We start from the raw sequence: 576,716 nt of genomic DNA on the forward strand, positions 1-576,716 counted from the left end.
TGTCCCAGATTACCAGTACACGTTACCAGTCCACCACAATAGTAGTTGCTTAGCTAGTATCCTATTATTAGGCTCCATTAAATGTAAGTACTCAAATTACTAGAACTCTAATCACTAACGCAGCCTGAGTAAATGCGCTTTAATTAAAGCAGATGTATAGCGTTCATTTTGTAATGCAGCATTTTGTAATAAGCGGAAGTTTGGGTGGGGGGGGGGGGGGGGGGGGTATTCAAAATAAAGGAGAAGTCTTCCTATTTAAACAAAATCGAAACAGTAAGAATCGGAAGCGTGACTTTGTTTTGAGAAGCCGCCAGTACAAGCTGAAACGTTTCAAAAGAGGCTTAACCGGCGCAAGAGAGGAGGAAGTCACCTTTGGAAGTTGGGCACAGCACACCGGTTATACCTGTCAGTCAGAGCTGAGCCCGTGCTTTCAAGAACATGGCAACAACTGCTGCTGACGGAAACTTAAAACCATACTTGAGAAAGAAAGGAGTGAAACGCGAACATATCGGGAAAAACGGCTATCATAACCACAAGGAGGTATGTCTGTCTGTCTGTCAGCGGAATGCATTTATGAAAATAATTTGTTTTATTTCGTGCGCTCTATGTGTGACCGGCTTTATAGCAGTGGCAAGAATTTTAATACAATATATTGTGTGTTATAGTTAAATAACACAGGAAGTTTGCTTTTATTTTGAGCTCTTCTTCGCTAAACAAGACTAAACAAGACAAATATGACGTCGGCATGTTTTGTAAGTGTTCACCTACTTAAAAAAAAAAAAGTATCACACCACTACGAAAGTTAGGCAACACCCACAACTGCAACAGCATAACTGTGTCGTTACAATTGTAATATGCCATAGAGTTTTATAATGTGCCAGTTATTAGTTTACAATCGATTTAAACTGTAAAATATCGACAGCAGGATGATGAGTGCTGTTTAGTTCCCCTGCATATAAAAATGGACAATGTAAAGAGCAATAATAATGCAATACCCCGCCCTGAAACCTCTTTGGACTCACATAGATTTTCTTTGTCTTCAGGCCGACATGTGAGCCAAGTGAAGTTAGGCTAGAGTTTGTTTTAAAATGCATTTGTCTGTTGTGTAGGATGCTGGTTGGTGAGTCGCTGGTGAGTGAGATGTAGCTGATTTATCTGAGCCATGAAGGTTCAAGCAATGTCTATATTATTTAATAGTTGAATAATTGAAAACGTGGACAGTCTTAACTGCCTTACAAGTTAAGTTTGTATAACCCTACATACAAACAATCTATGTCGTAGCATAATTTGCTAAATTGACAGTATACAGTCTACAAGCTATAGCTTAGCATCATTTTTGTGGTTGCTAGTTTTTTGTAGCTATTTCCAGTACTACCTACGTATTTAGTCACTGTCTTAAGGGTTCTTCGCACTCCTGAAAATGTTTCTGTTAAAATGTCATAAAAGAATTTAAAAAATGTTTTTAGCTTGACATAACCTGCCTGAAGTCTGTGCTTGGCTTGTGGTGTAGTGGGTTAGCTGTCGGCCATATTGCTTCATCAAGGCCTCTGTGCTGGTTTTACAACATAAAACAAGACTTTCTGGTTGCCTTGTGCCCTTCAAAAACCCCAATGACACACATGCAACCACTATGCTTGTTCTAGTTTGTTATTAAGAATGCTAGTTTATGCATTTAATACTTCTAGGCTGGACGACTCTAGGCTAATTTCACACTGCAGGCGAAAGCGCATCAAATCCTTAGCCTTAGGCTACGTTCACACTGCAGGCAAAAGCGCATCAAATCCGATTTTTTTGACCCTATGTGACCCATATCCGATCATGGTATGACAGTGTGAACGGCACAAATCCGATATTTTCAAATCCGATCTGGGTCACTTTCGTATGTGGTACTGAATCCGATACATATCTGATGTTTTAGAAAGCGACTGCTGTTTGAACGGTCATGTCGCATCCGTCTTTTACATCACTGACTCGAGACAGACGCCAATTATAATGTTATTTACATTATTATGTAAATAACAAAATAACTTAAAGCAAAAATTGGGAAACGTAAAGACCGAAGCCTTTATATTAAGGGCCATCAGTCAAACAATATTGTTTGCTCTGGGTCTAAACAGAGGCGTGAGTGACGTCTTCTTTTGCGCATGCGGGCCGCTTTGAGCGCACACTAGAGCGCGTTTGCTGTCGCATTTTATTTGTAGTGTGAACAAGCAGACAAAAAAATCGGGTTTGATCAAAAAAATCGGAATTGAGCATTAAGACCTTCAGTGTGAACGTAGCCTAATTCATTATTATGTACAGCAGGATGTCCAGAAGTAAGATTACTGACAGGAACTACAAAGAGAGAGCATATTTCACCTATACTGGCTTCTCTTTGTTGGCTTCCTGTTTAATCCAGAATCAAATATAACATCCTTCTCATCACGTACATACATCTTGATTAATCACAGCCATCTTATCTTAATGACCTTATAGTGTCAACCCAACAGAGCACTTAGTTCTCAGACTGCAGGTTTATTTGTGGTTCCTAGAGTATTTATTTAAAAGTAGAATGGGAGGAGCAGCCTTTAGATTTCAGGCCCCTCTTCTGTGGAACCCGGGACAGGAGACAGACACCATCTCTACTTTGAAGATTAGGCTTAAAACTTTCCTTTTTGGTAAAGCTTATAGAGCTGGATCAGTTGAACCTGAGTTCTCATGTAGTTACACTGCAATAGGTCTAGGATGATGGAGGATTCTCATCATGCACTGATGTGCACAGTGTTTCTTTTTCATTCACCTTTTCACTCACTGTGTTTATACTCTGCATTTAATCATTAGTTATTATTATTCTCTGGCTCTCTTCCACAGCATGTCTTTTTCCTGTCTTCCTCCCCTCACCCCCAACTCCCCTGACCAGTTGGGGATGCGGGACAACTGGTATTGTGAATTGGCACTATATAAATATAATTGAATTGAATTAAATACAAACACAAAGTGAAGGAGAAGTAATCATTCTTCCTTCAGCTGCTCCCTTTAGGGGTCTCATCAGGCCTCAGCCCTCCTCCTTCACTACATCTATAAACCTCCTTTGTGGTCTTCCTCCTTTCCTCCTGCCTGCAGCTCCATATTCAATATGGAGCTGCCAATTCCATATTATTTGTCCAGTTTTTCAACTGTCTCTAATCTGCACAAGTCCAAACCATCTCAACCTTGCCTCTCATGTCCAAACTGCTCAGCCTGAGCTGCCTCCCCGATATACTCACTTCTAATATTGTCCATTGAAAATCAATGAAAAGCCTAACATCTTCAACACTGCCACCTCCAGCTCGGTGTCCTGTCTTTTTGTTAGTGCCACCAGTTCCAAACCATACAACACAGGAGTTTTCACTACTATCTTGTAAACCTTTCCTTTAACTTATGCTGCTGTCTTCCTGCCACAAGGCAGCACGAGAAGTACTTCAATATGCACATATCTCACTAATATGCAAATATATGTAATGAGGCATAATCAAATTTTCTACCGAATACCTCTGGTGTGACGTATATATGGCATTGCTTTCTTCTTTCTTTTGCTGACAAACATGTCCACAGAGTAAAGCAGCATTAAATTGGTAAACAGTACTTAGACCAAAGTTATTAAACCAAAATGTATAAACTGAATATTATCTATTTAAAATGTATTCTTCATAACAAAACATTTACAATATTTATCCTTGTGATTCCCGTTTTAGGCATAGATTCGACGGTCAGTTGCCAGAACTCTTTTTGTGAAGTGAAAACCTATTACATGTAGTATATAATATTATAACAATAGTTACAGTATTATAACAAATTCAACATTTCCAGAAAAAATTATTTTTGTCCAGTTATCATTTCTGTAGATGATCTTGTAGGGTTTTTTTGTAATAATAGGCCTAGTCTACATGTTACGGATGACTAGGCCACAGTCTCTCTATTTTGCAGGTTAATTGGCACATTAACTACAAACCCTTTATTTGAACTCAAAATGTGTGTCTGTGTTCTTGTGTAGAATGTAAGACAGCTTATGTGGGCTTTTTGTTGTATAGAAAAATGGCCAGGGGACCGACGTTACCTCCAGACGCCACAAGCATGAGCCCTTTGAGCAGGCTCCCATGTATGTTGCCGTGCTAACATACCTGGGCTTTGGCATTGTCACCCTGTTTGGCTACCTCAGAGACTTCCTCAGAGCTGTGGGTTTGGAGAAGTGCAACATTGCCCAGGAAAGAGAGAAACAGAAGGTAGGTTACACATGCAAATAGTACAAACAGACATATTGTAGGGTCTCACACAAAATGCAGACACAAATACCCATGCAGACAGTTGGAGTAGAGTAACATGCATGTGGTGTCAGTACGTTTTGTTTTCCTCTATTTATGTCATTTTTTTTCCTTAAGCTCTCCCTCTGTTTTCATCTTCTGTGTTCCTCTACACTATAACGTTGCCATGAGTGAGGCAGGACACCGCAGAGAATATCTGTTGAAGATCTAATTAAATCTCAGAGGATTCAAGCGCCTTCTTTGTTACTGTGCTTCAGATTTTAGATAAGGCCTTGGCATTGCCATAGTAGCCTTTGTGTTGCCACAGATTTGATTTTCCAAATCCAGAAATTAGAGTTAGGATGTTTGTTGTTGTCAGATTTGTTTTTGTCTAGGCCTTATCAAAAAGGTAAAAGCCTTTAAGAAAAATCTGAAGCAGTGCCCTGTCATTATTTCTGTGACTATTTCTTTTGTCAAAAACCTAAAAAGAAATAACCAGTGAGTTCTGCCCTGTTTTTGGACAGGAATCACTTTATGACATATGGGCATACCGTAAAGACTAAGTCTCACATAATCTTAAAAATACTCAAACATTGGATATTGGATCAATGAAGATTTCTCGGACTAGAATGAAAACATAAAAACACAAAAATGCTAGATCTAGTACCAGTTAATAAATGAATCGTGCTTATGCTTTTCCTCCTTAGGATTTTGTCCCACTTTATCAAGATTTTGAGAACTTTTACACTCGAAACCTGTACATGAGGGTACGAGACAACTGGAACCGCCCCATATGCAGCCTACCAGGACCTGTCTTTGACCTGATGGAAAGGGTATCTGATGACTACAACTGGACATTCAGGTACTGCAATCGAGTTATCTATGATAGACATACTGTAAATAGCATAAACAGTATCATGGAGGAGGTGAATCATTACGATCCCTCACAGATAAGGTGAAAAACATTGTGTCCTGTTAAAAGCACATGTCGAGGTCTGAGGTACATGGACAGGTGTGAAGAACTGAGTTAGTTTAGTAAGGGCCAAATTGTTATGGCCAGTCGACTGGGTTGGAGCACCTCCAAAACGACAAGGCTTGTGAGCTGACCCCCACTGGGTTTTGGGTAATGTGCTGGAAAAATCTGAAAGGATGTGGTGCATCCTAGCTCCAGATACCACAGGGCATCCGCCAAGGTCTCGTAGAGTCCATAGCTCAGTGGGGTGGACCTTTTTTGGGCAGCACACAAAAGACTAATAGCATGCTGGCTTAAAGTGTTTTGGCTTGTCAGTGTATACCGCTCACCTTAAAAATGCTTAAAACTCGCCAGACAGTCTTTTTGCACAAAATCATCTCTCTTCTGAGGGTAAAGCGTGGACATCCCAGATTTAACTAGCTTGGTAACCTCTATAAGCTGTTTGCAAAGGTGGAAACATGGTTATTTGTCATCAGTAAAGATATGCCACCCCAAAGAATCTGGGTCATAGTTGATATTCCTCTTTGCTACAGAACAGGGTTGGAGAAATATAGTATGGAAAAGAGTATGAAGAGAGCCACAGGGTAGAAATATGACATTATGAGTGTGACGTAAACGTGGATTACATATTTAAACACGTTTAATGTGACTGGAAAAAGTAGAGACGTGGTACTGTGGTGCATAGTTTTGATTGGCTTTGTAGCGGTATAAAGGGGTACGGGAAGTTTGAGAAGAAGTAGGTCAGATGACAAAAAGGAAAAATTCTTTTTAGATAGTTTTAGATTCAGATTACCTCTGATAGGGATGCACACTCTTGAACTCGTGTGATGTTTACCTGAACTTGCTTTAGTGCCTGAAATTATTACAACAGTTCCCAGTGTACACACACAATCCTACATTTTATAGTGAAGCATAATCTCTTAATTAACACTAAAAATGTTTTATGTACAATACATAACTACTACTGCTTTTGGATCCAGTCAGTGCCACTGTTGTCTTCAAAACATGTTTTATAATTCTATTTCCTCTATCAATAGAAGAAGTGGAGTTTTTGATTAGCAAATAACATATTTAATTGAATATGCTATTTAAAAAATTGATATGTAATGAATTCACTGGGCATGTGTATGAATCAGGGAAAAACAGACAAACTAATTGAGTCCTGATGTTTGTGTAATTGCAGGTTTTACCGGGAAGACAATACACAATGTTATCAACATGGGCTCGTACAACTACCTTGGCTTTGCTGAGAACAATGCTGATTTCCTGAAAACTGTGGCAGACAAAGTGCGCCAGTATGGGGTTGGGGTTTGCAGCACAAGACAGGAAATAGGTGAGTTTGTGGTTAAGGTTCTGTTGTAAAGATTAAAAAACAAACCTATTTGCCACTTTGCTTTGTGTCACTTCTCTCTGTGAGCTGGTTTTACAAGGGCAGTTGATTTGATTTAGGGAAAAAATAGTCCACCATACAAGAAAAACATAACAGCTATATGGTAGTGTTTATTATCCTTACATATCTTATATGTGCCTCTATTTAAAAAAAGTTATCTGTCAGGCCTTGTTGATGCTGAATGGTATCAAACTGAAAATGAAACTTGTCACCGTCATTTTTTAGGTTTCCTGCATACGGCGTGCACATTTAAATATCTGCCAGTGGCTTCAGTGTTGTATGAATTATTCACCTTTTGCTAAATTATATAGCATTTGGGCATACGTTGAGATCATTATATATCGGTCCAAAGTGAGAAGCTGGGGGGCTACAGTCTTGTGGAACCTAACATTATAAAGCACTCTTGACATTAAAAACCTATATGTACATGCATTCAAAGGAAGTGTTATAACAGCAAGGATCAGAAAGTAAATGGGATCTGTGGCTTCTGATGAAAGTCCTTTGAACTTCATTCTAGATTTGATGGTATTTAAGTGTCTATGTGGATGTAATATTCTAGAATTGCAATGGTGCGGCGAGGAAATCGAATGAGTGGCCATCAATTGGGTGTTTCTTCACCAAAGCCCCGCTGATACACTTTACAGAGCTTGAGGAACAGGCGACGCAGAAAAGTGTTTCTCTCTCTCTCTCAAAGCAAACCTCTCAGTGAGGTTTGCGTTGTGACACTTCAGAGACCAATGTGCTATTTCTGCAGAGAGCAGGCTAGCAGTAGGTTAGCTGACATGCAAGTTCAGATCAAGCGGAGTCACTGAGTGTTGCAGGATACCAGCTATTTGACAAGAGGAGAGAAAATCAGAGGAACTTAAGGACATGTGATTGTTAGTTATGCGTATGCCTACAAGCTGAATCCCCCCCCCCACACACACACACACACACGGGTGGTGTGGAGTGTGCACATACACACTTCACACCATCTATTATTCATCTATGTGATTTATTTATATGTTTATTTCCCTTTCAAAATTCAACTGTTTTAGCCTGGGTTTCTAATGCGTGTTTTAGCTGGCTCACCGGGAAGCTTAAGGAATAACAAGCATTCTTCCCATGAGACATTATTGTGCATAAATTATTAAAGATCCCAACGTCTCTGTGGCACTAGTGATGCCATCACCGACACAGCAGTTTTTACTGTTGACGTGTGGAAAATCTTCAAAGTCAAATTGTCAGGATTGCTTTTGACTGAATTGTCAGCAATTAAGAAAAAATACAACAAATGTAATTAAAAAAACATTTAGACATGTAATTCTTTTTTTTCTATTTCACTCTTGTCAGTCATTGACATCATTAATTTAATTTCATCTCACCTCGCCTCTCACCTTTTCCAATATTAAATCATCTTAGAAAATGCAGTTAAACACTCAGGTCAACTTCCAGTTCCGAACATTTCAATAAAATGACTCACAATATGTTTCGAGCCCACACAGGGAGTGTTTTTCTTTTTTTATTATCAAAAAGGCATTTAGAACTACACACAAAGTGCACTGAAAGCACACCCTGTGAATAAACACCCATGTCAAACATTCATAGAGTTACCTTGATGGGTAGCTTATTGGCACTGCTTTTCATGTAATCATTAATAGATAATAATGTCAAACATTCAGATGCATAAAAATATACTGGGTACAGCTACCAAACACAAGGTAGTAAAAATTCTGGTATTAGTATACTAGTGCAATAGGGCTGTTGTGCCTTTTTATAAATTAAAACATGCTACACTAACTTTATAATGGTTCGCTGACTCAAGGTTTGTGTCAGAAATGATTAACCTTTGTTATTCTGTCTATTTTCTTGTCCTTAAAAAAGCCTCGGTCATATAGTTCCCAATAAAAGCAACAGATTTAACTATGAGAACTATCGGATTTGCATGCACAGTCTTCACTGTGACTGCCCTTCTCATCAACCAGCCTTGATAGCACAAAGGTGACCATGGTAACTCAGAGGAACAGTGACCAATTTTTAAAAGGTGTAGGTTTTATTTTAAGCAAAGTGATCGGGCTCCGTCCTGACTGTCTTATCTGTAGAGTATCGGGACCTAGGGTGGCCTTCTGAGGTTAACATATCAATAAGAAGGCATGGCACGCTTAAAAAGCCACAGCTCAGTAAAATGTTCTATTAAGAGAGAAAATGTCAATGCAGCCTGATTTAAAAAAAAAAGAAGAAGAAGAAGACGAAGACGCTGCACATGCCGGCAGGGCCTGTGAGCCTGAGTGGTCGAGGAAATGTATGAATCGATTTTGGCGTAAGGCCTGATGGAAAGCAGGGAATGGGAATCGCCATAAAGACAGAACTGCTTCTCTGCGTTATGTTTTTTTTATACACATAACTCAATAACCATTTCTCCAGTCCTTCCTGAAACATCCAGGCTGTTTGAAGCTCGCTCTCTGTGGTTACTGACTGTTATTGATTAGTGCTCCACATGTGTGCAATTAATGCCCCATTTTTTAAATGTTAATGCAGTAGTGATGTATTGTATTATCTAAGCACTCATTTGAAATTTGCTTTACAAAGTAGCTTTAATTCAGTGTGCAATACCTGGTAACTACAATGTAGTATTACAGTAAGCACAGATGCACTGTAATGTTTTTGTGCTGTACAGAATACAACATCGTCCCTGCAGAGATAAAATACAGTGTACGTGCACCTTTTATTGCCCATCTCTCTCCCCATAGCTCACAATTATAACAGCAATTCTTCTGTTTATCAGATAAGCACAAGGGCAGGTACCTGAAAATCCCACTTTATTGCACAAAATTGAAAAAATGCCACATCAGGTGACAGATTGCAATCTGATCAATTTTCCAAATGAATTCTGGTCTCCACCTGTCACATAGGGTTATCACCACCTGAGCTGGCTCAGTCCTAAAATGTACAACAGAACCATTTCAGTCCTCGCCAGACCTCCCTTAATATTACCTGGGATGAAATACGGCAGTTGAACTAAATTACAAATTTACCCCATCTTGGATCTTTATAAATCTCCTCAGATCCCCAGACAGCAAGAGCCACTGATGCTGATCTAGGCGTTTGCTTCTGGGTCTCTTACTTTTTTATCTGGAGACATTCATCTCTGACAAACCTTGTGATTGGATGACAAAGACCGGCAAAGCCTAGAGACTAAAGGATTACCAGATGTGCCAACAGGTACAGTGATGTTGTCGGGGTGAGTCATCTTTTTCTGATTTCTATCATATAGGCAACCTGAGCATCCATGAAGAGCTAGAACAACTTGTGGCCAATTTCCTTGGAGTCGAGTCCGCTATGACTTATGGGATGGGTTTTGCCACCAACTCAATGAATATTCCAGCACTTGTGGGCAAGGTATGTGAGATTTTATACACTCAGCATTATACAGAAAATCTTTGCAAGTGTAATTTTCACAATGCAGCAGATATCAGTCTGGATTCTTTCTCTTCTGTGGTATTGTCGCAATTAATGAACAGTCAAATAAACTTAACTGCAAACAGTCTGACCCACAGCTGCTAATTAAAATCATAATTACACAAAACAGTAGCCAGAAGGACGAGGATCTGGGCATGCCTAGCTGCTTTCAGTCAGATATACAAGGAAGGGCAGATTTTGTTAAGAGCACTCCTCAAGGGTGGGATTACCCATCCTCTGGCCTCTCGGTGCACCAGAGTGGCTGATGCAGAGGCCTGTGGGTTACCAGGGGCAACACACAGCATGAATATCTGTGATTGGACTGGACAGGAGGAAGAGGAGGTTGACTGTTTAAGTGATGAGAACAGGGTCGTTTATGCAGCTAAAGAGGTGTAGCAGCCCCTTAGGCTGCAGACCCCCACAGTAACCCTGCAGAGGCTGGAGGTCAACCCTCACTGCCAGCTCTATCCTACAGGGACAGGCTGTGCCAGGACAGGCCTTGCTGTGCAGGCAGACCAACATTAGAGTGACAGCTGCTGGTAGACCAGGGACCAGGCTGGCTGGACCCGAGGCCAAACCGAGCAGATCTGTCACTGAGACAGTGGTCAACATAGCCTCTACAAGACTCATTCAGACTAATGAAGTCAAATGCTTAGAGCTTGTGCCGTATATATATGCTAATGCACCAGAGAGATTTCAGTGAACAACTGAATTAATTGCATACTGATTTTTTTTAAGGAACATGGAGTACTGTGCTGTCGGTTATGAAAATTGCAATGCGTCTGTGGGTCAGAACTTCAGACATCAAAGAAGTAAAAAACTGCTAACATGCAGTACCTACAACTTACTTTTGCACAGAGAACCAGACCCGATTATGATTGAGGCCTGGATTAAGGGGCAGGGGAAGAGGTGTGAGCTACCTTTATTTAGCCACACATTCTTCAGTTAGAAAGAAAAGATCAACAGATCAAGTTTTACCTTTTATCTGTAATGAAAAATGTATGTCATATACCCCATTTAATGTGTTTGCAGAGGCATTTTGAGCATTAGATTAGAAAATTTCGATTCAGCAATGCAGAAGCATAACAATTGACTATTACCCCGAAAGCACAAAGCATACCTTGTGAAATTTAAATAAAGTCTTTTCTCTTTGCTGTTCTCCAGGGTTGTTTGATACTAAGCGATGAGCTCAATCACACTTCTCTCATCTTGGGAGCCAGACTGTCAGGAGCAACCATCCGAGTGTTCAAACACAACAGTGAGTCCAATCACCTAGTACATAAATAGTCCATGCATCAGAGTACAAAACAACACTTTTTTTATTATTATTATTCTTACGTTTAACCACCACGCCTTCTGTGCCTCTTTTGTCATCAAGCTACCCCCTGAGAAAGTTTCAGTTACTGTTTGCAGCCACTTCTGCTCACAGTATCGTGGTGTTTTCTTCACCTAATTGTATACTGGTGCAGCCTGTGAGAAGCAGGTTCCTGTTCTTTTGTGTGGTACAGGATTTACCTTAGGAAAGACCTACATTCTGTGTTAATGCAATAGGTTTGGTTTGAAATCACTATGTTTTATCAGCAGCAGCAGCAGCAGCAGCCGTGAAGCAATAGTGAAGTTGGTTGGTTGAGGGTTTTTTTTAACACAACATCATCTTTACTTAAACTTTTTGTTCTCTGGTATATTGTAAAGAGGAAAAATATCAAGCGTGGATGGTACAACATCCATTGCTCACATTAGATACATCCCTGTCCTTTCAGCAGACAGCACAAATGAGCCAGTCCTCTGGCAGCAAATTTTTCCTGACAGGTACAAGCAGAGTCAGTTATGAGTCCTCAAAGCAGATCCCAGAGGCCTGTCTAAAGGCAAAGAGCCCTCAGGCACCTGAGCTGCTGACCCCTCCTTGCCACTAATCCTCCTGCGCTAGGCACTCAGAAACTCTTTTATTTCTAATATTTGCATAGAGGGTTATGCCACAACAAAAGATTTGGCCACAACAAAAGATTTATGAACAACGCCAATGCTTGTATTTTTTTGTAGTGATACTTATTGGTGCAAGCACTCTCTAAAATCTCTCAAGGATTATTTTTAGCAGAGATGGAATTCATACTATGGAGCAGACAAACTGGTTTGTCCAGCAGATTTGTCATACATGTGCGTGAGAATTACCACGTTGTTTAGTTATAATGCACAGACAGTAGTCCTACTCTTTCGAATAATCAAATGTATTTATGTTTTATTTATTAAGCCAGTAGCGTGGTGTGTACCCCGAAGGTGAGAGCACAGATAAGATATCATGGAATCATTTTATGGATCGAAGCTGAAGATAACCATCCTCAGTCATACAGTATCTCATATCACGCTGTGGCTTATCTTATATCAGTGTTTCACTGTGAAATAATATTTTGCTCACTCTTGACTGTGCAGACAGAAAGCCACAGTGAATTCCTTTTTTCATTTCTGCTTTCCTCAGCCGAGACATTGTTCTGCTAAGCCTCGGGAAGGAATTTTAGCAGCGGAGCATCTGTTGCCTCTCAAGTGAACCTGTTTTTGTTTTGAAGTAGGAGCATCAATCATCTATGACAGATTATTAGCCACGACAGCTTTCCTCACTCCTCAGCAGGAAATGGTTGGATTGCAGTCATACTTTGAATAACACACTTTCATAACACACTGGAGCTGTTTAATACTGCCATATGGCTGGTATGCACTAAAGGTTTCATTAGTATTGTCATAACTGAGTTTTAGTCACCGGGAAATGTTTTTGCCAAGTAAATTTTTTGTAACAAAAACAAGCAGATATGTCAGATTGCACATCACCGCTCAGGCTTAGCCACATTTTTAACCTAGTCAGATATCTCTGGTGTTTCTAAGCGTCACAGTGCAAGGGTGTTTCCAGTGTGTTGTTTGTGAAAGGTGTCTTTGACAAATAAAGTAGTGTGTTGTGAAATCCATGAAGTATCTGCCCCAGTGGAAATGATTTCTTCCCACTCTCAGGTTTGCGGTGATGTTCGGTGTTCCGCACAAGCTATAGCACTGGAGTGTTATCACGTATGCTGTGTCATAACACATATCCAAACTAGGATTGCTGGCATACTTTTTTTTATTGTTAGGGTCTGTCTTCTTTTGCTGTGTCTCTTCTTCTTATTCTCCCTTATGTGATGTTTTGTGTGCACGTATGTCAGACATGCAGAGTCTGGAGAAGATGCTAAAAGAAGCAGTTTGCTCAGGACAGCCTCGGACCCACAGGCCCTGGAAAAAGATTCTCATCGTGGTGGAAGGCATCTACAGGTCAGCCGTCATTACACCCCACACATTATAATATAGCTACTTTCACAGACACATGTCGTGGGTCTCTTGTTTCAGTCTTTCTAACTATGAGCTTCCGGGTGGTCTATCGGAGGGTTTTGCACAGCCCGATTTGAGTAGAAATTTTAATTTATAACCTGAGGTGATCCTGTGCTTAGCCGTCCCTGTTATGGTCTCTTTTTCAATCGCTTCCTTTTCTGCGTTCTTGAATAATAGATTGTCTGTGTGTATGCAAGCGTATGGCAGTGCATGGGTGTGTGTGTGCATGTGCATGTGGTCGGGTACCATTTGATTACCGTAGAAAGGAGAAAGGTATTGTCTGCCTCTCCTGCCAGTGAGCTATCCTGAGTCTTAGTGACCCTCTCCATCTGCTCATTAGCTCCAAATCAAGGCCAAATGGAGCCATAGAGATTGACTTGGCTACACCCCCAGCTCCAACTGTTTATCATGGCCATTTTCTGTTCTCCTTTCTTCCCTCTTTTTGCTCTCAGCTGCACTTGCATTTTAGTCCTCCTAAAGTAAAATATGATGCTGTGAAGATTACTTGTTTTATGTCAATTTTTTTTCATCAAAAAGAGAAGAAAGCCTTAAACGTGGCCATCAGCTGGTCTTAATATAATGTAATTAGTCCCACAACAATCCTGGTACTTTGAAAGACAGCCTAATTGCACATCCTCAGACTGTCTTTGTCAGACAGTAATGTCTAAGACATGAGAATGAAATGGCGCCTTTCAGCAAAGCACAGAAAGAACTAATGCTCCGTCTATCACCTCCCAGCAACATCAAAAGGCTTGGATAAAGAGTACGCATACTTTAGCTATAGCCCGAGTCTGCCTTTGATGTCCACATCGGTCCTGGTGAAACCCTGTCTTATGTCATTTGGGCTGCAGACATTCTCAGCCATAGCAACCAGAGCAGGTCCGGGATTGCTCCATTCCCCAGCCGTATAATCACTCATGCTGTCTATTTGTAGCCTTAAAAGGTTTGCATCTGAGGGGAGGAATAAATGGAAGAAAGGTGGGAGTAAAGTGAAAGAGGCCAGCAGGAAAGATTCTTGGAAAACTGTGCCGTGTCAGATTATATAATATGCATTTGTAGAAGCAGAGATGCTCTGCTGTGGATATGGTTAGTTCAGGGTCAGACTCTTTCCTTTTAAAGTTAATCACTTTAACAGTTTGGTTTGTAATTTCTTAAAAGTGTGTGTCCATGTTGATCCCTTTTTACACGTATGCTTTGTGTGTGTGTGTGCGATTCTCTGCCAATAGCATGGAGGGTTCAGTGGTGCGACTGCCTGAAGTCATCGCTCTGAAGAAGAAATATAAAGCATACCTGTACCTGGATGAAGCCCACAGCATCGGAGCAGTGGGCCAAACAGGGAGGGGTGTGACCGAGCTGTTTAATGTGAACCCGGCTGATGTGGACGTGATGATGGGGACTTTTACAAAGAGCTTCGGGGCGTCTGGAGGCTATATCGCAGGGAAAAAGGTTACTGCAAGTTTACTCTCATTTGATCAGTGCTTCTCAGTATTTGTGTATTTATATTAAGCAGTCATGGTCCTCAGTGCTGCTTCCCAGTGCATATAAGCTTTCCAGGACACTCCAGACTTGACACTTTTCTGACCTTTTTAGGGAGACTGGACAGATAAGACTCTATCGTCAACACGGCAGTGATGTTGTTACATTTATCAGCCTCCCCGGCTTTCTCAAAAGAATACGATCCATCATCGCGGTTTTCATTTCCCTCCACATCGCCAGTTCATAGCAATCTTGTGAAAGAGAAGAACTGCCGCAGACCTGTTGCTTTACAGAAGAATTAAAAATGGAAATAACACTCCTTGGACAAAATAGGGTCGTGACAGAATGTTTTAAGAAAATAAGCTGATTGGATTAATCGCACTGAAACAATCCCAACAGCGTTGGGTGAATTAGCATCACAGAAAATCAAATTAATGAGCCGGCTTTTTAAATCCTGACATGGATTAAATAACCTGACAAGCATTGTGTAACACAATTAACCCTTCTGGCTCCGGAGCAGGTTTAAACATCACACAAGAGTATTTTCAAATGTTTAGATTTTGAAATGTAAATTTTTATGATGCATGTTATATTCTGCGCCACAGCTGTTTATTAAAAATGTATGGAAGTCAATTATACGCACTCCCTCTCGCTTAGCCCTCACATGTCCCACAAATGTTCCCCAGGCTGCGTCTCTGGGCACTTTTTTTTCCTTTTCTTTTTTTTACTCCATTAAATAGTACACTTTGGTACATAACCACACCAGTTTTGTGGCAGTTGATTAGAAAGCAACAACAGAAACGACCATGTTGTTTGAATTAGTTATTCAGAGAAGGACCCTTCCTTCTTTCCCCTTCAGTTTCCCCCAGCCCTGCTCTGCCATAATAAGAAGGTAAAGCTGGCAGAGGGCCAGCCCCTTCTTGTGGCAGGCATCAGAACTGCGCTCCAGATTTAACAGGATGACTTTTAACAAGCATGATAATGTTTGAAGTATGAACACTCTTCCTGGTGTGACAGCTGGCTGCAGTAAAGTCCTAAAGGAAAAAAGGCAGGAAAAGAGAGAGAACCTTTAGATTGACGTATTTGTTGTTGTGGTGAAATACCCCAAGTCCTACATTAACTGGATTTGGGTTGACCAACAAAAGACTGTGCAGATGTGCTCTGGAAAACAGTCATGTTATAGCTATTTTATGAGGGTACCAAAAATAAATACCCCAATAAATACACCCAGAGTTATTTCTATGTCACTGCAAACTTATATTTAGGAGTCTTTATTCCTTATGCCATCTCTGAAAATGTGGATGAGATTGAAATTAGGTTATTAAATAAATCTGTTGAAGTTCAAGTGGGCTTGCTGTTCTGGAAGCGCCTCTACTCCAGGGCTTTGTGAACACGTATTCCCACATCGGTGGTGTGGCCACCGTGCGGCTGAGGAAACCCTCTGAGCTGTCAGTCCATGCCCCAAGCATGAGATGAATTTTGGACGTGTCCTCTTAAACGGTTTATCTTGGTTGCACCGTAATCCTGCAGGACCACAAAGCTGTGAAAATCTCCCGCCTTAAACGAAAACAGATGTCAGGTTGTTTCAGGGTTCTTATCCTACATTCAAGCACTTCCCCTGAAATCCTTTCCCCCTCGTGCGCTTGAGGAAGCCGCAGCCACCGCCCAGCAGGGACAGATGGTGGTGAGTGGAAGCGGTGGCCAGACAGCATCTCCGGCTTACGTGTCATCACCCCGCAACCCCGGCTTGCCACCGAGCAGCAGCCCATCACAGCTCCCCAACCTCAGGCCGCTTACACACATACGCTCTAGGGACCCGTGACCAAATCGGTTTCCTGAAATCCTCCTCTTCTCTTGTCAGCCACTAGCAGAATTAATCTCCTGCTGACATTTAGGAATAATGAGCACGACAGACCTCATTCTGGCTCATTTTGACTTTGGTTCTTTCTCATATTCATGTGTTGGCTTCCCCCACCCGAGAGTGGAGAGCAGGAAAGGATCCAGGACTATTTTACAGTCAGTGCCAAGACAGTCACAGTGACAGAGAAACGACTTGAAGTATTTTAATTGCTTCTCAGGTGTTGACTATACATGAGCTCTCCCTAGTGGTGTTCGAATATACTGCAGGGTCACACAAGAGATTCAGAACTGTTGCGTGTTTTCTGTGAATAGTTGTGCAGTTGTGCTTTTTCAGTGTTTGACTCTGTATCCCATGTTGCAGGAACTGGTGGACTACCTGCGGACACATTCTCACAGTGCAGTATACGCCACAGCCATGTCCCCTCCTGCCACTGAGCAGATAATACGTGCCATGAAGTGCATCATGGGAAAAGATGGAAGCACAGAGGGTAAGTATAGCGGCCGACACACGTTCTTTGCATGTCTAGTTTAAAAAAATTTCTACACCTTTATATAATTTTTATGGAAACAACAGCAAACGGAATCCAGAGGACACCACCGATGTTAACATTAGCAGTGAGACCTGCAGGGAAATGCAAACAGCTGCCTGGTCAGAAAATGTGGAAGCAATTACAGGGGTCTGCAGCGGTAAGGAGCAGGGAGACGTGCAGTCCCTGAGCACACGTGACCCTATGGTGGAGGAAATCATTCTCATGTGTGTGTTGTAGAGAACGCTGCTGCTCTGAAAAGTTGCTGCTCTAATGGCATCAGACACGAGGGCAGGGGAAGCGGTCGTTACCAGACCAGACGCGATACCACCGGAGCAATTCTCTCTGAGTTATTGTAGCTGTACTCCTGGTAATGGAAGGAGTGCTAACGGGAGTAGCATTAGTGCATCTAGTGCCTAGTAAGTAATGACAGATTACACATTAGAGTTATACTAAATTTACAGTATTTACAGCATGCGCCATGAGGCAAAGCTAGGCAGCCATGACAAACAAAATGAATCGCTTCTGTCATCACTTCAAGGACTAGACCCTGCTGCGTTGCGGTTGAGGTAGATGCTGCAGTTTCTTGCTGAGATGAGTAACTTTTTCATCTGGCTCTGAAGCAGACATGCTTTGTATCTGACGTAGTCCAGTGAAATATCTGTTGTGGACAAAAAATTGCCTTGACCTGTCTTATAGATGAGAGGGAAGGCAGTTTTTCTAAACATCAGTCCCAGTGTCCATAGAAAAAAAAAAAGAAACAACAACTTTAAAATCTCACTGTGACAAGAAACCTAACAGAGCCCTTGAATATCTGTGTCATAAGTCTTTATTCCTCTTCCTCCAAGTCCTCCTCTGTCTTCTTCATCTTTTCCCTTTGATGTTGAATTTCACACAAGTCCGACAGACAGCAACGTCCACACGTTCTCGCCTGCTCGTACGATTTCTGTGTCTGGCAGCAGGTTTTTGACCTTCGTGCCCTCTATCTTAGCAGAGAGAAACAATTTACAAAATGGGGCCTGGGCTTTTTTGGCAGATGTCCGAATGTTATGTCCCCCCCCCCCCTTTCTCTCCCTCTCTCTCCTTCTCCCTCTTCTGAGATAAGGGGATTTAAAGTGCTCTCTTACGTCCCTTTGAAAGAACTGCCAATCTGTTCCCAGGTAATCAGAGGGAAACAGAGTTGTGTTCCAAGGCCGGCCATGCCAAACTCTGCAGCAGCTACAGAGCAAGCGGGCTCCCCAGTGATTCGCATTGTTCGGGAACACAGAGGGTCAGCAGAACAAGCCGCCTTTGCAGCCTGTGATTTATTTTCTAGTGCAGTGAATTTATAGGAAATGCGTGTGATGCTTAAGCATTATTCGTGTTCACTATATGTCACGGCTACATTCTCGTGGCAGCCCACAGTCACTAATTCCACGCAAAATCCATCATATCCAATTTGCAAGACCCCCACTCTGGCAACATGCAAGCGCATATACCATGCTGTCAGGCGGACAAAACTGAACCATCTGCTGCTGCAGCTGAGCTGTAATCATGAACAACTTCATAGAGGAGGCTGGAATGGCCCAGATGGAGGTGCAGGACTCAGAATGAGAAGGCACTGCACAGGACTCACTGTACATTAGCTGCTACTGACAGTTAATGTCCTTCCCTACAGGGCGCGGTAGAAATATAGAGGAGAAATTCAGTGAAAAAAGGTGCTTTACTCATGTACATCTGCTGGTGTCCTTGTTTTAATTGGAGGATTGAGACGGATTCGCCAACTGGCAGAGAACACCAAATACTTCAGATCCAGACTGAAGGAGATGGGCTTCATCATCTACGGCAATGATGACTCACCTGTGGTTCCAGTGCTGCTCTACATGCCAGCCAAAGTGGTGTAAGCACACAGAAACACTCGTGAAAACACTTTTACAGAGCCAGATGATCAGGATGTTCCTTGTTCTTAGCTTCAGTATAGCATCACGTGCGTCTTCTGATCAGCTATGTCTCCAGAGTTTCCATCAATCATTTGTGCAGTGTTATGATGTCTTTAACTTCTTAAGAGGCAACATCAGGTACTGATTTGGTATAACCCTAGACTCCCACTCGGGTATGTAATCAAGTGTCCTTGATTATATGACAGTGGTAAATGGACAATGGTAAATGGTAAATGGCCTGTATTTATATAGCGCCTTACTAGTCCCTAAGGACCCCAAAGCGCTTTACATATCCAGTCATCCACCCATTCACACACACATTCACACACTGGTGAATGTGCTACATTGTAGCCACAGCCACCCTGGGGCGCACTGACAGAGGCGAGGCTGCCGGACACTGGCGCCACCGGGCCCTCTGACCACCACCAGTAGGCAACGGGTGAAGTGTCTTGCCCAAGGACACAACGACCGAGACTGTCCAAGCCGGGGCTCGAACCCGCAACCTTCCGATTACAAGGCGAACTCCCAACTCTTGAGCCACGATCTTGAGTCAACATGAATATCTGCACAAATACAAATTCTGCTCAGTTATTGCCTTAAACAGATGGCATCATCATATAGCCTGTGATTTTAGATCGCTCTGCTATCGTGAGTATCAGTGTTTATTGTAATAAAGTTGAAATTTCACAGGTCCCCAAACCTTGTTTCAAAAAAAATAAAAGATTTTTTTTCCAGAGCCATAATATTTATTCCTATAACAACACTGAAGTCCGTTTATTAGCATTGAACATATTTCTGTACATACTCATCACCATGTTTATATAAAATTCATCAATCATCAGATTCATCAAACCATTTTCAGAACTCATTTTAAGGTTTTAACCTCTTCAAACTGTCCACGGTAAAGTGCGCCAGAGCAGGTTGGCTTTGTTAAAATGAACAGATTTGCTCTGAGGTCGTCAAAACAATTACTGCACCCTTTTTAATTTATGGTACTTTGCAGAAATTATCACAAGCCTCGCAAACCACACGTCCCGATTGTATATTTAAACATTTGGAAAGGCTAGAAGGAACAACGTTCCTATGGATTTTAAATTTGATGAGGCATAGCACCAAAACATTTCCCGTCTTAATGTGACTTGCATGCTCATTTCGGTGAACTCAGAACTCGTAAATATGAGTTACACTGCTGTGTTATGTAGGTGCTGTAACAAATATAATGTGACAACATTATAACTGACTGCATTCAGTCGGAAAAGGAGGACTCAAAAAAAGAAGAAGTAGAAGTAGAAAAAAAGCCCTAAAGTCATGTGTGCTTCGTGTTTAACACGTTTCTCTTCTTTTTATGCTGATCAGGGCTTTTGCGCGAGAAATGCTGGTGAGAAAAATCGGCGTAGTTGTGGTCGGCTTTCCAGCAACGCCAATCACAGAGGCCCGAGCTCGCTTCTGTGTATCTGCTGCACACACCCGGGATATGCTGAACCAGGTACAAACACACACGAGCATTTCCCACTTTGATACTTTGGATATATATGAAACATACATGCTCTGAGACTTTCCATTGTCCTCAGGTGCTCGATTGTATGAATGAGGTGGGAGATCTTCTCTGCCTGAAGTTCTCGCGGCGGAAATATTCCCCTCAGCCCGACCTGTGCGATGAGACAGACTTCGAGCTGGACAGCTGATATGACCTTTGACCCTTTGACTTCACAGTGTCTAAACTGAGCAATCATAAGCACACAGTGAATTCATCAGACAGCAGGAGAAGAGCCAAATATTTGGTAGCTGTTTGGGTTTTTTATGTTTTATGTTTTATGTTCTTTATGAATATATGTGAAATGAATGCACGACCATCTTTTGGATTGGTGTAAATCTCAAGATTCTTGAGTTATTTATTCGTGGAAGAAAATCACATGTTGTTTTGTTCATTTTCGATGTTAACCTCCTCTGCACTGGCATCTGAGGGCATTTTTAAAGATTAAAAGAGGGCTCACTTTTTTGCAGGTTTTTTCTAATTACTTATGTCTATATTTAGACGTTGACGGGTTTTATGGAAGCACCTTTTTGCTTCTCCTAAATTAATATTTGAAGTTTTTTAGAGATGCCCATGGCACTAATAGTTAGATAGTAATACACAACCCTATTTACTTATACTGACAAATCTCCAAACTGCTGTTTCACTAAATTTTGAGGATTTTTATACCCATTGTTCCCAAATGCTGTGCACAAATGCCTTCTAAATAATAAATTCACCTTCCAGATGGCATGTTTTCTTTTGTTTTTTTCCAAAGAGTCTTCCCTTTGTAACTTATATCCTGATGCATGAATGTTTACACTACTTGTGGCTGAACAGATCAGGCAAAAGGAAGATTTTGTGTTCCACGGTGAACTGTTTTTATAAAAACGTCCCCAGTGAAACACCACTTTCATCTCCACAGTAAATGATAGCCTTTCTGTAAATAATAGATCATGCAGCAATTACTTCTTTGACATGCAGTTAAATCTCAACAGCCCGCGCGCAGAATAAAAAAGGTGTTATGGCTTGTTTTGTGGCGAGACTGCTCTTATTCACCACGTCTTAACAGCTTAATTGTTGATGTTTTAAAGACCTGCTGTTCCCTTTCACGCACAACACTGCGTTACAGTCGTGAAGGTAAGCATGCCGAGCATGCGGCACCTGAGCCAACAGAAACCTTACCCAGCAATTAGCTCTGAACTCTAAATTCTCGTGGTATGTGGTAATCATTTGATTAACACAGGAAGGATTATAGATAGATGATGAATGTGTGTTCACAGTGTGTCGGATTTGGTCTTGTCTGCACTTGTTTTTCCTTGGGATGTTTCTATGTTTGTGTTTGCCTCGCCATAAACAGCATAGTGATAACATTTTACAAGAGGAGATTAAAAGAAAATATGCAGTTCTTGGGAAACATAATGAAGTACAAACATAGATAAAAGTTTCCAAAAAAAACCCCCAGCTAACTCTTGAAATCTGTTCTCTGTACTTGATCGCTTTGTGCTGTAAGTGAATATCTCACATCTGGCTCCTATAGCCAGCAACAATGGAAAACAGTTTCTTTAATCCGCAAATCTGTGATGTCATACCAATGTGCTGTTTCATAAAGATCTGGAGGAGATGGGGAAAGGTGGCCTCACCCCAGCGGGGTGCTCTAACGTCTAACGGATGCCTGTTATTAATTTTTGTTTACATTCACCTTAACTCTAAACGTGAGCAGTGTTAAAAATTCAGCGTGGGTTTGCAGCAGGAGGGAGGCATGTGGAGATAGAAGCTGAAAAGCTTGAATTCATCCTCTGCCCTAACGCGGTGCGTCACAGACATGGAGTCTTCAAATACTAAGCTCCAGTGTTATTATGCAGAAAGGCAAACTCTAACGTGCCGAGACTTACCGGCAATATTTTTGCATAGCTGCACAGCTGGAGAACGGTTTGCTCCAAAAATCTGATATTTGACGATGACTTTTGAGCTTAAAATTAAGCTGGGAGAGGACAGCCTATCTGTGGCTTTTTTCCCACCTTTTAGTTGCATTATTCAGTATGCAACACTAACATGTTAAGAAACTGAATGACAGTGACTGCTGCAGGATAAATTTCAACGGACTCATGGCCCTAAAACATGAAAAAGAACACTTCTACTTTACTTGAAGCAGATTGCATAATTTATTTTATTTATTTATATTTTTTTGTAAAATCCTACAGCTATCAGCAACAAAACTGTCATTTTTAGTTAAATGTGTCCTAATCTTTAAAAGACTGTTTAGATAAAAAACCAATCATGCTGGCAATCGACCTACTTTTAAAGCTACAGCTGTCACTGACATATGGACTTTAAAAAAAAAAAATCTACTCCAAAAAATGTCAAGTTCAAACAGGCTCCTGAGGCAAACTGACAAGAGTTCAGTAATACACATTGACTGCCAGGCAAGGTGGGGAGCGCGAGTCTTTCCGAGCTTCTTTCCAGTCACTTGTAACTGCCTTCAGCTTCAGCAGAAGTGGCAAATGGTCTGCGCTGGCATTCAAAACATCTGTGCAGCCAGACTACTGGTGGCAAGGCCCCAGAGACCTGCCTGCCTGCCTGCACCAGCCTCTTTTGAACTGCAGATCCAAATACACTGCACTTATTGGAATGGCATGTAGCTGCTATTCTGAAGAGGGATCCTCTGCTACGCCTTTGATGTCCACCACTGTGTCCAAAGCAGGCAAGCCATTCTTACCGCTCTCTGTTTTCCATTTAGACCGAGATTTTTCTATTCTAAAAAAGAGAGCGAGAGATCTGAAGTGAAACAGGACAGAACTTGCATGCTTTGGACAGCTATGCTTCTCCTGGGCTAAGAAAGACTGAAGCCTGGAGTAGAGCTGGGCTGGGCTGGAAACTACTGATATAAGGGAAAATAATGAAAAAGGTCAAGGTTGGGGCAATAATGCAGAAGACGGCTGAAAGCATTTATTGTGTTTTAAACCCAACTCAGCCTCATCAGATATTCATGGGGTTCTATACATGATGTCAGGGGTACTCTATTAAATATTTAAATTGTTGGACTTTTCAAGCACCTGCTCTTTATTTCCTAACGTTGGTCATTAGATTTATTTGGAATGACCATGTTGCGTTCTGGTGCAAACGGGCATCAGGAGACTCTGCAGCTACACCAGTAGAGGTAAACTCAGGGCTTCAGTTCACCAGACCTGTGGATTTTCTCACTCATCGCTATCCTACACCAAGATCCCAGATTACGCATGCACAGAAATAAAGCGTCCTTCTCCTGCGGGTTAAATTGTGCCACGAAAACCAATGTCAGGATGATTCCGGGCTTATTTTAGCTGTTACGACGCTTACAAATCATTTATGACCGCTAGGTAATAGGATCTTGTTAGTCGTTGTCTGGTGACAGATGACACGGAAAGCGTGGTCTTTTCCGGGCCAAGTGGATCAAGCAGAGCTGTCACCCACGTTAAAGCAGCGAGCGGCCCTGCTTGGTGCATAATTTGACACAGCGGCCTGTCCTTTGAAGCGGACAATAAATAGTCTCACAACAGCTAATCACATTATGCACCATTTGTCCTGCTTAAGTGAGATGTTACAACACCTTCTCCACAATCTGAGACGTGGCTGCTGCTGCTGTTGCTGCACACACGCCAACATGTGCAGACCTCCTGCAGAGCCGCTTCGGGTGTCTACCTCTGCGCTGCGAGGCGCTTGCGTATACCACTGAGCCTCCCAGGACCACCGTGGATACTTAAAGTCTCCATTGTCCAAACATAGTGGGGGGTTTTCCTGCTTGTCTGATTTGATAATAAATTATGTCATATTAATTAATTTCACATATCAAACATGCTCCTTTAAGAAAATGTAACTTATAAAATTTACTTTTGTTTTAAATATTTTGATAAGGTGACCAGAGGGCACTTTTGGAAATCGCCTGCAGCGGAAAGCAGGTGTTTCAGTTTTCACCTTTCTCAGGAATGCTGTGGACGTGAAAAGCTCCACCGGATTTCAGTTTTGCGAGGACTGGTTCAGAGGGACGAAAGAGTTAACCGGGGGAGGGCGCCTGCACGGGGGCGTTTGGTATAAAACCACCTCAAGAGCGCACAACAAGTACAGCGTGTGTCGGTAGTGTGATATGGTTTCTCTCCACCAGCGGCCTACGACTCGTTAAGAGACGCACGCGAGCCCGAGTCTTCCGTTTCTGCGGGGCCCGCAGTCCCGCGCGATGGATGCGCGCTGTTTATGAAGCAGACACAACTCCGTCGACAAGTTTGAACAGTGAAGAGCTACTTTTTTTAAACTACCTGCACTTTCCTTTATTCCCTCCAAAGTTAGGGCTCACCGGAGAATGCGCCGGTTAACGCGGAGTGCGCACATGACGAGAAATGCGTAAAGCGGCTGAGGTGGAAGTTGGAGAAACTGAAGCATGAGGCTCAGCGTGTGGGGGAGACACGGGGCTGCAAGTTTCCCGAGCTCGGAGAAAGAAAAGCGTTAATGCTGCACGCTGGATCGGCCCTGCAGGATTCGCTGCACCGCACTGATTGGCACATCAGCGTTGGCTCACCGCGTTTGTCTTCAGATCAAACTTTGTGAACCTTCAGTGAGAGGGACAACCTTCACGCAGGACAATACAAACATCTGCAGAGAAAAAGCACTGGATCCAAACTAAAAACTCTTTCTCTCTCTCTCTCTCAACTATTTTTGCTGCCCCACCTCCGCTCCGTTTCCCTTCATTCTTTGTTATTTTTTATTTTTATTTTTTTGCAATTGTGATTCCCGAAGTGGCTTCGAAGTGGTGTTGCGGCTCCTCGTCCCCGGCGGATCCGGAGATTGGAGTCTCTGCACCGGGAGGAGGCGGAGTCGGAGCTCCGACCACACCGCGGGCTCCAAAGAGCGGTCGCGTCAAGAGGATGGTGCGACTGGCGGCGGAACTGCTCTTGCTCCTGGGACTTCTTCTCCTTACCTTGCACATCACGGTGCTGCGGAGCAATCCGCTTCCCCAAGGGAATGTAACTGTGAGCCTGGATCAGAGCACAGCGCTTACAGAGGTGAGTGGGGGAAATCTGTGAGTAGCCTCGTCGCTGTTTTTTGTTTAGTTTAGTTTAGTTTAGTTTTTCCATAAGGAGACATCTTCAGGGAAATTTGACACTAAATTTGGGAAATCTGGGGGGTGTCCGCTCGCAGATGGTTCTGATCAAATGTTCATATGAGTACGCAGCCCAGGTAAAACAAACCTTTGTCCTGGGGGGGTTTGTCCTGTGAGTGAATGGAGATTGACATACGCACGGGATGTCCCCCGGGGATCTGTGGTGAGCCAGCCGAGGGGTAGAAGATGAGGCAGGGTCAGAGATCAGTGCCCCACACCAGACACACCTCCCTGTTGTCGGGGATTTAAATGCTAGCTGCAGGCACTCCTCTGTCATCACGGGCTCATCACTGTCATCCAGGCCAACACTTGATAAGGCAGAGGGGTCAGAGCTGAAGCCCTAAAGGTGCCCACTTCCTGCCCTGGGTGTGTTTGCAGGAAAGTCATGACATTTACCCGCTTCAGGTCAAACCTTAAACTTCACTTTTTAAATCTGATCCTGCGTTTTTACACCTATTAGTGTAAGCAAGACTGTAAAGTTTGGAAATCTCAAGACACTATGGTCAAAAGACAGTTTTGCTAAAAGCTTGTGGTCCACCACAGAAGGTGTCCCAACAAAAGTTCACTGGAGGAGACATTTGTCAACACGACAGCACTTAAGGCAGGTTTAATGGTTTTAACTGGCCATTTTAACATAAAGCATAAAGCGCACAGTCTCCAGCAGAGCCCCAAATCCTGACCTGCGGGTTAAGACGGGTCTGGGATCAACAGGCTTTTTTAGAGAGTGTTAAGCATCCTTCAGCTGCTTTTTGATGTATATTTAGCGTGCTACTGAAATACTTTGTTCTTCTCCTGGTGATAAATGGGTATTTATGCCTACTGGAATGGTATCCCTGTGTAAATGCTTTAATGGGGCTTAGGGGAAATGAATGGAAAGAATTTTTACTTCACCAGATCACTGCCATCGTTGTGACACCCGCGTATATGCCAAACAAGCCCGTGTTGTGTGGGATATAAGGCCATGCAAAGCTGAGGAAATATTCCAGGAATTTATTGAATATTTGTCACATGGCCAAATGCTGGATCGGATGAGGAGTAGCAGGGAGTTTCTCCAGCTGAATCGCAGTAAAAATAAATAAATAAACTTCATTCATGCCAACTTATATCCCAGCTTCAGGATCCCGTTTGACATTCGTCCAGATTTACAAGGGAGAACGTGGCCTGTGACGAAGAAGCCAGACGAACCTTCAGGTTTCTTTTTTGTAAATTTTCTTTGCTCACGAATGCTGCGACTAACTGCAGATACGCTTCACTGACCCTCCACTGAAGACCGTGATGTCATCTTTCAGCCGTGCTTGTCACAGCCCAAGGGGTGTATTGTCATCCCGAGGTGTCATATTTAAAGTGCCATTCACAGAAGAACAATTGGCAGGATGGAGCTCCATGCACCTGAAGTGGAAAGAGAAAACTCTTTTGTCTGAGGCCTATTATGATCGCTGGAGCAGGAAGGCCTCTGTGGCTGCGGGAAATTAGTTAAATTAAAAAATGAAAATGCATGCAGTCAGATTTTATGAAATTGTGCTTTTCTTTTCAAGAGGTCCTCCATGGCTTGTATCTTCACAGTTTCTTCATGTAAGCAAACATTTGGGTACGCCATGTGACTAGGGAAAGGATGATTTTCTCTTCCACCTACAGAAGCATAGTGTTGAAAAGCATCTGGCACAATGTGGACGGCCTTCATTTCCTGCCAGCTTCCCAGGGGGAAGGACCCCTGAGTTGCTCCCAATTGAAAATAGAGTCATGCCCCTTTAAGCAGCCCTCACAAAGTGAAAAAGGGGGAAGCGGGAAAAGAAGAAGAGATACTGTGAGGATGTAAAGGGGGTGGCTTGTGTGTGCAAGTGTTCATTAATGGCTTTTTTTGGGGTGGGGTGGTGGTGGGGGCATCCTGGGAGGCCCCCCAGACGAACCAAAGACTTGTGTGTCACTTTTGATCTTCAAATTAAAGCATTTTACTTTGTCGAGGCGGATCTCAGATGAGTGATCGGGAACACTGCTGATTTTTTTTAACATTCAAATGAGTTTTTTCTGTGTACTGTTACTGTATGAGAGCAAAGTTAGACGTAGAAAAAAAGCACATTCCTGGAGTGGCAAGTAGGGGAAAAAACATAAAATCAATAATTTGGGGGTGTAACATTTCATGACTTGTCCTTCAACACTGCCGAGCTCATAACACGGAAATCTAGAGCGACAAAAAGCAGCTTATATTGGTGACCGATGATGTCAGAATGCTGTTCACATGCTAGCTCAATAGTAGTCAGAAAACCATCATCTCTGCTCGTGGCACCAAGGAAAGCGAGAAGCCAGCTGTTCAAAGGCAAAAGGAAAGCATGAAACATGAATTATTAAGTCAAGCTGACGGCTGCAACTCTGTTTGGGAGGACGAAAAAGTAATTGTTTCTTTGGTCTTTGGTGGCAGAGAGAGAAACGATAAGACCAAGTGATTTGTAAATAACAGGGATGTTGAAGTGAAGTATCTACAGGCTGGGAATTCCACGTTTTTAACTTCTGTATGTGATCCTAGCTCAGATTTTAATCTACTGCAGGTCTACCACATGTACAGAGATGCAATTTTCCATCACAGCAAAGCAAAAAGTCTCCTTCCATTTTCTGTGACATTTGAGCAACAATCGTTAAATAATCTAGTCTGGAAACTATCTTTAAGCTGGCTCTTACTGCACATGGATACAGTGGAAAATTTACTGCATACAATTTGATAGTAAATGACTGCTTTTATTTTTAGTGCAGCACAATAGTTCACATTTATTTCAGTTTGAAATGGAAAAAAGTTCTGTAATATTGTGCTTTTCCCCCCCTTGTTTGCAATATAATTAATGTTTAAGCCATAGATTAGGTGGAATTAGTGCTGATAAACTACCAATATTTGCCTATTAGCTGCCAAACTCTGTGTTTACAATCGAGTTGCAGCTCAGCAAGCTTCAACACTGAGCAGCAGTGACTCCAGCATAATGGAGAACATGTTAAAGATTGACTGTAAAGTATTCATATTTGTGTCAAGACTAGATAGTAAGTCTGTAAATACCCATAATATGAAACAACAGAAGATTCTGATATGACTAGATGGCATAATTGAGGAATAATCTCTTTGTAAACACTGCGACTGGGTTTTCATGGTTAAAAAAAAAAGATTTCTACCTCCATGCTTTCTTTTGCAAGACAAACACGTGGGGAAAAGTCATTTTTCTGCTTTGATTAATCGTCTTAGAGTCTTTGGACAAGTTTCCATAAACAATGAGTTGTAGGGAAACGGCAAAAAAGTAACTTTTTGTAGCATTTGTATAAAAAAAGAGGCGGCCTCCCAGATAAGATCAACCACACCTGTTTAATTTGTTTACAGATGTGTGCTTGCATTTACACAGTGGACTGAAGCTGTGAGTGTTGCATTCAGGGCTGCCCCCCCCCCCCCCCCTCGTCCCCTCCTCCTCCTCCCTCAGCGGGGCTCAATTACAGCCACTGAAATCTGAAGACTGGGAACTTGAAAGGCAGGGTTATCACATGGGCATCTCAAAGTCCAAGTACTTGTGATACATCCAAAGAGAGCCCTGTGATGTTCGCATAAAGGGTCGATAGCCGACGCTGCTGGAATGATGTTTTCCAGTACTGAGCTCTCTGCCGTAATTGGCTGGTTGTGAAGACGTCTGTGGTTTTTAGCTGGAATCTCCTTTTTCAGAATGTCAAATTTTACAATTGTGGACATAAATTGTCCTTAAAAACTTGTCATATGTAAGTTATAACCTTTTTTGTGTGTGTGTGGTTCGAAGCAACAATTTAGATGCATCTGCTCTTCTTTCTCAAAGTTCTGGCCAGCGGTATAATCGTTGTAATTAAAGCAATCGCTCAAATTAAGAGATGGGATTTGAACGTTTTAAAATTCTTTGAAATCCATTATCACATTATCTCCATCTGGTTTTGAACTAAGGAACGCAGTGCTCAGTGGATGTGGAAGTCTTTCTGTGCAGCCGCCTCGCTTGAATACAAGTTACATTTATAATCCTTCCTCCCTTGCTGTGCCGTTCCATTTACAGCGCCTATATTGCCCCGGAGTGCACCTTGGCTGGACACAAACAGCTCCACTGGGGGCTTTTATACCCACCACAATGTGGCTAAGCTGACACTTTGTCTGTGACTGGCCACCGCAACCGTACAGCGCCGCTGCCATATTCTCAGGCTTCAGCCTGGCCACAAAAACACTAGGCAGGAAGAAACGGGACGTGAAAAAAGAAAACAAGGAGCGTGATTGATGGCTTTTTTTGATCTTATTTTCTGCCTCCCCACAACGGGGATGATTGCCGACTGCTTACGGCTGTCCAATTGCTCCTTCTGTGCATACCTGATAGGGGACAAACGCCTCAAGTGTCCTTCTGGGATGAATTTACAACACTCCTGTCAGTGCACCAAATGTTTTTCTGCCTACAAGATGGCAGATGTAATTATTTTTGCAATGTTTGCTTAGGTTTCTCTGTGTTGCCCCAAAGCAGGAAAACCATAGGTCCTACATGGCTCTTTTCTCCCAGCCACCATCAGCACATGCTATATATGTCTACGTTATATTTCTATGGTAAAGCAGAAGTATACTCTGTCAGTTAAAAATGGAAAAATATACAGTCTGGCTGTGACATTGGCTCTGAATGCAAGTTCTTGACAGATTATATTTTGGTTTAAGCAGGCAGACACACAGAATGTTTATTCCAGTGGCTCCTTCTTTCTGGGCTCCCAGTAGTCCACTGTCTGCAGGATTTATGACAGAGGTCATGGTTGAGTGAACCTCTGTCAACACGAGAGCTCAATCTTAATGTTGCTGAGTGTGCAAACCCTGGATTTCTTACATATAGAGCTATTTAGTTTTTACAGCCAAACCAAACCAATTAGATTTTTTTTTAAAGTGATGACAAATTAACATTGCCCTCCTTTCTGTCTTCAACAGAACAACATAAATGCAAAAAGCAGCTCCTCAGCCCAGCTGGCCCCTCAAGACCGACGGTCTGGTCCAGAACACCGACTGGCCCATCGGCCTGCAACCCTCCCCTGGGCACAGGGCGGCAGCGTACACAAGGACGGCCCCGGCGCTTTCCTCCTAGATCTGCACAACTTCCCCGACCTCTCCAAAGCTGACATCAATGGACAGAATCCCAACATTCAGGTAAACCCACGTGTCTCCCCATCTGCCAGCATGCTTTGCCGCTTTTTGCCGCTTAAGACGAGACTACTCAAGCACACAGGACAGGAAGATCAAACAGGAAGAAGGAGGATAGTTTGGCACACGTCGTTAACCCCCTTCTGTCGCCTTTCCTCCTTCCTTTTGCCTCCCTTGTCCCTTTTCACACTTCCTGGCTCGCAGCAAAGCTGAAGAGACACGGTGAAGTCTCATGTCGATCATAATGACAGCTGAAAAGCAGATGCTAACCGGCAATGCTTCGCTGCTAACCCGTGTGATGGGAGACAGACAGCAGCTTATGTAAATGTGCGGCAGACCCTTGCCCATAAGTCCCTCAGTGATGCAGATGGTCGAGTAACCGCTGCCATGTTTAAATCATTCTCCTGTCTAATCTAGCAAGGGGGTCTTTCCATTTCTGAGGGCATCGCTGCCAGATCTGAGCACGAACAAAGTGTATTAACATCTCAAGATGTGGGAAGAGAGCAGAGCAACCAATTGAGCAAGGGCGTGAGGCTATGGAAGAAAGGGGGTCGGGTGGGGGGGTGTCTTTGATCCTGAGATTCATCTGGCTTTCATGGTCTGGAGGAGGCTGAATCGCCCTTTGAACTTTGTGTTTAGGTGGAGAGAGCCCGAGAGGTGGGAGGGTGACTGCGGGGCAGGGGTAGAGTTCCCCCCTCATCTGGGAGGCACATGTGTGAGGACAGAAAACAGGGAGTGGGTAACTCTGTGTGTCGGGGTACCAGAAAGTGCCACCATCGATAGTTCAATTCTTCAATTCTTACTGACTTTGAGTCGACTTCTCTTGATGCAGGTGACCATTGAAGTGGTGGATGGACTAGAGGGCCATGAACCAGAGAAAGGCCTCCGAAAGGAAACCAAGCCCAACTGGGCTTCGCCAAACTGGAGAAACTGGTGGCCTCACACTTCGTCATCGTCCTCTTCCTCCTCATCGTCTTCCGCCACTCATCAAACAGAGGAGAATGAGCGCTCTTATGGGAGCAACACAGACGACAGCAACTTCCTCAGGCCACCGGCAGATTGGGACAGGAGGGGAAGCAAAGCTCAAACGGAATATGGTGAGGATTACAGTGTGTGCGTGCTTACAGGGAAATTTACGCACGCTGCACAATATTTGGCCGCGTCTTATTCGAGCACCGGTCCTCGGCGTCTCCACACATGGCCGTCGTCTGACGTGGAATCTGTAATTTGCAGATTTGCTGATTTAAGCTGTCACCATAATAAGTGCAGTCATCCCAGGCGAGCCTTTGGGAGCCCTTGATTGAAGCCTTTAACACTCTTTTATGAGATGGATTCCTCTGTGTTGTGGAGCTCGCTATGTGACACGGTTTAAACGCCTCGCTACATCAAAGTTCGGGAGCAGGAGCCGGGCCAGAGGCGCCGTTAAAGTCGCCACACCGTCCTCGCGAGACTCTCCCAAAGTAACCCCACAGATAAATCTGCCGGTGAAGAATTTACGCTCGCTGTCAGGCAGTATGCGTCCGGCCCGTGTTGTAGCATGCCCAAACCAACATGGTTGAACAGGAATGCGTGTGCTGTGGAAAATCTCATTTTATTCACTTGCACTACAGTGATTAGGCTGCCAGAGATATAATGCTTTTTGTTTTTTTGTAAAACCAAAGCCCACGTTTAATGTTTCTGGCTTATCGCTGTGGTCAGATCTCATTCGTCGGTCATTTCATACCACACAAATGGACGAGGGAATATTTTATCATCATTACTGTCTCGGCTTTAAACTTTATAAGCATAATTGTGGACAGGCAGTGAGGATCATCCACTCAATCGTCCCATCTGTGGTCTCAGCACAGGTTATTATCTATTTTTTTCCTTGATTTTTGGTTAGTGTTGGCACCCAGCTCTGTAATATGCTTTAAAAGGGGAGAAAGGGCAGCAGTAGAAGAAGCCTATCTGGCCTGTATTCATACAAAAAAAGCTCATAATGAGGGGCAGATGGCAGGGGGGGCCTATAGGAAGGTTGGAACCAAGCCAGAAATACTTCCACCTCAAAATGCCCACATTAATTCTTCTCATCAACGGAGTATGGCCTTTAAGATGCGCGTGTGCACGTGTGCGGTACAGCCATGGTGGTAGAGGAGTGAGGTGGTCGTAGAGCCTTATGTAACTGTTTCCATGTATGTGCATAACGGCGATGGGCTCAATGATAATTGAACTTAAACAATAATTTCTTCCCATTTCACTTCCCATTTTCAAACGAATATATCACAGACAGAGCAGCTCAGTGGCATCCGGTGCTTCTGTGCCTGGGATGCTCAGGTAGCAAAGAAAACGTTGATTTTTAAATTGTCTCCTGGATGCACAGAAGCTTTGTTGGAATTTCCAAAATGCTTTAACTGGCTTGCGGAAATTGCACTTTGACACAATAATTTTGCATTAGCGCAGAGAGCACGTGTATGTGGATAGATGAGCATATGTTGTATGTGCTTTGAGGAGCACACTACCCCCTCACTTGCCCGTATCCAAAACTGCCCAGGCTAGACTGATGTAAGTTCAGCATATGGCCTGCAACAGGGCTGAGGATCTTTCTTTCTTTCTCTCTGATCCAAGACTACATGGATGGAGAGGGGGACTGGAGTAGCTGGTCAGCGTGCAGTGTCACTTGTGGAAACGGAAACCAGAAGAGAACGAGGTCATGCGGTTATGCCTGCACAGCCACCGAGTCCAGAACTTGCGACATGCCTAACTGCCCAGGTAAAATCTTATCAATAGCAGACACTATTCACTAAAGACATTATTCATAGTAAGGACACATGGTATGTATGTCCATGTGTTGATTTAGTGGTCTTTAATCTTTTGATCCAGCTTTCACTGTACTTTCATCTCTCTGAAGGTATTGAAGATGCCTTCAGGACGGCAGCTACTGAAGTGAGCCTGTTAGCTGGAACAGATGAGTTCAATGCCACAGAGCTCTTTGGAGTTGGTAAGATTTTTGCCTCCTCATGTGTTACTCCACACTATCCTTCATTCAGATGTTCTTACTCTATCAAAGGCATTTTCTTCCATCTGGCAGCGGTGCTCCTGCACACTCTCAGCATTCCTCATGCTCGCGCTGTGCTCCATTACTGTGCAACAGGACAGGAAGAGCGCAGCATGCAGCTGCCCACTCCCTCTTTGCTTTCTTTTCTTACTAAACTCAGCAAGCACACCTTGATTTTAAACATCTCACTTCTGATTTCATCCTCTGCAGTTGGAGAGTGTTATAAATTGTGTCCTGATTTCTTCCAGACACAGACAGTTGTGAGCGCTGGATGAACTGCAAGAGTGATTTCTTGAAGAAATACATGACTAAGGTGGCAAACGACCTTCCCAGCTGCCCTTGCTCTTACCCGACCGAGGTGGCTTACAGCACGGCGGACGTATACGACGCCCCCACGCGCAGAAATTTCCGCTGGAAAGACGCCAGCGGTCCCAAAGAGAAGCTGGAGATCTACAAGCCCACGGCTCGTTACTGCATCCGCTCCATGCTGACCCTTGAATCCACCACACTGGCTGCGCAGCACTGCTGCTACGACGACAACATGAAGCTCATCACCCGCGGCAAAGGAGCCGGCACACCCAATCTAATCAGCACCGAGTTCTCTGCTGACCTTCACTACAAGGTGGACATCCTGCCTTGGATCATCTGCAAAGGTGACTGGAGCCGCTACAACCAGGCAAGGCCACCAAACAATGGGCAGACGTGTCCAGAAAACCCTCAGGATGAGGACTACTACAAACAGTTTGAAGAGGCAAGGGAATTCTAGCCCGCAAAAACACTGCCCATATATCCAGCTAAACCTCAGAAATGGCGCTGAAACCCTTTTTAATTCTCTTTTAGGTCAATTAACACATGAACGTTTAGGCTCTGAGGACAGACATACTGCTCTTATTGAACCACAAAGAATTCTAACAGAGTCAAAACCTGTTTTTTTGTTCGTTTTTTCTCACAAGGAACTTCTCTCAACATCATCACAACCAGGCGTGAGATATCACGTCTTTTTTATTTGATTCTTTTTTAATTTGGTTTTTACACTTTTAATAAATGAAAATGAAATTTTGTCAGTAATTATGTTGCCAATTGTAACTCGAGATTTGGTTACTAAAGGGAGGACTGACTTCATATTCTTAAAAGGGAAAACTGTCATTGTAGAACTGTTATTGTTATCGTGCCCGTGTCGATTGTGTGCGTGTGAGGCTCGTTCGGATCAGAGAGACCTGTGGTAATAGAATAACGACACCTCCCTCAGGAATGTGTTACCCAGTTTCCCTTAACTTTGTCATTCACAGTTATCCAGGTTTTTTTGTACACTTGATTGTTTATTTAGCATGCACATGTTTTCATTTTCATTCATTTCCCCCCCCCCCCCCCCCCCCCCCCTCGTAATTTAACCGTGTGTCTCTGAGGCAGATCTTCATTGTAAAGCCTGCATTATTTTTGTAAAGTATTTATTAAGTCGTAGCCGAGTTTAAGTCGAGCGTCTGTGGCCAAAGTTGAGATTCCTCTCTGGCTCATGCTTCGCCATCAGGGTGCGTATCCATGTCTCAAGTTAGGGTTAAATAGAGCAGAAAGAATGTGTGAACTGTACGCGACAATGTTTCTTTTTTGTTATTTTGAGATATAAATCTATAAATAAAATTTTTTAAAGCCAGTGAATGTGTAAGATGATAGAAAATTGAAATTTCAAGCCATATCACACAGTCCTAAGAGTTCTCCCCTGGCATCAGCGAAAAAGCATCTTTAGCCGATCACAAGACTTTAATTAGTTCTATCCAGTGTGGCTGTCGGGACAGGCTTTTTGATGGGATTGTGATATTTCTTCAGAGGGCGAGGAGAATGCAAATTCTTTGTCTTTGGCATGTATCCTCACATTCCTGAGTAATTTCTCAGTGTACACACGCACACAGACACACACACTCGGTGCTGCATCTCTGCAGCTGAGACCCCTGACCGTTGCCTTTCCACTGAATGCTGCAGTCATTGTCACACAGAGAAAGCCATTCATGGTGCCCTCATTCCTGCAGTTTTGTGTGCAGCACAGCTGGCTGGGTGTAGGGCTTGTCTTTATAATGCAGCAGGCCCCAGCATGTTCCACACCCCTCAGGCACAACTCGCAAACGCCTAGTTTTTTTTTCTTCTCCCACAATTCGTAGAAATTTTCTCTGCATGCCTTTTTTGTCTTGTTTTTCCTCAAACATTATGATCAGCAGCTCACCTTCGAATTCTCACTGCAAATTACATTCCATTTAAATGTAGATATTCTTCCCCTGTTCGCCTTTCCTCCTCCTGAGCGGTTTAAGGCTAAGATTACAGTAACCTGCATGGATCGTTATCTTTAGCAGCAGGTCTACTGAACAGGCCACGAAGATCAAAGCGGGGTGTTCGTCTTTATTTTGAACCATTAGTGCCAAGCTCAAATTGATGACATACCTCCAACCCCACCTTAACCCAGTATCTCTTCTCCAGACAGGCTCCACGTGTCTCCAGAGCAGGCGATTACTCGCACACCCGACTCATTTTTCATCTCTCGTTTTGTCTCCCCTCCCCCGCGAACACAAGGCACAATTTTGCCCCGTCTTCTCGAGCCCGCGTAGAAGATTGAGTGTTGTGAGAGTAACTGGCATGAAAATGTGCTGACCGTAGGGTGTCAGCGAGGCCTCGCTTTTGTGTTACTATTTCCACGAGTCTACTCTGGTATGCTTCAAAGGACGCAAAGCACCATATTAGTGGTATATTGTCAAGGATCCGAAAGGGCTCATTAAGCATCACCAAGATATGATTGTTGGGATTTTGTCTCTATTTTTGTTATGAGAAGGAAATCACGTCCAATGTACTTAAACAATTTTAGACCAAGTTTGACAGGGTCGGCTCTGGGAGTTCTCAGCAAACTGCGGGAGTAAAAAACAAAAAAGAAAGAAAGAAGAAAGCAGTGGAAACTTGGATGTGTTCATGTAGTACATCAAGATAAGCTTTAGGTGTTCTGCTGTGGGGTTTTTTCCTAGAAATGGTTCACATTAAGACAAGTTCAGGTGGTTTGTTTGCCATGCTTTGGGAGTTAAAGAGCCAGGTTTTATGGTGGCAATTGGGCATCTCTTTGTTTTGTGGTGTGGTGCAGATGTGGTGGGGCCATTTTTAGCCTCTCTCTTTCTCTCCCTCACTTTCCTTCACTCGCCGCCTTAGCTCTGCTACTTTATGGGTGGTGTAGCACAATGCAGGAAGTGTCTGGGCCACAATACCACAGGGCTCTAATTGCACGGCAAACTTAATTAAAAGGTTAGTCTTTCGTCTTCTAATCTGGAATAGCTGACCTGGATCAGGAGTTTGCTTATCTAGCAGCCACCTTCCAACCCCAACCTTCGCCAGCAATGCTCCGCTTGTAACACAGGACGGGCCGTTGGCACTCTGCCCCGTCACAGGCTCTCATCTGTGGCACAGCGACACAGGAGGGAGTGGGTCATGGGGGCATAGCGGTGTAAGTGCCTGCTCGTACAGCTGAACAAACAGGTCGAGCAGATATGGAACTTCTGAGAAGGCACGGTGCCTTGCTCAATCCCTGCTGCGATGACATTGCTGAGAGGGCATGATCCTTGGCTATAGCATCTGAGGCAGAACGATGACAGAGCAACTTCCTGAACACACGTTTTGTGACACCTGCTCTTGTCTCGTTCCCTCTATAGGTCAAAAGTAAATCCACATGCACGTGTCCATCCCACAGACAGCTTCCACAAAACATACATGGAGTACGGTGTTCCAGTTACAGAGATGACACTGGAAGTGCCTTAAAGACATACAAGCTCTGTACTGGCAAAGTCTGGTCCACTTGAAGATCTGCTGGTTTGATCACAACTTTGCAGACCTGATTTTTTAAGAGATGCACAATTTAAACAAACAAACAAAAAATTATATGAGACAATAAATACATTTTAAAAAAAAACAGCAAACGCAGAGTATTTGAAAAAGGCAGAGTTCATTTTAAATCCATCGGATCTTTACAAAGAAATAATAATAATGCAAGTACTACACACAACATCTTTGAAATCAATATAGGAAACAAGGGAAATAAAAGCTGTGAGGTCTCAGTGAGTAAAACTATTGCAGAACTACTGAAACTGTGGCTCGTTTCTAAGGGAGCCACGTGCACTGCCTGGTTTCAACCCCCTCTGTGAATACGTGTTGATGTTAGACACTGGCACAAAGTAGCAAAAGCGGTGTCGACGGGATGGTGTCCCTGAGGTGGTGAAGGAGGGGAGTCAGCATGAGCACGGAAGCTGCAAGGCCATGACTCACTGTGACAGCACCGCTTGGCATGTGAGGACAGCAAGCCAGACAGGCAAGGCTGCTGCCTTTGATCTTTATTTGCTCCACCGTCTGTTTTGCATTTAAGAGCCTTGCTGAGCGCGAGGCACTGGATACACCTTGAATGGCTCAGGATCACGGTCCACTTTTTAAAGACCCAGGATCCTTTTTCAAAGCTAAGGGGATTCAGGACGAAGAGGGATGATGTTTGAAGGCGAAGGTTTGGAGCTGAATGGGGCAGAGGGTCTCCCGGCAACACAGATTAGCTTTGATGAAAAGGGGGGCGCTCTGTAATAACACATGATCGAGCTGACGGACAATGTCGGGAGGGTGGGTGGGGGGAAAGGTAACACGTGTCCATTTGGATGGACTCTCGAGATGAAACCCAGGGTGAGGCAAGTGTGGAATAAAAACAAACACGCACAGCACCTCCCAAAGCAACCTCGCCATCCAACTCCTGCATATTATTCCACTTCACCAACATCTAATGACTGTAACGTGTTCCATGTGATTGGAAAACTGGCTGGGAAGCATTCCACAAGCAGGCACGGTGCACTGACAGGGAGGCATTTCTGCCTTCAAACAACAAATATATATTTATCTTCTTGAGCAGCTCTATTGCACATTCCTCCTAGACACTACAGTGACCACAATCCAGAGCGAGGGCTAGCACTTTGACGAGCCCTGCCCCGGAGCCTGATACAAATCACATAAATAGCTTCGCTCTCCAATCAGAGGCTCGAAATGTTTATTTATGAGGGATCAAAACAATACAACTTAAGAAGAAAACACATTTTGAGAAACATTTAAAATGGAAAATTTCAACACCTTCACGAACACAGATTTCTTTTCTTCTTCTACTTTTTCTTTCCTCCTCCTGCAGATTTTCTGTTCCCATTTCTTTCCAGCATGTAATTTATTCTCAGACTATACATTTTTGGGAGTCCACACTTTAGATTATATTTATTCTGTCTGCGAGGGCTTACACAAACTGCTCTCCAAATAGCAGTGAGCGTCTTATTTCGGGAAAAAGGTACGGCTGGGAGAATACGCCTCATGCTGTGGAGTTTAAAAGGACTCAAAGACAGACGCGGATACGTAGCAACATACATTTTATTTTACCTTCTGAGCACTTTAGAAAGCGGTGCACGTATGATTTACATAGCTTATACCATTTTATATTAGTTGCATTTTTTCAAGTAAACAATAAACAAGCTATACCGTGCTTTTGCTGGGACTGAAAGTCTGAGCAAAGAAAAAAAGAAAAAAAGCAAAACCAGAGAAACCAAATATCCCAACAAAAGTTTCAATTCAGACAATTATTCTTTTCAAGTACAATTCTCGACAGCACCATTTCACGGGCTTGATGCATACATTAGTTTTTAACTGTACTTTGTTTTAGCAAGAAAATACACGTCTCTGTCACTGGGACTGTACAAATATAAACTGTGATTTCTATATGATGACTAACAGTCCTGTTTGGCGCTTGGGTCAAATGTTGCTGCCTGAGCACTATATATAGATATATATGTATATATAAGCATCACTCTGGAAGTGCATAGCTTCCTGCTTCTTGAGCATTTCTGCACATCAGAGAAAAGAAAGTGGCTTATTGTGGATTTTGCACATGCAGTATCTAAGTATTCACATTTAAAAAACAAAAATAAAGCAAAGCAAAGTCTATGGCTGAAACGGTTAGAAAGTTCATCAAAGATCCACATGATGCTACATTAAACAATACGCTGGAGGATTAATAAGAACATGTGTGTACGAGTATGCGTGGAAGTTGTACGTGGAAAACTAAGTAGGCTTTGTGTCCAACCCTTGCAGCTTTAAATCTTCATTCCTCCTTCATTCCAACCTCGAGTCGCAGGCATTCCACTCGGTGCAATCTGACATCTTTTTAACATTGAAAAGTATTTTAAAAATGCAACAAGGTTTTGCATTTGAAATTCCTAAAAGTTTGAAAATAGTCACATCTGTTCAGTAATATAAAATAATATGAATATCCACCCTGTTTTGCCAAAAAAACAAAATTATAGCTTATATACAAAAGGAAAGAAGCCACTTTTAGTTGAAAAACAGTAACAAAGAAAAGAACATAAAACGGCGCATCAAGGCAATGGTGCATCAAGTCTAGTCCAGGTGACACTGGAGAGCTCGGGGATAAATTGGCATAGAGTACATGCTGGAGGCAGACAGTGGCAAAGGGAAGTCCTGTAAGTGCACTAAGTAGAAGCCAACACTCCTCCCTCCTTCCTGGACACCTGTTTAAACAGCGAAACCTTATTACTTCTGGCATCACAAAGGCCGTGGGGAGGTGAGGGTGGTGTGTGTGTGTGAGGGTGGATGGAAGAGTTTATATTGGAGTATTGCTGAAGAAGCCCAGAAGGAAGGAAAACACGCTTCACTCCACTACACCCATCAGCCGACACACCCCTCCCTCGATGGCCAAAGACTGTCCAGGAACTGTCCCAGGTGGCAATCTGGATATGTGTGTCTGCAGGCAGCAAAAGAAAACATTCACACAATGAGAAAAAGAAAAAGTCAAGAAAAAGGCAGATCTATATGGAGAAAAAGAAATGCTGATAGAATTTTGATTTCTTAGATTCCTGTACAATCATCAAAGTTCAGTTCAATTGGCACCAGAGAACAACATAAGTTTTTTCAGGGCACTTTACAAACTAAGGTCTTCTAATACCGGTTTCAGAGAAAAGCCCAACAATTTCCTCTGAGCCAGTATTTGGTGATTGTGGCTTAGCGCCGAGCTTAACTACTGCATCCCACTCAGTGAACTCCAAATCCAACACCAGCACCCAAACCCATTACGCCTGATGCTGCACAGCTCCCGGAGATTAGCGGCACAACCAAACCACACAACCACAACGACGTTTTTAACTGCTTGGTGGGTAAACAGAAATGTTGAGAAAGTATCTACGTAAGAAGCTACTTTTGGATCATTCAAGGTGTCCCTACAGCAGATAGCTCCGCGTGTTTGATGTGACAGATCTTCACGCTGGATGCCCCTTCCCGACACAATCCCAAAAGGAATTCGTGTCTCCTCCTGGGATCAAACCAAGGATCTTTCCCTTTTTAGGCAAATGTGTAAACCGCTACATGAAAGGACACATCTAAGTAGAAGTTAGAAAAAATAAATACAATGCAATCAGAGGGAGCAAAAACACACACTACTACTGTGCCATCATGCATTTTTACCTTTGAAGTCCAAAGGTGCCAAGTCGGTGTTTGCAGAGACACAGAGTAAACGGAGAAAGAGAACAAACTGCTGGTGTTTTCTTTTTTGAGTTTCTTTTCTTTCGTTTGAGCAAACACTGAAAAGAAGTAAGAAGAGGAGGGAAGGGGCAAACACAGCTGTGAAGACGGGAGTGATACTTCCACTGGGGGATCAAAGGTGACCGACACTCCCTGCGCCAATAATGGCTGTCATGCTCCTTCCTCTCTTCCCACAGAGGGTAACGCTGGCTCTAGCCTTAGGGGAATAATACATCCACTTATTTACCGGGGCACTGAACTGGCCTGACATCTCTCTTTCAGTTCCAGGACTCTACTGGTCTTTTTCTGTGTAGCCAGTGACTATGGCCCAGAGCACCCTGAGGGCAACTGTCACTTCAATGGGACAACAGCCAGACAAGGCCACGCACACATGGTAACACTCTGAGGGGCCCATTCTGCCTCCAGTACACGTTTCTGGACTCATCTTCTTCCCTTCATTTTCCGAGGACAAGGTTAAGGAAGGCCCTAATTTAAATGGTTTTGAGTGAAGGTCTGTAGTGAGTTATAATAAACTAATGTTGACAAGCTAAATGTTTTCCTTCAGATGTTTGCATGCCAAGGAGAAAAAAACAAGTCTTTACCTCACTGACTATACAGCTCAAACTGTGCGCAGTTACCTGCAAGCTTTCTCAATGCATATATCCGTGCATGTGTCTGACAATGATCTTGTGCCCTGCTCCCACTCCGATTCAAATTCGTGCCACATATTAAGATCTTAATTTTGCTTTTAGCTGACAGAAAGGACAGCGCGACTTAGTCAGCAGGAAGAGTTAAAGGCTCAGTAAACCAAACAAGTGAGTAATGACAGCACTGCAGGGCCAAGAGCACTGCATGTGTTTTACATGAACTGGGACAAAGTAGCGAGGATGCTTCAGGCTCAGAAATCACACAACAGATGTCCTGACACTTTGGTGGCACAAGTCGGACAAATAATGCTGCAGCCTTATGTGCAAACAATAAAAAGCTCACTCATATTTAAAAGGTCTCTCTCTATCTGGAGGAATAATCAAAAACCAAAAAGGTATAAATATTAGTTTTAAAAAAAGGAGGTATGAATGAAAAAACATACACTACAACCTGCGAAGTGCGGAGAAACAACTGCAAACAGAAATACTGTAAATAAACAACCGTTCCACCTCGATGTTTGGTTAAATGCTTAACGGTTTATGGACTGGTACTTCAACTGCTTATTAATGCAAATACCCAATCAGCCAATCACATGGCATGCAGACATGGTCAAGGCGACCTGTTGAAATTCAAATTGAGCAGCAGAATGTTGAAGCAACGTGGTTTAAGTGACTTTGAATGTGCCATGTTTGCTGGTGCCAGACGGCCTGGCCTGCATTTCAGAAACTGCTGATGTGCTTGGATTTTCCCACATAGTTATCTCTAGTGTTGTCAGAGAATGGTCTGAAAAAGAGAAAACATCGCGTGAGCAGCAGTTCTTTGGGTAAAAAGGTCTTGTCGATGTCAGAAGCGAATAGTCAAACTGCTTCAAGCTGACCTAAGGCAACAGTAACTCAAATAACCACAACCAATGTATGCAGAAGAGCATCTTTGACTGCTGAACCTTGAAGCAAATGGGCTATAACAGCACAAGGCCACACTCGATGTCAATGCAATTAGCTAGGAACAGGAAACCAGGGCTAGAGATCACATGGGCTCACAAAAATGGAACAATAGAAGATTGAAAAAATGCTCTCTGATGAAAAATGTCCGGCATCTCGTTGAATCTACGCCACGAGGTCCTTTTGCCTTCAGACTTTTCATTGGCAAAAGTAGCCAATGAAGTGGACGGGGAGTGTATACAGGCCTTTTCCAAACTTAGTGACTACCATCAGCTGAAAAAATACTCCTTATCACCTTGATAATAACTTATTTTAGTCTGCAGCAGTAATTTGACTCACAAGAACAAAAACAATACATTCTTTTAGCTATTATGCTCATTAATACAAATGCTAAGACTCAAACCTTGTCGCTGTGCTAGTCAATATCAGTGACCAATTCACTTGACAGCAACCGGTGATAACCAGTTTAATTAAAAACAGGAACTTGTAACACCATCTGTTGGCGATCCCCAACATAACTTGTCTTCCAGTTTAGTTTGCAATGATTCCTTGATGCAAAACCCAGGCTTGCAAAAAGCAGCACAAACTAAATATAAAAGCCAGACAGGTTAAAAGTAAAGCAATGAGATGTAGAATTATGTGACAGCGGGGCAGGACAGACAGAAAGAAAATGACAGCATGCAAACCTACAGTGAGCCTCCTGTCAGTTCATTACCCTGTGACTAAAGCGACCACATGACAGGACTACGACTGAGTTAAAATATCACATGAAAAACACATTTCCATTGTATCTGTCAGAGAAAAACAACATTCTTTGGAGATATGAATGTGTTTAGGAGTGAGGAGAAGCCACTCATTAACACCACAGCATAGACCAAAGGGTAAATTTAGCTCTATGACTACGCTGTTGTTTTTCTCTTGTGGTTTCCACATTCTTTGAAAATATAAAAATAAATAACAAAAACAATCATATGCTATTTATTCTCCCTGCAAAATGGATAATAAAAACAGCATGTAACATAAGAAAAGACGTCTGTCGTGTAATACACAAAGCAGACAATAACCATAAGGCCTGAGTTGCACGCCATTTGATTGTGTCTGGCCTTAAAAATCTTTATAGTGGTAATGATGTCCACAAGGAGGAAACCGAGCCATATTCGCTGTGTTGTGGATCCTTTACTTCTCTTTCATCTGTCCAATCATGACAATCATCGTATAACAATGGTCCGTTTCAGAAGTACCGCCACTGGCTCGTCCGTGCAGTTTTGTGTGTTTCTGTAAAACACAGCTTGATGTTCTGATGTCTATCCAATGCAAACAAAGGTGAGTGTTTGAATAAAACCAGATGCTCTCACTCTTCTGCACCGCTGCCATTTCACAGTCTAACGTCTAAAAGATTAGGACGCAGACTCGACTTTCCTTAGAAACAACATCTGACTGAGAAGAAAGAAAAACCGGAGCAGAGTTTCCAGCAGTGTCAAACAATCTGGCTTGAGATTTCTTTTGACTGGCCTGCAGCAATTCAATCTAGATATTGCTCGGTCATAAAAATACATGCATGTAAATCTCACTAAAACACTGTAAAAGAATAGAAATCCAACCTGACCTCTGGCCTAAATACTCCTGCTCAGCTCTTTCATGTTCTTATCATGGAAAAGCAGCGGTAGATGGACTCTGGGTGGTTTGAAATGCCCAGCGAATAGGAATGGGAGGAATGTCTGCTGAACAGCAGCTGAGCCAGTGTATGGCTGTGACTCTTTATGCTTAGAAAACCAAATGCACAGAAAATTGGCTTAAACTCAGAAATGTTAGGCCAGCCGACTAAAATAGAATCAAAATATTACTCCATACAACTGATTTTCTTTATAACAGATTTACAGCAACACAGTCAGCCAAATCTTCACTGGAGGCACTCATTCCCTGTTACTTACTCTGCTCCTGGTGCTAAAGAGCAAGATTTAGACTCTAAGACTAAGGCTTTGCATTATACTTGCTTCCCCTAGCCAATTTTATTTGAAAATGCCATTACTATGCAGATAACGCCCTACTGTATTTATCTATGAAGTCAAATGCTACAAATACATTAGTTAAAGTACGGGCAACTCTTAAAGGCATAAAGACCTGAATGATGTTTAATTTTCTGCTTCTAAATTCAGACAAAAGTTATCAGACTTGGCCTTCTAACCTGGTTCTTAATTCTTGATAGCTTGACCTTAGCCTTCCATATTAGTGTGAGGCGCTTTGGAGCATTTTTGATGAGGATATATCCTATAACAGTCCCATTAAACAAATACACTGGACTGCCTTCCTCCATCTGCTCTCTACTGCTAAAATTAGAAACATCCTGTTCGGTCCAAAGGTTTAAAATTCTAAACTGGACTACTGTAATGCATTATTAGGCAAAAGTACTCAGCAGGACGTGAAAAGGAAATCATATTTCTCCCATATTAGCTTCTCTCAATTGGCTCCTTGATAAATCCAAAATACTATTAAAATTAAAAACTTTCTTCTTACAAAGTAAGACCTAAACTGAACTGAATACTCCCTCTCAAGATGACTTATGTCCCCCAAACTCATAGCCTATTCTCTTCTGCTTCCTGCCTGTTAGCCAGAATTTCATCACAGGTCTGCCGTAAAGACACGCAGGTGGCACTTCCTGTGCCTCCATACTCTACAGACCACAGGAGACACGACTGGAGCCTGGCAGCATTAAAGTGCTCCTCTTTGGCTCTGTTCTCAGTAGGCATAAAGGACAGGATAGCCACATTGCTCTGGTATGCAGATGGTCAGGCACAGAGACACATCATAACTTCAGTTTCACAACAACAAGCTACTCAGTCTCTGTTAGAGCAGTGTGAGATTTGGTGGAGCAGCTGTCTTCTTGGCTGCACTCTCCAATATCACTGTATCACCAATCGCCCCACAAGAGGAAGTGGATACCCTCCCCCAAGAGACCCAGAAACCACTACTGACAGATGATATTTCTGGATCTCCACCCACTGAGCACAAGCACTTTACAAAGAACATTTTTGCATGCATATCTCAATGGAGTGATGCTTGGTGACTTCACCACAGTAGATTTTAAAGCTACTTGAGTGCTTCTTTGGGACCCAGACCCTAGACGTTTCTGCTGTTTAGATTAAAGGGTAGCCTACAAATGCTCTTCCCGAGCACTCTGCACTACTTCGAACTCTGTCAACAGAGAAGCTTGAGCTAAAGGGGCAAAAAGAAAATGTGTGGAACAGTAAAAGACCACCACATTTGAATCCTGCTTTAATGACGCTAGTTGTCTTGGGAATCAAATTCTTCTCTATTATCTGGTTAATATCAAAAAATATTTTGCTTCAGTAGTCACATGATGATTTAATGCCTCCTACCTGTCACTGACATTAAAAAAAATAGCAGCAGATGGATTTTGATGTTGTACTTTATTTATGGCTGAATCATTCACAAATGATTATGGAACTGACATTTTGCTGTAGCAGCAATAAACCCACCCCACATGTTAACTTTATGTGAGTGTGTGGGGTGGAGGGAGAGCGGGCGGAGGAGTGCAAATTGAACATAATAAAGCAAACAAAACAGAGTTACAAACAGGGACTTTATGTTCACTGTCCTCTGCTTACCTCTCTCTATTGGCACTGCCATGACAGGACAGCGTGCACACTCACATTCCATCCCAGAGCCCCATGCACAGAGCACATCTGACAAATATGCAGATTGATACTGATATCCCCAGTGGCGCATGACTTTCTGTAAACTTTATGGTACTTTAAGACCAGGTAGTGGCCACAGAGAGAGGGTGATGAGAGAGGCAGACCACGAGAGAGAGAAAGAAAGAGAAAGAGAGAGAGAGAAAGAGAGGGTGGAAAAGACGGGTGAGTGAGGTGGAGCCAGGGGACACAGGACAAACACTTTGAAATCTGAACCAGACTTCAACAACAGTGCCCTCTCTTCATACAGAGTGACAAAGATACATTTGCCAAACAAATCAGTGCGAGCTGAGACTCCACTTAGAGCCAGGAGACCAGGCCACTAGCCCCTACTGCTTAAGAAACCACAGCATTTATGTAAAACAATATCTTAAAAACGCTCAGAGATGCCTTTTTTAAATATCATTCTACGACAGCAGACATAAAAGTGACATTTATTACCCAGTATACCATATCAATACACAATGCACCACACTGCAAAAAAAAGAAAAGAAAAAGTTTTTTGTTTTTCATAAAAAATTAAATAAAAAGTGCTCGGCTAAAATACTAAAATATGCTTCATTTCATTCACTCAACTCATAAAGCACTGGGCCCTCTTGAGGGAGGAGGATGGACCCATGTGGCTCCTGTGTGGTGAACGTGGGCAAAAGTTCCCGCCACAATGCACAGGACCGAAGCATATTCCATAAACTACCAAAAAATCTTTGAACTGAAAGTTAAAAAAGGAGACAAGCTGTTTTAAAGCCAGCTTTAAGCCTTTGGCATTGCTCCAAGATGCAACCATTGTAAGCTCACTTTAAGACTGTATTTAATTATAATATGTTTCAGTTTAGTTGGTTGGCTAATTCAAATCTCACCTTTGCTTTGCTATCTTGGGCAGACATGTAGCCAACACACATGCTCTCTGTGGTGTGACTCCACAGGAACTCCACTGTAAATAAAGACAGATACAGGTTACAAACACCAAGTCTTCATACACAAATATCCGTACACAGATTTAGCAGCCGGAGCAAAGGTTTGATAGAAACAGGAAACCATACAGAACGAAAGGTTCGATTTCCTAAAGCGAACAGAGATGAGTAATCCTGCCGAAGAAGAACATCCGGCGAGTGAGCCGGTGGACTTAACACCGAACATGCCCATTACAATGAAAATATATGACTGGCAGTTGTGACATAATTGCATAGAATAGCAGAACTTGAGAGGTGAAATGTAAACTCAATTACTGCGCTAAAAGGATGTGGTCGACATGATGTTTATTCATGTAAATCAACAGCAATCTGTGGTAGGTGACACAGCACAAAAGCTGCGCTACGTACACAACATCAAAACGGGGTCTGTCGATTGAAAATATTTTATTATCCATGCAGACTTAATGTTTTATGTTGCACTCCATGATTTGGAGTTAAAACAAAAGATTTATGAAAACATAAAGAGCCCAAACTTTGAACTGGACACAATGAGCACTGAGGTCAACTCCATAATAGTAGAAATCCAGAAAGTAGGATCATTCTCCTAAGCTCTGCGCAGAGAAACCAAATCTATCAATACAATCAGTTGTCAGTATTCAGAAGGCCTCCACTTCTCTGAAAATTAGTGGTTGATTCCATAGTGGGAGGTCTCTGCTTAAATCTGAGATGAAGGGTGTGAAACCAAAGCCTGATTGTGCAAGTTAAAACACAGACCACCTGCCAGGAAAGCCACAGTGCCTTCTCTTCTGTCTTAACATCTCACTAATAAATCAAGGAGTCACCCTATGTCTGTGATTTTCTTCACATTTCTCGACAACACTTCATCCTAACCACTTCACTCTTGGTGGGTGCACTGCAAGGAACCCAAAGAATTGCAGTGTCGAGTTTGAAGTCTGGATCAAAGTTGTCTTTGTCTAGTTTTTGTACTTTCATAACTACTGCAGTCAAGTGCAGCATTTAGGGAACAGCTGTAAATTAAATTCCAGCTACCAATCAAAAAAATGTAATGTAAATTTCTGTAATGATGTTGTCGCAGGCACGGAGGAGATGGACTGGACACCAGTGTTGCTACCGTCTGCTTGGATTTAAAGTTTTTATATATGGCTCACGAACCATCTGATGTTGGCAGCTGCCACGAAAAGAGACGACTTTTGTCTGTTTAACTATTTTATTAGCAACCTGTCAAGTCTTGAAATTATTAACATCTTACCCAGTATACCCTGAAAATTTTGAGACGGTTGAGCCTCCACACATCTGCAACATCGCAAGACAATTACTCCCCCCAAAACACGATCTTCACTGGCCAGAATGGGTGAACCTGGACACAGAAGAAAAACAACACATTTAAGATGGTTAAAAATGGCATATGTTTAAAAAAAGGAAAACAAAGGTTCTTGTTAATCAATAATGTTTCATACTTTTTTAGTTTTCCAACCCTAAAACATAAAACCAAGCATAGCATGACATAATTACGCAATACACAACCTTTGATGTACGAGCAACAAAACTTTCCAATCCAATTCTCTCCCTTTATATCCAAATTATACAAATTGAAATAATTACAATAGTTTTATCAGGATTTAACCCAAAAATAGTGAATAACAGGTAGTGTCATTTTAACTCTACATACTGTATGTGCTGCTATAACACAAGGTTTCATTTTAAGATCTAAATAATGCTCAAATATGTTTCAGCTGACTTTAATAACGCATAAAGAAAGGGCCGTTCTTGCTCCCTGACTAAATTCCAGGAGAGACAAACTTCAATGAGGTGTTGTGTATACAGAAAAACTTGGACGCGGCCATTAGCCTAGCGCAATAAAAGAAGAAAGGGCTCGGTTTGGAAAAAAACAATCTATAAACAGCTATAGCATGACTTGAAATGTCTCAACACAGCAATGAGCAAAGGAAAACAGGACTATTTGGTGCAACTGATATAAATATTGTTGTGTCTGCATACCATTGTTCTTTTGTTGCATTTCACTCAGATTTTGGTTCCATGTCGTAATGTTCCTTTCACTCTATAAAACACTATGTGTGTGTGTGTGTGTGTGTGTGTGTGTAGCTTGGACAGCGTTCACACACAAAAACAGATATTTGTTCTACATTTTCAAAAAGACAAAATATTCCATGAAAAACTCCATTATTTAGCCTGCAGCAAGAATTTAACAATAAATAAACAGAAATGAACATTTTTGAAATATCACCCCATTTGATATGTACTTGGCAGGTGTGTCTATGGCACTACAATCTTTTATTAGCATTAAACAAAAATATATTTTTTAAGTGTTTAAAAGTGTTTTATTCTGTAGACCAGCGGACCGGTACCGGTCCAGGGCCTGGGGGTTGGGGACCGCTGCTATAGACTGAATCACCTGACATTGCCATGTTCTATCTATGGTTTTGTGCAAACGTTTTGAGCCACCATCATGTTTTAAATATGGCTGTAAAACACAAAACTCACTCTCCTTTTTCTGACACTTCATACATTGAACCAGAAATGTAACATTTCATAAGATCTGTTATCACTGATTTTCAGTTTTTCTCCATTAAGAATGGCTTCTTGACAACCACCCTTCCACTGAGACGATTTCTGATGAGGCTTTGGTGAACAGTAGATGGATCAGCTGTTAGTCAGATGTAACCCTCAGGTCCTGTGTCAGGTCTGTGCTGGATTTTTTTCCTGTTTCTTACTTTCAGATGCTGTTCATTTGCTATAGATACTGTTTTTTTTAGTCCTTCCACTTCTTTTGTCTTTCTTTTCACTTTTCTTTTGTAACCCACTTGACGAGTTTCATCAAAATTAACGGCACACTGCACACCACGCTGAGATATGCCATGGTTTGGTTATATAACTCTTTGGAAATTACCCTTTTGGTACAAAAAAAACTTTTTTTATGCCTGTTAAACTGTGTTAGATTTGGGATTTTGCATCTATTCAACTAAAGAAATGGGAACAAATGATGTGTTTTTGCCCAAAAATACTATTTAAAATTGCTCATCCCTTAATAACTTCCGTGGCTTAACAAACAAACAAAACATTCCTCTGAAAATGGTCACATACAAGAACGAAGAGAGTGAAAAATCAAGATCTTAACCTTAACCAGGCAACATTTAAAAACTGCAAAAAAAATGCAAATCAAAATCAAACCGCAGTGTCCAGGGCGAAAGTCCTGTTTGATCCATTTATTCAACAGGAACATGAGTTTGTCAGTCTTTATACTCATTGTCCCACTGCTGCATAAATCACATTTTTGTATTTGACACAAACCTATGACATCTTAACAATGCAACGGGTAAATTGCAATGACTGTACAGAAGCAACATTAATATGATGTTGTGGGAATATTAATAACATAACAACATTCCTGTCTCATTCCTACTGTTAACGTGCATTCTGCAAAGACAGGATTTGTGCAGCTTTGTTTGAATAAAGGACAAAGCCAAATTGAGACGGACTTCTAAAGAAGGCCAGAACAAGGCAGAAACCACCACATGTTTCCATATGTCCTTTTTCCCTCTGCACTGAACTATCCCAATGGTCATTCACAGGCACAGCAAACACGGTTAACAAGGCTTTCAAAAACTGACCACTTCTGAGAATAAGTCAAAAAACAAAAAAAAAGCTCTTCATATAAACCTATAAACTTTCAACAAAACAAGCATGTCTTCCAAAATTATCTGTGGCTGTCAGCTATGATGTGTGCACCATTTGAAGGCCCTTTTTGAACAGTGAAAAGGAACCATAAATCAAAAGCTGTCTCTGATTCTATAATTTCCAACGTTTCCAGTTGTTCTCTCATTCCTTATGTTATGCAACATCTGTTTGTATAATTCTCTCCACGTGTTTCTCACAAACACGTTCTTGGCTGACAAATCTGTGTGTATGGAAAAGAGCGGTAATCAGGCTACATGTGTGTGACTCACTGATGAACTTGTTTTGCATAGCCTCCAGCAGGGCTTGGTGGGCATCTTCAGACTGCATGGCAGCAGAGCATTCCCGTGCCAGCATGGTGCGAATCAGATGCTCCCCGCAGCCTGGCAAAAGACACAAAATGACACACATAATAAACCGAGTTAACTTTTAGAGGCTTGTGGCACATCTAGACTAAACAACTTCCTCTCAAATCCAAAGCACGTGAAAGTCTTACTTTTAAAACTTGTAAAAAAAAAAAATCTTTATTTATTATTATATTATATTATTTATCTGGTTATTAGGTATATAATGGAAGTTATTCTAAAAATCAAAAGGTTAAGTTTTTGTTTATTGAGTCCAAATAAAAATAAAAATGATAATGCAATCCTTTGGCATATTCTCACAAGTGTAATTAGGCAGTTTTTATTTCAGGTAATACTGAAATCACTTCCAAAGTACAGCTGCCTTGCTCAAGGGTACACTGACGGTGATTACAAAGAGAGGGTTTTTGTTTTGTTTTCCCTGCCTTGATCCCAGCTAGTTTTGGAGCTTTAAAACTGCCAAACACCCAGTATTAATCCCCCCTCTGTAAATCCTGTGCTGTAGCTGGCTCTCGGCACAACTGCAGGGTGTGCAGAGAGCCATACTTCCTTCTATCGTCATGACACATTTACGCATCATTTTTATTTAAACAGGTTTAGAATTTCCATGTTACTGTAATATGCATTTTTAGAAACAAGATTTTCCAAGTTTGTCTAAGGAAAAGAAACTATTTTTGATCAGATCACTGTTTAATATTTATAAAAGCAGCATGTACAACTAAATAGAAATAATAATAATAATTTTAGAGTACACAGAAATAAAACTGCAGTATAGAGGTTGTTTGCAATAAGAAAAACCTAACCCCGCTAACCCTGCTAGCTCCAATTGATTGTGGTAGCCACCTGAATCTGTCTGATGTGCTTCCTTCATGGTGCATGCGGTAAATACTCCAAGGAGAGAAACAAAGCATTGTGTTAAGAATTCAGGGAAACCAGGAACCATAAAAGCATGGGCAGCCTGCTCAGTCTCTCACATTACCTTCGACCACTTCCAAGTCAAAACATAGCAGGTGTGCCTTTTTATATCAGAGATAATATGCTACTTATTCCTTAAAGGGCAAACATTAAATCCAACATATTGCTGTTTTTAAGGAAAAGACAGTTGCTGAATGCAAACTGCATGCTTACAATACAGCCTTTCTCAATGTAAGTTTGCACGTACTGGAGAACAAGACAAAAAAATCTTAAATTGTAAACAAAACACATCTGGCAAAGGCTCCTGTGAAAACCCATAAAGACTGAAGAATATGGCCTCATTGTTTCTGTAAACACAAATGAAGGCCCCATAAAAAACAGGTAACTACAACAGAACTGAATGCAGGTCAGTAACTGTGGAGAACAAACGCCCGGAGCAATTTGACGTCCTTTTTTTAAGGCAAGTAGAAAACTGTATTGGCAAAGTACTGTGCCTTTTGTGCTGTGTTTACCATAAACCCCCACAAGTCTAAAGGGAACTGGATATTATGGCAGCGCAAACACAGTTGAATTAGAACGACAGAAAGAAACCTAAAGCAGCAACTCAGCAGGAAAAAAACCCCCAAAAAGACCAGCAAATGTGGACACAGTATGTGACAGCCGACAGCGGCACGAGTAAACAGTAAACTTTGTGAGTTGTTGTCTCGCTGGCCGCAGCAAAGTAAAGGCCAGATGAAGCAATAAAACAAAGACACACATGAGCCGCATATTACAAAACTGACTACAGTGGAAGAGGTGGGAAGGGGAGAGGGCGGGTGCGTGGACGGGCAATGTGTTGGTGTGGTGGAGGGAAGAAAGGGACATTCGGGGTGAGGATCACACTCCTTGTGTCAGAATGGAAATGATTCTTTCTGTTTCTTTTTGATGGAAACATCTTTCATGTTAGGAAATGAAAGACAGGTGTTGTACTGGAACACACATTATGCTCTCTGAACCCATACGGCTCACTCCTTTTTTTCACTCACTTCAAAGACAAAGCCACAATATAGGAAGACAGGGTGAGAATGCACACAGCGCAAATATCAAACATGCAGCCTACACTTGATCTTCTTGGATAATTAATGAACAACAGACCACTACCACAACAGTTGTCATATACTGCTTGTTTAATGTAAGAAATGCTGAACAGAGCTGCTGAAATGTATCCGGCCTATCACCTTTAACCTACGGACGACAAGCAAATGACAGATCCTCACCAAACCAGACTGGATGAAAAAGCATAAAGTCCTTAGCATGTCTTAAAATTAGTTAAATACACTTTCAGATGAACAGCAACACATGAAACTTGTAAAATGTCTTTATAAAAGCATTTGTCAAAAACTAAGTAAATTGTTACTGCTTCTATAGGAATAAAGGTAGTGTGACGCCTCTATAAAAGCAAACGTTTTGGTAATTTGCTGGTCTGGAGCATTCAGGTGCATGTTAGCTCAACGCCAAGAAGGAAAGACATCAGCTACCTTAGAGAAGCAGCTGTTGCTCCCTATCAATCTGGGAAGGGTTATAAGGCCATTTCCAAACAATTTAAAGTCTATTATTCTACAGTGAGAAAGTTTATTCACAAGTGGAAGACATTTGTGTCGATCTTCCCAGCAAATTTTATCCCAAGGTCAAACCAAACTGCAAAAGCCCCAATGAAGCTACATCTCGGACTCTACAGGCCTCGGTTAGTATGTTAAATGTTAAAGTTCATGGTAATAAAATTAGGAAAAAAACTGAATAAGTGTGGCTTTGCAGAAGAAAGTCTCTTCTCTCTAAAAACAACGTGGCAACACAGTTTAGATCTGAACAAAGACTTCTGGAACGATGTTCTTTGGACGGAACGAGACCAAAACGTCTGGACTTAATGCACGGCACCACATTTAGCAATAACCAAACGACGGTTTTGATTCTGGCTATTTGCAGTCTTTGAGTCAACCATGAACTCTTCTGTATATCAAAGTATCTGGAGTCAAAGTGAGGCCATCTGTCCAACAGCTAAAACTTAACCCATATTGGATATTGTGAGAAAACAGTGATTCCAAACACAGCAGCAAATCTACAACAGAACGGCTGAAAAAGAAAAGAATCAAGATGTTGCAATGGACCAGTCAAAGTCTGAACCTCAACCTGAATTAAATACTGTGCAAGCACCTTAAAAAAAACAGTGGGAATATCTGAAAAGCGTAATAAAACAACACTGACAAGAAAAGTGGCCAAAATGATCTCTACAACGATAAGAGACACTGATAAAAACAAACAGAAAATGATTACTTATAAGTTACTAAGTTATTGCTGCTAAAGGTGGTTCTACAAGATACCAAATCATTTTGTGTGCATGTGTTTTTCACACACTGCTCCTGCATTTTGGCTTCATTTTTGTTAAATAAAAAATAACCCTGTGTGTGTGTATGTCATGGTTTGCGATTTATTTGATGTTGTATTTAAATAATTTTAGACCTGATAACCTGATAAGGACCAAATGATTTTTTAAAATGATATGCTGATAGAGAAAACCTCGGAAGAGCATTCATTTTCACATGACTGTTTGCTCCAATAAAAACCACAAGACAGCTAATAATTTAAGTGATTTACTCTAATTTTTGTTATGGTGAAATGTTCTAGATAACTGCAGAACTAACCACCCAAATCTTAAATTTTAGGGCTTTTGGACAGCAGAAAGCCTATTAGGCCATCCTGAACTACAATAATGGTGTCAAGTAAAAGTCCTGTCCAGTGCTGCTCGACCACATAGGTTTTTTTTTGTTTGTTTGTTTTTTTTTGGGGGGGGGGGGGCATTTGTTTTTAGTTTTATTTAGATTTTTATATTATACATGTACTCTAAGTAAAAGTTCGCAGTACATGAAATGCAAAAGCTGATACTTGATTTAACTGCCAACTATTATACCAGTCAAGTTATGATCCAAATCTGGACAAGTACACTTTACAAATTCACCATTTTAACACTGCAATGCCCTTCCAGCAACTCTCCTTCAATCATATCTACAACAGGTGTCCCATGTCACAAGTCACTGAAAATCCAAAGAGCTCTGCAATGCACCTGGCGTGCAGCTGACTAACACAGAGTAGAGAAAGATGACTCAATCAGTTGAGGAAGTGACTGATGAGAAATCACTCAGCGGGAACAGTTGAAGGTCATCGGAAAGTATTATCGGGCTTTTTGAAGCCTGACTCGCTCGGACTGATTCATATCATCCTCAACAACAAAAGAGAGGCTAATAGTGAACCCAGAGTGAACAAAGTGGAAACAAACACACACAAATACACACAACTGTAAAAGTAGATTACAGAGAATGTGCTGGTATACCTGAGGTACTCACTGCTGTAGAGTAAGAGTTCATATTACAGGCATTTTCAGCCCAGCAGCCACATCCATAGTGAGCAGCCTGAGAAATTGAAGACAAAAAAGACATTTTAGATGAAAAAGATTGTTGCTTTTGCCTTGAAATAAGTAGAATAATTTCTTAAAGAGTAACTTTGGTTACTGGTTGGTTATAGCAGACTTATTTATATTTGCACATCTTTAACTAAAGCAGCATGCCAGGCTTTCTAGCTCTATTGCTCTGAGCTTCAGGTTTTCCTAACACTACAAGTGATAATTAGGTTGAGGCAGTAAATCCCACTGATTCATTCATTCTGTTCAGCCTCAACTGTTACATGGCTGTTTTTTCCCGTAAAGCTGCTTTTAATAGAAAATGACAATTTCCTTTGTTTCCTCGAAGTAAAAGTTCTTCAAAGAAAAGTTTTGAATTAACATTAAGTAGAACCCAGGCCACTAGTTATTATTTTTGACTATCTCCATTAAAAAGTAAAATTTCAGCTCTGTTAATTATAGCCAGCAATGGGAGAAATAAAAGAAAGGGAACCAAACTCTGGGGGTCTTTACTGGCAACCGCTGCTTCCTGAAAAAGTCCAATCTGCTGCCCTTAACCCTTCATAAGGTGCACTGATCAGTTAGACTTATGGCCACTAGAGGGGATCAAAACTCACGTAACACACAACCCTGGCACACTGTTTTCCTCCTATGATTTTAGTGGATAGTGAGTTAACAAAGAACATACTGCAGACGCGCCACCTCTCTACTGATAACACATTTCTGGTAAAGTCTAAAAAGCTTGAAAAAGCCCAGGGTGAGTTTTTGCACTCCAACTCTATCCTTTTTGGCTTTCCTCCAAAAGCAGGTTAAATTTAAAGAGCATGTCCTTAATGGCTGCTTTCATTATACCCAGATTCCCCACCAACTATGGGGTTGGAATCTAATGCAAAAGCTAATATACAACTCTTTTTTAGCTCTGCTTTGGTCCCCACCAAAGTCGCCCAAAAATATCTGCGTTTAACGGTTGGAATGTTTTTTAGCAGCTTGCAGCAAATTTGAAGCAAAAATTACACTTTTTTTTCAAGCAACACTGTTATTCAGACAAAAAAATACATAAGCATGAAAAACTGACTGATTACAAAAAATTTTAACAAAAGCTGCAGAAACACACTGATGTCAAAAAGAGGAAAAAATGTCTATATGTTCACTGGCAAAACTGTAGTACTGCTCTGTTGTTGTTTTTAAACAACTAAGAACAGACCACTGGGAATAACGTGACCTAGGTAGAGAAAAACAAAGAGTGAGTTTTTTTGGCCACAGTCAGAGGAGACATGTTCAGCACAGAGCAAAGACAGACTTTCAAAAAGAAGAACTGCATGCCAGCTGTAAAACATCGTGGTGTGAAATGTGCTTTGATGCCCTTGGGACTGGACAGCTTGCAGGCATCGGTTTTACTATAAACCAGCATCGTATCAAAGAGTGCTTGAAGATAATGTGAGGCCATCTGTTCAAAAGTTGAAGTTAAAGCAAAGCTGGCTCTTCTAACAGAATAATGATCATAAGGGGTCTAACAGATTCACTGAGAAATGGGTCAAAAAGAAGAAATAGAAGGCTATGCAAACACTATCAAAGTCCAGATTTAAATCCCAATGAATTGGATGATTTTAAACAGGCACTACTTGCAAAAAAATTTTAAAAAAAACAAAAAAAAACAATAAAAACAAAATCTCTTCCAACTAAATGTTGAAAAAAATTTGGTGGTAAAATTACTTAAAGCAATATCAATAACCAGTGGACATTTATGGAGAATTGAAGGACAATTCGGAAGAATGTTACATTTATTGACATTTCAGCTTTTCAGCCTTTTTAATATTAGTATATCACCTTTATTTGAAGAAAATAAGTGTGTATTAAAGAAGAGGAAAATGTTTGCCTGTTAAAGTCAAACAGGCATACGTCCATCCATTCTCTCCTGCTTAGCCTTGTCAGGGGCGCAATGGGGGGGATGGAGCCCATCCCAGCTACCATATGGTGAGAGGCAGGTTACACCCTGTACGGGTTGCCAGTCTGTCGCAGGGCTAACACAAGAGACAGACAACCATTCACACTCACATTCACACCTATGGACAATTTAGAAATACCAATTAACCTAACCCCACTAACTACATGTCTTTGGGAGGAAGCCCGAGTACCTGGAGAGAACCCACGCAAACACGGGGAGAACATGCAAACTAAAAACAAACATTTCCAATGGATTTACTGACTTGCCACACATGAAACTGAAATTATCCCCAAGCCAGAGGCCCATAATTTGGAGCAAAAAAAAAATTCTCCCTCTTTTAGACGGCAATAATTTGGATACGGACAGACATCTTTTGAGCTTCAATTACAGGCAGCAGCATAACATTAGCATTAAACGCAAACAGTATGTAGGTGCACAGTGCACTTATTTTGTTCTCTAAATAGAGCCCTGTATGCACAACATAGAAATGATATCTCACAATGTTGAAATATTTCACTACAGAAGAAATGATGTCTATAGTAATAACTGCATCAAATATAATTTTAGTTATCATTTAATTGAGTTACATTAAACATTTATTTAAAGACATTATCTGGACAAAGATATTGTAATAAAAAGAAGGAAAGGGCCTCATTACCTGGCCAACCCTGCCGGGATGTTTCATAGCCAAACCTCCACTGGACACTGCTGCAGCTACATTCCCCTCCAGGTCCACAACAACAGCTCCAACTGTGTCAAGGCACCCTGAGCCATTTCCCTATATGACAGTAAAGGAAGAGAGTCACATGAACTGCAAAAAAGGAGCTAAGAAATTCAAAAGGACATCTTCAAATGACAATTTTAAGTAACTATAAGAGGTGCTAAAATGAAAAAACCATCACTTTCTGAACTTGAGATGTTAACTTTTGACTAACAATCACACTAGTAGGTGAAGGAACCTCTGTATGCATCTCTTTGCTTGTACCGTCTTCACAACTATTCATTAATTTGCACCTCTTAAGTCCAGTCCTGAAGAAGTGACAGTGTCAATGAGCTGTTCTCCTATTTTTGTTAAAAGCTGTTTTCTATTAGGCTTTTTTAACCACCATTTCAGTAAATATTAGCACCTTGCAATAATGTGTTTTTAGGGCACGGCATAAAATGACCTAGGCTACACTTCCCTGCACATGTTGTGTTATCCACCAACACTCGTAAACTAACAAGTATTTAGAAAACACATCAACAAATTTTAGCACCGCAGTAAAAGAATTTGTAGGAAAAAAAATGAAAATGGAATATCACTACACTGTGCATGCTGGCAATTGTGCTAAACTCAAAGTAAATGCTATCATTAGCGGGTAACAGCTCCCTCCTTGTCTATTTTAAAAGGGAACTGACTCCAAAATTAAGACAGCACTGCATGAAAATATGAACCACTCTTTCTTCACATTTCATAAAGATGTGCTGCTGGAATTCCAGTCCTCTGTTTTCTTCCTTGATTGCAGTTTGCTTTGGAAGTGACTTCCTTGTGAACCATCATGAGTCAGACTGCATGACAAATGAACTTCTACAGGGTAAATGTGCAAACTGGCATTATTACACATGATCACAACGCAGCTTTTACCAGAAACTGAAGATCTTGATTACACCTTGGACTAAAAAGACAACAGTTAAAAAACAAAAAACAAAACAATGGATCAGCTTGTCTCCTCTGCTTTCAGCTCTCCTAAATCACCCCTGGGACCTGAGCTCCAGAGGCCAAAAAGATCCAAGGCCAGCTATTTTCAAATGCTACAGACACCATCCTGTCATACATGATCGGTGTATTTGAACCCCACAGTAAATGACGACTGTAACACTTGTGAACATCTTTGGAAAAATAACACTTAATCTCGCCATGAGGACGCAGGTACCAACCCTGGAAAGATTTTACTGGCTGGCAAAAAGACAGAGCCATAAAGAAAAGGCCTTGCATGTAAATTAAAACCAGGCTGCAATAACATTCTTTGTTGAGATCCCTCTCTCATAAGTCATTCTTGATACATAATGTTATTTCCTATTTGCTGATTTTACATGTCAGTGGCAGAGGAAACATTAAAGATGAGGTAAAGTATATTAAAATTCTCAACATGGACCGTCCCCATCAGAGTACAAGCTATTTCCAGATCAGCTTTAACTGCACCAAATAGCCACTTATTAATCTTAAGTGTTTGCCATATGTACATTTTAAATAAACATATAGCAGACAGATGAAAACTGGGTGACTCAATCTTTTAACTCTAATTAAGCAAACTAGCTATTTGACATAAAAATCAATCACCGAATCAAACCCCATTTGATCACGGCTAAGTCAATAAACAGCTGGTCCTAGATGTTAGTCTTTCATTTAATGGATATATCATTAATAAAGACAATTGATGTAACTGAACTAAATAATCCACAATAGAATTCAAAAACAGATCCAATGAAGCAAATCAGGCTGTGTCTGTTTACACGTTTTACTCCATTTAACACAAATCACATCTGAACCAAGATAAACTTTCCCACCCTCTTCTGTGCTGCTTCCTCTGCTCGTGAGTTTGGAGCAGAGGGAGTTTGCGTTTCAGCTCATCATGAGGCCACCCTTCAGCTGTGCTCCTAGAAGCCCTGAAAGTCAGCACTAACTCTCAACAATCTTTCCTGGAAATGTCCACACAGCTGTCTCGTAATGCAATTGTCTTTGATGCCCCGGGAAGAACATGAGAACTGAGAAAATGTATCTTTGTGTCAGGCATGAACAGCCCTTTTCAAAAACTGCCACAAATTCCCTATCGGACTGAAATCTGAGCTTTGACTCAATATTCACTTTGTCTTTAAACCACTTCCATGTAGCTTTCGCAGTGTGCTTCAAGTGACTGACTTGGTGAGAAACAGATCTTCTGCAAAGTAGCAGTTCTCTTGCAGACTGAGTCTGAATGTCCTCCAGGATTTCCCTTTTATCCTCTACCTTTAGAAGCCTTCCAGGGCCTGCTGCCGAGAAGCATCCCCACATCATGATGCTTCACGATGGGGTGGCGTGTTTGCAGACGTGTGTGGTGTTTGGTGTCTGCCAAACACAGCATCGAGTCTGATGCCCACAAAACTCTTTCTTAGACAACCCCCTATGTTCTTCCACTTGACTTTTGAGTCTCCCACATGCCTTTGGGTAAACTTTAATTCAGTCTGGCTTTGTTTGTGCTGCTGTCCCATTAGAACCTGGGCAACAGGTTCAGAGCAGTCACAGGTGTCTTAGTGGCATCTCACATTTGTCTCCTCCTTGTTAATCAGTTTATGACAACACATGCCATATATCCTCCACTTAAAGAACTCCTTCTTTAACTGAACTCCGAGCATTTTCTCAGAGCTGCTTGGAGTGTTTTATTGTCATGGTGTTATTGTAGCCAGGAATGCCAATTAACCCATGCTTGGACTGTCCAGATACACATGTCTAAATTCTACAATCACATGAGACACATTCAGTGTACTCAGATTACCTCCATTTAACTAATTGTGAGACTGCTAGCACCAACTGGCTGGATCTCAGTTGAAATAGGTCAGTCACTTTAAAGGGGGTGAAAATATTCAGTTATTTTACATCATGTGTTTTTAATAAATTAAAGAGGTTTTTTTTGTAAATTCTCATAAAAAATAAAAAAGCCAAATTATAATGACCATTATTTTTATTTTTTTTAATGAACAAAAGGGGGGAAATCTAAAGAGGTAAACAGCTTTTATAGGAACTGTATATCTTAATGCATAACCTTTAATAACCTGAGTTTCTGACCACATCAATCACCACCAAAAACACAGACCAAGTGGAGTCATCACATGTGGAGTCATGCTGATTTCTAATTAAACCATTTAAGACTCTCGACTTTCTGCCGATATAATAATCACATGCACTTTTTTCTTGTCGTTTCTGCCCTTTCTAGCCTTTGTTAGTCTGAAGGTTTGGGTTTATCACATTAAGTTTCTTTCCAGCGCACAGTACGAGTATTGCTTGCTCTGTTCAATACTACAAACAGTTCCAAGTATATTGATTAGATGTTGCCTTTATAAGTTTATTTAACAGTTCTAGCTGCTACATTTTTCAAATGTCTTATAAAATTCAGAATTATTCAGAAGGAATTTTGTGGATATGTGGCTGTTATCCCACTTTTGAAAGCTTCTATTTTGTTAAACTGCTACTTTTCCATCTGTCTTATTTTTAAAAGTCCCTGTTCCTTCCTGCCATCACTTTAAAACTGCTAGTGCTAAAGTCTGTATAACCTTGTTATTATAATGAATGCTACTTGTTCGGAGCATTTTGTTCGACATAAATGGTAAAACAGTCAAAACTGTGGAATGAAGAAAAGAAGAATGTACTTACTACTGTTAAAATTTTAACTGACAACATATCACTCACATTTTCACTTGATTGTCGTCTTTTCTTTGTCTGATTATGTCCTGTGTCCATTTTCTCTGCCAGCTCCATCTTTCGCTTGTTCCTCTTGTATGCAGATAAACTGAACTCTGGGTGTGACAAAATAGGGTTTTTTTTCCTGCATCCACAGAAATTCAACCATGTTTTTCTAGATATTTTTAAATGCAAGTATTTTGGGGTCACTTTTACAATTGCGCTTAATTCGCGTCTTGGATAATTGATGTTTGCGAATCAGTGCAAAAGTACTTACTGGTGGCCATTTTATCTGAAGGGCATGGCGGTATTCCATGGCTGATAGCCCAATCATGTGCTCCCCGCCCCACTAAAAAGCTGAGAAAACAACAATTAAATTAGGGGTGGACACCATCACATTAACGCAAAGTTATTCATTAACCGCAATAATCACCAGGGTGGTATTCTGCCAGCTGAAAGTTTCCCTTTCTGTGCTTCACTCAGCAGACGGTTTGCAACCATTACTGGGTTCCTTATACCTGAAAGAAGAAGAATTATTACAGGGCTTGCAGTTCACAGTAAGCAATGGTATTACTGTGTGAATAAATCAAGACACCAAAACTATTTTTTTTTATTTGTTTAAACATCATATATCGTTGTGACCCTTGAGGCAAATCAAAAAACTAAACAGATTAGAAGATGAATATATACATTTTTACTTGTAACATATTTTTGTTTTTGTTAGTAATCGTCACACATGTAGAGCTAGGAATTCTGAATCTCTTTCAGCCCATTTAAACTCATTTTTTCAGAATTCTGAGACTTTATAAAAAGCACATGTTGGCTAGCTAAGCCAAATGCTTAACATCATGCAGACCTGGCTAAAAAAAACAAAACAATCTGTTGTATTTTGGACTGCATGGTAAGTGTCAATTTTCACACCTTATCTGTTGTTTGGAGTTCTTGCAAAAGCAGAAAAAAAGGAAGGGGAAAAAAAGCATTTGCTGAAAGCCTTAAAGAAAAACACAGAATACAGTGATTGTATTAACATTAACAGATTAAAAACACTTCCTGGTTGCCCTTCCTCTAAAAAAAAAAAAATTAGGTGATCCCACACTGGAATGATTAATGGTGCCAGCTGTTTTTAAATAAAGTAAAATAAAAATAAAAATAAAAATAAAAATAAAATTAAAAAGTCTGTCAGGAAAATATGACCTAAATTCTTGTCTTACTGTCAATATGTCCAGGTGACTGAAGTGCATGTAGCACAATAATGTATGAGTATTATGCAGGTATCACCACACATGTAGTAACTCACCACTAAGAGCTCCTACGGCGCCAAAATGCAGAGACTTTCCATCCATGATACTTGCATCACACTCAATTTCCCCTGACAAATTAAGGTTGGAGCCCATGCCAGCATTTGTAAAAGGAGAGTCCTAAGGACAATTAAAAGAACAGAGTCTAGAATAAGACAGTGCCTGTCACGAACCATGTTGTCAGTGTGAATATGATGAAGAAAATTTATCTTTTTTTTATTTTAACCACAAAAGAAAGCTTCATTCGTTGTTTTTTTACGATCTTCAGTTGGTCATTGTAAGTCTATGTCACTTTGTCAAATCGTTCAGATTCAGCATGTTTACCACAGAGAAGGTTAGGCAACAACACTTACAAACACACGGATACTTTCAAAACAGATCTGCTAAAGGAAAACTGCTACAATGATCAACCAAAAACCAACAATCAAAGAAAGATAATTAGCACCACTTTGAGTGTTATGAACCAAAAACCGCTGTTATGAAACTTCTTTATGTGACACAATAGCAATCAGACCCTGGAACACGCACACTGTTATTACTCTGCTGACTGTACATTTTGTGAGATTCTGGGGAAATGACAATGATAACGATTTTAAGACGCAAACACTGAAAGCAGACACCATCCAATTATGATATTTGTTTTTGAGGCCAATTCAGTGATTTCATTCTAGATTTAGTTCTTAATTGCCTGCTTTCTAAGGAATTCCTCATGTATTCAGTTTCGCAAACACAAAAGGGTACGGCTATCTCAGCTAGCATGGAAAATAATTTTTTTAATCAGAAAATAACAAGTATGTAATGTGTAATATGGACACATCAAGAGGAAAGTGCTTCATTGAGAGTCAGCTCATTTGGCCAAAGGACTGATGAGCTTATGCTGTGGCAAGACGGCCATTATCAATCAATCACAATTCACAAGAATCGCTACTCCTTTTACAGTATTGGTCAGAACTTGCACACAGTGGGTCTTCATCCGAACTGTACTTGAGGTTAAGTCCAGCAATTTGTAACTGCTGTTTCTGTCTTATGATGCACAGAAACTCTTCAAATAAACCATTCCTTTGCAAATGATCAGTTTGCAAAGGAAAAAACTGCTCTTTCAAGATTTTTTTGTTAAATAAAAGGAAGGTTAGAAAGCAGCCTATAGTTTACTAAGAGAGCTAAAGTAATAACTTCAACTATTGTTGCCTTAAAAGCCTATAGTTCAGTTCATAAATACGTTTATTCCAGACAGGCTGTGCTCAATTTTTAGAGGAAGTTTAACAAATAAATAATGCAAAATAAAAATAGTTTTTAATATTTTGCCAATTATTCAAAAACAGTCAGTACAGTTTGTGTAGCCACACTTCATTTATATAGAATAGCCCTGAGCCTTAAAAGCACTCACTCTGTAAGACTGTCTTTCACTGAAGCTCCAATCAAAGGCTTTCAAATGGATTTGAGAACAGCCCAAAAGACCATTAATTGAATGCATATAATGTATATTTATTAAGCTATATATACATTCTGCTTATTTTAGCTTTTTGTTTTACTTCTTTAAAAAAAGCTTTTCTCCAAGTATATCTTAACGTCATCTTAATGGAGGATTGCCACAGCCAGCAAAGATTATGGTTATTTTGAATAATGCAAACTTGTATTACTGTTTAAAGAAAGTATTATCCAGACACTGTCAGTAAGACCGGGGGTTTATTTTAGTCCCTATTCAACACAAAAAGGTCCAATTAGCTCATCCTTAATGGTAGCACTTCATACCATCACACTTTACGCTTTAAAGTGCTGCGGATATTAGTGATCCAAACTGGAGCCCATCCGTCTGGTCCATCAAGACTCACTTTCTTGCCATCTGACCATAAAATCTTTTAAAAGAAAATCTGTCGTTGGGTATTTCTTGGCCAGGTCTTACTAGTGTACTTCAAGTTACGAATTTTATTTAGAGGCAGTTGTATTTCACCCTTCTTTCATTGGCCACATCTCCAAACACTTGAAACTTTGTACTTTCTCAACACTCCAGGGAGGGTATATTTCAAGAGTATGGTGGCAGTCAAATAGGTTCCCAGTGGACTTATTTAAAATTTGTCTTCTCTTTCCATTTTCTTGACACTGTTGTTAGTCTCAATAAGCATTTATTTGTGCAGTGGTCACCCCTCAACTATTTCAAGAACCTGAAAGGCGAACCATTCCAGTGATCTGGGATTTCAAAGTTAACTTGTTTTTAAGATGTATCTTGGTCATAACATACTTGTAGATCTCGTGTAACTGAAAACTGTGTCAATATAAGTTAATTTTCTATAATCTGGATCAGAACCAACCAACCTCAAGTTCAACTAGTGCTGCAGCCACTGCCTCCACGGCAAGTGCCCCAGCTTTGAGCTGGTCGACAGCCTGCAAAAGAAACAAAACAGGTTTATAGTGAAAAACAGTAAATATATAACTAAACTCAGTTCATATGAACAATAATGTCAGTTATTTATATGAGCAAGACATTTTTTAATATCCCTGAAGCACCCAACTTAAACCAATTATCAAATACAGTTTGAATATAACCTAAAGAGATACAAAAAACCTCTCTACATTAACAGGTTTAGGTAAAAAGAGGCATAAAGGATGTAAACATTAGATTAAAAAGACTCACAACTTGTCTAAAAGTCACATTGCTTCAAAACTGGCAAAACTATGTTTTCGCAATTCATATTTTACTACTAAGTCCGCTCACCTGCCCGGTGAGATAATGACAATACTCCACAGGCCTGAGGGCTAAAAACTGCAGGCACATTATAACACATCACTCTTTCTAATCTAAGTGTGTGTGACAATATCTCTGTCACATGACACATCATCTTCGTTTGATGAAGAATGCGTTTGATTAGATAAATGCTGTTTTTCACTTTGCCCTATAAATCAATCAAAAGATACACGTCTGTCTGTGCATGAGAGGAAAAGAACACAGACATATTGCTAAAATCTTTTAACAAGGAAAGAAATTATCATTGGCATACAAGCAAAAGACTCATTTTCAAAGGGAACTGTTTCTGCATCCTGTTGAAACAAGCTTCTTATGCATCTACTGCTTTATTGTATTGCTTTGTTGTAACAGTGCTGGAAATAACCTGGGGCTCAAAATTAAGGATGGAAGCACAATAAATAAAACTCAACATAAGTAAAAGAGGGTGCTTTAGAATGCAAAACAACAAAGGCTTTCCCACTGTAAAATGAAATTAACACAGGCAAATAAAAACTGGAGTGATTCTGTATGAGTAGTACAGTCAAAACACAGAAAAATATGCAGAGACAGGTGCTCTGAGAGACTCCCCATCTGACCAGAGAGAAACTGAGCAAACAAAAAACCCCAATAAATTGATTTTTAGAATGAAATGCTAAAGGTTTGGTAAACAATCTCAAACAGAAAACAACTAAGTTTATCTCTGTATAAAGTAAATCAAGAGTAGAAAACCAGTAGGGAAAAAAATTGACTCTAAGGTGTCAACAAAATATGACTACCAACATATTTATTTACAGTTTAAAGTAAATGTACATGCAAATTAGGTCATTCTTTATAAAAAGCTACCTCAAATTATGGTCCATGTTGAGGTTATCTGTAATCAGCTAGTATTTTGCAGAATAGTGCCAAGTTATTTAGACAGATGAAATACATTTACTAACATTATATTAAAAATGAACTGATTATGGGTAGCATAGCAAGTTTGCAGTTTGCTATAGCAGGCCTAAAGGTAAACTTACTCGCTGGCAGGCTCTTTTGCATACATGCTTGTACTCCTTGGCCTTAGATTCTGAATGGTATCCTGCACCTAAAAGTAAATCGTTAAAGAAAAAGAACAAAAGAGGCTTTAAAAATACCACAGATGACCCCCTAAAACCAGGAAATACTTTTGAGAAAATGGGCAGATGCAATGTGAGCAGGTGTTTTGTGAATATCATACAACAAAAATATACTTGCATTTATATTTGTGCTTGATTCTGCCTACTAATTATGGTATATATAGTTACCTGCATGCACTAAAACAAAGCCACCAACGCCATTTGGCTTTTGACTCTTGCTTGATTCCTGTTTTTTGGCCCATGAGTTGGTCAGTGGAGAGGAGGGCTGCTTCTCTTCAGCAGAATTCATTAGACTTTCCATAACCCCCGCATAATTTGTCAAGCCTATCATTGCCTATCACACAGTGGTAAGAAAATCATTTTCATCGCATACCTGGAAGAGGAAAGGACATTGTCATTTCTGTCTAATACGACACTGTGGAAAAGAGCCTCTTGTATACCAGCAAAGTAGCTCTAAACTACACAGATTTCCCATTGACTTAAAACTATAATTTCACGTGCACTGTATTCTTTTTAATGTTACTGTTTGCACATTTACAAAAACCAATCAACTTCGGGGATCATCCTGAATCGTCAGGGGCCAGAGGTGGATAAAAAAAACACACATTTCATGCACCCATTCTCACCCATGACATCACTCATCTCGTTAACGTAAGTTCACGTTATCAATAACTTTCAAAACAGTCGTTTCACTTAATGCAAAGCATACCACTTTATGATTTGCGTTGTTTTATAATAAAGAGGCGTTATTCCGTTTGTGTTACGTGCACGGTTGATAAGAAGGACACTGCAGACAAATAAGTTACTTCGAGTCAAGCTAGCAGTCTTGTGTTTTGCTTGTTAGCTCGCTAACACACCAATAAAACAATCCCGACTTACAACGTGCCCTTCTTTCCTGTAAGCGACACGACTGTCTGCTAACCACGACGTTCACCTGGCATATGTCTTACAGGCAAAAACGTAGCATGAATCAAACTGAGACAAACTTTACTGTCAGACAGTTTCACTCTGTGCTATCCACGGCTAGCTAGTTAGCTAAAGGATACACAAGTACTTCCTGGTTCAGATACACGTTGCTAAGGAAGTACGTTCAGCGCAAACATTGGTACACGTGGATGAGACTCACTTTTAGAGGAATAACGAGTAAACGCTGGTACTGATGTTGTGAATTTTGTGACAGCTTTAAAATAAAGGAAAATAAGGTCATCGCTAAATGCTTTTTTTAAATTAATTTGACGTCAATATTTTTTTATCATTTGAAAAGCAAGAGCAATTTCAGTTCATTTTGTCTCTCATGCAATTCAGAAACTTCTATTAAAACTAATTATTCTAATTCTCGCATGCGTTAACGTCCGCAACCTATGGTTAAGTGCCATTCACTCAACTGATTAGTTTTTGTGTATTATTATAATGTTGTTTTTGTTGTTATTTGCCCATGTTATGTGCATTTTCAGAATCTACCACTTCAGCAATACATAGATGAAGGAACTCTGTTATATCTTTGAGGTACTTACTTGAAAAATCATCGGATTTCCTTTAATTACAATACTGCAGAGCGTCTGGTTAAGGAAGAAGTTCATAACAATGTTGGTGTTGTTCCCCTATGAACTGATGTCCTTATAGTTTATATAAGGTCTTATACATCCTTATCTGCTGATGTATAATAAAGCTTAGTGGCATGAATACTGATGCAGTATTTCCCTTCCATGATAATACTTGAATAAAGTATATACAGTAGCTGACCTGCTTTAAGGGTCTGTGCACATATTGTAGCCCTGGAAAAATCAGTGTTTTATTTCAGTCAAACTTATTAATTAAATAATAAATTACATCTAAGAAGAAATTGGTATTTACAACCTGTTTAGTTTGTAAACTGAGAGAATAGGACAAACAGTTTTTTGTGGCTGAGTAATAACAGCTCAGCAGTTGTACTTAAATACACCACAGACATGCTCGCTGTTGAATTGTTCTCTTGTTAATGTGTTTGTGTCACTAGCTCAGCATTTACATGTCCCTGTGGTCATCGTAATAATAATACCTTTAGACCAAGTTGTAAAGACAGTTGCCTACAAACATTAAGGAAATGAGAGTCCTACATGTTCTTCTACAATAGATTTCTCCTTCTTATGGGTTAAACTCTGTGTGAAAAAAACTGAGAACATGAACAAAACTAAGCACTTTGTCATGGATTATAATGTGGTTACACAAAAACTGCAAAATGGAATTCTTTTAAAAATAAAAAGGCACACAATTATGTGTGACAGGCCTTGTATAAATGTGGTTATGGAGCATTGCTGTATGGAATCCTCTCTTTCTTTTCTTTCACTTAGCATCAAATGTCCAAAAACAGAAGGCAGATTGTTGAGCTCCATGGGACAAATTCATAATTTGTGCCATTTTGTAAAACAAAAAATGACTTGACGTGACCCGATTTCACCTCTCTTGCTGTGTTTCCTGGCCTTCAAAAGTACCAGAATTGTTACTGGCATTGTTGAGGTTCTTCAGTCTTCTTATATAACTTGAGTGTTTTGCAAGACACCAGACTGTTGAAAACTTTTAATCAACAACCCTTTTCTGCTCAAGGTTTTTACTGCAACGCTTAGTCCCACAGCATCCAAAGCCAGTTACACATGGCTTTCTCAAGAACATTACTGGGGAGTTTCCTGGGGAGGTAGAGGAAAGAATGGGATGTCCATCTTGAACATTTTCTGCTGAGCCTGTCAGGCAGCTGATAATTAAACCACCGAGAGAAGCATTCAGTTCTTGCCTCACTGTGAAGAATGACTCAGTGTTGCTGTAGACACAGACAATTACAGCATCCGTGACTACAATTAGCTCTTTAAATTTCCAGGCCTGGAACTCTCCAGTCATTTTCCTCTTCCCTCTTTCTTCTTGATCGACACAAGAACTGCAATGTAAATAAAATATGCTCCATGCACATGTTGAACGTTTGCAAAGATTGTTGCTGAGACAAAACTAATACTGTCTGAAGAAACTAAAAATCGTCAAAAAAAATTCACCATAAATGTAGCAAAACTATTTTTATTGAAATCAAATTAGTTACACTTATTCTGTGCTTTGCCATAAGACCCATTCATTACTAACACAGACTTTTATATTTACGGCACAGCAGAAGTTCTAGAGTTGGACCAAAATGAAGCACATTCTCTAATCATAATGTGAACTGTAATGTTATTTGCTTTGGATCACGTTAACAGAGATGAAAGAGTGCTGCTGACCAATTAATGGAAAGAGGGCTGGGGCCAGGGTGCGCAGTGCCAAAGAGGGGCCATTCAGGCTTTAGGGGGTTGCTGTAGTATTGCATACCATCAAATCTCTGTGGAAACTTCTGCTAGCTGTTGTTAATGGTGTGCAGAGGGAAAATGCCAGTAAATCTCATTTTAATAGACATGATATCTGCCATGACCACACAGACTGAAGATAAGATTCATCCGATGCCTTCTCCACTTCGTTATCTTGACCCAGGTCACAAAGAACAGACTTTGTTAGTCTTTGAATCATGTTGTACTAGGTTTATCCAGAAGAGCAAAAATGGAACAGCAAGATAGTGAATTTGAGTTGTATAAAAACAGCCCCGATGCAACAGTTCGATGAGACTTACATGTTTGGTATTCATTAAAGAAAAACACAAAGAAGCAAAAGTTTGAAATGCTTTGGCGCTATTGTACTGAAAGAAAAAAAGAAAATGGGGAGAAATAATTCCACTCTCTGTGAGCAGCATTCTCCTGGAAAGAAAAGCTTTGATACAAAGAAGTTTGGAAGCATCTTGTGTCATTTTTTTTTAAAACATCTGAGCATCTCTCCACGCTAAATCTAATCAGCATGAGTTCAGCCAGCGATCAAGATGAAATCCCTGCTGCTCTGAGTAGGCAGAAAACAGGCGGGTTCTGGTATGAAGAGACATGCTGGATATGGGTTTTATTAAATAAAGTAAAATAAACAGTCATAGTCATTGCAACATATTTTTCTAAAGTTACAACCCACAAGAATTCTGCATGAAAAGAACACTTGCAGTGTGATGCTTATTTAATCCAACCTCGAAACCACGCAAGGGATGAGGGCTGTGCACATTACCACTCAGCAAACAGCTCACATAATCATTCTAGTTACATTTTTAATCAGGACTAACTCAGGAGCAAAAGCAAGTGGGAAAAAAAAGTTAATTAGGTGATTCAAATTTATAATTCTGAGATACTTTTGAGATATATTATATGTATAAAAGCTAGTGTATTGCTGCAAATGGGATAGTTTTATAAATGGGGCTTAATAAGCGATCTGCATGTTCTTCATTAGGGAGAGGCAATGAGTAATAATGAAAATCTTGGCAACATTTTACAATTTCTCTATTCCTTTAATCAGCTCTCTGGAAAGTTACAAGAAAAGAATCGACAGCTACTTGAATTACTGACGTGAAATGTATGCCAGCTAGTCAAGTTGAGGTTTACATCCATGTTTGCCCAAATCTGTGTAATACACTGTATGACATGGAATAAATTAAATAGGCGGCCTTTAAAAATTACTGTCACCTACTTAGTTTCTGAACAAATCTGAAATATAATCAGAGTCTCTTCCTTTGTTCCCAAGCACACTGTCCTGGTATTGAACACTGGCTAGAAAAGTGGGGCTTTTTTCTTGTTCTGGGTGTTGTTTTGTTTTTTTGTCTGTCTTTTTTTTTTTCTTTGTATGTTTCTTTTGCATAATGATGTAATGCAAACTTTTGACATCTGGATGTGAAATGTCATTACTTTTTCATTTATTGTTTTAGACATTTATGTGGAATGTTGTCATAATTTAGTCCACAAAAACTTGATTTTATTGCCAAAAATTGGCTTTGTGAGGTCACAGCAACCTTTGGCAACCAAAATCTAATCGGATGCCACGGAGCTGAAGTTAAAGTTCGTGGAAAATTTGAAGAAACTCCCTCTGAGCAAGTGTTTTGGTGAAACCTCTCATGGCTCTTTTTAACCGTTCCATCAATAGTGGGAACTTTCCCAATAAATGGAAGCAAGCACTGGTGAGTCCAATTTTTAATTCAGGTACAGCTGGTTAGATAGGCAATTATAGCTCAGGGTTCTACCTATATATTTCCAAAATGGTGTAGAAAATTTTACTGAATTACATTGAGTCAAATAATAGTCTGCATCAACTACAGTTTGATTTTCAGCCTCATTATTCCACAGAGACTACACATGCTTTTTTTACTAAACAACTTAACTCATCAGTATACAAAGGTGATGTAGGTGCTGTCTATCTGGACATTAAAAAGGCAACTGATACATTAAATCAGCACATTCTTATCCTCAGACTTTCTAAGGTTACATAACCTGACAAAACCTTAGAACTGCTTAAATCTTATCTTTCTTATTGGGAAATATGTGTTATTAATGAAAAATTAATCTTTTATAATCTCTAAGGCAGGTATTCCACAAGGACCTGTTCTCGGCACACTTCTTTTTTATACTAATCAGGCATAACATTAGAACTACTTGACTAATATTGTGTTGGTCCCCCTTTTAATGCCAAAACAGTCCCAAATGGTTGTGGGACTGACACCACTAGATACCCGAAGTTGTGCTATAGTATCTGGAATCAAAATGTCCTTTAAGTTGTGAAGTGGGGCCTCAATGGATCAAACTTGTTTGTCCAGTGCATTCCAGAGATGCTTGGTTAAATTGAGATCTGGGGGATTTTAGGGGCAAGTCAACATCTCAAATTTATTGTGCTCTTCAAACCATTTCTGAACTACTGGACTGTTTTTACTTTGTGGCAGGGTGCATAATACTTCTAAAAGAGGCTACCGTCATCAGAAAATACCATTTCCATGAAAGGGTTCATGTGGTCTGCGACATTGCTTAGGTAGGTGATGTGTGCCAAAGTAACAGGACCCAATGTTTCCCAGCAGAACATTGCCCAAAGCATCACATTGCTCCGCTACCTTGTCTTCTTCCTGTGGAGCATCCTAGTGTCAGATGTTCCCCAGTGAAGTGACGCACACACACCTGGCCCTCCATGTAGTGTAAAATAAAATGGGATTCATCAGATCATACCTCGGTAGTCCAGTTCTGATGGACAGGGTCACCCTGACTGGTCAATGTCTGTGCAGCACCATATGCGACAAAGAGCAATAGCTGTTCTGACAGCTATCTCAATCGGCATTACATTTTTTGATCATTTGAGCTGCAGCAGCTTGTCTGTTGGACTAGATCAAACAGGTCAGCATTTGCCTCCAACTTGCGCCAATGAGCTTTGGCAATCCATGACCCTGGTTCGCCATCATTCATTTTTTTGGGTCAGTTTTTATAGATACTGACCACTGCGGACAGGGAATACCCCCACAAGAGCTGCTCTCATCCAGTCATCTAGCCATCACAATTTGGTCCTTGCCAAGCTCACTCCAGTGTCACGGCTGGGCAGATGTGTGGAGGTAGAGAAATTTTACCCAAGTGCAGACACTGTGAACGAGCTTTTATTTGCAGTGGGGACAGAACACAAACAAAAGCGGAACATGACAAAAACTACACTAAACAAAGACCTAAATGAGGAGGCAGCTACAAAAGTAATATAAAGGAATCAGAAACCTGAGATAAGATGTAGAACACGGCACATGAATGGCTTGGATGAAGAACATGGAGAAAGGACATGGATGATATGCAAACAATCTGACAACAAACAGAGGAAGACAAAGGGCCTAAATACACAGGGGAATAATGAGGGAATGGGAAACAGGATGGAAACACACCTGGGAGAAATCAAACATGACTAGACAAAGGGGAAGCAAAACTAAAAACATTAACAAAGGACACAGGACTATCAAAGTAAAGCAGGAAACATAACAAAGGCACAGAGACACGGACTTTACTCTGACACAAGGAAACAGAGGGAACATGGATCACAGGTAAAGCACAGAAATCAAGAGACTAGAAATTCTACACAATAATGAAAGCAAATCCTATTAATAATTCAAAACACAAAACACTGGGTCACTGACCCACGACCATGAGATCCAGTCTTTATGATTGCCTATTTTTCCATGATGTTATACCTCTCAGTGTATATGAATGATTTTCCACTGTCGTGCTTTAGTAGGTTTTCAAATATATGCTGATGATAAAGTGATATATCAGGGAAAAACATGCCTTGTCTGTCTTCTTGCAACTGTTTTATCATTTGCATTGCTTGGTAGCATAGCTTGAAAAGTGTTGTCTTACACTGAACATCAAGGAAACTGTGTCAGTTTGCTTTCCCTCCAGGGCTCACTGCTTAAAAGAGGTCTCTGAGCCTACTAGCACATTGAGGCAACTGTTGTGATTTGGCAATCTATAAATAAAATTGAATTGAATTGAACTAAAGGTGAATTTATAGATTATTGGGCAATTAAAAAAACAGGATTCAAGTAAAAAATCTTGATCTCATTTTAGAATTTTAAATTGGAAAAACATATTGAAAAGGTGACCAAAGTAGCAAAAACAAACATACATCTAAAACTTTTAGAGACAGTTTATCGTTTCATTGCTCTTAAGTCTCAGCTGATAAAATATAATCCAATAAATAAAAATTTGGATAAAAAATCTATAAGGGTGCACCATTGCAATGTGCTTAAGAAACTAAAAATGTGAAGTTTTGACAGTTTATCACATTTACTAGTCTAAAGTTAATATATAAATATTTATATAATATTTGTCACTGATTCTGTTAATAATTTGTATGAACAGAATTTCTAGCCAAGTGGTGGAAGGCTCAGAATCGTGTCTCTGCTTTTTGTAGATAATGTCGTTCTGCTGGCTTCATCAGGTAGTGGACTCCAGCTTGCAATGTTGCAGTTCCCAGCTGAGTGTAAAGTGGTGCGAATGAGAATCAGCACCTCCAAATCTGAGGCCATGGTTCTCGCAAAAGGAAAAGGCCGGAAAAGGATGGAGTATCCAATACAGGTTAGGGACGAATTGATCCCCAAAGTGGAGGAGTTTAAGTATCTCGGGGTCTTATTTACGAGTGACGGGAGAAGGGAGCGGGAGATCGCGAGACAGATTGGTACTGCAGCTGCAGTGATGTGGATGCTGTACCGGTCTATTGTATCGAACAGAGTGCTGACTGTAAAAGTGAAGCTCTCAATTTACTGGTCAATCTACGTCACTCCCCTTCCCAATGGTTACGAGCTCTGGGTAGTGACTGAAAAGAACAAGATCACAGATACTAGCGGCGGTAATGATCTTTCTCTGAAGGGTGCCTGGTCTCTTCCTTAGAGATAGGGTAAGGAATTTGGCCATCCAGGAGGGCCTCAAAGTAAGGAGCCAGTTGAGGTTGTTCGGGCATCTGACAGGGATCCCTCCTAGGCGCCTCCTGAGTGGGGTGTTCTGGGCACATGCCTGAGACCCCAGGGCAGACCCAGGACATGATGGAGAGACTAAATCTCTCTGCTGAACTGGGAACGCCTTGGTGTTCCCCCAGACAAGCTAGAGGAAGTAGCTGGGGAGAGGGAGGTCTGAGCTTCTCTGCTAGGCTGTTGCCCCCGCGACACAGCCCTTGATAAGCAGGAGAAAATGGATAGATGGTTCCATAAGTGTTCAGGGACCATATGGCTCCTCTTAAAGTTCTGGGTTCAGTAACATGCAGAACAGATCTTAGACACCTGATTAAGACTAAACAATCAAGGCCCTACATAAATATATACCTACAGTACATAGTAGTTTTTTGTTTCAGATGAGCAGAGACTATCATAACACATAATAGTTAATATGGTCAGACAAATGCTCGATTGATCAGGTAGGATGGAGAAGAAAAAAAAGCCAATACATGCATTATTTATGTAGTTTAGGGACACATTAAGACATTATCTAAGGCTTTCAGAGCTGTGTCCTGTAACCCTGTTAAAGTCTCTTGCAAGATATGGAAATTTATGGAAAAACACCAGAAGGGAAGGCATCTAGAAAAAGCTTCAGTGGGCCAGCTGCACAGAGACTAGGCTTAAACCTTGTTTTCCGCCGGAGATCCCACTGAAGTTGAAATATTTTGTCTACACTGACTGATTGATCTGTGACAGTGAAAACACTAATTATTGTATTAAGTAATTATGTGTTTTATTATTAGGCATTGACTGAGAACAGATATGATGACATGATCCCTTCAGATAAAACAAATTAAAAAGTCACAAAAAACCTTCAAAGGGCATGTGGACATTGACATAAGAACACATTTAAACAATAATTACATAATTGCATACTTATAATTACTATTGCCTTTAGGCTCACTTTAAGTCAGGTATAATTTTCTGCATTTCTCTGTAGATAATTGCATTATTTTACTGTTGTCATAAGTGGGATATGCCATATATAGCCAAAAACAGATCAGACGATGCAATGTTCTTGCCAGTGACTTGTAGGTACAGCCTCCGGCTTAATCTTCTTGTGCTGTAACCATGACAATAACAATAGCCTACGCAAACTTACAAATATAGATCCTCCTCTTTTGGGAGTATACAGATTGCCCTAAAGAATCAACTCTTCACTGTGGCCAGCAAGCCAAGACTTATCTTGTTGCTCTTTGCAGAATCATGTCCTCGCTGTAGCCAAGACAGTCAACATTTATCTTTCTGCTGCTCACCAGACATGCAGACATGTTGTCTGAATTACTGCTCCCTATTACGCAAACTATAACACATTAGTTAACTAATACATACAGTATGTAACTAATTTAAATCGATTCCAGTTTTTAAAAAAGTCCAGACAATGGTATTTTTGTTGATTTCTAATTCATCACCCTATTAGAAAAAGAGAAGACATTACCATCATCGCAATCAAACTCAGAAAGCCATGCAAACAACATTAAATAACACTTTCATCTACTTTGGCTGATTAAATATCTACTTAGGCCAGAGCTCTGTTTTGAAAAATATGCTGTCACAAATTTTCAAATGAAACAAACAACGTTAGTTATTCCAACATGACAGACACAACAATTCTAAGAGTGAAATGAAGACCAGTGAAGCATAGATTGTATATGCAAACAATAAAATAAGATCCAAATAGATAACATAAGCAGAAAATGCAGATATAGGTACTTGAATGTGAATACTAGACCTATGTTATAGATGCTTATATTTTAGTATAATAGATATATTATATAGGGTATCGTGTAAACAGACGCTATGTTTTAAAGAGTGTATAAGAGCTTTTGAACCTGAATATTTACTCTAAAGTCCAAAATCAGTCCCGCTGGCTAAAATGTAGCAAGGTTGACACCCAGTGGTTTGATCCGAACATTACAGTTGTAAACCCGCAATCTCCGCCTTATTCAAATACAATATTTCTTCAAATACAGGTCAGAGGCAAACACTTAAGTTTGCTATTCCCAGTGTGGATGGTGTTCAACAGTTGGGTAAATCTGTAATAGGCAGTGAGATTGGAAACTAATTAAAAAATTATGAGGAAATTACGAGATTCTGTGCCAGATGTGAGAGCTGATTACTTTGTCTTAATTTCCTAAAAGGTGCACCAGCTCAGTGTGATAAAGATCATTAATTTGACTGCATTAAGAGGCAGCTGGCGAGCACGTTTAAAATAGACTATGAGCAAATTGTAAACCGTGATGGCGTCCATTTATGCTGCCCCTTTCTTTTATATTTTTCCCTCAGTTGAAATGACTGAACTGCATTTAATCTGCATGCATTTCATCAAAAATGATGCTCAAAATGTTTGTTTGTTTTAAATATGGATAGGGATTATAGTTCAGATTGGATGAAAGAAATTTTCCACTATCGCATAATGTCAGTGGTTTTAGGAGCAGATGGGTCTGGACCAGACCATGGCTAATACAACAGATGACAGACGGTGGTCCCTGGAACCAGTTTCTCACATATGACAGCCTCACTTACTGGTTTGATCTGGTCTTTCCAGTCCTCTACCATCTCCATCTCTGTCCATTTGTATAAATATCATTTTTATCAGCCACAACTACAGCCAAATTATCACAAAAATCACCCAATGCTGTTAAGAATTACAAATAGATTGCACAATTGCATTGAGGCAACATTACTTCCTCACACATTGCAAATAGTTGCTCCATCATGGATAATCACATGTCATAGGAATACTAGCAAAGGGAAGTTTAGTTAACATGATTAGAAAGGTCAAAAAGTCAAAAGGGCTGTTACTCATAAGCAACAACCCTTAACATTACTCTCAAAGTAATAACTACAGTGTTCCCTGGTTTTTATCAAGCTGTTTACATATAAAAGACAGGAGGTTATATCAGCCTACAGCCCATATTCATTGATTATTATGTTTTAATTATACTGGCTACTCCGTTTGTTTCCGGAGTGTGTTCAGAAATTAATTTCGAACTACCGTAATTATTATTATTATTATTATTAATAAAAACAAATTAATATTTCAGGTACAAAGTTGCAGGACTGTTTGCTTGCAGTAACTGAAAGTAAACTGCACTCTTTGCAGTGTGGCTGTAACTAGACTACCGCCTCACACGCCAGGAGGGTGAACCGCCGGAAACAACCTACCCTGCCTTCTCCGTGCGTGAACCTTACGTGATTGACGGATCAGCCGGACCAATCGCACGCCTACTTCCCCTTTCCCGCGCTCCAATCACTTGCCCAGGACGCGTACACAGAAAATTTTACGGCGCAGTCACGGTAGGTTGAGCCGACTGAGGTCCATAGAAATTTGACAGCTTCACAGGTGAGACAACCGTCCAGAGGCTGTTTCACTTTAGCTTCCAGGTTTTTTTTTTCTCTCGGAACTCTATTCACTGTGAGCCTGGGGTTGCCACAGTCAAAAAACAACCATTCGAAGTCTAATCATTCCGGCAGCATGAGCAAAAAGAAAAAGGACTGGAAGACTGAAAAAGGTAAGGCTTGTTTTGGAAAGGGGGGGAGGTGGAATGAGGCTATCATCATCTCCATGGCAGACAGCATGAATCTTTACCACGCCAGAAGACTGACAGACACTCTTTCCGTCTTGTCCGTGTGCTGCAGTAGTAGCCTACTTGTTTCCTAGACTGCTTGATAATCCCACAGGGCGGACTGTACAGATGTTGTAATGATGTTCCGCCTCCTGTTTGTGCCGCCGTAATGTATGTTTGACATTCGCAACAACGCTGCCGACACAGTGCTTGCTTATTAGCTTACATTTAAGGTGCTCACAGATCTTTCTCGAGTCTTCACGTACCTGTCAGAGTACCCCACCACCCCCAACTAACAGTTCCCGTCTCCCACCTGTATGATGCAGCAGCAGCAGCAGTTCGCTGAGTTGCAAACAGCATTCTCTGCAACTGAATCACCTTGTAGGTATACTCTCTTAGGAATTAGCGTGCATTAATATAAACCGTGCACTTATTCTTAAAGCCGACCACAGTTTGAAGCATACAACGATAGCAGGTTATTGTGAAACTTTTCTCTTTGACATACAGGACAGACCTGTTGTCTGACAAAGAGGCAGGGGCAGTAAGGGAGACTTCAGCACTTTGTGAAGTTTACTTGTGAGTTGTAGCTTTGTAACTCACAGCAGAGCTTTTTCGGGGTAAACGTCTTTCTTTTGGCTTAGCAGCTGTGGTTAGTGTGGCAGTCACTGGTTGCATTGCGTTTCTGCCACCTTAAAAACGAGCAAACAGCAACTAGACTGCAGCCACAATTGTGCATGTCGATTGCACATGTATTTTCCCTGCTATGACATGCTTATAGAGAGAAGCAGCGCTACATAATGTCACATTAGGGGCAAATTTCCTTATCTGATCTAGCTCATTCAGTAAATGAAACCATGTTTTTTCTTTTTTGTTTTGCATTATATTGGTTGTCGGCTTTCAATTTGAATTATGCATTTGTTTTATGGTGCTGGTCTGTGTCTAAAGGATGTTTCTATAAATGCTTCCAGTTTGAGCAGGAAGCACCACAGAATGAATATCAATGTAAGTACTATTGTTAATCTACGTCAAATCCTTTTAATAGGAAATCATGGTAAGTCAAAACATGAAAGAAAGAAAACATTTTAAACGTCAGGATATTAACATTCTTATTTCTTAAAATGCTCCTTGACTTGGGCGAGTCTCTAGGCTTTGGGAAATCGTGCTATGTAATAACACTGAAGATGAAATAATTTCCCTCATTTTGACACTTTTAGTTTCTCTGGAAAGATCAGCCTTATTTCTGGAGCGGTTGAAAAGCTGATTTGCCACATTTACCAGAATTCTGACTGTAGTAAAACTAGGGAGATTTCTGAAGAAAAAGAATGAACAACATATAGAAACATAACCGAGAAAATTCATGAATAAAAAGTCAGCATATGCTGTTCAGGCTGCAGGTACTTGGATAATGTCAGTTTTTGTACTTTTGCCTCTGTACGCCACGACACTGGAATTTAAATCAAACAGTCAATATGCATTTAAAATTCAGACTTTCAACTTTAATTCAAGGGGCTTTGCATAATTTTTTTTGCATTAACTATTGAGGAAATGCTGTTTCCAATGGCTCAAAAGTAATTGGACAACTGGCTGACAAAATGTTTCATGGTTAGATGAGGTCAGTTTGCTTATTATTCCAGATAAAAGATCTGGAGATTATTCCAAATGCTGAACTTGAATATGGTAACTTTTCACTGGAGCTCTAAATGTGATGTCCAAAGTGATGTCAGCGGGAGTGAGGGAGGCCATCATTAGGCTGAAAACCCAAAAAATAAACCTATCAGAGAGACAGTAAAAACTTTTAGAGTGGCCAGATCAATCAAAAAGAATGAAAACACTAGCTCAGCCAGCTCAGCCACACCAAAAGGTCTGCGAGACCACAGAAGACTAAGTAGATGAATTCTTCTCTTAGTTAAGAAAAACGCTTCACAGCATCTAGCAAAAACACTTTCAAGGAGGTTGGTGTATCATTACCACTGGTTACACTCAGGAAGGGTTTGGCAGCAAATATCTAAAAGAGCCTGCACAGCTCTGATTGATTGGAAGAGAAAAGGCTGGAGAATGAAAGGATCTGCTCCAAATGCATAACCCATAAAAATATTCTACAACTGCCAAGCCAGTCACCTGGTCTCAACCCAGTAGAGCAAGCTTTTCAGTTAGTGAAGCGCCAGGAAGGAAACACATTATCTAGTTATGGCGATTGTCTTGAAGTATTTAAACCAGTCCTTATATTTCAAATTATGTCAGTTTGTCCCATCAGTTTTGAACCTCTGAAAATGAGCCCATACGCATAAAAATGAAATATGTTAAAGGTTGATGCATTTTTTTTGTTAAACACCTTCAATAAAGTTGAAAGTTTTCAATCAAACCCTTTAAAACCACTGGAGGCAAAATTAGAAAAATTGCCCAAAACACATTGATCTAATTGTAATATATGTTATATGTGTGACGCACAGGTGACTTGCCCTTTCAGCCAGGAGTTTAGAAAACTATTCGGGCCCTTTGATTGATATGATACTATGTGAAATAATCACATGACCTCTAACCCAATCTTTGGGATTCTGCAAAGGACAGCAACAAAGTGCTTCACTGTAGTCCAGAGAGCCTTTCTGTGTTCAACTCCAGAACTGCCTTTTTATTCATCCATGTAGAATAATAGCTATTTTAGGAGTAACAGCAGTGGGCAAGAGGGAGAGAGAATACATCAGGGATACAACAGATATCCCCTATTGCTGCAAGGCCTTCAATGTAAGCCTGACCTCCTGTGATATTCTGTGTAACGATGATCCAAGGAAGCTTACATTTCTGACCAGAACATAGTCATCTCTTTTTCCCTGAATATGTAGGCTTTTATTTGTGCGACAGTCTCATAACGCATAGTGCCATTTAAAAAGAAACAATACACTGTTGATATGACATGCATTTTATTTGATCTGTTACAGAGGTGATTTCAAAGTCCACAGTGTAAACTAGGCTACTTATCTGGCAATGATTTCACAATAGCACATAATTAGGATGATTTGCTTTTGCACAACAGCCCAATGCTGTCAACCAGTAGCAAGCAAAGGCTCTTTTGCAGTCAGAGCAGAAGCAGCAGAAGTTATTTGATATTAGACAATTATAATGTAGGTTGTTTTAAAAACAAACACATACACAGCACAAAGCACTGAGATTTCTTGTACTTTGATTCGATAGTGCCTAGTATGAGTTTAAATGTAGTGAGATTTTAAGAAGTAAGTTCTTTGAAATAGTTTCTTGACAGACAAAGGGCAGGACAGTGTAGATGTAGTATTTATTGATGGGTTCTGTATTTCACTCACTGGCTGCAAAGGATTTTCATTCAGGTATTAAAAACAATCCTTCTGCTTAAAATGATGTTAGTTGGTCCAGTTAATTATGAGTCTCTAAAAATGGGGGGATTGTGTACTTTGATTACAAAGTATTCTGAACTTTGATTACATTTTGCTTGCCTGATTTAAAACGTATAGATAATTTAATTTAAACTTTATAGATAACTGGAAAACTTCTGGTCTTATTAGAAGAGATGACTTCATCTCACTTTGGACGGAGCAGGTTGCAATTCTAGAAATCTAAATTGTATAAATTTCCTTTGAGACCAACAAAAAACAAACCAAAAATCAGCAAAAAATAATGTAAATATAAAAATTCACAAAAAAGTCATTAATATAACTCTCTCGACCACATCAAGGAGTAAATTAATTAAATAATAATAATAATTATTATTATTATTATTATCATTATTATTAAATTAATTAAATGTAGACTGTTGAACGTTAAGTTTTTCTCTTCTAAATCTCTGTTAGTAAATGATTTATTAATTAATTGATCAACATTATTGATTTATTTCCCCAACAGAAGCCCGGATGCAGCAGGATAAATATGTTAGTTTAAATTAATCAGCACCCTTAAGTCATACTAACTGTCAGAAGCACAGGCTGAGGAGGAGGAGCAATCTTTCACGCTAGCTTAGTTTAATCAAGCACCTGATAAGCCAAAGTGCAAAGATCTAGAAAAGTTTTAATTCATTTGAAAGTGAAAAACACAAAAAAAACTGTTTTCCTTTTTGTTTCTTGCTCTTTTTCAGAGTTTCTATTGATTTCATTAATGTATTTTCTTTACAAAGAAAATGATAACCATTACAGGAAAAAAATATTCCGAGTTGACCCACAGAGCTAACATGAAGAAAAGCAACTTTAATAAATGCTGATATATATTTAGGCTCTTTCTCTCATATTGATCTTTAAAGTTTAACTTCATGTGTTTACTAGCTCCAAACCATCAACAGTCTTGCAGGAATAGAGTCGATTAGACTCAGTTCCTACAAGACTGTTGATGGGTCTAATGTACCCCATTCCAACAACACTGTTCAAAGAAGTTTTACCATTGTTTTTTTAATACGATCAGTTTATCTTTATTAACAGGCAACATATCACAGGCTTTTAAGGTGGTTGTAATGAAACCACATGAGTTACTACTTGGCTCAGGCAGGATTTATACCTTTCATTTTATTTTGAAAAATTCTTGAATGAGTAGTTGTAAAACAGGTTGGTGATCCCCTGCAGAGGAATGGTTTGTTTGAACTTGCAGCCAGTGTTGGTATTAAAGAAAATGAGTTACAGTTGTTTGAGTCGTATCTATCTGACAGATTCCATATTGTTTATGTAAATCATTTTGCTATGTAGATGATCTCCAGCTTTATTTATCAATATAGCCAGATGAGATTTATTACTATGAGACTGATCTGTTGTACTTGATTATCAGGTCACTCTAAAAACACTGAAAAGTTGCTCCAGAACACTGCATTAGAGTACTAACAGGGGGGATAAAGAGACACTGTATTTCTCCCTCTTGTACTGAACATTTTTTCTATTTTTAGTTACTTTCACTTTCACTTTCTTTTCTCCGTCTACTCCTTGCTTCCTCCCCTCACCCCTAACGGGTCACAGCAGAAGGCTTGCCCTCTTTAGCCTGCTTCTTTTCTTGTTAAAAGGGAGTTTTTCCTTACCACTATCACTATGAAGTGCTTGTTCACAGAGGACTGTCTGATTTTTAGGGTTTTCTCTAGAAGATCATCAGGTTCTGGGGCAATATATTAAGTTCAGTTCAATTGAAAGTTCACTGTGGTTGAGTACAGAGGCAAAATTACAAAAATTGTTAAACTTTTCAAATATTTACACACCTTGACTGTATTTTCAATGACCTGTAAGTCGTATAAGAGTTTGTGCAGAGAAAAAGCAACACAGAGCTTTGAAGAGGGAGGACTAAAAGCTTGGACTCATGCACGAAGCCTGCACTAAAATAATGCTTGTCTGACAGGCGTGTGGTGTCCACAACTGCCAGTTTAAAGCCATAAGTGATGGCTAAACACCCTCCATCACAATGCTACTGATGAAGGGTCTGTCTCATGACAAGTCCAACTAACTTGTGGAGGAGAAGTTCCACATTCGCATCAAGGCCTGAAACTATTACTGATATGGGTGGGGGCCTTCAGTAAAGCAAGATCACTTTTCTATGACTTTGGTTAAGAGAAGAAAAAAAAAACTATATTAAGTTAAAGTGAAGGAAGGATGATTTTTAACATAAATCAATATTGCACCTATTTGTGCAAGGACTACATTTTTGGCCTGTTTTTATCAGTTATTTTTTTAGTAAAACTGTTTTTATTTTCTCTCACGTGTATGCAACTTGTCTTCACAGAGAGACTGCTCCATCTAAGTTTGGATGACAGGCGCAAGGAGTATCGTCGTCAAGATTTCATTTCTCTGGACAAGATACTAACCTGGAGAGAGAAAAACAGATGTAAGTGAGGGAGTGTGCCATTTGGGATGCTGAAGTGTTTCTAAGTGTGTGGTCGTACACATTGTGGTAATTTTTACAGGTCAATCAGAAACCAGGAGTGCTGTTTGTCAGAAAAGCTGGGTCAGCACAAGTACAATTAATTTAAGCTAAAAATTTAAGCTGAACAGATGTATTTTCATAATTTCACTTATCTAAAATATATGTATTATCTATCTTTTTTATTTGTTGCCCATTTCAAAACCTAAATGAGAAACTGGTGTTGGATTATATAGCTGTAACAAAATTAACCCTAGACAATGGCTGTGCTACATGAACTTAATCAATTGAAAGAGACATTTGTAAACAACAGTATGTTACTTAGTCTTTTATCTCAAACTGTGGACTACTGCTCTTTATTGATAGCTGAAACTTTGGTGCTCTGTCACTTGCTGAACAGAGCAGAGGCAGAAAGACAACGTTGTGCAAGAACTTGTTGCAAAATAGTGATGTCACAGACCCCTTTCCTTTAAAAAAATTGTTGCTAAAAGGGTGTGAATGGTTTCTTAATCTGGCCAAAAAGGTAAAGTGAAATGGTTACAGCTGTGAGTAAGAAGGATGCCAAAATGGAAATGCATTGTAGCACACCTTTATTGCTTCCATAGCAATTGAGAGAGTAAAGATCAGCCAGCGACTGCTAATCAAATGCAATTTAGTGAGTGATCATCACATGTTTAGATAGCTCTATAAAAACAGAAGTTTTGGCTTAATTCCCTGTTCTTAGCTGACAGAAGTGGCAACCGGTGTGGTCTTCTGCTGCTGCTTAAAAACTTTATCTAGTTTCTGAGTGGCTAATTAGATAGTTACATTAACAAACAGTTAAACAGGTATACCTAAAAAATTGTCCAGTGAAGTGTATTTTCCTATATTCAGTTACTTGGACAGGAATTGTATTGATTTAAAGTTGGAATTAGTGTATTTAATTAACATTATATGTTATATAAAATAACATATATATTACAATTCACAAAGCATATCAAAATATGATGTAAAATAGAGATGCAAGTGAAGGATTATGAGAAACATAATACATAATACAATACACGTACAGCGTGATTACCCTGTAATAGTGTCAGAAATAATAAGTAGAACTCATTTAGATTCAGAAAGCTGAATTATATTTTCTTAATGTATGAAGCTACCTTTAAATGGCACATTTAAAAAAAATAAGCCATTTGTTATGTAAAAAAAGTCATTTTAAAGTTGAAGATAAGAGTTAATGGAAGGCTTAATATGTTAATATTATAAATCGACCTGTCATTCAGTGTGTGACTGTGTATGCTGTATGTGAAGCAAGAAGCAAAATTAATTGTTAATAAAAACCAACACAGGCTTTTAAATTGATTATAACAATTTGATGATTTGATTTTTGTTGATTTTTACTATTAATAGACACTGTGGAATGGTTATAAGTGAACTTGTCTTGCTTGTCCACTGTACTTAACTGGTTCACAACAAAAATCAATACTACACACTGCATCACACAAGTATTTTTAGACAGCTTCTACAAATAGAATAAAAATGTGAGTATTGATGTATAGGACATTGGAATCATTGACAAAGTGATCCTTACAGTCTTTGTTTTCTTATTTCAGGTGATGACCAAGAAGATGGGAAGGAGGTGACAGGCGAAGGAGGGCTGAGTGATAAAGTATCTCTTTACAAAGGAGATATTACTGTCTTGGAGGTGGATGCCATAGTCAATGCTGGTAGGCACTCTGTTCTCTGACCTTTTAGAACAGGTGGATGGTGTTTGATACCTGAAGGCTGTTAAGTTGTCCTTGGCTGCCCTCTGCTGCTAAGACTTGGGAAATACTGGTTGTTATGGCATTACACAGTGGTCAGCATGACTGAGACAAATGTTAAAGTACACATCTGCTCTCACTGATCTGACTGTCCGAAAGTTAAAATACAGTGCTGTTTAGACTATAATTGCAGCTTATGGCCTTTCTCGTGAAAGTGACAGACAAGGGTTCACGACCAACTGCTTTTGGTGAGGTTTATCTGGTTTGTCAGTGATGCGACACAGATCTGTCAGGGATTATTCAGTGCTGCTGTTGGGGGAAACAACATAAACATCTTTGAAAGTGAGTGAAAAACCAGGATAAAGAAAGGTTAGCAGAAGTGTGTGTTTTTTTCATTATTGCATCACGGTTATATAATATTCTGCATTCTGTTCACAACCTACACACAGAGTTATAAGTGTGGAGGAATTGCTTTACCTGTTGCTACAGCTGATCCCAAGGAGAATGTTTCAGCTTAAAGTTGTGGTACCTCAATAACTGTGCAGGAGCAGAATATTAACATAGTATATATTGGATTTCTGCTGTTTCACAACTTTTTCTTTTCTCACAAAGTGTTTGCAAATACGTTCATATTCTCATTAGAGTCTACAAGGCAGTGTTCACCTTGTGTGAAATTAGTGCCCTATAATTTATGCAAGATTAATAGATGTGAAAAACAGACTGCTCCATCGGATGAGGCTAATGAACTTAATGTATTATGTAAAAAGCCATGCTGATGAGGTTGGCATGGTGTCAGCATTATGTAAAAAGACTACAACTGACATGAACCTTAATCTCATGGCTGTTGTGTCTGTTCATCAACATGTTGACCTACAATGTATCACATGCATTATTATAGAGGTTATATAGATTCTTCCGCTAGTTTTATTGTTGCATGTTATTTACTTTGGTGTTGTGACAGAATCAACTAATTTTGATACAATATATGAAAAAATATTAATATTCAACACTATGTTTGATACTATGGTGAGGAAAATGACCACAACATTGAGCTGTGTTTAAAGTTTGTTACTTTGAACTTTTACTAAAAGATAAAAACAATGGTTATTCTTTTACATTAATGAAAGCTTATTGAGGTACTTATCTGTACAACTAGTATCTCTGTTCAGTATACATACTTTGATATAGATAATCAATTGTTGCACTCAAAAATGATTCCTTGCCCTCATGAACATGCCACAATAACGTTGCATAAAATGCAGCCAAAATATTAAAAAAATAAAGGTGTGTTTGTTTAAATTATTAATCATTAAGGAAAACGTGCCTACTATAAAGTAATAATAATAATAATGGATTGGATTTATATAGCGCTTTTCAAGGCACCCAAAGCGCTTTACAATACCACTATTCATTCACTCTCACATTCACACACTGGTGGAGGCAAGCTATAGTTGTAGCCACAGCCGCCCTGGGGCAGACTGCCATATCGCGCCATCAGCCCCTCTGGCCAACACCAGTAGGTGGTAGGGTAAAGTGTCTTGCCCAACGACACAACGACCAGGACAGAGAGCCCAGGGATTAAACCGGAGACCTTCCGGTTACAAATGCGCTTCCCAACCCCCTGAGCCACGGTCGCCCAGTATGAAAGTATGTTTCATTTGAACAGATGCCATTAAATTTAAAATGTAAAACAAAAAACATGTAAAATTGACTGTAAACAAATTATTTAAAATCTGCATTTTTGCATACATATTTTTTGAGTATAATACTATAAACATACTGTATATCACATACTCCTATGAAAGTCAGGAAACTTCTTTTTGCAATTTTACATAATTTTACTGTTTAAATTTGTTACATGTAAGTCTGTGGCCTCAAAATGAAGTATTTAGGTTATGGATAAAATGAGCAGTGCTTTGTGGCTGGATGCTTAGGGCACACGAGAAGAGAAAATAAGGTTCAGGATGCAACGTTGCAGGTTTTTGTTTTACACTGTTTAATGCTATTGCAGCAGAGGAAGGTTGTTTACTTCATCAGCTAATGCAGCCAGACATCCAGGCTGTGATTGAGCAACATGCTGGCTAGGAGGCAATTGATTCTGGTTAGCAGGCTGTCAGAGGTGCTCGAAAGGTCAAATGAATTGCTGAAGCCTTTAATAATCTTAAGGTCTCAGCATTTGGCCCTCTGTACCTCCATTCATACTGTCAAGCCACTCGTCTTTGTACAGGTGGTAGCACTGATAAGAACACAGTGATGGACTTTACTGTCCAGCTTTGTTTACAGTGTGGGGCAGTTTTGCACAGTAGTTTGTTATGAATGGAAATTTTAATGTAAATGGAAAGTTCCAGTCCCAATGTTTTTGTCACTGGTAACAAAACATTTTACAGGATGACATTGTGCTATATAAATATTGCTGGAAAACGATTTAGTTGATTAGGCTGCACATGTTCTTGGTCCTGTGGATCTTGCCCATATTTTTTGTGGCTAACACAGTTCTGAGCAGGCATTGTGGATGTTGAGCAACATGCACTGATAAGATCTTTTGGATAGCTTGTTCAACTTCTTGCCTTTCATCTATTCAATGGTTCCAATCTCTGGCCTGCAGTACTTCCATTTTCTCATGCTGTTTTTCACTTAGGCTTGGCACCAGCAGACTGCTGTGTGTGAATTGTGGGAGTTTTTGAAAGTATTACTCACAAGCTTAATAAACAGTCCGAATGACTTTTTCTCACCACGGTCCAACGTGATTTATAAATTGAGATATTACGAGTGCAAATTGTAGGTATATGTGGAGGTTGGTGTGAAGGAATACATCTTTGTGACCCCATATTTATTTAGGCTACTAATTATGTCCTTTGGTCCATTTATTTGGCAGTTTAATATCCTGTTGTGCTGGGCTGTGATGTGATATGGAAGATACAGCTCATTATTTATTATGGCATACCTTAACTATTACTTTAAAACTGCATTAGCAATGTGTTCTCTAGGTTTGGCTCATTGGAATCACCAGTGGCAAAATTCTTGTGGTTCATTGCAGCGATCAGCTTGTTAAAGCTGACACATTTGTTTTAATTATGTTCCATTTTCATCATTTCTTAGGGAAAAGACTTTACAACAAGATTTTGTCTCGACAGCAGCAGTATGCGGCTTATAAAATAAGAAATGTCCAGCTTGCCGTTACCTGTTATGGCTTCTGCCTATAGCTTTAAGAGGGTGTCAAGTTGCTTTATGTGCTCCATTAAAATTTAATTATTGGGCTCATTGAGTTTTTAATTCTTCTCTAATTCTGTTTAGCTGGAGGTTGCACAGGAGGCGCTTAAACTGTCACCCGTGTGCGAACCTGTGGGAGGTGGTGTCAGTTAAGTGCAGGGTTAGAGGGCAGAGCGGCTATAACATGACACGGTGAGTCAGGCTGCAGCATCTTGTCCCAGCAGATGTTGAGACTTAGCCCGGAGTATAGAATGACCCTGCTGTAAAAGTGATGTTAGACCACACTCATGCTTCTTGCAGTCCTCTCGGAAAACGTAATGAAAATGATAGGAATGGGTACAGATGCAGACATACCAGTTAAAAATAAAAATCACACAGTTTTCTAAAATAAAGTGAAACAGATGAAAGTGTTTAGGGTCAGGCACCCTCTATTTAACTGAGGAAGACCTTTGCTCTGTTTCTCCCTATATATTGAAATGATCACAAGTATCAAATGTTTTAATATAATTTGATCATTCCCATAGATCTCAATCAAGGCTGAAGGTTTAGTCACTGTTCCTAATGAGTCAGTTAGGCAGTCTCTGTGACGGGAAGCACCTTGTGCTTTTGAACATCGGTTGTTTTTTTATTGCCTTTTAAATAAAAATTTAGATCAATTGGGCATGCTCAGTAGTGCCACAAAGCATGATTGGATATAATTACGTCACTGTACCATGCAGTCCTCCTGTCTGGATGATATCATCTATGTTGCTTCACTTTCTGTTAGAGTTTTTCATGTTCTTATCCCAGGATGCTTTGTTAGTCCTCTAGTTTTATGCTACTCTGATTCAAAGCACTTTGTGCCTGAGTCTGGAAACCAACCGCATCACATAACTGGGCCTCCTCCGTGTATTTCATTGGGATTGTTTTGTTCATAATGTTTCTCTTTCTTCTTGTATGTGTATATATATATATATATATATATATATATATATATATATATATAGGAGATTAATAGATGTGAGATAGAAGTCAGTGGCTTCTATATATAGGAGATAGAAGCCACTGACAAAAAGACAAGAAAGCTCCTTACCATGCATGGAGGGTTTCACCCCAAGTCCAGCACCCTGAGGCTGTACGCTAAGCGGAAGGAAGGGGGCCAGGGACTGGTGAGTGTCAGCACCACAGTCCAGGATGAGACAACGAACATCCAAGAATACATCACAAAGATGGTCCCAACTGACAGCGTGCTCAGTGAATACCTCAGGCAGCAGAAACCCAAGAAAGAGGAGGGAGACGAGGAACCATCATGGAAGGACAGGCCCCTGCACGGTATGTACCACCGGCAGATAGAGGAGGTGGCTGATATCCAGAAATCCTACCAGTGGCTGGACAAAGCTGGACTGAAAGATAGCACAGAGGCACTAATCATGGCAACACAAGAACAAGCTCTGAGTACAAGATCCATAGAGGCTGGGGTCTATCACACCAGGCAAGACCCCAGGTGCAGGCTGTGTAAAGATGCCCCAGAGACAATCCAGCACATAACAGCAGGGTGCAAGATGCTAGCAGGCAAGGCATACATGGAACGCCATAACCAAGTGGCCGGCATAGTGTATAGGAACATCTGTGCCGAGTATAACCTGGAAGTCCCGAGGTCAAAATGGGAAATGCCCCCAAGGGTGGTGGAGAATGACCAAGCTAAGATCCTGTGGGACTTCCAGATACAGACGGACAAAATGGTGGTGGCTAACCAACCGGACATAGTGGTGGTAGACAAACAGAAGAAGACGGCCGTAGTGATCGATGTAGCGGTTCCGAATGACAGCAATATCAGGAAGAAGGAACACGACAAGCTGGAGAAATACCAAGGGCTCAGAGAAGAGCTCGAGAGGATGTGGAGGGTGAAGGTAATGGTGGTCCCCGTGGTAATCGGAGCACTAGGTGCGGTGACTCCCAAGCTAGGTGAGTGGCTCCAGCAGATCCCGGGAATAACATCGGAGATCTCTGTCCAGAAGAGCGCAGTCCTGGGAACAGCTAAGATACTGCGTAGGACCCTCAAGCTCCCAGGCCTCTGGTAGAGGACCCGAGCTTATATAATTTATTTGTATTTTGCAAATGTATTTATATTTTTTGCAAATAAACTGAGGCTGCTTTTATCAAGAAAGCAAAATGGGGTGTGACTGGAAACCATACAATTTTTTGTGGTCATCTTGTTTATGTGTGTTTTCAAGATTTATAATTAACAACTAGCAAAGCTCTTTAGACTTATTTTTGAATATGCTTGCATTTTCTTTCTTCCCAATCTCCTCAGACAACTCTTTAATCTTCTTTCTCTTGTTCATGTTGTTGTTGGTGCATGCAGTGAAACTAAGAGCATAGTGATTACTTTTCTCCTTTCAAAGAGGCTGAATGACTAATTATAAGATTGAAGACTCCTGTCAAAATAATTGAAGAATAATTGAACCCGCTATGTCACTACAATGCAATTGCTTATCACTACGTCTAATGGTGATAAATAAGGTTTTTCCAATAATAGCATTCAGGCTATGTTTGAAGATCTTTTAAGACTAAAAATGAATTAAGTTCTTTCACTTGTTTTATTCTATGCCAAACTGAAGGTTTGGAGGTAAACATGACAAAAGGGCTTTTAATTTCACCTCTGTGAGGATGGGGAGTTATGTCAGACGTGAACGGCACATTTGCTCGTGTATGACTGAGAGACACACATTCTAAAATCTGGATTTGCTCAGATTTTGGCCCTGTACATTTCTATTCCTGTGTATTCCATTAGTATAAAGATTTGCTACCCAAATTTTTGTACTTAGTGCATTTTTCTTTCTTTTTTGTATAACAACTGTAGCATGATCTTTTGTTTTTTCAAAAACTACCCAGCAATTTCTCTGATTGCTAATTCACTGACTACAGTAGACTGTGTAGACCATGGTTAAATTGATAGCAGGATGATGAATGGAAAGAGACAACTATCACAATCAATCAAGCCTTGCTTCATAGAAAATTACAGGGTTCACTAAAGGTGGGTGTTAAATTTAATGTATATAATTTATTTTGGTTTTAAATGGCAAACACAAGAAAATATCGGCCTTTTTTTCCCGCTCTTGTATTTCTGGATGGAGTTCACACGAGTGTCACCGCCCTCTCAGTTCAGAATGAGATAGCGAAGATAGCAGTGCAAAGTAAAAAGGACCATTCTTATCATGATGACTGTGGTAATTATGCATATGGGGTTGACTCCTAATCCATTACCTGCTGTAAACCTTCCCATCTTTCTGTATGGGATCATTTTTTTACAGGAGCCAATTTAATGTGCATAGAAAATCTAGTTATGAATGCCATAAAAAAACCTGAATAGTTTGAAATGAGTTCAAGAAATTCAATTGGTATTCAGTTGTATGGGGCCACTTATACTGCAGTCATCACAGATTTGATGAGAGCAGTGACCCTCGGAGGGCAGAATAGCATGATCCAGTAGAGATTGACTTTTATATATCTGTTTGATATGCCACCGCTTCAAACAGTGTTCGCCTATGGGATTTGCTTGGCACAAAGGCAGCGTTGTTTACATTCACGGTCTTTCATTCATAATCTATGGTACAGAATCCTACATGTCCTGGTGTGGTCAATAGTGAATAGAATACAATGTTGTTCTGTGGTGAGAGCAAAGTAATGTCTACAGGTACAACACTTTCTTGTATAATGTTTTTTTTTTTTTTTTTTTCCATATTTTTATTGAGAGACAAGTGTACATTAGTTTACAATGACAATACAATCTGTTCCCCTCACATATTTTTTAGTTTTTCTTACATGAACAGATACGATAATACACACACACAGGCACACCCACACACACGCTTAAATAAAATTGAAAAAACAAACAAACAAAACAAAACCTAAGAAGAAACCCAAAACAAACACAAACAAAAAACCCCAAAACACACATACACACACACAAAAAAAAGATAAATAGATAAATCTTAAATAGATAAATAGATAAATCATAGATAAAAAAAAGATATGATATTAATCAGCTGGTAGAGCGTTTAATGACTTGCAATACTTTACGAAGGGGCCCCAGATACGATAAAATTCTCTGTATTTGCCCTTCGCCACAAGGCCTATCTTTTGCAATTTAAGAAATGACATCACATCTCTAAACCAAAAAGAAACTGAAGGTGGCTTTGAAGATTTCCAAAGGAGTAAGATGCAACGTCTAGCCAAAAGTGATGTAAAGGCTAATATTTTGAAGTGCGTAGGGTCGGTTAGACCAGTGTTGACTGGAAGCCCAAAAACAGCTAGAAAAGGGTCCATGCAGATTTGGGTCCCAAGAGCCTTGGAAAGAATAACTGAATACTGACTCCAGAAGCCATGGAGTCTTGGGCACAGAAAGAACATATGGCCTAGGTCACATGGGGTGGCATGACATCTCTCACACTGATCCATTACTTGTGGGTAAATCTCAGACAGACGAGACTTTGAATAGTAAACCCTGTACAACACCTTGAACTGGGTAAGTTGTAACCTGGCACAGGACGTACTATAACGGACATTGGATACTGCTTTCTCCCATTGCTGATCCGAAAAAATTATTCCTAACTCCCGCTCCCAAGCCCCCCTAATTTTAGCAACTGAATGGACATTTAAATCCATAAGTTGTTTATATATTAAAGATATAATTGACTTCTTATTGGGTTTAAGGGATAAGAATTCCTCCCACGGTTGGACATTTGGAAGAAGAGGGTAGGAGGGGAAGAGAGCAGAAGTACAATGGTATAATGTTTTTTGAGCATATTGTGTGTATGTGTTTATTTTTTTATTTTTTTATCCTATATTTGAAGTAAAATTTGGATAATCAGCAAATAAATGCATAAAAATGACAAATAGTAACATTTGCGAAATTTGAATCATCTGACATTCTTGTCATGATAGGAAATTCAGCTGCCGCAGGCGAGGATATGTACGTTTTTATTTTAAAGAGTAAAGAAAGTCGTGGTTCAGGCTTGTCCTTCCCCCATTTATTGAAAACCTCAGTAGCTGCTGCAGCACTGCAACAATGCGCAATAATGGTGTGTAATGTCCAGAGAATATTATGTCCTTCTCTGGGGCAGAAGCTTTAATGGAGACCACAGCCTTATTTATTGGGGAATGACTCTGAATGCTCTGCTAATATTTTAGCCAACAAAGAAAGCGACTTTCCAGAATAAAATGGTGGCATCTTTATTCTCTTGCTGAATTCTCAGTCTGTAGATAGACGATAAAATGACAGACATTTCACTGTTGCTCTTCCCAGCTAGGGTGCCTTTAAAGGTCTGGTTGTAATATATGTCTACATATTCTTCTTTTCCGCTTCATAAACTCCTTCTTTTACTGCAACTAATATATTGCGGGGACTCAACATCACTTTTATCAAAGGGAGGATTTTTTCCCCTCTTATATCGAATAGTTTGTCCCAGCTTATAAACCAGTATGGATACCTGACTGTGGCATAACATGCCAAACACTGGTGTGAAATGTACTATTCAACTTTTACTTTAGCATTTTCCTGTGACTGATAAAGCCTGAGGTATCTGGTTTTGTTTCCTGCTGCTGATGGATCTTGTCAGCGTAGACTCTTCATTAGATTTGGTGTCAGGCCATGGATGTGCTGCACAGCACACTCAGCCCCTGGAGAGTCTTGCTCAATAGGCCTATCTGTCTCTCTGCAGATTCACACCCTGTGCCATAACCTCCCTGAGTGATGCGGCCATGCTCATAGCAATATGACTGCAATTGGAGGTCTCTCATTCTCTGTTTGTTGACGCACGCACATGATTGTGCACACTCGCAACCACACACACATTTGCAGCCTGTCTTTAACGCACTTCAGAGGCTTTTTGGCCTACATCTGTTTCCTAGGCACAACCCATAATGATAACTACTACTTGCCTGATTGAACCTCAACCTTATCTTGATGTAAATGTAATGATTTATGTTTAAGGACTAGATTTTAGACCCCAGAATGGAAGACATTCTCCACCATATGATTCTATAAAAGTGCACACATACACATGCACAGTACATAGGAAACCATGGCAGAAGGGTGGTAACTTCTTGAACAAACTTGTGATTGTTGTGCTATCACACCAAGAATGAAAATCAATGCCTCTGGCTGAGAGAACTTGCTGCTCTGATGAACAGTGAAATGACTCCGGTGAGTGGGTTGCATCGGGCCCTGCACTAAAAGGTCCAGGTAATCGTATCACCTCTGAGTGAGGTACGGCACAAGGACAGGGTTTTCCCTCACGTCATAAATGTAAACGTAATGTCGTAAATGTGAACTGAGGCGACAAACCAGCTGACGAGCTTCCCCTTCTCCCGATTTCAGCTCGATTTCTCCCCTGCTAGCATCCAGTGATGATCCGTGCATCCCTTCTGTAGCAGTGTTTGCTCATCATCGCCGTTCACCTGATCTCTGTGTGCCAACCTGGCCAAATAGAAATAATTTTTCATGAGGTGTTGCTAATGGAAAGTAATCATGGGAATCTGTGCTGTCAGTGTGTGTCCATCTCCCACTTAGAGAAATGTCTGCAATTGCTTGGACCGCTAATGGTCTATGACCGTATTGAGCATTTGGGAGAATGAGCCTACCCTTTGTTCCCAGTCATACATTTTGTGACCCACCCACACTTGAAAACATAAAAGCCGCACATATCCGCACAAAGCGAAGACCGTGAAAGTGTGTATGGGATTTTTTGGAGACAGTTGCCAGTGCTCATGAGGAGACCTGTCAGTCAGGTCAGGCCTACACTCATCTCCCCAGTGGAGAGGAAACTTCACTGAAAGTCATTGTAGGTCAGAAATGTTGCTTGCTTGTTGTTTGCTTTCTTGCCTTTCTTCCTAATCTGTTGTCTCTGTTCCTGGCTCTCATGAAACAATCCTCTGACAGTATCTTATGCCTTTTGCTGCACACATGCCAGATTTTGCCCACCAGGCCTAGGATTAATCGACAGGGGCTGATAGGACCATGAAAATTGAAGATCTTTGAAAAATAGTAATAACAGTAGAGGTCACTTACTGAATACAGCAAGGCACTTATCTAGTAAAAAAAAACAACTATTTGCCATTTTTATTTTTTGTTAAAAATGAAAAAGTACTTTAAGTGTTTTCATAAAAAACCAAATGCCGTGCTTTTTAAGTGGCTAGGTAGAACACGATGGTTATAAATGACTCATATCCTATCCTTAAGCATACACTGTGAGAAAGACTGCCTGCCTGCGTGTGTGTGTGTTTATGTGAGGTAAGGATATGAGCCTCTCAAGTGGATGAACTGACTCATTTTTAGCAGCACAAAGTTCAGTGTAACTGGTAACATTGAAACAGACCACCAGAAGAATGGATAGAGTGCTCATGGAGCTTATCTGTCTATCGACCTGTAGGGGGCACTGTGGATCCATTCAAGTATCACTCACATCTTTTGATAGCAGAGTTAGTTTGAGAAGTGGGATGACTGAGCTGGTTCTGCATTTCACATAGATAAACCCCCCTTTTCTGTCTTGCTTTCACAGATGTTCCTTTAGAAATGTTTGCGGTGACAACTGGAAATTCCATCCTACACATTTTCGGCATCTGCAGCAGGAGAGAAATATGCCCATAATCGTGCTGTTTTTGGAAACAGAAGCACTATTTTAGAACAAAATAAAACCCTTTACAAAACAGATGTTGATTTTGGTGCTCGGTACAAGGTTTCAGCTGTTGGACTACGTTAACACCGAAGAAGCGAGAGTGTGTCTGTGCACGTCCGTGTGGAAACGGTAGAGATGTGGAAAAAGCAGCATGTGTGTAGCTGAATGCACGGGAGAGAGAGTGAGTTCTTGTATCTATAAGAGAATGTGGAGAGATGCTGGGTGAGACTAGCTCTTTACTGGTAGAGTGGAGCAAGGGTGAAAGGAGAGGGTTGGAGAAATCATCCTCTGATTGCTGGCTGTTTCCCTGCACAATCCCAAGGCAGTGTGCTCTGCTTTGTCATTAGCAGGCGATTCACTGGTGTTCTTGCTACCTGTCTTTGAACATCAAATCATTCCCTCTTTGTTTTTATATTTTTTGTAGTTTCCTCATTTTCTTTGTTTCATTTTGTCTCAGTTAATATGTACGCCTGAAAATGCTGGAAACCTTTGCAGAAACAAACAAATGCACAGCATGTACACAGCCAGCCCAGAAAAGTGTGCACCTTAGCAGAAATACAGATGAGCTACTTGGTTACAGGCTGGCAGTGGCACGGTTTTTCTATAATGGCTTTCTATGTATAATGGCTAGGTAATGGTAATGGTCCAGGTAATGAGCAACATAATGTTACAAGTAAGTAAAGGAATATAAAGTTCCTCCAGACACTCCGTTTTATAATTTTATGCTTGGGCTTCACAGACTCAGTTTCTTCAGAGGGGAAGCAATAAGAAAGAATCATGCTATACAGCATAATAAAATACCACAAATAAAACAATCACATGCAGCGTTACTGACTGACTAAATCACTCTTTAGACTCCAGGAAATTACAACTTCATGTATTCGTGAAATTATATCCTCTTCACCATTTTCTGTTTGCTAAACAGAAAAAAAGACTGGTATAGAGGACCTCTAAGCAAGTCAAATGAAAGACTGATGCTTTCCGAGCAGCTTTAAATGAGAATGCAATTCATAACCGAGGGCAGTTCATTCAATATTTGTGAGTGTTTGCGAGTTTGCATGTTTTCTCTGAGGAATTGGGTAGGGAGCCGCATTCATAAAAGTAGCTCTCAGCTGGCCATTTTGAATGCGTTTCAAAATAACTGTTGTTTTACTCTGCCTTTAAAAAGTTTTACTTGAGAGATATCTCTCAGAGGAATAGGATGCTGTTACATTTCCAGAAGCGCATTAGTAAGTTCTTCTTGCCGCTAACTAAACTGTTACAGATGGGAGTAAACACTTCCAGTTCACGGAAAAGTATATTAAAAAAAAAAAAAAGCATAATTTCTTGCACTGCAGCAATGTATGTAATAAAAGCGATAATTCTCAGAATAAGCCTCTGGGTTTCTAAGTAGAATAATTCTGATGTTAGCATTTATTTTGCCAAAGCCATTATTGTTAGATGTTTAACAATTCAGTGTTTATTCACATTACTTTCTTTCGTGTTACAGGTAGTTTTTGCTCAGCTGTAACCTGCAGTTTGTTTTGTCTCATTTCCTATGCGAGCAGCAGCAGCAATGGTAGTAGTAGTAGTAATAGTAAACATTATTGGTTTAGCAGATTGCATTGGGACATAAGATGTCAGCCAGCCATCATCAGTCTGTTTAAATGAGAGGCCCTATTATGTTGGAGATTTTTATAGCGTGTTCTTTTTCTTTTTTTCCCCTCTTCACCAAATTATGTTTTATAGCAGCACTAATACCACTGAACCAGAAAATACTCACATTATCGTAAAAAATCACCCAAGGTATGAGAGAGACTCTTTCGATCTCCTTTAATGAACCTGGTTCATAAAAACAACAGCTGAGATTGAAACAAATAAAGCATGCGTTCAGAACAACATAACTTTTATGCGCTTTGAAGCTGAAGAAGAAGAAGAATCATAAGAATAATGATAATAAGAGGAGGAAGAAGAAGAAGAACACATTAACGTCACGGCATTATGTTGTGGTTTTGGAAAGCACTTCTGATTAAATTTGTCATTGTAACGAACTGACCTGTGATGATGTTTTAATTGAGTTCGCTTCATCTTTTTGCCATTTATAATGAAACGCACTCTTTGGAAGTGCAGCGATCGGCAGACGATCAGCAGATGCTCTGAGGGGCTACACGGCTGTACGGATGTTGCCCTTGCGTATGATAATGAAGCACTGACTGGACATCCTGATGAAATGGATTTCCTCTCTGTTGACACGAGTGATTGCGTGGTTACTGTAGGGCTTAGAGAATGTGGACTCATTATATACAAAGACCTTTGTTCAGCGGACTGGTGCTAGACGCGAGGCGATGTTCTGTTGGTTATGATGAACGGTAAGCTTTATGTGAAATGTCCCGGAGATATGATTTTATTAGGCGTGATTGAGTTATTATTTTGAAAGGCCTTACAGCTTACAAGTCAGTGTTTGATGTAAGTAGGCTGCAAACAATAAGAACTAATGAACTGCATCAGTTTTCCCAAACTGGAACCCATTTGAGCTCACTTATGACAGAATGATCACAACCCTATTCATTCCAGGCTGTTTTAGAAGAAGGTACTCCATACTGCAAGGATTTATTTCTTCAGTTGGCCATTTAAGACAGCAGTTATTGTAACAAGGCCATGGATATTGAAATTTTTCAGTCAGATGCCTGACATGTCATGCCGTCTTACAAACTCCCCGGAGGAACAAAGTGATTTTAGATTGACCGGGAAGGCCATGAGATTGGATATTATACTCATAAAAGTGTGATGCATGAGAAAGAATTTTTGAAAAGAGGAGAAAAAGAGAGACTGGAACGAGAATACTTGTTCCTTAAGTGCCAGTAAGTGGAAAGGGGGTTAATGGAGCTGGGTTCACAGGGTTGCATATATAAAGTAGTTATAGGCAAGCTGATGATTTGTTGTGATGTACCTGGGGGAGCGGCGAGACCTGACTTGGAGGTAGTGTGACCTCAGACAAACTGCATTTGTTTAACCTCACTCAGCTGTGCAGCTATAATGGGATGATGGCTTCTGTCATTAGAATGATGAAATGGACAAATAAGTGGCTTTAGTGAAACCCACTCAAGTAAGGGGCTTCAATTTGGTTGGCCTTTGAAGCTGTAGAAATAATTTTATCTCTTTTAATAGAAACTTAGTTCTCCCCCCACCCCCCCAACCATGCACAAACAAAGCAGATTAAGGTTTCCAAAAGGCAAAGGCTATGCTGTGTGCAGCTGAATTCACAATACTGCAGATGGCACTGGGTTTTGTTTTCCACTGGATAACCCGCCAGGTCAAAAAACAGCATCTTATATAAGTTACGAGTAGATGCATGTATGGAAATAGGAGACGGCATAAAACATAAAAAGATATTTTACCTTGTCTGCATAGCTCAGCTCAGTTACAGCATTATTGTGTTGTGCTACAGCTAATTATATCTCAAGTTGGTGAAACTTGGACTGTTATAAATGGTCAGCTTATAAACAGTTTGCACATAATTCTGTGTTTGATATGACCAATAAGGAAGTGATCCTTCTTTTTCTTTTCTTGCCTCCTTTTCTGCCACGAGCAGGTGTTGATTAATCTGCAAGCAGGAAATTTGATGAGGATGAATGTGGGAGATATAAAAAATCTAGTGTTTGTCATAGTCATGAGTTTTTTTTTTCTTGGCGTGGTTTTTTTTTTTCATAGCTTTTCTCACTAAGACAAATGTTAAGCCGCTGCGTACTCGTAGGTATAATGAAAAGCTGAAGGCAGAGAACTGGAAAGAATACATATAAGAAGAAATGAGAGGAGACCTAGAGGAGACTTTTGTCTACTCTCAGCAGATTTAATTTTTCATGCATTCTGGATAATCAGGTACCACATGGCCATCCTCCTGCCTCTGCATTCCCCAAGGGGCTGCACTATGTAACTGATGAAACATGCCATGTCAATAGTGGAAACAAGTTGGATTCAAATTGTCTGACCAAAGTGCTGGAAGAAGTTTTGCTAATAGACTTGATTGCTGTTTCAATTACGCAACATCTCTTTAGAATAGAAATCCAGATGGCCTGTATGCAGCAAAACCACAGAAATCAAGCTTTTACATAAACACGGTACTTTTTGAGACGTGACTCTGATCACTCCATGTGTGGAAAATATTTCTAGCCTTACAATTTGGTATGTGGCTGCCAACAAAGATATATATATATATAAGTGTTGGTGAGGGATCGCATTCAGTTACGTCTCAACAAACGTTACTGTCAAGCCTAAAAAGACAATAACAAAACAGTGTTTCTATTTAAGCATTTAAGATCACAGTAAAGATTACTGCTTCCTCAGTAAAACATTTTTGCTGGAGCTCTGCTGTAATGAGCTTGCTTGTTTGCATCTGTTGTTTGTGACTTTGTTCCTGTCGGTTACAGAGAAATGCAGCTCTAAAGAGTTGCAGGGTTGGGAAGGTGATGCATACACTGGTGTATGAAAAAACTAAAAAATTGTTAGTTTGAATACAGTTGACATACATTTATACAAGAGTCGGCGCAGTTTTGCATGACAGGCTTCAGTGTTAGTATAATTATGATACATTTAGACAAGGACAAACATCACTACTCAGCTCTTTACACATTTATGACTGTAAGTTGGGGCATTTAATTTGTAATTAAACAGCGGCTGCATAATGCATTTCTACTTTTACTGTTAAAACAATGTATGCCAGTTTATGTTTAGGAGAGTACTGTATGTGATAATGCTGCATAATACTGTTTTCTCACTTGGCCCTCTCTGAATAAGTGAGAAATTGCACATTTGGGGATAACAACTGGAACAATGCAAACACGGGGAAGAACATTTACCTTTCTTGTGCTTTTGGGAACTAAATCTTTAACAGATGATTAACTAATGCTTAATAGTGTGCATTAATTATAAAGTGTTACCCTTTTGGGACCTATACAAGGCTGCGTCCTACAACGTGCGCAGCGCGGTCAGAAAGGCAAAGCGGAGCTACGGGGAAAAACTAGTCACAGCTACGACAGTGCGACTCTAGGAGCCTGTGGAAAGGACTGCGGACTATAACGGACTATAAACGACCAGCTTCTTCAATGATGAATGCCGATGCTTCACTGGCTGATGAGCTGAACACGTTTTATGCTCGCTTCGACGCCGCAGCAATGAAAACAACAAACGGCTGCGCGCGCTCGGAGTGCACCAGTGAAGAAAATGCATTCATCATCACAGAGCATGCCGTGAGGAACACCTTCAGGAGGGTGAACACCAGGAAGGCAGCAGGACCAGATGCAATTCCTGGCCGGGTCCTGAGAGCCTGCGCTGACCAGCTAACACCGGTGTTCACGGAGATCTTCAACCTCTCCCTGGCCCAAGCTGTGGTTCCCACGTGCTTCAAACAGTCCATTATAGTTCCTGTTCCAAAGAAACAACAGCCCGCTTGCCACAATGACTACCGTCCAGTAGCACTGACCTCAATTGTGATGAAGTGTTTTGAAAGACTGATGAGAGATCACATCACTTCTTCACTTCCTGCCACCATCGACTCACTTCAGTTTGCTTACCGGAGTAATCATTCCACAGACGATGCCATATCTCACCTGCTCCACACATCCCTGAGTCACCTGGACACTGGCAGAGGGAATTATGTTAGGATGCTGTTCGTGGACTACAGTTCAGCATTCAACACAATAATTCCCTCTAAGCTTTTCACCAAGTTGACGGATCTAGGACTCAGCTCATCACTGGGTCAGTGGATCCTCAACTTCCTCACAGACAGACCCCAATCAGTGAGGGTGGGAAAACAAGTCTCCCCCTCCATCTCACTCAGCACTGGAGTGCCTCAGGGCTGCGTTTTAAGCCCCCTGCTGTACTCACTGTACACTCATGACTGTGTAGCCACATCAGACACCACCTCCATTGTCAAGTTTGCTGATGACACTGTTGTTGTAGGCCTGATCTCCGACAACATCGAGACAGCCTACCTGGAGGAGATTAGGAACCTGGAGACCTGGTGCCAGGAGAATAACCTCCTCCTAAACATCAGCAAGACTAAGGAGCTGATCGTGGACTTCACCACAAAGCAGGCGAGGAATTACAAACCCCTCATCATCAGTGGCACGCCAGTGGAGAGAGTGGACAGTTTCCGATACCTGGGTGTCCACATCACTCAGGACCTGTCATGGTCCTGCCACATCAACACCCAGGTTAAGAAAGCCCGTCAGCGTCTCTTCTTCCTCAGAAGACTTAGAGACTTCCATCTGCCACTGAAGGTGCTCAAGAACTTCTACTGCTGCACCATCGAGAGCGTCCTGACGGCAAACATCTGCACCTGGTTTGGGAACAGCACCAAGCAGGACAGACGAGATCTGCAAAGAGTGGTGCGCTCAGCCGAACGCATCATTCAATCAGAGCTCCCTGACCTGCTGTCCATCTACACCAAGCGGTGCAAGTCCAAAGCTAGGAAGATTATGATGGACCTCTCCCATCCCAACAATGGACTCTTCTCACTGTTGAGGTCTGGGAAGCGCTTCCGCTCCCTTAAGGCCAAAACAGAGAGAATGAGGAGGAGCTTCTTCCCCCAGGCTATTCGGGCCCTGAACCAGGTGTAGGACTGTACTCTCCCACACACATCACTATAAGACTGGACTCTCACACACATCACATCACCACACGCACCACCACACATTTCCTATAATTTCCTATAATTTATAATCTTTATAATCTCTCTCTGCTGTTTGCACATTTTTATTTATTTTTATTTTTACTGTAAATTCCTAAGTTAATTTGTAAATTTTGTAGTAAATTGTAAATACTGTAAATCTTTTTTCTGTCATTTAATGGTCGGGCATTGCGCAGCTACAAGCATTTCACCCCCCATGTCATACTGTGTATGGTTGTGTGTGTGTGACAAATAAAATTTGAATTTGAATTTGAATTTGAAATCTTTAGAGTTCGCCATCTGATGCAGGGTGCTGTAAATGGTTGCATAGCAGGTAAACATATTTAGGAAGATATTAAGGATGACTACCCTTTGAGCTCGATTGTGAAATCTGAAATCTTCCTTGTCTTTTTTTATTTTTCTTGATGTGTTTCCTACTTAGTAAAAGAGAGCTGTTTGCCATACATTGAAACACTTAAGGAAGTGTGTGTGTGTGTGTGTGTTGGTGGTAAAATGAAAGTGTCATGAATCCTTATAGCGTCATTATACTTCAAGAGCTCATTTTGCTTCTCGCTGTACGCGTAGCGTCCACTTGTGTAGCACGATGTTAAAACAATAGGTGTCCAGTTGTTTGCAGATTTAAATTAGCAGTGCTACTAATTTACTATTGTTTTCCATTATTTGATGGTATGTAAATGAATGTGAACACAATACAACAAACATTTCTCAGTATATCTGAATCCGATAAAACAGCACAATGGAAAAATCCTCCATTTGAATCAGCACCTCTCTGATCTCTGAAACTCACACCGTCAAATAAACCAACAATTAAAAGTCTCAGCGAGATGTTTTTCCACTGTTCATGTATTCCACTGCAGTAGATTAGATCTGCCTGTTAAAGTACTGAAATAACTCAGTGCATATACCGTACCTCAGTAATTCTAAACCTTATCTAAAACATAAATCAACCTGTATTCGGTTTCACTGTAAAACTGTATAATATTGTGAATGTGGTAATGTAAGATAAGTGCTTTGGAAAATGTGTTTCACATTACACATTAGTATGTCAACGCAATAAAGCACTGAAACGAGGTGTGCGTTAGATTTTCATTTAGAAGACACCCCAGATAACTGCTGTCCAATTAATGCTGCCTCTGTTGTTGAAATCAATGAAGAGGCATGCCAGTGCAGCATGTGTGAGGAAAGGGAAGCTCAGCCACGGAAAATGTTGCTTTCAAGAAGCTGAGGTCACAATGTCTCTGATTAAAAAAAAGTAATCCCAGCTTTGTAACAAGTGGAACTAAGTATTAAGATTTGTGCTCCTGCACATGTCATGAAAAACAAGCGTGCGTTCCACTGTAAGCAGAAATAAATGGTATACTTAAAAAATACAGCTTATAGACAGCTTAAAGCTGTGAGAAATCAGGGGTGGGGGGATTTGTAAATTGACTTCCATTCTCCTCCCTTCTTCCTATTATGTTAAAAAAAAATCCATTCTAAGACCTTGGACTACTACTAGTACTACTATCACTTCCGCTTTACTCTTTTTTGGCCAGTAATTTAAAAAGAAAAACAATATTTAGCTTCAAGGTAAAGAGATTTGTAAATAATGACCATTTATTAATTTAACCTGAAAGTTATTTCCATGAGAAAACATGGTAACAGACAGACTTCCTGACTCTTCTGTGAGATGCCTTTGTGGCATCTTACAGTGTGAAAAACCAGAGATAGAGCATGGATTTTGTGTCATTGACTATACTTGTATGTATATTTTTTTTGGTGGCTTTTTAGCCTTTATTAGGACAGTGGAGAGAAAACAGGAAAGCTAGGGAGAAAGCGAACAAGGGAAGGCATGCGGTAAATTGCCTTTGGGCAGATTTGAAACCGGGTCTCTTCATTTGCCTTTCAGCAAATGGGTCACCTGTTCAACCAGTACAGCTAAACCAGTCAATTAAATGTAACTCAAAGGCTTTTTGCTATTCTTGGAAAAATAATTTGCTGTAAGAAGCTAGGTTTGACTGATTGCTAATCTATCATCCAACTAAGGTTTGGCCTGGAATCACCTAAATCCTGTCTGCGATTAAGCTGATCTGAAATCGCCAAAACACAATTGTTGCAATTAAGAGGTTGGTTGAGTGCATCAGCTGGCGGAAGAGTGATGTTAGTCACAGGGAGGCAGAGCTACGGGGTAATTATCCAGGGCAGGAAGGCACCACCATAATGCTTGCTGTTAGCAGTAATAAGCATATTTCAATTGATTTTTATTTTAAATTCTAACATTCTTGGAACAGACTTTTATTTTCCAGAAAAAAGCCAGCTGTCAACAAACAAGTAAAGCATGTCCAACCGAGAAAGGGCAAATTATGTTTACCCATCCTTCGACAAGTTGGCACCCCAAAATGAAGATCGTTTGTGTTGGGGTTTTTTAGACACATGCAAATTGGCTTCAACTGTTCAGTCATTTGTTTAGTGGAGCTCTTTTCAAGCTGTGCAAACACACCCAGCGCCACTTTGTTGTAGCGACGATGAGGGAGATATTGTATTTGTCCCAATCTATGTGTGTACTTTTCAGGTTTGAACGTGTTAAGAAGCCAAGTAAAGCAAAATGGCGCGGGGAGTGCACTGCTTCCCTCTGAGAGCTTCATTATGGTAAACTAGATTTAGGCTTTCGCTCTAAACACCAGCTGGTGTCTCAATCACAACCGTCTGCTGCGGTATGTCAACATATTTAAATGTTAACGCTTTTTTTTTTCTCTTACGAGTGTTTCTTTCCATTTCTGTTGCAAAAAAAGAAAGAAATGCCTGGTTTATTGTTTTTAATGTAATCATCATAAAAAATGGACATTGAATTTTTGGAGATGACAGTTTTGCGTACTTGCTTAATTTTAGGTTGTTGTCGTTTGCCTACAATCATTTGGGGGAAGTTTCAAAAGCCTACAGAATGTGGACACTTTGGTTATTTCTCTCCACCTTTGACTCGTGAATTAAAATTGAATTTCCTTGTATCTGCAGATAGCACTTTTGACAATATAGATAATAATATCTCCCCAATCTGCTCAGTTACTCTGCACTGTGGAGGTAATTATCTTGCTTGCCATCAAAAACAAGCTGTAGCACAGTCCAATATCAGTTCATATCCCTCATTCATCTATGTTTTGTTTTTTTTTTGTCAGTAAAGGACAGACAGACCTCTGTTTGTGCCATTCCCGCTGCAACACACTCTAGTATTAGCCTGTTCCTTTTCATTTGACCCAGAGCTGTGGAGCTGCAGGCAATCATAGTATGATTTATGGTGAAAGATGTTGGTTATTCTGCTGAGTACAATAGGATGTTGCTGGATTCAAAACCTTCAAAACCCAACATATTACATCCTGTTTTTTTTTTAAAGACTCTTATCAAGCTGTGTACAATCTTGCACAATTTTGTAGTTGCTTACATCTGTGATAGTCTTAAGGTATATTATAATTAACAATCGGAGTTTCTTGTCGAGGCCCTCTTTATCCGCTCTTTGTTTCCTAAAGGAAGCAGTATGGTTTCAGAGGTAAAGCAGGTTTTTATATATAGCCAGCATTGAAGTAATTGTTTCACTCGCTCTCTTTTGCTCCTCTGCTCTGTGAAGGATGAACTTAAGAGCCTTGTCCCCTGTGAGACACGCCGTTCCCTCATAGTAGGGTGTTAAGAATGAGGAGGGTACATCTGTACTCTTTGTTTTTTAGGCTTGCTGTTGGGTTCCTTCACCCAGAGAGTTGATGGAGAGGTCTTGAAAACCTGTGCGCTTGCAGATTAATCATCATAAAACACAGCGGGGTTGCGCTTTATACTGCCAAATGGTGCATGGTGGAACACACCATTCTTGCCAGCACTCTCTGGCTGGATGTGTTCATTCACTTTCTTTCCTCTCTCTTGCTAAAGCAATCAAAAATGCAGCTTTATGAGCAAAAAGTTACGTTGATAATGAAAACAAAGGGACACATTGACATCCTACGCCAACGACCACAAAGTCCCAGGAAGTTCGGGTTCACACATGCCCGTACAGGCTTCCAAGGGGAGGCAAACATTAGGTCAAGCCTGGCCTTCATTAAGGAAATGCACTCAATTGCAATTAGTGGTAGACATATTCTTCCGCTCACTTACCGTTTGATTGCATTGTTATTGCACAAAGGCAAGATGGATAGCTGTATATTTGACGCTCTGTACTTTTTCAATTAGCTAACTTCTCTGGATCTGTGGCTATGTGTCCCAGGGGCACACAATGAGAGGCAGACAACCTGAAGAGAACAAAGTTAGGCTTGAATTCATTAACAGTTAGCTTAGCTAAGAACACATTGGATGTTACAAATGAAGATTGGATGGTACAAATGGAGGACTTTGTGGTTTCTCATCCTTTTTAGTACCGAATTCACCAATTTGCTCTGAAGTCTAAATTATTTATTATGCTTTTCTTGTTTTTCCTGAGATTTCTCAACATTACAAAACCTGAACTTAAACAAAGGTTTAAATAATGATATCAGCTTTAAAAATACAGATTGGGATGTTTTTTATATTCTAGGCTCTGGATGATGTCAGTTAGAGCAGCACAGAAATCTCCCATGCTTGTTGTTTAAATCGTTTGCTTGTGAGGTGCACCAAATTAGAGCAAAGCTGACTTAAAGACAGGAGAAATGGAGTAAAATAGCCTTGTTTCAGACAGTAGTTCAACTGAGGGGCTGCCTAGTAAATAAGGATTATTTTGATCTGTGAATCTCTAGTAAAACTAATAAAAACGTGGAGCCGGAACTGAGCATAATAGGTTCCATTTTAATATACAGTGTGTTCTTGGAGCCGACTGTAGTAAAGTGGCAAAACGGGGAGTTTTTTGACAAATGTGACATGATTATGTAATCTTTCAGGGCACGGGAAGCAAAAATAATTCCCTATAAAGCATATTCAGTAGTGACAGTGCTGATAAAGCCATTTACTGGGGTAGTGGTTGGTATGACAGAGATTTTAGCCATTCATTTGTGCATTTATGACTGTGAGGCAGTGTCCTCCCAGTCAGGGCCACAGCGGAAGGAGGCGGAAGATGAATACCTGATAGCTACACTCCCCAGACATTACTAAATGAGCAAACTGGCAGTTTACAGCTGCCTCTCAACGTAACCTGCATGTTTTATAGATGAGAAGAATCTCACTAACTGTCAGAGAATGAAAGCACCTCTCAGGATGGTACCATAATGGCCTCTCAGTAAAATGAGACAGGGTTTTATGGGTGTTTATCATTGCACATTTCACCAACTTTCTTTTACAGCCCAAAAGGAGATGGCAACAAAGCTTGGGAGAATGTTGAAGCTTTTATTTCATTAGCCAATATGTCAGTTTGATCAGAGAGGACAAGAAATGTTCCGGTGCTTTATTATTCAGGCAGCAATTAAAGTGAGAGCACTACTGTAAAAAAAAAAAAAAAAATCAAGTACCTACTGGTGTCTGCTAACTGCTTCATTCTCCACAGGACTTTTAATGTCGTGCTTTTTAGGTGTTCTTGATTAGTAGCCTTGGTGCCTTTCTGTTAATATTATGTTTATCAACCCTGTCACCCCTGGCTTGATTTTACTTTGCATTTAACAATGGTGAGGCACAATACGATACTGTACGAGCAGCATAGATTTTAAAAGGGAGACACTTAAAGATGCACATGTTTTCAGTGGGTAATTGAAATCTTTAATTTGACTATTTGCATGTGAAATATGCAGATTTTGTCCTTGAGAAATTTTCTTGTCAGAGTGGAAAAATAGAAACTGCACTCCAGCTTGGAAAAAGCTCTGAAAAGCTCTGCCATCCAAATTAGTGAAAGTCTGCTGTGGCTAGTTGCTTCTTAAGGCATGATCTTTCCCAAAGAAGACAGCCTGCTCTTTGCACAAACATTATAAACTAATAAAAAACTAAAAAAGAAATGTCAGACAACTCCTACTTTATTTAGGCTTTGGCATAGGAAACATAATTTACAAAAATGCAACCTCATAACTGCACAGACCTAGCTTATAAAATATGCAGGAAGTCCCCCAAACTTTACAAAGCCACAAGGATACATGACCACAAGTTTCTAGCCAAGTCGCAAGGTTGTACTCTATTTTTCTCCTTACCACTGGGAGGTCATCAGGAGCTCATATGCCTGAGAACTGCTGAATTAGCTTTAAGTGGACAAAGATGGAGACTTGTAAGGAATTAGCAAGCAGGTAGAACAAAAGGGCTTACTTGGAGGCTAACAGAACTCATCAGTTTTCTCAATTAGGTGGCTGCTAGGAGACAGCGACTGAAGCGACTTTGGCAAAGACAGTTTATTACAGTAGCTTGGAATGGATGGCCATGAAGGTGGAGTATTTATAATTCCTAAATTATCAGATTTTGGTCCAAGAAAAGTGTAATTGGAATTCAGTCTCATGATATTTGATCTAATCCAGCATGTGTAGCAGTCATTATGCCATTACTGGATGCATGAATTTGTAGTTTCCTGTTAGCATTTAGCTTTTCTTTTTCCATATTTCACCTTTATAAAGACATATTAAGCCAACCTTGTGTACCTAGGGTAGTTTTGCATGTGTAGAGTTTGATTAGCATCAGCCCTTAGCTGCTGTCCTACTTCAGGTCTAAGAGAGCATATGTCACACACTTGTGATACACACCAGACACTGGAGGAAAAAAGACAAGAGCTGCTGGCCCTATTATTGTCTTATATGTGCCTCAAGCCATCAAGCTAACTTGCACCCCACCTTGCTCCCCATCAGAGTAACTCAGTAGCTCTCTCCACACCACCCTTTAATGTCTCAACACCTTTCCGAGGTTGAAAAATGCCTCACACCAGTTAGCGCCCCAGGATGTTGACCTGGCAGTCCAGGTCATCACTTTGGGACAAAGAGATGCTTATCAGCCCAGTTGCCCTCTCCTCACCCACCTCCATTCTCTGCCCCTCACGTGGTGAGCAATGGCTTCTGTGAAACTTAATATCAGTGATATCATCAAGGTGCTTCTTTACCCCTCCCTTAGGATTCAGAGGGGTGTTGTGAAAAAATGCCATCAGGCGCTTGGCTGACAGAGGACGCCTCCAGGGAGCGTTGGTCAGTTTAGTGCCATTAAGTGGTGTGTAATACAAGACTGAGAGAGAGAGACATGTATCCAAAGAGAGAGGGAGAGAGGGATAATTGTGAATGAAGAGGTTAATGCTCCGTAACTCATTTTCCTCTCTTCTCCACCCTATAATTCAACAGCAGGGAGAAATTACAAACTGCCCTCCTGCACAATCCATTATGTTTCTCCTTTAAGCTGTTTTGCACTTTCAGTATTATGCTTAGCAGCCTCAATCTCCTTTTAAAGCAAAAACTAACTGGATTTGTTTCATATGGAGACTCCCAAAAATAAATTGATGAATCCCTGTATAAAAACAGTCTTTTTGTGCTCGATATTGGGTTAACCAGTAAGGAATCCTCTGAAACATGCAGTACTTGTTTAAAAGAAATAACAAAGCGCTATCAGACTATTACCATGGAATATTACTGCACAAATCACATTGTGCTGGTCTTAAAACACAACAGTAATTGGACTAAAGTGTTTACACGCCTCAGCATACCAGATAATAACCCAGCTCGTATATTCGGGCTTCTAGCAACTGGGATATGATCTTAACTGGGTTATTATAAACAGGACATGATGGCTGGAATACATGAGCATCCTAAATATTAAGGAAACCTTGCCTTGCATGTAAATGAGGCTGCCAAGGCTTCAATTAAATTGCATATTTACAAAGATTTTTTCCCCTGTGGTGCCACTCAGAAGAAACTGCTTCAGTTGGATTATTATTGCACATGACTAAGAAGAACGTCTACGAATATGTGAAATTTTTTGATGATGATGATGATGATGATAAAGTGATAAATAGATGGAGAAGTAGTGGGGACTTTGCACAAAGTTTTGCACACTTTGCTGTTATTTTAATAAAGACAATGTGGACATTTTTTGTCCATACTTCACTGCTAAACAAGCTGTTTTCTTCTTGTTGAACCCATTAAAAAGTAGTTATGCACGCGTTATAATCACAATAAAAGCAGGTTAATATACAAAAAATAAAGCCAACATTGCCTAATAATATTTCTTCTCAGATGAACGTCGGCTTTCACTGTGCACTAGCTCTACAGAACGTGCACATTTATATTCAGTCCCTCAGAGTGTATTCATAAAGTTTTCATGAGGAATGAATTAATTTGATCCCTGAATGCTTAGCTATTACAACTCATATTGTGGCTGTCAACATGCATCGAAAGCTTGGACAGAGGAGAAGCCCAAGACTCAGGCAACCTCATTACAAACCTCTTTGAGCTTCTTTCAGTGCTGCCTTTGTTAGTCTCAGTGTGAGATTTTCTCCTCTTTTTTTCCACGTAATGCACAAAAACAGAATTATTTGAAAATATTGTCAGATGGCGTCTCAGCTTACAAACAGAAAGGTTCTTTTTTCTATCACTGTCCACAGCGTCTAATCTAATGAATCCACTGTCCTTTAGTCAATCGGTCAGGCTTAGAGATTATGTCCAGTATCCACTCTGTTTATCAGCTTATCGCCAAAGAAGGCTATAATCAATCAATAAGCCATTTGACCAGAATCAATATCCCACCTTCCAAAGCTGCCAATTTAGCTTTCCATTTATCAGTCTGATCTAGCACTTTGGTCACTGCAACATCCTTTTATACTATCTGGCCTAATTACATAATTACCTTAGTTTAATCAAGCTATATCTGCTAAGAGGCAGCTGTCATCATGTGACCATTTTGTTATCAAGAGAAATTAGAAAATGGACAGTATGATTAAAAAAACATTTTTTTTTAAATAGTTATTTTAGCGTTTATCCCTGATGATTAGCGCCATTTATGTTAGGTGAGAGTCAGAATGAGCACTTACCTGCGTAATGCATAGTTTGCAAGCATTTGGAGGAAGCACAGGCCTTTAAAAAAGCGATGGTTAAAAACACAGCCCATAAACTATAGATCTAACAAATGTGTCAGTAATGCAATATTCATGCAATAGCACAGGAGGAATAAATAAGAGCCAGTCTGAAAGGTGATGTTATTTCTCTTCTTTTATCTGTAAAAGTGGCACAGTACATCAAACACATGGCTATTATGTCCCCGAGGCTCTAGACAGTTCTGAAATTGAGAAAAAAATAGCCGCCACCCCATCTTTGAGAACTAGTCTCAGCTGTCTTTTCGCATGGCAGGTCTTGACATTGGGGTGCTTAAATTCGCTTATAATGAACACGGCTGTCTCCTTTGGTCATGGGCCAGAGGTGGTGTGGCGTGGACAGGGAGCTGGTTTCATTAGCAGGGGTGAATAGCCAAATTTCAGGTCTCTGATGGACTGTGACATGGTAGGGCAAGTTTTCCTTTTGGGCAGCACAGGGTCTGAACTCTGTGGAACTAAGCCGCTGTCAGTCCAGATGGGGTCTGGCCACAACAGATTACTACTCCTTCACTCGACAGCTATTGGCTCCGAAGAATTATTCAGAGAGTAATACAGTGTAATCCCTCACTTTACCGTGACATTTGCCATTCATGGCACACAATCCCTCTGACACCTGTCAACAGTCCCTCCATACATCTCAGCAGTATACAAAATGCAGCTTTGAAGACGGATGTGTTTTGCCTGCTGTGTGGATGTTGGTAGATGATGTCAGAATAGGCAGAAAACACAAATCGCTAATTCCATTTTCATATTTTGTGACATGGAGCTATTTTTGCCAGTACAAATTAATGCAAAGTGTGAGACTAGAAGAATTTCTCTTCTTAGTTCCCTCTGTTCACCATTCTAGGATAACAACAACAACAACAACAATAATAATAATATAACTATAAAAACACACTGCTGGATTTATGAACCAGATAGGCCTCTTAATAGAAATGGCTTAAAACAGCAAGTTTAAGTTTGGATGTTATCTACTTTTTGACCTTCATGTCTGCCGTTTTTTTGATTCAAAGGCAGAGTGTACTGAACTGAAATCAGAAGCATCAGATTCAATAAATAACCCAAAGCACACACATGTGGAACTAGCTTAGGCAGTCTAATGCTGGGTTCAAAAACCATCTTTCCAAGTGTTTCCTTTCTTTTCTAGGCTCACTGAGAGCCTACGTACACGTTCACTATCTCACCCAGGAAATTCCCACTGCTGCAGATGGCCTGAGCACCCCTATTCACCGCAAAGTGAAACAGGAATTTAGAGACATATGGCTCATCTCTCCTGAATGCCCTAAGCAAAGACTGAAGCAATAGCTGGACATGCGTCAATGTTCGCCGAGTGAGCCTGTTTGTTTGGTTTTCTTCTCACCGAATACATCGAGACAGTGAAGGACAGTCTGAGGTTAAGCCCTTTAAAACAGATGGCTAAAATCTGCTCAAATCTCTGGGTTAAATACCCTCTTTATTTCTTCAGGTATCCTAAGTGTTATATGGGTTTTACACAAAGCTACATTAGGGTCAAACTGTTGATCAGTTTGCTGTTTTTAAATGCTCTTTTTGGCTTTGAGTTAATCTTGGCATTTACTTCCACAGCTCTTTGTTCCTGCAGCCATATGGTCAGATTCCAGCATCTGAGGTAAATCCACAAAAATAGCTGTTTGGATGACATCAAGTACCACCCATAGGTTTTTGGAAATAAGAAGCACTGACCATATTTATAGCAAAGCATATTTCTTTTAAAGAAGAGGGGAGCACAGAGGATGTGAGCAGACCACGAATGAGAACTAGTTTAGGGGCACGGTGGACAGGGAGGAGGGAAGTCATAGAGGGCGTGGACTTTCACACTGCCTGGCCTTAAAGAAAGGAGCCTGGAGGATTTTGAGAAAGCTCCTCCACATTCAGTGGTTCAGTGCCTCTCACTGCATCTCCTTGTCATTTACACAGCTGAGAAACTCAATAGACAACTGGGTTAAGCTCAACCAGTAGATGGGAAAGCGATGGACTGAGTCTGAGTCATGCTGCTGCACAGGGAAGAAAGCGAAGATGAGTAGAACAATCAGAGGATTTGTCAGAGTGGCTATAAAGCTTTATTGAACCTTTAGGTTGCCAGTAACCACGATTACTGCCTGGACGCTCAAACATTTGGAGTGATGTGGTTGTGGCCTGGTCATACTCAAGAAAATGTGCAGCAGTGCACTTTCAGACTTCCTGCAGTAGTGGATAACAAAATATCTTGAGGTGTTATATGAAATATTAATTTTCTGCTGTGTGAACAATCTATATCACTAATTATTTAGCTTTCTCTGGTATTGACCTAAGCTAGTCTGGCCAGTGAACAACAACTATAATGACCCTTGCCCACATTTATCCTTTCAGTCAAATAAACCTTACCTCTTGGCCATAAGGCTCCTTCTTTAACCAGGCAAGTGTTGATGTGTGCATTCTGATTTCAGCTGCAAATTTGACTTACGTCAGAATCAGATTGGTACGAATAAATTCCCTGCGATTTGAGTTGGTGTGTTTGCAGGGATACCTTCGTTTGCTGGTCTCTTCATTTGTGTCTGCGGCACTCCTCTGTCACAATTCGTCCAGCACTTACGTCAGTAGCGTTCAGTGGGAAGTGTGTGTAACGTGGGTGATACTAATGCTTATTCCCCCGATCCAAGCATACCCAAGAGAGAGACGCAAACGATGCCAGAGAGTAATCTGTCATGGAACATACATCATTGTCCAACGTGGTCCTGACGAATGTCAGATTGGCAGAGCGGGAAGTGGAAGAAGTAAGAGGTTGTCAGGGAAGGTCTCTGCCCGATGAATTAAATAAATGTTTCATGAATTTTAAACAGCTTGCTGTTTGTCCGCCTGCAGTTTTAAAAGACCAAAGGTTTCAAAAAAAAAAAAAAAAAAAAAAGCAGAGTACAGGCTGATAGAAGGAATCTGCATATATTTGCATTCATTTTGCAACACGTTAATTTGCCTCCTTCTCTTAGAAGTGTATTTACAGCGCCCGAGTCTCTTGTGCTTCTTTCTCCACGGTGCCTCTGTATTGGAACAAAATTCCTTTTCTTTGCCATTTTCCTCCTTTAATCTCAGATCTTTCAGTATGTTTAGAAAAAGAAATGTCTCTGCTCTTTCTTTTATTCAGCTGGTTTTTTTTTTGAAAGTGCAGGGTTTCTTTCTTCTTTTTTCCTCTTTTCTTTTTAACTAAAGGTAAAATCCCGGTTTGGTCATGGAAGAGTTATGCAGTTCTAGTGCTAATTCATTTTCATTTTCTCTGGTTTCACTCTTGATAATTGCTTCATTTGTCAAGTATGTAATACCAGTTTCAGCTCTTATAAGAAATTTACTGCAATTGGTTTGAGCTGAATGCTTGTTTTCCTTCTTCTTTTTGGTCGAATCTTAATGGAGACACTGATATAATTGTTAAAGTCACAAACATTTTGTGACAGGTAGTATGCAGACTATCATAATGAGAGGTTAGACAGAGAAACAGATGTGTCTGAACTTTAAATTTGCTCCTCACCCTTCCGTCTTGCTTATTTCAGCGTTTTTTTTTTTTATTGCATGTTGCTTTCAAGGCGCTTGCCGTCTTTTCCTGTACTGAGGAATCCGAGCTCTCTGACCCAATTACGTTTGAAACATTGCCTGTCAGTAGAAAGTTATTTCCCCTTTAATTCTGAGGCTCTATTCTTAGATACTTATTTTAGCCAGTCTTAATGGTGGGAGCTAATTAGATATTTTTTCATAGTCTTTGTAAAAAATATTGAATGATTGTGTGGGGAGTATGGAGTCCAGATTTGCTGGTGTTTGCATTAGAGATGTGATATTCTGTGCTGCAACTTTTTTAAAATTCAATTTTATTTTTGTTATTTTCTCCTGCTTTTATGTTGGGGAAACAAAGAACTTTCATTATGAATAAACATCTTTTAAAGTCTTCCAGCCCTTCATTACAGTATATGTATGAACACTCAATTCCAAATATAGGGACCACGAAATTTATGATACCCTACAGATAAAGATAGGCTCACGGTGCTCAGTAACATGCATATTTTCTGATACAGATTTTGTCTGATAAACCGGTGCGTCCACAGTTTGCATTACTCAACTGTGCCGAAATAAGAGCTACAATGTTTGTAGAGCCAATACATCACCTGACCTTTCACTTGGGTTGGACAATCAAAAGCTGAATAAACAGTAACAGCTAGTCAGTCAGTACTATAAAATTATATAATGACAGTTATATTTAATGAGAGTGTGTCTCCAAAAGTTGATTGTGTTCATCTGGACGTAGCGTTTTGTGGGAGAAACGTTTCGTCACTCATCCAAAACGTTTTGTGGGGACGAAACGTTTCTCCCACAAAACGCTACGTCCAGATGAACACAATCAACTTTTGGAGATTTACTTTCCTGGATGATTGAGAATGCATCAAGACATAATGAGAGTGTGCTTTGGTGACACCATTGCCAGCATCTCTAAGCATCCTTTACGTGCCCTCTTGTTATTAAAATGAATGGGTATGACCATGTGACAGCAGGGTAGGCGAGGTCAGTGAGGTTCAGATGATTGCCCCTTGATTACAAGATCTATAGCAGGTGGAGATGAGAGTGCTCATTTTCTGCTTACTTGGGTCTCCCCAGAAACTCTTTTAATCCTTAATAGCTATATTTACACGCTCAGAGGATTCTGGCCATTTATCTGTTACTTCGCTGACAGACTTTTTTTTTAAAACGTGTAAATGTTTTGACATGATTTAAGTCAAGAGGGAACGCTTTGTTCCCACGTAGAATAACTTTATGCTGTTAGAGTGAACAAGAGAAGAATTAAAGCTTATGTAAGGCAGGGGCAGAACATGAACCATCCCTGTAACTGCTTTGTTGTTTGCTTTGATAGTGGAAATGTTTCACAGGCATTGAGGACATTTTGGCTACACCACTGCTGTTACTGAAGCATTTAAGATTATTGCCTTAGATTATTTTTCCCGAACATCCTGTAAAAATGAGAAGGCCTGCTTTACTTCTTCGATACATTTTGTGTGACTTTTAAACATTTTACTGCTTTGCTACTGAGATTCACAAGGGACAGTGGTGATACGGCAAAATGTAATCGTGGCATGGACATTGTTTAACGCAAGGGGAGTTTAATATTTTTAATAGTGTAAGATAATAAAACATTTTCTAGAGTAGGTTTCAGGTACAGTGTTTTTATGTTCTCAGTCACGGTCGTAATCCTTCTGAAAAATTCATTGTTCACTCTTTGGCCTCCAAATTCATCAGTTAATTCATCGGATAAAAAAGAACAGTCATTCATCTTTCAGTTGCAAAACATTTTAAGCGCCCTCACATGAGCTAATAGGCGGGTTTTTATACAGAATTTAATCTCTAATTCTTATCCAGGTCTTCCCCTAAGCACAAAGGATAATTCTGAGCTGGCCACACTGAACCCTGACACATCTTACTCTTATTGGGTAATGGCTCGAGACAGGCCATATTGACTCGCCTGACTGATGCAGCCCCACAAGGTTTTCATTACAAACCATCCAGCTTACTAAAAGGTCTTTTATATTAGCTGGGGCTCTATCTCTATTTGAGAGGCATTTTTGTAATAACTATTTGAGGGGAAGTAACATTGCTTTATTGAACCACGGGTTAATTCAATAGCAAAGTGCTGCTGCTGATGACCTGACACCGCAAGTATTAATATCGCAGTAGCACGGGAGGTCGACGTCATTTCTGTTACCCGTGTAGCCGTCAATGTCACAGGCATGTTGGAGTCAGCAAAGGGTCATGTGGTATCTGAACAAGTGATGTCACAAGGATAGTTGTGACATCATCTGAGAGGCCTGCTCATCCAAAAATCTTTACAACGTCCTAGAGTCCCAAGAAATACACCCACCAAGCTGGAAGTAGATTGCATGAATGATGGACGGACATTACACGTTATTAGATTGGCTCGGTTTGTGTCTCGAGACGTATTCTCTAATAGATACCTTGAAAGGTAAACTCAATAAGATTCAATTCAGCTATTGCTCAGAGAGATGTTATGAAATATAATGCGATATATTACAGCATGATTTAATTAAAGGTGTCCCAGGCACCGCTCACAACCTGTGTGCTGTTTTTCAAGTAGTTCCAGTATCAAATTGGCTCGCTCATGTGTCAGTGCATTCGCACAGACATCACGAAAAATAAATAAAAAGTGCTCCGTCGACAAGCAGACTTCACTTCACCTTTGCTTTTGCAGCACAAAAACCACTTGCCATGTGTATGCAGCAGTGGAAATGTTAAATTTCTTGGATTCTACCATACATGTTGTTTTGATTTGGACCAGCATTTTAGAATTCCTTCGTCAAAGGAGCATCGCTTAATAAAATGATTGATTCTGATTATGATAAGTCATGTTCTTGAAGATGAATTGTCGGTTTAGCGCTGACTTTTAATTTTCTGTGCATTGTCTCTGGTGTGGTGTTTTTGCTGTTGAACCTACACTTGAATGGTTTTGTTTTGACCTATAGAGTAAATTTAAAAAAGGAAAATATGTTCCATTGCAAAGGAGTAGGCAGTTTTTTTTTTAGTTCAAGTAGACATCAAAGATCAAAGTAAAATTACTTCTGGGGTTTGTAGCATAGTAGCAGAGGGAAACACGGAGACAGACCGAGATGAAGGGAAATGACGATTGCAACCAAATGCACTGCTCAGTAATGTATGTTTTTAATATTTAAGTTATTAGTCTTGCAATTTTTTTTAATCAGCAGACAAATTGCATAATCTGCATGCAAAGACTACAGTTCAGAAAATAGCCCGTGCGGTCATATTATTAGTATAAGCTTTAGCTTTGTGAAACACTGTCTTTCAAGTGAGGTGTGATTATATTTGAAAGTTTTTTTTTAGAGCAGCTCTCATCTTATTTGAGTCTCAATCTTCAGCACAGCATGAAAAGATTGGAAGTGCGGCCACAAATGTTTTTTTTTCCCCTTTTTTAAATCTGAAAGAAACAGGTACGATGTTTTAAAGCACGCTTGGTAATAAAGGTTATAGACAGAAAGTGTTAATGAGACAGAAATGTGTCTTGTCTCTATTCTCCCTCTCAGCACCCCAGTTGTAGGAGGCCTTTTTTGTAGACAGTCCCTGGAGGAAAATTGTAGGCGCACTCTAACTCTGGGGCAGTCTGATCCTATTACCTGTCTCCATGCTAACATCAACTTCAATGAGCTGGTAGAGCACTACCACATATTCCCCTCATTCTGCTGCTCTTCTATCTAAAAGGGCTGACATTCGGTGCAGAGAAGGTGGGATGGTTTTCGGTTAAAATAAAACCTAAAAACCCAGTAGCTTCTAGTTTTACGCCGTCAGTCATTATTAGTTTCTTTCTTTTACGTTAAAGGCAACTGTAAAGTTAGTCCTCGGGGTAATAATGAATTCATTTTTCTAACTTGGCTATTCTATTTTACTGACATAAATGGCAAAAAATATAGTAATTCTCGTAGTTGGTGCTAAGCGTGTGGGTGGGATGTATTTTAAATTACAGATTGCGCCTTTGTTTATGATGTTTTTCTAGTTTATGGCTTTTTGTGTGCCTCATATTTCCTGGATATGAAAGAAAAGTTTCTCTCTTGCAGGACAAGAATAATTGTGAGTTAGATAAGAGTTTTTTTAGTGACCTGCCACCCTGAATTTGTCAGAAAGCCCATGAAAGAAAGTCTCAAAACACTCTTTTGCTCATGTTACGTAAAACCTAAATAATACAGAGATGGAAGAGGCTTGTCTGAGGAGGTGACTCTGCTATGGTCTACAATTTATATTTCCCTCTTCATGATTTCTTCAAATCCCTCCATTAATCAGCAGCTCCCTTCCATAAAATATTAAATCTAGATATAGTTGTGGGCGCTGGAGCAGAACTACTCAGCTTTCCCTCAGCCCCTCTCCTTTGTTATCTGGTGCTTACTTGGCATAGCCATCCTGGATAGTTCAAGACAAATGGACCAAGTGGCAGGCCAAGTAATCAGCTTTGAATTTCAGGTTTGAAAGGGTGAGCTTTAATTAAATTGACTTGGTCTGATAAGAAGTTTAAGTCCAAGGTTAGCTTGAAGAATGAATGAGTAAAAATTATTTTTCCCCAAAGGCAAATTGGACTACAACTGGTGGAGGTACGAAAGAGGATTTTTCTTCTCTGCCTATTGAATATTTTTACAATGGTAATGGCAGTAATGAACCAAGCTGATATTTTATGTCTCAGATTGACTATCGCACCTGAGCACGTCTCCTTTTAAGCAGATTTTTAATAAGGTTGCTTTTTTGTCGCCCGTGTGTATGCATGCATAAACCTAGCCGGCCACAAAACAAATAACTCGGTCGCAGTTATTAGCTTGACAATGTGCTGCATTTCATGAGAAAATGCATTTCTCAGATGGGTTGTCTTGAAAATGTATGGCTTCTTTCTCTCCATGCAGCGATGAGTCAGTTAGAACCATAATGAAGTTATTTTTCCTCAGAGTGAGAAATGGGAGAAAGAAAGGGAAATCAATAGTGATATCTTGAAGCTAGAGTCTGCCATCTAATCTCTCAGTGGTACTGGAAGTGCTTCATTTGGCCTTTTTGATGCTTCCCCACCCACACTCTGCTCACAAAAACACCTACTCCCCAGTGTTTCTTAGAAGTAAACATGCATAAATGGACCTCATACATGCTCAAAATATCAGCTTACTCATGCAGCTGAAATTTAGAGAAGTTTCAAATGAAAGTTCAGCACAGACTGCGTGCTAAAATGTGATTTTTCTTCCCCATTAACCATATTTTATTTAGTTACCATATCTTCACTTTATTCATATAAAGTGAATGGGTGCAGCTGAAAAAATTGTCTATCAGCTGCAAAATTGTCTATCAAAGTATCTTTTACACAGCTGTAGAGTAGTGTGTTGGTGGGGGCAAATGACCCTGCACAAACACGTAGATCCCGTCGGCTTTTATTGATTAACCCCGTCTCACACGTATCGGCTGCTGGTGATAAACAGGCATCCGTGTAGTCCCAGTTACAACTCTATGTTAGCTAAGAAATGTAAATCAGGAGTAATGGATGAAGGCCCATAAAAGCACCTGCACATGTGATGCTAATGCTCTGTTTCACATGATCCAACATCTGAAAGGGTGAATCTAAAGGCCATGAATAAATCACACGCTTTCAGGCAGAAAGATCTTTGGCTTTTCACGTTTTGCTGGCCTTTATTTCAGCGCAAGAATGGGCAGCGTTCTCTTGGTTCTCTACTAACCATAAAGTGGAACCACGGTCTTGGTGCGCACGTCTGAGGAGCGTCTGCAGTGAGCCGAGGCTGGCAACCGGTTCCGATGTAGGCTCTAAGCAGCGTGACACAAAATACTTGCAAATTCTCTCTTAATCTTTGTGCCAGGAGTAGCTGTGGTTTTGAAAGACGGCGACGACAACGTGATAAGAAAGCTTTCAGAGAGGCTGAGAAATATGGATGCAAGAGTCTGTTTTTTTTCACCCAGACACTTCTACCTTTGAATTTAACTTTTTAGGATGAAGACACTGCAACATTGTAGTCAAGCAGTGCATCGCTTGACACCCAGAGAATCAGTAGCAGCCATAGTGGTGTACCTATATAAAGCATGCTGAAAACTAACTTTTCACTGCCCCTTAGGATTTAAATCTTTAAATCTGGGTTGGGAAAAATTTCTTGGCCTTGTTACTGGCTGTTCTGCAAATGCAAGTCTGTTCAGATGGTGGAAAGCCTTATTGAATGGCTCGAAATCCTACAGGATTGCTATTCCAGTATTGGCAGCGACTATCTACACTGCAAAGCAACCCAAAAAATTGAAGATTGACTGGAAGAGTCTGAAAAGAAACACAATTGTGTCTGTATTGGCAAAGGCTTACAGACATTGCATAATGAACACGTCAAGCTTCCAATATAAGACTATGGTGACTGATTCTGCTGTGTGACAGCCAGATAGCTCAGTACATTAGAGTACAGTCTTACAGTTATACGGGTTGCAGGGGTCCTTGCTTGTGTTTTTTTCTGGCTGTGAAAACTAAAATTATCATGCTATTGTTAAGATCTGAAAAAGGACGAATGATATCATTGCACCTACTGTTAGGTTGTCTGTGTTTTTTTGCCTTTTCATCCTAGTGCAGTTTTAAGTAATTTGATTAGTAACTCGATTTCTAACCCAAAGAGCTATCCTTTATGTTCCCTTTATGTGGAAACTAAATCTTATCAGCTAATGTTTGTGTTTATATTATCTTTATAATAGGTTGGAGTCTGGGTTGTGGTGATATGGGTCTACTTCAGGGTTTCTTTGAAATGCTGATAGCTAATACTGATACTGATCCAAGGCACCGGGAGAAGACTAACTGCCAGGAGAAGTGAAGTTATGGCAAAGTGTAGGAAACCAAAGTTTCAAAATATTCCGTCCTTCAGATACGCAGTGGTGAGGACTAGCCACCTGTTCCAATATGTGCTTTGCTGATAAATGGTTTGTGGACTAAAAGGAATAAAAGCAGTTGGATATCTGACAGGTTGTAAGTTAAATTTTTACCATCGTTCTTTCTCCGCAGCACAAAGAGAAGTGACAGAGCAGTACACAAAGATACCCTAATGTAATTTCATACAATGACCACTCTTAATCATGCTGCTGCGACTTCTGTGTAAATTAGCTGAGGAATGTTACAGTTGTTTGCCCTGTTTCAGCATCCCACCTGTTTTTAGCAGTCACAATACATCCTGAACTCAAACCCTCTATTGCCGCAAGAGTTTTTGGAGGTACATTCCTCTCTCTGCAGGGGATGCAGGAAATGCTTCTCTTTGCAGAAATTAGGAAATGCAAACAGGAAGCACAACAGAAAAAGTTCCTTTTTGTTTGTGCAAAGTCAAGGTAAGATCATACAGCATTCATGTGAAAGCACCTTCTTTATCCACTGCATACACAGGCGTGAACACTAAACAAAAAGTGGAAACTTTGGTGCTAAGATCAAACATTTAGTCCATCATTCAGTGCGATGTGCTTTCAATTATTCAGTTATTATATAAATGACATGTTCCTTCAGGTAACATACCTCCTTCTTCTAGTTTCCTCAAATATTATCCTACATGTGTTATTTACATGACACAGTTGTTTTCAGTTTCCCACCTCATGCCTTGAACAGTTAACCTAACAAGCAGAAGTCGCCTTAAGGCCACCTGATAGTTGTCTGCGGACAAAGAAAGTTTTCTTGTATGTTGAATTGTGTGAAGAACTGTGTGACTAATTACTTGACAAATAATTTACATTCAGACAGTGACAGCTGGTGTCCACACATTCATCAGAAGCAGAGTGACACAAATGAATGATATCAACCAAGGCAGAATTACTCAGCTCAGAAGGAGTGCACTCCAATCAGAACAGGCAGCTTCCTCGTTACCGATTATGTCCACAAGCTGTCGGCTACATGTTGTTTTTGGGCCAGGTAATGTTCACGTCAGAGGAAGACTAATAGATTCACTATTTAGCCCGGTGACAGTTTAATTTCTTAACTACCTTTAATGGAAATACTGTTCATTAAATTGATTATTTAGTGCAAAGTGCTATTGTTATTAAAACACAGCCAAATACATTTGTGTTGCAGGGTATTTCTGTTAAAATTACTGAAATGAAAATAGACGTGAATGAGGTAGGTGAAGCAATCAGCTTGAAGGCTTTACTCTAGCAGCCACTGCTCATATTAACTTATTTCAAGGTGGAAAGGCTGTCAGATTTTTCTGCACCTGTCCCATAAACCTGTCATATCTCTCAAGCCTTGTTTTTCAAGTCTTGATGACGTATCAGTGGCCAGGAAGCTCATACCTGCTCTGGATGTCAGGGTGATGTAGTAATGAATCAAGCAGAGGAAGTGAAATGAATGAGTGTAGGGCTGAATACTGCACTTTACTGTGTGCCAGTCCTCAGTTAAAACTCCATGCCCAAGGGGAGATTTCAGACACTCAGTGAAGTTCTCTTCTCAACCTCCCTCCTCTCCCTCCTTGACTCTCTATCCTCTTCACTTTTCACCCACTCCACCTATTCTGCTTCTGTGGATGCTTGCTCTCACAAAGTTTCTCAGATTCAGGTCAGAGGGAGCTGAAAGTCTGCCTTTGGCAGCTATTAAAGTAAGGTTCAGTGGATAAAGGCCTCCAAGGATAGGCATCCATCAGGGAGGAAAAAGTGGGAACAGCCTGTTGTGGGCTCTCATTAGAAAGGTGACGATCACCAAAAGTAGAATTGCTAAGTCTAAATGCTTTGACCCGCAGAGTTTCAGTATTTTAAGCCTTAGATCTTTCATTTCTCCTCCTGCTTCCAACCCAGTGGACTATACATTTGAATGTCATTATGGTCCAATCCACTGAGCTCCACATCCCCGTCTCCTAAGAGCTATATGCCTTAACTGGGGTTCTTGAGGACTTTGCTTCTCTACCCGTGGGAAGGAGGTGACTCCTCCTTCTTTTCCCTCAGGCCACATGTTAACTCAGCTTCTCGACCTGACTAAACTCAATTTCTTCCTCCACTGCCTCGAACTGCCGCATCAGAATAAGGTGCGATAGAGCCAGAGCGTATTCCCAGTGGCCAGATTTGCATACTGTACAAAAATCCACCGCTCTTAGTAGTTTCAGAGGTCTGTACCTCTGCTTCTTTCATTGCTCTAAACAGTCTTTTTCTGCCTTTTTTCTCCCTTCACTTGTCTATAGATCTGTCTTTTTGAACAGCAGATTGTATGTATTATGTTTAGTATGCAAAGACAATCCATGACTGTATACCAGTCTTGCCACCCGAACAGGAAGGAGGCTGGTGGGCAAACAGCAAAACAGGATGTAAGCCAAAATGTGTAAACTGTTTTTGCAGGTGCTACATTGGACTGAAAATGTCTCCTGGCCACTTGCCTGGGAAAACCCCAATTAACAGCTATGCTTTGTGTCTGTCTCAAAATGGCTAAAGTCAACAGGCATTTTGTGTAGCAAGAGATGGCTAGTAAGTCCAATCTGCACGCAGCGTGGAGGTGATCAGACAGCCCGAGCCATAGAACTCAACTTAATCTTGATGGATCATTACTGTAAACTCAGTTTTAATACGATTTTAATGGACATGGGATTACTTTTTGTGTTATGTTTTCTGTTGCCTGTGCTTTGTAAAGGCATTTGTATTTGATCGATGTTTTGGTGTTCTCGCCTTTTATTGTATGTGTCTAATATAATTTCAAAAGGAAGTTACCTTTCATGGAGGCAAGAGAGGCATCCTTTGAGGCAAAATAAACTTGATAGAGCAAAAAGGCTAATGTGATTTCAGCTGCGGAGCTATCAATTTTGTCAATCTGTTTGGGTTCCTGTGAAAGAAAAACACTTACGTTTTATTTGTGGCCGAGCAAACGCTCAACAAAGAGCAGCAGAGCAGCCAAGACTGCAAGTGAGGTAACAGTTATACTTATAATAAGTATTTAAGTAGAAATAAAAGTAGTGTTTGAATTAAGTACTTGAAAAATTGACTACCTAATGACTTTATATTTTGTTTTTGGTGAATAAAATATACAGGCACAGCTGTTCTGCTCCCTGCTTCATTTATTTGATATGATTTTGATTGACATACTGTCATCCACAGGTAAAAAAAAGTGAAGATATACCTGTACTTATGCAAATTCTATGATAAAATATCACATCATCTCTTGATTAGATAATCTGCCATGTGTAAACCAAGACAATATTGCTAGTTTTTATCTCTCGCTGAGAATCCCATGTGAAAATTACATTCATATTATACTCTATTAATGTTAATTACACTTAATTTTCATTACTTTCCTTGTTGTCTTCACTACTGTATTACATTACGATCTGGGAATAAATGACCGAAACGGATAAGCAGGGCATGTCTATTAAATCAGGAGTGTCGACATGTTATTACAGTGTCTTTAAACACTGACAAAATTGGACAATAATAAGATTACAGAAGTGCCCAAATCATTCTAATTCTTCTGAAGATACACCGCCATCCACATCCTCCATCAGCGTAAAGCATAGCAAACAGTCTACAAGGAGCCATATCGCTTGGCCTGCCTGATTCCTTACAGTTATTGTGCTGTGTGGATATTATTTTTACACACTCCAAACTGGAAAACAGCTTAAAAAAACAATAACAAAGAGATCAAGCTTTTGGTGCTGCACCCACGGGTTAACCGGTCTGATCGCGGATCTGTGCAGCGTGCCAGAGCAAGCGTGATCAACAAAGGGTCCACTCTGCAACCTCATACCCGAAGGATCTGCGGCTGACATCCTGTCACTAGACACCAGGGAACGCCCAGATTCCATACTGTGTTGGGTCAGAGCTGTTCAAGTAGCACAATGTAGGCCTGCGCAATAACAGGCCGTTATTTTAGTGTTGTGGCTCACCATATGCCCAAGTGACGTCTTCCTGAAGACTATGCATTATAAGAATATAATGAGTCATAAACTGTGTGTAAAATAAAAGTTTGTTTGCGTATTTGTACCGACAGAGGTACACATACACATTTTCAACTTTTCTCACAACACTGTACCATTGTTTTGAAGCACAACATACTGTGTGTGCATATATATAGTCGCTTATTAGCGATAACACAGCAGACGCACTTCCTGCTCTCTGCCGGTTCAGCGTCCGTGAGTTTCTCTGATGTTGTGACCTCAGACCAGTGTTCACAGCCGGAGTTCACTGTGTTCTGTGCCGGGGTCTGTTTGAAAGCCAGACTCCAACACTGGAGAAGGAAACAGAGATTCTTGAGTACACTCGTCTAAATCTCCCACTCTCTTTTCAGCAATTATTCTGCTGTAACTGAGGCATAATGGAGCATGGCTGCGACTGGATAACAGTGCCATCAGACCTTGAATCAACAGACCAGTCTCAACAATGGAATGTGCATGACAGCATACAGATATATATAGACTCAAAGTAACCTGGTGCCTGAAAAGTTACCTAAGTAAAGGAGCATATGTGATATATTGCTGCTGAACTCTGATTGTCAGTGGGAAGCTCCGAGTATCCGGATGAGCATGAATGATGACTGCAGTCTTTAGAGTTAGACCTCACAGAGTGTGTTTATATTTATATGTAGAAGATGAGGGGGGGTAGTGACACGATATGGAAATGGTAGCAACAGGAGTCTCCCAAACAGTCGCTCACAGCATGGGTGGCAGGCCCTGGCGCACTCATATTTTTACAGCTGGACTCTGGATCCCATGGCGTCCACAGATGCTTCGTAGCACCATTCGAAGCTGCCAGTTGCACGTTTCACCTAAGGATATCTTTTGCTCAAGACACCAAAACTGCCTCTGAATGTGCAATAAAGTTACTGCAGGTTGCTGAATAATAATTCGGTCTGTTGAGTGATTCGACTTGCTCATCACTCACAAAAGTGAAACAAGCTCAAAGTGCTAGCCATAGGCCTTTTTAAAAATGAAGTTACAGTTGAAATTGCTTTGTAATGCAATTCAAAAGGACACGTTTGAGCTCGGATTTGCTCATTGATCCCCCTGAGAAACGATGCTGCATCACCTTCTTGATATCTTAGTATGGGCGTCTACCTGGGTGCACACTTCTGTATATAACAACCTCTCATGCTGTCACTTTCAATAAGATTTTATCACGAGCGAGGCAGACTGAGATGAGCTCGTAAGAGATTAAAGTTTAGTATATGTGATTGTTTCTCCTCAGTGGTGGGACTTTTAAAATGGGTCTGACCAGATGAGTTCAGTCTGAATTAGCCTTAGCGGGAGGGAGAGAAGGGGCGCTGAGAGGGTCTGCAGCTAATCCCAGGATATTGAGCGGGATTCCTAGGATGAGGCTTTGCTCCTTTGCTTTCCCAAGTGTGACGGTGGGGTGTGTGTACGGGGGATGAGGGGAACAGTTTGGATTTTGGATCTCTTTCTCTTCACAGTCCCCATTGTGAGTAGAGTTTTCACAGTTTAGGGGCACAGTGTCTGGGATTCTCTGTCCACTGAAGTGAGTCTTTTTTGGGGGGGGAGACGGCCAGGCAGTGCTAGCCTCTGAGGATTAGACCCACTGGGATAATCAGGATCAATTCACAGTGTCCTCGAAGGGGGTCTTAGTCTATGTCCAACCGAGTAGGAGAGAGGACGCCACTGTCCCGTGTAGTCTCTGGCTCTGCCCACATCCCCCTCATATCCTAATAGCATTAGCTTCCCTCTTCTTCACTGTGTATAACCCCTCGACTATGACACCTTTTCAGATCCTGCATTAAATTATCTTGCTTGGGTTAATATAAGACTGGTTCCCTGGTGAAAAAGATAAAATTCAGCAATACAAACATGGACTACTGGGCATATTTGCTACATTTTCCCCTTGTTTAGAAAGAACATGTAGCTGTAAGTGTGCATTTAGATGGTGAGAACCTGCTACCTGTTAGTTTTCTCACGAAGGGTTTGTGTTCTGGTTGACTGGACTTAAAAAGGAAAAAAGAAAACAAAAAGGATGCCATTTTGTTGGCAGCCACATCTGCTTTTCATCTTATAATTCATACTTTTTTATATCTTCTGTGACAAACTCGGCTGAAACAAAAGCTGAGGAAGTGGGTGGAACTGAATGAGACAGTCTAAAAGCATGCGCTAAAGGTTACACTGACGCTCATGCATTTCCAGGTGGCGTAGCTATTCTCCCTTCACGTAACAAACACACTTTGAGAAATAAAGCAGGATGTGTTCGGTTTTTGTTAGCACAATTGATTTTGATTCCCAGTCTGAAACACACCCTTGGCACCAAAGTTGGCAAAAAATGTATTGACAATTTCATTTTCTCACAGACAGGCAGCAAGCTCTTTTCTCTCACTTAGTTTTCTATCATATCTACAGTAAGACCCTCAACCAGTGCTGCTTTCCTTGTGCTGTTACTAAGATACAAGCGCTAACAACCACAAGTATGCGGGCGAGCTGGTGTGTAACTCCAGCACGCGCGCAGACAGAACAGTTCACTGCACAAAGGCCAACAAATAAGCGCTTTCATATCTACCCTCCCCCTTCTTTGGGACAGTTGAGGAGTTGAATGGAAGGCAGGGTTTTGGGGGGCGGGGGGGGGGGGGGGGGGAGGGTCACTGGGTAGTATAGGGGAGCCAGTGTTAGCAACATTGTGTTGCAGAATTTCATGGCTCTGTGTTCTTGTTGTTTTCTTGGCGTGTTGTGATGAAATCAGGATGGCTTTGAAATCTTGTTTGTTCTTTCAATATCTTTGTCACTGTTTATTTGTCACAATATTCAGTGATTATCATGGTTTCCAGACCCAAAAGAGTTTACAATGCTCAAACATGTTGCTCTTTTGCGAGGGTGACGCCACTCGTGACATGTGGCATTTACTGGCTCACGTAATCACTGGTGACCCGTAATTATGGTTTCACTATATTAAAACAAAAACGATCAAAAAACTCTAAAATGTGCAATAGGGATCTCTTTAATTGTGTATTTTTTATTATATATGTCATTATCTATCTATCTATCTATCTATCTATCTATCTGTCTGTCTGTCTGTCTGTCAGATTTTTGTGATACTGATATAATCTGTGGTAATTAGTGCCTCAGCAGTTATTTTTAGTGTCCAACAAAATCTCATATTCATCAAATACATCATAAAAATTTCAGACGTTCTGTTTGTAAGGTACCTACATCTACTACTGATGTTCCAGCTGTAGATCAACATGGGGCAGTACTTGTTGCTATCAGTTTGTGCTTCATATGGTACCAGCACGTCGCAACAGCACTTCTTGTGGTGTAATTTCGTAGCATTATAACTGCATCCTTCGGGGCAAGTGCAACAATATGAGAAGAAATGGCAGCACGCTGTTAGTCTTATGCTCTTCTGGCAGGCACTCTGTCTCAATAGAGTTCATCGCAGTCAGACGGTGCCTGTGCAGCACTGCAAAAAGGGTTGGTGTTCCCCTAACACACAACATCTTCTCTATTCCCTCAGCACACAAGACCAGACCCACTTACTGGATGCCGTCAGCCTCCTGACGAGCACTGCAAGCATTTAAATGCCGCCCTTTTTAATACTTTTGTATAATTTTGCGATAAAGAACTCTTCCAAGGTCGTTAAGGTAAAACATTACATATATAATATATTACTTCTCGTAATCCTGAACAGTGATAAATTTATTAACATTAACAGCTGCTCTTGGGGGAAAGTATGCTCACTCGTGCCTTTTCTAGGGCGTAAGGAAAAGTACTTATAATGCTGTTCTTCCTGCTTGTTGTAAAATCAGAATAAAGGTACAAACCTGCATCCTTCGGTTGTTATTACCGCTTCGTCTTAGTCATTTCTTGTCTGCCGGGGCTCCTATGCATCCTTACGCTCCGTCCCATTGTTTGTGCATGCATGAACAGGAACACGATGAATCAGTCGGTCTGGTTAAATAATGTATTTTTTTCAGTAAACGATTGAAACCAATGATATAGCATTTAATGGGGCCTTGGTGTGAATTGATCAGTAACTTTTTCTGTTATGCTGCTACATGCACTGACAATAGCTCACAGAAGGACTTTTTTTTACACTCTTACAGGACTTATTCCCCCACATAATAAACTTTCAATTAATTAATTAAGCACTGCGCTGCTAAGGAATGTATAGCGATGCTATATTTCACCTTGTAAAAATATTGGGTTTGCCATTCCCATCCTTTCTCCCACAGCGGAAATAACAGCGAGGGTCAGTTTCAGTGTTGGCCAGTCTGTGATGCACAGCTGCTGTACTGGCGCTTTATTAATGAGATTCAGGAGCTCATCTGAGCGTTCTGATAATGGAACAATGGAAGACCCTGCTCTGACAATCCTTCATCTCAGCGATGCTACAATTGATCACCAATTCAATTGCTAACTGCAGAAAATTGAATTTCTAGCCCTAACATTGTTCGTTAACCACGGTGCCGATGAGATGGCCATCCAGATTAATGATAATGGGAGCCTGAGATGGCTTCTGAGACGGCTTGTGAATTTGATTAGCTGTAGACGGCTGTAGAGACAAAGAGTAGCTAGTCAGACTCTTATGTAGGAAGTACTTAATGAAAACCCTGCATGGACGGTAATTGGGGAAATGTTTGTCTGGCTCCACGCTTCTCAGCTTACTGTATGAAGTCTTTAAACTCGTCTCGCTTAGATTTAAACACACATGTGTGCAATATATGCAACAATTCATTTTATTTACTCTAGTAACATTACCTTGTTTATTGCTTCCTCTCACTGTGTAAAGGGTGCAAAGAAATCGCTCCATAAGCAGAAAATATATATATATTCATACATGTTAGACTCACTCCATCCTTACTCATGTGTTTTGGTAGTGACTGCGCTAGTGCTAGTCAAACACTGCCAATTAAGAAATGGCTCTTATTCTCTCCTCTTCCAACCTCACCAAAACAAGACTGACTCATTTTAGGCCATCGAATAGAAAGATAGTGTTTAATATGTAAATTTTCCCACTGTGTTTGACAGGATAGCACATATATCCCCTGTGTTATGATGTAATTTTAGTTGAAGGTTATATTATAATTTTATTTGGGTGAAGCAGCAATGAACTGCTTCTCTTTTCACATGATACAAAGTATATTACATATGCAGTATATGACAGGTATGTACAATTATGCCATGCCCAGTGAAGAGTAATGACACTGAACGTACAGCAAGATAAATAAGCAGATTTCTAACTATGGCTGTAACACGCTTCTTTGGCCCTTGATTAGAAAAGAATGGGCGCTTCAGTGGAATGGAGGGTTCATTGTCTTGTTTAATTACAACTGGTGGGACGAAGTAAAAAATCCCCCGTTCCTCAGCCTGTTTAACATACGCGCCCTGAAATTCAAAGCACATATTTTCAAGGATACCGTCCTCTTAAATCTGTACCTACGGACATGCGAGGTCTGCATGTCTGTGTTAATTTTATTGTTCTGGAGCAGCAAACGGATGCTTCAGTGAGAGATGAAGGCGAGGAGAGATGAGCCGTTCGAGGGGAACTCCCACTGGTGATAAATATCTGTAAATAAATTGGCTTTCTCCATTGACAGAGATTCACTCAGTGCAGAAATCCCTTAAGATTTTCCAAACTGTACGTTCTCGCTGTTATCTTTATTACATCTGTGTTCGGTTTCTGTGATACAGACTACATCCCAGCTGAGGTTTGACTGTTGTGTCATTTGACACCAGTGGATCCACATACCCACGGCTTCTGAGAAAAGCGTCTTGTAGTAGGAAATGTATATTTGGCTATTTCGTTATCAGCGCGCGCCTCATGTTGAGCATCGTTCTTCTCCCAGCTTAAGGACGTGTTCAGGAGCCAGCATTGATTAGAAACCTGTTACATTTTGGATGCAAAAAGGCAGCCAAGGTTAATTTACTGGATGAGGAGGCCGTTATAACTCTCCCTTTAGCGAGTCTCTCCATTGGCCTATTTTAAATCCCCCCCTGAAAACAGGAGTTAATTAGGAACACCAACAGAAGAGAAATCCAAGGCAAGACGCAGCTTTTAGACTGAAAAAGCACAAAATGTGTTTGCATCCACACTCAATTACTTGCCAATGCATTTTTTCAAGTGTCTTCCTTGGACACCATTTTTTTCCCTTTTCTTTTTTCCCCTGTTATAATTCATTTACATGGGGGCAATATTATTAAAAAGTAAACACAATAGAAGCTTTTTGTGAGGTTGAACCTGCTTCTAATTAACAAATAGCGAATTTGAAACGGGAATTAGTCTATGAAAAGGAGCTTGTTAATGAAGTGTGTGAATGGAATGAAAGAAGAAAGCACGTGGCAGTCCCTGCTGGAGAAAGGTTAATGACTGTATGGAGCAGACCAGGAGTGTCTTCTCGCTGTGCTCTGGGTCCTGATCCTCAGGGCATCCCTTCTTGTTGGTCTCTGCATGAAGCGCAGTCCTTTTTAATCACCCCAGTACTACTGAGCTATCTGTTTTTAAAGCATTTCAGTGGCTGGTGAAGCTACAAATATTACTGATATTCTTTTATGCTCACATTTTCTAGTTTTTGCAGTTAACATGCAAACGGATGTGCATATCTCTGTTTTGATATGTTTGAAAGCTCCCTAAAAGCAAATGCCACATGCTAAGCTAAAAAATGAAGGTTTAATAGTAATGACATTCATTAATCTTTCATTTTTTGTGTTGAACTGTAAAAAAAAAAATCAATCATCAAATCAAAGACATGCAAATTAACCCCACTGTGTTGCTGCACTGGGACACCTGTGATTGGCTCAGATTTTCTGCATATTGTTTGGATATAAAATTTTTTTTAAATTGCTAGAAACCTCTAACTGACTCATTAACATTCAAATAGCAGTTAGCTCTTGACATGCTCCCATGCTTAGCATTAAATAAGCCATGCTTCATGTACTCATATTCATCTTTTGATGCCAGAATGATATGACACAACCTCAAAGCTATCATGTTTATTAGCTCAAATAATATATCAACAGCTATACATTGGATTTACTCAAATATGTGTGCTGGTACAGTGGTTAACACTGCAAGACAGCTCCAGGTTGGTGTTGGCTGTAAGGTAGATAATGTGATTTAAGTTTGTGTGTGATTAAAAAAAACAAGTATACCCTAAAGTGCTTTAAATGGCCATTTAGAGTAGAAAAGCACCATATAAATATACTAAATTTATCAAAATATGAATTACTTTATTATTAGAGTCTGCCCATTCCTACTGGCATCATAAATTAATTAATATTCCTTGTAGATATAAACATGCCATGTCTGTCATGATATAAAAATGTATTACTCAAACTAGTACTGTTGCACAGTTGCTCCCCAGATGTTCCCCTTTAGTACTTTGGCTGCCTACATGAGATTGTTAATGGCAAAAAGCTCTTGAAGGAAAACAAAACCAAATCATTACAGCTAAGAATTTAAGAAGTGGAACCACAGAAATTATTGCCTTTTAAATTATGCTGATTTATTATGCCGACTTAGTGACTCAAAGGGGAAAGACGGAGCATTTTAGTGATATTTATGTTTTTTTGATGCCGTGATAGGTGCAGCAGCTACCGTGTTCTGTATATAACCTACATTAATTGTGCTGCAGTCATTATTTTTAATGAAGGCTCACTGTCTAAACTGCTCATTTGACTCCACCACACTGTCTGAAGTCATGCCAAATCATTGTAATTGTCCCAGACTTGGAGATGAAACAGAACAAAGACAGTTTTCAGTGTTCAATTTGAACAACCACTCTACTTTTATATTTATTAGGAGGGTGATTGATTTGAAGAGCCCATGTTATCTTTTACACGTTTATACTTTATATTGGTTTAATATTTAGGTTTTTGTGCTTTAATGCCTAAAAAACCCAAAGCAAGTATAATTATTGTACATAGTGGCAGGACCTCTTTTCCCTCGCTGTCTTAAACTGTCTGAAAACTATCAAAAAGCAAGGACTTTTCAAATATTCCTTAAGAATAAAAGAAGGGGACGTGAAGAAGCCAGAAAAGGAAAAAGACGCTGCCTCCTCAGGAGCTTTGAAAGCTAGCAAGCAATCAGTGTGGATAGTTAAAGATGAGTCATCATCATTGCAAGAAATATTTTGCAGATAAAAGGCACTTGCAGGCAGTCCTTTTCAAAGAAATTACTTAGCAGGTGATTGAAAAGACCATCTGTCGATCTTCCTACCAAAACACATCAGTAGTTCCAACCTTATTGGCTGGTAGGTGCCTATGGGACACTGATTGGTCTCAACTACCCGCTGTTCAGTTAGTCGTTAAACACATAAAGGCCTGGCAAGTATTCTGTTACAGATATCCCCCAAATGTGGCACAAATCCAACTGCCTTGTAAGGTAAGGTGTCAAAGACCTTACAATAATAGAGAGAAAGCCCCAACAATCAGATGACCCCCTACTAGCAAGTCCTTGGTGACAGTGGGGAGAAAAATTCCCTTTTAAGAGGAAAACACATTCAGGAGAACCAGGCACCAGGAGTGGCAGCCATCTGAACTGACTGGTTGAGGTTGAGGGAAAGTAGACAGGAAAAAAAAGGCACTGTGGAAAAGAGCCAGGGATTAATAATAACATAATTATTAAATGCAAAGCTAAACATAGAGAGTGGAAAGAGGTGAGTGAAGAAGAAACCTCCAGCAGCCTTACTGCACCATAACTAAGCAAGGGTCACCTATAGGCTTTATAAAACCGGAAAGTTTTAAGCCTGATCTTCAAAGCAAAGAGGATGTCTGCCTCCTCAACCCAACTGGGAGCTGATTCCACAGAAGAGGGGCCTGAAATCTGAAGGCTCTCCCTCCCAGTCTACTTTTAAAAAACCTTGGAACCACAAGTCAAGCCAGCAGTCCGAGAGCTTAGACAAAGAATACTATGTGGGTATTGTTACTAATGAAGGTTTCTTTTTGACATAAACTTGTAAAACGCACACCTAGAAAGCATGAAGTAAACTGTGATATATTGAGAAAAGGAATGAATGGTAAGCAAATGTCCCCAATGATGGTCATTCTGGCCTTATCCCCCAGGCATGTACATTTCTAAATGTTAAGCTGGAAATACATTACACTCCACAGAGGTTCTTACCACGAGTTTCATGTTTTATACCTCTTTTAATCTTCAACTGTATGTTGTGACCTATTCAAGAAGCTGCTAAAACTCAAACTTCATCCACGAATAAACAGAGAATAAGCTCAGAGAGACAGGTGACCTTACGTCTAAGCATGACATTGTGCTTTGTGAATGGTGTTACTCATTAGGCCCTCAGTGACTAATTCACAGCTCAATTTAATTTTAATAAAATGAATCGAAACCTACTGTTGCAGTATTCACCATTAAGTTAATACTATGTTGTTTGGAAATCTGTTATAGTGACACAAATGAGATCCCATCAGCTAATCTGCACTACACAGTGGCCAGATGTTACCAGATAGCTGTTAGTCTCGGGGTGTTCTTGGCCGAGAACGGACATTTGGTGGGGGGTGGCTACCCGCAATAGCTCAGTAGCATTAAGGCATAAAAGGCAGTTAGCTTGTGTTACCTAATCTGACGTAATTCTAGGAACTTTTCAAACCGATGTGTTAAACAAAAACATCTGTTATGCTTAACCAAATTCACAACACCGTTAAACAAAGGCTGTTCACATGATAGAGATATTCTTCCACCTGTGGTTAAAACCGCTTAGTAGTGCACCAAAAATTCTTCTATGCAGGAAAACCCTGGTTGGTGAAATGGGTAGAGTAGAGGTTAACTCCTGTGTTAAAACACTTTTGCATTTCAAAACAATGCATTTTAAAAACTTGATGTAGCAGATTCTTTTTTAAAAAAGCAAAACACTGACTTTATGAGGAAGATTGATTTTGTGTCTGCTTGATACTGGTGGAAAATAACAATGAAAACCATCAACCCATATAAACTATTAATCCAAAAACTGCAACTCCAAGCAAACTGCAAAATGGAAACAGTTGTACTGCACCTTGGTTAAACTGATCATGTAAATACGTCACATAAAACTGTGAAAAGGCCAAAGAGTAAACATTGCATTAGTCAGTAAATGCAGCAGGTTGAAATCACTAAATGAATTATCCATCAGGCCGTTGCATATTAGAGTATGTTCACTGTCTGCAGTAATTCTAAAATCTATTTTTATAGCAGCATTTAGTGTCCCCAATTGTTGTGTCCATGAAATGTTGCATTAATAATGAAACTGAAGTAATAGGCATCAGTGTGCATGTTGATATTAAGGTTTGGGGTTTTTTGGATGGGATTTTTTTTCTACTTTTGGGTGCATGCTGAAAAACATTTGTGTTTTATACTAGTAAATAATACATGAGGTGTCTAGCTTTTCTGAAATCTGACCATTAGGATGTTATGTAAACAGAAAATAACAAAGGAGTAATGATTATATTCACAAAGAAATCAGTGCATTCAGTAGGCAGCCCACATTACATGTTTGCTGATGTTTTATGCAGATTTTATGAGCAGTTCTTTATATTTTCATAATTAATTTTTGTCCTATTATTATTTGATGGTCTTCAAAAAAACAGAGTGCGATGCCGAGTCCAAATGCAAGCGTTAATGCGCCGATTGTGTTGAGATAATGTACTTGATGAGGCTATTTCACGGACTGGCTTCATTTTTAGCCGATGAGCTTCATTAGTCTCAGCCTCTAAACTGGCACTCAAACTGCATGGCTAAATGGTTATCAAGTGCTAAGAGCCTTGCCGGGACCTGTACCACACACAATAAACCTCTGATATTAATTAACATCAGTTGTTCATACATTTTATTGGCTGATGTTTTTTTAATAGACACTTGGTACGACGGACAAATTCAAAAAGGTACACTTCACTGTAAGAGGTCAAAAAAGACAATTTAAAGTCAATTAGTCTGCGCCAGGCTGAAGGAGGAGATGGCAGTGCAGATGAGAGAAACAGTCAAGCCACAGGAGCTCTGGCTCAGACGGAAATCCAGACTATGGGGAGACCCTGTGTCTGCCAATGTGAGATAAGCATAGTGCACATACTATGGCGCGCTGCCTCGTACTGTTGCTTTAGAAAATGGAGTGGAGAGAAACGGTCGGGGTCAGGCCTGCTGCAGGATCAGTTTTACGAAAGCTCTGTTCCCGAAGAGGTCCTCTGATAATGCGTAGAACAGGCAACTTTTGTTCTTTATTTACATTCTTTTTGGATTGCCTGGGATAAATTATAGAGTCAATTTTGGTTTGCATAAGGGTTGATGAGGAGGTGGGCCAAAATGCAAGTGAAACCGCAAAAGCTTCAGTACCCCAGAAGTCTGTGATGTTTGTGAGCACGGTCTCCTGAAAGAGGCAAAGAACTGCCTGCCAACATGGAAAAGCCAGGGTGAGAGTACGCCTGGCCTCAGCGAGAGTATCGAGGCCAGCTGGCGGGAGGAGGAAAAAAAAGGATCAGAGGGAAGCTTTACAGGTGTTTGTTCTAACACTGTGTCTTCTTATGTGAGTGTACGGGAAACGCATGAATCCTGCTTTTTTGGCGACGGTTGATACCCCCTTGCTAAAGCTGTTCTCACAAAAAGAAAAATAAAGAGGAGATGGCAGCAGCTCCTCAAGATGAAATCTCTGGCATTTACACCTTGTCTTTAAAGTGCTCTTTGATTAGCTTAAAAATCCCATACATCATCTCTTCTAATTAAGTGTTACTGTTCTGATACAATATCCATAATGGTAAATCAAGTTCACACATACAAGTTCAACAAAAAGTCTTTGTTTGTATTAAAAAAAAAATCTTTGTCAGTAATGTGTATAATGACACAAAAAAATGAAAAAAATAATAATGTGACTGTAACCATCAGTGGAGTATGTGAACGAGCACAAACATTTTATACCGACCCCATCTAAATTTAAATATTTGGGGATTCTTGCAAATGCACATTTCCTTGCATTACAAAACGGAGAAACAAGTTGAAGTTTTAGGATTTTTTCTTTTTTAGAAACCATTATGTGTCAAGCTACATAAAAAAAAGCAAAAATGTACCAAAAAAGGGGGGCATGCCCCTATCCTTTCAATTGTTATGCAGCTTTGTGTGCATGCAGAAAGTTTATGTCAGAGGGAGTTATTCTCTCCCACAGAAAGCAGCTCTTAAACCCCCCGAAACACCTCACTGCTCACAAAAGCATACCAAATGTTTTGTTGGCTGCGAGAGTGAGCGTAAAAGTTTACATGCATTCCCAGCATCTGAAGAACTAAAGATCCGGCGGTTGGCTTCAAGCGAGGGCTTTCTTGGGAAGTCTGACATTAGAGTCAAGCCAGTTGCATCATCTAGCTGTGAGCCTTCTTCTCGCTACAACTCTTATGACTAGTCAGGAGCCGGCATGAAGCCAAAATCTAACTTGGTTTCTCTACAGTCTGCATTAATGTAGCAGTGTCGTAAGCCATATCTCAACTTTACAACATGCAGACTTTTTGACATCAAGGGACAGAAGCAAACAGCTGGATACTTGCCACTGCATGATGTGCCGTGCGAGACATCTATTTCGACTCACTGAAAAGCTGTTGCCAGACATGCAGATTGCATCAGATTACAACCCATCGGTTGGTCGGCACTGCTGCTGTTCAAATGACCAAACCAAAAAAAAAGCAAATATTGAGCAAATGTATAGAAGTATAATGATGTGTTTTGGGGGAAGAACCCCTCCAGTTTCTTTTTTGTTTTTAGTTCATTCAGATGGTTTTTCCACTTTTTCTGAAAGCCCAGGTCAAACACAGACAGACAGACAGACAGACAGACAGATAGATAGATAGATAGATAGGCAATCAGCATGTTTTTGTACTAACTGTACAACTTTATTGATGTTCTTATTCCAATATCAATGAAAGCAAGCTTTTTCTTTTGCTTGTGGATACACAATCAGGTGTGTCATGGTTGCAACAACTGGTTGTTAAAAACCAGTCTTGCTACCAGCTGGCAGCTATCAGAGACCAATACCTATACTTAAATCTGACTTACCATAAGTAAATAATAACATTTTATCTTGCTTCTGGCTAATCTGGGAAGGCTGGACAAAGGCCCTTAAAAAGACATGAGCTAAAGTGGAGTGTTTAAGTGATACTAAGAAAATCAGTGATGCAATTCAGTTAATATGTAAAAATGGTTTAACTATGGTAAAAATGGTGCGTTCACCTGTTTCTTACACTCACAAAACCTCGTAAAATCAGTCTTTTGGTGTTTAGCATACCTTGTGGGTAATACATGGTACAAATGACTCATAACTCAATTCATTATTGAGTCAAAAGTCACAAATATAGGTATGTAAACAACAGCGGGACAACTACATTTGGGATTTTCCACCAAACGTTTTGATCTTCAACAATCGACACAGAGTAACTAAGTTGATTTTACACAGCCTCCTTTTTTGGTTGATGCTCTGTTAATTAGTTGTTTTCTTTTATCATCTTATCTCTGATTTCTTTTTTTCTCTATCCCTGTAATGGTTTTAATACCACCTTGACTGTATGTTGGTAGTATGAAAGGAGCACTCCAACTCTATTAACTACTCAAACACCAGCGCCTCAGAACAAAAGACGTCTTCGCCACAGACATTCCCTCATGTTTCTGTCACTTCACAATGGTTAAGTGAGCAACTTTGCTCTTTTTCAGCAGCCTCTGCGATCTGCTAAAAAAGCCTTGCTAATTGCTGTCTTTTAAATGACAGGCATCCAATGACGCCCATTGTCTTGGTTGAGTGTCTGTCAATATTTCATCAGTTTGTTCTTCTGCTTGCCACGCTCTTACAGTGTTGCCCTGAGACCTCTAATAATGATGTGTCTTTCTGTTATTGCACGGGACCCACCTATATTTCAACGCAAGATTGAAAGACGAAGGCGAACTGCAGCTCGGGGGATTGAGGGATACTTGAGAATTGGATGCCCAGTGTATTTAAGCTTTCATTAAGCATTCAATCAATTTTAAATATTCTTCTGATGGACATGGAAAGCATAAAGTAGTATTGCTTTTATGTATGTCGTGGTCTTTAGCACAGCTGGTTGAATTTATATTGACCTTGCACCGTATGTGCCTGTATGTACTGTCAAACTCTGCAGTTTAATTTTCCCAACACCTTTTGCGTTTATTGCAGTGATTGATTAAAGCGATTCTCATTTGACTCTGAAATACAAATTTCTCATGAGGATACGCTCCCGCTGTTCACCTTCACCGTATTTAGTATTCTCACTCCACACCAGACAAGGTGGCCATATTGAATTTCACTACCAATGCGTGCAGTCACCCACTCTGGCCCACTCCAAGGCATGAAACAATGGCAGTCACACTAAGAGTTTCAATTAATCATCTTTGGACCAGATTTGCATTTCTCAAGGATTTCTTTAGATGTGGTGAATGTATGATCAAATTTATATTCAAATCACACTTTGTGTGAAACGTGATCTCTAATGGTCATTGAAATGACAAATTTCACAATGCAAAGAACCCAATGGTGATAGTACATCTTCTACGCTCTATCAAATTCACATTAAAGATGCTTAAATTAACTGCACCTCAAGACCAGACCTGGAGTCAGGGGAAATGAGCAGACAATATATCTGCAAGTTCCCACTCGGTATATCTTAGCCTGTAAAGGAGGAGACTCAATCACAGCTAAATATTGTATTATTATTGCATTCATTAAATATTCTTAACATTTACCAAAGTCATCTGAGGCCATGTGTTTCTCTGTTTCTGCCCATACGGGTCAGATTTGTGGTGACAGACGGTGGCTTTGTGTGGTTAGGGAGTTGGCGAGTGACCCCAGAAGGAGCACCTGTCCAAGAGCGGACCTGCTGCTTTCTATGTTTTGCCTTTGGGTGGGTTTGGCATTAACCCCACTGTCATGTTTCTCTCTCCTCGCTACCCTCTCACCCGAGCCTCAAGACATACATAACCTGCCAGACCCGCTCTGTCATCGCAGGATTAATTAAAATGCTACAGAGCAAAGGAACCGGATCCCTTTGGGATTGTGCCGCGTGTGTGAACGGCACGCACATGTATGAGTGCGTGTGTGTCATTCACACGCATGCCCACACACGCAGTCCTGTCTGACATATTGCCAAGTTGTTGTACCTTAGGAGACATATAACAAATGACCTCTGTTGATTGATGGACAGATTTCACCTCAGCAATCCCTTCTCGTATGTGTTGTCCTAAAATACAGCGGGTATGTTTATAATGTGAGACATTACTTATGTCTAAGTGAATTTGCCCCCAAACTATGACCATCTGGCTCATGTTGTTCACTTGCATTTGCATAGTTTCTTTCCTTTTTTTGATCAGATGACAACTATCTATGTCAGAACTTCCAAATTGCCTCTTCTCATTGTTGCGTTTAATTCATGCTTCTCTCGCAAGGCACACAATTCATCTGAAAGGATTCAAATAAATTGAGTTGAAAAGGGGAGGTGGTGCGGGGGGGTTACTTATTTATCCCATACCCTGGTGATGTGCTGGCAGAGAGACAATAGAGGTGATGAAACTAAATGAATTCTGTTGTCCTCTGTGCTTTTCTTGCCTATCACAATAATTTGATTAGTGACCTGGTAACTATGAATATATGGGACCTCTTCATTCAAGTCCATTGGGGCTCCTGGGGCAAGAGCCACGTTACAGGGCCCAGCCCCCTTCCATTTGTAACCTTGCCCTCATGTCATGTATGCACAACCGGGCGACTGAGTGATTAATGACCGAGCTCGTGGTACCATTGAAAACTTCTGGTGACTCCAAACAAAAGCCATCGCCGTTGTCATTAGCACCAGTCTGGGAACATTTGGCTGTTGGCCTGTATCACGGCCAATATGTTGTAGACAGATGTATGTGTACCGAGTATGTCTGCCTCAAATTAAACATAGTCATATTGGAAAGTAGTTTTTCATTATTTCAGTATTTCTTCTGTTTTCCAGCAAAGCTTAAAGCTGCTTGTTGGCCTCTGTGTCATATACAGTACAGTATCCCTTTATAATAACGTTATTTGCTCGGCGTGCATTTCCTGGCATCTTCTGATTTCATTAGTGCTTCGTTTCCATCAGTGTATGTCTTCTTTGTCGGTTGTGTCTCCAGCTAATAATAATCCAGCATAATTAGAAAATGAAGAATGGCGCTGCCAGCATTCCCAGCAGTGTTTTCTCGCAGTGGAAACTTTCCTTCTTCTGCTTCAGTTTTTTGTTTAAATGAAATATCTGCAAGGAGATGAATAATTAGTAGCCCTAAAGCTTCAGGTTACATAAAATTTTTATCTGACTCCTGAAGAGCCTTTAATTTGTGAGCTGCTCACCATCTTTAGTTTATTAGTTGGTAAAGGAAACGGTCCCACAAGTGAAAGGAAAGTGCGTATCATTTAGGCAGCGTGATTATTTTTCGCAGATAATGCAGCTGCCAAAAGTGAGATCGCGTCCATAATAAATAGGCTTTTTTTTTTGCCTGTCAGACTTCCACTTTACATTTCTGTTTGCCTTCAACAGAAACACTGAAATGTGAATTAATAAGCCCCACTGCTGCCTTCTTCATCTAGTGGATCCTGTTTTCACCGTAGCTATCACCTGTAATAAGAATATTTGTTAATGACATCTGTGGCTAGGGTGTAACCTTTAGCACTTCAACCCGACTGCTGTACGTCGCTTTCTCACAGCTTAGGTGGGATGTCTTTCAAAATTTCCCAAGATATTCTTATTTTACTTTTCAACTTTGCTGCTAATTAAGTCACTGAATCTGCAATTAAGATCCTCCGAAAGTGCAGGCAGAAGTGCTGAAACAGATGTCAGCTGCCTGCTCACTCCACCTGTGTTTTCTTTCTGTCCTTCCTTCTTTTTTCTTTCAATACTGTAAACATTACCAAACAAACAAGCTTCAGTTGTATGATGATCTTGTGCTCGTATAGCTTTCTACACATTTAAGGTTTTATCGTGCATTTTTAGATTTCCTCACATGTTCTCGTCTAAGCCACACTCGACAATTTGACAGCTAGCACAGCAGAAGCTGAAAATCCCTTTCAGTGCGTTTACATACGCTAACAGCAACCAAATGTCGCTGAGAAATCAGAGGACGGCTCGACAAAGCAAGTTTGACATAGCCCAGCTTTCTTTGTGTTTGCTGACTCGACAAAACCTAAATCCCCGTTTAGAGTTGATGGGTATCTGAACGTTGGTTACGAGTTATCTTTGCCCACCCAGGCTTTCTGCTTTAAGGCTCCGCCCACACTCACGCGAAATTATTCTCCCGACAGAGTGCTGATGACTCCAGTGAAGAGCCACAGATCACGGAGAACGAATAAAAAGACTATTATGGCAAAAAGAAAAATTATTGCTGAAAATTTATATCCATATACATTTTCTGTTCTCTTCTAATGTGACAACTGCATATTAGAGGTGGGAAAGACCTCCATTGTTGTCAAGTTTGTCAGATCATCCTCCACTCTGTTCAAGTACAAGTTCACTCATAGATTTGTAATGGCTTTACAGAGGAAAGTGTCTCTCACTCATGAGCAATCTTTTAGCCGGCCACTGGGAAAGAGTGCATTAACCAACAGAGGAGAGTTTCAGTGTAGCTGTAAAGACATTAACATTAACTGGCTACAGCTGATATACACTGCTCTCTTTGATGCTGGAAAGTAGCACAGTCTATGGAGAGCCTATAAAGGAGAGGGCGTGCTTTTTGTATTAGTCTTAAATAATTATGATTAGAGGTTTAAAAAAAAAAGAAGAAATATATTATAGTATAGTATAATTAAATGTAATTAATAATTGTTACCATTAAACATCAGGTGCCAGTGACTGCATTGCTGTCTAAGGCAATTTAAATGTTCAAGAACTTAGAAACAATAACTTTTAATAAACTTTTAATAAATTGTTTCCAAAACCAAAGCTATAACTTTTTTAGTGTTAGAAGGGCAGAAAATGTGAAGTCACATGTTCAAAAAAAAAGTGTCTAATCGCTGCAGCACATGAGCTGTGTTTAATTGCTATGGAATTATTGTATGTTTTGATTTGATAATTGTGTCGGAATATTAGATGCGACAAAAGGATTACCGAGCATGCCGAGAAAGTCCAAAGTTGGATAAAGTACGCTTGCCAGATGTTAGTTTAAGCTGCGTGAGTGTCACAGTGTCTATAGACACACACACCACCCTGTTAACTCGAGCAGGTTTTAAGCAGTGCAAGCTTGGGATTATAGTGGCTTACATCCTTTGACCTCCCCCTCCCTTCAAGCCGGGTGTATCACTTGATTGAAATAGATTCGGCAGACTTTTTATTTAAGATAAGAATTTCACTTCATTCTTCCTCTCTCTCACCCCTCGCCACCTTTCCCTTTCTCCTCAACTTTTTTTGGGATGGTGGGGGGGCGTTGGATTTTTAAATTCTTCCAAATAAAAAATGATTCCTCCTTTGTGTTTAGCACAACAGACGGTCCCATTTTTGGCCCCTCCTTCTACCCTCCTCAATAGGGAGGAAATGAGTTGTGGGAGCAGATTCCTCACACACAGAGATCTCAGTAATCGCGTGGCTGCGTGTCACCAGCGCACCACAGTTACAGCAGCTTTTAATTAATCCCACCACCCTCCCTTGTCCGTTTGTGCCATTCTCCCCCAAACTTTTCACGACTTAACTTTTTTCCTCTATGTTTGACAGAGTGTGTGTGTGTGTGTTTGGGTGTTGCGGTGGGGGCCATTTCTCTAACTTCAGTCTGTCAGCCCACTGCAGCGTTCTGTGCACAACTCGTGTAGTTACAGAATGACAGTGCTGTCACTTTTCCACACTTCTGAAAGTAGAAGATAGCCTGCTAGCTGCATTCATGCTTAAACCCTTCAGTGTCAACTCCACCGATTCTGCCTCTGAAAGTTTGTACACTTTCTGAACCCTAGGAGACCAAGTCCACATGTAAAGTTAATAACCCTTTGTGGTGGTTGGCCTACACGAGGTCAGGGATGTTGGCCCTCTGCTGCGCCGCAGCGAGTCATGCTGTTCTGCTCGAGGACTGTAAAGAAATGATACCTTGAAGTGTCTGTGTTGTCTTCCTGGTCCCCCCATGAATTGTGACAAGTTGTATTTACAATCCTAAAAGGTGCTGACACTGCTGAATTCCCCGCCTCTTGGAGAAATACCAAAACACTGGTACCCTTTAGCAAATTTGTGCGCGCTGGCTGTCATTGAGGTGTGAAGGGGCTGCTGTCTCGGTGAATGCGGGGCAAGCTAGACCTCTCTGGAGAGATGGACTGAGTTCTCGCCTGAAGGTCATCTTAATAGAACAAATTCGGGCACACGTGTGGGAGAACTGAAGCCTGCAAGCATGAGATAGATATGTGTCGGCCTTCTTGTTACATCCATGTTAAATAGATGTGGTGGAGGCAGCGCTGTTTGATGGTCAGCATTGAATGTTTCCTGTCACTGCAGATGAGCTCATTATTTTTGTTCGCTGCCTTTCTTGCGTTCCCCTTCCTGAAAGCCAAAGTGAATAAGACAGCTGCAGACGAACACTGCAGATGCAAACTTGGCCCTGCTATTCAGTATGACTTGGCTGTAGCGAGCATTAGGTTCGTAAAGTGGGCTAAACTTGCATGCGATTAGGCTGTCAACATCTGAAAATAATGAGCTGCAGACAGAGCCACATTGGCATGCAAATACTGTACTGACATTCAAAGCTGGCTTAACATGAATGAGAGACGGGAATGAATCGAAGAGGAACTTTTGCCTCCCACTGCAGAGCTGCAGACCTGCTGGGTGAAATGGACAAGCTGGACTCTCAGAACCTTTCAGAATGAAATAATTATTCCCCTGCATCAGACTTTGTGGACAAATGAGACTGAGGGTCGATTAAGTTCTAAGGGAGACGTGGTGTTGATCTCATAAAGGGCAGCAGGAGATGTATGGCTACTTACAAGATCATTTAAACCACTTAATGGAGGACAGGAATTAATGGCTGCCATAGAGCCGAGTCAATTATATGGATATTTTCATAACATATTGTGTATAATTCATAGTGTAATGGCATCAACACCAATCAGCCCCTCTGCTTTTGTTTTGGTTATAGCCTGTTTTAAATGAGTTTATTGACTTTGTATTTTTGGCCGTACAATAAGTTGCCGTCTTCAAACAGGGATATAAAAGCAGTGTCATTGTCTGCTATTGTGGGGTGGCGCAATCTTGATGGCGGTGCTTCTTGTTAATTTGTATTAATGTCAGATAATTTAGAGTTACGATGGATATATGTGCACGCCTTGTGCTCTCAGGCAAAAAATTGGATTCATTAAGAAGACGGAGGAGCTGGTTAAGTTTTTTGGCCTTGTGGTTTCAGGTCACTGAGTAATGTGAAGAGATGGAGAGGGTCCCGGCCTGAAGGCTGGGGGAAGCTGGTCAGAGACAGAGGGGAGAGGACAACACCCCCGCATAGGACCGCATCACTCACACTGACACATCTCACACCACAGACACTTTTACTGCTGGACCAGATTGTGTGTCTGTGCGCGTGCGTGTGTGTTACTGAGAGCACAGTCACGTGAGAGTCTCGGGGAGAGCCGCGAGGAAGGGTGCTGATGACTTTAGGTTAGCTTTGCCTGCACGTTAGTCTGTTATAATTAGATGTGTGAACAGTGCGCACTGGTTCACATGAGCGCACAAGCAACGCTACAGAAACTACTAAAATATTCATAATAACATATATAGACAAGAGCGTGCTCACACATGCAAGCCTTCACGTGAGCCTCTCGCTTACAAATGCAATCATGAATGAGCGATGAAGATGGCTCGAAAAATTAAAAAAACATACTGAACCCTTTTAAGACTCTGGCCTTGTTTTGTTCATTGGAGAGTGCACAGGAATCCTCAAATGATGGAAAAAAGTTTTACAATTGCTGGGAATAGTGGAACATTTGAACGACGTAAGAAAAGAGCTAAATTTCGACCCGATTTATGCGTATGAATCGTACACGTGGATAAAATTTAAAAAGCAAGTCCTTGATATTCCCTTTTTCCATGTTCTTCTAATCCACATACCAAATGAGCAAACATAGCACATGCTAATTTTACACACTGGCACAAGTTCAAATTTATGGGGAGACACTGAGGCCTTGGTTTGGTTTCAGCATAGCTCGCTATTAGGAAACCATTAAATTATGGATCTGTATGATGTGCAAAGTGTATCGAACAGGAAGCAAGGGACGGGGTACCACAAGCACCCCTTTTTCTTTTTCACAAGTTTTACTTTTTCGGTAGTTTACATGCAAAAGGGTTTTTAGTCCTGGGCTGAATATTAATTGTTATCATTTCATTACATTCAGGGTTCTATTGGTTTATGTTGCCTGTGTTCAATCAATTACTCCCATTTTGTAGTTCATTAAGGTGCCCCAGCCTAGCATGCCTTATCAAGATGATAAAGCATCTCAGATAAAAACCTTTAAAAAAGGTTAGATTATCAGCCTTACCCTTACTTTTTGTGTTTTTATTGTATTAAAGGTAATTAAGCCATTAGATAAAGATCTGATCTATTTCCTTAGTATATTTTTCCATAATTTCTAGGATCCCTGCTAAAAATGTCCTGTAATCAGTTCCAGAGTTTCTTTCCTGAGCAGGATGTCTTTATAGTGGACAGGTTGCCTGTCGCACTTCCTCGTGATTGGCTGTGTTTTGCGGACACTGACACGTATCGGATTTTTCATCTCTCGAGATCTTTGAACTGCGCCTGACCTAACCTCACTGACCTCTAATCAGTCATAAGGTTACACGGCCTGTACTTTTTTTGATCCTAATAATGGCGACGATGGAGAAAAAACAGCTACAGGCAACGGTGAGGTCATCCAGGGGTGGTTCGATGGGAGCATCTATAGGAATGCAAATGTGACCGGCTGCCTGACCAGTACATTACAATAGGAATAACAGCAGCCTAGGGCAGACAGTGCAGCTGGCCCCATTAGTTTTAATCGCTGGGTTACATAAAAGACAAACATAATTAAGCTTTGGGTGTGTCACACAGGAGACAAATGTAGGGGGTACCTTGTGTTGTTTAGCAGAGACTTCTCTGACCTCAGCGAGCACTTGAGTGTGATTAAGGAATTGTTTAAAGGCAGAGATCAGTCAGGGGTCATGAGTGATAAGTGAGGTCACATGGGGTTGTCAGCAGTCTGGTTCATCAATTTTGTCTCATACTTGGATCAGCCCAAATGCACAAAGCAGCTCTGTTATGTATTATTTGCAGTGAAAGCCACAACAATAGCCTGAAACCCCCCAATCCCCCTTTTAGATAAACTGTAATTTATCACATAGCTGCGTGAATTTGTGAGAGTGGCCTGCAGCTTCAAAGCGATCATCTCACTTCAGTCACTACAAACTAATTTAATTTATTTAATCCAAGAGCTAAGATTGCTGCATCAGTTAAGGATTTGCACTGCGATGCACTGCGCTCATAGTCTTAGCGGCTCAAAAATAACACCTGAAGTGTTTTGAGAGGTTCTTGCAAGTGCTCCACATTTGGACACTTTGCTCAAGCACGAGTGATTTTCCATTTCTCAAAAAGTTTTGGAGCCACCCGAGTTATCAGTGAGAAGCTGATGGCTGTGAAGCTAGTCGAGATCCCTGCTTAAATATTTTGAGTTGTGCTCGATAAGAGAAATAAGAAAATGTATTCTTGGTTGCTTTAAAGGCAGATGGAGGCGCATTATTTTTAATGTTTTAGCTGTCTTACCCTCAAATTTCCTAATTCAAATGTGACAAAACTGCGACTGATCAAAGAACAAAAAAAAACTATTGACGGCAGACGCATGACAGCTGTGACTATTCAGTGTACTAAAATTGAACCGTGTGTTTATTTTAATTTGCAGTTAATGTCATATTTTTAGCATACGGGGCAGGCTTACCGTATACTTAAGGTTTAGATCACTTCTGCAGCTTTTAGTGGCTTCCCTAGCTGTAATTAAAGCTTTCACAGTGTTAAGAGCTTGTGGGTGTGTACATTTTTTTATTTGTACTGAATACTTTAAAACTAGTATAATCTAGATAATATGTTGTATTTTAATAGTGGGCTTACGTGTGATTTTATTGCTTTTGCATGCATAGTTTTTCATGGGAGGAGCTGCAGCCATGCCATTAATTGTGCTGAGCACCGAGCTGTGTATATATATTTCTGCTGTGTCCTCTGCAGAAACAGGTCTGCTTGCACCACCCTCCATATGGTGGCTTGTTATTAGTTTTCAGTTGCCCTGGTGCCAGGGAGGTTCATCTAACCCTAGAGTCCAGTGTCTCCATAGCCCAATTTCTACTCCACTGCGATATTTCTCTTTCTGGCCAATCGAATAAGTCACACATGACTTAACTGCACGAAAGAACAACAGCAGCCTCAAGCAGATGTTGCTCTGTACACTGCCCGTGGAGTGGAAAAGTGATTTCAAGAATACTATCCGAGTTTCTGTTTAAGGGCTCAGCATGTCTCTGAAGGGGAGATGTGGCTGTGAGCGAGAGCTTCAGAGTAGTGATCTTGATGAAGGATAAAAAATACAGCACGTTGTGTTTTTCATCCATAAAGCATTTTTCAGATTTTGTGCCTACTCTGTAATTTGAGACATAAATCAATAAAACAGGTCCCATGTAGCCTTCTTTGTTACCTAACTGCACTTAGATGGAGCTCTCTTGAGTGCAAAAAATAAATCAGAAATTTCATCAACGCCTGGTGCGATGGTAATAATTAAACAGAATAAAAGAAATATTATTCTGAAATGGTGTTTGTTGTACTTAAGAAGTAGGTAAGGAGGAGCAACGATATTTTTTTTCACTTTTATTCTGTAATATGACCAATATTTTTCATATTCAAGTGTGTATGAAAAAAAGTCACTGGTTTCTTAAAAAGCTAAATACAATAAGCATTGGATCAAGGCACATACAAGACTGGCCAAAGGGCATACAATGCACTTTGGTTTTCAATTGTAAATAACAGTTGACTTCAAATTGTGGCAACATAAGTGTGTTCATTTGAAAGAAAAAAATACTACAAAATAATACTCATAACAAGAAAGAGCTGCTGACACGATGTAATTCTAATAAAAGCCAGCATGTTTTGTGTTTTTGGCCTGGTGACTACAATGACGTATGGTACACGGTACTGAAGAATGCCGCCATTGTCATTTAGCCATTGTTGGCTTGTACAAATAGAGATAGTGGGGGTCCTCTGTGTCAGCCTGTCCTGTCTACTTGTTTCGAGGAGCAGAGGGCTCCGTTAGGTCAGTGTGCTTTATCTGCCCTGTGCTGTGGCCTACAATCCTATCAGAGACATTTTAACCCTGCTTGGGTTGCTTTGCTGTATTTCTTCTTCCTGCAAACAGAACAAAATAACACACCGAACAAAGAGAAAAAAAAAAAGCATGACACCTCATCTTTAGTTTCCGTACTCCACACCTGGTGAATACTGGAGTAAGATTCTTGGTCCATAATAAATGGAGGCACCTACTGACTGCTCATTGTTTTAGATGGCAACATGCCTGCTTTGTATATTAGTTGATCAGCTGTGCCTTAGTTTACGTCATGTAATTTTTTTTGTCTTTTTGTTTTTCTGACAGCCACAAAGTTAAAAGAATGACCTGTGCTTATACTACAAGGTTTTCTAAAGTCTGATTGTTCAACACAGCAATGAAAACCCACTTTCACAGTTGACAAGTCATCATATCTTAGTAGAACACAGAGTTTCTTTTGTTGGTCGATAACCTTAAGCAAAGGAAATACAGTACAAATTACTACAAATCCCTAAAATATAGAATTGCAGTTGGTTACCATACCCACTGATGGTTCAGTGATGGCCCGCAACTGGAACGTTCTCCATCTCCATAAAATGTCCTTAAATATAAATTATATGGCAAATGTACAGAACATTGCTTCCTTAGTCTTATAGATCCAGTGTTTTGTAAAAGTCTTGCCACTCTGTTTGAGTCAAGCACACCTCATGAATGTCCGTATGCAATATCATGAATGGGAATGGTCTGAATCTGGTATTCCACTGTCTCTGTAGCTCCTGTTGTTAATACTGTTGTCATTATGTGGACTTTTGTATAAACTCAGGCCATTAGGTGGGAAAATTGTGTGTATCACAAATTCCTCCTTGGACACAGGCAGGTGATTTATAGGTATCATCTGAAAAGAAGTTTCTCGTATTTCTAGGATGGAGTTGTCCTTTTTAGTGCCAGCCTCAGCATAGTCATCCTTTCTCCGACGGCCTTTGTTATAGGTGCAGTTCCTGGAAAAAAGTGAACCATTCCTATGGACGTACCAACACACCAGCGCCAACATGATTATTGCCAAAAGAGCCACAGCCCCTCCAATGATAGCAGCCAAAGGCAGACTGGAATTTTTGTAAGGCTCCTTCTCCTGTTCTCTGTTTAAAGTTGTAGTCGGGTGGTATGACTTGTGAGAGCCAGTCTCTGTCTCGATGCAAACGGGGGTCTCGTCAGACAGGTAACTGTTGCTGGTCTCCATGGGAACCATGCATATTCTATAGGAAGACTCTGGCTCCAGCGCCGTGAGCAGATACTCTGTTCTCTCCCCCTGCACGATGGTTTCAGTAATAGAGCCAAAGGCAGGGCTGTGCCCCAGCTTTAGCCAGCTGAGCCGCAGGGCAGTCATGGGTTGCGACACCCTCCATGATATGTGTATGGTATCTGCACTACTTGACTTCACACTGATGGTGATGATCTTTCTGCCTGAAGAGGTGGTAGTGCTGTGGTAATTTTTACTGATGTCAGGCCCTTTTATTATAGGCCTCCTAGTCACAAACACGGGCCACTGGGGCTGTGATGGGCGTAGAGTGTTGGAGACTGTGCTCGTCTCGTATGTGGAGAAGAGCTCTGAATCTGTGCAGTCAAACATATCTGTAGTTAGGTCTTTAATTGCCATCCCTTTGACCTTATCAGGACCCTGGCACATGAAACCCCGTACGTTCACCTTAGATGGCAATGACCGCAACCAGTCACGCACCCATTTCATCTTGCAGGTGCATTGCCAGGGGTTGTTGCGCAGCAGGAGCTGTGTGAGATTGTCCAGATCTTCAAATATGCCCTGTGGGAGGCTGCTCAGGTTGTTACCAGAAAGGTCCAGGCGATACAGCTGTCTAAGGAAGGCAAAAGCCCCAGGTGGAACCCGATTAATATGATTATCTTGTAGCTGCAGCTTCTCTAAACTGGTGCCTGGCAGATTGGCTGGCGGCATAGTGAGGGAATTCCTCACCAGCGAAAGCTCAGTCAAGTTGATCAGGTTGATGAAAGCCATCTCACCAATCCCACGGTTGTTGAGCAGGTTACCATCCAGGATTAGTCGCTTCAGGTTGATGAGATCTTGCAGCGATTGCTCTGAGATGGTGGAGATGCGGTTGTCGTCAAAGCGTAGCTCCTCAATGCTCATAGGCAGGCCTAAAGGGATGGTGCTAAGGTGGTTTCTGGAAAGAAAAAGCAGCCGGAGATGATTACTGTCCCTGAAGGCCCCCTCCTCTATGCTGACTGCTGATACAGAGTTATCATCCAGGTGCAGTTCTTCGATGTAGGGAATTTGAGCTAAAGAGGCATGAGTAATCATCCGAATGTTGTTCTCCTGAAGGTGGAGCTCTTTTAGCCCAAGGGGAAGGTTAGTAGGAAACTCATCCAGATTATTGCAGTACAGGTAGATCTTCTCCACCTTTATGAGCCTTCGAAGCTCTGAGGGAATGCCCGAACTCTTAATGCGATTGTTTTGCAGAAACAGCACTGTAGCGTCCTGGGGTATACCAGTAGGGATGGAAGTCAGGCCACGGTCATTACAGTAGATAAAGGTCCCATCGCAGCGGCAACTTGAGGGACATGAGGCAGAGGTCACCAAGGGGTTAGCAAGACCCAGCAGCAGCCCGATCCTGATGAGGAAGAGGACGAAGGACTTGCACTGACGCACCATCTTGAGGGTGTGTTGCCTGGCAGTCTAATCACTCAAGAGCCCCTGGGGAGAATACACAAGTGTACATTTAATGCACAATGCCTTGAAAGCGCAGCCAAATTCCTGTTTTCAGAATTGCTGGGTGTTTGAAAAGCCGCCTGCAGCACTGGCTCAATTAAATATGTGCTGAAAGAATCATTTGAATCCCTAATTTTTAATTTATATGATTTGTTTATCAGGATTATCACACAGTGAAAATGTATCTTTTGTTTCACAATATACTCGTTACATAAATATTTTAATCTTTGTGTAACTTTACATCTTTACCTACCCTGCATTCCAAATAGTTAAATGATGCTTTGTCTTAAATAAAAAATGTTGCACCTTTGCACCTCTGTGAATTAAAATCGAGTGCATCGACTTTTTCCCCACGACTTCTGAAATGTAATGCATTCCCAAGCTTTATACATTTCTCAAGCTGAAGGCTGTCTCTCATTGCCAGAGATCACAGGGGTGAAAAAAGTCCGTCTGTCTCAATGAACTGTCGCGAACCTGGCATACCTTAAATCCTGACAGATTAATACCAATGTCCTTAGCTGTTTGAAATTCGAGTTTAACCAACTGATTAGGAAAAAATGTCTCTTGAATAAGGCTTTATTGTAAATGTTTAACATATTAAAAGTTTAGATTTAAGAAGTTATTTTTCAAATGATGTTTTCTAAAGTCACAAGAATTTTGCACAGCAGTGTGTTAATGATTTTTGCTGTAAGTGTGTATGGCATGTTAAAAATGCTAAAAAAAAAAAAAAAAAAAGGCAGCGACTGTTTAATTATTACAGTAAATATATATATTATATTTAAGGGTTGTGGACTTCAAACAGACAGCCTTGACATCAACAAAATGGCAAAAGCAGAAAGTATCTGTCTCTTTTTTCGTCAGCTATGTGTACGTTGCCCTTTACTTTAGGTACTACTGAATTATTTCTTTCATTATGCATTCCTGCTATGACCTCTCTTCCTGTACGTCTAATTAGAAAATGCTGATCTGGTGAGTGAAGTGGAAAGAAGCAAAGCCTTCTGTATTTGTCATACCTGATTTATACGATGTGGTAAATCCTTTCCAGCCACCTAAAAATCCAATCAAGATTTCCTCTTGAATTTGCTCTTATCCTTTCTCAAAGGAAAAAGTTTGTCGAAGGGGTTTCTTGTGATATCCTGACCTGGTCAGTGTTTGCTGAGCTGATCCTTGTTTGGACGATGACCTCCTCTGTGTGGTCAGAGGCTCATGCCTTCAATGAATTTACCATGGCAGATAAGCCTGTACAAAAAGCATCCCCTGCCACTGACAAAGCATGTACTCTCAGGTAATATTGAAAATCCTAACGATTGCTGCAGCTGTCAAGCTTAACAGCCATAACCGCAAATTAGATTTTTGGGGTGTTGTATTGTTATCCGTTTGTTGTACGTGGCGGACTTTTGCAAAGGCTCCTGTCTGCAATCACGGCCGGCAGGCATGATGAGTTCACACAAAGCTGGTCTGAGCCATGCCAATCCCCTCTGCCACAGGCTCAATCCAGGCCTGTTCACTTGTGTACTCCAAGTCTTCAGGTAACCCAGAATCCTCTGCTCCCTTGTTGAGCCTGTATACACATTAATCCAGGGCTCTGGTCCTTTTTCCTGAAGCAGATAACCAGTGTTCTCCTCTCCACTAAGGAGAGAAACAAGGCGAGTTGCTTATCCTTCTGGGCACAGCCTCTCTCACGTATCTGCAGCTTGAGTCATTCTGTGCACTCCTCACACCTGGAATGGTGCTCTGAAAAATAACCAAAGAGCAATGCATTCAGTTTTTAAATGATCAGGTTTCATTGACTTCACCTTGTAAAATTGCAAAAAGATTTAATTGCATTTAGAGATGTTTGATCATGGCTTCTGCCCGGCCTTATATTGTGACTTTGTATTTAAAAGTACCCTTTAATGCAATACTAAAAATACGCCTGTTGACCTTTTACAGTGAGCCACTCCAACACACCACATTTCTTTTCTATCCCGCTACAAGAACGTCCGTGGATAAAAAGACAGCACTGATTCAAACCCCACAGCTCAACAATGGCTACGGGTGGAGCTCCTTCCTTACTTCAGTACGTGTTTTAAAAAATAGAGCAGATCCTGTGATTTAAAAAAAAACAAAAAAACGGTTTCTGGTAGTTTAGAAAGTCCAGATATTGGAGGTGGAAGAAGAAACGATCCAGCCGGCGCCTGCTGAATTACTCACATTGTTAAAAAGCTTTCATGACAAATGAAGGCTGTTCGAATTTCCTAAGAAGAGGATGTCTGGTGCGTCCATCCCTGTCAAGACCAGCACCTCCCTGTGACCTCTTACCTCCACCCCATCCTCTCTTTACATTCTGTGAACGCTCCTTCTGTTCGTAAAATAGAATTTCCTTTGCCAAGGAAAATGTTATGGTTCCCTTTTACAACACAATAGCTTTGTGTCCTAAGCATCCATGTGACCTGTTTGCTGCCTCTATGCTGTAAAACATGTAAAGGTAAATTAGGAACAAGAGGCCCAGCCATTTAACAGTTGTAACCCATGACAAGGAGAAGATTAGGGAATTGAGAGGCTTGTAACTCGATTACAACTCCTGAGATGCTGTCTCATAATAACGCCCCCCTTCCTTCTGCTCCATCTAAACACGGGTGCTCGGTCCAGTATTACATTAGTAGTAGATTAGAGTCTGGGGAGGAGAAAAAAAAAAGCACCAGATGTGACCTCTACTAACTTGTAGACTAAAGGAGTCTGATGAGGGGAAAAGAAAGATTACATTTAGTAATGGAGTTCTTTAGAAAATGGTGGGATGATAGAGGAATATGTGCTGTCTGTCTGGTGGAAAGAACTTTATGTGCAGCACTTAGTCAGGCTATTTCAATTTTAAATAGCCTCTTTCACCTAAAAGTTCTCCTTTCCCTAAATGTGTGCCGTCTTGATTTGAATGCTGGAAATGTTGGCATTAGGTAAAAGAAAAAAACGTGCCTCTACGTTTCTGCCAAAGGAAGAGCTGTACTCCAAAATAATAGACTTTTGGGGACTGAGAAAGGGTGATTGTCACAAAAATGATATGGCACAGCATTTCCTTTCTTTAGCCAGAAAAACCCTAGCATTATAGAATGTAACTCAGTGTCCAGTGTAGGAGATGATGAGATGTGGGTATTCATTAAGAACATGTGGTAGAATAATCTGTCGGCCTCGGTGTGCTCTGTTATATCGTGTGTGTGATTTATCAGAAGTGTTCTTTGAACATAGCACATCATGCTTATTTTACAAGAAAAACAGTCAGGCCTAGACGCTTGATGGTCTCCTCCACCACCCCCACCCAACCCCAATTTTTTTTTCCATGCTCTTCGGATTTCAGGAGAGTGGCCCCCTCTCCATTGTTCACTACAAGGCAAGCACGTGGACCGTGTAGCCTCACAGAGGGGGGGGTCCTAAGGTTTTTGGAACTTTTATTCAGACAATTTACAAAATGCCTTAACTTAAAACAGTGCATTATGCAAACCTCCTCTGTTCCCATTTACAAATGCACGCCCAGCCAAATGCATGCAGTTGCGCGCACGCAGTGCTTTGTTTCCTGTGCACACAATCATTCTGAGAGCAATAAACGGTGGGTTCAACATTTTTAGTGATGGATGTCTTTCTCCATCGTTCTAATAAGCTCTGCTGGCAGGACAAGGGATTTCTCCAGCAGTCAGAGTGGATTCTGCTTCATTTAATCCGAACTGGCAAAGTTAAATTGAGCATCCTAGTAAAATTGCGTGTTGGTGTACAGCAAGTTACCTTTCAGTGAAGAGCGTGGGAGGCTCGCACAAAGCTGGACACCGATAGCCATTGTGAGCTGAACACGCATAAATGCACATTAAGCTGCAATAACAGAGCCCAAGACTCTGTGCCCTGTAGGCATACACTGCACAAGAAAGGCTTTGGTAGAAAAAAAATTCATATAGGAACAATTTCATGCCTGTCAAAAGTATTGCAGATTATAATGACTTTTAGTTCAGTAAAATACAGAATAATATTACATGGGCTGCATTGGTGGGGGTGAAGCTCAAGAAGTAGTAATGGCTGACTGCTAAATTATTCATAAGCCCTGAAATTAATTTTGAAACCACGGTAGAGCCTTCCATTGGGAAATCATTGTTGTTTGTATCTGCTGTTGATCTTTCATTCTAATTCATAATTTAGAATTATGATAGATTGCACAGTACAGTCATTGTGGGCTATGTTTTGCTCAGATTCGCTCTCTAAGCTGTGTGCCTGCAACATCAGCTGGCACAGCGATAGCACTTAAGGAAACAGTCAAGGTGGACAAAGATTGTGTGGGGCTGTATCAAAATAAACGGACACCTTTAAGCTGATTTTAAAGCAAAATTAATAGTTTCCCCTGCTTTTAACCGAGGTGAGATTTTGTCAGTGGGAACGCTTGCACGTAGCATTGATTAACAATTTAGGAGATTGTATGTCAAGACACCTGGCAGCGGCCTACTGTGTGCCGCTGAGACACAACAGAACATTCATGGTCACATTTGATTGCACAGGGACACAGAACATGTTTCAGCCAAATAGAGAATGGGTAGAAATCTCTTAGTTTAACGGATTTGGTATGTGGCCTCCTGGTGTTGTCTTTAGATGGGCTGAACAGATGATACTTTTGCTGGACCATTAAGAGCATATATAGGCCCGGGACAGACGGGGGTCCCTCTTTTGTAATAGCCTGAAAGGAAAGATCTGTAGCAGCTGCAATTGTTTTTCTCCACATGGGGGTGGTAGGCACTGCAAGATAAAAATGTGTGCGAATCTGTGTGTGTGTGTGTGTGTCTGTATGCGACAAGCAAACGCAGAATATTCATGTTAAGCTCCAGGAGCCTATCTCGGCACAGGCCAGACAACCACCCAAAATAGGGGGGATTTGTTCAGCCTCCCTACTGGCCCTACTACAGCTTGTTCTGAGTCATATGTTTTACCCCCCTGCAGCATTTAGGCCTTGAAGCCCTGTTTACGCTGTTACTTTCAGTAACCAGTATGAAATGATGTGTCTCTTGCAGTTTAGGATTGATCATAAAAGATGCTGCCGAGTGGATAGATAAATTATGAAAAGAAGTGGATTAGGCCTCCTCAGAGCATGGTGGTGAATCAGAAATATGCCTTGGTGGTAATGAAATACTTCCCCCCCTCCCCCCTTTTTCCCCACACCCAAACCAATTTCACTTTTTTTTAATGCTTTGATTTTTTCAATCAGTGGTGACCTGGTTAGTTGTCGAATTCCCTCTCACAACAACTGACTGGGGACTTTTGCCTCGGGCAGCTATCAGTGAAGACAATTGGCTCTGTTCTCACAAGTCTGCCACGTTTTAAAAGGCTATTTATTTTTACTGTCTGTCAAACACACCGAAAAACAATGAGCTACTATTTGCATTGCATGACAAGTCGGGTCAAGTTTGGATCCACTGCCGGTGAATTAGGCTCCAGCCTACACACACATACACACACATACACGTATACAGATATGTTGTTCAAAGCCTGGATGACCTTATCGTCTCACGAAGATAAAAAGGCTGTGTTAAATTGGATTAACCACTGTCCTTGTCCTGGTGCTGCTGCTAAGAAGGCGTCCACTTTTATTGTATTGCTGGGATGGTGATCAGTTTGCATGCACAGAGACGAACACGGCTTTTCGTTAACGTGACAGACTGATCGAGTGAAGCTATCGCTGACTGTAAAGGCGCTTTTATTTCTTGATGCTTTAATAACACGGCTGTCACGGAGTCGCAGAGAGCTGCAGCTGCAGCGAAATGCCACACGTTTGTTTTAAATACTCGTTAATGTAACATAATATGCTTTGAATGAGCTGCTGATTATAAGCGAATTGATGAAACTTAAGTGGATTTAACTTTGTGCATTTAAAGGGCTTCTACTTTTTTTTTGACTACGCCCGAGCAGCAGGGAAAAGCTCTCACTGCCTATGATTATTATTGTTATTATTTTAGTAGGAGAGGAGGGTGGCGATGGGGCGTCCAAACCTGGGGTTGAGTTTACAGTTGCACAGCAGCCTAAAAATTTCACTCCCTAGTAGGTTGCATGAATAGTAGCGGGTCCGATCCAAGTCGTCTAGACTGTGATTGTGCAGACGCTTTCAGTGGAGTTGTTTTTTTTTTTCAGCTGCCTCTCTGTGTCTAAATCCGCGGGATCTGCGCTGCAATTCCAGCAGCACGCCGGGGTGTCTTCTCGCGCTGCGACACTGAGGCAGAAACAGACAGAAGCAGACCGGGTGTTTGCTCTCAGAGACACACGCTGGAAAAAATAGAGGGACGCAGTACCCTATAGCAGCAAGTTGTAGGCACCAAGAGGGGGGGTTGAGACGAAGAGAAGAATGATTTCTGTCTGATTTCTATCTGCCAACCTGGGAAGAGTGTCTACGCTCAGTGTGTGCGTGCGCGCGCGTGTGTATGAGTGCCTAATTTGGATATTTTAGAAGAAAAGAAAGTGCACTTGAGATTTTTTTTTAATAAAGATCGCTTTGAGACAATCACCTCTAAGAAACGCAGTATCTCTCGCCTGAGCCGAGTGTTAGAAATAAGGAGGGAAAGAGGGCAACTAATTAGATACAAGCAACTCCTGAGGATTCCGCATTACTTTCAATTCCTTCTGCCAGAAAGAAGATCCAAAAAAGATGAAAAGGATGCATTCCCAACAGGACTGTACCATCAAAAAATAAAAAAATAAAAACCCAAAACAAAAAAAGCAACTCCGCACTTACCTCAACTTAATCAACCAAAAATGGAAAGTAACAGGTATCCTCTTATATTTAGCTTCGCAGCGTGAAAAATAATAATCCAATCCACGCTTAAATTCAGATCCCGAAAAATACAAATAAAAAAAATATAATTAAAAAAAAGTCCACACTCCCTCACAAGGCTAGAGCTATTCGGAGTTTATCAGAAGCGCCACTGCTATGTTTACTGGTGACCCCATCACACGCATACACAATCTGCTGGCTGTGCGAGGACATAGGTGCACGGATAGATCTCAATACAAATGTGGAGTTGTGTTTGCCTCTAGCTTTGCTTCAATAGAGCAGTGATGTCATATGGAGGCGGGGTCTCTCTCCCTCTCTCTCTCCCTCTCTCTCTCTTTTTTGGAGCTGCACGATGCAGTGTTGTTTGGATACACTAGAGGGAGTGGAGGAAAGGGGAAAGCCACTCACATCCTTGTTAGATGTGTGCACTTAAGATGAGCGAGTAGTCACTGGTTGGAAAGCGATGCTGGCTGGCATTAAAAGACAAAGAGGTGGGGGAAAAAAACTGGAGATGTACAGTATGTGTGTGCATGCTGGTGGAAATGAGATACGCCCTAAGCACTTTGCCGGCAGTGGTTTGCTTAAGGAAGAGATATCGGCAGCTGTTATTATCATTGGGTGTTCGTTTCAGATGTGCCAGGATAGTTGATGATCAGTTTGGGTCGGATGTCAGATGTCATCATTTTTCAGTTTCTTTTTCTTCTTTTCTAAAGCAAAAAAAATCCAGCATTTCAAATGCATGAACTGCTTCATGCAACAAGAGTAGGATTATATCTTTAAAAAAAAAAGTTGACAGGTAATGAATATTGGATGATGTTGTCGCAGTGAGCCAGAATAATTCATCACAAGAATTTAAGGCCGTGTTGCTAATTCCTAATATGTGATTGACTCTGTTTGTGTGGCTAAGCACTAATAGAGGATCTGTAAGAGTGTGTCTGTGTGTTTATACATGAATGAGGCGTCGGTTGCTCAGAGATACCTGAACTGTTTCTTGCCGCTCGTGCCTTCTCTTTAACCCTGTTCGGTTTCATAGTTAAACGAGGCCAAACAGTTGGTTTGCTTCCTTCTGGGCCCCGAGCATCAGTGACTCATCCTGTTAGTCAAAGGACTGTACAGAAGAGTTGACCCAACCAACACTCTGTCCTGCCCTGCGTCATCTCCAGTGTTTCCCCCTCTGGCGAACTGACAGGGCAGACACCACAGCCGGGCGCATTGAGCTGCAGTGGAGCAGCTCTGTTCATCTGCCGCTGAATATCAGCTTCCTGTCAGTGGCATTGGGTCAATAATCAGATCTGCGTGATGTATGCAGCTGTCAGTGCAATGTGGAGACTCCTCTCTTGCGTGTCATTCACTCTTGCCAATACCACTTTTTGTTAATTACCTCAAGCCTATTATACTATTCAGCTCTGAGTGCCTGGAGGGTCTGCATCCATTTTCAGTAAACAAACAGGTTTGTTAGAGAGGTGTTATTCGCTTGTTCTGAGGAGACTAAAATATCAAGCATAAAATTTATCATGCATTCTGTTTGTCATAAGAGAGAGCAGTTGCCCTGTAATAATTAATGACAGTTTAAAGAAAAGGCAAAGAGAAAGAAAAGCAGTAAAGTAGCATAGAGGCTCAATAATAGCACGCTCTTACAACAGCTGAAAGGAATTAAACTGACACTGTGCAGACTGAAGTCGGTTGCAGAAAATTACAAAGTATGCATGCCTAGAAAAATGCCCTTAATGGATTTAGATTCCTAACATACAATCAAGAGCAAAAGTAAATTATTATACCGTTTAAAACGCCATCTCTGCTTTTGTTATTTGGTCTCCCATCGTCTGTTCATGAGCCAATGAGGACCTCTACTCCTAGTAATTGTTACGGCCTCGTTAGGATAGGGAGTGCTACAACCACAGTGACTAAGTGTCTGACCACTGCTGACATTTCATGCCCAGTTATTTTGCCAGGATAGAACATGATCCAACTCCAGCCTCAACACATCAGCACACAGTTAAACCATGATTGCCATCTTAACTGGAGTGGCTGATTGAATAGACACTTAAGCCTGGAGCATCTGCCAAAACTACTTAGACCTCCAGTGGTGTTTTTCAGATTTGTTTGCTTTCCAGCTGGAGTGGCTCTCACTTTTGTTTGAAACACAAAGGGATCTCTAGACAAGTATAAACTGTCTGTCTGTATATTGTTCACTTGGAGGCAAATCTGTATGAAATGCAATTTCTGTTGTGTAAAGAAGGTCCTACTGAGGCTCTCTCTTTTTTTGGCTGCTTTATTAACAAAAGTAGCTATCTTTTATTAGTTCAGGTGTGGCGACGAGGACTGCGAGGTGAGAAAAGTCTCGGACGTCACGGGCTGATCCGTGTCTTCCTCCTTGGTGGGCAGAGCTACAAAACCCGAGCCTGACCTCAGTGTGGCTTCCTCTCCTAAACTGACTGCAGACACATCTGTCAGCAGCTGTTGATAGACCTTCTCTTAGATGTACAAAGAGCCCCACTGGAGGGTGATGGTGTTGGGTTTCAGTTATCTCAGGACCAGGGGATAAATCTGTTGCCTTGTTCATCTTTTTGTTCAAGAGGATATTTGCTGTGGTTTCCCAAGGACGTGCTTCAGTCTGTCTGGCTAGTTTCACTCTGTTTAGACAACACACTTTGTTGTGCCTCTTAATTTTTGGGAATGCTAGCTAAAGTGCCTTTTGGGGTCTGATAGCAACTAACAGGTGATAAAGTGCACTTGGTCTTGTTCTTTTATTTGACTGTCCTGAGAACAGTTTGTGTCACTCACGACAGGCGTTCGACCAGGTAATTGATTTACTTTTGTGCTCATGCTGTGGTCAATGGATTTTGTTTGCAGTTGGCAGGCATAGGTGTCCCTACTTTTCTGACTGTCTTCCAGAACACATGGACCCAGTCTGATTGGCACTATGTAAGCTCAGCGCTATAGATATCATTATTATGTTGTTGTTGTTTTTTTTAACTCCCTCAACTTTCCATGTATTTGTCACTTAAGCTTAGCATTCACAGAAAAGCTTATGTGTACAATAGTCCTCGAAACTGCTCAGGGGCTCGCAGGGGAAAATGAAGACTGATTTTTATTTATTTGGGTTCCCCCCCCCCCCCCCCCCCCCCCATGTCTCCTTCTGTGCTCTGACTGGAATTCAGTATCGATAGACTTTCTGTGTTCTTAAATGATGCCAAATTAAGGGGAACACGTAAAAAGCTGCTGCCAAAACCCCCACTTTGTTTTTCATTTACTGCTTGCTTTATTTGCATATTCATCCTCTACAGGCAATCTGCAGCGATCTTTGCTGTGGGTTTTTTTTATCTGCACTTTGTCATTCTGACAGGCAGCCTTTCACAGTATCACAACGGCTTACCCTTGCTTTTTTGGATGAGAGGCGCTATTGGTTCGGTTAGAGTATGTCATTTGTGACAGACATAAAAAAGAGACTTTGTGGGATAAAATATAATATCATTGAATGGGTTAGAGCAGACATATGTTAGGTTTCATTAGTGCTGGTTTGTATACATGTAATTGTAAAGATTATTAGCATTGCCCAAAACGGTTATGAAGAGGAAGCTTTGACTGATGGAGCTTGTGGGATCTGTATGCATATGCAGATTCCAGTGACATGAAACGTCGCTTTGCAACAGGCATTTTTTGCTACCGTACAGTAAGATGCTGGTCTTTTCTGATGCAGATCCCACATGTCAAAGGTTAGCCTAACCCCTTAATCTCTTGGTACTGGGATGAAGGTCAGAGGGGTGGAAAAAAGAGCCAACAGCAGCTAGACTAAAGAGACTGACATCCTGCTGCTCATGCAAAGCCAGTGGCCTCGGTCAGTAGTCATCTGGGCCTTGTGTTTGTGAAAGAATGACAAGGCATGCAAATAGCCCCATCGGCTGTTTTTCCTCTCGTCTTTTGTTTTCTTTGGCTGTTTTTGTGGTTGCTGTTGTGTTTTCTGCAGACACAGAGGAACTCGGGGATGAACGAGTTCCACGAAGAAGGTAAAAGGGGGGAGGGCTAGGAGGTGACTTGTCAACCATAGGACCTCCCATAGGTTAATGACCCCAAACACAATGCTCTGTGATCAGATTAGATAGAGCACTCTCCCCCCACCGCACTAATCAGCACAATAAAGGAGATAAAAGGTAGAATTACCATACAGTGTTTTCGCAGCTCAGCGTACATCTCCAGTGCAGCTAATTGAAACCTTTTTCTTTTGCTTTGTAACTGTTTTCCTTTTTCTGCCATAAACGTGTCATTACCCCTACTCTGCATCTTTGTTTGTGGAGGCACAGACAGGGCCTCAAAGACAAACATGCAGTTTCCCAATGCTTTAACTGAGCAATGCAATATTTCAGTATGTGGGTGAATTTAGTACCTTGGACTTTGGATGGCTTATGAAAGGGTCACTCGGGGTTTAAAGCTATAAGAAGAAGAAGAGGAACTGTGACTTAATGTTATCTAGAGAAACAAACTGAGTCTTTTCTGTTCTAGATAAGATAAGATAGATTATACAGCACCTCACAGTCTGTAATGGCCCTGTTGATTGGATCACAAACAGGAAGTGTGGCTCTATGGGAACAGCATTTTGGGTAAAGTGTGAGTGGGGGGTGGGAGGGGTGTAAGAATACAGAAGGGAACTCTTGTCACACAGAGCTGCCACCATTGAGATCAAACTCTTCACTTATCTATGCCAGACACTGGCTTAGTTTGCTTAGTCTGTGATCTGGATCACTCTGTTTACTCTCTGGAGTCATATCAAAAATTACCTTTTTTTTAAAAAAAAAAAAAAAATCATTTCTATTTGATTTCCACTGCTGAGCACAATAGTGCTCTCAGATGGGATATGATACTTTTAAGTCATCTACTTAAAACACATTTACATTATCTACTTGACTCATTCTGCATGATTGTCTACAATGAAATAATTCAGCACTGATGAGGTTTTCTGTCAAAGCTGGGTAGATTTATGTTGATATTTTCTACAAAGGGTTTTCACTTTACTTCACTCCACTTTACTTTACTGGGGCTGCTTGACTGACATTAAACGCCACTTGAAGGTGTTTTTGGGTAACACCTCCAACCACTCCAACAAAAAGGTCGCGTCTATGCCTCAGCGTCTGACACCAGTGCTACAGCTCTCGTCTCGAGTGGCTTGCATATCAGGTATCTTATTCCTCTACAGCCAGGAGCCACATCAAAGGAAGCTCCATAGAAAGCAGTGATCAGGGGAAGAAAAGGAATGGTTGAGAAGAGGGGACATTTCTGACTTTCCTGAAAGAAATAGACGTCGAGTAGCCACCTACCTATTAGCGCAAGAGTGTAAGGTGCTTGTGGTGGAGTTGTGAATGACACGTTATATTTAAACCAGGAGTAACTGGAGTAGACCCTTTTTATGCTTTTCTGGTGCTGGGGTGTTCCTGAGGTTAACCTTCACCAAAAAGAAGTGTATATTAGCTGTGTATTGTATTAGTGGTGACGGGGATGAAGTGTTGGTGGATTTCTCTGTGGGGGGAATGAGAACCTTGATCTTGCATGGTAATATGCTTCTCGTGTACATGTGCATTGAGTTAAAGTTCAGGGTGAACTTACAGCGAGGTATGCATTTTCTTTCAATATTAAATACAGTCAGGTAAGTTAAATTAGTTAATTAAAAATCAGAAAGTTATAAAGAGAAAAGTATACCAGGAGGGTTTGCCTCCCATTTAATTGGAAAGTGTTGCACAGCATAACATAAAGTATTGACTCACTGATGTAGAAACTATGAATGTATAGACTTCTGTGCTTCTGTGTTTCATTTATTAAAAACTTAAGATAGACTGTTTGTGTTCTTTAGACTTCTTTAGACTTTAGGCTCTTTAGACACAGAAGTGTGCAAGTCTGTACTAACAGAGACAAAAGTAAACAAAGATTTGTTGTATATGCTGCGGTAAAGGCATTGTGCACAGAAACAGTGCTTTTCCGCTTGTAATATAACCCTCTGCGTTCCAGTCTCACAAACGAACAGTAAAGACAAAGCTGTGACATTTCTCAGGCAGGTAAGAACTCCTTACAGCTGACCCATCAAAGACAACCAGTAAAAGTCAGAGGAAGTCAACCAAGCAAATCGTGGATAGAAGAGATGGGTAGGTGTGTTGGGTAAATAGAAGCGGTGTCATTATACCCAACATCAATCACACAGGCAATAACAGAGACGTGAATTTATACACAGCCATAGGAATAAACACTGGGGGCAGGAGCTGCCAGACTTTGGCAGGCGCTGATGCTGTCTCAGTGTTGGTGTGAGAATGGCTGCGATTTGAAATGGAAATGGTCCCTTTCTCTAGTGGGTGTTATTGGCGAACAGTCTTTCTCTTGATTGAATCGTAGCTGACTGCATTACGTTTCTGCATAACATTGCAAGAGGCTCTCAAAAACACACTCTTTTCTTTGTAAAGGTCACTGTTGAATATTGAAAATGCTAGCGTTTCCTATTTAGGCATCCATCGCTCTCCTGGTGTAATTTGTAGTTTATGATCCTTTTTGCTATGATCATCTAAACTTGTGTTTTTTTCATCTCTAGTCTTCCATATTATTTCGTATACTGTAATAATATTTTAAAAAATGCAACCAACAAAGGTATTTGTTATATTCTCTCTGTTGCAGCTTCTGATGTGTAACACAGATTCTGCATTTTTTCTCTCCTCCAGCGCTTCAGCTATGCTCTCATAATGTAGCCCAGTTGAATTATTTTGCATTGAATTTTCTTTACTTTTTATGTTTTTAACTACAACTTTCCTTTCTGCTTCACCAGTGACCCATTTCCCCCCGCCTGTGATCATTAAAATTTCATTACCATGATAAGCGGCATTCCTCTAACTCTTGCTTGTCACCTGAGTATCTGCCTTGGGAAGCCTTGAATATAAGCAGATACAAATTCAACATGAATTGTTTTACGCGCTGTTTCAGTGTCGCACTAATAACTGTAATTCTTTTGCACAGTTCGTAAAAGTTAAGCCAAATTTCTGCCAAAATCCATTAAAGTTCAGTGTGCATCACAGCAGCCGCCGCCCCCGGCTCTCCCAGGATAGGGCAATCCCAGAGGAGGGTCCATTTAACCCTTTAGGATTAGTGCTCATGCCTACTTTAGCAATGGTAAAAGGGAAAACGTCTCAGCACATTGAGTCAATAGGGACTCAGGCTTGCTCCGCTAGCTTCCCACACAAAAATGGACCAAGAGAAAAAAAGTGAAGCTTTAGCTCTGACTTGAATAGGGCTAGATGTTTGCCCAGCCTGCTTTACCGTTTGCCCTTCCCGGCCTTCACAGTACATTACCAGACCAAAAATACGAGGCTGTAATCTCAACAATATATTCAAAGCAAGTATGTGGAGCTTGCCTTGAATATTTTGTCTGCATCAGTTAGTCCACTTAAAGTGGAAGGGAGATTATCACATTTTTTTTTCACACCAGCAAAGCACGGATTGTAGAAAGGGATATGTTTTATTTGATTTAGCCTCAACATCCTGCCACCCTTGTCGTATTTCTTCATGGGTTTCTTTTCATCTCAGTCACTCTCTAAATCACGATTCACACTCTTTTTACATGTCTATATTTTATCAGACAGCATAGTTGTTCCTCTGTTAAGTATCTCTGTCTTGTCTTGCTTGGAGAGGCTGTGGGAGAGGAGAGGCATGGAGACAGTCCGGTGTTGTGTCAGAGGACGTGGCCCCTCTCACAAGGGTCCCTGGTAAAGTCTGTGTGTTGACTTTAGCTGTCCACTGACATTCCCTCGTGTTTGTCAGGCTTTCATCAGGGCGCTGTTCAAACAAATGCTGGCAACTGAAAACACATTCTCTCAGTAACTCGCAGAGAAGCGCGCACACACACACACACACACACACACACACACACACACACACGCATGTATGGACAGACTTCAATTTGACTTCATAGCAACAGGTGACACCCCATATAGAGCCATAACTCTAGCAGCCATATTTAGTGTTTTTAGAACAGTTATAAAAAATATACCAGACATTTATATTTGAGTGTATTCACAGCTGTGCATAATGTGGAGATATCCGGCAATGACTAAAAAAAATGTAGTGATGTTGATGTTGATGTTTCTTCTAATTAATTTGATTCTGTAGAGTAAAATGCAAGAAAACAAGTAAAGTCTTTATTTCCTTTCAAAACGGAAAAAACAAACAAACACCTGTGCTTTTACATTTGGTCTCACTCTGCCTTGGACATTTTTTTCTGTCGGAGCTGACGGGTTGGAGCCGGCCAGCGGGAATGCATCTGCCAGTCAAGCAGGAGGAGCGTCTCCTCCCGGTTTAGATTGCCTGTCTGTGCGGACAGCTTTCCAGCCTGACAAATTTCGCGCCTGCACCAGGCGCCACTGAGGTGCTGTATGAGGAACAGAGGAATGTAGGGTGTTGGGTCGTTAGCAGTGGGGGTGTTGGGTTGGGAGTGACATCACAACTGCAGAAAGGGACAGTGGTAACATCCCAGTGCGGCTGCAACAGGGATAAGCGAGAGTTTTGGAAACCAGGTGCACCCCACACCTGCATGCGTTCCTTCCACCTTGCTTAATTAGAGTTCGGTGTCCTCCTAATGAATATTCTCGCTCTTGTCTGTTCTCCAGTTGCGTGTATGTAGTTGTGTGTGGAAGCCAATGGGATCAATTGGGAATTATCTTGCCCTCCCAGGAGGAAGCCTCCTTTTACAAGAGCATACTCATGTCAGTGTTAGCTCTAAAGACTCATTTCTGATCGGCCTGATCGATTGTTATGATTTCTTGTGTGTGAGTATTAGCGCATTTTTTCTTTTACTTTTATCTAAGAACACTGGTGCTGCCTGAAAGAAATATTGAGAATATTAGTAATTAGAGTCTGGACTAAGTGAGTTATAGTTGCATCAGGTGGCTTTTACTCTTGTTTGGCAAGCAGGAGGTTCTTATTCTCATGCAGTGTAGAGAGACCCAGTTCTTTTCTGTCACCAGATCTTTGAGTGGGATGGCAGAGATCAGTCACATCATTCATGTCATCTGAAGCTGAGTGTGTCAGAAGTAATAGAGGAGTACTCAGTCCCCGTCTTACTGTAGCGTAACAGGTTTCTGTATGTTACACAGTCATCTGCTGGGTTATAATTGGGGCTAAGGCTGCCGAACCCCTGCCTGGTTCTTCTGAAGGCAGTGACACAGAATCCTCCATAGAGACTTGCTGTGTGATTTTTCTCAAAGTCTGACAGGCGTCTGAAGCTTCTCACGTATCCAGCCGTCAGTTTACCTGAGCCATTCTTCATGTCTGTTTTTGTCAGTGGGAGACTTGTGTATGACTGTGGAGATACAAGTGTCAAGCATCGGTTTACACCACATAAGGTCTGCTAGGTGCGTCGCTCACGATGGCTGTAAACTGCAACAAAAGGAAAGTTTTCTCACTGTTACTCCTCAGCGCAAATTCAGTCACAGCAACAGAAGGTTTTCTAAGTCAAAGTTCTGTTGTTAGTTTCATGCAACAAGTTTGCCCCTGCACCCTCTGCGTGTGATCGCTGCTGCTTCCACCCACATCACATGGCCAGCTGACCTTGCCCCCCCACCCCATGTTTAACAAACTGTCTTCCTTTGTTTACGAAGCCATGTTTCCATGGCAATAGAGCTGAATCAACCCAAACGGCATGGGTTTGCAGCCTCAGTAGGTCAAGCTGGCCTAGCAAAAGTCCACATCAGTTTCACAATAACCCTGGAACACAGTGTTCTTAGGATAAGACACAATGAAGAAACACAGTCTGATCTCTTATATTTTTGATTCCTGTCTGGACACCAGTATGATGATCAAAGTGAGTCATGTTTCTACAATTTAATCTAGTAAGCAACAGCTTAGAAATACATCTTCCTCTTTATTAGCGTGTGTTTTTTTGATTATTTAAAGTGGTCACACACTGATGTTAGAGCGCCACTGGCTCATCTATTTACAGAAGGCTATTTTTGTCATACTGGAAGACAAAGTGGTCCTAGTTTTTCCTGAGCTCCTACTACCTAATGAGCTGAGACCTGAGACCTGTCACAAGGGCTCTGTCGCTTTCTAGTATTCAATAGCTTAAAGCGGACAGTGGCCATGCACTCGTTACTGTGCATGCCTGGCCTGCTAGGGAAGTCTGCAGAAGCAGATGTGTTAACGCACACAGAGTCAAAAAGCAAAATGTGCAGTCACCGCTGCCCTGATCCCTACACAGGCACAGAAAATACTCTATGAGCTTAAATCACCTTTTAAATCTGTAGGTGGTTGAATTACAGCATGTACAAAGAGACATAACAGAGAAAAAATTTAAAGAGGGGAAAAGTACTGTTATACTATAAAACTTGGCCTCCACACAGTTTTTTTTTCTTTTTCCCTCTCTTTAACCAACTCACTAACTACAGATAGGTTTTTATGTAAAGCTCTACATGTGGTGGCCATGAATATAAATTAGGTAATCAATGAATAAAGCCAAGGGCACATTTTTATATTATATGAATATTAAGAAAATGATATGATATGTATCGTGCTACTAAAAGGAAGCTGGCTCAGTTCATTTATCTTCAGAAAAGTAAATAAAAGTAGACCCAGATACGTGAAATCACTGAACAATCTAACACTGGTCTACTGCTTTATGTCCACACATGTTGCATGTTGTGTCTAAGATATACAATTCACCTGAATTTCTCTTAAAGCGTACACCTTTGATTGCACTGCTTGTCATGGAAATTGCAGAAGAGAGTTTTTCTTATTAGCCCGTCAATGTTGTTGCGCTCCTGCAGGTGTGCGTTTTGCTTTGCTGTGTCCACGGTGAGATTGGCTGTGTGGTTGCAATTACTTATTTAGCTTAAGTGTGGGGAAAACAAACAAAGCAGGAAAAGCTGGAATGATCAGACGGTGGCTTTTTCCCAGCCTCGTCTAATTCTAATCTGCACAGGTAATTCTTCTCAAACCCACCGAGTCCATACGAGCGATTGGATTTCAATGCATCTCTGATGAGATGTGGGGTTGGGGGAAGGGGTGGGGCTCTACCTTTGCACTCAGCCGGATTGGCGAGCAGATGCTCGGTCAAAGTGACAGGTGATAAGTGCTTTGGCAAGGTGTAAGTGAAATCTTTATGCATGTCTTGCTTGTATGTAGCTGTGCTGTCACTGTCCATCCTTCGTATGGTCGCTCTTATTTGCTGTGCCTCTCAGAACATTTTCTTAGCTATAGAGCAACAGCTCTAACAGTCTGATAAGCACCTGTGACCTTTTAGATGGAGTGTTCTGTTTATTTCAGTGACTAGCGCACAACCGTCTGCTTCGCAAGGTGGTGTGCAAAAAAGAAATGAGAAACTCCAACAAGTTCTGGTGTTTCATTAGTGCCGACCTTACTGGCCTCGTATGGTAATTTGTTGTTGAAATGGATTTTAATTTGTGCTTGCAGAGATAATTTCACTCAAAGCCTGCTGGATGCAGTTGTCGTAAGATGAAATGTGAAAAGTAAAGCACACTTGGACTCATAGATAAGTGGTGTCAAAGATAAATACTAGCAAAAATTTCACAATGAGGTCTCACCAACTGCAATGGCTGTCAGCATGCTGAGATTCCAACCCATGAGTGCTTTACTACATTACTGCAAGAGTGCTCAGTATTAATGGGTCGGATCGCACCCGGCTTTGAAATTAGCCTTCACTTTGAGTCAGACACTTGTAATGGTTTGTGAGTGAGTGACAGATATGGTGAAAGCAACACCAGCAATTAATACCATTCATCTAATAATGTAGTAATCCAAAAGCTTTGTGTTTTAACTTTTTAATGCACTTAATAAGTCACTTACCAACAGGCTTAAGTTATGGGCGCAACTGCCTCTGTTTACTAGAAGAGGCCAGATTCTGGCCCACACTACAGTATTATTGAACTAATAGATTAACAGTTATCAACTATAGAAATGTCTGTTTTTTACAAGGTGTCCACTGTAAAATAAGATAAATAAAACAGGAAAATTTCTGTGAATTCATAAGAATTTTCTGCTTTAAGGTTACAGCACAGTTGGGGCAATGAGCTACCAGAACTTTTTCTGTAATTTTACATATGTATTTCTTAGAATTTAAACCCAAAGAGTCATGCTGAGAGATTTCTTTCATTTATTACAGCAGCATTTCTTTATCATGTAGAAAAACAGAGATGTACTGTCACGGTCCTGGGTCGGTGACCCAGTGTTTTGAGTTTCTTGTGTCTGAGTTCTTGTATTATGATCTTAGTTCTCTTTGTTGCCCCAGTTTATTCTTTAGTCTAGTGTCTTAGTTTGGCTTTCTTGTATTCTCTTTAGTTTTCAGAGTATTTAGTTAGCCACCCTCTGTGTCTCCCTGTTATTGTTCTGTGTTTCTTAGTGGCTCTGTCTCCCCTAGTCAAGTCTGCGTCTATGTTACATTTCCTGTTTTACATTGAAGGTCTGTGTCCTACGTGAATGTATTGAGTTTCGCTTCCCTTGGGTCTCGTTATGTCCGATTTCTCCCAGCTGTGCTCCCCTTCTGTGTCTCGTCCCCCTCGTTATTTCTCAGTGTATTTAAGCCCTGTGTTTCTCTGTGTCAGTGTTGCGATCTCCCTCATGCTGTGTGTGAGTCTCCCTGTGTTTCCTGGTGAGCTTTATATTTAGTTTTTCCCAGTGTAGTTTTCTATAGCTTGTGATCTGTTTTCCAGCAATAAAGCTGTGCTTTTTGAGTTTATCCCCCGTGTCCCCGTGAGTTTGCGTTTGGGTCCAATTCCTGCCTGCCACACAGCCGAATCATGACATGTACTGTTGAAATTGCACTTCTTTTTCTTACTTTGAGATCTCAAGGATTGAATGTGCAGTTAAACTACGTAAGAATGACAGAAAGGGGATTTTCGCTGATTTGACCCACTTAAGATCAAAGTGACTGTATGTGGCCCGTGATGTAAACTGAGTTTGACATCCCTGCTTCTACAGTGTGTTTCTGTTTGAGCGTTATGTGTGCAATAGGCTCTTATGGGACAGTGCGTGACAGGGAGCGCTTTCTCTGGAAAGTAAAACAAACAAGCAAAAAGTTTCCTCATCATCTTTGACAGTTACTTAGTATCTGGATTTTGTCTGGTTGTGGGAATAGTGAAGGATTTTTAAATAACATTTTCAGAGGGTCCATTTTAGGTCAGCTTTGCTGCTATCAATGTGGGTTTGTCCCCTTTTTGAGGCGTCTCCAGGCCCGATCATCCTTTCTCCCATAGCGCGCTATGAAACACAATTGTTTTGGAGAATGCCCTAAATAGAAATAACAATGTACATGATTGCATTGTCTCTCACCCCGTCGTTTTTTTATTTGTCTAACTCTGAATCGCATTTCTGTCAGTCTGAATCCAGAAGACGTTCTTGTCCCTCTCTAAGCCAGTGAGCATTACTCATCGCCACATCCTGCAGAACACGCAGAGACCCTGCTCTTAGCGACAATGCAGGCGAGATCTTAAAGTTTAGAAGTGTGGTTACACTTCACTGGAGTCAATGCTGACAGTGCTCGTTGCCACATGTGCAATGAGCCTTTTTGCACATATGGCAGAAATCGTGTGTGCACCGCAGCTCTCTCCATCACTGTTGTGGATGTGACTGGATGAATGAGGAACGATGACACAAAGCCGTCACTTCAGCCAGCAGTGCTATGCATCCCATTGAAAAGAGAGGATTTGTCATGGCACCAGCAGGCTATGCAGTACATGCGGAGCAGCTTAAGGTGATTTGGCCCATATTTTTCCCATTGTTTATAGTAATGTGAATCCCCATTTAATTAGACCAGGGAAGAATCTCTGGGAGCGCTCTCGACATATTGCACCCCCTCCCGTTGTCTCGAGGTCAGAGGGTAACTCTGAGATTTACTTAAAGTTCTGCGGCAGAGCATTTCATTTAGAGCAGCAGTCAAAGCTTCACAAAGTCTTCTCAGACACCTTCATTCACCGTATGCATCTATCATCTAAATCAAGAGCAGGTTCTGCTTTTAGCCAAGAACAGCGCGCCAATCACATCATGCCAACAACACTACAAAATGGGCAACTCGAGATGCAATCTTTACATATGAAATTGAAGGCAATCAGTAAATTGCTGCCTTAAGTGCAATAGCAATGCATCGGTAATGGGTGGCGAACATAACCAAAGAGCTTCAGATCAGGGAGGCTAAGCCTATTGTCTCTAAGAACAAAGCAGTGTTGGAGCAGGCATGGGTGACTATTCTAACTCCTTTTGCTTCGGGCCACAAAGTTGAATTTTCCCTGATGCAAAGGTCTAATCCCCCTTTTCTCAGTCTAGCTCTCGCTCAGTCAGCCATTAGGTCTTCTCTCACGCTTGCATCATTAGTTGAGGGTCAGTTGTATCCTGTCTTTAGCCCCCCTGTGAAGTCCCTGTTGCTCTTTTTAAGAATTGTCACAATTTCCAAAAGCATTAACTCTTTGGCTGTTGAACTGTAAAACTCTAATACGCGCATCTTAAGGAGTTTTTAATCCTCTTGAGCAAAGACCCTTAAAACATAGTGATAAAACAGCTCATGCATGAATCTACACAACTGCCAAATCTATTACTGTAGCAAAACTGTTGTTGAGAAATAATTTCAACTTTTATATTTGCAGCAAATACATTTCTTCTTATTTACTGACTCTTTTCTTCGCATTATGTTACAAAAAGGTCAAAACTATTAAGAAGCAACACAACAGTTAAACAGCCATAAAAACACAAGAAGGAACTGTCATTTTCTGTTGTGGCAAGTCTTCATTCATACAGTTATTTGTGGGTTTTTTGTGGTTTATTTGCTTTTATTACAACAAAATTACAACTGATGAAAAATTTCTAATTTTGTGTTTTGCACAGAATAAACAATGTCTTGCTCTCGGCCGTTTTTGTGGTTATAATGTTCTTTGCAGCAGAAATACAGGAGCTCTCAAAGGACATTAATGCTAAATAGAAATTGGATTTAACAGCAACACAGACCTTCTTTCAGGACGATTAGAGCTGCAGCCAGGCATGGTGTCCTTCTACATTTGCCTGTTTAGTGCTGGATTAAGCCAGTCGAAACCTGCTCGTTCACGTTCCCTTCCTCTAACTAAGTGTTTTTGAAATATCTCCTCTTCCTCTCGGGAGTTTGCAAAGCAATACTCCTAAAAGTTCAGGTGAGGGGATTCATCACATTTCCTAAACAAAAGTAGCCACTCATCTGCTAATGGCTGCTATTATCTCTCTGGCTCTTCGAGATTTGTTTTTCTTTTCTTTTGCATTATTTACTGAGTGTTTTTCTTTTAAAAATCCTTGTCACATTTGCAGCAGTTCAACAGTTTTCGAGAAGTCTTATCTCACTCCCTCCTGTAGATCTCGTGAGGGCGAAGACTCACCATGCACTCGTAAAATTTCCAAATCTGATAAGAACTTAAACAGCAAGTGTGATGCTTTTTGCAGTGAGCTGAGCTGTAAATAGCCTGCCTCGTATTGGAGGTGGAACAAATGTCCTATTGTACTAATTTGCAATCTGGCCTAAAGCATTATTTATGTAATGCAATCATTTGGGAAACAAGAACATGGAGCTTTGGGGGGGGGGATGACTGCAGAACTATTAGCCACACAAATAATTATATGGTAAATGTTATGTAGTCATGAGCTGATAATTATGAAATAAAATTGGCATATTTTGCTGTGCGCTTGAGATGTGGTAAGTGGATTCGCAGTAGAGAGGAAATTGGCCATTATAAAGCCTAATTAAGAAAAATGAAGGCTTTCTTTAATCATGAGAGGAATCAAAGTGATATCCGAGGTATTATCATAGCATAAACAGGCTGAGTTGTTCTTGTTGTCCCTATAATTCCTGCCTGTCTACGCAGCACTGTCCATGTTGTCTTATCTTAAACTCTGTGCTCCCCTTCCAAACCAACCTTGATTAAAAATGTATGTATTTCAAAAAAGGAGCCCTATGTAACCAGACAAGGGAAACAAAGAGAGAAAAAATAACTCTAATGTCAACCCACTTTGTCAAAATTCTGTCATGATTGTAGGAGGCAATTAATCTCACAGGAAATAATTGAGCTTGTCCTGCCAAAAATACTCCTGCACAACTTCTTGAAAGATGACACAGAGCAGGGGTAAACACGGACACTAGTGGCTTGTATAGTCATTAATTAGGCACGGCATTGTTATTTCTCAAAAGTAGAGGCCAGCTCTCTATTATTATTTAAATTTAAACCAACTGAGTGACATGGTGTTTTGATTTTGGTGTTCAGCAGTGACCATCTCATAAATATAAGAACAGTAACCCTGTTTCTTTTTGCTTGGACATAATGATGACATGACTAACTCTTTGTTTCCAAAAGCTAGAGTGCTATAGGCAGCAGAGGGTCCTAACTTTGCACTAAAACCATCTTTTTAGGAGCTCTCTAACTGTAATTGTGACCTTATGCTGAGACCTTATGCAAGAACTGCTAGCACAAACTGTTTGTTTGTTGGGAAATGAATGCAACTGTTAACCTATGCCCTGCTGTATGCAAGAAAATCATTATTAGGGACTGGAAAATGCTTTTGCAGAAATGTGATCTTAATATGTTGCACATATAGATCTGACCCTTGATTTTCTGCCAGATGTGTTGGGGTCACATTCTAAACATTTAAGCTTTAAACTTGGCAAGTGAGAGTATGTCCTTGGTTCAGTTGTTCTATAATTACCTTTGCTACTGAGTTGGTTTCAGCTAGATTTGATAGAAAGCTATTTTCTTCTTCTCTGCAATTACAGAAATGCACAAGACCCTAAAAGATAAATTTCAGTTGCAGCATGTTTAGAAAGTTGTTGCCATAATTCTGATCCTAGAGATGCTAAGTAGTATTTTTACAGTGACTCTTTTCTAGAAGACTAAATTTGATTTTTTTATTGCATACGTGACATGGTGCTAGTGTTGGATTTGACCCCTGCTGCCTTGATACTTCGTGGCACAGATTCAAGCTGGAGACGTTCCTATGAGATTTTATTCCATAGTGCAGTGGTTTACAGATTCCCCTCACAGGCAAAGGATCCCCAGGTTGATCCCAGGAGGAGACACAAATCCCTTTGGGTTTGCATCAGGAAGGGTACGGCATATAAATCTGCCACATCAAACATGTGGAGCTACCCGCTATGGTAACCTGTTGTGAATAAGGGAGAAGCCGATATTAGCTTGACATGACAACTGCACACAGCTTCTGCAGATCTGTTGGATACACATTTATGATGGGACTCCAAAGGTGAATCTCCAAAGACTAGTTTGAAATCTGAAGACTGCGGAGGCCGTTTGAGTACAGTGAACTCACTGTGATGTTCAAGACACCAGTTTGAGACGATTTGAGCTTTGTGACATGGTTTATTATCCTGCTGAAAGCAGCCATCAAAAGATGGACACACTGTGGTCATAAAGAGATGGACGTGGTGAGCAACAATACCCAACTAGGGACAGATTTAGATATGACATAATCGGTGTTCTCATTGTGACAGGAGTGACGAACATGCTCTGGCATACTTCCCAGTGAAAGTCCATGAACTATTGAATTATCTTTTTTTTCTACTGGACCTCTTGTTTGTTTCTTGGCAGCTGATATCAAGACTCATCAGACCAGACTTCTATTGTCCGATGTTGATGAGCCTGTGTAAACTGTGGCTCCAGTTTCCTGTTCTTAGCTGACAGGAGTGACACGTGTGGTTCTCTGCTGCTGTAGCCCATCTGCTTAAAGGGTCACTTCTTGTGCATTCAGAGATGCTCTTCTACATACCTGGGTTGAAACGAGTGGTTATTTGGGTTACTGTTTCCTTCTTATCAGCTTAAAGCAGTCTGGCCATTCCCCTTTGACCTCTGGCAGCCATAATGCTTTCCTTTCTTTGGACGAATCCTTGTAAACTCTTGAGATGTCTACATGGGAAAATCCCGTTAGATTAGCAGTTTGTCAGACCACTCCTTCTGTGTAAGCAACTATGTCACATTTAAAGTCACAGCTTGAACTTCAGCAGGTCATCTTGATGTCTCAGTTGAGTTTTGTATTGAGTTGCTGCCACTTTAATGTTTTATTAGTTAGACGTGTGGTTAAGTGACCTGTTAAACTGTGTGTAGCTACTGCGTTTTCTTTTGGTTAAGTGTTTGTATGTAGAAGTCATGGATATGGACATCTATAAATTACAGGCTTGAGTATACAATAAAGTTGATTACCAATACTTCTTCCTTAAGCTGGGATACCAGAAAGCTGCTGAGAATGCATACTGACCAGCTGCTCTGTGCTATTGTTTTCTGATGAGTCAGAGCATCTGTACAGAGTGATAAATCAGGTACACACATTTGATTATTGGCTTTATTCACTTTTTTTAAAAATACAGACACCTAAGAGGAGAGCTATGTTGCTATGTTGCCGGCTGCATGTATACTTGAATGACTATTTTGTGTGTTTTCATAATGCACTTACATCTTTGCTAATGAAACTGATGCTGCTTTGTGTGTAAACAAAACACGCTTTGTCAATGTGTAGTTAGTGAGCTGATGAAGGACGGATTTCTTTTACATTTGCTTGAAATAGATTCATTTCATTTAGAGAGCTGTTCCATTTATTCAGTTTGGAGATGATATGAAAACACTTAAGCCCAGAACCACTTGTAAAAGTGCAACTAATCCCTTGGAAGAGTCAAGGTTAGGGCACTCTGGGACAATACAACTTTTTTGGTTGCTTCTTTTTGGTGCCACATGTAAAAATTAGGCTTTACACAATTATGGCTTTAAGACACAAGTATAGGCACAAGTGTAGAGGTTAGCATGTGAATAATCGGGAGTCTTTCGGCGAATGCAGACATTTCTAAAGCAGTAATACTTCTCGTTTCCCTTTTCTTGGCTTGAATACTCACTATGTGTTCTCAGTTGAGTTGAAACATGTGTTGGGACGCCAGGCATGAACTGTTGTTTCCACACTCCTTCAAAGTGTAGCTTGTGGGAGTGGTTGTGGAAAGTAGTTTTGGGGGAGGAAGGTGGGGAATTGGGAGTGTCTTGCAAGTGCAGATTGTAGGCAGTTTCTGTTCCCAAATAGAGAAATTTTGAAAAGCCAATAACCTTTGCTGCTGGCAGACTTTTAATTTGGCGGTGATACTATCAGATACACAGTGTGCTAGATTTTTTCTTTTAAAAAAAGTCTTTACCCTTTGAAAGCATACTAGGAGTAACCCTTGAAGCTCTTTTCTGAGGGATTTCTGTGATATTTCAGGCCTGCTTATTGCACAAAATCACTGGGTTTTCATTAAAAGTTAGTGGGAAAACATTGAAACTGTTATTATGGTCGTCAAACCACGTCTTCATTGATATAGACTGAGGTGTTAGAACTCCTCATTAAGGGTAATGGGGAGGTAGTCAGTGTTTTTATGGAGGAAAGAGTTAAAATCCTCTACACACAGTGCACATATGAAGCTTTAGATTGCAGCATAAGTGAAGATGTGAGGCAGCATTGCTAGATACTTGATTTGGAAAGGACCAGACTCAGATTTGACATAATCAGTGTTCTCGTTTTGACAGGAGTGATGAACATGCTCTGGCATACTTCCCATTGAAAGCCGCTGAACTATGGAATTATCTGATCAAATTTGCTGAAGTGAACATCCTGCCGCTGTCTTCCTAAACAAATAACTTTCATTTCATTTTTTTTTCTGGACCTCCTGTTCCTCTTTCTTGGCAGCCCATTTCCTGGCTGCATGCACTGTTGTTTCCTGTTCCCCGAATCAGTGGAGTGTGGACTGACAATAGAGCGATCTGAGGGGATCTACAGGCCAGTTCGGAGAAATCAAACAAGGAGAATCAAATCATAGCCGAGTGCATTTTAATAACTTTGAGAATCAGACACTCACGCACACTTAATTTGCGCTTTCTGTTTGGTCATTTCTGCACATATCAATTTGTGTAAAATTGCATACCGAGGTGACTTCGGGGTTTTTACAAACCCAGAGTTGTTTACCTGTGGAAATCAATTAATTATATACACCGCACTGTATGCTATTACTGAACAAAGCTCTGAAAAACACTGTAATCATCTAATTCAGTCAGCCTTCACTGTGATTTGAACAATGAAATGTTTCAAGCTAGACGTGTTTATTATTGCTCTTGAGCAGTACTTTGTTTTAATGTGCCGAGAACAGTGGCAGCTTCTTTTCTTTTTTTCTTTTTCACTTATTGATGTTTCCTGAGCCTTTCGCACCTCCTGCGGCTTTAGAGCTGAATGTCTTCAATTTCAGTATTTTTCTTAATATATCACATACATTTCAAGGGGGGAAACTTTTAACAGTGAGATCAATAAGATGTAACCTGTTAAATAGCCCAGTTGACCTTAAACCCTTTGGTAAACATTCGAAGGAGAGCGCGCCTAACTGCTTAAATAAAACAAGTGTCAGTGGGCTGTGTTAGTCGGGGACAGAGTGTTGCTACAATGCTCCAGATGGGCAGGGCTGTATGTGCAGTTAGCGGGCTCAGAGGCATGAGGCCTGCGTGGAGCCTAAACAGATGCTGCTCTTTAAATGAGACTTCTGACATTAACAGCGGTTAGTGCACTCCTGTGAGGCCTCCCTTTACAGCTGTTCTGAGGCCATTTCGTCTTTTAATTGGGATGGGAGAGATCATAGATTACATTAGTCGAACAGAAGACTCTGTGGGCCAATGGGCTCCCACAGTGGGACCCCTCCCTTTTTTTTACATCCTCTGGGCTGCTAGCTTCAACTTAGCCTCCTGCTTAATCACCCTCCCATATGGAGCACCGGCCCTCGCGGACCAACCTAACTATTATCGTGCGAGAGACAACTGTATGAGCAGGTTTTGCTGGGAGAGCCTATTATTTATGGCTCTTAGTTTTAAGTTTCTTTCTGTGTGTGTGTGCATGCTGGCAAGAGGAGAACATGTGTTTGTTTTAAAAAAACGTATTGGAATCAAATCTTTACCTCGCTCCATATTTGGGTTGCAAAATGTTAGCCGGAAAGAGAAAATACATAAATACATATCATTTTTCTCAAAGCTAGTATGCCGCCAGTCTAGACTGGTTGGCTGTAACCAATACCTGCTGTCTGGGAAGCAGTGACATATTATATATTTGCAGGAGACAATCCCTGTATTTATGTATGAGTTAAATATGCCCAGGAGACACCGCTGGAGATTACATATCTGCAACTGGAGTGCTAGAAAAGATTGACATACGACTGTTAACTCAATTCAAACTTGATTACCCCAAATTGAAAAATGAATGCTGCCTCTCTTTGAGGAAGAAGGGGGAGGAAAAGCAAAGAGAGGTATTGACAGAGAGGGTATCAGTGCTCCCCGAGCAGGCCACAGAGCTCAAAGATGATTCTTTTTATACATCAAAGCCTTCTGGGAAAGAGGTCAGAGTTTGTAACGATAATATAAAGTCTATGCACCGAGAATGTAGATTGAATGTTTGCACACCCTGTTAGATGGATGAAAAAAAATAATGTCCAATAAATCTAGTGTGTCTTTCACGGTCCTGTTTCACATGTCACAAGAGAGAAGTATACGCACATGCTTTCCCTCCTAACGGACACGCTAACATGACAGGGAATGCCGGCCAGAGGGCAATGAATTTGGGCCGATCCATTTCATTTAAGCAGAAGGTGCGTGGAGAGGTTAATCCTGCACTAGCATAGCTCTTGAATTTCCACCTCTCATGTCTGTGGGCTGTTTTTACTTAAGTTACTACTCTCTCACAGAGCTTTGCGCGGCGAGGCTGAGGCAGCTAACCACAAAAACGTATTTACTACAGTCCTAATGGGTTTCTATATATCAGCTTATCTCACAGTGTCTCTTCCATTTCTATGTGCAGCTTTAGCGTTGTTTTAGCAGCATCCACAGGATCCTGCCTCATCCTGCACCAGATCTCATTAAAGATGGAAGCGAAGATTAAACCACATCCTCTTTAGCACTCTGCGGCACTGGTCAGGAGGCATCCTCTTCTCTTGTGTTACTCATAAATAAGATTGAACAGGCAGTTCCTGCAGTGGCAAAAATAATGCTTATTTGCCACACCGGTGATGGGTTTATTTAATCAGACAAGCTGACAGATGCTCTGGACACTATTATCAGGACTTGGATGTAGCAGGGCCTGAAGTGTGCAGTGGGTATTTGCAGAAAGACTAGTATAAACCATAGTGTGATAAAAGCTTGTGGTGGGAGTCATGAAGAATGCATTTAAGAGCTTTTCTGGATGCATCATCATGCGTATTGCACCACCATTCTAAATCATTCTGGTCTGTACTGAATTATTTTCTCGTTTTGCGGCTGTCTGCCACCTCATATTTTTATGGATTATTTATATAATATATCCTTGTTGATTAGTACAGTACGTGACTTGGCTTTGTGACACTGACTTGATTAGGGCTGTTAGATGGTGCTTCTCTAAATGTGACTGAAGCTGTGTTTCCTTTGTGCTTTGTATAGCGGAAAGAGAGATAAGCCAATTAAACGCTTTGGAGGTTTGAAACTGTAGCCCGGCTTCATAAATGATGAACGTGGCAAGAGCCAGCAGTAGCCCTTTACTGGTGGCTCCTCAGTAATTAGAACTTCCATTAATGATCACAAATTCCCTGTTCTTTGAAGTAGCTCCTTAATCCAGACAGTGTCACATTCTTTCAGTGTATTCAGGGAGAAAACTCAAAGACACTAATCTGATGCCAAATGTGAATTTAGCAGTGTAGCAGTTATTATGCTGTAAAGGGATGCCTCTGTCGATTAATTAACAGGACAGAAACTTGTCTTTTATAAAAAAAAATTAGATCATTAAAATTTTGTGGTTTCACTTTGTGATCAAATTCTTCATGTGTGAAATCTGTGCATAATAATCTTTGGTTTGATCATCTGCTTAACTTTTCTTTTTCCACGTTTTTAACTAATGGGAAATGGGAGGCAGATTAAAAGCCATTATTCTACACTTGTTTAGTCAGAGTCAGTCTACCTGTGAAGCTGCCGACTCCATTTAGGTCATTCATCCATCTCGCCTTCCGAACTGAACTGCATTTTGATCATGAATGCTTTAAGCAATCCGTAGCTTCAGTTTTCTCTTTTCTCCTCAATGCACTCAAATTTGGAGACACAGGAGCCCTTTTGCAACACAGACTGCCCTGACTCACGACTGAGGTAACCTTGGAATACAGATAGATCTGTGCCTCTAATAGAGGTCACAGAGACATTTCCATCCTTCATGTTTCTAAAAACGCTTTTTCAAACAAATGTTTTACAATTAGATTATATTTGTCAGACATGTGTTGTGCTGACCTGTTAAATCAATCGCACAATTTGTCATATTTACCTGTTGCCCTAGGAAGTTGTAAAGATACAAAAGGCACAACAAGGAGTGCTCCGTGTTTGTGTGTCAGGACTTGGGACCTGTCCCCGCTCATACTCCCTGATTGGTTGGTGACAGGAAAGACTAGCTAAGGTTAATTCTGGAAAAAAGGATATATCAGAGCGCTGTGGCACCCAATGCATTTCAAATGATGTGTCCTTGGGATGCAAGGTTACTGCTGAGTCCTCACCCTAGAAACAGCCTTTGGAACTTTTTTGTGTTATTGAAAGGCCTATCTATGAAAAAGCTCTGTTGATTTGTGCAGAGTGTGTGGTTACATGAAAGGTTTGTCTGCCCTCTGACATTATATTTTTTGATGAATTCTCCAAAGCTTATTTTTTTGTTGGGATCCAATGTATTAACTGTGTGCCACTGCAACAGCCTCTTTATTTCTGCAAGTTGTCTAAGGGACAGCTGGTTGATATAGTCGCCAACTCCGTCTTCGGTCATATTAGATATTGGGGAATAGTAGTGCTGTGCAGTAATTACTAGTGTGATTGAATTTGCATACCATTATGGTGTGTTGACATTCACTACTGTGCAAAAGTCTTGAGCCACCGCTCTGTTCTCTATTCTTTTCCTCTGAAAATGGGAAATATGTGCAGCAATTTATTGAATTATGAAGAAATCTAAAATCGGAGTTTTTGTCATTCTAATTATCTATATTTCTAATGCATAACTTACTTAGCAAAGCTTTGTTGAGTAGCCATCTTTCAGTAGTGCTTAGGAATAGTTCTCCTGGATTCTTGAAGGACATTCAAAGCTCTCTTTTGTTCCTGTCTTTGTCAAATGATCCCACATTGCTTCAATAATGTCAAAGTCCATTCTGTGTCTTTCTGTCCAGGTATGATTTTACTGCATTGGCATTGTGTTTGGGATCATGGCCATTATGAAAAATGAAATCATTGCCAATCTGATGCTTTCCAAATTGCATGGTGCATGATGGATCATAGTCTTCTGTGTTCGTTATTATACCAACATCAACAGCACTCACCTTGTTCTTGCCTGTCTAGTTCTTGCTTAAAAACCTCAGGCTTTTCTCTGTGCTTGTCTTCTTTAAGAATGGCTTCTTCACAGCTGTTCGTCCACTACACCATTTCTGATGAGGCTTCAGAGATCCGTAGATGGATCAACTGAAGGCCCAAATGCATCTCTCATTTCCTAAGAATTTATAAATCTTGTTCATCCAGTTGTGGCGGATTTTCATCTAATCGTTTTTGGGGAATCTCCCTATTGGTGCAAAAATGGTGTTTTTGTTAAACTGTGTTGTCATTGGCATTTTACACGGATTCAAGTAAAGAAGTGGGAACAAATGATGGGTTTTGTGGCAGTATACGAGTAATACCTGCTGTCTGGGAAGCACTTTAGTGCCTAAAGATACCATTTAAAATTGGTCCCCTACTAAGTTTTCAGTTATGTGTAGACATAACACTGCTTCATCCCTTGAGTAAGGTGCATTTCATATACTTGAATGATTCATAGCTTTGTGTTTAGTGGCTTAACAAACAATAAAACATTCCTTGGAAATGGTCAGGTACAAGAGCTGGACTGAGAATGCGTGAAAAAGCAGCAACTGTCTAAAGAACACTTTGAAAGTCCTTTAGAAAGCCTGGAGAAATGTTGCTCAAAACCAGTTTAAAAGCTCACAACTCTTCAAAAACAAAGTTTTTTCCTAAATGACAAGATCTTATTGTTCATTGTCTTTCTTTTTCATTATTCTCCAGCTGAGTTAAAGCTTTACCTGCTCACAGTTTCCACCTTTTTCCAGTAATAAAATGAGTTTGGTGTGTTCTGTTGAATAGCAAAATTACATGTCATAAGTTGTGGTGTTTTTTCAACTTGTAATGCATGTGAGAAAAAGACTTGGCACAGTCTGTTTTAGTTCTATTCAACAAAAGAGGAGAATTAATCATCTGCCTCTTTCAGTTTCTCGCCTTCAGTTTTTGGCCTCACAATCTGAATTCCAAAAAAAATAAAATGCTGAACACCTTTCCCAGGTTTTATTTTATCACAACCTGTTTGATTCTTATGCAGAATGCTGTTACCAGCAATCTGGCGATATCACCAGCACCAAACAGCCCCCACTAATTTTCCCATTTCTTAGCTGTATTTTCTTCTTCTTGAACATTCTCTTCTATAGTCATCATCTGTAAAAGAATCGCTAATCGTCTCTGTTCTGTTACAATGTAACCAGTGTGATAGTTTTATTCGGCGTTGCCAGAGTAAAGCAGCTCTCTGTTTACTGCCCCGCCTCCTTTTGCACGCTTAACACAGGACACACAAAAGTTAACAAAAGTTAACAGACTTATGTAAAACTAGTGCGGTCTATTAGCTACATTCTTCTTTACCTGCTGACACTAAAAATCTATTCTTTAGCACCTATAGCGCCTAACCCTGGCTGCAGTGGCTATGTGTTTGGGTTCAACAATGAAGTAAAGAGCTTGGAGGCAAGCCAATTAATGGCTGCAATTAAGCAGTACTGCAAAGTTCAGCAGGAGGACGGCAGTATCGTTTAGAGAGATAGAACCATTGTCAATCTATTCTGCTAGTTAAGCATCCCCAAGATAACTGCTTCAGTCTCTCAGACGACAACATGTCTGTCAATTATTTAGTTTGATGTGGCTGATTATGCGTTCCCTGTCTTCTGAGTATGTTAGAGGAAGACTTTTGGATAGCAAAACGGATGCAAACATTATGCTCTGAAGTGAAGTGCAATGTGTATACAACAGGGCTGTAATAAGCTAACTTGCGTTATCAATCAAAATGATGGCTAATTAGTGAGTTCCTTGCCATGCCTTATTTATCAAACACAGAGGATTGAGTGTTCTGATGACTCCTTATGGTGGATAATAGTTTTTGTCTCTGTAGCTAATTTCCCGTGAGCCTGAAACATGATTGCAAATTTGCCAACACGGCTTGCGATGACCACAGCGCAACTTCATAGTAGATGTTTTGTTCTTGATGAAGAAGTTTTTAGGCAAGAGTACTTGATTTGAGCTGACTGATGGATTGTATCAATTCATTTGAGAAACACAAATAAGTCTCAGCAGAAGCACACTGTTGAAAAGTGAGGTTGGTGGAAACACTCGCAGGTTTTTTTCTGCTCTTCATGTCGCCACTTGTGTTTCTTATTCAGGCTTAGATTTATTTAGTAACCTTGCCGAGACAAAATGCTGCCTGTCTGATTGTATAATTCTTAGTCTTAGCCATGTGTCTTTACTACTTCAGAGAGTGCACTTGAATAGGCAATTGAAACCAGTTGTCTTTTTTTTCTTCTTCTGTTTTCACAAAAGGCTACTGATGGCAGAGAGAAGGAAATTAGCCACTGGGATTCTGTTTGAACGAGAAAAGAAAAACAGTCCATATACGACTCAAAGGAAACACGCACAGAAAAATATTATATTTAAATATAAATATAAATATAGTGGTGTGTCTGAACATGATGTTCTCACTGTTCTTCAAAAATGTGCAGTCTGGGAGATATATACAGTCGTGTTCACAAGTTTGGGCACGCCTGGTAAAATTACATATTAGTTTTCAAGTAAAAGCCATAAGAGGACATTGGCAGGTAAGAGGCGGTTACAGTGTATTTCACAAACTAGTTAGAAGCTTGCTCAAGCACAGTGCTTGACTGCACACTGCTTTCTGCCCAGCTGTAGTGTGCACTGTTACATGTGCTGCAGGCAGTGCTGAGAGTGAGTAAGCAATGAGGTCAGAGCTGCTCTGCTGGACAAACTATTTGTAATGACACCAGTTCTGACATATTGGTGCATATTGGAAAACATATTCAATTCAGTTTTATATTTATATAGCACCAAATCACAACAGTCACCCCAAGGTGCTTTAAATTCTAGGGTAAGGACCCAGGCAGGCACCGACGCACTTGCCGGCTGATGGTTCGATATAATTTTTTTCCCTTGCTAATATAATTTTACAGGCCACGGGCTGGCTTAAAGTTGCTCTGCACCGGCCCTACAAGCGCTGACAGCAGCCTGTTCATTCATTTTCATTACTGACACTGGATTGCTCAATCAAATCTCTTAACGCAGCGGCCCACACCCCTACCTTCCCTGTGCACTTATGTACCTTGTAGACCACAGTATAGTGTGGAAGAAGTGGTTGATACAGATGGACACACAAAAGTGAAAAAGTGGATGTGAAAAGCTAAGTAAGAGAGGAAAAGAAACTGCAAATAGATGGGAGCGATATGTGTCAAATTAACTGACATGTTAGCAGCTATACCGTCAATAGTAGTACCTGCAATAAGTAATAACAAGTCCTTGCAGTCATAACAGGCTACTGTTACTAGCACTGGGAGTGGAGAAGTGCAGGGCAGTGGACACCAGTCCCAACAACAGATTGAGGAAGCAATGGAGGAAGGTGTAGTTAACATGGTAAGAAAATAAATGGAGGGACATTATTAAGAAGGCGGAGATTCAAAGATTCAAGTGAAATGAATGGCTGCTTTGACCGATTTATTCTTTTCTTTTACTCAGCTTTACCTTTGCTTTGAGGAATTGCACAAATACATGGTAAACAGCAACAGTCACCACTTGGTGACAGTGAGGAAGAAAAACTACCTTTTAACAGGAAGAAATCTCCAGAAAAACCAGGCTCAGAGAGGAAGACAGGACAAAAGACAAGCCGTGGAAGAGAGCCATAGATTAATAATAATTAATGATTAAACCAAGAATCTTACTAGTCATAGATTAAGAAGTTACACCGAGTCTGAAACAGCAGCGGATGTGAAGTTTTTGAGGTGTCAAACGAATTATATTGACAAAATATTCTCAAAGTATTAGCTCTATCAAAGTAAATATACCCCGTTATAGTCAAATCACTACAACTGCTGCTATTAATGTTAATGCAGGTTTGAATTTTATGAGATTATTTCTCATCAGAATGGGATGGCCTAGCTTTATAAGTCTTCATGATGCACTACAGCAGACTAACATGTCTTTGTTAGATATCTGGTCAGTTCAGTTTAACTCTGTTGCTCTTTATTTCAGAGCACTAGATCCTGTATTTCGTGTATTTATGCAAAACAGACTCCTAACCTTACTATTTGCTGTTGTGCAAAACTAAAACAGTGATGCATTACCAGCGCTCCGCTCCACGGCATGAAACGTACATTCGAACTGTAAAAGGATTAAGAGCATTTTGATAAAGTGCCTTTAATTAAAGCACAATCCATTTTAGCCTTCATGCTCAATAAGCAGAAAAGAAGATGCTTCACTCTGATTGCAGTTGGCGCTCCGGGGAGATTAGTTTCTGTGACATAAACGGTGTGCCTCTGCATCCGGGGCTCGCTTCACACATCACCTCAACACTTAGATCATTGTGATCAAATAGACGCTGGTGGGAATGGATTCTCTTGAGTGCCCGTTAAGTGCATTTTGCTAAGGAAGTAAGAGAAGTTAAAATACATTTAGCTTTAAAAAAGACAATGCACTCTTCCTTAATGCAATGTTCTGCACTTAAGCTATATGGACTCTAATACTGAGTGTATATACCCTGCCCAGGCTATCGAGGTCGAGACCCTTATTTCCAGACTTCTGTTTTCCACAAAGAGAATGCAGCGATATGTAAAAAGGAAGTCGATTCTGAAACCACACTTCAGTAGCCGAGGATCTCCAATTTAATGCTGTCCTGGCTTCTGCATCTGGAGAAATCCCAGCCGTGTTTTTTTGGATATAGTAAGGGGAACTGTCTGGCTGTCTGGTGGGTTATGCACTGGGGTTAGTGGACTGTGAAGACCCAGAGGAGCCTGTGAGTCTTTACCATACCAGCAGGCCTGATCGTCAGTAAAGAAGGGTCTGTATTAACATGAGGCTGATAAATCCAGAAATGTGCAGCTGCTGGCTCAAATCCTCCAGGAGCTCTCTAGTGACACTAGGTCCTGTGAAGTTTGTAGATAACCCGTTTAATCTAAACCGCAGTATAGAGGTCAACTCTTTAAACACTTGCACAGGGTGAATTGGAATATCATGCTCTCTCGTAACATTATGTCAAATGAACAAAGTTTAATGTTGAATACCTATCCTGACTGAATTTCTTTATAGATTTCTTTCCCCATTATGCATTAGCCTTCTACTCTTGCATCCCTTATGAAAGGTCTTGCATTCCCTTATGAAAGGTCTGTGAGATTTGCGGTTTCCTTAGATGCCATTAAAAAGATTTAAGTCTTTGCCTCTCTGGATGGTTAAACGTGTCAGTAAATGCACTTTAATTTGAGTATTTATGTTGGTATTTGTGGAAATTATTGCTATTGGTTTGTATCAACATTACATGAAAGCTGAATTTCAGAACACTTCATGGAGACATAGATGAATGAATAAGCCATTAAATGTCGGTGTGGATCTGAATAGCTTAAAGTAAAATTGCCAGTTAGGTCATTGGGCTTTGCAGAGGATGCACGCACCAATTGCACTTGAAGTGTACCATTAAGCTTTAAGTTGTTCATTTTTTCATTGCAGGATTCTTGACAGTCCTTCTGCATTTATATCATGTGGAAGTTTCACCTTTTTAATATTCAGTAAACTCTATCGCACCAATGCAAAAAAATGGATGGAATAATAGAACAAATGAATTCGTGAGTGTGCCACTTTTCTGAAACTCTTTGTGGTTTCTTACAAACCAAAGAGATTATTTTTGTCACTGTTGTGACTACCACTGTGCGTTTGAGATTAAAATTGTGGAAGCAGATTGAAACGGCTCATCTAATGAACCCTACTCTCACGATGCCCCCCTGCATTGTGCCTTCAGAGCCCATGCAGCGAGTCTTTCTCATTCATGTTAATAGGCTACGTCTTTAATGTTGAAAACGATTATTAACTAACACGTCAATCGTCGGGAAGTTGTTGCGCGCGTCTAACTTTGGTGGCATTGACTTTTCCCTTGGTGTCAACTTAGAAATACAAATGCGCGCTTTGCACGGCCCACCTACATCTTCATTTTCTTGTAATTTCTTCAAGCTTCCTTTTTAGCACTGGGGGTTGAGCAGATGCAGGTGGATGTATATTTATGAGGGGGATGTGTATTTCAGGGAGAAGCAGTGTTGTGAAAGGTGACCTTGTTAGATAAAAGGAGGGCTCGGAAGCCAAATGATGAAAGAGAATGGGATCATCCTGGGCTCATTAATGTGGATTTGAAGGTCAGGTAATTATAACAATAGACGTGTGGGCTGGCTTTGGCATCTGGTATTGTTGCTTTGTTATGATGGTGACAAGCCTGCGGAGGAAAGGGATTAATCACTGTGACACAAGCCTGTTGTCACATTGATACATTCAGACATCATAACACTGGTGCTGAGAGAAGCTGTAAAAACAACATAATTTCGACTATCAGCACTATATGACATGTACAATTGAGACTATGAATAGGTTTAAGAAGCGACTAACAGGGGCTCTCATATTGTAATTTGTATTTCAAAGTCAAATACAGCTTAAAGAAGGGTTCACATTAAGCTATCAGTGATTCTGAGCAGTTAAGCCTAGTTTCTTTTCATAAGCAAATTATCTTTCAAATCTGGGGGATACAAGTTAAAAAGTGCTTCACATGACATCCTCGCCACACAGCTGAGGTAGGTAGTAACATTTTAACCCCTATGGGGGAAGCAAAGAGTACCACATGCGTTTTTAAGCTAGAAGAACTTTAAATTATGTGAACCAAAACCATTGTTTTACTCTTCTCAGTGGTGTGTGCACACTCACAGCTGGAGACACCACTGATGAGTAGTTGTTTTGATGTTTTTCCCTAATGTGCTCGGGGTTCACTTAGACAACGCTTGGGTAGTGGTGCCCTACAAGTGTAGCGTCTGCACAGATGAGTCAAAACAAAGAAGTTGTTCACCCTCTGACATAATTTACATCACTTGGATCTAAGTGTTAGTGGAGTGTCCACAGCAGTAAGTCATTTCCTTTTGCCTGATTGGTCATACTGGCGTGTATGTGTCGTTTTTTGGTACTTGATATGGAGTTGAAAGTCATTTGAAAGTATCTCATTCTCTGTTTTTAAAAGGCTATGCTAACCCTTTTATATATAAAAATCTGGCTTTAGAGTTTTATGCTTTTATATTTGTGCTATGATTGCTGTATTTTGTGGAGTTTTTGAAGGTGTGCCCTTGAAAACTCAGTGTTCAGAATGGCCTCTTTGTTAGTCCTAGTATTTGGGATGCTGAACATATTTGATTCTTAGGGGTTTCACGGTATACCTGCTTGTATTGAAAATGACTACAATATTTAAGAGTAACGTACTGTATATTGTTAATAACGCATATAATATCTTAACCAGTCATTTCTTCTTGTACAGCGTTTGGGGATTTATGGATACACTCTCTTTCCGCCTCCCTTGCCTCTTATTTCTTGTGTAAAAAGACGAAACGCACAGCTGTCAGAGAGAACAGTTGCTCTTTTTTACAGTTTTCTATTCTAGGCATCCTGCTTTATTGTTAACAGCATTTTGCCACAGTAGAGAAAATGTGATATCATGACAGCCCTAAATAACAGGGTAAGGCTTTATGTGAATAGAGTGGACCTGAAATGGAGTCAAATTCTCAGTCTGAATTATTGTTTTAAATCCACCCCTGATACTCATGTAGATAGCAAATGTGTTTTTATGAGATTGAATTTGCTATAGTGAAATACTGAAACTCTAGGAGTGCTCCTTTATTTTAAACGTGGATATTCTCACAGCGTAGGCCACGATTTTGAAACCACACTCCTGTTTTCTGATTTTTTTTCATAACTAAACAAAAAACTGACGATCCAAATCAATCACGTCAGGCTGTGAATATTGAACTGCCAGACACTTCACACTATAGATGTTAAAGCCAAATACAGCACTCAGTGCTGGGCCACTTTTCTTGTGCATCTGGCACAGTCACACAAATGCCAGGTTTCTTTGAATTCATTGTGCATAGAGTTGTTGTGCTTTAATTGATGCACACACTCCATATCAATGTCCCTGTTGTCGTTCCTGGCGCTCCTTTCATCTTCATTGATGTGCCAGTGAATCGCAATTAAAATTTCAGTAAATAGTTTGACATATTGACGTCGAGATAACGATAGAGCTTTTTTAATTTTATCCACATTTCATGCACACCTTGTTACAACCGTGACTTATTTGTTCGAGACAGTCTTTTTTCCCCACATGAAGCCATTTTGTGTGTGAACGGACTTCTGGGATTGTGCCACCTCGGCTACGAGTTTGCCTGCCTCAGTCAGGCTCCTTAGGGACCTCTGTAAGATATAAAGAACAAAAGTGCCAACCAGTATTATCAGGCGAGGCAGCATGTGTGGTGCCACATGCATTTTTAATGTGCCACAAATAAGAAATACCACTGTGTCCTCTCTCTCATTTCACAACTGGTGGCTCATTTAAATTTTATTTCTATTTGTGTGAATTTCAGCAGCTACTTAAAGCGAACAGCCTCCATCATTGACGCTTAGAGTAGTCTCGATTTAACACGGAGCTGCACAGACATGAGATGGGTTGCTCTAGATATCAAATTTGGAATGCTTCCACGTACACGCACGTATGCATTTGATGCGCACGCGTGCTATCACACAGTATCAGTGCTTGTTAGGAAGGCCGGTGGAGTGGAAAAGTCGGCTGTGTATGGAGCAAACATTATTCCACTCTAAAAGAAAGTCCTTCACTCCGCTGAGTCTTTGAAGATCGACTTTCAGAGCTGACATGTTAAACATCAGAACACCAAAAAGAGGAACAGCTAATGACCGTCTAAGTGTCAGTCAAGCCTTCAAATGATTAGCTTTTATTTCCTCCAACTTTTTCATTTTTTTTTCATTATTCAAGGACTTCTTTTTTTCTGCACTTCATTGTGCACAAGATGCTTATCATCTGCCTGTCAGACTAGCTGTAAGTAAGATTTCTAATTAAAGCCGAATAATAGATAATATGGCTCCTGGTAACAAAGAGCAGCTCTGTTGACCTAGTTAGTGCTTTTATTTGGGACAGTTTTTCTGTGTAACGTCACATTTGATAAAATCAGAACTCCTTCCTTGTGGACAGGTAAGGCATGCTTCAGAAGCAGCAGTGAGTGATGTGGAACAAAGCAAAGAGCGCGCTTATGACAGTTCATTTGTTCTCGGATGTATTTACTAAAAAAAACAACAACAAAAAAACCTAAGAAAATGCTGGTAAGATTTGTAGACCCAGATAGGCCCAGCAGCGTTTTATTGCTGTGGTGGCTCTGGTTGCTGTGAAAAATTGCACAAGGATTTCTTTTGACTCAGCAACAGAGCAGGCAACCTGACCCATAAAGATTTTTTATTAGTTTCTGTAGCCCACCTTTTATCCCAAAGTCACAACGGAGCACACTATTAACGTCTGAGCTTGCTGAGAAGCGTGTGCGAGGCTGCTAAGGATAAGGTGAATGTGCATTTGATGGAACATATTTAAAAGGTTCAGTTAAGGTGGCAGAGAGCAGAAGGTAGACAGTGGATCTGTTTACTGCCTTGAGGTTTTGTGGTTACGGTCTAGCACTTCCTATTTAACTGCATGATCTAGGGCTCTGCTGACGACACCAAACATGCAACCCAGATCCATGCCTCGGTGCCCTCTGCACACAAACACACACATATACACACACAGGACTCATACACTGAAGTGCACAAAAGCCATTTTTATGAATGCTCGGCAAATATCTTGACACACTGAGATGAGACAGTGGTTTTAATAGTCTTTTTTTTCATTGTGTGTGTGTGTGCGTGTGTGCTGGCTTCTTGATACTATGCCTGTCACACTCTTTGGTGGAGATCCTGTTATCAATATTTTCTTGCCCTTAAAATACACAGCAGTGGCACCACTTTGTTTTCATTGGGTGAGGGGTATATGAGGTTGCAGTTGGGGTTAAGGGTTCAAAGGGCAGAAAGGAAGTAGGTGTTCCCACAGTGACAGTCCAGACACGTGTTTGATGAGCCAGCCTAACAGCATGGACCGGCACTTCCAAATGACCTACCATCTGCAGGCAATCTGGGGAGCCTTTCCACTGAGATTTATCTCCCATGTTATGGCTACTCCTGGAATGACACACTAGCACTCCTGAAAAACTCCTAGTTGTAAGAGCTTCTGCTTCTGCTTTTTTTCTTTCTTGTCACTGCCAACAGTCAAGGCTTACCTTCACTACAACCAGGCTGAAAACTCAAGCTGGCACCTATATTCTGCCTGCTGTAATGGGATCCTTTCCCCTGTCTAAAAGGTGAAGAAATATTCTGTTCTGCCCGCTAAAGAGAGGATCGCAAAGAAGGAAATGCATAAACATGCTTTAAAGAGACAACTCAACATGTAGGCAAAAGGTAGAAAACAAACAAAACAGATAATATGAATTGATATGTGTTGGTCCAAAAGATTGCCAGACTGAGCCGAGAGCGGGGAAAACTGCAAGGAGGTCTAGTTTATAATTAATACGCACACTGTAAAATATGCATTATGGGATGGATGTGGCCAAATATGGATTTCTGTTTTGATTTTCACTCAGAATAATTGACGCACTTCTTAGGCAAGTCATACTGAATAAAGCACCAGCTCATAGCCTTTGTTGCTAGGAGCGTTGGCTTCTCTGCCAGCTGCTTCTTATTTGTCTTATGTCGAAGACCTGTTATTAAACCAAGTCCCCGTTCACTTTTACGTGTTTCTGTTGATATGCATGTGGGCTGAGCTTGTTGAATACAGACACAGTATTTTGTATAAAGAAAGACATTGTAATTATTCAATGAGAGAAAACAGGAAACGGTGATGGGGGTGGGTGGATTGGGGGGCTCATAAAAGCACATAGCAACATTTTTACCTTTCCCCGCAAGCACACATTTATCGAACTGACTGCAAAGATGAGAACACGCCTCATCTCCCAGTGGGCTATTCCCATAAACACATTAAAAAAGTATCTCGTATCTCAACCCCTGGCCTACCCTGTTCACTACTACCACTGCTCTGCCTCACACACACATACACATGCAGGAGAGTTGTGTCAGACTGATTAGCAACCACATCTCCAATCTCTGATTAGGTGTGGAGTAAATGAAGCGCCCCCCTCAGGCATGCATTTCCATAATGTCAGGTAATTAAACCCCAGTGTTTTAATAGCTCAGGAATAGGAAGACTCCCCAGGAGACTAGACAATGATGATAGACTTTGCTGAAAACTAGTATAGTATTAGCTTGCTTTAAGCTGGCACTGAAACTACCACTTACATTGTGCTTTTATACACGAATAACTTCAAACTTTGAAAATTTATATCATGCAGAAAGATATACACTGATGAAAATTCCTTTAGTTTAGTGGGGTTTTTTTGCTTCTGAGCTTCTTCTGTGATCTTCAAACATGAACAGAAAAATGTCCCAACCTGGTTATGAAAGGCTGTTGTAGAAACGACGCACATTCGAGTTGCGTGCTTTCCGTTGATGGCTGTCAGATTCCTGAGCTAAACAAAGGCTGGGGGAGCACGAGTGTCTTTTTCATCACAGAAAAACCTGGAGAGGTGCTATTGTAAACATGACAGTGCATTGTCAGTACATCCCTGTTTGAGTTGCTGTTTTTTTTTTTGTTTGTGTATGTTGGTGCTCATATTGTATGTTCACACACATACACACAACAAAGGGCCTTTGATGAAACACATTCTGCAGTGGGAGAGGTTGTTTTTTTTTAAACAACAGAAGTTATGCCCACTCATGTTGGGTGCCCAATTGAGAACAAAACAGTAATGCTTCCACAGAAACATCCAGAAACTGAGTGAACTCCAGAAATCACTTATACATGTAATCAGACCAACAACAACAAAAAAAAAAATCATAAAAGCCACAGGACTTTGCTGTGATTGGATTACTCTCCCTGATAGCACACGTTCATTATCTATTACTTCAGCACAGAACGTTTCTGAGAAATAATAAGCTTTAATAGGGAAGCATTGACTGCTAATGATACCCGATGCATAGCTGGATCTGAGGATCATTAAAGGCATGGCACGGTGTATGGTTCCTCCAATATCCGCTGTATGAACTCCGCTTCAAACACATAGTCTACCTTCTTCCAGAAACTTGCAAATTAACAGATGTATTTTAAATCCCCTCTAATCTTCCTTCTCGCGTGTGTAAGGAATGTATCTTACGGGGCAAGAATGAAAACAGGTTCATTTTAATGATACTCTCTCAGCTGGTATATCACAGTGACTGTTAACTACCAGTAAACTACAGTAAATGGAGGGGACTCGGCCATTCGTGAACAGCACGGGTCATCGTATGAATGGTGATGAACTAAATGGTCTGAAAGCGAACAACAGACATCAGTGAGCTACGCTTTACCTCAGGGGTCTTCTACGTATCTACAGTATGTCAGAAGCCTCGTGCTAAAGCCTTCCTCTCAGCTAATGTGCTGGAACAAATTGCTCTAGAAATGCAGCAAACCTGATACAGGGAGTGTTGACAGCAAGCTACTGTACACTTTTATGGTACATAACACATTTTCTTTTTTGGCAAGTGCATATTGTGACGATCATGTCGGTTATTTGGTGTTTGAACTTGCTGTGGATATGTGATGGTAGTGTCCAGTATTTATGTGACCAAGAACGGCATAACAATACGATTCTCATCCAGCCAGAATTCACACCAGCAGGCTGCTCTGTGTCAGTTTTTCTTTTCTAGTCTACATAACGTCAGGGAGAGAAGGTGAGAGGACAGCCCCACTCACCCACTGAGGGACTGAAGTGCACAGTGAAAAACAAGGGGATTATTTTTTAATTATTTCAGATTTGTTAATCATGAAAAGCTACAAAGTCCAGAAATAAAAATGTAAAGTTGGAAATGAACATATTAGGTTTTCTTTTAGCAATGCATTCGTGGATAAACTGAAGCTAAAGCATAGAGATCCACCAGCTGCAGTTTTATTGGCTGATTGTCATTCAGGTTTAGGAGCTATAACTGACAGAAGCAAGAAAAATCACTTTTCCATCAATACAATTTTTTTCTTGGTCCTTCACCCTGTCAGCAGTCAGACTGTTTAATACCCACGCAGGATAAATACCGTCTAAAAATACATGTGTATCATTATTGCTCCTACTACATTGTAGTGAATTTAATCAATGTGGAATTAAATGAAGTCTATGTCTATGTTATTGACATATCAAACTGCAATAAATTACAGAATCTTTTTTTTTAATACATTTATGTTATTTAATTTCTTTTTTTTAATTTAAACAACTGAAAATAGGTGCTCTGCAATTGCAAGTAGATAAAAATAATTACATGTAAATGAGTTGCTGTACACACAACTTAACCTGACATATATAATCATGTCAAATTAAAGTAGGTACAACAGATTTGTTTAACAAAACAAATGTCAGTTACTTACATACATGCTCCATAATTTCCCTTGTAACTGCTTTAATCCTTTGCTCATACAGATGCTGCTAGCTCGTGGCCGGCTCTGACCTGATGATTGGTTATCTTTGACTTTAACCACTTTTGTTTGATTAGGGTTGTTGTTATGTTGTTGGTTCCCCTGTGGTTTACTTTGGGGAACTTCAATTGCAGTAAAAGGCTTCCACACTGATGACATGTTAGCACATAGCTGTGAGTGTACGTGACTATTTGCCTGTGCTGCTGCATGCTTTTTTCACATGCACATGAAAGGGATGGACTCATATTTCAACTTATGGCAGGTCGGTCACTGGTCCGGTCAAAGAATGCTGGAAATGAGCTCAACCTGGTTATTGTCCGGTTGATTGTTGCATCACTATTAAAACTCATACCTTGTCCTAGTGATAGAAATTTATGTTTGTTTATTATATTTGCAATAGTGTGAAACTCTATGCCAAGGTTATATTTCATATACTGCACAGTTACCTACAGCATACTGTTAGTGTTGATTACAGTGGACACACATAGTAGAAACAGTTTATTGCTTGCAAATATATCTTCCAGTAGAACCATAATTTCTTACCGTGTCTCCATCAATTTGTGTGACATGTTCCCCAGACAGATGAACAGACCCTGCAAAGCCATGACAATATCTGGATTTCACTGTTGCACAGTAGTATACAACTGTCTCAGACTGCACACTACTCTTAATTGCTTTTAATGAATCGCATGTCTTATTGAGCACAACCGCTGCGATTTTGCCAAAGAAAATCCGCCAAGGATTGTATATTGAGTAGCTGCTGACTGAATCACACATTTGTTGCCAAGTTGCTAATTTGATATTTAAAGAAAAAAAAACTGCCTCACACATTGATCATTTTTGTCAACTGGAGATTTGATAAACAAACTGTTGGATGACATTCATGTTATATTTGCTAGACGGAGCTATTGAAATGTGTCATTATAGGCTTTTCCTTTCAAAGCCACACAAAAATCTGTAAAATAACTGTTATTATTCGAGCCAGTTTCAGGCTCGTCACGCTGTGATCTCCTATGCTGTTGAATTATCCATATTTATGTATGTTTTTTACATTTATTTTTAACTAAATGCACTTTTTTCCCCCTCTCTTTTCAGCAAACTCCAGTCTTCTGGGAGGAGGCGGAGGTGAGTGAACGCTTTTGTATTTCACTATCGCGTCCCATTGATTGCTCTTATGGTAAAGCAATTAAAGTTGCACTTATCAGATCAGGCATTCATCCCATCTGTTTCACTGAATTCATGGCAGATTTCAGTGTCTACTTCAAGTGTCTGTGTTAAATGCGGCTGAATGTAAGGCCAAAATATTAGAGCGTGGTACAGAGCAACCTTGCGCTGTGCCACACTGAGAGATGGTCATTACTTTAGCAGCCTGCCGAAGGACATTATCATCAAGGCAATGCTGGAAATCTGAGGCAGCCGATTGTAGTGTGGGAACAATGGGAGTAGAATGCTACCGCCCAATCACACGGTTCTTCCTTTATAAAATTTGACTTATGCAGTGACATGATTGAAATAATCATTCTTTACTGCAGTGAGATGAGGGTTTGGGTAAAATGCACCAAGTTACACTGTTAATTTTTAGTCCCCAGGGAAATTTTTCATATGTAGGGATGGTATGACAATGAAATAAGGTCACTGCTTCAGACTTGGATGTTTATCCAGCTACATTAACAGCCTTCAGTTGTACAGTCGGATCCCGACTATGACAGTCTGCCTTAGCAGAACTATCTGTCTGATATAACTAATCAAAATACGTATTATAGATAAAATCTTCCCTATGTTGTGTTTTATGAAGGTCTCTATCACACCAAACATTTTATTTCTTACGCCACATTTTAATGCAACCATCAAACAGCATCTTCACTGTATTGTATATTGCCATTTTTCCCAATGTGTAGGTGTTTATAGCCTCTATCATTTCATTCCTATTGCTGTGTTTTCTTTAGTGAGAAAACTGCAGTATTGTGGATGATTGGTTCATCTGCTTTCTTTCTGGGCAAAACTATATAGGTTTTATAATTTTGTGTACCAAAAAGAAAGGCACATGCTGCACCTTGTGATTACGATGCTTCTGCATTTATTCAGTCATTAGGGTTTACCACCTGGCAAAGATGACTCATCAGAAGCAAAGGACGGGCAAAAAGGAAGATCAAAGCCACTCAACGGTTATATGCTCTGTGCACATGGTGTCCATTAAAGTGTACATTGAGCTGTTGAAATCGTATTCGCATTTAATCATGCAGCTTGGAGTGGCCCTTATCTCGTCTGATACATTTTTAAGACTGCAAACTTGCCGTGTAGAATCTCAATCCATCAGCAGCATGAAGAGGCCCTCAGCGCACAGCCATCTTAGGAATTTCTGTGATTGAGATCAGAGGGTCACAAACATGCTTCTCCATAACCAAGCCAGACCCTGTAAAGCAGGTATACTGTCCGCCTGAATGTTGTCTGTCTCTGCTGCGACTCGCGCTATCGATTTGCCGCGTACAAAGAAACACAAGAAGCAATTCTCTTTGCTATTACATTTTCATTATTGTTATTTTGTGCCAGATTACCTTTTTACAGTTCTTTAAATCCCGGCCTTGGTGATTGATCCAGTTTCTATTTCAACTAATAATAGCTCTGAGGATATTACAGATTGCTCTGTTTCATAACAGCAGCAGCAAAACACGGAGGCGAATTGGAGGCTGTCAACATGAGAACGTGAGATCTTATGTGTCAGTTAATATTGTACTTTGCAAGAAAACATTTTAGCTGATTGTAACCTGCAGCTGCGCTTATTAACTCCAGAGGAATTTCTAATTGTAGCAAGTGCCATTTTTTTGAGAGCAAAGCCTCTTTTCATTCCTAATTGACTTCCAGCGATGCTATTCCTAAGTTACTGGCACAGGATACGAGGTCGGTTAACTCAAAAATGCAAAGAGTCACTTTTAATGTGCTAATAATGACCATAAGTTGAACAACATGTATGTCATACGTCCTTTATGTGTATTTTTAAGAAGAGTAAAGGAAGAAGCCAATTTCCACTGCTGCCTTATTCACAAGGGTCGCCACAGCGGGTAGTCTTTCTGTTCTTCTTCTTTTTTTGGCCGTGGTAAACAACGATGACTATAACCAGAGAGAGATTACTATTATCTACCAGGGAGCTGAAATTGTTATTTTCCCCCTAAAACAAAGCACTACACCGTTTGTCTTTTATCTGCATGAGGCCAAGAGGGGTTTTATCTTCCAGTGTCTTTATCACACGAAGGTGTCTGCTAAACCTGCAAAACTGTTCTCTCTGTTGTCACCCTGCCCTCCCTCTCCACCTCTATCTGCGGTTTGGCATGTGAAGACCTCCTGCCTGGTGGCGGCGGCGAGGATCGATGTGGAGAGGAGATGTGCTCTCATATAGGGTCCTCCTTATCTCCCAGCTGTCTTCTCGGGGCTCTGCAGAGGGGTAGCTTCACAACAGGATGATCCATCATGCTGGCCTCACACACCTGAGCCATGTGTAACTCTTAACAGTTTGGGAAGTAGGACTCTGAACAGCTCAGGAAAACTGGACATAGGCTTTACTTTATTTAAGTTAGTTTACCACCTAGGTGTACTTTGAGCACCCCTGGCTTTGCATGGTCTCTGTTATTCCCCCATACGTTTAGACGTCTTTTCACAGAAAAAGGTTTTACTTCTCTAGAACGCATCAGTTATTCAAGTGTGGCATGTGGTCACAGCAAAACAGAAACAGAGTTTTGCTGGTGATTGTTTTGTCGCAGTCAGAGTAATGTGAAAAGATGGAAATAAATGACAACAAAGCTCTTTCTGAGCCTTTTTCAGTGCACAGGAATGCTGCATTATATTTCTTGCAATAGTTATACAGAAAAAAGATTCATAAGAAAAGATTCTTATGCCCTGATGCTCTATTAAATCCTTAGAAATCACTGATGGGAATTTTCTCTGGGTTATGCATCTTCAGTATTATGTACGCAATGGGGTTAACCAAAATAGCACTGTTATCTTCTGTAGACATGTTGGTCTCACTGGGATTTCAAACATACATAGAGGGAAATAACAATGATCTCTGATAATAGCATCCCAAATAGGGCCTCTGTGAATAGAGGGTAATTATGAATGGTACCAGGTTGCTGTTGTGATGTGTGTCACAGCATGGCTGGATGCTGGCACAGTCCCAAAAGAATAGACCTAATGTAAACATCACATTGCCTATTCTGCCTTCCCCGTCCCTTTGTCGTTTTTTTTTTTATCCACACACACACAAACACAAGCATTCAAGTGCAAACAGGGCTATGCAATGATACCATGAAGCCCTGTGTAGCCGGAGAGGGGGAGCTTCACTTGCCTTTGATGTCTCCATCCAGGAGGGGAATTTGCTCATTAGCATTCTAACCAGAACCATTGCCCTTTTAGCACTAGGCTTTAACTAGACCACCCAAACAAATCGTTCTTCTCAGGTTGGACCTCCTTTCTGTGCTCCAGTTAAGCAGTGGGTCACTGGCATGGCTTGTTGTGTGTGTCTTGGCTTGGGCTAATTCAGCCACGGCTGTGGTCACTCTCTCAACCCGTCCAGAATGACACAAAGATTCTTTAAAACAGGGCTAATAGCATTAAAAAAGTCTGCATTTTAAGTGAGCCCTAAAACAAATATATATCAATGTCGACGTGGTTATTGACGTTGCCTGCGTTACTCGTTACGTAAGAGCCGCGGGCCTTTAGCGCTCTTCCTATCCTAAACGCTGGCATGAGTCATGGCAGGTATTAACACATTATAATAGATGAGAATAATTATGTTTGCTGTCGTGGTGCTTACGTCCTTTGTCCTCTTCTGCAACTAAACATGTCATGGGATGTAGGCTCCCGAAGATATGACAAGGCAATCGCTTCTGCCTCTCCTCAGATGTGAAATGATGTGAAAACGCCTGCATGACGACCGCGCTTTACAAACACAGTTAACAGACGGAAAACAAAATGTTCCGAGCTCTGGCCTTTAAGTGAAATATGAGAAAAGATTGCTCATGGTGAAATTATCCGATCAGAAGCGCAGAGCATCATCATCAATACGGATGCAACAGCACTATGCTGTAAATGCAAGGCTGGCCATTATCGCAACACAACGGTTCAAAAAGACAAAACACGTGTTCAGTTTTAAGACGTTTGAATAATCCTTTGCTGAGATTCCTAAGTGCTCCACTGTGCTTATCTTTATCTCCATTCTTTATGCAAAGAGCTCTGTTTTCTTTTCCTGTCACCTCCAGGTGAACCATTATCCTCTGTCTGGCTCTTACCCGGGGCTTGTTTATTGAGTCGATTGGAGGGGACCATGCAAGGGCGCTGTGCAGTTGCAGGGGGAGGGGTATAGGTCGAGATATAGGGTGTTGGGTGACGGTTTGGGCGAGATGACTTTCTGTCCCTTACACAGCTCCCTGGAAGCCCCCAGACTAATCGCTCAAAGATGACGTATTATTCTCATAACTCAAAGATTACACACTATGCTTGACTGATGGTCCTCAGTTCACAGATGGTAGTAACATCCATTAGCATAACTTATGAGAGAGATAGCGTATTTCCCCATGGAGTAACCTAAATAATGTAAAATGATAAATTGAATGCAAAGATTCCTCATTCAGTGGGGCACCCTTGGGATTTACTTATCTCCTCATATTTAGAGAAGAGTTAGTTACACTCTGATCTAGGCCTGCCCTGTATTCATGCTGCAATATTCCATGTTCTTTTTTAAGCGTGTTCAAAACAGCAGTGATGTACTGTAACTGTATACTGTAGCACTCAGCAATTCTCTTTCTTTATCCGTGTAATTCAGTGACAGCAGCTCAGTAGGCTTGGGTCAGGACATGTGCCATGCAAGTATGGGAGTGCCCTCTCACACTGGTTTTAGCCAGGCAGGCTGATTTGAATAATTGAATTAAAAAATATATTTGAATTGGCCCCATTCTTGCATAAGCAAGGGAAGTCATTTTGTAAATTGCACTTACTTAGTGAAATTATAAAGCAACTTAACTCTACAAATCTCAAGTGTAGTGAACTTTTAAGTGAGTGTATGCATTAAAACTGCACTGTGTGCTACCAATGAAGTGTTTCCTTGGCTTTATTAAATGTGTAGCACAGTGTAATGCAGGGGTTATATGCTATAAAGCCAGAACAATCTGCTCATCTTACTGGAATCTAGATCCGTTTCCTTTTTTTTTTTTTAATCAAAAGTGCTTTTAGTGTCTTGCAGCAAGATGATGAATTATTTGTGCTGTTTACAACTGCATCTTCACCTAAAGCGTCTCAGCGCGTCAGTCATCATATTGAGTAATTATTGCGTGAGAAGCGTCCTCATGCCGCCAGATCATTTATGACGGAGGTGATGTGGTTTAGAGGGCATTCCAGTGAAAGTACCAGGACAAGGTTATCTGCTGGACTGCAGTTTGTGATACCCAAATAGTGGTGAAGATAACATTGCCGTGTGAAAGCTTTCGTGTGCCATTTCTGTCTTCCCATGCCACCGCAGAGAACAGCCACGATGAACAACCCCCTCTCTTGCTCCTCATCCTCCAATCAGCAATGATGGATGGACTAATTGATGCAGAGTGATTGGGCCATTTATTTTATCCTACAACAGTGGGTTCCATATTTAGGATTAGCGCTGCATTATCATGGGAAGGGAAGAAGAAATGGCCGGCGAGCGAATGAATCCATGGGGGGTAAAGAGGGACACTCCGAGGAACAGTTATAAAAAATGTAGAGACAAAAAGAGGAAGAGAGAAAACACTCATGCAGCTGTTACGAGCAGCGTTAACAGGACTGGTTAGTTGTGTAATGCTAAGCTTATGAGGCATAAGGGAGTGTTCCAGAGAGTTTATGGTGAGGTCAGTATCCACGAATAAGAGCGGGCGAGAGGGGCATATAGTTTCCACGTGTCCCGGTATCCCTCGCTCAGCCTATGAATCATTCATCTCTGTCCCCATGTATAAATCAAGCTGCCCGCTGTTGCCTGCGGCAGACATGTCATTAGCTCGTTGATGGCATCGCTTGATCTCTGGCACTGCAGTGCAGGTGAGGGAAGGGGTCTAACTTTAAACAGCACACATAGCAGAAACATATCAAACTTTGTAGAGCTTTTGCTGGTGGCTGTGGTATAGTGATCTTTATGGAGCTGTAAAGAAGCATGTTTCCCATGCATGTTTTCTTGAAACCGCTCTCACATCTGCCATCGGGGTGTAAAAATGATCTTTCAACACTGTAATTTGAATGTGCTTTTTGAGAGCACAAGGTTACTACAAGTCTGACTTTGTTGGCCTTTGAGAGTAAAGCAGAGAGAAAATTAGGTGTCTATGATGGAGACTTACACCAGAGATTCTCTAAAACGTGATCACCTATTTTCTATGTCATTTTCTCAGTCTTACGTGGCCTTTTGCCACTAAAGAGTCATTTGAGGTGGAGAGCTTTACTTCACTAGAATCTCGTCCATCGCCTATTGAGCGAGAAGACTGAGAACCCCGGAGCCTTATCGGTTTTAAATGCTAGCTCTGCCAGTCACAGAGTGCTGTTACACTTTGACTTACAATCATGGCAAAGTACAAAGTGCATAAAATGCATATAAGCAGTCCTCGCTTTTTTGAACAGTTCTGGTACATACCTATTGGCGTCCACCTTTCTTTGCTATTGCACACATTTGAATGTTCCTACCTCTGAATCATTTTGTTGCAAATAAATATATGTGATATTACAGTCAAGGCCTCTTCTTCCCTCAGGGTTGCTGTTCTCAACATATTGGAACTGCTTGTTTTACTTCATGTTTCACCCTTGCAGCGTCTCTCTCTGCGTTTTGTGCTCTCTCTTGCTGTCTCTGAAAGGAGAGATATTTTGCACTCCCACAACATGTAGATTTCAGCTTCTCGGAAATTCACTTGCTTTTGTACAACAATGGATATTCAACCTCGTTTAAGAATCGTCCACCTTATTCTGTCGCCCCTCATTGAACACATCGTGAGAATATCTCCACAGGGCTCAAGGAGCAGGCAAGAAAGTGTCAATTTAGTTCTCTTCCACACTGCATCACACATGACCCCCCCACGTACCCCAAACGTCCCTTTTGTTCACCAGCATTTCTGGGTCACTTGTTAAGATTTTAGACAACTCAGTGCATTGCCAACCACAGTGTCAGAGCACATTTGTATCCTGCACGGGCTTTATAGTGGCCGTTTTGGGGGTGGATCCTGCACAAAATCAAAGGTGCTGTCTGTTTTTGCATACGTGTGTCTGTGTGTATTACATATATATGCCTCCTATTAACTGTGCACTGTCATGACAGTGGCTGTGAGTCTAAGTGGTACTATGGAAGCATTTGCTTGCATGATAGTATGTCTGTGTGCCTGCCTGAATTTAAACGCCCGTGTGTGTGTGTGTGTGTGTGTGTGTGTGTGTGTGTGTGTGTGTGTGTGTGTGTGATCCTTAGTCTGGCATAACTGGATGCTGAGTTGTCTTGTCAGTTGACTCAGTGGTCAGTTTTGGTCCTGCTGCCCCCAGCAACGCACTGTGGAGTGATGAGATCTGACAGACGGGAACAGTTCTTAGCAGGGCACTACCCCATCCCATAGTCCCGCCAATCATGGCAAGGCTATTACAAGGACATCAAGAGCTTAGACACACGCTCACAAGTGATTCAGCACTGGCTGACATGCCAATATACCAATCATATGAAACCCTGTCATTTTTGAAAACATTTACCCAGGATTGCATCCTCAGAAATATTTTGTTCCAATAACACAGAAGGGACAAAAGAAGGGACAAAAGGGAAATAGTCTGAATTATACGTTCAGGTATTAAAAAAAAATCAGCCAAACACTGAGGCTCACTATAATATTAAAAAAGGTAAAAAATAAATTTGTGATGACTTTCTTTTAAAGTTTAACAATTAATGTTCTTAACATGGTGGTTCAATTTATTTCCTCTACCCTTTATACTCTTTATATTGTATTTTTACTCTGCCTTTAAGCAGAGCCATTAGCTAACTCTTGAATAACCTCACTCCTTGAGCCAGCCACAGTGAGCAGAATGATCTGTTTTAAATAAATGCTTAATTTAGCACATACTACACAGATTATTTAATAAAGTCAGCATGCTACTGGTGTGGCCCTGAAGTGGTCTGTGGTATAAATCTCCTTCAGCTTCTAGTTGCTGTTATTAACATGAGACCACACAATACTGATGGGAGGGAACCAAATAGGTGTGGTAGCTGGTACAATTACTGATCTGCATTCTGTGATGTTAATGTGCCATGTACTATTCTGCTATGTGAACTGTTGTTAGCTGCTGGACCAATGCCGTATGGGCTGATTTAGCAAAACGCACACGTGCAAACTGCACGTAGCCGAGGTTTGCATTTTTCACCACAAATAAACATCCAAAGGCCTGACTGCTCCTGACTATAAAAGTGTACAGTTACATTAAGGTGGTATATAGATATAAATCCACACACTGCACTGATAAAAATCGCAGCGGGAGTATTTAGGTGAGAATATCTAAATTCCTGGCCGGTGGCTGATTAGTGGCACTGTTTTTTTACGCTATCTGTGCAGAAATTGACCCGCTACAGCCTCATGCCAACTAGTAACAAACTGTCAAGCTTTCTGCATCTCTCATGGGGCAGCCTAGTTAGCTGTGTCTGACAGGCCTCTTGCCTACAAGAAAGGTTTGAGTCCAGGGAGAGCAGAGCAAGCTCCAGAGGAAAACTGTCATCTTTGTTTCAGACCACAGGGAAGAGGAGGAGTTTCTCTCTCCCTCCTTCTCTCTGTCTCTCTCTTTTTCACCCTCCCATCCTTCCCTCTGTATCAGCCTGTTCCCCTGGTGAAGATCTTCACTTTCCCACTGCCTGTTATGCTCCTCTTAGCCTGACTGTGCAGAATAAACAGATGGGTGTCAGAGGATGAAACACCAAGCTTCCCCGAGGAGCAGGGCCCACCGTTTTTTTAACCTACTCGCAGTTTTCTCCTCCAGGGCCGCAGCAGCCATCCCAGTATGCTAGCTGAGAGTGACACCAGGACAGGCAGTTAGACTGAGGTGAAAGACGCTCCATGTGTCCTTCTTAAGGGAAAGATGAGCGTTTATACCACAGGGATGATGCCCGCCACTCCACCTAATCCTCTTTTCCCAGACACTTCATTATCACCTGCATTCTGCAGCCACAGTATGTGTGTGCTGGCAGATCTCTGAGGAAAGCTACAGAAGCTCGCGTAAAAGTGCAGTGTGAGGAAAGAGCACTGAAAAAGCGAGAGAAAGATGAGGAGGATGGCGGTATGAAGAATGACAGTGGATACGCAGAGTAAAAGGTGTGGTGGAGGTGGAGAACAGATGTCAGACGTAGTGGGTGGTAGTGAGAGGTAAACAGTCGGCGTAATGTCTTCTCATTTTCTCTCCACACACACACATACCTATATATATGTATATATATATGTATATATATTTCAGAAGCCGGCAGGATGCCAAACTGTCATCCCATCAAACACATCACTTTATCAATTAAAGTGAATAAACCGTTAGTGGATTTAGCTAAACAGCTAATTAATAAGCATTTTTTGTCGGGTTTAAAATTGACAAATGTAACAAATTGAACTAAACGATCACATGCATTCTAGGAGAAGATGTTAGATAGGACTTGATTTTTCAATGTATACAGACCAATTAATACCAGTATATTTGTTGTTTTCTGTGTCGGGCATGAGCAGAGACGTCTGCTGGGAAGAAGATTAATTTCTGAGTGGGAGAGTGCAGCAAAGCTATTTGAGCCCACTGAAACATGTTGGCTCTCTACTGTGAGACTCGCATTAGCACATGCCATAATTGATGGAGGAGCATACTTAGCAGTAATAATGGGCATGGGCTTTATAGGGGGTGGTATCAAGACATTATTTTCAGAAAGCTCTAATTAAGCTTTTTTGCTGTGGCTTTGGTGCCGCAGCGACTGTCCAGTGTCATCGGGAATGCTTTCTCTGATAAACACGCCGCTTGCCAATCGGTTTGTTCTGGGCCTCCAATGTGCAGGGAAAATAAACAAGTTCATCAAACAGTGCGAGACAGCGCTCCTCTCCACTGACTCTAGTCCTGGCCCTGATGAAACGGCAATCAGCTCAGTGCCATTGGGAGCCATTGTGTTTACAGTCAGTGGGTGGATAGACTGCTGCTAGCTGGGGGAGATTAGACCTTTGAGACCAGCTGGGACATTCCCACCACTGCGCAACTCCACCTGTGAAATTGCAAACGAGATCACGTCCCTCCCCTCGACCTCCGTGGCTGGTTGAGTGATCAGCACGACACTGACACTTTGCGAGGTTGGTCACTCAAATTAAACTGAGACCCGGTGTACACGAGAGCGTGTGACTGTTTTGATGGTGGAGGCGCATGAAAGCAGACACAGCTGTAGGTCAAGATGTGGGTGGGAAGGGACACAGTTGACTTTGATGTCACTTCTCCAACCACTCACCTCCCTGGAACGTTTCTTCCTGACTCAGATTGAAGATTCACTCTTCAAAATTTCCTGCCGCCGTCTTTAAAATAAGGAGCGAAAGTTATCACGGAGTCGTCGTTTTTTCGCAGGCCGCGTTCTACATAAACAGGGTAAACATTAAGGAAATCCAGCAGGATAGAGGGTAGATGTGAGCCTCGGCTGACAGCCCCTGGAACGTGTTTCTCCCCCTTGGTGGGGCAGCGTAGAAAACCTCACCAAGCGTGACAATAACAGAATGCCAAAACATGGATCGGGCCAAATGAGCTGTGAACGCAAACAAAGTAGCGAATTTGTTCTGTGGCATTTGGGGTGGACATGTGTCCCCTCAGCATGTTAAATACTGCACCCAGTCTAACTGACAGACAGGAAGGCGGTGAAAAATGAAGAATAATTAAGGAAAGACGGAGGAAGAGACAGAAAATGAGGAAAGGCAAACAAAGCAGCAGTGATAAAGCCATGTCTCACACGGTTATTGATGTATATATATATGTTCTTATTCTAGGATTGCTGCGTTTCTGCGGCTATGCTGTTTCTTTGGATCCCACTAGAGATTTGTCATGCCTTATGGTAAATTTACTGAAGCATAAGCTGAAGCGCTGGAGTACTTGTTCTGTTTTGTTATCCACTGAGAATTTCTTGGTCTGTATATGACTTCATATTACCTCATGAATATTGATATCCTGTAATTTGTGTCTGGCTTACGTTCGGATGCGTCGGATGCTTCTTTGTGCTTTATGTGTAAAAAATACGCACACACACACACTGACTCTATAATCCTGAGTCTGGCTCAGCTGTTAAATGTTTTATTTACTGAGCCTTGATGAGATAAGTGCCGGGTGTTTTGGAATGTCTGTCTGAGGACATCAGCATGCCTCTCTGTGTGTGTACGCTTCTTTTAAGTGCTGATTGGTCATTTGGCATCCGTCCCTCAACACCAAAATGGACTCTTGGAGCAAGTCATGAAGGCTATAAACATAAGCAGCTGATAGCGGGGCTATCTGAAAGAGGGGGGAGAAAAATAATAATCTTGATAATACACATTTATTTTGAATCGTTCTGCGGGGATATTCAGCAAATGCATTTTAGACTGTTAAGTGTGTTGCTGATTAGCGAGGAGCTTAACGGTTTGTGGGGAGAGATTGTTGCATATATTTCAGTTTTTCAATCGCTCTCTCTTTCTACATGTAATACTGAGGCAGGCCAGTTAAGGAATCAAAAGAGCCTAACTGCACGGAAAATGGATCTGTGCTGGGTGGCTTGTTAATTCCCTGGTGTGCCTCCTGAGGTGAATCGCTGTTGATGCGGACGTTGTCTTTGATCATTCACAAAGCATGTCGTAGCAAGGTCTGCACAGGCACCCAACAGATGGTCATTAAATCGTTCATTATATTTTACTGGAGCTTTTTTTACATTCCTGCAAGATCTCTGGGCTTTTATTGCTGCTGTTTAAGATGGCCAGCATGCTGATTGTAAACAAGCTGAGACTTTTTTTGTGAGTATGCCAATAGAGCCAACAACAATGTGCATGCAAACCTTGCATAATTTTCACTCAGAACTTCCACTGCTTACAGAGGCATAACCATTAGACAGGATTAGCCTTTACATTTTTATTGATTATAGGATGTACTTTTAAAAAAAAGTGTTTAAGGTGTAAATAGTGTAAAATGGTATGCGGCCTGCTCTGAAGAAGCTCACTGTTTTTAGATGCCAACAAACCCTAACAGAACCTTGCTCACCAGCTGAGCAATAATGATGACCTCTGAACTCCAGTCAGCTGTGCTTCAGCAGCTCGCCTAAGTGTCAGTAAGCATCACGGAGACAGTAATCCCTAATTACCTCTGTATGATTGGCTACTGACCAGAAATGGAAATCCACCTTAATGACGTATGTCATCTTGCTGGCATTTAAATTGCTGACTTCCACTAGCTACCGCAGTAAAGCGAGAAACAAATGTTCAAATCTCTTCAAGGTGACTCTGGTCTGGTCTGGCCTGTGCATACAGAAGCAGAAAGTTTGAGAGCGAAACTGCGAAACTATAGGAGGTAATGGAAAAAGAAAATGTTGATGAAGTTGTATGTAATGCAACTTAATCTGCAAACCTAGCCAGCGGTTTTGTGGTTTAGCAAGGCTTCGCCGGTTACTGGATCCAACTTGGTGCTGCCTTTGTTTTTCATCGCGTTTCTTTAACACATGATATGCTGTATGTCTCAGCATGCACTATAAGAATGTTATGCAAAAGCAGATATTAAAATTAAATAATTCGGTGTTTAAAGTATCTGTTTTTGGCTTGCTGTAACTGTGGTTTATGCCCATCTGTTTATGTTTTTGCACATCCACATTCAGATCCAAGTGCAACACCCTCCTTTAACCTGCTTGAGCTTGAATATATATACATTTGCAATTCTGTTTCAGTTCAAACTGTTGCAAATGAACTCTTTTGAACACCCATGCAAACTCCTACATAAGCCCACGTTCTTTATTCATTATTTTGTCATGTGAATTTTGCTGCACCATATAGCCTTTCTAGATCTTTTCATATTAGCAGGCAAAATGAGGGACAAAGGCTATGTGTTATGTTAGTATGGAGGCCAAAGTTCCTGACAGGGCAATTTGCTGTCTTTTCTTTTTGGTGAGGGGAGACAATAGACAGCTGTAGGCTCATTCGGGTTCCCTGTGTGCTGCAGTGTGAAAGCGGCTTGGCTTTTTGCCCCTAGGGTCAGTGCAGGGATCTCAAACACCACGACTGATGAGCACTAATCGGGCCTCCTCGGCAAACACAAGCCTTTCTCTGTAACCTCCAAGCCGTGAAACACAATTTCCAGAGGCAGCGGGGAGTCCAGGGGGACCACGAAGTCAACAAGCAAATTGGGGGAGTGGTTGCAGCACACACAACACACAGTCAGTACATCTGTTTTCAATGTAGCAACCTGATAAGACCCTGCTTTCAGAAGTAATCCGAATTAAAAATGTAACAACATTTATTCGCCTATATTTCACATTTTAATATAGAAGATGTTTGTGAAAACAACCTTGTTGTAAATAACTTTTTAAGTTGTTTGACAATACTGATATAACATTTATTGATCGTACCAATTAGCAGTTTATAGAAGTGGTTGCTACATAGGACGAACGGTCTCATGAGATCCAGTGCACCAGACCTATAATGAATTATAAATCTAATTTTAGTTCCCCAATGTTTTTAGATTTATAATTCATCCCTCCGGTAATGTTGAAGCTGTGCTTGTGTTCGAGCTTTATTGCAATACTTTATCTTATACATTGACACGTCTGCTGGTTGTCTATGTAAATAAGAGCAGACAGACTTCAGAAACTAATAAAAAAGTCCTGTAAATAACATAAACTACAACACCTGAAAGGATCATTACATTGTCATTTGAAAACATGCAATAATACTTGCATGTTTATTGACCTTCCTTTGTGCATTATAACTGATACATATATCATATGTTTGTGTGTGTGTGTGTATGTGTGGAGGGGGGGAGGGTTTGTATGGGTTTATATTGGTGTATCTATTAACACCTCCTATTGTATAGTTTTAAAAGAAGCATTAATTTGAAATGTTTCATCTTTTACATATGAACTGTTTTGATGACAGCATAGCGTTGACCTCCTTATTTGACAGATGTAACCACCCGTACACGAGCAGCATTCCTTTCTTTGCAGCGACGACTGGAGCTGATTAAAGAATTGAAATGGTCCATTTAACCCCTAACACAGGCAAGACCTACCTGTGTGATGGTACCATTACTTTGCAGTAATTCCTGCAGGCGGCAGCTTGAATTGATCCCCCCTCAGCCATCAGGAAGTTTTAGTGCTGCTATGTGTGTGCTCAAAGCCCAGTTTAATAAAGCTAGCTGGTCATGAGCAGTTAAACCAGAGGAGAACAATAAATAAACAGACTCGCTCTGTCCTCATCTACTCCACCACCACTTTCTTCTGCACCACTACAGCCACATGGCGTAAGTGCTGCATGCAGAGAGGTCAGCATGTGGGGATGGCTGGCTTCTATCTGGGGACCGGCACTGACCCTCTTAGTGCCGTTATTAGACCAGCACATCTGGGTGAGGGTTTTATTATATATATATATATATATATATATATATATATATATATATATAGGATGAGGGACCTATATATAGATATAGATATAGATGTAGATATATGTGTGTGTGTGTGTGTGTGTGTGTATATATTATATATATATATATATATATATATATATATATATATATATATATATATATATATATATTAGTATATATTTATGGAAAATCAGTGTTCTTATTATGCATAAACATTGTGATAGGAATGTGTTATGAGACTGCTGCCACAACACAGGCCGTCGGTGGGGCAGATTGATGTTGAGGGGCCTGGCCGATGGAGATAGAGTTTATCTGCTGCAGTCTGGGATATGAAATCTAATCACATGAGTGCCAGGTGAGGAAGAGCAGCCGCAGATGAGCCACTAACGCACACCATCACACTTGTATTCAACAAATGGCAAGGAATTTCTCTCTGCTGGGTTGAGACAGGCGATAAGCTTCAGACAAGAACGCTCTCGCTCCACAGATCTGTCTTTCAGAGGAAGAGGAAGTGAATGAAAGAGATGGCATTAGAGAGAGAAGAGGGGAAAAAAGGTTAGCTATGGAAAACGTAAAAGAAATCCCCCGAAAAAACTCTCAAAATACCTGGCAGCCAAAAATAACATACCACCTTGGCATATTTTTTGTTAATTGTACTCTTCACAATATGATCTGGTTTTTCTATTTTTATTTGAGTGTAGTCAATAAAGGGCTTAAAAAAATCCAAACACCATGTAAGATAACAGAGTTAAAAAAATCAACAAGTTTACATTAATAATGGATTGTTGTTGCTCTCAATACATCCTCCAAACCCATATAAAGCCCTTTATACAAAAGCATTAAACCAAGCTTTACTCACAGCCCCAGGCTTCTGCACCTAGGTGGTTTGTGTTGCACTCTTTACCTGCACTTCAGCTGTATTGATGCCAAAGGTATGATTTCAGTGCTGTTTGAAGCTGCATCCACACGGAGAACGATTTGTTGTTCGTGCATTGCATTGAAGCTGAATCTGAGTGCCTAGGTATCCCTACAGTATATTTACTACCCTGTGACACACAGGCTTCTCGCATGACATCACGTTGCTCGAGAGTTGTCCACCATGTTGGATGTGACACAACCATTGATTCCCAGGGAAAAGGGTATATCCCCTGATTGGCTGATGAGTGGTTCCTGCAGGCTGTTGGCTATTGCTAGAGCCTGCAGCGCCAGAAACCTCTTTGGGCTTGATTTGCTTGCTAGCAGATTGCTGTGATTGGCTGTAGTTTGCATGGAACATGCCAGCTTGTCTGCTAACAAGCAGGTTAGTGATTAGTAAAACTTGAGAAAGTGTGATACAAACCACAAACGGACAGTGTTCGCCTTCAAAGTAAAAGTTGCCTTAGCGCTGCATTTTAAAAGGTATCTTTGGTCACACTTTTTACAGTTTCATGGCCACTTGGAGAGCAGTTGGTAAGTGTTTGCAGACAAGTAGGCAATTTGCTGTTGACCAAAGCAGCTGTTTGGGGAATATACCTTTTTATTTGTAATGATTGGTGTTTCTCAGGGGCTTACTGATTGATCTCAATGCCTGTGTGACTTGAGCTTTAGTCACCAGCAGTCCTGCACTGGGACCCACCTACTTCATGTTAACAGTGTTGATGAAGTTGATGAATGTTATTGACTTTTGATGTTGTTTGCTTGCCATGTTGCTGCTGATCTCTTCTGTTTGGATGCAGAGTAAGCTCTCCATAGTTTGAGCCACTTTTATATCATTTTATAAAAAATAGGACCCCTGTTTCAACCTATGTGTATGTTTTTTTTGTCTTGTTTTTTTTTTTTTTTTATCTCCTGCATTCTTTCCTACATCTTTATATCAGGGCTCTTTGGTATCTTAACTTAGACACTCTTAAGTTACTGACTATAGCCCAAAGTCCCACATAAGACATAAAATATGCTTCTGTCTAAATGAATTGCTTGGATTTATGACATAAGGTGATATGAGTACCGTACATATACAAGTTTATGTTCTTCCATGAATATGCTTTCCCGTGTGTCTGTGTTTTTATGTATCCATCCATCCATTTATTTTCTACCACTTATCCAATTCATGGTCGCATTGGAGATGGAGGCTCTCCCAAGATATCACAGGGGTGGTAGAGGTGGGGTACAGTCTGGACAGTTTGCCAGTCAAGGGGCTAACACATAGAGACAGACGACCATTTACGGTCACATTCACGCCCAAATTAGAATCACTGGTTATCTATAGGGATGCAACGATACCAATTTTTTCAAACCGATATGATACCGATACTTGGATCGGAGTACTTGCCGATACTGAGTACAAAAACCAATACTTCTACCACACACACACACACACACACACACACACACACAAATGCAATGAATTGGAAGACAGGTTTTATTTTATTCTCTGCCGATAAAAAATAATATCTTAATAAAAATGACCACAAAAAAATTTCAAGTGAAAAATAAGCACTTCTCTTAAATTATTGCAGAGTCTCCACATTGTAATTTAACAAAATATCACTGAACTATTGGCACTGTCTCGAGCTTTCGGAATAATAAATAAACACTTCTGTTTGGAATAAAATAAATACAAATTAGGTTTGAGAATAAAATAAACTTAAATTGTTGCAGAGTGTCCATATTGTAAACAAACAAACAAAATAACGAAAGTATTTGGCATTGATGAACAAACTCCTCATCTGCCCGTGGATCATCAGTCCACTGTGCCGTTAAACCGAGGACTGACATCGCGCACACACTGCTTGTCTTTACCTCTTTAGAAAGTTTTGGCACCATTATCTCCCTGATGTATGGGCGGCTGGGAATTTCATATCGTGGCCCGAGTATGCTGAGAAGACGATGCAATCCTATGTTTTCCACGACCGGCATTGGCTGGTCATCCAGAGCGATAAAATGAGTCAGAGCCTCTGTTATTTTAACTGCCCGTGGGTTTTCTCTTGACATTTTTCATCACTTTCCCAAAACCTGAGTTAAAGTTGGCTGTTCCGGTCCACACTGCTGACATTTTGTTTAGCCTACCTACAGCAGCCTCCAGTTTCTCTTTTTTTATCTGGAGCTGCCAGTCTCACTCGTCTAACCCTGTGCCTGTTTAGTGCGGGATGTCCCCCTAGTAATCTAAAAAACTACAACAAAAATGACAAGCCACCCTCTGATTAATGAAATAAGTTAGTATCGGTTCATGGTATCGGTTAACTTTTACGAGTATGACTACACACACATTTTACAGTATCTGCCCCGATACCCGATACCAGTATCGGTATGGGTGCATCCCTAGTTATCTAACAAGCATTTCTTCACACTGTGGGAGGAATAGCCTCAGCCGGTTGGTGGATTCGAGCCCAGGACCTACCATTTTTTAAATTTTATAAAATGTAGTTTTCCTTTGAAGACTTCAATTCTTATTGCTACTAACTGCTATGTTGTGCAGGTAACAGACCAACACATGTCTCAAGTGGTACACATGGAGTTACCTGCTGCTGTAGTGAAGCTTCACCAGCATGTACTCAGTTTTAAAGTTTGCACTTTGTTTGGATTCTTAAATCTTTGAAACTTGGTTTATTTTTAAACATATAGTGTACCTGCACTTACAAGTTTGATAGTGAGCCCTGAAAGGAATCAGCAACTTGGTACTTTCTATGTTTTACTTGGTGTAACAGGCAGGAAGTAAAATGCTTTTGAGTGAAGATCACACAGTGTGCTACACATGGCTATGGCACACTGCGCTGAGATTTTTACTGACCTTTATGTACCACATAATAAATAATTTTTTTTTAAAATAAGACATATGTGGATATATGTGGTAAATGAAATAAACTCAATGTCAAGATCAGGGGAATCATGAGGGAAGGATTATTGTTCCATGTTATCTTTTCTCACATGTAGCACAGGGGGTGCAGATGCACTCTTCCTTGGTATTAGGAACATGTGAATAGTCAGCTAGATGATTAAACTCAGTGCCCTTGCTAGTCCACCTGAAACGCTCGTAGGCGTAGGTTGAACAAATTATTCATATTTTAATAATGTACAACTCAAAGGATGTTATGTAGCCACCTGCCCTTGGTTGGGGCAGCAGCTCAGGCAGACGGCAGCACACACTATCTCTATCTATCTCTACGTCTCAGCAATTCTAGCCTGAAAAACAGTTTTATGCATGTTATGTCACAGTGAATTGACATAGAGGCACTTGAACAAGGCCGTGCTATATATATATATATATATATATATATATATATATATATATATATATATATATATAACTATATGCTATGCATTCATTCAGCTTCTGGTTAATCTGCAGGGAACCTGGTGATAGCACTGCTAACATTAGCCATTCTCTTTAGATAAATCTGACGCATTTCAGCTGTATTTGAAATACGATTTGATTATTTAAAATGTGGTTCATTGTTTTCAATGGCTCCTAAATACAAACACGCTGTTTAACCTCATCCATCGGCTTGAGCTCAGTCGGGAGTCTTTTTTCCCTCCTTAATTGACTAATAAATGATGCTAGCACCAGTAATTGCTATAGTTACAAAGGGCTGAACCAAGAGAGATGATGCATTTATTGTAAATGCCGTCATCATCATTATTAATAGGATGAATGTTTACACATGGGGGAAACAGGTTTAAAAAAATGATGAATGAATCAACACCAGAAACTCCACTTTGCCGTGTGGCTATTAGGGCCCCAAAAATGTTATGAAACAAACTCCTATTACTCATTGAGCGGCAGGATAATCATTTTGACAGAACTGGCAAAGAGAGAAAAGTACAAATCTGAGGGAGATAATCAGCAAATGGGAGATGTCCTCTTTGCCTTTAATTTCTCCCTCAGTCTGAGACCGGTAATGGGTGCGCAGTGTTTATCCTTTATGAAATACATGTCACAGATGTCACAAAAAGAAAAATATTTAATATTTAGATTTTTTTTTAAATGCAATCTCAAACTAAAATGGGAGTTTCACTCTCTGAGTTGCGACGTATTATCCTTTATATGCAGTCTTCTGCCCAGTTTCTCATCTCCTGGTCAGAAGAATCTTATAACGCTATTGTAAATCTCTAGAGACCAAAAGGTTCAACACTCCAAAAGTAATGAATTTGTCAGAACACCTTCAGTATGCTGTGCTGTATATTAGCTGTTAAATCCCACTTGCCCTAAGTTCATATATATAGTTTCTGCAAAATGAGTGTTGGAGGGTGTGATGGTGATTATGACCTCTTCACCCGGTCACTGATAAAGCCATCAGATGTCTTTATGAAAGGGCAGCTGGATACTTCTCTTATTTCCTTTACTCGCCCAGCATACCTACCCATCAACAACCACGTGCTCATCCTTCACGCTTCTCCCGAACTGGCGACCCCAGACTAGGATGCAGTACCATCCGTTTGCCAACACGGAGATTGTTTTTCAGTCATTGAAATTTTACCCTGCAAGATCAATGTTGCAGCTGGCCTGAGAGATCCCAGAGAGGACTAGAAGGGAGGTGAGGTCAGGGTTTTCTCTCAGACTCCCTGTGGTGTGTTTAGGGTAAGATCGGGCACTCTGAAATCAGTCTTTTTACTGACAGCTGAGGTTTAGTCTTCAACCGGGGCCTGACAAGACCAGCTGGCCTGGCTGATATTCTTAATATCCTTTTACCTACTGGCTCTCAGCTACTGATGAAACTTTCAACAACTCAGATAACATCTAACTTTGATAAGTTATTTAAAACATGTTTTTCTTTTTCACTCGGGCCGGGTAATTCCTAAACTGCAACATTTCCGTGTTCCCCTTCGTGTCTCATTAACTAATCTGTTTATTCAGAGGAAATGAAATTGGAGATGAAGCTGCTTTTTCTGCTCTGCGTTACAGGCCCGACTCACCCATTGTTCTTTTATTCTCTCATTTTTTTATTTTTTTTTATTTTGCTTGTTCAAAATTAGATGGATGCAGAGTGATTTTATGCTTTCAGCTTAGTAATGGTATTATGCAAAATACCATTACCCTCAAAAGGACACTCCAAAGTGTGGAAGCGGGTCAAGCACTTATTTTAAAAAAGGGGTTATCTGTGGAGTTGTGAAAAAAACCCAACACAAACACCCATGTCTTCCTTACTCTTAGCTTCGAGAGCCATTCAGCAGAGAGGGAGACATTTTAGCTGGAATGATGGTGAGCAAAGGTTTCCTGTAACTAATGGTCATTGTTAGTTTGGTTTAAGAAGCACACTAGACTGAGACATCCAGAGCTCCCATACAATATTGTTCTTTCTTTTTTTCTTTCACTCCCTTCCTTTTCTCAGTCTCGCACTCTCAGCTTGTAAAGGTGCTGTTGAGATTCTGGTGAATATGCCATAATGGAAGCTCTTTGTTTGCTCAGGTGCCGATCCTTCACAATGGGCGGATAATGGAATAACACTTTAGAGACAGATGTTCCCTCTTCATCACACTCATCAGTGTGACCCTCTTTGAAAGGAAAGGGAGGGAACCGAAAGAGAAAAATCATATTAGACAGATATGCCGTCCTCTATCCTTTTGCAGTAATATTAGCTGTTTACATGTTGAAAGCTTAATCCAACATTGCTCTTCGCATGTTCTAAAGTACCAGAGGACCTCTGTAAGACAAGAGTGCCTGCTAATCATGTTGACCCCCAATAATTTGCTTAATTCAGTTTAGCTGTGGAGCTACAAATGAAAGGTGTCCCGTCAGCTCAGTGAGCATTCATTAAAACAAGCATAAACAGAGCAAAACAGAAAAAGCAAACAGAGGCATATTTCGGGTTGCCGCATGGCACACTTTTCCAGAGTGTTTATTAGTTATGGGTCACCTTGAAGGTTGAGGAGTGGATGGAGGGCAATCAATAGCAAAGCCAATAAGGAAGCAAGAGGCTAAGGTTAAGAGAGTAATCCTTGATGGTAAAGCAGGAAATCTATAAAAAGAATGATTTCTCCACTCCTGCAGGGCAGAAGATGCTGTTTATTAGAACAAGGTTGAGGCCAGAAACACGGGGTAACACCAAGTGGAAAAACATTGACCTACTATATATCTATATATGTATAACTCTCCATCCATCCATTCTAATCTAATCTAATCTAACCTACAAAAACACTGACGAATGCTACTTTTAGAATTAAAGTCTTCTGTTTTTTTTCTGTTTATTCGTATTGAGATTTGTGTCCTGTATATTAAATTTGAAGTAGTCTGGCCGAGTCTCCAATTATACAACTTTTCTTGCTTTCACAGAACTTCACGAAATCCACAGTAATGTATTGTGATTACAGACTTGAGGATACTTCCAGAAAAGTTGTTTGAGGTGGCAGCTGTGACCGTTTTAAGATAACTTTGCTACAATAGGTAAATAGCATCGTTTGTGCTTTCATCTGAACCTTTAATAATAAATGGCAGCAAACAAGTATGGGCTTTCACCACTGATTACTTAATCCCTCACATAGTTTCAATCATAATTAAGCAAATCTGGAGAGAACAAAATGATGTTGCTTGTGTCAGTTTTTTCTTCCTCCCAGGGACAATGCACAGTGATCAGCAGCACTTAAATAAAACTTAAACATCAGCTTGTGGTGCTTAGGCTACTATTTCTTTTTAAAAACTAAAAGCAGATCTGGATTCTGCTCACGGCTTGGTATTTGTTGACGTGTCTCTTGATGCAGCACTTCTCTGACACATGTCATCTTACCTGCTTTTTACCAAGTATCCCCAATTCTTTCTATTTTACAGACAAAACTAAGGATTTCTTTATGTCTCACAGCAGTAATCTATAATCAGCTACTGTGGTTTTTTAAACAAATTAATAAATGATGTTAACTAATGAGTCTAAAGCTTTTTTATTAGCATTATAGTATAAATATTTCTACAAATACTTTATTTATCTAACTCTTTCCAACTGAGAATAGATAAATGATTGCTGTAAAATAACATTTTTCATTAATGATTCAGTTTTTGACTCACAGTTATGTTTCCATGGCAAAAAGTTCTTTTTTGCACCGCGCAGCTATTGCTTATTTTTGCTGCTATTTTTCCAGCTAGTGCAACCACTCAGACACAATGCAGCTTGTCTTACCTTGCGACAGCTGCCTCCTATGCTAGAAAATGCGTACTCTAGAAGTTTTAAGCCTCTAATAAATCTTGGACGCTTGAGTTTATGGGCCCGCTGTTTTGCGACAGCATAAGTTCATGTTTTATTGAAATATAGCAGCTTTTGGCTTTACCTTTGTAGCTAAGTGGTGATGTGTCATACAAAAAACAACTCTGAAGTGTCTTGTCCAAAAGCAAGGTGTATTCTTTATTTATAGCAGGGTTGTTATTATACTCGGTTTAATTGAGCAGCAAGAGTGAGATGCTAATGTTTTTTTCAGCAGCATATGTTAAGTGTCTCAGTATTTGAAGCCTGACCTGTCAGTGAAAGCAACAGGGCAACATTTTCCTTGGTAAATAATTAACATTGCAATTCTGCCTTCCACTGTACTCGATGCATATTGATACAGGCAATTTGTTCCCTCATCTAAGCACCCAGGTTCCTTCTGTTGGAGAAACACATGGCATCCTCTATATTCATAATGGCCACAGCAACAGCTTGTTAGGGTAATCGCTGAGCCAGTTTTTCTTCTGTTATTATACAATATGTGCAGACTATCTGTGACAAGCACTTCCTGTAGATCTCATTATTTTAAAATATTTTTCACTGTATATTTGCTGGGCACTATTGATGTGGAAGGGCCAAAGGATGCCAACACATTCCCACTAGGCGCAGGGTAGAGGTCTTCCTGTCAAAGGTGACACACTTCCTTTGATAGGGATGTTCACATATTTTCTTTTTTTGCTACAGTGGGACTCTGAGAATTAGCTGTGACATTGACATATTGCGTAACTGAAAGAAATCATAAGATAAAGCAAGTGTGTCGGCATCGATTTCACTTCTTAGAATTGTAATTAACAACTTTGAAATCAACTGCAGCGCAAAAGAAATTCTTTTGTCATTGTCAAAGGAGGCTGACATTTTCCAGACAAGCTTTGTCTCTCTATCTAGAAAAAAAAAATCATTTTTTCTCACCAGTTGTATGTGTTTTCCATTTTACTCCCAGCGTAGTGTTTTGTTCAGTGAGTTGAGTGGCTAGCCTGTAGCCGACTGTCAGCTCGTGTCAGTCGCAGCATCAGTAAAAGGCTGGGTGTCTTTTCGTGCTCCAGTCAGCTCACTGTCTGTGATGGTTGCTTCCACTCCACAAAGCCTAAGCTCTCAAACATCCCATTAGCACCTGCTAAGTCAAGCTGAAACTTTTTAAAGGCAGCCTGACTTTGTGCATGTAATTACTCTCTCACCCAAAGACCTCTCATTCCCCGTAAAGGCAATTGGCTGGGTCACAGAAGATTACTGATTTAAGTTTAACTCTCTCTTATTAGAAAAGTCATTTGAATGAAATAATAAACCCTAAAAGACAAGCTATTTTAATCATAAACTGTATGTAAAAGATGGCAAAACAGCTATAATGACAACCACTGTTTTTCAACTCAGTATGAGTGTTTTTTGGGCACTACAATGTTAGTTTTTTGTAGTGAAAAATTACTGTATTTATTTGTGATGGTGAGTTATCAGCTAATGCTTGCAACTTGGCTAACAAGATGGATCTGTAAACAACTCTGTTGCAATGCACAGATACTCATATCTGCTGTTTATTGTCAGATAATTCCAATAGCATGCAGCACAAACACTGTGGAAAGGTCCAAGTCAGTCACTACAAGTTAGTGGAGGCAAAAACAGCTGCCTTGCCAGCTGACTCATGGCAATCCAAGTGGCCAAAGCATGGATGCCGCAAACATGATTACTTATTAAGCTGACTTTTTTTGAAACTGGACATGATGAGCGAGGGATGGATCTAATTGTGAAACCAAGGACACCACAGCTGATTGACTAACATTTTGTGATTCGCTAGTTGTAAGCCAATTAGCATATCCAAAAAAAATACTCTTTTCCGACTGTAATAAAGACCAGAACATAAAGAACAAACTTCATGTTTTATTCAGTATAATTTGAAAATAGCAATTGAGCCCATGAAGTCATTAGAAAAGCATTTACTGAGCTCCCAAGTGTCTTTTACCTCTATGCTTCTATACAACTGGAAGTCTTTTCACGACTATGGAGGCTATGTCCATCTTGGAGACAGCCTCAAGTAGCCATAAGAGGAAATGCAATTTGCTATTCTGCACTGATTTTATTTTCCATGAGTTGGCACTTGCTTTTACTATTTTATCATCAGCCTGCGTAGCCCATTTCGACCTGACTAGTGAGCGACGCTATTTGAGCACTTGTTCAAACTGTGCGTGCTCGTCATTGGTCAACTGGAGGAATAAGAGACGTTAGCAATTAGCATAGCAGTTTTAAATAAGGCATATGGTCATCTGAAGAACTTTGTATTAAGCACTAAGTGATAAAATCTTATTTGATGACAGGCCAGGGTGATGTTCTCTCATTATATAATAAAAAAGCAGTTAACTATTTCCGTGCTGCATTGTTAATATTCGCCCTGGTTTTTCATTTGTTTATGTGAATGAAGAATTTAGTTTGTGTGAACCTGAACATTTTGCATTTAGACTACAAGCCTCTGAGTTTGTCAGGATGCCCACGAGTCTTGTTTCAATTGTTGCAGCTCATTTTTGAATCCTATTGAAAAAAATGCTTGCCAGATGCTAGCAGTCTTTTGACACATGATTTCAAGTGATGTTAAATGGGCTCATAAGGATGATGTGTCCAGGGGTCAAGCAGGGTTGTCCTCATCAACCTTTGACACCAGGGTTTCTTATAAGGTTGTGCTCCAGGCACAGCTCTATTGGTAAGGGTCATTGAAAGGGTCGTCCTCGCCCTCTTTAGTTCTATCCAATTAAAGCATCAGCAGCTGAATCGGTGCCTGGTGTTCATTGGAACATTAATTGTGCTCATTGATTGGCACATAGTTCAACTAAGTGTCCTCTGAGCGCCACACAATGACACGGTTGTTTCTCATCTCCACCGACAGTCGTTTTGTTGTTTGCAGTCACGTAAAGACTTGTAACACGGGTACTTGGAAGAAAAGCTGCACACTGAATCAGGTGGGCGTCTAAACGTATGAGAACACACTCAGCTTCACCATGTGCCTTTACTTTACTGTTGGATCCTTTACTCTAGCTGTGATACTTTCCTCATTGCAGGTGAGGGTTGTCTGACATTACTCTGGAGTGATTGCCAATCATCCACTCAATTTACAGGCACAACCTGTTATTTGTACCTTACAATGGAGACACTGTTATTTATTTATTTATTTTTACCCCAACTGGAAACACAATCAGTATTTCTGTGTGTGCGAGCTTTGTTTTTTTTTTCCTTGTGAAAAATAAAAACCGCTGACTGACTGACTTCCATTTTTTTTAACATACGATCATTTATCAAAAAGTGGTCAATAAGAATTGAATTAAACAGTTAATTAGTTATTCGGCTAACATGGCTGGACTAACTGGACCTTACACAGTTTGTCATAAACACTATGACGTGAGTATCTCTTGTCAGGGAGATGGGTTCCAGCTTGTTTTGATTTACACTTCTGAAGCTCATGAAAATGCACAATTATGTGTTTTAGAGTAGCCTGTGCACTCATGCTTTTAAATGCAACTTCACAGAGACGGTTCTGTCTCAGAACTGGGACAACACTCCCACCCGTTTGAAAATCTAATTAAACAAAACTAGTTTTTATCTGTTCTAAATGACTTCAGAGAACCCATTCATTATGCCTGCCCTCCAGTCGTGTCACAAATACACTCTAATATTGCAGTTATTTAATAAATAGGTTACTAAATGTTCCCCCCCCCCCCTTTTTTTTTTTCCTTTGTTGTTGTCTTGCACTCAGTGAGGTGTTTCAGCCTTTAAATCTCACAGGGAGTGAAGACCTTTCCCCCCTTGGTACCACCATTTTTATTGAACTTTTTGATGTAGCTCGTTGTAATGTTGCCAATCCAATAACACACTTCACCTTAGCCACCAGATATAATGAAAGTATAACCAAGTGATCAATGAAGGGATTTAGACTTTGCCTTCTTTCCCCCCAACTGCCATGCAACCATGGCAACAAGGCAAGGATAAATCTTCTATTTAGTGAAATGACACAAGAATCACCCTCAGATTTGATCATCTGCTTTGCGCCATTCCTCCATTTCCCCCTCTACCAATCTTCAGCAGAAATGATCTGAGAGAAATGAATTGCTTGCCTCATACCTGGTTTTACTAAAGCAATGTGAGTGGAAATGGAAATGATTACCATTTAGCCTGTAACCAGGATGCCTGGCTCGTCTTTGGCTCTGCTGAGATGAGGACAGATATGCTCACAATTTGCCAGGATGAAAATGCTACAGAGTAGTGTAGTGTTTTTACGTTGTTAAGATGCTTTGCATATTATTTAAGTGGCAGAAGTGCAAAATGGCCAATAGTGGAATGAATGGCATGTCAAGGAAAGCTACATGGTGTCGATAAAATGTCCACATTTAGTCTTGAAGAGTCAAAGCTGGAGTGGTGCTTTTGGTGTTCTGGATGTAACCTGTCTGAGAGTGATTGCAGTCAGTCTGAGTTAGACCATGATTGTTGCCTCCCACCAAGCAACCGGTGCAATCTCATTGGGAAGTTTTCATCTAGAGGTTTAAGGCGTTGCATGGTCAATGACTGAGTGACCAGTTGCTCACCACAGCTACATCTAATCAGTCACCAAAACTAGATTTTTCCTAGTCACGAGAAGGATGGGACACATAACATATGTTCATGTGTACCCTTGGGAAACCTTACCTTCCACCTCATTAGAAATGTATTAAGTAATCAAAGTAACATCTAGATAAGAGACACAAGATTACACAAAAAATAATTCAGCTTAATATCAGTCAGTTCTGTATGCAGATGTCACACAGTCGTATAAGAAAGTGAGACTGTGAGGAAGTATACAATGATCCAGATAATACCCCAAAATCTACCATGAGCCCTTTGAAAAGGTGCACGCTGTAGCCTTTGGATTGACCCTCAGTGTCATTAAAATCTGTGGGTAGTTTTTGGCATGTGTACACAATACAGTCACAAAGTATATATTAGATTATGCACTGATTAAAAGCACAGTATCTTAAATTCCTAATTTAGATAACATCTACACAAATATCCAAGTCTGCAAACTCTCAAATATTTAGCTTATAGTGCAGGAAAAGAGAAACTCCTGTCCTGATTGAGATGAGTTGGTATATTGGTGTTTCTGTCCTTGATCATGCTGCCTGCTCCAGGGATTCCCATCTAATTAGAGTGACGGCGATGAGATGGCCACGGCGCCTGACAGGGACTGATGGCTACTCAGGAAAAAAGATGATTTCTAACAATGACTTCTAACAGTCAGGTTGTGCTGCAGTGCTGCTGCGCAGGCCACACACTGTTGATTGATTTGCATTGCAGATTGGAGAGACTTGGAGAGGACCTGGCTAGCTTTCCACGCTGTCGCTGTCTTAAACCCAGCATAATCCCTGGCTAGCGGCCCAGTATGCTTCTCACCCTTTCATTAATATGGGAGTGCCAGTACACCTGGCCACTAGACAAACATTTGAGGCAGCCTTAAATGAAATACATCAGTCATGCTGGCTCACTGGTAAATAGACTGCTGACCACAAAGTAAAAATCATCCTGTTTTGCTTGGCTTTTAGCTTCCACAATAATCATATTACATTGTAACTTGCACAGAGTTCTTCTTGTAAATGCATGTAATATTATTAATGCTGTTGCTGGCTTTATATAATTCTACAAAACATATACGTCTATCTAGAAACCCTTAAAAAATCCCTCAAAGTTTTAGGCATAACTATTTAATAGCTCCGAGTTTGTTTTTAACCAATTTCACAGAAAAGACAACCACAGTGTGTTGCTTTTATTTTCTCTTACTTGATCAAAGTTTTCTGGTGCTGCCACTACAACCTATTATTCACACAGACTAATTACACTTATAGCTGACTGCACATTATGTGTGGTCCAAGGTTTATTTATTCTCTGCCTAACCAGGAATCATAACTGATGTTTGAGCCCAAGATGTCTTGCAGCAAGTGATTATTTTGTAGACAGTAGCTAATAAACCAAGGGTTTGCAGTATTATCTTTAAGTAGCCTAATGTAGTATTTTACAGCATAGCGGGTTCAAAGTGTCTGTAGTTTGGTTATTAGCTGAATCAATAATTCAAAAGCGTAAAGAACTGTAGTACATATTTTACTTAAAATGAGATGGAGAAAAAAAAAGAGCCACAGCTGTTGGTCTCTGTGTGTGTGTCATCTCCACTGGCACTGCCAGTTTGATGGTGTTTACTAAGGCTGTGCCACATCTGTGCTCTCACCAGGCTTTTGTTCGTCCCCTTCTTGTTGACCAGATCTGCAGTTTTAATGGTGCATCAACTGACATCGCACACTGGAAAGGTTCATTTTCTTTGCAACTATATATTTATATAGTTAGAGTATATTTACAGGTGCAGAGCACATTGCATCGTTTACAGTTGCAAATGGAGAAAGAAAACAGCTTTTCACTGTTGTTCAGCATTACATATTACATACATGTGTCGGCATAAATTCAATAGATCAAAATACACTGACTCATTGCAGTGTCCACTCAGCCATTATAGGAGTTGATCAATTCTACCCACTGCTATTGGCCCATCTCACATAACACAAACTGCTAGCATGCACCAACTTCAAATCTTTTTATGCAAAACATGACGGGGAACTAACTTGTGGGGTAATTTAACAATCATACCAATACATGGTTTGTGCAGAAGAGCTCCTCTGACTTTTTTAAGCACACGCTTAGCATTGTCTGCAGCAATGTAGCAGAAATGTTATAACAGCTATGGAGACAGTAGATAAGCTGTGTCTTCCTGCTCAGTTATTTTGCCTGAAAAGATACAGTAACAACATTAGTGTCTCTTTTCAATATAAATATAAATTATTATTATTATGTATACAGTGCAATATCTCAGGTCATTTTGATTAATTTTGTGTACAAAGGCTCATTCTTATTCCAGGGCTATATAGATTCATCAGAAATGAAGGTTTAAAAATGTTTTAAAAAGCATGTTATGCTTATCAGTCTTTATGCCGTGCTACTTGCGATGCACCTGTTTTTAAACAAGGCCAACATACGGATGTTAGCAGAGCTGTGAAGTGCAGCTTTAAACAAACTGCAACTGTGAATGTGTTCTTTTAAACTTCCATGCACAAATCATGCTTTGATTAAAAGAAAAAAAATGTGTTAGTCTTGAGAAACACCTTATCTTTGCGTCATCTAGTTTCCTGTTGCAGTGTGTATAGAGTCCAGCACAGAAGCATCATGATCAGAAGTGATACAAAAATGAGTGTGAGCAGTGAAAAGAAAACTTCCAGAAAGCAGACACAGCTTCTTTTTCTCCTCCTCTGTCTCTCTTTACTCTTCTTCAATTTTAGTGACAGAGCCTCTCCCAAATGCTAACAGTGTTACAGATATCTGGATGCCCTTCAAGCGTGTAATTTTGCAAATGCCTATCTATTAGTTTAGAAATAGTTTCAGTTTAATATATTATTGTGTGATATAATATCCTGGTGACGACAGGTAGTTGTAAAATTTTATGCTTTATACACACAGAGGAACATAGTGGTTAGAGACCAGAGCGCAACCAAAATTATCACAACTGTGTGCAATGAACTAGCAATCTCATTGCTTCTGTAAGGGTTACTCCTGATGGTGATGGTGAGTAAATATGAAAGTGGAATGTAAAAACCTGTTACCATCTATATACACTGAATTTTACAATAATTTCTTGTCATGAACCGCTGTGTGTCTGGTGTGTGAGGTTACGGATCCAAATGCAGAGCTCTTGAGAGAGGAACAAACACGTTTTAATGATGTTTGATCCAAAAGCACCAAGCCAAGGAATCCAAACATCCAGAATTCACTTAGAAAACACAAGGAAAACCAAGCAAGCCGAACACACAGCAACATGAAAAACTTGACAAGAGGTAATGGGAAAATCTTGACCATAAGGAAAGCAAACAGGAACAGAGCTAACATTAATCAGGAACAACAAGAAAAATGAAGTAAAACTAAATAAAAAGCATCAGAGATGCTTGACTTCAGATAACAGGAAGCAATTACTGAAACACAGGCAAAGAAGTAAATCAAACTAATACACAAAATGTAAACAGAACCCAGAGAACAAAAGTAATGAGAGCTAAAAAGCTAAAGATCCAGAAATCAAGCATGCAAAAACTCAGAACACTGACTGACATTACTGGCATAAATTAATTCACAAATAGTGACATATTTGCAGCAGGACATTGATTTGACTGCAAAGTATCCCAGGTGCTCAGTAACCTTACTTTTATGTACGAATATAACCAGAACACAACCAGCTGATTGAAATCACTATCGCAAAGAGACACTTTGTTGACGAGTTGCTCTAATTGTGTGTTTACCAGTAGAGGACTGTTTCAAAAAGTCATGTAATTTGCAAAATAACAACCCTTATACTCGGTACAGCTGCTATTCTGCCCAACACTTGGTTGTCTCTGTGTTTTAGTTAAACATTAGCAATTCAATTCCAATGAGCATTTCCAGATTTAAACTATTAGACTGGTAATGCACAGTGATTGGGAGTTGATAACTGTCCAAACAGTGCATTTGGATAAAGATTTTATATCAGTGCCAGATCTAAATAGTGCTAAACCAATCTTTCAAGTCCCCTAGACACGCACAGAGTAAAATCATTGCGAGTGTTAAAGTGTAACCGAAAAACGGTTCACTCTTGGCAGTTTTCCTACCAAACATTATGACGTAAAAACCATGCAACGTGACTGTACGTCTCTACCCGCACTGAGATTAAGCAGTAATTCTTGTTTCCAATTTGTGCAGTCTTTATTATAAAAATAATCAGATTTTGAAAAAATATATCTTAAGCTCTTCTTTAATGGCATCAGCAATTATGCCATAAATGGATTTAGTATATCCCATCTTTGTATAAGACATGAAAAATGGATCATAACCTGCTTAAGAGCTATAAAGAAATGATCAGATTGGCTCCAAAACAAAGAATGTGGCTCGCTGTTCTGTCTACATTCATCACTGCTGCTTCACCGCCCTGATGACATATATGCTGACCTGAGAGATTTAGAGTCAGAATTGATAACTAATATTCTCAGAGGTGACAAAGCGCACTTCATTGTAAGTCCACATATCATTTCTGGAAGGTCAATGGCTTCCATCATAGCCTTAATAACTGATATCCTGCCAGTTTGTGATACAGAAAGTGGTGTGCGATGGCATTAGTGTGTAATGTGTAAACACAGATATTACTCTTCTGCAATCCCCAAAGCATAAAATCTTGACACTAAGTGTAATGTATAACGCTGGCTTTTCTCTAAAGAGAGAAAGCTCAGTGGAAAAATTGAACACTTTCTGACTTATGATGCTCAGCTTTTTTTTATGCCAAATGTTTTACCAGAAAAGTATATTTTTCCCCCCAAATGACCATATTCACTACTGTTTCAGTCCCTCCTGGGGTACATCATAAAAACAGTTTGGTTTCCTTTTGTGGGGGGGGGGGGGGGGGGGGGGGGGGGTTAAAATTAATGGGCAGTGAGCCAAGCTGTGGACAAGCATCTATCTGAATGCTGTCACTGTAGAGGCCATTATATTGTTCCATTTGAATTATAAAACCTTGCTCAAGCAAGGTTGGTGCTGCATGGGTGCATGACTGCTCACCGGATGGCAGAGATAGGTCTCTTCAGTGAAATGGTTGAATGAAAGGGTGACCAGGCATCTCGCTCATTATTAGACTTGTCACTGTCACTCACAAAGGCATGAGTGACAGAAGACCCTATTACCCTCCCAAGATTCATCTCCACCCTTCAGAGATAGGGCAGCTTTTATAGTTGTCACTGAGATGGGTGGGTGGGACGCCAGGACAACGCTTGAGCAGTCTCATTATCATTCACACCCCCCCCACTGATTTTTTTCTATCAAATGCAGTCCTGTGATAGCCCCGGATGTGATATTGTTTAGGCTTTCATGACAAAATAATCGTTTTGATTCATCAGATTTTTGCCACAGCTCTGAGAAGAGGCCACTGTCGAAATAGCCTGTAAGTATGTTAAAGCTGGTCATCCCCAGAGAGAAATTATCTACTTAATTAAAAAGACCAGCAGGAAAGGCCTGGAATCATGACAGTATAATTATAAAAGCCCAATTTTGGTTAATCCCTGGCTCTGCAGTGAGGAGCCTCACATGATGAAGCCAGGCCATGGCTGCTGGTTAAGCACTGAGACCACACAGGTCTTTTACAAGAGGCAGTGTTAGGATGAACGGCCTTAACTGAAGATCTACGGAGCTGAGCAGGCCCAGTAGTCTGCCCAAGGCTTTTCTTTTTCTTTTTTTTACTACACTGGAGCCTGGGGGAAAAAGGACAGTAAGATCATTTATGAAGGACAGGGAGTCAAGAGGCAAAACGTGTTTAAACTTAGCTCAGTGACTAGTGTGGCAACCACAGATGTATTACTTTAAAATACACTTGGCGTTATATCGCCTTGAATTGATCTGAATTATTGTTTAAAAATGCAACTTTTAACTGTCCCCACCAAAGCGTGTCACTGGAGATGTTTACTAAACGATAAATCACAGCAGGACATTACTGCTGATCTTTGTGTTTGCGTTGCATGGAGGTGGGCTCCGTCTTTTGTCTGTTCGTCTCGGTCGCAAGGCCTTTGATTTGTGTCTCACAGCTGGGCCTGGGGAAGACTTTTCAGTGGGCAGCTGTGGATGCTTAATCTCCCCTGTGCTGACACAGGCTCAATTAATAGATGGCGCACTTTGGGATTCTGCAAGAAAGTTGTCAGGGCCCCGTCAGATAAATCACAGGAGAGGAATCCACTCTGGCTATCTCAAGCTTCGGCCCCAGTGGCCTTTTTCCTCTTTGTTTGCTTACTCAGAGTTACACAAGGGTAATGATTTTTATAGCATCGAGGCACACCGGGGGTCCGCTTGACAAGTGCTGTGATTGCCCTGAATTATAGGCTACAGTTAAAGGAATATCCATAATTATAATTTTGTTTTTAATGGAAAAGCAATCAGTATAATTGTTGACTAACACTTGAGAACTTTAATACAGTCATTTTAGACTTTTATACCTCTCAAGCAAACATATAATTCTGTGAAGATCTATCAAGTCTATTTGTTCTTAGAAAAACCATATCTCAGGATCATAACATTCAAATAACAATTTTTTATCCGCCAGGAGTTTTCCCTGATTTAATTTAGTTTTTGCTCTTTTTAATCATTTTGTTTCAGTTCCTTTGTGATGGAAAAAAAACATTATTTTCAGTACTTGTTTTAAAAGAATAGAACACACTTAGGCATGATTGTATTGATTTCAGCACTTTAACTTTAAGTCTGTAGCTTTTTCCTTTTCAGGCAGATATCACAAAAATGTTTATAATGAAAGAAGAAACACATTAATATAACTGCTGTACATCTTCATATCCAGCCTCTTTCCCCACTGGCCGCACATCTAAAATATATTTGAGGCTAATGTTAAGACTAAATAGATACGATGGGGACCTACATAATCCTTTCTACCACTGTTATCACCGTCTAATCAAATTTCGTACTTTTTACCATTATTTTTGTTTTTATGTGTTTTAAATTCTTAATTTTGATATTTCTGTGGTATTTGAAGCTATGCAGGAGCAGGAATCAAATTAAGTCAACTCTATACCTTAGGGTATATCACCCTACCTTTGCTGTTATCTACACAATATAATGTGTTCATTGCTGTAACACAGCAGTAAGAGGTAATAGAAGAAAATGAAGAAAATTACCCCCTGGTGTTATTGACATTAGTTTACATTTAGCTTTTAGTGTATTTTATATTACATATATCAATCTCAACTTTTTTTGCAGTATTTAAAGATTTATTTTGTGTGGCCCCCTGTCGGCCCCCGTTGTTTTTACGTCCTTTTCTTCTCAGTGTGATACACAGTGTACGTCTGCGGCTTGAATATTTTATTCAACAAGAGCTGATGCAGTTTAAGTGTTCCATTGATTTTTTTAAGCAGTATTTTTATTTTTTCTAATTCTTATGGAAATAAATAAGGATTCAATTAACAGCATATGCAATGTAAACTATACTGTATAAACTACATGCCACTATGGCCGCCCCTCCATGATCTTTATTCTGCTGCAGGTTTCTTCCTGCAGTTTTTCCTAAAGCGCTTGCTCATATGGGGTCATGTGATTGCTGGTGTTTTCTTTGTTTTCTTTGTATTATTGTAGGGTCGTTACCTGACAATATAAATTTCCTTGAGGCAACTGTTGTTGTGATTTGGCACTATATAAAGAAAATTGAATTGAATTGAATACTACTGTATAAACTACTGAGCTGTGGCGATTTGCGGATGGCATGGCTCTCACCATGAAAGCTGGAATAGAACTCCTCCATAGTAATATTTAGTGTTGAAAAATAAAAAACTATTAATATTAGATTAACTGAAAAAATAAATATCAAATCCCAGTTCCTAGTAATATACCGAAACCATGAGCGATTATGGTGTTTTTTGACTTGTAATTAGCCGAAGCGAAGAAGGGATTCAAACAGTGTATTTTTGCAGGTTACAGAACGAGGCTAAAATAAAAGAATTCAAAACTATGATGATATTTGAATTGTGTAGCTTTCTCTGGCTTTGCAAGCTTCTCATACTTGTACAAATGTAAATGTATCGTACATAGCTGTAGGCTTTGCTGAAGATGCGCTTTGCACCAGTAAACTCAAAGAACCATGCATAATAGCAACAGCTGTTCATGCATTTTAATTGAAAGCAGTGGCCTTTCATTGAACGGCTCCATCTTTCTTCATTTCCGCAATTACGAACTTGCCACAGAGCTTTGGCCTCGAGATCCAAGAGTGTGAAGCAGCAGCCATGCTTGTTTTGTCTCCTCGCAAGCCGTAAAGCTTACTATTCGGATTGCCCAATAATTACATGCATTTGTCTTGTCCTGTCCTGATTGTTCTCAGAGCCCGTTTGCATTGAACAAAGCGCTTCTGTTCCAACTCTCACCTCTAGTCAGGTTGTTCCTAGAAAAGTCATCCTTTACCTTCCTACAGCCGGCTCTCTTGGGAAAATCAAAAGATGAACTTTGTGCAGGGAAGTAATTTATGATGTAATTGGCCAGGATCTGCTCAGGGGGAATTGTGTTTTCCAGCCATGTTTTCTCAACATTAGCGTGTCCCCCATTAGCCGAACTTTTCAAAGAGAGCAATTTCTCCAGGAGGCGGCATTTAATTATGTTTGGAGTGTGAATAGGTGTGTTCTATCGATTCCAGATAGTTCTTTATCCAAGGAGGGCTTGTCATGTGTTAAGCAACTGATAGAGCTTCCTATACTTAATATATTACTAAAAAACATGAAAGGCTGATGATGTGTTAGTGGTGGAAGTGATAGATCTGCATTAATATTAAGTGAGAATAAGATGTACCTAATCAATAATTCAAATCTGGTTTTGACTCTTGATGTAGTCCATAGGGAGTCTTTAATGGTCAGCGGTGGAATTGAAATCAGGAAAAAGAATATTTTATGTTATCTTCTCTGGCAGCTGATTTGCTCTCGACCCATTGAGATACGTGGCGAGCTTATTGATAGGAGATCCTTCCTGGTGTTGGCTTAACTTTGATGTCAGAATCAGTTACAGGGCCGGATTACCTGTCATGTCATATTATTGTTGTTTATAATGTCTCAGATTGATCAGAAATGGGTTGATTCCTCCTGAGAGCACAAAGGAAGCATTGATAAAGTGTTTACTTTTCGAAACATCTAACATATGTGCACAGGCATGGAAGCCATGATGATTTTTTTTTCATTTTAGTATGATATGATGCCACATTTATGGGAATTAATGTTACTTTGCCCACAAGAGACACCTCATGTACTTGGGTGCACAATCATACATGCACAATACACTGGCCTCCCATACGATTGAGTCTGTGGAAACTCTCTTTCGCTCCCTCTCTCTAACGTTACAGTGATAGTAAAGCTTCAGGTTCCACAGGTAATCTAACCTAGGAGAAGGGGCGATAATAGCCACACTGGCAGAGTGCTTGTTTGTAATAAGAGAGTGGGTGAGGAGTCAAAGGTGAAAAATGAGTGCGATATTGAAAGAGGGAGGAAGCTGTAAAAGGACACTTGTGTTTATCTGTGATTATTAGCGCACCTCACACCCTGAGATGAAAGAGGCTTTTCAGACCCAGGAAGTCTAATAGAACAGACAAATTTTGGATTTCCTTCCGGACGGATGCCATTCTGTACGCACAATGTGATGTGACATGCCAAGTGTGATTATAAATGACACAATCGGATCCTGAGAGATGGCACCTTGAAGATAGGCTGGCACACTTTTTGCACTTCACCTCTGCGCCCATAACTATTGAGACAGGCATTTCACTATAGGATTATATGATGTAAGAGACATCATGCATTCATGTCTGTTTGGGTGTGTATAGTCTACCTGTGCTGCGAGGGAATGCAAATCATTATAACTTTGGTATGGAATCTACAACTGGGCAGCTTGTCACAACTAATTTGAATAATCGTTTGTTGATACTCCGTGTTCTGTCCACTCTGTGCAGTTTGAGACTAAAATCCCAGCCGAGCTTTAAGTGATTCTCATTATTATGTCTGTATGTTTTCACCGTGAGCTGCTCGTTTTGGGGGTTGGATTTAGGACGCTAAAGGGATTCACTTCATTAAATAGACTCATTGTATTAGATTCTCCAAAATAAAGTATTGCCAACCTGGCTGAAGTTAAGAAGAATCACCCCGTCATACAAAAAATGCAAATCATACATTTGACTGTGACAGAGTGACTCCGCTGCTTCAGACAAGGAATGCTTCAGCGTGATGGCACAACAGTTAAAACAACATCTTTATATGAGTGCCGGGGTCGTCGCAACTGTCTCGGAAAGTTCAGCACGGCTGGGGTTTGGCACCGAGTCGTCCACAGCTGTCAGACTCTACATTTGCGACGACGACACTGTCGCATGGCCTTTGGTAACCTAACCTGGCATTCCTTTGCTGACCTCGAACAACAACATGAAGATTCTGTTCTCCTAATAAGTCAAGCTTAAGCTCTGCAAATGCACACTTGGGCTTCAGTGCAGGTTTGAGAAGTATGACTAGAGATATCAAAGAAACTACTTAAGTAACGTTATGTTCCATTATTCTCATGAATGGTTGCATCAAGTATTTTAAACCAACAAGTAGATCTATGTTATGATCCTTAGATATAAAGAGGTTTCTTAATCAATTGCAATGAACACTTACACTAAAGGAAAATCATCAGGGATGCAATTTAAAAAAAAAAAGAGTTATACATGTATATCGTTTTTTTTTTTAAGTTGGAGTTTATTTGCTTAAACCTTAAAATACAGTGACTTTTAAGGTAACAAAGGTCACATAGACAAAGAGTTACTTGCACAGTCACCATCTAAAGTCTTGTTTTGATTCATGAAAATAACTAATAACAAAAAGCAGGTTTTGGTTGAACTAGACATGTACCAGACTTACATAAAGCATTACCTTTATGTACAGAGAAGACAGTATGTTCCTGTATGTAAGGGATAATGACACCTGGAGGAATATACTCATTTACAGTGATAGGCATATGCTACAGTCCTGGACTGATCGCTGTTTTGCTGCTAGCTGCTTCACTGAATCACCGATTAAACACATCATTTCCAGCCATGAGACAGAGCTTGTATCATCTGTAGGATTTTTTTCATTAGGCACTAATAATTTATTAAGCTGTTCCTGGTGACTAATTACTTGTTGATTACGTGGAAATTAAAAATTTGGACTTATAATTAAGTCTCAGAGTAAGAAAAGAGTGTAGCTAACATTAGCAACTATCACTGACAACCTTCTACATTTGCAGGTCTGTTTGAACACTCCTGCGCTCAGTCTGGTGACACACTGCTCTAGTTGAGTGGTTATGTATATGTCAGTTACATGGCACTTTACATACAGCTGTGTTTTAGTTTTCTAAGTCAAACTGTTGTGGTTTTACAATTTCCATCTGTCCCATTTTTACTTTTAAATCATCCAGACAGTACTACAGGGAGAGGGGGAGTAACACTACAGAGATTCACCACCCAAGCGGCACTGTGCAAAAAAAGAGAACAAACTGATAATCAAAGTCTTAGTATTTTTCATTCTGATTACTGAGGGTAGCAACATTTAATTGTTTAATAACCCACTGACATGCTTCTCAGGTTTAATACCAAATTACTTTGTTAGCTTCAGGAAAAAGTACATGGTTTAAATTAGAATACACTTATGCATAATGTTAACCAGATGTTAGAAGCTTCTCCCTCATTTTCTGGTCACAAGAGAGATTAAGCCCACCCTAATTGAGTGGGGTAGGATTAAAAGGAGTGACAGTGAAGTCACCATGCCCTCTAAGGGTTGCAAATAAAGCTGTGATCCATTTTGTCTTTTTTAAGGCTAGCGGTTATACAATTGTAGTTACAGCATACTGCGTTCGGTCAGCTATTTTAGAGAAAACACTTCCAGTCTTTGCAGAGATTTTCTTCAGTAAGAGTATTAACTTACAAAGACCTGCGATTGTCGCGTCACTCGTTCTGCTTCCTGCTTACATCGCAGTGCCAGTGTCAAGTAAGCCTGTGGTATTTTATATCACTTTGGAGAGTAACATCGGTGACTATGTGCCTGGCACGCTATTAGCCCAAATCCCTTGTTTACCTGAGTATTACAGGTAAAATGGAGATTATTATCCCTTTCCTGGGAACTTGGTTACAGTGCAGAGTGAGATCAGGCTCCTGTTGCATCCAAAATTGCTGTGATTAGGACACATAATCCAGTATCACAAGGGAGTAACCACAATGGCTTGAATATATTCCACCTGACATTTAGTTCAGCCAGATCTCTGATTGGCACTTGATTAGCAACTAATCCATGTCATTATCTCCTTCAGTGAAATTAGTTGAGTAGAAAATGGTGTCGTAAATCACAGAGGTAGGACTAAGGAGGGGCTTTGATCAGTGTACAGCTCTAAAAGAGCTAGGAGGAGAGTTGAAATATGTTGTTGCCATGGATACTACAAAAAAATAGGTGAGAGGCAATATATGGCTCAGTGGTTTCAGGAATATGCTTGGTTTTGTGTGGAAACAGCAACTCTCGGTGTGGGAAAAAGTATTGACAAAAGTTTCGGTTCTTATCTCCTGATCTGCCCTCGCATAGAGTTGGCAGAGGCTGAAGTTTAGATCCACCTTGATATAAGTTACTATTTATCTCCGTTAGATTATGAACTGATATGCAGACCTCTCCGTTTCCTGCCAGGTAAAATACAGAAACCCTCCCCCCGTTTTCTGCCCACCCCGGCCTGCCTTCTTTGGCTCCAGTCCTGAACCTAACCCTCAGAGGAGTGGAAAATAATTAGGAGAGAAAATTGCTGCTGACACTATTTCTGAAAAGCAGGGTATTGTAATGAGAGCAGAGCAGGTATTCATTGTGTCTGAGGGAGCGATTGAAAGCCCTTGGTTTTCGGGCTGCCTGGGAGAAGCCCAGGGAGAGTAAGCAGAGCTTTGCTGAGTCTCTTAATGCATGTGGGAACGGAGCCTTGAGAGGACGAGGTAGAGGTGTCTTCAACAATGGCAGGAGCCAAGGTTACAGCTGAGTAACTAATTCAAACTGCTCTAGACTGACACACACACTCATACGCACACACTCTTGTCTCCTTTGTCTCTCTCAATATGTCTCTCCCTCTGTCTCTTGCTCTCTTCTAGTTCCCATTATGTGTTCAGAGAGATGCCGTCCAGCCACTGCTCAAAGTTATCTTCATTAGCTGTGTGGACCTGCTGGAGTGGCTGCTCTGGGAAGCTTTTTTCTGAGCAAGGCACTCAGAGAAGATGAATAAATGTTTTGTCCCACATAGGCCCAGCCTAAAGCAGTGGCAGGCTGCGAGGAGAGAGATAGATGAGGTATTAACTGTTATATTTTTCAGCGGGGGCCGAGGAAGCCCAGTGGTGGGGTTGATAGAAGCAGATGCTGCCGCCTGAATATTAAACCAGTTAAATGAAATGTCCTCTATAAAGAAGTCTTAATAGGAGTTAAAATATAGCTCTGTGCTCCACTGGTTGTGCATAACGGAGCTGAGCACATGCTCATCTCAGGGCTGCTACTTGACATGTGATTCAGCCTAAAAGCTGGGATAAAAAGAGGTCACTTTGATCGTTTCTTAGTGCCGTGATGCAGGTGCAGCATCAGGATGATGAGTTAGCATTTGAATGATTACTGCATCTAAGGATAATGAAACAGGGACACAGAAATAATGGCGTGCACGAGTCTTTTGAGACTGCTGAAACACATGGTGCTGTGGCTGATGACAAAACTTCATTAGACCTATAGAATTGAAATCCACTGAGCTTAGATGGCGCAGCTGCAAAATATGACAACAAATGATGTTTTACTGATGCTCAAATACGTCGATAATCAAAATAAAAAGTAATTCATTGTTTTTTCTTGTTGCTTTGATGTTTTATTGTGACGGAGAGTGAACAGACTTGTCCTTTCTCTCCAACAAATGTTAATGCCATTCTTAGTTAATGAAAATCTAAGACCGCCTTTGTAATGTTGCAGGCATCCATAATAGAAATCTGCAGGGAATAATGGTGAGATCCCACTTAAATGAGAAAATAAATTGATGGCCAAATTGCATGTGGGTCATATCTCCACTTATGGGAACTCAGATCTGCTTTTAGTTGCCTAAATAATGGACAGAGAAAACTGTACTCACATTCAGGTTTAGATTGCCTCCACTCTGCAATTTAATTTCAAATTACAAAGTACATCTGAAACCTCTCTCTGTTTCTGTGCTTCTCTGCTCCTCTCTATAGCTCTTTCTCAGACACAGAAATAAACACACATATTACCCACAATGCATCTGCTGTATTCCATCCATTTCTGTGAAGTGGTTCAAGTAAAGCAGGTAAATTAAATCTGTGGCTTTGCCATTCGAGATTCTGGCAATCACCCAGATCAGTTTAGCATCTCCTTCTGTATTTCCAGGCACTGTGAAGAAATTTCCAGGCTTTTAGGGGCGCACGATGCACAGCGACACATTCAGTAACATCAGAAAAAGTAGCTAATGCAACTATGAACAGGGGGTGCGGTGAAATAAAATCAGAAACTATTATCTGCAATCTGACTTTTCAGGTACTGAGATAAAACACAGAATCCCATGTGCTTTTGTTCACCGTGTTCCTGAGGTGCTCGTAGGTAAAAAGATCGGTTATGCTCAGTAGTGATGAGTGTAGTTGGAGTGTCTGTAGAGGGCGGACTCCCACGGGAACTCTGCACAACAGAGGAGGGCAGTATAATATTTTCCAAACCTGGATGTCTTCTTATGGCCATTAGACGATGGTAGTTTGCTTTTCACCTGTGCAAGGGAAGCATTGATATTGACATTTGCTAAACTGTGTCTCCTTCCTTATTTCAGGCTACAAGTTTTTTTAATTTAAGGGATAATTTGCCTTCAGAACTGCCTTAATTCTTTGTGCCACAGATTCTTTAGAGATTTTGCTCCATAACCTTACACATTTACTGTAGATTTTTCAGCTGCACATCCATGATGTGAATCTCCCGCTCCATCACATCCATCTGTTGGACTGAGTTCACTATGTTCACCATCACTATTTGAGTACACTATGCTCAAGAAATCGGCTAGAGATTGTTTGAGCTTTGTGACACTTTGCTTTAGCCTGTTGGACGCAGCCATCAGAAGATGGGTACACTGTGAGCATAAATAGATGGACATAGTTTGCAACAATATTCCGGGAGGCTGTGGTGTTTAAATGATGCTCGGTTGATACTAAAGGACCCAAAGTGTACAAAGGAGATACGTCCCACACCATTACACCACCAGCAGCCTGAACTATGTGATATAAGGTAGGATAGATGGATGCAATCCTGGTCCTACCATCTGAATTTCACCACAGAAACTGAGACTCATCAGGTCAGGCAACATTTTTCCAATCTTCTACTGTCCAGTTTTGGTGAACCTGTGTGAATTATAGCTTAGTTTCCTGTTCTTAGCTGACAGGAGTGGTAAGTGACGGCTGCAAGCCATCTGCTTCAAGGTGCAGAGTATTGCACGTTCTTCTTCTGCATAGCTTGGCTATTTGCGTCACTGATGTCTTTCCATCAGCCCGAAGCAGTCTGTCCATTTTCCTCTGACCTCTGACTTCAACGAGGCATTTTCACCCAGTGAACTGCTACTTACTGGATATTTTCTCTTTTTTTGGATCATTTTCTGTAAACCCTAGAGATGACTGTGTGGGAAAAGCCCAGCAGATCAGCAGTTTCTGAAATAATGTGGCCTATCTGGCATCAACAACCACGCCACGTTCAAAGTCGCTTTACTCATCTTTCTTCCCCATTCTGATGCTCGGTTTGAACTTCAGCTGATCAATTTGACCAGGTCTACATGCATAAATTGCCTAAATCCATTGAGTTGCTGCCACATGATTGGCTAATTGGATATTATGCACATTAACACACCGCACATTTAAATAGGTGTACCAATTTGAATTGAACAATTTATGTTTGCAAAGATGCAACCAGACATTTGTGATCAATCTTGTTCGCACAGTGGATATTATAAAAATGCCAAGCCCACAGCCAGCGCTACATCTGCTCTTGTTGTGTTAAGTAGCTTTCATTGGCACCACAGCGATCCCTCCTCATATCCACATCACTGTCAAACTCTTGTTACTTTTTTGAAAAGCCATCAGGATTTGTCTCTGTCAAGTGCCTGTCCTTCAGTCCATTAAAGATGATTGATAGAGCTAGAAAATCTTCCACCCAGCTGTTGTTGTTGACTCATCTCTGAGAGATTGAAAGGAGCGGAGAAAAAGACCATCCCTCATCAAAAGACCTTTTGTCTGTGTTGACGATGTGAAGCAAAATAGATTTTAGAAGATAGGTTATAACTAATCTCCAGCCTTTTTTTAAGATGTTTTTTCTAGCTTTGTATAGGAATAATTATTAGATTATAGATGAAGATGGTGATTAGTCACATTTTTTTTTAATCTGAATATTACAAAAATGTTTAATGTTATCCTGCAGGCTCTTAATTGTCTGATCTCAACTCTTTTAGTTTTGATAGATAAAGTTAGTCTGGGAGGCTTTTCCCCTCCATTGATCTCGTCTTAACGAAGAGCAACCAAAAAAATGGGTACGTGTGGTTGTCCAACTGCCACTGTTTCCTCCTACCTCTGTTTTCCTCTAATGGCCTGTGAGGATTTTTACAGGACAACTTGAAGAGGATTTTATCATGTTTCAGTGTGATTGATAACATGCTCTTGGGGGGATGTCAGGCTTTCAGAGACGGATAATGCGGATTTCTATCTCTCTGCCTTCTCCTGTAAGACGTGCCATCAATCAGATGTATCATGGCCTTAACCTGGTAAAATTAAAACCTTAGATAGGTGGGGGGATGGGCAAGGGTCTCCGTAGAACCAGGACACACACATCAACCGAGAGCATGACAGAATCAGAACACAGATCCACATCGTGGCAGGCTCACCGCAGAGAAGAGGGTGGATTCCACAACGGGCCAGAAAATACAGTTAATGATCGGGCTGCATATCGCTGTTGACAGAGGAGAGAGATTACAGGAAGAACAGTCTCATTTTCACTGTGTGCGGAGGCGTTATTAGATCCTAGCCCAGCTAATTTCATTCCTAGGCTTGTCAATATTTACCAGCAATAGGCACAGCACTCTATGGCAGACGCAGCCTCCCTATAGAGAGGAGATAGAGCACCAGGGAGCTGATTTGAAAACGTAGACATTCACTAACCGGAATCAAACTCATAAACATAATTTTCAGCTTGTTGCTGGTTGTTTGTTTTCTCATGATAAAGCACGCAAACTCCTAATTAGCCCAGCTGGCTTGGGATATGTCGAGTGCCTGGTTTTACATGCTTCTCCTCAGGTAGGCCCTTACCTCTCTTTGTATGTCTGTTTGTTTCAGTTGATGGCTGCATACACAAAGCGGCTGGGTCCTGTCTGTATGACGAGTGTCACTCGCTAAATGGCTGTGAAACCGGCAAAGCCAAGATCACCTGCGGCTATGATCTCCCTGCAAGATGTGAGTATCAGTAATTATTAGCTTTTTCTGTTTGTTTTTGTAATGTGCGCCGAGGTGCCTTCCAGAATAATTCTCTAATTAAAACTGTTGCCATTGAGAGCTACATCACCTGACAGTGAACATTAAGAATTAGCGGTAAGTGCACTTTCCAGCATTAATCTGTAAAGTTTTTATAAAATAGCTCATTTCTTTTCAAACACAAGGCTTCTGAACCAGCTGGCAGATTGCTCTTACTTTGCAATATTGCCAAAAAAATCATTTGTAGGGATTAAAAAATATACTTTTTTGTCTTTTGCTTGCTTTTAGACTTAAAGAATTTTGTCATTTACATGTATATGTGTATTATATTTCAACCTGAGGCCATTGCTCCTGTCATTTTTGGATAAAGATGATCGCTTTTACAAACTAAACACAAGCACACATGGCCCCACATGTCTTATATACACGCTTGTATGCTCTCATATAATGACTGAGGTCATTAGTGCCAAAAACAGAGTGGGACGCATTTGATGTTGAACAGAAGAACCTGTGAATCCAAATTACTTAGTTTTTAGAGCTCATTTGTAATAAACAGGGAATTGTTATTTGGAAGATAATTAATATGATTGGTGCTTGTTGTACTGCTGGATGAGAGTGTCGTCTGCACACAAACAAAGACATTAACGAAGCTATTAGTTGCTTAATTTGATTGATTTTTCATCCCTGATTTATTCCGTTAACAGATCACATAAATCTTGCTATCATGAAGATGAATGAATAAACGATCAGAATTTGGACTGCACAGTTTTCCTTTTCCCTCTGTAACGGACATAATGTTTTTTAATCAAGTTAAGAAAGCCAACGCGTGTTTGTCGTAGATATTTCCAAACGAAATTCTTTTCCTAATCGTCCTTAACACACGTGTCACTTTTCAAACTTTGTCACAAGCTCCTTTCCTTGCAAACTTGAAATGGAAAACATGACAGGAGTGAAGAAATGTCACTTGGTGTAATTCGGTCGAGACAAACGTCCCAGCAGTCCTAACCTAACCCTGAAGGATTTCCGTGAGACAGCCAAGAGAAGACATTGAGGCTCAGATGAAATTAGGTTGTGTTAATACGGTATGTCGTAAAGATGTCAAACAAATGGAGCAGATAAACTGCGAGTCTGTCTTGTGGGCAGCAAGTTTAAGTGTCTGCAGATCCAAAACAGGGTGCACCGTGACAATTTAATAACCTGCAATGTCACCTGGGAGCAATCACGCTGCCATTGGGTACTGTTATTGTAATTATCTCTGGGCAAAACACCTTCTCTACGCTGATAACTCGTTATAGATTGTGTAGTTCTTTACCAGGAACAGCCGGTTCATTTTTGAATGTGATGTTATTTTATATTAAAGCACCTTTACTCCGAGCCAGTATCATCTTCTAGCTCTGATCACTGTCATAATAGCGTCGTCTCTCGTCTGCTCTCGGGGACTGACAGTTGCTCTACTCTTCTTTGTGAGCTCAGCTCTGACAAGCCTAAAGTCTATCCACACTTTGGATTTTATTCTTCTTTTTTTTTGTATTAATTTCTGTCTCTGACTTATTTGTTCCACCTCCACACACATTATGAAGCTGCCGTGACTGCAAACAACATCTTTTCACTGTACAAAATCTCAAATAATAGTCTGTCCACCCACTCACCACGGAACAAAGTAAACAAACACGACAGCAGACAATTTTCTCATTTTTGAATTTCCCTAAATTCAGGGATGTCACATGTAGGCGTATCAATAAAAGGGTAAACGCTTGCAGTGAAATAGCAGAATATATTTTTCATTAATTGAAAGTTAATATGATGTTAATGGCCCTCTGCTGTGGCTAAAGCTGAATACATAAACTGGATAAAATGAGTTTTTAAATGTGTATAATGAACTGAACGTAGCAGATGGATCATCACCATTGATGAGAGAAGTGTCTGTTGCAAAATAAGCCCTGTGGTCAGTCTCATGCTTAGAAGCAACTCCCCCCCTTAGAGAACATCTAAGCATAGGCTGCTTCTTTTTATTTTCATTTATAATAATTATAATAAATCTTAATTATATATGTCAGTCTAAATAATGTAGAATACAGTTTGAATTTTGATCTTTATATGGTGAAATCAAACTGAGGAACATGAACATCCCTGGATTTTAAATAACATAAGGTTGTTTGATACAGATGCCAAAGGAAGAGCAAGCACATGCATGAGTGAAAATTCAAGAAATGCATTATAGACGTGTGACAAATGAAGGGAAATCCCAATGTGATGGTCCACCGTGTCTCTCCATTGATCCTACTGAGTCAGCCTATCACATTACTGCACATTACTACCCTAATGCAGGCACAGAGGCTACTTTCAAAAACATAAGGTCAGTTTTTATCAACCAAAGCTGAATAAAATAAATAACTCCATGAAAGTTCATGAAAACAAACAAGAACAGCAGCAGCAAAGGTGCAGAAAAAAAACTTCAGGAACACACAGATAGGAACACAAAAAAACACACACGCAAAACTAGGCACAGATCTGGGCCTCATGCCAAAATCCAGGTTTAGTAAAACTCACTAGAAATACATTTAACAAAACTCTTCAGATTAAGGATACACACATTTAAATCTAACAGATTTTTTTAAAAGCCACTCCATGATTCCTTCCCCGCTGCTACATTTGAACCAGGTAACTAACGTGCTTATACCTTAATTCGCACCTATACTTCGCACCTTAATTTGGGTGTGCCTAATATCAAGTAAACGGTGTCTTATCTGTTTCTCCATATTTTTATCTTCAGTTCCTGCCACGTTTTGCCCCTATCACGTTACACCTGAGTAATTAGATTTAAAAATCCAATCTCTGGCCCTATGATAGATTGAGGGACTGTCCAGGGTGTATCCCGTCTCTTGCCCTGTGACGGCCGCGGTAGTCTCCAGCCTCCCTGCCCATCCTGTTCTTTAAGATAAATTTCATGGCTCACACATGTTCATAATTTTCAGTCCTTTGGATTAAAATGGAGGCTCTGCTCTTTATTTACTCATTGATATAGTGAATCCTGGTTTTGGAGCTCCGCTGATGATGGCTTTCTTTAATTACTGATGCACTTTCTTGATCCAGAGTAAAATACTCTGATTTGATCAACTCAAAAACCCAGACTCGAAGGTTTTGGTTGGACTCACACTTTTTTCCTGGATGTGTGCATTAGAGACAAAGGTGTGGGAGCTGAGTTAGGGTTCATATCTCATTGTGTTGCCTCTCAAAACCAAACCAACCAAAATTGTTGTTATGTTCACAGCACATGTTGCTTGCCACATATTGATTTCTGTAGCTGCAAAGACATTTAAGCTGTCAAATAACACTGCGGTGTCTGGATTTAATTTGTGAGACAGATATCATATGAACCAACCTGTTATTGAACTAACAAGTGAACACATATTTTATTTTACATTGTTAGCATTTTTACTATGTAGTAACTCCATACTGTATCAACAAGTGAAAGATCCCCAGTTCAATCCCCGGAGGAGACATAAATCCTTTGGGGTTGCGACCCGAGGGGCATCCGGCCTACAAGCTCTGCCAAATCAAACATGCTGTGCTGCGGTGACCCCTTGTGAATGAGGGAGCAGCCAAAAGCAGCTTTAGTAATTTCAGCATAAATTAAACGTTTTCATTTTTAAATTGTCAAAAACAAAATATAATTTTTGTGTCTCATTGCATGCAAAACCGCTTCTGCTGACGCATATCTGCAGATGGTGGCTCCACGGCTCTTCCAAAGTGAGAAGAACACAGACAGATGGACTATTTAGCGTTTACATCTTGGCAAAGCACAATATTTCCACCGTGGGCATTCTCTTTCTAGTTTTTCCTGAACATTAGTCGGCTTCTCACAATTTTCTATAAACATATAAATCTCTTAGAGGATTGCAGCCTTCTTTGGGGACTCCCCTCTCTGGAATCTATTCCACTGGATGTAATTAGACAGTCTAAACATACAATGCGAAGAACCAACTGTATATTTCTTTGCTTTTAATTAGGTTTGCAGGGATTTAGGCTTGGGTTCGCATTCTGTGTCCAGAAGTCGTTTAATGACTTTGCCAACAATGCATAGAAAGCCATTCATCACGCCATGTGCTCGGCTGTTTCTCTTGAAATTATAGCATTTGCGGAGTCTTAAGTGTTATTTAAAAATATCAGCCAAGGTATATCATTTTTCAGTAGAAAAAGAAAAGAAGATTAGACTGGTCAATTTTGTTGTTTTTGTAAGAAATTGAGAAATGACAATTTAAACCTAACACTCGAAGTCACTGGTAAAGCAATAAAATGCTTCCTTGTGTCCCGGAAAACTACTTAGTGCCCACGGGGAGAAAAGAAGTAGATCTGAAATCAGAGTTGTCCTTGTTTGGAGATTTGATGTGCCGAAGCAATGGAAAATGACCGGGCTAACCTATCCCATATCAGCCTTTTTTCCCCCCCTCAAGACAAGAAAATTGCTCTCCATTACATCCTTCTAAGCAGTTCAGACTGTGAATCCCAGTGGCAAATGAGCCTTTCCTTTAAGAAGGCCAGGCACATGTGGGACTGATTATTGTGGGGCTGGCCCAAGATTATTTATCAATGACAGTAATTACCCACCTACCATAGCGGAAAGACTCCAACAAAAGAAAACTGTCTATTACATCAATATGACAAGGAAATTGTCTGTTTGACCTCATGTTAGACAAGTTACTCATCCGTCTGCAGATTAATGATCAAACGAAAATACAATGTCAAGTGTAACCAGCTATGTCTCATATTTATGACTTTCCTACTGGAAGCTGAGTTTCAACACTGTGCAGTTATTCCATTAGCATTTACTTTAAACGTGCACCACGCACTACTTCAGTTGCTCTCCTCTGCTCGGTTAAAGTTGTACTTGACGTACCTATCTTAAGATTTTATAGCTTCGTTTGAAATATATCCATATGCACAGCATTTTTTAATGTCACTGTTACAACTTTGTCATATCAAGATCAACTTTATTGCTAAAACTTAAACACATTTATTAGCTTTTCTTTAAATCCTTCAAGTTCTACAGATGGTCCAAGTAGTCTGGAACAACACTGTTAAATAAAGCCTTTATTGGCCTTTTACAGCCATGTGAACATGAACGTTTACACAGGACTCTGTGTAGGCTGCTGAAAATTAAGCACTCTTATTTCCTCCATAGGAATTAAGAGGTGCATCCAGGTGCTGCTTATCAAATGCAGTTGGTTAAGTGATCAACAGTAAGTGGGAGCACCTCTATAAAATAGAAGCTTTGGCTGTTTGTTGGTGTGGAGCATTCAGGTGTTTGTTAACACGGATGCCACAATCATCTCAGGAGTCTACACCCTAGCAAACTAGTAATGTCAGACAATGCAATGCAAAAAAAACAGGAGCTGCATCTCAGGCTCCTCAGGCCTCTTTTAGCATGTTAAATGCTGACATGCTACTACAGTTAGAAAAAGACTGAACAAGTTTGGCTTTTTTGCCAGAGCATAGTCTCTTCACTCTGAAAATAACTGTCTTTGGTTTGTTAAGTTTTGAATCAGCATCCGAACAAAACACAAGATTTTTGGAACAATGTGCTTTGGACAGAATGGAGACGTCGGACCGTAATGCACTGCATCGCATTTGGTGAAAACAAGCACAGCATAACAGCACAAACAACCTCACAGCACAAACGCACTCATAGCAACTGTCAGTACAGTGGTGGAGGGGTGATGATTTGGACATGTTTTATAGTTCCAGGACCTGGGCACATTGCAGTCACTGCGTCAACCAACAAAATAAACACCTAAATATGTAATAATAAGTAATAGCTAGCACCTAAAGTTTGCAACAGGACAATTATCCCAACATACCAGCAAATCTTTAACTGAATGGCTGAAAAGGAGAAGAGTCAAGGTCAAATGCTGAGGTGAGACCACAAAAATAGCTGTGCATGAAGAATGCCTGCAAACCCCAAAGATCTGAAGTTATTTCTGCTAAAGGTGGTGCAAAACTAAGCTATTGAATCATGGCATGTACTTAATTTTTACAGGACTGCACAGAGACCTGTGAAAACTCTTTTACATGACTGTATATGTTACAAACTTAGTGTTTTACCCTTTAATGAAAAATCATCATCATTATTATAAAAAATCATAAATATAGCACACAAGCAGCAGGCAAATGTTTGAAAAGCTAAATTGGAATAATCCTTTAAGTAAAATATAACTCGCTTAATGGTAATAATCTGCATTTATCTGGTGCTGTTACGGTAATTTAAATGTGTGACAGTTTGTAGGATGATATGCAGCGGCTGAACTCGACAATGGAGATGTCTGAATCTTATCATTATTATGCTGGTCCACTAGTCCACTCTAATAACGTTTAGCAAAGACCTCGTGGGTTAATCAGCACTTGCACATTTCAGCCCTAGCTGTCACAGTAGACCTAGAAAGTATTTAGGGTTCAAACTAGAGGTCTGCTTGAGAAAGTTAATGTCCCAGAGGAACTTTTAGATAGAGGTTGGATGTTTTCATTCTCTAGTTTCATCTGAAATCTTTTACCCAGTTTTGTTTTTCTCCCTAGGGCTACTTTAGATTGACAGTTCAAAACATTTGCACTGTTTATTGTTTTGCCTCCCCCCCACCCCCCGAATCCATTATTCCTTGAGCTCTAAGTATATGCTTTAAATAATAAATCATATTTGGATCCAAGAAGGATGGGCCAAGATTTAGTTTTATCGTCTTTCTGTCATAACAGTGGCCTCTTTCGACTTTAATCTTTAATTATTTGTGAACATGTTTTTATTGTGCTTCTTTGTTACATGAATGCAACAGTGCTGTATTCATTTATTTGCATATCTAAAACGTCTGTAGTCGCATTGAGCAAAGAATATGTTCAGTCCGCTATTTCACAAACTCTTTAAAAGAAACAGTGATCATTGAGATTCATATGACGTTTGTATTCACTCTACATTATCAGTGGTAAGTTTTTAGATTTCAGCCTTTGGAGTATTGCCTCTAGCCATCCCGCTCTGATAGTGTGGAGACACAACCTTATCCATGCAGCACTGAGATCCTGGCAAACCTTTGATTCCTCTCTTATCTAAAACTAGATGCTAACTGTTTTTGGCACACTCAGCTGACGCTCTGTGTCGGCAATGACTTTGCAGTTCTCCAGTTCGCACTCAGGCTTTGCTTGAACAACATCACTTCATTCATGTCTTTTTTTTCATACTGCTACCACACGAGCCTCCTGGCATCCTGTGTCCGCTGAAACCATACTGTGGTTTTAGCTTCTCAGTGTGTGTTACTAAGATCTAAGATCTTTAAAACTATCAGAGCTCTCTACCCTTCTGTTTTCACATGACATTGTAGTTTGGCAGCATCTGGCAGACAGAGCGACTAGATCTAAAGGATGTTATTTCTGTATCTGTCTCACTTACCACCATGACTTAACCGCTAAGTAGAAAATCATTATATTTATAAAATAAGTGTCCATACAATCATGTATATTTTATGTGTCTACAAATTGATTATTTATATATATTATTATGTTATTATTTTGTAGCCTTCTGAACTGTAACAGTAGCTGAAAAAGGTGGGAGGTTATCCGTGTAATCACTCTAGGTCAGCTGTGTCAAACATAAGGTCCAGAGCGCCAAGACTCCAGTGCGACCTGGAAATCTGAAGGAGGGCATAAATTTTGGACTTTTAACCGTATTTTTATACGTTTTACAGCTTTTCCTACTGATAAAGTCATCGCCCATGGCTGTTCCCTCTGCAAAGTAATAAATAAACATTTAAATGACCAAAATCTCTTTCACTATCTACTAAAAATTTTTTTCTGTGAATTAACAAAGAATTTGTTGTATTATTACAGAACATTTTCTGTAATTTTACACGTCTGTTTTTTATAATTTAACTCCAAAGAGTCGCTCACCACATCAGCATTTCTCTATCATCTAGAAAAAGAGACGTACTGTTGAACTTGGAATTATTTTTTTCATATATAAAGATATCTGAGTATTTCAATGTGTAGTTAAACTTATTTACACTGGCAGAAAGGGGAGTTTCACTGATCGGGCCTACTTAAGGTCAAAGTGGGCTGAATGTTGCCCAGATGTAAAATGAGTTTGGCATCCCTGCTCTCGGTAATTCTCGTCTACAACAAATCTCATAGCAAGAGATGTATTAAAGAATGAATATTTGCCATGTTGCTCTGGTTTATTTTCGTAAAGTATTTAAATGCCCAAGAAATGCCTGATTCTAGTTTCCAGTTAAAACTCTTTAGACGTAATACCTATTGAACTAAACCATCAAATGCACACAAAGTCTTTTTTTTTTGGATAATCCTGTTTCTTTCCCGTTCTGTGGAAAAATCGGTCTAATGTCCAAAACTGCTCACTTTAAATGGACGACAACACAAAACATGGACAAAATGACCAAACGCTGTGATGGTGGGTTCAAAAGTTTGTTTCAGCGTCAGTGTGTGGAAATGGCGCTATTGCTGCGAGCTCAGGTCGAACTTACAGGACCGCAGTTAGACGAAGCACCTTTGGGAGATGCACTCTAGTTCGTTTCACCTCCTTCTTTATCTTCTGCTTTCTCTCAGTACAAAATGGGAGTCTCTGGAGTTTACTGTAACTGCACCTGTGCTAACAATACTAATCACACGCCTGTGATAAATTTTTCTCCGTAATAGCATGAAGAATCTTTCCCATGCCCTATTTAATCTGGGAGACCAGGCCGTCTGTTTCGTCTCTTTCCACTCAGCAAACACAGATAAATCACAACAAAGTACCCGCTTTTAGTAAGTGGCATATATAGCTCATTCTGACACATTCGGAGGACCATCGGACAGCCCATAATTTGCTAATCTGGATGCAACCTGTTTACAAGAGAGATTTCATCATATATAGTAGCTCTGTCGGCCAAGGTTTCACTTCAGGTGTGATCAGCAGTGATTGAAAGGTTAAATCCTCTATGTAGGAACAGGTTGTTGTCATTTTTTCTTGCTTGATTATTTTGGGAATGTTAAAAACATGTTAGGTTGATTGGATTTTTTAAAAAAACTTATTATTTAGGCATTCAGTGTCCGCCTAGTCGTTTGAAGCCAGAGTATAAATATAACAGATAGAGGCATTTTGTTGCAAAAGCAGTTAGTAAGCAATTTCCTGGCCTCCCTTTTCACAAATGAAATGGCTAATGGCTTTATCTCTTCATAATGCATCAAACAGAAGTGGTGAGACTGCTACAAGGTGTTTCTTTTTCTCATTTTGAATTCAAGTGTGGAATTAAAGAAATCCTTTGTTGCAGCAGATAAATTAGCGGGGCTTAAATCAACCCCGGTGGCCATCGCAGTCCCAGCCACACGCACACAGTGCTAAGTCAACGTCTTCTCTGCTGCGCACTGTTAGCGCTCACATCATAAATGTCACTTCATCTCTTCACCCACACTCCATTTACCAGGCGGGGTCTGCCATGGACTTTCTCAGACAGTCTTGATTGTTTTAATGTTTTTGTCTGGTAGCTCGGCCGCTCAGCCTGCCGGTCGTTGTGTAGTTTTAAATATAAAAGCTGAACTTTTTGTTGTAATAGTGGCTGAAGTGATTACAATCTTTAGTCTGAATAAAAGAAGGCATTAAATCAAGGAAAGGTGAGAAACTCACCTTTCCTTGAAAAAAGTAATAAACCTTTGTAAAAAAAAAAAAAAAAAAGAAAAGAAAAGAAAAAATGGGCAGACCTTGTTGCTGGGATTAAATTTTAAGCTGTTTGTGATTATACACTCTAGATTTCCAAGATGAATTAATGATAGAATTAACTGAGTATGAAAAGGAAAATAGTATATCAAGGAGAAGCCTTTTTTGTATTATTTATGAGACAAAAACTGCTTCTCCACACTAATCATCTCACTCTTTAGCTTACTCTTTAGCTCAAAGAACAGAATAAAACTAAATTCACTCTATCTGTGAAGTCTCACATACTCTTCTGTGTCGCTCTCCTTTCAGATATTTGGGTTTCCTTTGTTGGCTGGCCTGTCAGTCTTCCAGGCCTCTTGAGAACCGGAGTAATTTGGTAATTTTGCCTAAACGGCAATACTGTAATTATGTGGCATCAGCTGCCTAGCTGTCAGTGAGACGGCCAACGGTCATTCATCACCGGGAAACTAGAAGTATGTGTGTGTGTCTCTTTGTGTGTTTGGTGGTGATGGGCTGGTCGTGACTGATCGGGTAAACACAAGCAGTCAGAAAGTGCGGTGGTCTCTCACAAAAATGGCTGAAAATAGGAGGTGAGAGGCCTTTGGAGTAATGGGGTGCAGGAGTAGCTGCAGCCTGTGTGGTAGACTGGTTGTTTGACTGATGGGGTGGGGGTGGGAGGTGGTAGTGGCAGCGGTTGTTTTCTGGAGGAGGGGGTGAAATCAAGGCGTGCCCGAGCCCCAGGATGACAGTGATGCGTCAGGAGGGGGTGGGTTGGTGGCGGCAGGAGGGGGAGGGGGCTTGTGGGTGGCAGATAAAGTGGGACCAGTGGAGGGTCAGGTTTGAAGTGGAATGTGGCAGCAGTTCTAATGCAGTACTGCCGTCCTATCACACACAGCTCCCATCTGTCCGTGAGTGAGCCAGGCTTAATGAAGGCTGTCGTTACAAAGGGCTCATCACCCAGCGGTGGCACATTTACACATACAGAGAAAACCATCACTGGTGAAGTGTTGCAGCTGCCAAAATCTGTTATATTTTTTAGCATTTTGTTTTAATGTAGAGTCTATTTTTTTCATACCACAGTAGCAGGAATGGTTCTAGCTAATACTATTTCTTTAGCAATGATAATATTAGAATTCCTATACAGGGCAGATCAGATGTGTAGCACCGCCTCATATCATTCCTTATATGTTGGTCATTTAAGCAGTAAAAAACATTGTTTTCAATAGCTCTAAAGAGCATTATTAAGAATTTGGCCTTGAAGGAAAAGTCAGAGGTCAAATGTCACCTATTTTAAATCTTAATACGATACTTTCAATATGTTGACAATACACATCACAGTTGTAAGAATCATAGTTTCTAAGTTTTTTGTCAATTTTCAATAAATCACAATAAATTGTTGAGCTCACCTTGAAGATCTTGGATGAAGTGAGTCCGATTTGAATGGATTGTTAACATGACCCCACTCAGAATTCATTCAAAAGTTTTCGAGCTACAGTGTTTACAGAATGACACGCAGTCATGTGAACGCTAGCAGCAACACAACCTCCCTGGTGGAGGTAATAAAAGTAATAAATGAATAAATAAAAACACATTTAGAAAGTTTTTCTTGTTTTAAACTCTACCTTTAGTCTCTCTTCTTTGAAGACTTACTTTTGGCATGGGAATGCATGAAACGGGTCTTTCTTGTTACTTCCCATACTTGCATCATCGAATAGGGGATTTTGTGGATTACTGCCGCTCCAAATAAAGCGTTCCTTTAAAATCTAAAATAATGACCAATCTGTGTACATATATTGTCAATTTATTGCAATCAGGTAGGGATAATATAAAAAAAATATTTCACCCTAAGTCAAATGACTCTTTTGTGATAAAATAGCTGAGATGTGCATTTGGGAACTGAAAGAAACAAATGTGGTGCGTGTTTATTTCCCAGCCTGTATAAATGTGGAATACTTGCGAAATGACACATGGTGTCTGGAGTTAGTCTATTCCAGGCTGCCTTTAATAAGTCAAATATGACAGAAGAAAAAAAGACTGCGCAATTTGACTTTCAAATATATATTTTTATTTGAAATTTATCAGCCTTTTTATACTCTCAAAAGACTTCCAGGTCTTTCACAAAAAGCTGCCGGAGCATGATGTGATGATACACCCGAAGTTAATATTTTTAAACACTGAAACCCCTCCGCTCCACTAGCTAGCTGTTTTCATTCAATTTTATTTATATGCTCAGTTCTGAAGATTGACTGTTGTGCTACAACAACAGCATTGTAGTGTTAAGCGGGGCTTCGGGCTTCCTTATGCCACCACCAAGACCAATACAGAGCACTGCCAGTCATTCCTGGGGGACAACAGTGCACAGTTTCGGGTAAAACTCTGCATGTCTCCACCGTTGACAGCGTCGTTGTCACGAGAAGAAAGCAAAGTTTTAATCTGATGGCTTTGTTTACTTCTCATCCAAGACTAAGGATAAAAACTAATTAAGAACAGGGAGTAGCAGACTCCTGTAGTGCCATTTTCACAGCTAATTATGCATGAATACAGCCTGCCTAAATAGTTGCTCCCTAGTCTTTGATGTTCTTTTCACTAAATTGCTATGGTTACTTCGCTCATTAGGCTTTTAAGATTGTAAATGTTGACAGGTTTTGCCTTCCTTTCTTCATTGTGCATCCCAGTATCTCTCTGCTCAAGATACACAGGCATGGTGACATCGGTATATGCTAAAGTTCATTCCTAAATATAATCACGTGTCCTGTATGTATATCCCTGGTTGGCATTCGTGAGTTTAATGCTGTGGATCCAGAACTGTGCTGTGGCCCTTTAAAAACCATTAACCTACCCATAAAAGTACATATGGGTCTCTATAAACTCTAATGGGGACCAATACACTGGAGCCTGTGTGTTCCTTCAGGGGCACCGCTTTGAGAAATACGGAAATGAGACTCCATAAAAAAGGAAAATAAAACTTCCTTTTTGATAACATTATGGGCTGGATTCCTACCTCGGTTTAAGTGCTTTCCCAATCAATATGTTCCCAGGATAGTCAAGTTTGTATACTTGTGTGTAGATTTTATGGCCCAAGGCTGTTTGAATATCAAACTTTTTATACATACATTGTGCTAAAAGATTTTTGGGGGGCATAATTAAGAAATACTCTAATTAATTGGCCTCAGCACTGAAAAATAATCACGTATGCTGCAAGTTCACAATTGAATAAATTAATAAATGTGAGCTATCCCCAATTCCACGTTAAGCTGTTGTTTCTTTTTTTAAATATTGCTTATAATAAAGTTTTTTTTAAAAAGCTCATGAGAAGAAATTATACACATAAAGATTAACAGCATTCCAGGGAAAACTCTGAATTTAGTCAAAACAGTTTCTATGTCTGCATCAATTAAATAAGAAACCAAATACATCAACGATTTCTTTTGTAACCATTTTAAAATGATCACAGTAGACTTTAAGTTTTTATGACACATATTGGCTCAAGGAAGTGTTGCTGTTGCATCACACTGCTTCCATTTCCTGGATTGTTTTAAGAGGCAAAGTGAGAAATGGCTCTGTGGCAAGCAGTTTTATGGTGATCACCTTGAGCCAGTCGCTCTGGCCAGGAGACCAGTGAGTGCAATGGATCAGTTGGGAGCCCTCAGTGTGGATTTATGAAAGCGCAGAGCTGGGTAAAAGGATCGCTCACCTGCCTCCGTTTTCTGCACACCAAAAGATGCCAGTGAATAACGTCAGAGAGCTAATCCAAGGTGGCAGCGCTCTGACAGCAGTTCGCAGATGCTTTCTGCCGGTTGCTACTGATCCACAAAAGTTCACTTATCCCGGCACTTCTAGAAACTTTAACATTCCAAACACAACACGTTCAATTTTTAATTGGGAACAAGCCACTGTCTGGGAAGTGATCTCGCCCAGAAAGTTTGCCATATCCTTTCCAAATAGTTGCACGCACACTGCCTTGCACACATACACACCCGATTCAGCATGTCGCCCAGCACGTGGCAGGGCACCGAAGGGGACCAGGACGTGCCTGTAAAGGTCCCCTCCGCGCACGTGGTGGTTAGGTTGGCAGGGCAAAGCAGGGGAGCGTCCGGATCAAGTTTCCCCCTCCTGCTGTCTAATTATTGACCCATCTGGTATTGTCTTTTCAATTGTTTCAATTATGATGGCACTGGTGTTGCTCGGCATCCTGGCGTCAAGGCATGCATAATTCATGTGTAACACCCTGGACTCCACTCAGAGCTGTGGGTTTGAGCTGAATGTCAATACCTCCTCATGCCCCCAGTGGAGCAGAGGGTTGTCTGTATTGACAGCAAGGCCGATAAGGAAAGCCAAAGCAAGTGCTGTGAAAGACACTGGGTAGTGATGCTATCACAGAGCATGTAGGTGAAAAGATTTCTTCTGTGTCAGCGAGAGGTAAAGCTGTCTTCACAGCTCGTGTTTACTGTCGCCTAATATGTGGCCTCATTATTGTCACCCCCAGACCTTAGAATCAATAGTGTTCAATTACTCATGAACCGAGGCGCGGCGTTGTTTACTGGGGAATCAGAGCCGACCAAGGGTTAACTCTCTCATTGGGGATTTGACCAATGCTTCCATCGAGGAAGGGTCCGGGGACAGGGAAAAAGGTAAAACTCAATCAGGAGGAAAAGGTTCAGGGAGTGTGAGTGTTCATTAAGAGGTGTGAAGATGAAAGAGAGAAGGGGTCACATTTTTTGACACCCCGCTGTAATGGAGGTGCTTCTCGGAGGGCAGTATATGATATCTATAAAATGTGTCATTACTAGATGCCGGTGGCAATTGTTTGCCCACAGATTGGAACTCAGCAGATGATCAAAAGAATCTCATATTGCTCACAGTAACAGGCTTATACACCACTGCGTTTTGACAGTACATTCTGTCGTGACACACGAGACATAGGAAAAATTCATGTTTATGCAGTCTGCATGAGCGCTCAAGAGTACCATCGCCATCTGCACTGCCTTTAAAACATTATTTAACAGCTGAGGATTTTAAGGTTATTTTTTTTTCTCCCCGGTTGAATTGCAGGTTACTTTGCATATCTGTTTGTTATTCCCATCATCATGGTCACGGAAGACTCATTGATTCAGTACTTGTGGATCCATGCGGCTGATTCAGTATTCATACGGTGACCCCTCACAACAACACACCGTCAATTGCAGAGGTGCTCTCATGGACACCGGCATACTGGTCTTCGGGTCTCTCTCTAGTACCCTCGCAGTCACATCGATGTGTGCGAAATAAGCTGTCAGAGCTATAACTGGATGGAGATTTAATTCTGCATTTCTAAGGACCCGAACCTGCAAAAACTGAATGATGCCGCTGCCTGTGGGGGAAAACTCCACACTGGGAATTTTAACCTCCCGCACTTCACCAAAGGTTGTTATTTTAAGTGACAAATTAGGAAAAGATTATGCAGTGCCCTGGCTTTAACTGGCGCCGGTAGCAGTGAAAATGAAAATGTGTATTTCGTCCTGCGGTTTTTGTTTTTTGTGAAAAGATGCCGCGACTGTCAAAGAAAGAAGAAAAAACAGTTTTTATGTTCATAAAAGCAGTTGACACTAATAATATGGTTATTATGGCTGTGGAATTGCACGTTATTGTGCTTTTTGTCTCAATATCCACAACAAGCAGTTTGACTGTTGAGCCTTTGTGGTTGTCGTTCTACAGTCACGTCACGGATGAAGAATTAAACCTTTTGCGGCAGCTGTTGGATTGTTGAGGCAGCTTACAGCTCATGAGGCTCAACTTTCAGCAAAATGTTTTACAACATTATATTTCATAGTCCACAAAACACATTTGTTCAATAGATGAGAGGGCCCAGATTGAAACAGCGAAGCGATGAGATGGGTTAGGAACGTGCTGTTTTTTTTAACAACTAAAAAGTCTTTGTAGGCAGGACTTCTGACTTCTTTGTAATTATTAAAAAAATGTTACAAAAGAACGGTCATCTTTGATTTGTGTTCATCATGGTTCGTTAGTCTCAAAGAGCCTTGAAAAACGATTTTTATTGTAATTTTCCACATTCCCTCCCTAAAAAAAGAACCTCTTTCTTTTCTTTCTATTGTTTTGTGGGAAGTTGAGATCAGAGCTTTCTTTTGGTTCAAACTCGCTTATGTGCGGAAGTTTTGATGTGAGCAAACGCTGATAGGTGTGAATTTTTTCAAAATTAAACCCGGCCTGTTTATTCTCTGTCTCAAAAGGTTTGCCGTTTGTGAATTTGAGGCAGTGTGTTGAATTATTTTTTCATTTCCTTGTCTCTGAAAAATTCTGATATTCGGTCTCCAGGCAGGTATTTCGTAGGCACATCCTTTCCTCTGCTGTGTGAGCCCTGAGCACATGGAAGAAATGACAGCAAAGCATGAGGACGCCTCTTATGAGCAGATCTACCAGTCAAGACTCTAATAAGCTTTACCTCACTAGTTACTCATGGCAAGCCTCCGACACGCCACAGGAAAGCAGAAATAGATAAAACATCGGCACAAGACACCCATTCTTCAACCCGTTGTGCTCGCTCTAGTGGAAACATTATTTTTCTGTTGATGTAGGACACAAAGCCAGGCTGTTGTCACCCTCTCCTGGCATAGCGACACACGCACAGCTGCACACCCCACCCATCTGCTCATCCACCTCCTGCTCCGGGGGCCATCGATCGGATGCTGTCACGCTCCGGGGTGTGGGGGGCGCGGGATGGAGGGGCAGTGTGGGCTTCTTCCTTGGCACAGCATTGCCCTTCCCAGGGAGAGTCGCGGCGCAGCAGGGGGGCTAGGGGAATGGAGGTTGCAGTGGGAAGGGGAGCGTGGTGGCGGGTTGTGTGGCGAGCAGCTGCTTTCCTATGGATCACTTCATTAATATCCCAGGGCAGAAATTTGAGGGGCTGCTGCAGACTAATTAGCCTTGTCTGACCCTCACATTTCAGAGAGGTCGCTCCTTTCCAGTTTTGTGCAGAAGCAATCCACAGCCAAGTAACACCCCCACCCCACCACCCCTGCTGTCTACCCAACACCCATTCACCGTCACTGTCGGTTTTATTTTACAAATACAGAGCAGAAGTAGAGAAGTCTTGTCTGCCTTACAAGTCTTGCAACTTGTTGGAATTAAAAAAAGGGGTTTTTTTTTACGCCTCCTGTCTCATGATGAATCGTCACCCAATCTTATCATGCTGTTAATCTGCCCCATGTTATTTCTTACCTGTCTTTGTCCATCACTGGGAGTATGTTTGTGTAATGAGCAGTGTCTGTGACTCCCAGTAGGCCCAGGGACAGTGTAGCACAATGGGAGCAGTGTGTGCCTTTGGTACCCTGAGACAAGAAGCCATCCCTCATTAGTATCATCTGTTTTCCCAGATGGCAGGGTCAGGGTAATAGTGAAGCCTGATGAAAGGACTCGTCCTGCAAGGGTGACACTCATTCTGCTGCACAACACTCACTGTGGTTCCCAAAGTTGCCCGCTCTCACAGGTGATGCCGGGGATTTAGTGGGATTCACAGTCAGAGAGAGCTGAAGTTCATGTTTTCAGTCTGGCTATACAAGCTTGTACCCGTGCTGCAACCTGATGAGTTTAACAAAGAGATACAAAGAAGAGGAGACATGTTATCTCAAGAAGGTGGAATTTCAACTTGTTGCTCAAAGAATGAACAAAAACAGAATGTGAAAATGGGAAAGTAATTACTTTGACACTTGCGAATCTCAAACACAACTTTACTTCTCACCTAAAATATTTCCATGTAGCGTGTTTTAATGATTTTTCAGCGACTCATTAGAGTAGAGCCCGAGTCCGAGAGAAACGCCGTAAGCCTTATGTCACGGCTCAAACACTGCGAGGGGATTGCTGTCATGGCTTGCGAGGCAGCGTCAGCTTTTGGGAGAAGGAAAAGATAATGAGTGCTTTTACTTTTACCTTGAAAACTCACCAAACGGCGCTTATACCAATTAAGAGCATGGTTTTCACTGGAGTGGCCATTATCAAATCTGACCTTCCAATTATTTTTCTCATTTTTCTCCTGATTCTGTCACCCTAGTGTGTCTGGTCAGCCCTCAGAGCCCCAGAGGATAGACAAGAAATAGATAATGGTTCTCCAAGCTCAAATCCAAAGACTTGAGACTTGAGACACTGCTGCTAAAGTGCTACTGTCCCTCTGTTTCATCTTTATTTTCTACTATTTATAAAATGTACGTTGCCCATCTTTTGGCACAGTTTGTTCTTGAATATGTTGATGTGCCTTTTTTGTCCCTTTTTTATTATTTTTTCTTGTATGTTCAACTCGAGAATTACTTAAAATTTGGAAAAGCTGAATTTATATGCAATAAAATATACAGGCATACATTATATTATAAACTGATATTTATGTTCAAGGATCTAAAGAGTTTAATCTGTTTTGGACTGAAGTAGGATGTGTTGGTGGAATCAGGTGCAGATGGTTAATAGCCATGTTATGATGTTTGCCAGTGTAGCTCTTTGTTCCCTCTTCACATTATTGTTTCATGATTGGTGGCAGTCTGCTTTTTACTACCAATTTTTGCTTTTTGGCAATCCTAGCTACTGGCCCAAGTGTTACTTTTTACTAGGACACTGGAGAATCTGTGGAAGATGATGTGTTTTTATTATATTTTCTGGATTTGCTTGGATTTATTCATTTGTTCCTCTCACTGTGGCACGGGATGTCCAGGAGAGTTTCTTTTGATATTTTGGTTTTTGTAGAGAAGGTAGACCGGAGACCGTCACAGAGTTTTACCTCCCTGTCTTCTATCTGTTGGGTTTTGATTTGTGATTGGCTGGAATCAAGATGTGCTTTGGGATCTTTCTAAATAATTGCAGGATTATTTGAATTCACCAAAAACATGCTTGCACGCAGTCCTCCAACAGGCTGGCGGCATGTAGATCTCATGCTGATTAGCTGAAAGTTTAGGTTGAATAGAAGAAGAAACTACCACAGTAGTTAGCACAAACAAGTGTGCAAAACAGCAACTGCATAAACATGAAAAAAAAAGTGCCCTACTTCTTCATTTCACATATTTTGTCCACGCAAGTCACAGGATGCAGCTATAACATGTAGACATGGGCCTGCAAAGCCTTGTGTAGCATCAACACAGTAACATGCTGGAGCCTTTAGTGTGCTTATCTGATCCTGTGATGGGGACGGTTGCAGAACAGCTGTAGCACAGTCAGTAATGTGTCACTGGATACTCCTTCTGAGCCCCCTTTTCTCACCACAGAAACACACACACACACACACACACACACACACACACACACACACACACACACACACACGAACACACAGACGGAATAATGAACATGGCTTTAGTTGCTTGTAAAGAAGATAAAGCTGTTTTGTAGGAGGCAGGTTAGGCAGGAAACAGTGTTTCTGTTACTTCCCATTATTTCTTCTGTTACTTTGTAATATGCATTTTAATTAAAGCACTGATTGTAGCAGGATGCCTGTTATAGCACGTATTATTTTCTCCTTATCAAATCTGCCAGTCATCTAATAACGTCCACTTATTTATTCATTTATACTTTTCATTTTCAGAGATTTAATATTAATTTATTACAAACTTGTGAAAGAGAAACTGTAGAATTATGTTAACGTCCAGTCTTTTTGACCAAATTGTAAAATCAGCCACTCAGGTGATTACTCATTTTATAAGGCCAGGGATGGAATAGAAGCAATGCACCTTGCTTTTAATCTGTAGATGTGTGGGTTGATATATAATAACATTAATTTAAAATGAGAGGAATTAATGATTGGTGCTATGGCAGACTGACGTTACATTAGAATAAATGTCATTCAGAGCACATTTCAATGCAAAAGTCTACGTAACACCTTGAAATTCAGCTGTCAGAATGTTACAGGAAATGATTATATAACAAAAATGGCCGGGTTGTCGTTCAAGGGCTTCAATTAAAACCAATCACAAGACTTTTTAACGGGTTTCTCACTCAGCTTCGCGAAATAAATGGTTAATTTGAACCTGGAAGAAGACGTGACCTCTGGCTGTATTTCTTTGCTTCGGAGGTCTTCTCAAATCCCGCTACAAGAGAAGACATTGTTCCATTCATCATCCCTGGAGCATTGTTTCTGTTGGACAGCAAGTAATGACTTGATTAGCATTTTCATCAGACTGGTGGAGACAACCTGGAATCAGATGCATAAAACTGAGATTATGTGAAACAATACACAGTAATTAGGAAGATGGGAAGAATGAAACGAAAACAGCTCTTGAATGGGGCTTGGAAAAAATTAAAATGTAGCTATCACTTGTAACATTGTAGACAGACAGTATGAGTAAAGCTTCTCTGAATAAATCTTCATCATAGCTTAATGTCACTGAGCATTTATAAGATTTGCAAAACAAAATGGCAAATATATGTTGCACTGTTTGATTTCTAAACTTTGAAATCGTCTGTAGTCTCAATTAAACCGTATAAAAGTAGCAAATATTGCTCAGAGTGGCTTTTTCACACTCTCTTAACACCTATGCTGGTGTCAGTCATAATCCTTCTTTAGATATCGCCTCATATTCAGTGTTCTTACTCGAGATAATTTCTTATTGTCTTTTTGAGCAATACTAGTGGTCTGTGACAGGAAACCTGAACAGAGTCGGGGATCCAGTCAATATATGTCAATACTCTCGAATAAGAAGATACTACAGCAATTACAGCACAATGGCTAAGTTCACTGAAAAGGAATAAGGCAGCAGCTGGTGCGCCCGCGGTTCTCGTTGTGGTGTGTGGGATGAGTAGGAGATCAAATGAAAAGATCTGAGGGTGTTTCCAGACGTGTTTGCATGAAAAAGTTCCTAAAGGTATTTGTATTGATTTGCTTCAAAGTAAACAGTGGTCTCATTGTGTGTGGCTACACAGTGATTAAGGGAGAGCAGAGAAATTTAGGATGTGCTGTTTGGGTTCTTTTTTTTAATATATGGGTATCTGATTATAGTGTCTCGTCTGCCACTTGCACTGCCAGTGGACTTCACTGTGTCCTCAGCATATCTCCACTAGAACATGTAGCACACTTGTTTGTATTAAATATACCGCTTAGTAGTAAAGATCCTCATAAAGTACAAATCTGTTAGCAAACAAAAAAACACCTTTTTCAAAATGTTTCATTTTTGTGCTGCAAATTGAGTTCAGTGAAGTTACAGTATACGCTTCATTGCCCATTTAAGGTATACATGTTTCCTTAAAAATGTGTATATGCTAACCATAAGGAAAACACATGAATTTAAAGGATTTTTTATTCACAAACATTCTTCTTGATTCACGCTGTCAGTTTTCGTAAGTGTCATGACTAGCCCTGTCTAGTCAGGATGTCAAATCCGGGTTATTCTATTCTATGGCATGGCACTTGATGGGCTGGCTTTTATAAAAGAGCTGAGTAGACACCTGCAAAAGAAAAGTGAGTACATTTTTTAGTCAATATTGAGCCAAATGTGAAGGAAAACAGTAACAGTGAAGTGCAGACAGCTAAAAATAAAATATATACTGAAAGACAAACTGTAAATATGTAACAAGAAGTGAAAAAACATCAATATAACTACTGGTGGTAGCCTTTATTTAATTTTTTATGTCGAATTCAATCAATACTAAATAAATTAAAAATATTGAATTATTAAATTCATTTTCGCAGTAACATATTTCACTATTACTAGCCTGAAAATGGGTTACTCACTGAATCACTATATATAACTATACGCTACTATCCAGTATACTATTTACTACTGTCCTACATTTATCACAGTGTTTTTTTTTCCAGAAATAACACAAATATGGCCTACTAGATACATATGATGCATGTCTAAAATGGACTTACCATCACTTACACTAGTTTTAAGTGAATATTGTACATGATCTTTGTCACGTGGTGTGAGCAGAATTATCTGCAGCTCAACGTGGCAAAGACCAAGGAACTGATCGTGGACTTCAGGAAGACCAGGAAACACTTGACCCCTGTTTCAATCCAGGGGGTCAGTGTTGACATTGTGGAGGACTATAAATACCTTGGAGTACACATTGACAATAGACTGGACTGGGCTAAAAACACCACAGCACTTTACAAGAAGGGCCAGAGTCGTCTCTATTTTTTGAGGCGACTGAGGTCCTTCAACATCTGCCAGAAAATGCTGAGGATTTTCTACGAGTCTGTTGTGGCCAGTGCGATCCTCTATGCTGTTGCATGCTGGGGGAGCAGGCTGAGGGTAGCAGATGTCAACAGACTCAATAAACTAATCCGTAAGGCCAGTAATGTTGTGGGGATGGAGCTGGACTCCCTCAAGGTGGTGTCGGAGAGGCGGATGTTGTCCAAAATAAAGACAATGTTGGATAACACCACCCACTCCATGACATGCTGGTCAGTCACAGGAGCACGTTCAGTGAGAGACTGAGAGTACCAAAAAGCACCACTGAACGACACAGGAAATCTTTCCTGCCTGTGGCCATCTCCCTGTACAACGCATCCACTTAACACACTGGTTACTGCTACAACTACACGTTTCTTTTCCAGTTATTTATTAATGAGTGACTTATGTGTGTGTATATATATATATATATATATATATATATATATATATATATATATATATATATATATGTATATATGTGTATATATGTATGTGTATATATGTATGTATATATGTATGTATGTATATATGTATATATGTATATATACATATATACATATATACATATATATATATATACATATATATATATATATACATATATATATATATATATATATATATGTATATATGTATATATGTATATATGTATATATGTATATATATATATATATATGTGTATATATATATATATATGTATATATATGTATATGTATATATGTATATATATATATATATATATATATATATATATATATATATATATATATATTGTACTATTCTTAGTTAGCGTATTGTCTGTCTTGTTAATGTTGGTTTATGTTGGTTTATAATGGAGCACTGTAACAAAAAAATAATTTCCCCGAGGGATCAATAAAGTATTCTGATTCTCATTCTGATCAAATGTTTCTCACATAACCTGATCGTTGCTGTTTATCTGGAAGAGATCCATGTGGTTCTACAGCCTCACAGTGAGTCATGGGGAGGCCAATTTAAATGTCCATTTAAGTGACTAAATATGGTTCCTTGTACAATTATATTATTCATAATTATTAATTTTTGTTCCGTCGATCCAATTTTAGCTATGCACTGTAAGCTCATATTCAGCGTATACATATAACTAATCTAACAGCTTCAATAAGAACAAGGACACATATGAATCTAAATCTATGTTCATTTTGAATTCGAAGTCAACACCAGAGGTAGAAAAGTCGTCTGGTGTTGCTTAAACACATTCATCTCTACCACATCCCATCGTTTATGTTTTTTTCTAAGCGGTTTGTTTGTAGCTGAACACACACAGAATGCTAGAAAAGACAAATAATTTGCATCAGCTGGATGAATGACAACAGCTGAGATTGTCATCTTTAACAGGAAGCAATTGCCCTGGCTTCTCTCAGTAAACCATCACATGTGAACCATCTGCTGTAGAATGTACCACACAATAAAGAGGCATTGACTGAACATTTGTTACAAAGATCACAGAATGATTACCCCAGTATCATACACATCACACTCAAGATTTTTCTTTCATTTTTTTCTCTCCACTGGACAAAACATCATTATTTTTGTCATTCTTGAAATATTTAAGTCAGAGTGCCTGGATTCGGGCCGCTTTATAATTCTTTTGCATATGCAACAGGATTCGAATTCGGTGGAGTACATTATGAAACAGATGGTCCCTTAGCAACCAGACACTTTGATGTTAGATGATGTCTGGTCTCTGACTAGCTATGTCAGTTCAATGACTCTACTGATGTAAAATGCACCAGAGCCCTTTTTGCACCAAGTACCTCATTCAAACCTTCTTTTTGGCTGAGAGGAGAAACTCAGAAAGAGAATAGTTCTACTGACTACATCTAACTGTGTGTATTTACAGTCCGAATTGCTATTTTTCAGGTAACTCAATATGAAATTAACATCAATTCAATCATAAATCAGGTCATAGAGAGTTGTAGTTCTGCTGTTATCGCGACTTACTAATACATTATAATGATGCCAGTTTTTACTAAAAAGTAATTAAGACTACAAAGAGAGCAGCAAACACTGCAGCAGTCTTTGCTGCTTAAGTGGTTAAACATAGTATAGAAAAAAACATGATGTATGACATATGAAACAAATCAGTTACTGTAATGTATGAATGTTACTGTAAGCACAGAGCCAGGATTCATTTTTGGGTTACGGTGCTGTGCAGAAGTGTTGAGCCAGCCGTCACCGTTTTATATTTTGATGGAAAGTAGAAAATAGGTGCAGTGATTGATTAAAACACGCGCAAGCATGAATTGAATATATGGAGGATATAAGGCAAAAATCAGAGTTTGCACAATCCCAACAAGCTTCAAAGGCAATAATTGGTTTGGCCACCTTTATTCTTCAACACAAGCTGAAGTCGCTGAGGCAAACTCTCTTTTAAGTTATTCTTCTAGTCTGAAGAGCATTCAAAGCTCTTTGTTGGATGTTGGCTGTCTCTTTCTTACTTATTGGTGACAATTTCAACCAACAACTTCAAATTTGGGTTTATCACTCTGTTGCCACTGGTTTTATGTCCAGTTCTAGTAATAATTAGGAATACTTGAACTTTTTCCCCCCAGTTTCCCTCCCTTGAGAATGGCTATTTGGCAGTTACCCTTCCACTGAGACCATTTCTGATGAGTCTTTGGTGAACAGTAGAGCTATCAAATGAACTTTAAAATGTTCAAACGTTCATCTGCTGCAGTTCTTTTGGCCCAGAGATGTCTTCTTTTGTCCTCTACTTGTCCTCAAATTTCTAAGGACAACACTGCACACATTGCTAAGATATGCCAAAACATTTTATCTATTAGCTCTTAAGGATTCACATTGTTGGTGCAAAAATCCATTTTCAGATCCAGTTAAACTCAGTTATCTTTGGAAAAAATTTTGTAGATTAAACTAAAGAAAAATAAAGAGCAAACTAAACACTAACTGACTGGCTAGTAATAGAGTGCCTAAAGATACAATTTAAAAGTGGTTCTTTGCTAAGTTGCCTGTCCACTGTGTGTGTAGAAACAACACGGGTCCATTCCTTGAAACTCTGGAAGACCTTCAGAAAGCCTCAAGCTCAAGGCCACTTTAAAGAACTACAAAAATGAGGGTTTTTAAGATCTTTTGCAGAGTACTGTATGTTTTTAGTGTGAAAACATATTTAGAGTGTCTTATCTAAAACAGGTTCAAATTCATTCTCAGCATAAATCTTTGGGGAAAGAAAGCAAAAAAATAAACATTTAATTTGTGTGGTTACTCTGGCCAGCAGCCACTGTAGAATTATCTCCAAGGTGAATGCTCCTGGAGGCCCACAGCTTGTCACGTACTTAACACGTCTTCTTTGCCTTCTTTAGTAAACCTGGTGGATGGAGATCTGCGTTATTGCTGGTCAAAGCACTTCTCCAGAACTTTTATTTCATTTCCTCTCACTTTTATTGTGTTATTGATAGAATTATATGAAAGCAATATCTCTGTCAGGCTCCTTGGGCGGTCTTTGGGAAAGATGAGATTCTGGCATTAAACCCACCTGTTTCGCCTCAAGTCAGCATGTGTGCGGTGTGTGTGTGTGCGCTTTCTCCACAGAGTGCACACACATGCATGGGGGCATATTTGTATGTGTTAGTAGACATTAGAGCAGGCACGAGTGTGAAATTGACCTCAGCCATAGTATTAACTGCCCCCAGAGTGATGGAGTGGCCACCCACATATCACACAATATCATTCCCTGAGATTATCCATGCTTTTGGATATCTGTTATAAAAGTAATGCATTTGTTTCAACTTTTACTTTTCTTTTCTGTGTTTTGGGGTTGTGTGTTAATCACTGATGAGCTGGTTTTTAATTTACCGCTAATAGTGAGACAATTGTAAGCTTTAAAATTTCATCAAAAGAGCATAATTAGACTTTGAAGTCTGAATACTAATTAACTAACTAAAAATGCTTGAAGAAAAAAGATCACTGAGGCAAAATGTCAGTTATACCGTACCAAAACAAACAAAAACAGACAGGCTTATTGACCCTTCGCTATTTGCCTTCATTGGCTCATTACTTTGTCACACTGGCTCACAGCAGAGCTGCTTTTCTGTGTCGCAAACAAAAATAACATCAAATAGATTCCTTTCATGGATTAGCAAGTAGCCTTGGACTTGATTGGCAGATGGTGGGTGGTTAAAGTGCACATTGGAAGCACGTTCTTCGTAAAGTTAGAGGAAATGCTGCGTCATCCAAAACTTCTCCTTCCAGGTTAAAGGCCTGAGAAATCTCGCTGTACTGAGGTCTAATATTCCTGTTTACTTGTGTTGCTTTTCTTCATGCCAGTTTTCCTTTTAAAGATACTAGCAGCTTGTTAAATTAAGGTAGCATTGTATCAAGGTACTCCAGAAAAGCACGGCTAATGTGTGAATTAATGTGAAAATTGTGCAGTGACGTCAGTGTGTTCATTCACAGGAAAACACTGGAGGTGTTTTCATCTGTGTTGATTGCATTTGATATTTATCAACTGTTAATGAGATGGTGTTGACCTTTCATTAATCCCTGAAATTAAATATTTTACCTCAAGTGGTTGGTATGGCCTTAACAAAATCATCGTGGTTTAAATGCTAATTTTAAAATTCTAAGTGGAGCTTGTGTTTTAGAATAGATATGCTGTCTTTGGCACACACTCACACCTTCACCAAGTTTCACCCACACTTCTGTAAAGTTCTTCAATAATTCATCATCTGGAGTGTGCCAGGAGCAGGGTTATTATTAGTGAGATTTATTTGTGAGTTTCTGCACTCCCAAATGTGCATGTGCTCGTATATTACTCGTATACTGGCTCATGTGATTATAAAAAAAATTCCATTACATTATCGCGAGATTCCAATTTATGTATCTACGCATGGTTCTTGCATTTTTTATCTCTCACGTCCATGTTGCACATTTTCCAACCAGTTCAATTGGTTGCTCGTAGCTCAGTCACACTAGAGGCTAGGAAAAATCAGTGGCTGCCCAGTGGTTGCATTGAATTTTTTTCCACATTTGGTGGCCAATAGCAAGCAGTTGCAGCATCAATTGATCGCTCAGAGGTTGAGCATTCAACACCCTCAACGTCTGGGTTACCACGTTTAATTTCAAGTCACAGGTCACTTTGTAGGAAGCAACCTTTCTCCAAACAATCACTCTTGAAAATAGCCACCTGATTTATAAACGCAGACAGATCATCTGACTCAATAGTGGGCTCAACTTTAATGTTTGCCAACTGGTTAGCCAATGTCATATGAGTGCCAATGACATTTTTCAACTACGTCAGTATGTAGAGGAATTTTTGGATTTCATTGTTTCAAATCTATGAGGTCTGGCTGGACTAGATTTTTACTTTAATCCGGTCGTTAAGTGATGACGTGACGAATCCTACTTCCGGGCCTAAAGTAGTCTGCGTTTAATATGGCTTTTGTGTTGTTAACATGTCTAATGTTTTGTATTTTCTTCTATTTAATCTCAAAAAGTTCCTAAAACAGTCAGTGATCACTGTTGACCTCCCTCGGCTTTTATTACCGCTAATCATTTATTTAAGCTCAGTTTTTAAAACCTTAGGATGTAACTACAGCCCAGCCCATACAGCAGTATATGAATGACTAACCTCGTATTGTGGATGGATTATCTCAGTTGTTCTCCTGGCTGAAGTTTGGTCCTTTTACAGCATCTTGCCATGTGATTACATTTGTTCCTGACCACCGAGAACACTCACGTTAACTTTTATCGAGTGGAAAACCAGTTAGCTTGCTTATATTATGCTAACATAGCTGTGTCGCTAGCGGTCACGTAGCACATCATTATATACCAGCTAGCCAAACTTCAGTAACCCTACAAACGTCACTGCTGTTTAGTTTTCTGTCTTCATTTATGTTGGAAGTGATAACAGAGCTGTACGTTTTAATTTGTTAAACGACGCAGTCAGGACATGCTATATTGTATTTAGATAGAAGCTAGCGAGCTAACTTCCTGCTAACTTCTAACACCGTTAAATGTCATAAATTCCGTTTTCGTGGATGCCTGGATGTTAAACTCAATTGTTACACCTGGTAGAGCAGAACGCTGATCATTTTATTAAAGATGAAAGACTTTAGACAGTTTTTCAACTCTCAGTAATGTCATAGTGGTCGTTTGATATATGGACCTGCAGCGGAGTTTAGGCCCCGACACAGCTAGTGACGTCAGACTTAACGACCGGATTGCTGTGTTTGCATGTTATTGCCAACTTGACTCCATTTAATTGCAAACTAATAGCAGACTGACTCCACCTTTTTGCATGTTTTTGTTATCTTGATACACCAAAGTTGCTTTCTGAATCTATTTTGCCAAATTTGGATTTGCTGTCTCTAAAAGAAAACTCACAATTCCCAACTGAAGAGATATCTTCCCAGAAGAGAAAGGTATTCAGCGGGCTTTTTCTGAGGGTAGATTGCCATGAAGATTATATATTTTCATCGAAAGCTTTCACAGAGCATATTAAGGCAGCATCCCACAGGGATAGAATCGCTTATTTCTCTGATGCTATTTTGAACACAGTAGGACTGGACACGTGGCATCTTGCTGGTTAAAGAGGCGGATTACCCACGGAGGTATTTCTATGTTGATTTCTCCTCCATGAGAAGCCATTAGCCTCCGGGGGCAGTGACGAGGTCTGCCCATTATTCAGGGACAAGGTGGTGGAAATGGAGAAGGATAAGACACAATGTGCTCAGGGCCAAGCTGCTCACTCCCCTGACCTGCTTCTCAAATGGCTTTTCCACACTCTCATAAAAGCCATTGCGCTGCATTTTAAAGAATAATAGAATCGCTGCCTCTTCCCTGAGAAACTATTTTAGCTTTGTAATTCCTTGGCACTAGGGCATTTCTTTGAAGGTGACTTCACAGCAAGTTTTCTTTTTACACCTCGCAAATGCCTATAAGAAAAATCAAAAGCTCCCTTAAACAAGGACAACGTGACCATTGCCGCTTTTGTCGCTACATCAAGTTATGAGAATGATGGCTGCGGAGAAAACAAATTGCCTCCACGTCTTCGAAACACGCAGGTCCGTGAGGGGCATGTAGAGGAGTTGTGCATCTGTGGCGCCTCCATCAATGTTACACTTGATCTTTGCCTCTCAATATACTGTGTGGCTCTGCATGTTTGATTCATGCTATTCTAACCAACTCTATGTGCAGGAAACGCCAAATTTAAATACATTTGCTAAATCTGCTGTTTTTCGTGTTTTTCTGTACGCTCTTGGTCGGTTTGAATGAGATTAAAATTTGACATTAAATAAGGTCATATTTCTTTTGAAGCTTAAAATCTACTGCCAACTGCTGATCTGAGCCATCCCGCTCATGTAAATGTCGGCTCCTTCACTCCAGGAGTCTTTTTTTTTTTTTTATTGTCACCACAAGACTATTTGAGGGCGACGGTGTTAAAAAGCACCGACCACGCTGACCGCCAATGATTACAGGTCTGTCTGCGCAGTATAGTAGGTACAGCTATGTTGTTGAGACCTGTTACACACATACACACACAGACACAGGAAATCTGTGTATTCCAGTGTGGACATAGTCTGTAAACATGGACAAAATACCCTCAGAATATGACGATATTGTTATACTCAGGGACCGTGAAGCATCCTGCACCTGAGTGAGTGATTGCATACTCGGTTAAATTTATTGGTGCAGGTTGAACTTTAGCAGTTCTTGACCACTGCGAGTTGTTTTCATTTTTATAGAGAATTACTGTGCAAACCTTGCCCTCTTAAGCCGCAGTCACTTGGATAAGAAGCTTAGACAAATACAGTATCACCTGCTGCGTCCCCTCCTTCCCCCCCTACTTTAAGTAGCACACTCACTTTATGTTTATAACACAAAACACACCACTCCCCCCACCTCTTCTTCTAATGCCAGGGGACCCTGAAATTGCTCTTATTAATCAGAGCAGTGATAATGAGCAGTGAATAATAACCATGGGTGGAGGCCTACTGAATGCAATGAGATGAGGGGAAAGTACCCCTCTCCCCTAGAGAGGTGTTTATTTGAGATTTTAAGATTTGAATGTTTCTCTGGTTGTCCCCTGAGACTCAGTGTGAGTATTTCTGCTGACCTTATCGCTTACATGTAGTAGTACCAGCTGCTGTCCCCCTCCTTACTCTCTCTCTCTTATAGATAGATAGATATTTAAAACTGAATGATACTGAAGCAGAGGCTTTCCCAATGAGCCTATTATAGAAACCCTAAAGGAGCTCTTTAGTTTGTCAGAGAACTAGATTAGTTATTGTTGCCAGTATTTGACCCTCACTGTCAATAACAATGTCTCCTTATGGGATATCAGTGTAGAGCTTACTCGGCGTCAGAGTTGTTGGTTGTAGAACAGAATAAAGATGTTATGGATTTTGTTTGTTTTTTAGCTGCACTGGTTTCAAAGCAAAAACACATTATCCTCTCTCTCTGTCGCCTTTCGCCCAGTATGAGTGGGTGAGTTGACATTTTAATTCCCTTTTTACCATCTGTCTGTTTTTGTTTTTTGTTTTTGTTTAGTTTTTTTTTTCAATTTGTATTGTAGCATAAATCAAAAATAGAGAAATGCTTGCCAAAATATGTTTTCACATGTTGGAAATAAGAGAGACAAAAAGAGTTTTTCATGCACGACTCTGGTTTTCAACCATCATTGCAGACCTTTGCTCGGGCTTGGCTCCAATCTACTTCAGCTTTAGCAATAATTCTTATAATAGCCACTGTTTTTCCATGTTTCCACCCAAACCACCTGAAACTTTTGCCGCAGGTATTGCTCCAAGCTGCTCCACTCTAGTCCAGTATGTGGCAGTAATTTAGAAGATAATACACCAAGAGTGAAATTATACAGCGTGAATGATAACAGTGCAAAAACAGTAAGCATGTCGTGATGCTATCGTTTAGGATGTCCTGCTTTGCGCATGAGTCAACACAGGAAAAAAAACTGAAGATCGCAAAGTGGGATCAAACTCTCCAAAATGTTAGATGTAAGTGGTTTTCACTCATGCATTATAGCTCTGAACTTTTCTAGACATCACCAAGCAGAGGTTAACCAGAGAACCCAAACACCTGATGCAGCTGGGGGGAAAAAGCAGCAACAGGGGTTACTTGCACATACAAAATCAGGAAAAGCACAATAGGTCTGCTTTAATTGCCCACTAGTACCTTTAGAGTTCAGCTGCAGGAATAACGCTGCTGTCAGTATCCACATGTGGCAGAATATGTGTACATATATGTTAAAATCAGTGGAATAATATCGAATATATATCCTACCCTGATTTCTACAGCAGGTTTAAGCATTTCTGTACATTATTTATTATGTTTTAAATATTTTTTAGATATTTTATTACTTTATTTTGGCTTTATTTTGATGGAAAATGGGGAAGACGTGCAGCAAAGTATCTCGTCCTCTGCTGTTTGTTTCTTTAGTTCTCTGTATTCATTTCGGCGCTCTTAGCTCGTACTTTTAATATGGGTCAGTTTATTTTTGTTTGATTATTTTGGAATGAGCTTCTTCTTCTTCTTTTTTTTCCCCACCTGCACCGTATTGTCCTGCAGCACATTTTATCAGTGCGAACGCTTCTTATTGCCTTTTTTCAGCACTTTATCACGGCGCAAAAAGAAAAAGGAACAAAAAACATGAACTGAAAGGTTATATCGACATAGAAATATGTGCTTCAGGTGCTCGTTTCTTTTACAGTCGCTTTATCCAGTCTTTTGCTTTATTATCTGCTATCACCTGAACAGCTCCGCGTCAGTGATGAGGTCTGGTAAACTGTAGTTGTTCTGAGGAGCTCTGTCTTTATCCACGCGGCCTGTTTGTTTTTGATAGCACATGATTAAATTTAGCTCAGATTTGCCGCCTCCTTCCACCTTTCTAACCGAGCGCGTGAGGCTTTTTTAGATGCAGCTTGTGATTGATGAGCTTTTGATTGGAATTGCGAATGAGACACTTTCATTACTGTCTGTCGAAGTGCATCCTGTTAGGGGGCAGTAAAGTCTGCGGCTGTCTGCGAGTGTGCGCGCGCGTGGGTGTGCATGCTGTTTGTGTGTGTTCACATCCTCGTGCCAGCGTTAGCGTGAGAGAATGGCATGACTTGTTGATGAGACCCGCTTAATAACATTTCACAATTGGTTTCTTCCAACGCCGTGACTGCTCACAGCTCGAGAATGAAGGCCCAGTTCACTTCCATAAACAAGCCGCCGACTTGTGCTCCGACTGAGCTCCGATTGGCTTTTCCTCGTACTTATAGAAAAATCGGACCAATAATCTCCTCTTCACTCCCACCGAATAAAACCATTAGTCTAATTTGTATGCACAGCAGGTGAATAGGTGGGGAGCTTGCCGGGAGCCGGCTGTGCTGGAAAACAGAAAAGAAGATTGCCTGGAAAGTAGTAGAAAGCTGCAAAAAAGCTGCCGTTCCGTGTTGCTGCCGTTAATGTGTTGCCATGTCTGTTTTACACTTTAAAGTAAACTCTTTGTGAAGATAAGGTGCCCACAGGAACACTTTAAGAAGTGTGTCTTCATTAAAAAACTTGGCTCGCTTAAAGTAAGAACATAGACATTGTAATAAGACGGGTTACTTTTTCAGGTCTAATTTGATTATGCTTTGTAATTAAATTAAGCTATAATACAAAGGTCCCATGATATACGTCTCAGTTTGTACAAAGCATTTATTATACCCCCCGTTGTGATCAATTAGGCTGTCAAGACAAGTTTTATGAGATGCGCTCACCTCATAATCACCACTACGGGAAACAGTTTACATCTGCTCGCTCATCTATTCAGCGACCAGCTCCTAGTTAGCAGTGACACAAATGCATTGTGGGAAAGCTATTGATTGTTTTCCACCTTTTTAATAGTAGTGGTGCCAGATTTATTTGCAAAATAGTTCACATCATTTCCTCATATTGGGGAAGCGTGACAGGCCATTTTGCTCCTGGCAGTGTCCCTATTTCATGTCACATTATTTCGTGTTTTGTTCAGGTCACCTTGGCACTAAACAGGGAAGCAGTGCCTGCAGCAGCTGTGATTAGAACAATGTTTATCAGCAAATGATGTTTCCTCAACAGAAACAAACGGCACATCATGATTACTGCTCAATTAGTGGGAGCCAACTCATTTATTTTCAGGTTTAGCCCGAGGTTCTCTTCTTTGTCTAAGTTGCTTATTAAAAGAAGGGAACAAAAGGTTACAATTCTTGCTCAAGAAGACAATAGGTGGGTCCTAACTCCTTGTTATAAGCTAATACCATAAAGTATATTATTCTTTACTAGCACTGCGGTGCTTGTTGGCACATTTGCGGTTCATTTATCTTGTTATTCTCAGCGTCTCTATATTAAAACGGTTGTTTGTGACAACTTAATAACAGGATAATAAATGTATATGTTTATTTACTCTTTTTCCAAGCTCCATAATTATTCTACAAAGCAAACTAATCAAATATAGACGGTATTTGCATCACAACCGCTTCCCCTGGCAGTTGTTTATCAGAATGTATTTATAAGCAACACAAACGCCATTCTGTCAGAATATCGCATAGAAATACCGATAAATATTTAATCTTTTTTATGTAGACACTGTTTTGTGGTAGGTACCCAGACAAATATAAGTAACTGTCATGTGTCGCAAAACGAGAGAGTTTTGTTGGTTTTTGCACGTCTGTGGAATTATTACATTTGCAGCAAAGCACCCGACACTGCCAAGTTTCATTATCACCTTGACACAGGCGGTTGGGTTTTTACCCACAATCTGGATTTTATTTTACAGTTTTGAAAACATATTTAATTACCAACAAATTCAAACCATTAGAAATGAAACAGGAAGGAGGAACTTGTAAGAAAAGGCAGAATGTCAACGGCCCCTTTCTGATCATATTACTGTCAGCTATTTACTTCTTCTTGTAAATTATTCTTCTGTTATTTGTAGCTGTTGATCTAACTATAAACATTAAGCCTAAATAGCTTAATTACTACTTTATTACTACTAAATATGATTTTGAGCAGAAACTACATGTTTACTAAAAGAGCAAAGATCAGAAACTTTAACCCTCAGACTCACATGTTTTAACTGCGAATATAGAAATTAAGACGGAAATGACTGAAAAGGCAAGGCAATACCTCAAAGGACGACTACCTTTATTTGGCAGCCTTTTATTTTGATCATGGTTCTTTGGACATATTCCCAGAAAGATCCCCCTCTCTCTGCTATCTTGACTGTCTTTCACCCTCACTTAATGGTGCAGAGCGGTAAAGTAAAATGAAAACTTGTGAATTCTTAAAACTTCAACCCTCTGGTGACAGTTAAAACATATGTATAATTCATATGAATGTGCAGACGTTACATTTGATTTACCCTTGTGAAAACATGTCGATTTACCAAGCGGCTTCTATCACGCAGTTTCTGCATATAAACACACAGAAAAGAAACTACTTTGAAGTCAATATCTATATCAGTCACCATAAGGATCTTAAAGATCTTGGTGATTTGGAAGTTTATAGACACCCTAACCCAGACACATAATCTTCTGTTAAAGGAAAAACCCAGAATAGGTTTCTCTCTTTTAACCATTTGTGTTTTTTAATTAATCGAAATCATCATTTTATTACCTTCTCTTACTTTTTAAAAATATCTTGCAGTATGATACAGCGTCTATAAACACTTTAGTGAAGAATAATCTGCCAGTTTAAATAGAAACTTTGACATTTTAGCATTTTCTGCTAACATGGAATGTAGTTTAAACCCTTTGCTACAAGTTCATTGTAGCTGCCGCTCACTGTGATGTCTTAAAATGTCTTAAAATTAAGACAAAGAGTATTTTTCTCAACAGTTTCATGAGAAGTAAATAATAATACAGTGTCTCTTCCTTAACCGTGATTCAGTTAATAGCTGTAAGAAGGCAACTATGCTTTTCTTTTGCCTTCAGAAGTCTAAAAAACAGTCCCTGAGCGGCCGTGCCTTTTTAGGTTGAAGCTTGGTTAGGGAATGTTTGAAGATTATTTGGAAAACCGGCAACTTAGTTTTTGTAGTCGAGTCATCAGGATATTGAACATTTGAATTTAGCAATACCTGTAGCTTGATTGAAACTGCCGATTTAGATTAGACCGCTACTGTGAGTCACATTACACTGGTATAAGACAACCCCCCCCCCCCCCCAAAAAAAAACCCCAAACAAACAAAAACAAACAAACAAACAAACACATATGCACCCAGCTCCTGTGAGCGCCAGTTTGAGTCTGTGTGAAAATAAAACAGGACATCATGACTGATATTTTCCTGTCGACGTTTCCTCACACCGCTCTCGCCCTGTTTTGTTGTGAAGCTTCCTCTTCTTTCTGTATTTTCTACTTCGGTGCACTTTGTATGTGCTGTGCCGTGTGCGCGCATGTGTGTGTTTGTGAGAAACAGCATGCATTATTTACACAGAATTTGTGAACCTGAAATCAAGCCATGTTTTTCTGTGTGGGAAACAGGTGTGTTTGGCGGGGGGGTGTTGTTTTTTGTGATTCATTTTGTCAATGGGTGCGGTATCCAACCTGTATCTGTGTCTGCAAAACACAATCAGCATCGCGGTGGTTTTTCTAATCCTTGCTTGCTCTCTACGCTGCAAAATGCAAGCACATCTCATCTGCTATCGCTCCAAAATGACAGAGCACAAGGTAATCCCTGTTCTCGAATGCCATCCCCTTGCGTCAAGTGCATAAAGATGATTTCTACCTTTATTCCTCTCCTTTTCTTCTCTGATGAGTTGTATGGCTACAGGCTTCTATATCCGCCTCTTGTCATGTTGCAGTGATGCAATTAGGTTTGTATCCTCTGTGGTTTCTGTTCTTTTGCAGAAAAAGGATTGCTTATAAAATACCTGTCTGTGCAAGCAGCTCGTGCCGTAATGAGTCAAACTCCAGCGTTGGGCTCACATAGGTGACATTTTTAGCAAAGCAGCCATCTCAGCAACAGATCATTTGTGTCTCTATATCTGGAAGTATAGTGGCTTCGTTTGAGTTTTCATGGATGAGAGATGCTAACAAGAACCAAAATACTTTATGCAGTTGCTTCTTCAAAACTACAGTGACTTTTACCGTTCCTGCTCTCTGTCTTAACAGTGTGTGGAGTTCTAACTAGTGTTATCAAAAGCTCTCTACCAGAGGAGGTTAGGCCGAGGGCTGGAGTGCCAGAGGTTAACTAGCTCATGTCCTAATGGATCTTCTCTGCAAATTGACCTGAGAGTCTTGGTGTGTTTAGCATTCCCTGCATGTAAGCTAACATATTCACCTCCACAGCCAAAAAGACTGCTCAGCTAACAAGGTTCCTACGCAGTATGGAAGAGTGTGCCGTTTGACTTTAGTAATTCCCAGGTTTGGATTACTGTAGGAAAAAAGTGCTAGCCTGGAATAGTCTCTGCTGTTATCTTTATTTTTGATTAATTCAGAATTTCTAAAAATAAATTCATCGAGTAAGCACCACTGAAATTAAAGCAATATGGCTTATTATTAAACACATATTCCTAAGGACAATGGTCTTAGGAGCTATATGACGCTGTTAATCACATTACTAGACAATCAAATAATAATCTTATTATAATCACTGTAGCATACATAAATATGTTTGTAAGGACTCTGTCCCCTTCTTACCAGGTGGGCCAAGTAAAACTACGCACACTTCGTCACACATACTGCAGTTATTGATAGGGCTGTGCGATATGACCAAAATCTCATATCCCGATATAAGAATTCTATCATCCCGATAACGATATAAATCACAAAAATGTAACATTTTCTGTAAATTCTGTGAATCTTGGGCAGCTCGACTTGTGTGAAGTGTTTCCAGCTGCGCGTCATGTAGCTGGAGTCGAGTGTTTTAACAGATGCATATAACTATACATTTTTAGACATAAGTTGTAACGGCCGCCGTTTTCTTTGTGAGTAATGAGTATTTATTACACGGCGGCTCTTTTTTAATTCTCATCCGTGAATAATCTGCTATTTCACGTGATTCAGTTTATTTTGAAAAGTCTCAACAGGATCTTGAGCTTTATTGTGAAAGGTTTATGTGGAACATAAACAAGCGGACACGCGATGGTGTTGCCTCGTTGTTGCTAACGACAACGCATAAAAACAGACGCTTGTCCGTCAGTAGTGTGGTTATATTACATATAAGAGAAAGAGAGTGACCATCAAAACGATGGAAAAATATTGCCGTAAACAGTTTATTTTGCGACACCAGGAAACAAACGATAGCGTAAAATGAAACGATAGACGTTTTTATATCGTCATCCGATATATATCGTTATATCGAACAGCCCTAGTTATTAACATCTACATGATAGATGTTTATTACAAATCCCAGTTCTTTTGGGGGGTTTTTCTATAAATTATATGTAAATTATTATGTCATCCAAATCTGTGTTGCAAAGGAATTTTGTTTGAACTTCTGTTGAACTGAATACAGAATAAAGAATTTAAAAAGGCGTTAAATACTGCTGAATTGTGTATAACATTGCAAAAACACATATAACGATGGATTACTTTGCAGAATTTGGCTATCCTTAGCAGCGCAATCAGCAGTAGCCTCGCATTCTTCCAGGCTATTGTCCCCACCCCCCCGCAGAACGTCGCCATATTCATTATAGTCCCGTTTATTCTTTACAGCAAACATACAGTCGCTCTTTTTTCTTTTTAAACATTAAAGTGCTGCAGAAACACTGGTACGCTGTCATCTATTTATTTCCCTCGTTTACAACTTTACTTCATACAGACAGAGAGAGAGATGCAGACGTCTGTCAGGGCTGCAGCAACAGTCATTGAGTGGTGGTGTAGTAACATCTTTAAACTGTTGCACATTAATAAAATAAGAGCCACAAAATTAGCTGTGGTTATTTGGTTGTGGATTAACATTTAGATGGTTAAGTTAGCAACTAGCAGCTAGTCATTGTCCAGTATGCTTTTTTTATGCATTGAATGACCTGTTCTGCCAAAAATGGGGCCTTCACTGTGTTCTGGGACCCCTGATTTTTTTTCTTTCTGCTTAATAAAACACATACTTCAGCAATATGACAATACAGTTCTCCCTCTGTGGAAGCATAGACCTGTTTGCATATTCATTGACCTGTGCATACTAAATGTGACAGATGTCTATAGTTACATTTTGGTTAGTTTAAGGCATGAAGTAATTCTAAAAACCTCTTATTAAAATGACATGTTGATGAACAGATAAGAGTTTTCAGAGTCGTAAGCAAACGCAGGAGAATGACTTCTAGCTTTTATGAGTTATGAACAGGTCTTTTCATATATTTTCAAATCTTTTCTATGTGAAGAAACTTAAATTTCATTTTTTTCACCTCATTTTCTGGACTTTTATGATCACAGTGTTCTTGAAATTATTTGGCAACATTACAGTATTCATACTGAGTCATGTCATTTTGAAATAAAATGGCGACATGTTAAACAGTGTTGCGGAAACACTGTTTCTCTTCTGATCTCAACAAACTTTTTCTATTTACCAAGGTAATGTGTCATAGAATGAGATCAGCACTTGTGCCCCTGCTGATGTCCCCTGTGACTCACATTTTTCTGATCTACAGGAGGTTGACACCCACTGTGAACTCTCTCGCAGTATTCCTGTGGACCTTATCTCATATATTTCCTCTACTTCCCTTTCTCAAATTACTTTAGTCTCTCCATTTCTCTAGATTGAATTTTTCCCCCTTAACCCTTACTAGCCCCACTACATTTGTCTAAAAATGTTCATTTTCTCTGTAAATTACAATTAAAACGTGACCCTCATCTTCCAGCTGGCAGCACACGATCGCTTCCCAAAACCATTTAACAGAGATGATTCCTCTAACTGCTCTAAACATCCTTGCTGCCCCCTTTGCTGCCTTTTTCTTACGGTCAGCACATTGCTGCCATTCTGCTTGCTGTCACCACGCAGACAGATTCTGGGCTGCTCTTGTCTGAATGATGGATCTGGAGTAGTCAAAGACTGCTGACTCCTTACTGACCACCTCTCTCTCACCACCACACGTCGGCTCCTTAGCCCACCAGCAAGGGCCGCCATGATGGATAGGGCATCCATCGCTCAGCCCAGCCCGGCCCACATCTCCCCTCCACCCTGCAGGGCCTTTGTCAGTCAAGCCTCTGGTGGTAGAGCACTGATTGACACAGCAGAAAAAAAGACAAGCAGGTAAACATAAAAGCCATATTGTTTTCTGCCGATCTGTGTGAGTGTTTTGAGGTCACTTACAGTTCATCAGCGGGCCCAGAGAGAGAACTGAAATGCCTGGTCGTGGACGCAGTTTTTCCTTTTCTGTTAATGATTTCATTCACTTTCTTAAATGAGTTTTATAACATGACTCTGTGTACTGTCACATTCACTGTAGTTGCAGAACACTGATAGCATTTTAGGTTTTGTATCCCAAACTACTGAGCTAATTCCTTAAAGATGCTAAACACCCAACAGCACATCCTGCAGCTTATTTTGTCAACTAACTGACTGGAGTTGTTTCACTTCCCACTAGAAAAGTTGATATTAACAGAGAGGCTTAAGTGCTGTTGGTGCTCTGATACCATATTGAAGCGAGTGGTTCCCACTGGACTTGAAAAGACCAGCAGCAAAGACCAAGTAGATTCTTTGCACATTTTCTTTTAAATGCTGACCTTTCATTCATTCGATCTTTTTTGGCCTGTCAGTTTAATTTATGTGATCACTTGTCCGCATGAGGGCATTATTTATTATTCATATTATATTAAATTAATCTCACTGATGTTTTTGGGTGTGCTGACTTTGCTGATTTTTTTTGTCTCCATTCCCTCTTTTCCTTCCAAGTAATACATGGATATTTATTAGTATCAGATATTAAGTATACACCACCATATTATTATCATTTGTAACCACACATGATGCACTATGTGTTATTTTAAGCCTCTTCCAGTTATTCTTGGCTGTGCGTTTATGTTGCAAGAAGTTAGTGCTGCAAAAATGACTTTACACCAGCATTGTCTTCCCATGGCTGAATGTAAACCTATCAGCATTTTAAAGAAACCTGAAATATACAGTAATATGCACTAGTCAAGTTAATAGATGCTGTATTGAATTGGTTCAGTACACAGAGTAAACAGTTTCAAAGCATTATGACAGTGTGCGTGCAAACTATTACCCAAAATAAATATAATATATGAGTATATGTCTGTTTATGTGGAGATATCCTTTCGTTTCCTTTTCTTTGTATGAGCTTGGAAATGAATGAGTTTAGTTAATCTTTGCATGTTTTTGATGCATGTGCTAAACTACATTTAGAGGAATAATATCGGTCTTTTTCCAGATTAGACATTTTTGACTCTTACTGCACCGTTTTGCACTTGATGTGTCCCATTTTAGTGATAAGATGATAACTAAAAGCAGAATACCCCCTTCGGTTCAGCTGGAGTACCCCAGGGTGTCTCACCGGGAGATGTTTTTCAGCTAAGGCGAGGTAATTTTCACTTCCAGTCTCTTGGTTTAATAGGCACAGCGTGTCACATTGGCTGTGTTCCCTCTCCAAAAGAAACAAAGAATGTAGAAGTCAAAGTGACACATAATTGCTCCGTTACCAGTTTAGTTTTTCTTTTTAAATTCAACATAAAAATTGAAAATCTTACCGGTTTTATTTCTTAAATTTAATGGAACAAAATCTCAGTTCAACTGATGCCCGAGTATAAAATGTGCACTACGTTACTACACAGCTTAGCAGATAAAATGTTTGTTGTTTGGTTATCGAGTAAACTCGTCATTGTAGATCAGATAAAAAAGTCTTTTAATAATCAGATTTTCCAAGTGGACTTAGAATTTTTATTTTTTTTTTGTTGCACTGTTGAGTTTTACTGTATTATCAGTGTTTTGGGGATTATTGTCATGCTAAAAATTGAAGCCATTCAGATGCTTTCCAGGTGTTATTAGAAGGTGGATCAAAATATATATTTTTTCTGTGTTCACAATTCCACCAATTTTGACAAGATCTCCAACACCACTGGCTGACGTGTAGCCCCAATCCATGGCCGAGCTCTCACTCTGTCCATACTGACAACAATTTGAACCAAAATGTTCAGATTTGGAGTCATCACTCCATAAGAGTCCAGTTCTTGTGTAATTTGGCATACCTCAGCCTTTTCTTCCCATTTCCCTTCTCTCCTTGACAGCCATCTTTCCACTGAGACCATTTCTGATGAGGCTTCGGTGAACAGTAGGTGGATCACCAGAAGCGCCAGGTGCATCGCTCAGCTCCTGTGTCAGGGCTCAGGTCTAAAAGGCTGATGGGGTATTTTTATCACCTCACCCAGCGGGCAGGCGGCATAGTCACCTCGGATTATCAAATTGAACCATAGTTGTATCTACTAGGAGGGTGAGGGGTACTGACAGGGCTGGTACTGACAGAAACCAGTATATTCGAGGACTAAGCACTGCCACTTCTTCTTTCGTCTTCCCCTTGCCCATTTCCTCAGTTTTTTTAAGGACTCACTGCACACCATGCTGAGTTATGTCAAGTTTTTGGTTAATAGCTCTTATGGCTCAGATTTCATTGTTGGGTGGCTTATCAAACAACACATTTCTCTGAAAATGGGACTGTACAAGGATGGGACTGAAAATGGGTGGAAAATGTATCCAGTGTCCAAAATCAAACTTTGACAAACCTTTAGAAAGCCTCCAGTTCTGTTGATTGAAAAATGCATGATGTCATTGGCTCCTTAAAAGCAAAATATGAAAAAATGAGGGCAGGTTCAGGACTTTTGCACAGTACCGCATCGCACAATCGTAATAAACATGTTGTCAAGTTTTAATAATTTCACTGACACATGGATTGCTCAAATTATATTTTATAACTCAAAATAATCAATTTCCTTTTTGTAATAAAGGGACGTTACATCCAATTCATAAGACTGTTATATTTGATCTTTCTTTTCTGGGTCACCAGGCAATAGCAATTCAAGCCTGAGCCCACAGTACACGAGGAGGAGGATATTACATTCAAAGCAGTTTACAAGCTCATTACTGCCCTTTTAAATATCTACTTAACTGGTGTATATTTGATGAAGTACCAATCCAAGCAGAAATCACCAAATAATATGAAACAAAATATGAAGCTTTCTCTCACCATTGGTCCAATTGCCCATTAGACTTGAGTTGAGTCTGATGAAAAGAGAAAAAGAATCTGTTTACCCTCTGAATAAAATCTTTTTCACCTCGTTCATTCATTGCATTGAGTAAATTACTCCCCTTTTAAATTAGACAATTCCACCCACTGTTTTTGGTAGAAAAGGCAACCAATTTAACAGCAGAAAAAGCGAGCCCTTCAAACTGATTGTGTATGCAATGCAACCCTGTGAAAATAAAGCAGAGCTATTTTTCATAGAGCCAGGGAAAGGTGGGAGTGATGAAGGCTCTGTTTTTTTTCCAGGCTTACTGTAGACAAAACTAAGCTATAAAAAATTATCAAAGAAAACTGATGAAAAAATGATCAATGAAAGCATTCCCAAGCAAACGGTAATGCACGGCAAGAAAGTCAAATTAAAAAGTGATGATTTTATATTCTTCAAGAGCAGCGTTTCGACGTTGTTTTGAGCGTGCCTTCCAATCAGAGGAGGTAACATTGGAAGTTGAAAAAGTCTGTGAAGTGTGTAATGAGGTGACACCTGATATTCTCTTGGGTCTGTGTTGCATCGGGCTGTAAGGCCTCCATCTGTCAGGGGCCACCAGTGGCTAATCTCCCCCTGCATACTAGGAACTGATCCCACTCACCTCCAACCTGAAGTATTCATTATTCACACACAGACTTTAGCCCACACTGAGCTCTATTTAGTCAGAGGAAAATGTCCTGCTCTGCAAGATAAACAGGGAGCCTTACCTAAGCGTGAGGTAGCAGTTTTGGCTGTCCCTGTCTCACTGCACTTCTTTACTTCTCTCTGATAATTCACACCTTCTGCTGCTCCTTTGTGCTGCTCAGATGACTAAGTGGGGAAATGGGCTGTGGAAAATGATCATCAATGCAGCTGGCCTGCTGACAAGAAAGGAGCATTTTCTCTTCTGTTGTCAAGAAAAGGAACATCCATTTATGCCCTGCACGATTCACGGCGCTCTTTTTTTTTTATTACATGCGATTGTTTAGATTTCTAAAGATTGGATGTTTTTTATCTACATGTTGGTCAGCTTATACATGTTCTTTTTATTAGCTGGCAAGGTAATAGTAGTATTATGGTTCACATGTTATTCTGATAAGTGTACAAAGCATAAATAATACCACGAATCACAGCGGAAATACTAATTGTTTAGCTACTCTGTCGTATAAATCGTGGATTTTCTTTGCTCTGCTGGATTTTCCTTACAGCTCCTTAATGAGACATTTCACATGAATATACATCCCTCCATCATATTTAAAGATCGTGTATTTGGTGATTGGACGGCGAGGGTGTTACAGAACCACAGTTTGCTTTAAAGCGACGCCGTTCGTTACCAGAAACAAAAGGAGCAATTTGAAATCATAATGAAGCGTTTATTGTCTTATGGGGATGGGAAATGTGGCGTGTGGCACGGTCTGCCTCGTAAATCTCTGGATGTCACCCACGGCATGTAGATGGATCTCCTCTCCTGCGGATGTCTCCAGCCCCATAGAGCGCAGCTTCGGCAGACTAATGAACACAGAGAGCCTTGAGAATGGTAAACAAGTGCCTGATTAATTGGTCCTCTGCTTCCATTATTTTAGCGGTGGAATACAAAATGCCCTACAATGGAATATTTTTGATCAGTTTTCCTTTTTTTGTACCTTACTTCACTAGAAATGCGGGTGGCTTCTCTGTGAAGGATAGTGTGTGCCAGTACTGTCCTGCTTAAAAGAATGGAAAATACTCTCAAACTATTGCAGCTCAATTAGATTACAAGAAGAGCCTTGGCACTTGGAACTGTATGTAACTGACCCCGTTTAGAAAAACAGGCAATCTCATAAGAGAGCTAGTTGATTATGGTGCATCTATCAGGAGTCCTTTAATCAGTGCCAGTCTTTTTTGTTGTTGTTGTTGTTTTTCAAAGGCACTATTTGGCACTAAATTAAGCAATGCAAAAAAAACAATATTTGAACCTTGAAAATGTCCACTGCAGTCATTTAGTATATCACTCACGCACAGCAACTTTGAAAGAGTTGACAGAATGATCAAAAGACGAACCACATTGGATGTCTCTGGCTGTCAGAAAGCACTGTGGATCATGATTTATTAAATTATCTTTTGATTTTCGTCTTATGAAATATATTATGTAACCATCTTTGTGCCAAAAACTTTCCCTTGTACTGCGTACATGCCTGATACTGTGCACGCAGACAGGCTCAGCGGTTGGTAAACTCAAAGATTCCAGGCAGAGGTCGGTGTCTCGTGCACTTATGGGTAAGTTGAGTGACTCTGGAAACTGCGGCTCTTTTGGAGCGATCAGCTTGACGAGGTGAATTGTGATTCCGAGTGTCTGCAAAGGCCCTGCTGCTCCAAATCCTGCTTTAGTTTACTGAAATTTTTAAAAGGCCCAAAGAACTTGAGCTCTTGGCTGCCTCTCACAACACTGCTCTCTGAATCATTGAAGGGCCATTGGATTATCAATGCATGAGAAAGTCCTCAGTACTAGCACTTTAGAAAAAGCCTTTAAAAAAAAAAAGGCATCCAAACAAGTGCGACTCATCTGAACGTGTCTCCAAAAAATACGAGTGTGCTTCTGTGAGTTTTAAATGTGCTCCTTTGTCACAGTGATCTGACAGCTCCTGTCACTGTGGAGCCTACAGCGCTCATATTATTTGACTGCTTGCAAGCAAATCTTTATTACATTGTTCCGTAAGTATTTCTTTTAGCGCCACATCCCAGTTTGCTTATTGTCACTGATTATGATGTTAACGCTTTTGCTGATAGATGACTTGAATTACCATGAACAGTCATTAGCTGCTTGCCTAGCTGTGACAGGTGGTCAGAGTTGACCTCTCCGCACCACCTTAAGCATGTTATGTCTTCATCTCTGATTGCGTGCCTCTCCAGACAGATCATTTTTCAGCTTCATAGCTGGATACACTTTCATACGGACATAACATTGCAAGTCTGTTTTCCCCTTTCAACAAGGCAGATGCACCATTGTAAATACGTACTTATCTGTGCTACAAAAGGACTGATGTTAAAAAAGGTTTCAAAAAGCGAGCCTGCATATTAATGTTTGCATATTTTGGCACAGATGAGTCATTATGCTTTGAATGTGCCGCACCCCCTTAGCGAACACGCTGTTGCAAAAATCCACACAGTGTTATAACAAACATTGCACCGCTACTCTAATTTTCCATGCGTTTTGGTCCATCATTTATCTGAGCAGGCAATTGGGCTGCAAATGTCATCCTGCATGACCTCTTTTTCCCCCTCGATTAGACATGTTATAATTTGTTTGCATGCAATCAAATGCCATTGTTTTGCCGTTTTCTACTTTTCGGTTTGTTTTTGCCATCTTAATCATGAGTTTGCAGCGATCAAAAGTTAGTAAAAAGAGCCCATGTGCATAAATTTGTTTCCGGGAGCTTTGATTGTCTGGCGTCTATTCGGAGGATCAGAGAATGAACATGTGAATGTTTTCATCACAGATCCAGTGGAGCATCTCGTATGATTCTCACAGCAAGAACTCTGCCACATCACAGTAGACGTGCTATATCAAATGTATCCAGTATAACCGTAATGATAAAATCGTAAACCTCCTCGGGCTTGTAGATAGCCTAGTTAGGCAGCAGTTTGAATTTTGTCTTGGGACCCAGCACTTTTAAACCCACCTTGATTCTAAAGACACTCTTGTTCCCTGTGAGTTAAACATATTGTAAAACAGCGATTGTTTTGTGAACTCTCAGTGATTCAAAAGCTTGAGACTTCTTATACTGTAGATACCGAACAAGGATTTTTTTTATATGTATGGTTGCTCTGTTGGGATTGCTTTGTTCTTTGTAACTCTACGAGTTTTCCCGATGAGAACCAGCATTTAAATGTGCGACTGAATGGAGCTGTGGCGTTTTACTGTAATGCAGTGTTTTTGTGGCAGGTATCTTGCATTGCAGTACTGGGGCGGGGGTGCACTGCTTGAGACTGCTGAACATTTCTGATAGATGTAGAACTGAATGCTGAGTTTTTCTCATGCTTCCACTCTCTTTTTCCGAGAGTTCTGGGTAAAATGTTTGTAATGCAAATAAGGGCACTTCAAAGAACGTCTTATTAGCATTTTCAATAGGAGAAATGTTCCATTGTGTGGAAAATTCGATTATTTGAAATTTTTTTCCCTCCTTTTGTATGTTAGAACGAACTAAATGAAGCTTGTGTTATCGTTTTTCTTAAAGTTTCCAACTTTGCTAAATGTTAAATACGTGACCTTGTTGGCTCTTATCTCATTCTTTGGCTCATGTGCAAGAATTAGTCCGGCCGGGATAGTCGGACACATCTGATTTTGGAAGCACAGAGATTGATTGGATGCTGTGTTTTTATTCAGTGTTTCGCCACCTCGGGCGATGTTTCTCCCTTTGTGCTGTGGGATTCAGCAGCCCAGGCTTAGTGTCATTGTTGAGTTCTATATTAAGACTATTGATTACACTGTAAGTGTGGCAGTGGGGCTGAAGTAAGTAACACACCGGTCCTATCACTGTTTTGGTGTTTCTGAACAGGCACACTTGTCTGGCAGGTGAGCAGATAAATAACCCTTAGTGTCATTTTTTCTTTTAAACGAATATTTGTATTTAATAATGTCAGTCAGCTGTCTGCAGCCTTTCCCTCTTAAATGCCCCTGAATGAGCCAAATAGCTTAAGCATTCAATTTAATTGGTTGAACCTGTGTGGAATTTTCTCCATTCATGGCAACGCCTTGTGCTCCTGCGCCAAACAGATGCCGATGTTCCCTGCAGCATCGTTGATTATGACTGGTATCGTAGTAATTGAGTTGCTGTCACACTGTTGCGCCTGTGCTGAACTCCACAGCCTGACTGGAGCCTGCTTCTGTCAGAGAGCCTTTGGCAGGCGGGTGGCAGTTGATGGAAAAAGGCCGAGCAACCACAGCAGCCCATCAAAGAGCACCAATTACACCCTTTTGAATCATTTATGATCTCCATTGTTTTCACCAAAAAAAAAAAACTGCACAGAAACACTTCATATCCTCTCGGCTGTACTTTTTTTTTTCTAACTTCTTCTCCAAGCTGAACCTGGCGACTGCTGCTTCCAGGAAAGACCTGGACAAAGATGTCATCCTCGCCATTTGTGCGCCTCTCTCTCTCGTGTCCCTCGAACAGGTGCCTGTGAATGAGTCACCCCTCTTGTGTGCTAGAACAAATTTTGAGGGGAAGTAATGACTGTTAAGAGCTTCACAAACATATGCAATGCAATTATGCTTAATTATGGGTGATCAACATTTGCATAATCTTTATCCCAGCTACTCCTCAAGAACCAATCAGATGTTGTTGTTTTTTTCCAGCACGAAAGTCACATGAATAATTTATATCAGTAAAATATATCTATTCTGTGTGTCTCAGTGATCTCAGTGGCTATTCAGCCTCCTCAGTCATTTATCATTTATGATGGAGAGAGTTAGGAAGGCTCCCTGATTGAGCTAATGAATGCAAATGCACTGTGCAACTAGCAGGGGTCAGTAGCTTCACTCCCCCCTCCCTATACCTGTTTTCTTCACTATCAATTCGCTCCAAGCCCATAAACAAATGTGGCATGTCATTTACTATGGCTGTGAAACGATTAATTTTCATAAAGAAGGAAAGAAATGGCCATCTCTTTGGTACTTGGGGCACCTGCATGTGTTTTGACAGTGACGATAAGCATACATGGCAGCTCAATTACGTTCTCAGCTCTCGTTTTCTGTTTTATTTAGGTGATGGGAATCCTCTCCGTGAGCAACCCTTATGGTTAAATACATGGAAAGTTGCATTTATGGTACCACCTGCACTATTGCTTTTTCATTTGGCACCCCGGTGCGTCGCATGATACTCTGGTGCTCACCCTCATGTAAAAAGAACATTTTTAATAAATGGGAGGCACATGCGTATACTCCACAGCGGGCTGCCTCATGCATAAATGCTGCGCTTTGCCTGTTTCTGTAGTCGCTGTGGTCCACAAGAGACTCGTGAAAAAGCATTGTATTGTATCGTACAACAGCTGCGTGCCAAGTTATGCTGTTATGTGCGTCGTATATATATTTCAATCTCTTCCGATGTATGCTGTGCATCGCACTCGCAGTTTCTGGCACGAGTTAAATGCATTTAAAGAAATCTCATAATCGATGCGAGACATCTTTACTTTGAAGTATCGTTTGGCGTCATGTATTAACAGCTTCTTTTAACTGTGAACCTTAGTTGATCTGACTTTAAGTAGTTTTTTATAGAGCAGCTACACTGAAAGCAGACCAGAAAGCAATAAACGATGCTCCTCGCCTTTGTTTCACACTATCCCAGTAGATTTAACCTTTGATTATTAACTATTATGTCTGTTCAGTTTAGTGGATCTTTAGCTTCTCTATTTACCGAGTCACTGATGGATGAGCGTTTTTCCTGAAATCCACCCGCTTCGGGCTTTCCGTGTCATTTTTTACCCGCCTCAATTTGGTAGCGCACAGACTGTGTCCAATTGAAATTAAATTCATAAATTGTCTCACTAGCAGATGGTTTTGACATACAAGACTTTATGATTTGTACCAGTCAGACATTTAAAATGCATTTTATGTATTTGGCATTTTGTTTGTTATTTAACAGGCCTATTAAGTCAAAGAAAGACTAATGATTGGAATTGCGGATTAATCAGGCCTTAAAGTGGAATTGTTCGATGCAGGATTCAAAACTGAGTGAGACAAGCCTCTATCCTCACTATTATCTTTCCTTACAGTAATGTGGCTAACATCTCTTTAGATGTTCAGGTTTTGTATGCTGTCTGTCTGGAGTTTTTTGACCCAAAATGTACGTTTTATTTAATAAACACATATCTAATGGACAGTGGGTTTTCACTGACACGAGTGGCTGATTTTTACAGAAAGGACACATAATGGACAGTCACTGACTCACCGTATTCTTTCACTGCAGCACTTTTATTCACTGTATTCATATATTTTAGTAAGAACTGAAACACCCGTTAATACAAAGACTGAGTGACATTATCTGCTGGCAGTACTTATATGCTGTTCTTTTTCCTCTATCCCTGGCTTCCACAGTTTTGACAGCACAAAGCACTCCTCCCTCCACACAAAAGGACACACACACACAAACAGTGTTTCCTTTTCCACATGTCCAAATGTGAAGCTCTACCAGGGTTGTCTACCATTGCCAGTGTGACCTTACTTTTTTCCCCCTCTGTAGGCAGGCCGAGTCTGTTCTGACAGCTCTGCTTTTGATATTTATATTTCTACAGAATTTTAATTACTTTGTGCTTCATCTTTCATGCCTCTCCATTGTAAGCATGCCCATAACCACACGCAGTTGTGTTGTTTTACACCCTGGCTCCCAGATATTGACTTTTCCATTCACAAACACATGTGTCCCTCTCGGTTTTCCCCAGGACATTTGCATGCTGTGTTCACCTGCCTAACAGGACGAAGCACGCTGTACCGTAGACATAACACACACAGAACTAGTCTTTGGCGTTTTCTGTTTTTAGTCACATGTAGGTGAAGCTCAGACTTTGTTGCTATTTATTTCTCTTTTCTTTTTTTTAATATCGTTGATTGTGAGCCAGGCTACGGTGTACAATGCTGGTTCTGCATTGCTGGCTAAAGAAAGAAGAATAAATGCAACCAGATCCATTTAATGCACAATACAGCATTATTTAATCCGTAAACACATGCCTTGGAATGGATTATCCTGCTTACACTCTGGTCATTCAGACAAAACCCTAAAACAGCTTCACTTCTCTACAAATCAGCTCTAAATGCTTTTTTTCATAATTATATTTTTTGCTTGCATCATAGCAATTGATGCAGCGCTATTACAGTATTGATAAAAACCTTATAAGATGTTACAGATTTGCAGTGGTTGCACACAAAAGTTAGATATATTACACATCATCTGGTAGTATTAATAAAGATAATTTATTAATACGTAATTGGCATGTCAGCTACAGTATATATTTGAGCTGACTGAAATGCCAACCGTTTTAACAGTTTTAACAGCAAGTGAAATAATTAAATGAACATCTATTGTTTGCAAACAACACTTAAATCAAAAAACAAGTAAATTGTAACCCTTTAGCAAAATAACTCTGACAAACTGCCAGCGAGATATGAAAACGAGTCTCTAATTTCAGGTGGATTTTGATTCGTTAAATTCAGCCCCCGTGTTTTCAATAATTGCAGCAAACAGTAATCACAACATGACAATTTCAGGTTTTTGTCAGCAGCCTCTGTGCTGATGCGATCAATCTTTATACTTTACTAATGAGTGTAAAACAAATACCTCAACCAACGCGTTAATCCCAGCTATAAAGGACAATCTAAACCATGCCTCCAGTTAATCAGAAGAGATTTGCTTTTCCACACTCTCACCTTTCATTTATCCTTTTTGAATTTGTTCAACTTTACTTTGCATTTATCGTGGCTAGATTCACACCTGCTATCATTTATACTGCCTGCTAAGAATTAGGGGGGTTAATAAATAGCGTTATAGCCCTACTGATGCTATCAGTTTAACATAAAGAGGCTCTATCCAGATAGAGAGCCTAACAGGCTGCCTCCCTGCATGCCAGATATTCTGTATGAGATGAAACAGGGCAGCAATAGGTAATTGTGAGTGACATTTTTCACTTGAGCACATTTACTTGCTTTTCAAAATGTCCATTATATGCAAAACAGAAGAATGTGTTTTGTCTCTGCTGGATTCATGCATGTGGTTCAAGCGGCATGAAGCCCTTTAAAGGGTGTTTATCTAATCATATGCATAGTTTAGAAATGCGATAGGTTTGTCAGCCAGTTATGATGTGACGGTTTGTTTTTAGATACTAAATTTCCCGACAGCCCAGTGTTTGTGTGGACGTAAACGGGGACCCAGGTTAGGCGAGCATAGCATCCGTTCTGTCATGTCAAAGTACATTGTTTGTGGCAGCTCGGAGACAGAGTCTCACTCCACTTCCCCTCATGGCCGAACTTAATCTTTCCCTCGACCCCCATTGAAGCGTTCCTCCTGCAGACCCTGCTCCCGTGAGGAAAATATCATGAGAATGTTCAGGTTTTTCTTTTGAGCTGCATTTTTCTTGAAAGCCGGCAATCTGTAGTCTAGATAGTGTTACAGCTTACTCCTACCTCCTTGTTTATCTTGCCCGTGACCTGTGAAATCATGTAAATGCTAATGGAGCTTATGCCAAGAAACTAGTTTCTTATTTTGATTTATTTAACTTAGAGCTATTTAAACTGGAATTCTATCCAGCGAACTTTCATTTTCTTCACAGCCCTGTCGTCAGGTAATTATTAATAAGGACATGAGCAGCAGGAGACACCAGTTCAGCCAGAAGGCATATTCATTATGTGTTCTCTGTGTCTGCAGTGGTTTTAGGCTAGTCTGCGGTTGGTAGCTTGAGAGCTCAGGGTGAAGAGAACAAGATGGCTACCTTGGGCACCATTTCTGGCACCGTTGTTGGAGAGAAGCAGTCTGTATTACTGCTTTAGCATCATGAGTACGAGTGAAGCCATTTTCTTTTGCTCTGACAACTAAGCAGAAACATTAAAGATTCATTAACTGCTGTCAGCTCGAAGCTTATTTCAGAGTGGCACTCTGATGGCTCTCAACATAGGCTCGTCCTGAAACTAAATCTTCTTTGTGCTTCACTATATCGCTCTCTCTGTGTATATATATGGATCACAGGAAAAGAATCCACTTTGTGGTGTGATTAAAAAGTGCAAAGTCAGTCAGCCAGATCTTTTGTGTCCATCAAGTCCATTTGCACTGTGCATGCAGATGGTGTGCACTTCAGTTTCCCGTGTAAATGATAGAATCGACAATTATTCCATTCGTTTTTGCATTGATCCCTGTGATAGTTTAAATTTAATGGCTTTGTGCATTAGAGCAGTCAAACACCGGTGCGTTTCGATAAGAGGATCTGCTTGATGGGAGCTGCATCCCGAAACACTTTGTTGCATCTCCATAATCTCATGTCCTTCGAAAGATATTTAGAAATCTGAAGCATGCATAATATCCTCCTCTTAATCGCAAATGGAAATTTCGCTCTGTGATTCATGCAACAGCTACAGTCAGGATCTTGTCATTATTCAGACAAATGAGGATTTGGATTCAGAGAGCTGCTTTTTAATTTTACTGGCAGTGTTACCAATCTCCAGCCTGTTTACCTCCTGCTTTGATAAAGCTTTTTAATCCTCGTTTTCAAAGCCCTAACTTGTTTTCCCGTATGTTTTCCTTTCTCACGTGGATAATAAACAAAACTTTTTCAAATAGTTGTGTTCTAAACGAGAATCTAATTTGCTGTGTCAATTAATTAAAAATAATTGAAATACTGTGTGCGCATTTCAGATAACAATTTCTTTTCTTGTGAAGCAGTTTTACTTTTTTCCTATCCAGAGAAGGAAGAAAGGCTTTTCATTCAGTATAAAAAATACAAAACCGATGGCTGTTAGTTGCGCGTGCTGACTGCTGGCTATATAGTTAATAGCTGTGTCTTCTCAGCCGGTCTATATCTGTGGAAAGCGCAGACCAACTGAGACCGCTAAGACACAATGTGGAAAAAGGAAACATGGAAAGACTTTTGTGGGATTGCATCTCATCAGCTGTTCCCTGTCATCCAATTCATTTTGCATCTGGAGCCTCTTGGGTCTGCAGGAGAACACACTTTGCATTATTTAGATGGGCAATCACTCAGAGATCCCTCTGTTTGGCCCTGCAGAGGAGCAGGGGTCTAAAAATATCACCTCAGCAATGTGTGATTTTCTGTGTCATATCAATGGGACCTCCAGGTATGTGCATTTGTCTCCAAAACCATATTTCAATGTGAAAGTGGCAAAGGGATGAATGCTTGTGTGCACGGGAGAGGATTCACACAGTGGGTTTCATAAATAGGTGTCCTAGATTCCTCACTCTACTGCAGCCATTTGTTTGATGGACACAAAGACAATTATGTATGAAGGAATTGTCAAAAATTGCTGATGGACGCAATCATTTGTGCCAGGTCGGCATTATCGTCCGATCGTCGTCGTCATTCATCGTCGGTCTTTTGTACAGAACAATGAAACTGGGTGGGGGGAAAAAAAACAATATCCTAAATATGTAAGCTCAAGATAATTTTGCACCGCTGCTAAATGTCAGGGCTTGCATATTCACTCGAGAATTTATTATCCTCATCAGCATCATCATCACCAAACCATTTTCCTAGCATATTTGAATACACTTGTGTGGCAAGTTTGCATAACTTGGCAGTGGTAGTCGCTCAGACTTTAAAATGTTTACCAGCGTCGTTTGTCATTTGGTTCCACAGATTCATCGTACTGCAGACCTCTGTGGGATTAAAGCAGTTTGAAATAAATAGCTGCTACGATCTTACAGCAGCAGCAAAATTAAAAAAATTCATGTAGTTTCATTAAAAAAGTGCTTCCGTTTCAACAAAGTGATTAATTAGGTGTTTTAAGACTTAAAGAGTAGTTCGTTTCCTTTATGCCGTAGGAAAGTTTAGAAAGGCGCTACAAAAAAAAGATGAATTAATGAATGGCAACTTTATCTTAATGTGAATGCATTCCCATTTTTCCAGTATAAATGACAATAAAAGATGAAGAGAGCCCATTCAGGCAGAAGTGTGTGGGTTAAGAAAAAAGACACGTAGCCCCATCCAAGTTGTGCTTTTTTTTTTCCATGGATAACAAGCTCCCTAGCCATGAGGACCACATCTCCAGACACTATGGAGGCTTTTCAAAGAGCAACCATCTCCTTTCTCTCCCCCCCGGAGCCCAATCTGGCCTTAGTCGTTAAGGCATGTTTCAGCGGCGTACCCTCTGGCATATCCCCTGCTGCTTCAGCCCCCTGCTATCCTGACGGAGCCGTCTTCCACTTGAATTTTTGAAATTAAAAAAGGGGAAGAATGTAAAGGGAATGACTGTGCATACATGAAAGGCTGGGAAAGAAACATAAATGAGCAACAGGCAGAGAAAGAATTTGAAGTAAACAACATCATTATGACTCCCTCAGCTACGGCCTTGTGAACTGGTCCAAAGTGTTTGTGCAGATGGTTGATATGGTTGTTACTGTAGTGTATAGACAAGGTAATTATTGCACACAGCTACCAACTTAGTTGAGCAGTCTCCCACTTAGTGAGGGGCCTTGATGAAGGCAGAAGGATAAAGAGATGTTGGCATTCCCTTTCTGTCAGGTGTACAATGACCTTTAATGCCCAAGCAAAGGAAATTATTATATTTCACTTCACAGTTCCGGTCTGCATTGTTGCTGATAGCTCGCGCCGAGAGCCCTGACATCGACACCAAGCTGTCTGTCCGGTGTTACGTGAAAAACATCATTTAACTTACTCAATTATTATAAACGATCCTCCTTTCACTTTTTCTGTGCTGTACCCAAACACAGACCTGCAGAGGCCTAACAGGATGGCTCTGCACAGCTTTCAGTTGAGCGCATATACATGCTTTAAAATTTCCTCCGACAGTTGTGGGACACAAAGAAAATGCTAACTTCACACAAAAAATGACAACAGCCTTCAGAGAGGTTAGAGTGCAGAGACAGTGACTAGCAATGTTGTCGGAGCAGGAGCGGTTATGGTATTTTTGTGTTTGTTTTACCAAAATGCAAACAGTATTGGTTTTATTTTTTTATGTATTTTTACATCTGGGATAAATGAAACATACCCGATGGTTCCCCAGCATCTCACCTTTGTTCTTCGTCTAGCCCCATGGCGTGGGTGGGCCATGTTAATAAGACTTCTTAATTAACCCCCACATTTCATGGCTCTGATTAACATTTGGGGTGCGCTGTTCGGGGTGCATCTTGTTGCCTCTTTCTTAGCCCTTGCCCACCAGGCAGATGGTCAGTTATTAACAGTAATTAAAACTCCCATCATTGATCACGGTTCGTAATTGTATTTAATTTGAAAAGTATTAATGATTAAAAGCCGCAGCTGCGTGGTTTGAATGTTAATTGGGACGGGGACCAACAGAGGGACACAGAGTGCCAGTGGAAACATCTCACAGGGCTCACCCTCGCTGTTGCTAGCAGACTATTCCAATTACACGTGCAGGTAATCCCGATCACGGCATTACCGCCGCTTCTGAGACGGCGGTAATCATTAGCTGAAGCTTATTTCATCGCAAGCCATTTGTTTATTCCTGTAACTGATTTGGCGGTAAACACACTGTAAACAATGCTAATATCATTTGCAGGCGAACTCTATGCAATGACATTTTCTGGATTTTAATGAAGACAAAATGGTGTCTTTGTTGTGGAGGGGATCTTGAGGGAGCTGCAAGACCTTACAGAGAATAAAGTAGGTCAGCTGGCTGACATAGGGCGCCTGTGGACATGTTCTTTATGCTGTTACTGCTTTGCACACAGCAGCCTTGCACAGAAAGGAAGAAGCCATAGTTAACATTAGTAACAGCTTGTCATTAGAGGAAAATAGCCTGGAGGTATTTATTTGATCATCTGAGTGGTTCTTGTCCATCACGTTGTGGAGTTCGACAGATACTCAGACAATGCGCTGAATGCCTGAAACTGTAGTGTGTGATTTGGTACCATTGTCTGTGTGCTGGTGTGCTTCTCACCAAAAGACAGCACTACGCATAAAATGCTCATAATTTCAGTCTCATTTTTTCATCATATGCTATTTTTTCATTCATCATTCTTAAGTCTGCAGAACATTAGTTTTCTGGCTTTTTTTTAATAAAAATGGATCCGTCAATAAATTCATCACGACTGGGTCTACTCACTTAGAGGATTTTTAGCTTTTTTTAGGCTTATGATGGCTATATATATAACAGCCAAATGACAGTACAATGTAATGGAATAAATGATTAATAGAAACAACAAACTTTGAACTGCTATAAGTAGATGCTAGATGTTTATTATTATATACTGCGTGTCGAGTAAGTTAAAAGACACCTAATTCTGCTATAAAATTGTCACCTGTGAGTGGAAAAAATGACGAAGACGGCTGATTCTGAAACGAGACGGATTGACAGCGAGATTTAATGACAGGAAGTCTTGCCTACCGCTCAAGCTTCGTCTTTATTGATTTGTTGTCAAGGATATTATAAAAGAATCTGCAAAATCCAAGTGTTACTGTTGACTGCAGCCCATGAGTGACAGACAATTAAAACAGGAATGGGATCCTTGGAGTGACACCAGATGAAGGCTCTGTGTGCCAGGGAAAGCAGTCTCCGGAGTTAATAACAGCCTCTATCGGAGACTGTTAAAAGAAACAGGCAAATTTTTCAGCTGCTGAAATGTGAGGATTTTTTATATTTGGTGGTTTTTCTTTCTTTCTGTCTTTTTTGGTTACACTAATGCCTTTGCCTAGACTAATTTTCCACTAGAGAGTTGATGAAAGAACACTTATTTCATGATAATCCAATATTTTTGTGTCCTAATTAGTCGACGCTGTGCCAAAGCTGAGGTTTCGATTAAGATAAGACAACCAGTTGATTATTGTCTGTGTACTAAATATTGTGTCGTGTTCAAATTGGGGTTAATTATCTCATGGCAGACGTTTTGCTGTAGTTTTAATGTATTTGGGGCCGGTTTTCTGTTCGCTAACATCAGCTGTAGAGTTTGGCGAAGGAGGGAAAGTATCCTTTCACCCTTTCTGAAAAGAAGGAAGGCAAACGTAATGCAAGCCATTTCTCGTCTTCTGATATCTCCAACAGCCACATGTTTATATTGAAAATTATTTGGAGTTTTTTTTTCTTTCCTTTCCCCTCCTTTCTCTTGAAACACTTGCTTTTGAAAGCAGCAATCCCCTTTACAGCCTAGTTCTCCACAGTGCAGCACTAGTGCTTTTGTGCGTCGATAAGAGTTTGTGAGAGCATGCGTCTTTGATCTGCCCTACCAGAGAAGATGTTGACGGTTTAGCGGGGAGATGCCGGTGTTTACTGTTGAGCTTAGATATCGCCCCCACCGAAACCCACCCCCGCCACCCCCGCCACCCCCGCCCGCGTACTTTACACGAATCGCCTGTGTGCCGCCGTACTGCGGTTAGCTCCTTTCAAGCGTGTCTCAAAAATTCTGTCGACTAGCTTGTTCCCTCTAAAGAAAAGGATTTACACAGAAGGCAGGCATATCACAAGAATGAAATGATTCAACGCAAAGTAATACCCCTTGTAATTGAAAAGCGATGAGCCCTCACAGCAGGAATGCTGGTCAGTGAACATTAAAACCATACACATGTACATAGAAATCCTCAGCTCCTAAAGTGAAATTGATGTTTATTAATGCGCTTTTTGTAATAATTTACAAAAGACATGCATTTCTTGCTTTAGTCATCTTCACATTGTAGATGCAAAGTAATTGAAAAGCAAATGTGAAATGAAGAATAAATGAGGAGCCTAAACGCACCAAAATCCCTTTTAGTGGAGAAACAGACGCATTGACAGGAACAACAACAGCTTTCCAAATAGCCAATATTCAGGGCAACGATTCAAACGACTGTTTGATCTAATTGCTGTCGAGTCCTTCGCGAATATGACAACCAGCATCTGGGATTTCATTGTTTCCTCTGCTTTGCACCAGGTGACCTTTGGACGACTCGTGCGCGCACAAAGAGCACGTCACAGCAAATGAGATATAGATTCTTTGCAAATGTGCACAGCATTGCATGGATTATTGTAGCTTTCTAATCATGTCCGATATTGTGGGAAAACGACTGAACAGCGGAGAATGTCACCTTTACAGACATTACAGAATGAGGATATCAGTGCAGCTTGATGAAGTTGGTTAGCCTACGATAGGTTTCCCAAGCTTTACAAAGTGCTTCACATGAGCCGATCGGGAAAGCGAGTAAAATAAATCACGATTATTCGAGCTTTGTGTCAACGGCGAGAGATGTGAGGTCTGAAAAGCCACAGTCATATCAAGGTGCCTTTGAAAATATTAGCTAGTACATAATGGTTGATGTGATGGAGCCTCTATTTTTCACTGCAGCCCTTTAAATCCTGTCATCAGTTAATGATGGCGCTGCCAGCGTCCCCTGAACTCTGCTTCCCAACTGTTTGGATTTTTACGGACAAATGGAGTGAGAGGATGCAGCGAACTGCCTTTGCGTTCGTTTTTGCTGTGCCCATGATAATCATTGCAAAGAAGCCTCAGTAGTTAAAAAGTGTGCCCATCTGGTGAGGAAACTGGGACAAAGTGTACTTTAGAGGGAACAGTGGATAACTCTCCTGGCCTTTAGGGCTGGAGCTGGGGAGAGCCAAGCGCTCTGAAATAGTTAGGTAAAGATGCTTATTTTTTCATTCTTTATTTTTAGATATTCCTCAGGGAAGTTGCATTTGTGTGGTTGCAAAGGTCATCAATTTAAGTTCCCCTTTCATTTGTTAATGAATGCTTGTGCTGTGAGGAGAGCTTTACATATCACTGGTCAAGATGCAGAGGCCCTCATTGAGAGGCTATATAGGGTCTCGGCGGATGCCAATAGCATTCAATAGTAATGACATCCCGGCGTCAGGAGAAGAGTCCACAAATTGACTTTTCAGCTCCCAACTAAGTCCTGAACTCACCCCCTTGCAGTGCTTTTCCTGCCCTTTAGGATTTGGGCCATACCAGCTCAAGCGTTCCAAGCATCATTATTCTCGCATCTCTTATCTGAAGACGGGATCAATAAATCTATGAATCCTGCCCTGACTGGACTCTGGTGTCCACCAGCCTCCTATTTTTCCTCTTGTCAATCCACTAGAACACTTAACTGCAGGAGCACAGAGATGCATTGTGCAGTGCCTTGGTGAATGTTCATTAAGTTGTTTTTCGATGAGAAGTGGAGATCAATAGCAGACTAAGGTGATTCATGTATCTGCGCTGATCGCTCCTGTAGATTAGCATGCCAGCAGACTTATGCATGTTATTTAGACAACAGCTGAATCCGATTTTTAGATTTTTTTTCTAATTGCAATTTGAAGGATTCTCATTCAAAGGTTTTAAAAGTGCAAGTATGAAAAATATATTTTCATGTTTTATGAATAGGCTAAGCTTAATCTCTTCTTGGTGTAAACTCAGAAACAATCTTTGAGTTTTTGCTGCCATCAAATGTCTATGAAGAAAAATAGTGGAGGGCTAATTTAGAGTGTTGGCAGGCTTAACAGGATTTCCTTGTTTTATGTTCCAAATACAACACAGACCCATGGGGGTTTAACCTAAATACACACATCCTGCTTTTTTCCTTTTGTTTTTTTTTTTTTTTATATCTCAGAATTACATTTGAAGCGAAGTGGACCGATCGATACTTTGACAACTTTCAAAACTAAGTTCTGTTTTGTAAAGATCCACAGTATCACCCGTGTCTGTTATTGTATCAAATAATAGCACGCAGCCTCTCCTACTCACTCACCTGTATCTTGCATACATTGGCAGTAAGGAAAAAATACAGTCTAGCGAAAGCCCGACTACACGAGTTTCAGCTGCACCTCGTTTAACCCGCCTCTCCACCCTCTGCAAACATAAAAAAAAAAAACCATCCAGATGGAACGACTTGTTTTTCCAAACACATTTTGCAAATGTGCCATTGATGGACACATGTGACATTTTGAGTTTGGTTTAGTTCATAAAGTTTACAACACTCGCAATTTAAATTTGCATCCCAAATAAATGGATTTTGCAGCGAGCCGGTTACATTCTTTTTCCTATTTATGTGCTTAATTGTGCTTGTAGCAGAAAATGAGCAGTTAAGTATCTAGGACTACATTGTGAATCTGCTTAATTGCTGCATTTAGGAGAAATCAGAACAATTTTTTTTTTTGCACTAATAAGCCCTGATTTTATATCACTTGTGTTGTCTGCTTGTTTTATTGTTGCTGCGTCACTGTTGGGAAGAAACAAGGCAAACGGCACCTTTTTCATGCTGGGATTTGAGAGGAAATATGTTACAGTTCTTGGAAATAAACCAGTAACGTGGGCCTATTTCCAGAGTTGTCTGACATTGGCTGACATCATTTATTATTCGGCGTATGCATGCGCGCGGTGTACACGTTTAGAAATTCCCTCATCACGGAGCAGGGTTAGGTGCACTATGTGTGTTCTTCAGACGTTGGTTTACTCCATCTGTCAAATGTTGTGAACCTGGGATGCACTGCTTGCCTCACAGTCTGAGGTGCTTTGAGGTTGAGAGTGTGAATCAGGCCATGGACCTTTGCCATCCTGGTCCCAGCGCTCTCTTTTTCTATATTTCCTGTTCCTCTCTGCTTATCTAGTAGCCAAGGCAAATTGCTGTAAGAATAATCTTCTAAAAATGTAACAAGTCTTATTGAGAATTTCTGCTTAACTTGATGCACGTACAGTTTCTTGCATTATCATCAATTTCTATATATATTGAGGTAATGATGCTAAACTGTCGTAATTCTTTTTGATCCTACAGTGTCTTTCTTACTGTAACCATTATTTGTTTGCACTTTTATATTATTTACAAAGCACATATTTTCAAAAAAATCCACCTATAATAATTAATGACTGTACATTTGATAAATCTTATGTTGAATGTTTATTAGGCTGTAAGCTGCACATGCATCTCACTACTGTAAACTGCTGCAACTGAGATGTGGAGGAAGACAAAGCTTTTGTTATATAAACATTTCCTTAATGGCTGCATGCCCTTATTTCTGCCAGAGAAGTTTAGTTTCATTGGCCAGAGGCATGTTTTTCTCTTGCTCCCTACTTAACCTTGGCGCTAATCTCAGTGTGATGGGCCTGGAAAGTGTTAATGTATGGCACTAGTGGAACAGATGGGCATTCAGTACAACGTAGTGGACCACTGCAATAAAGAACCACAGATTGCTCTTTCTTGCTACATCGGCGTGGAACTTCCTAATCTAGTGCAACCGATGAGAGGACATCTTCCTCAGCTGCTCTCTCCCAGGGGCTTATCAGTCTCTCCATCCTTGTATCAATCACCTGTGAGTCAAGCCGTTCCGTCATGCTACATATCCTCAGCCGTACCTCCCACGGTGTTTCCAACTGTTCTCTGTTACACTGCATGTGGCCTCCTACATATTGTCCCACCTCCAGTTTAGATCTATGTGGTTTCCCAGTGAATAGGACATATGTTCGAATGACAAAACGGGAAGTAAAGGAACAACAGCTGGAAGTAAAGAAGGTTCACACTTAATATTAGTTTCACTTGTATCCTGCTAAACAATGAAGATGAGGGGTAACCTATTGTCTGATCAGCTCTGCTGTGGTCGTGTTTTCTATTCATTCACTAATTTGTACATCCAACACACACCTCTAGCTCAGTTTAGCGGGAGCAGGAAATGATCGACCTCCCGTGGCTAACCCTGTGGGACCCCGCTGACCACAGCACTCAGCGCTAAACCAGCATTACAAAGACGTCATTACAAATAACATATGTGTGACTGATGGAGACCAACTGCCTTTTAGTCAAAAGAAACATCAACATGGACAACAAAGAGCATCTTTGAAGGAACATTGCATTCATGTGACGGTTGCAGAGGCCCTTTGGGACAGGCTGAAAAAGCTCTTAAATGAATGGGATGAATGGGAGTGATCGACTGCTGTCAGACAAAGGAGGATAGACTGGCCGTGTCATCCAGTGCTGTGTCAATTTATGGATTTGCTGTTAATTGAAAAGCTTGGCTTTTTCTGTCATAGTCAGATTTATGAAATGCTGCTTTGAACTGTATTAATATTTACATCGCTGGCATTTTTATGCATTGCAGAGCAAATGTAGAATTTCTGAGAAACTGCAATATGGAGTCTAGACTTGCAATGACAGCATTTTTTTTTTTTTAGAGGGCGCTCTTTAAGATTTAGGAGGCCTCTCACAAATCTTTTTCATCATATTCACTCTTGCAGTGCCAGCAGAGCGAGTAGGGATTTCGAACAGTTTAAAAGGGCTTTTATTTTGTTGGTAATGTTTATTAGCTGGTATTTGATGAAATATATTATTTGGCCCATTTCCATTAAAAAGAAATAGCTAAATTAGCTGTATTATCTTCCTACTATGAAATAAAACTGTTTACATGACCATATATTGATGAATTGAAACAATAGGTTTAACTTATTCACATGCGAGCTTTTTGGTTGAACCCACCAAATACACAATGCTATTATAAAAATGTATATTTTGTTTCAGTGCAGTGTCCTGGCCTCAATCAATGTGGTTCTTTTTTTTCTGGAATCACTCAGCGTATTGGAAATGTCAAATCCATCTTAGTGGCCTCTGTAATGAGTAGAGGGGCGCTGGCTTAAAGTCATTCATTTTTTTTATTGACCATTGGATTCCATAAGGAAAATCACACGGCGAGGCCTCAGTCACATGTTAATGAAAACACGGTGGACCTTGAATATATTGCTAGAGGACCTTCCAGAGTCGCAGCCATAGAGCATATTTGGACATGGCTGAGCTAAATCAAATCAACAGCGATGTCATACACCAGCCGTAGAAAGTTGGTTTTGCACAGAAATAATTTGAATGTGTCCCCATGGTGATTTTCCTTTTGGATTCCTGCTCTGGCGTAACCATTTTGCTCTTGCTGGACATCTTCTGGGAGCTAAAACTCCATTCCTTCATGTATACGTCAGCCAGCTAAAATGTTAAATATGAGAAAATTGAGTACAGTTGAGTTCTACTGCAAAATCTGTGTTATCTTTTCTTGGGAATCTGTGTGGAAATTAAAATAAGTTTTTATTACCTGGTGAAAACAGGTTAATTTTACATCTATACCTTGAAGTGTGGATATGAGTGCAGTTTGTATAATGGCCCCAGTATTGTTAAGGGGTACCCGACTGAAGCACATATCAGCATTTCACATGTGGGATTTCTCTCCAAATAGACATAGTTAAAGGTAAATGCTGTATACTTAAGCGCCCTTGGGCCAAGGACTCCTCTGGACCAAGGGGGACACTTTGTAAAGCTCACTGTTGGACCAGCATATGGCTTAGGCATGTAGAGAAAAGAAAGGCTGTGCACACGGTGAAAGAGCTGGGTAATTACATTTCCAATTGGACACATCGCAACAAGATACAAGGAAAAGTAAGGGATTGAGTGTGTATTCAGGAATAATTCTGGTGAGAGGACGGGCACGAAGGCTCAAGCTTTGCAATTACCAGAAGAAAGAAACAACACGGGACTGCTAACATCTGCACTGAACAGTGCGGCTATTTCCTAATTTCCTAATTTAGCCAAGAAAGCAAGTTCAGTGCCCTGAAAGAGGCCTTTCCTTCTCGGTGGGTCATTGCTCTGTCAATTTGTCACTCAGTTGAGTTTCCTGCTGAATTTTCATCTTGTTGGCTGAGTGCAAAATGTTGTCCAAATAAGGTATACATCTGTGTTTCTATTTCAGTGACCCGTTTTCTGTATCCTGAGGTACAACCCAGGCTGTCCCTTAGATTTAAATTTGTACAAAGGAGTCCAGTCAGGGACTTGGGGCCCAAAGGCGAAGCAGGCAGCGAGCCCTAATGATGAGAGGAGGGGATTTGCGGCCAACAGTATCAGCCGTACTCTGGAAGACACATGTACACAAATCTCTGTGTAGCAGCACGGTGACAGTGGAAAGGCCCTGGAGTGTCAACCCACTTGCCTCTGAAGTCTGTCTACAGAGTCTTAGGTACCGTATACAGGTCAACATGGCGGCCACAGTCTTATGACACATGCTCTTCATCATGGAAACGGAAATCTGCGTACATGACTAATGACAATATAAGATGAAAGCTGCAGTCAAAAGCTTTCATAATTAACTAGTAGTAGCAGTGGTAGATATCTGCTTTTTAACTGTTGTGAAAATAATTAAAAAAAAACACACTATTAGAGATAATTTAACACTGAAAATATGATGGCGGATATTATTAATGTAATTTACTGAGCAAGGTTACGGTGCTCTTTTTAGTGCTAATTTGTTATTTATACAACCCAGGCAATCAAAAGGAGATTGATCATAGTGCAGAAATCTCAAGCTGTCCTGTTTATCATTCCAAGCAGGACATTTTATACTAAATGCTGTAAAATACAGCATAACACAGTGTTTTGTCTCATCTTGTAGAAAGAGTGAATTTAATGATTTTGTCTTCACATATCTTTGATCAAGCAATACAATTCAGTTTTGTTTATGTAGCACCAAATCAAAACAACAGATGCCTCAGGGCAATTTATATTGTAGGTTAAAGACCCTACAATAAGACAGAGAAAACCCCAACAATCAGGTGACCCCCTATAAACAAGCACTTCGCGACAGTGGGAAGGAAAAACCCGCCACCAGGCTCAGCGAGGGGCAGCCAAAAGACACATCCAGTTTAATCTGATGAAATTAAATCTATATTATTAAAGAACATAGTGATTGTCAGATTCTCTTCTTTTGGAACATTTTATACAGTATTTACCTGTCCCCACCTGTATATACTCTTGGCATGTGCAAGTTTAGCTTTTTATCTTAGATCTTGTGTGCTAAAATTAGAATGGCACCATGCACGTTACCTCGACACCTTAAACGAAATATTTGAGTGTATCGCAGTGTAATTATATCGATTAATAATCAAGTGTTTGAATAATGCACCACTGTCCTGTGCAGTGGGTTTGTACTAGTTAACAGGCAGGACCAGGCGAGAATTCTTTGTTTCACATCACTGTCACTCTCTCTCAGCAAGCAGCTTGACAGCATCTTAGTGTCAGGATTTGGAGAGTCCCCGGCTTTTAACCATCTTAGTTGACAATACCTCCATTTCTTGACAGCTTAAATTCACCCACTCTGTTGCTATGTGACAACATGAATTTCTCCTGCCTACCCCTTCCCTCGTCACTTTTCTTCCCTTTTCTTCTCTCGCCTGGTTATGCCTCTCCGTATTCAACAATCAATTATATTTAATGGCCTTTTTCTGGCCGAGATGACTAAAGTCAGAAAACGTTATTTTTCCTAATTCTCACTGCAAACTGGAATGAGTTCAAGCTTTTTCTCCGAGCTAAAAGGGACAAGACGTGATTCGGAGGACGGCAGGTGTAGGAGCATAATTATGATTAGAGCTTTGCAGAAGTGTCCTGCCTGGCTTTGGACCAGAGGCTGGATGACACTAAAGTGTTTGCACAAAATAACTTCCTTGGCAACAAAAATAAATGGCCACTGTGGGTCAAAAGCGATGGTGAGAAAATAATCTGCTGCTCCCACTTTTTACCTCAGCTGAATTCAGCCAATGACACTTTTCTGCCCTTCGTTAAAAGCCTAGCTCTGCAGGTGTATAATATTCATCGGAGGTACAGGAATACTATTTTGAATATAGTCTGCAAAATGGAATGCCATCCGGTGTCAATATTGCTTTTGTGGTGCAAAGGAGAGTGTGCAAGCTTCCCCGCAGATCCGCAGCTAATTGGCTCACTCCGTAGTTTGCCAGGTCCTGTCCTATGGCTGTTCCTCAGTGCCAATTCACACCTTTCACCAACATCCCCGCAGGTGGAGTGTGAAATCCATTTGTTTCAAGGCAGGAACCAAAGCGATCTCTACCCTGTGACAGACCATTTTGTCTGCAGCTCCAGACAGTTCCTATTGAGCTAAACAGATATAACTCAACGGTATAAGTCAGGCGGCTAATAGTGAATCATTAGCTTTATACCAAAGCGAGGTGTTTCGTGCTTGATGTGATGGCCACCCATTGTTCCCACATTTTTCCAGTGATAAGCAGACAATTAGTGGTTCGGCTCAACATCAGCGGGGGTCATGAATCATGTACTCGCATCATGTCGGCCTGATTCAGCTTGCTCAGTGCAAAATTAACCCCCGAAGATTGTGCTTTAAAAAGTGTCCTGGCGTTGTACACCTTACACTTTCCTCCCTGAAAGTGACATAAATGGGTCGTTACCCAACAGTGAAGAAGGGGCAGTTACGCAGTGTTCTGTTCTCATGGCATGGTTAATGACTGACCTTTTGAAACTGTGTACAGGAGTAGCCCTGAGAAATGAGTCTGCCATTGAGAACCACTGATGACCTGCAAGCTGACCTTGACTGGAGGTAAACACCACATTTGTTTGTGACCCTTTGTAGTAACTACAACCATTAGTGTGCTCCGAAGGCACTTGGGACCTGCCATTCCTCTGAGACTCTGTGGAAAGATTTAGAGACTAGTGTCACAAAGTTTGCTTCCTGACTGAGGAATAGTGCAGGCCTAATGAGAATGAGGAATTCAAAATGCTAAATTACCACAGTTAGGGCACCACCTGTCTCTGGTGTGCCCTGGTAATTATCTTGCATCACTACTTTCTCATTTCTGCCCACCGAGATGACATTAGCATAGAACAGGAAGGGCTCTGCATACACTAGATGAGGCACTTGGCTGATTGCATGCCTGTCCTGACCCCTATGTCCAACACACAGCTAGCGGAAGCTCTCCAGATCATAATGAACCCATAGGATGTTTTCTGGCTCCTCACAAATAAACAAAGGGCTCAAATGTTAGACTTTGTATAAATTAGCATTAATGACTTCATTATGTTTCTGGACACTGTTCTGTTCTCACGAACAGTACTTCATTAAGTGGTGTTGGGCATTTAATTGAAGTTCCTGTTCTGTTTAAAAGGTAGTTTGACAAGTTGCACAAGTGAACACCTGGCCCCATTTAGAGCAAACATAACAGATGTATGTTTATGAGCACCATGTGTCAGTTTAATGTGCTCAAACCAAGGGAAGGTGTTTTGGTTGAAATTTAAAACACATTTTGTGATTTTTCTAATATATCTTTGATGTTGACTGCAGTCTTAAAATGTGTGTGTGTTTGTATTGGCCTGTGCATTCACTTGATCTTGAGTATTCTTAAATTAGCCTAAGGCACAATGAGTTGCCCGAGGACTTGCTGAGAATATTTAAGTTTAATATGTCTTCAAATATGTGTATTTAAAGTTATTTCTTTACCTGTTTGAGTTTGTGTGAAACTAATTTGCACCTTGTATTTACATTATAAAACAGTGTGATGTATGTCTAAACATTATGTATGGTAGTGATGTGTTGCTTTGACATTCCGAATGCCTTCTCCCAGCCTTAGGCTAGGGAAAAAAAAGATGAGTAAAGTCCACAAAACAGATAATCTTAGTGACTGTCACTGAAGATATTTGAGTGCTGATTGCCTTATTTCCAATGCTGACAACAAGACAGCATTACAGAGTTGTCTATCGCAAACCGCAGCTAAACAAATCACCTGATGATGAGACATGGAAGAATGCAGTGCAGATGAGACAACTGATTATAGGAAGACCTGTGATCAGAATACATTATTTAAAAGGATTTATAAGTAGTAGTGTTATCACAGAGTTCTGTGCCTGGAATGGAGTGAACTGAAAGGGAAAACACATTTCTTACAAATATAAACAGTGAGGGGGGGGAAAGAAATTGTTCGCCTGGGTCTGTGCGTTCCTGTAAAACAAACAAAAACGAGTTAAACCCCATGATTCAATGGCTTGTAGAACCACTTTTAGCTGCAATAGTTTTCTGTATGAATGTATCAGTCTCTCACATAGTTGCGGAGGTGTTTTGGCCCACTCCTGGTTTAGTTCACTGAAGTTTGCAGGAATTCATTTATGCACAGCTCTCTTAAGAGCATTAAACAATGCTAAGTCTTTGCACATTTCTATTGCACTGTTGTGCCTGCAATGTCTTGTATCTGTATCGTTCTGTTCTGTCTGGTGTTCCACTGTCTTTGTTTTGTTTTTTTGCACTTTTTGCACATTGCACTTTATGCAATGTGCACTTTATGCAGTCCGTCGTTGATTGTCTATTATATGTCATATATAGCAGCATGGTCTGGGAGGAACGTTGTCTTGTAAAGCCACTTGACCTGACTCCACCACAAGCATTTCAGTCCGATTCAGGTCTGGGCTTTGACTCGGGCATTGCGACTCTTTTTGGACTCTTTTCCTGTTCTGTCATTTTCTTGTAGCTTTGCTGCTGTTTTTGGGATTTGTTGCATGACCCAATTTGAGCCCAGCTTTAGCTCTCAGACAGATGGCCTCACATTTAACACTAGAAGACTCTGGTATACAGAGGAGTTGCTTATCTTAACGACTTCAAAGTGCACATGTCCTGGCTGCAAAACAAGCCCAAAGTCATCACCCCTCCACCACTGTGCTTAACACACTCTTTATTCACTCTCCTTATTTGTATAGAAACAATAGGAGTCTACTAGCTCTGTGCAGTCCTGTGAAAACATTCCTTTTAGATGACGCCTTTAAAAGTCCACTATTGTGTTTTAGCTTAACTTTTCACTATTTTTTCTATATACAAAAACCAAAATAACAGTACCAAAATGTTAGCTGTCAACATCACTGTGTAGAACAGTATTAAGACACTGTTACTAAGAAATAGGTAACCCTGTCACAGTGACACTATGATTAACATATGTCTGTTATTTATTATTCCATCTTCAATCAGTCTGAATTAATTATCTGGACATTTTTTGGCCTCTTTAGTCTTTCCTGGGCTTGAGTTCTGCCAGATGTGCCTTAGGGACTTGAACCTAATAGCCTTTATCGATTCAGGCAATAGCCGTATGAAAACCTGCTTTTCCCAGGTCTAATTTTAATGTGGCTTTTGCACCTATGCCCAAAGAGCTGTCAATTGGTTTTCTGCCTCTTTATGGACCTGTAGGGGTGAGTTAGTTAATGATATCACCACAGTGTGAAGATTAGAACTCAATTATCTGCCTATGCCACAGACCTTGGTCCTGGCCCAACATATTAATCATGTTTCTTGATAGAGCTGAGCTAACATGGGGGAAGAAGCTCATAGCCATATGGAAACTGTGCAGGGAAGAATATATAGTAGGTAAAAAAAACAACTTAACAATTGTTCTCTTATACTTTCCTTTTCTACAGTACTGTATTGTAATTGTTTTCCTTATTTTAAATGCAAATCTTTCTTAGTACACTGCATACTTCCATTCACGGGTTTTCGGTTTAGGCTTCAGGATCAAAAGCTTTCAATTATTGTAAGTATTCTGAGAAACCCATGTGAACTAATTGAGCCCTGTAGTCTACATTTAAAGTTCCGTTTTAGTATTCAAATCACTTAACTGTCCCAAGGCTTCCTATATTTTCCATTCATGTTAAAGATGTGTTTTGAAAAGAGTCTGAAAATAGAAATTCTCACTGCTTTTCAGCTCAAGCTTCAAAAGCACTTGGCGAGGCAAACCAAATGGCAACATTAGAGCTGTACTGAATACTAGGAGATTTAGCCAGTTTGTGGATTATAATCTTGTTTGTTTGTTTGTTCTGCTTAATTGCAATGCATTGTCAAGCACTCAGTAATTCTGCGATATATAGTTTTAGATATTGTTGTAGCATATTTTATGATCCTATTTAATTTCTGCACAGTGAAATGCACCTTTTATTATTGGGTAAACAGGTGCGTTGCATGCATCAATTTTCACAGTATAACTCAGGATGTCTTATCTTGATCCACTGCTATTTTTCCCTACAGGTGCATTTGCATTGACCTTGCTTTTTTTCTTTAATCATGAAGGATCACGGAGGAAAAAAAAAACCTTTTTATCTTCTGAAGGTCAGTTTTAATGCTAGGCTCTAGTCAGACTCTGCCTAATAGAGGTGTGTTTCATCAGAGGACTCCTGTGCTTCCTGCAAGGCATATACAAGATGCATTTTTGATGTGGTTTTCTTCTTAGAAAAATAGAAAACCTGTGATAGTAATGACATCACCCGCAGACTGCTACAGAAACTGATTGAAGAGTCTATTTTGGCTACAGGAGTTCTGTCAGTGGGATGCTCGCTCCTGGAGCAGGTCACTGTGATCTTTCTGGCACCCACTGGAGCTCACAAAACAGGCCCCCCTCCCAATCCTTCACCACATGTCCTGGTGGAAGGATACGAGTCCCCAAGGGAGGCTGCATCTCAGCCAGATGCCAGCCGACGCTACCTCCAACTGCTGTAGTGCTTCCATTAACATACTGACAGACACGACATGCATAACAGCGCTTTATACAGCAATCCTCCGCTCTAAACACTCACAGAATAGCTTCTGTTGAACCTCAACATTCCCAGTATTAAATTACTTTTATTTCTGATATTTGGCTTCTTATGTCTCTGCGCTTACCTCCCTTTATTTTTGACTGTGATGAGATGAGACAGGAAAATCAATAAAGAAAACATTGTGGTTTGACAGTGACATGAAACACCCAAACTCATGCTTGTCTGTAAAAGTGCAAGTTGTCAGAAGAGTTTTGGTTGATATAGTAGCTGTTTTGTTGACTTTTTTTGGTTTGTTTATTTGCTTGTTTTGCTTTTCAGAGGAATAAGTCCCATTTTGTTTGTTCGGCCAGACACAGCCGCTGGATCAGTCACAGATCATCAGTGACGGTTGTGTCAAATAGGGATTGATTATATTTCAGATATAATAAAAGAAATACAGTGGTGCAAGAACACTACAGCGCCGTAAGTATGATGCCTGACGAAAACAACAACACTTTGGAAGTTTCACTTTAGACGCTGCTCGACATCCGGGGCGTGTTGTATCGTTCGCATATTTCTGCTTTTTATGCTTATTTACTGGTAACCGTGCTCCTGCCAGTTTGTTAAATTACCTATGACAAGCTAAAATGATCTAACTCATTAGCATTATTGTCTTGTTCTAACAGGTATGCAGTGTGCTGCAGTGTTACTGACAAAGAAAGTAAAAGCTTCCCACCCACACAACAGGGTGACTTTCACCCTCTCGTTGCTTTGAAGTCGGATTCAAAGCATAAACCACAGAGGTTGGGAAAAGATAAGGGAGTGATTTTCCCCTATTTTTTCCCCCTACCATCCTTTATCTTTCTTGAGGGAGTGCAAGTTCACTCTCTTTGTGGTCAGCCCAAGTTTACGTTTCATCACAAAGCCAGTCTTGCCTCTCTCATCTGCTTGGGAAATAAAATTGTGGATTTGGACAAGCTCAATTGTTCGAGTTTTGATTTAAAATTTAGTTGCAGTTATAATAAAAAGATGCTTATTTGAATAGAACTTGGCAGATGGCTTTTTGCTGGTTTATATTCAGCAGAGTGACAGCACACCTTTGTGGCAGGAGGTGAGGACAGTAAGAGGTTTGTCATGGGGCAAGCAAGCATAAATAATTTAAGGAGTCGGGGAGTGAAGGGTCACGGTTCCTGCATACCCTGAAACATTGTGAAGGCAGCTTTGGGGCTGCAGGCAGGCTGCACACTTCGATACTTGTCTGAGATATTGTAGCCTGGTTTCAAATGATTTCTCACAGGAGCAAACTCCCCCACAGACTGACAGAAGTAAGATTTCAAACGTATACTTTTGTATCCTCAACGAAACAGATATGCCATAACGAAGGAAAAGCTCATAGAAACTAAATGGTTTTCAGCATTTTGTATGCGGCATCGAGTTTCCTAATGATGCAAAAACACCAGTGTCTCCATTATCTGAGTAATTACTTTAGATGTTTAGATTTAATAAATACACTGCTGGTTTGTTAGAGTGTTGCAGAAAGCCTCTTGAAGGCTATTATTAGACAGCTATAGTCTACATTAGTGGCATCTGCTATTCCCATGCTCTCCTGCCACTATCTGTGCAGGCTAATAAATCACATACTGTAGCAGTCTACAGCATTGTGCTACAGGCAGGGGTATAACAACAGCAGTGTTGATACAGGAGCACCTATGTAGCAGGCTCCAGCCCCTATGATCTCTTTCATTTCACTCCAACCCTCTACCCTGCAGCACTCAGGCTTACACAGAGGACACTATCAAAGCATCAGCCACAAAAAAGGAGACGAGCACAAACATATATTTAGGAAATGCTGCAGTGTTCAGAGCTGTGGCAAATTGGTATTGTTACGGTTCCTCATTTTAGGCTGCTCTGCTTCACTGTGCCATTGCACTAGCCTGGTAGACTTTGATGGTGGAAAAAGAAAGGATGAGGCTAGGATTAGTTTAATGCTACTAATTAACAAAAGACAGAGGAGAGGAACATGCTATCTGGTTCTGGATGTCATGCGGCCCTTTAGCACATCCTCTGCTGTTAATTACCTCTGGCGTTTCGCTATCTCTCCCAGGAATGGACAGGGCACGCATCTCTTGAGTTGCTCCATGCATGGTCATTAGAAGAAACAGATTTATCCCAACCAACTGACAGCACTCGGCTGTCATTAAGTGACAGCACAATGGCAACCTATTTTAAAACATGTTTCCAACTATAACAAATGCATATTTTTGTGACTTATGTTGGGATTGTGTTTTTTTAATCATGCTAATAGTATGCATAATGTTTCTATGTTTCCTAACATTACTATTTGAGTACCAGGCGTTATAATAGGTTCAACTCTTATCACATCCCTCACATTTATTAAATAGATGATCTATCAAGAGCTTGATATCCAATTAAGATAGCAATTGAGTATGGGATTTTCCAGATGGATAATGTGAAAGTGAGCTTTCCCACTGTAGAGTAAGTGGAAACAGCAGCAGCAGATCTCTGTATTGTCCTGCAAAGCCACGTGAAGTCCTGCCATACAGATGTTTTATGTTGTATAGTCTTGATAAGTGAAGAACAATAGGCTATCTAATTGCCTATTTCCCCATTTTTAGCAAAGCTTGTGCAGCTCGTTCATTTGGCTAATGATGTGGCAGCTATGGAGTGCAAATCATAAAGGTAGGGGTTAGGAGTTACAGTCAGTGTTTACATCAACATATGAAAAAAGGGGGGTAATTAGATTGGACCGAGACATAATAGTTGATGCCACACAAGCTGGTTTGAGTCTTTTGAGCTGAAACTGTGTATCATGTGAGGATTTTTATGCACATCAAGCTCTGATCTTTATACAGAATAGTGCAAAAACAAAAGCAGTAACAGGCAGTTCTATGGACAGCATCACTGATGAGAGAGGTCAGAGGAGACTTGCCAGACTGGTTGGAGCTGACAGAGAGGCAACTTTAACTCAGATGACCACTCTCTATAGCTGTGGAGAGCAAACTCTGAATGCACAACATGTCCAAACCTGAGGTGGATGGACTACAACAGTAGACCATGTCAGCCAAAAACAGAAAATCTGTGACTGGTGGGCACATACTCGCCAAAATTGGACAGCTGAAGACCTAAAATCACATGGTCTTAATGAATCTCGCTTCCTGCTGATGCACATTGATGGTGAAGTCAGAATTTGGCATCGCCTGCATGAATCCATGACTCCAACCTGCCTTGAATCAACAGTCCAAGCTGCTGTGTTGGTGTGATAGGGATAAAGTCAGTCAGTGAGCACTTGGAAGCTACAGCCTGAGTATTGTGGCTCACCATGTGCATCCAATACATGGTCACAGATTAGCCATCTTTTGCTGGCCACTTCTAGCATGATAGTTCATGTTAAAAGGAGTTCAGTGTACTTTAATGGCATCCATGGCTGCAGATGTAAATTCAATATAACACCTCTGAGATGTGATAAAATGAATGATTCACACCATTAACCTGCAGAAATGCAACAATACTGTTCACACAGACATAGGAATGATAAGGAAGGATAGGGAAACTGAATCTTTTTAGGCATAATAATTAATGTTACAAATATGTTTCAGTTTGCGTGTGTTGTTGTCAACTGGATGTAAATTACCAGTAGCTGTTAATAGCCACCACATTGTTCAACAAAGTCGAGACTTTAAAATAGAGTGCCTGTGTTAATTGGTTGTTGAGCCATTTGCATTTGTTTCCAAGCCGCATCTGCTGAGAGCAGGAGCATCTGATTTTAAATAACTGGTGGAAACTTTATAATCACCACCTTCAGAAGTTTTAAAGGTGTAAAACATCCTTAGCAGTGCAAGTGTTTCACAGTCTTGATTCATATTTCTGTGGCAATGAATTCACTGCATGCTGACCTCTAGAGAATACCTCATGGCCAGAAGGCCTAATCCAGTTACAATGTGTGCACCAACCATACTTTATCACTGGCAACTGTATCTACCTTTCCTCAGGCTGTGGGACCACACTCTGGAGAAAAGATGCCTCAAAGCTCTACTGTAGACTTGGATCACGTTGTCCTAATCCATTCCAAAGCATAACAACTACATCCTAGGAAAACAAAACTTGCCCTTGGCTAGAGCTTAGGGGTAGCTCACACCTGTCTGCTTGGTATAGTCTCTGTTCTTGTGTGTTTCCAGAAGGGAAAACTGAATAAACAAGACACGCCATTCGTCCTGTCTTCCTGGAGAATTAATTAAATGCTAGATTTGTGTGTGCTTCTCATGATCTATAAGTGGACTGAAAAAACAGTGACTTACCTGTAAATATTAAAGGTGCAGTTAGTAATTTTTTGAGTTTATTTAATACAAAAAAAGCATACTTGTTACATAGATTAATTATTTCAGTTTGAGAAAGTCGCCATGTTGTCCCTCAATCTTGAATACATGAGATGGCTGCGTTGGACATTGCAGTTCTACCTATTTTGGTAGAACTGCAATGTTGGCTAGAGATCGACCACGTAGAGTACACCAAAGTTGGAGAAGAGACCTCATAGGCGCTTGCATGTGGTGGAGGCAAGTTGTAACTTGTGCCTGCACCTTCAGCCTCAAGATATGAAGGGGCATACCCATATTTTATTTTATGAGAAGGGTTCCCCCTCACCAAAGAAGCATAAACGCAAAAGCAAAGACAGGTTTACCAATGCTGGTTAACAGCAGCTAATAGAGGCTAACAGTAGCAAAACCAGAATTGTTTACCAACAGAAAGGTTCACCATATTCTCAAAAACTCACCTCACTTTTGCTGTTATTTCACAAGAGTGAGTGTCACTGGCTCATTGACTGTCACTGGACTCTTTTTACAAAGTTTTACAGCCTCCGACAGAATAAATAGTTGTGGACATGTCTCATCTGAGATTGACAAGTGAGGTAAACAATGGCCAATACCCAGAAGCCAAAAAACTCACTTTGATATATGGGTACAGTCACTGCAGATCAACCTTGTTCAAAGTTTTTGAGGTGACTTGGTGTGAAAACTTAAAATACTACAAAATATTTAATTGACACATATGTTTTTTTTTTTCTTTTCTTGTTTCCTGATTACTTGAAGTGCCGATGTTATTCAAATATGCTAAAATATGGTGTGTACAAAAATGTGTCTCTTACACAAACAGCAGCAGAAGGAGACTACCGTTACAGTCTACAGTTAATATGTTGATCTCTCTTGGCTAACTAAAACATGTTTGTCCTGCAGTGGCCACCGTAGCTTGAATTGGCAGGTGGTAAGAAAACAGAACTCAGTTGACTGCAGTCTGCACTCTACTGACATCTAGTGGTGATATTTTACTCAATGTACCTTTAATGTGTACAAGTAAATATAGAAGGTTTTCTTATTAATCTGCTTCTGCAGTGAGATATCTGCTTAGTCTTCCGACCCTTGTAACTTTTAAGTATACTTTTAATTTGACTTTTTCTTAAATCAAATCTCACACAAAAGAAAGGGAACCACATTATCCAGCAGATGCTTTGGTTGGGTAAATATACAGCACTTACTATTCTTTGTAATGCGATTGGTTCTCTGTCTCTGAACATTTTCACTCGCTTAAGCAGCTATTTAAAACCAAGTCTATTTTCAGGTAACATAAAACTCTTGGAGACAAATGGCTAAACATCTAGGTACGCCTCCATCTTTGTTGAATTTAATCCTTATTGTCGAGAGCAGATGACAAACGGTGGAGTAGAGGGTACTTTACCAGCTAATTTTGGGATTTGTGTTTTCTGGCTTGCACATCTGATGCCAGTTTTTGTAGGGGTTGGACCAGATTGTGTCTGGAAGTTGGATCATAATTCAGAAGGCTTATCAATCTGGTCATGTACAGTAAATATTGATATGTTTAAATCCTTAGTTTGTTTAATATATTCATATAGTGCAGTAGCCATCGTTCAACGGGCCATTCTTCAGTCTCCCTAATATGTGCCGTTTTCCTTCATTTTTCAATGTCATTCATTTGAACCCCTCAACTCTTTTTTTGTATAACACTGTGCAGGTAAGTAATAGCTGCACTGTTTATTACTGTATTTTTTTTAAATTTCACATGAAAATGATGTGGACAACTCATATCCTCTAGCTGTCTAGTTGGTTGAAGCAATCACTTCTGTTGCCTCCTCGTGGCTCCTTTTTATTGATTGTCTGTATTACTCCCTGCTATGCACTCAAAATTACCTGCGCTAGATGATACAGATAAATTAAAGGCCAGGCATTTTAACGTAATGCAATTGCAGGGGGTTTGGAGGTGGAGGGTTATGCTGCTCTGAATCTCCTTTCCTCACTTCTCTTTTCTGCTCCAGTGAAGTTTTGTAATTAGATTGTCATAGCACAGACTGCTCTCGGGCCTGCTACTGTTTTACATGCAGATGGCTCAAATGATTTGTCTCATGATTTCATTGTCACTGTTTACTTGACTTTGTGTTGCAGTGACAGTTCTGTTGCTCTGGAGGTAAGAATGGCTTAGGGGAAAGCACAAATCAGAGAGAAATAAACACTGTTTACATGAGAGTGCTCATAATTAGTCCTTTTTGTGTTCTTGGAAGATAATCCAATTAGAGTGTCCAATAATGATTAACTCACTGTATATTAATCACTTTCTAACACAATAGTGCACTAGTTGTTAGGAAGATTGCCAGTGGGACTAATGACAAATCACAGTGATATGAAGGATTGTGCAACAGCTTAAACTCAAGTCCTTTTGAGAAATATTAGTCAACTTTTTTTCCATGCCCTTACTTGTAAATATGTGCTAATGACTGTATATAAACAGGATGCGCAGTTCTCTGGAGACATGTCAAAAATACTTTATGAGTTGTGCTGTGGGGAATGACCTTTACTCAGTGTTTTAACAATCCCACTGTTCAAAGCTCAGAATTCCAATTCAATTCCCATATTTAATTGTTGCCTACCGTACTTACAGAAAAGTCATGTGTAAAGTGGTTTGGCTGCAGTACAAGCATGTTTGCTAAAGCCCGGCCAGATCTGTGTTGTGCTCCAGAGGAGCGGGCCAAAACCAACAGATGGGTAGAGCAGAGGAAATGCTGCTGCAGTGTTTGTCCCAAACACCATGCCGAGCGGGTGTCCCTCCTCAGAGACTGACCACTTGGCCTTACATCCACTGTGCTGATGCCAAGAGAGAAGGAGAAAGCGGGAGGGAGAGGAATTGTGCAGCAGACAACAAGAGGAATGCCATGGGAGGGGAAACCAGAAGTCAGCTAAGCTAGATGATCTCCTTTAACCGTGCAAACCTGCAGAAATATACGGATGCTATGCACAGACACATTAAGTCGAACAACCTTCAGATTTAGCCTAGCAGGATTTGCTCACTGATGTCATGATGCAGATGCCTTCCACATGTTAGCTAGAGTGCAGGTCAGCCAGGTGCCTGCTATTCTCTGTGTGTGTGGGTGGAAGTAGTGCAAGGGGAGCAGTAATGCTTAATATGAGCTGCTTCCCTTCTCCCTCCAAATAGGATATAATATCTGCTCTTCATTAATGATGCAGGGCCCAGCCCCGTGCAGCAGAATGCATTAGAGCTTTAATCAGCAGATATGATTGCTTTGTACTTCGTCTGACTGCACTAGGGGGCTTAATGGGGGTTTGGTGGCGGTTCATGACAAGGCTGATGACAGGAGAAAAGTGAAATGAAAAGAAATAAAACATTTTAATGATATTCAATCTGACAGCATCTTAGAATGATTTTAAAAGGACGTAGTCAATATAGTCGGGTTTTTTTGGCTCTCAGTAGCTTTTGCACGAGTGTAAAAAAAAAATCCCTTAGTCATAACCAGCATCTGAGTTCTTTTCAGTGGTAATTTGGCCATAGAAACCATTATTCTTTCCAAAGGGAATAAAGAACATGACAGAGTGAGATGATCCTTAGTGGTGACTTCAAAAACTGCCCAAGTGCCTTTCAAGCCACATCTAATCTTTCTTCTTTTTCCTTTTTCTGCCATTAATTTTCATCCCAAAATAATGAAATGCAAATATTTCTCATCAGTTCTCTGGGAAAAGACTTGTGACTAATTAGAGATCTACAATGTAAAGAATCCAACAAGGGACAGGACTTTATCCCTTTGGGACTCCTCTGGTTCCCACTGTTATTCTTGTACAGCATGCATACTGGAGGATGACTTTGATGGGGTTTTTGTGTTTTTTTCTGGCCAAAATGTACCCCAGCTGTCTTTCCTGCATACATTAGACACTGTATCAATCATATGTTCTCTCCAGCTTTTTGAAGCATTACTATTTCATATCATGGTACCGCTTTTTAGTTGATGGTATTACAGTCATAATTGTCTTAAGAGCTTGAAAAAGAAGGAAACTGGACTTTTATAAGTTTAAGTTAACATAAAGAAGTCCAGTTTCCTACTTTTTTCAAGTTCTTAAGACAGTCATGACCTGAATGACCAAAAGCCTACACAGACAGTCATGGACAAAGGAAAGTATACAGGTTTTATGCACTGGGCATAAAAAAGCCTTTAACAGGTTCTAAAAGTTATTTAAATGCAACATCTGATGAACAACACTAACTTAATAAACTGTGTCATTATTTATTTAACAAAAACTGAGCCAAAATGCAGAAGCAGTGTTTGAGAAACTAAGTGCACCCCATGATTTAATAGCTTGTAGAAGCACCCTTAGCAGCAATATCTTGAAATAATGACTTTTTTGGTAATAATGTGAGAGACTTCATCAGTCAAAATCATTTTGACCTACTCTTCTTTACAGCGTTTCTTCAGTGCATTGAGGTTCATTTATGTACATCTCTATGAAGGTCTTTCAGTCAGGTTGAGGTCTGGACTTTGACGCTTTGATTCTTTTTTTAATTCAGTCATTCAGTTGTAGATTGACTGCTGTGTTTGGGATCATTGTACAGGTACTGTCTTTGAAATTTAAGAAATGTAACATTTAGCATGGTAATTGAGACCTGTAGTCCTAAATGTAGCTCTTGTAATATCTCTGAGCAGTGCATGTTCTGACATTTAGGTACATTTACTATAGTGTCCAGTCCTGGGTAGGTTGGCAGCTGTCTAGAATTTTTGTCCCAGATTGATGGTCAACAACAACTGGTTCTTTAAGATCATCGTGGATGTCTTTCCACCTTGGCACTGTGTTAGCATGCACCGGAATTCTCCATTGTCAAAACTTCAGCTTTTCGCGAGGTTGTCACACATGCTGATGATCTGTAAGTCGAGTGTATTTGATTATCACCACCTGGCTGCTATTTACCCTCTTAATTCCTATGGCAACCGTAAAGGCGTACTTAGTTTTTCACACATTGCTTCAGCATTTTGGCTCAACTGTTGTTAAATGAATAATAGCACGGTGTAATATGTCATGGGTTTTTCAGCCGAGGTTGTATTTAACCAAATTTACCACCTGTTCAGGAAGAGAGGATTTTTTGATAATGTCCGGAAGTGTAAAACCTTAGAATTGAAAAAGGGTGCGCTTTCTTTATACCATGACTATAAATGTGTAGATTCAACTATGTTAAAAAAAAAGAAGAAAAACAATGTGTCTTTCAAACCTAGGCCTTAACCTAAGATTTAGGTTAAGCAGATCTATTTTGAACTGAAATTTATCCTGGTTTTTGAAAGAAGTCAGAAAGTTTCCAAATAAACTATTCTCTTGAAGAAAAGTGTGTGTACAAACATTATACTTGCCAAACTGCTGTTTATAATACCTTCTTTGTCTCACAGTGGAATTTTTGGGTTGTGTGAATGAATCTGCCATCTGCTGAATGGGTTGAGATACTTTCATCAGCATCTTCCTTGAATCCCACTCAAAGGACTGGTTATTCATGCATTTGGCACACACTTGTATCCTGGAATGAAAAATCCCTGAAACACTGAACTGAGTCAGGATTTATCTGACCATACTGGGGTCTGAAGCTTTGGTCCAAGGTGAAGAATCAAAGCTGCCAAGAGCTTGTGCACCTCGTGTCTGCCAGTGCGGCCAGTACCCCTTCCCTTTTTTACAGTGTTGTTACATTATGTTCTTCTTTTAAATGCGTTAATATAATATTCTTACCGATTCAAAAGGATTTGTACATTCGTGAAACAAAAATGCAAGTACTTTAAATGAATGCATCAGTGCATCTTTGTGCAGACCTGCAGTTTCGAGTAAAGCAAAGGTTTGAATTTTTAAGTGCAAAGGCAAATCATTCAGGCAGAGTCAATACTACAATGTCTAAAAATATATACCAGCCTGGCAATGCTTGAAACATTTGGGATAATGAGTCTTTTCCTTGATCTCTTTTAGGATAAATTATCCAGCGTGTCTGTTTTGATTCACTGCAAAGGTTTTATTGCATTTCAAGAAGCTGTATAGGTCAAGACACTGATATAACTTTTCCTGCAGTGTAGGATACGCTTCATATTAAGATATTGCCCAAAGAGGTAATACTCCCCCCACCCCCAAGGTTCTCTTCCTAAACTTACCTGTTTTTCATTGGAGCCATTATTCTGCACTGACCTCACTGGGCGATAATTTTTAGGTGGGCATTTTAGATACGAGGTGCAGGGTGAAATTTAAGTACGTTAATGACTCCTGCTGTACCCACCAAGGCAGAATTAATTTTACTCATACACTTAGTGACTCTGCTCAGAGATGTCACTTAGCCCTTAACAGAGGTGGCAATTTGCCTGGCAACATAAAACTGTGTTTGTTTAAGAGCTCATCAGGGATTATTGGCTGTTATTATGTCAGTGGAAATCATCAGCCTGCTGTGGAAATTGCCTAAATGGATTTTGTGCATCAGCCATCATGAGGGATTTATGTAGTAGATATTTGATAGGTATGGTCAACATAATTTTAACATTAACATGGAAATCCCTCACTTTTCCATGCCCTCGCCTGCCTGTCAGCGTCGTTTCCTTTTTGCAAACAGAGTCGGGATGCTACTGTTTGTTGTCATGAAAGAATCTTATTTGTTGTGACAGCTTGGGTCTGTCTCTGTATGTGATGGGGATTTGGCCTGGGGAGGTTATAGTGTCTGCTGACTACCCATGCCTTTCTTTATTCTAGCACCACTGGCCCTTTGTCAGATGTTCGTTCACCCTGAATGTGATGTGACACTTGCTTTCTAGTGAACAGTTTTGCATGACGGCATATTCCTGCTCTCATGTTGGAAAAACGAATAGATGAGCCGTATATACTCAGATAATAATGCTCGCCACCCACACATTCTCCACAGTGGTGTTCTTCTGCAGGTTGAGCCCCATTGTTAAAGGTTATAATGCTGAAAATAGGACATGATCTGATGTATGTATACATGCAAATATATTCCTAATTGATTTTTGGTATTTCGTATGCACAGATCTGTAACAAGATGCTTTAATGAGTTGTGATCTACATCCTAGCGCCTTGCCCTTCCTGTAATTCACCTGCAGAGCCCCTGTGGGGAACTGATTCTTCATCTATAACGTCACAACTTTGACTGACAGGGAGGTGTACTCCTTGTGGAGAGTACACAGAAGCCACTCACTGATTATCTATCCTGTCCTTGGGACATGGCTTTTTTCCACATGTAGACAAATGAATATCAGTCACGCAATTTAAAATCCCCAGTGTGTGTGTTTTTTTTAAAGACCTTTGGAAGCCCCCCCCCCCCCTTCTTTTTTGTGCACAGAAAAGCTATCTCTCTCTTTTTCTTTTAAGCACAACAAAGTATCGTACAGTGCAGGATTTTATTTATTTATGTTTACAAGACTCCTCTGTCTTCCTGAATGCTAAATGTAGATAGGCTAATTTTCCTGAGCCAATTATCAGCTTCAGAAACAAGTGGGCAGGCCACAGAGCACATTCAAACATAAATTGAAAGAGCAGCAGAGAGAGGAAGAGAACTGTTTAGTTCCCCTCCTACGTAGCTGGAAACGGATCTCAGCAGTGGCATTTCTCCTCGGCTCAGTCCTGAGATTTCCCCCCTAGCTTTAAGAGACGCTGCTGCTTGCCACACTAAATGCCCAGTAATTTATTTGTCCTGTAACTCAATAGGAGTGCAACTGATATGACAGAGTTTCACTATAAACAAAAGGAAAGACTTCTCTCTGTAATGGTTTGGCGGTAACCTCATAAGATCCTCATTTGGTTCTTCTGCTCTCTGTATAAAGTAGTATATTTAAATAAACTTTTACTTTATATATGGAAGTAGTAGTATTTTATATATAGAACTATATAAACCATTTGACTTTTGTTGTTGTGAAGTTAATAGTTTTCTTTTTTTTAATAATTTGTAAACAGTACAACTTCCAATCTAGGGAATTTGAAACCAATAAAGAAACACAAGAATATTTCCCCTGACTCAGCTTATTAGATTAGGCATGAATGAAATATTAGACTTTGCACTGAGGGTTTTCATATTTTATAAAGAGACTTCAATAATCCTGAGCTTGGGCCAACGTCTCCGCAATTAAGCCTGTGCTTGCATGGACTTCGTTAACTTTGTGATGGAAGCGAGCACTGTAGCATGCACTGCCTTGAGGTCACCCTGACCTTCAGCTACTTTTGTGAGACTATTCAAATCTATGCAGCATGGACACAAATATGACTCAAAACGCCTGCGCTTGCCTGTTTTCCTGTCACAGCAAGGGTATGCCTGAGAATGACTTCATCCGGGGGACATTTACATTAGTAAATAGCACAAAACTGACAGGCTCTTCTATAAATGAGCGAGTATGCTGTCCTATCAAAAGGCGAGATGGCTGCTGGTGGGGAAATGGGACGTGTTAGGGGCATATGAACTGTATATGCCTGCTGACAATGATGAATGTTGGCTCCAAAATACAGTATAAGTGATTTTCTGTGCTTTATTTATTTATATACTCCATGAAATTGGGGCCATTTTGACCAATCTGATTAGGATGCTACTGTATGAGAAAGGAGGGGAGAAAGCTGCCGCAAAGGACAGTCGCCAAATGGCCAAATAGATATTGGTCTCTGTCAGAGTGCCTCTAACAGCACTGGTAAAGGGTAAACAGTGACCCCCTGCACCTCCCGGCATGCTCTCTAAATGCACTGTGTGGAGACAGTGTATTAAACTCCTTCAGCTCACAGTAAACAGAATCAGTGCACCGGTAACAATAAAGATTTTAGTTTGTGTTGAGATGTCCGGTCCCTTTCGTCATAAGCATCCTCATTCTCCTCCGCGGACAGCATGTGATTGAAACCTGTCTTGTGCTCGCTCTCGTTTTTCTTTCACTTCTCGTGCAAGCACCAGCACTAGGAGTCACATTGTTTTAGGAGCCGTGGTACAAAAGCCGTAAAGTTGACTCTTTACTTCATAAAACTGTTTTATAGGCCCTGATGTTTTAATGGTGTTTACAAGGTTTGGATGAACGCAAGCGTTCTGTCAGAGACTCGTGATCAGCGCTGCTCAGCTGTTGCAGTCTGGCACTCGGCTTTCTTCAAACCTGTTTTATGCCTTGAGAAAACATCACAATTATTCAGTTTGTAGACAAGTCGGTAAGGAAGCACTGAGGAAGTTGCAGTACACTACAGCGGGAGTGTGGTGAATTCAGATACCTTTCCTACAGTCCGTGCTCATGGAAGAAATTGAAAGCAAACTCTGAGCTACAGATAATGCTACAGCATGTACATATTCCAAACCTAACTAATCTCCTAGTGACACCGATCTATGCCAATAGTCTGTATACATGAGATATTATTGAATCCACCACAGTCACTCTTTATTTGTAGCTCCAAATGTATAGACTATTTGAAGCACCGCCAAATTTGTCGGGCTCTGTCAATCACAGCATAAACAAAATGTTTAAGAAATATATGGTGATTGCTCCTAATTGGACTAATCCTCTTTCAAATCGGTCTAGCACACATTTTCTATAGTCAGGGTTGGTTTCCCTTTAAGAACAGCTACAGATAGGGCTTGCAGTATCAACACACTACTGAATGACCAGTGTATCATACTACTCAATTCCAATGCCCTTTACACTTCTGGGGCTTTTCCTTCTTTGCATTTTCCCTCTGATTTATTTCAGCCCCGGGGGGGTGGTTAGGCAGGTTAGCAAGGTTGAAGCATCAATACATACCCTCTGTGTTTGAACAATCTAAATCATATTAATATTTATCAAGCACGGGCCACCTGCTTGCTTTTTAACTAAGTTTGAAATGTTGCACCATTGCCGTTGTCACAGTTGCTGTCTGCTTTTGGGAACAAAACAGTGTAAATGTGCATGCTGTTTGTAACCTTTCTCACCTGTCTTGATCTCTGCTCTCCCGCTGCGCTTTTTTAAAGTGTCTGTTTGTGAAGTGCGTCACCAGTGGCCTATTCATTCTTCAACAGTGGCTGACATTAGGCTCTGTGTTTACATAGATCCGTAATGCTCTCAGTCAATGAGATGATGTCTTATGCTCTGTTGAAATGCTGCCATGGAACATATCCATCCCAGGTATGGGGCTGCATACCTGAGACGGATATGGTCCAAAGGCCCAGTCCATTAACACATCCACTTCTGACCCATAAATCACTGTCCAAGGCCTCCTCAGACAACACCGCCCTTTTGGAAGACTCTGGTCTCCTCCGCTATTCACATACGAACCACCTCAGATTAATCAGATCATTCTCTTCTAGCACTTTCATTCTTCTTTCATTTCTGCTGGTTATCTTCTCTCCACATCTCTTTGGACAGATTTTCATTATCCTATGGTTTAGTATTAGCACTGAGGTTTAGTATTTATTTTTTCCTTTGCACACTGTTTAGATAGAGGGTAATAACATACCATGAGATATTGTGCAGTGAAAGTCAACCACAGTGGTCTTTTGCAGAGACTTCTTCATTAAAACTGCTCTTATTATGGACTTGTAACCTTTAATCGAGTAGTTCTAGATTTGATTAGACCTGATCTGTGATTGGCACAGATTCATTAAGGTCACAAAGGAGAAAACGTGTGACCTGGCACCTTTTCTCGATGCAAAGAGAAAGCAGGAAGCTGTAGATGCTGCACTGTGTTTACAGTCCTGTGTCTTAAAGTGCTCCACATGCAGTTCTTTGAACCCTCTTGCACTCGTGAAGTGGCATTTCTCTCCCTGTCAAAGAAATGTCAATGTGGTCTGTGTGATGAAGCTTTATGCTGGACCCCTGACAAATTAACTCATTAATGATAGATTTAAATTGAACATGTATGAAGAAACCATTCATCTATTCATGGAATCCCATTTGTCCTGTTTTATGGAGTGGTGCTTTTGACAGGAAGTAACAAAATGGAAAAACCTAATCGTCCAAGAAAGATGGTCCTTTTTTTTTTATTTCTTATGAAGGCCTTTCTCTCCATCTGCTTTACAATTCCCCAACACAAAGAATTAATTTGAGTTTTTCTTTTTTTCATAGTACAAAAATGATGACGGGTCCTGATTAGAACTTATTATTGTACTTAAATTGAAATGCAAGATATGCCCGTTTTTATGATTATCTGCAAATTTCTAAAGCTTTTATTCACCTCATTGTAAGTCCTGCATTTTTTTTTCTTCTTCTTCTCCTCTTGCATACCTCACACCCTTGGCATGGAATATGGGACAGTGAATGTGGGCACAAAGAATATGGAGTACTATGGCAGAAAATATTTCTTTTAGCAAAGGATGGTGGTGTTCCTCAATCCCTTCTGGAGTATTATGAATGCCAACAGGAAGAAGATTGGATGAAGAAGAAAAAGAGGAAAAGAAAAAGTGAGTGCAAGCGTGAAGGAAAACCAAAGTGAAGAGGGGGGGGGGGGGGGGGGGGATAAACTGGAAGAAGAGATGCTAGCTCATTAAACATGTACAGTTAAGAGCCATGAAGCAAAAAAAAGGGGGGGGGGATGAAAAGTTTTTTCTCCTGGGCTTAGAAGCAGACAAGCTGGGTACGGCCATGCTCAGTGGGCCTCATGCAGAGCAGCAACCCCCTATTCTGTCAACACACATACGCAGCATGTCATCACTGATAAACCCTCTGTGAAAATGAATACAGTCTAGTTCACAAGAAAAACAGATAATGTGGCGGAGGCAAGATCAAAAAAGAAAAGGCTCAGATTCGGAGCGATTTCATACAGTGGCACTGATTACGTTTCTCCTCTCATGTGTTTCTAAAACATACATTAACAAGAAATGCTGTAGCATGTGGATATGGTCTTTAATGGAGAGGACCCCATTATTTCTCGCTACTGAGATAATATCAGCTATTACATTTTCTCAGAAGTCATAGAGGCCTCTGCACAAAGAAAAGTACCTCCTTTTTTGCTGGCTGAGTACGTCTGTAAGGGTGTTATTGTGCAGTCTCGGTAGTAGTAATAGCTGATGGGAAAGTTTCATAAAACGATTTGGGTTTTGTGGAAGGAATGAGATTTAAAATAGTTGAGTAATTCTTTTTGGTTTGTTAACAGTCATTTTCCAAGTCTTTCATTCATCTTCCTTCACTCTAAATGTATCAGCATAGTATTAGTGTTATGTGTTCTCTGGTAGTTTGCAAGGACAAGTTAATCATTATAATTTTAAGGATTTAAGCTGGATGGGTCTGACAGCCCGAAGCTCGTTTAATGACTTATTCAAAGTATAGAACAGGATTTTATTTTTTATTTTTGAAAGCAAAATGTGTTCTCATAAGTCTCTCAAATAACTGCCATGATCGCGCTGTCATTATATTACAGAGCCATTATTAGTTGGCGCTTTTCCTGAGCAACAGTCCAATGATACAATACGCTGTGTTGCCCTGTATTCCACCAAGCATGACACTGTGTGGCAAACATTACATTATTGAATAAGTGGAGCCTCCTTGGCAAGCCAGATCCAACAGTTATTCTTATGAGGATCTGATGTCATTAGTTATCTTTTAAGCACTTTTCTCTTTGCAGTAACACGATTAGTGAGGTCCTCTGCATATTGGAATTAGCTATACCATGTGCAAAAACAAGAACTTGTCTGAAGTTTGTTAAACTTTGTGTGTGTGTTGGTAATTACAGGTCCAAAGCACAGGGTTTAGACCTTTTTCGTTTTTAGACCTGACATTATGCTATGGAGCTTTGTGCCTTTGTTGCATAATCCAAAAACATTTGGGTCATGTGAACTGAACCCATAACTGTCTAAAGTAGATTTGAGTAAATCATTTATGTGCCTTTTTTCTGTGAGCCTAGAGCCGTATGATGGACAGGGACGTTTTCTTCCCGTTCGCCTAATTCATGTTGAGGTAGGTTTCACTCTTGCCGTGACCCGTGATGAGCAATGATCTGTCATGCTGTCTATCTGCTATCATCTATATCTGCATTTTTGGCACCGCTGTCTCCCTCCTCCGGCGCTGTTTCTGTGGATATCATAATGAAGGAATGAGGAGAAGATAGGATTCCTTGTATCCTTGTTTAAGTGTGATATGCAGCACTATGGGCTGAGGAATGTGTGTTCGAATGAGTTTTGACATTCACTTTGCTGCATGTCCAAACTGGTAGCACAGTGCATTATTCACTCATAATGCACTCTTTGTGTAATGCTAATGCTTTCTCCCTGTTCCAAATGCCAATTACATTTTAGCAAACTTGTCACTGCATAACCCAATTTAATGCCAATCCACTTGCCCAATTCCAAATGGCGGTCAAAAAGTTGCCGTCTATAAAAATAGAGATTGCCGCTCATAATATTAATGTCTCTGAACAGTCTTTGTGGACACGAAAGACAAAAAAACATGAACGACTTTTGATTAAATGCTCGTTCATAGCTCTAGAAGAGTAACCCCCACCACCCCATAATCCACTATCTTCATATGAATTTCTGTGGCTCCTCTTGAGAGTCGTCCAGTAGAACTTATTTTTATGTCAGAGCACTTCAGTGCTTTTCCATTTGCAGTTTTGCAGGTAAGAGATGTTAAGCGCGGGACATAAAGTTTCACTCCCGACTGATCGCTAGGTCAGTGGCAATGATGCGGGGAGCAGAAAGCAGATGTTCTGGCTGGAACAAAAGTAGCCAAGGGTTTAGTGGGCAGAAAATGCTAAGATCTCACGTTGTGAGAAAAAGACTCGCTCTCACATTATCAGCATTCACATTACAAGCTCATTAACAAGAATAATGGAGCTCAATAAAAGCAATCAGGCTCTGAAATAAACTACAATTAAACAACCTTATTTTTCCCCATTAGAGGAGAGGCACCCCTCTGGGCTAGAGCAGAGGGACATTGCTTCAGTCTTTCCCCATCTGCCACAGACAGACATTTTTACTTTGCAGTCATGACAGCCTCATACTGTAAACATCAGAGGGAAGGCAAACAGGACAAAGCGGATTTTTGAGTGTTCCTGTGTTTTGAAGCCTCCGAATGCGTCTGTCATGCTAAACAAACACATCCCAAAGCTTTTAATGTCTAGTTACATTGCACAAACACATTGTTTACTGTTGTCTTTCTGCAGAGCATCATTCCCTACATAAATCCACCCAAAGCTTGAAGTGCGGACTGTAGTGCTCGAGCACGTCACAGGGCTTCGGTTTTGGAGCTGCCGCACCAGGAAATGCCTGTCTGCTTAGGAGCTGTAATTTAATTGAGGGATTAGTATGACTGTGCAGGGTGTAATATACTACTTTCAACACCTGCCATTTAACCTTGCTGGTGGTGAGCAGGACTTTCAGGAACAGAGAGAGGGGTTACCTTTAATCGTCAACATGCTGGAGCCCTGAATGGTGGCTGGGGGTTTTCAAGCCCCCTTATTGATTCCAACAGATGGCAGAACCAGAGAGAGTTTTTTTCCGCTGACTCCATGCCCAGACGAACAGCAGTGGAGAGCCTGCCATGGCTGCATTAAATATTCACTCACAGCAACAACACACACACAAAGACACGACACAAAAGAAGCACAATACAACTTCCAGTGTGCAGATATTTAGGCAGACCATCAAGCTATATCGAAGGAAAACAACATTCAGCTCATTTCCAACTTTTTCAAAAATGAACAGTCTGCTCCAGTGCCTTTAAAACCCCAGTGAGCCTGAAAATGCAAGTTTGAATCATGTTAATTATTAATTCTGAGCTTTCCTCCTTCTATTATCAATCTTAGTTGGAAAAAGATTATCCATTTATAATCATATCTAACAATTATCGTGCTTTTTCGGAGAAGCTGTAATTTAGCATTTCATAAAGCACTAATGGAACAAGTTGGGATGTGTCGCAGGAGAATTTGACAGCCTGTGCTATCAGACTGCTGTTATGCATGCGAAACACTCCCAAAGATCTTGGACCACCTGAGGATTTGTTTATGTTAGAAATTAACTGCAAGAAAGATGATTGCTGGGCAGGTCAGGAAAATAATTACAGGGCTCCGGCGATGTCAGGCGTTACATTAGGCCGCATCAAGACCTGTCTCTGTTGTCCAGAATTAAATATGAAAAGATGCAAATGAGACTTCAGCGCTTTGCGAGGATGCGCTTCCTGTAGCCCTATAACAAGCTCATTGAGATGCGGCGCCACTGGTATGAGATAGCTGCTATTTATTCTTGCAAAATGCCTATTTTAATACGGGCTTCTAGACTTGCTTATGCTGAGACGGTAAAACGATGTCACGGCATAAAAAGGTTTAAATTGCAGCAATTATTTGAAATCTTATGGGGATTCTTAGAGTTCAAAGAAAGAGAGTTTCTAATTGCAAGTTTACTGCGGTTGGAGTGGCAGCATGTTTCATGTATGCTGCAGCTGAACAGGACTTACCAGTCGCATTCCTGCTGGGCCCATTCAGTTTAAGCATTTACGCACTTATACATAGTGAACTAAAGCACATACGCTAAGGGCATCCACCAAACGGCCGCTGAAATTGTATGAGTATTCACTTACCGAGGATGAATACCTACCATTAAAAATATTCTTCATCTTAATGAACAGCATGTCCTTTAAGTTATGTTTATATCCAGTGATCTTACGGGGACAGGAAGACAGGAAGGTATTTCTTATAATGTTCCTTAATGGTATATGCGGTTAAACAGTCCTTGGAACTAATTCAATTGCGCATATTTGTTCATGCTTGAGTTTCAGTGTGTGTTTGAGAGAAGGAAAGAAGGAGCAGGAGAGCTAGCTGTAGGAGATGCGAGCTTTGTAAACACACACAGCTGTATCCTCTTAAAGCAGACCCTGTGGCTGTCCCCTCTTATTCTCTGTTTGTAAGCTATCATACTCTTCTGTCACGATAAGAGCCGATGAAACTCAAGGCTCAAATGACAATTATAAGTTACGTTCTGCGGTTCCTTTTCTTTGTTGCTCGTTCCTTGTGTCTATCTTGTCAACTGTTCCTATGGCTTAGAGGGGGCATCTTGTGTACTGTTTTGGTGTTGGTTTTCCTTAAATTCATTGTGCTGCAGGAGCAAAGAAAAGATCAAACCTCCTCACCCAAAATCATTTTTACGGGGAAAAAAGTGTTTTTGTTTGAAACTTGTTATTTTGACTTGTCTCTGTGTTTATTCAAAGCCATGACTTAGCCATGCTGTACTGGATTCTGTACAAGCAGTTTCAGTGTGGTGTTCCTCTCTATCTGCTTTCCTTTGTTTGGATGTCTCCCTCTCCAGGATCGCCAGACTGTGCAGCATAAATCTGATTGGCAATGCATCACTGCAGCAATGTGTTTTTCTTTCACGCACACATACGATGTGTAAACTGCTAACAGAGACGCACTGAAATGGCAAACACGGGGGAAGATATTGAAAAAGATGTTCGAATTTTGTGGGGATATTTGTTTGAAACAGTTACTCCTTGTTTTCAGTTGTCAGGTGTTTGATGCTAACCTTTCCCTTAAACTCTCTTTTATAGACATTTTAAAATTTTAACCTAGGAAATGGTATATTTTACTATATAGTAACTTCATTAAGTTTTCTTGGCTAACAAGTTAAAGCCGAGGGCAGCTTCTTTTTTTCTCATGGTGATACATGTAACTTTCTGCACAGGTATATTTAAAGAATCTGCTAGTAGATAATGCTTTAATCCAGATAATGCTTACGGGGATTTTCTCACAATATAAATTTAAGGATCACTATTAGACATAAGACGATAAAGCTCTAATAATATACTCTGTATGCTACAGGAAACCATGCAGAGGTTCTCTGGAACGGCTACTCTATTGGAGATATTCTGCAGAGCAATTAGACTCATCAAATACTTTTTCTATGTGATACCATTGTCTAACACTTCTTTTTGAAATATCCTTGCTTAAATTGCGAGCTGGTGCCCTCTTTTTCAACGCTTCATTTGTCCTAATGCTCTTTTAAATGGGCTCCAGGTGTAGAGATGGACAAGTATTCTTGTGCAACTGCAATGTGCGATAACTAGCCTCTCATTTGACCGCCCTTGCAGGCCAATTATAAATCTGTAATAGGGCAACACCTCCTCAGTCTTTCTGTTATTGAACCTCACCAGTCCCCCCCTCACGTTCCCTTTTTGTCTTTGTCATTTTGCCACGTTTCCTTTCTCTCCCCGTCTTCCTTTCTCTCCCCCTGCGGAAAAAGGGTAGAGAGGGCAGGCGTGGTGATGGCCAGCCCTAGTGTCCTTTAGTGTCCGATAACAGAGCCTTCCCATCAGCTGCCTGCCTCAGCCAAGCAAGGCCTGGCTAATGGATTTGGCTGGCAGGCATACATCCCTTCTTCCCAATTGAGCCACCCTGCTCTCTCACACACCTCTCAATTATTCAGTCTGCACTTCTATGCAAATGCTTTTCTATTGAAGAAAAAAAAAAATTTCATCCGGTTGTTATGTGTGCTGATGCGTGTGGCTCTTGAGACTTGTCGGGTGTGACATATGGTAAAGCTAGTGAGATGGAGGATGCTGCCTACTTGCCAATCCCTCATCTCCTTTTAGGCGAAGCTCCATCAGACCTGAACCATTAGAGGCTGATCTATCGAAGTGCCGTTCACAAGTGGTAACACTCTCTAGCAGTTCCCTAGCAACCGCCGCAAGCGCTGGTCTCTTTCACTGTAATGCTCAGTTGCTTAGCTACAGACACTGACAAAACTACACACGGCTTATCTCCCCATGGAGTTAAGGACCAAAAACCGGTAGTGTCATTCCAAAACTGATAACTGAATGGGAGCACGTTATAATAGATGACACAACACAGCGTTCTCTTAGCTGTGAAATCTCAGTATGAATATTGCAACAACATTGCATTGTTTACATACTCAGTAGTTGCCACCGGTTGTCTCATATCTCCAAGATAGAGGTGTGTATTGGTTCTGAAACCAAGACCAATACCGGTCATGACCTTCCCCTGCACCATTGTCCGTGCAAACCGCTCTGGAACGTTTGTGATATAATGAATAGAGGCGTTGACTGGACAAAGACATGTTGTAAAAGTTATGCGAATTAATGTAAACACAGACAAACCAGGAGGAGGGTGACAGAGAATCTGAGGGATCTGTAGGCAGCTGCAGGGACAGTACTGAAAAATGTTGGCCATGCTTGTGGTGAATTGAGTTTAATCATTTCTTAGTAACAGCATGTTCGCTGTTTGCATAGCAGCATGTGCGCAAATATAGGATGAATAATGGCAGATGAGAGCTGCTGAGAGATGCTAATGCCTGCCTAAAGCAGCAGTCATGATCAGGTCATTATATCTGTGTTCGTGCGTTGCTCTTTGGTGTCATAGGGTGGATGAAGGGCAGTAGGGTGCAGGGAAGATAGGATAGGGGTGATGGTTTTGGAGGACTGGGTAATTAAGGCACATAAAAACAGCTAGCCTCTCCGGTGGCAGGAAGGTATGCTGCTGATTTAGCTCTCCACCCTGCATGCTGGCCACCTGTTAAAGGATTTATTTCCCAGGCCAGTGGTGGTGCTTGACATCATCAGGCAACCTGCTTCTTCTCTTAGCACAGCGGAGGACAGTAGAAGAGAAGAGGTTACTTACTGTTTAGCAGAAGAACCGGAGATTTTGTTTTCGCCTTTCTCATTTCAGGCTGTCAGTTCCCATTAGAATAGATTTAAAAACCAAAAAGTTTTGGTCTTCAGGTACATTTTCACAGGTGTTAAGAGTGTTGGGAAACATATTGTTTCCTGCTGCTCTTTTCCAAGTGTGTGGAGAGCAAGGTGCAAGGAAGAGAAACTTCCCTTCTTAAGTCACCTGGGAGACATGGTGCCCTTCCAGTAGCCTACCTCAGCAATGTCACATCCCACCTTAGCAGATGCTTAAAGAAAACACTAGCAAGTGCATTTACCCCCATTTCACACTCTCATATTTCATTTTCGTGTCCACTGAGGTTACTTTTCCATTTTCTTCTCCACTGCAGATACTGCAAGGTGAAAATTGTTTGTTGCCTGTTTATTTATGAGAACTGCAGTAAGGGGCAATGTGTTTACCTTAGCCACAAATCTGTGTGTATTTTGAAGAAGTCTCAGAGGTAATTTCATGAATCTGTAGTTAGGTTTATGCTAACAAGGCCAGAGTAGACACGCCCCCAGATGGCATCATCTCTCTGCCCCCATGAGATGCAGGCACCGCTGGGCACCGCCGGGCTGTGGAAGGACCTGCTACTGCCAAAAATAATTAAGCATGCTGTCACAGACTTTTTGCTGTATTAACACAAAATGTTCATCCAAGTCTCAACATGGGAGAAGGCCCCTGCCTCCAGTCTTTTCTTTTCCAGATATGCACACACACATACACACACAGTCGCACACAACCACTGCAGCGCTCACTGTTTACACACGATGTCACTGCCAGTGCAGAAGTAAGTTGTCTTTGATCAAGTGTCTCAAAGGAGCAGTGCTTTGTAAACAGCCAATAAGATTAGGCCCTCACAGGGCCGCAGTTCCTCATTTGTTATTGCGTACTTTACAGATGCTGTATAATATTACAAAATATACCTATAATTGTTTTCCTGCAAGTCATATCAGTGTGCAGCATACGTGATTATGGATATACAGTTGGATTGTTGCAAAGATGTGAAGTGCTAAATGAAAAATTAAGTTTGTGTACAAACCTAAACAAGGTGTGAATCTCATTTCTAGCTATATGTTGGTACACTGTGATTTTACTGGCCACTGTTTCTATGACAACGTTGTAATCAGTGCGACACCGATCTCGCAAGTTATTGCTGCGCAGTTATACGGCGCCATGTGTTTGTTTTTTATGTTGATTGACGTATTTGCATTATTAATTGGGATTGTAGCAGAAGTAAAAGAAACAGGGATATGTGCCGCATTCACAGCCGCTTTAGTGCTGAACTGTAACGGCGCTCTGAGGTCTTCATAATTTTTGTTATTATTCATTTTTTTATTTGTCACACATTTTTTGTTTGTCATTCAAAGTGCCTTAGGCAGTCCTCCACAGTGTTTCAGGTAGGGTCTTTTTAACAGCACCAGGCAAGGCATTAAAAAGCCAAACACTGAGCTAGCCTTTTTATGAAAGCTCCAATGCATCATCCTTCATGAAAACAAAAGTGTTTCATTTGTGTTGTTATAAAGAAATCAAACATGGTAAAGTAAAGGCTGTCAGTGAAATATATATATGTGGTTAACCATAGAAACCCAAAGTATACCCCTGTCTGCAGACAGATGTTTGGACAGCTGGTGCTTTGGGAGAAGCTTCACATATCCCACAGACAATTTTAACTGCGCATAACTCGTAGTTTTAAGATGTTAAAAATGTCAACTTATCTTAATACTCGCATCTTTTTTATCTCACCTTACCGAGTTATATAATTGTCAGCTGTGAGGCTTCGGAGTGTAAAACTCATCTGTTTCCATCATTTATCCTGAAGTGCGCAGGCACACCAACAGCAACCTCGAATTGCTGTCCATCCTTTAGATTCTCACTGTCTCTTCACTCAGGTGTGGAGAACTATTTTCAGCTCTGCCAGAGCGGCAGCACTGATGTGTGCAATGTTTTTCACCTGCTCTTCATCATTTCATTTCATATCCTGAAAGTGTTTACTTTGAAGAAGTGCTATCTGGCTGATGTGTCTGTGTTGTTTTTTTGGCTGCTTTGGGCTGGATTTAAGAGGTTGTTTTCCTTTTTTTTGCCTCTACTGAAAAAGAAAAAAAAAATCCTTGGCTTTTACAAGCCTTCTGATCCCCACAGTCTAACTGCCCCGACGTAGCGAAATGAAAAACAGCATTTGTTTGACTTTTCTCTGATACCTGAACAAAGGTTTTCATAAGCTGGTGCTATTTGGAAGGAAACGCTTTGTTTAACATGAATGTGAATTCTTGTTTCTTTGTGGGGTTTTATTTACTACTTAGTGTTTAACTATATAACCAGCAGTGTTTGGGCATATTCCTGTGCCTTTCTATTTTATTTATTTATTTATTTTGGTTTCCTACAGTGGGCTTAAATCTAAAATCAGATGGTGAGGCATATTTTAAAGGTCACTGTGGTAGTAGTAGACATCTGCTGGATCTGGCAGAAAGGGAGACCTGCTTGTGTGCTTAAAGGCTCTGGGCTAAATGATTTCTCTTAGCAGGGATGAAACTGATTGCTCTAATCACCGTATAAATTTTGTAAGTAAAAGAAATTTTTTAAAAAAAATCTCTTTAATCCTATTGCATCTTGCATCCAGCACTAAAGTTCCATTGCAATTTCCCTCTCTCCTTCTCTCTCCCATGTATGCATCACCTAAAATAGCCAGCTTGTTCCCTTTATTGAGCGAAACTACCAAGTTCTCATAGCCCTGACCTCATCTCTGCTTTGTAGAGACCACACATCGGAACGTCTCTGCCCTACCAATCTAGCATAGTAGCCCAAATTATTTCATTAAGCCCACATTTTTGTGAAAGTAAGATAAATGTCCATGCAGCATGTGGCTCTGATTGCCAAACTGCTCTGAAGAACAAGAGACTGTTGTGCAAAAGTCCAGGCTGCTGTGAATTATAGGGACTGGGGGGGTGGAGGTGGAGATGGAGCAGGGATGGTCTCCCGTCCATCAGGCTGCTGCACTCAGCACTCTCGGTACACAGTCTGTGACTCAGCCATACGGGGCCTCCCATGTTTGTTGAACATATGGAAACATCAACCGGCTGCCTGTGTCATCAAAGCTAACCCTAAGTGCACCGTGCATTAGTAACATTAATGCAGGCCTGCTGAGAGATTGAGCTTCACTCTGTTATCTGCTGTTTGTGTTTCTTATCTAACAGCGATACATCAGCACACACGGAAGGCCGACAGGTTGCTGCGCCAGTTCTTTCAACTTTTAAACTGCATCAGCAAGTCTTTCCCCTTTTAAAAAAATAAAAATAAAAAAAATAAAAAATCAGTTGCATCAAACCACAACAGTAGTGGTGACAAAACCTCTTGCAGGAGCGAGACATCTGAGGAGGATGAGGAGACAGAAAAGAGGGGAAAGAAGAGCATAAGGAGACTACAAATAGGACAAAGCACAAACTACAAGAAAGCAAAGAGAAAATACTTGTCAACCCAACTCCATATGCTCCATATGATGACACGACCACATATCTAAGTCACTCCTACAAATGCGATAAAGACCATTAATTATCCATTGTTTAAAACAGTCACTTCAGCATTTCCGAAAAGGCCTGCGCAGAGCGGCGGCAAGGTCAAACTCTGAGTTTAGTGCAGCACTCAGAAAAAGGCCCCATAAATGTATGCATTTCAGCATTTCCCATGCTACTAAAAGGCGAGAGTTTATATGTGCTCTACTAAAGGCTTCTCCCCGGTGAGACATTTCTGTTGGGGGTAACAAAGTGAGCGTATGCACAGCGTGGCACAGCCCTCGGTGCAGAAATGGTTGCATCCGTGATAAATACACACGGCAAACAGATTGCAGTAAAAGCAGGTGGGGAGCTGACTGATGCTACGCGTGACCTTGTGTTTTCCAGACATAAACCTTTCTGCAGTTCAACGTATTTCATTTACAACGCTGCTGAGAGACAGACAGAGCCATTCAGGAGGAATTGGTCGGGGGGGGGGGGGATTGATTTGAAGCAAGAGAAAAACGAGAAGGAAGGAGAATTGAAAAAGAGACAGAGCTTGGCCTGCTTCCAAACTGGCACCTGATGAGATTTTATTCTGCCATCTATCCAGGGTGTACTTCCAGTGGGTTTACGTCAACTGTACCCAGCGAGTCTGATCCGCATTCGAACGTGGCCGTATGTTATCCAATGAGTAATGTATTCCCATAAGAGCATGTTTCTTATAGCTTTTGGTTGCATTGCACGGGAAGTCACCGAGCACAGAGTGTATGTGTGTTCCCTGTCTTTTGATATATTATGTGGCAGGTGTACCACTGCTAGCTAGCTGCTCCCTGGAGGAGTTTGGTCACAGTTCTGCTTCTTCCACATGGGACTCTGAAACTGTCTACGTGGGTGTTTGGAAGCACAGGTGAAGCAGGGCTGAGAGAAGAGACGAGTCTGAGAGTGACCTCTATTTATTTTGATGGGGACCTCTCACAGAAATCACTGCAGAGACACACCGTCGGGCAAGTTTTGATGCTGCTGTAGATAATCCGCATGTGTGCGAGTGCATGGAGGATCCTACCTTTTGGGACCCGGGCACTGTGAGATCTCACTGGCTGGATGGGTCCTTGTTACAGCTTCTTCAGTGAAGGTACCTGAAAAAGGCACAGATAAGAGCGTGCTCTCACAGATGGAGTCGTAATGGGGCCATATTCAATCCACTGACTCACGTCTCTTGGAAAAATAGCGCCGCCGTAGTCATTCTTCTGTCATTTCTACAAGGTCATACTCTGAACAAGCAAGCAATTGTACTATTGATACTGTGGTGGGTGGACATGGTGATTTAGCGGTTAGTTGCATTCTCTCCTTGTGTAAAGACACATCTTAACCGCCAATTTTTGTCTTTTTGTTTTTGTAAATGATGTTGCCTGTGCTGCACTGGCTTCTTTAGACTGTTGTCATTTCTTGAGAAAAATAGCAATGCATTGAAAATTGCTATGAAATCAGCAGCGACTCCTGCAGATTCTCTCTCTCCTACTATACGGAGAAAATGCATGAAGTGTTTCCCCTTTCTTGTGTTACGGCGTTGTTAATCAAAATTAGATAATTCGCAGAATCGAACGCCACGTAGCTGTAGTAGTAATCTCGAAGAAAAGCGCGTTGTACGTTGAACTGATTAGCTGCATTGAATCCCTCAGGCCCACATTACTCAAGCAGCTGGTTCACTAGTGAAGGAGATAGTTTGTTGTGATTAGTCTCGTAATTAAACCGCAAAGGCTATGAATACATGAGTAATGAGTGGCACCCTGTATGTGAAAGGAGTTGATAAGTAGGCTGTCTCTGTAGTGGAGCTTTTGACAGAGAGGAAGCTAAACCGGGAAATAAGAAAAGTGCTGACCGCTCTATTATGACTCAAAGGTAGCTCCCAAAGGTCACTGCCCACCACTTTCCTCAAGCTTACCTGTGTTGTTTTCTTGTCTTTTCCGTTCTTTTTTTCTTTTTAATTTTACTGTGGAAAGGACAGGCTTCATAAAAAAGCATGTTTTTGTGTTAGTATTTGTTTTGTAGCCTTCTTCTCCAGCTGTTTTAACTCATGTGTAATAAGTGAAATGAATCTTTCAGAACCTGGAGAAATTTTAAAACACCTCTTCACATACTCACGAAGACAGGCCTGAGTAAAGCCCCGGGGACAGAGCAGCCTTGTGAGTGTCAGTATGTTAGCCATGTCTGGCACTTTTTTTTTTATATGTTGTAATAACAAGATTTTCAAAGGGCTTGTGGCATTATCATATTACTTTGAACTAAAAAAATGAGAAAGAGGAAGAGGGAAAAAAAATAAAAGGTTGGGGGGGGGGGGGTCATACTTAGGTCTGCATTTGTCAAGTTCATCATTCATTTGAAAAAAGGGAAAAGGCTCTGATTAGCAAAAATATTTATTTGCTTGAGGCTGAGATATGCAAAACAAACAACAACTCAGTTTTAAGAAGTTTTTAGAAGCAAAAACTGACAAAGTCAAAAGCACATTAAAGACTGCAGAAACTAGTGGATCGTTTGATCGTTTTCAGCTCCATTTGCTTTACTTTTTTTATATCTATGAACAAGACAAATCTGCCGGCTCATTTTAGTTGTTTCACACTGCTTAGATACACACTCTAGCCGCGCTAAATAGTACTTTTTTAAAGGTTTGTGACACTAAATGTGTGCGAATGATTCCAGTTTTTGCACAGAGATTTAATAATATTTATTTATTTTAATTATATTTGTTTTTCATTTGCATTTCTACTAAATTTTAACCATTTAAAAGTTGTGTTGCTTTCCAGCTCTTGGGCATTTGTTTGAGTTATTGCTTTGCACTTTACACTGATAGCTGTGGGGAAAGGAGACATCAGGCAAAACCTCTTAATGACTAAAAAGAAAATAGTGTGATTGTTCATCGTCTCTATCTCTATTGGTGAAATACAGCGAAGCCATTCACAATAATATTTATACCCATTTCCTAAGCCTTACTTACTAAACATAGATTTGAATATGCCTTTGTAATTATTGTCATTAGGATAATTTGGAAAGCGTGTGGCACATGTTGCTGGAACGAGAGCACACGTAATCTCTCCACCCGCTGTTTTTTTCTCTGTCAAATCCACGTTGAGTGAACATATCTTAATTAAAATCGTCGGTAATAGCATTTTTGAAGGCCACATCACTTTCACTCTTCCTGCAGCTGTGCTTCCACAAATACATGTGTGTATGTGGAAATCTACTGCCTTTTAAAGATTCATGAAGCCCAACTCAAGGACCTGTTGGTACAGACCCCCAGCAGAATTACGATGCACCGCCCGAGCGATTCGGTTGCCCTAATCAAAGTAGAAATGGGATATTGCCGAATTCAGGTAACAAGATCACAGTGTAATGTTGCAGTGCGGAGATGAAAGGCTGCACTGTGGCTGTGTGCGCTTTGTTTTTGTGCATTTAATTCAAAACAAACAAAGAAGTTTTACAAGCAGGTTGCCTTTAAAGCTCTGTCTTCGCAGGGCACCTTGCTGCAAGAAAAAGCACCAAGAGAGTAATAAATATTGTAGATCCCTGCTGCATGGGACTGTACAGATGACATCTTTCTGTGGAATTCAAATATCTGCAGTCTACCCGTAGTTTACCGGCCCCGTCAGATTCATCAACCGCATCCCTCAAAGGTGTGTCTGAGGGGCTCCGCGTCGTAGCGGAAAATCAAATAATATATTTTCCTCACTACAGAAATGTGGTTGATGTGACCCTGCAGGGCTGCTTCTTACAAACTGCATTATCACTTCATGTTGGATCGAGGCTTCATCAGCCCCTTTACGCAAACCGAGGCCTGTAAAAGCAGAGATGATGTATCTGATGCTGAATTTTCTCAACCAAAGCTCCAGTTATACTCTTATTCTCACACTTGCAGGCATGTAGGCAAATATGCGCTGTTGCTCTAAATATTCTTAATGAAACATCCAGATTCCCTCCTTACGGTGCAGTGAAATCAAAGTTGTTGTGATGTCATAAATGGCTGTCATGTAATGAGGATTGTAGTTTCTGTATCAGTCATTAAGGTGGCAAACATAAGTAAACAGTGCACTTTGTGTGTTGTGATTTTGTTATGTTGTTTTACACAGGGGCGTAATTCCAGGGGGGGTTAGGGGGGTTATGACCCCCCCCCCCCCAATTATCAGACCCAGCCAATATTATCTTGCATAAATAGGCTGTTGGTTTTCTTTACTCATTTCAGTTATTACCAGCAAAATAGTTGCATGTTTAATCATCTGGGAATTTACCCAGGTTTATTTATTTATTCAGACAGAGAGATCTTCACCCCCCCTCCCCCCAATGTTCAGCACAAAGTTACGCCCATGGTTTTACTTCACACTGTATACATGAAGTTTTATTGTTTGAGCTTGTGAATTGTGGCTGTACTGTTTGTTTTTTCAGCCAGTCTTGCCTCACACGTGGCAAAAATACACTCTTTTTCACATTTTATTCCAAAATGTTTTGTAAATCGGGAAAAGGAGCGTGCAACAAGCTGTCGAGAGCAGTGTCACCTGGTAGCTCATTCAGGCTTAGGGGAATATTATAGTAAGCCCAGAGCAATGAAACAGCTGGCAGTGCTGCTCGTTGACTTTCTCCCTCCGTTTTTACTCTGGGCCCATCGTCCCTGTAGACACTACCAGGGCCATTCTTACAGCATGTGTAGAGCAAAACAATCATTGCACTCCCACTGTCCTTCAGTGTGGAGCCAGTGCATACTCACTCAGTCATGCACACACACACACACAGACACACACACCTCACCTTCTTTTCAGTACAGTAAAGCTGTAAAAAAAGAAAAAGTGTGCCAGCAGGCTGAGAGTTGGCTTTCAATTAGAGTGGTCTTTGCTTTTACTCAGAGAGCTTCTTGACATTTGAAAGCATCGCGGACTGTATTGTACTGTACTTTATGCTGGCGTGGATGTGTGTCGGTGCCGCATGTGCGTGACTCCAGAAGAATGACACATTTCTTTGTGAATTGTTATGATTGACAAGCACTGATCGGTGCGTCATAAAAATGCCACCTAAAATGTGGAAAAAGTAGAGATGGAGCCTCAGTGTCTCACGCAGGCAAACCTAGAGACGCACAAGATAATGAAATGAATGTATAGCTCACTTTATGCATAAAATATATCAGTAAAATGTTAGCTTATCGTGTTTAATACTTTTTGTCACAATCATTGGAAAACATTGGTGTGATATTGCATGTGTGTATGATGGTCTGTCATCATCCTTTTGTAACTGCTCCCCCTCTTGCTCTTTACCCCCTTAGCCTATTTAAGTGTGACAGAACCTCAGTGACACTCACAATGGGAAAGCTCTTTGAAAGCCAAGTGTATGAATAATCACTAAGACACCCCTAATCCATTTTTAAAGAAGGGAATATTAATGCACTAACAACTGTATCTGCTCAGTATGCGTCAGATGATTCCAGGTCTGCAAAAAGCCCCCTCTTTCATACTGGAGCTTCAGCAAGCATTAGGGGATCGCTCTGCACTCTGTCACCATGACAACACCAGTTCCATGTCCGAGTGGGTGTACACACTTCATTTAGTAATCCTTAGCGAGCAACGTGGGACAGCTGTGTGCATGCTGAGAGGGTTTAGGCTAGCAATCATGCCAAAATACACTTAATTTCTGGAAATGTGGTCACTCTTGTGGGTATTATGGAATTAGAGTTTGAGTGGCAATGCCTGGCAACTACTGTATACATTACAGTTTTACTGGAAGGAAATTCGATCTTTATCTGAACAGGTACTCTCTTACTGCCATGGCTATTTGCCCCAGCGCTACAGTATGTTAAGAGGAGAAATACAAATACAATCACTTGATTAATGTTGAATTCTATTAACATTGAGCCGTCACAGAGGCACGCTGGCCGGTCTTACTGTAAGTGGCAAGAGCTCCGTTGTGTGTTTCTACCTCAACACATGTGCACTGTGTGTACACACAGAGTGGTAGAGTTTATGTCTAAATTCAACCAAAAAAACACGTCTTTCACTCTGTTTTTTACAGCTATGTAGTGGGTGGAGCTTCGCCTGCAAAACCCCCATGGTACACTCACACGGTGGATTAGGCTGGCTTGCTGACAGCGAGTTACTTTGAGAGACTGTGGAATAGGAAGCGTGAGATGCTACCTGCTTTTTTTTTCCATGGGACATTGAGCACATTGAAAAGAGCCTCATGACTGAAAAAGATGGATGAATCCTCTCTGCTCAGAGTGACTGGCATGTACTTGCTATCATGTGGAAGCAGTGTTTAATTAATACAAGCATGAAAGAGCTGGAAAGAAAGTTGGAGTATCATTGCTTCGTTCTGATTGGTTTGTCAAGACCATGAAATTATAGAGCATTTGTGTAGTGTATGTTATCACAATATTACTGGGATTATTAGTATTATCTCCTATTAATGTTACAATTACTAATAAGTCATGTAATCAACAATTAAAGTAAGTGGGCTTTTTAAATAGCAAGTTTATTCAGAACAAATAAATAGAATAAAGCACATAAACAAGATACCAAGCTCCTTATACAAGAATAAAGAAAAAAACTAAACATTATGAACAGATATGTCCACACTGATGTGACTTCTTGTGTTTTTTCATCAACCAGTAAAAGGGAAATGACCCGCTTTGATGGATTTGTCAAAGAGCGTCAGAGGCTAACAGATTTCTAACCCATGTAATCACTGCTGAACCTCCCCTTAAACAACTTCCTTGCTCTGTTTTTCTTTTTTTGTTTCAGTTTAGGTTTTTTGGTGGGAAATTTAAAAAAGAGAAAAATCAATTATTGGCAGACAGACGACATATTGCAGTCGACTGCAGTTTCTTTACTTTATTGATCATTTTTCTTCAGTTCACCCTGAAGTATTTCTGTAAAGTTGTCTCTGTCTTATAAAAGGAGACTTCTAGTTGATGCACAATACAGCTTTATTTGTGATAAATGTTGTCATATTTGTAAGAAATATATAAATCAATACATTTAAATGACATAGCAATGATATTGTTATCTGCCCTAATGGAGAACAGTTAGTGAGTGAGCTACCTCTGACTTGAACTGAAGACAGCTTAGCCAGTGCAGTGAAATCATGAGTACCACACATAAAACACAGTCACTAGTTTTAGGCATCAGTCATAAACTTTATAGAGACACTTAATTCTATTAGTAAGGATCATACAAACTAATAAGACTACAATTCACTCTCCATATAACATATGACTTAGCACATAAAAATAGCGACCGCAGTTTTGGCTGAATTTCCTAATGGACTGTAAGTCATTATGTGCTTTGTTGATTCTTAAGTGTGGAAGATAATTGCCAACAGGCAACACAAAGTGGTTTGATTACTGTCTTTTGCTTGTGGATCATAATAGAGCTGCACCCCTGTTTAAAGACTTCAGGAAGCTGTGCAAAATGTAAACAAAATGCATCGATTTGCAAGTGATTAAACCCCGTGTGTAACTACGAAATGAACAAAGACAACACAATCCCAGTGTTTACAGGGGTTTTATGTTCTTTGTGGAAAAATATGCTCGTTTTGTATTTGACTCCAGCAACATGCGTCAACAAAGCCGGGACAGTTTAGGCACGTTTACCACTGTGTTGCATCACGCTTTCTTTTAACAGCATCCTGTAATTGTCTGGGAATTTAGGGGGCAAACTGCACTCATTTTTTAATGGGATTTTTTTCAATAGTCTTGCTTGATTCAGCATTTCAGCTGCTCAACAGTTCACATCCTCCTTTGCCATATGTGCCGTTTCTCACCGAGTGTTTTCAGCAGGTGACAAGTCTGGACTGCAGGCAGGTTATACTGCAGAGCTCTTACTACTACTACTACTTACTACTTCATACAATTTTATGTTGAGGAAAAATGATCCTGAAAATGTTAACTGTGTCTTTCAGAGCAGCAAAGCTCTGCATATCTTTAGTTCTCTATTACTCAGCATCTCTTTGATGCTCATTTTATACCCAATCCTGTTTAACCTAGTGGTTGGATTTTCTACCAGCAGTTTATCCTGCTCATTTTAAAACAGCAAACAATAACTTATTAGTCATAAGTTTTCATCTTGTCTTTGTACATTTCTAATAAAATATAAAGTGTAAATGATCTTTTGGAAATAATGGGCTATAAATAAGACTGCTATGTCCTCGTGCAGTGTCAGGATGACGCACGCAGGTTTGCATCTCCCGTTCTGTTGCCAAGAATCAGATTACTCAGAAGAAGAAGAAGCCATGCTACAGTAAATGTGTTCAAATATTTTTTAGCCTTTTGGAACAGTTATTATCTGGGATGGTACGTAGCACATAAAAATGAAAGATTGATTAGGCTGTGGAGTGCTGGTTGCTCTCTGAAATACCACGGTACTTCACTTCTAAATGAAGTCTAGATTTTTCAAAAGATTTTGTAGTTGCTAAGAAAGTGGCGTCTTTGAAGTGAACATGTCCCGTTGGTAGTTATTCCTGAGCTCTGGGAGAGCCGAGGAGTGCTTTAGTGTGCTCGTCTAACATGTTCTCACACATTCGCTACATTCGGTGTGTTCGGGGGTCATTTTGTGTCCAGTCGTTCTCCGATAACAGAAATATCTCGCCACAAGGGATGTCTTCATCTCAGGATTTATTTTTTTGAATTCTTTTATGTTTTTACCCCTGATCTGAGGATCTCAAATAGCTGAATTCTATGAACACTATCAATAATGCCAATACTGAGTCGACGTTTCGAGTTGCAATGTGTAATGCAGACGCACTATGCACAGAGTGCAATTCACTGGAATATGTGAAAGTACATCTGACATTTTAAAGTCTGCATGAACTAAATATAGACTGCATTACATTTACCTTCTTATGGTTTCCTATAGATTTGTATAGTGCACTATTATCTATAATACATGATGGCCTAGAAGAGGAGAGAACAGAATGTGGACGCAGCGAGCTTTTATATGGACAGGTAACAAATTACAGAGGGGAAAGACAAAAAAGCAACAACATTGTCTTAACTGGGACATCACATGGTACAAGAACAGTAGCGTGTCTCTGCGAGTGCGCTTTGGGGGCAAAAACACCTTTCTTCTAATTCTTGGTCTTTTAAGGATGATAGTGGAGAGCGCTGTCTGACCAAATCCTCCCTTAGCTGTTCAACTGGAGTGAGAGATGGCGACTGTGAAGGCTGTTTTGTGGACGTTTTGTGATATAAAATACTTCACATCAGTTTCTTATCAAACCATTCAGTGACTCCCCCCACACCTTATAGATAAGGGCACTGTCATCCTGCCAACAGTACAGTCATTTTCTAAATTCATGATCATTTTGGTTGAAACGAGGATCATTTTCAGTCTGTCGGATGGCTAGTTTGTGTCTAGTGCATAAACATTTAACAGCATCTTCACCTTTATACTTGCTGCAGTGTTCCCTGGAGTCTTTTGCTGTTGAATGAACATACGCATCTCCCTTGCAAAGGAAAATGGGAATCACAGGACAATTTCTCAGGTTATTCAGGCAGAAATTATTATTATTTTATCCAATAATACATTTTTGTTGTCATTTTCAGTGTTGATTGGGCTTTAACGACAACAAAAAGACGAGCAGCAACTTTTTATTTTTTCTTAAGTAGAACTTTTCTTTTTCTACTCTCTTGGCTTGCTGTGCGTTTTTTCCCATTTCGCTTCTGTTTTTTATTGACTGCTAAGAACTGACTGGGGGGAAATGTATGATAATTGCGCCACATCCGCAGTACAACAAGCAACATAATGTGACATGTTTCCTTAATTTATAGTGGAGGACTTACCAGTTTCAGCAATCAAGACACCCACTTAGAATTAATGGTTAGGCATTTTGGAGTAAACCTGCCCACACTGAGTAATCATAATAGACAAGATAAACATCAAGTAAATTGTTTATGCTTGAGGAAAAACAACAAAAAAATAATATAACCCAGTATTATCATCACAGAACAACAGATCAGATCTTGAGGTCCGGTTGTGGTATTTAATGCTGTCCAGCGACCGCAGGTTTAGCGCATAAATGTTCTTTGAGTCTCACGGGAAAAGGAACAAACCTTGGGATTGCTTTTGTTTTTCTTTGAGGAGTCTGTAGTCTCATGGGGAGAGAGCACGAAGTTTGAATGGCAGTCATCAATCTTTGCTGGTGCAATCATGTCACTGACATTATAGCCCCGAGCAACCATCAAGACCAAAATGAACAAATCCAGTCGATCAAAAATTTGCCAAAAAGAAAAAAAAAACTTTGCTGAAAATGGAAGCTGAAGGCAAAAGCGTGTGCATGGGTTTTGTTGTTGTATGAGTGATAAAGCTAAAGAAGACATCTGTGAAATTTCTAAAGACTCTCTGTATGCTCATAGATTAAACTCTGCTGGCTTGTCTAGTATAAAGAAAGCAACCTCTAAATGTGTTTCATGAAAACATTTAACTCTGTTTTCCACGTTTGTTATCTCCACAATTAAGCCCAACCGGCGCAAGACAATCACCAGGAATCTTTTCAGCCCTGTAAAGATAGAAATTTATTTGCCTCTTGAAGAAAGGCAGCACTGAGAGAATGGTCTACATGTGTCAGTATGCTTACAAAGGGGAAAAAGGAAAAACACTGATACGTTTGTAAGCTAATGGGTGCAGTTGATGATAAAAGCTGAGGGTTTTTACCAGGAGTGAAAAGGCAAAATGATGAAGAATGTTAATAATGACCCGTCAGAGCTTTTCAAGCTCTTATTGCAAAGAGCATCTGTGTGCAATTTAGGTGTTGGAAAAACATCATTCAAAAGCATTAGAAAAATAACTTTTTATGCTAAGAGAGACTTCTGTCTTTTAAGCAAGGTTAAGCTGTCTATAGCTAAAACGCCATACTAACAAGGTTATATTGGTTTTTGTTGTTGACATAATTCTTTTGTACGTCAGCGAGTCTGTGCAGAAGGATTGACTTCACACGCCCACTGTGCACTCAAAAGCCTTTAAAAAAAGTATGATTCAATACATGGATGTTGAGTCATGAGCCTATATTTTTAGTGACATTAGCTTGATGGAGTTTATCACCTTGTTGCAAATACTTGGATTTAATTCTTGGATTTCCTTGAATTTAAAGAAATACTGGGTTTTCCTTTGAATGGAGCATTCCGGTCCTTGTAAATCGAGGGGTAGGAAGGTCATTTGTGTTGAAGTTTACTGAGATGGTGAAGTAGCTGCCAGAGTCTCTCTGAGCTCTACCGTAACAAACTGTCCTTCCTGTAATAACCCTCCTTAGTCACAAAGTGAAACATGTTTTTCACCTTACAGAAACACAGTTGTATAAATATTTATTTGATGTGGAAGAGTTGAGGATACAAGTGGAGGCATCCATACTGATGTAATAAGAACTGCTTAAATTTTCATGAATTCACCAGTAGTCTGGTTTTTGGCGCTTGCCCACACTATAATTGGCATGTGGCTGTTCTTGTAGTGAACTTCATGAATTATGCACGAAAAACGACTTACCACGTGTCCCATTATGACCACATTGTGCTATGCAATTTTTAGTCTGCAATTCTGGAAAAAGGGAATACTTCAGACAGTTCTATTCTCATTACAACACATCCTCGGTTTAGCATTGGGATCAACCAAGCCCCTTGTTTCGTACCTCTCCCAAAAACTAAATATTACCCCTTAAGCAACATTAGAAAACTCTTCTTGATGATAAAGGTCCCTGCTTTTTATTATCATGAAGTATTAATGATTGTCACAGTAAAATGTGTAATAGCTGATCTGTGCTTTCATCTCAACAAATTGTGACTTGAAAGTCGTGTTGTGGGCAGTGTGACTGATATGCTGCACTTTGCGTCTGGGGTTCATATCCTTTCTGGTATTTTCTGACATATTCTACTCGTTAGCCGCCGTTTACTTTCTTTTAGTTCAGTCTTTTTTCTTCAGTATTTAGTAAAAAAATAGGAGTTCTGGTTACAGTAAACCAGTGGTTCTCAAACTTGTGTGGTGTAGGCTGTGAACTTTTTCCCTGGCTTCTGCAGTGGCCCGTGCCAGAAAAATGTCTGAGAACCACTGCTGTAGATCCTTTCACAACCATAACCACACCTTTAGGGGGAAAAACCAAAACGTTTTCCTTTATGCTAACTTGCCAGGGTGATGACTCCCATCCCATGAATATGCCCCATAAATATATGCATGTCATAACTTTACAACCTTCTGTTGTAAAAATGCTCCTTTATGAGCTGTGGTTTAACAATGTGCTTTGAGATTGAACCAAGAATCAAATTTTATCCAAAAATTATTTATGGAATGTAGCTGATATTTATTCAGCAGGAAAACGAGGCTGAGTGTTTCATATCAAATAATTGAGGTCGCATGTAAGAAAACATAAGAAAACGCTGGCTGCACTGCGATTTATTTGCAAGTTCTTACATGAACCAGCTCTGGGTCTAAGTCCTTCGAGAGGGTTTAATATTTTAGTAATGAGAATTTGCTGCATTAAATTACAAATCCAAGGGTCAGAAATGATCTATATTTAATTTGCTTAAAAATGAAGATTTACTGGCCCGCACTGCTGGATATAGTGAAATATTAGTACTGTCTGGGTTTGAATAGACAGAAGAATGGCATCATGACTTTTGGTGAATCATCATGTATATAATCATTTTTGTTGCAGACTTTTGTTTTTTGCATAAATTATTTTTCTTCGTAGTTAGTCTTTGTGATCTACCCGGTATGCTATGTGGGCGTTGCAGAGTAACATCCTGTATATTGATGCTGACCTGGCCTGTCCAACATTGAGAAGGCCAAGGGTAGCCACGCAGAATGCAGAAGATTATGTTTCTGTCAAGTCACTGAGTCGATTCTTTTCTGCTTTCCTGTCATCGCGCCTATGATTCATTTAAGAAGTTGCATTCTTCGGTCTGGCCGGGCCAGCCAAGGAGACCAGTGATTGGCAGGTAAAGACATTACTATGCGAAGGGAAAGAGAGTACAGGGAGAGATATGAATATTTGAGTGGATAGCATAAAAGAATCTTGTAATTGATTTTCTATCTAAGCTGCCGCTTCATTTACTAAATAAATGCACTCACTTAGGTAGCGGGTTCATCTTGCCTTCTTCATTGTCTCATTGTGAAGACAAACTTTCCCACATTGTGTATTTTGCTGATGATTTTGCAGATTGTTTTTATAGCCTTGCACTTACCACCACGGAGCTTCAAACATTTATCCTTGCTAAAAGTAGGCCGTGCTCAAACGAGCTTGTGTTTGTCCTGTTCCGACAGATGTGATCCACACCGTGGGGCCGGTGGCCAGAGGTCATGTGGGCCCTACAGAGACTAATGACCTCACCTCCTGCTACCAGAACTCCCTCGACCTGATGAAGGAGCATGACTTGAAGACTGTGGTGAGTACAGTGCACTGCCAGGCTGAGGAAAAACTGGACTCCATTCAGAGCAGTTTAAAACACACAAATTATATGCTTTTGGTGTTTTTGTTTAACAGCGAGTAAGCCTTCAGTGAGAAAAGCTGTGTTTGAAAATTTTGGAAATTTGGAAAAGGTACGGGAACAAAAGGATTTAGCATCTTTCATTTTAGATACAGTTCTGAAAAGCCTTAATCTTCTTTATTTAAACAAAAGCAACAGAGAACACAACAAAATGGTAATGTTTCATGTTTGTCAAATGAAGGCTTTTCATGTAGACTACTTTGGGTTGTGATTAAATGAAAGGCAGGCCTTTGTACCCACCTCTCTATTTTACGACTGTGAATAACCATGCTTTTATTTTTCTTTTCTTTTTTTTGTTTGGCAACCCACTTTAAGGTTAAAAAACTCTGCCCTTTCTCAAATTCTACAAAGGCTTTGGTGTAGATTTGTGATGTGTCATTTTTGTTTTCAAGAAATTAAGTCTCTCGCACCAAGAAGTAATTTGTGATGTTTCTTGGACACATCTGTGCCACCTCTTCAAGCTGAATTTCTTTAAAACAGCAGAAGAACAATGGGCACGGTGCATGCGACTGAATCATAAGGGCTTTAGATGAGACAATGCCCACACAATCCACAGCTGGCAGATGATCATTCACACACTATCTAAGCTTCTAGCCATGCGCGGACTGTATGTTTCAGGCTGGGCTGTGTGATATATGGATTTGCCCTGCCCACAGAGGGTAAACAAAACAGTGTCACACCAAATATCCACAAATCCCACTTTCTTTGTCAGTGTACTACCCTGCAGTCTCATCAGAGGTCAATCGATGGAAGAAAAATGAGACATACATGAGTGCCGGTTTCATTAAAGACGATGTTGACAAATTCCTGCTCTATAGATGACTTATTGTGAGTGCAACAGACACCTCTATGTTGCAATTAAATGGATTGTGAAGCCAAATGTCTGAAGTAGTTAGGTTTTGCTGCTTCGTGGTTATATGAGAATGAGCGGCAAGTATTCTGCAACTTCTCAAATAGTTACATCCACTAAAGATGAGTCACAGGCGCGACATTGCATTCGAATATTACACAATTACACTGTGTTCTGCTCAAGAACTCACTGGCAAAGGGAGCACCTCGGCAAAATCACTTGGCATCTCGGGCCTCTTCACAGGAACCCACCACCTTGCTTACATGCTTTCATCCACAAACCACAAAATCCTTGTTTTTTTGCACATTCCAAAGATTTATTTAGATTAGGTCTATCTCTTGATTTATTTATACAATAATCCATATATTTATAAGAAACAGAGTTTCTGTTTTTACTAGGAGCAGGCAGGATTCTGTCTAATATATTTACACAGCTGCTGTGAGTTGAGCAGGCCTTCAGTGAAAACAGTGGTTTTCTGTGATTGGCTGGCCTTGTAGGATGAACATTACATTATCTTAGCCACAGTCCATTTGGTTTCTCCTTGCTGCAAGGACAATAGACAGCCTTTTTTACCAAAACCGAAAAGGAAATAGCTGTTTCTTTCTTCAAGCAAGGCTGTGGCCCTGATTTAGTTTTGGTCCAGCTTGCCTTGATATGCAAGACACACTTGAAGAGAGGCTGAAAGGGTTCTCTGCTAATTCTTTGTTAACCGACTATCTCACAGGCTCTTGGTGCACAACACAATGTGTCTAAGTTTCTGGTTAGCTGTTCAGCTCTAAGCTCATTTCAGCCTCTCTGAAAGGGTCTCACTATGAGGTTTGCTGTTTGAGAGATCCCGCTGATGACAGGCCCGCTGCCAAGTGGGTCTGTAAAGTGGGCAAAGGAAGGCAGGACAACAGGGAATCGTAGATGGCTGCCTCCCTAAAGGGGATTCCAGGGCATTACAGAGGAATAGGAGTCAAAACAAAGCCTAACATAAGATAAACTTGAGCATGAAAGGAGAACCGATTGGTTGCTAATCCCCACTTCTTTAAGCTCAAAGCAACTTCTTGTGCATGTAGCATGTCAAGATGGGGAGTTTACAGAGAGTACCACTAAATTTCAGGACTGAAAATGCACTTCCTTTACCTCAGGGCAGCTCAGTGTGTGAGTGCGTGCTTACTAGTATTCCAGTGGTTAGAAATTAGATAGAAGAGCATTCCTTCTCCTACACTGTGCTGGGCTGATTTGCAGCTCTGCTGGGATGGAAGTGAGGAAGATCGAAAGTATGACTTTTAGAAAACCCCAGGCAGTTCCTGGATGGGTTGCAGAAATGTTTCTGATTTTTGGGGTAAATTTCCAACGTAATATTTGTATGGGTTAAATGTCCTGCAACACTTGTAGAATATACAGTAGAATACTTTTACCGCTTGACCGATTTTGCATTTTGTCTTGTTCTTTGGATAAATAGCAGGCTGGACGATGTGCCGTTGAAGCGTGTTTTTCCAAATCATTTGACTGCAGTGCACGCAGGATAGTGATAGCATGTGTTTGTGCACACATAAACTTTGCCTTTTACGTGCGTCATCCTCAGGCATATGTGAGTGTGCCTGTGTTACTGCAGCATCTTTGCTCATTTCTTCTCTGCCTAGAGGACGCTTATGCTTCAGTGCTTTTTTTTTTTTTTGCTTTTTTTTTCTGCGGCTGAAAGAGCAGCAGGCTGTCACAGCTCCCTGGGCTCTGACTGACCATAGCCCACAGCCAGGATGCCAGCGTTCCAGCAACACACAGGGGAGCTATGGGAGCTTTGCAGGAAAGTTGAAGCTCTGGACTATTGAGCAGCATGTTGTCAAACAGCCCCCTCCTCTGCTCATTGCTTGTTACACTACACTATGTTGTTGTTTCCAAAGGAGACTCAGGTGAAGACCCAAAGAGGAAATATTGGACTTGTTTAAAGATTGATTCTAGTTATGTAGTAATAAGTGATAATAACACTAACTGCCCTTCTACAGCAAGAATATTCTAGCAGGCATTTAGCTCCATGCTTAAGCCAGGACATATTAAATGGCTCTGATAAAGGTTTCTGTGATATATGAAAAGGTTTTTCCTAAAGGAAATCAGACAAATAAAGATTTTCTGTAATGTGTCTGTGTGCAGAGGTCCCAACAAATCATAGGACATACAGTTATTTTGCAGCCAAGAACCTTGTTAATGAAGTTCATAATTCAAAGGGTATTTCTTCAAGTTAAGGTTTCATTACTTGATAAAAGTAAAGTCATTCGCCTGTGTACATGTATATTTTATTAATACACTTGGGAGTGTGTGTGCTTTACATGCATATGGGGGCTTGTCTCCAAAGAGCTGAAAAGCCTGAACTGAGGAGACGGTAATACAGGTCCCCCATTATAGTTAGTCATGGACAGCTGCTCAGATTCTTCCCTGGAAGCAAGTATAGCGTCTATCAGGCAGAAAGAGATATGGAGGGAGACGCCACCATCTGGAAGTCATTCAGATTCAAGTTCAGAAACTATATTAACCACTTATACCACAGTATGACTTTTAACATAAAAAATACCCAAGTCTTTATTTGTATTATCCTTTCGGAGAGTATCTTGTCAAGATATTAGAACTAAGATTTTACTTCATGGTACATGAGATAGAGGGAGCGTTTTACTTGTTGGCTAGTGATTTTGTGGCTATTGCGTGCCTCTTTTTTGTTCACAATTTGACTTTGACGGGCCACAATTTGATGGCTTGTGAAACTGTTTGTCATTAAGCTATTTCTGGCAGCATATCGTGGGTTGGCAGCTGCCAGTGCGGACAGTGACAGGGTCGCAGACTGTATTTAGTGGCCTCCTCTCTGACTCCCATGCGGCCTGGAAGTGTTTAGCAGTCATAACACACAGGCTTCGAGGAGATCCAGCAGGGAAGCCACAAATTGCCCGTTGAGGAAAATGCTGAAAGCCAAGTGGATTGCAGATGAATGGTGTAGAATGATAGGATTAGCTCCCCCCCTTTCTCTGTGGGCTTTTTCCAAGGCTGCTAGGAGCATTAGCTTTCATTCATTTTGCCCGAGAGCGTTCCCAAAATGCATTCCCACAAACAATATCTTATAAACATGCACACTCGGCTAGAAGATGACAGCTGATAGCTCCTACTGGATATTGTGTTTGACATGACAGTGACAAAACAAACCCTTGTATTATAGTGAACTTGCCCCCAAGGTGGCGTCAAGATAGAGACACTCTGGGATTTGCGTGAGAAGTTGAATTTAACCTTGACTTATGTTCTGTTTTGGCCTTCGAGTTTTAACAGCATCCTATCGGCTCTCAAGAATTATATAAAATATGCAGTAAATAACTTTTACTGTTCCATCTTTCTTAATGTGGGTCACCGGTGATATTGAAAATGTGTTTTTTACTACTGCGTTTAAGTGCACTAGAGGGTCTTTGTTCTTATTTATGTGTCTAAATATTGCCATATCAAACTTAACGACTTTGTACTTCATCCTTTTCCATTTTGGTGTACCCACTTCCCAAGTGATTAATTAATTTTCATTTATGTACTGAGCAGGTCACGCACAAACCATTCCTCTGTGTACTTCTATCCTCTTTCTGTTTTTTAAGATGTTTCCTGCTTATCTGCTTGCAAAATATAGTTGTTTTTGTACCTTCATCACCTGGTATTGCATTTAGTTAATGTTATTGTAGTTATAAATATAAACCCCCACATATGTCATAGGGATACATAGTAACTGTGTGATTAACAAAGGGTACATTTTTTGTTGTACAACTTTATTACTTTACTTTGCAGTAAAAATCTACTGCACTTAAATTTATTGCAGACCAGTCCACTCATATGTGTAATTGGTGGATATGTAAACTGGATGTATATGATTGGTTCATATAATTTTTGCTGACCCTGACGCAGGCTGAAGGCCAAAACGAGCAATGATGTTGTTCTTCATACAACAGATGTTGTTGGAGCTTCAACGTCTTTGTTTGTGCTTCTCTGTGTACTTTGGAAGTAGCTGTAGTTTGACTAGATACCTGTTTCCAAAAACAGGAGATTGTACTATAACTATTAGGTGTAATAAGAAGTTTGCCCTTCAAGATTATCTCCATGTGCATTTTTAGCATTACAGATATTTTTAGATTGCTAGCCTTTCTGCAGTTTCACTATGAATGTAAAATGTGCACAAATCAAACAAAAATCTTCTTTTCAGATTGACTTTTGTATGCAGGATAATGTTTGATGATGAGATCTTGACCTCATCAGGACTCCGTAGTTTTTAAATTATTAGTGCAGTCAAAGTTGCCACCAGGAGCTAGCTTGTCTTTTTTTTTTTGCTTTGCTTTGTGCCGTTCCTCTGGGTGAGAGCATCCAAATGTTTATCCATGTTCCCAAAATTAAAATTGCCATGAAGGGTTACTGGCTTGATACCATGGAAAAGATCCTTAGCACACTGCAGCAGCACAAGCGCAAAGGGCCGGATTAAGACTTCAGTGGAGTGATCCAAAAATAGCAGTCGTGCTGAGGTCCAGAGGTACATGAGAAGTGGGCCCTAAAAGGGACATCAACCAAATTTAAATAAGATGTTTTTTAATGATTTTTATGGAACAAGTCCCAGACGTTTGTAATCACATCTTGAAATTATTTTTTAATGACTTGTAAATATTTTTTGGTCCACAGCTAGACATATTTGCAGTCCATTTTCATTTTCTCGATGTCAGCAGAAATTTATTTTTGCAAGTTTAGCTTTCCAGTTGGGATTATTATACTGATCTGTGCAGACACTGTGCTTTATTTTTCAGCTTGGCTTTGGTTTGTTTTGTTAATATGTGAGCAATCTAGCTTTTTAAAATCCGTATTAGTGTAATGAAAAATCTAGAATAAATCGAGACACCTAGGCTTTATGGAGAAACTGTAGTGCACTGAATTTATAGGGTGTTGTCCTTAAATTAGACACAGTATGTGATTATAACACAGCCCCCTTCTGTAACCAATCATTGCTAGGAGCATACTTCCACATACACTACATTACCTGCTTGCATCGACAAAAGTTAATTAGTCTGAAGCTTTCAAAAGGTCACACCGACATTTAAATTAGTCATTTCTATTTGTCTGATCCAAATCATTGGCAACACTGGGCCAATTAGATCCAATTATAGTGATAGTGGTTGCCGTGGTATGCCACCTAGTCGGAGTTAATGACCACTGGAACCCCAATTACCTGAGCAACCTAATACAGAAGGAGTCAACCACAGGGGGAAGGAGGAGCTTCAGGTGCAAGGAGAAGTCAAAGCCCTGCCGTATCACCTTCCCGTGACAGCCCTTCACTCGGGGAAAACTTCAGAACTTTATGTGAGGTGAAATGTTAGGATATGTAAAATGTGACATTTCTGCACACCTTGAGAGGGGCAATCACAGCTGATGGGTATAGAAGAGGTAATCTCCAGAGTGTCTATGTGCAGAGGGCTGATACGAACATGCCAGTGTCTTGATTACAAGCAGAGTGAGCCCACATCAATCACACTAAGCTCTGTCTTCCACTAAAGGCTACTCCATCTAGTTGTTCTATGAGGAAAATGGCAGCAATTGCATGATATGTTAATATTCCCTGACAATAATAAAAGCGCTTCCCATAATTTAAGTACTAAAGCATAGTCAAGTAGTATAAGACCCACTCAGCTCTCAGGCTAGTTTTACTTCATCTTTTTCTCTTCTGCTATACCTGACTGTGAGGAGTCTCCTGAATTTCTATGAAGCTCACATCTCTCTGTGGTACCATCTGAGAATAGAAGCGACAGCTCGCACCCAACTGAGGGACTGTCAGAGGAAGTTGTTGATTGAACAGATGTCGTTCCCACCAGACGCCATGAGAACGAACACCACAATAAGCGTGCATTAATTAAACATACCTGAAGAATGTGGGCAATGCAGGGGAACAAAAGGCATTTCTGTCTAACTTTGTCGCCGCTTCACAACAGGAATGAGAAAGTGAGTCGCTCATTACCTGTGCTTTGACTTTCAGAGAATTCAGAGAGTTTAAACAGGCTACGAGCTTAGAGATCAACCCAAAAGAATAATAGCGATAATTAGGTCTGATTAGCGGTGTCTCGTTCAACTAAAGTGCAGTTTTGGAACGGGTCATTTGGAACAATGCTGATTTTCAAAGAAAGTCCCAAGTCATTTGCCTGAAGGAGGCTTCGTTTGAATCACATTGTTTCTGACAAAAGAAAAACTCTCGAACAGACGATACGTGGACGGTGGCATTTGTTTGCTTTGAAATCTCCTCAGCCTGAACCAGTACAGACAAAAATGTTCTGGTCCTTGCTCAAAGCTTGTTTTTCCACCGGTAGGCTCCCATCTGTTTCGAGTCGTGCTCGAGTCTGAAATACCTGTGTCATCAAACATTTCCTCCACCATCTGATAAATGCTTCTTCTTTGATCAAAGGAACTGAGCATGGAGGAGGGATGTGAGATACATTATTGTACATACGAAGGCTTTTCTCATAGCCTGACAGTTACTCTTCAACTGAGTAAATCTCAGCAGTCTCATGGATACTGCAACAGATTGGTGTTCATCGGCAGCAAACTCAGTGGAATGACTTCTTGTTTACATCATAATAGATAATTACCATGCCGAACCAGTCCAGCCAACAACGCCTGTGCCGTGTGTGTATGTGAAAACAGAGACGCCTCTAACACTCCTGGTCATCTTATTACAGATGCAAAAGCGTCCCCTCAGGTAGCAGCTCATGTTGCCTGGGTTTATTCAGTTATGGCTCGGGTGGTAGAGTGGGTACTCCACAAGTTGTGTGGCTGGTGGTTTGATCCCATGGCAATTGATTGCCAGTAAATAGATAAATGAGAAATACTCAATCCAATTTACGATTTCAATTTGAGACGATGCCTGTGGGCGAGTCTGTTCAAACAGAGTACACAAAGGAAGAATCACAGAAAACCTTTTGTATCATGTGCAAATCAGCAGCTAATCTTTTACCACCAATCCAGAAATCCAGATGGTGCATCTGTGATCGTGATATGCATAGGAACAGTTTCGATTTAGCACTCACAGATGGATGCACTTAAACCTAAAAGCCAAGACTTTTAACACGAGTCTGTATCAGAAAATACATTTCATGTTTTTTTTGTTTGTTTTTGCCATGTAGGGCACTGAGAATATCTAATCTTTTAAAGCACAGCATTTAAAATGCTTTTTTTTAATTAAAAAAACACAAGATCATTGTGAACATGTGATCTATTAGCAATGTTAGTAGCTTTAGCACGGGTGTGAAAGCCAGCTTTACTCTAGTGTTGAATCTAGTTAGCCTCAAAACGCTCCCTCGAGGTGTTTTCATTTGGGGCGTTTATGAAGCCAGGTGTCGAACCCAGTTGTGACCTTGCCAGAGCCGTGTCCATGAAACTGGAATTTCCTGGTCTATCACGGGGTTCCATTTCAACAAGCTTGCACCCAATTATCCTTCAATCATAGTCTCTGGACTTACAGACGTGTTTGGTTGAAGTACAAGGTCTCTCTAGCCCTGGATCTGCACATTGGGGACATTTATTTCACTACACATGGCATCTTTTCAAGTCAAAAAAAAAAAAAAAAGATAGCATATCAGGTTAATATGGATGCTGCAAAAGTTTATTGTTCTGTGAGTTTATTTTATACTGGATCAGTATCTCAAGACACAGCATTATGCACTGTATGAACATCACATTTGTAGTCTGATGAAGGGTTTTCCTCATTATTCCAGCCTTTATTGTATGCTGTGCAACTGGGAAGTCCATAGCTCAAAGTTGGTTTTACATTTTAGAAGTACTGTAAAAATATATATCACAGGAACACAGAAATTGAAATGACAAGCAGACTGTGTAGTAATTGGTTTATTAATGAGAGAATGGGTTTGTTTAAAAAAGAGAGAGAGAGGAAGAAGAAGAAAACAAAGCCACCCCTTTGATCCTCTTAAATCCCCTTTGGAAAAAGAGATAGTGCCTTTCAATCCTCTTAAACTTCATCTTGTCGTTGATATTTCCTCCTTTCTGACTTAATTAGGCTCTGATATTTTATTTTACTTACTTTTTAGTAAGTTATGTCTTGTTGAGCACATACAGCGACTTAAATCTTAATATCATACTGCTGGCTCCTTTTCACTGCATGCATTTCCCCCTCCCATAAAACATGCTTAAAATTTAGAAGCTAAAATATACTAAGCACAACTCTTTGTTTATGCATCGGTTCCCATGTGTTTTATCAAAGAGAATGCTTAACATAGAGAGCTGACAGGTACTGGAAGCCTTGGGAGTCTCTGTAGTGTTTTGTGGATTTTAGATATGAATAACAACATATCTTCATCCTGGCTATACAGTCAGAAATTTAGATTATACTGCCTATCAGCTCCGTACATATTGTGCTCATTGATGTTCGATTTGGCGAAAGCAAACTTGGAACAAAACATGATGAGATGACCATTTGTCCAGACCATATTTATTCTAGCTTATGAGAATATCAGGACGCTCTATGCAAAATCGTTGATTTATCCACAAACATACACAGGGACAAAGTCTTGCCCACTCATCATTTTGTTATCAGATCCGCAGCCTTCCACCTGCAGGCTTGAGCGGGGGAATAATTGTGCGCATAGGCAGACAGACCAGTGTTTATGTTCTCCTACATATTTTGTTAATTACAGTTCTATTACCCCACACATATATACCCGGTTTAGTGCCATGATTATCTCCCAAGGTCATCGCTAACGAGGGCTGATGCGCTGTGCCTGGCCTGAGCTGATTGACTCACGATGTTAAACTGGCTCAGATTGATCCTACTCAGCAATTCAGGAGGCAATGCAGCACCTTTCACAGGTTTATGAGAGAAATATATTGGGTCTCACGCTACAGAATTGTATTGCTTTGATGCTGAAGATTTCAACGGAGATGTAAAATACCTATTTCTGCCCCAGCAAATGTTTTTTGTTGTTGTTGTTTTTAACTTCCTGTCTACTATCAGTGACATTTGTGTTTGGACAGAGAATTCAGCTTTACTTCCACAAAATTATCTTACCGTTTAGTAATATTTGGAAAAAAAGAAAAAGGAAAATATAAGCATGGCCTTGTTGCTTGACTCCTAACATTTACCTGAATTATCTGCACTCTGCTGGAAACAGGCTATTTCTCTGTGGACAAGTGTTTTCTGATTATTTTGGTGATTCAATTTTCGATAGCGAAGGCATTTAGCAGCTGAATATTTGACACCTGATTTTCAACGTGCAGCTAGTCCATCCACGTTCTATCTTGCTCCAAGTTAATTAAGAATTATACAGGATATTAGCATTAAATCATTATGAAGTAGGCCTACTGTAGTAATAATTTAAATGGGGTCATTTAAAAGATTTAAATTTCCTTTTATTGTCATCCAGCGACCTTAACATCATAAATGTCACAGTAGCCTTTCATGAATGATGCCACAAGTGTCTTTACCATAGGACAGTTTTAAATTTAAAACAGCCATTAGTGCACCTATACACTGATTTTCCATATAGATGTAGTTAGCTCAAAGATTTAGTCGCCGTGCCATCTCCTGAATGAATTACCTGCCAGAGAGAACACATGGGCGAATCGTGTTTCATGGTTTGACTTCTTACTCACAGCTTGGAACGCCAGATAACCTCCAAATCTTACTCGGCTTAATGTCAAATGTCACATTCATAAACCCCCGGTAACGACGACATGCAAGGAATAAAATGTTATGTGCTCTTTCTGTAGGATCTGAGCCCCGTCGTAGGAGAACAAAAACCGTAACGAGTTGAACACGGAACAACATATTAAAAATCTTTTTTAGATATGCCAGAAATTGTCGCAGAAGATTAATCAGGTGTAATAGAGCGCAGTGTTTGCGTAGCGTGACTTTGAACAACTGTCTTATTCTTGCGACAGAGTTGAATATGTGTATCCGTGCGTGTGCGCGCGCAGTATTTGTTGCACAGAGGAGGACGGCGCTTTTTGATCTGCACTGAGCACAAAGGACACCGATCAATTGGGATATTGAGAAAGCACTTCATCTGATAATTTCCCTTACAGGAACTCTTCCCTTTATCTGGACTCAGCACAGCAAAGTCACTGAGCAATTAAAAGAATGAGCACGCTACAGTATACTAACCACACACTGATGCAGTAAAAGAGCCCTATTATGAAATTGGAAAAGAAGTGAGTTGAGATAAGGATACGCAACATATTGTTTGGGATTAATTAAGACGATCATGGCTTTAAATTCCTACTGTAAATGAGTCCAGTCTTGCAGGATGAGGTTAAGTCATGAGGAAGCACATAATAGTCTCTTATCCATGTTATGATTCACACTAAATACTAATCAGTGAGCTGTGGGGTTTTTTTGTGCTTGCATCCAGTTACTGATTAAGAGAAATTATTTAAAAATAGATGCACTCTTTTAGTTTTTCAAAGAAATGATATTTCCCAAGTGGCGGGATTGTTTGGTCAAATTATTTCTTGTAGCCGAATGTGAGACTTCCTTTAGAGGTATCCAGTGCAGTTTTGCTCCAAAAACATGTGATGTATTTGGTGTGGAGAAAATGGTTTTCCACTTTTAGCAACTAATTAATTCTTTATCAATATTCATGATGAACTCCACATTTAGAAAACTGTAATTAGCTTTATTATCCTCTGGCCATTTGTGGGGGGGAAAGTTATCCATATAGTTCGAATCAAACCAGAGACACAAATCTAGTTTCTCACCAAATTGTACACGGCGTCATTAGACGTTACCTTGCATGGAAATCAGATCAGATCAGTCCAGATGCAAACTGCATGTGACAAGATCACTTCACACCAGCATTGTGTGCTATGAAGGCAGGCAGAGTTGGGAGGATAGTGTAATAATTCACATGAGCCACCTGGTGATTCCTTCAGTCACCTTCCGGTTTCCTCTCAGCCAGCTGCTCCCTGTACTCCTAATCAATCCGCAGTGCCAATGCTTCTGCAATTCACCGTGACCTTGAGTAACATGTCCTCTCTCTTTCGTTTTGGACATTATTCCTACTCATTTTGAGGATGCACCTGTGCTCAGACCAAGACAGCAACTCTTTACGATGCAGCTCTGAGATTTTACTGTGATTAACAAGAATCTTCATCTACATACATTAGACAGCAGGTCCTCTACTGCTCTTAATGTTAGTGTGGCAGGTTTTACCACCCTTTTTAGCGTTGTGCTCTATATCTGGGGCATCAAACATAAGGCTCAGGGGCCAGAATTAGCCCTGTCAAAGACTATAATCTAGCCCACTGGATGGCTTTGGATACATTTTGGAGTGTTTTTTAATATGTTTTACAGCTTTTCCTACTGATCAAGATCTCCTGCATGGCCATTTATACTACACATAAGTAATTTAGCAATACATAAACAGTAAAATGAGAGAGTTTCCTGCCTTTTCATTATCTACTGTAAAAAGTCTGTTTACAATGTGTTCACAGTAAACTAAATATAAAAAGGGTAATTTTCTTCAAACAAACATTTCTATTATCAAAAGCCTACTGTTTCATAATTACTGCGGAAAGAGCTACCACAACTTATTCTGTAGCGCATTTTTTTCTTACAATTTAAGCCCAAAGAGTCGTTCTGGCAGATGCCTTTCATTTACTACAGCAACATTTCTTTAGTATGTAGAAAAACTGAGTTATACTATTTGAAATTCCTGTCGCTAACAAGAGATCTGAGGGATTCAATGTGTAGCTAAACTTCTTTACACTGACAGAAATGAGAGTGTCATTGACCCAGCGACCTTAAAATGAGCTCCATGCTCCACCTCTGTATAATTAAATAAAGAAGATATTACCACAGTTTGGCAGTTTTACTCACTATTTGTACTAATTGTACTTCTAGTGGATAGTTACCTAGTTATCTAAACTCTGTTGAGGTAAAAATTGTAGATTATAATCCATTTAGGAGACTATTTTAAGCAATATTGTTGCACATATCTGGTATAAATAATTACACGGTTAGCTTGTGCAGCAGCTGGAAGTGCATTTCTGTCCAGCGCCTAAATTCTCTGCAGGTCTGTTTCTTTTTGGTTGGAATCTGAAGGAGGCGGGTGACTTGTTGTTCTGCTTGGCTGACCATATACATGTATTGTCTGAGCCAGGCCACAGTGGCAGAGTGGCTCTCTTCACGACCCCAGTGTGACAGAGCTGTCTCTACATGAAGGTGACCCTCTCTCTAGAACCTCCACTCTGCCCAGCTTGCCTGTCAGGTCCTACAGGCGTCATGGTCTATTAAGCACTTTAATGATGACCACCGCCTCATGCAGTCACACAATAGCCCCTCACTCCTTCATATCCCTCCATAATTTGCAGTGCCAAATGTGTATATTAGTGTATATTTTCTCTGAGTCACCATGCTTGTAGAAAGCTATCTAACTTGTAACCAGCTTGTCTGTGGGCAGATTTTGATTAGGCCAGAATCCTTGGTGAAATAAATCTCCTCTGGGATTTAAAGGTAGATACTTTGAACAGGCAATCCTTCAAAAGGCTTTTACACTCAATAAATCCACTAACGCCCCAATGTTTCAAAACACTGCTTTTATAGCCTCATACTTTATATCCATATCCTGCACTGTAGTGTAAAAGTGACAGGACTACTTGAAGATGGCAACAAGCCTTCGGGAGCACTCCTACCGATTCTTTCACATCTGTTGATCCCCAATATCCCTGTACCTGTCATGAATAAAGGAAGTTTGCTACGTGACAAGTTTATTATCTTCTCCCCTCGAGGTTGGCAAGAAGACACCTCTGTGTTCAGATGTCAGATGGGTTCAGTGTCTGTTCAGTTTTAGATGAGTAAAAATGTGGGGACAATGGATGAGACAAGGTCTGAAGGGTATCCTCAGTGCAGTTCATTCCACCACAATCACTTTCATGCCATGTTTACATCTAAAACACCCGGTGTCTATCCTGCAAAGTTCTCAAAAAGCATGAGTCAGGGAGAAGGCGAGAGCAGGACGAGTCCCCCACCTAAATTGTAGTCCCACTGAAAATACTTTTCTTTTCGATATTACAATGAAATGGTAGTCGTAAAACTCTCTTTACTGTGGCTTTAACAACACACAGTGATATCAGGTGGGACTTTGTGTATAATCTCACAGAGAAGCTCCAAGGAAAGCTAATATTATTTAGCATTATTGGATTTTTTATTTTGGCAGCTGGCATCAAATAAAGGAGAGCGACATCTCTTGATGCATAATGCAATATGACGCCTGCTATGCTACAATGTTAATGTGATCACTTTATACTCAAACTGTGGCTTATATCTTAAAGTGTCATTAACTAAAAATGAAGAAATTAAATTTGCAATAAATGTTATTTTAGTTTCATGTTTAACTATGAATTTGGCCTCGCACACATCGCCACTGCTGACACTGTAAAAAAAAACAAAAGAAAAATGGAAAAAAAACACGTATATGAACTTGCTGTTTGTAGATCTTGTGTAAGCTCTGTGAGTTAGTGAACTGTTATTCAGCCAGTAATAACAGTAATTTCTGAGAAAGCTGTGCTTTTATGTAGCTCCATGTTCCCAGGCAAGCAGAAGTGCTATAGGCTCATCAAAGAGACGCATAAAATGAAACGTGTATTATTGTTGTCACCTTTCAAGGCGTATTTCATACAGAGACAATGAGATACAAGGCCCTTTGTTTTTGCCGTAGGTACGAATATCATTAGATCTACCACGAGTGCGATAAATGTGAGTAGGTGCAGTAGCCTTTGCTCACGAGACAATAAAACACATATGGAAATGAGCCGACAGCATGACTAATAGTTTGCAGTTTCCACCACGCGCCCATCTTAGCAAAAATCCTGTTCTCTCAAAGTGAGCCATTATACAGTTATCAATGAGCCTGCCTCGCCTTTGATCTCTCTTTTAAGGGGTTGAGGATTTGATAGCTAAAAAAAGAAACACCTCAGAGAAGCTATCGGTATGCATGCTGTCTGACGTTATGCCCAAAATAAGGGATAAAATGAATACAAAGCAAGCTGTCACTCTCCATGTCCCTCCTGTCCCTAATCCTTCTACTCCTGAGTCTGTGCCTGCCACAGCATCATCAGAGCCCAGATCAAAGTGTGAGAGAATGGCCCACAGGTCTGCACAGAGGGAGAGCTGACCTCCTCAGAGCTTACTATGTCCTTGGACCAAAGTCCTTTTAAGGGCTAGAGTTATTCATTGAAAACCGATTCTGAGCTGTGTACCTAAATTGAGCGTTAGTTTGTATCAGCAATCTGGCTTTATGGACATTCCCCGAGGTGGCTCTTGTATCTAAGGTGTCATTTCTATAAGGACAATTTAGCCACCTCATTTGAAAGCACTTATGTTCATACTGCTGGAATTAATTTACTTTAGAGACATGCACCCTTTAGTATACAGTAAAGCAAATACATTAGTGTTCATGCCCACACTACTGCAAGCTTTATTACTTAAAGCGTACCAGGCCAGCGCATATACTATAAATTGAAAAATAATGTTTTCTCACGCTAAAACGACATAGGCCTTGACCTCTCATACCGCTGCTGTTAATTAGTGTTGGTTGCTCTTACCTCTGGGCAAGCTCAGATTTATGGCTTAATGTTGTGGGAGCTTAAAACGAACATGTGCTGCTGGGGCCTAGTCTGCCCATGAACTACATGGATAAACAGGTTTTCATACTCAAACCACAGCACTGATATGCTTCTTGTGGATTCCCTGACTGCATGTGTGATATTGAAATCTTAGATTTTAGCGAATGGATCTCAAATGAACAAATTAATTTTGAGATTAACTGTTTAATCAAGCACAGGCTTTATACGTTTCATTTTCTGCCAATTTCATAGCTTAGTCACTGCATGCATTAAAGGAAACTTTAACATGTTGAGATTATTATTCGTATTTTTTTTGTAGGATTTATTTGCGGATTTATCAAGCACCATGTAGGAGATCAATATTAATTTCATCCCTGCACATTCAGTGGGGAGATAGATCAGTCGCATGTTTAGCCTACCCAAGCACAATCCGTGGCAGCAGAGGGAAACGGCTAGAAAAAAGAACAAAAAATCTTTCCAGTTATCCTGGGTACTGGTTATCTGTCTGCCGCTGTGCATCTTTTTCTAATGCCTATTCATCTCGCTCCGGTCTACCTTGGCTCACAAACATGCTGCCGCCTGTCTTTTATTCCTTCACAATATTGCATCACCGGAGTTCACACAGGCTATGTATCACTGGAGCAAATGAGACGAGATATCAAGTGTTGTGGAACTGTGCACGATGAAGGCAATCACAGAGCACCCTGAGCTTCTGTTAACAAAGGGAGTTCATTAAGTCCATTAAAATCCCAGCTGAAAAAAAAAACAAAAAACGCTGCTTGCTTTGAGTCTTTGAGTAATTATTCCTAAAGCACAAGGCCAATGAAGAAATCGGAAGAAACAGACTTAACCCCGTCTTACGTCACATGCGTTGCCGTAACGTACACAGGAAAAAAGACAAACATTCACTCTTCTAATTGGAAAATGTGTCCCCCTGATTCAATAATAATTATGTATTTACTGTGCTTCCGAGGGGTCAGTGCTACACCAGGGCGGAGTGTGCAATTCGATTTGCAGTTAATGAGGTTGGGTCTTTTAATGAATGTTAGTTTTTATTCTGTATATAGTGCTGTGGGGAGTGTGGTCATGGCCTCTTTTATCATATGTTATGATTCTTTGCTTGATTCATCTGGGTAATATTTCACGTAGCTTTACTATTTTATACATTTAGAAACTTAATAGAGTAATCCAACAAAAATGAATCACAGAGCTTCTTAATTAAGCATAGAAGCCTTAAATAATTCCCAAAGGTGATTTTATATAAACAAACTTATCTCATTATCTTAAGGAAAATAGATATAGAAGTGAAACCGCTTTGTTTGATGCTTCTTTAATACGGTTGCCTTGCTGGGAAAATACTACTTAGTTATATTTTAACTGTGGGAATGGCCTAAATGCTGTATTCAGTTATTATCTGGTGTAGTCACTCCCGATGTCAGCTCCTTCAGTGACAGTCCCTCCTTGATTCTGTGTGACTGCTGGTGCACATCTATGCCTAATCTCTATTTTCACATCAACCACATTTTTGCCACCCTGCTGACCACACGCTATTCTTCGTTCTGTGTGTTATCTCGTAACACTGACTCCCTTAAAAACCAGTGTACAGTTCAGCCACGCAGTAGGTGACCCTTTACTACTGTAAATAATGCAGGGCAATAAAAGGGGTTGATTTCAACCGAGCAATCATTCCTGTGTTGACGGTGGCAAAGTAACGTGGTTGAATGTACTTGGGTGGGTTTGGGGCTCCTGTAACTGGACACAGCCTAAGTGTGACCGGGCCATTAGTATGCATGCTGCAGCTGATGTGATTTTAGTTTCACATTGGTCCTGGCACAAAGACAGGGGGCATACAGTCTTCATATTCGTGCCGTTCTGTCAACTCAAAATTCAGAGTGGGATTTTGACTTTGAAGCCACTTTGATATGGTGCTTTTGAAATGTTGAAGGGCGGCTTGAAAGGAAAAATGTTTAATTAGTAGCCTTACATTGGAAGGGTACCATAGGCTGGCTTTCACTCTCCATGACCAGCACCCTCCCTCCCCTTCCTTTCCCTGATTAAATGTGCTATTGAAGTTGATTTGTGAATGGAAATTAGTGTCTCTTGAAAAATGCTCGCTGATTGTTTTACTGTTCGTTTAGATCAGCCACTTGGGAATCATCTGTTCTTACGGTACAAATCACGAGCTATATTTTAGGATTACTGATAATTCTAACCTTCTAGCTCCATATGCTGCTAATCTCGACTGAGACAGTTTGACACGGGGTATGGATATTTGAAAATCCATGTATGCTCCGGTTTTACCTTTCATAGGATATATGGCTTGGCTTGTTCCTTTAGCGCCGTTTTATCTTCAGTATTTCAGAGGCTCTCTCTCTTTGAGATACCCCATGAAACAGCAGCTTGATAGATTCAGACAGAGTCCTCCTATTCATGTCTTTGATCACTTTCTTTATGACCACCTGTAATTTAACCCACCAAAATGCAAATGACTCCTAATGCTAAACACCACGCACGCATGCTCTACATATCTTAAGCTCTCGCTGAAATATTCACAGGCTTTAGAGGCCCCGAGGCATTTTGAATGATGTCTTATACTCTGCTCGGCGCTGAGGCTCAAATATTCAAATCAAACATGATGCTCAAAATTACCACAAATACATTTTCCTCTATTTATCACTTTCTTTCCTCCAATCTCAGGATTCAATCAAAATGCCTCTTTGGTTTATAATGTCATGCCTCTTGTGCTAAATACAATAAAAATTTCATAAGATCATCATAATTATGTCAGGCTAAGGATTGTAATCAAAGCAAAGTTCAAGGCTTTAAAGGAAGCGGATGTTAGATACTATAAATTGTCAAATAAAAACCTGCATTCAAACAGAAGCTGCAGATTTTTGATACCCTAGTGGCTCACAGTGTAAATTTGGGGCAGTATTTGCTTTTGCAGGATTATTTCTAGTAGTAGAACTAAACTGGTGTATGTTAATTTCCACTATTTATGCAGTGTTTGATTGATTGATTGTTCGTACAGTACAACCAGACAGATAGAAAATATACAAGTTTTTGCTTTAAAATATGCTCTGCTCTGCCTCTAACAACAGTCTAAGTTAGCTTTCCAGTAAATAACATTGGTTAACAGTTTTTCAGATGTTATCTGCTTTGAAGTTAAAATATTTATGAGCTGATTCCAAGTATGATAATTAAAATAGCTTATTGGGCATTTTAAGATATTTAACTTTTTACATTTTATGGACGCTGTTTCAGTTTGTTTTTAATCCTAAATTGTAACCTTCTCGTCTGTTTCTTCTTCATGCAGTGATTTTTTAGCTATCTTCATTATGTAACATCATAAAAATCTGAAATAGTCTATTTAGCTAGAGAAGACGTATTCTGAAATATTAAAAAGCATAGTAGGGTTATTCCAGCACAAACACTGCACGGACTTTATTTAGAGCCCAGACTGCCAGGTCAGATCAAGATGTTGTGTTAGGTAGGATGTCAAGAAAGTAGATCTGTTTGTGTCATCACTTGAGGTGGCTGCAAGATCAGGAAGAGCAGGTAGAGCAGGTCTTCCACTAATCAGAAGTTTGGTGGTTCAATCGCTGGCTCCTCCAGTCTGCATGGGGTACCCATAGAGTAAGTGTGAACAGTTCAGGCATTTACTTGTGCAAGTTCTGCTGAATGTGATTGACGGTACATTCAGAAGCACGTTCTTCTTTCGGCTGCTCTCTTTAGGGGGTCGCCACAGCGGATTATCTACTTCCATCTCATCCCATCCCTAAGATCCTCTTTTGTCACACCAACTCTCTGCATGTCTTCCTTCGCTACATCCATCCAAGTAAAAGAAGAAAGTTGACAACCGCTTTTTACACAAGCTGCTTTTTCGATGATGCAATCAAAATTGGATGAATAGTTTAGGAAGAGTGGCGCTTTGAAAATTAGCACCTGCCCCCATTCGGGCTTTTCTTGCCAATATTCTGGGCTCAAAATGTGTTTTAGTCATTTGTAGTGTCAATGAAGAACGTTTGGCATCAGGACTGACCTAGCAGCATAACATACAAACTACAGCCAACCATCAATTTCAGTTCAGTAACCCAAAATTAGTAAGTCTTGATGTGACGAGTGGGTGAGCACTTTCATACTCACTGCTTGCTTTGTGCATGTTAATTTTACACATCACAGCATATTGCTTTTTGCACACATGCTCTGATTTGCCATTGCTAAGGTAACACCACTTCATTTACCATCCCCGGTTTGTTTGTGTTAGCATTTTGTTGCATGAAAGCAGTTTAGCAGGTTAAAACAAATGTGCAGCCATATGTTGTCAACGTTTCTTTTATTATGCTTCAAACTTAAATACTGTTTGTTCCTTTGTTCTTACTTCCTGTTACTCATACTCAGGTCAAAGGTTAGGAAAGGAGCCTACCTGCCATTTCCTGACTTCTGTGGACTTGGTGATATCATGCTTGAGGTCACTGGGCTCAGTGTTGGGAAGGTTACTTTTAAAATGTATTCCATTACAGAATACAGAATACATGCCCCAAAATGTATTCTGTAACGTATTCCGTTACGTTACTCAATGAGAGTAACGTATTCTGAATACTTTGGATTACTTAATATATTATCATGCTGTTTACAACTACGTGAATGTACTATTGCTGTGATTTATTACTGTTACTGAAGGTCCGCGGCTCCGAACCCGTAGTAAAGGGACCTCTGGCTAATACGGCGGGTTCCGTGTTGGGCTCGTAGCCGAAAAATAGCTTTACTTTGTTGTCTGGGTCAACTTTGCTAGCGAGAGACAGAGAGAGGCATTGAAAGACTGCTCCAACGGAACTTATTGTTTCGGAGGAAAACACGAACACAGCGTACAGTCAAGTCTTAATAACTTACTTACAAATGGGCTCGTCAGGCACTCTTCTTGGCTGCAGTGGTTATTATTATATTTACATGCTTCCAGCTCCCGTTTTTGCTCGATGACAGCTCGTACTTTTCCACTCGCCTTTTTCTCCCTCCTCGTGCTCACAGACACATAACGGGTATGGCAGTCCATTCTCCCTGCAGCACGGACTACACTACTTATGATGCTACATTCTTTAGAGCATTCTTTAGAGCATCCTGTAGCATTCTGCCTATTAGCTTAGCACAACAACAACAACAAAAAGTCGCTCTCTCACCCAGGAAACACGCAGAGAGAGAGCGTCACCCTGTAACCATGGCAACCGTAACCGTGCCACCTGGAACAACAGAACGTAGCTGTCAAACAAAACCCAAACAGGCCTGACCCGCCACAATATGAAACAGAGAAGTACCGCCGTGTAATCCATTTATTTCAACAAAGTAACTGTATTCTAAATACCACCTTTTTAAACGGTAACTGTAACGGAATACAGTTACTCATATTTTGTATTTTAAATACGTAACGGCGGTACATGTATTCCGTTACTCCCCAACACTGACTGGGCTAAACCAAGCGGAGGCGTTTTCTTTTTGTAGGACTTTTTGTTTACTTTATGGCTTGCGGAACAATTTGTTCCGAGTATTTGTCTTTATAGGCAGTCATTAAGCTGTGTAAATGAGCAATTGATGGATCAGTGATCAGAGTGGATCAGTTCTCAGATGCTCATGTTGGTTTCTGTGTTTACTGGCTTGAGTGACTGGTACTGGCTAGACTAACTGGGTGTGAATGGGCATCCTTTACAGTCAGTCAAGAATTGCTTGAGATTAGTCTGCCTGCCCACCCCTTTCTTAACATTCAAGCCAGATTATTGTATGCTTGATATACAGTCATTTCAAATGCATTTTGACTGTAAACTAGTGTAATACCACAAGCTGCTATTTATGAATTTACTGCTCTATGGAGAACGAAGCCACAGCTCTATTCTCCGGCTGTCAATCCGAGTCCGAGTTGGACTTTCTCAGCTTTTCACAGCAGTCTTGATTTCACCCACCACAAGCATGATAATTTAATCAATATCATATAACTTTAAAAAACTGAATATATCCAAGAAGAAGTCTGCCTGCAGCTGTACAGAGGAGGTATAGTGGAGCAGCAGGAATGCATTTTGCTTTTGAGTTTACTTGACATGGTTCTCACCTATACTCATTTGAATTCTGTCAGCCGTGTGCAGGTCATGTAAAGGTCAGTTTTTCTCACAGATGTGAATTTCTTCCCTTTGTCTTTGCCTCTCTGTTGCTCAGTGGCCAGTGATATAAGTTCAGCTAATCCTGAGCAGGAGGCCTCATACATAAATACAAGCCGACGTCTGATTGCATGCACCTTCAGCTCAGATTCACATCATGTTCCCACTTGACACTGACAGGATCATTGTCACGAGTTGACACTTTTCCTGTGAAAACTCACTATGAAACGAGAAATAAAAGAGAACAGTTTCCTGCTGTATTTTTGCTGCACTGGTTCAGAATACAATATGTATATTTTTAATCTTTGAAGCGTGTCAACTTATAGAGTGTAGCTGTAAATGTTTTAAAGTTGTTTTATAGTTATTAGTGCATGATCGAATTGTATTAAAAAACACCTTCTTTGTGTACCTTTGCACTGTAGGCTTCGGGGTAAACTGTGCTCGATCAACCATACAAGCTGGTCATGGATCAATGAATCAAGAAGCCATCAGTTCGGCATCTCTGTGTATTTGCCTCACCGCTCTGCACCGTCCAAAGGCTGAAGCATTTACACCTTTTTTCTGCCCAGCCATCTCAGCACTGTCATTGTTTGGCTGACAGACACGCTGCAACCTGCCTTTCTTCCCCTGTAACACTGCATCCTTTGCACGTGCAGATGGGATCAGTGCTGTGGAAGTGAGCGCAGTGAAGGTAATCATAGAGCAGCCTGAGCTCCATTATATCCAAAGAAAGTTAATTATGTCCAGCTACGATCTACCATTGATCCAATCCCAAAGTGTGCCGTTGTTTACTTCCGAATCTGTGTTTAGTTAAGTCAGCGAGGACTCGGGATTGTCCCGCTGTACCATTAGCAAGTGCTTAAGGGCTCACTTGTAAACTTTCTAAGCCCACTTTTCCTCGTGTCTGGAGTAAACACGGCTTGAGCAAATAAGCTACAGATTTCTTTTATAGTAACAGTGAGAAGGGATGTGATGAGGATGAGTCATTCTATTGAACTGAAAATAAAGAATGTACTTTTGTATATATTATAGTATATTATTTTTGTAATATAATTCTGTCCATATAGGCTGGGGATTCAATAGTAAAATGCAAATATTCAGGGTACTGAAGTATATCTGAAGTATACTTTAAAATGATAGCTGCTGTCAGTGATTCCACCTTTTGTTTCTTTGCTCCTTTGGACTCACATTTGCACAAAAAAATAGATGGATCTGGATTTGAAGAAAAAACATTGTGATAACTACTCTTCTAAAGGTCTATATTTTCATTTCTGTTTTTGTTAAATGTTACCTAATATTTCTTAAGGATAGAAAATGCTTTGAGGCAGCACAGTTTTGTATTTATTGCTGGCAGGACCTTCAAGGAGGAAAGAGATGTTCTGTTCTGTTTGTAACAATACGAATGCTCTACCTGAAGGCTGATTCATGGCATTTCTTCGCAGACACCGTAACAATTTGTGATCACGCAAACACGTCAAATGTCCACACAGCAGGAACATAAAACGGTCATTTTATGTTCCGAGTTTCATTATCCCCACCCTTACAGCTGCTCATCGGAGGAGCTGGAATTGCCATAGTCACTCCTGGATTTTGGACACGTGCTTTCCATGAGTGGCACCTAAAAGCGAGCGTGCCGTTCCTGAAACTCTGTGCACTGTCTGTGCACTCTACCTGGGAAGTGAAATCATCCCCTGAGTAGCAAAGGTCCATCCTGGCTCGCGTGTAATTCCCTACACAGCCAATGATGCTGAGATCTTAATGGACAGATGTAATTGTGATAATAGTTGTATTTGATCTTGGCACATATTAAAACTGGTGGTGGGAACCGGGCCATTAGGTGCCAGGTTTCCTAGCCTCTGCATTTCTCCATCCTCCATTTAGCATAATGACACAGAGTATTGACTGTGGTATTATGCAGAATAAAAGGGTGTTAATGTGTCATATTTAAATATCCTAATCTGTAACTGTGGCATGTTCCTTTCTGCAGCAGCAGGTAGCCAATTCGTGAAACTGAAAAACCAGGCATGACCTACATGCTTAAAGAATTACAGCAGTCAACAAAGAGGATTCTGTTGGATTCCTGTTTTTGATGCCCTGATGTAAGCCCACACTGTGGCATCACTGGTGAATAATAACATACTTGTGGTCACATTTGCGCAAGATCTCCCCATGCTGCTGTGATTTATAAGCATACCTTCCATCTGCAAACAGGCTAGGAGGCTCCTACCTACTGGGGCAGCACCCCGGGTCCAGTGCTATTTACTCAGCCAGCCGAGACGAGGTGCTCCCCCGGCAGGATCCTGCGGTCACTGTGCCCATGCATGCTTTTCTCTCCATTAACCTGTCTGCTCCTGGCTACTGTGAAGTGCCTGCAGCAGGTACAGCAACGCAACAGCATTTTGTCACAGGTTGAACTTATCTTTATTGTGCCATTTCCTGCTGTTTAACAAATGATAAAAAGCTGCAGGCCATCAAACTTAGCGGTAACAGTGACTATGTTTTATGAGCGCTATATTTGGTAAACTCTAGTCACAATATGCACTCAATAAATCATGCATTAATAAGTTGTTTTAAAATGAAAATGCAGTCTCTGTAAACATGCAGATATTTGTCAGTGCATTTGAGTTATACGTAACACCAAAAGTCCAAATGAATTGTTTTTTTTCCTTGAAAACATTGCACACTTTATTCATTCTGTGCTGTATCTAATGCATTTTGAACCAAATAAGTGTGTGGAAATACTGAGAGGAAAGGTGCTCCACTTTAAAGTGATGTGATAGATTAGGGAGGAGCCCTGGCAACAGAGTAATTTCCCTGGTGACCAATTTCTGAACACTCTGAGCAAAGAAAATCAGCAACAAGCCTACATGTCAGCTATAGCCCCATACCAGGGTGCAGGCGTACACGCTGACTCATTTCTAATGAGCAGCCAGAGATAGAAATAATAACCTAAACAACAAATCATAGGTCATGACTGCAAATATAGTGCTGACAGCCCTAATTAACATTAGACCTTATTCAGTGTAAGCAGATATAAAAGTATGTATGCAAAAATGTCGTCAATGGTGGCCCAGGGTTGATGAGGAAAGGAGATGAGAAGTGGGTTGTGCTTTACTATTCTTACATTGCTGCACTCTCTGGTTTGCCTCTGAAAACTACTGTAGCAACTTTGTTGCATTTAGTGTGATTTTGGCTTAAATTCTGCCCGTCATTTCTTTTCTGTCTTTAAAAGCACTACTGCTATATGTGATACTATAGAGTATTATGTGCAGAAGCATTTTGAGGGGCTGTTGTTCTTAAAGAGTTTATATAAAATCTATGAAATATGTTTGGTTAGTGAAAAATAAAAGTAAACTGGTTTTAAATATTACATTGCACGCTTACTGCCTGATAGATCCATATAAAGTAGATTGAGCTTCAGCATGATTTTTGCTGACAAAGTCTTATAATGTGCATTAACAATGACATCATCACAGTATTGACCTTTCTCTTTATGTTACTTGGTTCCCGCTGTTGCACCTTCATATGTACGCTTAGTGTTTCCTGCTGCTCAGCGTGCTCTTCCTTATCTCTTCTACCGTTCTCTGAAATATTTTCAATTCAAAATGCATGCATGGGCATGGTAAAGATACCATTTAAAATATCAAGAACCTTGTATTCACTGTACTTTGCAGATTCCACAATTAAAATAATAGTTGTAAATGTCAGACTGCATTATCATCTGTCTCACTGCAAAAATTGCACTACAGTAGCAAAGAGCGATCAATTTAGTGTAACTAGATGAATTTTTATGGACGTGATGCTAATGGCTATTTAAGGTATTTTGCTTGATCACCAGGTTGTCCTGTGCTCTCTAAATTTGAGTGTTTATGGTAAAGCACTCTTTAACATTGTAACATGTTCAAAATGACTAATTCACAGAATGAGTAGAATACAGATATAATGAAATCTGTTTTGTCATTGATTTAAATGTTCAGGTTTTTGTTTGTTTGTTTGTTTGTGTTGACAAATGAGAGATTTGCATTTAATTCATTTTACAGAAAATTGTTGCTTGAAATTTCTGTCAAAGTACTTCAACTGCTGGTCACTCCTCTTAGCATCCTCTGTCACCTGGTTTTGAAAGGCATTCTTAAATTAATGTATATTATGATCTAAAAACATCAATTAAATTATCACCTTATGAAATAAGGTGGCTTGTATCAACTGCATCTGCTTGGTGGTTGAAAATTCATCACAACTTAAATTAAGTTTGATCAAGAACATGAGCAGCAGCTCATGTCAGGAGCTCTTCGTGGCATTGCCAATGTAATGTAGTTGTAAAAAGACAAGCCCTTCATTTTGCAGAACCATTTCTCTGTGTCCTTCAGAGGGATGCTTAAAAATGAAACCTAACTGAAGTCACTTTTTCGAGAATGCCAATGTTCACATTTTGGACAGAGAGGACAGATGGTTTGAAAGAGGGGTGAAAGAAGCCATGTATGTTCACTGTGAACGACCATCTTTGAACAGGGATGGTGGCTTATGACACCAACTCTCTGCCATCTATAATCCAGTTTTGAGATCCCTTCCCAAATGCCTTAACACCCACTCACATCCTGGGCCATTTGACCTCAGTAAATCACATGATAGGGTGGGGCCAGGTTTCACAGTGAGCTGAAACCTTGGCTGATTGTGACCCACACTCGTTTTCACACCTTGGCTTGTGTGATTAAGTAGAGGATCAATACGGAGTCCATGACCCTCTTGGGGACACTCCCATAGGGCTTAAAATTTGGGACTCGCCACCAGTTGCTCTTAGAACTGAAGAAGCTTCTCAGATGAGAAGTGAAACGTCTTCAAGAAACCTAAAGAAGCCCAGACGCTCCTTAGACTACGATGACCTGGATGACTGAGAACCTTCACAGACACGTTGTAGCATTTCATTTTCATCTAAGGTTCTCGCCATAATCATCACTCTGCATTAATTTGACTGAATATGTTACTAAAGCAGATTAAATCTGTATACAGGTAACAGGTAACAGACATTTAGTAGTTTAAGTGTTTGCTTTACCTTGAAAACAGCTCTAATTCTTTTCTGGGCACTGGCTGCAGTGTTTTGAGGTACAATATTTGGCAGATATTTTGTGTGTTTGTCTCTCCATGTCATCCTCAAGATCCTTGAGAATCTGAGAAAACACTCCGGCTGCATGCTTGGGGTCATTGTCGAGCTACTGATTGATTTTTGGACCGATTAGGCAACTCCCTGACGTTGCTGAGTGATGAATATGAATCTAACCCTTGTAAAGTGCTTAAAACCTTTCCACATTACTGTGTACTACTTTTCCCTCTTGCAATCAAATGCCCTTCAAACAAGTAAATGAATGTGTCACAGCGGTGTCACATTTTGACAGCATCCCATTAAGTGATTACCTGGTGCAATTTCACACCAGCGTGATCAATAGTCCTTTAATGGATCAGCCAAGGAACTAATAAAAAGGATTTTAATTGATTACGCTGATAGGCCGTCACTCCCACAGCCTGTTATATGTTAAAGGTGCAATCGGAGCAGAAGTTCCACGTCAGGTGACTGACACTTTGGCCTTTAAGCTGAGAGAGGATAACGAGACTTCTGGCTCAGGATCACCTTGGCTGCCTGACAGGAAGTAACTTTCCTTATTATGATAGTCCTTCATATCGTTTTCTTCTGCTGGGGTAATTTAGATTCCAGCTTCAATAGACTATTGCCTATATGTAAAAGTGTCATCAATTTTTATAATTGAGATACTCTGATTTTCTGTGCCTCTAATGAGTCAGTCTATTATAAGTAATCCTATTTGCACGCAGTAATTCTTTGAAATATTGTTTGTTGTGTTAGGATATATGTGACAGTTTTGCACTTTTAATCTCAGTATGCCTCTGCGCGTGCCACGGTCTGAGCCTGGCACAGGGCTAAAAACGGCCATGCTTTTCCACGCTTCATCATCTGTGGTTTGTGTCAGACCCAGACAGTCATCTGGAAAGGTCAAAGCATCAGTAAAAGATTTAAATCAGCCCACAGAAGAAAGATTTACCTTGACAGGCGGAACCTGAAAACTGGTAAATAAGAATGCAACAGAGTCTTTCCTCTTAACCTAAACCAAGGAAAAACAGACCATTGCATTTCAAAGCTAGAGTCACAGGTTATGATGCTTTAAAGTCACAAAAAAAAAAATTGAATATCTTTTTTGTCCTTGTAATTAATTATTTGCTTTCTTAATGCTATACGTTGAAATGGCTCGAAGATTAATGCGTTGATCAACGCATTTGTATAATCGCTCTATGAGGAGACATGTATGGTTCGTTCTCTTTCAGATCTATTAATCGTGTTTTCATTTCTAAAACGAAGCGATCTTGGCACAGCTAATAGAAACAGCCTGTTTCTAAATGCAACTTGACAGGGTCAGTGTGAGAAAAGCAAACTGTTGGGCTTAGTTTTGGCACTGAGAGAACTTGACGTACGGGTGTTATTCTTTGATTAATCTCCATGCTGTTTTGTTGTTCTATATTCATCCAGCTTTATGAGCTGCTAGAGGAAACATTTTCCTTTTTTTTTCTTCATTTGTCATCTTATTATATTAATGTTGTAGCCACGCCTTTTGATGAATGCAAGAACTAAAGCACGTATTCAGCTTGTTTTGAGGACAAATGGGACCTTTGAAAAAAATTCTTTCTCTTTAGTGTTTATTAATATACTTAAAAAGATGAATGTGAAATAGGGGAGCTTATAGCAAGGCCTATGTATCATAATATATTAGCTCACAGAAGTAAAGAGTAATGAAACTATTTTCAGCTATAAAGCCATGCTTGAATAATATGTCTGCTGCAAAGTGCTGCAAAGCCAGAACTATTACAAGGTGGTTACTTTTTATAATCTTTTTGGAAAAGACGTCCATAAATAAATATGTGTTGGTTTTGGCTCTTTGGGTCACGAAGATAATTCTATTTATCCTTCTTCTCATTCTCCACATGTCTCTTTTGTTTGGTGTATGTGCTTTCCTGCAGTTTGGTGGCTGCTATATTATTGATTTGTGCTATTGATCCAAATGTGGCAGCGATTACTGGGATTTTGTGTTTAGCTTTATCATCATGCACTAAAAAACCTCCTGCTGGGATGCCCTTGTTGCTACTTTAACACAACTGAGTCACTGCTGGCAGTTTGTATTTTTACTCACAATAAAGTTTGTTTGTCTGTGAGTCACAGACTGTGTATTGAAATCAAAGACACTTAAACCTTAGACACTAAAAGTAAGCGACAGACAAGGTCGATCTCATTTGGATAGTCATGATTAATAAGGTGTGAAATCCACTGTTCCATCATGAGCTATACTGGCCAGCAAGTATACATATAATACATGCATTATAATGCAGTGATTGGTGTAACAGTCGAAGATGGAACTTAAAAAACATAAAATATGTGTGTAAAGAGGGATGTTTGATAAGCTTTTATTTGGATGCTAACAAAAAGTATACTGTGTATCTATGCAGTTCTGTGAAAAATGAAGTATATCCTTAATCTTCTGTAGGAATAAAGTGGGTAAATAGCAGCAATGTGCTTTGGTAGTTTGCTGGTCTGGAGCATTCAGGTGTCTGTTAACACAATCTTCCCAGGACTGGTCGTCCTAGCAGATTCATCCCAAGGTCAGGCTGTGCAGTGCATCTAAGACTCTACAGTCCCCAGATAGCATGTTAAATATTAAAGTTCATGACAGAACAATTACAAAAAAGCTGAAGAAGTATGGTTTGTTTGGCAGGGTTGTCAGGTGGAGGGTGGTCTTTTCTCTAAAAAGAGCATTGCAGTATGACAGGGAAAATGTGGAGCTGTTGGTCATAATGCACAACATCATTTCTGGCCAAAATCAAACCCAACATATCAGCACAAACACATCATACCAACGGTCAAGCACAGTGATGGAGGGGTGATGATGTGGGCTTATTCTGCAGCCACAGGATTTTGGCCTCTTGTGGTCTTTGAGTCAGCCATGAACTCTGGACACCAACATTTTCACACGTGAGGATAATTATCCAACAGTTAAAGCTTGGCCAGTATTCGAAGTGTCATCCAAAGCCCAGCAACAACAGAATGGCTGAAAAAGAAAAGAATCAGGGTATTGTAATGGGCCAGTCAGTGCCCAAACAAATTATTGAATCTTGTTTTGTATTGTAGTTTTTCCCAGGACTTCACAGAGTCCTGGGAAAATGTTCTTTTTCACTTCAGTATTTATATTTATGCATCTTGCATTGAAGCTGGAATATGGTTTACGACACACTTCTGCATCGTCACTGCAGGGAATTCGTCAAATGTTAGTGTAAATTGCTGCTCCTGAGAATAAACAAGTGAAGCAGTCGCGGTAAATGGCAATCATACAAGTGTACAGTAGATGCCTGACAATAGTTACAGTTTAATGCAGATGGGTGCAGTTGTGCAACATTTTATTTCAGTAGATGACGTTTGAATTCGTCTGCTGCAAAATTAAACGTTTGGCTTCAAAGCGACTGAGAGGAGTTACTTTTGTCTTAATTTGTGTGATCATGCTGATTGTTTTCTCCATCTCTCTCTCTCTTTGCGCAGGCCTTCCCATGTATATCCACAGGCATCTACGGTAAGCTCAGTCTCCCTTCTTTTATTTCTGTTTTTATCCATTTGCTTTGTTCTTTCAGTGCAACTCAATGATAACAAGCTGTTCATATTCCCCAGTTTGTGGCTGAATATTTTAAAATGATGCACATAGGGCAGGAGGTTACTTAGATATAAATACTAAATATACCGACAAGTTCACCTGAAGGTGAACAAAATGCCTGAATACTGCTTATGCACCCTCATGAGATCGAAGCCAAATAAGCTGCAAGGCTTTGCTGGCAGAGAGCTTATGTGCTCATTACACTTAAAGTCACACTGAAAAGAAACCAGACTTGTTGATATGAACAGAATTTTTGAGTTTTGAAGATAAAAAAAAGTTAAATGCAAGAAAACATGTTGATTCTTTGACTCTTTTGATCATTTAAATTGCCTGTTTTTATCCCACACCGTACACTGTACAGTTTATGAATTTGCATACAGCTCCAATACTTGTAGTAGGTGCCAAATGTGTAAGGATTAATTAACATGCTAATTTCTGTTGTTTGCAGCTGACTATTAGCAGCAATGTAGTTCCACATAAGAAGCCATAACTGCTCTGTAAAGTTATGCGTAATTGCAGATACCTACAGTATTCTGCCAATTTAAAAAAATGTGCGAGGCAACAACTGATAAATTATTCTGGGTCTATACTTCTTTAGGCAGGGATCTCATGAGAGTCGATAATTGCCTCTGATCATTTCACAAGATGAGGTGCTGCCAATTTTACAAACACTGTTTCCTCAAGATATGTATATGCACTGTTCGCGCTCTCAATAGGCATACAACACAGCATTTATTATGTCCACGTGCCGAGTGTAATGCGAATTCAAAAGTGACATATTGAACTCGAATCCTTTTCCACTGAAAGCAAAACTAACAAAAGTTTCAAAAGCCCTCGAAACCTTCTTCTGAAAACAGCAAAGAAAACCAGATAATTAAAATATATGAGACCAAAGGGTGGATAATTCCTTTCACATTCCTCGGTAATTCAGATCATTTTAGATGATACTTGTCTTTTGTCCATTTTACGTCGGGGAGTTATATTTCCGGTGCTTTCTGTACTATTCTTCATGTGGTTGACCTCGCTCAGATTTATTATATACACCTATGCAGCTGTTGTTGTTCTAATAAAGCTACATAAAAGCTACATAATTTAGTAAACCTACTGCAGCTTACTTCCACAGCTGTGTCACTGTGTGAATTTAATTTAAAATGATTTTTTTTAACAACATCATTGGTGTAGATAAGCACAGACACATCTGAGCTACTTGAGTGTGCTATTAAGACCTGATGCTGGTTTTTTATTTAAAATGCAGACATTTGAAGCCATATCTCAAACTGTAAGAGAAGCATCAACAGCTACTGACTGGATTTTATTAAAAGCTAGGGACTGGACTGTAGTGCACATGTGTGTCGGTGCAACTATCCGGTCACAGCTCATAAAGAAAATGATAAAATGTTGATAATCAGTGACAGTTGAGCACCTTATTTGTGATTTGCTGTGCATTTCAGCGGCACATGTCTCTACAGTGCTAGAATATTTGCCATAACTTGCAAACAGAGTGCATTCAGCTGGTAAAACATACCCTGAAAATCATCTGTGCAGACGCTTGTGAGGTGCATTCAGCTGTGATTATACTCGGGCGGTTCTGACTCGTTTCCAGTTGACATGCCAGAGATTTGTGCTGCCGTTTCATGTCCTGAACAAACATGTCACATGTGATGTGAAGACACAGATCAAACCGGATGAGCTAATTTTCACGATTATGATTAGAAACTGTTTCTGTATGAAAAATGACAGTTTGGTTATTGATTAAACCTGTTAGTTATTGATGTAGTCCTAGTCCGTTAGTGAAAGCACAGAAGCCTCTACCTTTCCATATTTCTTTGTTTTTTTTAAACGTCTAATGAAAAACAAAGTAATTAAGGATGTAGTCTGAGTTTTGTGTTTTGATTTCCAACTGTAGACAGTATGCAAAAATAAAATGATTCATCCGCAGCCCCTGGGGAACATCAAAAAAGCCTCTGCCCACATGCTGGGTACCTTACATCTGTTTGTGATTGTTTTTCTCTCCAACCAAAGCCATTACTCCTCTGCCTTTATCAAACCTGGACTATAACTAACTGCCAGCTGTTGCACTCTGAAATACTACACACGCAAAGTACTGATTATAGAGCCTGATAAACTTTGGCAGTGCTCATTAAACTAGCTGAAACTGCCCGGCATAGATAAAAGATAGTCCGAGTGGCGAGCTATCCTGACACGCGCTATTGCATATGTGTGTTAATAAAGACCAGTCTTTAGTAAAGCGTGCTCATAAATCACAAGACGTTTAATTATGCTCTTGATAGAACACTTCCCATTTGGGATTTTGAATAAATTCCCCTGTCACTTTTTTGCAGTTCACACACACACACACACACATCTTTACTGCGATGTTATGTTTCGTTCCACCTGCCGATGCACACATCTCACAGGGGCTTCTTCTTTTTTTAGTCCACTCTCCTTCCTCTTCCTGCAAAATATATGTTATCCGCTTAAACACGAGTGTCTGACTTCTCGTGACGTAACAAATTACATAACAAGCTGAAGTCAAGAAGTATAGTGAAGAGCATCAGCTAATGGTTATATACAGTGTTTTGTGTTAAAAGCAAAAATATGGAGTAGAGTAGCTGTAGTGGCACAAAGGTAGTGCAAATACATGTACGGGAGAGAGAGGGGTGGGGGGTCATTGTTTGTACTGCGCGCCGCTGACGAGGGCACCACTTATTGCCATTCGCTGTGCTGCTGTGTGCTGCACTGCCAGTGGGAGCCTGTCATACCACACCACCAGGAGCCCCCTCACATCAAAAGGATGGTCTGTGCAGAGCCAAGCATGCAGTGGAGTGGGAGGGGGGAATTAAACAGGCTGTTTAATAAATAAACAGCTTAGCGCTTCCATAACTAGATCTCCACAGAACAACAGCTGATTAAGACTAAAGATCTTCACATAGCAGAGGGCAAATAGAGGAGGGACTTTCAAAGGAAGTACAGTATAGATAGCACAGAGCTGTGTTGTTGTTCTCCGAGTCCTCTGCGTGCCCCCTGAGTACTGCCATATTCTGAAAGGGCCTCTGCTCTCTTGTCGGGAGTTCTGACATTTTCTGTGCATTTTAGATAACCTTTAAGGTCAGCTTCCATTTTAGCAATATAAACAAAAGCTCTTTAGCGTGGAAGTCACATCTCCCCGATCCCGATGTTTGCCTGTGATTTTTTTCTAAAAAAGAAATCTCTTTCTGTCTCTGTTGAATGTGCATCATTTTGAGTATGCGTTCACGGTCATGCAGGTACTATGCTTATGTACACGTGCTTGACCTATTTCTGCACTTGAACTGGAGCAAGAAAACAAATTCTGTGCCCCAAACATCGTGACACAGAGGAATCAGGAACAAGTTATCCAAGGCCATTGTGGCGAGACAAACAGATTTGTCAGGGAAAGTTAATGCTAATTGACACCCTCTCTCACGCCTCCATATTCCCGAAGACTCAGTCACCACTGACAGATGATGGCAGAACAGGGAGGTTGGGTGTAGTAGAGGTGTGCAGGGGGTACCTCAGACGCTTGGAAAGAAAAATGAGAGATCACACTGCGCTGACAGTCCAATCCCTCAGTCCGGCCCATTAGCCACAACAGAATTTCTGCACCGATAGTGTGTCGGAGGTACCACCCATAAACAAACTGGTGCCCACCGTGGGCCACGAGGTCACCCAGCATGATAGAGGTTATTAAGTGCTGCTTCTGTTTGCACATCAATCACAGCCGTGCGACCTGGGTTTAAATGGATTATTCCTTCCACGGAGGAGACACCTCTCAACGTCTCACAGGATCAGTGCCAAGAGTCCAACTACCTCGACTTAGAGAGGTCATTTTCTCTTTTGCAATCCTTTTGTTTTCTGTCCTTCCTCCTATGCATCCTCTTGTCTCTAGTTCTCCCTGACAAGTCTGTCTTATTAGCCATACAAGGACAATCATATGAAAAAACAACTATTTTCAGATGCATTTTAGACTTTTGCACCTTGTGCAGATCAGGTCTTAGGCAGTGCTGAAAAAGCACTTTTCAACAACCCCATAATGAGGCATGCAGTTTATAAGCAAGGACACATATATTACTTCTGCTGTTTGCTGGATAAGAAGCCATTGCACAAATGTATTTATAACGCTATCAAAAGAATCAGAGGCACTTGATGTGGCAAAGCTGCTTCTCTTCTTTGGACAAATATCTTCCTGTTTACTGCTAACCCTTCACCTCTGGCTCATCTGTCTCTGTAACTGATCCGAGATTTGTTGACAAAGGACTTTTAGCACTGACTGGTGGCTGTGGGAGATATGTGGATGTAATCCACCAAAGCTTTACTGGTATGTCCACACTGCCATCCCGTACCGTCCAGATCAAAGGTGTCAAGCAGCTAAGATTTTTTTTCTCTTACCAGCATCATGGTCTGGCTCTCTTTATCCCTGTCTAGGATTAGGAGGGCTGGAGACATTCATGCACCTTATCTTTAAACAGTGATTGCTTGCTGCTAGCTTGCCAGAAATGGCCCAGGCAGGTTCCCCCTTCGCTCAAAATACATGAAGCCTAATCTAGCTGGGTATTTGGTATTTCAAGGCACATACAGTAGGAGCAATATGTTGTATCAGTGGGCAGCAGAGTGTGTGCTCAAAGAAAGCAAGATCTCCGTGGCCCAATGTGCATTTGTTCTCAGCACTTTTTTCCCTGCAATTTTCACAGATGATAAGCCAAATGTAAAAACACCTCCCACCCACAGGACAATAGATTTAAGGGTTTGTGAAACTTGTTCGAGCATTAAACTTTTTCATTCCACAAACTTCTCAGAATGTTTTTACAAAGTAAAACATCGGGTGTTAATTTTAGCATGTAGGACAAAGCATGCTATCACCTACATGGATTATTTCCAAGGAAGGTCATCAGCTGTTGTGCTCTGCCCTCTTTCTTCTCACCTCTTTCCCCCCCTCCCCTGCCTCTCTTCCTCACATTAGACCCTCCCATCCCTCTTTGTCTCTGTCTCCTTCTGTGGGCTGCAAAGTCGGTCATGGTCACAGCCCTGCTGTCGTGTCCCAGTGTTAGTGTAGGAGCAGCTCCGGGCCATTTGACACCCACGCAATGGCGTCTAGAGTCCTGGGGCACTACTCTGTCCTCCACCCTGGGTCAACTCACCTCTCCACTGGGCCCTGATGGGGTGACTACCCTGTTCCCCCCGCTCACTTTTCAGATGAACGCACAGCATTGATGCCTCCAACTAGAGCAGAGCTCAGCTGTGCTACGCTTAATGATTTTCTACTGTTCAAACCACATCCACCTAATCTACATTATTTTATACTGAGCTTAAATGATTCCAGCCTGCCTGTCTCTTATTACAGCTATCTTTAATAACAGCACTAAAGCTATCAACATTTTATTGAAAACAACAGCAATAAAAAGTCCTTTTTTTTAATAAAAAATACTATTAAGATATTTCAAGGAAAGCTGTAAGGCGTTATCTTGCAGAAGACCTTTAAAACAAGTACAGATCACTGTTCTAAACATAATATAATAAGAAGAAGAATCAGGAAAAAAACTGTATTGATCCCTGCAGGGAAATTGCTTTATTACTGTTGTTAAAAATACAGCTATGAAAGGAGCAATTACATGTTACAAAAAGAGAAAAATGGAGCTGAGAAGTAATAACACTAATTAAAAAAAATACATAATACTTAACTAGAAACTTATACCTGGTGATTCAGAATATTACGCATGGTCAAACATTCGCATGTTTGTTTTGTGTTTGGGTTTTTTTGCGCTGCGGTAGTTTACTGTCATTCCAACACCTGTGGCGAGTTTGCCAGCCCCAGCTAACTCAGCCTCGGGCTATATACAGCTTTAAGGTAGACAGCTCATCAAAATGAATGACGAGTGTTGAGACATGAACTTGACCAGCTACAGCTGTGGAGAAGGAGAGTGGAACCAACAATACAGTTTCTGCCTCAAGGGGAGAAAACCTGCACTTTCTGTATTTCTGAAGAATTCAAACATCATACAGCCTCACTTTATCAGACTTCACCATTTCTGTTATCTGTTGGCACCATATCCTTGTGAATAAAAATAAAAAAAATCAGAAGACTAGGTGCTAAAAAGAGAGAAAGAGAGAGAAAGAAACGCTAGAAATAATGAAGCCCTAAAATAACAGCAGGCTGTGGTATTCTCTGCACAATATAAGCCCACTCAGGAAAAACAAAAGTGGTGTGATCTGCAGTGTGCGCCTACAAGGCTACCCATGCATTTGCAAATAAAGAATGGGAATGTAACATAGCCCGGACATGTATTCAACTTGTTGACTTTCTACTGCTCACTTTATCAGGTGATGCATCCACTTCTCACCACAGGGAAAAACACCTTAGCTGCACAAGTTTGTTGCAAAAGTTAACTCTGAAAGTTGAGTTAAAGTAAATTTAGGATGTGAAAGAGCTGCCATGCTGGCAACAGTCAGAGCAATGGACCTGCTTGTTCTTAAAGCCAAAATTTCCCCTAAGGCAGAGTACACATTTATATATATTTTTTCCTCCCATGTTACAGTTGAGTGGATATTTTTGACCACGAACTATTTTCCAACTGTTACAGAGTTGACTACGATTGAGATGGGAGCTTTTTTTTTAGCATTCTGAAAAGAATATCTGAATTTTTAGCTTTCACATCAAACTCAAGGGATTTTCTTTGGTTTTTAGCTTCATGTAAAATACACAACCTACTATATGCCTGAAAAATCACATAAGGACTTGTGCAAGAAGTGCTTTTTGCATATGACCAGGATCTCCACCCTTTCTTTGCAAAGAAAGGGTGGAGATCCTGTCGATTGGCTACATCAAAGCAGGTGTGCACATGCGCAAGATGGATGTAACTTGCTGGATGGGGATAAAAATAAAGCTTCAACTAAAAGGAAATTAAAAGGAAATTAAGCAATGTTGCTGCTTTAAGTCAAAGGCATGAAATTACTGGATGAACACTTGGCTTGTAGCTGCTATAGTGTCAACATTGTTGACTGCATATCCCGATGTTACGCAATAGTGTTGTTGTGTCCTTTTATTTACACGGTACATGCAAGTTTCTCTCCCCTCTCCTCTCCTCGCCCTGTGCCCGGTGATGAAGTAGAGGAGCCTTCAGCAGAAATAACACTGCGCCACCTGAGCCCTCATCAGCGGCGCTGTGCTGCACATATCCCATTAGTGCACCTCACTAAGACAAATCTCCCAAAGCCGAGCATATTCCCAGCATAGGTGAGAGCCGAGCCAAGTAGAGCAGGGACCCTGGAGGGCCCACCATCACTGCGCCCGACGCCAGCTGCCCGCCACCTGACAGATTGGTTTTTCCCGAACTCTCAACACAGTAAATGGCAAAAAAATGAGAAGGAGGTGTTGAAAGGAGAAGATAGAGAAGTAAAACACTGAACTCTGTCATTTTGTGCGTACTTTAGCATATAAAAGAGTCAGAGCTGAACATCATTCAGGAAGCGGGGTTGTGTCGACTCCTGCTGTGACTCGCAGGTCTGAGAAAGACTCTTTTGGACGTGTGGACCGAGAGTTTTTCTGTCTCGCCGTTTCAACGTACGTAGCCAGGCTGAAATGGACAAAGAGAGGAGAGGTGGTGAAAGTTAAAAGTTGCAGAAGGAGACAAATGATGAGAGAGCTCTCGAAATGCTGCCATTGACCTTGATGTTGCAGTTGAGCAGGGTCGTTCTGCCAGGCTGCCCTCAGCTGCTCTGACACCTTTTACAGGCTTTCCATCTAAATCTCTGTCCAACATAGACTACCAAGTCTATCATTTCACCTTCCTGTTACTGTTTTCATTATTTCTCCAGCTAACTGCTCTCTCTGCCCCTCTTTTCTTCTCCGCTATGATTAATAGGTATAGCTCTCGAATCAATAAAGCATTTGTAGAAACTCCACATAGAATAGATGAAATGTACTCAGTGCCATCCACACTTCTGGTGACCAGCATGTACTATTATCGAGATTTAGACCTGTTTTTAGCTCCAAATATAATGTGTGCCTGTTTATCTCTCTCTTAAGATGAATAGAGCTAGAGCACAAAGGCAGTTATTTACAATTTTAACAATTTACTTATTTGTTTCATTTGTTTGTGTTCTACTTCTCCGGCAACTCTCTTTTTTCTCCTGCGGTTTCCTAAACAGCTGGTGTTTTCTTTGTGGATCTATTTTTTTAAGCTTTCTTGTCATCTACACATCTGTTGGCTTGTTTTACTTGATCTGTTGTTACTCCTTCATAGGTGTGGTAGCACTTTTCCAAAAGGTAACATTTAAACAAAAAAGAAATTATATCACTGGAAAGGTTAAGTGTGCTTGGGAGACAGGGAGAGCCAGGTGACCTGCAGACCGATTTGGCATTCTGGATTAGGTTCTGAGCACGCAGCTCTCGGGGCATCTTTTGAAGGACAGGAGCTGTGAACAGGGCTGTGCACTGTCTGCAGACACTGTCTAACAGAGCCATAGAAGCAGACTGGCTGTCACTGCTGGCCGGTATGCAGCTCACATCTTGCTTCACCCAGAGCTTGAACAGGGGCTCAGCAAGGGCTCAGCAGCTAGTCAACCCCTCTTCTCTCCTCGGTGTAATTCGGCCCCTCCTGTCAAGCTGTGGAAGGGGAGGGAAAGAGAAGCAGTAAGGAAAAGAGACATCAGCAGCAGTCAGATGGGTGAAGGTGGTAGGGTTAAAGCACTGCACACTATATCTTGACTGTCAAGGCAGTTGATGTGAAGCATTTAGAGAATAGTTATTGAGAAACTGTGACAGCAGGTGGTCTGAGACAGCGCGATGAAAGAGTAGAGGAAATGTAAGGTTAGCGATTTCTGGCTTTTAATTTTTCTTTACATCTGACTTAAATGATAGAGGTTGTTGCAGTGCTTATAAGGCTGTTTCATAGGTCATAGCGCGCTACAGTCATGGCAATGACCCAGGACAGGAACAGTGTTTGAAAATGTGGCATGTTCAATACCTGGCAGGCTACAAGAATGGCTTGGCTCTTGTATCAGTTTATGTGGGTTGAAATTGAAGTCCTGACCTCTTTCGTTAGACTATGACACCGTCTCCCATAACCTGTTGTGCCTTACAGAGGTCAGGAGTTGTACAATAGAAGAGCAACTAGTTTTTAATCTTGAAGAGGGTCACTGTGACTGAACAAATTAAGCTGTGTTTATCTGTTAGCTTGTGGTCTTTGAATTAGACATATTGAACTGTAAAGGTTGTACTCACAGAGCAGCAATCTAACTTGTGCATTTATGCCGAGGATCTAAAATCAATGTGCCTGACTCAAGTAGTGTGAACGACACAGACAAACAAACTCAACTATTATTACTTTGAAATGAAGAGAGCTGAAACACTGCTCTATAGCAGATTGTCAGCTCTTTTGGTAATGGCATGTACTGTCTACTCTTTAGCTCTTAGCAAGGCTGGCCCGAAGGGTTTTATAGTCAATAGCTCATTCTAAGTGTTTGCACTTGGGAAGTTGTCTACAGTGGAAGCAAATGATCCTGAGATCAGCATCTAGCAAAGCCTTCCCTTATTAAAAATTAATAAAGTTACAATCTTTTTTTTCTATTGATACAATCACAACAGCTTGCACAGTTGTTGTGATTAATACAACCACATTGCTTTTTAGCCACGCTGCCTTTATGGTTACTCTGGCATGCGGGTAAAATAAGGTCGCTTAAAAGTTCATACGTTTAAGTGTAATTGTCCCCATCAAGACAAAATCTTAATCAGTTCTGCTTGAAGTGAGGGTTTGAATAGGGCTTTATACTTCCAGATGATGCTTGCAGATGTGTCTTTACATGTAGCTTGTATTTGCTCTCCTCACCCTCCAAGAATAGCACTTCTTTTCACCCTGCATCTGGCAACAAACTTCTACAGCAGTTGAACGGACAGCTGTGCTCATCTGCCAGTGCCGAGCAGATTGTGCTGCTTTCTATTGATTTAAGGAGAAATGCCATTACCTTTGGAGATATCCGTTTCTGTTTGTTTGCCTGTCTGTTTTTGTCTCCCTCTGGTATCTGCATGTTGTATACAACAGGTATTGACACTTCTTTTTTGTTTTCCTTTTTTATGTCTAGGCTTTCCCAATGAGCCTGCAGCTGACATTGCTTTGAAAACAGTAAAACGCTGGATCGAAGACAATCCTGATAAGGTAGGACACGCCTGCATGATTCATGTTGTCGATCTGAGGTCACTTCCTCATTTGTGAAGTAACCACCTATTTCTCACGTTCGCCGATTTGCTGTGACCTGAGATGATTGGACCACAGCAGAAACACTGAACTCCAATTGTCATGCATCTCTGTTTCAGACAGACATCTTATCCACCTGCCTTGCTTGGTCTGCATGCATATCAAATTAAAAGCCAGTCTGTGTCTAATCGGGTCTTAAATGGTCTGTTGACTGTTTAATTGGTCAGTGCTGGGAAGAGCTGTCAAACCCAGAAGAACATAAACACATCAGATGGAATAATCTCAAATTGTTATTTGTTTTAGATAATTTATAATCACGCCTTCCAAGAACTGAAGGCTCAGATGCAGATCTGCTGTACTACCACATTTTCTCTGGTCAAAAACACAAATTTACACGTTTATCTTAAACGAACAGTAAAATCTTGAAAGCAGACAATCATCTTCAATTTTTATCTGTTGCGTCTCTTGTCATTTGCAATGACCGTAATGCATCCATTTGCATTGTGCAGAGCTAAAATGTGTGCCACATTTGTAAGAAAAATCTTTACCGCCAAGGTTATTTTACTCGCTGACAAAAACACTGATATGCTCGCTGACAGAGCTCCTACTTCACGCTTTCAACACACTGTGGACTTGATGTCAGATAGGAACCGATTATCAAGTTGTAATCTTGTTTTGTGAAATTTTAAGTTCTTCACCCAGGGTGCTATCACCTTTATAAAGTACTTTATTAATTGCTAATGTGTTAGTACTAATTAACAGGGTCAAAATTCATGAGACTGTTGTAAAATAATAACTCAGGAGATAGCTGCATGTGGCTTTTATGGCAGTGGTTTACATGCATCGTGACTTTCAAGTGATATTTAACAGATTCATATATATTTAGTCCACGATGATAAAAAAAATTTGTAGTTGTCAGGAGACTGTTTAAGACTTTGCAGAACATTTGCCAGCTTGTGAGTCAGTGAGTGATGCTAACCTTTGGGGGTCGTCTCTGTTTACTGTGGTACTGTTTATATCTGTCACTTTGGATTGAGGTGTTTTATAGAGCTCACAGCTTGATGTGCTGAAGCATCCTTCAGCCGGTATTATGGATGTTCTCAACAAGCAGCCAAACGATACGGACTTGCTTGATTATTTTGCCGTTGTTGTGCACTTGCGCTCTGCCTGGTGATTCCTGTAGCATGTATTTGGGGAATCCATCAAGCCTCTGGCAGAAAGAAGGTTTCAACCAGGTTATTGCTGACTGTAAATAACAAGCTAATGTTCAAAGCTGACTTTCGTAGTCGTGATGTTCCAAGTTTGAAATGTTTTACAAGGGATGGAGGGGGCGTGAGAGACATCTGCGGAGGCTTCCCTTAGCAATATTTGGCAAAACTGTGAACACAGTCTGTAGATCTTCAACTCTAACTAAACCAAGAGTGATCTTTTAATAAAATCTGGGAGAATATAGCGATATATTTTACCCAGAAGCACAGCATTGCATGCACGTGCACAGGAGGGCTTCCTTGCAGATTCAGATTCATTCACGGTTGCCTGGCGTTTTGTTAATCTTCGTGTACCACAAAGAAGGATGCATGATGTGATTATGTTTTTTTATTTTGTTTGTTTGAAGAGCTCAGGAAGAATCCAAATACATGTCTAATAGAATTCTCAATGCTCAAAGGAAAAGCATGTGAGCATTTTGAAGTGCAGTAAATCTTAAGATGAATACCTCTGGATTTGTTTTCTATGTTTAGAAAAGCAATTTATCACTGTAACATTTACTCAATAGACACACCCAGTGTTGGCATGATTGATAATTGATATGATTCAGTTTTTAGGTGCTGTCAACTCGAAAATTGTGAATGGGCAGTTGTTTACCATGTGTAAAGACATTCTCAATCAAAGTCTTAAAAGTACAGTATTCTACAAGTTGTTTCGCTTTCTCAGTTTCGCTTCAAAGGCAATCCAGAGGTTGTGTGCAAAGTTGCATGCGATGCCATCGAAGGTTCAGCGTGTCTACTGTGGCTCGCATCACTGATTGTTGAAGGTTTTGCGAGCAAGAATGAAAGGTTTGGATCCCATTTTATGATGCGTGGAACAAAAGGGCTAGATCGCGCTGCCGGCTCATCTCCAGCTCTGTACGCTCAGTCTGTGTTGTAGGCGTCTACAGAGACAAGTCATCTCGGGGCCATGTTTTATAGAAGATACCGTGTGAATTTTAGCACAGTGGGTTGGCTGAGCGTCTAACGTGGCGAGGGTAACAGTGTAGACAGCAACCAGTTTATAGGCATTCGAATCTGGCAGGTTTTAGTCACAAACAGCTATTGATCTGTAATTGTCCACATAGAGGTCTGAGAACACAGTAACGTCAGGTGGCAGAAGACTTTGTGTGCGTACGGTGTGTGTGTGTGTGTATGTGTGGGTGTGTGCAGGGCTTGATGGGAAGATAGAATGAAAAGAAAACAAAGAACGGGACACTGTGTGATTGATTAACAGAAAGTTTATCTACCGGGCCAGCAAAGTGTAGCCCTAATGCACTCAGCCACACACAAAGGGCCCAATTCGAGTTTGAAACTCACTCTTGAAAGCACCTAGACTTCTATTGTGGAGGAATAAACAGCCTCAATGTGGTCAGGGAGAACAGATCCTTTAATCTAGAGATACTTGAGTGCTGAACTGATTCTTTAGATCATAACAGATGAAAGAATAAGGGGCTCAGTCCCTGCTTCCCCGTATATTCCATGTGAATTAATGAAACAGAATTTGTATTTGTAAACAACAGACCATAAGGCTCCAATGACTTCAAAAAGTACATAAGGGGCCGAGGCAGTGACATCCTAGAGAACCACTCCTCCATATGGCCTTTGAGCAGTTTCCCCCGGCTCACAGCAGACATGCCTCTCCGCTCATCTGGCTTTGGTTTATTTCTCATTTTCAGATCTAATTTGGTTTAATTCAGGCTTACATAGGTTTAATCTGCAGATGAAAAATGCGGTCTGACACTTTATTTGGCTGCCACGGATGTGCTCTGGATAGCCAAGCTTTTTAATGAAGCGTTTCGAGGGCCCCGCAGCCCAGCATTACTGACATAGTCTGAACACTTGAGACAGATTGAGAGTCTGTAATAAGCTCTGCTGCACTGTGCTGCTCAGGACAGAATTGATGTGTAGAGATTTCACCTTTCAACATTACTCTGGTTTGGGCTTTAGTATTAAGCACTCCACTGTGCCAATGATGCTCCCAAAACAGGTGTTTACATCCTATTTCCTGTTATGTCAATGATCTGTTTACCTTAGTAGCATTTGTCATTTAAGACACCTGATAATAAATTCCATCTCAAGCCAAGGCTGAAGACTGTGACAAATGTCAAGTGTCTGTTACGAATAAATGCAATATTTTGTATGCTTTGTATGGTGGTGGTTTTCTGTGTGAATGCGTATCAGCTTAGGAGCCTGTCTGGGTTTTGGCAGATGGAGCTGCAACATGACAACTTTGAGGCGTTCATTGTCATTCGGTTGAATAAGATGGATGGTTGCTGTTACGATGGCTATATTGTGTGGTTCATATTTAGAAAATCTAAACGTTGCGACCATTTTTATCTGGCATGCTGGGTAAGCAGACAGTATATTAAATATATGGTGCTTGCTTACTGTCTCCTATACGTGACAGTTATCATGGTAATGAATTGCCCAAGGAGAGACCAAAAAAATCGAGACAGAGTTTTCGTTCCATTAGCCTCATCCAGTCAGCTTTTTTTTTTAAATATCAGAGAAGATCCATTTTATTCGACTTTCTAAAAGGCTGAAACAGGGGAACAGATTTAAAATAAATGATCGCTTTATCAGTTGTGAGAAATTTGAGCTTTTTTATAATAAGATAATACCAAATACCATATCAAAATCACCGATATCAATAAGCTTTCATTCAGTGTGTGAAAGACAGGCTGAATAATGATGTTAGTATTGTTTGTGTCTACATATATGTATATATATTAGTCTTGTTTACATATCATATAATGAAGGAAAAAATAGGCACATTATGGGCCTCGATATCCATTTGAATAAGAGCCAAAGAAAATACAGCAGAAACAGTCATTTCAGTTTCAAGTTATGAACAAAGCCCTTTATGAGAAAATACTTTGAGACCCAAGAGCAATTGAAGCAAAAGCTGCTACTAAGTGGGGTGGTACTTGAGCTCTGTGTTGCTGCATTGCCTCTTCATGGTGTTTTTTGCATTGTCTGGTATCCAGTGAAAACTCTTTGCCAAATAATGCATCTGTAGTCGATGGTGATTTGCTCAAATTTGCTGCCTGCATGCCTTGAGGATGCTGATGTGCCACTGATGGGCTGTGCAACTGGCATAGTGTTCAAAGCCAGCGTGGTCTTTTGAAGTCAGCGTCTAGCCCCTTTGAATTGTTTGCTGTGACTGGGAGCATCAGGGAGACACGGCCTGATCAGAAGAACATGCCTAACCACTCAATTCTGCATCCACATGATATACTGTCTCGTGTGGATGAAGGAGCTCAGCTTGACCTCCAAGAAAAGCATTCCTCCTCTATGCGTGTCTGTCAAACACCTGCAGATTTTCCCGAGAAAATGCTTTAGAGTGAGTATATGAATGCCTTAATAGTTTTCTCTCTGAGAGAATTACTTTACTGGCACCAGTGCTAAAGCATACCATGTAGTCTAATACATTAGTGGCAGCTATTTGGACCACGGCAGTAGAATGGATCTTTTATGGCTTTTATGATCTGACAATTTTATTATCTCACTCACTCTGGATAATATGGCGTGTGCCCTTTGATTCCCTTGACCTCAGGTTGGTGAAGTTATATACTCCTAGTTTCAGTGTTTAAATAGATTTAAGATTATATATTCAGTTTGTAAACCGACACTCTTCAAAGTGAATTTTTACATCTTTTGCTTTTAGCTGTTATCTGCAGAGCGAACCGCAGCTTTGATAAAGTCCTCTCGCTGTCAGGGATTTTTAAAAAAAAGTTTATTATGAAGATCAAATGTTACTGTATTTTCAGTGTTTATCTAAACGGTTGCATGAAGCTCTTACCATCAGAGAGAAATCCTTTTTCTGCACGAATGAGGATTAAGCCTATCATCTTTATCTCTGCCCAAAGACCAAGGTGTTGCTTTACTCCTGGTAATTGCAGAATGATCACCTTAGTCTCTGATGCAAGATGACTGAGAGTTTTCTGTACTGAGGGAGATTAATATTGAATTCTCCATTAATGTTCTGTCCCCACTCAGAGTCAAACGAATAATAAAGGAATAAATATAGCTCTACTCTACTCACAGAATTGATTGCATCTCACTCAGAAAGTAATGGATAAGCTGTTTGTGACGACTTAAGTACTTAAATCACCGTGGCCATTAATGCAGATTACAGAACTTATTAACAAGTAGCACCTTCTGCAATAATGCACACTTGTCTTTGTGGGTTCTACCTATTTCTGAGGCTTAAAACAATGTTAACTCTTTATGCACGACTAGAAAGCCCTGAATGTTTTTGAAGTTGGAAACTGACGTCTTCCATAACCAGGTGCTCTTTTACACATGCACCGAGCCCACCAATAAACACAGCCCACTGCACTCTGACACATGGACAGTAAGATATGATGCCCTCTGAGTTCAGCTCTTTCTGGTCCTGTAGATACTGTAGCGCCACTCCATGCTTACTGTGCTGGAACAAGCTATCTTAATGACATGCTAATTGATTTAGTGTAGCGCAGATAGCGGTAGGCTGGCACACCGTGATAAAGCAAGAGTGGGTCGAGCTATTGGTTCAGAGGAGGACAGGAGACTCATCAAAGTCCAAGTAGTTCATTCGCTCTATTTGAAGACAATTTTACACCACGGCGCCCCATGCTGAAGCATGGAGACCTTTACCGTGGAGGTGCTTTGTCTGTGTATGTGTGTTTGCAGTGTTAGGAGCAAGCTGGGTCGTGTACTGCAAATTCAGACGACGACAGAAACAACAACAAAATCGTCGGCTGTGTTGTCACAAGAACGCTCATTACAGACGATAATTACGTAGTCTATCTGTGACCTGCAGAAAAGGATGAGAAACACTGTAACTACTCCACTGTCCTCTCACTCACTAGTGCTGATACTGAGCCGTGAAGTCTGGAACACACAAATAACCTTGCTTAGCATTGCTTCTGTAATGAAGTGTGTGCCGATACTGCAAAAGAAACTTGTAAACACTTGGTTATGAAGTGGATGTGGACAGTAAAGCATCCAACTTGTAAAACAGTTGCATGCATTTGCATTGTATATAGCAAGTCTGAATTCTTAAAATCAGATTTTAATGGGATACATATTATTTAAGCAGTTCATTATCTCCTGCAACTCTGTGTAAGTATATACAGTACGTTCACTATATTTGGGGGGCATCTATATATATGGAGGTGGTGCAGGCCGTCTGCCAGTTCCTATCCTTGGGCAAGACAAAGGACCCTGAGTTGTCCAAAATACATTCATCACAGCGTGAATGTGGCTTCTAATTAAAAGGTCTTTGAGTGTTGGTTTAGAGTAGAAAAGCACAATTTAAATACCAGTTCATCGACCAATTATATTTGGAGGAGGAGAATGCAAATTTGAAAAGTTCTGAGATGTAGCAAGGCATAATAGTCCATAATTAAATATAGCAAACACACCTTGCTTTGATACAGTAAGCAACATCATTAGCCAACTACCAGAAGAAGAGAAAGATGGCTGATTTGTACTCGGTAAGCTAATTAATTTCAGCAGCTTAACTGTTTGTAGCTATCAGGTTGGTATGTGTTCTTTTTTTCATATTAGCATACTTATGTATTATGTTCTATAAACAAAAGTATAGTCTTAAAAACTATCATAAAATAAATAAAAGATGCTGGACATTGGTTGCTTGCACCATGTGGCAACATGTGAGTTAATGTACTGCAGCATTTAGTCGAGGGTTCAGACGCTGAAAGGCAAGAGCTAAGCACCTAACAATGTTCAACCTTCTTATTCAAATATTTGTAGCTGCGTGAGTTCACTGCTCTTTCGCCATTCACAGCTAGTCATTATCCACCATCCCATCAACAAACACGTTCTCACTGTGAGTATTGGGGTCCAGTTCTACAGGCAGCTGTGTGTCTGTTTCTGTATGAGCATCACATAAGCAGGCCTTCCCAGTGCTACCGATGTTGTAGGATTGGGGCTCGGTTCAGGGAGGAGGGTGGAGACCACCACAGTGATTACTTTAGCTGTTGCTGTGTGATTGCACAGTCTCTGGTATGTGATTAGGGGGAATGGGCCATATCTCTCACCATCTCAAAGGGGGATCAAATCAGCCTCAAAGCCTGGCTTCAGGCGGTGGTGCATTTGAAAGTCAATGTTTTATTTCTAAGCATAAATTACTTGATCAGGGCACTTTTTAGCCCAAGGTTGTATTCTGAAATAAGGTTTGCCACATTTAGAAAGATGGCAGAAGATCTAATGATTGCATATGTCATGTCACACGCGTCCCCATCGAGTCTATAGGTATAACAGAATTTCAAACTGAATCAACTGGCCTCATAAATAGTTTGCCTGTGTCTCAGTCACTTGTCTTTTCTGGTGGATTCAGTTAAATAAACCTATATTTAAATCTTTTGCAAAGCAGGAGTATACACAAGGATATTCAAGATAAGACTAACAAGGTAATTTTTTTCCAGCAATGGCCAATTGATTCGGTTAAGCGGAAAAGGGTGTCGGTGCTCTTCAAAGTTGTGTTAAAGGTTGACAGCGTGATTTAGTTCGAGTCATGCTGAGTTCGGTGGAGCTAATCCTTGATACAGTAAGCTTTCTTTGGGCAGCAGAAAGAAGGAAAGATGGAGAAAGCTATGGGTAGATCATGATGTGATGATGTTGAATGTGATGATGTCGAATGTCGAATGATGTGAATATTAGGTGCTGAAATTATCCAGGTGTGTGACTGTTGTTGAACATCTCCATAGTGGTGATGGACAGAGAAATCTGTTTCTGTGGGTCCTCAACCAGCAAAGTAAGAGGAGTGGTGCATGCTGTAACTCGACAGGGCTGCAGAAATCAGTCTCAGCAACATGGTACAGAATAGTAAAATGGGTGATAGATAGAGCGGGAGGCACCAGCTGCGTGAAGGCTCTGGGACCACAATTTGGATGGTGGAAGATTTTATGTGCTCACTGTTCTTGTCAACAAAAATAAAAAATCCTAGATCTCAACATCCCATCTCACAGTTACCTGTTACGAAAAGTTGTACAACATTTTCTGTGAAATTTGTGAATTTTTTGTGAATTGTGTGACTGCAGAGAAGTAAAAACAAAGGTTGATGAAGCTCCGTCATAGTGTGTTTATACAACATAAATATGCAAATGAGCAAATAATTAAGCAAAGCTGCCTATTTTTTTTTATGTTTATAACAGCTTTGCATGTTAACAGTGCGACCCAAGCTTGAACCTTCTTCAGAGCTGTCTCCTCTTTGCCTTGTGCAACGTTCCTGGACCGGACACTATCCGCTGGCCTCCTGTATCCTCAGGCTGTCTAAAGTAATCAAAGGAGGGCAGCATTAATTGCTTGACCCTGGCAAGAAGCCAGGTGGTATGGGATGGGTCATCACCTGCCTAGGGAAAGGTTGCCCCTCATTTTTTTCATCGCCCATTCTTCCCCTCTTTCTTTCACTTCACCACCTGCCACAAGCAAACACCAGGAAGGTCTGGCTAGTTCTCTGTGGGGTACCTCAAAGTCACCCCAGCTAAACGCCCATCCTGTCTACCAAGCAACAGCCAACTTTAAAAAGTAATAACCTTCCATCCAAAATAATAGCTGAAATTGGAATTGGGCATGCCCACTTTCCATGAACCTATTTCAGACAATGGCTCCAGTCCTATTACACAATGTCTGCCTCTGTACCCTGGCATAAACATCTTAGAGGGTGCTGTTCCAGGAAGGGTTGGGGTTTGTCTGACTTATGCCTGATGCATTCATCAAGCTCGTGCCAAGCCAATATCACACTGTCAGAAGGGAGCATGTGGCATTCTATCACCATGAGAGGCTGTGACAGAACAAGTCCTTTTCCATTACGCTCTCTCAGGGCAATCTCTGATATTGCCTTTCTACTGCTCCATAATGCTGTTTATTTCAGTTGTTTGCACTGGTAGAATCCACTCGGCTTCTTTTCCCTTGCTCGGGCCTAATCAGTGTGAACCTCGTCGAATTTCGCTCTTGAAGAGTATAGAGCTCTCAAAATTGTTCTGTTGTGCCAACATTTTAATGTGGATTCTGAACTACATATCAATTTTAAATAAATAAAAAAGACTAAATCTGATCTGCAACGCCCATCTGTGCAATTCAGGGCTGAGTATTTATTACAGTTTTTAACTGTCTAAACTCCTCTTTCTCATTTACTCGGCTGACAAAGGATCTTTTCCATCCTCGTCACAGATGTAATAGAGAGCATTTGATGTGCCCAACCTTTTCCCATCACTGTATTCTCTATGTTTCCTATTTTTCATTCAGTGGAGGCTGTTAAGAAGCTGTCGTCCTGTAGAGTGGTCCCTAGTACACTCCTGTGTTCTCCTCGCCTGAAGCACTGAATTACTATTTATGTGCTGAACTTTGACAGTACACCAGAGTCTGTCCCTGCTCAACCAGCATAACTAAAGTGGCGTAGCTATGAGGTTTTTTTTTTTACTTGTCTTCTGCTTTTATGACTTCCTCTTCGCTGAATAAAAGGTGGACTGGAGTGGTTGTGTGAAAGCATCCCATTGGACTCCTTAACAAAGGATTTGGCTTGCACATGCTGCACAATCAAGACAGAAATCTCTGCTTTGATTCACCTTCCGCTTTCTCCTAATGCATTGTTTATTACCGATGTCCAACACGAGCATGTTTCTGCAACAAATAAATTAGGTTTGCAGCTACTTTTTTAATCACTCCTAACAGTCTCTCCTGACTGCTAAAATGAAAATGTACCTCTTCGTGAAGTCATCGGATTAGATTTGTTCACAGTTAGGGGATGAAAAGCACACTCACTTGGTAATGTGAACACCACAGACAGAGTTTTTCATAAAAGCTTTGATGGACATCAAATCTAATCTGGAGGATACAGAGCCAAAGTATTCTGGCAAATCTGGTACAATTTTCTGCCTTTGATGCACAGTAATTCTACTTTCTCATCCGAAGAGGGCAAACCTCAAACTGAGCAGACAAGATTTTCTCAGAGAATGAGGTTATGCTGCAGACATTCATTCTCCAATGGGAACTCTATTGATTATCTTGCATATCTGTCTGGCTATGAGATTTCTCAGCACTTTCATGCCGGAGTTTTCTGTCAGATATCTGTCCTTCCTCGTAGAAAATACAGTGTTATAAAAGCGTTGTAAGTTAAATGTCGAATCTCTTTTCTTCGGTGCTGAGAGAGACTGCTGCTACATTGCACGGTCACTTTTTAGCTAGCTGCTGTAAAATTAGTTTGAAATGTTACAAAAATAAAAAGGCGATGATGGGTTTTTTTACACTGCAGCATTAAAGGCAGTAAAAGAATCACTGACAAATCCATTTAAATGATGTTTGACAATGAATTCCTTTACATACACCCAGCAGATTTTCTAAAAATGCTTCTTTTTTAACTTTTAAAGAGTTTTTTTTTTTTTTTTTTTCTTTTAAAGATTGATACAACATAGATACAAACATGATACAAAAGAAAAATAAAACAGACTTTTTGGTCCGTTGGGAAATGCTACAGGCAGTAACAAGCTTTAGATAAAATGGATTCATGGTGACCAACAAAGCCAGTCGAAATATATATAATCTACTGATTAACATGTAATAATGAGGTCTCTGAGTATGCTGATAATGATATCAATTATACTGAGAACTGAAATTGTTAATAATTAGAAGTGTCTGTAGTACTCATAGTCAGCAGGTAAAAAAGCCTGTTATCAAGCTGATATGCTGATACCTACATTATATTGTGACAAATATCAGTGTGGGGTGTTAAGTGTTATCAGCCAGGTGCCCGTGTCTAATATTGTTGCTTAAGTTCAGCGAAGATTCTTATCAGCACCTGTGCTGTTGTTTGGGAGCTGAGCTTATATCAGAGATAGTCAGGCAAAAGGTCTGAATGGTGTAGTTCAAAGCATTGCAGGCCTTAAATGTGCTGTCACATTCACAGCCAAGCTCTTATACTGAGACGCTGTCCTCTCTTCCTGTATATCATTAAACAAGACTGGGCGTAATGAAGATAGGCAGACTGTCTGAGGCATGACCTTCAGAACACACAGAGCGCACTCGAACCTGCTCCGCTCTCCAAACACGCTGTTTTAGAAGTGGTCTGCTCTCCATCTCTGACACATCCTCTTTGCATCTAATATCCTCTGATGTTTTCATAGCGCACTGTTTATATAACACTGGCTCCAGACTGTAGAAAACAATTTACACAAGCCTTGTTTAAAAAAAAGAAAAACTACAAACTGCAAAATAATTACCCACTTTGTGTTTGCCGCTGTTGAGGCAAACTGAATGACATTAAAGTATGAGCACCGGGTAGCTTTAGCACAGCCACTTTTCATCCTCTTCTGACAGAGAGACTGAGGGGGATCTCTAGAAGGCTTTGAGGTTTTTTTGTGCTGTTTGAGTCCTCTCAACATGACCTGATCAGACCCCATTCATGCTCTCTCCCTTCATCAACCAGAGGTTGGACCGTACCCAGATTGAGCCTGTCTCATAATCACAGAGACTTCAGGGATACTATTGTCTAAACATGCTGCCAACAGAGGGCTCATTGGCTGCTCGTGATTTGGTTTTAGCAGCGAGAAGACTGGGGGGTTTTTTCGTTCTCTTTTAATGGCGCTAACAAAGACGTCATTCAGGATTAGGTGTAAGTATAGCCTTTACCTGAATGTACAGCATGTTCGTGCACATATGCATAATTATATACAATCCAGCCAGCTGTATTGCATTACACGACATTCATCGACATCGTACTGCAATACGAGCCGATTCTAAAATGGTCCAAGCATAGTGCAGCATCAATTTGAGTCATACCAACAAATCGTTTTTTGTTGTTGTGTTTTTTTCTCTTTTTTCGGGGTGATACTGAGCCTGTGCATCGTAGGCCTGTGAGGGCTGCAGCTGACAGCTTTGTGGTTTCTTCTGACAAAGGAGACTTATTTATGTCTCTCATCCTCTGTGCAGCCTCTCTGAAGGCCCATGCTACAAACCACAGAGGCTGCACAGCTCTTGACAGAGTATCTCACTACAAAGCCCTCACACTCATTTTTGACTGGCAGCAGCCAACCTTCAATTTCCCTGTCTCTATTGCCATGAAATCTGGCTCTTAGCAGGTTCTTGACATGTTTGATGTCTGGATTTTATGGTTGTGTTATGACTCTGCAACTAATCGGTGTCCTTGGATTTAGTAACGGCTCTCTGGATCATCGGGAGGGGGGGTTTCCTTTAATTTGACATTATATATTTTTCTTTATTTTTGTTCACTTCAAAGGTTTGACTTTAAAGCAAGGGCACTGCATGATTTTACTTTTGTAGAGTCAGTAAGTATTGCCAGGTTTATTCTAATATTTGATAAATTGTTTCATATTCCAGTAATAAATGAGTCAAAAAGGCTCCTAGACGACACACTGAATGACTTAAGTGTAATAAAATTTGTCTCACCACCATACCTCAGTCTACCATTCATCTTGGGGTTGCAATTCCAGGAGGAGTTTTGAGAAGAAAATTAAAAAGAAAATTAAAAGAATTTCAATTAAGTGATTTGCTGAATTGGAGGGAAAACGTCAGTGATGTGGAAAAGGCTTTTAATCTTGGTGAGCCACCTCTTGTTCCATTAAGCTCATATCCCCTGCTTATCTCACTAATCATTCTTTCCAATGCCAGCAGTCTTGGCGATTTTTAATGAACCCATTATGTCCTGATTCAGTCCACCAGGACTGGCAGGCACACCGCACGCTCATGAAGTGGGCTGGAAACAATCAAAGTACAATCAGGGTCTTGGAATGATGCTATGGCCCTGTTAGAGATGGATCAACAGTAGAGCAGAGCGAGGCAGATATATCATTTGGCCTGTCACAGACATATATCAGAATCGGTGAAGTTTTATGTGCCTATAAGAGTTTGTGTTTTTTCTGCCTGCTGGAGGAAGAATGGCCTCAGAGTCGAACTGTTTACATCATTACAACGTTGCTACTTGACGACTGACACTTCCAGAGAGGCTGCGGTGAATCATCTCTGTGAGAGAAACTCCTACCACCCTTAACTATATAACAACAGTTTAATGTGTCATAGATATGAGCAGGAGATATGAGGAGTCCCGTACTGTAGATGATGACGATGATGAATAAATGGTATAAATGGACAGCCTTTGTCCAGCGTTACTGCTCTTTTTGAATTATTTTTAATTCCAGGACTTTTTTCAGGCTTTACTGTTCACAATTCTGTTTATTTATCTCATACTGGCCTCAGTCTAAAACTAGCAGTTTTGGCCTATCTCTCTTAAAGGCCAGCAGCCAGTTTTCTTCTGCCTAACCGGCAAACAGAAGATTTGAACAGGAGGTGAGTGGGGCTGCTGTGCTCACAGCCAGAGCTGTCTTCCCCAAACATATTGAGGACATTCCCTTTCTTTGACACCATTCAGATCCAAGAGTGGAAATAACTAAATAAATAATAAATCTGAGCATTTAGAGCGGGGCTTACTTAGGGATTATTTGTACATAAGCTAACCTCGTTATTTGAAACTTTGACTATGTTTAGTATGAAAATCCATTATTGCAACAGTATATATCCATCCTCTCATGGAAGAGGTGGGGTATACTCTCTACAGTTTGACAATCTGTGCAGGGGATAACGCAAAGAAACAAACAACCATTTACACATTTGGCCAGTTTTAACTGGTTAATCTAACACGCGTGTCTCTGGACTCTTGGAGGGAACCCATGCAGGCAGAAAGGCACCAACACACTGCTCTACTTCCCTAATAATACAGATAAGAAAGAAAATATTGAGAAACATCATATGACTACTTTAATAATGCCCTTTTCTGTGCAGTCTAAACTACTGATTTTATCTTATGTTGTGTGCTCCCGTGTGGGACACACAATGCTTCAGCCATCCATCTGCATTACAACATCTAAAAATACATTGTGTTTAGATTTTCCAAGTCTTGTCTCACCGGACAGCTCATGTGGTAAATGTCCTTTTTCTTTATGTTGTTCGGATGCGGATTCGACATGTTTGCTCTGATTTGTATATGTCAAACTTAAAAGGCTTTGGATGATACACACGCAGGGCCACTCAGCTGTTTGCTGCGTGTGTTGGCTTAAATCTCAATAAATATATTCACGTTTTATTAAAATATGGCTTTATTCAGGTTTTCCAGGTGTTGGCTTACAGGAAGTCTCGTCACTTCTCACTCCTCGTTTCTCCAGAACCTATTTTAATCACAGAGTCTGTATATAACTGCATGCATAATGTGTAGATACAGGTTTCTGACACATCTTGAACAATACCTTTATGTTGTTGGTTATGAAACAGAGTAGTCTGGGCCTTGTTTCATATTATGTAAGCTGTAAATTATTTAACCATACTTTGAAAGGCCATAAAATCTGAGAAATGGGCTTTGCTTAAATATTAACAAGCATTGTCAATACTGTTAGAATTTTAATTCCATGAGTTTCATGCTTAATAAATAGTCAGGTTATAAGTAACAAAAAAACATCTATAACTACACCCAAATTTGTTATTTTGCTAGGAAAGTCATGAATCAAATTGCAATTAAAAGTGTGACGTCTGTTGTGTGTCAATAGAAAAAGTACCAAAAGTTTGTTCCAATTTTTAGGTTCCATTACTAATTGGGAAAAGCCAGACATTTGGAAAATATATATCATCACCAAGTGTCCTTCAATGGAAAATAAATGGAAATGTTAGGCTTCAGAATCTATATTTTACCCTTTAGGTTTGGAGAAGTGATGCTAATTTACAGCTCCTGTTCGACACAAACACCCTCTTTTCCTTTTCAAATCAAAGGGCTCGAGACCATATTACACTGGATAATTTATTTGTTGATGCAAAAATTAGGTCTGATAAAGCCTCTAATTGCTACAAATGTTTAAAAGTAATTGCGTGTACAGTGGTGCACTGAAATCGTTATTTGCTGTACCACCGATATGGTTTCCAAGTTGATAGAGTGTGTTGCTGTGCCCTTTGTCATTATGCACGCTACCCAATCGATTCTCCACTATCCCATCCAATCGGGTAACTTGACTTTTATTCATAATTAAAGCTATCTAGATGCAAATCAGGGAAAGTCAGAGGGCATCTTGTGCTATATGCATATCAAGCCTTACTATCCAAAGATACTTGGACAATTTATTATTTTTATTTATTTATCTAAAGTAATGAAATATGCACATTTCCATGTGCATTAAAGCTCATTTACCTCATTGTTGAGAGATCAATCAATTATAAGTCATTAAGACTGACTGTAAATCGTAAATGTTAATGTGATTACTTGTTTGTGTTAATGTTATGGTTTTCCTCCCCATTTCCATATTAACTTCTGTTCTTTGTCAGTGACTTTTTAATAGCGCTGTCCCCATTAATCAACCCACGAATAAATATTATAGGTGTTAACTATGTTTTGACCCCTCTCTTGTGTCGCAGAATGACAATTTACCCCATCAGCCCTACATCACTTAATATGCAGGAAAAACTTTTGAATTGGAGACAAAATATTGTTGCATTTTCCTGTGCCAACCTTAATTACATGTGATGTGTCTGAAAAAAGGAATATTCCAATACATCTCAGTAGAGGCTCTCAAGGTTTTCATTTCCCCCATGCAAGGGAAGCTGTAATATCAGCTTTAGCCATCTTTCAAAGGCTGACATATTTGAGCTCAAATAGAACAGGTCTATCGGTGAACAGATAGGTAATGTTAACATGATATGAATATGATGACATTTTTTAAAAGATACATAATGCATTTTTGCTCGCAGCAGAGCTCACATCATTCGTTTAGAGATGAAAGATTGTGCAGCGCACTGGATAAAAAAAAGGGAAGAAAACCCACCAAGCAGCCTAGTGTGATTGGCAAGTAATAACCCCACATGTCAAATCACACAGTTGTGTCAATCCCAAATGTGACTGATTATTTTGACGTGTGCATCTTTTTTTTTTCCCCCTCACTGTTTCAGGCTGAGAATTTTCTGCCTGTCTGATGGGTAATAAGGCATGCTATACGTTCCAGCTTTCAAATGCCAGCTCATTTCAGTGTATTTTTCTCACATAAAATCACATGCCTTTTCGGTTACGGTACTTGACACCATGTGAAGCGACAGCCTCATTTTCAGCTTCCACGTGTGAAAATCGATGCACGCTTAACAAACATGTCGAAGACAGACAGTTTACAGCAAATCTACACCGGTCGCATATCAGAATATCAGTTAGGAGGCTCACTTACCATATTTTTAAACTTTAATTTGATACTTTAATATGTTTATTTGAAAGTTAATCTGGTAATGAAGAGAAAATAATTGATTTTCTTGCGCAGGATCTAATAATGCTGTCAGGGGAACAGAAACCTGGAACCTTGGAAACCTTTCCACTTTTCAGAGTTTATTGTGAGATCTCTATCTTGTGCCTGTGCGCGTGTGTTTTTATGCTCGTGCTTGACTTATCAAGTGTTTATTATCTGTGGTATCCATATTAATTTTCGCTAGCTGTTATTGCAGCTCATTTGAGATTGATTTTGTGGCAGGAGAGAAGGTGCAGGAGGCAGTTCGTGCACGTGTGTGTGTTTGGAAGTGTAACTAACTGCAAATTCTGTCTGCTCACAACACACACATCATTAGAAGCATCCAAACAGCGCAACACGAGCGCAATAAAGATAGTCATTAAGAGTGAGACTTGAATGGATTAATGAAGCATTTTCGTTGCCGTTGAGGTATTCTAATTATTGTGTCGGTTTGAAACCTGTCCTCGCTCAAAACTCTTTTCACGTGCATGAGCGTGTGCACTAAACCACAGTTGACAAGGTAACAAGGAAATATGCTCAAGGAGGCAGAGAATGCAGCTCTCCTCTTTTAGTCATTTTAAAGAAACAGTGTGTGCTTCTCACAAGTTGATTTCTGTCGGCGCACATCAATGTTTTCGCCGCCCTGCAAAGCTAGGGTGAAGGAATGTTTTAAGAGGTCTGTGACCTGAGATGAATTGCTATGAGGGCTTGAATTAACAAGGCAAAGGTTAATGTTATTGTAATTATCAGTGTGGAGTCTTACGGGAGATGATTTCCTCATCACTGAAGAGCCCGTGTGATCACATCTAATGCATTAGACTAATAATTAGATTCGAACACCGCCTTTTTCATACTTTATTAATACCAGAGCCGGCCAGTTTGTCATTGCTATGCCTATTTCAGGGGTTAAAGATGTCAGCGACCAGCTAAATGAGAATTGAGTAATGACAGACACGTCAACACAGTTACATCAACCAATGCGTTTGGAAGCACACTGCTTACTTAACAGTGTCCCCGCAGCTTGTTGAGTCACATGCAATTATCATGCATGGTTTCTCTCATCAGGCCAAGGTGTCGAGGTGTAAAAATGGCCTTGGATGAGTCACAGCAGTGCACTGGAGGCTTTCATTTGCCCCAAAGGGAGATGAGGAGGAACTAGAATGACTGTCCAACATAATACATAATCTTGCTCTATTTTGCTCGATCACCTCTTCCAGTGTGTATAGTTTAGGGACAAAACTGACTCACATTGAGGAATATATTTGGTGATATTCAACACTGCAGAGAATGTATGGCAGAGATGTTATTTGAGAGTTAGCGGCTCTTTTTTCAGGCAGAAACTCTACTGGCGCAGTTATATCAGTCTCGGGATAAGAGTGCAACTGGTCACTCAGGCACTACTCTGTCTGCTGATGACTACTTGCGCTGGATGGCTTGCAGTGTGTTGCAGCAGATGCCCAGACTGGTGCGTCCATCATTGCCTCTTCCCCCCATAGGCAATTTAAAATGCAGAGTCTGCAGAAAAAGAAAAAAAAACATCCGTGCTGTGATCCAGACAGAAACTGTGATGAATGAGGGCTGGGGGCTAAGACCTCAATAGTGACCAAGACCAGAGACGTTGCTCTGGACCTGCTGCGGGGATTCTGGGAACTGTCTAAAAAAATGCATGAAATGTATGCACGCACATGTGGCCCAGTGCACGCGTGTGTTCCTGTATCTGTGCTTGTAAACTCTAATCAGGATGTCATTTACATGTGATGGAGTGTCAGAAACGTGTCGTAATGTTTGCTATTAACAAGCCTATTAACAGACGTCTGCAGTGAATATATCAGTGTAGTAGCTCGGAGCAGTTTCTGTTAGGCGGAATTTATTGGTTCATGAATCAGTGGAGGTGGTACACTATAGTGAAAATAATCTCATACACTGTTTTAATTTGCATCATGCTGGGATTTGTCACTGTTACAGATGATGCCATGTGAAACCACCAGAGCCTTGTTAGGTGGAGCTGTGTGAGAGCTAACACAATTTGCATTATTCAGAGCATGCTCCATAAGTGTTTGTTAACTCTTGTCACTCCACGAGGGTCCGAGGTGTTCTCCCACAGTGCACACAGTGTTCCCCATGAGGAGCCTCCACCAAGGCCTGCTGTGGTCTGGTAGAGGAAATAATCAAGTCCCTTACTTTTTCTGCTCCTCTACAACATCACTAAAATGCCCAACATGGTTGTGCATTGGTGCCAGTCAGATATTTGGAGACTATATTGTATGTGCCGTAGCTGTGCACAATCACAAGGAAGCATTGTCAGAAATCTGTGTAGAAACTGCTACTGCTAGCATCTTTATTTCAACACTTAGTCTCAGTTCACTGCAAAGATGCTGTCATCTGCAGCCATTGTCTTTGCTTGTGTTTGCTTATGTGTGCATTTCTCACTTTTGATGTTTTTTTTCCTACTTTTTTCTTGTCAGGGTGAAATGTGTTGTTGTTTGTTTCAACCAGTCTGTATTCTATAGTACTGTGCAAAAATGACTTCACATGAAAGACATGGAAAATGTGTAATAGGTGCAGCAGTTTATGGAACATACAGTATATGAGGCACAAAACCCCATTCTGATTAGTTTAGGCAAGCTTTTAGCTGCACATAAAGTCATCGTGTTTGGGTTTGGCATTGCATTTAAGTATCTCTTTGTTGCTCGCCAAGGTGGGACTATAAATTCTGGTGGATGTGGACAAGTGCTCATGGGTGAATCCTGCAGTTATACTTCCCTGCTCATAAGAAGTCATTTTCACTTTCTCATTACAAGAAAATTGAAGCGAATTGCAAAAGGTAATTGTTTTTGGTCGTTTTATCGTTCTTCCTGAATGGAAAGAAAAAATGAAAAGGAAAGGCACTGCATTAACCAATCACTATTTTCTACTTGAGTCCCTGCAATAGCATGAAATTACCAGCCTTCGGTGTTCAACAGTCCTCAGCAGTGCTCAAAGACAAAGCAGTGATGGAAGATAGAGCCGATGGAGCTCAATCTGTCAGTGAAAGCTGTGTGATTAACCAATCCCTGCTTCTCATTAACATGACCCTTGAAGTCAGCAGTGGCCATGGGGCTCATTAGACCTAAGTTATTCTCAAGACTGTGACAGAAGGCGCTGCCTCTATCATGCTATGTATCTAGCCATTCACACCATCTTCTGCTCCACCTGTTCACACGGTTGCCCGTAGCAGGAACATATGCCGAATCACATCCCTGCAAATTTGGTGAGAAACTGAACCAATCAGGAGGTGTGTGTGTGTGTGTGTGTGTGTGTGTGTGTGTGTGTGTGTGTGTGTGCATGTGTACATCTTAGGTTGGTCCTTTTTGTACCATGATGCTTTCCCACTCAGTTGGACTAAATGAAAACTGGGGCCAAGCTGGTGTGCCCTCCTTGTAGTGACTCACAATTGATAGTCATAATTACAACGACTAGAAATCAATTAGGGCAAGTGAAAGTGATTTGTTGCTACCTTTGCCTGGCTAATTGCATTGTTAAAAGGCAAAGATCCAGCCAATATAAGCATTAACCCGCCTTTGAGGAGAATCTATACTACTGTCAGAGGAAATAAGTTAAAGCAAACATGTTTTCATCAGTAGCGGTGCATCAGAGTGTAGATTCTCCGAGGAGTTAGGAACATCATTACGACTCATTTATTATTCATATAACCTTGTGCTTATTGTGAAAATAATAATAATAATAATTGGTATTATTATTATTATTATAACATTTAGACAGCTGTTCATTAGGATCATTCCATATTTTAATATGAAAATGGGAAATAAGTCCAGAGATTTGTTGAAGGCCTGTACAATTTTGATGCGCTTGAAAGACAATATTTGAGACGACTACTTTTATTCTTCAACATTGCCTGAACTCTCTTAGATAAGCTTTGCTGTCATTTCTTTAAGTTGTCTTTAGGAATAATTTTCCAGGCTTCTTGAAGGACATTCAAAGCTCTTCTTTGGAGCTCGGCTTCCTTTTGTTCTGTTCTCTGTCAAGATGATCCCACATTGTTTCAGTCATGTTGAGGTCCAGGCTCTGGGGAGGCCAGTCTATGGCTGATGGTTTTTGGCTCTGAGCTTTTCTATCCAGGCATGCTTTTGCTGCATTGGCAGTGTGTTTAGGATCATTGTAAATCTGTTACCAATCAGATACTTTGCAGATTATTGGAGAGTGGATCAAAATCCACTGATACTTTTCTGCCTTCATAACTATTAACAATGGGTGCCTCACAGCCACCCTTTAACTGAGACCTTTTCTGATGAAACATTAACAAACTGTAGATAAATACAGCTTTTATGTTTTTACAAATGCAGTGCAAGTCTGACTCAAGTAGTGAAGATTTGGAGATTCTCAATGACTATCCTTACTACACTCCTATTCAGTTTTTCAATTACATAAAGCAGAATAATCCTGCATGCACTTGAGCTGGCATGGTGTTTCTCATGTTTGTGTAAAACCTGTTACCCCAGAGTGTCTTGTGATGTCAGGAATGCTTAATTTTCTCAGGCATTCTCCATCTTTAAGTGGTCTATAAATTTTCACTTGTGTAGAGATCAGGTGAGTGTGGAGGAAAGTCAGTAACAGCTAACACTTCTTTGCTCTTAAGTAGTTCCTGCAAAGCTTGGAGGTGTATTTAGAGTTATTATCCTGCTGCTGTCTGAATCATTCTCTACAAAGATGTCCAACTTAGAGAATGCAAACTATTCCCACCACCATGTTTCACAGTGGGTGTGATAGACCACAGTATCATTCTTTCTTACATGCACGTTTCTGTCACTGCAGGAAATGGGTCTTTTTTTCTCATCCACTGTGAAGCAATGTTTTATCCCTCTCCAGAAATTAGGGGTTGTTGCACCTCATGAGAAGTGGTTTTGAGACTAGTATTCATCCTGTTGAGAAGACAACCAGACAGCTTTTTATTGACCCCACTTTTTCTAATTGGGTATTGCTTTCTTCATTGAGCAAATTCTGTGTTTTTGATGAAGTTGTTTATCTATCACTCAGAGAGAAACGCTTGATGTATCGATCTTCTGATAGATACCACTTTTGGTCTGCCTGATCAGGCTTTCGATATAAATTACCCAGTTTCTGTAAAGAGTTTTAGAGTGCCATGCACTTCCCTCCTCGAAACCTTCATTCTAGATAAGATTTGATGCCGAATAAGCCCCTCTCTGCCTTGAATAATAAAATATCTTCTGACTCTTTAAGTTTTCACTCTCAGTTCTGAAGTCATGTCTCCTGGTATTGTAGTGCCACTAAAGACAGCGATGTTCTCCTCTGAACCTCACACACAGCTGCAATTATAACATTTTAAAAAGGGTTTGCAAAATGTGATAAAAATTCCATCTGTCTCTTTAAAGAATCAGACCTTTTATATAAAGAACATCCCGCATTAAAGTGGCCAGTATAACAAAGATGTTCAGCTGCTGATCGGAAATTCCAAATACCTCCAGGTTCAGATAAAAATGTGATCCCACTGTATGTTCTTCCTGCTGAATTACTTCATCAACCAGGCTTGGCCTTTTTCACTAGTCTTGAACATCCTCTGTCTGCATCTTGCAGGGAAAAAAGAAGCCTTGAAGCAATGCTGTTTCTAATTGGGCAACTAATCAAATGTCACTGTGGAAATGCACAAAGAGCTGGATTGATTAAACTGTCCGGGACACAGGTGAGACTGAGATAAAGAGAGGATGGCTAGCTTGACAGCAAAAGCTGCAGGCCTGCTCTTGTCATGTCCTTTACTGTTACTAACTTTCTCCAGGGCAGAATGCAGAAAAATAGTACTCGAGTGGTGAAGCAAGCCAAAACTCTTGAGACACAAATCTCTCACCAAACCAGCCCTTGACTTTTTTTTTTTTTGCACACCACTCAGTGGGCATTTTCGCCCACACTATTTGCTATGTTTTCTTACTACAACGCTGTTTCTAAAAAAGTTGGGACACTGTGTCAGTTGTAAATAACAACAGACTGCAATGATTTGCAGACCGTTTTAACCTCATGTTTAATTGTACATAATTCAGTGGTAATGTACTGTTATTATGCTGTGATAAGAGCAACAAAAGACTGAGAAAGTGGAACATCCTACAAATAATTAGGTTCATCAGTGCTTTTCAAAAGAGACCCTCTGTGTGGTTTAGTTAGTGTACTTGGTATCGACAACTTGCGCATCTGTCAAGAAACCACTAGTGCTGAAGGACATAAAGATTTTGGAGTGACATATTTTTCCATTCAGGCAGCCAGCAAACACTTAGGAAACATCCAACAGCATGGCTCTGTATTAGCTAAAAAATGACTTCCTGCCTTTATTAATACTGCATAATAAGCGTCTTTTCATTAGCTCCCTGTTATATTTATATTCAAATTTAAAATCCTTCTCTGCACATACAAGTTCTTAGATAATCTTGGCCCCATCTTATCTTAAAGACCTTACAGTACCATATGGCCCCAGAGCACCTCGCTCTCAGACTGCAGGCTTACTTGTGGTTCCTAGGATATTTAAAATCAAATGGGAGGCAGAGCCTTCAGCTTTCAGGCCTCACGTCTGTGGACCCAGCTCCCAGTTTGGATTTGGGACACAGACACTCTCTCTACTTTTAGGATTAGGCTTAAAAGTTTCCTTTTAGATAAAGCATATAGTTAGGGCTGGATCCTTCTGTTTCCAATGACAATTGAATTGAATTGATGCTAAACTGACATGAATCTAGTCCAGACTGTCATGCACTAAATAAATTTGGTGCACTATAGAATAAAAAAATGTGTTGAGCAGCTGAACTCTTATATCAAGAAAGAACGTAGTAACACTGGAACTACCAGACTGCAGCAGCTGGTTCCCTCAGGTCCCAAACACTTGAGTGGACGTGTTGCTGGCATAAAATATAAAATGAACAAATATTTTCCAAAAGAAACACTGTCAACATCTGATATGTAGTATTTTCAGTACAAATATAGTTTTGAATGATCTACAGATCAGCAGTTCTGTTTTTATTCACATATTACACAGAAGCCAAACTTTTCTGGGACAGGCTTGTATTTGAACATCAGTATCATTTTGAGGTGAGTGTGACACATAGCCAGCCATGGGTTTCTGCCAAGGGTTGATACGCTACATTATATCTTTACTCTGGTTTATCAGTTACTTCTCTTTAAACGTGCACAGGACATCCTTGTATGCATCTATTTTTAATAGCATTTTTATACAACTGCTTTGACAAATAGTATAAGCTTGATATTTATGCCACCTTCACTGTGTATAATGAAGTGAGAAACTGGGCAAAATGGAATGCATATAAAAGTCAGTCGCTGAGTTGAATGTCAAGAGTGACAAATGTGATTTGAAATATCATTCCCTGCCTTCATCACAGTAAACGCTTTTTCCCGTGAATGTCATTTTATTCCCCAAGTCCGCCTTTCACTCAGTGTGACTTGACCACAGCGATTAATTTTGCACTGTTGTTGTTCTCCTGTTTGTTGCTCTCTGCGCCTTGGCACAGGGTGTTAATGTAATGTCAGTTCAAGTGCCTTGGGAGCCGAGCCACTCCATCAGCCGGCACTCTCATCCCTGAGCTGGAGTGTCTCTTCAGTCAGCTTCCAGCATTACTGCTGATAACTGTATCAGAGCCTCAAGAACTGCTTAATCACAGCAATATCACAGATAGAGTGACAGACAACATCTTTCACTCCCCCCCCCCCCCCTTCTTCAACGTCTGGTATAGACTAGACAAGTCTCATCTGCACTGGCTGACAGGATACAGTTGTTATTCCCCTTCCATCTAGGCTGATGGAAAACCATAACTGCCAAAAAACATGCGCTAATACACAAGGCCCACGATGACATTTCAGAGGAAGGCTGCGCAGCCCTCAAAGATGCATTTCTCTGCTTTAGATGGTGACAGCAAAATGATGTTTGAGCTCACCTTGACCAGAAAATGAAATTGAGGGAGGCATTGGCAGGAAAATGACTCGTTTTTTCATAGATCTTTAAAATTTGGTAACTCCCCCCCCCCCCAAAATTTTTTATTATGTTAGAGACAATGGAAAGGGATCACATGAGCCGACAAATATGAAATCGGTTATACTTCACTACTAAATCTAGTGGAAAATGTGGCTAGTTTGAGTGGACACAATAGTATAGTGAGTTCATTCTGGTTATATAAATGATAAAAAAGAAATATCAGAAACGGTGAGAAGACTAATCTGTTTGTAACTCTAACAGTATTGCACTGTCACCCAGGGCACCCGGGGCAGTAATTCTCCTACCCTCTGCAGCTACAAGACATTTACAAGGAAACAATGTCGCCAGTTCAAACCTAATACTGTAGCAAGAGCACAGAGCAAAGATGTGTGCATGTTAGGTGCTGTCTGCTTCTCTGAGCGTTTGTTTTGCTGGTCTTCAGTCCGAAGGGTCTTTGCAAATATTCATATTGTTAAATTACAGTACCATTCATCAAATAAGCGACACTGTATATCAGTAATAATATGTGCTGACTCAGGTAACCTATAATGTAATAAAGTTATATGCATGAGCCCCAGCACAGATGTATAAATATTCATTTCTTTATACTGGCTAATGTCAAAGTTAATACTATTTTTTCTGGCCTGCTTAGTCTCTTTGGCCCCTGCATAGTTACAGATGAGTTTCTACCACAGTGATCAAGAGAACTGACTTGGTCCTGCCGCCGTGCTCAAGGCAACATGGCGATGATTACACCCCCTTCAGCAGCGGCAGCCCAGCTGGGAAGTACTCTGCTCGCCATTCCCTGGACAACTCGCACTAGCATTGCCCTCGCCCGCAGAAGGGAAGGAGAGAAGAGAAACAGGCTCCTCAGGCGCAAAAAACTGTGGAGCATGTGATAGAAAGTGGGGCAACTTGGTCACATCTGCAAGAGTCACTCTGCCTGCTAATGTCTTATGTTTATTGTGTCCTGTGACAGTATCGGGACAATGACTCAGGCCAGATGAGTTAAATGGCACGTTTTAAATAGGAACATCGTTCTGATTTCTTTTGCGTTGTGAAAATGGTCATGCTCTTAACTTTGCTTCGCCGAATCAAAGGTGAGTAGGAACAGGTAGGGGTGATTTATCCCTACTGTGCTGTGTAGTCGCCGTCCTCTGGTGGGCAGTGTTGTCAGACAGTTGTAAATCGGTGACAGCGGGGAAGGTTATTTGTTTGGATTTTGTTCAGGCTGACCAGCCAGGCCTGTGGACTGTCCTTGGGTGTTGATGTGTTCCTGAATGGTTGAAGCTGTACTGACAAAGTGCTGTGATCAGGGCAAAAAGGAGTAAATCAGGAGGAGGTCTCACACACACACACACAGTGAGAAGCCACTAGACACTTTCCGCCTAGGAGAAGAAGCAAATCATGAGCAGCATTTTTTAGGGCATGTTTAATTCAACAATTTTTGTAACATTGTCTGTTTATTTATGGTGGCAATTGTGTTTGACCTCTTCAAAGTGGAGTGAAGATAACAGCCAGCAGACAAATAGAAAATCCCAAAATCTACAATGAAACATATCATTGTGAAGTGTATACACTCAGAGCTTCACAAGAGCGTTTTGATCCTCTGTGTGGCTCTCGCACACACAGGCAAATATGTACACGCAAATGCAATCGTACAGAAACACACACACATAAAAACGCAGCCAAGCTACAGAGGGAATTGCTCGCTCTCGCAGCCACATCCCCATGAAGGTCAGGGAAAATGGCACAGATGGCCTTTTGCACTAAATCAGCAGCTTTTCCAAAGTGTGGTCAAACACACATGGAGTTGGTTCACACGCTGTTCCTCATGTAACGTACAGTCATCCACACGCATTCACTCACCATCTTAGTCAAGCTTTCCTTTATTGCTCATTCAAAAGAAAAAATGTGAATTAACTGTGGCATTACCAGCATAAAATAATGATAGTAAAAAATACTAGTACTAGTAAGGTTATGATTTATAGGAACACCCCCGTGGAGGTCAAAAGAAAACACTCTTACCTGCTACTGCCAGTGACTTTTAGCTGAGCTAACATGCTGTAAACGCCGTGGGGAACTCCTTTCTTTTCTAAAGCAACAAAGATTGTAGTTGGTGGGTCTTTGAAATTAATAATGAAATGATATAGTCATCCACAATATTAGCACCTGTCCACTGTTTCTGCAGAACACTGACTATAGTTACCCTGAAATTAACAGCCAGTCCATAGATAGATAGCTAACTAGCATTAGCCTTTGCTTTGACAAAGATTTTTTTCACCTCATAAACTGGAGAAAAAAAAACACAACTCTGTAGACTTTTGTTAAAAAGACGTTTTAGGGCAAAATGGGGGAATTGGAGGTAATGAAATAGGAAAGAAAACAAGGGTAAAAAGTTGGTGGTCTTTCTACTTAGGTTGGCAGAAACAAAGAGGGAGCTAACAAGAAAATACAAGACAGAGTCCAAAAAATAGTGGACGAAAAATGACATCAAGAAAGATAAAACTTTCAAATTAACTCAACCCACAGGAGCTGTTAATCAGAAAATTCCAAAAGACAAACAGATTTTAAAAATATGACAAATAAATTAGTTGCCAGACCAAGAGCAAGAAAAATAAAACTTTCAGGCAGGTCAATACAAAAAAGGGGGTGGGGATTAAAGCCATTGATGTGCAACAGTTTCTGAAGCTATGAAGCGAAAGAATAAACTGTTCCCCATTTTCTGGAGCTAGACCAGCACTAGTTGTCCTTCTTCATGGGCGTCTAAGCTAGCACAAACACTGTGACTATGCCATTATCATTTAGGCTCACTCAACCCTCTCTGGTCCTTTGCTACACCACCGGCATCATCAGCACCCTGCAAGGCAGTGCAGACAACTGTCAGTAACCAGTCCTACACGGCAGTCTTTCATTTCCCTTGATTTTAGTCTTTCATTATTATTCAGCATTCATTGTCATTTTCAGTTTTACATCCAGTTTTCTGTCACATTTAGCTTTAAGGTTTGGCTTTCTGTTGGAATTTACCCTCTGAGTATTCCACTTTTGCGTGATTGTCAAAGTAGTGTTTCTTGATGTTATATTAAAAAAGGTAATAATAGTTTATCATAACATAAAACCTGTCTCTGTATCAGGAACTCAAAGCTCGTACTGCTCGACAGAATTCACCCGCTGTCGCCAAACTCTTTGACTTTTAGTTGTCTCTCTGGCTCTCCTTGCCTGTAGCACGCCACAGCTGCACATTTCTTGGTGTTTTGCTCTCGACCCCACACTGCTGGAACTGTTTCCATTGTTGCTGAATACTTAACCCCCTCAAAAATGAAAAAAAAAAAACACAAAAGAATTCATGGCTTCCAAATCACAATTTTCATCCCCTCGGAAAGGAAAAAATGAACATATAAAATACAAATAAGATGCTTCCACCAGGTGGAAGACTGCTTTCTTTCCTGGCTGCAGTATATGTGGACTGAATCTAAATTTTTGTGGCCTAAAACAGATGGAAACTTGACAGGCTTGTGCTGCATTTCTATAATGTCCAGAGTTGGCTGGTATAACAGTGTTTAGTCTAAATGAATGGCTGCACATATTTCCTCTGACATTTTGGCTGAAGGATTCAAGTTCAACTAATAATAGAACAACTTAAACACGGTTTATGCCATTCTCTCTACTTATACACACAGTTGCAGGTTACATACTATATTGCGACAGTGAGAATATAATCACACACTATGATAGCTTTAAAGACTCAAACTTCACAATGTGTCCTTAATCGTTTTTCCAGAATGTTCCGTGAAATGCAGAGGTGGTGTTTAGTGACAACAAACAGAATAAATGTACAAAGAAACTCTTCTAACAGAATGAAATATCAAAATTAAAGAAGTCAATGCAGATATACATATTTGTCTGATTTATTTAGCTATATACTGTGGCAATGTGCTGCATGTGCATGATATTATGCAGCCAGTATCTCCACAATCATGTGTGGGGGGGGAAATAGATAATAATCCCCCTTTGATTTTGCTGTTATTGTGCCGCGTGTCATCCTTCACCCATCTGGCACACAATTAGGATTAAACAAACCAAGAAATTAGGAGCGCTAGTTTAGCCGAGCCTGACCACCAGAACCGGTTGAGCGCCGGTGTCAGAGGAGAAAGCACCGTAGCATCATGGCGGTGAAGTGAGGTGAAGAAATGGTGTGTGACCGGGCGGATATGACAGAAAGTCTAACTGTCACCTGGGGTCCCCGAGGCCCAGCTGCTCCACAGCCAGAGTTTAGAAGAGAGAAACAGTCATTAACCCTGTCACATTGATTCAGCGCTGTTAGCTTGCTTCTTGTGACCCATACTGTGAAATAAAGCTGCTGAAGGGCTGTAATGATACCCCTTTTTGCCATTGTCGCAGTCTTTACACTCTTATTTGCTCAGTGCGCTTGTTTATTGTGTCGTCAAAAGCCCAATGTGTAGTGTTTTCTTATTTCTGTGACATATTTGATTTTCTCCTCCCTGCATGGCTGCTCAACTGCCTTTTGATTTTCTGACACCTGGGATTGTTAGGAAATGCTGATAGAACCCAGTGCCGTGTGATAATGAACGAATCTGCTGTCAGTCAGTGTTAGATCTTTCCACTTTTGTTGTGTTGTCAGTCAGGAAGTGCAAACACACACACAGAGAAACATCCATTTACTTTTCCTCTCTGACTAATGCTTTTCTTCTATAGCGAGGAAGCTCTCAATTCTTTCTGCCGCTCCGTCTCTGTCCGCATGCTGTTTGTTCATCAGACGAACCATCTGCTAAAGTTGTGTGTTTTTCTCCGCACGCCGTCCCCTCGGCACACAGCTTCACGTGGCGATGCTCTACCAATTATCTGATGCACACGGGGCGCCCAGCGTGAGCCGCTGCCCACTGCACTGCCACGAAAGCCTGTGTGTTCACACCAGGTAGCCTCTCTGCGTGCCACCGGATAATAGGGCGAGCAAGTGGGAGACCTCTCTTCAGCTCTCCTCATCATTCACTTGGCAAACTGATTAACTCCTCTCTGCAACCAACGTTAATCTACAGTATTTCATGGCCCATATCAGAATTAGTACGTCTTTATTTGCTTAAGCCAGTCTTTACTTGCAGCAGTGTTTGTGCCGCGCAGCGACTGTCGCCCCTTGTTTTTGTGCAGTGTACCGTGTAAAACAATAAGGCTGGTGTTAGCGCTTGTAATCACACTCATTCATCGTTGTTTTAATGCGCAACACGGGTAGTTTCAGAAATATTATACAAGGAGAAATGCGGCTGAATTTGATGGGAAGTAAATTAACAGGTCACAACGTGACAAATGTGGCAGCGCTCTGATTTATAGTGAATAAAAATAGAAAAGTATAGAAATGAATGTGTGCCAGTCTAGCACCAGCCACATCCCATAGAACAATTAATTTATTCATAAATATTTCACATACGGCGTTTAGGATCTTGTGTCAGTGTGACAGGGAGTCACGTGCCACAGCAGACTTTCATAGCTGCCTTTGTGCGAGAAGATGAAAAACGTCTCTCGCACATCATCTCCTGCAATACTTTCTTATGCCCTCTGTATATCAGTCACCTCTCCCCCCCTTCAACTCAATCCATATCAAAACTTCATCTAAATTGATTTGGATTTTTCTTTAAAGTTGTGAGAGTGTGCCGTGTAAAGCCTGTTGTACAGCATGTCAGTAATACTCTCTGGATTGATCTTTTATTTCATAGTAATTGGGAAAATTGAATGGGGAGATAAGCAAGGCAGTGTTGTTCAGAAGCTTTATCTGTTGTGCAGTATGGCTTCAGTCAGGTCACATGTGGTAAGAGTTAAAGGAGGGGGACCCATGCAGCCTACTGAACACTGACTGAAACGTACAAGTGTTCCTGCAGGGGATGGGAGGGTGGCTGAAATTTAGAAATGTGATATGGGAAGGGGGGCTCAGTGGAAGAAAAGTTATTTAAGCCGCAAGCCTTTCCTTTTATTAAAATAGTATGACGCTCTTATTGAATTAAACATGTTTAAGGTGAGGGCAACAAAAATGACCTGTGTGGATTCAGCTCTTTCTCTGAGATAGTCATCTTTTTTTCACATTTTCGCTCAAAACATGACCTAACCTGTGTGGGTGTGCATTTGTGACTTTCCCCTTGTCGAAATGTCTTGTTTTTTTTCCCCCCTCATACAAAAGGCTGTCCGCTGCAGCTTTCCTGTTATTTGCTGGCATTTTTGAAGGTGTTATCAGCGAGCTCTTTCTTCAGCACTCCATTACATTCTCACTCTGTATCTAATAATCTTGTCATTTTCCACCACATTTCCTCTACTAAGCAGTCAATTAGTGATGCAATACTTAGCTGCCTTCAAAATCCTCTGAAAATTTGTGTCTAAAAGGTTAATGTAATTTCAAAAGCATAAAGTGGATGGAATAGCCTGGATGTAAGTGTGTCTTACTCATTAGAGTTCATCTCCACGCCCACTATCCCAGCCTGGAATGTGATGGAAAACAGGCATTTAAGCAGTCAAATTACTGTGAACTAGATGACATTCACTCTATGCATAATTTATAGAGAAACAGAGATGCTGTAATTTAAAATACATCTATATGTATTTAAGGGGTGATTGTAAAATGCTTGTTGCAATATTTCATCTAACTTCCTCTGACACGTTCTCGTTTTGTCTGGGTTTACCGTTGTTTCCGCAGAGTCAAAAGCATCTGCAGCCATTGTGTTCTTTGCAGTTTGTGACATTTATCAACATCACATCTGACAATAAAGGCGCGATGTTATGAAGATATATAATTGAAGGGTTATGAAGTAACACACTTGAGAAACCAAGCCTCATATCTGATTTGAAAGTATCCATCAGCGGTGTGATATCCCTGCTATAGCTGTTAGAGTTCTGGGTAAAAGCTTTGGGTCCCTGTAGGCAGCGTGTCTGTATTTGTTATTTTTAAAAATGGCACAGTTGCTCTAACCTGGAGAGACTGTGGATTCAGCTTCCATGAAGAGAGGCATTTATTCTTTTCTGTTGCAGCACCCTTTTTGTAATGTTGGCAGATTAGGTGTGATGTCAAGATGTCTGTCAGCTTCTGTGTATTCTAGATTTGCAGATGCTTCGTGACATGTCAAAAAGGACTTGATGCTACCTTCAGAAACCAAATATAAATTGTAATTATTCAGATGCGCCACTTACAGCTCTTCTTTAAACGTTTGATCAAATGTTGAATGCACTTTTCGAGAGGTTAATTTTCAAACGGAGGTAAAAAACAAACCCAAAGCTGTATGGTAAAGCTATATAAATCCATGCTGTACTTACTTCTCGTCTTGCAAGTCGAGTTCAGTGAACAAAACCACATGAGCTGGCAGCTGCACTTACTTACATCAGGTTTCTTCACAATCCACTTCTAAGGACTGTGCTCGCGGCCGTTTCTCAAGACGCTGGTTTGTGATTTGTGGCATGCAGGACGGATCTGAAGGACAACCTTTCAGTTACAGACGGAGAACAGAGGCAGAGTGAGAATCTCCCCTTAATCTTTTGAAGTAACTGGTTTATGTCTGAATGTGACAGGTCACAAAGCCCGGACCCATGCTGATTCACCGGGTCCAGCTCATATTATCGTCAGTACTGATTCCTCACCAATGTGCTCTTTTGTTCTCCTCTCGCAAGCCCATTGGTTCAAGGGTACAAGCCATTATCCACTGCTAGCAAGAGAGTAAATATTTTCATCCTCCGGGCTCACGTTCACATTCAAACAGCAGAGATAAAGGCACAACATCTGCGATAGGTTTATATAGCTTCAGACAAAAACTGAACAACAGAAAATTGTCTTTGGCACATTTTAAATGCATCTTGAACCTTTGACTCATTGTCACCCTTTTTATCCTGCCTCCCTCACTAGAGGATAGCGATAAGATGTCTCATATCCGTTTACTTTTCAACATTATTCATGCTCCTGGAGGTGTTTTGTAGTTTTGTTCCCAATGCAAGCTCAGTGTGCCTGCGCCAAAGGCTTTGGAGAAACACGAACTGATCCGAAAAACAACCATTTCCTTGTGAATAATGTATTTTTGATGTTGTTTTATGAATTATACAAAAGGTTAAGTTAAGTCATTCGAAGAACAGGACATTACAAAAAGAAAGAGCTTTGTCAACTCATTACTTTAGATGTCGCTGCATCACACATGTGAGGTGAGAGTGTCACTAATACCAATTAACCCACTAACCTGAGTTGTTGGGCGGGGCGTGGATGGTGCTGGAGGGATAGGTATCATACAGAGACAGATGTTTTCTGAGGTTCTGTTGAGTTTTTGGAGTGAAAGACCGGCTTTCTAATGAGTTCCCTGATGTGCGAGCAGATGAAAGCGGTTGTCCTGCAGTAGCACGAAGCCAGATTTCAACTGTTACTCACGGTTTTCTCTAAGTGCCTGTGTATATAATAAGGATTTCATCTTATTAGTATTTTCGTCAGACTGTAGCGAGCCTATTTTGATCTCGTGCCCAATGCAGCGTCTCGTTGAAGCAGACACACAGGAGTTGCTCTCTCCTCAACAGAGCAATAAAGACCTGTGCAACATCCATGAGGCTGGAGCCATCCCAGATAAATTAGTTACCGAATTAGCTCCTGTAGAATTCACAGTGGATGTGTGATTGATGTGATCCCGGGTCTGACCTCTGCCCCTTTAAGCCCAAGGCTGTTGTGGGGACCGGCGCGGTAGTTATGATGTGTACCTCTCATCAGCCGGCAGCCAATCAGAGGGAGCCCCAGCCTAGCTCACCTCATGCTGAAACAGCATGATGGTGTTTTTATTAGCTTTAAAAGGATTATAATTGTGTGCTAAGTACTCGCCTGTCCGTCACACAGATGGAAGTTGAACCTTAATCCTCATTCTGGAAGATTTCCTGCAGTTTTAGGTGGAGAGGTTTTCATGCCTGTTTTTTGTCTTTTTGTGAAACTTCAAAATCCTCTTTTCTCTCACAAACCCTCTGGGAGTCTAGTAAATGTCCCCTGGCACCTGGATAGCTGGGCATGCTTATAACACACCATAACCTGGGATGTTTAAATGACACCGTCTAAAGCACATCAACTATCAACTTTCTAAATGTGTTACAGATGTTTGTATTTTTTTCCCTCGACAATGTTGGCAAGCCAATCCTCTAAAGCACTAAAACCGAACAAGTCTGAAGTGTAAAACATGTGAGACGATTTATTATTCCTGCAAAACATACACAGTCCCACATATGGGCTTTAGCCTTGCGCCGATGGGACATCCACAGCTCTTTCTGCTTAATCTGAGCCGCTCGTATAAACCAGCTAATTAGAATTAGTTTGACTACACTTAAGCTCATGAAAAGCGTATCATGGACGTTTATCCAATGCTTAATTGACACCGTAAAGGAATACATATTCATAAACACACACACCGCCTGCTTAAAGCTGCCAAAAACTGAATGTCAAATTTAATTGGGGTGTGCTGAAAGATAGATGTGCCTGCTGATGTAAAATATAGTATATGTATATGTATATATGGTAGTTTTGTTCATTCATATTCATGCAGTTGCCACAATTACAAAAGTATGCCAATTATAACACACCACGATGAATTTCAATAGGTTAAAAAAATGTAAATTTGGGTTATCACTCTGTTGTGACAGTTTATACTGCCTCGGTATGAATGTTCTTTCTGCCTCATTGTTCAGATTATACGGTGAACATCGTGCATAGTACGTGGCATTATCAGTTTTTTCCTTGGGCTTCATGAAAAACCATCTCACCCGTTCATTTCCCAGCTTTGTGTTATTTATTTTGGCTGTTTTACTTGTTCTTTGTAAAGCAAATTTTTTGAATCGAGCAGCACAGATGAAGAATAAGACGTTGTGATTGTAGCTAAAAGATCAATGAGCAAATAAATTCCTTTCTGAAGTCTGCACTCCTTTTTCATAATAACCCGGCGTCGTTTTTCAATAGACTCGTGCTACAAAAACAGAAGGGCTTCACTATGTCGTGCTGAATCGTAATTTAAAAAAAAAAAAAAAATCGAAAAACACAGGGATGTTATCCCCAGAAACCTATTAAAACTCAATCAAATGAAATAAGAAAGGTGCAGAAATGAAAGCGCTGTCAGACTCGGTGGCTTATCTAAGTGAATGCAGGAGAGATATACCTCTCAGGTCTGTATTTCCCTTGAGCTGCTGTGATCTCTTCTCAGCTTCTTTCTCAATATGTCATAGTGATAAAAGAGTTGACCAGCTGTGTTTCCGTGTGTGCAGCATGGGCTGCAGGAGAAAAGCTGTCTGCTGACCCTGCCGACCTGCAGAAACCGCAAAGCATGAAGTGAAGTTTGCCTTTCGGATTCTTACATCTTACCATCTGCCTCGGTTTTTAAATTTACCCAACCCTACCGAGTTCAAATCAACATTTTGGCCGTCAGCCAAAATAAAATGAGGACCCAAACGTCGAGCGCACACTTGAATTAAAGGTTTTTGTTTCAGCGCACAGCGCAAAGGATGCTCAACGGACAGCGTGTCGCCGCTGCGTGATCGCTATTGTCAACATGCCTCTCTGTATGTTCAGGTCACAAAGACAGTAGGACGCTGATGCACTCTGTGTCAGTACCGAGCCACAGCCATATCCCCGCGGAGAGAGACATATCAGAGCACACCACTGTCACTCTGAGCTATAAATATCTGACAAAGGACCATACTGCAATATGTACTTGTTGAAGTTCCGCCGTTTATTTAACCCACTTACATTTTCTAGAAAATTCTATTTTTTAATCCTACAAATTGAATTGTATTGCATCTCCGTCTTGCAAGAATTAACAAAAAGATTGAAGTGGAGATGAACAGATGAGATAGGCCAAGCAAAACAAAACCATTCCAGGAGAGAACGGATATCAAACTGAAGATGCATTTGTGGAAATAATTCTATTTTCCCAGCGCACAAAGATAAAGCGAGCGAGTGCTTCGGAGTGCAGACGTGTCATAGCCCTCTCATTAGCTTGCCATGGTTCCAGTTAGTATCTTAATTAGATTATTGGAGGAATTATGGGGAACTGGGAGCTCTGTTTGCCTTGGGCGTCTTTACGTTTGGTTACAGACTGTTTCCAACTAATTGTTTTGTTTTGTTGCTAAATCAGAGCCGCCTGATTTAATATGACCTCTTCTGTGGTCAACTGTGGCTTCAGAACAATTTTCCTTCTCTTCTGTTTGATTTATTTATACAAATGTGTTGTTTCTGTCTGGGAGGAAGACAGATAGAGAATGTTCTGTTGCAACCAAACCAAAACTTGCAAACACATTTCACAGTACATCAGGAAATTGGCTTGGGGGTTAGAGTAGAGGTGAGATCATTCCAGCCTGCTTTGTTACCTATTCTCTCTTTGTTGTTTTGGATTTCCATCCTTTTTTTTTTTTTTAGCTCTTCATCTGTTGAAATCTTCTCAGCTTCAGTTGTCTGAAAACATAAAAGCTTTAGCCGAAAGGTCATGTTCCTAACTTGCACATGCAGGTTAATAATCCTTTATATTCAGCCAGAGTGGGAAATATAGCCTCAAAATTACATTGTGATGTTTCCAGAGAATTTGTGATAGTGATTATTATGATGATATAGCTAAAAAAAAATACAGAAAGACTTGCAGCAAGAAGTTTTTATTAGTGCAAACAAAATGAAAGTTTGCTTGCCTAGAAAGCAAAAGTACAAAATATCTGCTTAACACTTTAGTTTAAAAGTAACTAAAGTAACAAACTAAACAATACCTAAAGTACCTTCATCTTGTAACTCTTCACATGATAAAACTGAAACTGGGATGTCGTATCTTGGATTGAGCCTTTTAACCAGATACATAAGGCCCTCCTTTACCACCATAAATCGCATCAGTCATGCTCCTACTGTGACATGGATGCAACTAGCGAGTGCTCCAGCAATGCTAAGTCGTCATCAGAGCCTTGGGTGCTCCGGTTTCCTCCCATAGCCAAAAGACATCCATGGGATTAGGTTAACTGGTGATTTTAAATTGGCCGAAAGTGCAAATGTGAGTAAAGAACATCTTTGAAATTTGGGATTTCAACAATAAAATAGAAATATTGAGAATGAAGTGGTGTCTTAATTCTTGATATTCCAACTTTGTTCTTGAGACTTGGACTTTTTCTAAAAACGCAGAAAACAAAATAAGAAAAAGATGTTTTTGCCCTGATGGTTTCCATTTTACTGAATCTGGGTCTATGAAGATTTGAGATAAATATTAATGCATGTGTAAAGAACACTGAAAGTTCAAAGGACCTGACACAGTTCTGTTGTAATAAGCGATCAGTGTCGCTCAGCCTTGTGTTTTGTATGTCCAAGCACAGACATATCACAGACAGATTAAATTTTCAGTGGCTCCTCAATGCCATTTTCACCTCTCAGTGCAGCCAAGCGATGGGCTTCCTTTCAGAGATCCCTCTAACCAATCATGCCTAAAAAGCCTTCCAAAGTGCTGAGTGGAGGAGCACTTGAGTTTGAGGAAGGGTTATGTTCTCCGAGCAGCAGGTAGAACAGAGTGGTGTGGAGAGCGGTGATAAATATGGTTCTTTTAATACAATAGCTTTGTAGGTCAGTCTGTGGAGAGACGAGGTGCACTCACTCAGCCAGCTTCCCCTGCAGAGTCTGCGCGGCACACAGACACAGGAGCACGCAACCTTTAAAGAGGGATTTGAAAAGGTCAAAGCACAGGCATGCAGAATGGTAATATAGAAGTATGCTTCCAGAGGTCAAGGGTCAATATGGGCTTTATTCCTCCGTGCTACTCCGACCCTACATATGGCTGTATGGAGTATGTTAGGGGTTCTTTTTAATAGTATTTTCCAATGATTTTGCACTCCGTGAAACATAACAGCAACTTTGTAAATTGCTTTAAACTATTTATCTCAAGAGTTTATTTTCCATGTGTGGTGTTGGGTTGACCCATTTCTGAGAATGAGGTAGAAGTAAGAAATTAGTGTCCGCCCGGACCTGGTTATAGGTGCGGTTAAGACAGGCTTTCACACCACATTTCTTCACTCCCTCGTAGAGCCTGTCCCTGTTCATCTTTACTGCTCAGATGTTGTTTAAAGTTGCAATTATCCACGCATTATGCATTATTTTCCCCTCCTGGTTCATGCACTGGTTGTTATTTTTCGATCTCGAGATTTATATTGGTCCATGTTTTCCTCTTGATAAAGCATGCAGGATTTCCTTAAGACTGAACCAGCTGGGTCTCTGCCACATGACAGAATGCTCTCCCTCTTTACTCCACAGTCCCATGTGATAGCACTGCATGCTTAGTGACTCTTATTCCATTGATCTAATTAGTCCCTAGACACTTCTTTAACGTTCTGTATTTATCAGAAACAGTAATTAGTAGCTCACCTAGACTGGATATATTACTTTGAGGCCTGTGGATGTCCTTGTTTATTAAAGTATTACCAATAGTGAGGTGGGGGGTGGTGGGTTGGGGGGCTCGTTCTCATCCCCTGGCATTAGCCACTTGGTGAGTCTGCTCATTCATCATATACCCTTTCTGCAGTATGCTTTCTTCTCCTACTGATCCTTGTTTGTCTTTTTCTAAGTGCACATATAAAGCAATGTTGGATTAGCATAATTAATTGCAGCAGCTCACAGAGCCCATGTTACACAGTTGTCGCCAAGTGTCACCCATCTCCTGTGGGTAGTTACTGAAGTATTAGGCTGGAAGACAACTGGCTCTTGCTTTGTTTCTAGTCAAGTTTAAGGAAGATTACAGGAGACAGTGTGGAAAACAGTTTGCTGGGCAACGGGAGGTCATTGATTTTCTAAGCGACAGCTTGACCAAAACGGACACACTATTGATTAGAGTTTTCCTTGGGATGTTTGTAGAAAGCTGGAAGAGACTCAGAAAGCTTTAAAGCACAAGTCTGTAAATGTGCTGTATGACTGTCCACACAGACTACCACAACTTGCACTAATTTGGTTGCTGTAGAGATTCCCCTTCTACTCTACAGCTCTTTTTCTTCTAATAAAAACACCTCTTTTTATTTATACCCCTGAACCCGCCACCTTCAGACGCTGTCTTACAAACACATTTTTTTCCTCTCCTTCTCTTTTTTGCTTCTATAATTTAGCCATAGCATCACATAGTAGCAGGCTCCATACTGTCTGAACTGTCTGTGTGCACAGGTGGCACAGCCTCAGTAAGTAATTAGTAATCTTCTGGCGTGCCATTGCGATCTTACCTAGCTTTATTAACCTAAACACTTTTCTGCACAGCAAACAGTGGATGTACTGCACACATTTGCAGTTGTTGGAGTGAAGGCACTGCGAGTGAAGCAGTCATCATTGCAAACTGTTATAATATATTTAGATATAATATATATAAAATACAAATCTTAATAAGCATCTCTGCCATTGCATTGTTTACAGGTATAGGCCTGTTTTGGGGTATTTAGGTATATCATCATTTTTCTTCTTCAGTTTTTTTAAAAATATGTTTCTTCATCAAAATCTGAAAAGTTTGTGGTTGTTTCAAAAGTTAATATTGTTTCATTTCTAAAACAAACTTGACAAAGATTGGCTTCACACAGCTGCTGTCCAGCTTTTTAGACAGATTTTATTTGAGATATCTTACTCTAGAATTTCACTGTTTTTGTTTGTTTAAGAAATTTTAATTTAGAAACTTCATCTGATACAGTGCCTTTGTTTCTATGAACTATCACATTTGATCCTTGAGCCTCAAACTGACAGGACAAAGGCTGCTGCTCGTGGTAAAATCCAGTTTAACCCCATGTGAAGTCATCATGTCTCTTAGGTATGACCCTCTAAAGTTACCAATGTAAAAAACAACAACAACAACATAACAACACTGTCTGATATCCCTCTGTCTCGCCCTAATGTGCATTAGCTTTTTGCTTATTTACCAGTAAACTAGTCATTGGATGCCGCTGCATTTTTTATGTTTTGTTTTGATCTGCCACCAAGTGACAGGTTGGATTCACATTCAGGAGTTGAGCAGCACGGAGCTTGATTTTTCTCCTCTCCACGCTAATTCGACCCACTTTATCAATTTATTATTACTTTTGAAAGTTGTTTTTGTTGTTTGGTGTGTGAAAGGCACAGCCCCGCCTATTTTAGTAACCCTCCACGAACTCTTTGATCAGTCAGGCTTCCAACTTTCTCTGTTTCTTTTAAACTTTCATTTGCATCCACATTAGTACGTGTTTCTGCACACTGCATGTACATTATCTGATATGTAAAAGTAAAATTTCTAGTATATTTCTAAAGTTATTATAATTTTTTTTACCATTTTTGTCGTGAAGCACTTTGTGATATTTATCTTGAAAGTTGCTATATGTAGATAAAATATTACCTACTTACTAACTTTAAGAAAAAAAATAAACTAAATATGCAACCAGTAAACACGTCGTCATACAGTGGGGCAAAAAAGGCTCCTTATTTTTCTTGGGTGTGAGTTATAAGTGTGTTTCTGTTCCCTGAAGTGCACAGGATGCAAATACACATAAGAAAACTGACAGTAATATGGATATATTACTGTCTGAGAGAAATCATGCAAATCACTGAGAGTAAAGAGTATTACCTCCTCCTCATGATTGTGCTAGTCTATATGCTAGCTATATATGATGACAAAGATTACTTTTAAGAGACTTTCCTCACTCTGCATTTTGCAGGAATGTATTCTAAATTTAAGGTCATGAAGAGTTGAACGCAATGTGTGCTCTCAGTGTTATCGGTGGCTTTTTGAGGTCTTTGGTTTTCTTTTATCTGTAGCTAAGTTGGATTTTAGCTTGACGGCACTCACAGCTGGATGCGTATTACGTTAACAGTCAGCCATAAACGCCAGTAAAATCCCAGACGGATGCAAACTCATTAATTCTTTCACATGTAAGCTGCAGATACTCACATTCAGAGTTAACACAAGCAGGACATAAAGTCAAAAATGAAGAAAAAGCACGTTCAGTGTTTTAGTTATTTGGCTCTCCATCTGCATTTTCAATATATTCAGTCATACGATAGAACTGAGATGTAATCTGTCTTCAGGAATTTATACTAAAACATATTAAATTTCACTGTTAATGCTTAGATAATTTTTTTTTAAATCTCAGATGCTAATGAAATCCAGATATCCAGATGTGCGATGTGCGTGTTGAGGCCAGCTGTAAAGGTAACCACTTTGTCATAATATAACAGCACGTAGCTGAGCCTTTGAGTGACGAGATCTTCTATTACACAGATGTTTGTCATCAAAAATAAATATTTCAGTGGGTGACACTTATTTACACAAATCTGCATGGCTTACCTCTGCTTTGGTTGATTAACCCGCTATAAACCTCGTGAGCCACTTACATCTACAATATCTAATCAGGCTTCCATCTGTAGAACAAACACCTTCAGGCACCTCCTATCAGTCTCCTGCTGTCAGTTACAACACAGAAAGAAGCAAAACTACAAAACTGTATTTTAATCACTGACTGTGTTTTGTGCTTTCTGTAAAACTCATTTATCTCACGAACAGATGGATCTCCTATCATTGTTGTACTGTTCAACTAAGCTGTGTTAACTACCTTTTAGCATATTATAGTCTGCAGTCAATATTCTCCTACATTTTTCTTATTTATTCACGATTTATGTGTCTTTTAATCTTTAACTATAATCTCTATTTTGGTGATTGTCCTAATCTACAAGGCTGCAGCTTTAAATAAACACACTCTCTACTGTTTGTATTAAACGGGACGTTTTATATTTGCTTAATGCGTCCCCATTTCAGATCTTCATTCCACTTTGTAAGTTATGTCAAACACCACCTCTGGTTTCAGGCTTGCTTTCATGTTTGATGTCGCAACCATATGGTATTGCTCTCAGGATTTTTCCCCTTTTTTGTGTTGCATTTCTTGCCATTACTCACATCCTGTGTTTTCTTCAGCAGTGTGTAAATCTGTCAGATCCTCTCAGTGGCTATCGCGGTATTTTAACGTGAAAACGGCCCCTTTTAACACAATTCTTTTAAATACTCAGGGTCCCATTTTTTGTAATGAAAATCTCTGATAACTATTCCTATGACATCACAGGATGGTTTTTAGAAATATGATGAGAATATTTAAATTCCGAGTTTGTCTCTAAATGGCAGATAGAAGAAAAATAACAAATTTTGAATTTGACATTAAATAATGAAGTATTGAGGACTACTCAGACTGTCTCGCTGTTAAGAACTGGAAGGGGGGAAAAAGGGCTTTAATGAATCTTTTCTGTGAGGTTTCAGCCAATTCTAATGCAGAGACTGGATGAAGTAACAAAAGGGAAAAAATATTCATATTTCCACCTGAAATTGTGGTTTATTATAAACGTAACACAGGGGTAATAGCTTCACTTAGAAGAACGTGTGTGCGAAGCAGCGTACTTTTTAATGCCTGCGCCTCCTGACCTTATGGCATTAAGCAAAGGAAAAAGAAAAAACAGGTGGGTAACACCTTAGAGAAAATTATTAGCATTCCCGTGTAGCAAGAGATAGGAGAGCCCACACGCTGTCTCACTCATCGTCATGCTCAAGTATTGGCTAGTTATATACGAGTAATGCACAGGATGAATGTACAGTCTTCTAGTAGTTGTAGCACATCTCTTCCCCTAAAGAAGCATGGATATGTTATTTCCTTTTTCTTTTCTTTTTTTTTAAAGATAAATTTTAGATCACCAGTGTCCTCTGTGCCTCCACAGCCTGTTTGTCCTCCGTTTACAGTTCATGGCAGCCGGTGTGTAGTTCAGGGAATTCTGCTTTGGGGATCTGTGATTGGATTTCCATTCATCTGGCAGCTTTTGTGTAATACTCGAAGTGGAGAGGACCTGGCTGGATCACACCACATATTTCCTCCAAGGAGAGCCCCTTCAGAACCAGTCAGGCACAGGCAATGCAAACATGCAGCTGAAAAGGAGAAGCCAGACATGCCAAACAATCATTCAGAGACTCACACTGACTGCTGCAAAATCCTGCGCACTGCAGAGGGATAACATCCAAAGTGATTTATCTGGGAAACAGAGAGATTTTTGTTTTCAGCGGTAAACATCATTGGGTTTAGATTACACCGCGGTTTTCATAAATTTGCCGCTGCGGGACCCAAAAGTATTCGCTCTTGTGTGAAACTAGTATCTGACAATAAAGAATAAATAAATAAATAAACCACTGTGTTATGACTTCATCAGCCAGCAAGGTCTTATAGGTTCAGGGTGTCTATACACCACTTTCCCTCACAGGCAGCTGAGTTTACACTTATTGGCCTCCTCCCAGAGGCTGAGCAGTTACTGATGAAAAAGAAACAGGAAATATGAAAATGTTAGTGGATTTGATAACCAAGTACGATAACCTCTGTATGATCCTGGAAAGCTGATGAGTACATACAAATCCTGACGAAGCTCCAGTCCTTCAGCTTCACATTGCCTACTGGTGATCAATACGGGAATTAAGAGGGAAGCAAAGGTTTTGAAGTTCGCTCATCATGAGGGATAAACTCATGCAGAGAAAGAAATCCTAGCACAGAATGAGTATTATAAGAAAGTGGCGCCTGGTGAATGCCTTTTGTTTAAACTGGAATGGTATCTTTATTGAGGGCAAGGAGAAGAAAATGCTGTGCTGGGTCATAGGATCTGTATGGATAATGGATGATGAACATTCTCATTTTTGGTTCTTTTTTTTTCTACTAGCATTGAGTGTATTTATTGTTACCACTAGAGGCAATGTGGGGCATTTTGGGGGGAGTAGTTTCCCAGGCTTACAACCAATTTTATCAGCAAGTGCAATTGTGGGCATGTGGAAGCATGTTTTCATATAACAGATAATGCATATCAACAACTGATGGGCGATAAAAGCTAGCAACAATAGGGTAGGAAAACAGAAAATAAGCAGAGCGTCAGAAAATTCAAGGTTTCGTGAGGTAGGAAATGCATATGTTTCATCCAGTTGTGGAGACAAACTGTATTTTTGTAAAGAAAAGCTGGTATCATCCCTTCACACAATTTAAAGATGCGTAGAAGAAGACAGCAGCATAAATCAGGTAGTAGATATCTATTTAATCTATCTAGTAGTAACATCTCTTAATGCAGTGGTTCCCAAACTTTTTTCGCTGGGCCCCCCTTTGTTTTACACGAAAAATGTTCGTCCTCCAACCACACCCATATTTTGCTCAATTGCGGTTTATTTCACACCTCAAACATTTAGTAAACAATTAAGCAAATACAAGTAATATGCAGGTAGTAAGAAAATAATCTACTAACTCTTTTACACTACCTTCACCTTTTTGAAAACGCATCTGTTTTGTCCACACGTAAACGGCGTTTCGAATCACCGAAAACTGAGATTTTTTAAAACTCATTGTAGCGTTTGACCCAATAAACATACGCTGGAGCGATTATTTTGACAGCAACACTTTTATTTGGAGTTTGTGGTTTCATGCACAGCCACTCCCGCTCTCTTTGTGCTGTCACGTCCGCTCCCCCTCCGACTGTCACTGCCAACATAAAAAGACACACAATTAATGTCAGAACCCAGCACACCTGTTGACCCCGCCCCTGCGCCGCCCGGGAGCTCACTGTGTCACCCCTCCTCTGCAGCTGGCCAGAGACCACACCCACGCCACACTCATTTTTTGCGTTTACGTGTGGACAAGGAATACAGAATTCATCATGCAACGTCACACTGTGCGCCACGTTATTGCTTACATGAGATGAATTGCAGAATGGCAGATAGTCAGATTAACAGTATTTTGTCTCTATCTTCAGGTTTTACAGGCTTACATATAAACACGCAGTTACTGTCCCTCTATTTAGAAAGGCAGAAGCGTCATGGTGTAATTATTTTACATGTAGTTGTTTTTTCCTGTGTAATAATATTCAACATTGCTATCAATAAATTTTCAAAAAATGCCTCTCTGTGCAAAATGGATTTACAAACATAAACAACTGTGGGATACTGTTTGTCTGTGATTTAGACAAGGAGAACAAATCGTGGCAGGATCAGCCTGATATTATTTGTATCCCACTGTAACTTTACTGTATAAAGAGCTAACATCTCCAAAATGTCAGGAGTAGTTAGTCATTACAACAAGGGTTTGTGAACTAAAAATCAAGAATGTGGGATACTGTTTGTCCGTGATTTAAACAGCCCAGCGGTCCTCCAGACGAAAGGAAAACCAATTTTGCAGAGGAGACCTACCTCGGCACTTGTGCAGATGAAACCAAAGGGAAGATATGCTTCACCATATTTTCTAGTCTTTGGCTTAGAATGAAGTTGGTTTGGAAACATATTCAGCTATACTTCATCTCCTGCTTTGTGTTTGTGTAGGCTCCCCATGCTAGCAGTTTCCAAGCGTTGTTTTTTTTGTAAGCCCTGTAATGGCTCTGCGTCCCCCCTAGAGGGCGGACCCCACACTTTGGGAAGGTCTGTCTTAATGAAGCCATGCCTTTTTCAATAAACTGTCTTTGGACTTTTCATAGAATATGTGGTTTTGCTCTACAGACAGCCAATAGTTGCAATGTTGAAAGATATTACAATAGAAAAGATATTTGGAGTAAAACGCTCAAGAAGCCAAAATAAAGAAGTTCACCGCATTACCTTGACTCAAAACAAAAAGAGAAATATTGTGTTTCCTTTTTAGCTACATAAAAAGGTCTGACTTTATGCATCCGTGAGCGTTTGAAGAAGTTATCACAGTACACCTCCTTCTGCCTTAACACAGACACACACACCTCATCAGTATAGGTTGTTATAGGCCAGCGGCAGTCCAGAGGTCAGATCATTACCGATGCAGTCATGGATCATAGATACACCTCTTATATTCGTCCTTCCTTTATCATTCCCTCGTGACCTCATCTGCTGTTGCACTTCTCATCTTTAGGATTAGAAAACGAGCCGATCTTTCTCCTTCACACATGCTATTCCCTATAGAATCAACACAGGTATTCCATCATTATAATTATTTGACCATTCATATTAACTGGCGAATTTATCAGCGGTGGCTATTGCACCATTAGTCACATTCTTCTTCATTTTGCAGAAGTAAAGCAGCCACTTCAGAATATTACAGCTGTTGTGTTGGATGTTCTTAACATACTGAGGAGTCCATAAAGAAGTAAAATGCACCAGATGAACTGTGACTTTTCCCTTACGAAGTCATGTCTGTCTTTTTTTTTTTTTTAAATCAGATAGCACAGAGCTTGTGCTGCTGGCAGTGGGAGCTGGCAGGAACGGCTCAAAGCCTGTGAAAGTCAAATGCTGTCTCTTTCAGTCTGAGAGAACAATTTTTGAAAATGTGAGCTACAGTAAAATGAACGATGCCTGAAGCATGCTGTACTTCCAATTTTCGTCTACAGTGCCATGCAGCAATGAAGCCTGAATAATACGGTGGGAACTATTTGTTCAGCTCTAATGTGTAAAATATGTGAGGCACATGCAGCATTTGTTGAATTAACATACAAATTGCTGATATATTATCTTATGGAATTTTCCAAATCTAGCAAGGCAGCGTTTTCTTGTCAAAACGTTTTATATTCTGCACTGCGTACAGCCTTAGAAGCGGCGTAGTGATGTTTTACACTGATGAAATAACCAGGCAGCTTACCAGAATGTTATCACTTCTATTTAGTCACACTGTGCTGAGCACTCATGCATAATTGTGTACATAAGCGTCTATCAAAATCAGAGGTCTGTTTTACAATATTAAGCCAACTCCATTGACGATCCCCTTGCCCTTATCATGATACAGTGGGCATCTAACGCCGACTGGCTTTTGGAAGTAAGAATTTGAGCTCAGCACTTTCTTCCAGGCTTTGGTCGTAACCGTGCCTTCTCAAAGCCCACTGTCAAGCTCGTCCTTTGATGTATGGATGGAGGCATTTTGTTCAAAGGGATAACCTTTTCTGGGCACTTCTTTGAAATGATAATTCGCCAGTCTGCTGCAGGTGAAGCTGGAGCTCTCTCGGCAGAGAGGTCAATCAAAGTCAAATGGAGGAGCCACTCACGGCTTTGCCTGCGTAACCAGTGCCAGCGTCTGGCTTCTACTGTCAGTCCTGCTCCCAGCTTAATCTCTGCTTTAGATAAACGGAGCAGGCACGGGGGATGTCACAGCGACAAGGAGACTTGAAGTAGCAAAACGCGCACCGGCCCATTGCGCCATCGTGGTCGCGAAAGATCTAGATGTTTCGGCGTGGTTGTGTGTTTACATAGACGATACATAAACGCCATATACAAGCTGAGTTTTTCCTTTGCTGCAGGCTCCGCGCATCAGTGGTGAGGGGGACACAGCTGTGTGTAATTACGTCAGTAATAAACCTGGATATGGTCCACCTGCCTCAGAGTGAACCCTCTATCCAATCCAGCGCGTCCGACAACAAAGGAGACGAGTGCTCACTGATTATGGCTTTGATGATGCAGCTAGACGGCAGCGTTTTATGGAGATATTTCTGTCTCACGAATAATTCCCTGAAATTATTCAATCAGTATCAAACAATGGCATGTGCTAGTAGTGTATGATAACTGATGTAAAAGACCCATATGTCACATATCATCACATATGTCACATATGTAACGTCAGAGATGAATAAAACCCAAAGAAAACGAACACAATACAGTATATATTTACAGTATATGTACGTATGGTATATACAGTAATATGCTCCTCTGCGCTAATGGATTGGTGACCTGCCAAGTGAATGGACCCTACCCAGGGTCCATTCACTAACAACCCTGAACATGTTTTGAATAAAGGGAATTAATTATTTCTGCTACAAATACTGTATATCAGTCTCTTGTTGCTGTCCATCTGGATGTAAGCTTCCAGGATTCTACATCCGCCAGCGCGCCTGTAACGAGGCGGCATAGGATACACAGACACAGCTCTCCCTTGGGTTCAGGCTCCAGCTGGCGGAGACATGCTAGGGCAACCTGTCCCTATTATTGTTTGTGACAGAACCAAGAAGGAAATGCAAGTAGCAAAAGTGCGTACGTGGAGCCTGCATGTCAGATTCTGCTGGCAGTGCCTCCAATGTAATTATGGGCATGGGTGGCCAGCTATGACAGCTTATCTGTTAGCCAGCCAGTAGGTGTCTGCTGCACCTGGTGAGCTGCATGCCACAATGATGAACCACCGATACACAAATTAAAAATCACGTACAGATTTTCATGAAAACACGAGACGTTTGCTAATGGCAATTTCATATTGTCTCATGCTGCTCGTGAACACAGCAGCACACGCGTCTGGCACCATGTCACAGAGCTAGCCACTCCCAAATCTTGTTTCTCAGCATTTCATGTGCCACGCTAATGAGTTACAAATGCATGGGGTGAACTCATGGCATTATCATTTTTAATTAGTCTCATACATAGACAGTTTGGATGAGACCTGTTTGTTCACAATTATAATAGAGAGTTATAGGTTTTGAGTTGATTAGGCTAGACGAACAAAGTGTTTTAGAGAGCATTTTAATGAAACAACAGAAAATAGGCATACTTCATTGTAAAAATCACAACAAATTAATACTAATTCATCAGGAATGAAATACTGAACAACCTTTGTCTCCTTTAAAGTTGAGATTTTGTGAGAAATGTAACTAAAAAGAGACCCAACTAATTTTAAAATACTTTAAACCCGATATTAAATTGAACATAGTTCAAAGGCATCATGTCAAATTCTAAAATATTAAGATATTATTGGAAAGTGTTAATTAGTGAGAGAATCTATCAAAAGTAAAGGCAGGTAGAGGCCTCGGCAGTCAGTGAAAAGCGACAATGGGAAATAGTGGAACAGTTCATAGTTTACAGTAATGTTTTCCCACTTGGGGATTTCATCATATACGGAATATTTAAAGATTCTGAGAATCTGAAGAAATATCAGCAATCGCATTTGCAAAGTGAAAGGCCAAAAACAGTACTGAATCTCTATGACTGTGTTGAAAACCAATATGCAGGAAATCAATGCCTTGGCAACGCTAAATCCACAAATCATGATTAAAACTTGGCCATGCAGAGAGAGAGGAGAAAAAAAAACAAAAACAAGTTCCCGAAATATCGCCACCTGCTCTGAGCCCAAGCTTGCTTATTTAAAATGGGCAGAGGTGAAGTCCAACTTTGGGCTCAAGAGTAGAAGAACCATCCAACTTTTAGTTCAGAATTCATAAGCCAGGATTTGTAATGCAATTGGGGGGGTGCCTAAGTAAATATGGCAGAGAGACTTTGCCAGTCTGTGAATATACGGGTTTTATAATAAGACATAATAAGTCAAAGGAAGTAAACAACATAATTTCAGTGATTCAAATATTTTGATTTCTATCATTTAAATCACTCACTCTCACACTTGGTGATTTTCATCTGTGGGAAGTTTACTAAAATAAGCATTGTGCACCATTTTTAATTAGCCCTGTTTTAAAAGTGTTGTGATTAGGATCTCAACACTTTTAAAACAGTGCTGGAATACAAGATAACTTAAATTATCTTAAATTTCACTTTAACTGCTTTTAAATTAAAGAAGGGCCTGTTTTGTTTTAATAAAGCATCCACAAGCTTACTCATGCCTAAGCAAAGACAGAAAACACATTTCTCTCAATAACCTTTGCAGCATTTCTGTTAATATGACCGTCCGCCCTGTGTACAGCCAGGGGACCTGGCCCTTTTGTGCTCACCCTAACAAAAATCCCTCCAATCAGCGATGAGTAATGAGTGGGCAGGTTATCATGCAGTGATCCCAGCTTTCTAATTAGTCTTCCATTAACTTTTCCAACCTTGGTAACCACAGGGTGCACACTTTACACACACACACATGCGCGATTCACATCCTCAAACTGAAATATGGGATCTCCACTCCAAAGTCAAAAATCTAAAATTAAGTATTTAATAACAGTTTATTTACTCTGCAGTGTTCATTTCATCCTTACGTTCACCCTGGTTGGCCAGAAATGGCTTTTTTGTAGAACCATTTTCACCATGTCGTCCTTCCAGAATAACAGCAGTCACATTATGTGTATCATCCCATAAAATGATTTGTGTCTTGTTCCCTGTCCATGTAAAATAATGATTAAAACATCAGGTGCACAGGAGTTGTTCTGTTATTCAGGGAAACTGTTAGATGGATCATTTTCCGATGACTATGCTACAATACCTGTGCACGCAGGTGACACGCTGCCTCTGTTTTTTAAGGTACAAACTAGTGAAATGTACTTTTTTTTAAAAGAAAAAGTCACAGATCAGACCTTCTCTGGCTCTTATGAATTCTTTCCAACACTTTGTTTAGATACAGACTGAATGTCAATGTTCAGCACCGGCATTTTTGGTTTCATTTGGCATCCTGGTCTAGCTGATGTCTGTCAAAGACCATACAATGTATTTCTGATCTGCAGAATAAAAGACGCTGCCTGAGCCTTGTGCAGAATGTGGACGCGGAGCAACAGAAACTAGACAAAAAGATTGACGGGGGAGAGAGAAACAGAGAGCGTATACATGACATGGATACAGATTTTTCTGTTTTGGTTTTTTTGGCTATAGCTCATATTCCCTCAGAGCAGTATTTCCCATTTTATCACATCTAATAGTGCATACGCAAAATGTAATCAGCACCCCTGGTATGTGTGTGTCCAAATGCACGCGCACACCAGCCTCTTTGTGCGATGCAAAGCATGAATCCATGATTCATCCTGTTTCACAGTGGGCAGTCGGTTTTAGAATGGAGCGCCACAAAAGAGTGATGGAAATTCCTGGGGAGCTGCTGTCCTGTGGCCTTCCAGCACCCAGTGGTATGCACTATCTTGGTGTATTATTGCTTTTTCTGTTTGTCAGCGAGCCCAAGACTTCAAAGGAGGCTTAAAGCATTCTTTCATTTTCTGTCAGGGTTGAAGGGTTGAGAGAGTGAGTCTACATTTTATGAACAAAGCCCCCCGAAGACATCTAGCAAAATAAAATGTTACCATCCGAGATGCAGCTCCTAACATTTACTCCAAAGCACTGATCATAAACTATTAATAGATGTATGTCTGTATGAGCACCAGAAGGGTGTCTCTTTGAATTGGATCCTTGTGCTGGGTTAGGTCAGGAATGGGGGTAAAGCTGGTGGGCCCCCTTTATTCCACTGGAACATAAAATCCTGCACGGAGGAGGATGGCGAGCAGATAGCTAGCATTACGGCTGTTGTGTAAAATTGCCATTATTCAGTCAAGCGATTATCTGCTGCCGTGGTGTGTAATGCGTCTCTGTGACCGTGACTGATGCCTGCACATCTAAGACTCTGCTGGAGAAGGGTGAGACTGAAAGAGGTGACCTCTTTCTTCTGAGTTCTATGAATCGTTTTTAGACACACTGTCAAAGTGTGGAAAACACAGTGGCAGTGGATCTGTCTTAAATCCAAAGCAGCTCTCTTCTTTTAGAAGGTGAAAAATTAAACTTATGTAAAGGTAAAGAAAACAAAAGTTTATCTTTGTGATGCATTTATACACATTTATACAGATTACATGATTATTTGCTATTCTTCCAGGCAACCAGACTTCTGTGTAACCAAACATCTATCCATCCTCTCTGTGCTTTAAGGTTGAAACCATTCAGTATTCAGTGTGCTTAAAGTTTCTAAGTGAAAAACATAACAATTATGAATTTAGACTGGGCCAAAAAAACAGCGGAGGAAATAGCAGGTTAATTAATATTTAATATTTGCAACTATAACGTCTTGCCAAGTGAAGTGTAGGAGTCAGTGAGCTCATTCAGCCATTTATCTGCTGTTTGTTTAGTTCATAAAATAGAAAGGAGCCTTCATAACCCCCCTGTGCTGAATTTTGTAGACTTTTTTTTCCCACTGGCATACAGTAGAATACATTTGTTTACTTTATCCTAGCAGCAAGTAGAAACCCATGGCAATAACAGAAGACAGTAGGCTGTGGCATCATCAGTCAAGTCACTTTATAGCTCCGGCTTGTTTTAGGCTCTTATGCATCACACAGTTTCAGAGGGTCTGATTGGGGCCAAATTTATTAGCATGGCAAGCATAAAGCCAGATGCATAAAGAACTAACTTCAGTGACAAAAACAACAAGGAATCTTGAAACAGATGGTATCCCTCTCCCCTCCATCCCCCACCCCTGTGGAGCTCTGCTTCCACGTAGAGACAGAAACACCTGAGACAGAACTGTGGCAAGATGCTTGGAACAACCTACTAAATAACAGTGCACTGACACAGTGCAGAAGACCTGCCTGTTTTAAAGGGAAATGGTAGCGGCTCCAGATATTTCAGGGTCTGACTGAAGTTTAATAGCTAATGAAACGATCCTTGTTGTTAGTTTGGGAAGCATTCTCAGAATACTGTTTTTTATGACATTGAAACAGGAAATAATAAGTCAAAATCTTGTTTTATATTAAGCGCTTTTGATTTCACAAAATATGTATCTGTGGCATTTAAATGAGGTTTCAGTACAAAATGTAATTACTCTGTGTTTTTCTTTTCAGCATTTTTAATTATGGCTTTATAATTAATTTGCTACTCCTCTTGTAATTTTCAAGTTTATTCCTTAACTTTTAATGTTGATTTAATGTCCGTTCCCATACAGAGGCTTATGCCCTTATCACACGCCCCATTAAATAATGCCTATTCTGATGTAATGTGCCGTACTATGTGCCAAAAGTTGTCCCAGCTTGTATTGTTTAGATGGTCTTTGGGGTAACTAATTAGATTACCGCATGGCGACCACTATTGTCAGATCTAAATTTGTCCGGTTAGTTTTTCTTCATCAGATTCACAGAGAGCCCTTTCAGCAATGAACATGCTCGTTAATTACTCTTCCGTATCTTTTCTTCTTCCCGTGCAGATCAAACGGGTCATTTTCTGCGTCTTCCTCGAGACTGATTTTGCCATCTACAAGAAGAAAATGTCTGTCATGTTTCAAGGTACGTGTAATCACTCGCATCCTTGCTGGATCATTACATTTCTTCTGCTACCTGACACTTTGTTGTTGAATTGATTAACACGCCAACTTTCTTCAAGTTTTCCAAGTCTTGGACAACCTGTGACGTCACCGCCTAAGTAATTGAACATATGCATACATGTGTTCAGTTAGTTAGGGAGTGACCTTGTGTATCCTTGGAACATCTGCAGCGAGAATTATCCTGTTCCTGGAAGCAGTAGTGTAAGGACCTGTCAGGTTTGGGTGACACCTTCAAATGCAAACATATTCAGCGCAACCAACCGCACAGCCTTTGGGGAGATTAGCGGTGAGAATTTATGCCCACAAGGTTGATAAAATAAGTGTCAAGTTCTCTACATATTACCTCACGATCTACCTGACCTATAATAGCTGTCTAATGGTTCGTGTGCTTGCCGTGAATGAGCGAGCTGATATTTCACGTGATCGCTGATAGTTTGATGAGAATTTAATGCCGGATTTGATTGACTGTAATAATAGTACACAACAGCAATTGTCTCCTGAAAAAAGTTAAAATATTCCGGGATGCATAGCAACCGTGACCATTCTCTTGGTTACTGCTCTCCAATTGTGTGTGTGTGTGTGTGTGTGTGTGAAATAAACAAACATCCATTATCTTCTACTCCCACTCTCCTTTCTGTCCCTTGCTCAATTCCCTCCCCCCTTTCATGCCATCATCTTTTTTTTCCGGGGACCAGGAGCAGTCACCAGCTCTGATGGGGGCTCCACAGAGGATTGAGTTGAATAGCTGGGGAGCTGAAAGAGGCTGGCTGGCTTCACCAGCCTAGCATTACCTTCCATTTACCTCACTTTTCGCTCCTCACCTCCCCAACGGAATACCGGCTCTCAGGCCTTCATCTCGCTGCTCCCAGATGGAGAGTGTTTTGTTCTCACTGCACTCCCGTCATCTCTCCCGCTCCCCGCCCAGACTCTTCCCTAAAAGATTACATTCCGAAGAGAGACCTTAATTATACTGCCTGCCCCCATGCACCCAGCACCCGTCTCATCATATTAGTGCTTTGAGATGAGAATCTGGAGCTGTTGTTCTCCAGTTATCACTCTCACCATTTAAAAAGTGCTGTGAGTGGATAAATGGCTTGTATCTCCCTGTGATTGGGAACAAGGAAGAAGCAAAATGACAGCTTGTGTGTATGCGTGTGCGTGCCACGTAGGGCATTCAGAAAAGTTTTGAGACTCACATTACTCTGAGCAAAATCTTTAAAAACTATTGTGTACCAAAATGTAATGAGTTGCTAATAAGGGAAGCCGAGGTCAGTCTTTGATTAAATTTGGGGTCATTTCAAAAGGTTACTACAGCACACACCGTGATGCAAGTGCTTTTGACATCAGTGTCTTACCTGTCACGTGTCCTTTGACCCCTGAGGTCAGGGCCACCTTTGCCCATCTTTGCTCTTTGTGGGCAGGAGAGGATAATTGGCTTAATAAGCATGACATTCCCACTCAGGGTCACTGTCTTAGTTAGGCAGACACCTTCACACCGCCCTCACCCACACCTCTTTTCATCTTTCACCTCATCTGTAAGTTGAAAGAATTTAATTCTCTGTCAAAACAAAACTTCTTTCAAGTTTTACCTTAAGGAAGAAAAGAATACTAAAATAATTACTTATGCTGTGAATGTAGACACTCACAGAAGCGACTGGATTCGTGTGTTTTATCCAGCCACGCTGCACTACGTAAATGGCTTCCAACAGTAGTTGAAAGGTGTTCTTTGAAGAAAGAAGTGCTGATTGGTATGATTGCATCATGGTAGGTAATGCATAACCCCATAGTGTGAAAAGACTTGCATTTAGCCTGTGCAGAATGGCAGTAGTGAATCAGAGGCTGTGAATTAGCTCTGCAGGTGTGCTCGAGCACTTTCAGCACATCTCATCATCCTCTCTGCTAGTGATAGACAGTCAGGTAGATCTTACGGCAACACTGAATGCATCACACAGAGACTTGAGACCATTCTGTCTCCTGCAGCATCCTCTCGCTTTCAATAACCCTCTGTCACGTCTGCACTTCCTGTTCTCCTTACTTATTCTCACACGTGTCTCCCTTTATTCCTGTGCCACATGCCCATTTCCTTAACCCTTCACACCCTTCATTCTTCCCCATTACATTGAGGAGAAGCTTCTCCATCACCTCCTTTATTTGCATACTGTTATAGAGCTCTTGTGAATGGTGGCCTTGATCTTTCTGTAATTTGTATGTGTGTGTGTGGTTATGCAAAACTCGGGATCTTCCCCGTGACATCAGTTTCAAGGATGTCTACAGCGGCAACTACACATACAATGGAATTTTTTTGTTTTTATTGAAGTCTTACTATTCTCATTTTTCATAGTATAGCCGCTTTCCTCATATTCAAGCAATCTGTCAAGTGACAATGACTGGAGCAGGAATGTGTAAACAGGACATTTGCATACAGGAAATTGCTTTATTACAATGTGCATTTCCACAAGCTGTCAGTGTGCGAGAGCCAAAATACGGTTACTCCTTTGCAAAGGGAGGAAACTGAAAAATAGCCTGTGCTGACATGAATACTCAGACACACCTGCATGCAGGCACATAAGCTGTGGCACACGTGCACAAAACAGGAAGTGGATTTTTTAATTTATTTTTTAAAGATTAGAACTGCGGTGTGCCTGGTATTTGAGCAATGGAGCAGCTGTTTGATGAGTAATGACGGAGTCCTCACAGTCACACAGAGTATTATATGTAGCTCGTGAAGATCGGCATGCTTTTGGATCTTTTGGAGTCATGAGTTTTCCCCTCTAACATCAACACCGAATCATGCAAATACACGAACAAGCTAAAGCACACAGCAGCACAAGCTGTTTGTTGTTGGGGGTTTTTTAGAAGGCGAAACTATCGAGTATGAACATTAATTGATTAAGTAGCAGAGCTCAATCAATGCAATTAATCATAAAACACGATTCTATTATGTATTCTGATTGGCGTGATTGACCACACGCTTCCCGTGCCACATATTATTTGCGCGCATGGAAGCAGTCAGGCATCTGTAGTTGTAGAGAGTGAAAGCATGTTGAAATTGATTCTGGGTACACTCCTCCACTAATATGATCCGGGTGGCTGCCCACAAGCTGGGCTCCATCTCGTCTTCTCCTCAATCAGCCACACTGCTGACAATATTAACACAGACCACAGGACTGCAGAGGCTGCTGCATTCTCTCCAACTGTTTCACCCACTTTCCAGTTGACATTTATTTACATAGCTTTTTAATACACACTGTATGCTCCTCGCCTCTTAACCCCTAACCCACACACACATGCACACACCCACCCGGCCATCAAATGTCCATAGTAAAAGAACCCCCTCAAACCACACCACTGCTTTTACAGCAGTAAAGCTGTGGTATGCACAGGCTTTTATCACACACATGTAATTTGCTGACGGAGGATATGAAGGGCTACAGGATCCCTGTGAGGGGTGAAAATGAAGTCTGTGTTGGTTTCACGAGGCTATCCCTCAGGGCAGGGAAATGAGGAGACCACGGTGTGTTAGTGATGTTATTGTCAGGGAGCACACTGAGTCTCTCAGTCAGCTTCGGCAGATACGAGGTTCCTGCTTTAGCCCTTCGCATTTGAAAATGTTGGGAAGCCTGTGCATAAATCAGACATGAAAATGGACAAATGTTATGTGCTGCTTATCTGTGTTTTTGGTGTTGGCTGGTCATGGTCACTCACTGATAATTTAAAGGTTCAGAATTGCTCGGTTTAGGGACACTATTTAAATTTAAATATGGCCATATCATTTCTCACAAGGTATTCCTATTTGTGCGTGAATATGTAACCCTAAAGGAATAGTTCATTCACTATTAGGAATTTAATGATAGGGTCAATACTTCTTTCCAAGAGTCAGATGAGAGGATCAATAACACTCTCATATATATTTGTTAAAAAGCTAGAGACAGCTAAGCTTAGCATAGCATAAAACACTGGAAAAGAGCTGAGCTCCATCAAAAGTGGAGAAAAAATACTGAGGTCCGTGCAAAAGCCTTGCAGCAATCCTTATTTCTTGTTTATTTTGCTTCCAAATAGCCAGACTTTCTTGTCATTTTTTAAAGTGGTCTTGCACAGTAGTTCTGATAGTCTTTGCATGTTTATCTTTGTCTTTTTCACTCATTTTCAGCCCAGTCCTTCTACACCACCATTTTCAAAGGAGTGGTTTTTAGTTTGTTAAGCCACTAGACACTGAACTATGAATCATTCAAACATAAAACAGGCACCTAATTTGAGGGATGAATCAGTGTTGTGTCTACAGACAGCTTAGCAAAAAAAAAAAAAAAACAGTTTTAAATTGTATCTTTGAGCATTTTGTTACTAGAAGCTTCTCACGAAAACGCATCATTTGTTCCAATTTCTTTGGTTGAAGCTATGAAAAATGCCAAAGATAACACAGCCCGACAGACATAAAATATTATTTTTGCACCAACAGGGTGATGCCCGAAGAGCTGTTGACCAAAACACTTGACAGATCTTGATATGGTGTGCAGTGTTTTCTTAAAAAATCTCAGGTAACTGGACAAAACAAGTATCTGAAAGTCATGACCTGATCCATCTACTGTTCACTGAAACCTCATCAGATGTGCTGTTATTGGAAGCGTGGCTTTCAAAAAGCCATTCATAAGAAGGGGCTAAGGTATGCTAAATTAAACAAGAACTGGACTCATAATCAGTGGCAACATGTCCGATCCACTGTGCTGACCCCTTTGGATATAAGGGGGTAGTTGCACATTAGATTGTACAGTAAAAACTGTACAATCAGTTTTCCCTATTTTTACCTTATATACTCGATTTCTACATATGTTTGCATCTCTGCACCGACTTCTAGTTTTCCTAGAAAATATAAAGAAATGAGTGGTAGCTCAAAACTTTTGCACAGAACTGTACCTATACATTATTATTGGTTCCAGTTCGGGAGCATTCCTGGAGTTTCACTGTCACTCCGATTGGATAATTACTTAATTTTGCTACGTGGTTGTAGATTTCTCTTCCCCTGCTTAAAGAGTTTATGCTAAGCTAACCATGTACCAGCTATTGTTTCACATTTAGCATGCAGACATGTGAGCAGAATCAATCTTGTCATCTATTTCTTAGAGCGTGAATAAGCCTGTGTACTGTCAAACAGCTGATCCTTTCTTGTCAGTTATCATATCACGCCATCCTGTTTAAATGTGTATGCGTATGCGATTTCTTTGGTTTGATGGCCTAGAAAGAAAACAAGAACCAAAAAAAGGTGTCACACGGGTCGTTCTGGACTAAAACATACTGCACCTTCCCTGTATTGAGCCGTGATCATAGCAGAATCATGTGTGGCCGGAGATGAGACACCTGATGTTTCCATTCTTGCGCTGTTGTAGTACTGTATCAGTGGACCTTCCTTTGTTTCCCCAAGCAGGGTTAGATTAATGCACTGTACCCTTTTATTCAGTGTTATACAAAAGAAAAGCCTGTCGCTGGATCCACTGGGAGCTCTGATGGTTACACTTCTACAGAACAGATGACAACAGCCTTTCATCAAAGCTAACGCTTGCTTTTGCTTGTTAACCACAGTGCAATCATTTCACAGACTCCTGCACAGCCACACACACACACATAAAAATACACGTGCCCTCATGAATAATGTAATCCATTCATATGAACTGTGCACATAAAAAAGGCAAGTACACATGTACTGTGTATATAGTGGCCTGACACAAGGCATCGAGAGGCATGCTGAGCTGTGCAAGATCTGAGTGTCTATGAGTGTGTATCGTGTGTAGGAGCCGTGAGCAGGCATCCACAGTTCCTCTCTTGCCTCATCTCTCACTCTGCAGTTCCTCCTGAAGCATAAACATCCAAAGCATCCGTCTCATCTCGCGCTGTGCAACTCAACTCATCCACCCAGAACACCTCTAGTACACTCAGTCTGTCTCACACAATAGACTTACAGACAAAAGAAGAGAAAATCAAAGGGTTTTTTTTGTTTTTTTTAAAGACGCAGTTGTCCACGCCAGCCTGGAGTCCTTGTATTTTCAGGAAATGGGAGGCTTTATGTCATTTATGCTGAGCCTACCAGCATAGATATAATTGGAAAAGAATGTTTCTCCAATGTGACCCCCTCTCCCCAAACATATACCCACATACTCAGTCATTTGGTGTAATAACTCTCGATATCCAAGGCCATCTGGTGGGAAATTGAAGGAGGTTGTTGAGTGTGATGAGGAACAGAAGGTGAAAGAGTTTCAGCGAAAAGCTTTTGGAACACACAAATGTGATCGTATTTCCCCGATTTACAAGGGTGGGTGCAGGTTCGAGTTTCATTGTTTGGTTTCAGCAGTCGGCATCATAACACTGTGATATTCTAATATTATAATCGTGTTGCCATGAGTCGGCTCGTGCATTATAAAAGAGCCTGGTTTGACACGCTGTCGTTTTCTCCCCCTCTGCCAGACAATGACATGGAGGTTACAGAGGAGCCGCCGAAGGAAGGTGAGTGACAGAATATTTCATGGTTGCCTTTTCACCTTAACACCTCCATTAAAGCACACAGAGGGTGAGTGAGTGGTGTAGCTTCAGCTTATGACAGTGATTTGCTGGGTTTCGCGAAGCAGACGAAATTGAATGTTTATGCATTTAGCGACAAGTTGAATCCCAGGCCTGACTCATCGCTGTTAAAAATACTTCATGTCAGGTGCATTACATTACAAGAGCTTATATCAAAGCCAATTCCCAACACCATTCTCTTCATCCGGCTTACGGGCACAATGCCTTCAGACCACCTAAAGCGAGTGACAAAGAAGCAGCAGAGCTACATCCCTCCGCAGCGTGCACCGGGTGATAGCACAAACACAAACTGTCAGCGCATAATGCTTTTATCAACACACCATCTTGGAACGAGGCCTGAACGTACCAGATACTGCTTATCAGGATAAACTACTGACATTTGTCTGTGCACTGATGTCCTGAATAAGCAATGACACAAACTGATGGCCACATAGAAGCGCGTGTGTGCGTTTGAATAGCAGAAACAATAGCCATAATAACATAATAACAATAACAGCAGTTTGGTTGTTACTTGCAGACGTACTGTATAAAATTCAGTTTTATGAGATGTTTGATAAATGTTTGATACCGCCAGTAGCAATTCTCTCCAAGGTAGAGTGTTGCAAAGCAGTACGTGAAGAGCTTTTATTTTATTTTATTTTATTTTAATTGTGATCACAGTGGGATTAGCAGTGAGGTTTTCCCACATCTAACTGCTCAAACCTCATAGTACATGTGCAGCCATCTGAGCGAAAAGCAATGTTAGTTTTACAGTCTGCAGAAGAAAGTCTTCAGATTACTGTAGATGTAGAAACGTGGGTGCTATCAAAATGTTTTTCTCCAAAAGTCACCCCCATGATCTACCAATTACACGCATGTGTGTTTTCACTTTGGGTGAACATAAAAGGGCTGTTTTATAAGCGCACTGTAAAATGTGATATTCCAAAGTGAAACAATGTGGCTGAATCGTAAAGGCTTGGTCGAGGGGAGCTGTTTTTTTTGTCTTGACCAAGTGTGCTGGGTTTTTATTGTTGTATTCCTCACCAGCTATTTTATGCTGCATACAGTACCACACTATACTGAAACAACCCCTGATAATTCCTGGCTCTGTTGTATCATCATACTAGCCCTTTCCTGGTCCAGTTTGGCCTTGTTTGATGGGCTTCTGCACTGGTGCCAAAGACTGGCCTTTTATTCTGCTCCAACAGCCAGAGTTTGAATCAGTCAGCCTGGAAGCTATTCAAAGGCTCAAATGACTGCAATTCTCACACGGAATGACGCTTTTGTCCCAGACTGTGGTCTGGAGTTGGTGTCAAAGCCTCACATTCTTCCCCTTTTCTCCCACCAGCGTCATTTTTATCAGGCAGGTATAAAACAAAACACAAGAGCCATCATGCTCTCCCACGGGCTTTTGTCGCGTGGTCCACAGAGACAGAACGGCCAAGAATAATCACTGCTTCAAAGAGTCAGCTTTACTCACACCATCTCACTCACCTTGATGCCAGAACGACATGCTCTTTGCTTCCTGGTAGCGTTTTGGGATAAGGATGTGTCTGCCCAACTGAATCACCATTTATTTTTGTTGATTTATAGATAACATAAAACCCCCTACCAAAGCAGCAACCGAGGAAGAGAGCGAGGACAACACCAGAGGTAGAGTGTGCTCGTTCTGACTGTGCATGTTTGTTCCGGCTCCTTCTTCCTAACGCGCCAAGGAAACTTTACTGGCAGAGGAAACACTGATATGTGTTTACTTTAAAAACAGTTGTTGTGTGTGTATAAAGTAAAGGAGCGTTCTCTTGGTCAGTAATCTCTTGCTCTTCTGATGCCAAGTTCCTCTTTGGGGAAATGAATACAAGATGAAGCTCGGTCTTTTTAAAAGAATGTTTTCTTAGAGGCAAACTTGTTTAAGAAGCCATTATCTGGCTATTCTGCAGTTTCAGCCCCTTTGGATGTGTAATATTGAAACAATTATAGGCTTCTCCGATACGATGGACCAAAGATAATTAGATTCTTACACTGGAGGGTGTTAGTAGGCAATTAAAATCGTACACCATCCATTTGTCTTCAAGCCTTAAGGTTGCAGGAAATTTTTGAAGATAGCAGTCATGGCTGTTGTCTTTGGGGAAACCGTTCCTCTCACTGATTGTGAGAGGCTGGTCTAGATAGTGCAGTCACTTCAAGGGCGCCACAGCATTCTGTGTTCCTCAACAAAGCACAATAAGTCTTTCTCCCTGCCTCTTCAACATACCTTTGCCATAATCCACAGTAATTCAGTATGATTCACAAATTCAATCATCAGCATTAGAAGGGCATAAGTATTTTGTAATAATCTTTATAAATCCTAATTTATCAGGCCCCGCAGCTTAATAGTAACTAATCCATTCACAAAAGGCCTTGGCACAGCTTTCTAGCATGGGAACAGTCAGTCCTTGACACAACCTCTCTCACAGGGAGGCAATGAAATGATTTTGTGCTGCCTGCACTGTAAAGGTTAGGTCTGGTTCGATGTAGCACATAGGTGGGATTAATCATCGAAAACACTCAAGATTGCAGAAAGCAAAGTAAACGCTAAGTGCAAAAACAACCTGTCAGTTACATAAAACAGACATTATAAGGTGCTTGAGAGCCTCGTGCTACTTGTGTGTACCAGAGCAAGCTCTTCTAGCAACTAAAATATGTATTTCACTCTTTCATGCACTGTAGTCATTGGTGTAGTGAAGGACCTTTTTTTTAAAAAAAAAGCATCAACTCTGCAGCAGAGTTGATGAAGTGTGTCTGTCAATATGCCTCTGTGAGATCCATTACTCTTCAGGGAATTCACGCCACAGTCCATGGGTCAGATATGAGGGGCTTTTAGTCACAGTACTGATGAAGGGAAAACATCAAGGTTTTCACCAATGTTTTGCCCTGATAAATACACTGGTTAGTGGACTGAAGGTAATTATAGGATCTCTCCGTCCCACACAGAAGCACTGCTGCATTTACAGTTCTTTTGTCACCTCACAAGCAAAAGGCCTCTTTCGCCTCAGTGGACACAAGGAAGGAGACAGTTAAAAGCACACAATTAACACATACACCCAGGCCAAACATAAAAGAGCAAGTAACCTGTGGTAGAACTCACCATTCAAACAACACAGCAGCTTCAGTTTTTGAACACTAGACAGCATCAAAATACAGCTTATTTTAATGCATATATTTCATTTAATTTTCAAAAAGGATATTTCACTACACAGCATTGCATACATGATGCACGATTAAGTCATATTAAAAGAACAATGCAGGTGGCTTTCAAGTTTGATCAACAGCATTTTATCTCTTCTTCAAATGAAGCTAACATGATCCAACGTCACCGGCAAACATCCTTGGGGAGTATATGAAAGGTGGGGGTCACAGACTGACTCTGTGTGTGTGTGATGAGCTGTGCTGTGATGTAATCCACATGAAACAGAAGCACAGCATGCAGACGCCACAAGCTATAGAAAGAAAAACCAAGAGAGGTAAAAAGGTGGCTGAGACACGGAGGTGAAAGCTGGCAAGGAGTTCCAAGCTGGACTCAAACCTCTTTAGAGCACACCTGAGTTGGCAAGCGGCACTACAGTGCCCATTATTTGATATCAGATTGGTATTAGTGAGATTAGTGTGTTACAGGACACAGTAAAATATGAACATTAAGCCAGAAATCAATGCCTGTTTGCCTGGAATGCTTAAGTTTAGTGGGAAAGACCGAGGATAGAGAGGGGGGGATGGTGAGAGATGGCACAAAGTGGACATGCAGATTAATAACGCTACGTGTGGACAGACAGTGAGCCTCTCTGTGGGATGCCATCTAGCTCCGTGGTACCCTATAAAGGATCTCTCACAAACGTGCTTACTCTTTACTCTGTGCACACACACCTCACGTGCAAAAGGTCTTTGAACGATTGCTATTGCTCATGTTTTTCCTTTTTCCTTTACAAATGTCTCATGAATTTTTCACATTCCCTCATTTTTTATCTTTTTTTCCTGTCCTTTGCTCCACTTTGCCTTAATAAAAGGAATAGTAGAAAGGCCTGGTTGGGGGGGGATTGGAGCCGAGCTAATGGTTGGATGTGAGTGTGTGTGAGCGTTCACGCATTCCAGTTAACTTGTTCCCATTTCCATTTATTCCCGTCTGAGATATTGCTTTTATTTACTAGTAAACATCAACTACAGGTGATGTTTACTTAACAGGCGTGCAAGTAGGGTACAAAAGGAAGGTTGAATATCAGCCTATAAATAGTTTATGTCCTTGTAATACTGTAGCCCTGAATGTGATGTAGACATTAATAAATCATTTAAGTGTGTGTGAGACGAACATTTTATTCGGAAAAACATTCCGCTTTTGCTCAGTCAACAGACGTGCAGGCGGGTACCTAAAATTGCCTTTTTGTCACCATGTTTCTTGAAGTGGAATTCATCAGAATATTGACAGTAAAAGTCTCGAGGTGTTGCCCGAACCCTTCTGTGTGAAGTATGTCAGACCCTTATTTACAGTGATGACAGTATTGTATAGCGAGCACTGGGTAAGAAAGCTATGGCAATGCTGCCACCTGGTGTTTCGTATTCATGGATGAGCGATATCCTGAAGGTGTTATTTGGGTTTTTACCTTTTAAAGAGACAGCATTTAAATTGATCTTACCTCAGAGCCTTTAGAAGTCACATCTGCACAATACATTTATTTGTTTTTCCTTCATTCTTGCATGTGGTCTTTTGGTGTGTGTGTGTGTGTGCATTCGATCCACAATCTGTCCCACGTTTTCCTTTATCACAAATTGAATGCAGTTTCATTCAATAAGCCAAATACAAATGATCAAATAACAAAGAGGAAATTACAGTCTGTCTTTTGTCATATCTGATAAATTGTTGTTTGGGACAGATAGATACTTTGGACAGATACAAGGCCCTCGCATAATTTTAAACAAAAAAGGTGACCTCAAGGCTAGCGGAGGATTCATCTTAAGTTGTTTTTCCCCCAATAAAGTATTCTTTTCAGCCCCCTGTCTGTGGCTCTATCTCAAATGCCAGTCATGATTAATAGAAAGGCTCGCCATCTACTGTGTGTCACCAGCATTCTGCATGATGGACAGAGATACTTGAGACAAACATGCAGCACTGGTAGAACTGGCCTTTTTCCCATTTAATGGAGGCTGGCATTTTTATTGTTCTGAGTGCAGGGCAAAATTGCATAGATATGAAAAATGGTTTCTCTCTGCAGCTTGTTAAAAAAGCAATTATAGAAGCTGCACAATAGCCATTGTAAAGCATGTTCTCTTATTGGTGTCATGGCTTTCATTTACTCAATTTGTCCCAAATGTCATTGGTTTATGTGCCTGTCTGTGTGTAAGAGTGCAAGAGTGCAAGAAAGCGGTGAGGAGGGTGGGAGTAGTAACAGATAGGATTTTTATTCATATCAAATTCTGCCTTTTGTGCATCCGGTGGACATTTCTATGGAGTTCAGTTTATAGGAGGATGTAACAGGATAAAAGCTGTAATGACTTGAAATTATAGTTTGGTGATGGCAGCACCTGTGTGTAATGTACGAGTAACGTTCTTCAAATATATGTGTAGCATATATATGCTTTTACATAAAAAGCTGTAAGATGATTCTTTTTTTTTTTGTTTATAACCAAAACTGCAAAAATATTTTTATTCAGTCTTGTTGACCAGGGTGAGTTTGGGCAACACTACAACATCGGCATGTTATCTTATGCACGCAACATAAAGTAACATGCCCTGCAAATATTCAAAGCACTACTGTGGCTTATTACTTCCCCAATGCTACAAATTTAAGAGCCTCTTTCTTATAACAAAGACCCAAAACTGCTGTCTTAAAGCTAGGTATGTTAAAGACCTCCTGTGTTAGTCCCCTGTTGTGTTTATGCAAAATATAGAGTAATTAAAATGTTATTAGAAACATCAGTAGCAAGTATCTGTAAACTCAAACATGGACAGTCCCAACAGTATAATGCTGTTTCAGTAATGAAAAATAACTTAGGTTGGACGTTGCTGCTTTAAAATGCGGCGTCAACACCCTCAAAATAAATCCTTTGCATTAGGAAGATAAAGAGCTAAACAGTGATCATTATTATGACTGTTTCCTTTGCTTTTTAAAATGAATGACTGGTATTATTCATACCGATGCCTCTGTTTGGCTGATGATTTTTTTCTCTCCCTTTTCAGGTACAGAGGGAGGAGGTGATGAAGATAACGGTGACAATGGTAATGTAGCTCTACGGACCATTAGCGCATGTTCTGAGCCTCTCGGCTCTACCGATGCTTCTTGATGTCATTTGTCATCAAAAATGTAATTTTTTTTCTTTGTTTCAGTACAGTCTTTCCATCCCGTGTGTCACTACTCTAACAAAAAAAAAAAAGTTCTCTTATCACAGACGCGTGGAACAAAGAAATCCCTCAATTATGTATGGCTTTAGAAGTGACATTCTTTTTCCCTTCGTTTTTGTCACTTAATTTATGCATGTCTTTGTAGATCCATTGCTCTCATACTGTAGAACAAAGGCAAAGCTGCAGAAAGAGATGGAATGAAAAGGCTGTTTGAGGTGATATCGAAAGCCAAGTCGATTCAACTCCAGACGCTGGCGCTAAACCCGTATGTTTTCTCTTTTGAATTTCTCTTGTCTTTCTAAATACAGGTGAACCTCAAGATGTGGAGATGGAGAGTCAGAGTCAAGGTAAAGTACAGTTACAAATCAAGGGTCCAACGGTGCAATTACCTGTTGTCTGGGGCTATGTCCACACATACCCGGGCATTTTTGAAAACGCAGATTTTTCTATGCGTTTGCACCTTTCGTCCACACGTAAACGGCGTTTTTGGTCACTGAAAACTGAGATTTTTAAAAACTCCGGCCAGGGTGGATATTTTCTAAAACTCAGTTTTTGCATTTATGTGTGGACAAGAAAAACAGAGAAAACGCAGCGTCAAAGGTGTGCGCATTTTTTGACGTCACACTGTGCGCCATGTTATTGTTTCGGTGAAATGAATCTCTACAATACTATTACTGTTAATTGTACGCTCTGCAGTGTTTAAATGCTTACATATACACACACAGTTACTGTCCCTCCACACATACGACTCGGTTCTGCTTCTATGCCCCAGCTTTGTTTACTTTTTCCCACCTAAGCTTCTAGACTTCTGATTGTCCAATATTTCTGCACGGTTAGGAATATATCGCCACCTGTTGCTTTGGCATGTTCCTAGCAGCGTTTTCCTTCGGCGCATTGAAGCAGAACAGTCTGGAAGGACAGAAACTGTGTGTATATATAAGCATTTAAACACTGCAGAGAGTAAAATTAACAGTAACAGTGTTTTGTCTAAGTCCGCCATTGCAGAAATCCATTTCACCGAAACAATAACGTGGCGCACATTGTGACGTCAAAAAAGGCGCACACCTTTGACGCTGCGTTTTCTCCGTTTTCCTCGTCGTTTACGTGTGGATGAAAGGTGCAAACGCATAGAAAAATCAGCTTTTTCAAAAATACCCGGGTACGTGTGGACGTAGCCTGAGATTACTGTACCCAGCACTTACTCAAATAGAATTTTAATCATTACTTATTATTTATCCCTGGGTCTCCTCCACAGTGTGTTATTTGTCTTTTTTTTGTCCTGTCTTCCTCCCATAACCCCCAACTGGTCGGCAGATGGCTGCGACCTGCTTAGTTCTGCTGATGGTTTCTTCCTGTTAAAATAGGAGTTTTTCCTTCCCACTGTCACCAAGCGCTTGCTAAAAGGGGGTCATTTGATTGTTGGGGGTTTCTCTGTATTATTGCAGGGTCTTTACCTTACAATATATACACCACATTGTTGATGTGATTTGGCAATATGTCAGTGAAATTGAATTGAATTTGATTGAAGCGCACAATGAGAGTTGACCAACATCCAGCTTCTCAGTCGCTCAATCTTTTTAGAGTATTTCTTCCTTTTTAAATCCAACCTGAGCCATCTTGTCAGCAGAGCAGAAATAAGTAGTACACACTGTTTTAAATGTGTATGTATAACACATCCAGAGGCTCTGATGTGTTGTATTGTGCTGACAGCAAGAGCCTCAAATGAACTGCGTGTGTGTGTGAATGTGTTTTAAAGGAGCAACTATTAACTTTGAGCCAGAACCATTTCTCTTTCCTGAATATCCTCTGTGCTGCTGGTATATAATTAAGATTCTGCATTTGCATACTGGCAGCGCCTCGTCTCTCCTCTGTTTTTGTTTTATTCAAATCCAATCCCATTGACAGCAATTTGACAGATAGAGCTTCTCTGAACATGAATTTTGTAGATATTCCATGAGCAAGTTATAGCAAATGCTACCCTGGGATGGTATCCAAGAGCTGAGATATGTAATTACTTTCTCATGAGACATAAACAGAGAGTTAGGAGCTTGGAAGAGCAAAAATATACAATTTAAAACAACACCTGCAAGATAATTCTGCAAAAAATGCTGCACAAAATAAAAAAAAATGCTGCTGTTACATCATTCTCAAGTGTGTGTGTACTGCAGGTGAAATCCAGCCACCACAAATCAATATGATGTTCAATCTGTGGTCTTGGTTACTTAGTAAAAAATGTAGTCTTTGTGCAAAAACCAATATTAGCCAATTTATCTACATCAGATACTGTTTTCATCCACATTTAGCTTTGTGTTATTTTTTACACTCATATTTTGTTCTTTGACTACTAATACTGTACATATTTTTGAATATAGATGACTTTTCTTTAAAAAGTTAAAAACTCTTTTTGGCTGCACGCCCCCAAAAGACACCCTTAAAACCTCCACCATTCCAACTCTTTTGACGATGTTTCCTTCTTTTCTGTTACTTCCATTCAAACTGACAAAGAGCTACCTGTTGGTGTGAATATGTTTGACAGATTTCTGTCAGCAGTAATGAAGCACAGGTTGGTTTTGTGCCACATGTAGCTAGATTTAATAGTAAGAGCTTTGACTCCCAGTGTCTGAATTAATCCTTCAAAATGCGCTTCCTTTTATTTATTTATTTATTTATTTGTTTGTGCCTTTAGATGGTGATCCAGCAAACGCAGAGCAAAATCCAGAACAGTGCGACAGAAAGAATGAAATTCAAAATAAAGACACCGATGGGGATAAAGACACCGATGGCGATAAAGGGACCGATGGCGATGAAGAGACTGGAAATATCAATGAAGGAGGCCCCGCCCACGATGAAAACAAAGGTCAAGAAACTGTTACCAACGACAATACAGAGGGGAAGAAAGGTATGTACAAGAGAGCAGTTTGGCTGTGTGTTTTATCCAGATACTCAGTGTTGATGATAAAAATGATTTCTGATGATTTCCTTGTTTTTCTGTTGTTTCTTAACCTCTTAAGCCCCAACGCCCCCTGATACGGGGGCAAAAAGCAGGAGATCAGGTAGGCTTGGGGCTTAAGAGGTTAAATTACAGGTTAATATCCACAGGGTATTAGGCAGGAAGATATGAATAAATCAGTTCAGTTCATGAAACGTAGTATAGTAAAATAACTAAAAACTAAAATAACTAAATGGAAAAACTGATTTTGATTGATTTTTTTTCTTTTTATCAGTAATGTAATGTTACAGTACAGAGCTGGTTAATAATAAATGCACAAACGTTTCAGCTGTACAGACAGAAAAAACAGACCCCAGTGAGGAGGTCTTGGATCTAAACTGTATGCAGACCGAGCCTCACGGTCCACAGCACATGCATGTTTTAAGGCATATTAACAGAGCTGCTCTGACTGAAGACGAGACAGGCTGAGCTGGGGTTTTTTGCAGGCCAATGAAGACTCTTGTGTCATGTTAGAGTAGTGTAGTGTAACATCTGCTTCTTTTCCTTAACAGAGGAAGTGCAGGCTCCTCAAATGGAAGTAAATGTTGTGGAAAATCCTGACGACAATATGGAAGGTAAGATCTGATTTGTTGGATTTGATTTGTATGAATGTGCTTTTCTGGTCCAGTGTGATGCATTTGTATACTTGCATACTGAATTTGTATTTTTGTTGGTCTGTTAGTAGCACTAGTTTATACTTGGAATCAGTTTCTGCCCACCTGAAACATCAATCAGTATAGAAAGTTACGACTGCAGGGAACCACAAGTGGCCAAACACATCTCCAGCAGCCATGATGGTGATGCTGAGAACAGCCAGCATCACATTACAGCATATTCTAAAGTTATCAGTGACTATTATGACTGTGTGGAATCGGCATTGTTCTTTACTTGGCAGATTTTCCCTGAACTGATCATTTCAGTCATAAAAATGACTGTATTTAGCTGTCAGCTTGGTGAAGACGGCGACAAACCGTCTATTTCTCACTTTGATTAGCTGGTATCGCTTTGAGTAACTGCAGCCACTCCAATAATCAGGCTTGCTCTGCAGACTAATGGTATCAGCATATTTTTCCCCATACCTTGCATAGCAATGATGCTTTGTATCATAATTGTAGCATGCTAAATCACAGCCAGTGGTTTTTACTACTACTGAAAACATACTATTTAACTCGTAATGCAATAGTGCTCTTATTTTCTCCTAGCAGAGTCTGGTATGGGGTAACATTTTAAAGCTTCTGATTTGTGTAATAGATAGCTTAACGTAGCAAGAAGCTAGGATTAGAAGAGACTTTGCAGGAGAGTCTTGTGTCAACAAATCCTTTGAAAAGTGTTGAGTCTATATCCAGGGCCTTGCATGGCTTACTGCTTTGTCCTATAAACCAACACTGATGTCCCAAACAACTGAAAAACAGATCAGTGGGCTAAACCATTGGTTTGTTTGTACTTCATCAGTGTGAGCATGGGCACTCTAGTTTATTTGTGGTCATCCATATACCCTCCTGCTGCTAGGATGGCTAGGCTCAGGTAGAGCAGGTCATCTACTGATCAGAAGGTTGGTGGTTCAATCCCTGGCTTCTCCAGTGTGCATGCCAAAGCACCTTTGGGCTCATTAATTAAAGTGTGAATGACACAAATAAAGCATGTGTAGGAAAAAAAAGTACTTGTTATAGAAAAGCGCACCATCTAAGAGTAATGAGTATATACTAATCCACAGATGGAACTTTTTAAGAAAACAAATATACATTTTTATAGTACTTTAAGCTCTATAGATGTGTACTTATTTAAAATATTTTCATGTGCAGTAAGAAAGTGTATTAAGGCTAGGTGTAAAATAAAGGATTGTTATGTCAAGTATTCAGACATAGGTTGAGATATTGTTTGTTGTTAACCAGAATAAAACCACCAAGTATGCTTTACTATAGAAGAAAACAATCTCTTAAAGTAATCAGCTGAAATTGTACTTTATAGTTACTTTGTTGCCATCTCTTTTTTTTTTTTAGCAAAGTTTCCATATATGTAGCCTTTATTTATTAAACTTCTTGAAGCCATCCACTTACAGGCTTCTCTCTCAGCATAAGCAGTTTGTTTCTGCACAAATAGATTATCTGTCTTTGTTACCACATTTTCTCTGGCTTCTCACTGAGTAATTCTTTTAAGAAGTTAAGGCTAAAGTTTGGAACCCCAGCCACCCCACTTCCACTAACACAAAGGTCTCAGTCACTCTCTTGCCTCTATTTCACTTTCTCCTTGACTGACATTCAATTAATTTAGGGTGAGAGTGAACATTCCTGATAGATCTGTCTCAGATAGCCTTCTCCGTTCTCCCTGAAAGCCAGTGAAATATAGCCTTCAAACTCTACAGGATTTTCTTCAGTGGAAAGCTTCACTCCACCCTGTTGACTGCCTCTTGCCTGAGCCCGCTACTGTCTGTCACCGTCTAGGCTTCCATAGGCTACATACTGCGTGGTGCCACAGTCGGGCGATAAACAGTGGTGTCACTCCTGATTGCAGGCAGATTGCATTTGGTATAGATGAGCAGCAGCCTTGGACGGAGTGCAAACCCAAATAGTCTGAGATATTGAATATCATGCAGACCAACACAGCTTGGCTTAGCCATGCGTAACCAGCTATTCACAAGACAAGACCAAATGATTCCAGAGCAAATAACCTTTTATTAAACATAAGTGTAATCAGGCTGGCTGCTCATGGCTGTAAAGGTTAAATCTGCTTCACTGAAAGAGGTAATATAATAGTTCATAATGATGGGACGAATGCATGAGAAATCAAACAATTTGAGGATATAATATGAGGTTGCTGCACATATACACACATATGTCTGTATGTGAAGCTTTTGTGTGTGCACACAGGGATCTTCTGAGCTTCCATGTGTGACCTTCTGCTGGATTTTCAACGCTGACATAACATCATATATCCACTCTGTACATTAGGTTCCTCTTCATGTTACTTATTGATTGCTTCTGTCAAAACATCAGGCAGTAACTGAAAGCAAAACGTACCTCGGTTAAGTTTTGTAACAGATTTGTGCATTTCTAGAGTACATAAATACCTTTGAAGATTATCTTGCCATTCAGTCAAACAGACGTTACATCTATCATATCTTATATTTGCCTTATTTCCCCAAGATGTTTGTTTATGTGTCTTAATTTTTAATCTTTGATGAGATGAATCATTTTCCTTACTTTTCAAACTGCCTATAACTAGTTAACAACTTATGCTGGTTGCCTGGCTTTCCAGCGCAGCCTTTCTTTGCAGGACTATGCCTCCCAAATTATTCACAGACAACTTTTATTTTCGTATCCCTCCTTCCCTCAATGGGTTGTTGTCCTCCATAGTGCTCGTCCAGTAGCAGCATGGATTCTGGTCCGCGCCACTCTGTCGCTCTGAGTTTGACATTGTTGTGTGTTGCATTGCAAGTGCAACAAAAAGCCCTTCTAAATCTTTGAGTGGCCAGAGCGTATGGGCTGAAACTGATTGGAAATTGCTCCCAAATGTATCTTGGATCCAAACTGCAAGAATGTTGTCTGTTGTCCAGACTTTCTAAATCCATTCTGGATAAAGTCTGAACGTGCCATAAAATGGATTTGGGCTGGCAGCCTGTGCAATCCTGGGTAACTTGGCTGCATGCACTAATCTCAAATGTGTATCCGTAGGATCAAAATCATTAGAATATGGTTAATTATATATATACATATATATGTTTTTTTTACCAGTGATCTTGCCTTGCCATTTCCCATTATGTGCCCTCTTAGTGTGAGCTAACATTACCAATTCAATCATCTCCAAAAGTCTCTTTTTACAAGAATTTGCTATATCTGACTTACCTCGCCGCCTGCCAGGAAGACTGACAGTAGCAAAAATACATCTTTACTTGCACTTCAAAGGCCAAAGGCACTTGTAAACAAGCATCTGGCTTTGGGCTCGGTGTGTGTGTGTATGTGCATTTGAGTTTGTGATTGAAAAACAAAAAGAAACGGAGAGGTAATTACCACGAATCCCATGATAATGGCCACGGAGCTACATTGTTTAATATTTCTTCCCCAAATGTATTACAAAATCTTTTTTTAAACAATTCTTAGCTCCATGTATCTGGTTGTTAATTGCGTGAATTTTTTAAACACTTTCTAACCTGCGTCGTAACCCCATAATTTCAAAACATTGACTGGATTCGTACGCCGTGTTGAGCTTAACTAGTGCTTTAAAGCATTGCAAATTAAAACTTTACACATCAGTCTGAACATTAACGAGTTAAGATGAAACCATCGTTGCCAATTTGCTATCAGTATCCAAGATTAAAGATAACTCGGATGCCCCTAATCACAAAATCAAGGGAAAAAATCAGTTGAGCAAGGAAGACTCGTTGGCTCTTGTTGAGTAAAGCTTTCTAATTTGTTGCTGGGAATAATTGTTCACTTGTGTACATCATTTTATTGACCACAGAGCAGGATTTGCAGTAACTGTAGCAGACATCAAAGAGCTACACTGTTCCTGAGGTTGTGGATGCATCCTTATTTAAAAATTACCCACTTGGTATTTTCTAGTCTTTAAAAACATTCATACCGGGAGGCCACGCTGATTAACCTCATAATGAGCAGGTTACAATGTTCATATTATTATTCACATTGAAGGATTTATTACAGACAGACTGTGTATGTCTCTACAATTTTCTCAAAAGGCCATCCTGTTTTCCACTTGCACATTTATATCTGTGGTCTCCCAGTTGCCAACAACATTGTTTGACACCCCGTAGCTCTCACATAGCTCAATATTGCACATATGGAAGTGTGTATCACAGCTAAGCATGTCAGTCCCAGAAGAGTCACACTAAATATCGCAAAGCTGAATAAAACAGTTTTGTGTTGTTCGTTTTCACTGTCGTCATCTTTGTAACTTGTTAATGTAATAATTTATTCAGTGAGTCAGGTTTTATCACTTCGTATTACCAACTACGTCCATCTCGTGTTTATCTTTCTTGCCTGTTTGTATACTATAAATATGTAGCTCAGTTCAAGTATTTAGTCCTCCTGTTCTTAACTATATATCTATATCTGTCTGACCCCAATGCAACTTTATAAGCATCTAAAAGCAATAACTGAAGTGAAGATTATATTATGGGTTTTGATCTTGAGTATCTCTGCGAGGAAGAGATATATATGGAGGAAGGCACAGTAATATATATGTATATCTACACACACATCATCTTGCACGAGAAATACGATTCTTTGCCTGATAGGAGGAATGCTATAAAGGCTCCACATATTGAATCAAAACCTAAGCAGCCTATATTTATGAATATTCATAACACACTTTAGAATGAAAATCGGGGGCTAGATTGTTATTGTGTTTGGAAGATCTGTTCAGCAAGCCTTGTTCTGGTGACTTGTGAGAGTGGGCACCCGCTTCAGTGAGCTCCTGGAACACTCATAAATTAAAATAAGACTCTTTGCCTAAAGCTAGGAATAAATAAATCTGAATTGTGAGCAGAGATTGTTTTTCCTTCATGCAGCATGATTTTCCTACAGTAGTCGATAGCTATTGTCTTAGCTCCAAAGGTAAGATTTAATGGCTGCACAGGTTCAATGTCATTGAATAAACAGCAGCTCGTCCTTCTTTCTTATCAGGTTTTTAGCTGGCTTTACCTACGAGGAGCTTTTGCATGTTATAGATTGCAAATGTTTTATTTATTTTTTTTGCTCTCTGATGATATTTATTGTTACGTGCTTGTAAATTTAGTATGTGACCATTAGACTTACAATTTTGCCCAATATATTCCTTGAAAACATTGCTCAGGAAACCTTGCAATTAAGGAAGCCAGAATCTTCTATATGTAAGTGATCCTAAAAATTTCCTACCTTTGATTAAGCTGGCCTCTGGCAGGGGCTGAACAGGGTTGAAAGGAGCTCCTTGACTATGGAAGGAGGCTACTTTAGCGGGGTGGCTGGGTGCAGACCAGACGAACAAATAAGGGACAGACTGTAATGGGATACTAAAGCCAAGCAGAAGGAAGCTTGCAGGGGAGACAGAGAGACATACCCAGCAGGTTATCACAAACATTTCAGCCTCAACACAGCAGAGACAAGGCCCCATTACAAAAATAAAGAGCTTACATCCCCCCTGCTCCTCTGTCCCTTTTTTTCTTTGATTCCTTTTCACTGCTCAGACTTGTTCTGTTGTTTAAAGCATCACAGCAACTAAAGAAAACTCAACTTCGTCATAATTATCCAAGTTTTCACTTGTTATTTGAATGCCTTCATGTCACAAACTGCAAGCACCAAATGTGTATTTTTTTTCCCGCTGCCCTGGTGGCCGGGATGTTTTGAACATGCCGTATTGATGGCCGTGACTGCTTTATTTAGCACTGCGGCTTTGCCACAACCACTCACAGCTTACTGTATGCAATGTTGTGATCAAAAAGCCCAGCTGCATCCACGAGTACCATATGGTGCCCAAGAACATGCACACAATCCAGCTCTCGCCACTTCACAAACAATAACAAAAAAAGTTTCAAATAGAGGCTCAAAAAAATCCCCTTCTAACAACCGTCTGGAGAATTGGTTGCATTTTCTTTTTAGGAAGGTTTATTTGGGGGGATATTATTGATTTCTATGTATTTTACTTCCTTATTGTAGCAGCTTGAGTGGTAGAGACCAACAACAAGCCTAAATGGCTCTTCTGAGTCCAACGCACTCGGAGGCTCGAAGTTCCAGTGAATTTATCCCACAGTTACTAGTATACTCCACTTAGAGTTTGATGTCGCTTTGCATTTATGGTCCTTTGTCTACAAAAGCAAAAAAGCTTTACTTAATTGGTTGTATTGCACCCCTTTGTCTTGGTCTTTTGTGAACAGTGGGATACTGGTGATGTAAACCTAATTTTGGAGAGCAGCGCAGCCTTTCCTGTGGCTAAGGGTTGTCAGCACACAATTAACTTTTGGCATAACATTGTATACTGTAACACTGTGTGGCTCCTAGGGGAGCAGTCTGCCACTAGATGAAGATACTAGGCTAAACTTATATTTTATAGCCTTTTATACCGACTGTGAAAGTTCAGTATGAGCAGCTTTATCAGTCACATGCTGAGGCATTGTTTCTGAGTACCGAGTGGTCACATTAATTCAGCTTTTCTCCTTATTATTAAAATCAGTTTGACTCCTACTTTTGATGTGCTTTGGCAATTTTGGGTTACTCTGTATCAAATAAACAAAACAGAGATAAAAACACAAACATTTCTGAAGCTTCATCATGAAATCCCCACTGAAAAAATGTAGCATGTTCATATCCAGTTCATTTAGACCGATAATGAAACCAGCAGTTAACTTCGTCTTTAAGCTGCTCACACACAGTTCGCATCGCTGTGAAGTTGACGACTGGTCAATTCGGACGTTCCAGGATCTGGTTGCCTAGGTTACCCTCAAACTTATTCTTAACAATATTCTTTTCTCTCATTGGTAGTTGGTTTAACTTTGCTTCAAAGTTGAGAAAAGTTTATCTTGGGCCCACCCACTTCCCATCACCAGCAGTTATTTCACCCACAGTCACTTGAAGTTGTGGAATTTTATTCAGTTTCTGTGGTCCCTGGTCACCACGTTACTGTGACGCTTCCAGTGTGGATGTAGCTTTTAGAATTTCACAACGTAGTTCTGCCGTTCTCTCCTTTAGTCAACAACATGCATAGAAAGAAGGCTGTAGCACGCAGAGAGGTATACTACCAGGGAAGTTCAACACAGCCAGAATTTTGTTGCAATAGCTGGTTTGAGAAAACCTAAAACCCTGAGATAACAGGTAATACAACGGTGGTTACAGCACCTGTGTGCACCAGCATGCAAATATCATACAAAAATTATTCATATTGTAGTCTCTTCTCCTCTAGAGAGATTATCAGCTGAAAAATGGGTGCTAAAAATCTACAATGAACATAAAAATAAAGAACAATGAAACGCAACAGTGTTACAAATAACATGAGAGATTAATGCTGCAGAAATCTGGTGATTTAACATACAGAGAAGTTAAATTTACATTTTTATTCAAGTTTACTATTTTACGGCTGAGTTCATTTGTAAGGTGATGGCTTCACATTAGAATCTGAAACTTTAAACTGCATTCATTTAAACATGAAATTAAATCGCTTTAGTTTGTCAGCAGATCAAAGTGAAATTTATTTTATTGATGGAACAGGTGTTGATGTGTGCTCTGCGCTCTGGTAGCTGCATATCCAGGAGTTTAAAAGAGACTAAACAGCATATTAGAATTAGGGATGGGTATCGAAAACCGGTTCTTGTTGAGAACCGGTTCCCACTGTTTCAATTCCTTGGAATCGTTTGCCATTTTTGCAAACGATTCCCTTATCGATTCCAGTCGCCCCGAATGACGTCACCACGTTGCGGAGCGTCATTTACCTGGCAGGAAACACGGCTCCTAAGCGGCTCAAACGCTCAAAAGTTTGGTTATACTTTACGAGAACGGATGACAACAGGGCAACTTGCAATACTTGCAAAGTAGATATGTTATTTAAGGGAGGAAACACTACGAATATGCAAAAGCATTTGCTCACAAAACACGCGATGACCTTAAATGAATGTCGTGTTTTTAATTCCGCTCCGGACTCGTGAATCTCAACCCAGCAGCAGCGGTAACGTTTGCACGTCCTCTCCCGTTAATGCGGCAGGTAAATAATCAACTAACAGTGCATATTATGTTAGCGCGATCTGCCTTATTACAAAACCTGCCATTACTGTGCATTTAGATGACCATGATGAGAGAGACAGACAGAGTCTGGCTCAGATGCTGGCAGTTGTCGCTGCAGTCTACCGGTAGCGTCTCCTTTCAGGCCAGGATAGACGAATGTCACCGAGCAGTGACTAAGTTTGTGGTCAAAGGCTTGCACCCATTTGCCACAGCAGATGCCCCGATTTTAGGTAAGTGAATGTGTTTAATTGTAGGCAGGAACATTACTGGATATTCTTGTTTTATTGCTACAGAAGAATATTTATTTTATTATTTTACATTTACAATTTTTTTCCTGGGGACCCTGTGACACCCCATTGAAAAGCCGTGGGCTGTGGATCTCTTAAGATCTCGTTCAAAGAGAAGATATAAAACAAAGTTCTAAGCTATTTGACCTTAGTGTTCTCCTTTTTTAAAAAGAATCGATAAGAGAATCGATAAAGAATCGAATCGTTAAACAGAATCGAAAATGGAATCGGAATCGTGAAAATCTTATCAATACCCATCCCTAATTAGAATCGACTAAAGTAACATTTAGACATTTTCAGGATCAACACCTGGAGACTCACGAGACAATAGAAGAGTCACAGAATCAATGTTGCACTTAAAACGTGCTGTAAATAAAAGAATCTGTGAAATTTTGAACATAACCTCCTGACCAGGCAATGTGTTCAGTACGAGTTACCATGGCGATTTAGGCAGGTTAAAGAGAGCTACTGTGGCGCTTCTGACTTGAAGCTCGCTCCACGTAGCTCGCTAACTCTTTTGCGCCGTTTCATAGCACATCCCTCTAGTCAGAATCGTAATGCCAACACAGAAGCATCTTAAACCTTCTTTCTAATGACCAATAGGCAGCGACTCCTCTGGCTACAAAGAAAAAGTATACATATACAGGAAAACATCCCTCCTGCTCCTTTTATCCGTGACCTCAGTAAACACTTTCCTGTCAAGGCTGAGGATACAGCCGTCTTACAGTGGCACTGAGAGCTTTGAATGCACTGCAACTCCACAAACACAGAGAAATAAACAAACCATCTTCACTAATGTGACAGCCCATTGCGCATAATTTATGCTGCAATGTGTGAAAAGCGAACCGCATACTGGAACGTGCTGCAAATATACAGAAAAACTGTTAGTAGCAACCAAAAAAAGCACTGTTGTCGAGGGGCACTAAAAACTGATGAACATGGTTAGGTACAGGCTTGATGTTGCCATGGTGACACATGAAACGACTGACTCGACTACCTAGCAGTGTGCAGCTAAATATTCTGTATTTGAACACCTAAACAGTTCATATATTTCCCACATAGCAGCCTGGATCATTTTGCATTGTGGAGAAACACAGAACGCTGGTCATTTAGTTGGAGATGGAGAGCAGCACACACTGTCTACAGTGTCCATTACGTTGGTCACCTCTGGCCCAGAAGCTGGCTTCAAAGAGAGAGGGCCTCATCCAACAGGCTACACTTTTTCTCTTCTTCTTTGAAGCTCCTCTTTTGATCAGTTCTCTTATCCCGTCCCCACCCACTGTTTGGTTCACAAAAACGGCAAATGAATCAACTCTCAGCAGAGAGAGAATTTGTCAGAGGCAACAAATGTGTTTTTGAAATGTCTGGAACATATTTTAGTCACAGTCACCGAGACACACGTATTATAAAATACACACAGACACAAAAGACGCTCTTTGAGTGATGATGAGTGATCTCTGTATGGGTTCCCTGTTTCCTGGAGGGGGAGAGGAAGACTTGATGGGAGACTTGATGTCTACAGTTTTTGTAGAATATAATGAACTGATTTATTAAAAATTAAAATATTCATTAGCTGCAGTCCAACATTATACTATATATAACATCAGCCCAATATTGTCTTCTATTGTCAAGCTCAGTTCTGATGCTCATGTGCCAATTTTTGGCACTTTAGTTGGGCGGGCAGGGTCCACATGGGCACCCTGACTGTTCTACGGCTATGTAGTCTAACACACAACCAGCTGTGATGCACTTTATTTTTTAACTTTTCATCAGTTTGAACTACAGTAGCTCGTCTGTTTGGACCACATGGCCATTTCTGACCAATGACCATGTCGGTGGTTCACCACTGGAATTTCATTGGACCAGTTTTGATAGATACTGATTACTGCAGTTTAGGAGACGCTCTGACCCAGTCGTCTGGCCATCACAGTCTGGCTCTAGTCAGACTCACTCATACCCTAACGCTCACTCGTTTTTCCTGCTTCTACCACATCAACTCTGAGAACAAAATGTTTGCTTGCTTCATCAGTTTCAACTTCAGTACCATACAGTTTTTTGCCGTCATGCTATGTCATTAAAATGTATCACTGAAAATATATCTGCAGAGAAAGAGGGTGAACAGCTTTGTCCTTTATTATGATGTCTCTGTTACGTCCACGTCCACTGCTGAAATATACGTGGTGCTTTTAATGAGGTTCGCCAATCAAGCTGCTCCTTTTCTGACCTTTCGGTGATAAACAGCTGCTCTGCCCAGGCTTCTGTTTTCTCTGCAGTCTAGACAAGCACTTTGATTATATTGACCAGTCCAATCCATAAGGAAAACCTTGAGCTGCCCAGAAGAGGCATCACTTCATAACTGCAAGTCAATGCATAACTGCAAAGACGGCAACACACACACCCGGGCCATCCTCTGCAAACATGCCTCTTCCACACCTCGCTCAGACGTGACGTGTCCCATTTTAATGTATCACAGGGGTTAGCCGGATCACCGAGCGCCGGATTCGTCTCTCCCCCTGCAAGACCGTCTGTGTCTTGATATAGTAAACCACAATAGGTATTGAAAACAGCAGCGGGCATCTACCTGCAGCAGGCCCTTTAGCAGCACAGGGAGAGTCTAAAGATTATGTAAAGTAATTCAGTGAGTGATGAGAGAGGAGCAGGCCACCACTGACAGCAGGTTTAGCAGGTATGTAGGTCACACAGGGGGAGGCCTTTTTTGCATTTTTCCCTTCCGTGTCTATTTTTGTGTTGTCTCCCTCTCTTACTTCTTTACTTAATCAGTTATTCACTTATTCCTTTCATCTCTTTGCATCACAGTGTTCTGGCTCTTTTTTAAAAAATCCACTCTGTTGTCTTCTGACAGACGGTGGTGACTTTCTCGCACTACCTTGGACGAAATGGGTAATAGAAAAAGACTAAAAAGAGAGATTAAGGAGAGACTTTGCCAATGGAGACAACATTTTTACTGGCTTTCGTGTTTCTTTCAGACCCTTTGCATTATCAAAGGATTGCCACTGGTCATTTTTGTAGCATATCTGAACCCCCTTCTTCTCTTGCCATTGCTGGCTGCCTTTTAATCATCTTCACTTCTCCCCGAGTAGTAGCTTAACCCCAAAGCAGATGGTGTCCTGTTCTCTTTTCACTTATTCGGAGTGCTTTGTGTTTTCTCATCTTGTCAAGCATGGCCCAGGCCTCTGTAATGAGTTTGGGCCTTTTCAGTCTGTTTAGAGGACCCTGACACAACTCGGAGCCACCCCACCGCAGCCACCACTGCAAGGTTACCCAAACCCGCAGGGGAGCACAATGCTACTTAGTGTCCACAACCCCTTGGCCTTTTCTTAGGGAGAAGAAAGGCAGAATATTAATGAAGACTCTTGGCTTTTCAGGAGGATAGCAGTAGAGAGGGGCGGTCAGTGTTTACTGAACAGGCTTGTTTTCATCTCCCTAGCCCGCAGGTCACAGCTCAATGCTCTTTAATTGGCTCAGATTGTCAGACAGTGTTCCATCTCGTAGAAGAGAAAACTCTAGCTATCAAATGCTGCCTCCAGCACCACCACCACCCCCTACTGCCTCCCTTTACAAAATCCCCTCCTCTTTTTACTGCTTTGAGAGTGGCAGCTCATGCAGCTAAGCTATTTCCACAAGCATGTACTACAAACTTAAAATTAACATATGAAAATGGGTTGCTTTTCCACATTTACCAGCTCATTAGTTCTTTTGGTTGGGCACTTGTTGAGCTCCACCCGTTCTTGTTTTGCCTGAGCAGGGATGTCTTTAATTATCTTTGCAGTAGGCATATCAGACCCAAAGCTATTAGCCCATGCAAAGTTCAATGAGGGACTCTTTGATACTTGTTAAATATACATAACCCAGGACAGACCAGGCCCGAGTCCCCCGTAGACCACCCGGTTTACATTCTGAAAATAATTTTCCTCTTATCCCCCTGAAAAGAATAGAGCACCGACAGATACTGGCATCGACCTTGACATTTTCCTTCTTTTTTCTCTCAAGATAACGTGCCTTTGAACAAGCCGTGGCCCTCCAACTGCATCACACAAGCTCCAAACAACAGACTGAACTCAGGCAAAATAGAAGTGCTTAATGCACTCAGTGCAAGACGTCGTGCATTCTCTAGTGAACCGTTCATGTGCTGATGGCTTTCAGTTGTTCCTAGACTGATATTGCCACGGCTCATGCTCATTGTTAGAGTGGAAGCAGCTGGACACCTGTGTGATCTGCTTGGGATCAAAGCTCCGAGATGTGTTCAGACACAACAGACCAGCCTGCCATGCCGTGCTTTAAGGATCAAATGAACAGAAGAAATTCTCCTAAGGGAACTGACACTGTAGAGCGCAGACACTTCTACACCTCGATCGATTTTTTTTCTTTTCTCTTTCGTTTTTTTTTTTAACTGCTCAAGATGACGAGATTAAAAAAGACTGTGAGATGTCCTGTGGCTAAAGGACAAAGGGAACCTCCTGTTCTGCTCACGGCTCCTGTCTGGAACATTAAACAGAGACGGTTCCCATGCTGGTATGTGGGTGACCCATAGGGATTGCCTCCCTTGCGAGCTGGCTGAGTTGGAATGACAAGACCATTAAAAGTTGCGTAAAAGCAGAAATGCTGGTGGTCATGACAAACACCATTTAACAATGATGAGTACACTTATCACACAAAAGCTACAGCTAATCAAAAATCCGTCTCCTATTCAAACATTGTTTTCACATTTTAACTCGCCGTTGCTGCAGTTCAAACACACTTCCTGTCGTCGCTGAATATTGTGCTGCGGTATACTAATGCTGACCAACAAAACGCTAACTACCGCTTGTCTAATAAATGAATGGAAGGTGGGGGGATGTAATTTTCTGCTTGTCTGCATGCGAGGGTGACTTATGCCCGACTCTCTTCCTTCCTCTCCCTTCTCTCATGTGTGGAAATGTGAGCGCATGCAGTTTTCCTCCTTCTTGATGGTTTTTCTCTCCAGGATGTTTTTAACTGAACTTCTAAAAGGCTGAAATGACAGAAAAAAAATGTTAAAGAACTTAAAAGTTAGTTAACGTTTGAAATGTTTCTGATATTCCGGGTGACCTCTGCCCATCTCTAAATTAGTCCGGCTTGATCTCCGTCTCCTTCGTCTTCAGCAAAACACGATGATATCATGACCGATAATAACTGATTACAGTTCAAATATGTGGAATCAGATCAAAAACCCTTTCGGAAAATCTCATTACCAGTCACCTCATCCAAGTTTGCCGGTCTCAGTGAAGTCGAGTCTCTCTTTTGCACGCCCTCACTCATAAATTTGGGGTCGCTCATCTGTTGGGATGGCAGATTTTGTCACCTAATGTAAAGTCTTTCATGCATAATTGATAAGTAATTCCAGTTATGACAGCACATCTGAAAACTGCTGTGCTGATTAAAGAAGCAGTGCATTTGTCTAGTTCGGTGTCTGGGATTTTAAAAAACCCAAAAGAGATGTCAGTGTGTTGTAATAAAAACATCATAAAACATAAAACATACTAAAATTATGGATTTCATTATCTTTACCCGTAAGATTGGAGCATAACTGGCAGAAATCTTTGGCTTCTATAAGATGTGAAATCTTTACTTATTCTCAGATTTGTTCATGTGGTGTGGAATTGTTGCAAAAATTAACTAAATTTGCTAACAAGCTGACAGACAGACAGTAAATAAGGTTATAGATGCATTTGACTTATTCCTATGATAATGTTATCGTGAATGAGCCTTGTGGCCGTGATCGTTCGAAAGTAAAAATCTGATCTCTCGACAGCCCTGACGTGTTCTGCTTTCTTCACAAAACAACACAAAGTGGCTTTTAGTAGAGCTGAAAGAGAATTAAGAGACCTTGTTGCGCAAGTGTACAAGAGGACAAGTACATTAGAATCTCTGTTTTACGAAACAGATGCCTCGCAGGTCCTCAACTGGCAATTTCATTAAATGGCAGGAGCAAAACACCGGTCTCGGTGTCAACATTGAATAGGTGACTTCTGCATCCTGGCCTTCAAGCCAGAGTACAAAGAAAAAGACCAATTTCCTCCTACAACAAGACAACGACCCAAAGCGCAGCTCCAAGCTATGCACGAAGAATTTCGAGTGGAAGAAGTCAGCTGATAAGCAATCAGCAGAGAGGCCAGCACAGTCACCAGCTCAATTATTTTGCCGTCTTTCTGTAGACTCACATTAACCCATGTACATACAAATTCTGTAACCAGGGCTGAATGCTCGTAATTTACATACCAGCATGGAGGCTGGGGGTCACCATCAAGGACCCCTCAAGTCCTTGGTATTAAAAAAACATTGCTGTAAGCTGTCCACTTTCCCTGCTGAGGGAGTAGTCAATTCACTCTGTTTTTCTTCTATTTTTCTTATCTGCCCTCTGTGGACTGTGCTTCTCCTTCACCAGAGGCCCATTTTTCTTCTCCCCCCCCCAAAAAAAATCTTGTTTATGTGTTTACCACAGCACCCTCTGATGCTCCTCTAAATGATAGCCCTTTCACTGTCAGCACACAGGAGTCAAATTAGAGAACGAGACAAACCAATGCTGCTGTTCCCTCCGAGCTTCGGTCAGAAAGAAGCTGAAGCCACAAACAACTGAAAATCTGAACTTTTTTTCCCTTTGTTTTGATCAGTGTTGGGTATCGAAAGGGGAGGGGAGGAGGATGCTACTCTAGCTCCAAGACTGTGTTGTCATTACCTAGGAGAGAACAAAAAAGGAGCATCTGGAATGAGGCCGCTGCTTCAGTGAGCTCCTGCTGCTACGCGTAGACATGCTAAGCTAGTTCATACGACGGAGGCTGTATTCCAGTGTCGGGCGCATTTCCCATGTCTCGCCATCAGCTTTAATGCACATAGAGATTATGTGGAAAAGTGTTAATGAACGGCATATCATTTGATGCATATGCATAATTAATTACTTCACTATTGATGCCATACGGGTAACACATCCAAAACACATCTGGCACAATGTGCGTGTCATGCTTCCTGTCAGTTTAGTCTATTACAGCAGGAAAATCTTCTTCTTTGATTAATTTATAATAAGCCAGAAGACATTAAAGGGAAATTCTGGGTTATTTAAAGCTGCTTTCCTTTTCTGGTTACTTTTCATCTGGATGAGTCATTTTGGTTGGTTCTGATAGCGTTTTACTTAAAGTCACGTCTGGGATCTGGGGACAGGCTGGCAAAAAATTCAAATTAAGTTTTAAATAAGTTCATTTAAGCCAGATAATTTAAACCAATTACTACTTGGAGGAGACAAAAAACAATTTGAAGCGCACTTGTCGCACTGCTGGCAAGCACAAACGAATCAAGATTTGTAGTCTACATATGGTGCGTGCGGTTACTATTTTCCCACATCAATTATGCTCCTAAGTATAATTACGTTATTACTGATAGAAATCACAGGCATTGTGCCAAAGCAATAAAAAATAACATCCAAGTTATAAATAACCAGAAGATAAAAAGGACATAATATAATTCCAAGGCCGTTTCCATGCCACAGATCAAACGGTAAAAGAAAGCAGGGGGATATTGTTGTTGCTTCATCCTTCCTGCTTTTCTGCAGTCCTTGAGTCCCGGTGGTGTCTTGGAGAGGAGAAATTTATCCCAATATGTTGCAACAGATTAAATCAGTTTTATACTGAAGAAGCAGTATAATGGATTTTCTACACAGCTGACAGAGTCCTAGTGAGACAGCCAGCGACAGAAAGCTATTGTGCAATGCACAAACTTTCATCTCGCTTTGAGGACCTCAGATACCTGCAATTACAACCGTGAGTGTATAATGACCTCAACCGCAGCCTTGTTCCTCTGAACATACAGAACACCGGAGCAGCCTTAGACTCCATGGTTGCTTCTATCATGCCGAAGCAGTTGTATTTGTTTACATTATCACCAGACTGCCTGGGGAGTGTGGTTATTTATATGGCCTGCTTTGTTTGGTTGATTGCTGTTGCGAAAGGGGGAAGTGTGGAGGTTTGCTCTGGGAGTGACTACGAAGGAGTTGTGCGACTACAAAGGTAACGGGAGGATAGACGGGGAGAGGGAAGCGTGTAGAGGAGGGTTGGGGGCGTCTGTGTGTGTGTGGTGGGTGGATGTTGGGGGGGTCTCAAGCTGCCTTATGGGAACGGTGGTTTGTAATTAATTTTGAATGCATCTCTCTCCCTTCTCAGATTTTGTTTTGTTCCATTTTGAAGTGTTGCACTTCAGGAAGGCGCTGAAATTCCAGGCTTGAGAGTTGAAGCATCAGGATAAATGGAAATGTTTGCTCATGAAATCCTGGACTAGTTCCAGGATGATCGACTCTGTTGGTTATAAACCATTTTGACAAAAGCACAAAGAGTCGCTGAATAATCCTGCATAATGGCTGCGTTTACTCAAACTTGAGTCTGTTTAACCGTATCTGCGTGCACGAATCGACTTTTAGAATAGCTAACATGTGCGTATTTGTGTGTTCTCCATGTTACAGATTCTCAGACGAACGACACTGGCACCAGCAGTGGAGGTGAGCCGAGATTATGCGTTTTCAGAGTAGAGACTCCCTAACACCCTGACAGCCACATCCCTTCCTCAATTTCTTCCCTTTTTTCACAACACAGTACATATTAGCCTTTGATTATATAAAAGATGCATTTAAATTTTAGAGCTGGGAAGCTGCAGACAGAAGTCAGTTTTTTAATGAATTCACATATAAAAAAAATCATCATGAGATGTTCGCATAATCTTCGGTCCTGATCTGAAGCCGTCTCTCTTAGCTCGACTGTAACTACAAACCGAACTCAGGCTCACAAGCTTGGCGAGGCAGCGCTTGTTTAGCTATATTGATGCTTCTTGGCACAGAAAAGTGGGAAGGGCTGCCTGATTTTCATGGCCTCTTGTAATATCTCCCCGCTCTCCTTTCTTTTACTCCCTTCTAGGAGAGACGAACGATCCTGTCGAGGAGTCGGAACAAGCTGATTCAACTCTAACTCAGTCCAAAGGTAAAAGCTTGAAAGAAGCACTCACACCCGCTTACTGGCTCACACTGATGTCACACACATCTCTATAAGTGGATTCTTATTAGTGGCCACAGCTGCTGAATTAAAATTCACTTCTTTTCGAGAATCCTCCGCTGCGCACAGCCAAGTGTTACCCAGCTTCACCCTACTTGTCTCCATTCCCCCCTCCCCGTCTGTCTCCATCTCCTTGTCTCTGTAGAGGCAGGCAGCCGGCAGTACGTGTTCCTTCAGGGCCAAATGCATTTGTAAATCCTCTGTACCCATTTCAGGTCTGCAACTATAACCCTGATATTTTAGTATATGCGCGTCGGCACGTCTTTGGAGATTGAGTATGATGAATTACCTGCACCCTCAACTATTGGACATTTAATAAATCAAGTGTGCAAAGGATATTGTTTTAACATGCAGCCAAAACAGACTGTAGGGGTAATAATAATGCCAATAAATCATATCTGATAAGGATACTACACTAGTGTTATCCTCAGGTCTTCATTGAGATTTAGGCCAATAAGACAGCATATAATTTGAATGTAGTCATCTATGGAGCGTGCTATTATTTCTGTGAACACGCTTGTTCTCTGTGTGGGTCCAAAGAAGCGATGAGCCAAAAAAGAAAAAAAATGGTTTTCGGATTTGGGTGTCGTATAGTTTCCAGGTAGAAAAAATTCATTTAAGCAACTGCTATGAACAGATTGTTGGGGTTGAATAAATAGGACAGGGAAGCAGCATATGAAATAACTTGGCAGAGGTAGGCGGGTTGGTGTAGAAAGGAGAGAGCTTAAACAATACCAGACAAAGCAGCCAGGAAAAGGGGAAAAAAAGCCTGTTGCTGGACAACCGAGTGCATCAGGGTGGGACTGTGTACGAGGGAGATGGTTAGTTCATAGTGTGCCGTTAAAATTAGCCAGAGTACAACATCAAAACTTACTGTATGACATTTTTAGAGCAAAGTTGATGTGTTGTTTTATCTTCAAACACAAAAATCACGTCATTTGCGGTGAAATGGGAACAGAGGATCTGCCTCGATGTCTCTGTCTGCCGCACACAATTTTTCGAGCATCACTGAGCTGGATTTTGACGAAGCTTTGAGTTGCTATAAAGTACGTGTCATCCCTGTTTACTGGCCTTTACAGATTAGTGCTTTTGTTTCATTTGACTTTTATTTATGTACTCCTTTACAGTCTAATGCAATCCACAGCCAGAAATCTTGAACTCTTTCCCCAATAAAGACAACATTTGACAACCTCCCCTTTACCCTTAATGATTATCAGTAGGGATGGGTATCCGGTGCCATCTGACATAAACGGTAGTAACCAGACCGAAAAGCAGCGCACATTTCGGTGCTTTATTTCAGTGCTTTTTTTTCCTGAGCTGTGATACACTTTCTTCTTCCTTACATTTGTATTAGCGGTTGGCAAACAACTGAAAGGTGCATTACCGCCACCAACTGGTATGGAATGATACACTTTAGATTCCAGCCAATCATTTTACGTTTCCGAGGATAGTAGGCGGGTCCAGGTACGTACGTTCTTTTAGAGGAGAGCTACAGATTAAAAATGCCCAAGGCAAAGCGGTCAAAAGTCTGGCTGTACTTCACAGCAAAAGAAGCAAAATCAGCAGCCTGCAACAAGTGCTTTAAGCTGATACTGTGATACTGTGCAAAGGACATAACACCTCGAATCAGATGAAACAAGAGAAATGCGCCGTATTTGATAGCTTGCTGCGAGACCTCACACCGTGCACATCTACTGTGGGTGTGGTGCCTGTTATCGGACCTGGAGTTAGCAACATCTGTAGCTTAATGTTGTTCGTGTGTAATTTACGTTGAGTAGTTTAACCACGTTATTACATTAATACATGTAACGTGAACTAGCAAACACCGTCGTAGTTACATGCGGCTGTCTTCTTGTTTAATGGAAGATGCTCCCTTCACCCTGGCCAAAAAGGCTAAAATGCCCAAAGAAAAAGTGGAAAACAGCTAAACATGAGAGGTTTTTGGACAAAGTTTGTGTTTTTTTCCATTGTTTAAGCACTGCTTCCAGCCAAGAGTGATACCATATATGCCCTATAGCTGCAGAAAAGGCTAACATTGTTATCTTTTTACAAAAAAAAAAACAGCTGAACATGAGAGGTTTTTGGACCAATTTTGTGTTTTCCATTCTTTAAGCACCGGTTTGGGCACCGTTTAAGCACCGGCACCGTTTCAAAAGTACCAGTTTGGCACCGGTATCGGATAAAACCTAAACGATACCCATCCCTAATTATCAGTGTATATCAATAAAGATGAGGTTTGATGACCAACAGTTTTTGGGTTTTTCCACTAACTTCTGATTATGATGATGCTGATTCTGATTACGCCAAAAAAAAAACCCCGTTCAGTTTAGAAAAGAGCTTCAAGGGTTGCTCCTAGTACGCCTTCAAGACAGAGTGTTGAGGAAATGTCTTGTCATTTCTTTCCATCCAGGCGCTGAGAAGAAAGAATGACCAGCTGAAGGGAAGACAATCAGCCTCATCTGACAGCCAGCAAACTGTGCGAAGGCCACACTGGTGTCAGCCTGGCCCATGTCAGTATGGGCTCTGACACTGGCCCAGGAAAACCAGTTACTCACAAGATGCTCACATTCCCAACTTTACTTACCCTCCCCTCTCTTGGTTAAACTATTCATCCCTGAAATATGTATGTACTATATGTATATGTATGTACAAAACCTTACTTATAGGACTTGAACATATCAACCAGAAAAGATGAGCCATACCTCACTGTGTGTTAGAGTCATACATCATTCTGCCCGAAGGGTGCAATGAGATAAACCAGGTTCAAGTCTTGCTATTTGATAAACCCACTGTGAGAGCATGGCGAAGCTGTCAGAGGACAACGGCCACAGCTCCTACATGTTGACACTCCCGGCTGGGTGATGCTAAACATCAACCATCCTTTTTAGTTTTTACTGACGCCACCAGTACAGTCACGATGGCACTCGGTAGTGAGACGACAGCCTGCATTTGTAATCTGCTTTGGAGTGCGACGCACTGACACCTGCCACGTCTCCTCACACACCGCCGCAGCTTCGATTTCCATTCTTTAGTCAGATCGGCCAATGCCCCGATTCGTGTTGCGGTCTGTGAGGCGACGTGCCGCTTGCCAGGCCTTTCATCTGAACATCACTAATCAAGTCTCATCTCCGCTGCTGCTGTGACTGCAGCTTTACTCATTTTAACCAGGAAACTGTTCATTAACGCCCGTGCACATAAACGAGGATGTGAGTGTCTTTTCAACAAATCGATTTGAGTCTTCGTTTTTATTTCCCCCCCCCCCCTCCCCTTTCCTTTTTCTTTGCCATTTCCAGTGCATGCCAGGAAATTGCTTTGAACTTCACCTACATAAACAAGAATTGCAGTCTTCTTCGCTTTCGCTTGTCTTCTTACCAGATTGTCTATAATTGTATCGAATGAATCTGCCTTATTTCATATCAAATTACAAAAAAACCCATCACAATCACAGACCTGAGGAGGAGATGTATGAGTTCTTGGTTGTGTATTGCTTGCAGATGATTTGTATTTTTAAGTACATGTAATGGCTAACACCTGGTTTTTTTTTCCTTTCTTTAATTTTTAAAAAAAAGGGGTTTTGGTTTGTTTCAAATGTTGGTATGAGTCATTAATTATTTTCAGTGGTGCCATACTAAAGATCAGAGAAATTACAGTTCTTAGAAATGATGCCTTCATACTTTGATGTTTGCTTTGCTAAATTATAACACAAAAAAAAAACAACTAATAAAGTTTAAGGTGGAAGCAATGGGTCAGCTTTTAATGTACCTTGTTTTGTGTCTTGATTCGTTGCCATCGTCATGACAGCAGCGTATGTTTTATTTTATTCTAATAGCGACCAGCACAGTCGGTTTCCTCTCAGCTGTGTGTGAAATTCAACAACTGTAACAGAGCAATCAGTCGTGTGTCTCTGGGCAGTCAGAAACAATTAGTCTGTCCTTTGATCTCCTGCATGCTCACTCCCTGGCCCTCAGGCTCTTCCTTGTATCAAACGAGACAAGATATCTGGCAGAGCCTCTAACCCCAGAGCCCTCCCACCCTCTGAGAAACGCCTGAGACCTCACAAAAAGCTCGTTACCACAGTCTCAGCAGCTCTCCAGAGCCGAACTTATCAAAGAAGCTCTTATCTGCAACAAAACCAGCACGTATATAAACAATTAGTCGCTGTGGCCACAATTCAAAACCTGAAAGTGGTCCTCTTGGCTACACAGCACCTTATACTTAAACTCACCTTTATTTGAATCTCTGCTGCACACTTAACGCAAAATCACGTGACTGCCTGACACATACAATGCTGCAATGAGAAAAAAAATACACGCACACAATAAAACACAGACTTCAACTACAGTACAGGAATGTGCAGACATTTGATGGTCTTCAGATGGTATTGCATGGTAGCTCAAAATCTGATGGTACTTGTCATAGTTCCATCAATGTTGACACAGTCTCCAACACGACTGGTTGAAATGCAGCCTCAAACAAAGCGTCCACTGTGTGTAGACACTCACTGCTGTATCTCTGCTGACCTCCTTCATACTTTTTGACAATGAACTGAACCAAAACGTATACATTTGGATTTTTCACTCTGTAACACCTGTTGTCACTGATTTTCAGTCCAGTTATTGTGTTACTTAGCATACCTCAGCCTTTTCTCCCTGCTTCCCTTCCTTATGAATGGCTTCTCGACAGCCACCCTCCCACTGAGGCCATTTCTGATGAAGCTTCAGTAAACAGCAAATGGATCAGATGAAGTGCCAGACGCATCTATCTGATCCTGTGTCAGGTCTTTCGTCTCCCGATTTCTTAAGGATGCGATTTTTGGATGCTGTTCATCAGCTTTAGATACATTTTTAAAGGCTGTTGCTTCTTTTGTCCTCCACTTGTCCAGTTTCCTTATTTTTATTTAGTATGCTTAGATCTGACAGGTTTTCAGCTAATAGCTCCTTGGGAATCACCTTGCGTTACAAAAACACTATTTTATGCTTGTCAAACTGTGTTATGTTTGGCATTTTTCATAGATTCAACTAAGAAATGAGAACTAATTAATTTTCTTGACAGGCTGGTGTTAAAGTGCCTAAAGATACAATTGCAAATTGGTTTTTTGCTAAGTTGTCTATTATATGTGGACACAACACAGGTTCAGCACTTGAGTTAGGAGCCTTTTTATTCTTGAATGATCCATTTGTCAGTGTTAAGTGGATCTAAAAACAAAAAAAACCAAAAGATTTCTCGGAAAATCGTCTGGTACAAGGACTGGAATGGAAGTGAGTGGCAAAAGCAGCCAAAAGAAAGCCTGGAGAACTATCTCTCAATACCACTTTAAACATTACAAGAAGGTCCGGCTACTTGGAAGAAGAATTCAAAGCAATGAGGGGTGGCTGAAGACTTTTGCACAGTACTTTTTGTCATATTTGAATCAAATTTGCTGACTTAATGGCACCCCACATATTAAAAGTTAGATGTAGCCACTGTGACATCACCCACTGGTGTGCGTGGACCTGCATGTTGAAGCTTCTTTGGACCCAGAAGTGAGCACATTTAGAAGAGGAAACTCCAAGTAATTACCTTACACTAGGTCAGGAAAGTGCACAGCACAGACATAGGTGCCTGCTAATCCGAGCTAATTAACACACTAATAAATCAGTCAGCAAAATTAGAGCATAGACAAGCTATACCAAATAGTGACACAGTAACCAATATTTTTGTTCACATTCTTTAGAAAAACACCACACTACAAACAGTGGGTACAGTTCATTAACTTGAATTAGCTGAGGTGAAGTCTCAAGTCAACGCATAATTGCCAAATAAAACGGTCACGCCACTTACTAATGCAAAACCTTTTGCCTTAATGAAATCTAAAGGAGTGAATCATGAAAAATCTTACTCCATCTCCCTAGATACCCGTCTGATTCACCATTAAGGCAGTGTTTTTTATATAAAAAAAAAAAAACTCTAGATACATAAAAGGAGAAAATACCCAGCCACACTCAAAACCTCTAAAAAATGAACAAACCACTGTTTTGTTTTGATTACCCTTGGTACTCAGAAAGGGGGACATCTACTGTTACTACTGTGACAACAAGCATGTGAGGTATAATTACAACTACTTTGTTAGGCGGCCACCAACTTCCCAAAAGGAAACAAATTCTTGCATGTTTCATTACCCAACAGAAATGGGCATTCATCAAGAGCTGTTGGCTTTGCTGATTTACGCTGTAATCCAAGCACGAAACAGAATGATAATTAGACAAGAAACAAAATTTGGAGGAGACAACACAGGCTGCTGCTGCAAAGAGCTTTAGGTGGGGAAACTTTATGAGTGCAAAGCGGAAAAACTGTACTTTATAAACATAGCTGCTCTCCTGATTGCAGTATTTGCCATTAGCTCAACCCTGGTTGCAGGTTATGTATACATATTATTTCTGTACATGTGACCTCAGTGCTCTTTAGTTCAGAGAACACCGAGCTCAGATGAGAATGTGACCCCAGAGAGAGGTAAGGTAAGACGACCGTGTGCTGCAGACGCCTACTGCACTAAACGTCCACCATGGCTGGCCCGGATGGCTGTCGACAGGTTTTGTCGGTATGATTGTGTCATAATTATGCAACAGCCACTCAAAATGATGGATAAGTGTGCAGATGAGTGTTGTTAGACCACTGGGTTGCATACTCTTGTATTAGTGTAATCACTACATTACATGTGCATGCTGGCATGGTTTGGCAGTTGAGATCCCAACAATACAATACATTGTAATAGACGCACCAGCCCACCATGTCCATTTCACATGTATGCAGAAGCAGACATACAGCAGCAGCAGGGGGAGATAATATATTTAAAGCCACTACAACTTTTGGATGTGTACACTTCCCATTTTGGAGAGGCACATTGTGAGATGGACACCCTCAGTTCCCGCCCAGGAGCTTAAGATCACCTGGGTTATGCAGCAGCACAGTGATCCAGAATACACCAACAAGTCCACCTCTGAAAGGTTAACAAAACAAAACAAAAAAGATTTTGAGTGGCCTAGTCAATGTCTGGACTTAAATCTGATTACGGTTGTTTGGTACGGCCTTAAAAAGTTTGTTCATACTTGAAAGCCCTCTAATGTGGTTGGATTAAAACATTTCTGCAAAGAAGAGTGGGTCAAAATTTATCCACAGCTACTGTATCTGACAGGCTCATTGCCAGTTATTGCAAACACTTGATTGCAGTTCTTGCTGCCAAGGGTGGCATAACCAGTAGTAGTATGGACGTTTTTCCCTTAATAAATGAAAACATCATTTAAAAAACTGTATTTTGTATTTACTCAGGTCATCTTTCTCTAATATTAAAATTTGTTTGGTGATCTGAAAACATGTAGGTGTGACAAACATGCACAACCTAAACTATAAGACTACGAGGACACCGTCAGACTGCTAATCAACATACAAACAAAAAGTTTGTCCTAACAGTGGGGAAAAACCAAAAAAAACATATTGTGCTGTTTCCACCAGAGAAGCGTCTATCATCATATGATCATTTATATTTGATAACTCAATCAAAAGCAAGCTTTAAGAAACAGGTTTCCCATCTGCTGTGAAATCAAATTTAAAACCAGAAAGTTTCACATGGTGTTAGCAGCCACCATGTTTGTATTCCTTAACTTGACTGTTTAAATTTTAATATCTTCATTTAAATGTTGCATGTCGGAGCAGAGGGTTCCCTGAACCTGAGCAGTAGGTAGTGTCGGGGGAAACGGCTTCAGCACAGACTCGCTGCTGCGCGCTCGCTCCTTTGCATACAAAATATGTCAACGCTAAAATAACAAACTAGTTAGAAAAAAAAACACTTCTGCCCTACTTTATAACAAACAATGATGGATTTTCTTGCTTACATACGATTTTTGATGTTAAGCAGCTCTGCAACAACAGGTAAAGCTACTACACCTGCTTCACACTCCAATAAATCAAGAACACACACGATATGGTGGTTTGTGTGTGTTACAGTTGTGCTGACTGACATGTGTAGGAGTTAGTGTCTCGTTAAGCTGCTGTGGGCTGATGTGATTCGCTCCATTCATTCCATTTTACAAATGAAAGCTCTGAGGACCTCTTCTTATATAACCATGAATTACCATGTTCTCTCGCCTTCTTTAAGCTCTCTCCACTTCTCTTATAACTCCACCCACCGTCTCCCAACTCTCTCGCTACACTACAGCAACCCAGTGCCACAATAGCTGTTAACACACCGCAAACAAATTGGAGAGAAAAAAAGTGTTAAAAAAAAACAGCTTTAAAGCTTTAAATCCCAGCGCTAGATAAGCTGTTTTTATCTGAAGTGCAGAGTTTGTCCTTCATGAAAATTCATCGTCCTCACAAGAGGCAACGGCAACACTATAGGTGAACTAAGCCGAGATAAACACTCTAATTGGGATGAAAATTGACGCCGTTCATTATGGATGCCTGTCTTCAAAGGCGGCGAGAGCCACTGAAATGTTGAAAGGAAATTGACTTGCAGTGTTGCTAGTTTGCTTTGAACATGTGAGAATATGTCGATTAAACTCCACCAGCACAAGACGGTTATGCAGATTCCGTTTGCTGTCGGACCAAAAAAAAAAGCATGTTTGTCTCGTGGTGATGGCCCCTCGTGACGAAAAGAACAAAACAGAAAGAGGAATAATGATTTCAATCTCTTTATCTCGCTTTCTGTTGGTGCTCTAATTATCAACTTGATAATATCCTTCTTCAGGTAATGCAGCAAATTCTCAACGATACTTAAGTTATAGTAGAGAGAAGACTCGAGCAGCTGTCCCTTGACCACAAAGACGTGTCTCATTGATTAAAGTGAGGTGGGTGGATAATCCAAATATCGATATCAACACCGGTATTGGTGTCGATCGATACTAGCATGATAGCGATAGTGATTTAGTGGTATTTAAAACTGATGATACATAACAAGTATCGGCAGTACAGGCCCATATTCACTTGGTATTGGATTAAGCCAAAATTTGCAGAAATCACAACACACAATTTAACCACCTCTAGGATGACGACTAAGGGGGAAGACAGCTGTTCATCCGACCTGCTGCACACTCACCGGATGTCCGGCTGGGAACCAAAGGAAGCACACAGTCAGGTCTGAAGTTGTTGGTATGAGCACCATTCGTGTTTTAGCCAAAGGTTGTTTTCTGTTTCACGTTAATCGCATGGGAAGCGACACCCATTAGTATTAAATTAAATTTCAGCAAGAAGCAGCAGGACTGGCAGGCGCAGTCCTGAGAGACTTGCAGCTCGTGAGCACACATCGAGAACACGCCCACCTCCAAGTTGAAGAATATTAAAATTTTGAGGTGGCAGCAGGGGATTTATCTTGTTTAAGCAATAAAAAATTTATACTCTCCTTCAAAGTGACAAGATAGAGGGGAAAAAAATAATTTAGGCAGTGGCGAACAACCCCAGGTACAACTCCAATGTACAAATTAAAATTTTTGAAAAGTGTCTGAAGTGGCCTTCAAAAAACACGAGTGCTCCGAGGGGGGGGGAAGCAGTTGCATGTGGAACAAGATCATTGAATCCATCGTGAATGCTTTTCGCAGGAGGGTTGCCTTGTCCATTCAGCTCCACAGAAGAGCGTTGGAGGCTGCTGGTGATGGTCACGGTGTTTCAACCTGCAGCTCCAACCTTCAAATGGTAGTAACACATATCTCATGCATTTGTTTTTCTCAACACCATTCATCTCGCTTTAGCACGCGTTTGATCAGCTCTGTAAATATGGCTCAAATCAATCATCTTTTAAACACAACAGTTCCTGTTACTATGGTGCTGCTAATTGTTGAAGAGGAGCAGGACCGGCTTGGCTTGGAAGCTGTCACTATTTAAAAAGAAGAGAAGCATATGTTGCTTTTATGTAAACTTGGAAAGTAATCAGGTTAAATCATTTTTCTTATGATCGGTTTATGAAAAGCTTAAATCATCGCTCAGAAACTGAATTTCTTTTGATGGAGTATATCTGTTGTGTTTGGGCTTTTAAAATGATTATATTTGTAATATTAGACTATGTAAATGCGTCCAGCGAGGCAAGCATAAACCTAGTCCCTAGGAGACTGCTGCATGAGCTGGCATCTTCTGAAAAAAAGTTGCCTTGGGAAAAAGGATAAAAGCTAAGCTATTGTCTACCATAGGGATTGTGGAAAACCCATGTAGCCTACCTGTGGATTCCGGTGAGGTTACACATAGTTATATAGACGTGCACAGCTTTTTGTGGTCAGAAATGGCTGCCACGTCAGTACTCATGCTAATAACCAGGGTAGGTTTGTGTACTTGCTCATAGTTTCTATTAAACTTACAGTTAGTGCTAACTCTAACTTACAGTTTAAAGTACCTTAATTTGAATGTGCTTCGTAAAAGTGAAATGAATTGTCTGTAAAATTCAGAGTTGAATGGATCCACTTCAGCCCCTCAGCACAAAATACTACAAAGTGTCTGCTCGTTGCTGCAGCTTCTTTGTAAGACTTTCTAACCAAGCACAGAACTGGCAGGCAGTCTGAGGAGTGGACTGCAGAGGGCCAGAGGGAGGCCGCTGATGCACAGGCGTCATCACCTTCTTATCACTTTTTGGCTGCACGATCGTGCAAGAAGGATGGGGGAACTCAGGTTGCACAGGTACAACATATACTGCAGAGGCAAAGTGAGAACCAGGACCTTCAACAGGGGTGCCAAACATACGGTCCGGGGGCCAGAATGAGCCCAGCAAAGACTCCAAAGACTTTAAAATATATTTTAAAAAGTTTTACAGCTTTTTCATGCTGAAAAAGACCTTGCATAGGAGATAAGATCGATAAGATACTATCAAAGTAATTAAGCAATAGATAAACATGTAAATTAAAGAAAAGTTACAGTTTTTAAAAAAAAGAGCCACCAGAATAATTTACACATTTTTCTTTAGTTCAAGCCCAAAGAGTCGTGCTGACATACAAACCTTTCATTAACTACAGGAACATTTCTTTATCATGTAGAAACCTAAGAAATATTTTTTGTCATATTTAAACAGGGATTTCAAAGTGTAGTCAAACTGTTTGATCCCTGACCTACAAGAAAGCCCAACAGTAACATTTTACTGCTGTGAAGCAACGAATCCCCAGGTCAGTTCATTGCAACCTCACCTGATTCAAAGTGAATAAGAAGCAAGAGTGGCGGGAAACGTGCATCTGTGAGCGCAGGCTCATGTCCGCATGCTAAGCTGTGCTTGTGTCTCAGTGACAGTGATCTGCAAGCAATTACAACGATGCTTTTACAATAAAAGCATTTAAAAAATGTTTTTAAAGTGTAGAATTTACAAAAAGCTCCAATGTCAGACTTTAAGCATTTAAATTTGTAAACTGTAGTTGTATAAAATGACCTGCGTTACACACGCCATCAAACTTACTGCCTCTATGCACACACACCACCCACCACTGCAGGTAATTTCACCACCGGAAAACACAGCAGTGAAATTTGGGCACAATAATAAAAAGATTCACTTACTTTTTTTTTTTTTACTGTATTGCCATTTCTTTTGCTAAACTGTAGAAGTCTTTAGTAACTTTCACATGTCTCATTATCTGCTTTTTGTCACTATAGTGATTTTGTTATGTCACAGCACTCATCGGGCACATTTTAGAGTGAAACTGTACAAGTCTCTCTCTGTTTTCCTTGCTCCTCACTGAGCAGTAAATTAGGGCTGGGCAGAGCATGTCTCTAATGGTTTTCCCATCAACTTTATAATTCACAGGGGTGGTGTTCACACCTGACTTCATTTCACTGCCGTTTTCAAAACATTGCTTGGTTCAGTGTAAAATAAGTAATTTCACTGGGCTGTGAAACGAATGCGTGTGCCGCGGCTGTGCAGCAGTTAACTTGTTTTGCTGCTTTATGGCTCGAGCTGTTTACAGGCGAGATCGGAAAAAAGCCGTCAGGACTAATGTACAGCCTCGTGTTTAACTGGACACCCATCAGCAACATCTGCTGATGAGCGTTAGTTAAATTGGCATCGTTAGCTCCGCGTTGTCGTCATTATCCTATAGGTCAAAGCTTTTATGTTGAGAACCAACCCTCTATTTGGAACACGTGAATAAATGCATGTAGGTAGTCTGAGTGCAGTATGCCCTTTGCGAGGGAGTTGCACTGAAACAAGAAATTTAAATTATAATATTTCTTTATGCAGCACTAATAAACTAAGTGCTATTAGGAAAGGAATGACAAAAATGTTGCTCCCCTTTTTACAATTTCAGAAGTAATTATATTTTTTTTCCATGTTGATTTTTTTTTAACCAGAGAATAACACCCTGAAAGCCTAATGAAAGAAAATGAAAAGCAGCAGCTCTAAAAATCCTCAGTAATTACACTGGACATTAATAAATGCATTAGCTTTATTAAGCTCTAACTTTTTGAGCTGTTTGGTTATGCTGATGTTCAAATTCATTATGGCAAAAAATAAAAATGCCACCTGCGACTTGAAGTTACCACGAAGTGTGGGAATGAATCATCAATGCACGGAAAGATCGAGAACTTGCAAGCCAAGCAGAGGGGAGACCGGGGTTTTCACCTTGGCCATCTAATATGAATGGACTCAAGTATACAGAGACTGAAAAGGATACATTAAGAAAACATTAGGCAAGTTGGGGTTCAATTTAAATCTCTACTTTTCATTTGCCAGTTTTTACAAAGTCAGGTGTCATTTACAAACACGTAAACAGATAATAATATATACATTTGCGTGATGGGTTAGTCTGTACGTCCCTGTCAGGTGGAAACGGTGCCAATCCTGAGACAAACAATACTGTTTCAACAGGATCTAGGTTATTTCTCAAACTTAGATTTCAAGTCTAAAATGTGGGCATTTCCACTGGTTTTCTTATTTATTAAATATAAAAACAAAAAAACAACTAACTGCCTCTATTTGCCCTCCTGTGCTGAACCACATTATCAGGTTAATACCTGATCTCACTACTTACCTCTGCCTAATATACTCTGATGTGTGCATGTTTATGTCAGTCAAAGGGTGGCAGAAACCCCACTTCTCATATTCAGTCAGGCACCAGCAGCTGTAGTGACACAATGGAGCAGTTTGAGGATTGGTAAAAACCTTTATTTATCCAAAAAGTGAAAATCTTCAGATTCAGGAAGTCTTTTGCAAGAATCTCCTGGGCCGCAAATGGCAGCATTAAACTAACATGTTTTCGTCCCATGGCAGAAGAAACCAGCTAAAAACATCCAGAAACTTGAACCATCAACCCTCTTGCTGTGACATAACTGAGCTCTGACAGAGACGCTCAGATCAGTTGCAGATGTTACAGTATTAGAACTATGAGTCCTTCTAACCCAACGCACCGCCTTGTTGGTCTGGACACTTATGTCTGCATTTTGGTCTCTCGTTTGCAGACTCAGATCAGTTGACATAAAAGTTGCTGTTTGCTCTATGAACACTCTACGAGTGAAGCAAACAGCTGGTGCCACATTCAAAATTTAAATCAGGTAAGGTCTTTTTGTTTGGGTTTATTTTGTGTGAGCAAAGTTATGACTGCACCTCCGAATTCAGGCTTTGCTCTTTCATCGGCTTCTGTGTACTTAGAGGCCGAATTTCACCAACTGTAATGTGACACCAAACAGCCCGAGCAGTGATGGTGCATTTACTATCAGTATTATCTGCTATCAGGGCATCACAGTATAAAGCAGTGGTTTCTGATATCTCTGGCCATTAAACTGTGCTGCTCGTGCTAACGTTTTCAAATCTAAACCCGAGGAGGAGTCGGAGCTTCCTTCCTGAGAAATGAACAGAAATGTGCTGTAGGCATTTTATCTGAATAAATAAAAATACTGCTGCTGTAGTGACTAAATCCATTGTGGTAATTCAACACCGGGCTTTATTAGGAATACTAAATCTGTACTACAGACAACAAGGCCTCAATCAAACCAAGTAACATTATAGCCCACTCTGTATGAAAATGAATCTTGATTATTTTTTGTGTTTACTTGAATGGATCCGTTTTAATAATTCTCCTGAAAACCCCTGCAACAAACAGTTCTCAGAGGAGTGATTCTGCTGAATTAGTTTGTCTAAAATATGGTAACTAGTACTGCCAGTTTGACTACAAGTGTGTTAATATTACATAGTTTTTTTTGCAAATGGGCAAATTCACAGCACTAATCAACAAAATGAGTCACCATCTTAAGAGCTATTCGAATGCTGGCAGAGTCCTGTGTGATTAACCTAACCACTCCAGGCAGCATGTTGGCCATTGTCAGCACTCTCGGTTGCCAAAAAAGTTGCCACAAACTTGCACTGACAAATGAGTCTAAAATGTAACACCGATTCCAGCCTCTTTTTTTGTGTGTGCTTTTTCTCCTGTTGTCACAGCTGATTGTTGACAGCGCTGCGAAGAATTGCGCTTGCTTAATTATTTTTTCCAACAAATTTGAGATTACATCTCGTTGAGAAGCAGATAAGCTTGATTGCTCGAACATTTCAGCATCTCGCCTGTCACCGCTGATGGAACCTTCGGGGTTCTCTGGTGCCTCCAAGAACTGTTGCCGTAGCAACAGGCTGTAGTATGCATCCAGAATCAGGTGAACGCAGTTTAGGAAATGAAGAGAGAAAAAGTCAATGGGACGCTCCAGTCATCCTGTCCAATTTTCCGCGGCTCCGTTTGCGGAGAAAATGTGCAAAAGGGTCAAGTTATGATAGGCTAATGTAATAATAAACTGCATGTGATGATGAAATAAATAAATGCATGGCTGGAATAGTGCACTACAACCATTTCACACTTCACAGGTGAGTAGCAGTGTGGTTATGACACCTCCAACTGACCGTGGTAACAGTACACTACTGCTGGATTTAACTTTTGACTAGGTGCTGCTTTGCTGTGAAAGGCAAATTAGAAATATCAGACCATTAGGTGGTGGAGGTGACATGCTCCTCTCTGAACCCACCACCTGTAAGCCACCTTTCCCTATTACAGGGCCGCCATTGCATTCATTTCTCTCTGTGGAAAGTTAACAGTGAGAAACGGCTATCTGCTGTGGTAAGTATGTGTACGTGGTGTGACCCTTAGGTGCACACTGTATGGGTGTTTATTAATTCACAGATAAGGGTGGAGGCTGCTGTTCCTTCCCACTAGGATTCATTATTTTCTGTTCCCAACTCCTGCTGGTTATGTTAATGTATCATGAATTTCCATAACAAAATAGGCATCAAGGTAGGCAGAAAAATCACTCCAGCACAGCATGCAATTTAAATGTGCCATTTCGCAACCAGTCATTCAGCAGTGAAGTGTGGATGGTTACAGACGCGCTAGCAGTCATCATCCCGAGCTACCGCAGGGGAGGGTGGAGGGTAAAGCACAGCAAGTAAGGACATTTGTCAGTGTCCCCTTTGCTTTTTTAAGCACCGTCGTCTTTTGTCCTCTTTAACGCTTCGCTCTCGTTAAGCTGAATAACTCAAAATATATTCTTCACATTTCATTAAAAGTGAGACTTTTCATTTGTTTACTACGACAGTAATGGGAAAACAATTCAGGGATCTTAACACTGCTGTTGATTTATTTTGATGATGCATAGCATTAAACTCGATTAATAAATATGATTCATTTAGCATCATTGTCAAATTGTCGAGCCTCCTGGAGAGGTGCTAACAATTCAAGCGAGCTGATTAAAACGACACCAAATGCCTCCTTTCAGGCTTTTCTGTCACAGAACGCCACAGCTTCTCTGCTAGATGCGACTCAAGAAACACCTCAGACTGCAAAATACAGGGAGATTTTCTCATTCGGTGTTAATTGGCTCATTTATTATTTAGAAATGAAAGAACGCGGATTAGAGGAACTTGCCTAACAAAGTTTGGGTCTGTTGGTGCAGAGATGTGACAATGACATTAATGGAGGGAGGCTGGAGTGTCTGCAGACAGTCCATGCAACCCATCTCTCTCTTGTCAGCAGGCTAAACGCCTCCTGCCACAGCTGACAACTTTTGCAATTGATTAAGTCAGTCTTGTTGACAGGACGACACAAGGTCACAATTATGATGAATGCTCTGCTGATTCTTTTAGTATTATGGAAACTCGGGGAAACAGTTGAATCTGCTTTTGTTGAGCGTATGATTATTAGATTGGACAGTCAACATGCGTTAATTCTGCCTGTTCATGCCAGATTTATGAAAATGAAAAAGATTTCAGAGTTTACTTGGATGAATCTTAAACACGTCCCAATGTTGCAAATTTCCACACACATACACGCACAGAGGCTGAAGCAGAAGGAATGAAAATTAAATTTCTGGAGCTGAATTGGTTTATTCATCGTACCATTTCATTGTGCATGTATCAGTTCACCGATCTATTAATGTAGTCTGTCAGATATAAGCTTGGGCCTCTTTCACCTTCAGCATCTGCGCACCTCAATATCTCCCATTGCTCCAGCTCTTCACGGCTCAATACTCTCTGCTCTAATATATATGACCGATCCTTTCAGAAGCCAATTCAGAAGCTAACCACCACATTCCGGGACTTCTATCAGGTCCTGATAACGTGAGGTTTGACCATCTGTCAGCGCTGTGACTGCTGGCTATAAACTTCACGCTCTGTCTTTTTATTCATCTGTTTCTCAGAGGAGAGATGCAGCCGGCGCCCGAGAGCCACAGGCGGAATCAGAGACGAGAGAGAAATCAATTACTGCCTTTGCCTCCGCCTAAAACAAGCCGTGTCGGAGACCATCTACAAAAGGAGGACAAAAGGGGCCAGTGGCCCCTCAAACTCTCAAACCTCAGGAGACGGGGCGGAGAGCATCCTGTCACGAGCTCTGACACACAGCCATCACTGCCACCGGTGCAAAATAGGCCCCTGTCACACCTCAAAATGGGATCCAGCCACTTCATGTGCAATCAGGCCTGTATCAGTGATTGATGACCACAAAGTGAAAAATGAGGGAAGACCACAAAGAAATAGGAGAGAAAACTGAAACAATTTTGAAAAATACCCTTTACAAAATAAGAATACTACTAGCTACTACGTTTCTAGAGTTATGAAAAGAATATGCTGCCATAAAATAAATTAATAGCTGTGCGTCTGTTTGTGTCGTTTGTTTGACCTTTCGTTCTGACATTACCGGTTATATATTTGATAATTTAGTATACAATGGATTTACCTTCAGAATGACTATCTACCACAACCAAAGCCTATTTATCTGTCTGACAGCCAGAAAATAGCTCAGTTTTGAGACAGCGGTAATAATATAGTCAAAACATCCAGAGCAGGGTTTGACATTAAATTTGTCAGCATGAAAGCTCTTTTTCATGTGTTAGTGTTTCTCTGTTTTGCATAAAATAAGTCCCTGAACTGTATGTAAGGAAGCTGAAATTAACTAAGAGCCATTAGAGAAAGGAAACGTCTTCAAATATATATTTTTTCTTGCTGAAAGAAGCTCTCAAATTCAGAATGACCGCAGAATCTGCAATCATAAATGCTAAGTGAATGAATACAAGTCCAGAACGCAGAACTAAATAAAACAGGAAATCTGTACTGAAAAAGTGAAAGCCTTTATTCCACAGTTACTACTGAGCCCTGATTACTCCAAACACTGAAACCTAATTCTTCCAGCAACCTTGTCCAGAAGCCAGAGAGTTAAGCAGCGTGATCCTCACTAAAGTCGAGCCACAGAGATATGGACTCGAAACCATTCCTTTATTTTCTACACCCACGTGTTCCAAACAGCTGGTAAGGCCAGAGACAAAACGCAGCATCTGGCAGGGGAGACTGTGGACCCCTTGCCACGGCGTGCATGTGTGTCTGTCTGTCTTGGTATGTGCAAACGGAATGGGTGCGTGCACGGCGTCCACAGAGAGGAGATGTGTCACAAATCGCTGCTTCCATCCACGCGCCAGGGACAGCGTGCCCATCAGCTTAGCATGATTACGGGCATGAGAGAGGCTCTGATTGTGGGATGCTGGAGCGTGAAGGCACTGGAGAGGAACAGAGAGGGCCGTGGCAGGGCCAGAGAGGAGGGCTGGAAGAATGGAGGGGAAGCCCAGCTGGCGGCTGCTTCTAATTGGGCTGAGCAGGTTTCCATGGCTGACCAGACCCATATGCAGTGCGGATCTAAAGAGAGAGAGGCCTGCAAACAAAGTAGCAGGGCAGGCCAGGCCGTTGGGGTGGTGGAGACGGTGGAGAGGGGGGCGTAAAGCGGGCAGGGGAGCGAGAGGCTGGTCACACTCCAGTCGTCACAGCCTCTTTGTGACGGGGGCAGAAAGAGCCAGCTGTCACCCCCTGACAGGAGTGCACGCACACACACACACACACACACACACACACACCCTCCTCGATGTGAACTGATAACACAGGCTCAGTGAACACACGAAACAGAACAAAACAGAACACAACAAAAACAACACACTTATGAAACAACTACTTTAATCAAGGCATCCGGCACTTACCGAGGGAGTAAATGCATAGGACGAATAGGACACACACACACACACACACACACACACACACACACACACACACACACACACACACACACACACACACACACACACACACACACACACACACACACACACACACAAAACATGAAAGAAAAGGACCTGATGAGAAGAACCAGGGGGTATGAATGTTTCGCATTCTTCCTGCCGGATATTTACTGCATGCCATTGGAAACAATTAGAAGTGATTAAAACGGAGGTGAACTGACAGGGATGGTGTCGATTCCCCTGCCTCCACCAAGCTACTACCCACCATGGCTGGTAGATGAAGGTACTAGTGCATGTCCTGCTGAGGGGAGGGGGGCGAATCGATTCACTTCACACTCTCAGCAGCATTAATTAATGATCTGTTCTCTGTATTGTACAGTGACTGGCTGTCATGCTATACCTTCTCTCCTAGCTTCGCTCCACTCTTCCTCTCCTGAGTCCTCTTCCTCGCAGGCTACGTCCTCCTTTCATTTTACAAAGACATAACACAACGCAGATGCACTTAAACACAAACGCTGACACAAACAATAAATGTTCCAATAAGGATTAAAATATTGAAACTGAATATATGTTTGCATGGAACATAAATTCTTGGAGCGTCATTCATAGGCCTTTGTTTTTATTTATTTGTTCCTTTTACAACCAAGCAGATGTCTGGAGGGCAGACCACAATCATGTTTATGAGAAGGGAGAGGGAGAAGAGAAAGGCAGCAAGTCAAGTCTAAAGACCTGCGTGGCTCACTGGTGCCCCCTACTGTATTAATAAGGATACTTGGCACACAGTGCACTACATGCTCAGCTTTAATGGGGACCCAAAAAAGGGGGGAAAAAACAAAAAAACAAAAACGCATTCTTGATATTTTCTTATAGCCTCAAGTCTGCAGATTGATTTCTCTGTTCACAAACGTGTCAGCACTTTCTGTGTGGATACAAAAAACACACATTCAGAGAATATGCATAACAAAAGTAGGCAGACATGTTTGGCGTTCTATCAACATCCTGCAGCCCTTTGACACTGGAGTCGAGTGTTTTAAGAATCCAATAAATCTCAAAGTTTTCAACTATGACTCAAGAAGCTTAATTATATGTGAAGCACCTTTATTGCATTTTATTCGTACCCACTCCTACTGAAGCGAGTGGTTAGGCAAGGAGCTAGAGGAATAAGAAGAAGTGACTGCAGGAGTCTCCAGGGGGCTGAGAGAGACAGTAAACTAAGCCATGAAAAAAAATCAGATCACCTTGAATTTGCATAAACAGTCTTCAAACGGCTGCACGGAGGGTATAAGTGTTAGCCATCCAAGCCTGAATAACTCCCAGTCGTGGATTAGTATTGGGTTCACCCAGGTCATTTAACACTTAAGACAGTCTCCGGGGAGCCTATTCATGTTGGACAAATTGTTTTGCCTTTACTGCAGCTCTGCGGTGTACACGGGTGTTCGGAGGAGTAATTTGCCTCCTGTATTGAGGGACACTTTGCACCCTGTTCCTTCCACTGAGACAGCAGCGCCGTATCAAAAAAATAAATAAATAAACTGAGGCACAAGCAACACCAGCACCAATTACACAGAAATAGTAACTGCATGGGTTAAGGACACGGAGAATAACAAGTGAATGTGTTGGCTTTCCTTCTTTTGGCTTTAAGACAAGCACACGTCAAATGAAACATGGAACACAGACCTTAATGAACCTAGTGAGGACTTGGAGGTGGACATAGCTTGCCAAGTTAAAGGAGGAATGAGAAGGTTATCAAGAAACTGTGCGCGTGTGACCTGCAGAAAATTGCTTTTGTTGGCTAAGAGTCAGTTTTGTTTGGCTTTATGACACTGTAGAGAACAGGAACATACATCCCTTTAGCATCCTGCCAAGTGGGATTTACTGGGTGTAAACACACTTCCTGTTTGGCACAGTGAAATTATTTGAAAACACGAAGGACATCCAAGATATGCTGAATGGTCAAGCATGTTATTTTGCTCCCTTTTTCTTTGATCTCATTTGCATCAGGTGAGCCAGCAATACTTCTGCTATCCAGTAGCAATCATTATCCCTGCAGAAAAACATTTGCAACAAAATGCATCCCCAACTGAATACAGTAGGACTGTAAAATAGATTTGTTGCAAACTAATTATGCATTTCCCATGCAATTTATAACACAGCAATGCCTGCAGTAACACTTAACTTCTGGAGTATGATTAATAGCACCACGCTGGAAGCTGGAAGACTGGAAATAGTAGGTGTGGAGAAGGAGCTCACATCGCCAGCATCAGCAGTCTAGACCCACTCCTTCTGTCACCACTCTCACCCCGCTTCCCATAAAAGTAAAATGCAGCAGGTTTGGAAAACAGCCTTGTCCTGTTTGTCAGAGGGCTTGTCGTAAATATCGTGTTTGTCGGGGCCCCACAGCAGAAAGCTTTGGTGATAGCAGTCATCACCACCATGCCACTTCATCTGCTAGTGCCAGCCTCACTTAGTGCGAACGATTGTTTCAGATAGTGCTAATTTGTTGCACTGCAAGGTGATAATCCTTTACTTACAGCCTCAATGATTTTTTTTCTCTTCCAACTCGCAGTGTGTAAATGACAACAGCAGAGCTTTGATAAGGTTTTTGATCAATACCATTATGAATGTTTTTTTCCCCTTCAGTGTGTAATTACATTTTTAAAAAAAATCTAATTCACCTGCTCAGCAGCGGAGGACAGCTACGGTTTAAAAAAAAAAAAAGCAATCATAATTTTGTCAAGCTAAATTATAAAGCACTACTATCAGCATCTCTTGCATTGGTAATAAATTAACTCAATTTCTTTTGGAAATAATTAAGTAGATCACTCATCTCTTTTGTTAATATGTGGCTTTATTATTTGTTTCAATTACCGCCCCGTAGGAGCCATGACACAGATTTATCAGTGTTGTTGCAGTTGGCTGCTTGGTGGCTCATTATTTGATGACCTGTATTTATACCTGCTATACTTTATTCATGTATATTGTTGGACCATGAAACTGAGCTATACGCCTGATTCAAAATCACGTCATTGAACAACAGTCCTCGCCACTGGCGTACGCGTGATGACAGTATTTATCACATCGTTCAGTGTCTTCCTTAATTCACATTTGTAGCTGAACCAGCTGATGTTAAGATCTTTGCGAGGCCAGGTTTGCACTCGTCAGTCACCAAGGCAGTAAGCTTTATTGCATCTTTGTACCTGGGAGAAAGAAAGTGAATACAGTTATTGACCAGAACTACGATCATGCAGTACTGAAGACTGTGTTCCTAAAGGGCAGTACAGCATTTATAGTTTTACACTAGTCTACTCTATTTCCAGCAGGATAAACACAAATCTTTCGCCTTCATTTATTCTGAAACGAATAGCAAGATCCTGTCCCATCTCCACAGACACAAATGAGACTCCTGAGCAGAGACCTCAAGGTCAGGTCACCATGCTCCAGAAAGGCTCCACTGAGCATAGCATTTCAGACTTCACTAATAGAAAAATCCATAACAAACCCGAAGAGCAAAAAAGTGCATTCTTTATTCTTGGGTGGTTTACATGAAGCCACCGCAGAATTGCCTGGACACACAAACAGGCCTGTTTCAACTTCGTGCTACTTCAGATGCTGCGCAACACTGAAACAAAAGCCCAGTTAAAAGGACAGGCCTGCCTCTTCGTATGGACATTATGCTAACCCACCAGTGCTCCACTGACTTCAGCCCAGATTGAATCACCATTACAATGGCAACGACACTGACGTTTGCCCGGTAATGAATCTAGAAGTCGAAATAGAAGTGTCATCTTTCCAAATGAAATATGCTGACATGACACACACAAGCAGACAGCTGCACCATGTGACCATCAGCCAGTCTTCTCATCATTCACTAATCCCTCAGCTTATTTACAATGAGCTGACTTTTTGACTGGAGACCGCTGGGATGCGGTCGAGCTTTATTGAAGGGCACACGAGTGAAATATCATTTTCCATGCACCAAACACAACTGGAAAATCCTAACAAAAGAGACACATTAACACTTCAAATGTCTGTGATCATTGCAATCCCATATAATTTACCCTCTAAAACACTGTCTTTTTCCTTGGCTTATATTCATTTATTTTGTCTTATATGTGCAAAACTCTTCAGTTAAGCATTATTCATGAATATCTGAAAATCTCTCTTTTTCCAACTTTTATGAGAGTCTTCAGAAACTCCTCTAAAAGTGCAGCCACTCAGAGCAGCTCCTCTTCTCTGTGACCCGCTGCACAGCACCTCCATCTCCTTTTATTAGAACATGATCAGAAATTTTCCAGGTCTCAAAAGACTTCACTGCCAGCAGCAGAAAAATATGATCTGTGCCGCCGTTTTAATGTTAGCTTGTACACGGCACATTTAGTGGGGAAAAAAAAAAAAAAAGAGTTGCACAAAAGGTGGCCATACAAGCAAATCGTTAAGTTGAAGCTAATTAGCAGTGAGTAATCTTTTTGTATATTGAAAACTAAATGAGGTTACCGTATAACAAAAATGGTCCCTGGAGCAATTAAAAACACAGATGAACATCTTAAATAGTCACTTGAGGAATATTTTGGCAATAAGTGTTTAATCGGTTCTTCTTGAGCTCGTATATTAACATCTACGGTGTTTGTTTTGTTATGCCATCGCAAGCATTGATACGCTCTAAAGTCTCTCTCCTGTTACCTGTGCCAGTCATTTTGTTCAGCAGGGGCCAAGCTTGGTTATTCATGTGGCCAACAGTTTAACTACACACCATAAAGTTCAACTGTACTGCCATGATACAGAAATCAAGACTAAATTAAACGTTTTCGCTCCACTACCAGTTTTCTAGCCTTAAATATTATCAGAGTGAGCAGTGACTGAAATGCTAGCTTTTACAAGTCAAATTTAAATGTCACATTTCATTGCAAACTTTAAAATTAACTTTGACATCTAATAAATTAAGAATGCATGTTTTATAAGCTCAATGAAAAGCTGATTTTAAAAAAAAAAAAAAAACCCTAAAAATTCATGCTTTTGCCTGGAGGTCTGGTTAAATCAAACCTTAAGTGTTTTTCCACTTCTTGTGTATAGACCAGAACTGTCACTGGACTATTAGCCATGGCAGTAAGGAAGCCTCTTATGGAAGTGCCGGGTACAGTCACAATCAACAGATGGCGAGCACTGTCTCTTCCCTCCCCCCGGGGCAACAGTAAAATTGAGCTTGTGAAATCTGTCACAATCCATGGTGGTAAATGTCTCGCAGTTCCTGCAAATGCTAATGAAGCTCATGTGAGGTCCAAAACCGAGCAGGGGTGGGCAGGGAGAAATGGAGCCCAATTTAAAAATGACACTGTGTGACAAACTCATTCTTCTAGAGGGCAGAGAGTTTTCTATGGCCCGCGGACACACAGGCACAAATGAGCGCAGTCGAAAGTTGCCAGTGACATTCAGGTCACCATTGTGTCCGTTTCCTTTGAGATTCACCCCCCTCCCAACGTGTTCCATCAAAAGCCTGGATAAAACCTGCCATTACAGGCAAACACTAGACTTCATTAGATGGCAGGATGGTGACAGAGTTAAGTACATCGCCCTCCTATTGAGTGGCATGAATTTAAACAAGCATGGATGCACATACTGGACACAGACCATCACTCAGCTGGATTGAACCCTTCAAAAATAGCACTGAAGGGACTTTTTGTTTTTAAATATACTAAACATATCCAGGTTCCCCACTGCTTCACATGCCCACACTGAGTTAATTATAAAAAGTTCAGTGTTTAAGCTACTTTTTCAAAGTATCAGATCAATGAGAAGTCCTCCAAGGATAAATAACATGAAAAAAAATGGTGTGCACTGAGGTGCAGATGAATGATTGGGTAAATATGTTAATGCACATTATAAATGAAGCCTCTTTTATTGAAGAAAAAAAAAAGTTAAACAAGTTTATAGATTTTCACTGAACTAAAGTCTCAAGATTTTTCTTTTAAGGGAACTTAAGCTAAGGATAAGAAACTTTACTTAAGCAGGTTCCATGAATCGCATTTTGTAACTTGTACCCATTTAATGGATACATGTGATCTCAAAATCCGCCCACACCTGCTTCACCTTCCCTTTGATATAAAACCCAGCATAATAAAAAGCTTGAATCCAGAACAGTCAAAGACTTAAAGTGAAAACATAACTTTTTGGAAGACGATCAGATGATCAGAGTCAGACATTTATTATTTAGCCATTTAATAGTGGGCATGTGCAGCACAAATTTAAATACTCCTAAGGTATAAGATATATACCTCATAAGGTATGTAACCCATCATTAAATCATCAGCATGATAGCATGAAGGCGTATTAACAACCAAAAGACAACCAGCCCTGACATTACAAACATCATTGTGTCATTACAACTTTTGCACTGAGGTAGCTAGCAGCTAGCTTGAGCAGTTCAGAGTAGCCACAACCAATTTAAGTCAGTCAGTGCCCAGTAAGAAAGTCCCAGAGGTGTATAGTTAAAGTTAGAAATGTGATAGTGAAACATGAATGTTTTTTCTTCTTAGTTTAAGAAAATGCTTAAGTAGCCAAACAAGCAGCTTTAAAAATCACCAGAGTACACGGGTAAAGAAATGTCTGGCCTTCAAGCACCGCATGCTTGCAGTAGCACTCCCACTAGAGCTAAGGAAAGGCAAATCAAATCCTGTACTCGCCTAATTTTATGCATGTCTTCATCAATGGGCAGACATGAATACAATTTTGATCCTCTGTGTTTAAGGTTATTGTAAATTACCTTTGAAAATTAATAATTAGCACTTTATTTATTTCAAGGTTTTACAGGTTGGTTTGCAACAAAACAAAACAAAACAAAAAAAACCTCACCACCAACTTTATCAGTATTCGATGCTGATCTGTTGGCCTGTTTTCCAAAGGCACGGTGTTAATACCAGGTTAAATCTGCAAACCAGCTTCTCCAACAGATTGGTTATTGGCTTAACAAGATGTTTTCTTATTCAAGAGTATCCTAATTTGTAAGTGGGAAACAGACTCTCCAGGCAACAGAAACTAAAGGAGATGGGGGTAGTTTGTCAGTGAGAAACAAATTTAATTATAAAACATTATATAAACATCCTCAGGACCGATTTATCACCATGTAGTAGGGTAAAAACTAGTCTCCAAAATCTGTGAAAAACAAAACAACTCAGTCGAACTAATGGGGCTACTGTGGGGCTGGAAAGATCAAAACAGCCTTAAAGATTTAGCCCGTTATAGCTAAGCAGTGTCCAAACTGCCTAGGTCACGTTCTCATGATTCTAAAGGAGGAGGTAAACAAATTACTGTTATGTGCCGTCAAACGTGGTGCATTTTAAGGCCGGAGAACCCAGTAGGACATCACACTATAATCACTAGACATTCAAAGCCTGTCAGTGGGAAAGTATCAGCTGTCATAGTGAGTGCTTCCTTTAACCAGGCTGTGCACAACAAGCGCTCCTGTCCATTGATATACAAACACGCAGAGATAGTAGATTAGCCGTGTTTCACGATTAACAGAAAAATATGTGATTTCTTTAAAAAAAAAAAAAAAAAAAAAAGTATCCAGATGCAACTTGCCTCTCAACTGTCAATCCTGAAGAATTACATGAAAATCAAAAGAGGCATCATGCACAATACAGATGCAAGGTTATTCAGATGTCAGCCAAATGCTGCAAGGAGGAAACCAGCCTACATTAAACATGGAAAAGCACAATAATCAGTACAGTTCCCCAAATTTTAATAATAAGTGTTATGTGATACTGGATGGAGAATTTATTTTAAAGCCATTATCAGATTTTGGCAGAATTTATTAACTAATCTGAAAGAGGAAAGTCTCAATTTGCAGTTTAATATAAACGAGCCATAACCTGTGACGATATTTGCAATAAATTAGCCTTGATCTAATGTGAAAATGTGTAAATGAAAATCCTCAACACTAATCTTTGTGTGGCATGTAAGAAACACAAGCCACATTTTCAATACATGACATTATGATCCGTCTGCCTTTTGTGTTTTATTCGCAAGAAAGTTTGATATACACTAGATCGTTTGAATGCTAATTAACTGTCAAGCAAAAAGGGAGAAAATCTTTTACATCCCCCGAGCTTTCATTCTGGCCCAATCCGCTTTGCTACAAGGTGTGAGGAGTTTGAGTCGAGCCCAAATCTCCATCATTCATGCTGGAGCAGACAAGGGGATTGATTGCACTATATTGCCCCTGCAATTTTCCTTCTTGGATGGGGTCACTCAGTCAAGAAAAGGAGCACAATCTTTGGCTTTAACCCTTGAAATGTGATTTAAACTCGAGTTTTTTCCTGGAGACACAGCATGAGAAACCATCTGTAATTTTAGTTCTTCTACAAGGCTTGTCATCAAGTGCAGTGTTGACTGGCAGAAGTAAAACCATTGACCAATTGTACAGGTAGTACAACTACAACTTGACCTCAGAAACCGATTGCTCAGTTGTAGTTGAGACTCCTACATCCAGTGGGGGCACAGGTTTATGCTAAGTAAAGAGACTGGGCCGAAAGTGAAAAGGAGTGGAGACACAAAGAGAGCCAAAAAGAGATAATAGGAAGACAAAATGAGAGACATTACAGAAAGCAATAAAATGCATCAAGCTATTTTTGCTGTCTACATTTCAAGTCTCAACCATCAGAGCTCATCTGCATTTTAAGTGGTTAAAAAAAAAACAAAAAAAAAAACCACCCTCTGGAAGCATTGAGTTTACTTTAACATATCCAGGGATTTATTGAAAAATATAAAATATTAGAATTTTGAAAATGAATAATAAATACACAAACAATGCAAGTCATCTTAAGAATGTGGTCACACGAGACATTTAAAAGGCTTCGAAAACATTAAATGTCTATTAAAACAAATGAAACTGCTAAGCACACTTCTTTGATCTTCAGTGCTAGACCTTCAAACTATTTTTTTAAAGACATCAATGCAAGAACAAAGAAATTCAAGCGTTTTAAAGATAAAATCTCCCAAGTGCCAAAGTCACACAACATTAATATCACAAACTTTAAAAAAGCAAACTTCACATTTTCATTGTAATTTCATAGCGAAAAAAAAAAAAAAAAAAAAAAGATTCTTTGCACTGTCTGCTTGGGATGCACTTTTGCTCCCTGTGAGTGAGTTTTCAAGCTGGGCTGTTCATTACTGGCCGTTCAGTCCTTGATCAGACATTTGACAAGTGATTAATCAGGCGGGCGGCCTCAGCGGAGCAACTGAAAGTTAATTTCCACACTTCTGCATGCGGAGATGAATTTAAAGCATGTGCACTCGGGGTAGCTGCCTTAGTCACGCTTTCAGGGTGACCCCTGCCCTGTGCTTTTGCAAAGATTACATCCAGCCTGACAGGCCGGTTCTCGTTTTCGTCGTGCACCAGTATGCAGCGAACATCCGAGCACCACCGAAGAGTTAAGCCGTGGAAGTGGGGACGGCAGGGAGCTGTGGTGACAGAGTGTGAAAGTGAGTGACAGACAGCATCCTCTCGTACCAGACCGAGGTGTGTATCTGTAAGTAAAAACTGAGCCACGTGCTTACTGTGGGTACTAGAACTGATATGCACTGCTACACTTGTGTAAAGTTTCAGCTGCACCTCTACCAGAGTGGTTTCGTGATTCATGTTACAATGAAGAAGGTATATCAGATCGGCAAGACTCTTCTGAAATTGACAGCAAACCCTTAAACCAGCATCCAGCAGCAGCTCAGGTACACTGACCCGCCAGCCTAAAGACATCTCTGCTAAGTTTCCATGCAGCAGTGGGTGCTGAGGTACCCTGCAGTCCCCAGGGCAGATGATATTAAGTATGGCCCTACACAGCAACTGAGTATGGTTTTGGCTGTAGGTATAGACAGCAAGGACGCTTTCTTCTGTAGCACTTATCAAACGCAGACTTTGGCCTGCTAGTCCTATCTGAATGTCCTTCAACTGACACAAAGGGAGGTGATGGAACCAAACTAAGAGACCAGATTCAGAGGTTAGTGTGTAAAGCGCAGATTCCATCAGGATCAAGAGGGCAGACTGCGGCTTTGGTTGGTTGCATTTAGCTACGTTCAGCCAGTAGAGAGTAAGAATCTTCTGAGTTGGGAGGCCTGAAGTGGAGATGACAGACTGTAGATGGTCCATCATGCTTTGGGGTGGCAGATTTTGCAGGTTTGCAAGGGAATCAGGAAATTTTATCAACGTTTGAATGAAAACTTGAACCGTTTTTGAGTTTTTAAGTTCACAGGTAACCTCTTTCACACTGCTGCGCTTCAGTTGCAACCGCTTTGTAATAAGTTCATCTCCTTGTTTCACATTACCATCAACCATGTTCCGTGTTGACTCCGTATCCCACATACTTTCATTCTTCTTCAAGATATCCCCAGAGACAAGCTGTACGTCATTTGGCAATTCATCAGCCTTACTCAGGGTTTGTGTTGGGGTCGGGACAGGGAGTTGTGCGTTTTCAGGATTAATGCAGCCTTGAATCATCTGAGCAGCCTCCTCAGACTGAAGGAGTTGAATTATATCCATCTGGACGTGCTGTATGAGAGGCAGCTCTTTCACCATGGAAAAAATGTGACTGTCCTTTAACAGAGAGAAAATAAAGCTGCTTCTAAATGTGGAGAAGACACGGCTGTCCCTTAAAATAGACAGAACACTGCTTTCTCTTACCAGAGAGATAAAATTGTTTGACCAGCGAGCCCCAACAGGTTGAAATCTGAATTCTGTGACTTGCTGCAATACAGTGGAAGAGCTCCAAAGCAGACGTCCTGCATCCTGGACAATCCAAGAAACTCTGCTGAACAAAGAGCTCAGCTTCAAATTCTGAACTGCAGCTGCAGCCTTTGTCGCACACACTCCAGGGATCTTCTCTAAATTTTCAGATTCATCCATCTCTCCACAGCTACACTCCTTCGTGATGGTGGTTTCTTTGGGTGGACAAAAGCCTGTGTGACTGTCAAGAGGCTTTGTGTCAAGCTGAGAATGAGTGTTGCTCTGTGGGAGGATAGACATGGAGCTGGTTCCTCTGCTGCTCTGCAGGTGGGACATGCCGCTTAATGAGCTCCCACCAGAGCGAGGTCTCCCCTTGTAGCAGTCAGTGCCATCATCTTGGATCTCATTAGCATTCCCCTCTGGCTTTGTGCCACATCCATCACCCAGGCCCAGGACACTTGTCTGCTGGAGGTTAGCATCCCCTGACCAGCCCTCTTCTCCCTTACAGCTTGCAACTCCAGTCCCACTTTGAGCTTTCCTCTCAGACCTGAGCCCAGGCCCTGATTTATGACACAAGTCCCTCTCCTGCTCCTGGGCATCCCTGGCGCTTACTCCATTCTGCAGGTTCTCTCCATCTGATTCAAAACTACCGTGTGTGATGAAACGTCTTCTAGGTAGCTCAGTGTCCTAGTTTGAGTATGTGGAAAATAAAAGGACATTTTTAAAAATGACTTTCAATAAGCTCTCCTTAAAACATGTGTATTCATTTATATCTGAATCGAGACATGCATAGGAAAACAAACTGAACACCGCATTAAGAAGCAAATATAGAACAAGTGTGCTCTCATTGCAAAATGCTTTCATGAAATGAGTGTCATTTTCTTTGAAACCTCTAAAGCAAAGTTTAATAGGCATTAAATATGTGCATAATAAAAAAAGCAAGAGAAAGTATTTCATGGCTCATAAAAATCTATATTAAGCCTGGCTGGAGAGGGGGTGGATATTGACATTTGCTCTGACACTAAAAAGGGACTAGAACTTCAGTTGTACAGCGACAATGTAGCACTGCATTAAACAAAAACTGCAAATCCAAGTCTCACTATTGGCACACTGTGTTTTAGCTTTAATATATTTCCTTAAACAAACAACAAAACAGTCATATCTAATTCCATGCAGAAATCAGCAGCGGCTTTATGACTAAATCCCTCCATTATCTTAAGTTTGATTTTTTTTTTTTTTGGCAACTGCACAAAAAAAATAAATATAAAAATATGCATACATACTGTAGTCACGAACGTTTTTGCTGGGGTAGGGGCAAGACAGACGCTTGAGGCTTTGGACATTACTTCCGCATTTTTAGCCGGATGGATGTGTTGGCTGAAGAGACAGCAAACATAAACAATATTCAAAAACTGTGTGTCAATGGGAGGATGTGGGAGCACAATACAGCTGCAGTTATACGCATATGTGTTGCTAGGGGCTTTGTTTTCAAGAAGCAATTTAATTATTTGCTGTAGTGTCACACTGGAGACATCAGCTTGCATAGAAAAGACAAGGCTGCAATACCCTCCCGACCCCATCCTCACAAAACCCATCCATTAGATTTGAAAAGCAAACAGCCCAAATGGCTGGATGAGATTAGAGCCACTCGACTAGCTGTGAAATTAAATAGAATCTGTGCATGTTGATTTGAGGATTTACATACAATACTCAGCACTCCAGAGGGAGGAGCAGAAACTAAATATACAGCTGAGAAAGACTTCTGACAGTAAACACTGGCTTTGGCTGAGATTTGTATATAAGCAGCAGGTTGATAAAGGGTGCAAGCGGGAGCAGTAAAGCATTGACAGCATCAACAAGAGGGACACAGTGCAGGTCCTGCTGATGATTAAAGGATTTTTGCAGATCCTGAGGATCAGTAGAGAGGATGTCCTGTACTCTGCGATGTTTGCTCACCAAAGGAACGAAAAAAGAAAAAAAACAGGTACTGGGATTCCCAAGCTGACCACATTTTCACAATCAGTGTTTCCTGCTGTTCACAAATTGTAGCTCACATGCAGAGGCTCAGAGTTCTGTGACATGGCTTCATAAAATCGGTACACAGAAACTGATTCATTAACACCACCACAAAGTACAGTTTGCCTCCCTGTTGCTTCCCTCTGTTCTTCCATGGCCTCCTAATCCTTGTGTTGATTGCGTTCCCCACTGTTTTCCTGGACCTGCTGCTATCCAACCCACAGGCTAAACTCTGTTTCCACCCATGTAGTTATACAGACACCATCACAGATTTTATCAATTGTCATATACGAAGTCCTAGGTCAGTTGACGTGCACACAGATCTCATAGTATAATCTACGTAAAAATACATTGTGCGGCCATTTTTTAAAACTAAGATGTTCATTGTTCACATTAAGTCAACAAAAGAACAAAAAAAAAAAAAAAAAACGGACATTCAGAGCTAGACAAGTGTTAAGTTACACAGGAGCTCCCAAAGTGAAGAACTTTAACCAGTGAAATTATACCATTTCAGGTGATGTAAGCTCGTAATAGCAGCTTGTCAGTGGTCAAAAATGGAAGAGAGAAAAACGCTGGCACTTGGCTTTCTGACCAGAGATGGAGGATACTGAGAGGGTTGTCAGATAAGGGACTTTCAGAGCATAGGGGGGCCATTAAATGTTGTTTCGGGTCAAACACCAGTTGGCTGGTTCCATCACTGGACACGCTCACAGTCCAGACTTTCTGGGTTTGAAATGGCTGCATTTCAACTTGGACTTCAAAATTGTGGCTCTGCTACACAGTCCATTTAATAAAGTATGAATCAAACACAGTGGGGCCCCTTTTACAAGGGAAGAAGTGAGTCTTATGGGCATAGATTTATACACAATATGAAAGCATATGACCCGGCCTCTACAGGCAACATGGCCCTTTTCCTGCCTCTCCTAGGAATATCCATCTTATGTCTACATATTGAAAGCTCAAGTCATGACATTTACAGTGCATTTGGAAAGTTCTCAGACGCTTTCAATTTTTCTACATTTGGCCTCATCTTCAAATGGATACAGTCCATTTTTCTTCAATAATCCACACGCAAAGGGCTTTGAGTGTTATGCATATTGACACACCTTTAGTTTGAAAGACTCATTCTTCTCTCCCGAGTCTTTCAAGTTCAGCGTGACTGGATGAGAATCACCAGTTCAGAAGCCTGTACTACAAAGGATTTGGGGTTTAGCAAGAGGGGGGGGGGGGAAGAAGAAAAATCACAACCACAGGTTTTCGGTACACTAAGTTACCATTGTGCTAACAGGGGTACAGCAGGGTAACTTATGCTGCAGGCCTTATCTGCTTCAGTGCAAATTGCTTTTGAGAAGAGACAAACAAGAACGATATCACAATCTACGGACCAAACTCATAACATCACCATACCTTGTGAAACAGCTTAGCCTGCTTACCGTTATAAATTCTATTTTTGTTTTTCTTTCTTTAATTGCTCTTGATACTTAATACTGCCACAACTGCAGATGAAAGAATAAGGCTAAAATGGTTTTACACCCAGTCATTTAACAGAATAAGCAACCATAATTACCCCCTTCACCTCAGGTCTTAATGATGTCCTAATAAGTCTATTATAGTCAGCATTTATATCGCACTTTCCCAGTCTTAGCTGACCACAATGTTAAAGTGCACACATAATCATAAAGTGCCTTAATATTCTACAGCTGTACAGACCTACCACTTATAACCATCTTTGTGTGACTACCGTATTATATCCTTCCTTTGTTGTGCGGGCTACTAGACTCCACTGACACTTGGTTTTTCTCAGCTGCATTTTGCCGTTTTGTTAGATTATAAACAGTTGGCCCCATAATAGATGGTGAGTAAGGACTTTGGTTCTCGTGGCATTCGGCTGTATTTTACCTCACAACAGGCTGTTACGTTCCTTTCAGTTAGGACCAAGTTCTCCATCTCTACCATAAAGGACTGATTGGTGAAGTGATGCAATGACGGTTGTCTCCACACAAACTCTGAAACATTCACTGTGACCACCGTCTTCCTGGCTGCTTGTCTAACCAAGCACATTGGTCCCACATTACCCCACTTGTCTGGTTGGCCAAGTTGGTGTAGACAAACTAGTGGTTTTAAACTTCTTCCACTGGAGAATAATAAAGACTACAGCTTGTTATAGCCTGTTCTGTGCCTTTTCACAAGGTTTAGGTGTATACTTTGACCTTGTGTCCCAAGTTTGCCCTAAAACTTAAGACCTAAACCATCAAATGTGAGATCTTTCATAAAAACCTTTCATGTCCGATGAATACAATCAGGCACAAATGGACTTGTAAAAGCATCTCAAGGACTGCTGGTAGGAGGATGAATCAAAGCCCAAAGGATCTGAATTACCCTGTAAATTAAATATTTTCAGTATTTCTTAAATTATAAAAACACATGAACAGTTCTTGCTTTGACATTGTGCAGAATCGTGTGTAGATTGATTAACAGGGAAAATTAAATTAGACCTTTTTTAAAGACAAGTCTGAAATCGGAAAGAGTGTACATGCCTTCCAAATGCACATTTCATAGTCCTGTAATATTTATTCCAAATCCCTGAAAAGGCTAGTGAAGAGAGATTTTACATTTTTGCTGTTTATTTTAAAAACCCAGGAGTAATTTTAGTCTTCAAACATCTTAACTGGCTACAAAGTCATCTAATTTTGTATCATATTCAATTAGGAATTCGATATCAGTGAAAGGAATGAGTTTGAAATGTTATTATGCAGATTTGTCACAACATCTGGAGAGGTGATTTTACCTTATTCTTGGAGGCAAAGCAAGGGGATGAAAACAAAACTATTTGTGGTGATGCATTAAGCCTCTTCCTGCCCAAATTATTAGCGCTCTCAAAAGTGTGCAATCCCACTGAAGCAGCCGAACAGGCAGGTTGCTTTTTGTGCAACAGAGCACCTCCCCTAGTAGCTGCAAGTCCTTTCACTGATGGCTTTTGTCATTCCCAGACCCCAACAGATCTCCAAAGCCAGCATTTGAATTTAAATGATTTGCTCTTATTTATTGTTCAGGATCATTTCCAAAATGACTCAGTAAAGTGAGATCCATTCTGTCCTTGCTGCGAGGGAGTTTCTGCTATGCAAATAAGAAGTAGAAAAAAGATTGAACACATATCTGAATACAAAGCGAAAAAGTCCTTCACTGAACCATTATCTTAACCATTATGCTCAAACAGTGCATATGGGCACTTTGCCAGGTGAGAGGAGGCAATGTTAAATACAATGAATACATCATTTAATATTTTATGATGCGTGTTAATTGACACCCAGAGCAGAACCCAATAACCAAAGTGTATTTTGCAATGTGCCTCATATGCATTGCGTGAGTTTTTCCTTCTGTCGACAGTCTCTCTCTGATCTGCTGTGAACACTGACAATCTATCTCCACCACGACTGACTTCCTTTCTCCCTTTAGCAACAGACCAAGTTTCTGATGTAGGATAATGAAGACACTATTCCGCCAACATAAGCCGTGTAGTAACCCATATAAATGTGTATTCACCCTTTCATATCTAAATCAAACATCACCAGACCAGTGGATCGGGAAGCAGGTGTCAGACTGAAAGCAGTATTAATCACATGAGTAGGATGGGGATACTGCGGTGTGAAGGAAATTATGTGTCAGACAGCTCCACATGCTGTAAAACATCAGGGTTAGCAGATCATGAGACCAGGGATGTCTCTCAAAATGCTCAGACTGTTAGTAGGTGGTGAATAAGATTTTTGACATTAATTCACTGAACACTGAGACACTGGTATCAATGAACACTCACAATTTCAAGGCAGTGGCAGGGCATGAAGATTTCACCTTACCAAACGCCGATAATCATCATGGTACACTATTGTTTAAAGAGAGGGAAAGAGCTGCAGTGCAAGTACCTTCTTTTTTTTTTTTTTGATGGCATATAGTCAAACCTCAAACCTGGTTAGCTATTCAAAATTAGAAATGAGGCTGCTATTTTGCATCACTGCTGCTCATTAAAACAGTCTTTACTCTACCAAATTCACAAATCAAATACCAATAAATGCCAAAAATATGATAGAAGACAGAACGGTTTGAAGCAAGTGAACTGTACTTTAAAAATAAATAAATCAAACACCACTTGGATCATTCATTACTGATGATACAGAGAGGAAAGTGGGGGGGGGAAAAGGCCTAAAAAGAGAAGAATCTGCTGCAGATGGAGTAAAACAAGAGAAATTGCACAACTACTAATGAACATTATATGTACCCACCCGCTCTTTTTTTTTTTTTTTTTTTACTGCATTGTGGGAATTTTCAGGGGAGCTGAACTTGAAGTGTGTTGCAGTAATTTTGAAAATGGGACACTGGGCAGGTCACTACCTAGTGAACAAGGTGCCATTCTCGGACATGCCCTTGGTTGTAGGAGAGCTGCCTGCTCTGATTTCCATGGGCTCAGCAATAAGCACTACAGAATGGCTTTTTGTATGTTCCCACCTCTCCTCACAGAAATGGTGCCATGATTTATGGCTTTGATTTGGTCTGTGTGCCCAATGAACGCTGCTCAATAAGCAGGCACGTTGCGGAGATTGAGGTGGAATGAATGCAGTTATGCTGGGCTCACAAAGTGCAGAGAGCCATTACACATGTCTGCATATGTCTTACCATCGATTTTGCACCATCGCCTTGGACAAATTCTCAGTAGAGTTGGATGAGTCAGTCACAGATGGGCTGAACACAGATGGCAATCCACTCTGCAGACAACAGAATGACAGCACTGAAATCTGCCTCGGTATAAGAAACAAGTGAAAGCTGCCTATGTTACATGTTACATTCAACACAATTTCCATATTTAGTAAAACTGTATTAATATTCAGACAGAACACTTTAAAAATATATATATTTTTACACAACAGATACAGGCTACAGTCTAGATGTGCTAGCACATTTTCAGACTAAGTGAAAGTGAAACTCTTGAGACCATCTCATTTAGAATCGATGTTAAAAATGAATGTTAAAGAGTCTCCTTGGAACCACAGCGGGGCCTGAATGCCGGTGCTTTACTTGGCTGTAATAGCGTGCCGCTTTCAATAATGCAAAGAGCAGAGAGCTGTCAAAAGCCAGAAGTACAACTGTGTCTAAAATGGTGTGTGAATCAATTTTACAACATGAAATGCTATAAAGCACAGGGTGCTCAAAGTTGCAGGCTTGACAGTCCATTCACTGACAACGTTGTTTTTTTTCATCTCGTAACTTTACTTTACTGAGCACTGATACTTTAATAAAAGTTCCAATTTCTTACTGTGATCATTTTAGCAACATTAACATTGTACTACCCATTTCATTACAAGCTCAAAACACCAGGGTTGATAATCAATTACGCTTATAAAATTATTCACACCCCAGTTTATTTGGCTGAAAACACCAAGCTACAAATATAGTTTTCAATATTAAAAAGGCTCAGTGTATGGTGCTTTAAGTGCTCCATGGACAGCCTGAGAAACTCAGCCCTCTTCCACCTTTCCACTACATTAAGAGCGGCTGCATCTGACATTTCTTTAACTGTCCAAAACCAAAAATGTGACATTTAAACACAAACGTTGAGAGAGAAGTTGGTGAAATATGTGTATGCTTTAGTTACATTTTCTCTGTGAAGGTTCTCAGTCATCCAGGTCATCGTAGTCAAAGGAGCTTGCAAAGAAAAGCGTCTGGACTTCTTTAAGTTACTTGAAGACGTTTCACCTCTCATCCGAGAGGCTTCTTCAGTTCTAAGGTCAAATGGTGGAGAGTCCCAGATATAAACCTGGTGGGAGTTTCCCCCCACAGAGGGACAAAAGGACCCCCTGATGATCCTCTAATCGCCTGAGCCAAGGTGTGGAACTGGGTGTGGGTCCCAATCAGCCAGAGTTTCGGGTGAGTTCACTGTGAAACCTGGCCCCACCTTATCATGCGAATTCCTGAGGTCAGATGGCCCAGGGTGTGAGTGGGCGTTAAGGCGTCTGGGAAGGGCTCTCAAAACTGGATTATAGATGGCAGAGAGTTGGTGTCGTAAACCACCGCCTCTGTTCAAAGATGGTCGCTCACAGTGGACATAGATGGCTTCTTTCACTCCTCTTTCAAACCATCTGTCCTCTCTGTCCAAAATGTGAACATTGGCATCCTCGAAAGAGTGTCCTTTATCCTTAAGATGCAGATGGACAGCTGAATCTTGTCCTGTGGAGGTGGCTCTTCTGTGTTGTGCCATGCGCTTGTGAAGTGGCTGTTTGGTCTCTCCAATGTAGAGGTCTGGGCATTCCTCGCTGCACTGTACGGCATACACCACATTGTTAAGTCTGTGTTTTGGCGTTTTGTCTTTCGGGTGAACCAGTTTTTGTCTGAGTGTGTTGCTGGGTCTGAAGTACACCGGGATGTCATGCTTGGAGAAAACCCTCCTGAGTTTCTCTGATACACCGGCTACATAGGGGATGACAATGTTGTTGCGTCTGTCCTTCTTATCCTCCCTCGCTGGTGTCTGATCTTCTTTTCTGTGCCTCTTTGCTGACTTTACGAATGCCCATTTAGGATAGCCGCACGTTTTGAGTGCTTCCTTTACATGTGTGTGTTCCTTCTTTTTCCCTTCAGGCTTAGAGGGAACATGTTCTGCCCGGTGGTGTAGGGTCCTAATTACTCCAAGTTTGTGTTCCAGAGGGTGATGGGAGTCAAACAGGAGGTACTGGTCCGTGTGTGTGGGCTTCCGGTAAACTTCGATGTTGAGGTAACGTTGTGGTGTAATGTTGTGGTGTGGGGAACACCCCACACCACATCAAGAACTCCACCGACTTCACTGACAAGGTCCAGAAACTTACCCTGGATCCAGATGAAACCATAGTGTCCTTTGATGTAGTCTCTCTCTTCACTTGCATACCCACCACGGAGGCAGTGGAGACTGTCAGAAAACGACTACAAGAAGACAACTCCTTGGAGGACAGGACCAACTTCACACCCGATCAGATTTGCACACTGTTAGACCTCTGCCTCACCACTACATATTTCAAATACAACGAAGGCTATTACAGACAAAAACATGGCTGTGCCATGGGCTCCCCCGTGTCACCTATTGTAGCCAACCTTTACATGGAGGAAGTGGAAAGGAAGGCTCTTGGCTCTTTCAAAGGAAGAGTACCCAGCCACTGGTACAGATATGTAGACGACACCTGGGTCAAAATCAAGACACAAGAAGTGGAATCCTTCACTGCGCACATCAACGCTGTGGATAAAAACATCAAGTTCACCAGGGAAGACACAAAGGACGACTGTTTGCCTTTCCTGGACTGCGCTGTGCACATTGAAGAGAATGGCAACCTCAACATCGAAGTTTACCGGAAGCCCACACACACGGACCAGTACCTCCTGTTTGACTCCCATCACCCTCTGGAACACAAACTTGGAGTAATTAGGACCCTACACCACCGGGCAGAACGTGTTCCCTCTAAGCCTGAAGGGAAAAAGAAGGAACACACACATGTAAAGGAAGCACTCAAAACGTGCGGCTATCCTAAATGGGCATTCGTAAAGTCAGCAAAGAGGCACAGAAAAGAAGATCAGACACCAGCGAGGGAGGATAAGAAGGACAGACGCAACAACATTGTCATCCCCTATGTAGCCGGTGTATCAGAGAAACTCAGGAGGGTTTTCTCCAAGCATGACATCCCGGTGTACTTCAGACCCAGCAACACACTCAGACAAAAACTGGTTCACCCGAAAGACAAAATGCCAAAACAGAGACTTAACAATGTGGTGTATGCTGTACAGTGCAGCGAGGAATGCCCAGACCTCTACATTGGAGAGACCAAACAGCCACTTCACAAGCGCATGGCACAACACAGAAGAGCCACCTCCACAGGACAAGATTCAGCTGTCCATCTGCATCTTAAGGACAAAGGTCACTCTTTCGAGGATGCCAATGTTCACATTTTGGACAGAGAGGACAGATGGTTTGAAAGAGGAGTGAAAGAAGCCATCTATGTCCACTGTGAGCGACCATCTTTGAACAGAGGCGGTGGTTTACGACACCAACTCTCTGCCATCTATAATCCAGTTTTGAGATCCCTTCCCAGACGCCTTAACGCCCACTCACACCCTGGGCCATCTGACCTCAGGAATTCGCATGATAAGGTGGGGCCAGGTTTCACAGTGAACTCACCCGAAACTCTGGCTGATTGGGACCCACATCCAGTTCCACACCTTGGCTCAGGCGATTAGAGGATCATCAGGGGGTCCTTTTGTCCCTCTGTGGGGGGACACTCCCACTAGGTTTATATCTGGGACTCTCCACCATTTGACCTTAGAACTGAAGAAGCCTCTCGGATGAGAGGTGAAACGTCTTCAAGTAACTTAAGGAAGTTAAGACGCTTTTCTTTGTAAGCTCCTTTGACTTAGTTACATTTTCAACACTTGTGTGTAGCCAAGTGCAACATTATGATCTTCTTGGAGACGAGGTCTGAAAATGTCCACTGCAGGGTCCACTCAGTGTCATGACATCATGATTTCACTTTAAGCTTTGAGTAGTGAGCAGCCAAGCAACATTATATATAGACAGTCTATCAGCATCATCTAATGGTTTCAGAGCTCCTTTTGTTAACATGCTCCCCTAGTGTTTCTCATATAGAGGCTCACAGAGAATGGAGTCTTTATTTTACATATAGAAGGTAAACCACTGTACTCTCATTTTTAAATAACTAACCTTACTTTTCCTTTTTGAGGTGGTTTCAGTAAATCTGTGACAAAGACGTTTTGTCATATCTTGAATAGATGAACCTTGGAAACCTACTCAGCAGCATCCTAACAGAATTTTAAGCCCACAAGAATCTGTAACACACCAGGACTCACTCCACATTCAACTTCTAGCTACAAATGGCCATTTGAGTGAAATAACTCAAGCATAGTGATTCATTTTCAGATGTTTTTTCTGTTGATCAGCGCAAAATAAATCCCAACGCCGGCTAACATGTAAAAGACAAAAATGTCAAAAGGACTCAATGCTAATTATACACTGATCATTTCACAGCAAAGCTCTAAATATATATGGAAAACAAAAAGTAAATGAGAGATTGCTCTGTCATTTTAAAAGACAATTTATTTGTTGCCACAGTGTTGATGGTTAGAGTTGTTTTTAATTTACTGGTATTTATTTTCATTCAGTTTAAACTAGTTTAGCATCAGTATTTGCTGACTGCAGCTATATGCAGTTTAAAAATGTTCAGAACAGTGAGGATAAGAACTGAGCACTTGCAACAGAGTCCATGCATATTCTGCATGTTGCATTTACAAAATTTGGATAAATGAGACTTAAAGCCATATTGTTAAAAATGTTTAGGTTTTATTTCATTAACTGAGATGTTTTTCACACCCAGTTTCAGTTTTAAGTTACAGTTGAATTAACCGTAATAAATTTGAACAGTAACAAATGCTGTGGCAGACTTTCAGCTGTCGAGTACATCCTTCTCGTTAACTTTTTAATTGATTAATAGCGTCAACTTTTTCTACTTTAATACTGGATGAAATGTATCCAAGTCTTCTTGCATTTATTTTATCACCAACTAAAAATATGCCTTCAATAGATTTTCTCAGGAATGCTTTACATTGATATATTACTGCAGAGAAAACAGTGCCTGCAGCATCCAAGAGTGTGAGGGAGTTTGTACTTTCACACAATGCTTCTTTAAAAATACTAAAAGCCAAGAGGAAGCTGTTGCAAAAAGGACAAATAGCAGCCAGCTTTGAAAGGCACTGCACCTGGCCTCCTTTCAGGAACAGCAGGAGGCTTTTCTAGCGTGAGAAAGTTCTAAAGTTGGGAACATATTGTCCATGATATGAGCCAATTATTCAAAACCAACAACAACAAAAAAGAGAGTTTTATATAAACAAGCAAAAACCTGCTCCAACTGAAAAGCTCATAGTTAATATTCTGATCAAAACAAAGGCATATGGATCCCACTGGTGGTGTGGTGGAACTTTCTCATGTAGATTTTGAACATGATATCAATATGAGTAATATTTGTCAAAGGTAGCAGGCATTATAGCAGGTAGTTATGGCAACAAAGAGCATGATGTTCACTTGCTTTTACAACATTACCAGCAGAAAATGCAGCTGAGGCACTTCCCCCCCCCAGAGACACTACACTTTAGAAAAAGTCTAGTAGTAGAAGACTTGGGATCTTTTCTGCATGCGGTGGTTTTTAGTATTTCACCATACCTGGTATTTCAGTCTAAGTTGGGAAGCAGCCGGTTGGTTAAACCAGAGTGGGGCTCCTTTTCCCAACTGTAAGATGGCACCTAAAAGGAGCCCAAAGAGATAATACATGAAAAGAAAATGGGAAAATACCAATTAACTAGTCATTATGAACTTCATTACCATTTGATGCCCAAAAGAAATAAATAAAAATAATGATGCGATTCATAGGGAAAACAACTGGTACAGTCAATGACAGATGCCGGTGACAAATCTGCCAGGAAACCTTTGGAGGTGTGGCACAGTCAGCATAATGCATAATTTTTCTGTTGCCATGAGAATCTTCCCTTCGTTGTGGGATAGCAGTGACCCATATCTACACTGAACACTGGAGAAACTCGACAGAAAGCACAAAAATCCCCCACACAGTTTCGTCTGGTGAGTTAATGAATTGCCATCAGGAACACAATCCCCAACATGATTGGCAGTGGACAAGACCAGGGGGATAATTTACCAGAGAAAATGGTCCAAGGAAACTTGAGAAGTCTTGTAAAGCTATAGAATTGAAGTGATATTGGGGTTTATATATATCAGACACACGTTCATGTGGCCATATCCACAGATTTTCACAAGGTCTCTCCTGCTTTTCCTTCTCCTCTCTCAGCAGAGCGAATACTAATCTTGCTACTACTAATGACTTCTGACGAGTGACAAAGTACCTGAGAGAGCAGCCTGTGATGGAATCCAGCTGCTGTTGGGCTGAAAATTACTATCATTTGTTCAAGAAAATAGGTTCAGATGCAGCCATTTCTGAAGGGGATATTGGATAAATTGAAATGCTTATAAAAGAGACTAGCATAGCCAGGCCCTGTGCTGCCTGGCTCTGTTTAAAGTTTTATCTCTCAAAAGCCAAGCAACGGGGATGTGGAAGCAGGAAACAGTGAAAGCTCCCAGCCCTGGCAAGAAGTGCCGGCTCAGGGGGGCCAGAGTTCCAGCCTGGCTTGCCTCTGTCCTTTGAAAGGTTAATGTTCTGGCCCACTTCAAACCTGTCGGCCCTATCAACTCCATCTGCCAATTAAATGGAGGGCCTGGGGCTTTGTCGGGAGCTTTGTCCGGGGCCTCTCGCCCTTCAAAATGTTTAGTAAAAGAAATGGCATCTGCCCTATGGAGAGCTGTGTTCAGAATCCGCTCATGCCCCGAGTGCACAGCAGTAGGAGAACCGGGGAGATTTCATTTGAAGATGTGATGCAGCGATCATATATAACTGCATTCAAAATGGATGAAAGTTGTATTGGCTCCCACAAGCCAAACGATTATGTATGAGTGAGAGAGAAATCTTTTTTCTTATAGATTTCCAGCACCAGTGTTCATTAAAGAATGTCAAGAGTAAATTAAATATTACAGAACTGCTTACCCTGAGTCAGCTGGCAAGGATCGGTGACCACAGAGCCATTGACTAAGCACAGTGCACCATCCTGAGGGAACAGGGTTACAGTCCCAGCAATGTTCTCAAGCACACAATGCACACTGAGGAGCCCAGGCCCATGGAGCACTACAGTACAATTGTGAAAGTCAGTATAAGAAAGCAGCTGGCAACCTGAAGAATCATGTCATTAAAACCCCAACTCACCAATATCTTGGGTGCATGATGCTTTGCCAATTATGGTTCTGCCTTCCTATAGATTAGAAGATCATAAAAATACACAGAAAGTTGTTGTGTGACAAAATAATTGAGACACTTTCCGATTAAATCAGGAGTAGTGCATAAATATGAAGCTCAAACAAACTATTCACTGTCAAGTAATAGAGGGCGATTCCAGTGCTTTGCAGATCTTCACCAACACCGATAAGGTGAGGCAAACAGCAATCCAACACCACTCCACTCCCCTCCTTCCTCAGAGTCACCGTCTCCTCCTACAGAGCACACGGGAACATACCACAAGACAAAAAGCTTATTTAATAGCCTGTAGCTGGAGTGGCATACAATATAAAATAAAAACGCTGACAGACATTTAATGGCAACCAGCAGAAAGCTGAATTCTTTATGACTGCTCTTCCTTGCCTGAAGGCCAAGCAGAATTGCAGCATTCGAACCATGTGTCACCATGAAACAGCAGATTGGCTACCGGCAAGAGAGACACTATAAATCATTTAGATTATCATGGCGAGAGTCAAACTGTACATCGTGATCAGCGAGTGCGACAGACGCAATACTGCTCACCCCTCAACACACACACGTTATAACATGTGCTGTTGCCTTTAGTGGTACAGGACAATCAAAATACTATAGAGCTTGTAAAGTATGTTGCCATTACTTGAAGATGGCAAACTTCCACTGCTTTCATTTCAATTTACAGTGTTGCCTAAAGCAGTATTGTATGGAAGGTCACACTAAAGTGAATGCCTGTGCTTATTTTAGATTTTTTTTTCACTATAAAACATTGCATGAGTCAGCACAAATGTAAAAAAAAAAAAAAAAATTAAAAATAAAATTAAAAATAAAATCACAAATCAATTAGTGAACAGCATTAAAGAAATTACCACACTTAACTTATGGATCATTACTGCACTGTAGTTAAATCAGGATTCAAAAAAATAAGAATTTACTTTACTGTAAAATCTGTTAAGGATACCTCTACTAAATAATAATTTGATAGTGTTCTCTATGGAAATCCGATAGGTAGAAATATCGATTTAATCCTCAAAAGCCATTTCTAAAGCTCAGGAAAGCTACACTTAAAAGTCTGATCTGCTTCATATTCCGCTTCACTGCCTCCAGCAATTGTTGCAGAGGAAATGTTGCAGCATTAGTCAGACAGCTATACCGCATACGTGTCTGTCAGGCAGTGATATTCATTTTACTTTGTATAATTCCATTCTTTACTTGACTAAAAAGGTATGGTTCAGTTAAAGAAAAGACCTGACAAGCTGCTGACTGAGTAAATACACAGCAGTTCATTTGCCAATTATAAAACAAGAAATTTAACACTTTGCCTCGGATGAACTGTAGGTTTAAATGACACAGAACTGAGCAATAAAGAGAAACTCAGCACTCTAAGCATTTAACCTTTTCCTCCCAGTGTAATGGCTGTTGCTCTTGAATAACCCAGAGTCTACCCATGTATGAGTGCCCTATGACAAGTATCCTCCTGTTAAACTGGTGGACCATTGCCTCACATTGCCACGGATTAGGAAAAGTAACTTTCAACCTCATCCTGCTGCTCTATCGAATAGATTGGACCGTGAAGCGAGAGACGCGTACACCACCAGCACCACCTCTCTCATCGGCAGTTGCGAGATGGAATAAATCCTTTTTTTCTAATGAAGAAGGAGAGGCATCGACCACAGCCCCTGTACTTAATTAAAAGGGATTTTTCACAGACTTCATTAGGAGGTGAGGAGCAGCCTGGCAGATTAATGCACTGTGTCCACTTTCCACAGACATCAGGAACAGATGAGATCCTCTTATTTTCCCCTCACATTCACACACATAAAAGAGACGCTTGCTCCTCACCACACCCAGTCACTCTGTGTGTAACGCAAGGACACACTCTGTGTTCAGACTCAGGCAGCTGGTGAACATACTGTAATTAACCGTGGCCTAGACCAGCAGCCAGTCTTGGGCAGCATTTAGGATTCCATTAAAAGCCATCATTTGTGGTTGGGTAGAATTTTAATGGACTTTACAGCCCTTTGACAGGTCAGGTTCCGACTTAGACATATGCATTTCAAAACACAGTCAACCAATCGCTTTTCCGACTTCTTTGTCAAGTGGAGCAACTTGCCAGAACAGTTTATGAAAAAAACAAATGGCATTTAGATTTCTTTGTCACATTAAAAAGGTTAAATCCCAGATTGCAGTGTTTTTAAAAGTTAAAATGACATGTAAAAGAAAGGCATGTTTTCAAATGGCATAAAGCCTTTTGTTTGCAATGAATGCTAGTTAAGAACTGAATAAGAATCAAAGAGACCTGGCACCTCATTAAGAGTGATTTCTTTTTAATATGCTTTGTTATCTGGGAGCATACTACATTTGAGAGCTGAATTTCAACCAACTGGTTATCAACTGTTGTTTTATTAGCCTGATATGCCTTCTAGCCATCAGCATGTGGTCATGCATTCATGCATGCAGTCAATAGCTGTCACATGCAATGCTTTACATAACATGCTGAACTTTCACTGATTCAAGGAGACTGCAGCAACATTAACTGTTATCTTGCCAATATGTCAAGTTTAACTGATTTTAGGGACAGAGCAAGAAGAGTGTAGCGGTGAAGTCAGGACCGCTATAATAAAAACAGATTGTTATTTCCATCTGCATAATTTATATTTGGCAGTATGGCCCTCTCCTCCTTCCACGTGCATAAATGGAAAGCAAAAGGTGAGGAGAGCAGCAGCAAGACCTGGCACAGAACGGAGCAAGCAAGTGTCAGAGACAATCCTGCAGTACCTGGAGTTGAGGTAGGTTGCAAAGTGGCTTGCGTGTTCTCCAATAATTTCAAAATAAAGATAACTAAATAAAAACTAATCCATGAGTAAGAGACAAAAACTATCATGAAGTCATTGACAACAAAAATGAAATAAAAATATTCTGGAGAAATGAGATCCAATCAGAACTAATTAAGTTGTGTTAGAAAGGCAGGCCGGGTTAGTTCCCCCAGGCGCGATTTGTAAACTGTACAACTAGAAAGTTGTACGTGAGAAACTTTGAGCATGGAGCTAGTTGTACAGTTTACAAATCAACTGTACAACTAGCTCCATGCTCAAAGTTTCTCACGAAAACAACAAAATATTAACACTGGGGAGGAAGAGAAGTCATATGGACACTTTGCGTTTGATGTCAAGGAAAATAAATCTTCCTGTAAACCCTGTGGAACAACACTCACAGGTCAAAGCAGAACAAACTTAAACACTTTATATTTTAATTCAACTGAATCAACTTCATAATCAATAATCTCATGATCTCTGGTAAACTAAAAGAATTCAGATGCCTAAAGTACGACTAAAAAGGCATTTTAACAAAAGGCTATGATTGAAACTGAATCAAAATTTGCTGATAAAATTAACACTGGTGGTTTGCAGGTGTACATTAATGCAAGCTAACACTGTTATCAGCTGATTTGTCAGGAGTCAGTTAAGAACACCTTTGTTTGTTTTAACTATGCTCAGTACATTAAAAGAAAAAAAAAAAAAAAAGAAAAAAAGAAGGAAAATCAGTTCAGTTTTGTGCCAAGCTTTACCCACACGTGAAGAAAGGCTTATATAGCTTGTGAAATGCTATAATAATTACATTGTGTTAACTGCTGACACTACAAATAAAATTCACATTAAACAGAGCGAGGCTCAGAGCGGGGTTTAAGTTGTGCTGTTGTGCTGATTGTAGCATGTCTGGGAAATGCAGAGACTACGACGATCAAAGAAAAGCCGTGGTTCATTTTATCTTACTGAAATAGAAGTCCCTCCCACAACACTGTGTTACAAGGGGACCCAAAAGGTTGGCTGGGGGAGCAGGGTGCAATTCTGCTCATGAAGTAGGAACTACTTACAAATATCTGTGCGTGTGTGTGTATATTATAATTTTGTTTAAGTTTTTTTTTTCCCCCACCCCCACCGCCCTCCTTGCAGTAAAACATTTAACTTTACCCTCTTCCTGCCTTTTTTGTTCTCTCAATCTCTTGCCGCCTCCGTCTGGTAAGAGGCTGCTCCGGAATCCATCTCATATTAATTACTTTCTCTTTCCCACATGCCCTGTAACCAATCTGGGAAGCTGACGATGAATAACTTTGCATTCTAAATCTGCTTTGAATACAGAATTCAAAATTCTGTTTACACCGCTCTTGGTCAACTTGTCTCCTTAAGGCCTGAGCAGAAATTCTCATCAAGCTTTCAGCAACAGGATGAACTGAATTAAACACAAAATATATGAAACTTGGAGATGTGGAGAAGACGGTTCTTAAATTAAAAACCATATCCTAGATATAGAGAACAGGTAATGTACATTTCCAACCCTTTTTCTCATATGAAACGTGTTGATGCCATACTGCATCTGCATTCAACCTTATAGCTAAAGCTTTTCCCCCCCTCCCTTAGGTGGTTTTGCTGAATTTTAAAATGACCATCTTCCATTTGCACTTGAGGTGCATCTCTGTACTGATCCTAGTACAGACTCCACCTCTAATATCTGCAGCATTCCATGCAGGAATCCCACTTATCATTTTGCACCCAGGCAGAATGCAAATGCACAAGACGACAAATGTCAAATCCATAAAGTCAATCATCAAACACTTAGAGTTTCGCCAACACAAATGTGCCTACCGGTCACCAGTGCACTGGCCTTTTCACCTAGGTGTCACATTGTATCATGCATTTTAACCAATGTGTCTACATGAATGAGCACAGCTGTTTTAAAAAAAAAAAAAAAAAAAAAAAAAAGATGGGTGATGTTGCCTTTGAGCATAAAGTTATCACTGCTCGAATATGCAAACAGATTTATACCATAGTAACTCTAATTAACATGCTGGACAGACAGAAATGAAAGTACCATATGTCAATAATCAAGACCTCTTAATTAGGATCCGTGACAGAAGCTAATGAGTTCCAATACATGCCCGGGAATAAAAGGGCTGTCAAACCACTAAATGTCACCTACTAACCACCATCTGAATAGAATGTTAATTATTCACCGTACACATATAGCTGACATTCATGTGTATGGTATTTAAATCCTTACACAATGTCCTCATAAAACCAAACTAAACCTCTTACTTTGCTGCTGCATTACTAATGGCTGACACACACATATTCAGACATTATTCAAAATCTGAAACAACAAAATAGCTTAATGCCATGAAAAACCAGTAAAAGGAACGCATTAATAGCATGTATAATGACAGAGACAAGAGGTCACGCCATACTTTTCATGACTGGCACGCTTCACGGTTGAATGCATAATGCAAGACGCTTCTTGGCTGAGCACAAGGAGACCCAAACAAACGACATTTGGTGTTTTTTGGGAGGTCGGGCATAAACTCAGCAGAGGAACAGAGTTAAGTTTCATTTTCGGCTGGCATTGCTGCCATTTTTTGTTTCACCTTGGAGTCTTTCGATGCTGCTGCCACCCCATTTTTGCCTCAGAAAAGTCATATTTGTTGAGGGAGAAGACATATCTGTTCTGTTTCTCTTTGTAAGGCTCCCCAAACACTGTTGCAACCCAACTTTACAACCATTAAACAAGCTCCCCTTTTGGATGCCACTTACATCCAAATAGATGTAAAAATTTTATTTAAATGCCAGACTGAGTCTACTCCCTGTGAAGTAGTTATTCACAAGACTTGCAGTGACACCAGCTGGCAGGATCTCCTCACTGCAAGCAGTAAAACCTACTAAAACTGCTTTGGGGAGCTTGCTGCGTTGCTGATTAATAGTGTTAGAAACCTTTTCTATACTCTGTGACATCCTGTTCTAATCACATATTTTTCTGCTCCAAACTTTAAGTGGAATCATTTTTATATCTTAACATAATTTATTATAACATAAATAATTCCAAAGTGGGACATAGAAAATTAGGTAAGCAGCAAGGGCGCTTAACATTACTCTTAAACTGCTTCACATTTTATTCTAAAGTGTTTATCCCAACTCTGTGCAAAAGAAAAGCAGGTACAGGGGTTTGGGCTGTCTGTACATCTGATTAAATGGAAGAACTACAACAAACCCATTCAATGGAACAATGCAGGGCAACAAGTACTTCTCTCCGGTCTTATTATCCTCTAGCTCATATCCAAGAATCAAATATAACCCGCTGGCATTTGTGAGTCAAACAAACCAATGGTAAATTGGCCCCGAGGATTCTCAAGCAGACGTTCATATTTAAATGCATGAATGAATCATTTTTGTACCTGCAGAATATTCAGTGTCTCCCTCCATGTGCTGCTTCTGTTCTTGGTCAATGCTACTGCCTGGAGGTTTATTATTTACAAAAAGGAACTTCAAAATGCCTTTCATTTCTATTCTGCAGAGGATGACTCACCTTTGTCTCATTCAGCTCCTCCTTTACATCCACAGAGGATAATGGCACCTCATGCCCAACCTAAAGCAACAGCAAGAAAACAATACAACCTACAATATAAGCTTTGAACAAGAAACACCATAAGATGTTTATGACTCCTGTGAATGTGAGCATATGTAGGACCTGAGTGGCTTCTTTTAGTAGTTGATTGAGTTTGGTAACCTCTGACTGCAGTTCCCTCATCACCTTCATACTGCCATTATCGTTCACTGTGGGAGAGTTCACTATGTTTTTAGCTTGACTGGCAAAACGCAAAGTGTTCAGGGTCTCCGTGTAGTTCACATCAGCAGGAGAAATGGCTGCCATGGGGGGGGGGGGGGGGGGGGGGGGGGGGGGGGGTCATCAAGAAGGGACATGTTCATGAGGAGAGTGAAAACAGAAGATGGAAAATAAAAGAATTGTGGTTAATAATGCTTCCAATATCAAAAACAGGTAAGAATTAAGTAATACATACTCGCTATCATAGTAGTCTTAGAGTTTCCACCCAGGCTGTCTTTTAGCAGCCATGTCAGCACAGAGTCTCTGTAAGGAATGAAGATCTGTTTTGTTGTTGACACTCCTACACCAAGGTCAGCTAAGAGTATCAAAACCAAAAGAGTACTCAGTCAAATACTAGAAAGGTAAAATGTCTCATCCACAAGTTTTATATAAATTCTGAGAACTAAATGCTCACTACTATATATGTATTCTTCAGAAAAAGGCATCTAATTATCAATGGAATATGCATTTCAACCATAATTTCAAGGGTCGTTTATTTTTTTGTTTTGTTTTTGTTTTAAATTACTTGACTACTTAAAAGATAAATTCAGCCAGTGTGATATCCCTCACGGTCAGTGAAGTTATGTCTAAGCATATCTTGCTTAACATCCTTTTTTATCCTGTAATTGACTGTCATTTGCAAAACAAATATTATGTTACAGTAAATAAACCTTGAAAGTAAAGACTGAGACATAAACCCATCTAAAGTCTTTACTGAGGTCACCGATCAAGGAAGCATCCCACAAACATCTCAACAATAAACCTCATTTTTAAAAAAAAGCAGAGTCGCCCTCTGCTGGCCATTGTAAAAAAGTATAGGTCTAAGAGCCCTTCTGCTGCACAGCTACATCCATCTTTCATATAGATTTCTATGTAAAAGAGTTTGATTTGATAGCTAAGAAAAAAAATGAGGGTTGTAAATAGGTCCCAAACAGTAATTCCACAGCAAAATGACTGACTGCCTTTACCTAGAGCTGAGATCACATGTCCCAATGTGACCAGAGATTTGTTTATGTCGGCACTTTCCTTCAACCTGCCTCCTACTGTGCGTGTGGGATCAACTTTCTCGCTGCCTGCCAGGTCTACCAGGTGGATCTTACTCACGGTCTCGTATAACGGTTCTGCATCACACCACACCTGTCCCAGGAAACAAAAAAAGGCAATATCACGTTAGAATATACTTCGGTGTATAAGTGATATCACAAATAGAGAAAATGAAAGCTCATGAAAAATAACACCACAACAGATCAGGTCTCATTATCTCATAAAAGTCTCAGCATTTTTGGGGGACGGCTTTTGTTAACACCCAAAGATCGCTAGCAAACATTTTACTTTGGCCAACTTCAAATATCAAGCACTGCGTTTCACCTGGGTGAACATTATGGTGAAGATGGCATGGGAGTGCTTGCTGAAGTCATTCACACCCCTGCTGGCTGTGGTGCGCTTGGCATTGCCGAGAATGATCAGGCCCTCCACTTCACTGTAGCTTTGTACTAAATGCTTGGACAGATCTATGAGTTATATATATATTTTTTTTTTTTGCATCAGATTTTATGCATTTTATGCAAACACAGCTAGGAAGGACATAGAATACAGGATAAAAACAGTCTTACTCTCTACATAGGGACCATGCCTAGGATGCTCCCTCACGCTCAAGCCCCCATCATCTGTAGGTGATGCTCTCTTCTTGAGAAGATCCTGCACCCGCTCATTGCAGATCTCAAGATAGCTGGTACAAAGATAAAAATACAATGTAGAGCCATGATTGATTTTAAAAAGGTGACAAAGATGCAATGGAATATCTGTTTTCATTGTTAATCTGCATATTGTGCTACCAAATACCAACAAAGTTACTATTAACTCTAAGAAAAGAGATGCACAGTGAGGCCAAATGGTTGTTCTTATGGCGTTCTGCATGTACTGGCAAAAGAAATAATGAAAAATATGGAAAGCAGGTTTGAAAGAGTGCTTTAATCAAAGTTATGGTGCATCTGTGCAAGATGCAATGGGACTAGTGTCTGATTCAAAAACAATGTGGGGCATAAAGCAATTAGGCTTTAGAGAAGCATGCATGGCAGTAATAAAATGGGAGGAACCATGCCCTGCTCATGTAGCCGTGTATGTTTTTTCCTGGCACAGGGCTGAGAACTCAGACAGCAAACTTAGCATTTTGTTGTTGATGTTGTTTTATTTTTATGTATTCTTAGGAAAAAACAAAGTCAAGCTCTGCAGCTTCTTTTGTTTTATTTATTTATATATATATATATATATATATATATATATATATATATATATATATATATATATATATATATATATATATATATATATATATATATATATATATATATATATATATATATATATATAAAGAACAAGTACAGATGCGTTAATTATCAAATGTTGTACCTGAGTCTTTTTAAGATATTCTTAAAATAAAAATAAAAAAATCACGGACAAGCAAACGCGATCAAATAAAATCCAATTATAGAGTTAATTTAAACGCAAATAATGTGCCAGCAGCGCACATGCAAACAGATGGCAAAACAATGATTTCGAAGTAGTTTGACTTAAAAGCAGCAATCTAATCTCCTAACATAATAATTTAGGGGAACAGCTGGGACATAAAACACACTGTGATGAGACTAGATTTCATCTGGGATTTTGAACATTACAGGGTTATAGCAATAAAACTTTGTGCCTTTTTCTGGTTTCATTACATTTAGGCCTTTCAATTTTTCTAAATGATGTGACTGTTCCAGCAAAGTGAGAATAATGATGAACGGGAATGGGTTTTTTACCCTTTATTACTGCTGGCTCATTTATATTCTACAATTAAGAACAACTCAATAAGAATCATCACGGCACATCACTCTGACTTCTGAGTCGAGTTACCATCGGCTAAAAACAGTAGACCTTTGCACAAAGTACATAGTTTCATATAAACAACAGGAAAAACTCTGTATCCAGATGCTCTTCAGCAACACCAGTAGTTTTATAAAACTGTTTAATGCTCAAAGTCTTTTTAATATCTTTTTAATTCACTGGCCTCCATGTCTCTTGTGAAACAACAGCATTGCACACGTTTTTGCTTCATATCCTTCGTTCTCCACATTCTGCATGATAATTAACCTGCCCAACAAAGCAGAACCACCTCTTTAAATTTGTTTCCCTTCAAACTGGTTGAGAATTCTTTCTGAGATTAATGCTTATATAAAGTTTCATTTCAATTCAACTCAAGCTGAATTATATAGCACCAATTGACAAGAGCCATCTCAAGGTGCTTTAAACCGTAAAGATCCTAAAGTATTCTGAATAAAACCACAGCAATCAGACGACTCTTTATGAACAGCAATTTGTGACAGTGGGAAGGAAAAAGTCCTTTTTAGCAATGAAAGTTTTAAACCTAATCCTAAAAGTAGAGAGGGTGACTAAGGCGCTACCTCCTCCCATTCCAGTTTAAGAAACTTAACAACAAGTGAGCCAGTCTGAGAGCAAAATGCTCTATTGGGATAATATGATGGTATGAGGTCTTTAAGATACGATGGGGCCTGATTATTTCAGACTTTATATGTCAGGGGAAGGATATTAAATTCACTTCTGAAGAGAACTTAATATAGAGGAAATGTGCTTTCTAGTCCCTGCCAGTGGTTTTACTGCAGCATTTTGAATTAACTGAAGTTTTTGGTGGAAATTTTTGGAACAACTTAATAATGAATTACAGCAGTACAGCCTAGAAGTAATAAATGCATGAACTAGTTTTTTTTAAGCATCACTCTGAGGCAGGATCTTTGTAATCTTAGAGATATTACACAAATGCCAGAAAGCAGTCCAACATATTTAATTTTTGCATTGAAGGACTACAAGATTCCTCAAGATTCCCTTTTAGGGCCAAATATTGCAACACTGGATTTGTCTGAATTTAGAAGAAAATTAAATGTAACCCAGGCCTTGATGTCATTAAGCTAACCCTAATAACTGATTTTTGTTATCTGGTCTCATGGATAAAGAAAGCTGGGTACCATCTGCATGGCAATGAAAACCTATGCTATGCCTTCTAATGATACTGCTGAGGCAATTTACTGAAGCACGTATAATGTAAATATAAATGGTCCTAGCACAGAACCCTGTGGAACAATGACTAAGCTACATGTGTTAAAGACTCACAATTTACATGCACAAATTACAATCTCACAGATTTAAACCATTGGAGCACATTTGCTTTATTATCAATGCTGCGTTTTAATCTCTAATAACATTTTGTGGTCAGCGGTGTCCAATGCCACACTGAAGTCTGTCAGGACGACCTGAAACAAGGCCACTGTCAGAGGCTATAAAAATAATAAGGGTAAAAAAAACCTTGAAGATCCATCACTGACAAAAAATAAGTTTCTCTCTACTGAAATAAGATTTCTGAGCACATGTTTGAAAGTTAAGTGTAATGGTTCTTTACCTGACCTCTGTGTGGAACATCACGGCATCGCTCTTGCTCCTGTGAGATATCTCCCAGAACAAGCCTTCACAGATCCGTGGGATTAAACCTTTATCGTGCTGACACATTAGAAAGGAAACAAAATGATACAGACACTTTAAAATGACAATTATGCTCCTGCTATGCTCTTTTAATTTGGGTGTCGTACTATGTAATGCTGTGCCATGACCACAACTCAGTATATGCAAAGTCTGCTGAATAACACAAACAGCTCATCCTGATATAGAATTACTGAAGCATAAAAGCAATTCCAGTCTGAGCTACATGCCCTCTTGTTTTAATTACAAAGTAACAGATAGTAAGCATTAAAAGCCATATATAATTATCTGGGATGTTGACAGCAGCTCTGGTGATGACCTTGCAAAAGTCTCCTGGTAGACAAGCTGAAACCTCACTGATAATGTGAAATTCCCATTGCTGTGCAAGGTGAGGGAGAAAAAAAAGTGGTGGGCTGCTGGCCTCATCAAATTTTCTGATTAGTAAGGAGAAACAAACACACCTGATGAGGCCGCTATCAGCCAACCTCTAATGCGGCGAGAAGTCGGTGCTGTGTGCACAGTGGGGTTAGCACTACTGCAGTGTTATCTGTAAAGAGCTGTGACATCCCATAAGTCCCTGATTATGGTCGGGTTTATTTACAGGTCACATTCGGCATGCATTTTGAAATGAGGCATGAAAATTAGGCCCTGTACCTCGAATAAAAACAAAACGGAAAAAAAAAATGAAATGCAATTTTTCACCACAAATTATTCTGGTAAAAATGGACAAAAAAAAAAAAAAAAAAAAAAAAAAAAAAAAAACCTGAATGGAAGGCATGCACCTTTAAAAAGGGCTTATCACAATTATTGATGGCATGTCGAAGAACAGACTTGAACCATTGACTCCTACAGTGAAGGGATTCAGTCCCTATCCACAGGGCACGATGACTCACAGAAACAGTGTGAAAATGAATGAATTTGAATAGTACGCTGTGACCTTTACAGTCACCAGCTCTCAAACTAATTCTATGTGAAAGTTTGGACTGATGCGTGTGACAGAGCTCTCCATCCCTGTCATCATAATGAAAGCACCAAATAAGCATCTTTGAGATCCATGGTTTCCCTCAATTCGACTTTGAGAGACTTGAGACAATATTAAGGTACAGGGACACCACAAAGGCACTTAAGGTTGATGACACAAATCATCAATAAATTGCATTTAAACCTTTGTTACAATGTTTGCCAAGTTAATAGAAGACCTTACTGAAGGACCCATCATAGTGTAGGACTTCCCTGAGCCTGTTTGCCCATAAGCGATCACGCAGACATTGCAACCCTCAAATGCAGCTTTCAGGACTTCAAACCCCAAGTCTCGGAAGATCTGAGGCAGCAGAGAAAAGATTATTTAAAAATGAGGAAAATACAGCGAGGAAAACAGTTCTTTCACACTAAAGTCGTGGTCGTTAACCTCCACTATAGGTTCACAAGGAATATAAAATCTCTAAACAGGTGAGATATTGAACAATCCAGATACCTTCTCCTGGGATGCAAACGTGGGACTTCTTCTGTCAAATGAGTCATATGAAAAATCATATGAAAAGGTTTTCCCTACACCCTTGAGCTCGTCCACTCGAACTGTGGGCTAAAATTATAAACGCAGGTACCGCTGACTTTCAGTAATAACTTCATTCACTGCAGTATAGTGCGTTTCATTTTGTGATAATAGACCTATACCTTTTGAATGGTTGTTGTCTTCTCCTTCATATGAATTATCACCTTCGAGGATAACTGCTTTTCTCTGTGAAAAGTGTATGGGGGTGACACACAGCCCATTTTGAAAGCTTGGTGGATAATAAAAGAAGTCATTCTCCCTACCTTTTGTTCAATGGACGGACTCGGACTGCTACTCGCACCGAAGTCATTATTAATATTTTAAAAAGAAATCTGACAAAACAATGTCCAGCCGCTTCCTCCACCTTTCTTTGTGCTCCTTTAAAGGAAACGTTTGGATAGCTGTAGAAGTTTTCACTGCTAATTATCACACCTGAGGTTTGCCCTTGTTTTCTCCATGTACTGCACAAACTAACCGCTAGGGTGCACCCCAACTAAATTCTTTTATTTTTGCTGACCTTTACAAATAACGTGACTGTCTGATGTTCTTTAATGAGGATCAGTCGATATTTATGCATTTAAATGAGACTTTAACTGAGTTTCAAGTCGTTTAAATATCTAATAAATAAAACAGTAAATAAATTCAATGTAAAAACACACAGGATTTATTTGATAAAACCCAATAATTTCTAAATGGCTAGAGGTGAACCTAAGGTGATTTGAATGAGGCATTTGTAATTGCTCCAAATGAGACTCAGGAGTTCAGTTTATTTTAGCCAATAAAATATTTATTTAAATGGTCAGGGGAAAAATACGTTGAGTTACTTTAACCACTTAATGAGCTGTTACACGCTAACACAGTTAAAGGAGTTTAATAAACGCCTTATTTGAGATTATAATCGGTAACAATAAACGCATTTAAGGGTGTTTTGTTTGAGGAACCAATAAGAAGGCCGTCGGTAGTTTGAAGTCAACGTTTGTTTTTCTATTTTTTTATATGTAACGTGAATGTGGCTTTTTTTTTCTTTGACGAGCATTTCCCATGATGCACCGGGAAAAAAAGACGTAACCCGGCGCTGATATTCAAAACTATGGCAGAAGACTCGAGCATATTAAAACTAATATCAAACTCCGAGGACACGGAAAATGTGTCCACTGATAAAAGCAGAGACCTCGGGATAAAGAGACGCCTTTCCTTCTCCTCGGAAAAGGATATTAGCATAGCGGAGGCACCGAAGACACCGCCTGAGGTCCAAGCTGTATCCGACGACCCAAACTCAAGCCGAGTTTCCCCGGAAATCAGCAAACAACGTTCCCAAAGTCCCGTAAACACACATTTAAAGGGTAAAAATGCTGTAAAGTTAAAAGACGACTCTTCTAGACAGCACTGCGTGAACGACACTGACGATAAGGAAAACACCGCTATACCCTCCGATCAAAGTAGGTGACATAACCGGTGTGAGTCTGCATGTGTTCCCCAACGAGGGAGGGGGTGATCACAGTAGACCCACTGCTGTGATCACGTTTCTTAAACTATATTAAGGTTTTGGTCTAAGGATATTAGTACTTTGTGGTTATTTTCTTGATGTAAATTTGATTTCAAGGGAGAAAACAGCTAGAGCTACTTCTGTTGTTCTACACTGTAAATTTTGGTATCGACTCGGTACCGAGTAAATACAGGGTCAGTTTTGCAAATACTTTTAACCTATAAAGGCAACTTTTGTAGGGCGAGCAGTGTGTCATGATTTATCAGATGAATTATCGTCAATATGCAAATGAACACATTTAACGACCATTAAATCACTGATTTTTGTTTCCAACTTTCCGCTATAATTATTTAATACAACAAAAACACACCTTTCCGTTTTGTGTATTTTGAAATTGAAGCAAATAGTTTGTTATTTAAATGTGCTACAGGTCATAAATAAAACAGACGTGACAGTCAACACAAAGACGTTCAGGCATTTTTCATGGTGCATGTTTGAGGGTTTAAAAAATATTTAATATAATTCAGTTTTACACACTGAACTGACAGGACTCTCACACTAGTTGTTATCCGATACTATGGATATTGGGATTGTTTAGCCCAGCTCTATCAGCTACATCAGAAATGCTGCATACAAACACATCCTACAAGTCTACAAATATATAATCTAGTGGTATAGTAGATGGGCTTTTCAGATAAATGTTTAGCTGATTTTTTTGTTTGTTTGTTGTTGTTTTTTCCAGATAACACAGAGGAGGACAACACTTCTTGTCAGGGAGGTTTTAAACATATTAAAGTGACTGCCAGTATACAAAGTGATGCAGAGGACAGAGATGCCGAGGTGGTGAGGAGGGCACAGGAGGAAGGCTGCGTGAACGTGGTCTTCCCGGGGACTGTAACTCAGGAAGGCTGCTGTCGTTTCGTCAGCGAGATCCTCAAGTGCATCCTCTATCAAAGACAGCAGCTGCCCATGACGTACGACCAGTTGGTATACTCCCAGAGGAAGCAGCAAGCGTCGGTGCAGGTGAACAGGAAAAGTTTATGGTAGATGCCTCCAGCTGTTCCGTTGACAAAATGTTGGTGATGTGAGATTAACACGACATGTTTGGTGTCTCTTTTGCTTTTCAGGATAAAGACGTAGTGAATCGAAGACCGGTGCATTCAGCAGAGATGGACTGGCGCAAGTGTCAGCAGACCCTTCAGGAGCTGGAGGAGGTGCTGCAGCAGCTGGAGGTGCTGTTCTCCCTCAGCAGGGTGCCCCGCGTGCTCCTGTTAATGGGTGGCTCGCTTGTCCTCCCCAAAGAGCTGTACGAGATAAACATGGAGTCCCTGGCATCATCCGGTGGGAATCAGTGTCTACGGGTGTCATCGTGCTTGAGGCAGATCTTCCGCACACTGTTTGTGGCTGACCTTTTGTCTGACACCAGACCTGTTCGTTTAATGCCCACCACAGTCTTGGTGCTGGCTCACAGGGACTGTGGTGTAGGCTGGTTTCGACCCAAACTCCAATTTAAAGTCCCAACTCGTGTAAAGAAACAAATCATCGTTCTGTCTAGCGATCCAAACGTCTGCAAGGAACTGAGGGCGGAGGGGTCAGACTGGGAGGATTATGTGTGGTTTCAGGCACCCGTGACTATTAAGGGCTTCAGTAACTGACCCTAAAAGTTGGACAGAAAGTCTTTAGAGTGTAGCACTTTCTTTCTGCTTGTGTACTACAATAAATGTTAACAGCAATCCAAGGGAACTTTAAACATTTGTGTTTTTTTTATTAAAATGTACATATTTTAATCAATTTTGACTTATTCTTTTGTTTCAGAGTATGTTCATTCAAACAATAGTGAAATAAACAGTATGGTGTGCTACCCTTTTTTCTTTTACAAATTATCGTTTAAAAGAATGTTTGTCCTCATTTAACACAGAGCAACACACACTATTAGTGCAATACATTTTTAATGACCAAGACTTCTTTATGCCAGTGTCATCTGTGCATGTTTACATATATCAAAAGCTTGCAAATGATTTGAGTGTCACGAATCAAGCAATAAGATGCTGCGTGGTGTAAAAATGTTCAACTTAAGGATTTGTATGTCTCCTGCTTGAAATAATAAAGGACAGATGTGCTATAACTGGTCTGCGAGTTCACTGAGGGCTTCAGGACTTCTCCACCTTCTTCACAAAATTGAACAGGTCGTCAGCAAGCAGCTGGGGCTCTTCAAAGGCTGCAAAGTGGCCACCCCTGGGCATGAAAGTGTAGGACTGGAGGTTTCGGTACCTAATTTGTGCCCATGACTTGGGGCAGTGCCTGAGCTCATTAGGAAAGGCTGCAAAGCCAGTGGGCACAAAAATCTCTGTCCTAAAACAAAAAATATATAATGTATAATTAGAGGCATCACATGACATGGTAAAACACTCATGTGTAGTGTGGAGAGTACACAGCGACGTACTTAAAATCTACTCTGTTGTTAAGATTACTCCCAAATTCTCTTTGTAGAAGCGCATGGACGAGGTGATGGAGCCTGTGGTCCAGTAGATCATGACGTTTGTCAAGAGGTCATCCAGGCTGAATTTTCTGCACAGATGACACAATTTCTTATCAGTCACAAACCAGCAGCTATCGCATAAATCTTGCTGAATGAAAAACAATAATCTGCAATTGTTAGAGCTGCACCGATCTAGGTCGATCCTTGCCCTGTTGACTAGTGTCAGGAAAAGGGACACTTACCAATATTTTTAAAAAACGAAAATATTTGCATAAAATCAATTATTGATCAAATTGTTAATTTAAATATCTCCACAGTCCCAGAATTTAGAAACTGTACCTCTCCAGCCCACCGTCCTCCAGATCTCTGTTCTTCAGATCGGCCCAGGAGGAGAACTTCTCCAAAATCCAGGCTGCCAAGCCTACAGGAGAGTCATTCACCCCACAGCCTGCAACGATAAAGCGGTATCAAGAGCTGAAATCACTAAATTTAAGGTCGATTCTCTTACATTAGCTTCTGTTTGACCTTTTAATCCTGTCACTGTGACTATCAGAAACACTGAGCTTGCTAAACTGTGTTATGTTCACACCTGCAGTATCTGGTTTAGTGGCCTGAATGTGAAAGTACCCCGATTCTCTCAGCATCTCAAAGACGTTCTTCTCAAAGAAAGGGAACAACCGGCGAACATCTTCCCGACTCAAACCAACCAGGAAGGGCAGATACGGACCAATCAACAAGGACAACAACACTTTGAAACCGCTATTTGACATACACATGTTTAGGTGGAGACCCTTCACGCACCTGCAAAAGAGAAATGGTGGGGGGGGAAAAAAGACGAGAGAAAAAAAACGTTACCAAGGTCACAGCGAGTGATGTTAGTTAGTGCCAGTTTTCACATTAAATCAGCTTCACTCTTCAGGAATTTGCACAGCTATTTGTTTTTTTGTAAATCTGTCCGCACAGTGCAAACAATGCTTCACAGTTCCAGTAAGAACTGTCACAATGTTTCCATTAACACAAAGCGAGTGAGGGACTTTCTGTTCCAGCGAGTAACCTGTGGCATGTTTTCTGTTTTTGTTGCACTCACTGAGGCTTCATCTGTGCCATGTTGGTGGTGATGAGCGAGCCCCAGTCCCCTCCCTGCAGATAGAACTGAGAGAAGCCCAAACGCTCCATCAGCTTCAGGAAAATCCGGGCGGCGGCGAAGCTGTTGAACCCTGGAGCGGCAGTGGAGACACATTTGTGAATATCTTCTGCCAGATTTATTTAGAATTAGTAGAGGTATTCTACCTTGTTTATGAGAGGCTTCTGAGAAACCGTAGCCAGGGATAGATGGGCATATGACCTCAAACACAACACCGTCGCGGCTTTGCGTGAGAAGCGGCAGAATCTTGTAGAACTCGTAGAAGGAGCCGGGCCAGCCGTGAACGATCATGATGGGCAGAACCTTCTGATTCTCGCAGTGCGGTGGATGCACATGGATAAAGTGCACGTCTAGTCCTGACACATGAAAGCAAAACAACAAGATTAATAATATCTGTGTGGGTTGACGTACATCCAGTATACTCACTGCTGAGCTGTTATGTACCTTCTATTTTGGTTTTGAAGTGTGGATACTTGTTGAGCACAGCCACCTGCTTTTTCCAGTCAAACTCGTGTCTCCAATAGGAAACAACTTTCTTCATATAAGTGGAATTGAAGCCATAGTGGAACTTGCCATCTTCTAAAGGATCTGCGTAGCGTGTCCTGTCGATGCGCTCATAGAGATCCTGTTGATCAAGAAGATTGCTTTGCATAAATGTGCCCAAATATTGTTCATTCAGAAGTTGGATTACCAGCTCAAACCTACCTCGATCTCTTTGTCTGAGGTCTCCACTTGAAAAGGGTAGATTTTCTGATCTTCTGATAGTGTCTTCTCCCCCACTCCCCACCATCCGTCCCCTAAAGGAATGGTTCTTGTTTTTTTTCTTTTGTAAACTATGTAGGCCATTATTCCACCTGCTGCCACGGCTGAGCCGATCAGTAGCTGCTGCTGCTGAACAGCACTCAAGCCAAAGAAAGTGTCCCTGCAAAGTGTGGGAAAATATTAGGGGAAACTTAAAGAACAATCTATTTATTTGTCCGTATAACTGTAAAGTTAAGTGCCTCCCTACTTCAAAACCTGCAGTCTCTGCATCGTGCTGTTCCAGAAGTGGGCGTCCACAGGTGACTTTAGACCTGGACAATGGGACATAGGTCAAGAATGCTGTTTGTTTTTGGGGTTTTTTGTTCCCCTTTTTGTCCGCAGCAAAGCGCTTCAAAAGTCGCGTGTGCTGAAATCAAATCCCAGCACGATTAAACATACCTTGTTTTCGATATGAGTAGTTTGATTTCTGCAGATAACCGCGGGCAGCTGGGTGCTAGTTGTGCAGACGCAAAGAGTGCGAGTGAGTTCGCAACAACAGCCTGGATCAGACTAGTGATGGGTCGTTCGCGAACGAAATGGCTCTTAGAGCCGACTCTTTGAAGTGAACGACGCGAGCCGGCTCCTTATCGCGCGCCGTCACGTGGGGTTTTTTTTTTTCTTTCTCTCAGCCTCTCTCTCTCTCTCTCTCTCGCATTTTTTTTCGCTTCACTCCGCACGCGAGCCTTGTGCTTTGAGGGACGTAGTTACACTCAGTAGCACAGGAACAGAGCCAGAGGGAGAGAGAGAGAAAGAGAGCCAGGGACAACAATGTCGCATTAGAAAGGTATAGTAATCATCCACAACTATTTTCGGTTGCAGATGATAAAGGATTCAGAAAGTTTTTTCATGCGGGCCCATATGACAGAGAATATGCATCTTCATTTTGTTTTCATATTTTAATTTATATTTAATTGTGTTGTGGTTTGCAGTGTTTTGTGTCGTTTCATTTTGAATTTGTTTAAAAGGAAAAAGCTGAAATTTTAAATAGTTAAAAGTTGAAATGTGAATAGTTGGTTTTTGTATTATATGATTTATTTATTACATTTTATGTGGAGTGAATAAATAAAAGTATATTTATGGTGGCCCCTAGAGACAAAGCACATACAAACTTCAAATCACGTACAAACTCCGAAGCACGTAAAAACACGTACAAACTCCGAAGCACGTACAAACTCCAAAGCACGTACAAACTCAGAAGCACGTAAAAACTCAAAACACGTACAAAAGACAACAGAAGTGCTCCAGGATGCTGGGCGCAGTGTTGAGCTTTTGTTACCTAGTGGCTACACAAGCCAGCAAGTACCAATGACCGGATTTGGTGTGTGGTAGTAACAGGTAAATTAACTTTTTTTTTTTGATTATTTGAATATACATGAGTGCCTGTGTATAAATACACAAACAATACACACATGCTTTCAATTGTGTAATTTAAGTGATCTAGTAGCTCTGCTTTGGAAGTTCAGTTCATGCTAGAAATGTGTTTTGGAGTTTGTACGTGTTTTGTCTCTAGGGGCCACCGCATATATTTATATATAAACATATATAAATAAACCCACTTTTTTTTTACGTTAGTAATTCCTTTTGTGCGGCAACAAAACAACCTGAAGAGCCGGTTCGGATCCGAAAGAGCCGGGTCTTTTTAGTGAGTCGAACCGAAAGAGCCGGATCTCTAAAAAGAGCCGGAAATCCCATTACTAGATCAGACCCGATCTCTGCTGCGGGGATTGCCGATTCGCTGCGAGATATGCCACTCCTCGCGCGCGGTGACGTCGATGTTGATATAACTGGGAGGGCACGGTGGGGAGTGTTTCACCTCGTCTCCTGTGTGTTTGTTAGGTAAAAGATACAAGATGTGGAAGGTCGCTTTGACTGTTCTTGCGGCCGCTTTGGCCGTTGGGTATGGGACCCTGGTCGGGGGCTTTAGAGACGCCAATATCAAGGATGAAAATGTGCAAAACGCTCTCCGCTTCGCCGTCGTCCAACACAACAGAGGCAGCAACGATGCGTACCTCAGTCAAGTGGCGGAAGTGATCAGCGTTCAGTCACAGGTGAGTAACGGTCAGATTCGTGAATAACTGAATTGTTCTTTAGGGGAAAGCCATCCAGTAAACCATCGTAGTGATGTGAGCCCTTAAGAAAAGGCCTGCGAAGCACCCTTTAATGGTTTCACTTTTAACTACTAAACTAAAGTCCCAGGGTCCTAGAGGCCGTTACATACAATTTACTTGCTATATGCCTTCTTAATGACGTTGGTACTCCCCAAAATATGGCTGGCCTCTTTAATCTTCCCTAATCCTCTCAACCTAGCTTTAGCAGTAGGTCTGCAATGTTCTGTGTACCTGTGTGGAGGCAGCCATTGGCCCGCCTGAACAAAAGAGCAGTGTGGGTTTAGAAAAAAAAAAGGAACCCGACGAAAAGCACATCTTTGCTAAAGATTGGTTAATATGCTGACGAGTCATGTATTTATTATTTTTTTAAGTTTATTTGGCTCTCCTCTTGAACCCTGAGACAAGGCTAGCGTAGCAGTGTGTTGATGTTTGTGTTTTTTCTAGTCATTGGTGAGCTCCTTGGCTCACGGGCGGTTTAAAGAGGAAGAGGAGGAGTAGTTAACTTGCTGTAAGTCTTGTATTCAATTTTCTTTCCCATTACAGGTGGTCGCTGGCATCAAGTACGTCATAACTGTGAAGATGGCAAAGACCCCCTGCAGAAAGGGTGGTGTAGAGGAAGTGTGTGCAATCCACGCAGACCAGGCAAAGGCTAAGGTACTGATGGCATCTTCTCAAAAGAAGCAAGATATTTGATCTGTTCTTAAACATCATGCAGCAGCCTTGTAACTAAAGCTGCATTCACACTGGAAGTGATTTGCTCGATGTACATCTCTTTGCAGCTGACGGCCGGTGTCCTGTTGAAAAGTGATCATCTGAAACAAATTGATTTCTGATGTTTCTATGTTTTGTCTTTTATTTCATAATAATAAATCAAAACAAATTTTGCGTACTTGACATGACTTGATAACACCACCTGAAAGATCCTAATGTTAAATGTATTGTCTGTTTTTCCTTTCAGCCCTACCAGTGCACATTCGAAGTGTGGAGCCGCCCATGGCTTAATTCCATTGAGTTAGAGAAGAATGAATGCAAACACTGAGATCTACGTGGGACACTAGAACGAGAACGCTTGGGAAATCTTACCTGTCAAAATAATCTTCTCTTAGACTGCAATGCACTTTCCTGTAGGTGGAATAAATATATTAATATTAGTATTTGCTTCCTTTACTACTGCACTGCTTAACTAGTTAAACTTGTTTTAAATTTCCAAAATTAACTATCCAGTGTTACAAACTAGGTCTCCCTGATTTTTAAAGAAGCAACTTTGCCTCATCAGTAAACCAAGCAAATAAACTTTTGTGTAGTCAAATTGATCGTTAGCTGCTTTTTTTCAGATAAGTTTTAAAATAAAGACAAACTTGCACATAAACTTTAATGTGTCCGTGTGGTAAATGCACACAAGGACGACGTTTTAGCTCAATAGAGCTTCTTTGTTGTCGTTGATGGTGATGAGTTCTCTGGATACCTACCCACTGACTAAGAGGAAGGAGAATGTAAACAAATCTGGGACAGACATGACTGACAACAGAAAATGCCATTCACATTATTTTTCATCATCTATAACATCTATAAGGAGCTTTGTTTAACCACTCTCCCACTGCTCTCAGTCTACCCAAACGTTGGTGGATAGAGCAGTTGAAGTCAACGCAGAAGCTTGATGTCAGATCATGGGTCAAGTGCAGGTTTGGCGCCCTGTACTCAAAATTAAAAGTGACCAATAAGACACAAACTGTGCAGAATATGATGGAACTACAGCAAATACAGATTGCTTGTAAGAGATGGAAGTCAGTGTAGGCTAATTCAACTACAGAGGAAGAGGGAGATGTGCATTTGTCCTTCACGCACTCAACTCCAAACACACCACTTCTCAGCAGTCATCTACGTGTCCCAGACAAGCACAGTCTTTGTCCCACTTTTTAAAGTTGTTGGGATACAATAAGTGGAAAAATACATTTCTATATTTTATATTTATTTTTCCTGAACACTCCATGAACACGCTAACAGATTTCATATCTTTTCTTACGCAATAGAAAACTAATACGCATATTTAAAAAAAAAAAAAAAAAACTTCTGACGGTGAATTAACGAAGTTATTTTTATGACAGGAAGTGGCCTGCTACGTTTATTTCACAAGTTCACAACCGGAGCAATGCGGTCATATCGTAACCCTACGGACTTTGCCTAAACTGTTAATAATTTATAAAGGTTTCTCCATTCTGGTGGATTGGGATGTTTTAAAACAGCAGGTTGTTTAAAGTGCATTAGTAAGAAAACTCCGGTATCCAAACATGAAGGTCCTGAACAGAGACGAGCTGCAGGTCGCTGAAGGAGTTCTGCTCAAACACTTACCGAAGAGTTATAAGGTATCTGCGACATAAACCGCGTGTCTTTGTGCTTTACAGCCTCAGCAGCGCTTAACGGTGCTTCATGCTTTCAGGTGTACGGTTTCCTGTACGGAATCAACAGGAACAAACCGACTACACTGGAAGTTGTGGTCGATACGTGGCCTGATTTTAAAGTTATCATCTGCAGACCGGACCCCGAGGTGTGTTTAAATCCCGTCGGAAAACTGTGGACAACTTTTCAAGCCTGAAATCTTTCCATGTCGCATGATTGTGACAGCTTTTGTTTATTTCACAGAACAAGCGTGCCGTGAATTTCAATAAAGAGATGGCATACTACAGCACGGATGAACAGAGTTTGAGGAAAATGCTGACAGACGAGAATGCAGTTGATTTGAGCACTTATTTCATGATAGGAGGTGAGCTCAGATCACTGCAGAAAATAAGCACGAAATAAATACGGTGGCTTTTACGTCACTACATTTGACAGCTGTTACTATTTACACATACAGTTTTATAGACAAAACACACACTTTGTACAATATTCTAATAAAAAGTTTAATAATCATATGGACATTTTTCCTGCATTAAATACAAACTGCTTGGATAACCTAAATAAACCTAATAAAAAGGAGAGAAAGAAATTAATGTAAATACTTTCCATTTGACAGGGTTTGATGTTTCCCAAGTGTCTTCTGGCAGAAGAGTGAACCACAAAGTCTATACTGCGGTGCATCTGTATTTGCCAGACACCAACCATCTCCACATGCCAACGTATGACAGGTATAATCTGATCATTAAGATTCGCTTTAAGTTATATCTGTGTATAAGTTATGATTTAAAAATAAACCAAAAAAGACAGTACACCCTGTGTCTGTCATGAAACGTCTGTGTGCGGCAAGCTGGAAAGGACCCAAATTTAAGAGTCAAGATTTTTATTTGTCACATGCCTAGTTATACGAGTACAACAAGCAGTGAAATGTGTCCTGAAACGCTCCTCGACTGTGCAAAAAAGAGAACATTATATACAGTAAGTAAATTATATACAAAAAGAGGACATTATGTACAGTAAGTGAATTATATAACAATCTGGAAATTTTCAATTGAAAATCTGAAAATGTACATCGTGCGAGTGGGATGTTAAAGTGTCTTGTGCCTAGTGAGGGTTAGGGTTCAATTCCGACTCGTCTAAAGTGTAGAGTTAAGTGCGTCCCTACTCCAAAATCTGCAGTTTTTGCATCATGCTGTTCCAAGAGTGGGCGTCCACAGGTGACTATAGACTTGGACAATGGGACAGAGGTCAAGAATGCTTTTTTCCCCTTTTTTTTTTTTTTTTTTTTTGTTAACGCGTCACAGCACTTCAAAAGTCGCATGTGCGGAAATCAAATCAAATAAGTTGTTTGATTTTTCGCAGCTAACCGTGGGCAGTTGAGTGCTGGTTGTGCAGACGCAAAGAGCCTGAACGAGTTCACAGCAACAGCCTGGATACACGATCTCTGCTGCGGGACTTTTCTTATTTTTATTCTCCTTCTAAATGTTATTGGCGGTTGGCAAACAACAGATGGGGCATTACCGCCATCAACTGGTCTGGAGTATGGACTGGACGTCGCTCAAAAAAACAAACAAACTCAAATCCTCCCAAACAATTTACCCTCTTTAACAAACTGGAATAAGTCCTGATAACTTTCACTCAAGTCCTTTTGCAGTAAATCAATAAGATCTTGTTTTGTTTTTATATTACTGAGGTTTTGGGACAGTTGTCTTCTCGCCACCTGATTTTTCTGTCAGTGTCATATAACATGAGAACCTTCACAGACATAACATGTTCAATAGTTTCCTCTTTTCCTGTCATGTTCAGTTTTCTTCAGAAGGAAGTACAGGAGAAATATGTGTCGTTTAAAATATTTAATTTGCTCCGGCAGTTGGAATTACAAGGACCTCGATGTGAACACAGCCATCTGTCTTCACACGAAGGATAACCCTGATCAGGTTGTACAGTTTTTGTAACCCAACAATAACAAATAATTATTATGTCTGTCTTCTTCTGCTTACATCCGCTCATCCTGATCCCGTTGTTTGCTCTTTTTTCGAGGAATGACAGAGACAGATACGAAAACACCTCCCTGCCTAGCCTTGATTATTTTATTATTATCCTACTACTGATTTTATATATCTAGTTCAGGACATTCTGTTCAAACTCCCTTTGGCGAGAGAATATCCTTCTAAACATTATCTAGTGTGACGTGTAAGCATGTAGCAAAAACCCTCAAGCGCTCTATGTTCATTGTCAATATTTCAGCCCACACATACAACTGGACAAGTCGTTTTAACCCTCAAAACCTAGAGGGCCAACTCGTTTATGAGCACATTGCGTTGTGTATTTAAAAATAATAAAAACAGCTTTATTTAATCATTTTCAACCCTAACACTCCATAGTAGTCACATTTCTCTGCTGTGGGGATTGCCGATTGGCTGCAAGATGTGCCAGATGTGCCACTCCTCCGGCACGGTGATGTCCATGTTGATATAACTGGGAGGGCACGGTGGGGAGTGTTTCACTTCGTCTCCTGTGTGTTTGTTAGGCAACAGAAACAAGATGTGGAAGGTCGCTTTGACTGTTCTTGCGGCCATTTTGACCGTTGGGTATGGGTTCCCGGGTGGGGACTTGACAGACGCTAATATCAACGATAAAGACGTGCAAAACGCTCTCCGCTTCGCCGTCGTCCAACACAACAGAGACAGCAACGACTTGTACATCAGGCAAGTGGTAAAAGTGATCAAGGTTCAGTCACAGGTGAGTAACGGTCAGATTCGTGAATAACTGAATTGTTCTTTAGGGGAAAGCCATCCAGTAAACCATCGTAGTGATGTGAGCCCTTAAGAAAAGGCCTGTGAAGCACCCTTTAAAGGTTTCACTTTTAACTACTAAACTAAAGTCCCAGGGTCCTAGAGGCCGTTACATACAATTTACTTGCTATATGCCTTCTTAATGGCGTTGGTACTCCCCCCAAATATGGCTGGCTTCTTAATTTGTCACGTTAATATCCTCTCATCCTCTCAACCTAGCTTTAACAGTAGGTCGGCAATGTTTTGTATGCTTGTGTTGAGGCAGCCATTGGCCCGCCCGAACAAAAGAACAGTGTGGGTTTAGAAAAAAAAGGAACCCGACAAAAAGCACATCTTTGCTAAAGATTGGTTAATATGCTGATGAGTCATGTTTTTTAAAAGTTTATTTGGCTCTCCTCTTGAAACCTGAGGCAAGGCTACCATAGCAATGTGTTGATGTTTGTGTTTTCTCTAGTCATTGGTGAGCTTCTTGGCTCACAGGGGACAGTAGGGGTGTTTAAAGAGGAAGAAGAGGAGGGGTTCATTTGCTGTAATTCTTTCTTTCCCATTACAGGGGTTCATTGGCACGAAGTACGTCATAACTGTGAAGATGGTAAAGACCCCTTGCAGAAAGTATGGCGTCGATCAAGTGTGTGCAATCCACGCATACCAGGCAAAGTTTCAGGTACTGATGGCATCTTCTCAAAAGAAGCAAGATATTTGATCTGTTCTTAAACATCATGCAGCAGCCTTGTAACTAAAGCTGCATTCACAGTGGAAATGATTTGCTCAACGCAGATCTTTTTGCAGCTGACGGCCGGTGTCCTGTTGAAAAGTGATCATCTGAAACAAATTGATTTCTGATGTTTCTATGTTTTGTTTTTTATTTCATAATAATAAATCAACATTTTTCTGCATACTTGACATAGTTTTATAGAACTGTTCTGCTGCCCTCTTGTCGCGATGTTGCTGTGAATCCCTTTGAGTGTGTAATGCATATTAATCTGATCGTTAAATACTCATGTTCTCAATAGACATTATGCTATTGGATAACAAAAAAACCTACAGCATTTATGTGTAAATAACACCACCTGAAAGATCCTAATGTTAAATGTATTGTCTGTTTTTTCTTTCAGACCTACCTGTGCACATTCGTAGTGTGGTGCCCATGGTTTAATCACATTCCATTTCAGTTACTGACGAATGATTGCCAACAACGTGGGACACTAGAACTAGAACGCTTGGGAAATCTTAACTTTGTGTCAAAATAATCTTCTCTTAGACTGCAATGCACTTTCCTGTAGGTGGAATAAATATATTAATGTTAGTATTTGCTGCCTTTACTACTGCACTGATTAACTAGTTAAACTTGTTTTAAATTTCCAAAATCCACTATCCAGTGTTACAAACTAGGTCTCCCTGATTTTTAAAGAAGCAACTTTGCCTCATCAGTGAACCAAGCAAGTAACAAACTGTTGTGTAGCCAAATTGATTACGAGCTGCTTTTTTCCCCCCAGATAATTCAGTTTTGAAATAAAGTCAAAGTTGCACACAAACTTTATTGTGTCCATGTGGTAAATGCACACAAGGATGACGTTTTAGCTCAATAGAGCTTCTTTGTTGTCGTTGATGGTGATGAGTTCTCTGGATACCTACCCACTGACTAAGAGGAAGGAGAATGTAAACAAATCTGGGACCAGAGATGGGCAGTAACGCGTTACAAGTAACGTGTTACTGTAATCCGATTACTTTTTTCAAGTAACGAGTAAAGTAAGGGATTACTATTGCAAAGACGGTAATTAGATTACCGTTACTTTCCCATAGGAACGCTGCGTTACTGCGTTACTAAAACCGTGATTTTTTTTTGCGAGAATGTCTCATGACAGTGACGTAGGCGAGTGTGACTTTCGTGACAACAGCTGTGTGCAGATCGACAATGGATAATATATCTTGTGCGGGAGAGAGTATGAGCGTGCAGCGTTTAAAGCGTGGAAGTACTGACCTTACTTTGAGTTTGATTCCATAAAAAGTTACAAAAACATTAGTGTCTGTTGTGCGTGGGAAGAAAACTTCTTTTTACAGCGAAAAAAAACCCCTAAACTTCCAAGCAAGCACCGAGTAGCTACGACGTAATGGGAAATTCAAAGAGAAACTCGCGGATTCTTCCACTGACCGTTGCGGCACAACTGCACCAGGGTAAACCTCTGCCTATCCTACTCCTGCTTTACAGGTGAAAATAGAGCCACAGGACCGCTAGTCTGTGACTTTATTTATTTTCTGCTGTGTTTTACTGGCATCTATTTGAAAGAGTGAGTGTAAACACACACAAAAAAATATTTTATGTGCTGGAATGTGCAGAAAATAGGTTTAAATGTTAAACTAATTTATTCAAGTCGGAGAATGTTGCATATAATTAAATTTTGCTTGATGCATAAAGTTAAAAGATTAAAACTAACAAAACAAGTTTTAAAAAGGGACTTTTCCATTTGATTACATTTTGTATGATGGATTATGCAGAAAAAGTAGAATTGGGCTGAAAGATCTATCGCTTTATCACCTATTCAGGTTATAAATCGTGTTTTTAAAACTAAGTAACTAAGTAATTAATTACTTTTGAAAATAAGTAATCAGTAAAGTAACGGGATTACCCTTTGGGGAAGTAATCAGTAATTAGTTACTGATTACTTTTTTCAAGTAACTTGACCAACACTGTCTGGGACAGACATGACTGACAACAGAAAATGCCATTCACATTCTTTTCAACATCTATAAGGAGTTGGTGGATAGAGCAGTTACACTTTTAATCACTTTGGAAAAGAGGGGAGTTTTTGTCTAACAGCAGGTCAAAATTAAACCATTAAAATTGACCAATAAGATAAGCTGTGCAGAATATGATGGAACTACAACAAATAAAGACTGATTGTAAGTGGTTGAACTCAGTGAAGAAAAGAAAACTCACTTTAGGCTTATTCAGCTACAGGGGGAGAGCTGAGATGTGCATTTGTATTTCGAGCATATTTTTTTTAATTAAAACTTCTGGCGGTGAATTAACGAAGTTATTTTTTATGACAGGAAGTGGCCTGCTACGTTTATTTCACAAGTTCACAACCGGAGCAATGCGGTCATATCGTAACCCTACGGACTTTGCCTAAACTGTTAATAATTTATAAAGGTTTCTCCATTTTGGTGGATTGGGATGTTTTAAAACAGCAGGTTGTTTAAAGTGCATTAGTAAGAAAACTCCGGTATCCAAACATGAAGGTCCTGAACAGAGACGAGCTGCAGGTCGCTGAAGGAGTTCTGCTCAAACACTTACCGAAGAGTTATAAGGTATCTGCGACATAAACCGCGTGTCTTTGTGCTTTACAGCCTCAGCAGCGCTTAACGGTGCTTCATGCTTTCAGGTGTACGGTTTCCTGTACGGAATCAACAGGAACAAACCGACTATACTGGAAGTTGTGGTCGATAAGTGGCCTGATTTTAAAGTTATCATCTGCAGACCGGACCCCGAGGTGTGTTTAAATCCCGTCGGAAAACTGTGGACAGCTTTTCTCGACGGAAATCTTTCGTTTGTCACGTGATTGTGACAGCTTTTGTTTATTTCACAGAACAAGCGTGCCGTGAATTTCAATAAAAAGATGGCATACTACAGCACGGATGAACAGAGTTTGAGGAAAATGCTGACAGACGAGAATGCAGTTGATTGGAGCACTTATTTCATGATAGGAGGTGAGCTCAGATCACTGCAGAAAATAAGCACGAAATAAATACGGTGGCTTTTACGTCACTACATTTGACAGCTGTTACTATTTACACATACAGTTTTATAGACAAAACACACACTTTGTACAATATTCTAATAAAAAGTTGAATATTCATATGGACATTTTTCCTGCATTAAATACAAACTGCTTGGATAACCTCTTGCAAGGAAAAAGAAGAGAAAGAAATTCATGTGAATACTTTCCATTCGACAGGGCTTGATGTTTCCCATGCACCAATGCTTAAACAAGTGTCTTCTGACAGAAGAGTGAACCACAAAGTCTATACTTTGGTGCATCTTCTGTATTTGCCAGACACCAACCATCTCCACATGCCAGTGGTTGACAGGTATAATTTGATAATTAAGATGCACTTTAAGTTATATCTGTGTATAAGTTATGATTTTAGAAACACGTTAAAAAAAAGACCATCCTGTGTCAGTTGTAAGGTTATACATATCGGCATTTTTTTTAATGCCTGTCTTTAGCAAGTCTTAAAATGAGGTCACACAACATATTACACTGTCATGACCTAACAAAAACTAAGCCATAAAGCAGAAGCTGTGTAATAAGGTTCTGCCACAGCATTTCAGTCAGGTTGAGGTCTGGACTTTGTTCCATCTGTTCTTTTCAGTCATTCTGTTGTAGATTTATTGCTTTGCTTGGGATCATTATCATGTTGGATGACCCATTTTGGGCCCGTCTTTAGCTGTCAGCCGGATGTCGCCACATGTAACGCTACAATGCTTTAACATACAGAGGAATATACAGTGGTCTACTCAAAGACTGCAAGGTGCCCCAGTCCTTTGGCTTCCCAGACTAATGGGTTTTAATAATTGCCTCTTTAATATTATTCCTACTTGGCATCGTGTTAACACACAACTTACCAGCAAACTGCTCAAGCTTCTGCTTTTATAGAGGTTTACACAATTTCTTCTGATACTTTGATTATCAACATCTGACTGCTGCTTACCTTCCTCATTCAGTGGAAATAGTAAAACCCAGTATCAAGGCAAAAACACCCATTTCACACTTAGCCCCTCCAAAATTTGAAATGTATTAAGTACATTGCAGGGTCATTAATCGTCAGAAAATATTAAGGTAGTCGGCTAGTATGTATTTACATGATGTAAATGTGTTAGTACTGTCTTTTTAAACACTTACTGCAGATTACTGTAACTTCTACATGCATGTACATTTCATGGCTTGGAGAGGCAAAGCGACAAATGGACACGGTGGACCGGCATGTTTATTACATGTTTTGCAGCGAGATCAGGTTCAATAGTAATAGTATACTTAGTTTTTCACATACTGCTTCTGCATTTTGGCTCTGTATTTGTTCAATAAACAACAGCACAGTGTATTATTTTATGTTTTGTTGATCTGTGGTTGTATTTACCTTAATTTAAGCTCTATTCAGGACCAAATGATGTTTATTATGTAGTTATATATAAAATATTAGACTTTAAGGAGACTGTACATTTTTTCTCTATGACTGTAAATATGCTTCAGAGCAATGTAAATTATATTGCTTCTCAACATCTTTGGTTTTTCGTTCTACAGTGAGCTTGAGTCGAGGATTTCGTCTCTAAACCTTTCCCACGTTGACTTGGTGAATAAAACCTGGAAGTTTGGAGGAGATGAGAAGGGTTACAGGACCATTGAAAACCTAACCAGTAACTTCCCATCATGCTGCATCACAGACAGCCAGGGTCAACCCGTGTCCTGGATACTTGTGTATGATTACTGTGCTCTGGGAATCTTGTATACGCTGCCAGAGCACAGAGGGAAAGGCTATGCCAAAATCCTGATTAGCATTTTAGCCAAGAGACTCCATGCTGAGGGTTACCCGGTGTACTGCTACATAGAAGAAGACAATGTGCTGTCCTACAAACTCTTTAAAAACCTGGGCTTCATTGAGGATCCTTCTTACAGGGCTGCATGGTTAGAGTTCAATTTTTCAGATTGGAGTCAACATCTTTGAAATGTACGTCCAACATTTTTATCAGGTCGCGCCTTCTTCATTTATAAAAATAGAATTCAAATGAATGCAACCCACTTATTTATAAAAGTGTGATCACTTCTGGTCTGTTTCTTGGAGAAGACACTGTTTCCTTGGGGCTTGCTTTTGGGTCAAGCCAACTTCTCTGAATTTCATTTTGATATATTTATCAAAATATGGTGTGAAATGTCCACTTTTTCCCTATTTCAGAATAGTAAAGAAACTTTCCACAACTTCCTGGATCAACTCCAAAAGTAATCTTCTCTAAATAGGCTCAATCCCCACTTTTGATAACTTTTTGCCTAGAAACAATCAAGTCAATCACATTACCTGCACAACAGAGACAATGATGTAAACTTTTAATAATATTAAAGCATTTAAAGGAGAAGTTTAAATAAAACAGAGCTGCACTGATTTATACTCAGTAGCTTCATATTGTTCATTAAGCTGCTTTCTTTAAGGGGGTCACCACACCGGCTCATTAACCTCAATCTGAGCTTTGGCTACTCTGTTGTGGAATTATCCTGATCTGCATAAAGACTTTCTTCCTGGGTTCCTGACACAACCCTTTGCATTTATCTGGCTAAATCAGCTGTGAATCATAAAAAACAACTAACATTATAATTACGTACAAACATTTCAAACTGAAGCTAATATGCTTCTAAAACTAGGGACAGTTTAGTACTTCATTAAAAACTGAGGGGAGCAAATAAAGCTAACTTGTCTGTGTAACCATGAGGTAGGCAAGACTGGAAGGTTCTCTCCTGTCTGTTGACCAAGGCTTGAGGAACCAGTTAATGTTCCCATCTGAGTAAATATGAGACAGTTATGTGATCTGCTGGTGAGGACAGCTGAGCGGGGTTAATTATGTTATTAGTGGAGAAATGAGGTGGAAGAAACTTATAAGCCAAAAGCAGGGTCACCAAATTCAATAAGGTGACCCAATAAAATGATTCCCCAGGCAATGAGGCTTACAATCAAACATTACAGGAGCCAGAAGATTTAACAAAAAGAGCAATGAAAGTCGCTCTTGATGTTTTCTGGCTTGTATAACAATGATTAGCAAAAGTGTATCTTTCGCAACTTCTCCTTTTCTTCTGCTGTGCAATAAAGAAGTGGTCTATTGTTGGATGTCTTTCCCACGTATGCGATGATCGTTAATTTTAAACACCAGTGCAATTAATACTATCCATGGTTCTCCAAAGTGAAAGACATTTAATTGAAATCTTGATGTCATTTATTACTGCTTAACACAAAACAGATTGTGACTGTATTTAAAACTTAACAAATATAAAATTAATGAGCAACAGGGATGTTGAGCATTGGTGGAGGTGGTAACAATGATTTTCGTACGTTCTCTTCAATTATATGTCTAGAAAGTGTGAATCTCGGCAACCTCAGCCTGGAGGAAAACTCCACTTAGCGTTTACGTCCACTTCACATCACTTCCGCGATTTCCAGAGTTTCATACACTCCGTCTTTGATTTACATGAGCGCACAAATGTCTTTGGAACTGTCGAAAGATCATATTTAAAACAGCTGAAAACGAGCAGAAGAGATATTTATCTCGGTCACAGCAGAGTCCACAGGGAGTTCCGTGTGCTGTAAATAACTATTTACATTTCATTGATTGTCATCATTGCCATCGCTTTTTAACCTGTAAAGGTTAAAGTGTCAGAAAACTGTGCAACTATCCAAACATGAAGGTCCTGAACAGAGACGAGCTGCAGGTCACTGAAGGAGTTCTGCTCAAACACTTACCGAAGAGTTATAAGGTATCTGCAACATAAACCGCGTGTCTTTGTGCTTTACAGCCTCAGCAGCACTTGAAGGTGCTTCATGCTTTCAGGTGTACGGTTTCCTGTACGGAATCAACAGGAACAAACCGACTACACTGGAAGTTGTGGTCGATACGTGGCCTGATTTTAAAGTTATCATCTGCAGACCGGACCCCGACATGTGTTTAAATCCCGTCGGAAAACTGTGGACAACTTTTCAAGCCTGAAATCTTTCCATGTCGCATGATTGTGACAGCTTTTGTTTATTTCACAGAACAAGCGTGCCGTGAATTTCAATAAAAAGATGGCATACTACAGCACGGATGAACAGAGTTTGAGGAAAATGCTGACAGACGAGAATGCAGTTGATTGGAGCACTTATTTCATGATAGGAGGTGAGCTCAGATCACTGCAGAAAATAAGCACGAAATAAATACGGTGGCTTTTACGTCACTACATTTGACAGCTGTTCCCATTTACACAGTTTTATAGACAAAACACACACTTTCTACAGTGTGATCCATTATTACTAAAGAAGTGTAAGTTACAACAGATTCATTAATAGCACTGGATCAGCATTATTTAATGGTCATATGGTGATTTTCCTAATGATAGTTACACCTTTTTATGTTGTTTTGCTGTTTTTACAAATTACTGTTTAACCTCTTGCAAGGAAGGAACAACAAAAGAATTATTTTTTTCCAACAGGACTTGATGTTTCCCATGCACCAGTCCTCAAACAAGTGTCTTGTGACAGAAGAGTAAAATACAAAACTGATATTTTAGTACACCTTCTGTATTTGCAAGACACCAACTATCTGCGCATGCCAGCGATTAACAGGTATAATCTGAAAAGCATATGTTTGTGCATATGTCACATGAAATATGCTTCAGAGCAATGTAAATTATATTGCTTCTCAACAACTTTTCTTTTCTTTTTTTTAAGTGAGCTTGAGTCGAGGATTTCATCTCTTAATCTTTCCCACGTTGACTTGATGAATAAAACCTGGAAGTTCGGAGGAGACGAGAAGGGTTACAGGAAGATTGAAAACCTAATCAGTAATTTCCCATCATGCTGCATCACAGACAGCCAGGGTCTGCCCGTGTCCTGGATACTTGTGTATGATTACTGTGCTCTGGGAATGTTGTATACGCTGCCAGAGCACAGAGGGAAAGGCTATGCCAAAGTCGTGATCAGCACTTTGGCCAAGAAACTGCATGCCGAGGGTTACCCGGTGTTCTGCTACATAGAAGAGGACAATGTGCTGTCCTACAAGCTCTTTAAAAACCTGGGCTTCATTGAGGATCCTTCTTACAGGGCTGCATGTTTGGAGTTCAATTTTTTGGATTAGATTCATGAAATAACTGTACTCATTTTTATCAGGTTCATAAATGTGTAAAAATATAATAAAATGAATGAAACACAAATAAATACATAATTGTTAACATTTATTATTTATTATCCCTATAAAATTGATAGGATCTAGATCAGAATATGATCTATGGAAATATAGTATGAAATGCCCAGTGTTGTTCTCTTTCACAATGGTTAAAAAAAAATCCCTCCGAGAATTCCTGGATATGGATCAACTCCCAACAGCCATAACCTAAAAAGAAAAAAAGAAGAAAAAATTATAGGACAGAATTTAAAAGTTATATCTAAATTAAACTGAGTTCCAATGATTCACACTCTGAGCCAGTATCTTCCTATTCTTCTTTTGGCTGCTCCATTTAAGGGATCACCAAAGCGGATGATTTGCCTCCATCCCAGCTTTGACCAATCTGGTATGGAATTATTCTGAGCCGCATAAAGACTTGGCCAAAACTTTTCCTGGGTCCCTGACACAGTCCTACTCATTTATCCAGACGTGAGACTGGCACAAGGACTATAGTGGGTTGTGCTACTTAAAACAAAATCAAATTAATTGATTTTTCTCATATTCTCACACCATCCTCTCCTGTAGAGAGTGGAGAGTCCACAGCTGAGGGGAAAAATAAATAAGTAATATGAGGTAGTTATGTGATCTCTCGGCGAGGACAGGTGAGGGGGGTTAATTGTGTTATAGAAAGACTAATGAGGTGGAAGAAACTATTTTATTTGGCAGTTAAAGAGGGCAGGATTCAGCTGTGTAGGCCAAAGCAATGTCATTAAGGTGACCCAATAATATGTTTCCCCCCGGTACTGAGTGCTTACAATCAAACACCACAGGAGCCAAAAGATTAAATAAAAGAGATAAACGATTTAAAAAACTGATTGTAGACCACTATTGTACGGATTAACAAGACAGTCTGATACAGCTAATTGATTCCACACTAAAAGCCTGCTATGTCTCAGTATGAACAAGAACCACAATAGATTTCAGCTTATTCAGCCTGCAGTCACGAATGTCATGCCACTGTTGTCTTCAATGTGTCTTTTGTGTCCCTTTTCTCACACGTACACTCCCGGAGATGTGTCAGCAACTTCCCCTACTCCTCTGCTGTGCAAGAAGTCATCCATTGTTGTGGTTGCCTGTTCCTTCATATGAGCTGATCCCTTTATTTTAAACACCACTGAGATTAATAGTAAATGTGTCTCCAAAAGCTATTTTTTCATATCTTGCTGTAATTTATTCATACCTCACAGAAATATGTTCTCTTTCTTACTTGAATTGCTGTAAAGTTTTCAGCACACCCATTGTTTAACGTCCCATTTTCTGTTTTAATAATTCAAAATATAAGTTTTACATTGCTCAGAAAGTGTTTCAGACATTCTTCGACTTATTGTATTGCGTGAGCAGTATTAAATTTTATACCAGGATTTTCCTTTGGTCTCCAGAAGAAAGCAGAAATGTTCCCAGCTGACAGGAGTGACACCTGGTGTGGTCTTCTGCTGCACAAGCCCATCTGCTTCAAGGTTCGGGGTGCAGGATGCTTGGAAGTAATCAGTAGTTACTGAGTTACCTTCCTATCAGCTTGAAGAAGTCTGGCCATTCTCATCTGTCTCGTTTATTTTAAAAAATCCTCTATTTTTTGGAAAGGATCCGTTGTTGAACTTCTGTTCAAAATGCCTCAACAGCGACAGCTGCAGGTTATATTGGGCAGGACAATCTGTGTGATTGTGCAGAGAGGAGACCAGCAGGAGCAGGGGTCTCAAACTCCAGTCCTAGAGGGCCACTGACCTGAAACATTTCCATGCATCCCTGCTGCAACACACCTGAGTACAATTAGTAGGTCATTAGCGAGAATCTATAGAACTTGAATGCATGCTACAGCAGCTTGTGAGTGAATGAACACAGTGCAATAAAAGTAGTTTTAGAAGTACATTTTTCCAAACACTTACATTTACTTAAATTTACTTGAGTAGGATTAGGGGTTGCCACTTCAGCATTCAGTCAAGTTCTATACTCTTGCTAATGATCTACAAATTTTATTCAGGTGTGTTGCAACAGGGACACATGGAAAAGTTTCAGGACACCGGCCCTTAAGGACTGGAGTTCGAGACCCCTGGGCAGAAGTCTGATCTCCTCACCTCCTCAGGATAGGAGACGAGCCTCCATTTGTACGCATCTTTTTATAGTAATGACGTAATGATGGCTATAGTCTACACTATGTTCATTTATATATTAATAAAGTGTTGTTTTTGTTTTGTTTTTCTAATGTACTAACCTGCGTTTCGAGCTTTTGTGGTGACCTGCTGGGGAGTGTGACATAATCAGAGATCAATTAAATCCATCTATGCCAAACTGACATAACATATCTGGTAAATTCTGAATAACTGATAGAGGTCAGGCTTAAACGTTTTATTTTATTTTTGCTTACAATATTGTTCAAATATTTTTGACTTCAGCGGACAAGTCAGATCCCATCTCACATCACTGCTGAAAATATGATCAGCCTTTGATGGAAGAAAGCCAAAGCACACTCAGAGAACAGTGAGTTACTATCGCACATACAGCACAGACCACCTAACACACACCTCAATGTCTGTTTGCAATGAGGTGTAAAGGGAAGAAAGTGTGTGTAACGAGGAAGAAGCTAAACCGCTTCTTAAACTGGTCAAACTGGAGAGCTGGCACAACCTGTAGAAAGTTGTAAAGAAAAAAAAAGTTTTTAAAATCCCTGTTTTCATAAAACCTTTCAACAACACTGAATTTTATGTGTTTTTAGTTCGGCTGTGTGTAGCAAACATCAGCCAACAACATGAAAGACACGGTGTTTGAAGCCCAGATGTTCTTCCAGTTTTGAGAGGCCATGCTGTCTAAATTTCATGGAGTTCCATTTGACGTGTAATTATTAACAGTTAAATGACAGTGTTGCAATATTTCTGTGATCTACTGAACATGTTTAAAAAATAATCCTTCTATAGTTAATCTACAGACAAGCTCAACTCCTCAGCATAGTCAAAAAGTACACTGTGGGTGTTTCCACGGTGACCTCCAGACTGCTCAGTGGACAGGCCTAGTTCCTGTTCTGAGCTGTCACATGTGGCACCCGGTGGGGTCTTTTTGCCCATCTACTTCAAGGTTTGATGTGTTGCATGTTGTATAAAGTGACTGTAATGAGTTATTTGAATCATTTCTTTCTTCCAAAGCATTCTGGATATTCCCCTTTAACCTCGGGCATCAACAAGAGACCTGCTGCTCACTGGATTTTTTCTTTTTTCGAGCACATGAAGACCAAAAAAATTTTTTTTAACATGTTTATCAACCAAATGATCAAAATTACAAATTAAATATCAGTTATACTGTTTTTATACGGTAAATATGGGTAACAGAGTGGACATGTTTCCTTTAACGCATTTGTGAAATATTGTAAAACATGAATTTTTTGTTTTGATGAAACAATGACACACAGGTTTGTCCTGGTAGATGATTTTTATCTCCAAAAAACAAATATAAACTCGCTGTAAGTTGTATGACTAGATGACCAATGAGGGGAACCAATCTAAAGGAATTAGGGGGGCTCAGGCAATTCAGCAACACGACAGATTTAAAATACTTTTAAACATTTAAAAATTGTACAGAATATTATATTTATTTATTTTATTTATCCATGTATTAATTTTAATATATAACTTATATTGGTAACTAGATAGCTATGGACGTGGCATTTTAGGCTACATTTGCTTAAAAAAAAGTTTTAAAAATCTGTAATTATTATTGTCAAATTGAAAAAACAAATGATGGACCGTTTCTGTCATGGGGACTTACATGGTGGCACCAAATCTCTAAACTTCACAAATCTGAAAGTTAATCAACATCATTTACTATGGCTGTGTCCCAATTCAGGGTCTGCACGCTTGAAGTACGCATTTTAAGGCTGATTACCTCACTGCGACGCGACGAAGGCTGTCCCAATTCGAAGGCTGCTCGAAATGCGGCCCTCAAATGCGTCCTTAATTTCCCTGAATTTTAAGGACTTGGCGGTGTAGACCTGTGGCCCAACATATCCCAGAATGCATAGCGTGGCGGTGGGTGTGGATAATTTTGCCGGAAAAAAAAACGGCGGATGAGGGGCACCCGAACTTTAAGTAACTACTGAATATTATGTCACTTATTTATGTGCAAATGTTTAATAACGAAGAACATTACTGTTGGCCACATGTCGGCAAAGTTATGTGACAATATGACGTTTGTACTAACTTGGTTTTAAAGCCTTTACTTTAAAATATACTCCGTTCAATAGCTGACCTTAATCTTACAGAGAATGATCAAAGCTCATGTAGAAACAAACAAACAAATGAACAAAAGATTTTCTCCTTCATTTCTGTCAAACAAAGCTGTATGAAGCTTTCTTTGCAAGCTCCTTTGACAAGCTCCTTTGACAAAGCTGTATGAAACGTTTCCAGCTGTTAGTATCATGGTTGCTAGGCAACCTGGGCAGCGCAACGGAGGCTAAACCGTCCCATTTTACAAGCCTCGCACTTCGCGACCACTTAGCGGTCTTTAAGTACACGGCCCTTGAGGATCGTTGAGGCTGCATACTTTAAGGCTGCAGACCCTGAATTGGGATACAGCCCAAATGCGCCGTCGATTACTCCAAATATCAAGCGTGGTCCGTTTGTCGCTACCCTAAAGATTATCTTCAAAGCAAATTCAAATTGGACATTGATACAAGCTGTAGCTTTTGTAAAACTTCCAAGGAATCTACTATACATCTTTTTTGGTTTTGGAACCTTGTACAAGATTTTTGGCAGAGTTTATGTGTTTTTATTTCAGAAAATATATTTAAAGGATTTGTACTGTTTTGGAAATATGTTTTGTTTGATCTGCACAAAACCCAAAAACAATTCAACTTTGATAAAGGATACATGATCAACTTGTTAATTTTAATGGCTAAATTTCATATTCATAAGTCCAAATGTTTAGAAAGACATCCCTCTTTTTATGTATTCTCCTTTGAACTTGTACAGTATCTTAACTCAATTAAGAACTCCACTAACCCAAAAGCTATAAAAACTATTGGTGTTTGTGGAAAAAATCAAGATCTTTCAATCACTTTATTTGTTGTTTCTGAATACTGTTCTTCTATTTATCTATGCATACAATTCGTTTGTAAGTACAACACTATTATTGTGGTACTGTTTAATTCCATTTTGTATTGTACTGATGTTTAAATAAAGGTTTGAGAAAAAAATTTAAAAAATAAATAAATAAATAAAAATTAAAAAAAAAAAAAAAAAAGTTGTCGCTGTCACGACCCAATCCGTACCGGAAACCCTATCGGTACCCCGCATGCGCGAAAGGTGTCTACTTCCGGTCGAAGCGTTTTATTATAGTTACGGGTCAGAGTATCTGTTAAGATGTTAAGAATAATAAGTAGCTCTTAAAATGTTTCCAATAATGAAACATTTAATATGATTGTGACAGGTGAGACCTTAGTCTGGGAACCGCCCCTGGTGGGCGGAGCTGGTCTTTGCTCCTTTCATAAGCTCAGGTGTGGGCAATTAGGTATACCGCAGTAAACCTGAAGCTGCCAGTGCTTGGTCCAAGTTGGGCAAGTTGGTGTTTTTAATTTCTTTCCATGAAAGCTTGATGCGGGTCCCCCTAAACTCTGTCAGAACGGTAGGTTACACAACAATGTACCACTTGAGCTCTGGTTGTTGTGGCTGAGGTTTACAGTTATTTGCACCCTTGTAGGTGGGAAACATTGCATTCCCGTGAGAACAGTGTAGTGGACTTCACCGCCACTGACCCATATTTATTAGGGTGTGACGCGAACTTGTGGACAGGTAACGAAAACAATACAGTTGAGGAATATTCCTGTGTTTTACTGTCCAGCGTAAGTCATCTCCTGCCTTTTATTTACAGAGTACCGAGCTGCTGCTTTGCCAAGTGGATTTCTGGCTGCGGGCAAAGGACCCGACACATCAGTGTGTTTTATACTGGTGTAATTTGACAGACTGTGACTGCTGCGGCTGTTGATTTTATTTGTTTCTCGTTTTATTTTTCTGTATCAGTAGGCACCATAGAGATTGTTTTTTTTGTGTTTTTTTTTTAGTATTTTAACCCCTTTTATTTATATATAGATAGATATAGTCGCAGACGGTGAAGGCGCTGCAGGGAAAACAAATCCTTTTTTTTGTCTCACCGCTTTTGCATGCACAGCGGTGGGCCTGAGTGAAGACGGCACTGAAGATTTGCCTTTTTTTTTTTTTTATATTGTTTTGCCCATTTGGGGTCATGTGTGAGTTGCCGTCTCTTTTTAACCTGTCCGCTATGTCGATTTGTTCTTAAATGGTTCCCCGCAGCGCTCGTCCTGTCTCACGGGCAATCATACAGTTTTATTGTTTTTAATAAGGTAAAGTTTTTAATTGTTTTTAGGTGCCGCTGTTACACTGTTGCTTTTATTTTGTATTAAAAATTAAATTCTTTTTAACTGACTGTGCGCCTACGACTCTGTCCTATTTTAAATAGGGACCTACCACGGGTCACATAATGTAGACAAAAACAAAAAAATAAAAAGATAGTGACGGATCAGTGCTCCCCGATCCTTACTACTAATGTTTCATTATCGGAAACATTTTAAGAGCTACTTATTATTCTTAAAATCTTAACAGATACTCTGACCCGTAACTATCGTAAAATGCTTTGACCAGAAGTAGACACCTTTCGCGCATGTGGGGTACCGATCGGGTTTCCGGTACAGATCGGGCAGTGGTCCCATATATCCCACAATTCATAGTGCGGCGGTGGGTGTGGATAATTTTGCCGCAAAATAAGGCAGAAGGGATAAATATGATGTCACTTATTTATGTGCGAATGTTTAATAATGAAGAACATTAAAACATTGCTGTTGGCCACATGTCGGCAGAGTTGTGTGACATTAGTGATGTTTGTACTTTAAGCGTGACCTGGGTTTTAAAGCCTCTACATATATATATGTATCATAATAATCTGACAATACTATAATATTGGCCACATTATATTTACATTACCACAGTGAGATGATTTTAGTCTCATGAACAACATCAGCTAATTGTTATTTACTAACTAATCTTGAAATGACTGTTCGGTACAGAAATGAAGCCCAACAATCATGTTTTACAGTCCCGTGGTCTCAGCCTCAGATACTCAACTAATCAAAGTGATGTCGTGACAAAAATGAATGACCAACAAAACATTTTTTCTCCTTCATTTCTGTCACACAAAGCTGAAGGCTAGACCGTCCCATTTCACAAGCCTCTCACTTCCGCACTTCTCGTACTTATAGTACGCACTGTAAGTAGTGCGTGTACTTCAAGCGTGCAGACCCTGAATTGGGACACAGCCTATGTGAGCTATTCGTGGGGCGGGTTTTTTGTTCCTCCTCTTCAACTTTAAGCCTCGAAAGTGCGAATCGCAATCTCGGGGTTTAGAAACAATCCCAGCTAACGTTTCCGTCGTCGTGGAGACCCCCGACTTCCGATCACTTCCGCGATTTACCGAACTGTACGCTTCATTTCTTCGTGAGTGGAGAAAAATGGCTTTTGAATTGTCCGAAGATCAGTTAAAAACAGCGGAAAACGAGCTGAAGAAATATTTGCCCATGTCGCAGCAGGTATGCAGGGTTAAATCTGTTATATTGTTATTTCTACAAGGAGCTGAATGTACTGCAAATAACTACTGAATTTATTTAAGGTTTACGGTTTCCTGGTGCTCAGAAACAGAGTCAGATCCGACCCTGTACGGGTTTTAGTGGACAGGTGGCCACAGTTCCGCGTCATTATGTGCAAACCACACGGTGAACAGGTACTGTCTCTGCAGGGGGAGGAAAGGCTTGCGTGCACACAATACATTGTTTAAATGCCAATACAGATCCCGTATCTATTTTTCTTCCAGAAGAGTGACCTCTTCAAAGATGCACTGCTTTTTGCAACTGATGCTGCTGTTCTAGAAGAAATCCTCAGCAAGTCATCTGTTTTTGACTGGAGCAAGTACTTTTGTGTTGGTAATGGCAACAAGCTCTTTTATTGTTTGCATTGTTACTGAATCAGTTCAAACTGCTTATTCGCTGGCTCCCACACTGCAGCCCTGCATATGGCCACTGAAGTCTATTACTGCAAGTGATTTTTTTCCATTAAATAATTAGACCAGCCAATGAAAAGTCATCCTAATTCCTAGTGTTTATGTACTGTGTTCAAAGTGCTGTGAGTGTTATAGTATGTCATTTAGTGATAGAAAGATATGGCACTGCAAAAAACAAAAAAACTTGGGACACATCTATGGTTAAACTTTGCACTTCTCGTGTTGGGAGCAAGTTAATCTTTAATAAATCATTTTCTCAAGACAAAAACAGGTTCACACATTTAAGGTTTTGATTACTTGTGTTAAAGGAACCAGTGTTTCCCACACTGAGATATTCAAAGCAGTGGCATCAGCAAAGGGTGTACCCTGTAAAAGAGTGGCAAAATGTTACTTGATGACACTGGAAGATGTGGGCAGGGTTCCTTCTGTTGACAGGTATTATTTACACATACACATATTTAATCATAACTTTTACGTCCTGATAATAAAACATAACTTTGCTCTGTTCCATGTCAGTTCAGGGATCTCAGTAAGCTCTCTTGATGAATCGCACATTGGCTTGGTGAACCAAACTTGGAAGTTTGGAAAGGTCGATGTGGCCGTTGGGCTGATCCGCAACATGATTGCAAACTTCCCCTCCTGCTGCGTGCTGGATGCTGAAGGAAAGCCTGTGTCCTGGATTCTGACCTATCCATATTGCGCTATAGGAATGCTTTATACTCTGCCAGAGCACAGAAGGAAAGGCTATGCCAAAATCCTGGTCAGCAGCTTGGCCAAGAGGAATCATGCACTGGGCTACCCAGTTTACTGCTGCATAGAAGAGGAGAACGCTGTGTCCTACAGGCTCTTTGCAAACCTGGGCTTCACTGAAGAGCCCTCTTACAGGGAAGCCTGGTTTGTAGTCAATGAATTTCAAATATTTCCATGAAGCACAGAATAAAAGTAAAAAATAAATATGCTACAACTTTTTCTGTTTATAAGTTAAAGTCACAAGGCTATTAGAAAATAGTAGGAATAAAGACAATAGCCAGATTTTTGGGTTAATAGCTCTTTATTTGGCCCTCTTATTGCCCAGGAACATTTCTCTCGTTTATAAAAAGTGTGATCACTTCTGGTCTGTTATCTATTTTGACTGTATGGGCTCTAAGTGTACAGTAAATCTCCTGGAAAAATTGCACTAAACCTGTACTGTAAAAATCAAAGAGTAAGTGAAGTAGGCATTGATTGACAAAAATAATACAAACGTAGCAGTCCCAGACTGCGTACCACAGATAAGGATGATAATTGCATGCATGTTCTGAGTGTCTGGATTAGTGATGGTAAATTTGATTCTTTTTACTGAATCGAGTTTTAATGAGTCACTCACCAAAGTGAATCGGGTTTTTTGGGTCATTTGATTCACTCAGTCAGTTGACCAGAGAGTGCAAAAAATTTACATTTTCACTTAATTTGTTTCTCTTTTCATGTAAATCCCACTGCTAAGATGAATTATTCTAAAAAAAAAAAAAAAACCCAACTATTTTATAGAGCAAAAAAGAGCAAAAACATTTCTAAAATTAAGCAATTTCCTATCAAAATAGCTTAATAAACATTTATTTTGTTTATTTGTATTTTATTAGTATTTTCCTTAAATGTGTTAAATATATATTTTCTCATCTAAATGTCCACTGAGCCCTTCTTTATTGGAAAATGTTATTTAAACATAATTTCACTCCACATAATAGCCCAATTTGGAACAATAGATATATACTGATGAAGATCTTCATTAAGGAGTCTTTATTCTCCAAATTTACTTAGACGTAATTACATATTAAAAGATTTCCAAAGGAAAGAAATTGAAAAAATAAGAACTGATTATATCACCTTCCCTATCCCTCCTAAAGGGAAAGAAGTCCAATTTAAAATTTTGAATAAAATTTACCCGACAAATAGACTCCTTGGTGATAGATTCAAAATAGAAACTGGTAATTGTGTATTTTGTGAAACAGAAGAGGAGGATTTGGACCATCTATTCTTTTTGTGCAATTATATACAAATATTTTGGTTGGATTTTCATACCTGGCTTTATTCAAGTGGGATTCAAATTACCCCATTTACATTAAATATGATAATGTTTGGAGTGTTTTTGAAAGAAAAGAAAGCTAATTATGGTGTTAATGTGTTATTAATTTTGTGCAAACAATTTATACATAAATGTCGTTTTTTTAAGACCAAACCAATGCTAGCGTACTGGAAAAACGACTTAAACCTGTTGGTTAAATCTTTGACTTTAGTTAAAAAGAAAAAGGCTGGTTTTTTTTGTTTCCTTTGTGGAAGATTTTGATTTAGTGAGTTAATAATCTGTTAAATTATGTGACCCCATCTTTGGGTTTTTTTTTCCTGTGTATGAAAGTTGCTTATATGTAAGGAATGTTTATTTTCTGAATGTGCAATATATGGTGCATTTTGTCTGTATGTTAATTTTACTAATAATAAAAAATAAAATAAAATAAAAATATCCCGCTTGTGGAGGCTGCCATCTTGCAAATTTAGAGCCAGAGTCTGCGCAGTAGTGACTTCAGGTGGAGCGACTGTGTAACGCTCCCGCCCACACACCCGTTGGTCGTGACCGCAAACACGCCCCCCCTACACTTTTTACGTAGCCCGGCTGCTCGAGGTTTTTTTGCTGGTTTACCACGAATGACGACTCGTTTAATTAAGGTAAATACAACCATGTCACTGTTATAAAAAAGACACACAGCTTATCATCTTATAGTTCTAAAATCACTCTGTTGTTAATTCGTTAGTTAGATTAGCCGCTAGCATATGCACTGTGTTGGAGGCTTGTTGCTAGCTAGTTAGCGATGCTACACACCTGCTACTCTTAATAGTCTTCAACACTTTTTTTTAATCCATTTTTAGACAGCGATGAGATCAGCTGCACACTCTACAGAGGCCCAGAGTTACTGTTAATATCAAAAATATAATGCTGTCCTTTGAGATTTTAACATAAGACTGAGTGTAATGGATCTAAAACTGTTTAAATCTTCAGAGCCCTCTACATTCTGGTAACATGGGGACTTTAAAAACAGCAGCAGGTTTCAGTAGTGTAGTCTAATTTGTTCTTTTCATTTATTAATAGAGTCCATATTATATCAACAGCTACATTCACCCTGGAGAGAAACTAGTGAGGGAGACCATCAGGACCAAGCTGGGTTTCTGGGTCCAGAAGTTTGGAGAAACTTCTTCCCTTTCTTTCATCACAGCTGTCCTGTGCCATAAGTTCTGTTGACCCGCTGTAAGAGGCATCATTTAAGAAACACCAGGAAGACTGAAGCTCATGGCATTGATCAAGCAGGACTCATGATCTTCACCAGCAGCTCCCTCACAGGGAAATCTTCAGCACTCCTCCGTAGGCCCGCCCCAGGAGATGGATAAACCCAGCATTTCATCAACACTGTGATGAGACCTTTGGTTTGTGTAATGTTATAAATACTCAGATACTCCCCAGAGGCTCCGGACATTTACATAAAGATATTATATTCAGTCCTGTAGAAAGTTATATATTTAAAAATATGTGATCCTCTCTGGTTACTCTGGTATGAATAACTCTGAATCACTTTATGGTAAATAACACACTATGTGTAAAAAAAAAAAAAAAAGAAAAAAAGAAAAAATTCCAGATGACAAGATTGTAGTTCAACATACAAGTGACGACCTTTGACCTTCATCAGGTTTTGTTTAATTGTGTTAGACAAAATCTCATATGCTCTTCATGCAGCTGAGTACATCAAGTGTCTAAAACGGAAGCTGTGCAGGTCTGAGATCAGCAGCTCTCTGAAACATTAAACTGAGGTCCTGTTAATGCTGATATATAGTGACACAGTTACATGAGTGATTAATCCTTTTGTTTTTTGTCTTTAACTTTATCAATAAAACAGCTGCAGCTTTCACTGACAGCATATGTGGTACTTTAACCTTTGTACTGTTTTCATCAGTTCATTTTGCAGTTAACATGTGAACATGTTGGATGATCTGTCTGCTGTCACTCGATGGGGCTGAGGTCTGAATCTGAGGGCAGCTCCTGTAATCACAAAGACAACAGAACCATCAAACTCAGATATAAATTTTATTCCTCAATATTGAAATAAAGCTGATTTCTTTAGTAAATTCATTCACCTGCACAGCTAAACGAATCCTGACAGCCGAGTGCTCATTTTAGCTAGGTAGGTCTGAGGAGCTAGCTAGCTAAGGACGGTAGTTACGGATTAGCTTACAAACACGTTTAACTTACCGAAAAAGTGCAGCGGGGCCTCGGGTAGCCTCTGTCGGGTAGTCCAGTTTACTGAGGAACACCTCAGGCTGTCAGGTTAAAACACTCGGTCGTGTTTTCGTAGCGTAAACGCTGGGCGTCCTCTCAGAGCCTACGCTCTATTTGCTATTCGCGAACAGAGATACGCAAGTTTCTCCGTGACTGCAGCTGTCAGTCAAAGCGCTTATGATGACGTTTCACCCCAATTTAACATCACCGCGGTAGGAATTAGAATCAAACTTATGGGAAAGGAGACCCCTTGAACATCAATCAGCGTGATGAGAACTATTGAAAACAAAAGAAAGAATCTTTGGAAAAAAATTATCTAAGGAGAATTAATTTATTTTAGTCTGACCCCAGTCCCATCCGCTAAAATGGAGGAGGCGGGATTTATGACCTATACTGCAGCCAGACACCAGGGGGCGATAGAGACGTTTTGGCTTCATTTTTGGGGAGCTGTCGCGTCGTCCATGTTTCCTACAGTCAATGGGCAGAATGCTACAGGTATAGCTCTAAAGAATGTAGCTTCATAGGCAGTGTAGTCCGTGCTGCAGGGAGAATGGACTGCCATACTCGTTATGTGTCTGTGAGCGAGGGAGGGAGAAAAAGGAAAAGTACAGCTGTCATCGAGCAAAAACGGGAGCTGGAAGCATGTAAATATAATAATAACCACTGCAGCCAAGAAGAGTGCCTGATAGGGTTGCCAACTCCCTGAGAAATAAATAAGGGACACCTCGTGGCCAGGGCCGGGCGACCCAGTTGTCTTCACCCTTCCCAGTGTGGTGAATTTTTTAGCTCTTTTTTTGTGTGTGAAATTATTTTTTTTAACCATTTGACTTGAATTTGATTTAAGTAGATGCGTATTCTTTGTGATATCAACACATGGGAAACAAAAATCATTTAGCCATTTATTTTTAGCTCAAAATGACAACATTAACACAATAAAACAGGTCTCTTTCTTAAACAGAAGCCTGTCATGCTTAACTTTTGATAATAAAAGTAAATCTTTCTTTAAAAGAACTCTGTCCTGCTTAACTTAAAATTATATAAATTAATAGAAAACAATAGAAAGAAAAATATTCTTGTAACAGTGCACATTTAGTGCATTTAGTGCAATTGGCTTCAGCAGAGGCATTATTTCAGCTTTTGCTCCCGTTTGTAAACCCACTTGTTCCCATGATTACGCGTCATAACTCATCATCATTATTCATCTATGTATTACTTTTATGTATTACTCATCTATTTGTTGTAATCATCTATCCTTGCAGTTGTTTATTACACAAAATAAATTATATTATCACACTTCTGGCCACATAGCGCTGATATTCACTGCACATGCCCATTTTAACCTTAACCAGAGGGTTTAAAAACAAACAAACCAGTGTTTACCATATCTGGTTCTGCCGTGGCCTGGTAGACAAAAATTGGTTAAGGGTTCCCCGAGCTTTCACGCCCCTCATGTTCTTCATGTGCCCACCATTAGAAGCACGCCTATGGAAAAAGTGCGCCGGCACACAGTGCAGTGCGCTTTATAGATGTTATCGTGCACTTTTCCAGCCAGGTGTTTTCCTTTTCCCATTCTTCCCTGCACTTTTGCAGCCTTTTTTTCTTTCTCTGAGAGGAACAAACATTGCTGGTCTAATGCCTGGCTCACACTGTGCGATTTTTGGCCCATTTTGAGCCGATTTTTGAGTCGTGCGACCAATTTGGTGATCGGCCCGATTTTGGCCTTCATCGTGCATCGTGTAGTATACGTGGGGTAACGAGAAGCGATTAACACCTCACGACCAGCTCCCGATCATCAATCGCTCGTGAGGGTGTCACCGCAGCCGCTCACACTGCTCACGCGCAAACACGTAAACGTCGGTGAAAAAGACGGAGCAGCACGGCTGTGCAGCGTGTGATCTGGACTCAAGCGATGGAGGCACAACTTGTAGAACTTTGGAAAGCTCATCCGAGCCTTTTCGATGTGGCATCACCAAATTATCACGACCACAACAACCGTGAAAATAGTTGGATTTACATTGCTGCTCAATCACAGCTGCCTGATCATGTTTGTCATTAGTAATTTAGCAAAGTTGATGGTGGTGTGTGTCTGTGTGAGTGAAAGACAAAGAGGGAGAGCGAGCGACAGATTTTCTGTTATAACCTTCATTTTATGGAGGCACAGTGTGACTCAGGTCGCATCAGAGCATCGGGCGGTATAGTGTGAGACCTGCATCGTGACCTACGAACTTATAACCCATGCGAGCCAATCGTGCAGTTTGAAAATCGCAGTGTTTGCCCAGCTTCAGGTGTACTGTCGTCTGAGACTTGCACCGCAGTGTCGGCGTTTGTTTCCCTGTTGGCCATGCTTTTTGTTGTGGTCATCTGTTGTCTTCCGGTATTTTCTCCGCAAGCGACCTTTCCTCAACCAATGAGATGAGCGGTAATCTGAATTGTCATACTCGAATTGTCATAAGTGTGCTGTCAGCTCATTGGTCACAAAGCAGGGGCGGGGCTGGGAATTATGTTTTCAAACAAAGCGTTAATTACATTAAAACTTATAGACTACTTTTGATTCTCACTGTATTACGGGACAAAGTGCGTCCCTTATTAGCTCAATACGGGACGTGTACTTTTGTTTCTAAATACGGGACGATTCCGTTTTTTAAGGGACGGTTGGCAACCCTAGTGCCTGACGAGCCCAGTTGTAAGTAAGCTATTAAGACTCGACAGTACACCGTGTTCGTGTTTTTCTCCAAAAACAATAAGTTCCGTTGGAGCAGCCTTTCAACGCCTCTCTCTGTCTCTCGCAAGCAAAGTTGACCCAGAAACAAAGTAAAGCTATTTTTCGGCTACGAGCCCGACACAGAACCCACCGTATTAGCCAGAGGTCCGTTTACTACGGTTCGGAGCCGTAGACCTTCAGTAACAGTAATAAATCACAGCAATAGTACATTCACGTAGTTGTAAACAGCATGATAATATATTAAGTAATCCAAAGTATTCAGAATACGTTACTCTCATTGAGTAACGTATTCTGAATACGTTACAGAATACATTTTGGGGCATGTATTCTGTAATCTGTAATGGAATACATTTTAAAAGTAACCTTCCCAACACTGCTTGTGAATCATGATTCACGAGTCAGTAAAGTGATTCTCGAGTATTGAACGATTTGTTCACGAATCAAACATCACTAGTCTGGATCCAGTAGGATCCACATCTGGATCTGAGTGAGTATGTCATTTCTTGGATTTCTTCTCTGAATCATAAAAAACAACTAACATTATAATTACGTACAAACATTTCAAACTGAAGCTAATATGCTTCTAAAAATGGGGACAGTTTAGTACTTCATTAAAAACTGAGGGGAGCAAATAAAGCTAACTTGTCTGTGTAACCATGAGGTAGGCAAAACTGGAAGGTTCTCTCCTGTCTGTTGACCAAGGCTTGAGGAACCAGTTAATGTTCACATCTGAGTAAATATGAGACAGTTATGTGATCTGCTGGTGAGGACAGCTGAGCGGGGTTAATTATGTTATTAGCGGAGAAATGAGGAGGAAGAAACTTATTTTATTTGGCAGCTTTACAGTCGGCGGCTTACAATCAAACATTACAGGAGCCAGAAGATTTAACAAAAAGAACAATGAAAGTCGCTCTTGATGTTTGCTGGCTTGTATAACAATGATTAGCAAAAGTGTATCCTTCACAACTTCTCCTTTTCTTCTGCTGTGCAGTAAAGAAGTGGTCTATTGTTGGATGTCTTTCCCACGTATATGATGCGCTTTAATGTACAAGTAATACTATCCATGGTTCTCCAAAGTAAAAGACATTTAATTGTTATCTTGGTGTCATTTATTACTGCTTCATGCACACACACAAACACGCACACACTGTACTCGCGTGTTCTCATTTATTTTCACCTGGTTAATCTAGGTTCAGGTACAGCACGTTTTAAAGTCCACTTTCTTTTTTTATCATTAAATTAAAGGGTTCAGATTCCTGAGAGAGGGTTTAGGGTCTCACTGTTTTGGTGAAGTATTAGAGGCTACACCTGGATTTACCCGTGGTCTCCAGGAAAAACCAAACAAACTGTGACTGTA

General features: G+C 40.5%; 14 protein-coding genes across 22 annotated transcripts; 10 read left to right on the forward strand and 4 right to left on the reverse strand.

Annotated features, from left to right (window-relative positions):
- The first annotated feature begins 244 nt into the window (after positions 1-244).
- Positions 245-21,701, forward strand: sptlc3 (serine palmitoyltransferase, long chain base subunit 3). The gene is made up of 12 exons (XM_085182513.1): positions 245-540; positions 4,050-4,241; positions 4,967-5,134; positions 6,430-6,565; positions 9,876-10,000; positions 11,225-11,318; positions 13,246-13,351; positions 14,635-14,854; positions 17,106-17,232; positions 19,015-19,150; positions 20,547-20,676; positions 20,762-21,701. The coding sequence occupies exons 1-12, from the start codon at positions 439-441 to the stop codon at positions 20,873-20,875; spliced, it is 1,650 nt and encodes a 549-aa protein (XP_085038639.1). The 5' UTR covers positions 245-438; the 3' UTR covers positions 20,876-21,701.
- Positions 21,702-24,992: 3,291 nt separating this feature from the next.
- Positions 24,993-68,791, reverse strand: tasp1 (taspase, threonine aspartase, 1). 4 transcript variants are annotated; one of them, XM_085182511.1, is made up of 14 exons: positions 68,603-68,791; positions 67,889-68,093; positions 67,622-67,689; positions 66,197-66,265; positions 63,883-64,003; positions 63,019-63,103; positions 62,863-62,942; positions 62,595-62,701; positions 58,830-58,949; positions 56,161-56,239; positions 51,792-51,902; positions 49,076-49,183; positions 47,752-47,825; positions 24,993-40,819 (listed from the first exon to the last, which is right to left on the reverse strand). In XM_085182511.1, exons 2-14 carry the CDS (start codon positions 68,049-68,051, stop codon positions 40,727-40,729), a joined length of 1,278 nt encoding a protein of 425 aa, XP_085038637.1. In that variant the 5' UTR covers positions 68,052-68,093; positions 68,603-68,791; the 3' UTR covers positions 24,993-40,726. The 4 variants fall into 4 exon arrangements, with proteins under 4 accessions (XP_085038637.1, XP_085038638.1, XP_085038634.1 ...); XM_085182512.1 differs by having other exon boundaries at positions 67,889-68,054; positions 68,600-68,791; XM_085182508.1 differs by having other exon boundaries at positions 68,600-68,790.
- ism1 (isthmin 1) lies at positions 25,602-35,757 on the forward strand. The gene is made up of 6 exons (XM_085182507.1): positions 25,602-25,739; positions 30,780-30,995; positions 31,822-32,086; positions 33,594-33,737; positions 33,877-33,966; positions 34,272-35,757. The coding sequence occupies exons 1-6, from the start codon at positions 25,602-25,604 to the stop codon at positions 34,787-34,789; spliced, it is 1,371 nt and encodes a 456-aa protein (XP_085038633.1). The 3' UTR covers positions 34,790-35,757.
- A 10,572-nt stretch (positions 68,792-79,363) lies between the features above and the next one.
- Positions 79,364-486,070, forward strand: macrod2 (mono-ADP ribosylhydrolase 2). The gene is made up of 18 exons (XM_085183333.1): positions 79,364-79,597; positions 85,364-85,465; positions 87,097-87,210; positions 200,813-200,842; positions 245,435-245,551; positions 355,196-355,317; positions 385,607-385,637; positions 395,811-395,884; positions 448,237-448,315; positions 454,807-454,845; positions 456,493-456,552; positions 461,102-461,140; positions 461,572-461,610; positions 463,950-464,162; positions 464,765-464,827; positions 481,727-481,762; positions 482,175-482,237; positions 484,720-486,070. Exons 1-18 carry the CDS (start codon positions 79,561-79,563, stop codon positions 484,737-484,739), a joined length of 1,278 nt encoding a protein of 425 aa, XP_085039459.1. The 5' UTR covers positions 79,364-79,560; the 3' UTR covers positions 484,740-486,070.
- Positions 149,687-162,208, reverse strand: flrt3 (fibronectin leucine rich transmembrane 3). Its single transcript, XM_085183332.1, has 3 exons — positions 161,912-162,208; positions 156,195-156,915; positions 149,687-155,166 (listed from the first exon to the last, which is right to left on the reverse strand). Exon 3 carries the CDS (start codon positions 155,122-155,124, stop codon positions 153,172-153,174), a length of 1,953 nt encoding a protein of 650 aa, XP_085039458.1. The 5' UTR covers positions 155,125-155,166; positions 156,195-156,915; positions 161,912-162,208; the 3' UTR covers positions 149,687-153,171.
- A 23,440-nt stretch (positions 486,071-509,510) lies between the features above and the next one.
- kif16bb (kinesin family member 16Bb) lies at positions 509,511-538,685 on the reverse strand. 3 transcript variants are annotated; one of them, XM_085182702.1, is made up of 18 exons: positions 538,386-538,683; positions 538,245-538,308; positions 538,045-538,152; positions 537,775-537,891; positions 536,494-536,591; positions 533,654-533,769; positions 533,409-533,551; positions 533,009-533,177; positions 532,237-532,356; positions 531,906-532,081; positions 531,744-531,803; positions 525,512-525,631; positions 525,348-525,393; positions 525,132-525,269; positions 523,742-523,821; positions 518,173-518,261; positions 512,772-512,865; positions 509,511-512,175 (listed from the first exon to the last, which is right to left on the reverse strand). In XM_085182702.1, the coding sequence occupies exons 1-18, from the start codon at positions 538,430-538,432 to the stop codon at positions 509,962-509,964; spliced, it is 3,999 nt and encodes a 1,332-aa protein (XP_085038828.1). In that variant the 5' UTR covers positions 538,433-538,683; the 3' UTR covers positions 509,511-509,961. The 3 variants fall into 3 exon arrangements, with proteins under 3 accessions (XP_085038828.1, XP_085038829.1, XP_085038830.1); XM_085182703.1 differs by lacking the exons at positions 537,775-537,891; positions 538,045-538,152 and having other exon boundaries at positions 538,386-538,685; XM_085182704.1 differs by lacking the exons at positions 523,742-523,821; positions 525,132-525,269; positions 525,348-525,393; positions 525,512-525,631 and having other exon boundaries at positions 538,386-538,685.
- A 231-nt stretch (positions 538,686-538,916) lies between these two features.
- On the forward strand, positions 538,917-541,454 carry mad2l1bp (MAD2L1 binding protein). The gene is made up of 3 exons (XM_085182706.1): positions 538,917-539,561; positions 540,351-540,631; positions 540,736-541,454. The coding sequence occupies exons 1-3, from the start codon at positions 539,213-539,215 to the stop codon at positions 541,261-541,263; spliced, it is 1,158 nt and encodes a 385-aa protein (XP_085038832.1). The 5' UTR covers positions 538,917-539,212; the 3' UTR covers positions 541,264-541,454.
- Positions 541,455-541,540: 86 nt separating this feature from the next.
- On the reverse strand, positions 541,541-544,562 carry ephx5 (epoxide hydrolase 5). Its single transcript, XM_085182705.1, is given in 11 exon segments — positions 541,541-541,960; positions 542,052-542,088; positions 542,091-542,176; positions 542,427-542,535; positions 542,677-542,888; positions 543,175-543,304; positions 543,378-543,587; positions 543,676-543,856; positions 543,937-544,153; positions 544,241-544,304; positions 544,432-544,562. Coding segments are annotated over 10 exon segments (1,407 nt in total). The 5' UTR covers positions 544,264-544,304; positions 544,432-544,562; the 3' UTR covers positions 541,541-541,758.
- Positions 544,563-545,804: 1,242 nt separating this feature from the next.
- Positions 545,805-547,509, forward strand: cst3 (cystatin C (amyloid angiopathy and cerebral hemorrhage)). Its single transcript, XM_085182712.1, has 3 exons — positions 545,805-546,080; positions 546,684-546,794; positions 547,099-547,509. Exons 1-3 carry the CDS (start codon positions 545,883-545,885, stop codon positions 547,177-547,179), a joined length of 390 nt encoding a protein of 129 aa, XP_085038838.1. The 5' UTR covers positions 545,805-545,882; the 3' UTR covers positions 547,180-547,509.
- A 128-nt stretch (positions 547,510-547,637) lies between these two features.
- Positions 547,638-550,518, forward strand: LOC146505165 (glycine N-acyltransferase-like protein 3). Its single transcript, XM_085182709.1, has 5 exons — positions 547,638-548,503; positions 548,578-548,685; positions 548,781-548,901; positions 549,154-549,265; positions 550,405-550,518. The coding sequence occupies exons 1-5, from the start codon at positions 548,429-548,431 to the stop codon at positions 550,487-550,489; spliced, it is 501 nt and encodes a 166-aa protein (XP_085038835.1). The 5' UTR covers positions 547,638-548,428; the 3' UTR covers positions 550,490-550,518.
- A 552-nt stretch (positions 550,519-551,070) lies between these two features.
- On the forward strand, positions 551,071-552,860 carry LOC146505166 (cystatin-like). Of its 2 annotated transcripts, XM_085182710.1 has the most exons (3): positions 551,078-551,276; positions 551,883-551,993; positions 552,445-552,860. In XM_085182710.1, the coding sequence occupies exons 1-3, from the start codon at positions 551,079-551,081 to the stop codon at positions 552,577-552,579; spliced, it is 444 nt and encodes a 147-aa protein (XP_085038836.1). In that variant the 5' UTR covers position 551,078; the 3' UTR covers positions 552,580-552,860. The 2 variants fall into 2 exon arrangements, with proteins under 2 accessions (XP_085038837.1, XP_085038836.1); XM_085182711.1 differs by lacking the exon at positions 552,445-552,860 and having other exon boundaries at positions 551,071-551,276; positions 551,883-552,338.
- Positions 552,861-553,943: 1,083 nt separating this feature from the next.
- Positions 553,944-557,974, forward strand: LOC146505167 (glycine N-acyltransferase-like protein 3). Of its 2 annotated transcripts, XM_085182707.1 has the most exons (5): positions 553,945-554,638; positions 554,713-554,820; positions 554,917-555,037; positions 555,286-555,418; positions 556,633-557,972. In XM_085182707.1, the coding sequence occupies exons 1-5, from the start codon at positions 554,564-554,566 to the stop codon at positions 557,051-557,053; spliced, it is 858 nt and encodes a 285-aa protein (XP_085038833.1). In that variant the 5' UTR covers positions 553,945-554,563; the 3' UTR covers positions 557,054-557,972. The 2 variants fall into 2 exon arrangements, with proteins under 2 accessions (XP_085038834.1, XP_085038833.1); XM_085182708.1 differs by lacking the exon at positions 554,713-554,820 and having other exon boundaries at positions 553,944-554,638; positions 556,633-557,974.
- A 480-nt stretch (positions 557,975-558,454) lies between these two features.
- On the forward strand, positions 558,455-565,099 carry LOC146505168 (glycine N-acyltransferase-like protein 3). Its single transcript, XM_085182714.1, has 5 exons — positions 558,455-558,846; positions 558,921-559,043; positions 559,124-559,244; positions 559,558-559,690; positions 559,796-565,099. The coding sequence occupies exons 1-5, from the start codon at positions 558,772-558,774 to the stop codon at positions 560,199-560,201; spliced, it is 858 nt and encodes a 285-aa protein (XP_085038840.1). The 5' UTR covers positions 558,455-558,771; the 3' UTR covers positions 560,202-565,099.
- A 2,362-nt stretch (positions 565,100-567,461) lies between these two features.
- On the forward strand, positions 567,462-570,623 carry LOC146505169 (glycine N-acyltransferase-like). 2 transcript variants are annotated; one of them, XM_085183065.1, is made up of 5 exons: positions 567,487-567,870; positions 567,951-568,061; positions 568,152-568,260; positions 568,646-568,772; positions 568,854-570,623. In XM_085183065.1, the coding sequence occupies exons 1-5, from the start codon at positions 567,793-567,795 to the stop codon at positions 569,263-569,265; spliced, it is 837 nt and encodes a 278-aa protein (XP_085039191.1). In that variant the 5' UTR covers positions 567,487-567,792; the 3' UTR covers positions 569,266-570,623. The 2 variants fall into 2 exon arrangements, with proteins under 2 accessions (XP_085039190.1, XP_085039191.1); XM_085183064.1 differs by having other exon boundaries at positions 567,462-567,870; positions 568,646-570,623.
- Positions 570,624-576,716: the final 6,093 nt, after the last annotated feature.

This window comes from Neolamprologus multifasciatus, chromosome 13 (genome assembly GCF_963576455.1).
Source record: "Neolamprologus multifasciatus chromosome 13, fNeoMul1.2, whole genome shotgun sequence".
Taxonomy (NCBI): domain Eukaryota; kingdom Metazoa; phylum Chordata; class Actinopteri; order Cichliformes; family Cichlidae; genus Neolamprologus; species Neolamprologus multifasciatus.

What these genes read in the sequence shown, in the direction of transcription:
- cst3 (XM_085182712.1), top strand. Translation starts at nt 545,883, where the DNA reads ATGTGGAAGGTCGCTTTGACTGTTCTTGCGGCCGCTTTGGCCGTTGGG. An exon ending in TGATCAGCGTTCAGTCACAG is followed by an intron (nt 546,081 to 546,683) that starts GTGAGTAACGGT and finishes TTCCCATTACAG; the next exon opens with GTGGTCGCTGGCATCAAGTA. An exon ending in CAGACCAGGCAAAGGCTAAG is followed by an intron (nt 546,795 to 547,098) that starts GTACTGATGGCA and finishes TTTTCCTTTCAG; the next exon opens with CCCTACCAGTGCACATTCGA.
- LOC146505167 (XM_085182707.1), top strand. Translation starts at nt 554,564, where the DNA reads ATGAAGGTCCTGAACAGAGACGAGCTGCAGGTCGCTGAAGGAGTTCTG. An exon ending in ACTTACCGAAGAGTTATAAG is followed by an intron (nt 554,639 to 554,712) that starts GTATCTGCGACA and finishes TCATGCTTTCAG; the next exon opens with GTGTACGGTTTCCTGTACGG. An exon ending in CACTTATTTCATGATAGGAG is followed by an intron (nt 555,038 to 555,285) that starts GTGAGCTCAGAT and finishes TCCATTCGACAG; the next exon opens with GGCTTGATGTTTCCCATGCA.
- LOC146505166 (XM_085182710.1), top strand. Translation starts at nt 551,079, where the DNA reads ATGTGGAAGGTCGCTTTGACTGTTCTTGCGGCCATTTTGACCGTTGGG. An exon ending in TGATCAAGGTTCAGTCACAG is followed by an intron (nt 551,277 to 551,882) that starts GTGAGTAACGGT and finishes TTCCCATTACAG; the next exon opens with GGGTTCATTGGCACGAAGTA. An exon ending in CATACCAGGCAAAGTTTCAG is followed by an intron (nt 551,994 to 552,444) that starts GTACTGATGGCA and finishes TTTTTCTTTCAG; the next exon opens with ACCTACCTGTGCACATTCGT.
- LOC146505169 (XM_085183064.1), top strand. Translation starts at nt 567,793, where the DNA reads ATGGCTTTTGAATTGTCCGAAGATCAGTTAAAAACAGCGGAAAACGAG. An exon ending in ATTTGCCCATGTCGCAGCAG is followed by an intron (nt 567,871 to 567,950) that starts GTATGCAGGGTT and finishes AATTTATTTAAG; the next exon opens with GTTTACGGTTTCCTGGTGCT. An exon ending in GAGCAAGTACTTTTGTGTTG is followed by an intron (nt 568,261 to 568,645) that starts GTAATGGCAACA and finishes CTTGTGTTAAAG; the next exon opens with GAACCAGTGTTTCCCACACT.
- LOC146505168 (XM_085182714.1), top strand. Translation starts at nt 558,772, where the DNA reads ATGAAGGTCCTGAACAGAGACGAGCTGCAGGTCACTGAAGGAGTTCTG. An exon ending in ACTTACCGAAGAGTTATAAG is followed by an intron (nt 558,847 to 558,920) that starts GTATCTGCAACA and finishes TCATGCTTTCAG; the next exon opens with GTGTACGGTTTCCTGTACGG. An exon ending in CGCATGCCAGCGATTAACAG is followed by an intron (nt 559,691 to 559,795) that starts GTATAATCTGAA and finishes CTTTTTTTTAAG; the next exon opens with TGAGCTTGAGTCGAGGATTT.
- sptlc3 (XM_085182513.1), top strand. Translation starts at nt 439, where the DNA reads ATGGCAACAACTGCTGCTGACGGAAACTTAAAACCATACTTGAGAAAG. An exon ending in GCTATCATAACCACAAGGAG is followed by an intron (nt 541 to 4,049) that starts GTATGTCTGTCT and finishes TTTGTTGTATAG; the next exon opens with AAAAATGGCCAGGGGACCGA. An exon ending in GCTATATCGCAGGGAAAAAG is followed by an intron (nt 14,855 to 17,105) that starts GTTACTGCAAGT and finishes CCCATGTTGCAG; the next exon opens with GAACTGGTGGACTACCTGCG.
- mad2l1bp (XM_085182706.1), top strand. Translation starts at nt 539,213, where the DNA reads ATGGCAGAAGACTCGAGCATATTAAAACTAATATCAAACTCCGAGGAC. An exon ending in CGCTATACCCTCCGATCAAA is followed by an intron (nt 539,562 to 540,350) that starts GTAGGTGACATA and finishes TGTTTTTTCCAG; the next exon opens with ATAACACAGAGGAGGACAAC. An exon ending in AGCAGCAAGCGTCGGTGCAG is followed by an intron (nt 540,632 to 540,735) that starts GTGAACAGGAAA and finishes TTTGCTTTTCAG; the next exon opens with GATAAAGACGTAGTGAATCG.
- macrod2 (XM_085183333.1), top strand. Translation starts at nt 79,561, where the DNA reads ATGAGCAAAAAGAAAAAGGACTGGAAGACTGAAAAAG. An exon ending in TCTTCTGGGAGGAGGCGGAG is followed by an intron (nt 200,843 to 245,434) that starts GTGAGTGAACGC and finishes TGTTTGTTTCAG; the next exon opens with TTGATGGCTGCATACACAAA. An exon ending in GATGGAGAGTCAGAGTCAAG is followed by an intron (nt 461,611 to 463,949) that starts GTAAAGTACAGT and finishes TTGTGCCTTTAG; the next exon opens with ATGGTGATCCAGCAAACGCA.
- tasp1 (XM_085182511.1), bottom strand. Translation starts at nt 68,051, where the DNA reads ATGATAGGCTTGACAAATTATGCGGGGGTTATGGAAAGTCTAATGAAT. An exon ending in CGCCGTAGGAGCTCTTAGTG is followed by an intron (nt 63,104 to 63,882) that starts GTGAGTTACTAC and finishes TTCTTCTTTCAG; the next exon opens with GTATAAGGAACCCAGTAATG. An exon ending in TACAGCAGTGAGTACCTCAG is followed by an intron (nt 51,903 to 56,160) that starts GTATACCAGCAC and finishes GTCTTTTGCCAG; the next exon opens with GCTGCGGGGAGCATCTGATT.
- kif16bb (XM_085182702.1), bottom strand. Translation starts at nt 538,432, where the DNA reads ATGACTTCGGTGCGAGTAGCAGTCCGAGTCCGTCCATTGAACAAAAG. An exon ending in AGACAACAACCATTCAAAAG is followed by an intron (nt 538,153 to 538,244) that starts GTATAGGTCTAT and finishes TTATAATTTTAG; the next exon opens with CCCACAGTTCGAGTGGACGA. An exon ending in CAAAAACGTTCGTGACTACA is followed by an intron (nt 512,176 to 512,771) that starts GTATGTATGCAT and finishes TACTCAAACTAG; the next exon opens with GACACTGAGCTACCTAGAAG.
- LOC146505165 (XM_085182709.1), top strand. Translation starts at nt 548,429, where the DNA reads ATGAAGGTCCTGAACAGAGACGAGCTGCAGGTCGCTGAAGGAGTTCTG. An exon ending in ACTTACCGAAGAGTTATAAG is followed by an intron (nt 548,504 to 548,577) that starts GTATCTGCGACA and finishes TCATGCTTTCAG; the next exon opens with GTGTACGGTTTCCTGTACGG. An exon ending in CACTTATTTCATGATAGGAG is followed by an intron (nt 548,902 to 549,153) that starts GTGAGCTCAGAT and finishes TCCATTTGACAG; the next exon opens with GGTTTGATGTTTCCCAAGTG.
- flrt3 (XM_085183332.1), bottom strand. Translation starts at nt 155,124, where the DNA reads ATGGTGCGTCAGTGCAAGTCCTTCGTCCTCTTCCTCATCAGGATCGGG.
- ism1 (XM_085182507.1), top strand. Translation starts at nt 25,602, where the DNA reads ATGGTGCGACTGGCGGCGGAACTGCTCTTGCTCCTGGGACTTCTTCTC. An exon ending in AGAGCACAGCGCTTACAGAG is followed by an intron (nt 25,740 to 30,779) that starts GTGAGTGGGGGA and finishes TGTCTTCAACAG; the next exon opens with AACAACATAAATGCAAAAAG. An exon ending in CGACATGCCTAACTGCCCAG is followed by an intron (nt 33,738 to 33,876) that starts GTAAAATCTTAT and finishes ATCTCTCTGAAG; the next exon opens with GTATTGAAGATGCCTTCAGG.